Source organism: Dendropsophus ebraccatus, chromosome 11, assembly GCF_027789765.1.
Source record: "Dendropsophus ebraccatus isolate aDenEbr1 chromosome 11, aDenEbr1.pat, whole genome shotgun sequence".
NCBI classification, from domain to species: Eukaryota; Metazoa; Chordata; class Amphibia; order Anura; family Hylidae; genus Dendropsophus; species Dendropsophus ebraccatus.
This window is the reverse complement of record NC_091464.1, coordinates 53875918-54452633: the sequence shown is the minus strand read 5'-3', so window position 1 is coordinate 54452633 and position 576716 is coordinate 53875918. Positions and strand designations below refer to the sequence as shown.

The following is a 576716-nucleotide window of genomic DNA, read 5'->3' as shown; positions in this document are numbered from 1 at the left end:
TACATAGGCTTAGCTCTCCCTGCAATAAGAAGCACGAGTTATAAAATGCACAACTTAGTTTACTGTCTGACAAACTTTGGCTTACCCAGGCTTTAGGTAATTCCTTGTCCTTTTTGTTCCACAAGCAGATTCTCACAGGACAGCACATGAAGCCCAGGGGGGATACTACTTAAATGGGTGCTGTGATTTTTAACAACTTCTGTTCCTGTGATAATTTATGTGATTCCTATCATATTTGTATATCGCTTCATTAACCAAAAATATCTCCATGTCCCAGAAAAGTCTCTAGTGTCTAATGTCTTAGCCACAAGGTGTCTCCCTTTTTGCAATTTCATCTCAACTGCCTGATTTCTGTTCCTAGTAACATGAGGCCCAGGACAAAAGACAGGATGTTGGGACAGGGCTTAGCATGTGCTATTTACAGGAGACAGGGGGAGAGATAGATAAAGCCAGGGCTGTGTATGTGCAAGATAAGCCAGTCTGTTTGCTGAAGATGGTCCATAAAGGTAAACCAAGGTTTCCCCATTATCGCTGCCCACACAAGACAGCTGGGCCTTGTGTATATACCAGTGTACATGCTGCTGTATGTCCACAGTGTTACAGGGTAATTTCCCCCACCCCCTTTAGCCTTTGGGGTCATTCACATGGAGCAAAACTAGAGGAATGCCGTTAGCCTCCCTGTCATAATGGGAGTCTATGGGAGGCGCGCGCTGCCGTTCTCACAGCTTTTCTCCGCGCTAAAGAATGAACATGTTCATTCTTCAGCACAGGGAGAACAGCAGCGCGCGCCTTCCATAAACTCCCATTATGACAGGGAGGCTAACGGCATTCCGCAGTGGACAATTCCGCTGTGGAATTTCGCAAATTTTGGTACGTGTGAACGACCCCTTACAGCAAAAGCAGCAGTTTAATGCTAAGTACAACCCTTTCAGTTGCTACTCTTGTTTCTTTCTTGTCTGCTCACACAGCATCTTGCAAAGCCAGTGCATCAGTAGGTACCAGGCCTGGTGGTAGTTGAGGTGCCCTAATGCTATGGTGCAAATAAGGCGTGTCAGATGCAGGGTGGTGGATAAATAAACTCAGCTCCTCTTTCTCTGGTAAGAAAGGGAGGTGCAAATGTAATTTTTTAGAAAATATACCTATAGGTGAAAAGCAGCCCATTACAGAGGACCACGCCTGAGATACACTACAGTGGGTTGTTGGATTAATGTCCTCCTTACTTGACGTGCCCTAGGGTAAAGAGCTAACAAAATCTGTCCAGTCACTACTCTTCACTCAACGTTTTTGACACTGTTTGGCTCCTAGCAAGGTTCCTGATACGTGAATTACTTATTGTTACATCTTTGCAATACCCAAATTGTGGGGCACAGGATACTTGTGGTGTGCTTCTTTCAGCTACATGAATGTCCTTTCTCTCTTTCATTTCTTTGGAGAACCGTTAAGTTGTGGATGAAGGAATCTGGGTATTCTCCCACTACTTTGCAGGGACTATGGTTCTAAGAATACCCAGTAATCATGAGGCCTAGTCTACAGAGGGGGACCTAGACTGCTCCACACCTCCTCAAACATTTCAAGCTAGGTCTTTCCAGGATAGACCAGATTTCCTTTCTTGAGGTTGAGGAAGGCTAGAACTGTGCAAGACAACACAACTTCTGCTTAAGGGTTTTCCCTAATGTAACACTATAGACAAATGTTGATTGACATAGCTCCATGCTTACAGAATACTATCACTAGGTGACAGCAATATTCCTATTACATAGGAACATTGGTTCCTGTTGCTCACAAATCAACTAGTCATATAACCCATAAGCTGCAGTGTGGACAGCAAGTAACTTTCCAAGGTAAAACAGTATGTTTCCTAGACAGTGTGGATTGGAAGTGGCACTCTATTGGGGAAAATATACCAGTGCAGACAGCACAAACAAGACCAGATAAACACAAGGACCTAAAGCAAATTTTTGGTAGCTGTTAAAATACTGTCATTTACCTTGTCCAGCAAAAGTATTAGTGTATCGAGGGGCAGCCCCAGGTATGCATATTAATTTCTTTATGCTCAGGTACATCTGTTAATTTTGAAGTCTTACCTAGTTTTTACAATACAATTTAATGGTGCGTTCACACCTACAGGATCTGCAGCAGATTTTCTGCAGCAGATTTCATTTAAATAACTGAACACAGCATCAAATCTGCTGCAGATCTGCTGCAGATCCTGTAGGTGTGAATGCACCCTAAGGTGCTGAACTTGTCAGACATATTTACTTGAACCCCATGATGAATAATAGTTTGCCTGCCTTTTTCTAAGGAGCAGTCCAAGTATGTTCTCACTACTGAGAAGTTCTTGCTGAGTAATCCTTCTAGATCTCTACGTCCAGGATCTTAAACCATAGTAGAAGTGCTGTGCCTAGCAGGTGTCTTTTATATGTGGTTCCAGCCTTACGTATAAGAATGGTGCAAATATTGATCTAGACATAAACATGTTGTGCTACATAGTTTATTCACAGTAACTAGGGCATCAACAACTTCATGGGTGACCCACACTGTCATGAATAAAAAGTGATCACTTTTCATAGATAGTGTTTCAAGTACATTTATCTTGAGCGACACAGGCATTTAATATCTCAATGCCAGCCAGGTCAGAGCTTTTTCTATTTACCAGAGACAGGACTGCAAATCAGTGACCTACAGTATGGTTGGATATCAAATAATATTCTGCTGTTCTTAAACCTATTGCACCATAAAGCTAAAACTAAGTACAGGGATTCAACGATAAGGAGTTCTTGGAATATTGACCTTAAAGGGAATCTGTCCCCTACCTAAGGTGCTGACAGTGTGCTGTAGTCAGCAGTCCCCTTGTGAGCATGGTACCTTTTGCAACCAAAACCAGGAGTTGATTGAACACACAGAAAGGCTATGTTCACACACAGTTGAAAAGGAGTGTATGGCCATCGTTTAATGGCAAATAATGTCCATTGTTTTAAAACAATGTTGGTTATTTTAAAATAACAGCAATTATTTGCCATTAAATGGGGGTCAGCCATTCATTTTCAACAGGCCTTCTGCCTCATAAAGGTTTTTGCCTTCCTCTAGATCAGCACAGTAGAATTTCTGTCTGTTGAACTTGATGGACTCTTGCCTCCTTTCAACCTTACTAATTCTGTTACTATGTTACAGATGCTGGATAAGAAGGCCTGGCTCCATTCAAGCTCCTTCTAAATGTATTTAATGGCATTGAAGTTTGGGCTCTGTGCGGTACAGTCCTCGCCATCAAACTTCATGGACCTTGCTTTGTGTGCTGGGGCATAGTCATGCTGGAAAAGACAATGGGGGACATTTATCATTTGCACCTTTTTTTGAGAATATTTTTATCACTGTGCACTGGCTTTTATGTTTGCAGCCTAGTGAGGTATTTATGAACATTCACATGTTGGTTCATAAATCACCTGCCATAGCTTGCCTGGCGCTGCGCATTTTACTGCAGGTATTCATGAATTGACCTTGGTTAGGAAAGTTCTGCTACCCATGGACTGGGGTACAGATGCGAACAAAAATGCGAATATATTTTTAAATTCTCTCATATTCTCTCATAAATCACGGCTGATAGAATTCTTACGAATAACCAAGCCCACATAAGTCAAGAAGGCAAAAAACAGGCTTAAGCTGTCACATTCACACATACACCGAGCTAAACTGTTTAGTAAATCTGACGAAGGTCTGTGCACATCACACGTACGCCAAAAAATGCTAAGGAGCACAAAGTACACTGCTTAATACACATCCCCCAAAGGGTTTTTCCAGACTAATCCTACAGCATTAGAAGCGTACCAAAATGACTTGGTATGCTGTAGCATAAAAAATTCCTACTGGTACTAAAGTATCTAGGCCGACCCCTGAAAAACAATATTATCCCATGCAGTCAGACAAGTAACATTCTTTTGGAAAATCAGACTGCCAGTGCTGACAATACTCCAGAAAACTATTGCCATTTTTCTTGGTGATGTAAGACTTGCATGCAGCTGCTTGGCCATGGAAATCCTTGCCATGAAGCTTCCAGTGGGCACTGTTTTTGCATTGTTTTTATTGCCAGATGAGAGGTTTGAGGCTCTGCAGTTATTGAGTTAGCAACCCTTATGCAACCCTTAGGATTTTAAGGCTTTGGGGGGGGGGGGTGTTTGGGGGGGGGGGGGACACATTATTTTATTATTCAGCTTTATTTCAGCAAACCTTATGTTAACAAATCTTTGTCAGGGTTAAAATCTAGGGCAAAGACAAAACCCTTAAACAATGGACAGACCCTAGATGAATTCAATCCATAGACCTATTTATTTATTAGTGCTGTTCCTCTTCCATTCCACACTCCATTATGAACATTATAATGCTGGTCAGGGTCATGACGGAGCACAGCAGCATGTGAAAAGACAGTATATTAGGTTTCGTTGTTTATTTTTTCTTATCTTAAACATTTATTGCTCTCCTCTGTCTTCTGAACACCAGATACTGTATAATTTTTTGATGGACACATGGACCCACCTTGAACACCCAAAGTACTGCTACCCCACTTCCAGATATTCTTCAGTCAGTCTTATCCTGTCATGACCGAGTCTTTCCTCCTATTTTACACATACATAGCTTGTGCCCTCACTCTCAACAGAGGAAGATAGAGGGCGGTTATTAAAAACTGAAGAAAGAGAGATGGGGGATGGAGTGGCGAGACCAGAAAAGTCTGCTAGTTTGAATAGCTCCCACCACGCAAAAACACCTGTGCGATTCAGGAATGCTGGAGGAGAAGGGTACCTTTACACAAAGAGATTTATCTGACAGATTTTGAAAGCCAAAGCCAGGAATAAATTTGAGAAGAGGAGAAATCTCTGTCTTTCCTTTATGACCTGTTCCCTGTTTATATTCTTTTGCTGGCTTTGGCTTCAAAAATCTGTCCGATTAATCTCTCTCTGTGTAAAGGCACCATAAAACTCTAGAGGTGACCTCTGCTGCTTCTAGTCCTACACTGTGCTCATGACTACATTTTACCTATCTCAAGCGCCCTTCCTCTTCTCAGTTCAGTTCTCAGTCTCTATGAGGCCTGTGAACTTTGCCCTATAAGGATTATATGGAGTGGAGGCCACTCATAGCTGCTGCTCTATTCTTTTGGAGGTTGTTTGTCCTCTATTCTCAGGATTGGTAGCGGTCCCAGTGGACGGGCCCCAATCATTTGCTGCTTATCTCATGTTCTATGTATAAGGGATAACTTTTGACTATGGAAATACCCCTCTAACTGCTATGGGGACATTCAGCAATGTACTGTATAATTGGGTCCTGTCTACTATATTGTGAAATCATTTTAATTAACATTCTAGAGTAGACATGAAAGTAACAGTCAGACATAATAAAACAGCTCTAAGAAATAATTAGTATGCCGAATCGGTGAACGCCAAACTTCAAGACGGGAAAATATTCGATTAATAGCTGTGATTATTTTATATGCTGCTATCCATGTACTCCTTGTGATGCCTGGAGCATAAAAAATGAAGCCTTTAAGGAAGACTTACTATCTTGTTCCTGACTCTCTAGGAATCCCAAGGAGAGGTCTGGTACTGGCGGCTTACTGATCTCTTTGAATAAATACAACGTAATCTTCTCCATGGCAACACTGCCTAGGAGTTTGTAAATGAACAGACATGCTTTACAGTCACAGAGCGGAAGTCCCGGTGCTGCCAATTCAGGGCCTGTGTCACCCGGGGCCTCATTTATCTTTGTGTTAACACTGTGCTCTATCTATTATGGAAGCTATAGATCCGCACTCTATACAGCTTAGCTGGATTTACACAGACCTTAATGTGGAACAGCAAAATTAATATATACAGTGGTAATGATAATGCGTCACATCCTACAATCCAAGGGTAGGACATGCACAGCGTTTTCACTATCATTCTCATATGTCCTGATGTGAAAGAGACAACGGTTGAAAATGAGTAGGTTTTCAGTGTTGCTTTAAGTCTGGGGGAACTATATGGCGTTACCTAGGAGTAGTGCATTGGTTGCAGTTGCTGCTTAGCCCTACAGCCATTAGGAGCCCTGAGATTAGTACTATAAATAATGCTGTATATACTTTACATTTGGGCCCCCCCTGGTGTTATCATGTCCATGTTTAACTGGAGTATCAAGTACAAAATGGTAAAAGGATCCTGTGTAGTATGTGCATTGTATAGATACTAGTCATGTGCTAAAGTTTAGGGCAACTGTGTGTCTGTACATAGTTTCAGAAAACGTTGCTCACGCTTGCTCTTGCCTTCATTAATCTCAATGTAAAGCCACTCTGTAGCCACAATCTGCCCCCCACCCCCACCCCCAAAACAGCTTCTACCTTCAGATAGCTGCTTTTAATCCAAGATCTGTCCTGGGGTCCATTCGCCAGGGGATGCAGTTATTGTCATAAAAACAAGTTTCAAGCAGGCGTGACCTACAGTGCACCGCCTCTCCGTCCTTCATCATCATTAGGAATGCCCCTGGGCAGGATTTCACCTATTTATCAGTTGTCTGAACACTGGATCGGAAAAGGCACATGTGCAAGGTTCAGACAAGCGATGATTGGGAGAAATCCTGCCAGCGGCAAATCTAATGGTGAAGAGGGCGGTGCAGGCCTAGGGCACGGACACTCTAGGCCACACCAATTTGACACAGCGCTGCAATTTTAAAAGATGTTTTTTAGGACAATAACTGCATCACCTGCCGAACGGACCCCAGAACAGATCTTGGATTAAAAGCAGCTATCCGATAATGCAAGCGGTCTGGGGTGGCAGATTGTGGGTACAGAGTCACTTTAATAGTATTATGAGGGCTACAGACACAGCAGATTTAGTTATCGACCTGGAACTTGCAGAAATCACAGTGTATGCTGCAATCAGCTGCAAGTGGGAATGCTCGGATCATTTATGCAGCTGGAAAAATCATCATTATCAGCTACACATCACTTCAAGTAAACAGGGGACGTGCGGCCGACAACAAGGAAATCAAAGGGCTGCATGTGTGATCCAGTGATCACTCATCTAGCCTGGTCTGCATGATAATTAAGGCGAGTAAAAGCTGATTAAACAAGACAAGATCAATGAGCTCGGTTTACAGGACCTGTTTGGTTCATGTAAAAGGACATTTGGAAATCTGGCGATTGAACCCACCCTTATAGACCTAATATTAGTTCACTTCATCAGGTCCTATATTCTCTACATACAGTATGTTTTATCTCTGTAAATGAAATAGTGAATTTGATGGAATTTGAGCGGTCTGTCAATCAATAAGTCATAAAGCATGGTAAACACTGGCATTTAGATGCACGCTGTATTACTGCATATGGACGTCCATCTGGGTGTTCTGTGCCTTGTTAATTATCAACGCTCCTTCTCTCCATCTCTATCCATTCTGTTCTATCCTGTCAGATTTCACCATTACTATTTCCCTGTTTTCCCTTTAGTTCTTTATCTTTTGTCTCTACCTTTTTCCCCTTCTCCCTCCCTTAGTCTCTCTCATTTCCCTCCGCTGTATCTTCAAAGCTGTGACTCACGGACGTTAATAGTCGTTTCTCTGCAGGGGCTGAAATCATTTCTGTATTATTAGTCACCACTGCTTGTCTCTCTGAGGAGGAAAGCCTGCAGCCACCGTGATAGTGCAGCAGCCTGTCACACATCTTATACAAGCCTTCCATGAGTGTGTGGCGACCAGCTGAGCTGCATCTCTCTCTGCCTAGACTACCCAGTAACAGCTAGAGGAACCCCTCCTGCATCAGCAGCACCGCCGTACATGCTAATGGTCCCGGCTAGCAATGTCATTCAACCTCTTTATCTGTCAGAATCAAGAAATTATTGGAGTAGATTAGAATAAAATGCCCATGAATTTCCTTCTTGAAAACATAGGTCATGTATTCATAAGGAATCAATGACAACATTCATTATTTTTCCACTTACCTTTTCTAGCAGAGGAGATACTGTATACATATTTTTAGCATTGGTCCTAAAAAATCTTCTTTGGGCCTAGAGCGCCTGTCCTTTACGGAGACAGACAGGCAAAGGAGGTAAATGCCGGGGGTGACTGTGTTACAGATATAGTGAAACATACCCTATAAAGTCTTCATAAGACCATGAGCAACAAGGTGGATTCTCTCCTAATGCATTGTATTACCCTTTGTTATTGTCCAAGAGCCAAGAGGCTCAAATGGATAAACAGACAGAGGGATAATATATAAGCCCATGGCATAAATAAGCTGTGACTCTGCATTTCTGCCATTTGTACTTACAGAACGTAAATGGAGAGGTGTGGTCCATCGTGCTGTATTATTGCCCTACAGAAGCCTGTGTAAATGTATGCCAGGTCTCCCCAACCACTGCATGTCAGTGGTGTCCAGAGGGACATTAGTAGTTAAAAGGCCCACCTAAAAAAAACTTTGCACTGAATGTAACAGCTCCTTATGCAACCTCACAGGTGTCGGACAAATATTTAAGTTCTGCACATTTCCAGTCTCATCCTTACCTTGTCCCCACTCACAGTGCCCCAAATGGTAATAATTCTCCCCTTAGTGGGTGTCACCTGAAGTAGATAGGTGGCCCCAAAATGTAGATGGCTCCACATGTAGGTAGACTGGTGCCCTCAGCATGTTAATAGCCCCCCAGTAGGGAGACAAGTCTTCCTGTATGTAGAATTCCCCTCCACCCGCTTTGGCAGAAAGCCAGGTCCATTCTATTGAGAGAGAAAAAGTAACTAACAAATTGTAACTAACGCCTGATGTTAATAGTATATAATGCCGAGGAGCAGATTGTCAGTTATAAGTTTATGGATGTGCTACCTTGTCTTTTTTTTCTCCCCATAGAATTACAATGTAGACAGGTCCCCATAGTATGTAGATTGTAGGCTGGTTGACAAATGCTGCCTGTAGGTAGATAGATCACCTACTAGGTAGAGATATGACATTACTCTGTGCATATATAGATATCCTTGGAAGTAAATAGGTGTTTCCAGTAGGAAGATAAATAGGTGCCCCTGTAGGTAGATAGGACCCCCAGTAGGTAAACAGATGCTCCCTGTGCATGAACATAGATGCCCCCCTAGTAGGTATACAGGTTCTCTCTTACCTTCTCCAGCTCCCACAGGGCAGGAGTGATCATCTCTGTCCCCTCTGTTGTAAGTGGTGTCAGTACATGAGCTGATGCTGTGGGCAGGGCGCTAAGGTTGTGCATCACTGGCAGCCTGTAGACTACAGGCCTCAAGAGGTCCGCAGCCTCCAAAAGTAAGTGAAGGAGCCAATAGCTTCTTTATTATATCACAGCTTTCTGTTGTTCCTGCCTCCTAAGGATACACAGTGGAATGTGGGACACACTAGCCTAGGGATTTTTTTAATATATACTTTCACAAAATGTAAATTTATTGTGTAAGATACTTTTTATTAATCTAATTTTAATTTTTATTCCTTCTGGGGGAATTTTCTATTTCATCACTTGCCATTCCTATAATGCTCAGTATACCAATGCAATATTGTATTAGTGCAGTGCAGTGTCCCAGAGCGGGTGTTCCACTGCTGTGTAGCCATTGTGTAGGTTGGTACTATTGTCTGTATATGCATCTATATGCACTCCCACAACTAGGTGTCAATTTATACTTTATTCTATAAGTAGCCCAGCTGAGGGGCATTCTAACTAAGGATTAACTCTGAATGTGTCTAAAGTCCTCTATTTTCTTGTACATGCCATTGTATGTTACACTGACTGAGAACCAATCCCTGAGCTGGGTACCTCACAGATTCCCCACCTCTGTCTCTCAAGCCTATCAGAGGGGTGACTTTTACTCTCCAGTTAGATTCCTGCCCAACCAGATAGCTCCCTTATGGGTATATATACGGTGTTCCTTCTGCAGTACTTTGCATTTTTGGGGCCCTTATAAGAGACTATTCTTTACTTTAAGTATTCTCAGTCCTAGCCATGTCGGGCTAGTGTCTCTTGCAGTAGACAGCGAAAATGGGAATTCTATCCATGCTGGGGGACTATCTTCTCTTCTCATCCTGAAAACTTGACAGATTCAAGTCAGCAGTTAGTTAGGAGAAATTAAAGCCAAGAACTCTGCATCAGGTTTCCTTAGGGGTCTCCCTAATGGCTAGCTTTACCCACAAGGTGGGGCTTGTGTTCCTGGACCTGTGTTACGCAGTGTCCACAGACAACATAAGCCGGATGTTTATACCTGTGGATATAAGTACTTTCTCTCTTAAGCCCCCACAGCTGAGTACCTGAGGGTCAGGATAGGTCCAATCTCTCTCCCTCCCCTGCAGGCAGTCCACTGCCACCACCATCAGTCTAAGTCAAGTCTATCTCCAGTCTAGGTCAAGCTTAAGTCAAGCTGAGTCAGTCCAGTCTTATCTTTAAGTATCCAGAGACTGTGTTAGTGTACTTGCTAGAAAGCCAGTCATTGATTCTCCTATCTCAAGTATTTCCAGTCTCAATCTTCTATCCAGTATACCTGTGCTAATCAGGAATAATCTAAAAGTATTTCAAGCACACAGCTCACTACACGGGTACCCAGTCAGTGACTTCCACCACAGTTTTCTTGCCCTCTTACTACCAAGAACTGTTATAACGTTTACTGTGCCTTTAAGTAGTTTCTACAAGTAAAGTCGCACCTCCTTAAGTACTTGCTGGACTCGGTAGTTTCTCACACTACACCTGCACCTACACAAACTTAAAACAGGCGTGTGTTTAGGACCTGAGAAGGAAACATACCACTCAGGCCCTGTAAAAAGTCATGAAGAGGTACACCACCTGCCCTAGCTAACAAATCCCTTAAATGCAGCAGTTGCTATTGACCATGGTATCTAAGGGGTTAAAGTCCTGGAAGCTAACTCATCTCTATTAGTGACAGATGCAGCAGGGTTCTGGCTATGTATTATAGCCAGGCTCCTGCTGCTTGATCACAGGGGCACAGTAATAGTACCCGAGTGATACTACTATTATTTTAATATTAAAATAATCCTAAAATCTTGCAGTTTTCTTTGCAGCACTAGGTCTAAAACTAAAGTCCCTATTACATGGGATGATCTCCGGGGCGATTACATGGGGCGATCTCGCTTGCTTCTCCTTCAGATCATCCAGGGAGCCCGTGGGAGATAGCGGCAGTCTGCTGCCGCCGCAACAGCAGCAGAAAGTAGCTATCAAGGTCGTTTGTCTTACAACATTGTAAAAGACAATGAGAAACAAAGATCAGCCGACATCGTTCATGTCAGCTGATCGTTGCCTTTTATTACACAAAGCGATTATCAGCTGTAATCGCCCAAATATACCCAAGAATAGCTTTGTGGACCTAAAGCTGAGACTTCCTGTTGTGTCTGTAGTGATAAAAGGAGGCTGCTGTAAAGTGATCTGTACAGCATTGCAGCGACTGGTGATATCAGTAATTAGATAGCATTAGTGTAAGGGCCCTATTCCACCGGACGATTATCGTTCAGATTATCGTTAAATCGTTCAAATCTAAACGATAATCGTTCGGTTGAAATGCAGTTAACGATTAACGACCGAACGAGGAATCGTTGATCGCTTTATAAGACCTGGACCTATTTTTATCATTGCTCGTTCGCAAAACGTTCTCAAATTGTTTGCATTGAATAAGACATTGTTCGGTCGTTCGCAATAGATATGAACGCAATAGCGAATAAATAGCGAAGGAAAAACTATCGCAATTACTATAATAAGTAACGATTATCGTTACATGGAAATGAGTGAACGTTTTCAGGTCTTTCGCAATAGCGGTCGTTTGAGATCGTTAATCGTTAACGATTATGCAAACGATAATCGTCTGGTGGAATAGGGCCCTAAGACAATAGCAAGTCCCTGTAGAATTACTTCTTCAGAGGTTACAGAGTACGCTCAGTTATGTTTCACATTTATCTCAAGGGGACAGACTCTGTCTATAATCGTCTATGTTCATAAGGTTTGCTGTAAAGCAGTGCTTCTCACTGTCTGGTAAGAAGTCTGGTGAGGCACAGGGTCAGTGCCTGTGCCAGATATCGGTACACAGCAAAGACTAAATTGATTGAGTCAGGACCATTGTGTATCCTGATCTCACCGCACACAAAGTCCTGACCCAGATTAAACGCTGCAGCAGGGACAAGCATCAGGGACCAGCGTGACAGGCAAAAAAGGAGGGCAAGTATGGAGACTTCCACCCCGCTGTATGGCACGCACCGTGACATAGTTGATAGCTGTCCACAGCAGAGCCATGTTACTTTGGCACTACCTTCAGCATACTGCATGCTCTGGTGTGCAGGTCCATGCTTCAGGTCCCAAGACTGAGGCGAGCTAACAATATGTTTATTGTTTGTTTTTTTATAAGGAGGCAGCTCTTTATTTACTGAGGGGACAACACTTACTGGAAAATATAACTCTTTACTCACTCAGGGCCCTATTACACAGAACAATAATCTGACGAATCAGGCCGATTAGGAAGATCATTGCTCCATGTAATTAAGACGATGATCAGTCAGTGACAACAATCTTACAGGGAATTACCAGCCCAGGATGGCTGGGAGCAACTACATAGTATGCAGTGACTGGAGCGGCAGGGAGACAGGTGGGGGGGTGCGGGAACATAATAAAGAAAGTATACTTTCCTGTCCTTGTGCTTCTGTATCGCTGATCCCGGGTCTTGCTGAGAGCAACCGGCTGTCATTTACAGACAGTGTAACAGGCCAGAGTATACCCCCAGTCCAGTCTATATTCAGGGTTAAAATGGCCTACAAGAAGAAAGTCTCCAGCTCTCATAAAATCAACAATTCTTTATTATAGGTACATTCATTTAAAAAGGCCGACATGTTTCGGATATACTCTTCCTTAACCCCTTCGTGCTGCAGCTAGTTTAGGCCTTAATGACCAGGCCAATTTTTCTAAATCTGACCTGTCTCAATTTATGCGCTTATAGCTCAGTGATGCTTTAACATATGCTAGCGATTCTGAGATTGTTTTTTCGTCACATATGGCACTTTATGTTAGTGGCAAAATTTGGTCACTACTTTGTGCGTTTTTTGTGAAAAACATCAAAATATGAAAAATGAAAAAAAATAGCATTTTATGAACTTTGAAATTCTCTGCTTCTAAAAAAAGAAAGTCGTAGCACATAAATTAGTTACTAAGTCACATTACCAATATGTCTTATTTATTCTGGCATAATTTGGTAAACATATTTTACTTTTTTAGGGTGTTATGGGGCTTAGAAATTTATCAGCAAATTATCACATTTTCGTGAAAGTTTCCAAAACTGATTTTTTTTAGGGACTAGTTCTTTTTTTAAATTGATTTAGAAGGCTTGTATACTGGACATCCCCATAAGTGACCCCATTTTGGAAACTAGACACCTTAAAGAATTAATCTAGGGGTATAATGAGCATTTTGACCCTACTGGTGCTTGAGGAAAGTATTCACCATGAGGCCGTAAAAAAAAATGGAAAATTAAAATTTACCAATAATATACACGTTTAGAGTAAAGTTTCTCATTTTCAAAAGGAACATGAGAGAAAGAGTACCCCAAAATTTGTAACGCTGGTTCTCTTGAGTATAATGGTACCCCATATGTGGGCATTAACCACTGCATGGGCACACAGGAGGGCTCAGAAGGAAGGGAGTGGCAGTTAGCTTATTCAATGCAGATTTTGCTGAAGAAGTTTTTGAGTGCCAGGTGCGTTTGCAGCGCCCCTGTAGTGCCAGCGGAGTAAAATCTCGCCATAAGTCACCACATTTTGGAAAGTGCACCCCTCAAATAATTCATTTTGGGGTATGGTGACCATTTTTACCCCACAGGTATTAGAGGAAAGTATTCAAAATTAGACAGTAAAAATGAAAAACTCACATTTTTCCAATATTATGTTCTTTTAGTTAAAAATTTCTCAATTTCACGAGAAACAGGAGAAAAATAGTACCCCAAAATTTGTAAAGCAGGTTCTCCTGAGTAAAACGTTACCTCATATGTGGGCGTAAACCACTGTTTGGGCACACAGCTGGGCTCAGAAGGAAAGGAGTGCCAATTAGCTTTTTCAATGCAGATTTTGCTGAAGAAGTTTTCGAGCGCCACGTGCGTTTGCAGAGCCCCTGTAGTGCCAGCGGAGTATAATCTCCCAATAAGTCACCGCATTTTGGAAAGTAAACCCCTCAGAAAATTCATTTTGGGGTGTGGTGAGCATTTTGGCCCCACAGGTATTAGAGGAAAGTATTCAAAAGTAGACAGTAAGAATGAAAAACTCGATTTTTTCCAATAATATGTTCCTTTAGTTTGAAATTTCTCAATTTCACGAGGAACATGAGAGAAAACTCACCCCAAAATCTGTAACGGAGGTGCTCCTGAGTAGAATGGTGCCCCATATGTGGGCATAAACCACTGTATGGGCACACAGTGGGGCTCAGAAGGGAAGGAGCGCAAATTTGCATTTTCAGTGCAGATTTTTCTGAAGAAGTTTCTGAGCGCCGGGTGCGTTTGCAGAGCCCCTGTAGTGTCAGCAGAATAGAACCCCCCCAAAAGTCATCCCATATTGGAAAGTACACCCCACAAAGAATTCATCTTGGGATGTGGTGACCATTTTGACCCCACATGTATTAGAGGAAAGTATTCAAAATTGGCCAGTAAAAATGAAAAACTCGAATTATTCCAATAATATGTTGGTTTAGTTTGAAATTTCTACATTTCATGAGGAACAGGAGAAAAAACTCTCCCCTTTAGGGTCTCTTGCCCTTTAGGGTCTGGTCCTGTGACAATGGGTTTCCAGGGTCATTCCGTGGCCCCCTTTCTCTGCTTGCGCACGTTTTGCGGGGATTGTGGCCGCTGACCGGCACAGTGATGTTTTTTGGTTAGGGACTCATGTGTATCAGAAGACCTGAACGTGGTACATGAGGCAATATGGTTTGGCCAAATTATATACTAACTTCTGATGTTGGTTTTAAAACACACACACCGTATACGCAACGTATTTACTGCTGCGATACGCAGCAAATACGCAGCAAATACGCAGCAGATACACAGCAAATACGCAGCAGATTAGATCTAAATAACTGAACACAGCATCAAGTCTTCACCATCAAATCTGCTGCAGATCTGCTGCGTATCTGCTGCGTATTTGCTGCGTATCTGCTGCATATACGGTGTGTGTGTTTGTACCCTCAATGTAGCTGAATAAGCTTTCGTGTCAGCCATGGGTGCGATGTGCAGCCATTTCTGTTATTTTGGCTTGTGCATATTTTATGTATTCTGTCCCTTTTTTCATTGTGGCTAGCACTCGTGCTTTGTAAGACATATGTGATCCAAATTAGCAGGAAGCACCTGTGTACATAAGGGGAGGATCTCCTAGTACTCTCCCATTCTACCTGCAGAGGAATGGAGAGAGAGGTAAGAGCTTGTTTACACTTGTGTTGCTTGGCGTCCACTTTTTCCACCGGTGGCGCCTGCGGGTGTGGGGGGGCCCTTTAGGGTCTGGTCCTGTGACAATGGGGTTGCAGGGCCATTCCGTGCAACCTGGGGGGTTACATGTAATCTGGCATGATTACGGGCAACCTGGGGTGGTTACAGACAATCTGGGATTGTTACGGATAAAAAAGTCCATACCTCTGTATAAGATTGTTACGGATAAACTGAAGTGCATATAGGTTGTCTGGGGTGGGTACATGTAATTTGGGGTGGTTACAGGCAATCTGGGGTGATTACGGACAATCTGGAGGGGTCACTGGCAATTTGGGTGGTTACGTTCAACGTGCGGTGGTTACGTTCAACGTGCGGTGGTTACAGACAATGTGCAGTGGTTACGGGCAACATGCGGTGGTTATGGACAAAGTGCGGTGGTTACGGACAACGTGCGATGGTTACGGGCAACGTGCGGTGGTTATATGCAACGTGCGGTGGTTACGTGTAATCTGGCATGATTACGGGCAACCTGGGGTGGTTACGGGCAACCAGCGGTGGTTAGGGGTAATCTGGGAGTAAACTGCAATTATTACTAATTATTAATAAAAAGTGTGTGTTTTATTTTTTTGTATGTTTTTTACTTTTTGTACTTTTACACATTAATTTTCACTATATTACTATGATTACTGTGATATTTTCTATCACAGTAATCATAGTTCAGTAACAGGGACCAAATTGGTCCCTGTCACTTAAAATTTTCAGAGATGACTGGTTCGGAAGCTCATGCGCACTTCAGAACCAGCCTGGACGCCGAGGAGGAAGGAACTCCCTGGATCAGGTGAATATAAGGGGTTAGGAGCACAGTTATGCTCAGCCAATCGCGGCTGAGCAGTCGATGACGGCCAGCACTCAGGAAGCTCGGAGGGATTCGGCCTTGCCGTCCGAAGGCGGCATCGCAGACTGAAGATCAGAGACGAGTCGGCACGTGACAGGTATGTATAGCGCACCACACACTTCCAGGTACACGGGTGGGGGTAGTGGGACACGGGGAAGGGGGCCATTCACAGACATAACATACATTACAAAGTTGTATAACTTTGTAATGTGTGTTATTCTGTCAATAATTCTTTACCGCCGCACTACCCCTTTAAAGATGAGCACTAAATCTGTCCACCTATTTTTCATTTACAATAGCTGTATCATACTAGTTTGTTTCTTTACATATCACATGGGAATGGGCACTACCTCCTTAAAGGGTTTTTCTTGGCAAAATGTGCTGAACCGATCAGCTAAGGGCCACACTGCACAGTGAACATAGTTTGTCTTTGTTTGCTGTATAACAGTGGCAACCTAAAACTACAACTCAGCTTCTATTCATTTGAATGGGAACTGAGCTACAGTTACACATCACCACTGATCCATAGCTGCAGAAGCCAAGTGGCAGTTCCCTTAACATCTTGGTGACATCTGTTGTATACTGTATGTATGGCCGATGTGTGCTGGGGAAAAATCTAACAGGCTCAGGGGCTGATCCCACCCCATAGTCTTATGGCATCCCTGAGAATGCACCATAACAAGTAACAGGCTGCAGAAACACATTGGTGTAAACAGTAGGATGAATCACAGGAGATAGGAATGAATTGTTTATTGGAAGTAGAATAGGCCGGATACAATACTGGGGAGAGTTGATAAGCTCTGCTGTGTCTTCTGCATTCTGTCTTTTTCCTAACTCCTATGTAAACCTAAATGCTTTTTTAGTTAGACATCTTATTTGAAGCAACCAAGCAATAAAAGGTTTTTAATCCATTTTTCAGCCAATGAAATATGATGTGACACTGCAAGGCTAACAGCAACATTTCTATCTTTGTAGATGACACCAAGCTTTGTAGTACAGTCTATTGAAGATGTGCAGATGTTGCAAGCTGACTTAGCCACATTAGGCCCCGTCCCCTTTTCCCATCCATATTCACTAAGAGGTGTAGATTTGGATCATGATTTACGCCTAAATCATGATAAATGGAGTGCAGGAGGAGGTCACGCCTCTTACCTGCCTTGCTGTGTGCCCTCCCCGCCCGCCCATACAGCACGCGTACGCCAGGGAGAAGGGGCAATTTGTGCCTTCACCCTGGCATACGCCTCCGGTGGAACCTTCATAAATGGCCCCCATTGAATGTTTGGGCGTCTACTTGGCAAATGAGGTTCAATGGGGATAAATGTAAAGTTATGCACCCGGGTACTAATAACCTGCATGCATCATATGTCCTAGGGGGAGTTACACTGGGAGAGTCGCTGATGGAGAAGGATCTGGGTGTACTTGTAGATAATAGACTCAAACAGCACACAATGTCAGTCAGCTGCCTCTAAGGGCCACTAGGATATTGTCATGCATTAAAACAGGCCTGGACTCTCGGGACAGGGATATAATATTACCGCTTTATAAAGCTTTGGTGCGGCCTCATCTGGAGTATGCTGTTCAGGTCTGGGCACTGATTCATAGAAAGGATGTTCTAGAGCTGGAGAAATGGAGCTAAAGAAATGGGCAACTAAACTAATAAGGGGAATGGAGCATCTTAGTTAAGAGGAGAGATTAAAAGAATTACATTTGTTTAGTCTCAAGAAGAGATGTTTAAGGGGAGACATGATTAATGTATATAAATATATAAATGGCCCCTACAAGAAATAAGAAAACCCCCTCAAAGGATAAGGGGCACTGCCTCTACCAGGAGAAAAAAAGGTTCAATCTCCGGAGGCGACAAGCCTTCTTTACTATAAAAACACTGAATCTATGGAACGGTCTACCCCAGGATCTAGTCACAGCAAAAACAGTAGAGGGCTTCAAAACAGGTTTAGACACGTTCTTAGACCAAAATTACATAAATGCATATGTATAGAACCTATCATTATCTGTCCCCTTTCCTGTATCCATCCCCTCCTTGTATACCCCCCCTTCCCTACATCCATCCCCTCCTTGTATATCCCCCTTCCCTGCACCCAGTGGCGGTCTTTGGCACCAAGCACCCCAAGCGATCGCTTGGGGCCCCCAACATCCAGGGGGGCCCCCACGCCCCGCTCTTATGCTCAAGACCGCTGGACAGGACCGCTGCCTCGCTTGCTGCTGCCATCTGAACTGTAACTATGAGCACTCGTAATGAGCGCTCATAGTTACATGCAGCAGCACTGACAGGGCGGGAGACATTGGCCCCCTTCCTGTCAGTCACTCTTGTGGCCGCAGGAAGGGTTTTCCCTGCGGTCACAAGTGGCAGCTTTGTCCTTGTGGTGCCGGTGCTCCAGTGACATCACTGGAGCATTGGCGCCAGGACAAGGGGAGTGCGGCCTCTTGTGATCGCAGGGAAAACCCTTCCTGCAAGCCCCAAGAGTGAAGAGAAGAGGAGACGCCCGGACCCAGGTAAGTGTTTGTTTCATTGTGTTATATACTATATGGGAGGGGGAGCACACAGGGGTCTGTTTAACTGGGGGAGCGCACATCAGGGGTCTATAAATGGGGGGAGCACACAGGGGGGCTATATAACAGAGGGAGCACACAGGGGGGCTATAGACTACTGGGGCTTCACAGAGGGGTCTATATACTACTGGGGGCAGCACACAGGGGGTCTATATACTACTTGGGGCAGCAGAATGGGGTCTATATACAACTTGGAGAGCACACAGGAGGTCTATATCCAAGTGGGGGAGCACACAGGGGTCTATATACTACTGGTGGGGCACACAGGTGGTCTATATATAACTGGGGGAGCACACAGGGGTCTGTATACTACTGGGGCAGCACACAAGGGGTCTATATAATACTGGTGGGGCACACAGGGGGTCTATATACTACTGAGGGAACCAAACAGGGGGTTTATATACTACTGGAAGAGCACACAGGAGGTCTATATCCAAGTGGGGGAGCACACAGGGGGGATAAATACCCCTGAGGGAGCACACTGGGGGCCTATATACTAGTGGGGGAGCACACGGGGGGTATATACAACTGGGGGCAGCACACAGGGGATCTATATACAACTGGGGGAAGCAAACAAGGGGTATATACTACTGGGGGCAGGACACAAGGGGTATATACTATTGGGGGCAGCACACAAGGAGTATATATTACTGGCGGTAGCCCACAAGTGGTATATACTACTGGGGGCAACACACAACGGTCTATTGTTTTGGAACGCGTGTCGAGGGGGGGGGGGCCCAGACATAACTTCGCTTGGGGCCCCAGAAATGCCAAGACCGCCCCTGCCTGCACCCATCCTCTCCTTGTATAATCCCCCTTCCCTGCACCCATCCTCTCCTTGTATAATCCCCTTTCCCTGCACCCGTCCTCTCCTTGTATAATCCCCCTTCCCTGCACCCATCCTCTCCTTGTATAATCGCCCTTCCCTGCATCCATCCCCTCCTTATATATCCCCCTTCCCTGCATCCATCCCCTCCTTATATATCCCCCTTCCCTGCATCCATCCCCTCCTTGTATATCCCCCTTCCCTGCATCCATCCCCTCCTTGTATACCCCCCTTCCCTGGATCCATCCCCTCCTTGTATACCCCCCTTCCCTGCCTCCATCCCCTCCTTGTAAACCCCCCTTCTCTGCATCCATCCCCTCCTTGTATACCCCCCTTCCCTGCATCCATCCCCTCCTTGTATATCCCCCTTCCCTGCATCCATCCCCTCCTTGTATACCCCCCTTCCCTGCATCCATCCCCTCCTTGTATACCCCCCTTCCCTGGATCCATCCCCTCCTTGTATACCCCCCTTCCCTGCCTCCATCCCCTCCTTGTAAACCCCCCTTCTCTGCATCCATCCCCTCCTTGTATACCCCCCTTCCCTGCATCCATCCCCTCCTTATATATCCCCCTTCCCTGCATCCATCCCCTCCTTGTATATCCCCCTTCCCTGCATCCATCCCCTCCTTGTATACCCCCCTTCCCTGCATCCATCCCCTCCTTGTAAACCCCCCTTCTCTGCATCCATCCCCTCCTTGTATATCCCCCTTTCCTCCATCCATCCCCTCCTTGGTTGCACTTGATGGACGTGTGTCTTGTTTCCACCGTACTAACTATGTAACTGTAAAATGTAATTAAAGTTACAATAGCAAGGGGCAAAATGAAACAGTTATTTGGAGACCTCTTCTTCCAAAGATCAGTCCTTGTGCTGCCACCTAGTGGTATCAAAAATTAAGTGACATATGAAATATTTGTATCATCCTATAATTTATATATAATATGCTGTATTAATTGGTAAATAGTATTCTACGTTAAAAACATTTAAATGGAATATAACCATATTATTTCTGTACTATACAAAGCAACAGCTACAGGGGATGCAATTGTGGTGAGACGGGGCAGCTTGTTGGGAGTAGTAGTTACTGATACCAGGTTTAGCCCAGTTAGTGAATGGCCAGGTATTATGTCACGGTTATGGCACGAGGGGAGCTGACTAACTGACCAGCATCTGTCCAAGCGGGATCCCGTTACACCACATAATTCTTCGTTGTCCTTAGTCGAGGCACCAATGCCAGGAGACCAATGCCAGGAGACCAATGCCAGGGTTCAGAAACAACGGTAGTTGTACGTTTATTAACTCGGGGGTTACTAATAGCAACAGTCTCTCTCTCTGGACGCAGCCAGGATTGAAGTAAACCTAAATATAACTGATGGTAGTAGATGCTGCTGCAATAGGCCGTGGTGTAGTAGCGTTACTTTGAGTGAGGGACAATTAAATGATGGGTGTAGTAGTTTTGGGAGTATAATGCTGGGTAAACAGGGTGAATAAAATACTTGCTGTTAACAATGACGGAGCAGCTGCGACTGGAAACGATACCCAGATCTTAGATAAATATGATAATTGAAGAGTCAGGATGATCTGGACTAGACAGGAATACTTCAGACCAACAATAGATAGGATACCGCAGGGTTGTGGCGTCTTTTCTTGAGGAGACACAGGAAAACACGTCCTTCCCCCTTGAAGGTAGAGGGAAGTCTCTAGAAAAAGGGGCGTGACCAACTGGTCCCAGCCAGAGCTCAACGGCTGTTATGGTTACTATGGCAGCCGGGGAGGTCACGTGATACCAGGCCAGTTGCATCATCACACTACTAACCAACAAATAAACCAATATGTATGAGAAATATGAGTAATACCAAACTTGAACACTGGGGGGTGACATAACACTAAAAGTTTGTAGTGGCTATTATTCCTTTCAGAACAGATACAGTCAGAATATAAATAAATACAGATACAGACTTATAATTAGGGAAAAAATCTTCTGTTCTGGGCCACTACACAATGATTGCACTCAACTACTATGTCCTGGTGAATTGGGGTATTCCCCTTTCCAAAAGTTATCCACTATCCACACTATAGGAGATATATTTCGGAGATAGGAAAACCCTTTAAGGGGAACTAATCAGCACAATTGTGCTGATATGGTTCACTCAAGCACAGCAGCAGTAGCTTTAGTAGACAGAAAGTTTTATTCTCCTGCAAGAAACAGGGAGAGGAGCGGCAACTAGTCACCTGAGCGGGAAGCTGCCCGGGGCTAGTCACCACTCTCTCCCTGTCAGCGCGCAGCGCAAGGGTTTGATTGTCAGGCAGAAAGGCCCGTTAGTGGGCACCATGCTCCACATGGTGTTATATTTGTTACGTTACCTTAAATAGGTTATCTGGGACACAAAATTGTATACATATGACTGGGGACATAACACTAAAAAATAAGGTGGCCCCATAGCAAAAAACTGTACGGGGCCCCCCCTCCCCTACGTATAACACAAAGCACTATATATATATATATATATATATATATATATATATATATATTGTTGATGATGTGGCCCTTATGGTAAATACATAGGTACAGGAGCAGACTACCTTCTGCTTAACGCCTTATGTACTGCAGTGTGTGAGTGACCCAATGTTCACTTATATGCTGCAACACAAAAAGCAGAAGACAAGGAGATTTCTGCTTCACTGCTCGTGCACTAATAACCTCTGACCTTTGCATGGAGCTCACATATTTTCCAACTTCATTGCAGCTGCCTTAGGACAGAAGTCAGGAGTTATCAGAGCAGTGAATCAGAGATCTCCTTGTCTTGTGCTTTTTAACCCTTTTTGGTTTGCAGCATGTAAGCAAACACTGGGTCACTTACACACTGCAGTACACAAGGGGTTAAGCAGAAGCACACAGGATGGCTCTTATCTTCACTGTGCATCCCAGAGGCCCCCCTTCCCTTACAGGTCCCTTAGTAGCTGTCTGCCCTGCCTCTATGGTAGCTACACCACTGGTAATACTTACTTATCCTAATCCCCCATAGCTGCTGTTCCAAACTCACTTGTCACTGTTGCTTCCTGTGACAAGTTGTCTATGCAGGAGTTGCCCACTCAGCCAATCATTGGTTGAGACAGGACACTACTGCAGCCAGTGATTGGCTGAACAGGCAGTTCTTGCTGAGATGACTCATCAGGATGTGACAGTGACAAGTGGGGACCTGCAGGGGATCAGGGTAGGTGAGTATGACCTATTTTTCATTTTTAACCTACCCCCAGCTATATGTAAAAATTTTATGTCTCTGAATAACCCCTTTAAGACTTTATGCATAATATCTGCATAGCTCACTTACCCACATCACACCAGTAATTACTGATCCTTTGACAAATTATAGGCAAACTGAAAGGTTTATGATATCTTTTATACTCCCTGTACTGTTTTATGACTTTATCCTTTCTGTATAGATGCTCTCCTAACCTGTGGTTATTTTATTAAATAATTGCCTATTATTGAAAGTGCTGTGTGTTGCAGGTAGGGGGCACGTCATCTGATGTACCTTCCTATTCTAGGTTTCAGAAGGTGTATATAAAATAGTCTAGAAATTTCACAAACTAATTCAATTCATCAAAACGTTGAAAATGAGGGACACTGAGAAACTCTACAAAGATACATGCGGTAGTTCCAGCATGAAGTGCCATTAATTCCAGCAATAAAATAGGAAAAATCTACACAGAAAAGTTAACAAGTATACCACTTAGTGTTATAGCTTGTAATGTAATGTAAAAGTTCAGCTGGGGGTTTGTAATCTTTCTTTCCTGTGCCAAGCCTCCTGCTTTCCAGTAGTTTAATTAAAGCATCACTCAGTGCTTGAATCCAAGACAACATATCAGTCACATATATCAAAGAGTAACCAAACATAGCTATACTCCCTAAGGGTGCTCACAGACCCTGCATTTTTGTGGCAAAAAAAGGCGAGAAAAAACACAAAAGATTATTTTGGCATCTTTTTCTTAGGTGTGATTGGCTTTTTTTTTTCTTTCTTTTTTTTACCGTGAAATGGTGAGATTTTTTTAGATGAACAGAAGACATTTCAGTGAACTCTATGGGATAGAAATGACACAGAAAAAAAACAGACACAGGAAAAAACCATCACACCCTCAGCATGCTGCATTTTGGAAAAGCTCCCACAGAGCCAAAAAAACTGCATAAAGTTCCATTAACCTCCAGCTAACATCTGGCCATGGTTGTTTAACCCCTTAAGGTCAAAGCCAATTTTAGTTTTTGCGCTTTTGCTTTTTCCATTTTATGTTTAAAAGTCCATAGCGCTTACATTTTTTCACCTAGAGACTTATATGAGTGCTTATTTTTTGCAAAATCAGTTGTACTTTGCAATGACAGGCATTATTTTTCCATAAAATATGCTGCGAAACCGGAAAAAAAATCATTTGCGCTGTCAAATTGAAAAAAAAAAAACGAATTTGTTTTGATTTCGGGGAGTTTTGCATTTACGCCGTTCGCTCTATGGTAAATCTGACTTATGCATGTTCCTCAAGTTGTTACGATTACAATGATATGTAACATGTATAACTTTTATATTATGTGATGGCTTTTAAAAAATTCAAACCATTGTTAACAAATATATGTTTCTTAAAATTGCTCTATTCCCAGGCTTGAGAAAATCGGAGTAGAATAAGTGGTAGACTTAACACTGGATTGCACAGTGTGACAAAGATATTTAATAGGTGAACAGTAGTGTTCTATATGTACACGGTGAGACACAAAAAATAATAATAATAATCAATAAACAGCGACCATACACGTAGTACAGAAATGTGGAAGATATATAGGTAGGGGGGTGTATGTCCTTGGTATGACAAACTATTACACCCTGCCTTACTCTAAGGAGCCGCTTGGATTGAGCGTCCCCAGTGTAAAGCAGCAGGCTTTCCCTGTTAGAGGATGGAGGGGACAGTCCTATGGTAGGAGTCGTGTCGTCACCTCTCGGTATAGGGTAAGTCAGAAGATAGGGTGCTTGGTAATCAGAATACAGGGTTATATAGTATGCATTTAATGGTTGACTGATAGAGGGCTAATATTCAGAACGGTGAACTATTAGTTCCACAGCGGTCATAGATTGCTTTGGGGTGCTGCAGGCCACAGCAATCTATTGCCGAGCCGGGATCAGCGTCATTGCGACGCTGAGGCCCGGCACGGGCAGAAGAACGGATCCCCCCCCCCCCGCAAGTAACTACATGTAAACCTGCCAGGGATAAGCATATATCTATCCTAAATGAAGAAAGGAAATAATATAAGGGAAGATTAGATGGCAACAACCTTCAGTATTCTTGTGTTTCTATACACAGTGTTCACTGCACTCAGCAATTAATCTCTTCATGCTATGTAGAAGAGGTCTACAAGTTCTCCTTGAACTGTAATCTCTTCCCCCAGATTATGATACAAGATAATTTGTATAATCATATTCAGTAATTAATAAACAAAATATGGATAAATAAAAAAAGAAAAAAAAAACAGCTTAGGAGCTCACTGTTCCACCAGTAAGTGGACATTTGCCAACCCACATGAAAATCCAGCAAAAGTGACAGGTCTCAGCGGATTAAGACGGTCAACAGGGTCTGGTTAAAAAAAAGAGCTTGATTGACATTTCGGCAGATGCAACTGCCTTTTTCAAGCATGCTTAAAAAATAATTAAAAATATATTCTATTAAAGGAGAAGTCCAGTGAAAAATTTTATTAAAGTATTGTATTGTCCCCCAAAAGTTATACAAACCACCAATATACACTTATTATGGGAGATGCTTATAAAGTGCTTTTTTTCCCTACACTTACTACTGCATCAAGGCTTCACTTCCTGGATAAAATAGTGATGTCACGACCCGACTCCCAGAGCTGTGCGGGCTGTGGCCGCTGGTGAGGATGATGGCAGAGGGATGCTCAGTGTCCCTCCAGTGTCCTGTGTCCCTCAGTGTCCCCCTGCCATCATCCTCTCCAGCAGCCACAGCTCGGGGAGTCGGGTCGTGACATCACCATATTATCCAGGAAGTGACATATCCATGTCATCCAGGAAGTGACATCACCATGTCATCCAGGAAGTGAAGCCCTGATGCAGTAGTAAGTGCAGGGAAAAAAAACACTTTATAAGCATTTCCTGTAATAAGTGTATATTGGGGATTTGTATAACTTTTGGAGGGCAATACAATACTTTAATAAAAAATTTTGCCGGACTTCTCCTTTAAGTTTGAAAAGTACAGACAAAAAAACAGAAAGTTTGAAAAGTAGTAAAACATCACAAAAACGACATAACTTTAGTAAAATTGCAGAATAAAATTAAAGGGGTACTCAAGGGGGTATTACTTTCAAATCAACTGGTATCAGAGATTTGTAATTTACTTCTATTAAAAAATATCAACTCTTCCAGTATTTATCAGCTGCTGTATGTCATAGACATAGACATAGATATGTAGGACATATAGAAGCTGATAAGTACTGGAAAACTTGAGATTAGAAATATTTGGCGCTTTCTGACACAAGTTGATTTTGCTGGAGTTGCCCTTTAACATGTAATTTTCACCACACAGGGAACTTCGAAAAAAATAATCCCCCTACAAAATTGGGCTGTTGTGGTGGGGGTGTTTTGTTGTTTCTAATTTTACCACACAAGCCATTGGTAAATGAAGGGTGCTATTAAAAGTTTAAAAACATATTTGCAAGAAGTAAAAGATTTGAAATGAAGAAACAAAAATTGCTGCAGAAGGAAAGGGTTAACATGTGACTCCCTTTCTAAGTACAGCCACCACAAGAGGGTGCTTGCTGCATACTGGTATACACTACAGATTCTTAGACCAGGGGTGTCATGATACCAGGACAATGACAGGCACTTTATTTGGCAGAGAGTGCAGCACAATGGATTTTCTTTTTTATAAAATAACTTGTTCTGACTCAACACCCACAGCCCTCTGCCCAAGCCTGCAGAGGACCAAGGATGCTAAGAAGCCAGTTGCCATGGCAATAAACTAATGTTAGTGTTGCGAATAGAGATGAGCGAATCTTGAGCACGCTCAGTTTCTTCCACACCCAAGCGTGCAGCATTTGATTGCTAGTGGCTGAAGAAGTTGGATGCCGCCCTAGGGAGTGTTGGAAAATATGGATACAGCTTTTGGTAGATATATGCATCTATGTTCCAGGCAACGATAGGGCTGCATCCAACTTCTTCAGCCACTGGTAGCCAAATGCTGCACGCTTGGGTGTGGACGAAACCGAGCATGCTCAAGACCAGCAGCCAGAGTAGGAAGGAGATGGTCACAGAGAGAACATCTTGCAGGAAAAAGATGAGAAATGTTTCTGTAGGGAAGATTGAGGAAGGGGGGAGGGGATGAACCTAGAAAAAGGGAAAATGTGGGCTCAGTTCTAGTTTGAACATCCCATGATTTACACTAGTTACACATCAGCCAATTCTGCCAACTTGTGCCCATATTTATCTGGAACTCACCAAAGCTTCTGTGCTACGCAGCTTATATAGGCTACCACTCTATGTATGAGTTTTGCTCCCCCAAAAGGTGGAGTTAGTATGCAGCGAAGTAAAACACTTGATGGCCACACACATGCATTCTCTCAGAGACTATGTGCCCTTGCTGTTTTGTGAATATGTAGGTTGGCACTGAGGAAAGACATGGGTGGGTATTCTGTGATTAGTAAAGTCTTTATTGCAATTTCACCAATAGGTGTCAACCTATATTTTCTGCCTTGATAAAAGCATGTAGTGTCCCAGGTGTGCCACTAACTTGTTATTGCACCTATGTAAAGTAACTCGGTCCAGGTTCTCACAATGGGATATGGTAAGGTGTTCTGTGTTTTCCCTACTAGATGTCTCTACTGTGGATTTGGTATGCCTTGTTTTATGCACAGCTGAAGGAAACACTGGGTTAAACTGTTTATGTCACATGCTTGTGTTCCTCCTGCTACAGGTGCAGGTCTGTTTTTCCTCTTTTTCTGTCCTATTCTCACGCTCCTCTCTTCTACACACACAGCCCACCAATAGGAGGTTTAGTTTTCCCCTATAAAAGGGAGTTTAGTTCTTGGTGGGAGGAGTTCTCTAGTCAATTCACTATAGGGAGCCACACAAGAGACACAGTTCCTGCTGCAGTGAAGCCAGAGCCTGGCTTAGGCCAGGACCCTTGTCGGGGACCAAGAGACTCAAAAAGCACAGACACAATGGCTGCTAGTCCAGCATCAGGCTTACAGCAGGGGCAGAGGATCCTGGACGCTGCACGAATTGCTGAGAAGGGAGGATGCACACGGGCTGGGCAGAGGTCACCACACACTGCCCAGGAAGCACGACCTGTGCTACAGAGAACACGGCAGCTGCCACACACACAGCAGACTGATTTATGTCCTGATGACTTGTCCGGCACACAGTTCAGCAGGCTAGGCTGCATTGCCGGGTGGCTGCAGCGTTCTCTTCGCACACCCTGCTTCCCTGTCAGTGTGATGACATGTGAAATAGGTGTGAGGTGCAGCGCTCCGTTCTCTCCTTGTCTGTATATTGCATTATCTTAGCAACCATCCTAGACGGATGGTAGACTCCCTTCCATGGAGTCAGCTTCTAGAAATTAGGAGAGTGGTAGCTAATGAAGAGGTTGTTGATACCACACTTAACATGACATGTGATAAGTTTGTTTCCAAGGATAAGTTTGTTACCCTATGGAATTGGTGTCTTGTCAGAAGGAGAAACTGAGTCAAGTGGACAGAGATACTCTTTTCATACAGAAGTACGAAGTGATAAAAATGTATACCTTTTGTGTCCTCATTTGGCCCTGTTGAGTGGGTAAATAGCCCAGGTGTTGAGAAAACACTGATCGATATTGAAGAAATGGTGTCCAAAGGTTGGTGAGTTTAGTTATCCACCGAAAATGTCAAACAAGTTTGCATAACCTTAAGGATAAACTTATAAAAACCATCGCCTCTCAACAAATTACTGCAACAGGAGCAGTTCAGACATGGAAAATATCCAGACATACAAGGTCGTAGAGTACTCTGTAACAAACCTCTTGAAACCCCTATATCTGATATTAGATATAGGGGTTTCAAGAGGTTTGTTACAGAGTACTCTACGACCTTGTATGTCTGGATATTTTCCATGTCTGAACTGCTCCTGTTGCAGTAATTTGTTGAGAGGCGATGGTTTTTTACCATCCATATTCTGGCAAACCTATTAAGATCAAACATAGATATACATGTCAGTCTAGTTTTGTGGTGTATTTAAAGGAGAAGTCCATTGAAATTTTTTATTAAAGTATTGTATTGCCTCCCTAAATCACCAATATACACTTATTACGGGAAATGCACATAAAGTCCTTTCCTCTGCACTTACTACTGCATCAAGGCTTCACTTCCTGGATAAAATGGTGATGTCACTTCCTGGATAACATGGTGATGTCACTTCCTGGATAACATGGTGATGTCACAACCCGACTCCCAGAGCTGTGCGGGCTGTGGCTGCTGGAGAGGATGATGGCAGGGGGATGCTCAGTGTCCCTCCAGTGCCCTGTGTCCCTCAGTGTCCCCCTGCCATCACCCTCTCCAGCAGCCACAGCCTGCACAGCTCTGGGAGTCGGGTCGTGACATCACCATTTTATCCAGGAAGTGAAGCCTTGATGCACTAGTAAATGCAGGGGAAAAAGCACTTTATGTGCATTTCCCGTATATTGGTGATTTGTATAAATGAAAATTTTCACTGGACTTTTCCTTTAATATCTTGTCCCTGTGGTTTCTTGTCCTTCTCTCACTGTGGTTGAGCATGGACGTCTGTGTAACACAGATGAAATTGCTGCTTATATATTTGATTATATGTTTCTTATAAGAACAGATTGTTTAGATTATGCGGCTGTAATTATATTTATATGTTAATATCTTTTGAATGGGTGACATTGTAGGCCGTTGATTGCCAGTGACCACATTTTGTCCTAATCAGTACTGACTGAGGTCACACTGTGCGTTTAAGGTGCAGCAGCATCTAGTGTACCAAAATTATTCTCTTCTTGAAATCTGTACATATGGAAGGGAAGGTGCAGTTGAGGGGGATGGGTCATGTAGGTGGCCTAGGATTGCCAGTGACCCATATGTAGTCAGTTAGCAGTATGACAGGTGATTACATTAAAGGGGAACTCCAGGTAGAGGTAAAAAAATGAACCTCCCGCAGAAGCAAATATCATTACTTAACTATCTATCCCAGTTTTGAAACTACTAAAAATCCATTTGTTTTGGGGGGGTTTGTTCTGTATTTTGTGGTTGTACTTCCTGGTTGAGCAGTTGTACTTAGTACTACAGGTTCCAGAATGCAATGCTTTCCCTCAGCTGTTTATCACAGTCCTCCACCCTGCCCATTCCCCGCCCAAATCTGTTGCAGAACATCTAGGCTGTGTTCACACATTGCAGTTTCATTGTGTTACTGAATTATTTGCAGTACTTTCTCATTTCAAATGTCATTGTGTTCCCACCCACACAGCACGCTGTATCCTCTACCTGTAACACTGATATTAGAACAAAGAACTTTTTGAATTTAATTTAAAAAAATTATTTTCATCTCCACGCACATAATATGATCAAGCATCTTTTATCTTTAAGGTTGAGCCCCACAATAAGGACTTTATCCGGTATTATTTACATGGAGTATACTGTTTTTTGTCCAGGTGGGATTGGCAGTGCCAGCTCTGATCCTCTCTGCCATTTTTTTGTGAAGACGCTGCAGTACTGCAATAAAACTCCAACATGTGTGAACACAGCCCTAATTTCACTGCAGAGTTTTGCACAATCAGTGAGGTTGCAGCAGCTGCTTCTGGGCGGTCAGAGATGGTGAATCACTCAGAGGATTGGAGGATCCAGCGACGCCTCCTGAGACATAACGCCCTGCCCCCTGTCTGCATCATCAGCCTGTGCTCAGCAAACACACACAATGTGAGACAGAGGCATGGAATATTTGTCTCCTAAGCTGGGAGAGCAGTAGGAGCAGGAGACAATGTGGATTGGCACAGAGGCCCTTTTTCTTCTCTTCCTGGATTTCTATCAGCTACCAGTGTGGCAGAACCGCATAGATATGGTAATACATTAAATAGACACATCTATATAAATTTTAATGTACTTTTAATAGAAAACAAGTTTTCCTTATGTGGAGTTCCCCTTTAAATATGGCCTTGGGTTGCCAGTCATCCCTATGTAAGGTCCAGTTTGGACCGAGCTGAATGTAACTTACTGCTTTAATAGTGTGTACAAATATAATTATGTATGTTGATACTTTATAGCAAGCCGCATGTATATGATTACAGTGTTTTCCATCTGTGACAGAAAGGTAGTGTCCTGGTTTCCATGTTACCGGCCATGTGATAGCTGACGTAGTTTCAAGGTACGGGGTGATTGTCGGATGTCCAGGCATGCACAGTAGCGTTAGCCATACGCTGGCGCATGCGCAATGCGTCCCGCAGTGTTAGAGAGGAGAGGTGCTCATTTGGAGTACGTTTGATGCTTACTGTTTTGTACTCTGCACATTCCGGTGGGTTATTTTAAAAGTTTGTTTTTCTTATATGTATTTGGAATACTTTTATCATATTGAATAAAGTTTTGTATAGTTTTATACATCATTAGTCATCTGTAAAGGGATTAGACGATGGATATATACAGTGTTGGACTGGGGTACCGTGGGCCCACCAGGGAAAATGATTCTAGGGGCCCACCCTAGATACAAAGACATAATTCACATTGACTTTGCATACCAGCTATGTAGTAGTATGGCAGACACACAGTATAGTATGTTGGGGGTAGTAGTAGTATGGCTGCACACAGCATAGTATGTTGGGAGTAGTAGTAGTATGGCTGACACACTATAGTATGTTGGGGTAGTAGAAGTATGGCTGACACACAGTATAGTAGGTTGGGGGTAGTAGTATTATGACTGACTTACAGTATAGTATGTTGGGGGTAATAGTAGTATGGCTGTAAGCATTGTCCACCCCACCTCCACTGCCCCCAATAAACATACTGCCACCTGGTTTTAGGAGAGGAGGGAGCTGATCTTATAGGGGAGGTCGCAGCAGCACAGAGGATGTCAGGAGAGGAGGGGGCTAATCCTATAGGAGAGGTCCCAGCAGCACAGAGGATGTCAGGAGAGGAGGGTGCTCGTCTATAGGAGAGGTCCGAGCAGCACAGAGGATGTCAGGAGAGGAGGGTGCTGATCTATAGGAGAGGTACGAGCAGCACAGAGGATGTCAGGAGAGGAGGGCGCTGATCTAATAAGGGAGGGTGGTCACAGAAGCACAGAGGATGTCAGGAGAGGAGGGGGCTGATCTTATAGGGGAGGTCGCAGCGTCCCAGCAGCACAGAGGATGTCAGGAGAGGAGGGTGCTGATCTTATAGGGGAGGTCACAGCAGCACAGAGGATGTCAGGAGAGGAGGGTGCTAATCCTATAGGAGATGGTCACCCTCTTCCCCCCTTATAGATGGTACCCCTCTTCCCCCCCTTATAGATGGTATCCCTCTTCCCCCCCTTATAGATGGTACCCCTCTTCCCCCCCTTATAGATGGTACCCCTCTTCCCCCCCTTATACCCTTATTGATGGTCCCCCTCTTATAGATGGTTCCCCTCTTCCCCCCCCCTATAGATGGTCCCCCTCTTTCCCCCCCCCATTAGATGGTCCCCCTCTCCCCCCCCTCTTATAGATGGTCCCCCTCTTCCCCCCTTATACCCTTATTGATGGTCCCCCTCTTATAGATGGTCCCCCTCTTTTCCCCCCTTATAGATGGTCCCCCCTCTTCCCCCCCCTCTTATAGATGGTCCCCCTCTTTCCCCCCTTATAGATGGTCCCCCTCTTCCCCCCCCTCTTATAGATGGTCCCCCTCTTTCCCCCCCTTATAGATTGCCCCCCTCTTTCCCCCCCCCCCCTCTTATAGATGGTCCCCCTCTTTCCCCCCTTATAGATGGTCCCCCTCTTTCCCCCCTTATAGATGGTCCCCCCTCTTCCCCCCCCCCCCTCTTATAGATGGCCCCCCTCTTTTCCCCCCCTCCGTGCAGGCAGATTTAAAAAAGAAAAACTCACCTTACAACCCGTTTCCTCGTCGATCCATCCTCTCCTGTCCTGCAGGCTCCGTCTGTCCCCCGGCTGCCGGAGGTGTCGGGGAGCTCTGTGATGCGCACGCTGCCGGTGGATAGGATGGGACACCTCCAGCAGCTGCGCAACAGCCGGGGGACAGTAAGAGCAGGACAAAACAATGCTTGCGGTCACAAGAGCCTGCAGTGGCGAGGGGGGGCCGGGCCGCAGCGGCATTATAATGTGGGCGGCGTGGCATGGGCCCCCCAGAGCCTCGGGCACCGGGCAGCCCCCCAACCGCCATCATTATAATCAGCCATTGGTAGTAGTAGTAGTATGGCTGACAGACAGAATAGTATGTTGGGGGTAGCTGTAGTATGGCTGACACACAGTATAGTATGATGGGGGTAGTAGTTGTATGGCTGACACATAGCACTAACAAAGTATATTGAGGATAGTAGTTGTATGACTGACATAGCACTAACATAGAATATTGGGGATAGTAGCTGTATGGCTGATACATAGCACTAGTATAGTATATTGGGGTTAGAAAGAAGTAGTATGGCTGATACATAGCACTAGTATAGTATATTGGGGATAGATAGAAGTAGTATGGCTGATACATAGCACTAGTATAGTATATTGGGGTTAGAAAGAAGTAGTATGGCTGATACATAGCACTAGTATAGTATATTGGGGATAGTAGAAGTATGGCTGATACATAGCACTAGTATAGTATATTGGGGATAGATAGAAGTAGTATGGCTGATACATAGCACTAGTATAGTATATTGGGGATATTAGAAGTATGGCTGATACATAGCACTAGTATAGTATATTGGGGATAGTAGTAGTATGGCTGACATAGCACTAGTATAGTATATTGGGCATAGTAGTTGTATGGCTGACACATAGCACTAACAGAGGATATTGGGGATAGTAGCAGTATGGCTTACACATAGCTATACAGCTACTATCCCCAATATACTATACTAGTGTTATGTCAGTCATACAACTACGATCCCCAATATACTATACTAGTGCTGACACATAGCAATATAGTATATTGGGGATAGTAATAGCGATAGTGGAGCTACACATATACCCTTACACATATACATATCATCCTACATTATGCTCACATACAGGGCCGTTTCTAAGTAATTTTGACTACAGGGCAAATCCTGCTAAAAGCGCCTCCCCCCCCCCCCCCCCCAAAAAAAAAAATAACAAAAAAACAAAACAGTTCAGTGACTCACAGGCGATGTCTTCTTTGATCTGAGGCATCACTTTCCCTTTTCCTCTCCATCTGGCCCAGTCCACCATGATGATTTCTTGCAGCAACAATTCATCTCTTGTGAACCTGCCAGACAAACATCTTAGGTTCCGCACTTTTACAACTTCCACTTCTTTTGTGTCTTGTGCAGTAAAGTCAGTAGGTATGTGAGTTGCCCCCTGTATGTAGGATCCCCTGCTGTGCCTCCATATAGTAATAATCCCTCTTTGCCCCCCCCATAGTATTAATCCTCCCTGTGCTCCCCCCATAGTAATAATCCCCCATGGTTTGTTCACATATAGTAATAAACCCACCTGTGCAGTCCCCATAGTAATACCCTCCCGTGCCCTTCCCCCATAGTAATAATCCCCCCTGTGCTCTTCCCCATAGTAATAAGCCCCCCTGTGCTCCCCCCATAGTAATAAGCCCCCCTGTGCTCCCCCACCCATAGTAATAAGCCCCCCTGTGCTCCCCACCCATAGTAATAAGCCCCCCTGTGCTCCCCCACCCATAGTAGTAAGCCCCCCTGTGCTCCCCCACCCATAGTAATAAGCCCCCCGTGCTCCCCCACCCATAGTAATAAGCCCCCCGTGCTCCCCCACCCATAGTAATACGCCCCCCTGTGCTCCCCCACCCATAGTAATAAGCCCCCCTGTGCTCCCCCACCCATAGTAATAAGCCCCCCTGTGCTCCCCCACCCAAAGTAATAAGCCCCCCTGTGCTCCCCCATAGTAATAAGCCCCCCTGTGCTCCCCCATAGTAATAAACCCCATGTGCTCCCCCACCCATAGTAATAAGCCCCCTGTGCTCCCCCACCCATAGTAATAAGCCCCCCTGTGCTCCCCCACCCATAGTAGTAAGCCCCCCCTGTGCTCCCCCACCCATAGTAATAAGCCCCCTGTGCTCCCCCACTCATAGTAATAAGCCCCCCTGTGCTCCCCCATAGTAGTAACCCCCCCTGTCCTCCCCCATCCGTAGTAATAAGCCCCCCTGTGCTCCCCCACCCATAGTAATAAGCCCCCCTGTGCTCCCCCATAGTAATAAGCCCCATGTGCTCCCCCACCCATAGTAATAAGCCCCCTGTGCTCCCCCACCCATAGTAATAAGCCCCCCTGTGCTCCCCCACCCATAGTAGTAAGCCCCCCTGTGCTCCCCCACCCATAGTAATAAGCCCCCTGTGCTCCCCCACTCATAGTAATAAGCCCCCCTGTGCTCCCCCATAGTAGTAACCCCCCCTGTCCTCCCCCATCCGTAGTAATAAGCCCCCCTGTGCTCCCCCACCCATAGTAATAAGCCCCCCTGTGCTCCCCCATAGTAATAAGCCCCATGTGCTCCCCCACCCATAGTAATAAGCCCCCTTGTGCTCCCCCACCCATAGTAATAAGCCCCCCTGTGCTCCCCCACCCATAGTAGTAAGCCCCCCTGTGCTCCCCCACCCATAGTAATAAGCCCCCTGTGCTCCCCCACTCATAGTAATAAGCCCCCCTGTGCTCCCCCATAGTAGTAACCCCCCCTGTCCTCCCCCATCCGTAGTAATAAGCCCCCCTGTGCTCCCCCACCCATAGTAATAAGCCCCCCTGTGCTCCCCCACCCATAGTAATAAGCCCCCCTGTGCTCCCCCACCCATAGTAATAAGCCCCCCTGTCCTCCCCCACCCATAGTAGTAAGCCCCCTGTGCTCCCCCACCCATAGTAATAACCCCCCCATGCTTTGTCCACACAAAGCCGGGGGTGCGCGCAGCTCAGTGGAGCCACCAGCGCCCCCTAGCTGTCGGCGCCCCGTGCGGTCGCCCGGCCCGCCTGCCTCTAGAAACGGCCCTGCTCACATAACACACATATCTGCACACTTACACACATAACCACACTCACCCTTCATGAAGAGCAGGGGCAGGTGTGTAGGAGATGTATGTGGCAGAGATCAGAGAGCTGCACAGGATCTGCAGACATTCCCTGCCGCCCTCCCTCTCTGTCCCGACCAGGGAGATGGAAGCTGGAACTGGAGGCCTCTTTGCACTGAGGGAGCTCCACATGCAGATACATCACCCAGCAGGAGGCCTTCTGTTACAGGCCGCCTGTCATAGCTGCAGCAGCCCCTCTCCCCTCCGGCTGTGTCCCGACAGAGCAGCCTGAGAGGAGGTGGTGGAGGAGGGGCCGGGAGAGGAGAGACACCGCGCTCCATATTACACTACTGCCTGTCACTATGGTCACTGCCCGGGCCCATACAACTCACTATACAGAGAGGCATTGACCAGGTGACAGGACTCTGCAGCTTATGTTAATCAGCCATTAGGGAGAAATGTACGGTACTTGTACTTGAGCAAGTAAACGGAAGCCTCCTGTTCAGGGGCCCACCAATAGGGAGGAAGGGGGAGGGGCCCACCGGGGGTTTCCCCGGCTCCCCGGGGGCCCAGTCCGAGGTTGGATATATATACTCTGTGTCTTACCATATTGTAAAAGCTTGAAAAAGACCTTCTGGTTGAAACGTCGCTTGTATGGCTGCCATGATGGAATATATGACAATTTTGTACTTGACCGCCTTATGGATGCTGTTATCTTTGTTTTTTAAGTTATTATCAAGCGACATTGCCAGCTAACTCTTAAGCTACTGTATATTTATGCATCTTGCTCACCAAAGAACTGTTTATACTGTGTATTGCACTTGTTAAAGCTATCCTGGACTCCTGGACCTGTGGTTCTTCTGAACTGCACCACTACATCTCAAGGATTACACCTACTCATTTAATGGCCGTGTTGGGATCCAGGGAGGGCATATACCTGTCCAAGCCCTGTGACAAGTGCAGCGGTACTGCAACACCTGCCCTTGCACGTTCCATCTAGAACCCCTTACCACACCCACACACACACACATCAGACTCTCAGGAGAAACACCCATAGAGAAGAAATGTGATAAACACCTATTACCCAATAGGTAAATATCCTCTCACACAAGTAACATCGCTAAGGCCGGGGATTGCATGGGTCTTTGGGCACGTCATGGCTGCAGTCAAATAAACAAAGTCCAGAGGGAAGAACTGAAGTGGCTGTCCTGGAGCGGATTTATTAGGTGATAAATGGATATTTTATTATTTCAAGATACTTCTATTCCACCTACATTTTAGACAACTTTTTGCAGTAAAAATCCCTTGAAAAAGGAGTTTTCAGAGTGGCATGTCCTTATGGGTATCCATCCTGAGGGTCTAGAGGTGTATTTGTAACCTTCAGTTTCATTAAAGGGGTTATCAAGCGCTTGACCATATGGTCACTTTTCCCCCTCTCTTCTCTCCAAATTGGGTGGTGTTTGGAACTCAGTTCCATTAAAATAAATGGAGCTTAATTGCAAATCGCACCTGAACTGGAGACAAGAGAAGGGGGAAAGTGGCCATGTTTTTGTAATGCTGGATAACCCCTTTAACAATCTGCATCCCAGTTCACTCTCTTGGCAGAGCAAAACCCAGACATAGGGGGCCAGCAGATGTATGGTCAGCAGCCTATACGAATTGCAGAACACAAAAAAACTCTTAGTGATGAAATACCAATGGTCCTTACAGAATCTTCTGGCTCAGAGGGTAGGAAAAAAGTTTGGCTGCTCTTGTCTTTTAGGAAGACAATAGAAAGTTTGCATATGGATTTTCAATTAAAATAAAAGTGACACTGATTCATCCCCATTGACTCAAGAAGAAGCAATGTGTCATCAAAGCCTGATTCAGGTTGTTGCCATGCAACGGCCTTAGTGTTGTGGATCTGATATCTCATGATAGAAGAAACAGGTAGAAAACTGACACATGGAATTCAATCTGTCACTAGGTGTAAGCCACCTTAAATGAGGGCAGCATGAACTAGTGACAGAAATGCTGAACAGATCAGATTCTTGCTGCACAACTCCCCCCACCCTGCAGCTGCTGACTGCCTACACACAGCATGGATAGATAACTGTCAATCAGCGGCTGGTGGGTGGAGTTTTCTGCTTCTCATGAATATTCAGGACTACTGGGCTCATGCACATTATGGAGAGGACTATTTATTGACTATGTTATGCAGCAAATTGGGGAAAAAAACCGCAAAATATATTTTTTTTATTTGGAAGGTTTTTGGTTTAACACCGTTCGCCTTGGGGTAAAACTGACTTGTTATATATGTTCATCAAGTCGTTACGATTACAACGATATGTAACATGTATAACTTTTTTATCTGATGGCTTTTAAAAACTTCAAACCATTGTTAACAAATATATGTTCCTTAAAATCGCTCCATTCCCATGCTTATAGCGCTTAATCCTTTGGTCTATGGGGCTGTGTCAGGTGTCATTTTTCTATCAGTAGCTTACCTGCATGTATGCGACTTTTTGATCACTTTTTATTACAATTATTCTGGATTTGATGAGACCAAAAATGCGCAATTTTGCACTTTGCGAGATCAACAATGTGATAATTTAATAGTTTTGGTGATTATGCACGTGGCAATACTGAATATGTTTGGTATTGCCAAAGTGCAAGATTGCTGGTTTTGTATCAAATCAAAGCCAGAAAAATTGTAATAAAATGTGATTAAAAAGTCGCATATACGAAAGCAAGGTATTAATGGAAAGAACAGATCATGGTGCAAAAAATGACAACTCATGTACATTTATTTTTTTTTTAAAGGTTTTAATTTTTAAAGTCCGTCAAATAAAATAAATGTTATACAAGTTACACGTCGTTGTAATTGTACTGACTTGAGGAACATAGATAACATGTCATTTTGACCATAGGGTGAATGGAGTAAACATGAAACACCCTCAAAATATTAAACAAAAAAATGCACCTTTTTTCACTGCACAAATAATTTTTTTCTGGTTTTGAAGCATATTTTATGGAAAAATTAAGTCTGACATTTCAAAAAATAAGGCCTCATGTGGGTCTGTAGTTGAAAAAATGTAAGCGCCATGGCCTTTTGAAAAGGAGGTAAAAATGAAAATTGACCTTGGAGGTAAGGGGTTAATGAAACATATGAACCCGGAACCGTGAAGCCCTACTCATTTCTCTATTTGTGCGTCCAGGAAGCTGCTTAAAGGGATTGTGTCATCAGAAAATTACATATTATGTAAATCAAGTGTTAAACATATTGTAAGAATTTTTGGTGATGTGTTTTCAAATTTTCCATTTTACTACATATATACAATACCTGCTCACAATTCGACCCCCCCCCCCCTTTCCTCAACAGCTATATGTCCTGATCCACCTATATACAGGAATACTACATGTGCAAATTTTGAATGTGGTGATGGGAAAAAAGACAGACACCTGTGGCAGTAGCTTGTCTTCTCGAAAGTGAAAGGATCAGGCAAGTTCCAACTTGCCTACTGTCTCCCCCACCCCGAAAATCTACCATTGGGACTTTACCCGATGGGTGATTTAGGGTAGGTTCACACACAGCAAATGGGGCAGAATTTCGTAGCGGATCTCTCCACTGCGGAATCCCACGTGCTTCAGTGTCAGACCTCTATGGGAAGCTCACGTGCCTCCCCTCTCCTCCGCTCTCCACTAAAAGAATTCAAATGTCAATTCTTTTAGCGGAGAGCAGAGACCCATAAGCCCTCCCATAGAGATGCGGTCTGACATTTAAGCAGGCGGGATTCCGCCCCATTTTGCTCAGTTTGAACATACCCTTAGGCTGGAAAAAGGTGGATCCTACATGCTCAGAATGTGCAGGCTTATTGTTAGCCCAGGAGAGGCATATGTATAGTATCTAGTCCATCCCATTTAGGTCAACTGAGATGGTACACACTGTGCAGATAATAGGCTAAGAACCTCATTTTTTCCTATTGCATTATTACAATCTAAAAATATATGTATTGTGCATATCTTAGCATTTGCAGTGTGCTGTTGTATTATTTTATGTTTGCTTTTGCATTTTAGCTGTCAGCGTGAACCTGCACAATTATAATAGTTGTATTAGATTTGCTGTCCTATTCTTTAGCATTTCTATGTCACACAGACATGTCAAACGTTTTAATCAGTTGAGGTCCCAGTGGTGTGACACCCAGCAATTGCTAGATATACTGTAGAAAGAAGAAGAGCAGATCGCTGGATGTTCGGATTGTAGAAGACAGGTTTTATAGAACTACAATGGAGCCCTCCTCCTCCTCAAATAGACAGATTGAGTGGCAAGAAGGGGAGTGAGTGCACAGCCGCGCACTTCTCCCAGCTATACTAAGCATCTCAACCAATCACAACTTTTGACTTGTCTATGTGTTTTTTTAAATGACAGTAATGCTTTACACTATTGTTTCCCTTTGTGCAGAAGTGCTGTGAAATCCATTAGGCTCACATTGAATGAGATGTCCTTTAACTAAACATTACATTTAAATGCCAGTATGAGTCACCCAGCTGTCCAGCTCTGTATAATGGACACATCTCTGTGCAATACATACCTCGCTATTCTCAACCGTAGGAGTGAAGGCAGAGAAGCGGTCAAAAATACTGAGATTTTACAAAAAGAATAAACACTAATGTATTTGAACATGGACATTATTAAATGGAAAACACAGAATTATGGGAACAGATCTTTAAAATGCATGAAAAGGTAATATCCTGTAGTATGTTCAGTTCTCTTCATGTTTTATATAGATGAGATATGTATATAATAGGAATCCACAGTGCAGCTATGAAAAATAAACCGCATAAAAATGCACAGTTTTATCTAAGAAACACCTGGCTTTTAAAACATCACATGAAAAAAAACTATGGAAAAAAATAAGAGCCTCATGGCTCCACATTGAGCTGCGTTTACACTACGTATAGTTCAGTCAGTATATTTCAGTCAGTATTGCAACCAAAACCAGGAGTGGATTAAAAACACAGAAAGGATCTGTTCACACAATGATGAAATTGAGTGGATGGCCGCCATATAGCAGTAAATAACGGCCATTATTTCAATATAACAGCCGTTGTTCTAAAATAACAGCAAATTGCCATTAAATGACGGCCATCCATTCAATTTCAACATTGTGTGAACAGAGCCTTTCTGTGTTTTCAATCCACTCCTGGTTTTGGTTGCAATACGGACTGAAATATACTGACTGAAATATACATATAGTGACTGAAATATACGTAGTGTGAATGCAGCCATAGAAGTTAATAAAAAAAAATGCATGAACAGCCTTATCAAAATCAGCACCAAATCCACACAGCAGATTCCATGCTGATTTCAGGTTTTTTTTATTTCAGAGTATTTTTTACCCCTGTGGGCATATCTTTAGGCTTTGTTCACACCACCGTCATTGTTTCTGTTATAAAGGAAACCATAGTGGTAATGACTAAACAACAGAGGCCAACTGTACCCAAAAAATCCACTCTTTATAATAGGGTCTGTCTGGTTCTGTCCTGTCTGTTAAATTGACAGGATGAACATTGGTGTATGCTGCGCCGTTCTTTTAAAAACAGCACCACACCTGCCCATTAACTTCTATGGAACTGAGCTACTATGCTACCCACACAAGCTGAGGGCAAGGGAGTCGGTTTAACTACTGAACCACCAAATAGATGCGATACATAGAAATGATGTGTCAGCCAGCAACTACTGTATTTTCCCTAACTCCCCCATGCACACCCGGTTATGCATTCATGTTTACTGGCGTAAGGAGAAGGGAATTAACTGCTGCCAAATACCCCTGAAGCTGCTTATCTATTTGGGAAACAAAGGACCAAACGAGTTGAAGTTGAGCGTACCTGATGTTTGCTTTCCGTCCAATCGGAGACAGGGCTTGCCAACCATCCGTAAATTCACAGAGAGACTGTAGACATAGGAGACCTTCTGCCGGTGTCTACAATTAAAAAAAAAAATGTGTTCATGATGTGTTTGAAGCTGTAGAGATCATTGTAATCGGAATCTTCATTACATTATATTTCTTACTAAATGTAACTAATGTGTTTGTATACGTATTCTGAACTGTAGACATATAGTATACTGTTTATAATCTTTAGAATTTAGTTTTTTTTGCTTTTTCCCTTTTTACAGTAACACATTTGGCCGTAACTTTTTCTACAGAAAAAAAAAAAACCAGCTGGAGAACAAGTCAGGTGGTTCCAATGAACATCACAATATATAATTGGTAAATCCCAAATTATTAAAGAGGCAAAAGAATAAAATGTGTCCACAGGGAGTAGTGGAAGGGAAAGCTGTTATTACCTGACTAGAAATGAAGCCAAATCTAGCACAAATATGAACATACGACACATAAAAACCTGCCGATTCAGAAGACATCAGCGTGAATGTTCTGTATCCAGAAGCATGATTCATCATAAAGCAAATCCCCTTCACTGTTAAGAAATACTCCCCCAAGCCAGCAAAATAATTTCTTGATACAAAGGACTGACACTATTCCATGTAGATGCAGACATGGAAAGCACCAGAAATCCACACAACCTTGACCCAAGGTAAGTCAAAAAAAATTTTTATCTTTATAAAGCACTGAATGTCGAGCTTCTCAATGTAGATTCACCAGAAACATGATTTCAAATCTAGAACATAATATTCAGATATGTCCCCAAATCCAAATATTTGGTCCCATCCCATGTCAATCCCAAGAATGATGAACTTCTTTTTCTAACCTTAGGAATAAGGGTAACCACACATCTAGAGTAGATATGAACACAGGCTGTTTTTGAGTTTTGCTCTTCATTTTTCCTCATTTTTCCCTCTACAGGGCCAACAGAGTCTTTGTTATTTGTGGTACCAATTGTACATTTTAATGACACCTTTTATTTTACTTAAAATGTACAGCAAAATGTAAAAAAATTACTTAAAATGTACAGCAAAATTAAAAAAAAACAGTGTTGCAACATTGTTGGGGCTTTCTTCATTATGTGGGACTATATCCCTCAGTGCAGCGATCCACCACGCTGGCCTGCCCCAATTCTGCATGTAGCAATACAAAACAGGGGTTGTTGGGGTTTTTTGTAAAATGGGAAAATTCCTAATAACAAGGTGCTATTTTATGGTTTAAAATTGTTTTTTAATTTAATTTCAAGTCTCCCTGATTAGCAAATCACCCAAAAGGCATCATGGAAGTCTAGTAAAGGTCTCTGTCATTAAACCCCTTAAATGCCACAATCACTATTGATGAGAGCAATTGAGGGGTTAAATGACCAACATTATCATGATCGCTGATGTCCACCATTGAGTACAGGCTCCTAATAGTAGCTTATACTCTATGTCAATGAAGCAAGCCCAGCTCTTGTACTTGTAATGTCAAGGTCAAGGGCAAGTAAAAAGCTTCATTCACACTGACCTTAGGGAGTCCATGTATGATGGAAATATTAACACTGTATGCAGCACAGTTTTTCTTATCAAGATGATGGACAACTAGATGGAACCCAATGTAAGATTATGGGGCCTGTCAGATCCCGTTCCTATCCGTCTTGTAACGGATCTGACTGTGTGGTGTGCCCCCGGTGATGTTGTGTTGGAGGAGCAGCCGGTCACTTGCTAGGTGGTGAGGTGTGATGCCACTCCGGTGGTGGTTTGCCAAGATACAGCCGGACCTTAAGATGTTACTTTGTGATACCAGTGCTGGTTGGGCACACAGGTGTTATGGCATGCCTGCTTTTATTTTATAAGACCAATTTTACCCTTTTCCCCTGTGGTCAGTGCCCTGCCGGGCTGCTACTGGGTCCCTTGGGTTAGTGTAGTCACAGATGGCCAGTGACCCTACCGGACTATTGGAACTGCCACCCACAGAAAGGGGAAATGTCCCAAGGTTTTGGTGTATACTGTGTCGATGTGAGGAGAAGAATCACAAAGTCTCTTTACCATGAATAAACTTGGTTTTACTTGGATGGTACTTGTGTGCAGCAAGTTATACAGCTTTACTTTAACAAGCACTTGATAAGACACTTGATACAATAACCAGATCTGCGATAGGAATGTAGTGTAGAATACAGTCGTGCTGACTGAGTAGCATGTTAAGAGATACAAAGAAGCAGAGTAGCAGAGGAAGGGATATCGTGAGAGTCCCAACCCAAGTAGTACTGTGCTCCGCCGGGTTTTTGAAGGATGAGGTAGAAGAATACTTAGAAGAAGAAGAAGAGAATACTTTTGCCCATGTATTGACCTTTGGGTCTTCACACCAGCTAATGCCCACCAGTGTCGGCTGAACTGTCCTATGAGAGTGAGACAAGGCCCCAGACCTCGTTACCTAAGATGAGCGGAATGCTGAGGGTTCCCTGCTGACAACTGTGCTACGAGATAGAGGTTCATAGGCCTTAGCAACTTTGCTCTATCCGGATCAGTTCCTAGCTTACTGCTGTCCGTGGATACTGTCCTGCTCTGTAGCTCTCCTAGTCCACGGCGTGGGTTGAGGTTATCTCTGACTTGTCCGCTCCTGTGAGAGTTTAACACTGCATAGTGTCATGTTGTGTTACTGAGTAGAAAACTGTCAGCTGTGTTGCTTCCTACCCATGCCGGGTTATGACTAAGACTGACCATTCTCTTCCTGTCTCCCACGTGACTTCCTTCCTCAGTGTATCTGAAGTGTGCTGTGAGTGGGTGAAGAATGCAATAGAAGAAGTAAAGAGAGAGATGATAGGAGAGGAAAAGAACAGATTCCCATAGGCTCACAGATCCATGTGACATACAAACAAACTATAATCCTTTACATACATCAGCCGTGCAGCATCTGAATACACACATCTATAATAGTGACATTTAGTGGCGAAACTTTATCACTACCTTCATCACCACCTTTGTACAATAAGTACAGGCTTTTTCGAAGGGTATAACTAAGGGTGTAACCAATAGCAACACCCGAGAAATCACAATGCAAATGTGAACACAGATATTAAAGGGGTTATCCAGCGAAAATATTTCCATTTCAAATCAACTGGTTTCAGTAAGTTGTAAAGATCTGTAATTTACTTCTATTTAAAAATCTCCAGTCTTCCAGTACTTATCAGCTGCTGTATGCAGGAAGTGGTGTTTTCTTTTCAGTGCTCTCTGCTGACATCTCTGTGCAAAATGGGAACTGTCCAGAGCAGGAGAGGTTTTCTATAGGAAATTGCTAATACTACTCTGTACAGTTTTTTTTATGGACAGAGATGTCACCAGATAGCACTGTGTCAGACTAAAAAGAAAACACCACTTCCTGCATTGCAGGACATACAGCAGCTAATAAGTATGGAAAGAGTTGAGATTTTCAACCCTTAACCCCTTAGGGACCACACCAATTTCCAGTTTTGCATTTTCGTTTTTTCCTCCTCGCTTTCTATAACTATAATTCTTTTATTTTTCCATCTACAGGGCCATGTGAGGGCTTGTTTTTTTCAGGAACAACTGTACTTTTTTAATGGCATCTTTGAATCTACCATAAAATTAATGATGGAACCCCCAAAATATCATTTATGGGGTGAAATTGGAATAAATTCTGCAAATTTGGGGGGGGGTGTCTGTGTTGCAATTTACAGTAAAACTGACATTTTATCTTTATTCTATAAGTCAGTCTGAATACAGCCATATGCATTTTACATAGCTCTTCTAATATTTTACAGTTATTGACATTAAAACTTTTTTTTTTTTTTTTGCAAATTGGTATGATTACAATGGCCCTATTGTGATTATTATAGCGCTTTTATTTTATCACCTATGGGGCTGTATGGGGTGTCTTTGTTTGCGTCAGGATCTCTTGTTTTTATTAGTATCACATTTGTGTAGATTGGATGTATTGATCACTTTATTAATTTTTTATATATAAATGTAATAAAAAAATAACAATCCTTGCGTTTTTTTAGCGCTTTTTGTTCACGCCATTCCCCGTGCAGGAATAATATTGGTTTATTTTAATAGATTGGACAATTACGCACGTTACGGTATATAATTTGTTAATTTATTTTATTATTTATGTGTGTTTTATTTATAAAATGGGAAGGGGGGGTAATTTAGATTTTATTGGGAAGGGGCTTTTATTTATTTTTTCACATTTTTAGTCCCCCTATGGGACTATTACATACATACATTAGATTTCATTTACTAAACACTAGCAGGGATCAGTGTTATCTGCGATCTTCAGACAGCGATCAGAAGACTGAAGACCTGACTGCATGGAGAAAGGTAAGAGACCCCTGGCAGTCAGGCCATATGATCGGGACCCCCACAGACACGCTGCAGGGGTCCAGATCGGTAAGTGACAGGAGCTGCTCCTGTCACTTGCATTTAAATGCGGCGCCCACCATTGGGGTTGGGGGCCCAGCCGGTCCTCACCCGCTATGAAGCAAGCTCAGCTTCGGAATCGCGCTCTCACACCACATCCTTCCCCCCCCCCCCCCCCGCGCGCCGCGCATGTGAAACGTGATCGCGGAGGAGCGGTCCCTGCTTGCGCTGTAATGTTGATGATCCTGGCGCGGTAATCTGTTGTTCTCAGCTGCATAGATCTCAATAAAGATCAGTGTAGTAATAGTATAAGTCCCCCACTTCCCTCCCAAAAATTATTTTTTTATTAATAAAAAATCCTCTCCCCTAATAAAAGTCCTATTAAAATAAAAATCAACGCCCTTTTCCCATTTTATAAATAAATATATATATACATATATATACACTACCGTTTAAAAGTTTGGGGTCACCCCAACAATTTTGTGTTTTCCATGAAAAGTCACACTTCTTCACCACCATACGTTGAGAAATGAATAGAAAATAGAGTCAAGACATTGACAAGGTTAGAAATAATGATTTGTATTTGAAATAACATTGTTTTTACATCAAACTTTGCTTTCGTCAAAGCATCCTCCTTTTGCAGCAATTCCAGCATTGCACACCTTTGGCATTCTAGCTATTAATCTGTTGAGGTAAGCTGGAGAAATTGCACCCCGCGCTTCTAGAAGCAGCTCCCACAAGTTGGATTGGTTGGATGGGCACTTCTGGCGTACCATACGGTCAAGCTGCTCCCACAACAGCTCAATGGGGTTCAGATCTGGTGACTGCGCAGGCCACTCCATTACCGATAGAATACCAGCTTCCTGCTTCTGCTGTAAATAGTTCTTGCACAATTTGGAGGTGTGTTTAGGGTCATCGTCCTGTTGTAGGATGAAATTGGCTCCAATCAAGCGCTGTCCACTGGGTATGGCATGGCGTTGCAAAATTGAGTGATAGGCTTCCTTATTCAGAATCCCTTTTACCCTGTACAAATCTCCCACCTTACCAGCACCAAAGCAACCCCAGACCATCACATTACCTCCACCATGCTTAACAGATGGCGTCAGGCATTCTTCCAGCATCTTTTCATTTGTTCTGCATCTCACAAACGTTCTTCTTTGTGATCCAAACACCTCAAACTTGGATTCATCCGTCCACAACACTTTTTTCCAGTCTTCCTCTGTCCAATGTCTGTGTTCTTTTGCCCATCTTAATCTTTTTCTTTTATTGGCCAGTCTCAGATATGGCTTTTTCTTTGCCACTCTGCCCTGAAGCCCAAAATCCTGCAGCCGCCTCTTCACTGTAGATGTTGACACTGGTGTTTTGCGGGTACTATTTAAAGGGGTAGTGCACCAAAAAAATTTTTCTTTCAAATCAACTGCTGCCATGAAGTGCCAGAGATTTGTAATTTACTTCTATTAAAAAATCTCAAGCCTTCCAGTACTTATCAGCTGCTGTATGCCCAGCAGGAAGTGGTATTATTTCCAGTCTGGAGAGCAGGAGAGGTTTTCTATGGGGATTTGCTCCTTCTCTGGACAGTTCCTGACATGGACAGAGGAGGCAACAGAGAGCACTGTGTCAGACAGGAAAGAAAACACCACTTCCTGCTGGACACACAGCAGTTGATAAGTACTAAAAGGCTTGAGATTTTTTAATAGAAGTAAATTACAAATCTCTGGCACTTCATGGCAGCAGTTGATTTGAAAGAAAAAATTTTTTGGTGCACTACCCCTTTAATGAAGATGCCAGTTGGGGACCTGTGAGGCGTCTGTTTCTCAAACTAGAGACTCTAATGTGCTTATCTTCTTGCTTAGTTGTGCAACGCGGCCTCCCACTTCTTTTTCTACTCTGGTTAGAGCCTGTTTGTGCTGTCCTCTGAAGGGAGTAGTACACTCCGTTGTAGGAAATCTTCAATTTCTAGGCAATTTCTCGCATGGAATAGCCTTCATTTCTAAGAACAAGAATAGACTGTTGAGTTTCAGATGAAAGTTCTCTTTTTCTGGCCATTTTGAGCGTTTAATTGACCCCACAAATGTGATGCTCCAGAAACACAATCTGCTCGAAGGAATGTCAGTTTTGTAGCTTCTGTAACTAGCTAGTCTGTTTTCAGATGTGTAAACACGATTGCACGAGGGTTTTCTAATCATCAATTAGCCTTCTGAGCCAATGAGCAAACACATTGTACCATTAGAACACTGGAGTGATAGTTGCTGGAAATAGGCATCTATACACCTATGTAGATATTGCACCAAAAACCAGACATGTGTGTGTGTATCTTCACATGTGTATTCACCTGAATTATTAAATTATCTCATCTCTGATCTTGCACGGTAGATGGTGTAAGCACAAAAAAATTCCAAAGTGCAAAATTGCGCATTTGTCGTTGCATCAAATCCAGAAAAAATGTGATAAAAAGTGATCATGCGATGCCCTGGCCCCTGGGGGCCACTTCCGCAGTGCTGGTGTTATGAGCGGGCAATGACCGGGGCAGCTGCAGGGGTTATACTTGTCACGGTATAGGCCTGAGGGCAGCACAGCTGTAGGGCCGGTCTGTGGAATCTGCGGGTGATGATGGGCATGCGATTCTTCGCTGCACCTAGTCAGGGCACCAGTTAGTGGACACCAATGCCAGGGTTCAGTAACAGCGGTTTTATTATAGATGAGGTAACTAGTAGCAACAGTTCTGTCCAGATGCAACCGGGTATATAGCAGGCTTTGACAAATAAAGCAGGAGTGGTGCTGCATAGGCTGTGAGAATACGTGACGGATGATGGGAGTAGGAGTATGAGAGAAATAGCATTGCTGGGTGGATTAGTTTGAGAATAATACTTGCTGTGAATCCTTGCAGCGATGAGGAGAGATAACGGAATGACACCCAGATGAGAGAGAAGAATCCGGTCACTTGAGCAGGCAGATACAGCCGAAGACTTGAATACAGCAGCAGAATCAGTCACTCTTCTTATGGTGAAGAGGCTGCAGAGAAGAAGCCCAACTCCTCTGAGGCAGGAGAGGGACGACACACATCCTCCTTGCTTGGAAGCAGGGGGAAGACTAACTTGTTAGGAGGAAGTGGGAGGTCACATGGTTGCTCCTGGCCAGAACTAGTCGGCCATTGGAGGAACCATGGTTACAGGTCACGTGATCAACAGCCTTGCACACCACTGTACACTGTAATAATACACAGGAATACATGACAATACACATGAAAATGCACATTACCAGAGAATACTAGGGGAAAACCAGCAGCAGTTGCAGTGCAAACACTTACCAGAACAGGCATTGACACAGCAATAGAAATGGCCATAATAGGAGTAGTAGTCTGCATGTTCTGGGACACTGCATACCTCCCTAGCAAATTTGAGCCGACCTCGGCGAATCTAGAAGGCAGCAACCATGAATAGACTGGACAATCAAACAACAGGAATGAATGATGAGAGTGAGTGTGATGAGGTGTGTGTTTCCCACGCCCAAGGCACAGGTGAGAAGAGAGAGAGAATGAGAAACCCTAGTGGCAGGACTTCACCTAGGGGTGCCTAACGTACTCTGGCGACCAGGTAGCTAGTGCGTGAACCATCTGACGTGTAAGCCAGGACAACTTAACTGCTGGTGGGTGACCCTCAATATTCCAGCCAGTTAGACAGTAGGTTTTCTGTTAAATGTGTTACCCTACTGGAGGAGAACGTGAAGACCTGTGTACTATCTTGGCGTGTCTGAGTAGTGTCTTGGATACCTGGAAGAGAAAAGAACAAAATAATAAAAGCAAACATACATGGGGGCCCCTTACATACCGGTCAATCATACAACACAATTACTCAATAGGCCAAACACACGAAAGGGTATCCAAGGTGCAATATGTATGGACCAGTGTGAATATTAGGTAAGACTATGTGTGATAACTACTGTGTTGGGACAAGACAGAGGTGAACAAATACTGGAAACAAAAGGAAGGGAAACACAACAGACAACAAATACTGCGAGGTCTTGAGGAGAACTGGCTCACATGAATCTGAATGAAACCTGAGAAAAATCTGAATGAAAATCTGAGAAAAAATCTGCATACAAACTGGCTCAACTAAATCTTTCCAGCTATAGATATGATAATAATACACAATAATGAGACTGGATGAGAAAATACACTCCTACATAAACTGGACTTTCTCTGAGGTATATATATATTGACTTTTCTTACTCAGAGGAGGAGCTATCTGACTTAGACACTGGAAAATATACTGTTTTACAAAAGAGGCACTCTACTCTGAGGCAATCTAAATAACCTTGTACTTACTCAGAGGAGGAAATACAAAGACTTCGATAACACTGGAATGCAATAGTACAATAAGTGCAATAATACCCTGTGTGGAACACACAATCACAGGAAAGTGCATTAGGAAGGAATGGGTTAAGTGTCTCTGTTAGGTAGAGTCTCTTTTAGGCAATTAGACATCGTCCATGTAAAAGGCTCTGGGACAGGCACTAGAGAACCTTTTGTTACTGTAAGTGTCCATCAGCTCATGGCTGGTTAGTACAGGGAACTTGGTCAGGAGGACCAGGCACGAACCTTGAACGTTGCATAGCAGGAACTAAATGGTGAAACAGCACACAAAAAAAAACACAGTCATAGAACTCAGCCTTTGAAGAGAACACCTAATAGAGGTGTCCTGGAAGACCCCAAGTGGCACCCCTCTTCTTCTCCCAGGGGTAATACCGGGAGGAAGCCGGAGCAGGAGCCTCATCTGCTGCGGTGGTGACCACGAGGCTAGGGGTCACGGTGGTCACAGGAGAGACAGTAGGGGCCACATGGTAGGTAGTAATGGTGGTCGCAGCTTTAGCCACGGCAGTGGTAGGGGGAGTCACCGTAGTAGCCATGGTGAGGGGGGCTTTAGCCACCGGAGGTAGCAAGGTTAGGGCCTGCTTGATCTCATCCGCCAACTTCTTGATAACCGGGTCGTCCCCAAACACCCACTGAGGCAGGGATGGTGTCTCGGGCCCGGGGAGCCTCCAGGGACTGGCGTAGCAGGTGGCCTTAAAGTTATTCCCCTGGCTAGAAGCAGGAAGAGGGGCGCCCAGAACCCGGGTACTCACGGATCCATCGTTTTCTGGCGAGGTCGATCCTCCTGTGGAGAAGGCAACCTCGGGAGTGCTGGAGCAACGAGATCCCGGTGAGACACTGGCGATGGAGACAGGCTCTTCCTCCGGACCGTTGGAGACTGGTGTAGAGCCCCAACTGATATCGCTGTCGGAGGGTAGCGGCATTAGCAGGCACGCAGGATTGAGCAGAGGCAGACTCTCAGGCAGTGTAGGCATCACAAGCGCTGGGGCTGCAGGCAGGTGCTCTTCATAGGCCGCCATCTTGCGTTCCACTGGCCGGAACTTGTAGCAGGAAGGGGAGGAGCGCCAGGCTGGAGGATCAGGCCCCAAAGTCTGCCCAGCAACAATGACCTCAGTGGAAGCGGCCGGCCAATCAGGAGAGACACAGTCATTATCAATGGCGCCAAGCAATTCCCGCTTCTCGGCCGCATGGCAGTTAACCCCCTCGTCACTGGGGGATGGCGCAGGTAGAAATAACAGCAAGAAGCGGCCATTTTGTGTACAGTCCCAGCCGTGCAGCGACTCAGTTATCAGAACTCCCATGGCAATTTTAGCACAGTCTCTGGAGACGATATTAAACTGTAGATCTGGTACACCGCGTGGCGGGTAGATCCTGTTCGTGACGCCAAATGCGATGCCCTGGCCCCTGGGGGCCACTTCCGCAGTGCTGGTGTTATGAGCGGGCAATGACCGGGGCAGCTGCAGGGGTTATACTTGTCACGGTATAGGCCTGAGGGCAGCACAGCTGTAGGGCCGGTCTGTGGAATCTGCGGGTGATGATGGGCATGCGATTCTTCGCTGCACCTAGTCAGGGCACCAGTTAGTGGACACCAATGCCAGGGTTCAGTAACAGCGGTTTTATTATAGATGAGGTAACTAGTAGCAACAGTTCTGTCCGGATGCAACCGGGTATATAGCAGGCTTTGACAAATAAAGCAGGAGTGGTGCTGCATAGGCTGTGAGAATACGTGACGGATGATGGGAGTAGGAGTATGAGAGAAATAGCATTGCTGGGTGGATTAGTTTGAGAATAATACTTGCTGTGAATCCTTGCAGCGATGAGGAGAGATAACGGAATGACACCCAGATGAGAGAGAAGAATCCAGTCACTTGAGCAGGCAGATACAGCGAAGACTTGAATACAGCAGCAGAATCAGTCACTCTTCTTATGGTGAAGAGGCTGCAGAGAAGAAGCCCAACTCCTCTGAGGCAGGAGAGGGACAACACACATCCTCCTTGCTTGGAAGCAGGGGGAAGACTAACTTGTTAGGAGGAAGTGGGAGGTCACATGGTTGCTCCTGGCCAGAACTAGTCGGCCATTGGAGGAACCATGGTTACAGGTCACGTCATCAACAGCCTTGCACACCACTGTACACTGTAATAATACACAGGAATACATGACAATACACATGAAAATGCACATTACCAGAGAATACTAGGGGAAAACCAGCAGCAGTTGCAGTGCAAACACTTACCAGAACAGGCATTGACACAGCAATAGAAATGGCCATAATAGAAGTAGTAGTCTGCATGTTCTGGGACACTGCAATCATATTTGTAAACAATGTACCGGTAGAGAGTACAGATCATGGCGCAAAAGATGACACCTCACATAGCTTCATAGACCAAAGGATAAAAGCGCTATAAGCATGGTCATAGAGTAAAAGAGTGATAAAAAAAAATTGTGTTTTATTTTCAATAAATATAATTTGTTTCTGGTTTCAATGCAGATTATATGCAAAAATTAAATCTGCCATTGCAAAGTACAATTAGAGGTGCAAAAAATAAAGGTTCATGTCGGTCTCTAAGTGGAAAAATGCACGCGCTATAGCCTTACATACACGAGGAGGAAAAAACGATGAAACTTGGCCGGGTAAATAGAAGTAAACTACAAATCTATATAACTTTCTAAAACCAGTTGGTATGAAGAAAAAGATTTTCCCCAGATAAGCCAAACATTCAAGTACAGTTTAGCTGAGTGTATTATTTTAACTTGTTTAGCTGTTCACACAGTTTCCCAGGCAGTCATAGAATAACAGGTCCTTTATTATAGCTCTTCTCTGGTTATATAAGAAACAAGAACAGTGATAAAGCTCCAGGAGGGAGTGCAAGAATGATTTAAGTCAATAGCCATTTATCACTTTCACAAGCTGTATCCTAAGGTACAGGCCTGTCTTATGATCCATAGTATGTCACAAGGCAAATAATATCAGCAGCTCCCTCAATCATTTCGGTGCAGTTATATATACAGTTCATGTATTTTGATCCTGTAACCCTTCATTTTTATGATATTTTATATGCCCAGAATGGAGAAATGAGCAGTACATGAAAATGAAAGCAGGTATTTCATGACAGTGTTCTTTATAGATGTTCATTAAGTTAATGTATACCGCATGGTCAAATGTCACATTATGTAAACTCCTCAATGAATTGTTCTCCAGAACGGCTGCTACAGTGGGAATAGTTTTATTTAAATTCAGCAACTTTGCATAAATCTTTGATGCATCAATGGATGTGTCAACGGAAAATGGCTTATAGATTGAATTACGTTTTTAAAAACAATTTTAGGAGTTTTTAGGTTTTTAATGTTTTGTAATTCTATATTACTAGCTATATTATTTTTACAAAATCCTGAAATCTTGCAATTTTGAATCACCCAATAATATTTTGACACTTCCTATTAAGTAGAAACCATTTCTCAGATGTGACGGTCTCATTGAAGTATCATAGTCACAGATCACCTCCTCCCCCTTTCTGCAGTCTCCTCAGTTTATAGAACGTACTTGCAAAATTCTCCTGTTGACATCAATTTGTCATCTCCAAACTACAGGTTCCTATGTCCGTATGACTGCTGTAAAGCATATACTGTACCTGAAAGCTGTTAAAGGGTTCCAATCTTAGGGTATGTGCACACTGAGCAATTCTAGCGGAATTCTGCCCGAATTCCGCCATAAAAAGCGGGCGGAATCCGCGCGGAATTCAGCCCGTGTAAATGCAACATTGCTCTTTCCATAGAGAACAATGGGATTTCCGACTGCCCGTGCACACAGAGTAAATTTCCGTCTGGAATTCCGCGCAGATTCCGCGCAGAATCCGCATTCCGCCCGAAGAATGTACATGTCAATTCTTTGGGCGGATTCCGCTAGAGGAATCCTATAGAAGTCAATGGGGTTTGAATTCTGCTGGTAATTCCGCTTGCATTCCGCTTGATTTCCGCTCAAATTCCGCTCAAATTCCGCTCAAATTCCGCAAGAGCAGAATAGGCGAGGAATTTCAAGCAGAAATCTTTCAGCTACAATTCCTCGAGAATTGCTCAGTGTGCAAGGGCCCTGAGGCTATGTGCACACTGAGGAAAAGGCGAGGAATTCAGCTTGAAATTCAGCTTGAAATTCCTCCCGTAAAATATGTACAGAGCAAAGTCCCATTGTGGTCAATGGGTTTTCTGCTCTGTTGTTCACACTGCAGAATTTCCGAGCAGAATTTTTCTGCTGTAGATCTGCTAGAGGAATCCTATAGAAGTCAATGGGGGGCTTAAATTCTGCTTGAATTCTGCCTGAAAACTTTCTGCTTCAATTCCTCGACAATTCCTCAGTGTGCACATAGCCCAAGGGCTCATGCACACTGAGCAAAAGAGGCGAACTGAGGAGGAAAGATTTCTGCTTGAAATTCCTCTTCTTGGGTATGTGCACACTGAGCAGTTCTCGAGGAATTGAGGGTGCGTGCACACTACGGAATTGCCGCTTATAACCCGCGGCGTATTCCGTCGCTCGTCTCCGCACGCGGCGGCGCGCATTTCCGCCGGTGCCATAGACACTATTCTATGCACGGGCGAATTACGCGTTTCGTCGAAAGAATTGACATGTCAATTCTTTCGACGGAACGCGTAATCCGCCCGTGCACAGAACAGTGTCTATGGCACCGGCGGAAAAGCGCGCCGCCGCGTGCGGGGACGAGCGACGGAATACGCCGCGGGTTATACGCGGCAATTCCATAGTGTGCACGCAGCCTGAAGCAGAAAGTTTTCAGGCAGAATTCAAGCAGAATTTAAGCCCCCCATTGACTTCTATAGGATTCCTCTAGCAGATCTACAGCAGAAAATTCTGCTTGGAAATTCTGCAGTGTGAACAACAGAGCAGAAAACCCATTGAACACAATGGGACTTTGCTCTGTACATATTTTACAGGAGGAATGTCAAGCTGAATTTCAAGCTGAATTTCAAGCTGAATTCCTCGCCTTTTCCTCAGTGTGCACATAGCCCAAGGGTATGTGCACACTGAGGAAAAGGCGCGGAATTAGGGTATGTGCACACTGAGCAATTCTAGCGGAATTCTGCCCGAATTCCGCCATAAAAAGCGGGCGGAATCCGCGTGGAATTCCGCCCGTGTAAATGCAACATTGCTCTTTCCATAGAGAACAATGGGATTTCCGACTGCCCGTGCACACAGAGTAAATTTCCGTCCAGAATTCCGCGCGGATTCCGCGCAGAATCCGCATTCCGCCCGAAGCATGTACATGTCAATTCTTTGGGCGGATTCCGCTAGAGGAATCCTATAGAAGTCAATGAGGTTTGAATTCTGCTGGTAATTCCGCTTGCATTCCGCTTGATTTCCGCGCGGATTCCGCTCGAATTCCGCTCAAATTCCGCCCAAATTCCGCTTAAATTCTGCCAGAGCAGAATAGGCGAGAAATTTTAAGCAGAAGTCTTTCAGCTACAATTCCTTGAGAATTGCTCAGTGTGCAAGGGCCCTGAGGCTATGTGCACACTGAGGAAAAGGCGAGGAATTCAGCTTGAAATTCAGCTTGAAATTCCACCCGTAAAAAATGTACAGAGCAAAGTCCCATTGTGTTCAATGGGTTTTCTGCTCTGTTGTTCACACTGCAGAATTTCCAAGCAGAATTTTCTGCTGTAGATCTGCTAGAGGAATCCTATAGTAGTCAATGGGGGGCTTAAATTCTGCTTGAATTCTGCCTGAAAACTTTCAGCTACAATTCCTCGAGAATTGCTCAGTGTGCACATAGCCTATAGTGGTAAATCAGCAAAGTATTGTTGATTTGCCTCTGCACATTTATCAGTGAAAGTGTTGTCAATTTTTCAACTGCAGAATATTCTGCATTTCTATTTATGTGGACATTTCCTGACCATAACCCCTGTAAGGAACACCAGTCTTCCTTAACCCTTTAAGGACCGTGCTAACTTTCGTTTTTGCGTTTTCGTTTTTTCCTCCATGTGCTTAAAAGGCCATAGCACTTGCATTTTACACCTACAGACCCACATGAGCCCTTATTTTTTGCGTCACTAATTGTACTTCGCAATGACAGGCTGAATTTTTTCATAAAATATGCTGCAAAACCAGAAAAAAATTATATGCGCAGTGAAATTGAAAAAAAAAAACGCAATTATTTTTCTTTGGGGGGGCTTCATTTTTACGCCGTGTGTCCTATGGAAAAACTTAGTTGTTATATATGTTCCTCAAGTCATTACGATTAAAACAATATGTAACATGTATAACTTTTATTGTATCTGATGGACTGTAAAAAATTAAAACCATTGTTAACAAATATACGTTCCTTAAAATTGCTCCATTCCCAGGCTTATAGCGCTTTTATCCTTTGGTCTATGGGGCTGTGTCAGGTGTCATTTTTTGCGCCATGATGTGTTCTTTCTATCGGTACCTTGATTGCGCATATGCGACTTTTTGATCGCTTTATATTACATTTTTTCTGGATTTGATGCGACCAAAAATGCGCAATTTTGCACTTTGGGATTTTTTTGCGCTAACGCCGTTTACCGTGCGAGATCAGGAATGTGATTAATTAATAGTTCGGGCAATTACGCACGCGGTGATAAAAAAACATGTTTATTTATTTATTTATTTTTATTTGTAAAATGGGAAAAGGGGGGTGATTCAGACTTTTATTAGTGGAGGGGATTTTTTATTAATAAAAACACTTTTTTTTAACTTTCCCTTACAGTAATATGAAGCCCCCTGGGGGACTTCTATATACACAGAACTGATCTCCCATTGAGATCAATCCTGTGTATATAATAGAGCAATGATCCATCAGATCGGTGCTCTATTATAATGGTCTGCTGCAGACCATCTAAATAGATTGCCGAGCCGGGATCAGCGTCATTCCGACGCTGAGCCCCGGCCGGCTCATTAGAACGGATCTCCCCTCCGTGATCGCATCGCGGGGGGGAGATCCCCCACTGGACACCAGGGAGAGGGGGCACAGCTGCTATTCAAATGCAGCTGTCAGCTTTGACAGCGGCATTTGAATAGTTAATTAGCCGGCCGCGGCTATCGGCCGCGCCGGCTAATACACGCGGTCCCTGGCTGCACTTAGCAACCGGGGACCGCGCGCTGCAGAGAGGGCTCACGCCGGGAGCCCTCTCTGTTTACTCTTAACGGCCGCATGACGGCCGTTAAGTGCAAATCAGAACCACATGACTGTAGAGTTGTTACAGTTCCGAGCCACCAATCGCATGCTCTTGAAACGCATCTGATTTCTGTGGGGTCACTGCACTAAGGGGTTTCTGTATAAATAGGTCCTAGTGTACAAACATTCTGCACTTGGCCAGCACAGACTGCACTTTGCATTTCTCCACCAATCCCTGCTCTTCCAGTAGTTTCTCGGTACTTGTGGTCCACTAAGTTTTATTCCACCTGGGTAAAGTACCTCTGTCAGGTATCGCACAAAGGAGATGTAGGTGCTTATTAGTATTTCCCCACTAGGTGTCACTCTCTGTTGTATGACTGTGTCTTTACTTATATGAGCACAGTTTAAGGAGGTAATGGGTTAACTTCTGTTTCACTGGTTTACTGTGTTGTCCAATCATAGGTGCAGGTGCTTCCCGCACTTTTCCTACCTACCTTGTTTCCCCGAAAATAAGACAGTGTCTTATATTAATTATATATTTTGTTTCCAAAGATGTGCTATGCCTTATTTTTAGCGGATGCCTTATTTTTCCATGAAGAAGTATTCACACTTAGGGTACTATTACACGGAACGATAATCAGCCGAATCGCCCGATTCGGCCGATTAACGCTTTGTGTAATAAATATAACGATCGGCCAATGACAACGATCATCTTAAGATACAGCCGCTCTTAAGCTACAGCGTGCGGGACCCGGGGAGAACCGGACCGCAGGAGCAGCCCTGGAGCGTGGATAGGTAACGTTGTCGGGGCGTGTAATAGGCCGGCGCAGATCGGCGCTCATTTACAGGTATTATTGGTATTATATCGACACGTGTAATACCACCCTGTAGATATACAATGATTTGCAATAAATTTGAATATTAACAAAAAGTGTTTTTTTTTTTCAGTAATTCAATTCAAAAAGTGACCTTATATATTCTATAGAGTCATTACATACAGAGAGAACTTTTTCAAGCGTTTATTTCTGTTAAAGTTGATGATTATGGATTACAGCCAAGAAAACCCAAAAGTCAGTATTTCAGAAAATTAGAATAATTAACCCAAAACACCTGCAGTGGCGTCCTAAGTGTTATAAAAGGTCCCTTAGTCTGGTTCAGTATGCAACACAATCATGGGAAAGACTGCTGACTTGACAGATGTCCAGAAGGCAGTCATCCACACACTCCACAAGGAGGGTAAGCCACAAAAGTTCATTGCTAAAGAAGCTGGCTGTTCTCAGAGTGCTGTATCAAAGCATATTAATGCAAAGTTGAGTGGAAGGAAAAAGTGTTGTAGAAAAAGGTGCACAAGCAATCGGGAGAAGTTTTAACAGGATTGTAAAGAAAATGCCATTCAAAAATTTGGGAGAGACTCACAAAGAGTGGACTGCTGCTGGAGTCAGTGCTTCAAAAGCCACTACATACAGACGTCTGCAGGACATGGGCTACAAATGTTGCATTCCATGTGTCACTCCTGACTAATAAACAACACCAGAAGTGTCTTATCTGGGGCAAGGAAAAGGAGAACTGGACTGTTGATCAGTGGTCCAAGGTGCTGATTTCAGATGAAAGTAAATTTTGCATTTCATTTGGAAATCAAGGTCCCAGAGTCTTACGTTTCCACAATCAGTGAAGGTTTGGGGAGCCCTGCTGGTGTAGGTTCCCTGTGTTTTCTCCACACTAAAGTCAACGCTGCCGTCTACCAAGAAAATTTTAGAGTACTTCATGCTTCCCTGTGCTGAAAAGATTTTTGGAGATGGAATTTTCATCTTCCAGCAGGATTTGGCACCTGTCCACACTGCCAGGAGTACCAATACCTGGTTTACTAACCACAACATCACTGTGCTTGATTGGCCAGCAAACTCACCAGACCTTAAGCCCATAGAGAATTTATGGGGTATTGTCAAGAGGAAGATGAAAGACACCAGACCCAACAATGCAGACAAGCTGAAGGCCGCTATCAAAGCAACCTGGGCTTCACTAACACCTCTGCAGTGCTATCAGCTGATCGCCTCCATGCCACATTGCCGCATTGATGCCGTCATTCATGCAAAAGGTGCCCCGACAAAGTATTGAGGGCATTTACTGTACAGACTTTTTATTTGGTCGACATTTCTGTGTTAAAAACATTTTTTTCAGTTGGTTTTATATAATATTCTAATTTTCTGAAATACTGACTTTTGGGTTTTTCTTCGTTCATTAAAGGGGTATTCCGGGGAAAATCAATAAATTGGCAGTGGAAAGGGTTAACCAAGGTTAACCCTTTCCTAATATACTTACCTGTCCTGTATTGGCCCCCCAAGGAGATCTCCGGTCCAGTAACGGGAGCATCCAGCCTGCGACTTGCGGATCCTCTGTCCTTCCGGTTCGGTGACGTCACCCGGCCGGCGTCTGCTCTCCTTCATTAGCAGCAGAGCACTGAACCCTGACTGGCTGGCTAGCGTGTAGCCAATCAGGGTTTAGTGCTCTGCGTCCCCTGAGGCTCACGCTCCAGGTCCCCTGAGGCTGCTGTACCAGGGATTGTGGGGGCTCAGTCACCAGTTACATGGGCCGGCACTGCACTATGTGAGGGGTCCCTGCGGCATCCAACACCCCCCCCCCCCCGCCCCCAAATTGATGCCGACCGTGTCCCGGGAAGGGATGCGGCAGGCGGCATTACTTCATTCCTAACTACCAGACACACAGAGCGGAGCTATGAATGAACTAAGGCAGCCCGCAGCATCCCTTCCCCTCCCGGGACTCATGGTCAGCAACGCTGACACCCGGGAGGGAAGTCCTGCAGAGTGGTGCTGTTTCCCCCCTCCCCTCCCTGTGTGAACTCAAAGATCGCTCACCCCCACCCCCCGGAGTGTGCTGCCGCGCTGGTCCGGTCTCGGCACCTTTTTCAAGCAGCCGGCCGTACTCATCTGGCTCACAGGCGCTGTGCATGTGCAGGAGAGATTTCTTCCTTGCTCCGTACACAGCGCCTGTTTTATCGATAAGAAATCTCTCCTGCACATGCACAGCGCCTGTCAGCTGAGTACGGCCGGCTGCTTGAAAAAGGTGCCGAGACCGGACCAGCGCGGCAGCACACTCCGGGGGGTGGGGGTGAGCGATCTTTGAGTTCACACAGGGAGGGGAGAGGGGGCGGCACCACTCTGCAGGACTTCCCTCCCTGGTGTCAGCGTTGCTGACCATGAGTCCCGGGAGGGGAAGGGATGCGGCGAGTGGCCTTAGTTCATTCATAGCTCCGCTCCGTGTGTCTGGTAGTTAGGAATGAAGTAATGCCGCATCCCTTCCCGGGACACGGTCAGCATCGCTTTGGGGGCGGGGGGGGGGGGGGGGGTTGATGTTGGATGCCGCAGGGACCCCTCACATAGTGCAGTGCCGGCCCATGTAACTGGTGACCGGCACTGAGCCCTCACAACCCCTGGTACAGCAACCTCAGGGGACCTGGAGCGTGAGCCTCAGGGGACGCAGAGCACTAAACCCTGATTGGCTACACGCTAGCCAGCCAGTCAGGGTTCAGTGCTCTGCTGCTAATGGGAAGGAGAGCAGACGCCGGGTGACGTCACCGAACCGGACGGACAGAGGATCCACGAGTCGCAGGCTGGACACTCACGTGACTGGACCGGAGATCTCCTTGGGGGGCCAATATAGGACAGGTAAGTATATTAGGAAAGGGTTAACCTTGGTTAACCCTTTCCACTGCCAACTTATTGATTTTCCCCGGAATACCCCTTTAACTTTAACAGAGATAAACGCTTGAAAAAGAATATAGAATATATGAGGTCACTTTTTTAATTGAATTACTGGGGAAAAAAAAACCTTTTTGTATAGTATAGTATAGTAGTTGTCATCACAAACCAGCATAACCAGACACCTGCACCTACACCTTACACTTGGGCTACCCCTTTTTCAAGTGCAGTGCCCATGTGTCCGGGGGTGGGTTCTAATACAACTTCTGGCCACCATGACAAGTGCCCAAGTGTCAGCAGGCAATGGTATTTTGCATGCTGAAAGCAGTCACCCATGCCATGTGACTATGAATTTGCCTGTAGGTGAATTCATCAGAGCGCATCGTATGTGCTCAGATGATCTCTCTTATTCAGAGGCCTGTAAAGACATACGCACTAGGCTACGGGCCAGGGGGTATACACACCGAACCCTACAGAGAGCCCTGAATATAGCTAACAATAAACCGAGAAGCTATCACCTCAGGGACAGAAATAAAAGAACCACCTCCAGTATAACGCCAGTACAGAGTTCTCTATTAACCCTTTCTATGTGTTTAGTCCTCAATTTAATCTCATCAAAAATATTGTTTACAAATACATTCCAATTTTTTACCAAGATGATGTATGTGAAAAAATTCTGTCAGCTGGAGTTCGCTGTGTAGCCAGACGTGGTAGAACCTTGGGCAATCTTTTATCACCGAGCCAGCTCAAGAACCGAAATGGTGGTTCCCATTGGCTCTCCGTGACTGGATCACATGCATGTGCTATGCCTAGATGCGGCACTTGCAAATATGTACGTAAACAAACAACTTTCACATCGGAAGCTACAGGTGTCTCCTTCCCCATTAAATCCTTTATAAATTGCAATACCTCCCATGTAATTTATCTCGCAACGTGCAATGTGTGCAAATTACAATATGTAGGAAACACCAAGCGAAAATTAAAAGTGCGGATTTCGGAACATATAACTGATGTGAACACAACCTCTAGAATGTTCACTAGAAAATCCATGTCGGGGTTATCCCGACACTTTAGTGAAACACACAGTGGGGATCTACCTCCTTAGAAGTACAGGGCATAGAACATGTCAATAAACCATCCAGGGGAGGAGACTGGGTACACCTCTTACAAAAACGTGAGGCGTATTCGATTTTACGCCTAGATATCCGCATACCTACAGGTTTAAGTTTTCGCAACGATTTGGCTTATTTTTATTGATTTTTTTTTTTCTACACTCACACATTGTATCATATTGTCGGATTACATCTTTACACCTTTTTTGCATTACTCTATATAGATCAAGGATTTACCTTTAATGACTATGTTCATACTATGTGTAATCATTGTCTCTCTATGTGTGTCTTTTTGGCATTCCTGTGCATTTTTTGAGGGTGTAGTTCTAGGGACATGTTCACATGCAACGTTTGTCCATTGCCTGAATTTGTATCTATGTGCTGCATATTGAAACATGATCACCACAACCTCCACTGCTAGTGCACTAATGGTTAACTCCCTAGTGCATGTCAATGAACCTTCTAGAAGAGGAGACTGGACACACCTTCCGCATAAACTTGAGGCGCATTGGATTTTACTCCTAGATACCAGTATTCCCACTGGTTTAAATTTTTGCAATAATTTAGCTTAACCTCATTGATTTTCTCCATCCATACATTGCATACATCATACTGTTGGATTAAAATTCTATACCTTTTTGCATTATTTTACATAGTCCAATGATTTAGCTTTAATGACCATGTTCACACTATGTGTAATTATTGTCTTCCTATGTGTGGTTTTTTGGATTTTTGTTCATACTCTGGAGTTGCAGTTATAGGGACATGTTCATATGTAGCGTTTATCCATTGCCTGAACCTGTTTCCATGTGCTGCATATTGAAACATGATCGCTATCATCTCCATTGCTGGTGCACTAATGGTTAATTCCCTAGTGCATCACACACACTTTGTCCCACCTGTAGTGGGGGTGGTTTGCAGGGCTTTCCACATTTTGTATGACTATAAATGTTTCATTTATTCATATTCATACTATGCCATGATTAAGGTACTACGTCCTGAAATGCGTCGGCGCATGTTTTTATTGTTTTCTCATCCATTTTTATAAAGATGTGAAATAAAGATTCTACTTTTATTTAACTGGAGGGGTGGACAATCCATTATCCTATGATTCCTGCTTCCACCTGTTGGCACCAGGTGTTTTCATCTACCTGCTCCTTCCCAGGATCCCACCACACAAACAGAGGACTAAGCACAAGATACAAGGGTGAGCTGACTGCAACCTGTTTTCTACAAGTGCCCAAGTGTACCAAAGCCAACCTTACTGTACCACCACCTCACAGCAGCCCAGAGCATGGCAAAAGGGATTCTGGCCATTTATGCTTGAGCAATAAGGTTCCACAGTGATAATGATCTATAAAGTTGTGTTTTGAATCCACTTCTCCACTGCTTGACTAAGTTAGCTGTTTTATCTTTCCTCTGCTGCCTGCCCTGCCAGTATATGTGAACCACACCTGCCCTGACCATCTCCTGTTATGTTCTGCCTGAACATCTATGCCTCTGCTACATCCTTAGTCTCTGCTTCTTGGCATGGTTCCACACTACACCACAGCAGCACCAAGCATCTATGGCCATCAATGCTAAAGTATTTAGAGACAATGGGGGAGATTTATCAAACATGGTGTACAGTGAAACTGGCTCAGTCGCCCCTAGCAACCAATCAGATTCCACCTTTCATTTTCCAAAGAGTCTGTGAGGAATGAAAGGTGGAATCTGATTGGTTGCTAGGGGCAACTAAGCCAGCTTCACTTTACACCATGTTTGATAAATCTCCCCATATTTAAAAAGCTGTCAGTTCTGTGGTATTGTCTTGTTTAATGGTGATAGAGAATAGTGTGATTAAGGGAAACCATCCTTTAAAAAGGGATCTTATGGACATAACCAACTTGGCGACGAAGGGGATGAAAGGAGGATGTCTAGAATCATTGTGATGAACAGACAGTGCACAGTCAAGCACATGGCAATGGAGTACAATGTTTGTGCTCCAACTAACATACCCTAATGCACACTTCATCATTCCTTATTCCTTACTAGGCCCACCCTGGGTCCTCTGATACTGCTGGATGGACATTTGGACATTAGGGTTTATTTAAGCAATGCGGCCAATCAATTTTATCCCCTCATTGCAGCTATTAAGCCTAATGCACAGTGGTGCACAACCTGCGGCCCTCCAGCTGTCACAAAACTGTCATAAAAGAAAAAGAAAGTTTTTGCTGCAAATAGCTTTTTTGAGTCTTTAGGGAATATTGACACGAACGGGCTCGCAGCGAGATTCTCGCTGCAAGCCCGGCAGGTCCTGGCAGTTCCAATACACTACATACTTGCTGCGGTCTAAACGACCACAGCGAATATGTAATTCTGCCGCCCTTAACCCCTTCTGCTCCCGCCCGGCTCCCCCGCTGTAAGCATACATTACCTGTCCTTGCTGCACGGGTCCGGCGTCCTGCTCTCCCGTCCGGCCAATTAGTGTGTTGCCCAGCCGCAGCCACTGATTGGCCGGACGGGAGAGCAAGGACAGGTAAAGTATGCTTACAGCGGGGGAGCCGGGCGGGAGCAGAAGGGGTTAAGGGAGGCAGAATTACATACTCGCTGCGGTTGTTTAGACCGCAGCAAGTATGTAGTGTGTGGGAACTGCCAGGACCTGCCGGGCTCGCAGCGAGAATCTCGCTGCGAGCCCGTTCGTGTGACTATACCCTTAATATACGTTGGATGTTTGAAAAGCTGGGGTACAGCGACCCCGCAAAAAAGACAAACACACACCCGAGATTATTAAGTGGTGCGCTCTATATGTGAACAAAATTACAATTCCTATTATGCCTGAACATCCCGGCATGATAGGAGTAGTAGTTTTGCAACTACTGCAAATGGAGGGCCATGTGTTGTTCAGCGTAGTTATATAGCAGGACTGTGTAGAAGGACATTGCACTCTGCTACAAGGATCCTATAGTTATGGCAGGGGCGGATTAACTTTACCATAGGCCCGGGGCTGTTCACCAAGCCTGGGCCCCCCTACCCCACTGTAACTATATCTTTAGTATTGCTTCGACATATTGCAGACTGTAAAGGGACCTGTGGTGACATCATTGTCATATGAGGTCCTTCAGTATGTTCTTTAATGTTATCGAATTGTCTTCCGGCTACAGTTTTGCCCTGATTTGTGCAAAATAGCGGTAAAAAAGGCAGCAATTTTTTGCAAATCATGGCAGAACTGTAGCCAGGAGACAATACACCACTGAAAGTATAAGTCTTTTTGGGCGGCCACGTGCCCCCCAGGAGCTCAGGGCCCCGGGCTACCACCCGAAATGGACCTATTATAATCTGCTACTGAGTTATGGTTATGTTTCAGGAACATTCAATCCAATTTGCAGCACATGTGAAAATCTATACTGCCTACGTGGGCCAAAATTCTTGCAGAACTATTCCAACATGTTGGGAAATCTCTGCCATGATGCATTCCTGCAATTCTGAAGGCCTAAGTTCTGACATGCTACTAGATGAGTGTTTTTAATAAAGTGCCCATTTACTGTGTGTGAACCCGATTGTCATCTGTTGCCGAAAGACCACGACCAGCATGTATGTAAAAAATAAAATAAGAAAGAGAAATGGAAATTAAAAAAAAAAAATAAAAGATGAAGTTAAAACAACAGATATATTTGAGGATAACATAGATAAAACATGAAAAACGCATAAGAAATGTTAGCAAAAAAAACATCTGAAAGAGAATAGAAGAAAAAAAATGAATGAACAGAAATATACATGAAAGTAAACCCCCGGATTAATCGCTGCTCCTCTAGTGTTGTTTTGGTATTACATATGAACTTTAACATCTATTAGACCAGGACTCTACCAAAGCTAAAACCAAAAAACAGAGAGAGAAGTTACTCAGGAATGATAAGAGACATCATCAGAGTTAACACTGATACATCAAGGACAAGGTGATGATAAAAGACATTTCGGAAGACCAATGTCTGGTAGTGGAATAAAAGATGACTTGTGAGGACATAAAGGAGTACAATGTGGCATAGAAAAGGACACGGAGATGGATAGCTGCTCAGCAGTGGACACAGATGTCATGTATAAAGAATTTTTATACTGATGCACACTACATCTGATGATTTCAATCGAATGGCCGGAGGTTGCAATGATACAAGTGACCCTTTTAGAAATTGATGTGGTTAACTATTAAAGGTCCATAATATACAGGAAAAGTCTCTGAAAGGAACACATGGTGGATGCTGTAACTTATTCCAGTTAGGTAACACTTCTGGAATTGTTAGAGCAGACAGGAAGGACTCTTTCTGCCATCTGTCCTTTTAACCATCTGATTACTGATCCTTTCAAAAGACAAAATCTTCCTCTTTAAGTCAAAACTCTATCCGTAAATAATCTAATGCTATGAGAAAGTTTCCCATCTATGTAAATCTGTATCGATAATATGTAATGTAGTGTGTACATGGATGTGCACAAACACGTGGCGCTCCTCTCTGATGTATGGGTTTGTATCCACATGTGCTCCTTCTCCGTGGTGAAATGCAGGATGCGTAGCGTAGTATAAGCTTCTCATGTCTCTCCCTCCTCCCCCAGACTCTCGCCTTGTGCCTTAGTGACTCAGTGTGGAGCTGACTCACAGGTGGGCGAGTGGGACGCCGTAACCTTGCAACACATACAGTGCTGCTACCCTCGCACAAGCCTGCTCAGCTTGATAAGCAGCAGCCCACCTTCTACCCACCCGCAAAAAAAATGCACCCACATGCACTAATCTCCCTCTTTCCTTGTTTAAAAAGGTCTCACATTTAGAGTTGCTGCTTCCCACACCACCTCCTCCATATTCTGCTCTTTGCAAAAGCCCCCACAGAACATTTTCAAGGTCATCTGCTGCTGAATAGACCCTCTCCATTCCCACCTCCCAATCTTCTGGATGCTTTCAAACACTCCTGGGAGAGCAAGCACATTTATTAACCAGGCAAAACCTAGCCCTGTAAACACGGTGATATGGCAGTGACATGTGTTGGCCTTTAGCACACCCACTCTCCGCACAATAAAGAACACATAGGGCTCCATCCCCTGTGCTTACCCACTGAGCCATCAGATGGAGCAGAATAACAATAATTATTATCTTTCCAACTTCAATACTAAGGCAAGAATTGTCCCTAACCATACAAATACACCAAATTCAAAAAGTCAATTTCTCTTTACAATGAACTGTTTACATGTAGGCGGTTTAATAAGGTTCGGACGTATCTTCCTCATTTTTGTGTTGCAATAGAACATACTATTGTGCCAAAAATAATCTTCAAACTTTTTATTTTTTTTCTTTTGCTTTTCAAGTACACCGAGCAATTATGAAGTTTTCTTAAAAGCTTACATGAGCGACACATAATAACAGCTAGCAAGTGTTTTTATTTGTAATACATTGAGTATAGCTGCACAGATGAAAACACATGAACCTGTTGTTGTGTAACTGAAGCATAATAGGACGAATACAAGATGGACAGACTCGGAGATTAATACTGAGATTTTCTGTTGAATATTTGTTTTTGTCTTTTTTTATTAACTTGAATTTTTGTTGAATAGCAGGAAAATCTGTCCATGTAAATATTACATTTCGTATATATTGTGAAAAGAAGGGTTTACATATTGGTATCTAGGTGTATTATACAATGCTTTCGGACTTTTCGCTTTATTCACAGTTTATGTCGCAACATTCTACTAAAATAAAAAAAAATAAAAAAATACTTTTCTCACATCAATCTGCATTAAGTTCAGAATGTAAATCAGAATACAAAAAAGTAAAAATAATAATTTTAAAGAAAAACTAACAGTATTTAGACCATTTTCTCTGACACTCACTTGACTGGTTGACGTACAAGGTTCAGTGCTGCAGCTAAGCACAGCCTTGTTGACTCTTGAGCGCTGATATACAGCTGACAGTTTCCCTTTTGACAGTTTCCCTTGGTCTTAAAGAGGACCTGTCACCCCCCGTGTCGGGGTGACAGGCTCCCGACCCCCGTTACAGCCCTCTATACTCACCTGATCCCGCCGGGTCCCGCTTCCTGATCCGGTCGGGTCACGGAGATAGGAGCGCCCGAAGCCCGGCACGCGCTCACAGGAGAGTCCGATGCCCATAGAGAATGATGGAGCATCGGACTCCCCATTTATTCTTTATGAGCGTCGGACTCTCCTGTGAGCGCTCGCCGGGCTTTGGGCGCTCATATTTCCGTGACCCGACCGGATCAGGAAGCGGAACCCAGCGGGATCAGGTGAGTATAGGGGGCTAAATATGCAAAACAAGAGTCCGTGGAGCCTCAGTTACGAGTCTCAAAACACGGGATAGCCAGATATCTCCAGCCTGTTGCCAACGGGGTGCCTCCATGATGGGGAGAGCACCACACCACCCTGATAAATAACCCCTTAAGTCCCACTCGGTTGCGAGTACTGGAACACAGACAGGGAAACAACAGGGTGGCCCCTTTTGTCAATGTCTAACTCAAGGTGCGAGTATTGCGATCATGACAAGGGCTTGCAAAGGCAGGCTTCCACCCACAGACAGCCGTTTCGGGGTTTTTGCCCCTCGTCAGTGTGGGGTAGGATTCTGGCTAGTTGGGGCAATGAAAAACCAACCAACAAAACACAGTAATCACTGAACTCAAGGAGAACAGCGAAAAAAATTCCAATGAAGTACTCAATCAAGAGTCTCCACTGATGCCCCCAAAAATTAAAAAAAAAAAAAAATTTTCGCTGTTCTCCTTGAGTTCAGTGATTGCTGTGTTTTGTTGGTTGGTTTTTCATTGCCCCAACTAGCCAGAATCCTACCCCACACTGACGAGGGGCAAAAAACCCCGAAACGGCTGTCTGTGGCTGGAAGCCTGCCTTTGCAAGCCCTTGTCATGATCGCAATACTCGCACCTTGAGTTAGACATTGACAAAAGGGGCCACCCTGTTGTTTCCCTGTCTGTGTTCCAGTACTCGCAACCGAGTGGGACTTAAGGGGTTATTTATCAGGGTGGTGTGGTGCTCTCCCCATCATGGAGGCACCCCGTTGGCAACAGGCTGGAGATATCTGGCTATCGCGTGTTTTGAGACTCGTAACTGAGGCTCCACGGACTCTTGTTTTGCATATTTAAATTTTTGGGGGCATCAGTGGAGACTCTTGATTGAGTACTTCATTGGAATTTTTTTCGCTGTTCTCCTTGAGTTCAGTGATTGCTGTGTTTTGTTGGTGAGTATAGGGGGCTGTAACAGGGGGTCGGGAGCCTGTCACCCCAGCACGGGGATGACAGGTCTCCTTTAAGCTCTGGCCACCGGCTATAGCCATTGCGTCAAAAGTTCTTGCTAGTTGTTGTCATGTTTGCATTTTTCTGGTGTGAACATGGTTGGATTCCGTCTTGGGGTAAATTCACATGGGCGGATGTGCAGCGAATTTTTACAAATTCGCAGCAAAATCCGCCACGGATCCTGTGGCAATGACTTTCAATGAGATACATACTCGCAGCGGGATTTACATCCCGCTGTTAGTATGTATGTGACAGCGCTATAAACCCCCGCCTGTGGGAGCATACTTTGCCTCTTCCCCCCCCCCTTCTGCTTGCTTCGGGGGCTCCTGCGTCTTAACGCCCCGTTCAGCCAATCAGTGCACTGCCCCGCCGCAGCCACTGATTGGCTGAATGGGACATGAAGACGCGGGAGCCCTCGAAGTAAGCCGGAGCGGGGAGGAGGTAAAGTATGCTCCGGCCTGTGGGGGGGGGGTTAATGGCGCTGTCACATACATACTAGCAGCATGATGTTAATCCCGCTGCGAGTATGTATCCTCATTGAAAGTCATTGCCACAGGATCTGCAGCGGACTTTCCTGCAAATTTGCAGTGTAAAATCTGCTGCGGATCCGCCCGTGTAAATTTACCCTTGGCCTAATTGATTCAAAAAAGGGCCCATGGAGCCTCATTTAAGAGTCTTGAAACACAAGACTAGCCAGATATCCCTCCTGGAAGGGCCCAGCCAAGGAGTGTTCCTGTAGGGAAACCACCAAAACCACCATATTAAGTCGCCCTATAAGTCAATGTAATGACAAGGGAAAAACCAAGGCCAGGTATCCATCCAAAGACAGTTGTTTTGGGGTGTTGCCCCTCATCAGTGTGGAGCAGGATTCTGGCTAGTTGGGAGCAATGTCTAGTAGAGCCATATGGCAAACAATTCAATTATATCAGTGAGACCATCCAAAAAAAACACTGTCGGCTGCCGGTTAAAGCGCTTAAAACAGTGAAATCCTAGGTGCATTGCTCCCTGGGAAATACAAACATGCAACAAAGAGCCCGTGCAGCCTTATTTAAGAGTCTTGAAACATGAGATTATCTCTTCGGGAAGTGTCAAGCCACCTGTGGATGGATACCTGGCCTTGGTTTTTCCCTTGTCATTACATTGACTTATAGGGCCACTTAATATGGTGGTTTTGGTGGTTTCCCTACAGGAACCGCCCCTTGGCTTGGCCCTTCCCAGAGGAAAGGCTGTTTTGATACTATTAAAGTACAAGTGCCATGAAAAACTTTTCCCCAGTAATTGAAGCACATTACAAAGTTATATAACTCTGTAATGTGCTTCAATCACCTATCTGCCTCCCTTCCCTGTCTTTTCCCCCCTCCACCCAGGGGTGATTCTAGCCTCTCTGCTGCCCGAGGCGAACTATAGGATGACGCCCCCCCCCCCCCGGTCAATCCGCCCACATTATAATCCACTACTGCCCCCCCCCCCCCAACTGCTGTCCCCAATAAACATAATGTTTGGTCCCTTGCTGCACAGAGGATGTCAGGAGAGGAGGGGTCTGATCTTATAGGGGAGGTCACAGAAGCACAGAGGAGGTCAGGAGAGGAGGGGGCTAATCCTATAGGAGAGGTCCCAGCAGCACAGAGGACGTCAGGAGAGGAGGGTGCTAATCCTATAGGAGAGGTCCCAGCAGCACAGAGGATGTCAGGAGAGGAGGGTGCTAATCCTATAGGAGAGGTCCCAGCAGCACAGAGGATGTCAGGAGAGGAGGGTGCTAATCCTATAGGAGAAGTCCCAGCAGCACAGAGGATGTCAGGAGAGGAGGGTGCTGATCTTTTAGGAGATGGTCCCCCTCTTCCCCCCTTATAGATGGACCCCCTCTTCCCCCCCTTATAGATGGTCCCCTCTCCCTTATAGATGGTCCCCCCTCTCCCCCCCCCCCCCCTTATAGATAGTCCCCCTCTTCCCTCTCCCTTATATATGGTCCCCCCCCCCTGCACAGCAGATAAAACAAAAACAAAAAACAGCACACAACTCACCTGCCATCCGTTCCCCCGTCGAGCCTCTCTGGTCTAGTCCCGGCTGATGTGCGGCTGCCCGGGGTGTCCCGTCCTGTCCCCGGCAGCGCGCGCATCAGAGAGCTCCCCGTGCGCCTGTGGCTGTGACTTCCAGTGCACAGGGAGCTCTCTGATGCGCGCGCTGCCGGAGACAGGATGGGACACCCCGGGCAGCCACACATCAGCCGGGGGACTAAAGGCTGCATTCCCACGTTCCGTGGAATGGCGGTACCGGAGACCCCCGTGCCCAGACAGCATCTGTAATTAGATGCTGGGAGCGGGGGAGACTGTATTCATAAGCGCCGCGCTGTAGTAACAGCACCGCGTGGCTGATTCATTACACTGCGGCGCTTATGAATACAGTCTCCCCCGCTCCCAGCATCTAATTACAGATGCTGTCCGGGCGCGGGGGTCTCCGGTACATGGTACAATCAGTGGCGGATTATAATGTGGGCAGCCGCCCGAACCGCCCATATTATAATCTGCCACTGAATGCCGCCCCTAGGGGCGTAGCTAATGTCTCTTGGGCCCTGGTGCAAGAGGTCAACTTGGGCCCCCCCTTTCTCGATGCTATTGGTATATATATATATATATATATATATATATATATATATATATCTCAAGACTGATATTACCAATAATACCAGTATACAGGAAATATTATCACCGCCATACTGTTGCTAAACAAATCCTGTTTACTGAGACCAATATTGCCAATATTACCAGTACACAAGGGGAAATATTACCGCTACACCACAACCATCACCACCATATTGTTACTGACCAAATCCAGTATACTAAATCCAATAAAACACAGTACCAGATAACAAGTAACAAATAATACCACCTCATAGTGACTAACACCACCGCTGCTACTGAATATAATCCTCTGTACATAGACCAATATCACTTCATACAGTCATATAGAGGTGGACGCACTGTACACAGGATCTAAACACCATATACATTACAGTGCAGTTATATCAAGTGACTCACAGGGGACGTCTTCTCTGATCGGAGTTCTTCCCTTTTCATCTTCTCCATCTGTTGTGGGCGATTTTGAGAACTTCTCTGGGCCACGAATCCACAGAATCTGCCAGACAGACATATTAGGCTCCTCACACTGACACCATCATCTCTCTAATAACTGCACATCTGTACTGTCCCCTTTACACCCTCATTTAGTAGGTAGCCCTGACACTATGTGACCCCCCTTAAAGTACATGCCCCCCTCTGTGCATGCCCTATTGTATACACCCCCCATGTAGTCCACCTTATAGATGGCCCCCAATGTTTCCCCCTTATAGATGGCCCCCTGTGTTGTCCCTCTTATAGATGCCCCCCATGTTATCCCCCATATAGATGGCCCCCCATTTTATCCCCCTTACAGATGCCCCCCATGTTGTCCCCTCCTCCTGCCCCTTTATCACCATACTACTACCCCTTTCATCCTCCTGCCCTTTCATAATCATACTACAAACACCTCCATCATAATACTACCACCCCCTTCATCCTCCTGCCCTTTCATCATCATACCACTACACCCTTCATCATCCTCTTGTTCCTTAATCATCATACCACTACACCCTCATCATCATACCACTACACCCCCCATCATCCTCTTGTTCCATCATCATACCACTACACCCTCATCATCATACCACTACACCCCCCATCATCCTCTTGTTCCTTAATCATCATACCACTACACCCTCATCATCATACCACTACACCCCCCATCATCCTCTTGTTCCATCATCATACCACTACACCCCCCATCATCCTCTTGTTCCATCATCATACCACTACACCCTCATCATCATACCACTACACCCCCATCATCCTCTTGTTCCATCATCATCATCCTCATACCACTACACCCCCATCATCCTCTTGTTCCATCATCATACCACTACACCCCCCATCATCCTCTTGTTCCATCATCATACCACTATACCCCTCATCATCATACCACTACACCCCCATCCTCCTCTTGTTCCATCATTATACCACTACACCCCCATCATCCTCTTGTTCCATCATACCACTACACCCCCATCATCCTCTTGTTCCATCCTACCACTACACCCCCATCATCCTCTTGTTCCATCATCATCATCATACCACTACACCCCCCATCATCCTCATGTTCCATCATCATCATACCACTACACCCCCCATCATCCTCTTGTTCCATCATCATCATACCACTATACCCCCCATCATCCTCTTGTTCCACCACCATACCACTATACCCCCATCATCCTCTTGTTCCACCACCATACCACTACACCCCCATCATCCTCTTGTTCCACCACCATACCACTACACCCCCCATCATCCTCTTGTTCCACCACCATACCACTACACCCCCATCATCCTCTTGTTCCATCATCATACCACTACACCCCTCATCATCCTCTTGTTCCATCATCATCATACCACTACACCCCCATCATCCTCTTGTTCCAACATTATACCACTACACCCCCCATCATCCTCTTGTTCCATCATCATCATACCACTACACCCTCATCATCATACCACTACACCCCCCATCATCCTCTTGTTCCACCACCATACCACTACACCCCCCATCATCCTCTTGTTCCACCACCATACCACTACACCCCCATCATCCTCTTGTTCCACCACCATACCACTACACCCCCCATCATCCTCTTGTTCCACCACCATACCACTACACCCCCATCATCCTCTTGTTCCATCATCATACCCCTACACCCCTCATCATCCTCTTGTTCCACCACCATACCACTACACCCCCCATCATCCTCTTGTTCCATCATCATCATACCACTACACCCCCCATCATCCTCTTGTTCCATCATCATCATACCACTACACCCCCCATCATCCTCTTGTTCCATCATCATACCACTACACCCGCCATCATCCTCTTGTTCCATCATCATACCACTACACCCCTCATCATCCTCTTGTTCCATCATCATACCACTATACCCCCCATCATCCTCTTGTTCCACCACCATACCACTACACCCCCCATCATGCCCTTTAAAACAAAAAAATCTTTACTCACCTGAATGGTTCCTCTAGTCTCTTGTCACGCGCGCTGGCGGGCTTACCGCAGCTGGGGGCGGGGCTTCCAGCTGAGGGGGCGGAGCTTCGCGGGACCTGTTTTTCCCCCCTTAAGATGCTCCCAGCCCCGCAAGTCAGCCAGGGGCCGTCCCAGCCTCCTCTTGTGATCGCAGGCAAAACATTGCTTGCGGTCACAAGAAGGAGTGGGATGGGAGCAGTACAGTGGCAGTACAGTAGCGGCCCGGTAGCTACGCCACTGAATGCCGCCCCCGTGATAACAGCTGGTGGCGCCGCCTGAGGCAGACGACTCAGGTCGCCTCATCATTGCGGCGCCACTGCCTCCACCCCCCACCAGGAAGTGTCCTAACTCACAAAGACCTAATGACTGTCGTCACCATCACCAAGCTCTTCTCTCAGCTCCTTCTCCTGTTACACTAGCCTCTCCCCTCCCCTGCCTTGTCAGGTGACTCAGCTTGCTCAGCTCCCATTGGCTGAACAACTGCAAGCCATCACTTGTCACATGTCACTTGCTTATCTTCCCTCCGACTGACTCCGGCACATAGGCAGCTCCCCCCTCCCCTCATACTCTCTCCTGCTGCCATGGACTCAGTGAGTGAATGAGTCCTGTCACTAGAGCAGATAAGCAAATGACAATCGGAGCTGAGCAAGCAGAGTCATCTGACAAGGAGGGGGAGGCTGCTGTAACAGGAACTAGACCAGCCCCCTGCTGTTGACTCAACCTCACAAGAAGGAGCTGCCTGGTGACTGTGACGACAGTATTTAAATCTGTGTGAGTTAGGACACTTCCTGGTGGGGGGTGGAGGGGGAAAAAGACAGGGAAGGGAGGCAGATAGGTGATTGAAGCATATTAGGGCCCTTTTACACAGAAAGATTATCTGACAGATTATCAGCCAAAGATTTGAAGCCAAGGCCAGGACTGGATTTGAAAAGAGGAGAAATCTCAGGCTGTCCTGTATGACCTGATCTCTGTTTATAGTCTGTTCCTGGTTTTGGCTTCAAATCTTTGGTAGATGATCTGTCAGATAATCTTTCTGTGTAAAAGGGCCCTTACAGAGTTATATAACTTTGTAATGTGCTTCAATTACTGGGAAAAAGTTTTTCATGGCACTTGTCCTTTAAATGAGGCTCCACAGGCTCTTTTTTGCATGTTTGTATTTCCCAGGAAGCGATTAATCAGCAGCTAACATTTTTGTCTTTTGCTGGTCTCCCTGAGATCAGTGATGTTTCCCATTTGGTCTAATTGGTCACATTCTGGTTAGCGCCCTGCATCTTTTTAAGTAAACTAACCAGAACCTTAGCAGTCAACTCTATGCATGGCCAGTGCTTGAGAGCCCTTGCCTCCTGTCTTAGGGCCATATTATACCAGCAGATTATCTGACAGATTTTTTTAAAGCCAAAGCCAGAAATGGACTATAATCAGAGAACAGGTCATAAAGGAAAGACTGAGATTTCTCCTCTTTTCAAATCCATTGCTGGATTTGGCTTAAAAAAATCTGTCAGATAATTTGTGTTTGCCTTATGATCTGGTCTGTATTTTAGCCCCTCAGGTTTTTTCTGACTTTGGTTTCCCCCATTGATTTTGTCTATTGCCTGCGACTTTGTACCTGTTTCTGACTCTCCTCTTGACCCTAGCTTGCTGACCACACGCCATTGTGTATTTTTATCCTTGTCTCGTAATTGTCTGAAATTTGCCTTATGTCCCTTATGTTTTGCGCCACTAATTGTACTTAGCAATGACAGGCTGAATTTTTTCATAAAGTACATTGCGAAACCAGAAAAAAATTTAATGTGTGGTGAAATTGAAAAAAAAAAACGCATTTCTTTTATTTGTTTTTTTCTTGTTTTTACACCGTTCGCCCTGGGGTAAAACTGACTTGCTATGTATGTTCCTCAAGTCGTTACGATTACAACGATTTGTAACATGTATAACTTTTATATTATCTGATGGCTTGTAAAAAATTCAAACCATTGTTAACAAATATATGTTCCTTAAAATCACTCCATTCCCATGCTTTTAGCGCTTTTACCCTTTGGTCTATGGGGCTGTGTGGGGTGTCATTTTTTGTGCCATTATGTGTTCTTTCTATCGGTACCTTGATTGCGCATATGCGACTTTTTGATCGCTTTTTATTACAATTTTTCTGGATTTGATGTGACCAAAAATGCGCAATTTTGCACTTTGGGATTTTTTACGCTTACGCCATTTACAGTGCGTAATTACACATGTGGTGATACCACACATATTAATTTATGGGGGACTTCTAGTATAAGTACACTGATCTCTCATTGAGATCTATGCTGCATAGATCGATGAGATAGGCACTTTGATTGTTTCCGGCTGCTGCAGCCGGAAGCAATCGAGTGCCGAGCCGGGATCAGCGCCATTACGATGCTGAGCCCGGACGGAAGAGGATGTGTGGATCGCTCCTCCAGGATAACGTCCGGGAGGAGCGATCCACCCCACTAGACACCAGGGATGGCTGCATTCAAGTAATGGGATGCAGCTGTCAACTTTGACATCTGCATCCGATTACTTTATTAGCAGGCACGGCAAACAGAATCGAGCGGCACCCGGGACCGCGGCAGTTCAGAGCGCGGCCGTCGCACGGCCCCGCTCTGACCACATGTAGGCGGCCCTGGACGTACGGGTATGTCCAGGGTCACCTAAGGGTTAATCGCTTATTTACTGCAGTGTGTAACAGACCCAGTGTTCACCTAAATTCTGCAACACAAAAAGGGTTAAAAGCAGAAGGCAAGGAGCTCTCTGCTTCACTACTAGTGCACTGATAACCTCTGATATCGCAGGAGCTCCGGAGAACAGAGGTCAGGGGTTATCAGAGCAGTCAAGCAGAGATCTCCTTGTGTTCTACTTTTAACCCTTTTTTGTGTTGCAGAATTTAGGTGAACATGGGGTCACATACACACTGCAGTACATAAGGTGTTAAGCAGAAGGACAAAGGATGGTTCTTATCTTCCCTGTGCATCCCCAGGCCTTCTCCTGCACAGGCCCCATAGCACCTGCTGCCCTGCCTCTATTATAGAAATGCCACTACCCAATAAACATATAACACTAAAAAGGTACATATTATAAAGCTTCTAATTCCTCTATAACTAATTTTCTCCTTGTTATACAGATGCATTCATATTAAAAAGAGAACCGTTTCTCATAATTCTGCCTTAGTTTTTATTTTGTGTCAGTCTACTGTAAGCCAACAGTCCTTATCCAGTGTAAGCAACATGCTAAAATCCATAGCCAATACCAAAACGACTGAGACATTTCAGATATTCTTAATTATAGTCTGAACACACATAGTGATGGGAGTCAAAATTGCAAGATTTTAGAATTATTTAAAGGCAAACAAGAAGCATCTAACCTTCTGATATGTCCCTATAGTGCACAGGGCGCTGAGGATTAAGGTAAGTTTTCTGCATCATCTGTACTATTTTGGGGATATTAGCAGTTTAATATGCTAATTAGATGTTTTGGTCGGTAGGGCTGCCTTCCTAACCAAACATTAGCAGAGGACCGCCCCAATATTCATTTGATGAGTGGTCCAACTGGGCCGGAGGACTTCTCCCTATTTTTGAGGGGTGCATGTTTTTTTTCTTAGGGGGGTGGATAAGGGAACTTTTCTTGTTATATGTTGTACAATTATATATAGTCATGGAATAAAGTGTCATAGAATACATTTTTGTCTGGCTATGTAATCTTTTTAGGTGTGATATAATTTGATGCTAGTCTTGATCAATCTGGTTCTAACTTTCTTTCTAAGAGATCTCCTTTGCAGCATGGAACCTTGCAGAGATCCAATTTTTTACATTTCTACCATAAATTATTTATCCAGTTGGGACCTTGAGTTCTTGGTGGCCATGGCCTTAAGTTGACATGCCTTCCCTAAAGAAAATCTTTAGGTTTTGCCCTGTGGCAAGATGTATTATACAACCCCTGGTAAAAAGTATGGAATCACCAGTCTTGGATGAGCACTCATTCAGACATTTCATGCTGTAAAACAAAGTCAGATCAAAAACATGATACAATATTAAGGTCATTCCAAAGTGCAACTTGTTGGCTTTCAGGAACACTCAAAGAAATGAAGAGAAATCATTGTGGAAGTTAGTGAATGATACTTTTATTGACCAAGCACAGGGAAATAAATATGGAATCACTCAATTCTGAGGAAAAAAGTGTGGAATCACTCAAATTGGAGGTAGAACAAAGGGACACACCCAGTCTATTTCCTTTCCCTAAATGGACACCTGCCCCAGATTAGATGTGCCCGTTAGTCTGCAGTTAAAAACACCTGCAGTCATGACACCTTGGAGGGCTGCTGGACGAAGTGGAGTGGCGAGAACCATGGCTCCAACAAAAGAAATGTGCCTTGAAACAAAAGAGAGGATTGTGAAACTTCTTGAAGAAGGTAACCCTTCACGCATGGTTGCTAAAGATGTGGGCTGTTCACAGTCAGCTGTATCCAAGATATGGACCAAATACAAACAGCATGGACTGGTTGTTAAAGCCAAGCGTACTGGTAGACCAAGAAAGACATCAAAGCGTCAAGACAAACAACTTAAGGCCATTTGTCTTGAAAACCGAAAAAGTACAACTAAACAGATGAAGCACAAATGGGAGGAAGCTGGAGTCAATGTATGTGACCGAACCGTAAGAAATCGCCTAAAGGAGATGGGATTTCTATACAGGAAAGCTAAACGAAAACCAGCATTGACACCTAAACATAAAAAAACAAGACTCCAATGGGCTAAGGAAAGGCAATCATGGACTGTGGATGACTGGATGAAAGTTGTCTTCAGTGATGAGTCAAGAATCTGCATTGGACAAGGTGATGATGCTGGAACTTTTGTTTAGTGCCGTTCCAGTGAGATTTATGAAGAGGCCTGCCTGAAGAAAACAACCAAATTTGCACAGTCCTTGATGATATGGGGCTGCATGTCAGGCAAAGGCACTGGGGAGATGACTGTGGTTAATTCTTCCATCAATGCACAAGTTTACATTGACATTTTGGACAGTTTTCTCATCCCTTCAATTGAACAGATGTTTGGAGATGATGAAATAATTTTCCAAGATGACAATGCATCGTGCCATAGGGCAAAAACAGTGAAGGCATTCCTTGTAGAAAGACACATTCAGTCGATGTCATGGCCTGCAAATAGTCCAGATCTCAACCCAATTGAAAACCTGTGGTGGAGATTGAAAAAAATGGTCCACAAGAAGGCTCCAACCTGCAAAGCTGATCTGGCAACTGCTATCAAAGAGAGTTGGCACAAATTGATGCAGAATACTGTTTGTCACTCATCAAGTCCATGCCTCAAAGACTGAAAGCTGTTATAAAAGCCAAAGGTGGTGCAACTAAATACTAGTGATGTATTTTGAATGGTCTTTTCTTTATGTTTTTTCATGATTCCACACTTTTTTCCTCAGAATTGAGTGATTCCATATTTATTTCCCTGTGCTTGGCCAATAAAAGTGTCATTCACTAACTTCCACAATGTTTTCTCTTCATTTCTTTGAGTGTTCCTGAAAGCCAACAAGTTGCACTTTGGAATGACCTTAATATTGTATCATGTTTTTGTATCTGAGTTTGTTTTAAAGCATGAAATGTCTGAATGAGTGCTCATCCAAGACTGGTGATTCCATACTTTTTACCAGGGGTTGTAGACTTGAGAAATGACTTCATCATCACCAAACCATTTTTCTATCGATGGAATGAAAAGTGTTAAAAATTCCTATATACCTCATGTGCATTAACTGTTAAAGGGGTTGTCCAACTGTTGTCAGAAAATTATATAGATTTGTAATTTACTTCTATTTGAAAATCTCCAGTCTTCCAGTACGTATCAGCTACTATATATTCTGCAGGAAATGTTTATTTACATTCAGATACAGTGCTCCCTGCTGACACCTGTCACATGTCAGGAACTGTCCAGAGTAGTAGCAAATCCCCATAGAAAACCTCTTCTGTGCAAATTGGTGTAAAGTATACTGATTTGTCAGTAAAGATAATATACAAGGTGAAGAGAGAAAAATAATATATTATAACTAGAGATGAGCGAATCGGGTTCGAGTCGATCCGAACCCGAACGTTCGGCATTTGATTAGCGGGGGCTGCTGAGGTTGGATAAAGCTCTAAGGTTGTCTGGAAAACATGGATACAGCCAATGTCCATGATTTCCACATAGCCTTAGGACTTTATCCAACTTCAGCAGCCACCGCTAATCAAATGCCGAAATTTCGGGTTCGGATCGACTCAAGCAGGCTCTAGGTTTGTTCATCTCTTATTATAATATAATGTAAATGTCCTCAAAGCCCATATGTGAGCTGCTCATTGTGTGTGTGTACAGTATGGGGATTCCATCCATAAACCCCATTTGCGTAGAAAAGGTTTGCTGGGGAGGTGCTACACCTAATGTAATTCTACCAGGCTGAATGTAGGTTACCACAATTTTATATCTATATAATATACCGAATGTTGTTATTACTGTTGTTTCTATATTCTTTGTTAACCCATATGTTAGCTTGTTGTACAAACATGTTAACTTTACTGTTGGCACTAAAGTCAGTGCGTATAGATTTTCTCTTTTGTAATATATTCTTAAAAAACCTAATAAAAACATTGAACCAGAAAACCTCTCCTGTTCAGGACAGTTCCTGTCTCGGCCACAGATGCCAGTAGAGAGCACTGTGTCTGAATGTAAATAAAACAACATTTCCTGCAGGACATACAGCATTTGATAAGTATGGGAAGACTTGAGTTTTTTAAATAGAAATAAATTACAAATCTATATAACTATCTGACACCAGTTGATTTGAAAGAAAAAAAATTTCGCTGGACAACCCCTTTAAGGTAAAAATTTCCATCTTCTCTAGTTCTTTATTTATCATATACCCCTGTATCATACAGGAGTGGGGAAATATAATTGTTTTTTCAGGCGTCATCTTTGTTTCATTAGAACAGCACCAAACAAAAGTTCCAGCGTTATCTCCTCGACTATCATAGATTGATGAATCATCACTGAACATCAGTTTTTTCAAGCCTTCCTCACTTCACGATTCTTCTCTTTAATTCAAAGTAACCTTGTTTTAAAAATTATGTTGCCAAAGAAATCTATGATTAGGAGTGTGTAACACTGGAAATGCGTAAGGTTGTTTTTAGGCTAACATGATCTTTACATGTATTAAATAAAGTTTAGAGGTTAGCAAGCATGCTTGAATAGAGTATTTGCTCAAGTATAGGACTACTCAAAAGTACAACCTCAATTCTAAAAAAGTTGGGACGCTAAACAAATTGTGAATAAAACTGAATGCAATGATGTGAAGGCGCCAACATCTAATAATCACAGATCAACAGTTTAAACTGAGAGAATGTATCATTTTAAGTAAAAAATATGTTGTTTCAAAATTTCAGTATCTAAAAATCCCCAAAAAGTTGGGACAACAAGCAAGAAGTGGCTGGAAAAATTCCTTGTCCCTTGTTCCTGTCTTCAGTCCTTGTCCCTAGTCCTTGCCCGCTGCCTTCCCATTGTTCCTGAGTCCTGTCCGCCACCTGCGATCACGTCTACAGTCCTCTGCCTGCACTATCTCCTGCCTACTGCTCCTGCCACGCCTCGCCTGCCGCCATTAGCAACCAAGCCAGGGGTAGCGACCTGGGGGTCGCCTGCCGCAGCAAGTCCATCCCGCCTTGCGGCGGGCTCTGGTGAAAACCAGCGGCCCCTTAGACTCCGCTCCCTGGTGAGGTTAGTGCTATCGCTACTGACGGTCCAGTGGATCCACTACTCCAGGCGTTACATGCACCTAGATAGTATAACCCCCTCCGTGCATCCAAATAGTAGTTAGACCTTCTATCTTCAAAAAGAGCCCCTATATACTAGCTGGACATTTAAAAAGGTAGTACCCCCAACGTGCCCCCACCCGGTAGGCAGTATCACGCATGGAGCTATTTCCCCTGGTAGTCAGCACCCTCAGTAAATTGTATTCCCTGTGTAGATAATCTCCCTGTAGTAGCAACCATCCAACCCCTCCCCCCCGGCAATCTCTCTGTAACATGCCCCCTTTACTGTAGGTAGTAGCCCCCCAGCATTCTCCCAATTCTTCTGTTGACAATGACCCCCCTCCTGTAGGCAATCCCCATGGAGGTGATGCCACTGAAGGCAATCTATTCGGCTCTTCCTCCCCCAAGACATTATTTTCCATATAAGTTATATCCCCTATAGGCAACAACAAACATATATACTCACCTGGCTTCAGAGCCAGCAATCCGCCGCATCTTCTTCCTCTTCCTTTCCCTGCTCTGCCTGCTCATCACTCATGCATCGGGGAGCTGGGGGAGAGAGCAGCCTCTTGTGGCTGGAGGTGGTAAATGCTGCCTCCGGCCACAACAGTGACTGGAAGAGTGCGATGCCAATGGCTCTTCTACAATGCGGGCAATCTTACTCAGCCACCCAGAACTCATGGGCCCAGGGGGGTTGCCCAGATTGCCCTCATTATAAACCGCCTATGCAGGTGATATTCACAGCGACTGCTGCACATTGCAGATTTACCTTTGTTAGGGTTGTGTGTGTCTTCTTTTAGCTGAAAAAGGGTTTTAATTATTGGTGCCACCGAGGCAACAGTGTCACCATGGCAGGGCCTCTCGTTGAGTCTTCTGTCCCTGTCTTGGCCCGCAGCTTGCTTCATTATGATCACCCACACAACAACAAAGTCACAAGGGGGGAGGTGAATTACAGCGGCGGACCAAACTTTTTTTCAGCTAAAAGAAGGGACACACATCCCTAACAAAGATAAATCTGCAATGTGCAGCAGCCGCTGTGAACATTACCGATGCAAATGGATGTGACAGTATCACTTTAAAGGGTACCTATTATTTAAACAAACTTTTGACATGTCATTCTGACATGTCAGAGATCTGTATCGGTCGAGTCCAGGTGTTGATACCCCCACCGATTGTTGAAATAAAGGGGCAAACACAGGCAGTAATACATGCCCTGCCTCCTGATCTCAGTCACACTGCTAAAGTAGCAATGGACAGAATTATAATGGAGCCCTAAATAAACCTCCGGCAATCCATAGTGCAGACACATCTTTGCAACATGGACAAGAATGTGACAGATGAAATGTAAAGTGTCCCTGCCATTTAAGAAAACCCCAGCAATCGTTAGAGTCGGGAGAAGCACATGACCAAGCGCTTTACTCCCCAGTTTGCTGCGAAATCAATCTCAAAGCAGGAGAAATGGTCCATTGTAGGTCTGCAGGAAGCCAGGGAGTAATGATGACAGTGGTGCACTTCTCCCAGCATATTCTAATAATCTTTGTTGGTCTGAACACTCACTTCTGTTATGTGACCTAAAAAGTGTTTACAAGTGACAAGGACATTTCTTAGTGTTTAGGTTTGTAACTGAAATACTGCCACCATGTGGTTGGATGACCAGATGACTTGCTAATGTAGTGTCCCAGCCCAGGTGTGCCACTAAGTTTTGCACCTGGGCAAAGTAACTCACTCATGTTTCCACAGTGGGATATGGTTAAAGTGTATTTCTCACTAGGTGTCACTACTGTGTTTTCTGTATGTCTTATAGTGTGCTGAGCTGAAGGAAGCATTGGGTTAACTGTGTTGTCACAAGTATTTTTTCTCTCCTATTGCAGGTGCTGGCCCTGTTTTCCTCACTTTTCTACCTATCCTCTTTCTTCTCTCTTCTACACTTCTCTTCTGCTCAACCCAGCGCAGGGACTTGGGACCTCGTACTACCCTGGCAGGATGGGTATCTCGACACTGTAGGGCATAAGGTGGTGAGATCCAAGTTATCTATACGTGAGTAAAAGTATCTTCTACCTCTTGCCTGCACCTACAGTTACTGAAACTTTATTTTTTGTATTGCATTGAAGAATTTAATTAAACAGACGTTATTCTGGTCAAGCTACTGGACTCTGTCTATCATTCTGCACTTACCAGGTTACACTTGGGTGATCCAAGTCTGTGGAAGCAGTGCCTGTCTAACCGGGGGTGGGTACCAACCAACACCACTCCAGGCAACTGTCACAAATGCCCAAGTGACCCTACACCAATCTAGCAGCCACAACACCACCAAAGTTACCCTGGTCAATGGCAACCCAACTACTTCGCAGCAGTAAGGCTTTAGATATATTGTTATTATATTTTATTATCATTTTTTTTTTAACGCACCATTGATTTAAGAGCTCTGTACATATGACAAGGGGTTAACATACAGAATGTAAGATAAAATCCAGAAAACAACATGAATAATGTAACTGACAGACTGGTACATAAGATGAGAGGACCCTGTTCAAAAGGGCTTACAATCTCACTGCCACTGTGGCCGGCTACAGCATGGAGAAGACATGCTACCTCAGCTCCTGTTTAGGGAAATTTTTGCCAGCCTTATCCCTGCATATCACTCATCACTCCACCAAAAATGGTTCATGCTCAGAGGAGTGTTTGGATCCCATGCATTATGCAGTCCAACCTGTCGTGTCTTACTGCTGCCTCCCTTCTGCACTCTCCTTATGCAGTGTCCCAGAATAGAGTTACTCCTCTACTACAGCTACTACTGTCAGTGATGCTTTCTCTGCCAAAGCCGGCCTAGTGCCGGAACCACCACCATCAGTGCCCTATCCTGATTACGCCCCACTCTGGGGTCATCCCTATACTCCCTACCTGGAGTCTAATGCCGCGTCTGAGTGGCTCTTCATACACAAATTGGAAAGACCCAGGCCAGGTGCAGCCCCTCTGGAGAGGAGAAGGGGGACTGTCATCAAATTTGTCAAGCAGCGGGGTTATGCCCTGGTCATGGACTCATACACCGGGCTGCTGGTGCTGGTCAACAGACTAGCAGTAATGCGGGATTACTAGCCAGCCTACCTCAACAACCTTACTCCCAGAGAAATCATCGAGTACACCCTGATAGGGTCCCCAAAAGGTCCCTGGGCTGCAGCTGTCACTAGGCCCAAAAACCTGGTGCAATGGCCCTTCCTGCCGACTCCCTCAGAGCAATGGGATGAGGACTAGCAGGACTTCAAACCTCTGGGTACCCTCACTGCTACCCCCAGGCTCCGGGCTCAACTTCTACTGCTCCCACTGCCGTGGCTAAAGCTGCCTCTTCTACCACGTCAGTCACCTACCACGTGGCTCCCATTATCTCTCCTATTACCACAGTGACACCCAGAATCGTGGTCACCACTGCATCTAGTGAAGCTTCTGCTCCAGCACCCTCACGTTATAACTATCCATGGGAGAAGAAGAAGTCTGCTGGGGGTTCTCCTGCCTCTTCCTACTAGGCTCCATTCGGAAGCTAGGCCAAGGTGGCCATCCTGACTGTTCTTACTATTTTGTTTTCTGTTATTGTGTGACATAAAGTTTTTGCAACGTTTAAGGTTCGTACCTGGTCCTCCTGACCAAGCTTCCATGTTTATTACCCAGCCATGTGCTGAAAGGACACTAAGTTATTAACCAGTTCTTCAGCGCCTGTTCCCAGAGCCTTTTATGGACGATGGTTTTCATTGCTAAAAGATACTCATTCGAAACAGAGACACTTATTCAGTTCTTCCTAAAGCACTTTTCAAGAGTATGTGGTTATAAAAGGTTTATTATTGCACTCTAATATTGCACTTCAGTAGTTAAAGTTTATTTTCCTATCAGAGTCATATACTGTTCTCCCTCTGAGTAAGAAGCAAGGTTATGTATAGATAGTCTCAGAGTAAAGTGTATCTTTTGAAAGAGCATATCTTCTAACAAAGTATTGTATTCTTCATTATATATTATGTCATGGTATTTTCAACTGGAAAGATACCTTGAGCCAGTGTTCTTCAGGATCTCGCAGTATTTTGTTTTTTATGTTACCTTCCTTGTGTCTCCATTGTTTGTTCATCCCTGTTTTGTCCCAACACACAGTAGTGTTACACATAGTCTTACACAACCCTCACACTTGTCCATACATACTGCACCTTTGGCACCTTTTTCGTGTATCTGGCCTATTGGATAATTGCGTTGTATGATTGAGCGGTATGTAAGGGGCCCCAATGCATGCTTGCCTTTCTTGTTTTTCTCCTTTTTCTCTTCAGGTGTCCAAATCACTCCATGCACGACACTTTTGCTTCAGTTGTCAAGCCACCCAAGGCATTAAACAGGTCTTCACATGTTCTTCTTCCAGTAGGGTAACTCATTGCCATTGAAAACCTACTGTCCAAACTGTCTGGAACGTGAGGGTCACCCGCTAGCAGTTAAGTAGTCCTGACTTCCATGTCAGATGGTTCACGCACTAGCTACCTGGTTGCCAGAGTACGTTAGGCACCCCTAGGTGAAGTCCTGCCACTAGGGTTTCCCTTTCTCTTCACATTTCTCCTCTCACCTGTGCCTTGAGCGTGGGAAACACACACATACACTTGCACTCACATTCCTTCCTTGTGTCTTATTGACTTGGTCCATCATGTTTCATTCACATATATACCTCAACTTGTAATTCGCCGAGGTCGGCTCATTTTTAGTGGGGGGTATGCAGTGTCCTAGAATAGAGTTTCTTCTCCTGTTGTTTTTCTCAAAAGTGTATTCTTATATCTGAGTCAGTCAGTATTTTATTGCCTCTGTTCTGGAAACTGTGGTCCACTGCAAACTGTGTATTCTGTCACCCCCTCAGTATTCAGGTCTGCTATTTCATTTATTTCTCATGTATATTCAGTCCAATATGCCTAATGGTGTGATGATGCAATGGCTTGATGTCACGTGACTGCCCCTGCTGCCATGGTAACCCCAATAGCCATTGAGCTTTGGCAGGGGATACCATGTGACTTCCTCTCTACCTCAGTCTTCCCTCTACCTTCAAGAGGGAAGGGTGTGTTTCTCTGCTGCTCCTCAGGAGTCCTGTCTTCTACCTTCAAGGGGACAGGTTGTGTGTGTCCTCTCTCCACTGTCAGGAGAGAGACATGTGTGCTCTGCTGCTCCAGCGTTACTAGAAGTGTTCCGGTCCAGTCGGGACCTGGCTGTGTCCTCCTTCTCAAGTCCTAAAGATTCTCATCTCAATCCAAGATCTGGGTGCCGATTTTTCAGTCATTCCTCTCATCATCTCCCATCATCATCCACAGCAAGTATTCGTCTTAGCTTCATTCCACCCAGTATCTTATCCTCAGTACTACTACCCCCATCATTCAGTACGCTACCATAACAGCCTATTGCAGCATCACCCATTGCTTTGCCTTATCCAAGTCTGCCTTATTCCCGGTTGCATCCGGAGAGACTGTTGCCACTAGTTACCACCTTTTCAATAAATGCACAACTACCGTTGTTTCTGAACCTTGGCATTGGTTTAATTATTGGTGCCCTGACTAAGGACAACGAAGAATTGCTCGGCCTCCGCTTGGTCAGGTTCCCGGTCTATAGCTGCTATCCCTCGTGCCCATACCGTGACTACCATCAGGCAAGTGGCTAGCCAGGTTCCTACCCAGTACTACCACCACCAGTACTACTACCCTCAGTGGAATGGCCCAGCGCACTTAACTTTCTGAAAACGGGGACAGCTGTGCTCCATCAGTGTACAGTCTGCTTAGCCTCTTGGTGAAGCACATCTAGGCTTTTTTGGAGTTTACATTTATTTTATTAACAAAATGGGAAAAGATGATCATTTGAATTATTAATGGGGATTTCTTTTCCTTTTTTTTATTTAAAACTTGCTTGTAAAGTTTAATGCAAAACATATGTACTGTGGTAAACTGTCAAATTTGTGTACTCCCTCAGGAGGTGGCCAGAATGAGGCCCTGTGATCACATGGTGGGTGAGACCCTGAATATCTAGCTACCACCATGGCTATTAGTGGTATCTAGATGGTTAAATGACTGGCATAAGAGCTAGCTCCAATGCTGTTATGGAGACGGCTCTACTCCCGAACCCGCTTCTATACCCATTCCCCAAAAATGTACTAAAACCACAGGGCATTCTTTGGAATTCATGGAATGCACAACCATAAGAAGTAGTAATGGCAAATACATGTAAGCATTCATGTCACATGCTGCATCTAGTGACAAGTGTGATTGAGCTGTATAATCAATTCAACAATGAATAATAAATAACAGATTAATGGAAATGGTCCAGTTTTTGGACAAGGTATTGTGTTTGGCCTCCTTATAGGTCAAAGCGCTACTTACAAGTAGCTTGACTTTACTTGACTTTTTTTTATTTTATTTTTTTAAACTTGTTTTTATTAAGGATAATTATAAGTGTTAAGTACAAAAATATACTGTAGGCATAATTACATATAAACATTGTTATACAGTAATATTTATCCTAAAAGACAGCAACTGTAGACGCAATTGCATCATCACAAAACAATATATATAAAATAATTTAAAAGGGGGGGTAAACATATCAAAAAAATTGAGTCGTTATGTCATATAGCTAAGTATAATATTTCAATAACCTAGGTTTACAAATATATGTCATTTGATGTTGTTACTACCTTAAAACTTCATATTAAGGTGAATTGGTAATTTCGGAAGCCAACATTTACTTGACTTTTTTACCTAAGCAAAAAAAACAAATAATAATTTCAATATAATATTGTTATACTTAATATCTACCACTAGATGTCAGGAGACACTGTAAAAAGATATAACTCAAGCTGAACTTATTGGCCCTAGTGAACTTTTTAAGACTGTGAACAAGATAAAAGATTTATGGGAATCTGAAAGGTTTCCACAGTGGGATGTAGTCAAAGTTGCATTCTTAGGCTATGTTCACACTACGTATAAGTACGGCCGTTGTTGCCATCGGCAACAACAGCCGTACTTTATGCGCCTGTGAACATTGCCTGTTTCTTAATGGGATCCCGGCCGGAGCGTATACACATCGTATACGTTCCGGCCGGGATCCGTGCGGCGCCGCAAATAACTGACATGTCAGTTTTCTGCGGCCACAATTCAATGAATTGCAGCCGTAGGAAACCCTGTCAGTTCACACAGTGAAGCGAGCGGCTCCAGCCGCTCCATTCACTGTGTGCTATGAGAGGCTCTGATGCGGGCGCGCACTGATTTGCCCGCATCAGAGCTCTGCAGTCGGAAAGATCATCCGGCCAGTACTTAAGTACCAGCCGGGATGATCCAGCCGGGGTCACGGAACGGCCGGTCTCTTACATAATGTGAACATAGCCTTATAATGTGAACAACTGAAGGAAGCATTGGGTTAACTGTGTTGTCACTTGTTGTTTTCTCTCCGGTACAGGCCTGGTTTCCCTCACTTTTCTACCTATTCTCTTTCTTCTCTGTTCTACACCACACAGCTCCACCAATCACTAGGACGTTTTGTTTGCCCCTATAAAAAGGGAGAATAGTTCCTTGTGGGGGTCTTACTAATTAGTTCAGCAAGAGAGAAACAGTGTAAAAGAGGGTTCCTAAGCTGTCCAACACCGCTAGCGTGCAGTGCTACACCCCTCAGGAGGAAAGGATGTGCTCTGAGGATCACCATATACACTACATAGGGCAGTATACTTGAGTTAGGTACAAACCCCAGTAGGACAAAGCTGCAGTTAGCCTATGTATCCTACTGCAACACACAGCTGTTCTTAAAAGTTTTGGGAAGTCTGCTAAACCCAGTGCAGGGACCTAGGACCTCGTACTACCTTAGCAGGATGGGTATCTCGACACTGCAGGGCAGAAGGCGGTCAAATCCAAGTTATCTATATGTGAGTACAAGTATCTTCTTTTCCTCTTCTCAACTACACTATCCTGGCAGAGTAAACAGCTACATTGGACAGGGCCCTCAAGACGTTCTTCCACTCTCACTTCTACAGTTACTACTTCTTCTACTTCTTGCCTGCACCTGCAGTTACTGAAGCCTTATTGTTGTATTGCACTGAAGAATTTAAGTAAATGGACGTTATTTTGGTTAAGCTACTGTACTTAACTCTGCCTATCATTCTGCACTTACCAGGTTACACTTGGGTTATCCAAATCTGCAGAAGCAGTGCCTGCCTGGCAAGGGGTGGGTACCAACACCACTCCAGGCCACCATGGCTATTAGCAGTGGTATCTAGATGGTAAATGACTGGCATAAGAGCTAGCTCCAATGCTGGTCATTGCTCACAGATGTCAGCTGCTGGTTATGGAGATGGCTCTACGCCTGAACCACCTATACATTCTTAGGGTATGTTCACACAGTGTATTGGACCAGCCATTCCATCATCATCAGGATGATCTTTTTAGAGACCGGCTGTACTGTGACCCGGACGGTCTCTAAAAAGATAATCCTGATGATGATCTTTCATGCTGCAAAGTTCTGATGCGGGCGCATCCGCGCGCCCGCATCAGAACTCCCCACAACTCCCCAACTCCCCTTGTGGCCGGGTGCACTGACATGGTTTTCTACGGCCGCTATTCACTGAAAAGCGGCCGCAGAAAACTGACATGTCAGTTCTTTACAGCGCTGCGAGGGATCCCGGCCGGAGCGTATACTATATGTATACACTTCGGCCGGGTTCCCATAGAAGATAAGGCAACGTATATTTCCGTAAAAAGTACGTCCGTTGTTGCCGATTTCAACAACAGCCGTACTTTTACGAAAATATATGTTGTGTGAACATAGCCTTAAATTGGCGCTTCCACAAATGTACAGAGCATTCAGGGTTTAAGAAATAATTCACAAATTCCCAGAAATGTACTAAGAACCACAGGGAATTCTTCATGTGTGGAGGAAAATCGATTCAGCCATCAGTATAGGTATAGTAAAGGGTTACTTACAGTAACAGTAATGAAAATATGGAATGCACAACTAAGTGCCATTGAGCTTTATAATCAATTCAACAATAAATGATAAATAATAGATTAATAGATGGTCCCGTTTTTGGACAAGGGCATTGTGTTTTGCCTCCCCTAGGTCAAAGCGCTACTTACAAGTACAGTGGAACCTAATAGACTTGACTTTTTAACCTAAGCAAAAAAAAAAAAAAAAAGAAATTTCAATATAATGTTGTTATACTTAATATTAACCACTAGATGTCAGGCGACACTGTAAAAAAAATATAACTAAAGCTGAGCTCATTAGTCCCTCTGACTAATGCTACTGGCTCTAGTGAACCTTGTAAGACTGTGAACAAGATTAAAGATTTTTGGGAATCTGAAAAGCAGGAATGGTCACATTGGAGTTTAATCTTAGTTTAATTGAACACATTAAAATGATAATTGTACCAGGATTAACATTCACAACCGTATCACCACATATGTAAAGTTGGACATATCAGTAAATTTATTTAAAGGATATTCCCATCACTAGGATTTGCCATCACTTTATGTCCAAAGATGCTGAGAATGAAGAGACCATAGCACTGACTCTGTGTCTAAGTCCATCTTTTTTCCTGCATGGTTCTTCTACATTTTTGTACATCTCTATGTTACCTTTGTGCCTTTAATAATTTTAGAAGTGACTCCTGCTCAATGCCAGTCATCAGGGCCGGGACAAAGGGTAGGCCAGGGTAGGCTGTTTGGCATCCTCAGAAACATCCTCAGTGTCCTCCTCCACTGCTACTGCTGTGTGGGTGGGTGAGTATTTGTGTACTAATGGAGTGTGTGTGTGTACACTAATAGTGTGTGTGTGTACACTAATAGTGTGTGTGTACGCTAATAGAGAGTGTGTGTGTGTGTGTGTACACTAATAGTGTGTGTGTACACTAATAGTGTGTGTGTACACTAATAGAGAGTGTGTGTGTGTGTGTGTACACTAATAGTGTGTGTGTGTACACTAATAGAGAGTGTGTGCGTGTGTGTACACTAATAGAGAGTGAGTGTGTGTGTGTGTACACTAATAGTGTGTGTGTGTGTGTACACTAATAGACTGTGTGTGTACACTAATAGTGTGTGTGTACACTAATAGACTGTGTGTGTACACTAATAGTGTGTGTGTGTGTACACTAATAGAGAGTGTGTGTGTGTGTGTGTGTGTGTGTGTGTGTGTGTTTGTGTGTATGTGTACTAATAGTGTGTGTGTGTGTACTAATGGTGTGTGTGTGTGTGTGTGTGTGTACTAATGGAGTGTGTGTGTGTGTGTGTTAGTGTAATTTGTGACTGAGATAGGACAACAACTCCCAGCATGACCTGTATGACTAAGGTAGGACAACAACTCCCAGCATGACCTGTATGACTAAAGTAGGACAACAACTCCCAGCATGACCTGTATGACTAAGGTAGGACAACAACTCCCAGCATGACCTGTATGACTAAGGTAGGACAACAACTCCCAGCATGAACTGTATGACTAAGGTAGGACAACAACTCCCAGCATGACCTGTGTGACTGAGGTTGGACAAAAAGTCCCAGCATAACTGGGTGTGGCTGAGGTAGGACAACATGTCCCAGCATAACTGGGTGTGGCTGAGGTAGGACAACAAGTCCCAGCATAACTGGGTGTGGCTGAGGTAGGACAACTCCTAGCATAACCTGTGTGGCTGAGATAGGACAACAACTCCCAGCATGACCTGTGTGGCTGAGGTAGGACAAGAACTCCCAGCATGCATCTGTGTGACTAAGGTAGAACTACAGCACCCAGCATGCTCCTGTGTGATAGAGGTAGAACTACAGCTCCCAGCATGCTCCTGTGTGTGTGGGGGGGGGGGGGCCATTTGCCTTCTCTGCCTAGGGCACTAAAACTCATTGTCCCGGCCCTGCCAGTCATGCATTATCTAACGTCCCCAGGCCAGTTCCAGAAACTCATATGGAGACTGTGAAAATGCTTCAAATGTTTAGAGTCAATTTACATAACTATACTCCATGTTCATTGACCATTTCTATAGTGTTATATAGTAGTCCTGTACTTTTATGTAACTCTCTGGCATTCTCTGGGCTCAGCCAGGTAACAGCATATGGCAAAAGCTACAATGCCATTGTATTGTAGCAATGTGTGAGGCTTGTGACATTGTTATATCCCTGTACACCATAGTAGACCAGGCTGGTGTGTGTCAACTGCAGAAAGTCTTGACAGTACATATATGTACATGAGCTGACAAAGAACAAGGCGAGCAGCAGGAAGTTGCAGGCCACAAGACCTTATTTCAAGGTAGGGTTCTCAGGGTCACATCTTTAGTATTTATACCATACACCATCACTCTCGAAGGGAATGTTCAACGTAAGGGGTGTATGGAAGATACAAGCTACAACAGCCTCAACCATGTCCCTTCACACTTATTACTGAGCTCACCTGTAATGGTAAACTACAGTTACTGCTCAGCTGGTGAGTGCTGCAAACCTTTGATTTCTTTATTGAAGTCAATAGGGAAAATCTGCAATATATCTGAAGTGGATCGAACACAGCAATTTCCCTGCACTTTCCTTTGCATTGATGATCACCAAAGTGATATCACAGCAGTGTGCCACCTTAATATTCATGAGCTGGGGTAGGCCAGATCAGTTCACTAAGGATGATAGTCCCGTCCCCCAGTGCTACTAACCACCTCATTTATATATTGATTAAAGTAAACATTGTGTTGAGGATGAAAATAAGAAAATGACCTTCATTCTCAGTGTTCCATGCCCTATGGGAACATAACAGCAGGTTAGAGTCTTCTAACCTTCTGTTAGATTCCCTTTTAAGGGGTACTCCAGAGGGGAAATTTATCAACTAGTGCCAGGTGGTGTTATACATATTTGTAAATGACTTTGATTTAAAAAAAAAAAAAGTACTCTTCCAGTACTTATCAGCTGCTGTATGTTGTGCAGGAAGTGATGTATGCTTTCCAGTTTGACACACTGCTCTCTGCTGCCACCTCTGTCCATGACAGGAACTGTCCAGAGTATGAGAGGTTTTCTATGGGGATTTGCTAATGCTCTGGCCAGTTACTGACATTGACAGAGGTGTCAGCAGAGAGCACTGTGTCAGACTGGAAAGAAAACTCTACTTCCTGCAGGGCATACAGCAGCTGACTGGAAGACTTAAGCAGTGGAGCAGTTTTTATTTTTTAGGTACTAGAAAAACTACCTGAAATCTGCCTATGTTACAGAGTGTTACCAAAAATCTCCAGTAGGCTTTGTGTGTCATATGCTAAATCTCTGTGAAAGGAGTATAAAAAATGAAACAAGTGGTTTCACATTTTACACTTCCATCTCTATGGACTGAAAATGGTACCAGTACGGATCCATTGGATAAAACTGTATAATGAAAAATACATTATTAGCCATAAAAAAAAAATTGTCGCTATTTTTTGTTTATTTAGACCAAATAGCTAGTGTGCAAGTAAGACGCCCCTGATCAGGTTCTGTGATCCCTTTCGCTCATCAGGAAGAAAGCGGCAGCACATTATCCTTCATACGTTAACACTCCAGTAAAAACTGTATAGCTATTGCCAAAAGAAACACAAAGGATAATAATAACAAGTTTTAGGACTATAGAATAGATGCATGAATATTACGGCTAGGTTCACACTGTGTTTTTGCATCCATTTCACTGTATCCATTTAATTTTAACATACAGAATAATGTGGTTAACCACGTCTTAGTGTACATTAAAAAAAAAAAAAAAATCTATTTCAAATATAGATATATATATAGACCAACAAAACACAACAATCACTGAACTCATTTACGAGTCTCCATTGATTGTCCCATACAAAATTTGAATATGCAAAAAAGGGGTCCGTGAAGTCTCAGTTACGAGTCTCAAAACACGGGAATAGCCAGATATCTCTCTCTCCAGAGAAGGAAGCCCATTGCCAAGGGGTGCCTCCTAGTGGGGAGAGCACCAAACCACCCTGATATGTAGTCTCTCAGGTCCTCCCTCTGTTGCGAGCTTTGGGACCTAAATAGGGAAACACCAGGGTGGCCCCTGTGAGTCAAAGTCTAACTCTGTGGCGAGTATAACGACATAAGACAAGGGTAACCAAGGCTAGGCATCCATCCACAGACTGCAGTTTCGGGGTATTTGCCCCTCCTCAGTGTGGAGCAGGATTCTGGCTACTGGGGCTATGATAAATAGACCAACAAAACACACCAATCACTGAACTCAGGGAGAACAGTGAAAAATTCCAATGGAGTACTCATTTACGAGTCTCCATTGATTGTCCCATACAAAATTTGAATATGCAAAAAAGGGGTCCGTGGAGCCTCAGTTACGAGTCTCAAAACACGGGAATAGCCAGATATCCCTCTCTCCAGAGAAGGAAGCCCATAACTCGTAAATGAGTACTCCATTGGAATTTTTCACTGTTCTCCCTGAGTTCAGTGATTGTTGTGTTTTGGTTGGTTTATTTATCATTGCCCCAGTAGCCAGAATCCTGCTCCACACTGATGAGGGGCAAATACCTTGAAACTGCAGTCTGTGGATGGATGCCTAGCCTTGGTAACCCTTGTCTTATGTTGTTATACTCGCTACAGAGTTAGACTTTGACTCACAGGGGCCACCCTGGTGTTTCCCTATTTAGGTCCCAAAGCTCGCAACAGAGGGAGGACCTGAGGGACTACGTATCAGGGTGGTTTGCTGCTCTCCCCACTAGGAGGCCCCCCTTGGCAATGGGCTTCCTTCTCTGGAGAGAGGGATATCTGGCTATTCCCGTGTTTTGAGACTCCTTGGACCCCTTTTTTGCATATATATATATATATATATATAGTGGTGCCTTGGATTTACGAGCATAATTTGTTCGGGAACTGTGCTTGTAATCCAAATCCACTCTTACACCAAAGCTAATTTTCCCATAAGAAATCATAGAAATGCAGACAATTGGTTCCACACCCCAAAAATAATGATTTTTTTTATTCTGAATAACATGTAAAACTAATGAAACAAACATTTAGAAAACGCTGGATATGTTATTTTATGAGTTACTGCACAGTATAGCAATCAGCATGTGGTGTATAATGTATAGTGAGTGCATAAACCAGAGAAAACAGCAGCAGCTTGTAGATACAGGATGGAACTGCAGATCTCCATTATGGCTGAGTGTGAGTGCAGGCACAGTATAGCAGCAGTGTGTATAGCTGAGTGTGAGTGCAGGCACAGTATAGCAGCAGTGTGTATAGATGAGTGTGAGTGCAGGCACAGTATAGCAGCAGTGTGTATAGCTGAGTGTGAGTGCAGGCACATATAGCAGAAATGGAGAGGATGGGAAACACAAGGGCTGACAGAGACTGCAGGGAGCATGAAGGAATGAGCAGGACATATGTGGGCACATGCCTGCAGCACTCTGTCCGGGGAGAAAGAGGTTATAACTATGAAGAGATTACCACCACAGTCCTGTCCCCTGATGTAAGCCCCAGCCTGAAATGGATCTGCAATGATTTGGAAGGTGAGGGAGACCTTCTAGGTCAGAGTACTGTGCTGTAGACCACCCTGTTCAGGGCATGGCCCTCCCCCGCTCCACCTCCCACCCAGTACAGGGAGCTCTTAAACCAAAACGCTCTTAATCCAAGTTACTCTTAAACCAAGGTACCATTGTATATATATGATGTTAGTCAATGGGAAAATGACGCTGTGGTATGGCATTTAACAGCATCCGTTTACCATCTGTTTTTGCAGCAGTTTTTTTTTTCCTTTAAATGTACAGGTTAAAGGACTGCAAAAAGGCAGTGTGCACCTAGCCTAAGCAATATTTTTGTGTTTTGTAGGTAGGTTGTGTTGGTCATTCGCAAGACTCAGTTTTGCTATGAGCAGATTAGAGTACATGCAAAAATCGGAATAAATGCTCCTTTATCCTGGAATCAATAACAATATATATGATTGTGAGGCAACACAATTTGAGGATGGACTATAATTCCAAAAATATATATTTATTTTACCAAATATTCCAGCGAATTAATTCCAAGTTAAGTGGTTCCATGTTCAGTCATTGCTCATTGGGCCAGAGGGTGTCATCCACAGGTCGAGGCAGCTGGGAGGGACCCGGCACATCTCATGCTGAAAGCACTGTGGCTCTGTTTTGTGTCTGTTCTTGATGTGCAGCAGATGTGTACAGCTGGGGTTTGGCTCACAGCTCACATCCCATGATCTTCAACCAGCCTGGGTGGCACCAGGGCACCAATATCGTGCAACCACTCGCCCCAAGATAATTGTATGACATTCCAATGATGAGAATATAAAAACCATATTAGCAGGAAGTGAAGGGGACACATGCACATAGACAGGGAGGAGAGATTGCACTCCACGTTACGAGGAGCAGTGAAGAGAGCCAGAGAAATTATAAATGGAGAGGGTGATACATTGCGAGGACAAACGGGGCAGTGATGGAATTATTGTGAATCTAGACAGCATATTCTGTCAACTGCAGCCTGTATGTACTGGATAAGGTCATCCTTTATAATAATTCAGATTAATGACGCTAAATTGAGTACATATATGCCAGCTTTTATCTTCATTCTATCTCTTTTTAGCATGTATTATGGATACATAACTCATGTTTAAGACTTTTTCTAGTATGTTTTCAAGGTAACAAAAGAAATTCAGTGAAACTCCATCAACCTAGCAGTAAATTCCCTAATAGTCTGCAATATAATTACCCCAGTCGTATCTCTATAGCTCTCTTGCCAGCCACTATAACTTGGCTTGACCAAAGGTGCAACTGGCAACTGCGGTCAGCGGGTAACGCAGGGATGCTGGAGGAGGACACTGAGGGACTGGGGAGAGGTAAGCATAAAATGTTTATAATGTTTTATAATAGGACAGCTAGATCTAAAAAATTCTAAAGTTCAGAATACCCCTTTGAAGGTGTTATTTAAAGTGAACCTGTCAGCAGCATTTTGCTGACTAAAGTAGACAGTTTATATTAGTGCTTCTTACCTGGAATTGGGAGATATAACTCTTATTTCAGGCCATCGCTCCAGCTCTAAGATATAAATATTAGAAGATAAAGCTTGCAAGGCAATGCCCTGGCCTGCAGAAGCCCGGCAACATTCATCCCTATCTCTCATAACTAATACCCTATATGCCTGCGTGTATACATCTCTCTGTGGACATTGCTGGGTATCTGCAGCCCAAGGAAACATCCCACGGGCTTTATCTCCTAGTTTGCATAAAATTCTAAAGCTTATATCTCAGCGCTGGAGTGGCAAATTGAAATAAGAGTTATATCTCCTGTTTTAGGGTAAGCTGGGGCTTAAAGCGTCACTGTCATTCAAAAAATTTTAAGGCGATTTTAAAAAACTTTGTCATTGGTTTTATTAGCCGAAAAATGAATTTTTATGTCTTTATGGTTTTCCTATGGAGAGAGAAAGTAGAGGCACCAAAACAGGACAACAAAGAGTTAATTTACATTCACATCACGGGCTCTCTCCTCTGACAGTCACCACTGACCTCTCTGACCTCTGAATAGCCCTCTGAATAGCTCCCCCACTGTGTTATCCTTTGTTCTCGGCTCTCAGCTGCCCGCTAATCTGGCTCCTTCCTCCTCCCCCTCCCCACTCCATAGCTCAGACAGATCCGACTGATGGAAAAACCGTCGAGATTTCCTGATTCTGAGCAGTGGATGACAGAAAGGAGAGGAGGGGGGGCCTGGGAAAAGGCTTTTAAATGCAGATAATGGCATATTTGCCTAATTAACCCAATTACAAAGTTTCCTAAAATCGCCTGGACTATTGATTTCTGCAAAAAAAATGTTTAAAGATAGTGACTCTCTAAAGGGAATGTAACTCTTTTTCCCCCCTAGAAATGGTACCACTACTGTCTAATGGCTGTGTCAGTTATTACAGTTCAGCCCCATTTACTAGACTATACTGAGCGTCAATATTACCGCCTAAGGACAGAAGTGGCTCTTCTATTTAAAAAAAAATAATTCCCATACAGCCCTATAAATCAACAGCTACTGACAAATATAGAATGAAGGATGACATATGACAGCAAGTGCAAGTGAAAACCTTTCCATGGCACTTTATAAACGTATGATGTTTTTCATGTCTAACTTGCAATGTCATCTAAATGATTTCATGACTTAAACGTCAGGAGCCTCAGAACACATATAATGTCTTGCAAATTGGAACATTACTTCCTAATCCTATTTGCCATTTATTATAAACTAAATGGTCATTCATTATGTGCAAAAAGTAATCGGGAAGCAGCTGACCCTTCACCTATTACACTGGATAACTAAGATTGGGGACTCTGCCCCCAGAAATTGTTCCTGAGGGAATATATCTATCAAGAAATTGTTACTATTAACCAAATTAGGGCTCATCATGGTGAAGTCTAGTATTTACACAGGTGGGCACGAGGGTAACTAAACCTGCTCATTCTCACCGGCTAAGAGGTCCGCAAAAAGACAACGTTCCCTCAGATATCACTGCAGTTGTCCGCCTGTAACTTATTAGATAGGAATTCTAGCTGAGGATATTATAAATATTTCCGGGGGATATCCCTCTTCCTCAGTACATGTCCCATTGAGTCTTTAAATCCCAAGTTGAGCTTTGTGCTTTTTGAAGTGGGATCGGACAGGGTGTGAGAGGACAGAAGAGCAAATCTGTACAACTTCATGGAGTAGAATCATAAAACAATGTGCACTCCAAGCCTTACTCAGCAGAAGCCAGAAACTGCTAATAAGATTGAAACATCTGTCTTCAAGTTGGAGCAATGGGGCTGCAATGTATGTAGGAGTCTACCCTACAGTTACCGGGCTGCTACATTTATCTCCATAGGGCAGGTACAGGTGTGGAAGCAAGAAAAACGTTCACTGCATAACTCTTCCCATAATACCCTGGAGAGGGTTGTGCAGAGTGTATAGATGTTGGTGTTGCACTGGCTGTGAACCTACAGATGCTTATTATGCTAGGGTGAAAAGGTAATTGCAAGTCCTTTCCTATCTCCTGATGAGTTTGTGGACTGCAGGCAGTTATACATGAAGCGAGCCTGGGGATTTTATATGTCATGGTTTTTGCAGATAAATATATATATATATATATATATATATATGTACATATATTGCATAGATATATATGTGCATCATAATTAAAAAAAAATATTAAACACTCTAACCACTTTCATACCCGCAGAAAGCATCAATTTTTAAATGTCAAAGTCTAATTCAGATGTTTGTTACATAAGAAACCCCAAATTTGCCTTTGACAATGACACAATGGAAGTTGTAGTTTTGCAGTAGCTGAAGACCAACAGGATGAGACCACCGATCTAGAGGCTGAAAATGTCAACAAAGAGTTGTTCCAACATAGCAAAACCCACTAAGATGAGCCGCTCTTTTACTATGTTCTGTCTCATGTATTTTCATCATTTATTTCATGTAATTTTAGAAGACATCCATCCACTTCAGCCTATTACCCTATAGCATTGATCCAGAGAGAGGCCAAAAAAAACCTATGGAGTCAAAGCCAGTTTCCCCAGTTTTGGAGATAAAAATCCTCCGCCCTGCAGAGCAGGGGGCACCTGGTTAAATGCTTGAGTCTCCCATTGATTTCAATGGTGTTCGTTACTTATGTCAAACACTCGAGCATTAAAGGGAAACTATCACCCAAAAAATCGATATTCGTATAGTCGTATCACTGTGGCATGTAACATTAAAAACTCTCAATATTTATTAGATATGAATTAAAACCAGTCCAAAACAAATTATACACCGGATATGGCATAGCAAGTGTGTGATCACTTATGCATATATAATGGCACAATGCTTATGCAAGCAGGTTCATCAGGAGACCGATACATACAAGACAAAAAAACGCCTAGTGGCAAAATAAGGGTCATAAATGTAAGATGTAACAAATGCTCTATGATCAATCAGCCAAATACACATTAGGTCAGGTTGACTTGGTCCGATAACTACATAGCATTTAATAATACTCAGGCATTGAGCCCCTTACGTGATCCCGTAACTTGGTGTGCCCATCATCTTCCATACCGTACCGCCTCCTGCAAGGTATGGCTGATACAGCACTGTGAATTACATCACTACTTGTCCCAGCCACAATGCTTAGATAACTAGAGATGATCTAACAGCGGAAAATCTAAGGTTTTATAGAATCGAACCTTGTCGAACCTTCCGCATTTGATTCCTGATGCCTTCCCGGTCCTTGGGAAAGGAGGAGACAGCCGGGTACTGCCTGGAATTCCGGGATACAGATTATTACCTAGGCTGAATGCTGGAATTCCAGGCGGTCCCCACAGACCGGGAAGGCATCAGAAATTAAATGCGGAAGGTTCGATTCTATAGAACCTAAGATTTTCCGCTGTTCGATCATCTCTACAGATGACTACTTGCCCTGCATTTACATATAGCACAGAAGTTTTTCAAAGTAAGTTATATGTTTAGGAAATGTACTGCCACGTTTACTTAGTACTATACTGATTTTTGGAGTGATTGGTTCCCTTTAAAAAGTACTCGACTTAAGTAACAAGCACTCAAGCATTTTAGTGTTCACTCAATACTAATCATGGCCACTTACTCTGGCAGACAGTTCATAGTCTCATTGTTCTTCAGTAAAGAATCCCATTCTGTATTGGTGAAGACTTTTTCTCTCTCTAGGTGTAGAGAATGCCTCTATAATGACCCAGTTCTATAGGGGTACTGTTTCCATGAACTGTCCCCTCTTTGGCCCATGCTTCTATCCATCAGCGCCACTGGTGACCCACAAACCTTGATTTCCCAGCTACATTTGGCTGTGACACTCAGAGCCCTATTACACCAACAGATTTCTGACCAATTTATATGACAGCTTTTTTAAGCCAAAGACAGGAATGGATTTGAAAAGAGGAGAAATCTCAGTCTTTCCTATGTGACCTGTTCTCTGTTTATAGTCTTTTCCTGGCTTTGACTGAAATCTGTCAGATAAATCCATCAGATATCTGTTGGTGTAATAGGGCCCTAAGTCTCCTTGATGTTGCAGTTGACTTAAAAGTAGGACATGTACTGAACTTTGCACCATTGTTTATGAGAAGATTGATCATTGTATCCTTGGATAGAATTACAGTATTTTTTACAGTGAGTTTTATCACATTTAATGTAACATAGGATTTATTCCAATGTCATCAGAGAAGGCAGCCTGCTGCAGGGACTAGTAGTCAAGTTGAAGTGGTGTGGACTGTGTCCCCTTGTGCAGATTGTCAAGTTACTTTTTGCAGAAATAGCGCCATCTAGACAATAAGTACTGCACTGCACTTTAAAAATGGTGTTTTAATACAATATATTTTTACAAGATAAATAAATAAAAAATGTATTCTAAGTATATGAATAGGAGTCTACGATAATATGTGATGCGCAAGTTAGACAGTTTGTACAACTACCCTGGAGGGGAGAGGGGATTAAGGAAAAGGACAGAGGATCTTTAACATATATTTTACCCCTTTGTAATGTATGTAAATGTCCACTGCATGAGAGCCTAAAGTGTATGACAATATAATAAATATTGTTAAAATTTGTTTTATTTTACCTTTCCCTTATACCTAGTCTGGTATTTCATAGAATTTCAAGATTTAATGTACCTTTCATATGATTTTATTGATATATTGTATGGGAATATATTGTATCAGAATGCTCTGGGCAATGTTCTGCTTGGAAACCTTGGGCCCACCTACCTGAACACAGTTGAAGACCATGTATACCCATTCAGGACGACAGTATTCCCTAATGACAGCATAATGTGCCCTGCCAAATTGCAAAATTCTTTAGAAATGGTTTGGGGAACACAGCAAAGTGCTACTCACCTTATCTGGTTCCATGGACGCTCTTGACTTCCTCTTTTCTCTTTACTCCAAGTCTGGCTTTTCTTCTGTATGTTTCCCAGCGTTGAGCTGCCAGGTTTGGATTTTGCCACATTACTGTCATATATTTTGATTATTCACCTGTTACCTGTTGTATTTTTTTACACTCTGATACTTAGTCCCCCCAAGACTCGAACCCGAACCCGGTTCGCTCATCTCTAATGCTGACCCATACAGCCAGGAGCGAGGAGGGGTCTGTGCTAATTCACCTACAGTAAGCAGCCATCTGAATAGATCCCGGTATAGTTTATTTATTTTATTTTTTTTGGGGGGTGGGGGATTGCCGCCCGGGGCCTCCACCATCCTTAATCTGGCCCTGGGTGTAATAGAAGACACCAAGCTTTCAACAAGCTGAAACACAAACTATCAGCCTGGCAACGATCTGCTGCCATTGCCCCATGTAATAGGAGCTGCAGCAGCACAACGCCACTACTTTCTATGGACTGGCTGGACAATTTAACGTTTGCCCGGGCAGCCCTCCTGCAGCTCCACGTGGCCCCATGTAATATCGCCGGTAGCGACCGAGGAACGCTGACAGGTAGGCGCTCGCTTGCTCCTCTGAATCGCCCCGTATAATAGGGGCTTAAAGGGGTTATTCAGCGCTACAAAAACATGGCCACTTTCCCCCTACTGTTGTCTCCAGTTTGGGTGGGGTTTTGAAACTCAGTTCCATTGAAGTAAATGGAGCTTAATTGCAAACCACACCTGAACTGGAGACAACAGTAGGGGGAAAAGTGGCCATGTTTTTGTAGTACTGGATAAACCCAAACCCCCAAAGTGTTGACTCAGCATAACAATCTCCTATATATCAGTCAAATCAAGCATCCATAGGTGGATTATAATAAGGGCAATCTGGGCTACCGCCTGGGGCCCTGGGCTCCGGGAGGGGGGGCATAGCTATTCTGTATAGGGGGGATGCTACAGAGAGGGGGGTACTCCTCTGTATAGGGGATGCTACAAAGTGGGGGCTATTCTATATAGGGGGATGGTACACAGAGGGGGCTATTCTATATAGGAGATGCTAATGAGAGGGGGCTATTCTATATAAGGGGATGCTACAGAGAGGGGGCTATACTGTATAGGGAAAGGCTACAGAGAGGGTCTATTCTCGATGGAGGGGATGCTAGAGAGAGGGGGCTATTCTCCATGGAGGGTATGCTACATGTGGTGACCCCCGGATGATGTTGTAGCGGTGGGACGGCCGGTCACTTGCTAGGTGGAAGTGTGACGCCACTTCTTGTGGATGGGCGAGATACAGCCGGACCTTAGGGGTTTTGTCACATGACGCCAATGCCGGGTGGGCACACAGGTGTGCTGGCGAGCCTGCTTTTAAGGTGTGGTCAGTGTCCTGTCGGGTTGCTGCAGGGTCCCTTGGGTTAGTGTTGTCACAGGTAATATAGTCACAGATGGCCAGAGCAGTGTAATGACCCTCCCGAATAGTAGTAGGACCCGTCATCCACAGAAAGGGGAGATATCCCAAGGTTGCAGTGTAAGTGCTGTGTAGGTGGTAGTGAATAATCACAGACTCAGGTGATAACGTTGACTTGGTTTATTACTTGTAAATGTGTAGCAGGTAATACAACAAATTTTGAGATATACTTGATACAGTTCCAATAAATACACGAACATAGAACCACCAGATCTGCGGGATAAGTGCTGAGTTGGATGTAGTAGAGTTGATAAGGTTGTACTGAGGTAGTAAAGAGGAGAGTGCCATGAGAGTCTGCCGGGAGGTTGGAGTGCATAGAACCTTACTAATGGGTAACACAGGCCCCAGACCTTGTTACCTGGGCTGAGGGGAATGGTCAGAATTTTCTGGTTACACCCACGCTGCGAGATGGAGTTCGTAGACTTTCCGTAACTTTGCTCCACCCGGATCAGTTCCTGGCTCTTTGGCGGATACTGTCCTGCACTGTAGTTACTTCTAGTCATTGGCATGGGTTGAGATGATCTATTGGCTAGTTCTCTCTTGAAGGGTTAAGCACTGCATCCCACAACGTGTTGGTGCTTCAAGAAAGGAGTTTGTAAGCGGGGTCTGTCCTGCGTTCTACCCATGCGGGGTACTGACTAAGACTACTTCTCTTCCATAGAGGGGACCTGGCAGAGGGCCAGGGCCCAGGTAGAACCACTGTGCAGAGCTATCTGAGCTGGGTCCTTTCTCCATCGAAGCTCAACTAAACTCCTTCCTCACCCAAGGGACTAACTTCCTAACCAGTGTGTAAAGTGCGCTGTGGTTGGGTGAAAAGAGTGCAACAGAAGAGTGGATAGGAGAGAGGTTATAGGACAGAAGAAAGAAAAGATCCAACTGGTCCACAGAATCTGGTACATACACATACAATAACCCTTTGGGACACTTAAGCTGTGCAGCTTCCATACTCTAGTTATTCAATACAACAACATCTAGTGGTCATCTTTAGTAATATTATAGCTGCGTTAAGACTGCAAAAAGTACAGACTTTTACAAAGGGTGTGAATAGCAACACCACCCCTAGTGGGATACCACACTACAGAAAGGGGCCTATTCTATATAGGGGATGCTGCAAAAGAAGGGACTATTCTATATAGGGAAAAGTTATACAGAGGGGGGTAATTTATATAGGAGATGCTACAAAGAGGGGGCTGTTCTGTATAGGGGATGCTACAAAGTGGGGGCTATCCTAAATAGGGGAATGCTACAGAGAGGGGACTATTCTACCCTACACAACAAGGGCTATTCTATATAGGGGGATGCTACACAGAGAGGGCTATTATACATAGGGGATGCTACAGAGAGGGGGCTATTCTACCCTACACAAAGGGGGCTATTCTATATGGGGGGATGCCACATAAAGGGGGGTACTACACATAGGGGGCTATTCTACGTAGGGGGATGTTATACAAAGGGCGCTAGTCTATATGCCACACAGGAATGCTACACAGAGGGCCTAATATATGCCCTATTCACCATTTATAGGTGACATAGCCTGGAGGATTTATATATCATGTCCTCAGGCTTTGTGATCTATAGATGCTTTACAGAGTTTTTCTGTAGTAATTTATATGGTTAATAGCCACAGAAAATCCTTGTGCAGCATTTATAGTTCACATAGCCTGATTACATGTTATATAGCCCCCCAGCCAGCATATTTGGTTAGCGGGCAGGGTTAGTTTGGGCGTGGGGGCAGGGCTAGAGGGGGCGTGGTTCTCGGGGGCCCACAATTTCTAAACAGCCTGGGGCCCATGGTACCCAAAATCTACCCCTGCAAGCATCCGTGTCAGAATCAAGGAGCATGCACCTCACAACTTACAGGAAGTAAAGAATCTGTGCTAACATTTGGTGCCAGATACTATAAGACATCTTTAGAGATCTTGGTTCCTAAAAGGAGTCGTGGTGGTTTTGAAGGCGTCCTTACTGCTTTGCTGTTGCATGGAGTTGGGTTTAGAGTTATCATAATCCTAAAGGGTCCACACTTACTTGAGTAGCTGCTGGAAATATTTACAGTAAATCAGACAGGATTTTATTGGCGGCTGTATGACGGACGCAAAAAATGATCATAGACAGACGCCTTTCCCTGATAAATGAAGGCAAGTTCTCGTAGTGGGAACATAGCCCAAATTATGTGGATTTTGTTACGAATTTGGAAATTGCAAACATCTGGTAAAATAAAAAAAAATAAAAAATGCAGGAAACTCACCTTTCCAATGCTCTGCTGCTTCAGTGCTGACACTTTTGTGGTCCTCCTCCACCTGTTCATGTAGCCTTAGCAATAATGTGTCAATAGATGTCGGCACACCAGGTCATCACTGGAGCCTAGTAAACAGAGACCAGCAGGGGATCAGGTGAACATGTGCATGGGAGCCTAAAGGAGCTTATACTGTTTTTTTATATATCTATCTGATATGATAATGTGCTGATTTCTAGAGGGGTTGATCATGGATTTTAGAAGTCTGCAACATACCCATGTCCAGGCTTTAGATTGAGAGGCTGCAGACTTAAAAATCCACACCGCAGGTCAATTTCTGTGCAGAACAATTGTGAAGCCTGTAGATCAGATCTGTACAACCTCATCTGTGCGCCTGGTACTGTAACTACTGCAGGTAAAATTCACAGCAATTCTACCGTAGTATGTGTAGACTTCTACATTTACAGACAAGATGGCTACTGTATAAGAATATTTCCTGTGTATGATAATATACAAGTAAAATAAAATCTACTGAAAAAAAACACTATTGCAATACAAATGTTACCAATAATACTAATACTAAACATACTGACTCAGTATTGCAGCATATTATAACCACATAGTGGCTGAATAATATAGCACTATATGTTATCGAATGAAAACAGCTATACTAAGCCCAAAATTAGCACCATATACTGACAATTCTGCATAGGTATCTTACCATGCAGCCAAGACCGCCACACCATAAAAATGTCTTCCAGCCACATCTCACATCTGCAGAATTTGCCGCACAGATATCTGGCTCCTTGTTTTCCAGTTTTCCCCACCTTTTCATGATCTTTACAAACTCACCACCTATAGTCTATAATGCCCCAGATAATAATACCTCCTTGGTGCTCCACACAATAATAGTACCTCCTTGTATAGCAATGTCCCTCTTTGTGCCGGGAAAAAAAAAACTTAAAAAAAAAAATTATGCAAATTAAAAATTGCATTGCCTTACATTAAAATAGTTATTATTTTAAATAACATTTATAGATATTGAGCGGTAAGTAATCATCTAAGTTGGAAAGCCCCTTTAAAAATGACATTCAAAGGCTATGTTCACACAACGTCAAAAAAATTACGCCCCATCCAATGGCCGATTAGTAACCAAACTAGAATAATGTGCAAATACCAGTCACTGCACTAAGGGGAGGTCAGGCTGCTAAATGACGTCCGTTATTTTAGACTCAAAATGACGGACGTCATTTTAAACGGAGCTGAAAAAACATTGTGTGAACATAGCCATAGGGTACACATTTATCTCCAGAGGAGGGTTCAGCAGTTTCCATAAATCTCATAGAACTTAATGGACAGAGCTCCTTAGTCTCTTCATTCATTGTCCACCTGAATATAGAAGCTCTCCCCTGTCCCACCACTTCAGAATGAAATAACAAATCATAATCATGGTATCATTTATCAATCAAAATTTCAAGGTTTTCGAACAATTGAAAGAATTTCCATTGATTTGCATCTGATCATCTTTTTTAGACCTGTAGGTGCCTTAGTGAACATGATGTCTCTGGCCAGTAGTGGAAGGAATGACATTAGCTGATCAGACACATATGAAGCACATATGGGCTACATGGCAGAGAGTTCTAAAGTGCATAGGGAGTGATCGCATCTGTTGTACCCTATAACTTCTTCCCCTGAGTGTGTCGTGGCAGGCCTTTTATGAACATAGACCCCCTTGTGGAATTTCCCCTGCCTTCTGATTCAGGGATCTGGCATCATCCTCCATTTCCTGACTGGCTCTGCTATTCCGCCCATCCATGAGAAGATGTTTCTTTTAAAAACTTGCATTTAATTATGGGGTCCCTGGAGTGGGGATGGTATACAGCTCAGCCGGGCCGCTATATCCACCTCCGAGGGCTCCTAATTGAATACAAATTTTGAATTAATTAAAAGTCAGGCAGCTAAATTGCAGCAAGCTGGATCCCCTGATCCTCTCCCTGTAATTCAGAGCTGGGATAATCTGACAAATGAAGTTGGCACATCATTTTGTGGTTTGGAGAATGGAAAGATGAACAGCTGGAATTCAACTCCAGAATCTATCCAAAGGCCGCCTCTATCTCTAGGCCCCTCTCCCCCTCTTCTAGTCAGTCTGAAGTCATCCTGTTCACAAACCCATTTCCCTGCTGTTTAGATAGAAAGTATTTCTAACAACAACATCATTAAAGAACATCTTGCTGATGACTTCAGCTGGTCCCTCTCTCCAAGACCAGTCCCATCCTGGGGTCTTCAGGGGCAGAACCCAGGGAAAGCTAATGGCTGAAGATTACCTTATATTCCACAGACGATAGATAGATAGATAGATAGATAGATAGATAGATAGATAGATAGATAGATAGATAGATAGATAGATAGATAGATAGATAGATAGATAGGAGATAGATAGATAGATAGATAGATAGATAGATAGATAGATAGATGATAATAGATAGATAATAAATAGATAATAGACAGATAGATAGATAGATAGATAGATAGATAGATAGATAGATAGATAGATAGATAGATAGATGATAGATAATCCAATCTATATAGATATTCTTAGATAGATTCTTTATTCCATCACTTAGTAAATGGCTGTTATGCAGGAGGGGAGATTATTGCTCTTCTGTGTGCACATGTGGTGGAGTCCTACGCTCATCATTTCTCTCATCTGAGGAGGAGGAGGAGGAGGAGGATTCCCCATAGAGAACACCTGATGCACTGGTCACACTGGCCCGTGCTCCGCTCCTGACCTCCCGGTGACATATTGGGAAGTCCTGGGGACAGACACAGCTGTAGACACGTCCCGTGTGACCGGCCCCGTCCATCCCCCGTCTGCGGTCCCACATAGCGGTCAGTGTGAGTGTGGAGGAGGGGCTGCCGGTACCTCACACACACGGTCCTCCCCGCACACACCCGGTCCTCCCCGCACACACACGGTCCTCCCCGGCCCCGCACACACCCGGTCCTCCCCGCACACACACGGTCCTCCCCGCGCACACACGGTCCTCCCCGGCCCCGCACACACCCGGTCCTCCCCGCACACACCCGGCAGAGCCCGGCCGCTGAGCACAAGGTGGCAGTGTGAGAGCAGAGGAGGCGGCAGCTCCGGCACAGCCGCCACAGGACGACACCTTCCTGGGAACATCTCCAGCGGGGAATGGGTTTCAGAGAGGACCCCCAAGGTAAGCTACACACTGTGCCAGGGTATCCTACCTCATACCATCCAATGCCAGGAGGTGCCCTCCCCTGCCCCTGGTGCCCACAGAGCACAGACCCTTGTGGCACAGGAATAGGTGCCCTCCCCTGCCCCAGGTGCCCACAGAGCACAGACCCTTGTGGCACAGGAATAGGTGCCCTCCCCTGCCCCAGGTGCCCACAGAGCACAGACCCTTGTGGCACAGGAATAGGTGCCCTCCCCTGCCCCTGGTGCCCACAGAGCACAGACCCTTGTGGCACAGGAATAGGTGCCCTCCCCTGCCCCAGGTGCCCACAGAGCACAGACCCTTGTGGCACAGGAATAGGTGCCCTCCCCTGCCCCTGGTGCCCACAGAGCACAGACCCTTGTGGCACAGGAATAGGTGCCCTCCCCTGCCCCTGGTGCCCACAGAGCACAGACCCTTGTGGCACAGGAATAGGTGCCCTCCCCTGCCCCTGGTGCCCACAGAGCACGGACCCTTGTGGCACAGGAATAGGTGCCCTCCCCTGCCCCTGGTGCCCACAGAGCACAGACCCTTGTGGCACAGGAATAGGTGCCCTCCCCTGCCCCAGGTGCCCACAGAGCACAGACCCTTGTGGCACAGGAATAGGTGCCCTCCCCTGCCCCTGGTGCCCACAGAGCACAGACCCTTGTGGCACAGGAATAGGTGCCCTCCCCTGCCCCAGGTGCCCACAGAGCACAGACCCTTGTGGCACAGGAATAGGTGCCCTCCCCTGCCCCTGGTGCCCACAGAGCACAGACCCTTGTGGCACAGGAATAGGTGCCCTCCCCTGCCCCAGGTGCCCACAGAGCACAGACCCTTGTGGCACAGGAATAGGTGCCCTCCCCTGCCCCTGGTGCCCACAGAGCACAGACCCTTGTGGCACAGGAATAGGTGCCCTCCCCTGCCCCTGGTGCCCACAGAGCACAGATCCTTGTGGCACAGGAATCTTCCCATCTCTCAGCTATGATATCTGTCACTTTGCTGAGATCTCTCTCCGGCCCCAGCTGTGGTGCACGCAGGGCACTGCCAGGACCTGGCATGAGAGACAAGTGCTGCCACCCATCAGACCAGACCCCTCTGCTGTTACTTACAGATTAGTAAGAGTCTCCAGTTTTTAAACGAAATACGTATGCACCAGCTGTCCTCCAGCAAGCCAGGGGTTAAAGGCATTAGTCCTGATCACTACAGCTGTAGTCATAGACTTTCCTAGAAATCTATCAACGACAATGTTGGGATTTATGGATTTGTATCTTATAATGGTGACACTATGATTGTATGTGTGTATGAGATTGGATATATGACAGTGTATGTATGAGATTGGATATATGACAGTGTATGTATGAGATTGGATGTATGAGATTGGATATATGACAGTGTATGTATGAGATTGGATGTATGAGATTGGATGTATGACAGTGTATGTATGAGATTGGATGTATGAGAATGGATATATGACAGTGTATGTATGAGATTGGATGTATAACATTGTATATATGACAGTGTATGTATGAGATTGGATGTATGACAGTGTATGTATGAGATTGGATATATGACAGTGTATGTATGAGATTGGATGTATGACAGTGTATGTATGAGATTGGATGTATGACAGTGTATGTATGAGATTGGATATATGACAGTGTATGTATGAGATTGGATATATGACATTGTATATATTACAGTGTATGTATGAGATTGGATATATGACAGTGTATGTATGAGATTGGATGTATAACATTGTATATATGACAGTGTATATATGAGATTGTATGTATAACATTGTATGTATGAGATTGGATGAAATAATCATTGGATCTATTAGACTGGATGGATGGATGGATGGATGAAATAGATTATATGACAATCTGATTGGATGTCTGCTCTTGGCTATAAGAGATTGTCTGCCATTGTGTTCCTGCCCGATGCAGATCGCCCCCATTGTCTGTGTGACATCGGATGCATGGAGTTGTATCCGGGCACTGCTGCTATGTGTGGGATCGTGCTGGAGACTTCTCCTTGTGATGAATGGATGTTATGGCTCCAATAGGAACCATGTGTGCTGCTCTTTATAGTCAGACTAGAGATGAGCGATCAGAGATCTGCCGGATCGGTGTGATGTGCGGTGATCGGTGTGATGTGCGGTGATCGGTGTGATGTGCGGTGATCGGTGTGATGTGCGGTGATCGGTGTGATGTGCGGTGATCGGTGTGATGTGCGGTGATCGGTGTGCTGCGCGGTGATCGGTGTGCTGCAGGCGGTAGGGGCGACGGTCCCGTGTCCCGGTGTAATGTCCCGGGCCGCTCCTCGGGGACTCCCCGCCTCCGTCCTGTGACACCGGGAGGAAGCAGAGGCACTGTCCCTTTAAGAAGCAGTTTCGCTGTGTGTGAAGTTCACGTTGGGGTCACTTGAAGTTCCTGCCCTGGATTTTACCTTGTAGTTTAATATAGCTCCACATCACATGGGGCGCTAGGAGCCCGGGCTCACAGAGACTCCATTATCTCCCGACACACACCGACACGGGCAGCAGAGGAGGCAGCGGGGCAGAGGAGGCTGGCAGCTGCTCACCGCCTGCCTGCCACTGCCCGGGGATGGTCACTCACTCAGACATCAGCTGTGTGGACACCACTGGCCTGCCAGGTAAGGGATGATGGCAGATGGGCATGGTGCTGGGGACGGGTGGCATACAGCTGGGATGGGCATGGTGCTGGGGACGGGTGGCATACAGCTGGGATGGGCATGGTGCTGGGGACGGGTGGCATACAGCTGGGATGGGCATGGTGCTGGGGACGGGTGGCATACAGCTGGGATGGGCATGATGCTGGGGACTGGTGGCATACAGCTGGGATGGGCATGGTGCTGGGGACGGGTGGCATACAGCTGGGATGGGCATGGTGCTGGGGACGGGTGGCATAAAGCTGGGATGGGCATGGTGCTGGGGACGGGTGGCATACAGCTGGGATGGGCATGGTGCTGGGGACGGGTGGCATACAGCTGGGATGGGCATGGTGCTGGGGACGGGTGGCATACAGCTGGGATGGGCATGGTGCTGGGGACGGGTGGCATACAGCTGGGATGGGCATGGTGCTGGGGACGGGTGGCATACAGCTGGGATGGGCATGGTGCTGGGGACGGGTGGCATACAGCTGGGATGGGCATGGTGCTGGGGACGGGTGGCATACAGCTGGGATGGGCATGGTGCTGGGGACGGGTGGCATACAGCTGGGATGGGCATGGTGCTGGGGACGGGTGGCCTACAGCTTGAGATGATATACTGATAATGAACGGCTAGTGGCACCAGAGACACATCAGGCTGCCGTGGTACAGGGTGGCATGGTGCTGGGGCAGGCACACAATGGCATCAGATCATGGTAAAAAGTTACAATAACTGAAAGAACTTTCTATATCACAACTATGTGAATCTAGGGGGTGAATACAAGTAAATCAATGCCAGTAATAATTGGTGCCAACACCTAGGGGCTGCCTGGCATCCGTCTCAGCTCTGCCCTGGAGGTGACAGAACCGCATAGTCTCCCAGTAATAGCAGAAGACAGGGACAGGACAGCTGGGACCATGAGCTGCCACACTGGCCAAGTCATGTAATTGTCACAGACACACAGACCATGATCATCACTGGCAGCAGACAGGGCACAGGGGGTATACAGACTGATGGGGACACCAACCATCCGCCCTTTTGTGCCCCTTCTGTATTATATATAATAGGGAAGCACCGGGCGCTGCCACCGCAGGGCACAATCCGGGCAGTCACCGCCCCAGCAGCTGCTTCTAATAGCTGCACAGGAGGGAAGGGGTTAATGGCGGCGGCCTGAAGCTCCATATACACAGAGGGGAGAAGAAGAAATGACCGGGATTAATAATATGACTGGTACTAATAAAGGTCACCTGCAGGTCCCCTCCAGCCCGCCGGACTGTTAGATACACCGCACTTTACATTTTACTCCAAATAGGCGCTTTACAACAACAACATAATAATAATAATAATAATAATAATAATAATAATAATAATAATAATAAAATTAAATTTAAAAAGACTTTAAAATAATCAAAATTGTAAGTGAAAAACACAAAAATCATAATCATAATTTTTCCGTATAGTTATCAGAACTGCAGAGATCTGTATAGAAAGGAGGAATTATTATTATTATTATTATTATTATTATTATTATTATTATTATTCTTTAGAATATTAAATAATTGTTGTTGTTGTTAATATTATTATTGTACCTGGACGCAATGATTTGTGACTCCAGGACTAATACCGGTAAACACAGCAACTTAATACAAAGTAAAAGTAATAACAAATAAAGAGTAAAGTATTAAAGTAAAATAAAATATAAAAGAAAGAGCTAGAAAATAAATCTTTCTTCACGACGTTTCCAGAACATTAAAAAGACACAAAACATTTACAAACAATTTTTAACAATTTATGTAACAGTAGTAATAATAATAATAATAATAATAATAATAATAATAAAAACTAAGTAAAAGAAAACAGTCATTGCAGAACTCGGTTCAAGAAAATGATGAAAATGTAACTAGAGATAGAGGGGGGGGGGACAAAACAAAAACAAAAAAGGTAAATGGTGAGCTGCTGAGGGGATCGATTGGGGGGGATCAGAGAGGTGATCAGTGTAATCCCATAGGGGACTATAATAGCAGTCATAGCTCCTCATCATTACTCACTGCTTTTATTCATCCGTAAAATATTATTTTAATAAACAATCATTACAAACTTTTTCAGACAATTCTTATTTAAGAAAGTAAAACTATTGTAATGTGATCCCGGGCTGTGATGGTATTGTCCCTGCTCTTACAAGACGTCTTCTCCCCTAAGTCTCCATGTTCCGTATCATGTGTAGGAAACGTATAATTAATCCTGGTGTAATACAGGAGACTAGAGGGAAGCCTCGCGTCCCGGTGGGGTCTGGGACTCCTCTATGTGTTTCCTCTCTATTCCTGCACTGCTCCTCCTTATCAGATCAATAAGTCAGAGCAGATTCCTGATTGCGGCCATAAATCCCCCCGTATAGGGCGGCAGAAGCGGGGGATCCCACTGCACAGCTCCCCCCATGTGGAACATGGATTACACCCCTGCTAAAGCTTCTTAGCACCTCATCACATGTGACAACATGGGGATGGCCTTCTTATATTCCTCTAAGTAATTGTCAGATATTGCAGCCAAAGCCCAGGGGCTAGCTATATATATATATATAATATAATTTTATTATATATATATATATATATATATATATATATATATATATATATTTAGGCAGAGAGAGATCATATATGTATATATATATATATATACACACACACACACACACACAAATATGAATCCATAAGGTGGGGAAGTGAGTGGGCTGGGTATACAGTATATAAATAGGAGACCCTTCTGTGCGGGGACACCTGTCAGACTCCAGGAAGGTGGAGTGATGGGAAGCTGCTGGTTCCTGATCTGGGTTGATGATGTCATTGTATTAATGCCTACGAGGGATTGTAGCCACCCCCAGCCCCACATGTGCAGGGGATAAAAGCTCTATGTATAGGAGATCAGGTGGCACACAGCATTGGACACGATGATGAGGAGGAAAGGTTGGGAAGCTCCGCACTTACTATCTCCTAGTGACAGCAGGGTCTCTGTCATACTGCATGCTGCCTCCTCTCAGCAAGGTACTTCTCTGCTTCTTCTTACTGCTCCTGCACATATAGCCTACCCACTTACCTATATCCATCGGCTTCTCACCAGCATTGCCCCACACATGGAAGACTATTACATACATCGATTTCTATTATATTTTTTTTGCTTATTACTTACTTGTCAGCTTCTTCCCTTACTCCTCAGCTTCACATGCTTACATTATTACACTAATATACACACATATAGATATGCAGGTTAAATCAAAGGGGTCAATATATCAATATCATTATCAATCTCAATATGAAATGGTTATGAATAAAGAGACAGAGGAACAATGCAGGGGAAGCATAAGATGGCACGATGGGCACGATGGGCAGGCTTCCTCCAGTACCAATGCTAAAACATCATGACTATCAATCTATCGTGCGGATTTACTTAGACTTGTAGTTCCACATATTTAGTACAATGTATTAGCGCTAATATTTTATATGCTTCATTGATAAATGGTATATAACATTGTATCAGTCACATCGGAGTTCCAGATTTTACTCTGTAGCATTAATGTTTGCAAATGTCCCAAGTATCATATAATATATATATATATATATATATATATATATATATATATATATATATATATATATATATTCTGTGTAGATGATGATGATGATGATGATGATGATGGTATGTCTGTCTTTCTGAAGGTGGACAACTGAACACAATGCTGGATGCCATGGAGGTACCAAGTCATTCCAGACAACTTCTTCTGCAGCTGAACAGCCAGAGGACTAAGGGCTTCCTGTGTGATGTGATCATTGTGGTACAGAACGCCTTATTCAGGGCACACAAGAACATTCTAGCTGCTAGCAGTGTCTACTTGAAATCACTGGTTGTCCACGATAACTTGATCAACCTGGACCATGAGATGGTCAGCCCCAGCATCTTCAGAATCATCCTAGACTTCATCTACACGGGGAGGCTGGGAGATGCTGAGCCAAGCAGTGAGCAGCTCTTTGGGGCAGTGCTGGCAGCTGCCAGCTACCTGCAGATCGCTGACCTGGTGTCTCTATGCAAGAAGAAGCTGAAGAGAAATGGGAAATACTGCCATGTAAGGACCTCAGGTTACCCTGGTTATGGGAGTCTGGGAAGGGGCCTGAGAGCCACCACCCCTGTCATCCAGTCCTGTTTCACCTCTACTCCAAGACCTGTAGACATCCCAGCTGTAGATGCAGTGAACCCCCTTAATACACACTGTGGGGAACTCTATGCCTCAGTATCTCAGGGGGTTCAGTTGCACCAGCATGGACTGTGCCCACCAGAAAGGCATTGCTCTCCTTTGTGTGGATTAGACCTTTCCAAGAAAAGTCCAAGCAGACCCTCTAACCAGCTCCACTCAGATGCAACAGAAAGCAGGGAGCCCCCCAGAACCGACAGCCCCCCATTAAGTGCCAGCGTTCTGACTAACAGCAGCTCATACAAAGACCAAAAGCATGGCTACCCCAAGCTGGACAGCAGTGGCACCTCCCCTGCCCCACACCCTGAACCCTACAGAAATAGTCTGAGGACTGACAGTCGTGACCTCATGTTTGACTGGATGAAGCCTGAGCCAATTGGAAATTATGTAGATGAGAGTGACCGAGAGAAAGACCTGGACAGAGAGGAGAAAGGGGAGAGTTCCCCTTTATCTCAGCAGCCCAGATACCCCAGCATTGAGAGCAATGAGCCAGATGATGATAAGAGCACCAGTGAGGAGACTGGCAGCAGTGGGGACCCCTCTCCTTCCTCCAACCTTGAGAGGTACCATTGTAACCACCTGTATGATCCAGAGAGCTATGGAGACAACCTCTATGTCTGTATTCCTTGTGGGAAAGGGTTCCCCAGCAGTGAACAGCTTAATGCCCATGTGGAGGCTCACAATGAGGAAGAGCTCTACCACAAGGACAGCATGGAGCCCCCAGTGCCATTCCTAGATAAGAGCAGCCAAAGTCTGGGGGACATCATCAGACCCTACAGGTGCTCCTCCTGTGAGAAGTCCTACAAGGACCCAGCCACCCTGCGCCAGCATGAGAAGACCCACTGGCTCACTCGCCCTTACCCATGCAGTATTTGTGGCAAGAAGTTCACCCAGAGGGGAACCATGACCCGTCACATGAGGAGCCACCTGGGGCTGAAGCCATTCGCCTGTGATGCTTGTGGGATGCGTTTTACCAGACAGTACCGCCTGACAGAACACATGAGGATCCATTCTGGGGAAAAACCCTATGAGTGTCAAGTCTGTGGGGGGAAGTTTGCTCAGCAGAGAAACCTCATCAGCCACATGAAGATGCACACCACTGGACCAGATGGGAAGCCCAAGCTGGACTTTCCTGACAGTGTCTATGCCATGGCCAAGTTTACTGCAGACCACCTAGGCCTGAAACAAGAGAAAGCAGCTGAAATCCTCTCCCAGACCTCACACTTCCTCAATGACCCCAAAACTATAGAGAGTCTCTACCCTTTGGCCAAATTCACAGCAGAACAGTTTGGACTAACCCAAGAAAAAGCTGCTGAGGTCTTAACCCAAAGTCAGCACCTGGGCAGTGACAGCAGGATCATTGAAAGGTTCTCTTCTCCTTAACCTCCTCTTCTGGGTCACAGAATCAGGACCATGTGCACCAACAAGGACAATAAGGACAATATGCCTACAGCTTACCCTGCCCATGCCCACAGCCAAAGACCAAAGACTATGAACTGGGACCAGGCAGACATTGCAAAGGCTTTGGTGCACGATCCCTCCACCAGCAAGTAGACAACCTTCCCCCTGCCCAAGGTAGTGGTGAGAGTTGCTGCTTATTGTCCTGTGAATGGGGGACCTTTATATAGAAGTCATATTGTATTTTTGTATTGTAAGGACAATCAGATGCAGAAATCAGTATTTCCCCAATGTCTCCAGTTGCTATGCAATAGTAATGCCCTGTAAAGATGTGAAGAGGCTTCCTAGGTTCCCTCAGCAGACAACTAGCAATGCTAATGGTAATACCAGGGCAATGTGCGTATACACAGCCCTTGACTTACTCCAGTGACAGTATATTAGGGATGCCTGGAACACGATGTGCTTCTTGTGCAATGCTGCTAGAAGACCCTGACAATGACTTCCTATGAGTCCAGAGACTTCTCCTTATGTGTCCATTTCTGAAGAACAAGTATGACTCAGTAGTATAGCTGTGCAATCTCAATGCATTCCAGATCCTGAGCCAAGCATCCCTAGTTTACTGTCATGACAAGTCGGGAGACAAGAAGCTAGTGTCTGCCAAGGAGACAGGGGGGCACTTTGATGCTGGGACAAGGGATGTGGCACTTCATGATGTAACATAGACATCATATTGGCCACATGAAGAACACAGCAGAAAGGGGTGTTGCCTGTAAGGTTGGGGCACTGTGAATTGCCTCAGGGTCCATTCACACCCGCTCTAGATGTCAAATGTGGGTGTTCAATTCCTAGAAATGACCCCTCCCTTCCCAGTCATTTATTTCCCAACTCTTCCTCCCCAAAGCAACAAGGTGCCTGTGTGTGTGATGCGGGAATACTGATTTGTGCCGTCTGCACTGTGTATTATATGAGTATTTTTGTATTATAATGAGGTCTCCTGGAGACTTCTGTGCCTTTAACCATTATACCACTTGATGCCCAGTATGTCTTAATTGAGCAGCCTTTCTCCAGTCGAGCAGGGGTTAACTGCTGCTGCTTTACAGCAATAAGCTCAGGTTTCCAGAATCAGGAGCTGAGCATCTATGCTTTATTACATGTGCAATCCCCCATTGCCTCCACAACCCTAACCCCACACCAAAGACATTATTGCATTGGAGCAGTGTCAAAACCAAAGCAACCCCAACCCTCTTGGTAGAGTGCCTTATTATGCTGAGACCAAAGTCTGCTCTGCTGTAAGAGCCAACGCCATAACCACTGATGGGAGGGGGGGCAAGGACTGTGTATGTGAATGTGCTGACTGTAGATAGGCAATCATCCAATATATTCTATTATGTGCCAACTGTGAAGATGTGGGTACCTGCATAGGTCTATAATAACCAGAGGTCCACAAGCCATGGCATTACACCCAGTATTCCCACAGCTGCTGCTGAGCTGACATTGGTTGCCTGCCTCTGGGGTCTTGTTCTCACAGATCACAGTGTGAATCCTACTCAGACTGAGGACTATGCTTTGTATTATACAGTCACTGTGTCACCCATATTGATGAATGTTATACTGGTGATGATGAGCAGAGACCAGATCAAGAGATCACAACCTGAAATAAACATATGAATACCATACTGTGTGAGATATACTTATGTCTAATACCAGATCTAATTCTCACCTCTCTTAGATACCTCAGTCATTCACATCTTTTACTTCATAAGGTCGATATTAGAGTTGACAAAGTTGCAGGAATGTTAGCATGACTTATTGTTAGTATCATCATGTTCTGCTCCTGCTTAACCTGTGCAGTGCTGGGACACCTACAGCAAATGACTGAAGCAAGAGCAGATCCTGCTTGATCATACACAGCCCTTGCATTTTCTTAGGGCACACATGGACTTTATGTACTCATCTAAGTTATTTTATCAAGTTGCCTTATTGAAGGGAAAAAAAAATTAAACAGACTGTGCTTTATAATAGTATTGTCATCATTTCATATGGGGATTCCTTGGTAGCCATCATCTCAGTATCTGCTATATGATGTATTATGGTGGGATCATACAGCATAGGAAGGGGGGCTGCACACAGCAAGCCTCTTATCCCCTTCATATGGAGCAAATTTATAAAAACTCCCTTTAAAAAAGTCTCTTTGTTGTCCATAGCAACTGTTCATATTTAAAAAAAATAATAATGAAATGACTGGTTGCCAATGGCACTTGTGACCATTTGTCCTGTTTTATTTTCGCAAATAATTGTCTAAAATATTTCAATAATAAAATTGGCTCCTGTATCCTGTAACTTGGCAAACATTTTCAGCTTTTTTTTTACAATTTTTTTTTTCTAATTTGGACAAAACAAGAGAGTGTGGAAAACACCAAACCATTATTTATTATATATGTCACTGACTGAAATGATGATGTTGACAATAAGCCCATGAGAACATTGTGTAACTTTCCAAATTCATTGTTCCCAGATGTCTCCTCCATACAAATGTGATATGTAGACAAAATCCAATGGTTTCTTATATTTCCAGCATTTAGCTGAAGCTACTTGGTACCTGTGTCTTTCCAGCTAGTGCAGAACTACAACTCTCATCATGTCTGATGTACAAAGGCTTAGGATAGCTGCTATACAGGGGTGCCTAAAAGTGAGCTGGCATCTGCAAGTCTGTAACATTGCTATAATCTGCAGAAGAAGCCTCTGTAATTATTTATTCCATCACTAGTTTCTATGCAGAAATATAGTCATTGCACAGGATATAGCATTATATACCTGGTATTATAGCAACCAATATAAACTTCTATTCTAAAAAAGCCAGGCTAAAATGTCATTACCTCCACTATTTGCTGCAATTTACTTGCATACCCCCACATGATATTCCATTACAAAGGTGGCATTTGCCAACACTAGTTCAGCTCACTTTCTAAATGGTGTCATCAGGTTGTAAATGCTTTAGCGGCAGTTTTTCTTTCTGTTATATTCATGTGATTTTCTTACTGGTGGTTCAGTGGCCTGAAAATTCCCAGCCTACACATGTAACCTTCACAAAACACAGTACATCAAATACTGTATAGAGTCAGGTCTAATGCACTTCAGTCTTAGGTCCTAATTACACCCATTTATCAATAATTTAATGCTATACCTGACACTGGGTACAACAGTCTTTCTGCATCCTTTTAGGTGTCACTAAGAATCCACACTTATCACATCCCCTTCCTATAGACAAAAGTCAGCTAATGAGACAAGGGACCTGTAGGCAGGCAATCCCAGTCTCTATTATTTTAACCTTGTGATCAACAATACCAGGTGTACAAAAGCTGGATTTAATGATTTGGCTTTTTGTAGGTCACTTGTCCTGGTGACCATTGTAATAAGATGAATCTCTGATTAATGTCAAAACACATCTTCATAAAGGTTTCTATTAGATTACTCATATAATGCAGCTTTTGGAAGATGTATCAGTCTCCATCATTTCAGCTAAAGACCCAGGTTTTGCTAATACAAATATACAAAGAAGAAAAAAGTCAGCTTGAACACTTATGGCACTCAAAAACCCTGCTGTATATACACGTGATAAAAGTCTGACTACCTGCTGCCACCTCTAAGGGGGGGGGGGGGGCTAAGAGCTTAACTAAAATGGATTTATTAACAAGCTCAGTAGAAGTTGCATATCTATATGAAGCTATGTCTGGATAGATAGATAGATAGATAGATAGATAGATAGATAGATAGATAGATAGATAGATAGATAGATAGATAGATAGATAGATAGATAGGAGATAGATAGATAGATAATAGATAGATAATATATAGGTTGATAGATAAATAGATAGATAAGAGATGGCTAAATAATACATAGGAGACCGACAGATAGATAGATAGATAGATAGATAGATAGATAGGAGATAGATAGATAGATAGATAGATAATACATAGGAGATAGATAGATAGATAGATAGATAGATAGATAGATAGATAGATAGATAGATAGATAAGAGATTGCTAAATAATACATAGGAGACAGATAGATAATATATAGATAGATAGATAGATAGATAGATAGGAGATAGATAGATAGATAGATGATAGATAGATAGATAGATAGATAGATAGATAATAGATAGAAAGATAGATAATAGATAGAAAGATAGATAATAGATAATAGATAGATAGATAGATAGATAGATAGATAGATAGATAGATAGATAGATGATAGATAGATAATAGATAGAAAGATAGATAGATAGATAGATAGATAGATAGATAGATGATAGATAGATAGATAATAGATAGAAAGATAGATAGATAGGAGATAGATAGATAGATAGATAGATAGATAGATAGATAGATAGATAGATAGAAGATAGATAGATAGATAGGAGATAGATAGATAGGAGATAGATAGATAGGAGATAGATGGCAGATAGATAGATAGATAGATAGATAGATAGATAGATAGATAGATAGATAGATAGATCTGCTCTAAAAGGATGCTGAAGACCAGCCAGAATTGTATCATGTAACTATATAACTTTATGGGCATGTAAAGGGAAGAAGAGGAATTGGAGTTTAGTACAAGATAAAACGGATCTTTCTAAAGACATACAGTATTATGAAACTATTAGTCACATAAGTTTGGACCTATATACAGTAGGTAAAAAAAAACAGGGTTAATATTCAATTCTAGAAAAATAAGAATCTCACAGTATTAGGTATTTTATGGTTATATATATATAGTTATACATTAGATAACCATTGTAATATGTGCATGAAATATATAACTACAGATATTGCACAAAATGATTTCTTTCTTTTCACCAGGTTCACACTTACAGAATTTGCTGCAGATTTGATTCTGATTTTCCCATTAAACATTAATAGCGAAATAAAAATCTGCAACAAATCAGTAGTGTGTGAATATACCCATATTCAGCATTTTGTTAAATTAACAATATTGTTTATTTTAGACCAGATAAAACACAAATTAAAGAAAACTAAATTTTTAACTATGAACTGACTATTAGGGAGGTCCCAGCCAGGTCCCAGAAGGGTTGACATCATGGACATTATCTGTCACTAGTACCCTATGATGGATAAAGCCTTAAAAGGACAAAAAGTAGCTATAAATATTTTACACATAACTAATCTTATTCTAAACTGTACGATTCTCTAGAACCTTTGGTGAACCACAAGTACTACAACATCCTGCCACCACGTATAATAAGCCTGAAGGATTCTAGCCTACCCTATATAGGCCTTGCATGGGGAGAGGTAGGGGTGGGCTGCACTGGTGTGATATCATTGTGACTTGAAGAATATTTTATTAGAAATGGTTTCATTTTAGTACTATGTTTCTTCAACAGTCATCATAGTGATAATGGTGATTTTCACGAAAAAATATTGTAAGATCAAATAAATATTTTTGGGCAGATGAGACGGATTGAGTGTCCTTTCACACACAACCAATCGCAGTCTATGGCGCAGTGTAACGCAGCGTCTTTAGTAGTAGTGAGAACGTAGGTCTGGGAGCGGTGGCTGCTCAGTGTCACCTCTCCCCATCATGTGTCAGGCAGGACGGAGGGAGGAAGAGCAGCGGGCCAGAACTTGGCATCAGCAGGACGTCCTGCATTGTGTGTGACAAACAATGGAAACAGAATCTTTGAAAAAGAGCAGATTCTACCAAAGTGAGGATGTTCAGCTGGAGTCATAGAGAGGGATGGGGACGTGCAGGCAGCACTGGTACTTCCCATCCCAGGGAGGAGTAGGAGGGAGAACAGGGTTTTACAGGAAGACACAGAAAGTGAGATTTAACCAATACTATGCCAAATCTGTGTTACATATAGTGCCCATAATATATAAAACAGAACAAACCATTGGCTCTGATATATCACGTATCAGGACTTAGGCATTGATCATATTGGTCATGGATCTCCAGGATGAGTTATGTGTACATGGTAGTCTGCATTGTTCCAGTAAACACAGATTTTGGCTATAAAGTTTATTGAATATTTCTCTGTATTCAAAAGTCTTGAAATTGGCTTTTGACCATACAGTATCGACCATACAGACCTAGATCGGTGGTCAAATCGGGAATGGGTCTGCCAATACAAAATTACCTTTGGATAGATCATCAATGTCTGAATAGAGGAAACATAAAAGAAATATAGAAGATTGACAGCAGAAAAAGATCACTTGGTCCATCTAGTCCACCCTTAGGCTAAGTTCACACAATGTAAATTTTCAATTAATAATGGCCGTTTATTTTTAGAAATATTGGTAGCTGCAAATCAGGACTCCTTTTTTAGGTGCTAGATGGTTTCTAGCATTGCCCCTTTTACCATTCTCAAATTTTCATATAACTGATATATGTATTTTGACACATGTTTGCCATTATGTGAGGAATTGTGTTTTCTTTTCTTTCACTAAAAAAAAAAAATCCTTCAAGAAATCAAAGAGTGATTATCACAAGGCTGGTATAAGGCGTTGCTATATTCATCCATACTACACATCACCAGAATCTGTAAACCCATTTTTGTTTGTTAGCTAAGGCTATGTTCACACTGAGTAAAAGTGGCGGGATTCCGCGGCGGAGAGCTTCGCTGCTTTTACTCAGCATGAACATAACCTTAGTCGTATCATTGTGGAATGTTGTCAAGTGTCTTGTATAGTTGATAAGTCCAGTTACGACTAATGATAATCGTTTTGTGTAATAGGGCCTTAAAGCCGCTATTACATGGGGTGATGCAGAGGAGCAGGTCAGCGCTCGCTTGCTCCTCATTCCCCGTTCGCTGCCAGAGCTATTACACATGTCGGCAGCAAGTGGGTAACAGCAGGGGGGCCGCAGGTAGCTGCGGGGGGGCTGCCCGGGTGATCGCTAGATCAGCTCATAGAAGATAGCGACGGTCTGCTGCCGCTGCTCCTATTACCGGAGCAGCGGAAGCAGATCGCTGCTATCCTCATTGTTGAGTTAAACATTGTGCATGTCGGCTCATCGCTGTCATTTATTACACTAAGCGATTATTGGCGGTAACGGTCAATAATGGATGAATACGGACGATAATCGATCCGTGTAAAAGGGCCTTAAGGCTGTGTTCACACAGGGTGTTTTGTGTGGCATTTGGTGTTGTATTGCACATTACATGTATTGTACATGTATTCTATTGTACTTTTCCATGCACATATCGGTATTATTGAGCCCCCTCTACATTTCCCCTTTTTTTACAGGCTCTGTTACATGATATGTGAGCACTGGGCATTCCTCCTGGAGGCGCCAATAAGGGTTAAACCACTAATGACCCCCACAGACGTTTGCATAGAAATACTTTGGGGGGGATCTCGGATCAAACAGAGATAACTAGGTCTCATATCATTGCACACAGTAGATAAAAAAGCTGAGGGAGTTCAGGTAGGAAACAAAGCAAATCCTTCTCAATTTTTTTAACAAAATAAGACGACATTTTTAACCCTTCTTATAACAAAACTCCTAGGTATGTGGGATACAGAAGGTTTTGGCCACAGGAAGCCGCACCCCAAAAATAGTAAGTGGGGAATCATTTAAATGATAAAATATCCCCCCCATTAAGTGTTGGTAAGAATCTGTACCTGGAACGCATCCAAGTCTTCCCAGGAAATGGACTACAGAATAGAGCCCATGAGTTGGCCCTTAACACCCACCCCTCCCACCCATTGCCGGAGCCGGTTCAAGAATTTCTAGTGTTGACTTGAAATCCATGTAAATAAAGCCATATATGTCACCAAACACAAATACCAGCTGCTTCCACTCCCAGTCAGGGTTACTGTGCAGCTTCTCCTTAGAACCAGCCTGCTCTCTTCTCCAGCACTGATGGGGTTAAACCACCCTGATCGTGGAGAAAGTGAGACCTAATTAACACATGGGGTGTAAGCCACAAGGTCATGTGATTAGTGCCTGTGTACCAGGATTAGGCCAGTGTAACCCCTCACAGTAGAGGTTCTCACCTCTGCACTGCTCACCAGTGCCTCTAGTGGTGGTAAGCGGTATCCCAGGGGGAGCAGCACAGGGAGGTGATGTGCAGGTGTAGACCATTTCTGGGGCTCGGAGGATGCCCGCATTGCTCCTATGTGAGAGCTCTTGAAGCAATCACAGGGCTCACATTTCACAGCTAATTGCAGTCACAGATTGCCAGGTGCAGACCAGTTTTATGGCTTCAGGGAACTGTGCACTGGTTTGTGGGGGGAGGCATCCAGCAGGAACACTAAAAAAAAGGCGTTCAGTCTCACCTCCTGTGTCCAGACCTGTAGAGGAGAAACTGAGCAGACACATAATACACTTTCTCCTAATTCATGTTGGGCGAGATATAAGCAATATGCTGAGTGAAGACTTCTGCGGAACACTGCACGTTAACCCTGCGCTGCCACTGCAGACCAGTAAAGCCTCAGACTCTGTATACCATACAACCAGATATAGCATGACACCAAAAGCGTCAGTTCTGTCGCCAAATGCTGTACATTCAATGCCGAGCCTCGGTTATTACCATGCTGACTAAAAGAATGATAGGAGCGGCACCTAAGTTACCTTCATATATTTTAAGAAGGTGAATACAAAGGTGATACAAACAGAACCCAAAAAGATACAACCAACCAGATACTAGTTTTTAAAGAGGCTATCCAGTGCTACAAAAACATGGCCACTTTCTTTCAGAGACAACACGACGCTTGTCTCCAGTTCAGGTGTGGTTTGCAATTAAAGGGGTTATCCAGCCCTACAAAAACATGGCCACTTTTCCCCCTATTGTTGTCTCCAGTTCAGGTGCGGTTTGCAATTAAGTTCCATTTACTTCAATGGAACTGAGTTTCAAAACCCCACCCAAACTGGAGACAACAGTAGGGGGAAAGTGGCCATGTTTTTTTAGCGCTTGATAACCCCTTTAAGCTCCATTCACTTAAATGGAACTTAGCAGCAAAACTCTGCCCAAGCTGGAGACAAGAGTGGGTCTGTCTTTGGAAGAAAGTGGCCATGTTTTTGTAGCGCTGGATAACCCCTTTAATCCGTGCTAAATAAATGAAAGGTGAAATTTAATTGGGTGCAGAGAGAAACAGTGTTCTCTCCAATAGTATAGGGCCTGTTCACATCATGTTTGGCTATCCTGTTAAATAATGTTTAATTTACTTATTTTTCAAATGAATCTGTAACTGATCTGTCGGTTTTCAACAGGGCGTCTGGCATGGTTAAGGCTGTGTTCGCACAGCCGACATTTAATGGCAAATATCAGCCAACATTTAAAAAAATGGCCGTTATTTATTTAACTGCTATTAAATAACAGCTATCTAATAAAAACGGCCATCATTTGGGCTATGTTTTCACTATGTTTTACTTATGGAACGTGCTGCTTTTTAAGGGGGAAAGGTGGTTGTCTATTGATGATGACGGCCGCAAATCATCATTACTTGTCAGTAGCAGATTATATTAGGTCCGTTTTGGGCAGTAGCCCTGGTCCCTGAGCTCCTGGGGGGCACGTGGCCGCCCAAAAAGACTTATACTTTCAGTGCTGTGTTGTCTCCTGGCTACAGTTCTGCCATGATTTACAAAAAAATTGCTGCTTTTTTACCACAGTTTTGCACAAATCAGGGCATCATGACACTATCTATCCTGTACTCTTAGCACCAGGCTAGTGTTGCCATAGTAACAGTGGAGTGGGGGGCCCAGGCTTGGTGAACAGCCCGGGGCCTATGGTAAACTTAATCCGCCCCTGTTACTTGTAGCCGTCATTATCAGTAGGCGGCCACCTTTCCCTGCTAAATGACGGCACATTCCTGCAGTGGGAACATAGTCTAAAGGTGTCACGTGTCCCTTTAAAAAGTTCCAGTCTTGAGCATTTTATTGTCTGTAGAATGGAAAACTATGGCAAGAGGATGCTGTGTGATGGGCAACCTGTTTGGCATATGTTTTTGCTTGTCCAGCGAAAAGCTTTTTCTTTCATATTCTTATATTAAAATAATATAAAGACTTTTACTTGCTGCTGTATGTCATGCAGGAAATGTTTTATTTTGAGTCTGACCCAGTGCTCTCTGCTGACATCTCTGGCCAAGAGAGGAACTGTCCAGAGCAGGAGAGGGTTTCTGTGGGGATTCCATAGAAAAATGGAAACAAAGAAAAAAAATGTTTTTTTTTTGTTTTTTTTTTTAAAGAGGAAAAAAGGATACAAAACATGATGTGAACCCACCTGAGGTGTTCACATTGGACATTTTTTAAGTTTTTAACATGATTGTTTTTGTTGTGTATTGATTGGTTATTTTGTTAAGATGCATGCATGTTAACCAAAAAAATCTGGAGGATTTTTCACACTGTGCATTTTTTAACAAGCTTTTTTGTTTTGATTGATCATCAACCACCAAACAAAACAGAAATCGGATGTTAAAAATGCAAAATGATAAAAAGCACAGTGTGAAAATAAGGGTAGATGCTCACATACGTAATCTGCTGTCTATGTTATGCTGTGGATTTGATGATGCTGATTTCAGCTATTGATATTGGTTAAATCCTCAGCAGATTTAGTATGTGCTAAAGGCGCACTCACACTTTCTGTAACTACGGACCATGTGCCACGGAACGGAATTTAGAGTTTGTGCCCAGAGTGTATGCATGCCCCTAGGGCTTAGCATTTTGCTGGTGTCTGCAGAACATATAATGTCACTGGTTTCACTGCTGTGGGTTATATGGGCAAAACCCCCTAAGAAAAGTGTGCCCTGCCCGTGGCAGAAAGTGTTACGTCTAACGTCTATACAGAAGAAGAAGTGGTCACTATAACCTGTGGTATGAGAAATGGCAAAGAAAACAAAGCTCAGTTTTTGTTTGTTTTGTATAAAACCTTTTGGATTTGTAAGTATTTATTGCCTAGTTGTGTTTTTTACTTGCACAGATTTGTATATAATGCTTTTATTATTGTTTTTTCATGGTATTTTAATAAACGTCCAATGAGTTTTTTGTATTATCATTGAAAATAAAAAAAAGTAATAAAGGAGATTGAGTTCCTGATCATTGTCACAATTTTATACCTGGTACTTGAGGATTATGGGAAATGCAGATAAAGGATGACTGAAACCTGAAAAAAAACAATGAAGTAAGACGGCAAACAGGAAACCAATCTGTTGTCAGTGTGTGGTCACATAAGGGTTTTGCTGCATTGTTTCAAGCACACACTCCCTATTATTGGTTGGATTATGTGACCTAAAAGTGCTACGGAACGCATCGAAGATGATCATTGATCGACGCATGAAAAAAATGTTTTATCTGTACTACTGGGCTGGATTCATATGGGGCAGCATGTTTGTGAATACATGGGACAGTTGAAGAAATTTCTCTTATATACTCTTAAAGGGGTACTCCAATATCAGCTAAAAAAATGAACATGCTGCAAAAGCAGATAGCATTGCTTACCTGTCTGTCCCAATTCTAAAACTTAGTTTGTATTTCATGGTTGTACTTGCATACTTTATATATCCTGTTTGAGCAGTTGCTCAGTACTACAATTAACAGAATGCATTGCTTTCCCTTTGCTATTTATCACAGTCCTCCCACCCTATCTATTCCCCTCCCCCAGCACTCCTGCTAGATCACCACCCAAAGCTGTTGCAGAACATCTCATTTCACTGCATCTGCAGACTTGTGCAATCAGTGAGGTTGTAGTCCATATACACTCACCGGCCACTTTATTGGGTACACCCTGCTAGTAACGGGTTGGACCCCCTTTTGCCTTCAGAACTGCCTCAATTCTTCGTGGCATAGATTCAACAAGGTGCTGGAAGCATTCCTCAGAGATTTTGGTCCATATTGACATGATGACATCACACAGTTGCCGCAGATTTGTCGGCTGCACATCCATGATGCGAATCTCCCGTTCCACCACATCCCAAAGATGCTCTATTGGATTGAGATCTGGTGACTGTGGAGGCCATTGGAGTACAGTGAACTTATTGTCATGTTCAAGAAACCAGTCTGAGATGATTCTAGCTTTATGACATGGCGCATTATCCTGCTGAAAGTAGCCATCAGATGTTGGGTACATTGTGGTCATAAAGGGATGGACATGGTCAGCAACAATACTCAGGTAGGCTGTGGCGTTGCAACAATGCTCAATTGGTACCAAGGGGCCCAAAGAGTGCCAAGAAAATATTCCCCACACCATGACACCACCACCACCAGCCTGAACCGTTGATACAAGGCAGGATGGATCCATGCTTTCATGTTGTTGACGCCAAATTCTGACCCTACCATCCGAATGTCGCAGCAGAAATCGAGACTCATCAGACCAGGCAACGTTTTTCCAATCTTCTACTGTCCAATTTCGATGAGCTTGTGCAAATTGTAGCCTCAGTTTCCTGTTCTTAGCTGAAAGGAGTGGCACCCGGTGTGGTCTTCTGCTGCTGTAGCCCATCTGCCTCAAAGTTGGCCGTACTGTGCGTTCAGAGATGCTCTTCTGCCTACCTTGGTTGTAATGGTTGGCTATTTGAGTCACTGTTGCCTTTCTATCAGCTAGAACCAGTCTGCCCATTCTCCTCTGACCTCTGGCATCAACAAGGCATTTCCGCCCACAGAACTGCCGCTCACTGGATGTTTTTTCTTTTTCGGACCATTCTCTGTAAACCCTAGAGATGGTTGTGCGTGAAAATCCCAGTAGATCAGCAGTTTCTGAAATACTCAGACCAGCCCTTCTGGCACCAACAACCATGCCACGTTCAAAGGCACTCAAATCACCTTTCTTCCCCATACTGATGCTCGGTTTGAACTGCAGGAGATTGTCTTGACCATGTCTACATGCCTAAATGCACTGAGTTGCCACCATGTGATTGGCTGATTAGAAATTAAGTGGTAACTTGCAGTTGGACAGGTGTACCTAATAAAGTGGCCGGTGAGTGTATATCATGGGTCTCCAAACTGCGGCCCTCCAGCTGTTGCAAAACTACATTTCCCGTCATGCCTGGACAGCCAAATCCAAAGCTTTAGCTGTCCAGGCATGATGGGAGTAGTGGTTTCGCAACAGCTGGAGGGCCGCAGTTTGGACACCTATGATATATATATTCAGTTCTTTGTGTTGTGAGTAGGGGAGGGGGTGTACTTTTTTTTTTGCTATGGGACCCCATGAATCCTAGCTACGCCCCTGACTGTATATGAGAAGGATATGATAATGTAGGCTGTAGGCTCTAGTCAGAAATAGTAATGTCACTAAGGGGAATGGGGCTAGAGCTCTAGCAAGCCTCCTGTGTCTATGGAGATAGTGAGCTGCTGGGGAGCTGGAGACAATACACATTTTGTAGTCCTTCTATTTTTATCTTCCTGTCAATGGTAAATGACATCAAAGTATGCTGAAGCCAGCACTATCAGGATAACACTTCATTTATTGATGTAAATCTCTGCTCATTCTGAGCTAAGTAGTCAAGTGGCCAGTCCTACTCCTAGTGATTGACAGCTCTCTGTGTATAAATGTGTACAGAGAGCGGTCAATCACTAAGTAGGACCGCCCACTTGACTACTCAGCCCAGAATTAGCAGAGATTTACATCAACAAATGAAAAGTTATCCTGGGTCTTTTCCCACTAAACTGTATCTTATTCTGTCCCACTCCTCCTATTCTGTAACATTATGCCTGCAGATTGGACTGCTTTGTCAATTTAACAGGTTCCCTTTAAACAGGGGTTAATACTATATCATCATAATAAAAAATGTGTATCTCATAAACCTATAATTTTTTTTTATGAGCTGCTGTATGTCCTGCAGGAAGTGGTGTATTCTTTCCAGTCTGCAGAGCAGGAGACGTTTTCTATGGGAATATGCTACTGTTCTGGACAATACCTGACACTGACAGAGGTGGCAGCAGAGAGCACTGTGTCAGACTGGAGAGAATACACCACTTCCTGCATGACATACAGCAGCTAAGTACTGGAGTACTTGAGATTTTTTTTAATAGAAGTAAATTACAATTCTCTGGCACTTTCTGGCACCAATTGATTTGAATTTTTTTTTTTTGTTTCCGTGTGAACAACCCCTTTAAGCAATCAGTCATTAAATACCTGCATGGGCTGCTTGCCACTGGTATACACAGGGCTTACTTTTCTAGCCAACCACAGTACATATTTCTATCTGCTATACCATAACATAGGGCTGGTGAAAATTGCCCTAAACAAGCTGCATTATGCAGGGGAATGATATACACAGTACAGCACTATAGGTTGGAAACTTGAAGGGGGGGGGGGTAGAGTTACTGATGCACTGCTGCATTGTGCTATGTAAGCACAAATGAAAGAAACAGCTGTACAGCTAGCAGAGGGTTACACCAAGCACTGGACTGCTGCTGGTGAGAAAAGGGAGACTACTGTGGACATACAGCAGCTGCAGGATCACTGGTGTTTACACAAGGAACAACTGCCCAGAGCTTTATGGCTGTTGTAAGGGAAGCCTTGATTTACCTTTCAGATAACATGGATCCTCAGTAGACAGATTGCCCCAGCTTGCAGGTACACAGCCCAGGCTTTGTCACATTTTCTCCTGCACATAGTAAATTCCAACCCACACCCAGTCACAATGTGGTGGCAATGGTAGTGAGCAAGGTGAGGAAGTTTTACATGTCCCCTGTATAGTGATGTTATTGGTGGTACTGGTCAGTGTACAGTGGATTTGTTTTCAGTCACATTATGGTGGTATTATGTGGTGGTATTGGTATAGTATAATAAAATATTTGGTGATATTGGGTTGTGCATAGTAATTTGTATTTCATACCAGTATGATGGTCTTATTTAGTGACAGAAGTAGTAATATGTTGTCCTGGTATAGCGATAAACTATATGCATTGCCATTCTTTTACATTCACTGGATGGGTTGGAGGGGTGCAATACATCACCTTGCCCCAGGTGCTGCCAACATATACTACGCTACTGTGTAAGAGGTAAATGTCAGTAAATGCTCCAAATATATACCTCTGATCTCCTGATGCACACAGCAAAACTCATTGGGAAAACAGTTTACAATAAATCCTGCATAGAAATAGAAACAGACGTTTTTATTTTACTATAGAGATCAGGTTTTATGCAGAGTTGCATAAAGTTACATGGTGATTTTTACAAGTTTAATCACATATTCTCCAACAATCTAGACAAAATAGGTGCAAACCCCCAATGTGCCCGCAGGATATGAGCCAGGTGTCCCTTGTCATATGTTTAAGGGCTCATGCATATAGGATAACCACTTCCCGGACCACAAAGGAACTGCATGTGCCACCATATACAGCTGTATGTAAAAATAGTTTGTATACAAAAGCTTTAAAGTGACTCTGTACCCACAATCTGACCCTCCCAAACCTCTTGTACCTTCAGATAGCTGCTTTTAATCCAAGATCTGTCCTGGGGTCTGTTCGGCAGAAGATGCAGTTATTGTCATAAAAACAACTTTTAATCCTGCAGCGCTGTGTCTAACGGCCGGGGCTTACATTTGTATATGCATTAGGCTGGCACGACCTTTCTGTCCTTCCTCCCCACCCTCCTCATTATTAGGAATACTCCAAGCTGATTGCTTCCTAGTCCCCACCTGTGTGCATAATGAACATGTGCTGGATCGTTAATACACTTGTGCAAAGCTCAAACAGCAGTAAATGTTCCTGGATCATTCCTAATGATGAGGAGGGTGGGGAGGAAGGATGGAGAGGTGGTGCCAGCCTAATGCATATACAAATGTAAGCCCCGGCCGTTAGACACAGCGCTGCCGGATTAAAAGTTGTTTTTATGACAATAACTGCATCCCCTGCCGAATGGACCCCAGGACAGATATTGGATTAAAAGCAGCTATCCGAAGGTACAAGTGGTTTGGGAGGGACAGATTGTGGGTACAGAGCCGCTTTAAGCCTGAGCGGCCACATTGGTAACATAAGTGGCAACCAGTCTGCATGAAACAGCTCGAGCAAAGCAGAAACCAGCTAGCAGGAACCAGAAAGAGGACAGTATCCAGCACCTGTACTATGTGAGCAATGTATTAAAAATCACTAATTTCTAACAAAAATCAGTGTGACTGTTCTCTACCTCTGCGAGACACCTTCACTTTTACAATGAGCAGGAAGTTAAAAAGATCAAAGTAATGTAGGCAGAGAGATAGCGAGAGAACAAACCTGTGCACTCATGTATAGTTTCCCCAATAAGGCAGAGCTGCTTTGTGCATACAAACATTTTGTAGACATTCTGGTTTTAATGTGACTTTTATATGAAACACTTCATTCAAATATATTAAAGATTCGTTTAACGCTATTCAGAAGGCAGAGACGATATTGAAGCTTCTGTCAAAAAAAGCTTAAAGTATATGGACACCTTTCAGTTTTTATTATAGTGCAAAAAATATTTAAATAAATAAACACATAAATTACATTTTCCCTAGGTCTATATTAAAAATTTTTGTTCAGTTTCTCTTTCACAGCCTGCAGGTTTTTACATTTAGTGCAAGAGTTAAATCCATCAGAACGTTGTCGACGGCTCAGTCTTCAGCTTCTCTCCTGTCCTGAACCTGAATTACCACCAGATGAAAGCTCTTCTTTCATGTAGTCATAAATTAGCAGCTCCCATTGCGGATTTCAGACCTAAAAGCCTGCACTATATGTGAAAACATGGAGACTGCTGAAGAGAAACTGAGCAAATATTTTAATAAAGAAGATTTCCCCATCATAATAATAACAACAACATTGTAATAAAAAAAAAATTCTAATATATATAACATTGAAGGCAAATTCCCTAAATTCTGATCACCATAAGCAGTAATCACTATTTGAGCATTAAACAATGCAGTTTAATATGCATGCATCATGTTATATAGATGGAGGAGTTTAATACATAGCTTTGTGGGAAAAGTTCCAGGGTTACTTTTCATTTATTTAAGGAAATCTTATTCTGGGCTAAGTAATCTCTGAAGTCTCAATCAGTGATTGAAAGCTGTATATACAAACCTGTATACAGATGTGACAGGCTCCCTTTAAGCTCTGAGGCTGTAACAAACTCTCGGCTTTCCATTACCCCTGTAATCACACTAAAGAGCCTTTTACAGGGGCCCATTATCGGCCAGGAGCGCTGCTGAAAACACTTGACCAGCCGATGATCATCCCATGTAAAAGTGACAGCGATCAGCCGAGTTGCAAGCAAATGCTTGATTCTTCGATGATCAGGTCTTTTGAGCAGGCTTCAAAATCTATCGTTGTCCCCACATCTCCCTGTAAAAACAGGGTTATGTGTGGCCGATAGCGATAAAGGGACACTGACAGAACAGATATGTGGTGTCCCACTACCAGTGTTGCAAGTCTGTAAACCCCTCAAAAAAGCCTGTACTTAAAGTGTCACTGTCGTGAATTTTTTTTTTTTTGCAGAAATCAATAGTCCAGGCGATTTTAAGAAACTTTGTAATTGGGTTTATTATCAGAAAAATGCATTTTTATCATGAAAAAGCTGTTTGAAGCTCTCCCCCCTGTCTTCATTGTTCTCCTATGGAGAGAGCTAAAGAAAAGACCAAAACAGGACAACAAAGAGTTAATCTACAAATCCCTCACGGGATATCTCCTGTGACAGTCACCAGTGACCTGTCTGAGCTCAGATTACAGCTGTCACCCAGCTCCGTGCCTGTAATCCTCTGTTATCTGCTTTCTGCTGCCGGCTAACTCCCTCCTCCCCCTCCCCTCTCCCCTCTCTATAGGAACAGACAGAGTGTGACTCCTGCAACAAGTCACAATTTTCAGATTTTTTGGAGTGGATGAAAAAGAGGAAGGAGGGGGGGACCTGGGAAAAGGTTTTTACATGCAGATAATGGCAGATTTGGCTAATAAACCCAATTACAAAGTTTCTTAAAATCGCCTGGACTATTGATTTCTGCAACAAAAAAAAATACGACAGTGACTCTTTAAAGTCAAGTGGTAATGAAGTTGTGCCTAAGTTTTGCCACTGGATGTCGCTAGTTTGTATATGTATACTTGTATATTGCACGGCTGTAGTGAGCAAGGGGTTATTGTTTGTTTGTGATCTGTGCATCAATGAGAGCTATTCTTCTTCACTTATCTCTGTTCTCCTTTCTCTTTGCACTCTCTTCTCCAACACTTACAGGAGTTGTTATAAACCCTATAGGAAGTTTTCACATGGGGAGAGAAAGTATACAGCCACACTTAGTAAGTTCTTTCCTGGTTCTCGTAGAGGCAAGACACACAGACCAGCATCTCCTGCAGAGATTAGCTGGGAGTCTGGCTCTGCCAGGTTCCACCTTCGGGACAGACCAGCTGTAGTGTACCTACATGGGAAACACAAAGACTCTTTTCTTCCAAGCTGCACTTATTCCAACTAGTCCAACAAGTCAGGGATCACCCCAACCAACGCAGTTGAACATCTCTAAAGGTGCAGGACAGTATCCTAAAGCTAGAGGAACTGATCCGGATAGAGCAAAGTTGCTACAAGCCTACGTACTCTATTTTGCAGCGCAGGTAAACCAGGTAATTTTGTCCACCTTGCTCAACTCAGGTAACAAAGACGGGATTGTGTCACCCTGATAGGACTGGTCACCCGACACTGCAGGGCAATGGGTGGTATCAAGACAGTGGTCGAAACACGGGCACAAGTATAGTTCTACTCTCAAGTACTCTGAAGTATTCTACTTCTTCTGAAGTTCCGTCAGAGCACAGTACTAAATTGGGTTGGGACTCTCAAGGCAAACTCCTCTCCACTACTCTGGACTCTCAAGGCAAACTCTTCTCCACTACTCTGAACTCTCACAACCTACTCCTCTTCTCTACTCTGAGCTTACTGTACTTCTCAGCAGGCAACCGAGTGCCTATTCTACCTCTTAAGTTCTCAGCACAGATTTTGTCCAGTCAAGTAAAAAGTCTATTGTCAGCTGATGTACTAAAGTGTTCCTTCAGTAAAGAAGAGTATTTATTATAACAGGACTCAGTGGTTATTGCTCAAGCACCTACACAATAATTACACTGTCCTTGGGTCATCTCCACTTTCTGTGGGTGGCGGAACCGACAGTCCAGGCAGGTCATAGCTCCACTCTGGATCACTGTGATAAGCGCCCAAGGGACCCATCACAGGGGAAAGGGTATAGCCAGCCTCAAAAACTAAAAGCAGGTGTGCCTCCATACCTGTGTGCTGAGTCAGCACTGGCGTCACGACAACATACCACCTGGCTGGGCTATATTCCACCGACCAACCACCACAGAAGTGAAACTCCATAGGTGACCAGTCGAGCAATCACCACAGATATATACATATCCCATACACCAGTACTTATCATCCGCACTGCTTGTGATACAGCATGTCTCTCCAGTTCTCTGGCTGGAGGAGGCGGGGCCTAAAGTTAGAGCCAGAGGACTGGAGAGAAATGCCGGATCACAAGCAGTGCGGATGATAAGTATACATAGCTTGTGATCTGAAAACTGACAGCACAGATATATACATATCCCAGACCCCAATATATACATATCTGCTCTGTCAGTTTCCCTTTATCGCTATCGGCCACACATAACCCTGTTTTTACAGGGAGATGTATGGCTGATGACAGATTTTGAAGCCTGCTCAAAAGACCTAATCAGCCGAGAATCAAGCATTTGCCTGCAACTTGGCTGATTGCTGTCACTTTTAAATGGGATGATTATCGGCTGCTCGAGTGTTTTCAGAAACACTCCTGGCCGATAATCACAAGCAGTGCAGTTGATAAGTATACACTGCTTGTGATCTAGAAACTTACAGCACAGATATGTATATATTTTGGTCTGGAATATGTATATATCTCAGACCTTAATATATACATATCTGTGCTGTCAGTTTCCAGGGCTGCACAAATGATACAAAGATTGTTTGTGCAGTCTGGCTGCTTGATTTGTCACACCATGTAATAGCGTCTCGCTGATTGGTGCTCATTTTCGGCCCCTGTGGCCGTCAAATCTTTTAGTCTGAACAGCATGCGTGCATACACAGGTTGTCTGGTGATCTCTTCTGAAAATGTTTGTGCTTAACGTTGTAGATATTAAGGTGGAAGACTGCAGTCTCAGTACTGGAGCTATAACTTGAAAAAAAAAGAACAGTAATGTTTAACTACATGTTTAACTATTGCTGTGCTTTCCATGCAGAAGTTTAAGGGAAAACATGAAGACTTACCAGGTTTGACAGCCACGACCACCTGTTTGGAGGTGGTTCATGGTGGAGATATTGCCTTTCCCAGAACAATTAAATGCTAAATTGTAATATAGGCCAGGAAGCCAACCCGAAAATGACCCTCAGCTCATCTCTGATACATAGTATGGTTGAAAACAATAAGATGTCAGATGTTTGTCAAGTTTAAAAAAGGAATAGGGATATTAAAAGGGAAAAATAGTTAACTTTTTTGATCTAGAGAAGGGGAAAAACTTCTATAAGGGACTTCCTGATCCGTAATGATTAAAATGATCTATTTTAAGCTATGAACTATTTCATGTATTTCTTTAACTCTTTATATAAACCTTTTATATTGTGTTTTTGAGTAATCTGCTGTTTCTTCTAACAATTCATACTGAGGTCAACCTCCAACAGCTTCATACCTCTTAGGGGTCATTCACATGTACAGTCATGGCCAAAAGTTTTGAGAATGATACAAATATTTTTAACAAAGTCTACTGCTTCAGTTTTTAAAATAGCAATTTGCATTTACTCCAAAATGTTATAAGGAGTGATCAGTTTAACAGCAATTACTTGCAAAGTCAATATTTTCCTAGAAAATAATCTTTATCCCCCAAAACACATTTCAACATTATTGCAGCCCTGCCTTACAAGGCCCAGCTAACATTGATTCAGTGTGGGTGTTGATGAGGACAGGGCTGGAGTTCAATCTGTCATGATTAAGTAAGAATGACACCACTGGACACTTTAAAAGGAGGCTGGTGCTTGGCATCATTGTTTCTCTTCTGTTAACCATGGTTATCTCTATAGAAACATCTGCAGTCAACATTGCACTGCACAAAAATGGCCTAACAGGGAAGAGTATCGCAGCTAGAAAGATTGCACCTCAGTCAACAATCTATTGCATCATCAAGAACTTCAAGGAGAGAGGTTCCATTGTTGCCAAAAAAGGCTCCAGGGCGCCCAAGAAAGACCAGCAAGCGCCAGGACTGTCTCTTAAAAGTGTTTCAGCTGTGGGATGGGCTACCAGCAGTGCAGAGCTTGCTCAGTAATGGCAGCAGGCAGGTGTGAGTGCATCTGCACGCACTGTGAGGCGGAGACTCTTGGAGCAAGGCCTCGTCTGAAGGAGGGCAGCAAAGAAGCCACTTCTCTCCAGAAAAAACATCAGGGACAGACTGATATTCTGCAAAAGGTACAGGGAGTGGACTGCTGAGGACTGGGGTAAAGTCATTTTCTCTGATGAATCCCCTTTCCGATTGGGACATCTGGAAAACAGCTTATTCGGAGAAGATGAGGTGAGCGCTACCACCAGTCTTGTCTCATGCCAACTGTAAAGCATCCTGAAACCATTCATGTGTGGGGTTGCTTCTCAGCCAAGGGAATCGGCTCTCTCACAGCCTTGCCTAAAAACACAGCCATGAATAAAGAATGGTACCAGAATGTCCTCCAAGAGCAACTTCTCCCAACCGTCCAAGAGCAGTTTGGCGATCAACAATGCCTTTTCCAGCATGATGGAGCACCTTGCCATAAAGCAAAGGTGATAACTAAATGGCTCAGGGAACAAAACTTAGAGATTTTGGGTCCAATGTCTGGAAACTCCCCAGATCTTAATCCCATTGAGAACTTGTGGTCAATCATCAAGAGACGGGTGGACAAACAAAAACCAACAAATTCTGACAAAATGCAAGCATTGATCGTGCAAGAATGGACTGCTATCAGTCAGGATTTGGTCCAGAGGTTGATTGAGAGCATGCCAGGGAGAATTGCAGAGGTCCTGAAGAAGAAGGGTAAACACTGCAAATATTGACTTGCTGCATTAACTCATTCTGTCAATATAAGCTTTTGTTACTCATAATATGATTGCAATTATATTTCTGTGTGTGATAAAAACATCTGACAAACACACATAAAAACCAGAGGGCAGCAGATCATGTGAAAATATAATAATTGTGCCATTCTCAAAACTTTTGGCCATGACTGTATGTAGAATTCCATCTGTACATGTACGGTGTTCTGCGAACTGGACCTAGGAGCTAACAGCATCATGATTAAATATGATTTTAGGAGCTCCTAAACAGTTTAAAAGTGTGCGCTAGTGTACTGAAACAACTGCGGGCTGTGTCAGTACACTAGTGCAAACTTTTAAACTGTATAGGAGCTCCCAACATCATAAGATTGTAAGAAGATTTTTCACAGCAAAAGACTGAACCTATTTTCCTATAGCCAGAGAATGTGATTTGATGTATTTTGGACTCAATGACTTTTTATAGCCCCACCCCCTAATGGCCTACCAGGCAGAGGATTTCACAACAAACATCACAGGAACGGTGCTCTGTTAGTATCAAGCTAACAGACATACAGATTTGTCTAATCTGCTGATAATTCCCATTTAAATTGTGATATAAAGCAAGTTTGTCATTTACATTATTTTTTTTTAATGATCATGCCATAAAACAAAGCTAAACTTACCAGAAATCCAGGTCCAGTGTCATGAAGGCGCAGATTTTTACTCTTATGCTGATTGAAAAAAAAAAAAAGACCAAATGCAGGAAGTCCCGGTCACAGAAAAAGGCATCAATCAGTTGACTGACAGACACATTGAGCTGTTACTCGGATTTTCTGCATTTGGTCCATTTTTTTCAACCAGCACAAGACTAAAAATCTGTCTTCAGGAGACTGGACCTGGATACAAGTATAGTATTTGTTTTACAGTATGATAAAAAAAAAAAAAATTGTAAATTCCTGTTTTTTCACATCCTGTTGATTTAGATTTTGAAAGTTATAACGACAGATAAACTTTAAGACTTAAGAATATTCTTTCCAACAGAGCTTTGTTGAGCACTTCTGTTTTGTAGTTGCTGAATATTTATATATAAAAATCTGCAAACAGAACTGCAGATAAGTCTCTCTACATAAAAAGTGAGAATGCTTCATTGTTGATACCTTTTCATGGTGAACTAAATGGATTATGACAAACAGCAAACTTCAGACTACCAAGATCTCTATATCAGACATAGTTTTCATACTAGATGAAGAGACCAGGGGAAAATAATCTGAGGTTAGTTGGGGGAATAGGAAAATAGGAAGAAATATTAGAAAATATTACTTTACTGAAATAGTAGTAGATGCTTGGAACAAACTTCCAGCAGATGAGGTCGTTAAATCTACAATAAATAAATGTAAACATTTCTGGAATAAACATATATCTATCCTAAGATATGAAGGAAGGAAATAATATAAGGACAGACTACCTTATTTACTCTGAAAATGTCAATATTATTTTTCTCTCTGACTAAAAGAACTAGGGCTTATGTAGGTCTTCTTTTCTGAGAAACACAGTATGCCCGTACATTGCAGCCCCACTCTACATGGTAGTCAGCTGCCATACTGTATATCCCACTCTATATTCCTTTTTACATGGCCCAGTCATTAAAGTAAACAAGCACCGATTTGCTCGTTTACTGAGCCTATTACATGGCTCGACTATCATGCAGCAAGGGCTGCATGGACATTGTTAGTGATGTCTGTGCAGCACTTAACTTTTAGTGTAAAATAATAAAATATATGTATACCTGTCGACTCTCCCCAGTGTCTTGCTGGCTTCTGCCTGCAGCTGCTGGTCTATGAAGTGACAGGTCGCTCGGCCAATAACTGGCAGCAGTACTGTCATGTCTTGGCTAGTGAATAACTGATCGGCTCTGAAGTACAGCAGGTGGCAGGAGCCAGGAAGATACTGGGAGTGAGCAGAAGCAGCGGGAAAGCGTGATACTTTATTTTTTTTTTTACAGATTTATTAGCCGTGCAGTGCAATTACACGTAGTGATGAGGCTATAATAACACATAGGAGGAAATTTATCAAACATGGTGTAAAGTGGAACTGACTCAGTTGCCCCTAGCAACCAATCAGATTCCACCTTTCATTCCTCACAGACTCTTTGGAAAATGAAAGATGGAATCTGATTGGTTGCTAGGGGCAACTGAGCCAGTTCCACTTTACACCATGTTTGATAAATCTCCCCCCATGGTGTAAAGTGAAACTGGCTCAGTTGCCCCTAGCAACCAATCAGATTCCATCTTTCATTTTCCAGAGTCTGTGAGGAATGAAAGGTGGAATCTGATTGGTTGCTAGGGGCAACTGAGCCAGTTTCACTTTACGCCATGTTTGATAACTCTCCCCCATAGTATATCTGTCAGGTTTTTGGTCAGTATTTTTTCAAGGAGAAAACATGTTGGTTCATAAGTTTAGTTGCTGGGTCTCATCTGTGTCTCGTCGCAGTTGGTCCACTCTATGCTAAGATGAGCCCTAGGGATTTGTCCATTTGAGTTGTAGATGTACTCGAATTGTTTTGCTTTTGCATCTGATGTAGAGTCAGGAGTAGAGTTGAGTGAATTTACAGCAAAAATGAAGCGAATCACTTTGTTAGCTCAGCTTACCAGCCGGCTGCCTTTAAGGTGTGTGCCACTCCGCTCCAGGTGCCCGGAAAAGCTGGATCTAGTCCTGGGAAACTGGGAGAAGTTTCCCAGGGCTGGATACAGCTTTTCCAGGCACCCGGGGAGGAGCGGCATGGAGCAGCACAGACTTCAAAGTGATTTGCTTCATTTTCAATGTAAAGTCACTCATCTCTACAGCCCAGCCACAGCACAGGCACAATATACATTCATTTTTGAAATTTGTCCTCACTTCTAAAGTCTTTGCACATTGATTAAAACTTTGAACATACAGAGTCTTATTTATCAACTGTCTTTGTTGACCATAGCAACTAATCAGACAAATTATCACAATTCAGATGTTTATACTATAAATTGTGAGTGGTGCCGTTTTAGTGGCTCATCCTTTTCCCCTTTTTTTGAAAAATCATCGAAGGTATTTTTAATATTTTCCTTTAAGGTGTGCTCAGTGTCACTATCTGTGCCCTTTGTACTCTAATTGTAAAATACCTTCCCAGCCTCCCTTCTATTCTATTTATGCCATCTTTCCTCCTCTATTCTGGAGTGCACCATGTCTCCATGCAAATACAGCACTGTGGTGGGTGCAAGGGTGACAATCAGTGTCGTTCTTATAGGTGGAGGACTGAGAGGAGCTTGGAGTTATTGGGGGGTATGGGGAGGCTGGGACCACTATGTCTGGAACTAGACTTGGTGGGGAGGATGTGGACTGGGTAGAGGGCATGCTAGAACAGCAATAATAAATGTCTGTCCTTCTCCTGGACCCTCCATTTCATTATACCTGGCTGGTGGGTGTCACATGACCATGACATTGGTGATACAAGCATATGGGTCTATGAAAAACAAAAAATTGTAGCAATTAAATAGTACGGAGGAAAAATCTTAAAAGATGTTACCAAAATTGGTGCTTTGGTTAGGGGTAAATAAGTAAATTTATATAGCCTGGAGAAAGGGGGACACATTAGTGAAATAAGGTTTAGGCTATGTTCCGACAGTATTTTGCCCAGTATTTTTTTAACCAAAAGCAGGAGTGGATTGGAAAAACAGAAAGGCTATGTTCACACACTGTTATTTTAAAGTGACTCTGTACCCACAATCTGACCCCCCCAAACCACTTTTACCTTCAGATAGCTGCTTTTAATCAAAGATCTGTCCTGGGGTCCGTTCGGCAGGTGATGCAGTTATTGTCATAAAAACAACTTTTAATCCGGCAGCGCTGTGTCTAACGGCCGGGGCTTACATTTGTATATGCATTAGGCTGGCACCACCTCTCTGTCCCTCCTCCCCACCCTCCTCATCATTAGGAATGCTCCAGGCAGATTGCTTCCTATTCCCCACCTGTGTGTATAATGAACGTGGGCTGGATTGTTAATACACTTGTGCAAAGCTCAAACAGCAGTAAATATTCCTGGAGCATTCCTAATGATGAGGAGGGTGGGGAGGAAGGACGGAGAGGTGGTGCCAGCCTAATGCATATACAAATGTAAGCCCCGGTCGTTAGAGCAGGATTAAAAGTTGTTTTTAGAACAATAACTGCATCCCCTGCCGAACGGACCCCAGGACAGATCTTGGATTAAAAGCAGCTATCCGAAGGTACAAGTGGTTTGGGGGGGTCAGATTGTGGGTACAGAGTCGCTTTAAAACAAGAGCAATTATTTGTTACCTTCGGTTACCTCCATAACACACTATTTTCCCTAGTCTTGATGAAAATATATGTTATCCTTCTGTGTGTCCATAAGTAGAGATTCCAAACAACCCCTCTGTCTAGTCAGATCCTATAGCCCTGTGTGCCTCTCTCCTCCTGGCACAACTTAACTCCCGGTTCAAAAAACATACTGTATTTGTTTTTTGCATCGATGTAGCTGTAGGATGTTTTTTTTTTCTTTGTAGGTCAACCTGTAGAATTTTCTGCCACTTTTGTATATACACATTGGTATTATTTATATTAGAAATAATTTTGCTGTAATCATGTTTAATGATGTTCACCAGCTTAGTATTCCCAGCTCTATTGGCCTTATAAGGGATACTCCCATTTCAACTAATATATAGTGTATAAAATAATATATAATATTTATTTATATATTTATCTGTATACATTACATTATTGCTATATATATTATATATATATATTTATTTATTTATACACATGCATATAAGGTACTGGGGAGAGTTTAAACACAGTGAGGGTATGACTGGTTCCCTTTAAGATCTGATCTACCAGGTAGTAAATAAATAGAAAAAAAAGCAGGTATTAAAAAAATTAAAAATGTCAATTCTTTGGGCAGAGAGCAGAGGCACATGAGAAATCCCATTGAATCAATGTGACAGGCAGAATTTTAAGTGGCGTCCACTCTGCTAGAAATTCCACAACTTTTTCTCAGTGTGAACGGGCCCTTACAGCAAAGATAAAGGGGCAGAGTGTGCACTGCTGAGCATGTCTGCTTTTTGTTTTTAGCAATTGGTTGGGGTCTTAGCACCTGGGCCCCGACCAATGCAAAGTTTTGGCATGTCACTATGACATATCTGAAGTTTTTTTTAAATGATAATCATACTTTAATAATTTGGTGTGTATGAGCATTGCATAGTAATAAGAGTAACATATGAATGTACTGGATCATTTATAAGATAGCCATTTGGGCAAATCATTATTATTTTTTGTCAAAGAGCATTTAAGTGAAATCCAGAAATTACTAGTAACCGGTCCCCAAGGAGACAAGCTGTGTAAACATTGTTTTGTCTTCTCCTTAAATCCTTAATAGCGTCTAAGCTCAGTTACAATTGAATCATAGGTAATTATCAATGGTTTGCTCAGAAGACATGGGTGCATCATATCAGTTCTCTGAAGGATTTCAATTAAACTAAACACTACACTACACACAAGTACTATAAAAATTATTTGCATCACAAAATTAAAAGGATTACTTTACTTCCCACTATAAAGGAAAAGAAAAAAATTAAATTCAAAGTAACATTAAACTGGGAAATCCTCTATAATCAGCAGCCTACAATTGAATTCCCAGGGAAAGATTCAGTATCTGTGATATGACCCCTACTCACCACATGCAATTCATAATAAAGGTGTATAATGAAACAGAAGACATGTGGACCCCTCAGGACCACTGGCATAGTGACTGGGGTCACAGAGGTCAACGCTGCGACCTTGCCCATAGGGCCCCCTCACCACCTACTATCCCTGATACAACTGAATAGCCGATTTCTGTCAGGAGACAGAGAGCCCTGTGCTCCCTCTCCTGCCCCTCAGAACTTCTGCTCTGTGTAATGAGAAGCAAAGCGATTAGCTCCACCCCACACACAGCAGCCAGACCTGACAAGAAGAGGCCAGAGCCCCAGAGAAGAGCAGGAACATGGAGAGGTGAGATTATCTCTAGAACCAACAACCCCCATTATGTCCTGCTAACACTTCATGATGGGAGTTGTAGTTTTGCAGCCTCTGGTTCTCAATGTTGCAGAACTACTGACAGTTCATGATGGGAGTTGTAGTTTTGCAGCATGTGGCAATCCAGGTTGCAGAACTACAACTTCATCATGTCCTGCTGACATGTCATGATGGGTGTTGTAGTTTTGCAGCCTATGACATCACCTATGAGTCACTGTATATATACTAGTTATTCTGCTGCTGGCTGTTTCTGATTGGGGAGGGGGGGGGAACCCAAGCTAAAGCTATCACCAAGGCCCATGAGCTCTTACTGCTATATAGTTCATATGTCACAGAAAAGGAGCATTACTGCAAATGCTTTTTTAAAGGGGAGTATTTAAATGTTCTAGGTTCTGGACATTTTTTAATTAGAAGTAAACTGTAAATGCAATATGTGACTTTAATTATACAATGTGTGTGTATACATAATGACGATTCTGCTAATTTTCCCACCTACAAAGAATGGAGGTCTGCCATTTATATTGTAGGTACACTTCACCTGTTAGAGACAGAATCTATAAAATGTATTACAGATTTATTCCCCAATTTTTAAGTAATTATTTTGCATTTTATTGCATGAAATAAGTATTTGATACAACTGAAAAACAGAACTTAATATTTGCTACAGAGACCTTTGGTTGCAATTACAGAGGTCGGACGAAAGGTTTCCTGTAGTTTTTGACCAAGTTTGCACACACTGCAGCAGGTTAAGTGTAAAAATGACATACCTCTCCATTCTTTGTAGGTGGGAAGACTTGCAAAATCCATTGCGTATCAAATACTTATTTTTCCCCATTAGATACAAACACAATTTTACAACAGCATAATTTAGAAATACTAATAAATGAATAGTTCATCATATACAGTGTATATGTATATATGCATACACACAAGTTCACAATATCACAAGCTAGGAATTCTAACGATTGACTATGTTCACATCTTGTGTATATGTATATACAGTATGCATACACACAAGTTCACAATATACAAATATATATATATATATACACACACACAGTGAATATGTATATACAGTATGCATACACACAAGTTCACAATATACAGTATATATACAGTGTATATGTATATACAGTATGCATACACACAAGTTCACAATATACAGTGTGTGTCTATACAGTATGCATACACACAAGTTCACAACAATTAAATATATGCATATATAGAAGAATGAAACAAGACTTCAGTGCCACTTGTTTGTATTTATTTGTGTCCATTTTCCAGTATTAACTTCTTTTTGTGACCAGTCTGTATAGAAGCCTATTTCTGATCCTTGCTGCACATCTGAATGACATTCAATGGAATTAAACTCTCCATTTAGCAAATGTCGTATTGCTGACAAGTAAAGTACACAATGCTGCATGTGGCTTTTTCCTGTCTCACACACTGGAAGTAACACTTCTTGTCCAGACCTGGAAATATACAGCAATAGTCAAAGCTCCGCAGCATGAACAGCTAATAATGGGGTGCTTAACAAAACACACATCTGGAGTCCAGCACAGTCCAAGGAGCCGAGGAAAGATAAATGGTATATTTGCATTGCCTAGTGCTGCGGTCCTTGTGGACACCTTTATCATATATGATGCTAGCCAGGACCATGATGAAGCTCCTGGCAATGACAAACTGCACAGACTATTTTCCCCTCAAATGACTAGAGATCTTTAATGTTAAACATGCAATGTACATAAGTTTTAACCACTATGTCTCCGTAAATACTTTTGTCCTAACTCCGTGTGCCATTCCTTTGTAATTCCTCATGAAAAAGTAGTAACAGATTGGCACATGGGTTTCTCATTGTGCCTTGTATGACATTTTCAGATCAGTACTGACAGACTATGTAGGAGAGATGCTCTGTTTAATAGTAATGCCCATTTGTCAATTTATTTATATGGTAAGTGTAATAGGGGAAACAGCACAATGGAGAGTTCATATTTAAAATAACGTCCGTTTTTGCCGAGATTTAACTGACTGCAATGCATTGAAGTCAATGGGAAGACAGACTTCCAATGCACACAGCGTATTGAATAACGGATGTTTTTGGGGCGTCAAAATAATGAACATGATCAGTATTTTCGGACGTCTTTTGTAAACAGCGGACATTTTTTATTTGTAGTTCACACACAGTTTTCCTTTTGTCACCGTTCTGTCTCAGTTTTTACTATAATGGACTTTTCAATTAAGCCACATCCAAAGTCCAATAGTAATTCCAAACTAGAATAATGTACAAACATCCGTCATTGCACTAAGGGGAGGTCAGGCTGCTAAATAACGTCCGTTAATGTAGACTCAAAATAACGGACATCATTTTAAATGGAGATGAAAAGACGTTGTGTGAACATAGCCAAAAGGTAAACCATTATTTCATAGGTTAAAAATTAATTATTTACTAAACAGACATGTCAGGAGAGATGATGTGATGACAGTATCACTAGAGACCAGGTCCTCTTTACAGGTAAGGGCTTTAGGTTTCTATGTGAAGGAAACAAACCAATACATTATTGCACTAAAGTATTAGGCTGGGTTCACCCTCTTTTAACGTACACAAACGTAGTCTCTCATTTTTGCGTCCGTTAAAAAAAAAAAAAAAAACGGATCCGTTTTGATATATATATTTATATATATATGGAATATATATGAAAGTCATTGGAAAAACGGATCAAAACAGATGCCCACAAATGCATCAGTTGTTTTATCCTTTTTTTTTTTTCAAAAAACTGATTGCAAAAACGTAGTGTGAACCCAGCCTAAGTACGACATTTAGTTACTTCTCTTGACACTTTAAGGTTATGTTCACATTTTAATTGTATTCTTCCTTTTTTAAGTTTATTTTTTTAAAGGTTTCTGTATGACAAATATTCACAAACCAAATTAAAATACCGGAATAGAAACAGAAAAGGAAGAGAAGACAGAGAGGGCTGAGGAATCTGAAGAAGAAGGGATGACCAGGGTCATGAGGGATGAGGACTCAAAGTGGAAGCATATGTCTTTTTTTGGGAGGGGACCCATGTCCATGGTGTCATAGCCCTCTCTGTATATGAAAAAACAAGAAGCCTCATTCTCTTTTACTATGTCTAGAAGATATTTATGTGCTCTGATGATATCAAAGTGTAACCTCTCTCTGCACAATGGAGATGTTCTTCCCATAAATGTTATTTTATTAAAAATGGACTAAAACAATATACCTAAAGGGGACGTGTCACAAAAAAATTACCTATTGTTTAAATTAAGTTTTTATGTTAAACATAGTTTTTTAGAATTTTTTAGTGATTTTCTATTTTTGTATCTATATTTAGAAAAATAAAATCCTGAATTCTTGTAATTTTCATTCTGGTTCCCAAGCAGACTACTCCTGTTCTAAACAGCATCCTCCTTATCACAGGCAGGAGAACAGTAAAAAGTAGAGATGAGTGAACCGGGCTCGGGTTCGAGTTGATCCGAACCCGAACGTTCGGCATTTGATTAGCGGTGGCTGCTGAACTTGGATAAAGCTCTAAGGTTGTCTGGAAAACATGGATACAGCCAATGACTATATCCATGATTTCCTCATAGCCTTAGGGCTTTATCCAACTTCAGCAGCCACTGCTAATCAAATGGCGAAAGTTCGGGTTCGGATGGACTCGAGCATGCTTGAGGTTCGCTTATCTCTAGTAAAAAGTTATGAAAGTATATCAATATGAAATCATTCACAATAGCTACTGCTCTGAGCTTAGTCTCTCCCTCCCTGTTGAATTACATCTGCACAGGTCACAGCGCATGCCTAGAACCCCCCCCCCCCCCGCCCCCACTCAAGTGAAAAGGATTCAATTTCAAATTAATATACTGGATGTGTCATTCCTTATCAAATGAAGGTCACATCAAGGGAATGAAGAGGTGGTGATTAGTGGTTATGTCTGTCATTGTCTGTGTCGGGGATGAGTGGTATGTCTGTCATCGTCTGTGTCACGGTGGCTCAGTGGTTAACACTGTAGCCTTGCAGCGCTGGGGTCCTGGTTCAAATCCCACCAAGGGCAACATCTGCAAAGAGTTTGTATGTTCTCTCTGTGTTTGCGTGGGTTTCCTCTGGGTACTCCAGTTTCCTCTCACACCCAAAACATACAGCCCCAACGAGGATCAAAAATGGCAAAAAAAAGCATTATTATTACCTTCTCCATTCAAATCTATTACAGCTATATAAACTGTTCGCAGCCTATCACTACTACCTATCCTATCCACAGCAGGGAATGTCTGCACAGGGTTGTAAGCTCAGTAATGAATTATGCATTCAGCTAAGGAGCAGAACTGAATACAACATTTATGGTCACGCATGGCAAATTTTTCTGCGAACGAAAATCTACTCATACGTCTGAATAGAGATGTTTCTGCAGTGTTTGGATGGATGTCTGCTAGCCCCATTCAGATTACAAGGAAAGCTGCAGAATCATCTATAACAAATCTGCTGCTAGTAAACAATTTAGGATTATATGCCAAACAGTACAAAAAGAACACCAGCTGTGTAACAGGATGAAACTAGCTGCGAATGATGAGTGAAGCAGCGTTTATGTAGATATAACTCAATATTATGTACATTACATCTAGATATAAACTGCAAGATTAGGTCCAAAAGTGAAAGACAATATGAAGCAGAGTTCAGAAGAAATAGCTATAGGATGTTCTGTTCAGCGTAAGGGAGATTAGGAATTACACATTATAACCAACAGAAGACCATAAACTACATGGTTGTATTGCATCCTAAAAACACTAATGTGACTGGAGGAGGGAAGGTACCTGGATGCCTTTTTTGCCAAATCTGTAGGGCATCGGCAATGACAATATCTGTGTGTCACCCACAATCCCAGACTGTGCATGTGTGAAGACAGTCTAACGTGAATGAGCCAATACCGGAACCTGACTGATATAGGTCTGATACTAACTGTATTTGCAGATAGAATACAGACCATATTCTATGGTCGTGAGTGAGCATGGGACCTAAGAATGTGCACCCATTACATGTCTAATGTGGTGCCCTCATTTGGTGAATGCACAGACTACATGAGATCCTTCAAAAGTAACTGGTTACATTGAGGCCAAGACCACCTTATCTTTGCACAAAATTGCCAACAGTGCAATAGGAATTTTACGTAGCATTCGAAAATACAGTAAAGACATCTTACATCTTCCAGTAACCAAGAAAAGCCTCAGCAGCTTCTCACATAGTGAAACGAGGTAAAGGAGAATAACCGCAGAATTTGAGTTCCATTTTGATGCTGCAAAATATTCCAGTCTGAAGATACTATCCTAAGAAATAAAATATATGAAAAAGAGAAAAGTAGATTTACTGTGTATATAAATCAGGACCTATGGTGGCATAGAAACATAGAAGATTGTCAGCAGAAAAAGACCACTGGGTCCGTCTAGTCTGCCCTGTTAGTATTTCCTTTTTTATTATCTTAGGATAGATAGAATGTAAACCTGCCTGGGATAAACATATGTTATTGTAGAGTTACCTACCATATCTGCTGGAAGTTTGTTCCAAGTATCTGCTACTTTTTCAGAAAAGTCAAATTCTAATGTTTCTGACCTTTCCCCCCCAACTAACCTCAGATTATGGTAGAATGAGTGGCAACCACCACCATAGCTACTATATTTCATTAGCATTGGTGTTTATCACCCAATTTGTGTGATTTGGTCATGTTCACACGCTGCTGATATTTAATATCAGTTGCAAAAAATCTGTGTGAACATGCCTTTAAAAGAATTGAAAAAAATTCAGAGCTAGTCTAATTATCAAAAGAATGATCAATGGTGAAGTAAGGGTTAAAAATCACAAAGCCGAATAAAAAAAAAGGCAACCAGATTCCAGTAAAACAACATTTATTAAGATATTTGTGTCAGCCAACAGTGGATCTAAAAATAGTACATAACAAAAATTTCCTTCCAAGCAAAGAAAAAAAAAATTAAAAAAATGGAAAAATAAGAATATACACAAAGGCAGCCATTCATACGACAGAGATGGGAAGCATTAGAGAATACACAGAGGGTGATACACATGATGGTAAGTGCTACACTAGATTATCAGCATGGGGCCTGGGATATAATAGAGGTGGCGTTCCTGTCCCATGTGCTCCTCAGCAAGTGCAAAGAGAGGGACAATGAGGCTGGTTACAAGCACCAATCCATTCAGGATCCCCATGAGGGTATGCCAATTCAGAAAACACCACACTAAAGGGTTAAACACCACTCGAAAAGCCATGCCTGGCTACATTCCTTTACTAAATATATATAGGAACAGAAGCAGAATTAAAACGAATATTATATCATATGGAAGGTTCACTTCACTACACACAGAAAAGCTGCCAACACAACCCTACGTAACGCCATCACTTCTCCCCGCTCACTAAAACTATTTACACGCGAAAATCAGCGTAAAAGCTCACTATGTAAAAATTATACAGATCACCGCTATTATCTAGGGTCTCCGCTGTCAAGACCTATTATCTGTATAGCATATGTACTAATGTATTGTACTAACCTCTGTCCACTACAGCATTATCAGGGCCAGCCTTATCTATATCTCTCTGGCCTCCAAAATCACTGAGCCTGGAACGCCCTATCACACCGCGGCACAGCAGTGAGGCTGCCACTATCAGCAACATAAAGGAGTTAAAAAGAGCCACTGTCCAGGCCAGCTCGCATGTAGCCAGGACCATGTGGTTGATTTCTGCCTTTATCCCTACAGACTGATCTTATAAAGTATTAGGGAAAAGGATGACATCAGGACCTACAGAAGACTTTTAGGATTTTCAGATGTCAGGTCTTGGCCGGGAATGACAGAAACTGCTATGAGCGTTCCCTGCCAGGGAAACCTGCCGAGAACATCTGTGTAACCTGGTGTGTGTAGCAATGAGGATCGGTCAAGTAACGGAAAAGCATTGTTGTACACTTACAGAGCAACATCATCCTTCATCTCTGTATTTAATGGCCACACCTACGCATCTCCCTATACAACAAAGGGGTGAGGCTGGCTTTTACAGGGAAGAAAATAGGATAAAAAAAAAAAAAAAAGAAAACAAAAGGAACAATGAACAAGATACAAAAGATGAGAAGAAAAAAAGGGGAGGGAGTCATGTACTAACTAAACTTTTTTCGGCGTTTCAAACTAAAACCTGGGAAACCTGGACGGAGAAAAAAAAATACTTTAAACCGAAATAAACGAAAATTAAAACTACGAAAAATAAAAACAATAAGCTAAAAGAGCAACAAGGTTATTAAAGAAATAAGATCATAAAGATACTCCAGGTAAGAAGACCTCTGCTTCCTATCAATGAGGCCGGCTGCTGCAGGCATCACTAGTGCACAAAGAAAACAACGGAAAACTAAAGGAGATGCGCCCCTGGCAGAAAACATGCCAGTGAAATCCTGCTCTGGATCATCATCTTACTAAATTCTGCACCCTCACTGACCAGTCAGACCCAACATACAGCGACAAGCCTTTTCTTTACACACTCCCATCCACCTGAACTAACATACAAGTTACAGCAGGCTCATGATAGGGGTGCATGATGGGAACATTTTTAACTTTTGTTCTAGATTGTTTCAGATGATGGACCGAGTCTGGGGTGTGTTTGTGGGTGGTTTAACATGGGGCATTGAACTGATGTATCAGGACTGACTGTAACGACTTCTCGCCCCGGCGGGTCGCACACTGGATATTCTTCTCTTTCTTTTTTCTCTTGCACACAAGGATTCTCCCTTACAGATTTTTGGCTGCTTCACCCCACTTTGGCCCACTTGAGAAAAGCAGGGATGTCTCGCACAGGGACGTGTCGGGTCAGGGCCTTGACTCTGAGGTTACGGTCATCAGTCAGCAGAACGACTTCTCTTCTCAGGCGTATTGGATCATCTGGAAACAGGGCACAGAGTAATAGGGGATGAGGTACAGAAACTACCCATGGTGGGGAGAGAAGGGAAAAAAGATAGTCAAAAGGAAATGTGCGACAGCTTAGGAGTAGGTTCTCACAGGAGGAAAAACGTGGGAGCAGTGCAAAGCTGTAGGGAGGAGGGGGGAAGCTTGTCACTGTGACACTGGTAACCATCCTCTGTGTTACAAACCAGAGGCCAGCGGTTGTCAGTACTAGGCCAGGATCTGTCTTTATAAACAACATAGACAGCTGTGGCAGGTTAATCCAATGACAGATGGGCCTGGGCAGCTCATGATGTCACTTTAATCTGCCACAACAGGATAAGGATGGAGGAACGAGAGGAAGTGGCATGACTTAAGGTGTTTATATTACTGTATTGCAGGAGTCCAAAAATGAAGAAAGTATTCGCAAGGCTAGTGAGCCAAGGCCAAAGATGAAGCTGTACCTTTACTTGACGGCATGAAGTCCTTAGCATTGTCCTTGCAGTAATGCAGACAGCATGACAGGATCAGGTCATCATTGTTTCCCTACAGAACAGAAAACCACCATAATCACAAGAAGCTCCTGGTTCAACTGGATAGCAACATACCATGTAGTTCATATGCAGCATAAGAGACATCACCTGGACATGGTATATTAGAGTGACTTTACACAGAGAGATTTCTATTACAGATTTTTGAAGCTGAAGCCAGGAATGGATTTGAGAAGAGGAGAAATCTCAGTCTTTCCTTTATGACCTGTTCCCTGTTTATAGTCTTTTCCTGGTTTTGGCTTTAAAAATCTGTCAGATAAATCTCTCTGTGTAGAGTCATTCACCATACTAAAAGAAACAGTAAGGTACCGTACCTTCTGTCCAGAAATATCCTCACTTCGGAAGGCAATAGATTCCAGCTCGTTGCCGCGGCTTGTAAGCGCTCTTAGAAAGGGGTCTCGAGCTTCAAATCCATGCTCTAGAAACTGGATGGCTTTCCTGGCCTTCTCCTGAAGAGATCGAGCCTGCACAGCACTGCGCTGATCAACATCTTGTCCTTTTGCAAGGCCGTCCAGCTCATGGATAACTGCAGAATAGGAAAACAGACTTTTTTTTATAGAAATAAGGGCACAGAATCAAAGATTTTTTTCCTTGCGCATCATGGTTTCCTAATCCTAATACATTTTCATTGTTACAATATTCTGTAAGTCAAGCATACATGCGCATGGTGGATTGTCATGGAAAGGAGGGGATAAAAAAGAAAAAGAAAAGGAAAACTACTAAAGAACACTGGCTGACATCAATTCTTATTAGCTAAATTATTCACTAAAAATTCGCAGATCGCTTTGTGTACACACTCTTTCAAAGATTCACCCTATGTGAAAGATGGGCTGAAGCGATCTTAAAAACGATCGCAATAACGATTTTTCTTACAAATTTTTTAACGATTTATTCGTCCAAACACTGATTGTTATAAAAACCAAATCGTTGCTTCAAAATCGTTAAACGATTGATTGGGCAAATTATCGCTTAGTGTAAATGCAGCATTATCCATTCAAATATGCAATGAAACCTCTTTGGAGCAACCTCCCCAAAGCTTCCAAACAAAATGCAGAAAGGACAAATATAGGAAGAATATAAAGAATTTGTATCCTGGTCTAGATCAGGAATGGTCTTTTTAAGGTGATCTATCAAAGATGTTTCACTGGCTATGTTTTTTTTTTCATTCTGCAAAATAGGGTTAAAACCCCCCCAAAAACAATAAAACATGCCCCCAACTGTATATAAGAACAATTTTTCATGACTGTGTACACATTATTGCTATTTTCCTTCTGCTGGGTTTTGTAACTTCTTAAAGGGGTCAACTCATGAAATGAAAAAAAAAAAAAAAACAGAATAGGGCTCTGGCGTAAGTCACACCACTATTCTAACACTAATCAATGTAAAAAAAAAGTTGTTCTATGCCGTTTTTACCTTTTTTAGCCAATCACCCTTCTTATTTCTTAAAGGGGTGTAATATATATATATATATATATTTTTTTTTTTTTTTTTCAAAACAACCGCCATTAGAAAACTTTACAGGTTTGTAAATCACTTATATTAAAAAAACAACTTAAGCCTTCCAATCCTTATCAGCTGCTCTATGTCCTGCAGGAAGTGTTTTTTTTCTGTCCACTCTCTGCTGCCACTTCTGTCCACGGCAGGAACTATTGAGAGCAATAGCAAACATCTCCTGCTCTGTACAGTTCCTGACAGACAAGGTGGGAGCAGGGAGCACCCAGAAATCGGCAGAACAAGGAACAGAGGGTGCTACCACTGATATCACTGTAAGATATGAATATTTTCATACATACTTTTTAAAAAAAACTTGATAACCTGGCCCCAGTTAGTATCAGTTTTAAAACAGAAACTCACAGCTGTTATAATAATAAGAGAAGCCATGATGTTAATGGGAAAAGAACTTTAGGGCATGTTTGTCGTATTTATAAAATATTAAGGTACAGTTACATAGGGAGCCTGTAACCATTATAAATCCCTTTAACCTAGCACATCTAACACATGCTCTAAGAAATATAAGCAAGCACCTGCTGAGTGGCTGCCTACTTTTTCCTTGGGGATGCAGAAAGAAATTGCTTCCTCCAAGCAAACAGAGAACATTACTCTGCTGACTAGGACCATTCGGTCTCGTATCTCCTGCCATTCCTTGTTATCAGTGCCACCCTTGTTTGCGTTTCATGGCACTGTGATAGCCACTAGTGCCATGATCAATGGCAGACCATCACACACCATAGGCTACAAATAGTAGCAGGTGAAACCCGAATTTATTAGTAGGGGAAGTTCTGTAAACACAATCACACAGTTGACTAAAATTCCTGGAAGTTGTTTCTTAAGAATATTTTGCATACATGACAATAGTAATGGACAGATGCCAATAACCAGCCCTGCACCTACTAAATATAGTGATCTACCACAGACACGCTATAATAAAATTATTTATGACAACAATTAAAAAACTGATCAAACTGGATTCCCGGCAGCAAATTACACAAGTCTGGCACTGTTCACACCAGTTTATAATGGATGCCATAATGTTTGGCTGACTAAAAAGGATTTTTAATCCTGCAAAAACATGTCATCTGCTTACGAGTGACTTTTTTGCTCATTTGTTGACTTATGATCACTTGGCCTGTTACACAAGGGAAATTGGCCTGTTCAGCAGATAATTGCCCTGTGTAATAAGCCACTTAGAAGGAGCCATTGGCAGTCATGCCACTGGGAGTCGTGCCATTGGGATGGCCTCTTCAATGTTTACACTGGCTCGTCCTTGCAATCATGATACTAGTAGTGGCGATGCAGTGTTTTCCTGGGAATAGACCATTAACTTTTTCAAAGAGGCTTCAGCACTGGCACAAATTCTGTGGTGCCTTGAAACGGTTAACTGGCAGAGCCCAGGGGGTAGGTCTGATATGACTGAAAAGGTAATTTTTCTTTTCGTGAACGTTTTTTTTTGCAGATTTAAACCTACTTGTCCCCTATCCTTTTGATAACCCCTTTAATGAATGGCTGGGGACAATTTTTTTTTATTTTTTTATTGAAATTCACTAAGCATAATTTTATATGACTAAATAGGCCGATATGGCAGATCTGGGCAACTTTATCAGTTCCAAGGTAACCTGTCTGTGCCCTGTTCGGTGTTGCCGGGCAAAGGTTAGCTAAATGAGGGAGCTCACTCCTTACATCTAACACCTTAGGTACCGCTGTTGCTTTTGACCAGAGTATCTAAGGGGTTAAAACTGGCATCAATAGAGATGAGTGAATAGGCAGAAAGTTTGGATTCTTTAATCTTTACTGTTCGGCTTCGTTTCGTTTCATTTCATCTTTAAACAAAATAAAAAGGTAGTGCTGCAATTGCCGTCCAGTCTGACAATCGGAGGTCTTCTGGGACTGTATGCCTTGGTCACATTGAGCACTGTGTCAAATTGGTGACCATTTTGCCGTTTGTGACAACAAAGAAAAAACTCGAATCTCTAAAAACCAGACAGTAGGCATGAGAGCTAAGAGGCCATGGAGCAGTTTAGAAACTATCAACATTGTGTCCCACCTCAGGCCATAACAGAGGAAGGTCTATTAGTAAAATGTTACTACTCAGATGTTTAACACTCTTTAATTCACCATAAAGTGGTCAAGTAGTACTGAAAGATACAGAGATCCTCCTTGAGTCTTCAGCTACGGCAGAACTACAAATCACGGCTTAAACATTGAAAAGATTATCTAATCTTAAATTAGGTACAATAATCTTTGAGAAATACAGATGTGCATTTCACTGCGCTCTTATGCAACTCGGCAATGGCAGACTAGACTGACAGATGAAGATATTTGTAGGCGGCTTATAAACAGATGGACACAGTAGTATGTGTGTGACAGGAAGGAGATTATAATGCATGCTCATTCCCCCACAGCGAAGAAAGTGTGCTCGACTTCTTATTAAACCCACCCAAATATACCAGATACGCCATAGGGCTCCTTCTCTCGGTCAGGGAGAGAACTCCCAAATCCAGGGAGCTGGCCAGACCACCCAGTAAAACCAGTACTTGTGCCAGGGGCGAGTGTTTAGCAATAACTGGAACCAGTCAGAGATTGCACCGCTGGCTTTATATGGAGAAAAAGCCGTGACGGGGACGTGTGTTCCAGCAGCTGCTCACTCAGCTGTGTGACTCTGTACCCAAGCCCAGCCAGAGAGCTGCACAGTACAGCAGCCATAGCCAGAGTGCAGTCAAGCTCAAGGCAGCTGAGGAATAATGACAGGATTCAGAAGCACCCTAGTACTCAGTGCTGCCGAGACCTGGAGACAGAGGGTAGGAAGCATATAAATAGTCACACATGGTACAACCACCTACTGTAACATGGTAAATACTGCCTCACACTTTCTGATCAGCACATGATAACCTCAAATGCCCCATAAATGTAAAGATCATGAAAGACAATACTGAACGTGTGTGTGTGTATATGGATAACTATAACCAGTATGTTCTACGGGTAAATTAGAGCTGATCTCAAAGATCAATGCTGATTTTGTTCAGTGTATATGTAGAAATAAACACTCACCATTTAGCTTCTTGTACTTAATGATCATTCAGATCTTAAAGCAATGGTACTAGGATGAGCTTGTGCCTACAAACAGCAGTCAGTTAGAACAAGCAGATCTGTGGTGTAAACCAATGGGTAATAAGGGTGGGCAGAGATTGAGCAGCAGCCTTCTTTTCCCCATACACTTTATTTTGCACCAGTATAAGGTGTATGGGGCTTTCCCAATTATCTACCGACAGATTATGAAGGTGGAGATAGGGGGTCAGGCGGGATGGAAAAAAAAAATCACTGATCAACCCCTTTGTTCTAGGAGAGATACACCGCAGCCAGAACTCTGACTGCTTCTTAAACCTCCCCTCCCAATACAGAATACGGGAACACTCAGACGTGCTGAACATTTATGCATTGGAAAGATGGGAGAGATATCTTACGGCAGGTGGGTTGTTCAAGCATTACTATGTGTCAGAATAAAAACAGGCAGTGCTGACAGTGGTAACTAGCGCTGCAGGAATGGCACCATCAAGTATAGGGCACAGGTAGACTGTTTTTTTTTCCCCTGGCTATTCATGCATTGTTAAAAAGGTTTATAAAAATATTTCTCCAGAAAATCCCTTTAAGTAGTCTCACAGGTTCTTCTGAATGTCTTCTTAATAGCATCAATGCTACAGATCTTAACAGTCAAGGCAGTTATCACAAATCCTTAACTTACTACTTGAGTCATATGTCATATACATTGGATCATCAGACATTTTAGATTTAATGTCCCTCCAACCATACAGGGAGAGATCTTACCTATAAGAGGAATAACTAGTATATAGACCTGGCATGACAAAAGCTGCTGCAGCCCAGGAAGGTGATTGATAAAACCATTTGTGTCAGGAACTAGAAATAGCGGACAAATTTCCAGCTCCAGAGGTCTTGTCTTTCCATCCAGGACAGCCTACAAAGACAAAAAACAGGGGATTTTTCCATTGCTATACATCTTTGTGACAGAAAACTATAAAGTCATGTGATGAGCAAATGACTGTCTTGACAGAACAAGCTTACAGCAAAATAAATGCATAAATTATGGCTTCTTTATACCATACTATAATAAAAAGTTTCTCAAAAGTTACCTATTGTGACAGGGTGTAGCCTCTTAAAGTGGTTATCCAGGATTTGAAAACACAGCTACTTTCTTACAAAAACAGCACTACGCCTGTCCTCAGTGGTATTACAATTCAGCTCCATTCACTTCAAATGGAACTGATCTGCAAAACCCACACCCAAAATCAGGACAGGAGAGGTGCTGTTTCTTGAAGAAAGTGGACATTTTTTTTTAAACCTGGATAACCCGTTTAAGGGTAGCTTCACACGTACCGTATCGCTGCGTTTTTATAGCTGCGTGTTTGGTGCGATTTTTACATGTGAGCTTTGATTTTCACATGAAAAATCATGTGAAAATCAAAACTCGCATGTAAAAAGCGCACCAAACACACAGCAATAAAAACGCAGCAGTGAATACGCAGCGATAAATACGCAGCGATACGGTACGTGTGAAGCTACCCTTAAGGTGTTTTTTTTTTTTTTTTTTTTAAAGTGCAACTAAAGTTTTTGTGCCAAAACCAAAAGAGGATCCAACAGGAAAGAGACAAACAAGTACCCCTTTCCATTCCATTTGAATCAACTTCTGGTTATGACACAAAAACTGCAGTGGCAGTTTTTCCAAAAAACTGTGTTTCCAGCCTCAATGCCCCAGCCCAAATCTGCTTCAAACGCTGATCTAGAGAGCCCGAGGAAGCAGCAAAGGAGACATACAGTTAATCTCCAGGAGTTGATCACCTGTGTTATGGATCACTGAAAAACTGTAAAGACGTAAATATATATGGGGAATTAGGGGGAACATAAAAGGTCAATGTTCCATGTCGGCATCTGCAGTCAGTTATTAGCACATTTTCTGGTGTAAGTGAAATACACATATTTGGCTTTGGTGGTTGCTAAATAAATTTGTAGAAAACTAATATCTAAAGAAAAAAAAAAGTGAAGGGTGGAGGTGACCATACATCTCAACCCTTTCCACTATTGCACATTACAGCTCTGGGACGTCTTTGAACAGGCTGTGACTGTCTGCACGTCCCCTCTGCAGGATGCACTGGCCGACGACGAGGTCACATCATACCGAGCCAAGAACAGGGAGCAGTAAGAACTGAGCTTGGACGGCGGGTGGTAAAGGGAAGCAAAGCAGTCACAGGGTAGCGGGGCAGTCGGGAAGTCTGTGGCATTTCTTCTCCTGCAGGGTATTGTGTTATAAATAGTCCAGGACTTCCTACTCCACAGGTTCATAAGGATACAGTATCCTGTACTACCGTCTGCTTCTGCTGCCCTGTAAATGACAGCACTGCATCTGTGCCTATTCCGAGTACACATGCTCTTATGAGAGGAAGAAGCTACTTCATGTTCATAAACATCCAAATGTCAAGTTATTTCAAAATAGTCAGTCTAACACTAGACAGGCTTCAGATCAGATACAGTCTGTGGCGTCAGGGCAGAAAAACTATTTGATAGATGCATATTTCTTAGCTATACCTTGTCCAGCCATGCCCAAGGGCATACAGCGTGGCTCATCAAAACATGCCCAACTGCTAATTATTCTCTTGCCAGAGGCTGGCGTATGAGGGTAGATTGACAGAATCTTAAAGATCTCACTATATTTCAATTAGGTATGAAAGGTGAGTAACCAGGCTGGTTCTGGGCAGCTGGCCAATTGCTGAAGGGTACACATGTGTGTTGTGTCCCAGAAGGGCTTTCACCGGAGCTGTATTACAAGTCGCTCGGCACAGATTGCAGGGTCCAGGCATATGGTGAGACAGATGTGCCTGGCAAGGATTCAAGGCTACAAAATGAAGAATTATGGAAGCAAAGGGCCCTGGGCACTAGCAGAGGTGGGGGCAGGAAGATGAAGAACAAATATCTTTTCCCCTTTGGTATCAGTTTTAAGCTCATCTGGAAGGTACATATTCTGTAAAACTCTACATTCTAAGCACCACCAAACAATGAACATTGAAAGCGGCCTGGAATTATCTTCAGGCTAAATCATTTCTTTTATTCTGTCACAAGGATTTGCTGTCAATGTATCAACATGTCCAATGATGGGAAATATTTGATAGGTACCTTACTCCTTATGTGCTTCTCTCATGATGGTAAAGTATATGTGTGATTGATGAAGCGGACTTCTTAATTTTAAAATCATTTGTAAAAATATATATTTTCTTTTTTAATCTACAACAACTTTTCTTATTTATGGTGGTGGCAGCATTAAAACCAGTATTACACAGTATATTACTGCCCTGTACATCAGTGGCTAAAAATTATGAATATAACATGATCTTCTTTCCTGAGTGGGTGGGTTCTGTATGTTCTGAGCCAATCAGATGTCAGCTCCCCTGTAGCTTGATCTTCCCCCTCTACTCAAACTCTGAGCAAGAAACTGCAGCTGCATCCCCCTCCTTTTCTTGTATTTTGGTTTCTCTCTACATTTTGGGGGGATTGAAGAGGTTTCTGAAAATTTACATAGGAAGGAAAAAGAAACTAGTGGTTGCTGAGGGTGGGAAAGGTGTTACTTTTCCCTAATAAGATAATGTACACAACATCTAGTTACATAAATTACTGATTTATGCTAGAAAAAATTATGATAGCACTTATGATATATGATAACAAATGTGTAGCGGCCATGTATATAATGAGGGTGAGAACACGACTAGGCAAAATAATTCTTTTGAATTCTTTTTGTATCTTTTGAATTCTTTTTGTATCATGTGGACTCTCAAAGTGTCAAAAAATCAAACTGGACAATCTGAGTATTAAACCTAAGAGAATGTAAAGTAATGGAAACCATAAACAGGTGGTTGCATAAAGGACCCCATCTAAGAAATTTCTAAGGAATAAAACAGTTAAGACAGATGCATTACAACAGCTCCCACAGAATTAGTCACTTTCTTAAAGTGCAAAGCAAAGTAAAACAGGCAGATGAGCGCACACACCAAAAGCCAGTGCTATACTTACAGAACGTTCTACTTTCTAAGTAAAAAATTATAATAATGGTATTTATTAGACCCAAAAACTTATTTGGCTTGGTATGTTCACATTTATGTCAGGGGAGAAAAAAAAACGCAAGAAATCTGGATAAATATACTATGGCTGGACATAGAATATAATAAGCGATTCTAAACAAAGAAAAAAAACACAACTATAAAACAGAATTATTAATGGTTTGCTAAAATATATATTTTTGCTTATTTAAGCCCTTTACGAGCAGGAGTGATTCATGTAAAAGACGGCCTTGCTTTCTCCCGGAACTGCCGGGAAGGCAGCTGCAGAAAATCTCCTTTCCTGCTCCAATATATGCAATTTATTTCTGCTGGTAAAAGGAATCAACTGGTTAATAAGTGAATGTAGGATATAGCCGATATGACGTTTTTTTAATATAAGATTTAATGTTTACGTTCATTCACTTGACACCTAAACCCCAAAAAGGCAATTTCCAAGTGATCTTAAACTAAAGGAGAAAGGACATCACTTCTATTTGCAAGGTAATGAGAGGAAAAAACTAAATACAAAAGGGCAAAAAAGTTTCAGCAGATAAGTTCTGGAGAAAAAACAGAACATCTGTTAAAGTAATTATTCAATGATATCTGGTGAGTGTATGCGGTCACTGGCATATAACGTATAACATAATGTATTCCTGAAAGCCCACGGGACAGCGATGTTCATAACAACCCAGAAACTAAGAAATGCCAAATAGACAAAAGGGACAATGGGCTCGCAATGCTGTTTACCTTCCTGACCCACACACAAGCCGCTGATGCTGTCACTGCTGGAACTCCCCAGGAAAGAAATATACGTCATGCAAACAAACAAGTAATTGTGACACAAGAGTAAATAATTTATTCAAGAGAAGCGTACACCGATAATCGATACATATACGCATCACAGGGGTCAAGGAGACAATGCAGTCTGGGCATTTAGCTTTGTTCAAATACTATAAATGATAGCTCTTTTATTCTGCATTGTGCCCAGGCCATAATGCTTTATTCTTTTTAGATTTTAGTACACTAATTTGTAGCATACAGTAGACTAAATACACTGCACCAAATCTGCATTGTGTGAACGGAACTTTGAACGGTACCTTCTGCTTTAAACAAAATAAGCCAAGCGATGTAAAAATATGGCAGCTGAGCAACAAAACATCAAAATATCAAATTTGCAGAATGTGCACACAGGCTTTTAAAACCTAACATGCTGTGCTACTGCTTAAGTAAAAAGCAATAAAGCAGCTATGCTTACCTGTCCGCGCTCCCCCTGATAACCTTCAGGTCCCCAATTCAGCCAGTCACTTGCTGTGGTGGGATAGCGCAGTGATTGGCTGAGAGGGCAGTTACTAGGCAGGACCAGGAGTAGGCGTCATGTGAGTATGGTATTGCGAAGACACCCTAAGGGTCCATTTACACGGAAAGACTATCTGACAGATTATCTGCCAAAGATTTGAAGCCAAAGTCAGAAACAGACTATAAACAGAGATCAGGTCATAAAGGAAAGACTGAGATTTCTCCTCTTTTCAAATCAATTCCTGGCTTTGGCTTCAAATCTTTGGCAGATAATCTTTCTGTGTAAATGGACCCTAAGACTAGCGACAATAAGCCAATCTTGACCTGGTGGACCCAGTCTGACCATGTGTTACATTGAGGCCTTTAATGTGAATTGCCATACGTAACAATACAATTCCTCTGCATTGGTCATAACATGAAAAATTAGCAGCTGACCATAATTTCCATCGGCAAAACCATATATTTTAGGAGATTCAGTTTGTTTCTTTTGTCAAATGGTTGTGCGTTTCAGAAAGACTAAAAATATAGCACAAGAAGAATAAAAGATGATATTTTGACAGGTAAATAGAATCTATAGACACACCCTTTAACATCAGTGCCTATAGAAAATAACTCTTTCAGCTCCAGACTTGCACTTGCTGTAAGTGTTACCTGAATCTTCTGCTGCCGACGTTTCTGCTCCTCCACTTTCCTCGCCAGGGCTTGCTTCTTGGCACGTAACTCTCGGAAATCATGCTCTGCCCCGCTGTTTTCTGGCTCAGAATCTTCTGCGAACGCTTCAATCACTACATCATCCTGGTTTAAAAACAGGTTTATGAGCAGTTAGTGTAAGATTTACAGCGCATCACCTGCATAAAATGTCTCTCTGCAATACCTGAAAGATTACCTTCCTACATTTGCAGGCAATATTTCTGCTGGTCTTAGAACAAAACACTGGCATACTGTAATTCACACTACAGATGGACATACGGAGCTATGAAACATTTTATTTCTGAACGGCGTATGGGGAAAGGGGAATTCAAAATATAAAAAATATATGTCAAAGTACAGCTGTTCTATTAGCTATATGGCCATTTGTTCGAGCTTAGAATTATTAGGCATTAGATCATCATGTCATTTATGAGTTAAGTTGCCATAGACATTGAGGTACTGCTGAGGATCTGACTGTATTGAGCACTTTGAAAGGCCATCTGGTTTAGGAAAGTCAACATTTTTAAACAGGATATGAATGTGTACACCCCCACCTTTCAGTTAATAGGACGGTGGATACCATGCCAACCGCTGGGACCCAACCTATCACAACAACCTATCCCTTAAAGAGATTCTGTCAGTAGGTTTATGCTGTCCTATCTAAGGGTAGCATAATCTAGTGACAGAGAAGCTGAACAGAATGATGTATCACAGCAGATCCTCTGGAATAACCTGGACAATAAGTAGTCCTCTACATTATGTGCGTGAGCCAGGTAGTCTTCAATATTCATGAGAAGCAGAAAACTCCGCCCACCAGCTGCTGATTGGCAGTTATCTATCCATGCTGTGTATAGGCAGTCCACTGTAAGTCAGCAGCTGGAGGGTGGGGGAGGGGTGTGGCAACAATCCCATTCTCCTGCATATTAGGAGAACGACTAAACAGAATGATGGAAGTAATACACAGATCTGTTTAGCATTTCTGTCACTAGTTTATGCTGCCCTCATTTAGGCAGCATAACCCCAGTAACAGATTCCCTTTAACATTTAACAATTGCTAAGCTTGGCGAACCAGGGACTCATTTTGGAGACCTCATCTTAGAAGACAAATTTGGTATTTGGTGTATCCTGATTTGGTCACCATACAGCAGTGGGATGGTACACCCAATTTTAACCTCAATTTTACATATACAGTAAATATAACTGCAATTTGAAATGATCCATTTATTCAATATAAACATATATCCTAACAGCTGCAGTGTGGGCTTTTTGTATGCTTATATTTGCATTGCAGCCATGGCAGGGTATAACTGTACATTTATATGGATTTGTTTTGGAGGTGCTGACTAATTTTATTTTATTGCAAAAAAGAGCCCTTTGATGCACGATGTCCGGGCAAATTAAAGCAATGTTCCCCCCCCCCCCACCTTCTAAAAGCCATAGTGCTTTTATTTTACCACCTACAGGACTGGTTGGGGTGTCATTTTTTGCGCCATGATCTCTAGTTTTTATTAATATCATATTGGTGTAACAGAAATTTTTTATCGCTTTTAATTTTTTTCTGATTTATATTTTATCAGAATCCGCAATCCTGGTGTTTTTTTTCCCATTTACGCCATTCACTGTGTGGGAACAATAATGTTATATTTTAATAGATCAGACAATTCCCCTAAGATATAAAATATGTTTATCTATTTATTTGTTTATATTTTTATTTTTATAATGGGCAGGGTTTTTTTTTTTTTTACTTTTATTAGGAGGGGGTTTATAAGGGGTTTTTAATACTTTTAAAAACTTTATTATTACACTTTTTTTTACTGTAAAACATGCAATCAATAGATTGCATGTACTGATCTATGCTACGCCATAGCATAGCATAGATCAGTGTTATCGGCGATCTATGCATAGAGCCTACCTGAGAGCAGACTCTATTCATAGATCGCTGATCCAACAGAACAGAGGTAAGAGGCTTACCCCCGCCTGTCGGTACATGCGATTGGGACCCCCGCAGTGTCCTGATCACTCAGTGACAGAAGCTTCTCCTGTCACTGAGTACCTTAAACGCCGCGATTCTTATATAGATTGCATCGTTTAAGGGGTTAATGAGACGCAGCTGCCTCTCATTACCTCCGGCCCTGCACACACTGATGTGTGCAGGACCGCTCTCACTGCAGCGGTCCCGCACACATCAGTAAGCCCCTCAGTCTGGAACGTATATGTACATTCCTACTGCATGGGGTATGTGCAGTAGGAACATATATATACATATTACTGATGGGAAGGGGTTAAGGATGGAAAAACATCTCAAAGTAACATCCATATGAATGCCAGGGGCCAAGGTTTTCCCAGCAGAACACTGCTCAGGTTATCACATTACTTCCATCGTCTTGTCTTATTCCAATAGTGTATCTTGGTGCACTCTTCCCAGATACGTGATGTACAGTACACACTCAGCCATTCGCATAATGAAACTAGGCCATCATCCATTGCACCATGGTTTGAATGCTCATATGTCCATTGTAGGAAATTTTGATGGAGATCAGCATGGAGACACTGACAGGTCTGCAGCCGTGCCGCTCTAGATACAACAACTTACAATGCACTGTGTTCTGACACATGTCTAAGAGCAAGTTCTGTTACAGTATCTTTTCTGTGGTATTTCTAGTCTTCTTTTTCTCTGTGCATTAATGAGTGGTAAGCATCCATGAGCCTGTTGCTTCCCTGGACCACTTTTTGTAGGGAAGGGACTAACACTATAAAACCAGGAACGCTCCCCACATAACCTGCCATTCTGGAGATGTCCCAGTCTTTTAGCCGTCACATTTTGCCTTGTCAAAGTCGCTCAAATCCTTACTGGTTGTCCACTTGGTGCCAAATATATTCCACCCCTTGACAGGTGTCTTTGTCACAAGATAACGAATCTTATTTACTTTACATGTTGGTTGATTTTGAGGTAGGATTTATAGGTGTAGATAATCTATAAGTATCTCTGGGTAATACTAGATGTTGATGCACTAGTTGTATTTGGAACATCACTTAAAAACATATAAAAAGGAAACAGAAAGGAATATGAAGAAGACAAAGACCTTTTCTCTATTAAATGGTTGTCCATGGCTATCCCTTCCCCATGTTCATCCTGGGAAGGAGGAAGGCAGGCTGCTCACACACAGCTCGCTCTCACTTCCTCATCTCCGGGTAGCGTATCTCCAGCAGAGGTTTAGAAAGAGGTACGTTTTATCTATAGCATGTGGTAAAAGTCTGTTGAGATCAGGAGTTAAATGTGGCTCCTGGTTAACTTATGAGAGGTCAAGTGCTAGTCAAAAGGGTATGTAGATTGTATGTTCGGCTTTCGTAAGATGTTGGGTGCCAGGGTCCCGCCTACTCACCAAAGGGGAACTTCTCACTTACCAAATGACTAAGGGCATTAACGAATATACACGAGTGAAAGGAGGAGGGGACACCCCGATGTCAGCAAGGGGTCACAAGTTCAGTGTGTCTGGTAGCCAGCTCTACAAAAATGTGAGAAAATGGTCTGATTCCAGTGACACTGTATGCACCACACAGACACTGCTTCATGAGAATTACGTGCGTGTGAATGAACAAGTAAAACCTGTACCAGACATTGATCTAAAAACAATAAACAAAAAAACATTTGTAACAAAAGGTGTTCATGACTAAAGAACCCACATCTTCCACCGTGTTTAGATGCTCTTATACCAATGCACCATAATGTTAGTCGATAGCATTCAGTATCTTGTGACAATAGCACCCGTCAAGAGTTGTATATATTAGGCAGCATGTGAGCAGTCAGTTCTTGAAGTGTTAGAAGCAGGAAAAGTGGACAACATAAGGGATCTGAGCAATTTTAACAAGGACCGAAATGTCAAAGAACAGTCAGAGCCTCTAAAATACAGTCAGTCTTTTTGGATGTTTCCAGTATTCAGTGATTTTCTCCTACCAAAAGGTAACCCAAGGAAAGACAATTGGCTATGGGTTCATGGGTGCTTATGACCAACTGATGTGTATAGAGACAGAGTGATAGTCCACTGCAGCAGAAGAGGATTAAAAAAAAAGTTACTGCTGGCTATAATAGAAATGTTTCAGAACATACAGAGTATTGCACTTTGCTAAGGGCTGAATAGTGGCAGACAATGATGAGAGTGCCCACGCTGACTATTGCTGAAAACACCTACAATGGACATAAGAGCATCAGGGCCATGAAGCAATGGAAGAAGGTGACCTGGTTTGATTATGTTTTTTTAAATAGATTTATAGATGGCTAAGTGTGCCTCTTGTGTAGTGTACCTAGGGAAAAGATGGCACCAGGAAGCATTATGGAAAGGAGACAAGCTGGCAGAGGCAATGTTCAGCTGGGAACTAGACATGAGTAAACCTCGAGCATACTCTGGATCATCAAAATCCAAATGCTCTGCGTTTATTACTGGTCAATTCTTTGAGCGGAGAGGCATAGAGAGCAGAGGCGCACAAGCCTCTCATTCAAAAGGACTGAAGGCAGGATTCAGCGTCGATTCCACAGTGTGAATTGGGCCATAGGCCGCATCCATGTTTTCCCAGGGCTCCCTAGGGCTGCATCCAACTTCTTAAGCCACCGGTAATCAACAGCTAAGAGTTTGGGTTTGTACTTACTCAAACATGCTCAATGTTTGCTCATCTTTACTGGGAACCTTCAGATCCTGACATTCATGAAGTTTTCACTTTGACATGTACCACCTACCCAAACATAACTGCAGACCAAGTACACTCCCTACTGCACCGCAGAAATTGTTCAGGAATAGTTTGAGGAATATGATGATGTTCAAGGTGCTGACCTGCCCTCTCAATCCTATCGACCATCGGTGGGGTGAGCTAGAAAAACAAGTCTGGTCCAGAAAGGCCACACCACACAACTTACAGAAATGAAAAGGATTGTCTGCTAATGCCTAGGTGCCAGGGGTATTGTGAAGAGGAGTCTGAGCTGTTCTGGCAGCATGGGGGGAAACTACAGGTAGTTTTAACATTATCACCCACACATACATATTTTAATATCACCTCTGATTTGCAGATCACTAAATCTGGGAATGGCATAACAGAATAAGATGTCAGCCCATGCATTTTAGATGTCTACTAGTTAGTGCCCACTGACACAGTACAATACCTTTAATGTGAACCTGTCAGACAGATAGACAGACAGACAGACAGACAGACAGATAGACAGACAGACAGACAGACAGATAGACAGACAGATAGACAGACAGACAGACAGACAGACAGATAGACAGATAGACAGATAGATAGATAGACAGACAGATAGATAGACAGACAGATAGATAGACAGATAGACAGACAGATAGACAGACAGATAGACAGACAGATAGACAGACAGATAGACAGATAGATAGACAGATAGATAGACAGATAGATAGACAGATAGATAGACAGATAGATAGACAGATAGATAGACAGATAGATAGACAGATAGATAGACAGATAGATAGACAGATAGATAGACAGATAGATAGACAGATAGATAGACAGATAGATAGACAGATAGATAGACAGATAGATAGACAGATAGATAGACAGATAGATAGACAGATAGATAGACAGATAGATAGATATGATTTGGAGCAGGGTTTCTGAGTAAAAAGCAGAGAAATTCTATCAGGACTCCAAGGAGGGATGGTGAGAGTCCTGCTTACCTTGCCCACAACAAGTGTGACAGTTGTATCAGCGTTTTTGTAATAAAGTCTGTCACCATGTGTGAGCGGGGTAAGCAGGATTCTCACTGTCCGGGTCAGGATTTTCTCTGCCACTTACTCAGGAACCCTGCTTCAAATCATATAAACCCATATTACAACTTTCTCCTATTGTACACTGGTCTCGTATAAGGCAGCATAAAGCACCTGACACAGGTTCTCATTTAGACAGAAGTCCCAAAGATGTGACCCTCCGACTGTTGCAGAATGATGGGAGTTGTTTTGCAACAGCTGGAAAGCCACAGACTTCTGCATTAAGGGTAAGTCTAAAGCCTTTTTTGAGACTGGATGTTGCGAACGCCTGTGTTACTGTACAGCGTTCCAATACAGCCATAAAGTGAGATTTTCCATCATTGTTGTCGTCTGACTGTAACTCGCTGGCCAGACATTTTTATGCACATAGTATAGTATAATCCACAGTAGTGGGACCTGAATATGTATTAGTCCAAATAGCTGTGATTACATGTGGCTGCCCCCAAAGAACACACAGTGCATTGCTAGATGTGAACAAGTACATGGGAGGGTGAGCAGAGCTCTTGCCTCAAACTTCTTAATCAGATCAGGATGTGAGGGACAGACAGGGTTCAGTGGAGGGGGTAGTGGGATGGGTGCTGTCAGCTCTTCCTGTACGTGTCAAATAGACTTCAATTCACCCTGAGCACAGCACCAAGATATACGCCCACAAACTTTATCCCCAATCTGAACTCAACACCCCCCCCCCTCCCTCTCCCCTCATTCCCCCGTCTCGGCTGTAACACATTATTATTAAAAAAAAAAAAAAAAAAAAAAAAAAAAGCCATGAAATAATAGCAGCAGATGATGGATGTGGTAGAGAGACAGGGACTGTAAAACACACATTAGGATGATACAAGAAAGAATGTGGATATGCAATATGGGGGTTGTAGGTCTATGTATGGGAGATTGGCACTTAACAAAACGAGGCTACAGCACATACTTGGCACGTCACTCAAATATCAATTGTTTTAAGAAATAACAAAAGCCTCAGATATTATTTCTTCTTGGTTGCTTGTACTTCTTACCACCAGCTCAGTGGGTAAACCCTCGAATCCCCCACTTTTTAACCAATACCTGATCTTCCAGTTGGTTTCCCTCCGGGCTTCCTGTTTCCTTTCCTATGGCGTCTGGGACGGGTGCCACTGACACATACTTTCCACCCTTGAATGCCAGCAGAGGCTCTTCTTGTCCGCACAGTGCTTCCAGGAAATATTTCAGTACTGTGACCCGCTTACAATCCGCAGCAATAATCTAGAGGGGGAGAAGGAGGGAGAATAGATAATGAGAAAGGAAAACACTGAGCAGAGGCAGAAGAAAAGGGCCAAGTGTTCCATTAACCCTCTGAGTCTGATCTGCAATGGAGACGCTGAGGTTGGAATAGCACGAGTCCCCTGGACCCTGCTGCTACCACACAACAAAGTTCACGCACTTGTAATCCATACTGACGAAACCTGAAGACCACCTCACAAGACCAAAACACTAAAATCATAGTATAGATTCAATAAATGCAGAACAAAGTGCCATATGCCTTAGAACTACAAGTCTCAGCAAGCACTGCCAGTCTATGAATTACATCTTTAATTCTAAAACCGCAGCATGGCCACAGGTTTTCATTTCTGTGTATATGAATAATTGTATCCTCTATTTTACCAAACTACGGAAATGCATTTGACGCTTTACAGTGAAAAATACAGAACAAAGACAACTGGTGGACAGGTCATTTGGTACATTGTCGGCTTGAGAAGTCTGGGTATCTACAATGTGGTCAAGAGCCATACAAGAGTGTAAAGTCGTAAACACACAAGATATATTTTTAGAAAAATCTGATTAATAATGAAGCACAATATAGGAAATGACCAGAGGGACTGCTGCCAACCTGCTTTCCCACTTCTCTGTTGTCGGCACAGTGGCAAGTAATGGCTGTTTACCTTAAAGGGTATTTCCATCTTATAGTGCCATGACATGTTGCGAATATTTGCAATGACTATGATTTTTGGGGGAATGGTAATGCACATTACTGTTTTTCCCCTGCAAAGCTGTATTAATTCACCTGGCAATCCATGGAAGTGCATATGGCACTAGCCAGATGGTAAGAGACAGGGAGTAGACCGAGTGAGGAGGGAGTTTTATTGCCAAGTAGGGTTCACCATCTATAAAATACATAAGCCCCTTAACAGAATTACCCTCTATAATGTCCACATAAGACTATCCAAATGAAGTGATCATCTAATGTGGACTAGCCCTTCAAGCTCCATTCTGAATAAATCCTCCCTATAGTCCTATTGTGTGCATCACTTCTCTTGCATCTTTCAGAGTGATGGACAGTGTGTATTTGCATATATCAATCCACAGTGGGAGCCTTGTATTCTTTAGTGGGTTCTATTGAGCAATAAAAGGAAATGTTCACCACTGTGGTGGTCCCGTTGGTCTTTTATTACTTGGTCACTAGTCTTAGTGGTCTTGTGCTGGACACAACTGAGGCCAGTGACCAAGCTGCAGTGCTCACCTGGGTACAGGGTTACATCACTGCTGTGGGAAACACAGACCGGACTGGTGCTGCTGGAGCATGGCATCTCTGGTAACTTATTTTTCTTTTGCTATTTATACCAATTCTTTGTTTTAAGTTTTTGTACATCACAGAATATCCTTTAATTAGGGTAAAGAATGGGTAACATACCTGATTTACCTTAAGTACAAAACTAGTCTACTACCTATAAGTTACACTTAAAATTCACTTTCCAAGCAGTGTAATTTTAGAATGAAAGTAATCCGAGAAAATAAAGATCTCTATATAAAAACGTTACCATGACAGGCTAAAATGTGTGAGTTACAGGTAGCAGAGCTGAGTTTGCTATTTGGAACAGCTCACTGTGACGTTATGTGTAGTCAGTGGTTTTATGTAGGACCGCAGGTAATGTGCAGCTGTGTGACCCCCTTCTATGAGCTGCTGCACACAGCATGGCATAAATAGGATGAATTGAACTTTGCATGGCCTGGCTTCTAAATGAACGTCGGTTCCAATACTCTTGCAGCGAGTATAGCACCATACCGTAAAACTCATTGTCCAAAGTGTACCTAGGTATTGGTAACAAAGTTATTTGGGGGAATATCTATAGTTTTTAATTTAAATGCTAGAAATCAAATTAGAGGAGTGATAGGAGTATAACATCTTTGATGTGTATTCAGCGCATACTGTCTTCTAATAAATAAATATACATGGTCCAAAAAAAAATTGAGAAACGTGCAGTATGTAAATATACCTTTTGGGGATGTAGCGGTTAAACACTTCACATGCATTTTTGTTTATAGCTTACTTATTTGGACATATGGTACAACGCGCTTCATGCATATCTTGATGTGTTTTAGGGGATTTTTTTTTTTTTTTTGCACATAAACTCCAAAAATGCTTGAAAACGAATAAATGCCTGATCTGTACAAACCACAAATAAAATGTGCAAAGAAAATTGAGGCCATTTTGTATATTTTTGAGACAAAATATACTTTGGGGGTGGGTTGGCAATAAGAAATTAACAACAAATCTGTCCAAGCTCATTGAAATATGATAGATGAGCTGTGATTGGTTGTGCTTGGAAAGCCAGACGGTTTTGCGGTTAGCTTGCGGTTTTGCGGTTAGTTTCTATACTTGGCCGCTCCTTTGTGAACTTTGCCTTAAGCCTTTGGTGCTTATTTGGTGTACTAAAAAGAGTAATAAACCAATAAAAAGCTATTTAAAAAGTAGTTTTTTTTCTATTTTAGGAAGGTTTTTTTTTTACATTTGCATCCTAGGTTAAAAAGCTATAGCAAAAACTGACTATTGAGAAGAATTGTCCAGTGACAGCAACCAGACATCTATCAATCAGGAGCCTGAAGCAATTATGTTTTTGAGAATGTGCTCATTGAAGTTGTTACAGGGAATGTGTCACCTAAATGTTCTTTTACTGATTACTCAAATACAAAAAAAAAATTCTTTTATTTTAATCTGTTCCTACGATGGTTAATTTTTATTTTATTTTACTTCTCAACAGCATTTAGTAACATGCTTTACCATCAAGCCTCATGGACATAGACAACAATCTGCCCCCTTGAGATGAATGTAAAACATCTCTGAGCATGCTGTGACCTTTGAGGTCATTTCACAGGGAGCGACTATTGTCTCCTCTACTGAGGTCACATTTTGCTGCTATACTATACAGACCACTTCACAGCAGCCTCCTCTTACCACCACAGACAAAACATAATGTCTCAGCTTAGTTTTAGCTCCAGTGGTAAGAATAAAAACTGAAAGAATTATTTTATAATACAGATAGAAAAAATTAAAAATTCTTTAAAAAATATGTTTAACATAAAAACTTTACTTAAGTCAAGTTCTGATGACACATTCCCTTAAAATCCTTTTTGGATGCTACCTCTAAGGCTAAGTTCCCACTATGTATATTTCAGTCAGTATATGTATATTTCAGTCAGTATTGCAACCAAAACCAGGAGTGGATTAAAAACACAGAAAGGCTCTGTTCACACAATGTTGAAATTGAGAGGATGGCCGCCATTTAATGTAAAATATTTGCTGTCATTTTAGAACAACGGCTGTTATATTGAAATAATGGCCGTTATTTACTGTTATATGGCGGCCATCCACTCAATTCCAACATCGTGTGAACAGATACTTTCTGTGTTTTTAATCCACTCCTGGTTTTGGTTGCTATGAGGACCTGACATGAGGACCAAATACTGACTGAAATATACGTAGTGTGAACATAGCCTCAAATTGCCAGCAAAATAAGAGTGCTCCTTTTATTAGGCAAGAAAGTTATTAATTTTCCACTGACTGCAACTGATAAAATCAGCTGTCCATTTTATTTCACATGTGGATATTGCAGATGATTCAGTTCAACCCAATCAGAACTTTTTTTTGGTTCCCTTTTAGCCTAAATAGTTATTGTACATTACAGTGTAGGACAAGACTGTGTCCTACTGCTAAATGGTCAGCACTGTTTCCTTACATCACTGGGGTACTAGTTCTGAATTTGTCCAATGGCAACATGTGAATGGAAATTGTATAAGGTTTTTCTCCCACTTTCCAAGTACAGTGGTACCTTGGTTTAAGAGCATTTTGGTTTAAGAGCATTTTGGTTTAAGAGCTCAGTTTTTCAAAATTGTGACTTGGTTTAAGAGCTCCCTGTTCTGGGTGGGAGCGCGAATGGAGTAGGGGCATGGTCTGCATAGCGGGGTCTACAGCCCTGTACTCTGACCCAGGAAGTCTCCCTCACCTTCCAAATCATAGAAGATCCTCTTCAGGCTGGGGCTTGCATCAGGGGACAGGACTGTGGAGGTAATCTTTCCATAGATGTAACCCCTCTCTCCCCAGACCGAGTGCTACATGTAAGTGCCCACATCTGCCCTGCTCATTCCTTCATGCTCCCTGCAGTCTGTCAGCCCTTGTGTTTCCCATTCTCTCCATTACTGTACAGTAACTTATATCACATATTCTGCTGTTTCTGAATGTTTGTTCCATTTGTTTTACATGTCATTCAGAATAATAAATTATTATTTTTTGGGTGTGGAACCAATTGTCTGCATTTCTATGATTTCTATGATGAAAATTTGCTTTGGTTTAACAGTGGATTTGGATTACAAGCGCCGTCCCGGAACGAATTATGCTCCTAATCCAAGGCACCACTGTATATACTGATGCATGTACCATCTCCCTATAAAACTGACCCTCAGGACTATGCATTTGATTTTGAAAGGGACTTACATAAGTGGCTAAATGTGTCTAGGATTCAGAATATGTTGGTGCTAAATAAGCAATGGAAAATAAAAATAATGTTACACAATAAAAAAGGTTAAAAAAAGAAAAAAGCTCCAAGCCCCAAAAACAGAAAAGACAAAAAGCACCACAGGTTTGGATGTAAGGTCACTATATTAAAACCCTTTGTAATTACTCACCCTAATTTTTTTTGGTCATTAGCCCTTGATCCCTGAGGATGCTTGTGAAACATGTTGGGAAGGCTGCATACTTGAATTTGGCTATATACCTCTCCACTGGTTTACTTAGGCAAAGAAATATGTTGCTTCCCCTGGTGACTACAGTGGTTACCTGATACAGAGTACATATTTATACAGCTATCACTTATCATTTACAAATTACTGAACTAGCGGGATGGGTGTGGTTTTTAATTCTCTCACATGAATAATATTGAGCAAAATATTATTTTAAAGAGATAAATGAATGTTCATTTTAAGTTAGATGAATATAAAGGGTGTTAAAGGTCCCTTAGTGATTCTTTTCATTTGATTATATTTGCATATCCATGTGCGTCAGTTACAGATTACAAATTAAGGCCATGTTCACACAACGTATCTACTGCATAAATCAAGTTAGTTGTTGCAATTTGCAACGACGGCCATGATTTATGCAGAAGATATGTTGTATATGAATGAATGGAATCCTGGCCGGTGCGTGAATACATAGTATATGCGCTCCGGCCGGGATTCCAACTGGCCGCACGAAAAACTGACACGTCATTGCATTGTGTGCAATGGTAAATTGGAATGTAGGCTCGGACAGATACGCCTGCATCCCAATTCAGCACAAATAAAGGCACAGTGGCGGACATATCACTTGTGCAGCCTGTTCAGCTGCACAGGGGCCCAGGCCAGCAGAGGGGCCCTCCAGGTTCGGAATCTGAGTCTCAGCCTAGCGGGTCCCGACCCATAGGTGAAATGTATAGTCCCATCCACCCATGTACCAGGCGCCTAATCATATGCCCTGCCCCCACGGCCCACCAGTGCCGAGATGCCAGCAAGCAAAGCCTGCCCCACATACCACACTCGTCTATTGGATATGTGAGCTACAGCTGGCCACAGCGGCACGATGCCCCTGCCCTACCTTGGGACGTGCGCACCAGTGACATCACCTGGTGGCCGTACACTGGCAATCACGGCATTGGGCATCCTGATGCACCTGCACTGTACTGTAGAGAGGAGATACTAGACACACGCAGTACAGGACATGTAATATCACACTGTACTGTAGAGAGGAGATACTAGACACAGCAGTACAGGACATGTAATATCACACTGTACTGTAGAGAAGAGATAATAGACACGCAGTACAGGACATGTAATATCAGACTATACTGTAGAGAGGAGATACTAGACACGCAGTACAGGACATGTAATAGACTATACTGTAGAGAGGAGATACTAGACACACAGCAGTACAGGACATGTAGTATCAGACTATACTGTAGAGAGGAGATACTAGACACACACAGCAGTACAGGACATGTAGTATGACACTGTACTGTAGGGAGGAGATACTAGACACACAGCAGTACAGGACATGTAGTATCACACTGTACTGTAGAGAGGAGATACTAGACACACAGCAGTACAGGACATGTAGTATCAAACTGTACTGTAGAGAGGAGATACTAGACACACAGCAGTACAGGACATGTAGTATCACACTATACTGTTAAGAGGACATACTAGACAGCCAACTAGTGAATGCACTCCAGTAATAGTGGGATTATACCGGTAAAACAGCCACTTTCATTTGTCAATCATCTAGTTATTTACATGTGCTACAGATCCTGACTGTCTGTAGCATTGTACGTGAGTCTGGTCTCAAGTTAACATTGCTCAGAAAGGAACACTGTTGAAAATATTGTATCTTGAGGCCATTGTAAGTTGAGGGACCACTGTGTATTGTATATTTCTCCAAAGAGGACTTTGCAGCTGTTAAATCTCTGTTGGACGAGAAAAAGTGTATAATTAAGCCAGCTGATAAAGGTGGATCAATTGTTGTTATGGATGTAGACATGTACATAAGAGAAATATATCGACAGTTGTCAGATACAAACATCTATTTACGGGTTTCACGTAACCCACTCACTACCATCCAGAATAAAATACAAGGGGTCATACATAAATACTCTGAGAAAGGCATCATAGACACAGCTATGGCAGACTACCTCACTAATAAAACACCTATAACACCGGTTATGTACATACTACCCAAAGTACACAAACGATTGGACAATCCTCCAGGACGCCCCATTGTGGCTTCGACTGATTCAGTCTTGAGTCCTCTATCTATTGTACTTGAAAAAATTCTGACTCCGCTGACGAGACAAACTAGATCCTTTTTGCTGGATACAGGGGATTTTTTGACTAAACTCAGTGCCCTGGGTCCCATCACAGCCGATGCTTGGCTCGTGACAATCGACGTAGAGAGTTTGTATACGTCGATTGTGCACGAGAAAGGCATTCAGGCAGTATACGATCTACTCGCTAATTCTGAATACACTCCGATACAACGGGAATTTTTCATTGAACTGCTCAATCTAGTACTACGTGAAAATTACTTTCTGTTTGGGGATTCTTATTATGTACAGCAAAGGGGCTCGGCGATGGGGTCAAAGGTGGCCCCTCCCAATGCAAACACATATATGGCGTCATTTGAAGAGAGATACATATATATCCGTGTTGATTTTTTGAGTCATGCTAAATGCTGGTTTCGCTTTATAGATGACGTGTTCTGCATATGGGAGGGGCCACTTGACACTCTTCTCCTGTTTCACACTGCCATTAACCAGGTTTGGGAGGAATTAAAATTCACGATAACACACAGTCAGACTGAAGTAAATTTTCTGGATACCACCATACTGAAGGACAATACAGGCAGGATACACACAGATCTGTATCGTAAAGACACAGATAGGAACAGTCTACTTCATTTTTCTAGTGGTCATGCTCACGCTACAAAAAAATCCATACCACAATCTCAATTTCAGCGTGTTAAACGCATAGTGACCGATCCTGTCAAATGTGAACTATGGTTAGAAGAGATGAAGGGACGTTTTACACAAAGAGGGTATCCCAGAAAGTTACTTACTAATACCTCTGGCAATAGTTCCAACAGGACACGCGACCCCTTACCGCGGATCCCGTTTGTAAGGAAATTTCATCCTTTGAATTATATTGTCGATAGGGTTGTGCAAAGAAATTGGCACATTTTGAGTGAGGCACACCCGACAGTAGAGGAGTTCAAATCACCACCTATCCTATGCAACAAACGGGCACCCAATTTACGAGATAAATTGGTTAAAGCTGATCTAGGTCAGACATCTGACACTTTCAGACAGATGACACTTAGACCCTTGAGAAATGGTACATTCCCTTGTCTTAATTGCCAACAATGTTTTAACATTATTAAAGGTGACACTTTTTTTCATCCACACACTGGTAAGACATTCCAGATCTGGGGTCATTTCACCTGTAACAGCAGAAATGTCATATACTGTCTGAAATGTCCCTGTGGTTTGTTATATATCGGTGAAACAATACAGCGAGTCAGGGAGCGGATTGTCCAACATAAATCCTCAATTCGGCGTCAGAATTTATTACCTGTTCCCGCACATTTTCATGAACACAAACATCAGATCTCACAACTAAGGTATCAGATTATAGAACAGGTTGAACAGCCGAGAAGAGGAGGCGATGTGAAACAGTTATTGAGGAGAAGAGAAGCGTACTGGATCCATCGCCTCCGTACACTAGAACCGCACGGCTTAAACAGAGATTACGAGATCAGCCACTTGGGTTAAGATACATTTATATGACACATTTATTGATTATGTTTCCTTTTCAGATCCAAGACGGAAGAGTAGGATAAACGCTAGTTCCGCTCAGTCCACGGAGCACTATCTCATTACGTTCATTCTATGCGCTCTGTTTATATCTCCTATAGCCATGTGATTGGATTGTTATTTGTTTTTGTTTGGCGCTGTCACTATGGAGGCCAGGAATAGTGACGTCACATTTGGCGTGATTTTTTCTGTTTAAATTGTACCGTTAATCAGTGATCTGTATGCTGTTGATAAAGACCTGTGTGGTCGGAACGCGTGCAGCTTTCACGCAATAAAGATTTACACATGAAATTACAGTTGCGAGTGCCGGGATTTCTTCATTGATGCAACAATTTTACTACGTGCACCGCACCACAGATGAGACCGGAGTGCCGGTGGTTCTGGTATTTGCTGTATGTATATTTATTCATCTTGTACATACTGTACATTGCAGCTACTGACACTGTATTTGCGGGATAAGTAGCAGGAGGATGGCTGGTACATGCCTGCCACGTTGGACACACAAGATGCTGCTAGACACAACCAATCCTGTTCAAAAATAGGATTCAAATGTACCTAGTATGTAAGACAGCAGTAATTGGGAACATAATATAGAGATAGGGATGGTGTACGTGGAAGGACCACCACCATACATGTATAGCAAAAACAAATCCAGGTTCTGATGAACTTGGAAGTTTGTTGCAGGATCACATATTACAATGCTCACAGTTAGAGATGAGCGAAAGTCCATCCGAACCAGAAGGTTCGGCATTTGATTAGCGGTGGCTGCTGAAGTTGGATTAACCCTTTAAGGACAGAGCAAATTTCGATTTTTGCGTTTTCGGTTTTTCCTCCTTGTGCATAAAAGGCCATAGCACTTGCATTTTTCCACCTAGAGACCCACATGAGCCCTTATTTTTTGCGTTACTAATTGTACTTTGCAATGACAGGCTGAATTTTTCCATAAAGTACACTGCGAAACCAGAAAAAAATTTAAAGTGTGGTGAAATTGAAAAAAAAAACGCATTTTGTTTATTTGGGGGAAATGTGTTTTTACGCCATTCGCCCTGGGGTAAAACTGACTTGTTATATATGTTCCTCAAGTCGTTACGATTAAAACGATATGTAACATGTATAACTTATATTGTATCTGATGGCCTGTAAAAAATTTAAACCATTGTCAACAAATATACAACACTTAAAATTGCTCCATTCCCAGGCTTATAGCGCTTTTATCCTTTGGTCTATAGGGCTGTGCGAGGTGTCATTTTTTGCGCCATGATGTGTTCTTTCTATCGGTACCTTGATTGCGCATATACGACTTTTTGATCGCTTTTTATTACAATTTTTCTGGATTTGATGCGACCAAAAATGCGCAATTTTGCACTTTGGGATTTTTTTGCGCTGACGCCGTTTACCGTGCGAGATCAGGAATGTGATTAATTAATAGTTCGGGCGATTACGCACGCGGCGATAGCAAACATGTTTGTTTATGTATTTATTTATTTACTTTTATTTATAACCTGGGAAAAGGGGGGTGATTCAGACTTTTATTAGGGGAGGGGGCTTTTTACTATTAACAACACTTTTTTTTTTACTTTTACACTTATACTAGAAGCCCCCCTGGGGGACTTCTAGTATAAGTGCTTTGATCTCTCATTGAGATCTCTGCAGCATAGATATGCTGCAGAGATCCATGAGATAGGCACTCGTTTACTTCCGGCTGCTGCAGCCGGAAGTAAACGAGTGCCGAGCCGGGGACGGCGCCATCTTGGAGCGGTCCCCGGCCGGCTTCATTTTCGGAGATCGCTCCTCCGGGACAACATCCCGGAGGAGCGATCTCCCCACTAGACACCAGGGATGACGCTGCGTCCGGTAATCGGATGCAGCTGTCAACTTTGACAGCTGCATCCGATTACTGTATTAGCGGGCACGGCGATCGGACCGTGCCCGCTAATACCTACGGTCCCGGGCTACACGCGGCACCCGGGACCGGCGCGGTTCAGAGCGGGGCCGCCGCGCGGCCCCGCTCTGAACTCCCTTACCGGCATCAGGGCGTAAATTTACGCCCGATGTCGTTAAGGGGTTAAACCCTAAGGCTATGTGGAAAACAACATGGATATAGTCACTGGCTGTATGCATGTTTCCCATAGACTTTAATGGGATTGAATATTCGATCTAATATTTGGGAGATATTCATACGAATATCGAATATTCAAATATTTTACTATTCGCTCATCACTAGCCCAAACGCTTCCTGTTATCTGGTGAACATTGTGATATGTGATCCTGCAACAAACTTCCAAGTTCATCAGAAGTGGTGAGTCCCGGGACTTGTATTTGCTAACAACATAAAAGGCATGAGGTTTTAAAAAGGGGTTAATAAAATCATATATACCCCAAAATACAATAATACCCCACCAATAAAATCTACAGACTCCCCACCCCCAGAATATGGTAAGACAAAAAAAAAAAGGTTATCATCATCATGCAAATCTTGTAGAACATGAAATATAATATAATTTTGGTATTGCAGTCATCCTACTGACCAGCAGAATAGAGGTAATGTGATATCTAAGCTGCAAAGAGAAAAGTGCATACCTGCAAGAAAAAACTACCTGGAATAAGAGGGTTTTAAACTGGTGTGTTACTAATGGTTAAAAGGACCATAATGCACGTGCCTGTTCTACAAGATAGTAATTGGTAGGGATTCCCACACACCTCCACCGATAAATACTTTTCTTGTGTCTATTTGACATTTCCATATAGTTCCTTTACTCTAACATGTCTTCTTTCCTACACTGTACATGAGCAGTCATTGTTGTAACTATTCGTAAAGTTAGAATGCTGCGGACTTGTGCTGCCAGCAGTGACATCGCAGCACTCCTAACACACTGCAGGATTCCCGGGATTAGGTTACTCACTCTGCATAACTCCCAGACACAGCTGTACATAAAGCGTTCAGTAATCACTTCCTGGTATAAAAACGCTCTACAACATGGGAGCCACTCTCCATCCACTCATAACTAAGTCGCTCACATATTAATGCCACTTCCTACCAATCCCTGCTGCTGGTGTCTTATTACTTGGGGCACAACTAAAAGATCCTGATAAACCAGCTAAACTCTTCATAAATTATTCAATATGTGTGAGGAATCAACATCTACAAAATAGTCAACGCCTCTTGGAGCTAACATCACTATAACCCTTACATGTGCTGTCCAGGACAAATAGTCTGCTGGGTCAAGTAGCCCAGCCTAACTAACTTAAAGGAGTGTAGAAAGTTTATCCAGGATTAAAGGGGTTTTCCAGCGAAAATCTTGTTCTTTCAAATGAACTGGTTTCAGAAAGTTATATAGATTTGTAATTTACTTCTATTTAAAAATCTTAAATCTTTTAGTACTTATCAGGTGATGTATGTCCTGCAGGAAGTGGTGTTTTCTTTCCAGGCTGACACAGTGCTCTCTGCTGACATCTCTGTCCATGTCAGGAATTGTCCAGAGCAGGAAAGGTTTTCTATGAGGATTTGCTGCTACTCTGGACAGTTCCTGTCTCGGACAGAGGTGGTAGCAGAGAGCACTGAATCAGACTGAAAAGAAAACATTTCCTGCAGGACATACAGCAGCTGATAAGTATGGGGAGACTTAAGATTTTTAAGTAAAAGTAAATTACATATGTATATAACTTTCTGAAACTAGTTGGATTTGAAAGAAAGATTTTCACTGGCTAACCCTTTTAAAAAAGCTTAGCTTCTCTCTCCCAGAAACAGCAGTGTTTTTAAGTACTGTATTAGGTATGATGTTGTATGTATGTGTGTGTGTATTATATATATATATATATTATATATATATATATATATATATATATATATATATATATATATATATATATATATATATATATATTCCTTCAAAATCTTCGGCACCTTTTAAATAAGTCAGACCCCCCCCCCCCCTTTATGAACTCCAGCACTCTGGTATGACTCCACAACCTGGCAGAATTGCTGTGCAGTAGACGGTGTTCACTGGTTATCCAGAAGTTATCCAGCTTTTTCCAGAGGCAAATATAATTCCGGCATATTATTCTGCCCTTTATTGCCCTTAAAGAAAATCCTAGTTATAGCTTTATTCTGTATAGTGCATTAACCCATTATGAACAGTTAGTGCACGTCTGACGTTGCTATGTATAAAACATCCCATGGTGCTGTGGTGGGGAACGTGCACTTGAAATACCGCAAAATACACGGCAGAAATTTTAAGGGTAATTGTGGATTATTGCCACATACTTTCACTCATGGCTGCGTCCGTCATTGCCGTTTTGGACATGGATCGGCCCCATTCAGTGAAGTTAATCTACATCCTGGATTAAATGACTTGTCACCTATTCTCATGTATTTGAAATATGTGCCAAAACCTACGCGTGAAAGTTACAGTGCGAACTATGGTGTAGATTACCACTGAAAACAATGGGATGCACATGGTTTTATCTGGTGCCTATTTTGCTGGGGATGAAAAATACACAGTGGGAACACGCCGGTATGTTTGCAGAGCGCTCTCATATTTTCTTTTCTTCCACTGAAGGAAAGAACAGATCAATAATCACTCGCTGCAGTCGGACGGGGAACTCAGCGCGCGCTGCTCAGCACATTATCAATTACATGAGAACATAGTGCAGGTTGGTGGGCTGGCACTGAACTCTGGATGCCAAGGCAATGCAGCTCACACAAGAGTCTTGTCAAAAAGGAAGTTTGCCTGCGGCAAAGCTACACGTTTCCTCTTACAGTCTAAATTTACATGCAGTTGTTGCTAAGTGTGTCAGCTATATGACCTACATGTGACCTCTGCCTGCAACCTACTTCAACTCTAAGCACCAGGACTTTCCTTTTTCATTGCTTGGACTCTCTGCAGCGTAATGCAAAACACGTGTGAAGAAAACCCACACAGTCAACCTGTTTGCTGCCATGGACACCCCCTCCCCAAAGATCTCTGGCAGGAAATAGGTGCCCTGCCAAATGACTGCCTGAGGTTAAAAGAGGCGGAGGGGGGCAGTCAGCTGCAAAAATGTTCTCCTCACGCACGGGACCCCTTTGCTGAAGGATAGGATAGAAAGACAAGCACAGACCTAACACAGGCAGGGACCAGGCAGTGTGCGTTCTGACATGTCACTCTATAGTGGGGCATATATAGCTATATCATAAGGCAGAGTTCACATCTCTCAAGTCCACCTGTACCTGAACAATAAAGATGACAGTGTGCAAGATTTGTCACACAATGGGTCACCAATAGACCCCCAATGACTTTTCACACTTTATACTACATAAAAAAATTCTGTAGATGACTGTGGGTACTTGTATTACAGATCTGTATAACACAGAGGTAGGAAAGTGCTGAAGATCATCAAATAGTTTCCATTGTTTGCAGCACTTTCCTATTGAGGTATCCTGGTTCACTAATAGAATAAATCAATTAAACAACACCTCGGTGGAACATGATGTGCCCTAGTGTAAGTCAATAGGATTTGTTAGGCGCTGGTGGTCTCCATAGTGCCCTCTGTCAAGGTTTCCAGGAAGAACTGAAACCACAATGTGGATGGTAACAAAGCCATTTATAGAGGACCAGTGGGCTCTGTTTTAATAAATATTTTTATTCCTCATCAAATCATTTTAGAACATCTGTTCTATGCTATGCCATTCCCCTTTTAGGCTGGGTTCACACTACGTTTTTGCCATCATTTTTTTTCCATCCATTTGAAAAAAAAAAAAAAAAAAAAAAAATTGATGGAAAAATCGACGCAACTGTGTGCAACCATTTTGATCAGTTTTTCCATTGACTTCTATTGTAAAAAAAAAAAAAAACAGATCAAAACGCATCAGTTTTTTTAACGTACACAAAAACTTACTTGACCTTATTTTTATGTACGTTAAAAAAATTGATTCATTTTGATCCATTTTTATAATGGAAGTCAATGGAAAAACAGATGCACCATGAAAAAAAAAAATAAAAAAATGAAAAAAAAAAAAAAAAAAACGGATGAAAAAAAAAAGTTGTGTGAACCCAGCCTTAACTTCTCCTGGAAATGTATGAATAAATTGACGATAGGGTGCTACTATGTTACAGTTTGACTACTGGGTGTGGCCTTAGAGTGTGAAATTATCCAATCAGTGCTGTCTGTGACACGCCCAATTATAAGGATTATTCATACTTTCTGGGGGTGAAGTGTGTGTGTGTGTGTGTGTGTGTGTGTGTGTGTGTGTGGTGGAGTTAGAATGAGGAATCACAGAGTGTAACAAAAAGACACGGTTATTTAAGGGGGATAGATCTACTAAAATAAGAGGACAGAATGATACCTACATAGACAGGGTAGTAGTACAGAGAGAAAGGTGGGAAATAAAGATCTAACACCTCATGCCTCCTAAACTCTGTGTGAATAAAAGTAAAAGTGCATGAGGAATAAATTCCATTACAATAAAGACAAACATATGCTAGTAAAAGTTTTACAAAACTGCAAGCTCCAAATAAAGTTCTGTAGGGACCGGTCTCCTATACTTATACAGCACACTATTTTCTTACAGTAAAAATGCCAGAGGGCTCAGGTGAGTCATGAACAAGACACATGGGGGGGAATATGCGCATTTATCTGAAGACATAGATGTTCCTTTATATTAGATAATTCTGTATAACCTCAGGGCATAGCACCTGCCCTGGCCACATGTGTCTGAAAAGGACGCAGTAACTGAAGAAAACAGCAAGACTTTCGACAATATAGATGATATTTCTTATAACTGTAGATTTACCATTTCCAGGTAATTCATGGAACCCAAGAGATCAGCAAATCGCCTCCTCCATGAATGTATGGATGGCATTCAGAGTATTGTCTGCTGATCACACAAGCCATTTGGATTCTGTTAAAACATCTGTTATGCATTATAAAGCATCTATATTATCTATATGTAGGATTACTTATATCTGGAATTTCTGGTACTACTGTTGTATGCAGGAGTGGGTCAAGGAGTAGGCAGAGTAGGTGGTCGAACTAGATCGCCACCGAGTACAACTGCATACATTTCCTGGCATATAGAATGCAAATGTAGGACGTTTCGCCGTCAAGCCTTCCTCAATTGCCAACTGACAGTTGAGGAAGGCTTGACGCCGAAAAGTCCGATTGCTGTACATCTTTGATGAATTTTTTTCTACAATAAAATTTATGAAGCATAAAATGGTGAGTGCCAAGAATTAACTTTTATAATATTATTGAAATTTTCTCACTACTAGCACCACCCTTGACACAGACGTGCCGCCTAAAAGACTATTTTTTAAGATCTTGGATTAAAAGCAGCTATCCGAAGGTACAAGTGGTTGGGGGGGGGGGCAGATTGTGGGTACAAAGTCGCTTTAAAGCGGTTGTTGAGGCTAACAAAAACATGGTTGCTTTCTTCCAGAAACATTGCCTCTAATGTCCTCAGTTTGGGTGTGGCTTTTGCAGCAAGGTTTCATTGAAGTGAATGGAGCTGTAATACCACACCCAGGGGTGGCGCTGTTTTTGAATTAAAGTGGCAGTAATTATTCTTATTCTAGATAACCCCTTTAAAATTGTTGCAAATTCTTGACGTTTACAGACATCCCAGCTATTTATAAGGTGTGAATACCCACTTCAGATACACTAACAATACACCCCCATTGTCAACAGTCAGTCATAACCGGTGGTTGAGATGTCATCATGGTTGACATGTCACTACAACGGGTTGTAAATGGCCTGCCTAGTCATATGGAATGTCAGCAGACGAGAGTGTAAACACAAGAGGAAGGCGACGCAATCATCAGTGACAGCAGAACACTGAGGAATTCTGAAAGTAATTCGATTAAAAAATATTTTATTTTTTTTGCCTGATGAATCTCCAGTGGGGGCATAATTGAGATATTTCTAGTTTTCAATAGGTAAAGGGGGTAAACTTTAGGCAGGCTATTTGACACTGTTCTTCAGTAAAAAAAAAAAAAAAAAAAAAACTGCAGGTATAAGGGTCATAACCTCTTAAAATAAATTCAAAATTATAAACACTGTTTTCCACAATTAGAAATTAACTATTTTCTGGTGAACCCCACATAAAAACTGTGGGGTAAAGATTGTGCAATAAATTGTGACTTTTTAATTACCAAAATGCATGTGTATGGGGATGATAAGTTCCCCTCTAAGGGTGAGTACACATATAAACTTACCCTTAAAATCTATTTAAAAAAAAAAAAGTTTTCATGCTTATAATTTTTTGTAGTTGATGTTATAAGCAAGCCATGGTAAACCCCCTGCTATACAGCATGACGTATGAATGAGGCCGTAGTGCATGTCTAATGAAAATCTCATGTGTTTAGTCTTAACGGGACAAGCACGGTTCGCAGACTGAATGCCCACCTCTGAGTCATCAATTTGTCATGGGTATACACCATATCCTATGCGGGGGGCTATGGTCCACATGAAGCATGCATGAATCACAGAGTGACACTCCAGCTTATTTCACATCTTTGGTGTATATCTCTTTAAACTGGAACCATTACTCCAGCTGCGAGTACAGGGTTTTATTTCTATATAGAGTGAGCAATAAACATATTTCACCTTCTGACCAGATGTTTAACAAGTCACCGCATTAACAAGTACCACTGCCTGAAGGCTACAACTCATAGATCTAGGTAAAGCCGCGCTGTAAGGTACAGGAAGGCAATGTGTGGTAGGAGCAAACTGTAAACGTGCCCTGAGAGCACATATGCCAACCACAAGCGAACAATAACGAAACCCAATGACCTTGTGACCTGTCCTTGTGGCTTCTTAGTTTTGTGGTGGTTATTTATGCATGATAGCAGTTTCTCTAATGGAAACTATGTCTGTACTTGGTTTACAGCCCTGTACAGCTAATGCAGGTGAATAAAGAGCAACACGCAGGCAACATTCTGCCGAACAGATGGCTAGCTCCTGGCATAGGACAATGGAGGGATATAAAATGCTATATGTTTATTGTAATGTACAGTATACGCTAAATGGTTGACATGCTGCAGGTACGCAATTACAACTGGCAATACTAAAAAAAAAAAAAGTTCAAAAGTCCATCAGGTTCTACAGATTTTATAGTAATAAAACAAAAAGATTTTTTTTTAAAAGCACCCTGGAATCTTTTTTTGTCATATAGTACAACATATGCCATAATTCGAGAAGAATGTACAGGTTCTAGGGTACACCGAATATAGTCCATGTGGCACACATAGGGTTAAACCCTAGATGGAGTGCAGTAAGTGATAAATAGGTCTGTCTTGTCACTCACATTATCATATGTAATACAGCTGCAGTCTGTCTCCTGTAAGGGGTTTCTGCTCTTACATACAGGGGACAGCAGAGTCAGGCTGCATCACGCAGCACACCCAGAATATAACTGCAGCTAAGAGCCAGTGTCTATAAGGGCAGATATTGCATCTACAGCAACAGTATATGGGAGGGTCACAGAAATGGTGGAGCTGCAAGGGAAAATAAGTGGTCCAAGTTGCCAGAAGAGAGATAATAGGCGATGAATTATTCCGTTCATAGGAAATCAGCTGACAAAGGAAAGACCGAGATCCTATATACACACACACTCCAGCATGATATTTCTTGGTGGTAAGACTGATAGTCACATGACCCAGCTGAGCTGGGATGAAATGGATGACACTGCAAGAATATTGCAGGTGAGTATGCATCATATGGACCCCCAAAAAATATAGCTGAGGTTATAAAAAAAAAATATATTTATACACATACACACACTGTTACTACTACAACTCCTCATGATTATACATATATTCTTTTTTTTTTTTTTTTTTTTTTTCAATGTTTAGGAAATCACTTATTCCCCAGGCCAATAAGGCTCTGTTCACATCAGTGCTTTCAATGAGAAAACAATTAGATTAACTATATTTAGAACATTTTTTTCCCTTCTTATTAGGGTTCAAATTTATCATGTGTTTAGGGGGTATATAGTGGCCCTACCTCAGATACAATGTGGACTTACAGACACTGGCTGGTGACTATATTTCATGACCATCGCACACTTTTTTTTTAAAAATCTTTGTATGACCCCTATTTCCTTATAGGCTGTAAGCTCATGTTTTCCCATTTTTCCATTGTTTGAACTGCTCATTTGTTACTATTTTTTGAGACAGAAATATTGATATAGACATTGATATAGACGTTAGAAAAATCGTTTTAAGATCGCTTAAGCCCATCTCACACATTAGGATGAATATGTGAAAGACTGTTTAGCGAACGACTAACGACGATTTGAGGACATTTTGAAAGACGAAGACGAACGATTTCTCGCTCGTCGCTTGATTGTTCGCTGTGTTTACTGATTCACTGATTATTGCTCAAATCGCGAAAATTTGAACGATAATCACTCCATGTAAACGCACCATTAGTCAAACTTAATTGTTAATGAAGAATCTGTGGGTGGTAAATACTAGCCCCCCAAAAAAACACACCAATCACTGAACTCAGGGAGAACAGTGAAAAAAAACAATGAAGTACTCATTTAAGAGTCTCCACTGATTGTCCCCTACAAAATTTGAATATGCAAAAAAGGGGTCCATGGAGCCTCAATTGCGAGTCTCAAAACACGGGAATAGCCAGATATCCCTCTCTCCAGAGAAGGAAGCCCATTGCCAAGGGGTGCCTCCTAGTGGGGAGAGCACCAAACCACCCTGATACGTAGTCCCTCAGGTCCTCACTCTGTTGAGAGCATTGGGACCTAAATAGGGAAACACCAGGGTGGCCCCTGTAAGTCAAAGTCTAAAGGCCCTATTCCACCAACAGATCTGACGACAGATTATCTGCCAAAGATTTGAAGCCAAACCCAGGAGCAGACTATGAACAGAGATCAGGTCATAAAGGAAAGACTGGATTTCTCCTCTTTTCGAATCCATTCCTGGGTTTGGCTTCAAATCTTTGGCAGATAATCTGTCGTCAAATCTGTTGGTGGAATAGGGCCTTAACTCTGTTGCGAGTGTAACGACATAAGACAAGGGTTACCACGGCTAGGCATCCATCCACAGACAGCCGTTTCGGGGTATTTGCCCTTTGTCAGTGTGGAGCAGGATTCTGGCTATCAGGGGCAATGAAAAATTGACCAAAAAAACACACCAATCACTGAACTGAACTCTAACACTCGCAACTAAGTTAGACTTATAGGGGCCACCCTGGTGTTTCCCTATTTATGTCCCAATGCTCGCAACAGAGTGAGGACTACGTATCAGGGTGGTTTGGTGTTCTCCCCACAAGGAGGCACCCCTTGGCAACAGACTTCCTTCTCTAGAGAGAGGGATATTTGGCTATTCACGTTTTTTGAGACTCGCAATTGAGGGTCCACGGACCCCTTTTTTGCATATGGTAAATACTAGACCATAGTAACAATCTATAGCTGGCATCTTTAGTTTTGCAACAGGTGGTAGGCAAGTCTGATAATGGGTCAATGGGTTTCCCCAGAAATTACTTGTTTCTTCTTTCTTGCCTTGCAATAGTGTGTGGGCTGATAAGGGCCGTCAGACCACAACTGTACTTATACCGTACACTCATCATACTTCACAGGGTTCTGGCCTCTCTCTGTAATTTAGTGTAGATTAGTGTATTGCCAAGTAACTCACTTTCAGTTTTATCTAATGTCCAACTGAAACACCTCGACACTTGGGCTGATTTAAATGCCAATTTGTGAAAGCAATGGCAGGGACTCCTATGCCAGCCTCTGGAGTTCAAGTGTTGTAATGGTTAATGAAAATTTTATAGCTTTGTAAAACGTGCTCCCAACCATGCAATCATCTCAACTTACTGGAAGTAGTCTGCGTTCATGGCATCTGCATGGCAACCTTTGCCCTCTCTCACACTCATGATACACAATTACTTCTAGAAAGTGTAGGTTGTGGGTGAGGTGGCTAAATCTGCTGTGTATCATCCATATGGGCCAACAAAGTTCATATTAGAATCACCATTTAGTCATCAACGCTCAGAACCTGGTTTTCAGTAACAGAAATTCCAGATGTACTGTGCAGTTTAGTTTAAGAAGTAACAAAGTGTAAAAAAATACTATGACTTGTAGGAAGGTATTTCAGTTACTGAGACATGTAATGATCACTTGCCAGCCATGGAGAGAACTACTTTGTCCAATATGAATCAAGAAATCGGTAAAATTAAAAGTTGTTCAGGATTTTTTTTTTTGTTTTCTTAGGAACTGTACCACATCTGCCCATAGATTGTGCCTGCTGAATGGGGCATTGTTGCAGTATTGGACCATGGACAAGTGTGGTGCCATTTCTGGAGGACAGCAGCTATGTTTCTGTAAACTGTTAAGAGCCCTTATACAGGTAGCATTTAGGGTATAAACCCACACACCGTATATGCAGCAGATATGCAACAAATACGCAGCAGATTTGTTGGTACAGATTTGATGCTGTGTTCAGTTATTTAAATCTAATCTGCTGCGATTTTGCTGCGTATCGCAGCAGTAAATACGCTGCATATACGGTGTGTGGGTTTATACCCTTAAAAGGTTAAAGGAGTTGTCCAAATAGTCATAAACAATTACTGATGTACTTCTAAAAGGTATAAAATTCATATAGGCATAAGAAATATACAGAAACAAACAAGAAACAAAACCAGCGCCCTAGTTGGAAGAAAAAAATCAATTTCCAAAGCTGGATCAGAATTCTTTATAATCTGGCATTGTTTTAATCACAGATTAGAATTGGCCGCTCATGCCACTATTGTAGAAATAAAGTAAATAAACGATTTTATAGTTTTTGTGGAAAGCGTATACACTGTTTATAGTTCGTCAATCTCTCAAAACACAAATTTGTTAAAATTAAAACTTCTGCTCTGCAGGACTGACCTGAACACCCAGCACAGAAATCATACTGCAGTCACTATTTACAGGACCACTCCCAAAAATATCATACTAAGGGCTTATTACATGCCCAACACTATGTAAAGAGCGCTGATCTCATGATGAGCCTATTACAAGGCTTGACTGTCGTGCCAGAAGGGGCGCAGCCACATATCCCTTATTATATGGGGAGATGGCAAGACAATTAAAACTTTGGGATCAGTTGATTGATAAGCGTGTGTCACTCAGTTGATCTCTGGCCCTACTACAATGACTTTCTAGCCCTGGCGTAAAACAGGGAGTTACTGGGAACACTGCTCTGTATAATAAATCTGATAATCCAGCTAATTTGGAACAAAGCAGATAAAGAACTACAGGAGAATATACAGATATACCAAGAGGCATTGGACACTCGCCTTTCATTGTACCTCCACTTTACACTTGTGGTCCTGAGCCAACCTGCCAACTATCTCTAGCTCATGTCTCCCTTACACTCACTTCCTTTTTCCTCTTTACTTCTGCAGAACCAGGGATGAGACTAAAAGCACCAATATGATGTATGTAATCCATCAAGGAAGACAAATAAATGAAGTGTTTCTTGGAATGGCAATGTGTTTTTTGGACAGAGTAAGTAGCACTGCTGTTTCAATGAAAATACATTAACATTGAGCCTTTTTTATGTTTGAGCTGTCAGTGAGGATCATGGAAGAGCATGAAGAGCATGAAGATATACGACTATAGACTTTCCTGCTCATAGCAGATAAGGTCATCTTCACGGGATCCCATACTGTACATATACTGATCTAGAACGGCAGAGGTTTGCACAGAGTTCACTTTATGCTATAGCTAGTTGAACAGGAGGTACTGGGTTTACAACATAACAATGCCAAATTTCTCAAATTGGTAACAGTACTAATTCCTCATCATTCTAGTGCTACCCACATGGCTATATGGGTACAGTGTGACATATTATCTGTGATCACCTGTCTATACAGTCAATAAGGCAGCTCAATACATGATGTTACATTAAGATGCACCAATATAAACTGAGGAGTGCCAAGAGAAGAGGACGGCAGCAACAGAATACACAGAAGGAACCCGTAAGAGCGGCTATATTCTCATCAAGTTTATGGTATAGGTTCTCCATGTACCCTATGAAGGGTTTTCAAACAGCCACAGCCCAGTAAACCTTTATTCCCATGGTGTTAAAGAGAGCAGATGACAAAGCTTGTTACTAGAGATGAGCGAACCTTGAGCATGCTCGAGTCGATCCGAACACGAACTTTCGGCATTTGATTAGCGGTGGCTGCTGAACTTGGATAAAGCTCTAAGGTTGTCTGGAAAACATAGATACAGCCAATGACTATATCCATGTTTTCCAGACAACCTTAGAGCTTTATCCAAGTTCAGCAGCCCCAGCTAATCAAATGCTGATCGTTCGGGTTCGGATCGACTCGAAGCCGGTTTGCTCATCTCTACTTGTTACCATACAAGATCCAAGCACAATATATAGATATACTGTGCGTTATATATTTATATTCTATTGACAATGCACAACATATGAATATTTTTATACATCAGGCTATACTTTTGGTATATACATATATTTATGACCTTGTTCACATTTATACCAGAGACTCTGTTAAAAGCCCCAGTCACAGATTCTGTACAGAACAGTGCAGCAATCTTATTACCCTGTATAACAAAGCTGGATACCATGATGGAAACCAGGTGGACCCAGGTAATAGGGACCACTGGGCACCACTGTTATTTGGTACTGTAATGGATCTGGCATCACTATTATTTTTTATTCTCCTTCTATTACACAGCAAAACAATGTAATGTAATCTATGAGGATAGTGTGAACACAGACTAATAAAAATGGGTTGGGAGGGTGGCACGGTGGAGAGCACCTTAAAGGTAATCTCCCACCAACACTTTAATTGTATTACTTATTAACCCCTTTATGACCAAAGGTCATTGATGCACGGATGTCCAGGTCACAATGAAGCAGCAATATAACATTGTTATATTTTAATAGATCGGACAATTCCGATCCAGACATTAAAAGCCCCTTCAGTTCAGGAATGTATATTTACATTCCTACTGCATGGCACATGTGCAATAGGAATATATCTATCTATTGTGGACATGAAGGGGTTAAAAACAGATTGTCAGCAGAAAAAAAGACCACCTGGCCCGGATAGTCTGCCCTTATACTATTTATTTTATTGTCATCTTTGGATAGATATACATCAATCCCACAAAGCAGCGGTCAGACATGTGCCCTACTTCATACAACTCAATGGGCCTGACAAACATAGTCAAGCACTGAATGCTGTGGGTGAGAAAATTGCTTTAGGCTAGATTCACACATATATGTGTCTAAGAAGGGATGATGTGGGGACTACTTTATAACTAAGAACTGTCCCAGGGAACACTGAGATATCTGACCTCACTATATCTCTTACTGAACCACATGCCATATCATAGTGACTTCACTTATCTAGCATTGGGTGAAACTCCCCCTGTGGGGATGCCCACACATAGGGTAACTTAGTGGTCAAGCAAGGTATAACAAGTCAAAACCTATTAGTCAAGATTGGCACACACTGTAAATAATGCACCAAGTTTATATTCTTTACCACCTTAATGGCAAAACTCTGTTAGGTTGCATAGGACTACTGCACTACTGTTTTTTGTCCCAATTGTGCACTAATACTTCACTGTAGGCCCAATTCTTATCATATAAACCATTACTAGACACATGCACCTAAATTCACATTTACTGTATCGCAGCAGATTTCACACTGCCAGTTTTGTAGTGAAATCAATACGGATTTCTGTTGAAGTCTATGGCACTTCACCCTCTAGCCGTCAGTGTGCGATATTCAGAGAAGCATAAGAGTGCTCCGCGGGAATGCAGACAGGTAAGCATGATGTCAAGAACTAAGTAGTTAACTTTTACAAGTCTATGGCACGTTATTCTCACAGCGGAATTTAAATCTGCTGCAGGAATAGAGTGCCGTAGACTTTAATAGAAATCAGTATCGCAGCAGAATTCACTTCAACAAACTTGCAGTGTGAAATCCACTGCAAATGCGGTACGTGGGAATCCACAGTTAAAAGGAATCTGTCAGTCATAGTGAAAGGGAGATAAATAATATCTTTGCTGAGGCCATTTGCAAAGTTATAAAATTGCATATTTCCTTGGAAGCTGAGGCGCCTCAGCTACTTACCTGTACCTGCAGCTGTGTACCTGGTAGGGAACAGACAGATTCCCTTTAAGTATTTGAAGAAGTTATTTTTTTCTATTCTTATGCGTTTACAAGTGTGGATTTGCTGCAGATCTGTTGCAGGAAAAATACAGTGTTTCTGCACCAGAACAAATAAACGTATTTAAAAGCCTTCGCAAAAGGGTAACAAGTCTGGCCGTGTGAACTGACATAAAGGGTTCTGTATTTGCTGCACCTGAACTGGAGCAGATTGTTTTGGTGCAGAAACACTGTATAGCAGATCTGCGGCAGCTTCCCAGCATTAAATCCACATCATATAAAGTACAAGTGAATGTACCCTTAAAAGGGTCTTACTGGTCAAATATAAACCTTTGTGTACTGTGATCCCCATGCACTAAAAATGGACTGAAAGCTGACATCCCTAGTTTCCCGGAAGAGCCCTGGTCTACTGCTAACAATTTAACAACCCTAGAGGTATATTATGTTTTTCATGTTCTCAGGCAACTTTTCTGCTTTGTGTCACAGGCATCTGACCTACATTTACAGCAGAAAATAAAAAAATTTAACACTTTTTCTCTCTTTTGCACTGGTGTTTGCATGTTACCTGGGCAGTCTTGCTTTACCTGGAACAGAATTTGAGCAAATATTATGCAACAAACATAAATGAGTATTGCTGAGAAAAAGGAATTGTTTTAAGGTCTCAGTTTTTGATGTTTTGATGGAAGTCAATCGAAAAACGGATCAAATGGATGCACACAAATGCATCTGTTTTTCATCCTTTTTTTTGCATAAAATTAATGAAAAAAACTGAACACAGGAATGTTCTGCCATCTTGAATGGTCCTGTGTATGGGGAGGATGGGAGAGAACTGTTGGCCAACAGTTATTGAAGATGTATGGGCACCATGGGTATGAGGATAGCGCTGGATTAGTAACAAGATAAAAAGCAGCTTGAGGCCTTTGTTGAATTTCTCGTTTTGTCCCCCCCCCCCACACTGATTTATTAATACATTTTTCCTCTGAAAAAGAAACATGTGCAGACAGATCTACTAGCGATAATAGGCTACTATGACAACAGTGTATTAAAGTTTCAGAGAGAGCACCTTATTATAAAATGTATAATATACATAGGTTAAAAAGACTTGCTAACAAGAAATTCACAGATGAGTGCCAAGCATATAATGGTCTATTGTACGGATTTTAGTCCCAAAGACAAAGAAATGCCATACCGCTGCCAGTTTGGAATCCATGTTTGTCTGAGCTGCATATGCATGTATATCGGGGAGGTTCACGAGAGATAACCATTGGCTGAAAGAGTGCTTGGCCAATAGCAATCTTTAACTATGCTTGTGTCTTCCAAGCAGGGACCATTCAGTGGGACTGGTCCACTGTGGACAATCAATGTTCTGGGTGTTTGACAATTACATAAGAACTATTACAATTACATAAAAACAAAGCGATTATGATTCGTATTAGGCCCATATCAGCCATTACAGCTGATAATAGTCTTGTGTAATAGAAGACAACAATCACCCGACATGCATGATGATCACAATAGCAGCGATCTGCTGCAGTTACCCCGTGTAACAGGGGCTTTAGTTGACTTCTCATAGACTATTTAGAATGAAGACCTAATAGGTTTCACACGATGCAGACTTCCTTCCACTGCAAAATCCCCAGCACAATCTACATGTCTACATGCAAAGAGCAATGTGTGAATAGCTGAATACAAAATTCCATTATGCCCTAATGCTTCTACATAAACAGATATTTTACTACAATCTACTACCCTATAGTATGTTTGACGTGCTTCTTTTATAGGACAACATTGTTCCAGGAGCATTTATTAAGTAGCGTTTCACTACCGTAATCTTGTAAATACAATGCATGGGTCCTTATTCACTGCATTTTCTCAGAGTCTCTTCTGTACGTACCATGTGGACAGACACTTTCAGAGTTCTTCAATACTTTTCTACACGTTTCATTAATTTCTGCCTCCACCGCGCACTGGAGAATTCCCCGGGTACCCAACCATTGTGATAGTTTGTCAAGTGTGGGAACTGTGTGGGTAAGTGGGACGAAAAATCCAACCCAAGCAGTGAACATATGGACATGGTTTACAGTTTTCAGAGAACATGTCATCCCAACAGATTTCTGTGAGAAATATATACGTGTATAAATGACGTGGTGGAAACTGCCAGCTTTACACATGTGATTTACTCGAAAGACAAACCCACCAACATAGAGAATGCAGAAGAACATGATATCCTCCCTGGCTGTAAGCTGGGGTTTCATATGATTTCAATATATTCATATTGCTCACTGTAAATTATTTATTAGATAGTATATCCGTTTCTTTACTCTGTAGTATAGTATTATAAAGGTGCTGCATTTCCTCTAAAAGTTTGCACAATCCAAGTAATGATGCATCAATTTGATGCTTGTTGTTTAGGATGGATTATACTGAATGTGGGGCCGCACAGGGTTAGAAATCATGGCTGCTTCCTTCTAGAAATGACCAGTCAATGGGCTCAGCTTCTAATGAAGTTAACATGATCACTGTTTCTCTAGTCCTTAAATAGCAACTCCAACAGCCATGAAAGACTGACACTGAGAATAAAGTAAAGGCCCTATTACACATAGTGCTTATTGTTTAAAACTGCGCTACACCGACTGAAAAGTGATTATCTGTCCGTGTAATAACACCCAACGATCAGGCAACAAATGAACAACCGTTAATCGTTGTCCTTCAACATTTCCAAAAAATTATCGTTGGTAGTTTACATATCTGCTCTTATAATAAGATATTCGCAGATAAAACATGTTGTGTGGGTTTTTCCAAGGAACTATTAGCCACCATTTAATGACACAAAAATGATCGTTAATAACCGCAATCCGTGAATGTAATAAGCTCAGAATAGTTCACTACTAAAATCTGTAGGTTTCACTAGCGACCGATCATTATAGTGAATCTTTACATAATAGCTACGTGTAATAGGGCCTTAACAGTCAATCCAACCATCAAAGGCAACAAATTAGCTTAAAAGGGGTTGCCTGGGAATAAAAAATAAAATAAAAATGATATATATTTATTACAAACAAGGAAAAAATGTGTTTCCAGGGAAGATAAAAAATACTTTTATTGTTATATATATATATATATATATATATATATATATATATATATATATATATCTCTCTCTCTATCTGTGTGTGTATGTGTCTGGGCTGAAACTTAAAAACAACCTCTCGGTTCACTAATACTACCTGCCGACGCTCCCAGTCCTCACTACTACTTCCTTCTTCCTCATGATGTGTTGTCTAAGAGGAAACTTTTCTGCTTAGTTGATCGGAAACCACAGAGGTGTCCAGTCTTAGCCAGTGACTAGCTGAGCGGACACTCCTTCATGATACAATATATGATCAGAAAATAGCGGTGGAAACTGATGACTGGGAGTGTCAGTAGAGTGGGAGTATAGGTTGTTTTTTTATTTTTTAAATTCCCAGACTACCCAGCATGTAAAGCGACTCTGTACCCACAATCTGACCCCCCCAAAACCACTTGTACCTTCGGATAGCTGCTTTTATTCCAAGACCTGTCCTGGGGTCCATTCGACAGGTGATGCAGTTATTGTCCTAAAAACAATTTTTAATCTGGCAGCGCTGTGTCTAATGGCCAGGGCTTACATTTGTATATGCATTAGGCTGGCACTACCTCTCAGTCCTTCCTCCCCACCCTTATCATCATTAGGAATGATCCAGGAACATTTACTGCTGTTTGAGCTTTGCACAGGTGTCTTAACGATCCAGCCCATGTTCATTATACACACAGGTGGGGAATAGGAAGCAATCTGCCTGGAGCATTCCTAATGATGAGGAGGGTGGGGAGGAGGGACAGAGAGGTGGTGCCAGCCTAATGCATATACAAATGTAAGCCCCGGCCGTTAGACACAGCGCTGCAGGATTAAAAGCTGTTTTTATGACAATAACTGCATCCCCTGCCGAAAGGACCACAGGACAGATCTTGGATTAAAAGCAGCTACCTGAAGGTACAAGTGGTTTAGGAGGGACAGATTGTGGGTACAGAGTCGCTTTAAGTGACAAGGACAACATTACAGCGCCTTGCTTTGCTACTATAAGTACACATCTATAGGGCAAGTAAAAACTGGCTTACAGATGAGGCTAACAATGAGAAGGCTACAGCACTGACAAAAGCGCCACAGCCTCCTCAAACAGCTGACTGGTAGAGGAGCTGGGCTGATTTCCCTTCAGACTAATATTGATGGCCTATCCTTTAGACAGTTTTGAAGGGCTTGGAAAGATCCTCATTTACATTAACCCCTAGCCACCCCATGCAGTTATTATGTGTCATGGTAGGAGGTTAGTTTCAGCATGATGACATACTATAACTGCGCTGCTTCAGATGCTCGCTGTTTACACAAACTGTGACCTTGAGCCGCAACTAAACTGTCAGCTGATAGCTGACAGTCTAGAGTAACTGCCACTGGACCCCCAAAGGGGGTCCAGCATCGGCAATTGCCGGCATTGGTGGATCGGTAACGGTAATTGGTGTGGTAAAAAATACATAGGATTACATTGTAATCTCTGCAAAGAAAAGGCAAATTTTAAACTTTTCCCTCTTACTTTGCAGTTATTCCTGTGAAATGCCCAAAGGGTTAAAAAACTGTATGACTGTAAATTTGAATACTTGAAAGGGTGAAGATTTCAAAATGGGGTAAATTATGGGGTTTTCTAGTAAAAAGGCCTCTAAAATATACTCCAAAACTGAACTGGTGCCTAAAGAATTTCTCAGTTTGAAATTTTCATGAAAAATTTGAAAATTCTTATTAAACATTCACGGCCTCTATCATCCTAAAAAAGTAAAAGCATGTTCACCAAATGCAGTTAATACAAAGAAGACATGTTCTAGATATGAATTAATAAATAATTTATGTAGTATTACTATTTTCCTTATTGGCAGAGACTTTCAAAAGTAGAGAAATGCAATTGTTTTTAATTTTTCACAACATTTTGGAGTTTTTTCACAAAAAATTCTAAAGCTATAAACCCAAATTTATCACTAACAAAGTAGAATATGTCACCAAAAAAAAAAAAAAAAACAATCTTGGAATTACAAGGGTCGGTTAAAGCATTCCAAAGTTATTGACACATGTCATATTTGAAAAATTTGGCCGGGTCATAAACGCCAAAACTGGCTGTTTCCCTAATAGACCATGCATGCATGTGAGGTGTGAACGTGACACACAGGGTATTTAAAAATGCACTCTAAGCCAAAGCAACCAACTTTTAATAAAAACAAATGGCAAAGTAGGTATTAGAGCAGTAGCACTTATTTACATACAGAGATGCTGGTATTGTTCCATTCAGAATTTTTATTTGTTGTGCAACCATGTTGATAGAACGTACTGATAAAAGTTTCTAAGTCGTCAGTGAAAACCAACATGGCTGCACCGCCTGTTGTCACCTATATATAAAAAAGTCCATCTATAAACCTACATGCAGACTATTTCCCGCTGAATTCACGCGTAAAAGAGCAGCCGTTCATAAAAGAGCTCCGGTACCAAAATAAATAGATTTGGTCAGGAAATCTCTTACAGGAATGTGTCCGGGTGTTTACAGCGATCGGAACATTAATTACAAATCTCCTCTGGTTGTAAAATGTCATTAAACTTTTTTCTGTACAATTGGCAGGGTCGCCGAAGAATAAACAGATTCAGAACTCCAGATCTCTCACTTTCCTGTCCCTTTGCTTTCCCTTTTACTCGCTCACTGAAAGACAAAATGCTCAAAATAATTCCCCGTATTCACCTCCTGTTATTTTTAGCTCAGACTATAAAATTATTTTTTCATGACAGCAAAGCATTTAATCAGCCTGTACAGCTTGTTAGTGTTATGGACGACCCTGGAAGGAAATCTTGTAGCGGTGGAATGAAAACATTGTTTCCTATGTCACCAGAAAGCGGCAGCGGCTGCAGCGACAATGGTGAGAGCTCTGTGACAGACCGTATTAAGGGCTGGACTACATGCCCAGCATCCCTACTGAGTGCCAGGGCCATCTATTATCAAACTATTTCTTCACTGTTCATTGAGATTATCATTCATTAACTAGACTAAATAAATAACTAAATATTGATATTACTCATACTGCCATATCCAGCAAGTGGGTTAGGACGAGGACACCAAATTAAAATGTGAGCGAGGTTCTTACTATTACTTATATCAGTAGGAACGAGATCAGTTCTTTCACTTATATTAATGAAAACATAAAACTGCTACTGATTACTAAATGTTATGCTGCGTTTACACGGAACGATTATCGTTCGAATTTTCGCAATAACAATCATATTTGAGCAATAATCGTTCCGTGTAAACACAGCAAATGATCAAGCGCCGAGCGAAAAGTCGTTCATTTTGATCTTTTTAACATGTTCTCAAATCGTTGTTTATCGGTCGCTAAAAATTCCCAGATCGCTTTGTGTAAACAGTCTTTCAAAGATTCACCCTATGTGAAAGATGGGCTTAAGCGATCCTTAAAACGATCGCAATAACGATTTTTTTTATGATTTTCTCATCTAAACGCTGATCACTATAAAAACCAAACCGTTGCTTCAAAATCATTAAACGATCAATTGGGCAAATTATCACTTTGTGTAAAGGCAGCATAACTGTGTCATACGTGCCACCTGATACCTGGGGCAGAACAACCAACTATATTGTTAACATGTAATCCCTTGGTTAAAAGACATTATGAAAGCTCAGACACACAAACCCATCAGAAAGTATGGTCCCATGCAAGGCAGGAAAATTAGATTTCCGGATCATAGGGTTCTATTAGGCATGGACAACAATCAGGAGTTTTCCTGAAGGGTGCCCATGCCACAAAATTGGCTCTGAAATGATAGATTCTGTCTTATTGTCATTCCAGCACGGATGCACCATTGAACCCTATGGGAGCATCGGGAATTATGAATGTGCTGTCAGCTAGCCTAAGCCTAAGCAACTGGGCCTTTAACTGTATGTGTTCCTAGTCAGGAACGCATACAGACAAATGGGCGCTGTGTTTGACAGGGTGAAGAGCTAGTGGCTCCTGGCCCCATCAATCACTCTGCTGGCCAAAGAACCATTAGGCCTCTGGCCACAAGCGGCTGCTCTCTCCCCCCCAGCAATGTTGCAGACAAGTGACATCACTTGAGCGCTCGCAGTGCAAGAAGCGAGGGATAGTAAACCCGGAGGAAAGCACCGCTGCAGCTGTGCAGTAGGTGAGTAAGGGTTTTTTTTCGCTTTTCAGTTTTTACGGTCAGGAAATACTGACTGTTTCATGAAGCCTCCTGAAAAACCTCCTGACCAGTATTTCCTGATTGTAACAATGGTCAAGGATGTGTGCATGGGGCCTAACCCATTCAAGAGAACTTGTAGCTAACCCCCAGAAGATGAGATGTTATTATGATTAAACAGCTTAGGTGCCCTGATTACATAAGTTATTACAGTTTCCAAGTGGTTTAAAGGTCTGAAAATTCTAGGAATAGTCAAATGGGTGGGAACTTTTTTTTATTAAAAAAGCTTTAATAATTGGAGAGAATATCAGGTATATCAGGTCACTGGTGTGATGATACAAGCAGGGGATGTGAATGCTTAACTTTGATGGGCATGTATGTCAGACCCCAACCAATCTCTAGACTGGGGGGGGGGGAAAAAGTGCAAAAAAAGTTGTTGTTTTTTTTTAACTGACAGGGACACCAAATCAAACTTTAAGCTATAAATTTATTATGCTATTCTTATAAAACATTATGCTACCCTACCCACACACTCCCCGTGCAGGATTACTGCTGTGGCTAGTGATTGACTGAATGACAATTTTTATGTTCCGAGGGAGAGCAGGATGCCCTGAGCAGTGTCAAATGGAGAACTGGCAGATGACCACATGTTATACTGCCATCCTTGCCCTTAAAGGGGTTTTATCGCATTGAGTAACTTTTAAAATATTGATGCTGGTATACAGAGAACAATTAAGAACCTATGCTTAGCTGTCTAGTCTCCCCCAGTGTCTTCCTGTGGTGTCGCCACTGTCCCCCATTGACTGCAGAGCCACCACTTTTGACTTGTCCACACTAGTCTTTGGAGTGAAAGCTCGCTCACCCACTGGCTGCGGCGTGGTCTCAGTCATTGGCTGAGTGTGCTGTCGCTCCTGAGACTAGTTAGTTTTGGAAGTGGAGGTTCTGTAGTCAGTGGTAGACACTGTTGACACCAAGGGAGTGCGCACAGGTAAGTATAGGTTCTTTATTGTTCTCTGTATACCAACTGCAATATATTTTTAAAAGTTCCCTAACGCTGGACAATCTCTCTGAAAGAACACTAAACTTAGAAATAAAAAGTAAAACACAACAATCTGTCCCCAGTATATAAATCTCCCAAAAAACAGACACAGGGTGTGGGGCTTAGTCGTTCTAGTCTTCTATTGGAGACAGAGCAGTCGGGGAGGCCAATTGCATTACAATTAGGTTGAAAGGGGTGAAAAGGCAGAGGGGGGGGGGGTGGAGGCTGACCTCCTTGAAGACATAGAAAAGTCCCTTATATATTTCATAATTTTTATTATGTAATACATAACTATGTATGTAATTGCTGGGGGTTTCTATATTTGATTTTATAAAAAGTAACTTAGTTGCATACACAGACTGCAAAGCAGTCATAGACATACATAGGAAATCATCCAGCTGAGCAGTGAAAACATTACTTACTGTAGTAGATGGTTCAGCTGCATTACACAAAGCATTATATAATAACTTATCTGAAACGCATTATAAAAAACATGAGATGGATACTTTGTAAATATACCAGACACTGCCTGAAGTACCTACTGTAACTAGAATGGATGGATTTCTAGGCTCATTCAGAAACTGCCAGAACAGTAGTGACAATGATGTGTTTGTCAATAGGAAGCCCATTGTGGTACAAAATCATTGTAAGGTATATAGTTTAGGCGCTATATAAATAATACATGGTTCACTACATACACATATAGATCAGAACATAATATAAAACTGGAGGAAAAAAAAAACATATCTGAAATAAAATAAGCCTTCATATAAATTATTTTTCAGGACATGGCTATAGCCATACAGTCTGACACAATGCTGTGCGCTCTTATCTATAGCTATTCAGTTGTGGCACTTTGGCGCACAGGAACGCAGGAGCTGACAAGCGATCTAGCAGAAGAATAGGAGAGGCTGTGGACACCAGGGTCCCAAGATATATTCTTGGCACAAACTCAGGTTTGCTGACAAATAGGGGATGTAAAGAGATATGCAACCGTTGCTATGCCAGCAAAATAGATAGTGAACAATGAAGGTCTCTCATCTGTAACTGGGGCTAAGGCAGAGGAAGCTGGAAGGTCAGTTCCCTCTTATCACTCATGGAAAGAAAACAAGCTGTGATGATCTATTAGAAGGACTATTACATGGAGATTTTTTTCATCATTTATCAAGTGCATTAATATAGTCTGCAGTGATTTATACACAATGTCACTTTCTTGTTGCAGCTATCCATGTCATATCGCCATGTCGGACGCAGAAAAGGGGCCAGAGAAGTCCCAGAGGGGACTTTGCAACAATTTATCTGCTCATCTAAACAGCAATTGTTGGAAAAATAAAATTGTTGCTTCTCAGTCATTAAACAGTCACCTGAGCAACTTATCACTCCGTCTAATGGTGCGTTTACAAGGAACGATTATCGTTCGAATTTTTCAATAACGATTGCATTTGACCGATAATTGGCTCGTGTAAGCACAGCGAACGATCAAGCAACCGGCGAGAAATCGTTCATTGTGATCTTTCAACAAGTTCTCAAGTAGTCGTCGGCTAAAAATTTGTACATCGCTTTAAGTAAACAGTCTTTTACCAATTCTCCCTATGTGTAAGATAGGCTTAAGCGATCTTAAAACGATCGCAATAACTTTTTTCAAACAATCTCGTTCTGTCTAAACGCTGATTGTTATAAAAATACACATTGTTACTTCGAAATTGTCAATAGTTCCAATTATCGCTCCGTGTAAATGCAGCATAAAAGGACCATATAAATTTACAGATTTGCCGTGGCTTGTCCAGTGAAGATTATATCTTCATCTTGGACCGCCTACGAAGAATGGGAATGAATGCTGTGATTTGTTGCTGATTCTTCCTCTCTACTCCAATAGGGAAATAAAATCTGCAATAAATCCACAATAAAACGTGATGATGCAAATTTTCCTCCGGATCATCCATCTGCAAATATTCTTTTCAGAATCTGCAGAATTTTTTTTTTCAAAAAAGAAAATTTGGAAAAGATGAATGTAAACAAGTATAGAGATATCCTGGATGAAAACCTCTTCCAGTGTGCTCTGGATCTCAGACCAGGCCGAAGGTTTATCTTCCAACAAGACAATGACCCTAAGCACAGAGCTAAAATAAAGCAGCAGCTTCAGAACAACTCTGTGACCATTTTTGACTGGCCCAGCCAGAGTCCTGACCTTAACCCCACTGAGCATCTCTGGAGAGACTTGAAAATGCCATCTACCAACAATCACCACCCAACTGGAGGGAACTGGAGAGGATCTGCAAGGAAGAATGGCAGAGCATCCCCAAATCCAGGTGTGAAAAGCTTGTGACATCATTCCAGGGGGCTTCTACTTAATACATAGTCATCACCATAATACAGCAGCTGTATCCATGTTTTCCTGGACTCTCTAGGGCTGCACCTAACCTCTTCAGCCACAAGTATTCAAATGCTGAACAATAGGAATAGAGTATGTGCAAGTTGCGCTCAACTCTGTACACAGATGTACACAGATGGTTGAGCATTCATACTGTGTTTGGCAGCCTATTGGTCTATAGTACTGCTTATATAAACAGACTAGCAGATAAAATACATGCCCTTGGCTTCAGAAAGAAACGCAAATACATGCATTGACACACAGCGAGTTTGGCCATGTGAACCCGTGTGTAATGTAGTGGGGTACTGATCGCTGCAGACTTGAGCAAAGTTAAAAAGGTGTCAGACAACAAAGTATGATTAACTCTTTTTCGGGATACTGCTGGGATGGAGGAAGGACAAGAAAGCATGCAAAAGGGGAGAACTAGAGGTAACCCACCTCCTCCCACAAGGAGTTATACAAGATTAGAAAAGTTTTCATTTAAAAACAGCATCACATCTGTCTTCAGCATTCACTTCAATGTTACTGAGCTGCAACAGAAGCTCAGAAGATGTGGTCGCTATTAGTTGCATCTAGGGTGTTAAATGGCCTGGATCAGTATTAGAGGGATTCAGCTGCAAAACAGAACTGACACATGTGGCATATGGAGCTGGCTCAGATTAGAGCACACATCAGCTATGTAATGTATGGTGGATGACGTTGAAGGGAAACTGTCAGCTGCAATTCTTGTTCTAAACTATTAGATAGCAGCTACATTAAGGAAACACATGGTACCTTTCATATATGCAGCTGTGCTTCCATACAGTTAAAAAAAAATATATATTTTATTCTCTGGTACAAAAAAAAAGTCAAGAGGCTTTCCCAAGTCCCGAAATGCCTCCTTGCTTCCCTCTGTCAGCAGTCTGCTGAGGTACCAGGAGCCTGCTGCACCAAAGAATTAAAACATGTTATGGAAGCACAGACCGTTACATGAAAGGTCCGAAAAGTATAAAATGAAAAGCTACCTAACAGTGTCAGCAGTTTAGCATGTGAAATGCATCTGACAGATTCCCTTTAAGAGGTGAAAGAGGACCTGTTACTTCTAAGTATAATTTTCTAAATATGTTTAGTGTAGAAAGGGAAGACCGAGAGAAGAGAGTTTGAAAGTGAATGTGAATAAGGGTAGCTTCACACACACACCGTATCGCAGTGAATGTTCTGCTGCAGATACGCAGCAGATTTAATGTAAATAACTGAACACAGCATTAAATGTGCACCATCAAATCTGCTGCTGATCTGTTGCGCATCGGTCGTGTGTGTTAGCACCCTGAGGGTGGAAAATAGAATGAATAAGCTAAACCAGTGTTCTACAACTCTAGTCATCAAGGACCACCAACAGGTCATGATATGAAGAAATCCTATACAAGCACCAAATGTAATTATATTAGCTGTGAAATACTAAAGGAAAAGATCTGACATTACCTGTTGGTCCTTGAGGACTGGTGTAATGGTGTGTCTACACAGAGATCTGACAGATTTTTGAAGCCAAAGCAAATAACAGACTATAAACAAAGAAATGAGAAAAGGGGGCATAAAACTAAATGAGAAAAGGGGGCAGAAAAAAAAAGAGCAAAAGAGGAGTGATTGAAAAGAAGTGTGACAGAGGATGACAGAGTGTTGGGTAGAATGGGAGAGGGGAAAGGATGGGGAAGAGAGCGGGAGAGAAGAGGAGCAAGAGAGAAGGACAGCAAGTGAGAAAAGCAGAACAAGGGAGAGAAGAACGAGAGAGAACAAGAAACACTTGATACAATGGGAACGTAAAAACAAAGTTAGGGTGGGTTCATACTGAGGAACGGCCACGCGCCTTTCTGCCGGCTCCATAGACACCATCGATGGGCCGGCGTATACCGCTATCTGCCGAAAGTAGAGACATGTCACTTCTTTTGGTATGTGCACACTGAGGAAAAGGCGAGGAATTAGGTGAGGAATTGAAGAGAAATTTAAGCTTGAAATTCCTCCCCTAAAATATGTACAGAGCAAAGTCCCTTTGTGTTCAATGGATTTTCCGCTCTGTTCACACTGCAGAATTTCAGAGCAGATTTTTCTGCTGTAGATCTGCTAGAGGAATCCTATAGAAGTCAATGGGAGGCTTAAATTCTGCTTGAATTCTGCCTGAAAACTTTCTGCTTCAATTCCTCGAGAATTGCTCAGTGTGCATATACCCTTCGAGAGAAAAGCTGGAGAGAGGATGAGATTTGTAGAATGAGCGAGCGTGTGGGCAAAATAGTCGAAATAAAATTAGTGCAGGTAAATGGGTAAATTAGGACAGGGACTGATGTGACTGATGACTACCTCCATACAGCAATGTATAATATGTTGGCGATAAACAACCAACAGTACAAAGTAGTCTTCTGGCAACCCAGATTGCAGATACTTAACAGGCTGAAAGGGTTAAGATTCTCTGTTCCTTGTACTGTACATGTCAGTGTGAAGGCAATGGGACACACTCCTCTGGGGTCAGTGTGGGAGAGCTCTGCCCTCCCAACAAGCCGTCCAGACACACAGCACCCAGCTGGGGAGTGCAGCCTGCAACTAAACAACTTCTCCGGAGAAGACAGATATATCTTGTTTAGTAATGAGGAAAAAATGCTGTAAGGAGGGGATTTTGGGGGATGATTTGAAGATGGTCTGGAAAACACAAACAGCTTGGGCTATGAAGGGCAGAGGGAAATTATGAGGGCGTCCAACACAGGAAGTTTACTTCGGGAGCTGTGTAAGCGAAGCGACAGCACGTCCGCAGGTAGGAAGCGGAGGAATCCTCCTGGGATGCAGCAGTGGTGCCTGAGCAAGACTGGTATGAAAACAAAGCTCTTATGGTCCACGGTGTGCAATGAAATATGTCACTTCAAGTTCAGGCTAAAAATATAGCCCACTGACTGAATGTATTCACTGCCTGGGGAATATATGAAAAACACATGTGCATGATGGCAATACCAAACACCTGAAGGATGCCACAGATCCTACTTTTTGATGTAGGGCAGACTGGCATCAATATGCTACAAATATCATATTGATGCAAAACCCAAGGCACTGGGATGGTATTAAATGTAATCATGTAAACCAATATCCACAAGATATAGGATGGGTGATAACAAGCTGCTCATTATGGACATTATGTCCAGAATGTGGACATAATGTATGGAGCACACTCAGGATGTACGGTCATCGTACATTGTTTGGCAATGTTTGATGACCCCGTAGAGAATCTCCTCATTCCTGGGATCAGTAGGGGCCCAGTCATCTGACCCCCACCAATCAGCTTGTTAAAGGAGAACTTCTGCAAAAATCATAACTTGCCATCAAGCAGGGGCAGGGGGGAACATAATAAACAACCACTACTTACCTCTTCTCATGTTCCACGATGCCACTTCACAGGCTCTAACACCCCAGCCAGAACTATGCCCCCCTCCCCCGAGTGAAAATACCTGACTCGGCTGATGGATTGCCTGCTTGGCCAATCAGTGACTAGAGTAGTGCCTCGCCCAAGTCACTGGTCCGCTGAGCATCCCATAATCCAGGAGCCCGACTGGAGTCCCGGATTGGTAAACCAGTGCTGCTGATGCACGGGGAAAGGTAGGTAGTACTTGTTTATTATGTTCACCCTTGCCCCTGCCTGCTAGAATTACTAAAGGCTTATTATATTCTCTGGATTTCTTCTTAACATTTACTTCACGTCTTCTTTATGAAATGGCATGGTAGCAAAGCAATGGCTATATTTGTTACCATGCTGTCATTTTATAAAGACGTGGTACAATAAAAGTTCCATTTGACTCCATCTTGGTGCCTTGGATATTGGTTTTATTGGATTCCAATACAATCACAGGTGTTAGTGGTGCAGTGGGTGATCTGTTGTCTCTGCTACTATTATCAGTGACATAGCTAATATCTATAACAAATGCTGCTGTAGTGAATGCCCATAAACTAACCCAATGGAAGACCACTAGTTTAAATGATACATCAAGTGAATCAACAGACTGGCAAACAAGCTGTCAAAAGCAAATCCCACCGCTGGCTGATCTCAAGTGATTGCTAAACTCATCAATCCGTCAATTCATTCAACAAGCCCCCAAACTAGACAAGAATGTTACTACTCAAAAGTGGCAGCAGGAAGAGCGAGACTAACACAATTACACACAGAATTCCCATAGGGTCTCCTAAAGATCATGTATCTGTGTTTGCTGTACAGAAAGCTCAACCATACATTCACACATTTTTTACATTTGATATAATTATCTTCCAGAATTAGAAGGAGAAGGAGGGGGCTGGGGGGGGGGGGGAGATTTTGCAGCGCAGGCAATTACAGAAAGATAAATTTCCTTCTTCAGGGAACTGTCAGGGCTGAAGCAGCTTCGCTCCACACTGAAGTGGAAGCTTCGGGTCATGCTTGGTTAACTTGAAACAATGCCATCACCTAAAGCTGCTGATCTTATCAGAGTGTCTCACAGATTGCCGCAGATGTGCAGCGTGGCACTGGCCTGGAGTTCTCAAACCTGGACAAGTGCCAGCAACACAAACAAGACGCTTGGATGGAAAAAAAAAAAAAAAAAAAAAGATGAGGTTAAATTTATGGCAAATGAACACACTATTTATTTGCCAGTAAAAAAAGTGAAAAAAAGACAAAGATGTGGAGAGAAACTGGACGAGGCATCAGAAAAATGGTGCTGGAGTGTTTGGGATGGAAACTGGCAGCTGCCAACCCCGATGTTCACACACATTCCAGCCACATCTAATCACACCCTACCCTAGGACTGAGGCCGACGGCTATAAACCTAATTTAGCTTATAGTAAAATCAAGAAATGATCAGCACCACACTGAACGAATGATAAAAGTCACACTAAGCAACACAACACTCTCACAAGCAGTGTGTAAAACAGTCGGTGATACACCTTCATGCAGGGATGCCACTCATTGCCCTCCAGCTGTTGCAAAACTACAGTTTCCAGCCTTGACTGAGCAGTAATGATGGGAATCGTATTTTCCTCTGGAAAGCTGAGCTGTGATAGACTGCTATGGGCAAAACCTTGTTTCAGACAGGTTGATAAATCTGGGCCTGTGTTGTGTCATTCATCTGTACTCCTTACTAAGAATGTATGGCTAAGCAGTCAGCTGGGTGTTACCCATTGTGGGCATGTCTGAAGCAGAGATGAGCGGAACTTTCGGACATTTGGTCCGAAAGCCGCTCACTCCAGTGCGATGCCTTCGATCCCGGGTGAATAGTTGCGCTCCAGGGAATCTGCGGCCGGGAAATCCAGGGAATGTATCTTGAATTCCCTGGAAGATCCTGCCCGCAGATTCCCAGGATCGCAACTATGCACCTGGGATCGCAGGCATAGTAATTGAGCTAAGATGCCGTCGGACCAAAATTCCGATGGTTCGCTCATCCTTAAGGCCCTATTCCACCAACAGATCTGACGACAGATTATCTGCCAAAGATTAGTCTGAAGCTATCCAATGAAAGCCAACAGTCCAAAGACACCGTAAGGAATGCCACAGGTCCTTCTTGAATAGTTGTCGAAATATGGTGTGACAACCTGAACAAGATGTGTAAACCAATCACGTTTCAAGATTTGGTAAAAAGGTGCCCCGAGGGCTGGAAACTAATTGGTTGCAATGGGTAATTTCTTAAAGTTGGTAGCAACTGATTGACTCAAGAATTGGGTAAGAATGTGGAATGAACAGAGGTTACTGCCTTTGGTGTTGTCACTTATGTTGGCTCAGGGATGTGCATGGAAAGGACACATTGCAGTATAACACATGAAAAAAGCACCTCCTCCTTAAACTCCTGAAGAACACTCCTTATTTATATCTTTTCTTTAAAGGAAAACTCCGGTTTTATAAATCAACTGTTATATATATTTGTAGATTACTTCCATATAAAAAATCTCAAGTCTTCCAGTACTCATCAGCTGCTGTATGTCCTGCAGGAAGTTCTGTATTCTTTTCAGTGTGACACTGTGCTATCTCTGTCAGTGACAGGACCTGTGCAGAGGAGGAGGGTCTTTCTATGGGGATTTGCTACTGCTCTGGACAGTTTCTGTCACGGACAGAGGTGGCAGCAGAGAGAACTGTGTCACACTGGAAAGAAAACACCACTTCATGCAGGACATACAGCAGCTGATAAGTATGGGAAGGCTTGAGACTTTTATATGGAATTAATTTACAAGTCCGTATAAACAGTTGATTTATAAAAAGTAATTTACAGATTCTGATACCAGTTAATTATTTTTTTTTCTCCAGAGTACCCCTATAACTGTCAGCAGTAATACAGAAATATGCAGTAATATCACACTTCTATTAACATACCTCATAGTGCAACCATATAGATGGTATAACCTATCCTGGACTGATGCACATCCGATCTTCTAACCCACATATCACATCCCTCATCTTCACTCGTCACCACTTACAGCTTCCTTATTTGCTTCAATATACCTTCCATATCATCAGACCAGCTCATTTCCTCTCAGAGTAAATGTGACAATAGACATGACATCTTATTATATTAGCCTTCATATGACCTCTTGGCACACCCCAAATAGAACATTTTTCTGTGCCATCATTGTATTTCCTCACTGCATCCGTTCCTATGCCCTGGGACACCCTGCTTTTCCTGTTTTGCACCATTAGAAACTAATATGTACCATGTAGTACTGATCCAGCCCTGGCATCAAGGACACTGTGGACGTGTAAGTGTATATTTATACACATGGATATACAGTTCCTGATGGAAACTTCTTTTTTTTATCCTAATGAATTTTTATCCACAAGAAGTACATGAGCTAGATACATGCTTGGGGCTGGGTTCACACTACGTATATTTCAGTCAGTATTGTGGTCCTCATATTGCAACCAAAACCAGGAGTGGATTACAAACACAGAAAGGATCTGTTCACACAATGTTGAAATTGAGTGGATGGCCGCCATATAACAGTAAATAACGGCCATTATTTCAATATAACAGCCGTTGTTTTAAAATAACAGCAAATATTTGCCATTAAATGGTGGCCATCCACTCAATTTCAACATTGTGTGAACAGATCCTTTCTGTGTTTTAATCCACTCCTGGTTTTGGTTGCAATATGAGGACCACAATACTGACTGAAATATACGTAGTGTGAACCCAGCCTTAAAGTGTATGTTGACCTCTGAACACCATTCTACCAAAGTAACTCCCAAATGAACCTGTCATGCTTACCAGTGAAAATGGTCTCCCCTTCACACAACTATTACCTGTGTTTCTCCAAAAATAAGACTGGGTCTTATTTTCTTCTTTAAAAAAAGGCTTATTTTAAGGGTGGTTATTTTTTTTCAATTAACAACAATCCCACATAATGCACGGTTTATTTCTTGTTCTCCAAAGACTAACTTTCTTTTTAGCATAGCACTTATATTTAAATATCAATAAACGGACTTCATTACAGAGAAGCACAGTGAAGACGTGTTTGCTCTGTCCATTATAACCTATGGAGAGGGAAGGAATCAGGGGGATGAGTAAGCAGAGAGCGCAGACAAGCAGCCCATGCAGTTTGGACAGTGCTGGTCTGGGAACTTTATTTTCTTTTCTCCGTGCTCACTCACCCCCCTCGGCCCCTACCCCCTTCATAGACCATAATGGACACAGAAATTCTGCTTGTACTACTGATTTTAAAGCTGTGAATTGTGTAAAGGCGGTGGGGCATATTGTTCCCTGGGCTCTATAGCACTGCTACAACCTCACTGTGCTGTTTGTCCGCCCCTGTGCATAATCAGCAGTGTGCATTCTGCATGCAAAATAGTGAAGTGTAGCAGTGTTAGGGCTCAGGGAAATTAAGCCCACCTTCTGGACACTCCTTCCACCTACAGCTATGTCACTTGTTCACCCATATCCAGGCACATTTGGCTAAGTAAAGCAATCACGTGTGGGAACAGGGGAGAAAACTGCTGTCAAATTCCTAGTGGTGGTGGCTTTTTTTTCTGGGCACAAAAGGATCAGACAGCTGAAATTTAATTTGCCTAATCCTTTTCTTCTCCAATACCCTCTGTTGGGGTATAGTTGGTTGGCCACCATACACATTATATGGTTTGCAGGTCTCACTGAACCATATGTAGCTCACACAGGCTCCAAGGGCTGGCCCACAAACAGGCTATATAAGCACAAAAAAATAAAAACTGCTTTCAATAGGTGAATACACACATGATCAAACACTTTTATAAAGCTACAAATACAAGTTTCAATGAACACTGATGTGGTTGACGGAATTGCAGGGTGTAGATGTTTTGCTGTTTGTAGCAGAGCAAGAAAAAGTTGGTATGGTAATGCACACTGACAATTGTCAAAACAGCACAAAAAAAAACATGACTTTTCTTACATGCTGCATAATGGTGATTTTTTTTCATAAGCAAAATTTCCTAGAACTGCTCCTTCTTAAAAAAAACAAAAAAAAAACAAAACCTTGGGAATTTGTCTCTGATACAGCATCAAATGGGAGCACATTGTGGTTAAAGTGTACCCGTCATTAATAAAAATTTGGACATGTCAAAAGTTTTGACCAGTCACTGCTGAGGCCACAGATCGGGAGAATGAGCGGGAAGACTCGATTGGTAGCATAATTAAACTTCCGGCTGTGCAGCGGCCCATAGACTCATAATGGAGCCACCTGGATGGAGATTGCTTCTGGTTCTCCTGAACAGGTGGGGGCTTGGCAATGATTATATGGTTTAAATCAAAATCACAATTAATTTAAAGGTTATCTCCAGTGATTCTTGTGACTATTCTGCAGTGCTGTATTGTGACAGCTGTGCACATTTGTTTTTAATATACATCAGTTTTAAGTTTGGGGAAGAGATGCTTTTCCGAGGGTCCATCCTCCCTGCTCCCCACCACATGTGACTATGCTCCAGCACCGCAGAATGACATGGTGCTGGGTTTCGTTCTGGCTATGGGAACTATGAAAATGGACTGGATAGCTTAGTTAAATGTAAAAGGGGAGCGGGAAGGAGGGGACAGTGCTGCACAATAGAAATTTAAAAAAATTTACACAACAATTGGAGGTACAGCTTTACATTTCTACTAGATTATGATTAATGAACTATCACTTTAATACCACACCCTGTTTACATTCTGCACAATTTGTTGCGGTTATTTCCTATTAATTACCCAGCTACGATGACAGGTATTGTGTCTAATTTTTGATGCAATTTATTTTATTTTTTGTTATTTTAGTAAGCCCTAGCTAGGTGTATATTCATTAAAACACACTAAAAAATAGTAATACAACGGAGCTCTCCCCTAGAATGGAAAAAAAAAAAAAAAAAAAAAGCTTGCCCTTAACTGCCACCTATTGGATAGCACTTCCTGCAGGAAGTGGTGTAGTCTGTCCAGTATGACACAGTGCTCTCTGCTGCCACCTCTGTCAGTTACAGGAACTGTCCAGAGCTGTATCAACTCCCCATAGAAAGACTCTTCTGCTCTTGACAGTTCATGTAACAGACAAAGGTGGCAGCAGAGAGCACTGTGTCAGACTGAAAAGAAACCACTTCCTGCAACTGATAAGTATTAAAAGACTTGAGATTTTTAAACAGAAGTAAATTGGACAAAGAGTTAAAGAAATGCTACCTCAAATAGGTGGCAGTGAGGAGCCAGCTCTTTTCCTTCAGGAGGAGAGCTACTCTGCTTACCTTAATTCCACCGAGCACCACATAAGACTCCATACACCAGTTTTTGTGCCCTCTACAAGGATACATCACCACCCTCTCAGCCCCACAGGGCATTGTTCATATTATGTATGCAGAGGCCATGAAGACACTGCAACCCCTTATTAGAAAGTCGCAGAGGCAACATTAATCTTCTATGAATAGCCTTATATTGAAGACAGTCTTCCCTAGACACTATAATATGGTGTCCAACCGTACAAGACAACGCTGTATGCCTTATTATAGAATAAGTACAGTAAGGTACCATACACTATTACATGGTTTTGGTGTTATGGGTCATGCCAATTTAGTGGTTGTATAGGGCTCTAATGCTGCCTAGCAGGGCCGGCTGACCATGTAATGTATATTGGGGGGGACAGGACTTTCCGTGTGTGGGGTTGCGGCTTTCTCCCACCTCCAAATTTAAAACATGAGTGCTCAGCCGAACTGAGTTTGCAGGTATATGAGGAGGTGTCAATAGAAATAGCTGCTGGCCAAAGAGGATTTTTTTTAACAGCTAAAGCATATTGCTTTTTTGTTTTGCTATTTTTTTTTGTCTGCTATATATTGAATTAATGCATGACTTTACTGTTTAGCTATAACAGGTCATAAAAGGTATTCATTAGAAAGGAACGAACTTCGAGCATGCTTGAGTCCATCCGAACCAGATAGTTAATTAGCGGTGGCTGCTGAAGTTGGATAAAGCTCTAAGGCTATGTGGAAAACATGGATATAGTCATTGGCTGTATCCATGTTTTCCAGACAACCTTAGAGCTTTATCCAACTTCAGCAGCCCCAGCTAATCAAATGCCGAACGCTCGGGTTCGGATGGACTCGCGCATGCTCGAAGTTGGCTCATCTCTAGTATTCATCTATATGGCAGTGTTACTTTGTTGACTTGCACTGAGTGGATGTCTTTTGTGAATGACTTATCAGTCATCTCATTAAAACAGAGAATTACACGTTAGTACTTCAGTCCAATGCTGGTGTGACATAGTGAAATCATAGCCATGCTGTCACTGTAATTTCATGTTTTACTACAAAGGAAAAAAGTTGGAGTGAGGTATGGTTTTACATAGAGAAATACTGGTCCAGTCAAACCGAGCAATGTCCAGAGAGCAGGGACAATATATAATATGGTACTTCATGTAATAGTACTCACATTCATATACCTTTTCTAAGCTTCTCTGATAGACCTGAGGAGTTGTACATATACATCCATTAAGCAGTTCATTATTTAAAGCTTCTAATGCAGAAACAACATGATCAAATGGTATTTTCTTTTTTTTTAGCGGATCTGGTACTTGCATCATTCCGAGGCACAGACCAAACAAATACTCAAAAAGCAAAAAGGGATTAGCTGGCTGGCAAAGGCTGGTCACAGCATGGAGCAAAAGTGGTTTGCATTGGCTACAAAGTGACACAAGACCATAGGAGAGCAGGAATATGATTACTGGAGCTGACTAAACGTCTTCATTCTAAAATGTTTAATCAGCAAACTTCAAAGTCAGGCCTCTAAAGTTTCCCTGCCTAATAAAGGAGTGATGCCTTTGAGTCTGGGCCGGTAATGAGGGTGCTGAGAAGAGGGCCTGGTGTTGGCAAGCTGCTTGTTTGTGGTCGGTAACAGATTGAGAAAGGCTTCTGCCAGTGTAAGAAGAGCTGACCTAAGAGCCAATGCTGAATCTCAACACCGACTTAACATCACAGGAAGGTTTAGACCAGAACTAAATTTTTCTTCCCCTTCCATTGACAATGTAAACATATAGCAGGGTAATATTTGTGACAAACAAACAAACCTTATTACTTAAATACAAGATTGCAGAAAGCTACAGAGAGCTTCAATATACTGACTCTTTCCTTCAGCGCATATAGTAGACAGCTCCACCTTACGAATAGCATCCTTGGTAATGGCTGAGGGCAACACTGTAGGCTTCTTGCAAGAAGAGGCAAAGACGCTTTGCACCTGGCTGAAAAAGCGACTGTACATTGGACGGCTGCCAGCACAAACTGGCAGCGTACCAGCTACAGCGGACATTAATAAGGGAAGCTGTCATTCACACGGCTCCTGTCATCCCCCAAGGCAGGGAATTACCTGTAAACTTCTCTCCTCTAGATTTCTCATCTATGTAGATTAAGAAAAACTTGTTCCTCGAAGATCTTAGAAAGACTGCTGCCAACATGTACAGCTCAGGAATTAATCCTGTGCCCAGTCACCATCTTGGCACCAACACTAGCACAGGTGAAATGTCGAGGAATTCTACTTCAAATATAAAAAAAAAATTAAGGACTGAAAAAGTACAATGCATAAATCATTTTTCTTGTTTCCTGTCCTGCAGATTGAAATAGGTTACACTGAATATCTAAGAAATCAACGGCAAGTCCACCGAGATCGGGTCTGTAACCGTTTACTGTGATTGCAGAACATCTGCACATTGACCTCTTGCAATATTGTTTTGGATAAATATTAAAAGCATCATACAGCTCCGATTATTTCTTCTTCCCATACAGAATATATTTGACAGCGGAGTGATGAGCAGCCACTCTGAAATATGCTGTGTTTATCCGAGGCCCCCTTAGGACTGCGTTTGCTTGCAAGGTGAGACTACCACAGGTGCTGATTCCAGCAGGTTGAAAGGAGGAAAGCAGGGAGGTGGGTGCAGAGTGGTCTCTGTTGGAACTTGTCAGAATAAGAACGCTGAAGAAGAATCTACAGAGCTGGATCTGATGGATGCATGGGACGGGCCCCAGCCGGCGGTTGTGACAGAGGCTGTAAGTGCGGCGCTCTCAGGCCTGCTCCACATTCCATGTAACACCCCTCCACTGTCATCTGCTGCCTTCTCCTCCAGCATTTTGCAGGGCTCATGTGGCTTCAAGCAGCCTCACACCTGCACAGACAGGTTCTCATTTCCTAAGGGAAGAGTGGGTATGATAAAGGAATCAGACATCAAAATGTACCGATTCACTTCATATCTCATCTGGAAACCACATACCATATTGGCTGCTGCTCAAATAACCTGTCGGGCAGACCAGCACTTCACATGCAGGGTCTCTAAACGAATTGTAAAAAATTTTGGGGGCAGCCATTTTCTTACCCAAATGCGATCTACTGTACAATCAGTGTTAGTGTTACATAGGAAGATGTCCAACTGGAAATGAAATGGCCAATATACCCCCAATTTCCATCAACATGCTTCAAATAGGTTATTGCTTAATAACTATTAAAGGGGAGGTCTGATAAAGCAGCCAAGTGCAAAGTACTTCTTGGTGGCCAGCACCTTTTTTTCCCTACTGTAACAAGGCCAAAAGGAGATGTGGACTCACTGGGTTTCTGGAGGACTTTACTACAGTATAAACCAAGAAGCAGAGTCCTAAGGGCCTGTACGTCCAACGTCTTACTCATTTGCAAGGTGTTTGGATATTCCTCACATGGAGTCCCCAGGTTGCTTTCCCTGGGAAGTGCAGATTCCGCTTGAAATTCCTCGCCTATTCCGTAGTGTGAACATATAGTATGCTGGTTACTTGTATAGGTGATCTGGCATGCTGGTACACTCACTAATACATAGGTTGAAGCCAATAAGTTGGCTTCACCATTTTGTTTGAGGGTGTTAGAAAGCTTGCAGTGAGTGACATTTCAAATCTACTGCATGTGGATTGTGTTGCAGCAATGCCACAGAGTTTCACTGCAGGATTAACCCCCATTTGAAGGGGTATTTCCATCTTACCTAACATACCTTTACCCCTAAGGGACGTTATGTTAAATATTTTTCCAAATACCAATCATTGGCTTATAGCATACATATTTATAGATAGTATATAGTAGGGTTTCTCAACCTGCGCAGGTTGAGGAGGTACGTGGGGAAAAAAACAAAACCTTGCAGCTCTGATCTTCCTCTCCCCGGCAGCAGCTTGCCAGCATTCTCTGTATGGTACGGGGCTTGGTGATGCTGCTGCGGGAAGGAGAAAGTCAGGGACACTCCTATCAGCGGGCAAACACACAGGGCACTGGCAGGGATAACACCACACCGAGCTTGAGATAGTACCCTGACTCCCCTTCCCCCCAGATTCCCCTTCCCCCCCCCCCCGGATAGCAGCAGTCCCCCCTACCCCCAGATCAGCGGAACTTGCCAATGAGGGCATTGCACCCTTGAAACGCGTTGCATTGAATAAGAGCCTAAACTTGATTCTACACCAGTGTTACAAGTTCTTTGCATTCAGATAAGGCACAGGGGAACTTGGCCGTTGTTCCAGAAGGCGTGTTTGCGCCAAACGAATTCCACCAACTTCTTTCTTGTATTGCTACTGTAACTGACACAGAGAATCCACCCTAGAGAAATCGAATGGTGGTAGGCAGCATCCCCGGTTGATCCAGAGCGCATATTAGAGTCGTGCCTAATTGCTTACGACCCACTCAGGTGAGCATGCATTTGCACACACATGCATGCTCCACCAAAGTGTGTTTTGACCTGGACATGCAGCGCTGCGTGTGTTTTTTTCTCTTTGCATATACATAGGCGAATAATGTACACTTTGCCCTCAGGCACTCCTCCCCCCCCCCCCTTTTTTTCGCTTTTAGGAAGTAGTGTCTCACCCCATAAGCTGAGGTATTAATCACACAATGTCTGGTTTTAATCCACACGCTCCCAGTCCTGAACGGATGGTTATCTGGGGAAAGAGTATTCCCCTTAATCTCACTCCACAGCCAAGAAAAAGTTGAAAATGAAAAAAACAGATTGGAGCAGCAGTCGAGCAGTTTGCTCGGTCAGACGCTGCCTCGGGGAGATCCTTCTGCAGCTTTGCTCTTTTTCATTTTTTTTTTTCAAACAAAATATTGACTTTAACAAGCGAGTATTATGGACGGCTCAATATAAGGGAGCGCTTCTCATGAGGAAAAACTCCAGCATAGTTCAATCCTAGTGATGCTTCCACATTAACCCCGTAACAAAAAAAAAAAATGGAGATGCGAAACCAGAGCTATTGAGGTCTCCAGATGTAGTCCTGAAGAGGACACAGAACTTTCCTAGAAAGACTAGAGATCAGCATTTTACACACAAGGACTGTCCCAGTAATTTTATTACCATCATCTCAGCCATTCATTCACATACATATAGTGATATTTTACATGCATGGGAAACTTCACAAGAAATCAACACACAGTAGATTATGGAATTTTAACTTTCCTAATATAACCGAGATTTTACTATACCAACCAGACAGTGAATAAAGGGGGAAGCAGAGACTTGCCTGCAACCTTTCAGCTTTATAATTACACCGTCACCTCCCAAACTAATATCACGTAATATTTCCCTGTGCCTCTGCCAAGTTTCATAGCAATAAATAAATATTACTATGAATTACTAAACTTCTTCCCCGTCTGGTATGACTTTAATGGGAATTAGGAACCTAAACTTTCCCATCTCTCTTTGCTGTGTAGCAGAAAAACTATTGCTCACAGTTATCAGCCATTGTAGGCTGTCCTTCAATTGAATTACTAAAAATGTTTTTTAAAAAAATCTCTATTACCGTTTCTACATTTGAATGTATTATTAGAAGATTTGTAAGCCTAAAAGAGGTTTAGCCCCAATGATGACTTATTACCTATCCCCACCATAAGCGATCATATATGATTGGTGGGGTTCCATGATCTGAAGATAGCTGATCCCTGTATGTAGCTTTTCCACATAGCACGAGTGTCAAACTGCAGCCCACCAGATGTTGCAAAACTAGAAATCCCATCATGCCTGGACAACTATCATTCAAATTGGGAATCACAATTCACTACGGACTCTAAATTTCAGAAGCATCCGTCGGTCTCCCAATATACAATGCGCGATGGTGTAAAGTAGTTTCTAGGAATTTGCTGACGAGGAAAAAATTACACCCGAAGGCGATAAAACTTAACTTTTTATCAAAAAAATTATTTGAAAAAAAGCCACCACCACATAAAACAAAAATAGTGCTCAACCACTGCTACCAACCACTGCCTTAACAGAGAAGACTTATACATATGTATGTCGATGATAGTGGACTCCAAAGGTTGTTAAATATGGGCCAGGGTAGAACAGCTCTCACAGCTATGTCAATACTCTCCCTGCCTCTTGAGGAACCCACTTCCTTAATAGGGTGGCCCCAACCACAGTGCCAGTCCCTTCCTATCCACTAAGTGCAGGGATAAAAAAAAAAAAAAAAAAAAAAAAATGTAACAAAACGTGAATAAAAAAAACTCCTATATACAGTTCTGACGTGTTTCTCCTGTCTAGTATCACAGGTTCATCAGGGAAACAAGTGTCAAACAAGATTTATTATGCAATATAGGTTCTTAGCTGGACTATTCAAAGTCTCAGCAACAGATACATACAATAAAAAGATAATATGCCACATGTACCCGGATTTAGAATAATCGTATACCAACAAATAGCACAAACGCTGCAACAGTACTATAGATTATAGCTTATATCTTATATTATATCTAACAAACTAATTGCAATACACACCACCATATGTATAGATAAACATTTAGACAGTGCCTAGACCTCAAAGTACAACACAGTAATACCAACAATATATAGTAGGCAAGCAAGAAAAAGGCAAACATTTTAAGTGGAATGCAGCATCCGCTATCTAGTCCACCACTAAAATGGTACTGTGTGTATACTTAGCTCCATCGTGACTGCCTGGATATGCGTCCGATGTCCCCCAGATGGTATGTGAGGTAAGTGATGAGCTGTCATAAGATACTGCAAGGCTAGGTTATCAGCCTCCTTATGTAATCCTGTAAGACACCAGACCGGAGGTCCATTTCTGGTAGGTGGAGCGCATATTGCGTTCCATCTAGTTATTTTTACAGATATCCGCAGTTTGGTGAAGACTAATGGTCCTTTTAGACGGAGTGATAATTAGCCTGATTGCCCGATTAACGATTTTGAATGAACAATGTGCTTTTTTTATCACGATCAGCGTTTAGACGGAACGATACATCGTACGGAAAAATCGTTTTGCAATCGCTTAAGCCTATCTCATACATAGGTGAAATCGTTGAAAGACTGTTTACACGGAACGATCTGCGAAATTTTTGCGAACGATCAATGACGATTTGAGAACATGTTGAAAGATCAAAATGAACGATTTCTCACTCGTCGCTTGATCGTTCCTTGTGTTTACATGGAACGATTATCGCTCAAATGTGATCGTTATCGTGCAACTTCGAACGATAATTGTTCCGTCTAAAAGGACCATTAGTGTCACAAAAAGATCTTAGAAGATGCAAGTATAGCAACCCTATCCCCTATTGGTGCCTGAGATGTATTATAAACTTATTAGCGCGGCAATAAGGTGCGGCAATGCAGTCCATGGCGACCTACTTATGGTTTATTGGAACGCACACTGCGTTCCACAAGGTAGTATATCTGGTTTACAAACGCAATACTAACGCTACTCACCTGATGTTTCCGATTATCTGGAACGCAAACAGCGCTCCACAGTATAGTACCACCAGTTCAGTGTAGCGCAACTTGCGCTCCAAAGGACAGTCAAACCATTTTGCAACAGCTGGTGCGCTGCAAATTTCACCCCTCATAGAGAATTTGAACAGAGCAGTGGTGTGCACAGACAAATGAGGTGTCATTCAAATTGGGGATCTCACCCTGCCCCCACTCTCGTGATTGGTTGTGGTCTTAATGGTCAGCCCCCGAAGAACAGACACTTGTCACCTATACCCCGGATAGGTAATTAAGTTGTCATTATGGCAAAACCTCTTTAAGAGCTCATGCACATGGCAGATCATAAAGCCTAAAGCTGACTATGTATATTAAACAAATGTTGGCTAAACCTGCAGATTAAGATGGGATTGGCTGACCATCTATGCTCTTCTGAAATGATCATGCATGTGCATGGAAGGGACCAGAAGACCTAGCCATCAGCTAAATGTGTACAGCTGACAGCTATCTTATGAGTTTGGCTAGCTCTAAATTATTCATTCAAAGAGAAGCAATACTTCTAGGGCAGGAGTAGAGAAACTTTGCTCTCCAGCTGTTGCAAAACTACAATTCCCATCGTGCCTGGACAGCTAAAGCTTTGGCAGCCCAGACATGATGGGAGTTGTAGTTTTGAAACAGCTGGAGAGCCAAGGTCCCCTACCCCTGTTCTAGGGGGATCTCTCTCTGTACTTATGGCACCTGGTTTTTTTTTTCAGTTGGACACATACAGAAGACCCATCCACCTCTATGGAAACCCTTATATGGCTTTGCATAGAACAGAGCCGAAATACAGCCATATGCATAAACCAATAGGCTTATTAATTCTTTAAATACCACAAAATTGTATTATTTGTACAGCAAATGAAGTGAGAACCCATATATTAGCTTCCTGGCCATGAGAGCCAGTCAGTCCATCTTGAAAGGTTCCTTAAAGTAGAGAGCAACTTTACATGTGTAAATGCAATAAAAGAAATGTTTTTCTCCTATAAAGACATGATGGGTTTTCTCCCTTCACAATGCGTTTATCTTAGCAGACAACAATGCATGCCAGCCGAGCTGCGCCAGTAATTACTAATCACGCCAGCAAGGCAACCGTTTTAGTCAGTGCCGACACATAAGGGAATAACTTGATTTTTAAAGAAAAAAAAAAAAACTGAGTTCACACACAGTTTCTACTTCTCTCTAGTCAGCTATTTATCACTTTCCTCTAAGAAAAAAAAAGGACAAAAAAAAGCCCTGGCAGATATCCTGGATGAAAGTTCTGTGGTGGATGAAGAGGGTGAGCGGAGGGGAGGGGGTTACGCATGATGCAAACCATTTGGAGCTAAGTGAGAACGCTGCCAATACAAGCTGCTTTATTCAAACAAGTGAGGAAGTGATGGGACGTTCAGCGTGCCAGAGCGCGGACACAGCTTTAGACAATATAGCAGCACTTAAGCCACAAATGCATACAACACAACATACATGTCAGACAGATATGCGCTATAAACGGCATACACGTGCAAGCAAACTCATATACAGTGCCCAAAGGAAACCAGTGACCTTTTTACTCATGACATAGAGCTGGAAGTCAGCAGGAAAAAAGGTCAATATTTTCCCTTAGCGCTTTCAATCAATGACTTAACGGTATTCATCTGAATAAACTTCCCAAGATTTAATGGGACCAGGCGAGAGAAGTTAAGAGGAACTTAAAGGACAGTATAAGAAAAGAAGACAAACGCCAAGTTTTCAGCACTGACCTTGTCTGAGGTTTTCTCCACATAACACGGTTCTTGAGGAGCAGCAAGAAGAGGAACAAAACCGGAGAGAAGTCTATCTTCCTCTAAGATTAGGAGAGAGAGGTCATCATCGGGGTCCTTATAAAGAGGCACTTCTGACTGGTTCACACAGGTCAATGTGTTACAGAACTCTGCCAACACGCTCCAAACATCCAGAGCAGGCCTGGGGAAAGACAATAAAAGGCAGTGCTGTGACATTCCTTCAATGCAGAATATGATAATCCAGAACTGATTCCTTGCACAGAAGGGGGGGGGGGGGGGAAGTGATAAAAAAAAAACAACAAAAAAACCCAATATAACCAGGAAAGTCCTTTGATAACACGAACTAGTTATAATTTTAACAGTTTTTTTGGGGGGGGGGTTTATGCTCCATTTTGGGTTCCTAAAGGTTCTCGATTCCTTACTAGTGAGATTTAAAGGGAAATTATCAGAAGGTTTGTGCAAACAAATCTGCTGACAGCTTCCTGCAGCAGTGTACCTCACCTTTCTGGCACCAGTCTTCTTTCCTTAGTCAGCCCTGCCATTTTCAGTGACTTTATTCAAACTGACATACAGTATGTAATGGTGCGTTTACACAGATTTATCTGACAGATTTTTGAAGCCAAAGCCAGGAATGGATTGGAAAAGAGGAGAAATCTCAGTCTTTTTTATGACCTGTTCCCGGAATATAGTCTGCTCCTGGCTTTGGTTTAAAAAAACTGTCAGATACATGTCTCTAGGTAAACACAGCCTAAATTAGAGCGTTTGGAGCAGTGAATGCATTCTTCAGCCCCCCCCAGAGTACCATTCAGACCATCCGCCTAGCTATGCATATTCAATTATGGATAAGCAAGTTGGTCTTTAGGTAGGCCAACCAACCGATGAAAGGAGTTAACCCGGGAATTAAAGGGGTTGTGGCATTAAGGAAACTAGATGTATACTGATGCACTATGGGAAATAACATAATAAAACATATTCCATATTTACAAGCATTTAAAAAAAATGTATGGTTTTAGAACTCCCTCACGTGCCTGCTTTGTTTTCACAGCCTGTTCATGGTTACAACCCACCAAGGTGGGCCTGGCATGCTCAGTTCAACTTCAATCTGAAGTTATGGAAAAGCATGTGCACTGTTGATGGCAACAGCAGGAGAGAAAATGACGGGTAACTTCACTAAGTCAAAGTTTTTTTCTCCATCAAACAGCTGCTGTCAAAACTCTTGTTGTCTGCCCACTGTTTTCAGTACGCACATAAAATGCAGTCTGTTTCCACGGGCAACCTACAGAATCTTGACAGCACTTCCATGACAGCTTCATTCTAATTTAAGAAGCTGTCACCTCACCTCCCACAATGACATTCTGTCAACAGGAAGATGGCAGATTTGTGTTTTTCAAACACATTATGCAACCTAAAATCAGTACTGTGAAACTACTAGCGTTCACCGCTCAAGGTTCATTTCACATTGCATTTTGCAGTGTCCAATGCAGGTGTAGGTTGAGATAACTCCCTATACTATACTGCCGATGTACAGCTATAATGAATGGCAATTAGTGACATTAGTCATACATAGAATCCCATGTAAAAACAAATGTAATATGGAAATGTAGTGAGGTCTTCACTTCCATCCAGAAAATAAAAAGAAACCCCAGATGGAGGGAAAGTTACCCTCTTTTGGCTTCAACCAGGTTTTTGGGTATAATATATGGAGACTCATGACGCAGACGGTCAATAGAGAGTCCAAATGTGTCCTGGTTCCACATTGCCCCACCTAAACAGCGCAGTGTAAATGTGAAGGGCCACACAAATGATCTGGCAAACCTTTGTGTGGCCCTACATGCATGAGGACCGAGCCATGTAAAGGATCCTTAAAGCAATATAGTCACTTACATAACCTTTTTACATGTCACACAGGCTGAGACTTTCACCAATCGTTCGATATACAGTAGCAAGGGAAAGCACGAAGCTGTGCATTTCACTCCCATTGTAAGTCTATGGAGCCAATCAACGGCAATGGATCATAAAAAAAACATATGCGAGCTGTGAAGGTAAAGCGCACAGCTGTATGTTTCTCCCAGCTATACCTAGTGATCTGTGGTGGTTTCTGCCAAGAGACCCTAACCAATCAAAACTTGTGTCTGAAATTTCAAGATTTTTTTTATAAGTGACAGTAAGGGTACTATTACACGAATCAATTTTTCGATGATCAACCATTAACAATAAACGTTCTCAAACAAGACCTGAAATAGTTTACCCAATTACACGGAACGATGATCGTTACTTGTCGTCGCTATTTCGTTCATCACTACTGCGAACGACCGAAACAACGTCTTATTCCATGCGAACGATTTCTCGTTGGTCGTTTAATCATTGTCTGCTATATTACACTGAACGATTATCGTTTAACTCTGAATGATCTAACGATTTTTCGAATGATAATCGTCCCGTGTAATAAGGCCCTTTGGCTAGGCTCACACTATGTTCTTGCGGTCCTTAAATGAGTTTAAAGGAAAAAAAACCGGATGGTATGCCATACTGCAGCATCAGTTTTATATATAAAGGACGTGGTTAACCAAGTTTTTCTGTATGTTAAAATTAAACGTACTGAAATGATCTACAAGAGTGGCACTCATTTTGGGTATACGTCAACCTGTTTAGATGATTCCTAAGCTACTGCCGGATTCCTATGGCATTGGTTCATCTTCCTAAGAACACCACAATTTAGCAGCTAAAATTCAATATGACCAACCTGTCTCTCGAATGATTAAATATGTCAGAATAGAGTTCAAAGTGCACTATACACATTGGATGGTTGGCCAACATTTCTTTAAAGTGTTTTCAGGCCCTTATACTGTGAAATGTTGCAACAATGAGGTCCAGTTGCAGCAAGCTGTTATTTTTTCCCCCCACATTTTTGAGTAACTAAAGTGAATTGGTCAATAAACTTACACATTTTCATTCAACTACAAACTTTTTAGGACTTTTTCCTTGACACCTACAAAACCTCTTCCTTTTGGCCCAATAACAAAATTTGTCTCTGAATGATCCAAATAACTAAAACTTTTTTTGTCTCTTTTACTGTATTTGTTTTTAAATGTTTAATATCAATGTACAGAAAAACATGGTCAACCCTGTCTGTGAACGTTTAATTCCATCTGTCTTGTAAATAATGCTAGTCAATAATAATAAAAAAAAAGCAAAAAAACGCAGTGTGGCCCTCGCTTTGAGCAGCATGATTTTGTGTCTTATCCCACAAACTACCAATAAATTCCATTATGTTAAAGGATCAAACCAAAATGTGCTTTTATTGCTAACCTCGGCCTTAAAATAAGGGGCAAAACTTTCCAAAGGGAAATCTTAAAGGTCAAGAAAACTTTTTAAAATCAAAGCAACATAAACAAAAAGGAAAACATATTTAGAGAAACATATTTAGTATATACAAGTTAATGACAAACACATAAAATTAGATTAAACTTGTTATACTTTTTGTTCAAGGAAAATGTAAGATTGAGAGAGGCTAAAAACAGATTCGGCCAGACTTGGGAAACAGTCAGGGTAACTGTACAAAAGATGGAAACTTTCATTGTAACGAAAGATCTGAGCAATAAATGAGGAGGTTCCAGGTGCCAAATCTCTAAAGCTGCCTCATTTGGCCGAGGTTCTACACCAGGAAACGCCCGCTGACAAAAAACATCTTGCCACTGAGCACGTGATGGCAGCTGAGAGAACACTGTGTACCACTGACATATAATTCCTCTCCCCACAGTAGAATGAAAAGTCCCCCCTTCACATCTTTTCCTGTCAGAAGGGTTCATCTTCGAGCCCTTCTAAAATCTGTCAAAAACGTGCTGATGAAAAAAAAAACATGGGATGAAATAAACAGTGGGAAGGCTGGTCAGTGAGGTAATGGGAACAGCGTGGACTCTGCAAAGCCAAATAGTATTTTAATAGTTAAAAGGACTGAACTTGACATAACCCCTAGGAAAGATCCTGTTCTGCCCCTCAGGTCTGACAGATATCAGAGCAGAGCAGGCACCGGATGCATGAGAAGTGGGGGGCACAGGCCTCCTGGGAGATAAAGTTGCACGTCCGTGCCTTTAACCCTCGGAATGCCCCTGCTGCCCGCTTTGGGCCGAGCACTTCCGGTTCACACACATCCTGTGCCAGAAAGCAGCGCCAAGTCACACAGAAAAGGCTCGCAAAGTAAACAAACTGAACACAACAACTGTGACAAGAAGAGAGGCAGAGAAACAGACAATCAAGAACAGGAGAGGCCAAGAGAGAGGGAAAGAATGGGAAGAGAGAAGGCAAGAGGAAAGTAATGAGGAGAGACACACTGAATAGAAGCAGAAGGGGAGCAGGGTCCAAACATGATCAGGTTTCACTCAGCTCACGGCTAACAGCCCAGAGCACCTATCCAAAGAGAATGTATATTCACCTAGGTAACAGAACTACACGCTCCCCGAAGCTCAGCTCAATACTCTACAATGAGGAAAAGTTACCAGGTGATAGCCTGACCTCTCCAAGCCCTTAGCTCAGACTTGCATATTATAAGAGAGGCATATGGGGTTATAAAAAGACTAATGTTCACAATTACCTACAACAGAAACGCAAACAATAGACTATTAGATTTAATATACAACTTCTATGTAAGAGGGAAACAGTTCTGCATACACCAATATCTATTCATTACAGAATCCTGGAACGTTCAAGATTATCAGTTGCAATGGGGTCACATATGAAGTTTTCCAAGTTTGAAAAGATTTGCCAAATCAATTTATTTTTTACAGGAATCTGATTAATAAGGCAATGAGAGAAGTGCAGTATGAGTACTGCCAAACCTCTTGCCTTTCCTGTGGGCAGAGTGCTTATTTGTAATGTAAGACAATCTGATTGCTTACGCTGCGTGAGCAAATTTAAGTTTTTTTTGTTTATATAATTAGGGTCTTTTGGGCTCGGCAATTTTGTCTACATTGACTGTCTGGACATTGTTATGTGATCAGCATTACCAGGCTTCATCACAGGGGTTTTTATGGTCAAAAAAAATCTGATTAAGCTTGGTAATGATAATCATAAGGCAAAGCAGATTTAGACAAGACTATAGAGCCCCTATAACCAATTAGAACCTAATTACATAAACTAAAAAAAACTGCAAATATGTGAACACAGCCTCAGAACATGCAATCTGAAAAATCCATGAAATAGTCACAGTCTAGCCAATGTTTTGCATCGCACAAGGATTAGCACTTTACCAGCAGCAGACAACAGCCTGGTGACAGTTGTGCCGTTCTCTTTGTCAGAATGCATCATTGACAGGTTCTTATTGGAAAAATGACATTTACGTGAAGTGCAAAAAAAAAAAAAAAAGTGATGACGTACTGTAAGGCCAGTTTCACACGTAACAGATCCGCAGTGGATTTCACATGCTTGTTTGCGTAGGTAAAAGTCAACAGTGGCTTACAATAGCAGGCAAATCGATGTGATGTTCTAAATTTCATCCACATGCTGCAGATTTCTGGTGCAAATATATATAAATAAAAAATGGATTTTTAGGGTATAAACCCACACACCGTATGAGCAGCGTATTTACTGCTGCGATACGCAGCAAATACGCAGCAAACACGCAGCAGATTACATCTAAATAACTGAACACAGCATCAAATCTGCACCAACAAATCTTCTGCGTATTTGCTGCGCATTTGTTGCGTATCTGCTGTGTATACGGTGTGTGGGTTTGTACCATTAACATAGATTTCACCACTGTCATTGCAGCAGTGGTAAAATTCATGGCGACACTGCTGCGAAATCCATATTTAAAGTATACCCGTCAAGATGCCAGATCAGCGGGGAGTTCCTCTCTTTGTTCGGAAGTTTGGGTCTCTGGAGATGTGAACATGCAATGCGTGTGACCCCCTAAGGCACTTGCCACTGATCAGGCAGTGGGCCATCATGACAGGTATACTTTAACAGAGACGGATTTGCAGTTGGATCAGCATAGAGAAATTTCCACCTCGTGTGGACTAGACACATACACATACTGGACTTGGTAATAAAAAGATGAATTGAGGCTATGGATTTAAAGGGAACCTGTCACATTGAAAATGCTGTCCAATCTGTAGGTATCTTGTTAAAGAACATGAGGAGCTGAGCAGATTAATATATAGTTTTGTAGGGAAAGTTTCAGGATAACTGGTTATTTACCCATGTAAATCTCTGCTCATTCTGGGTTAAGTAGTCATGTGGGCGGTCCTATTCAAAGACTGACAACTATTTGTATGTAAGTGTATAGGTAGTCACTTACTAGGTGTACTTACTTGTCTCTTCTACATATTGTGGGTTAAGTCGTCAATTGGGTGGCCGCACACAGTGATTGACAGCTCTTTCTACCCATACAATCTCTGTATCGGACCGCCCATGTGACTACTTAGCCCAGAATGAGCAGAGACTTACATGGGTACATGACAAGTTATCCTGGAACTTTTTAGAGAAAGAAAAATTTCAATCTGCTCAGCTCCCCCTGCTTTATAACATGCTGCCTGCCAGTTGGACTGCATTTTAAAGGTTCCCTTTAAGTCATCAAATACCACCAAAACAGGTTACTTAATGTGAAAAGTCTTAAAGAGTCATTGCAATAAACATTGCTACCTAGTGACTAAGATATTAGGAAAAATTTAATGGAAGAAAGGATTTATTATTGGTTGTGTGCCATTTTTCGATATACAAAAAATGACAAATTTTTGTACAAAATTCATTTGTTCAAAAGATTGTGTCTTTCTGTAGGTTTGCAACATGCTTTGCAATTTTAAAAGGAAACATAGCAAAAAAAGGTGGTCATAGCCTTTATGTCAAGAAACTTGCACAGATTACAGTTGAAATACCAGTACCAGTTTGTAGTTGGAGTAGATTTCCGTGTGGGATGCATGGAAGGTCCGTACCTTCTAATAAAACTGGCACACTTTGCTACAGTGCACTAAGCCTTAAGAACTGCATGGAAAGTGCCAGCCTTTAATAAGTTCCCCCCAGGTTCCAGTTTGTCTATTTCAACAAATACTCAAAAACATAACTATAAATTACACACAGAGTAAGCATACCCTTGTCCTAATCAGAGTGTCCATTCTGATAAAAAGTAAAAATTCAAGGCCCTAAGACTGTGCCAACAGGGATTTATTAGGAGCATAAAGTAGTCAGACATTGTGCCAATTTCTACTATTTGTCATGGATTCTCTGGCACTTACAAAACCCAGACACCAGAACATATCTAATCATGCTCATAGTAATTTATCATTCTTGGATTTTTTGGGGATGAGAAGAAAAAATGCAATTTAATACTGTAAACTCACAAGTATATTATATGCAAAAGGAAAGAAAAAAACTGGAACACTTTTGTGGGGCTATAATGGAAAGCCAAGAAGGGTGATATAGTAATGCCAACAGTACAAGAGGATTGTTCACCTTTTTCAAATTATTTTATTTACAGTAGGTGCAATGTGGCAAATATATAGCTGCATCATTTGGAACTACATATGTTTTGTTATTTAGTGAGCAAATGGGATTACTGAATTGGGGTCTATTGTACATATATAGGTACAGGTTGCAACTGCATAAAAAGTTGGTTACTTGGTTTGCTTAAATGGAAGAAAGAAAAAAAAAAAGTATCTAACCTGCTGACATCTCCTAATAGCACACAGGGCGGCCAGCCTACTCAGCCAATATTCACTAAGAGGAGCAGATCGGTGCACTGGGAATGGTAGTCCCACCCCCGATGTACCAAAACAACTTATTAGCGTAGGGAAGAATCAGCTAATATCACAGAAATGGCACAGAGGTGAGGACCTTACTTTCACCCCAGCACTGTAGGGACATATCAACAGGTTTGATACTTCTAATAAATCTGTGTGTGTAAAAGGACCCTTAGTCTCAATGTGCTTACTATCTAAGGACTCGCCACATAGCAATATTTCTTTTTGTTCAGACCTCAGAAACAAGGATCAACTAAGACCCAACTAAGAGAAACAATCTATAGGGCAACAGTACATCCATTTTGAAAAAATTGCCACTGGGAGGAGACTGCCTATGAGCTGTCAGTGTGCCTGTAACTATGGACAGCACACCAATAAAGCATCCGAATGTCACCCTTTTTAAAACAAATCCGCTGACTTCTATGGGAGCCTCCGTGATGCAAAAACAAACTGTATATGTGCAGGTCTTTTTCCCCATCACTGATCAGCTGCCACACAGACCAGTTTTACAAATGGATGTGTGGATGATCCCATACAAATGCATTGGTCATTTTACGGTCTGAAAAGTAGGATCCTGAGGGACAGAAAACACTAATGTGTGAACGAGGCCTAAGGTTCTTATTTTACGGTCATATAAAAGGTGCAGTGTTAACCTCATTGATGCAGTAAATTTTTGTATTTTTCTCTAAGAGCCATTACACTTTTCTGTTGAAAAAGGCTTATGGGGACTTATTTCTTGTAGGAACAGTACTTTTAAACTGCAGCTTTAATTTTCCACATAATGTATTGTGAATCCAATGTACTGTTGTATGCTTGGGGCAAGCAGCTGCAGGCTGATAGGGTAAGGAGAGTGCATCTGGAGTTAATGCTAGTTCAGCAGTGGGGCCGAGGGAGGGAGAACATGAGCCCACCACCACACAGGATGAAGTGGCAAGATAACGCGACATCTTGTAGTCTTTCCACATATAGGACACCTTAATAATACGTTTACACGGAGCGATAATTCACCCGAACGATTAACGTTTTCAAAGTAACGATTTTTTTTTTTATAACGATCAGCGTTTAGATGGAACGATATATCGTACAGAAAATTCGTTTTGCGATCGCTTAAGCCTATCTCACACATAGGAAAAATCAGTGAAAGACTGTTTACATGGAACGATCTCCGAATTTTTTGCGGATGATCAAGTTCAAGGATCAAAATGAACGATTTTTAGCTAATCGCTTGACCGTTCGCAGCGTTTACACGGAACAATCATCGCTCAATGCGATAGTTATCGCAAAAATTTGCCCGACAATTGTTCCGTGTAAACGTAGCATAATGGTGCGTTTACACGGAACGATTATCGTACGAATTTTCGTGATAATGATCACATTGAAGCGATAATTGGCTTGTGTAAACACAGTGAACGATCGAGCGAGAAATCGTTCATTTTGATCTTTCAACATGTTCTCAAATAGTCGTTGGCCGTTCACTAAAAATTCACAGATCGTTTCATTTAAACAGTCTTTCACAGATTCATTCTATGTGTGAGATGGGCTTAAGCGATCTTAAAACGTTCGCAATAACGAGTAAACGCACCATTAGTGACTCTCTGTTAAAATTAGACACAAAAGGATGCTCAATATCGTTCAGGGGCCCACTGGAAAATTTACCTGTTTTCCGGTAGGCCTGTCAGTCTGGTTGCAACTTCTCTCCAAAAGAAGGCCTCCTGAGACCAAATCCCCAACAGGTCTAGAAACAGCTTCTTTACTTCCTCAAATAAGTAAGCTTTTTCCAATAAAGATGGAGCTAGTAGCTTTAAGGAACGATCAAAATAACAAAAATCTCAAGCAACATGTTCTGCCCAACTACCATAATTCACCCTCTCTCTAGGAATGTTGTTCGGCATTACTACTAATACACCTTATTGCTGAACAGTGAAAGGAAAATGCTATCTTTTGCTGACCACGATAAATGCCACAATGGGCCATATAGTGCAATATACTACGATACTGGATTTTCTTCAAGGATGAACATTTTTCAATGTAACTGATAGGACATCTGCTTTCAAGGTGTTTAACTGCCTAAAGCTACTTAACATATTTTAGTGACTCCATCTTCAGGCATGTGTGAGGGTAAAATTAACTCTTGACAGTCGTTTCTGTCTATAGCCAAACAAGGATCAGGCTCCCAGCAGTAAGCATGTAATGAGTTATGTAATAACTCCACATTCAGTCAGTGGCTGGAGATATCTAGGCGGCGTATAGAACGAGGGGATTGGACAGGTCATAGCATATATACACATCTGTCAAAGGAAGTTAGTATATAAGCCCCTGCTCTGTGGGTCTCACATACAACAATTGGCTCCCTCCTCCCATTGACATATGGACCGAGTCCTAAGCTCTGTTTATTTCAGCAGGATGGCAAAAATAACAGTTCATTTACTTTTTATTGCCTAAAATTCCAGGGTTTAATATAACTGTCAGTTTGAGTGGAGGCCAGCTGCTGTTTGATAGGTTGCAGAGTGTTTCAGTGGTCCCCTCTCAGCGTTTGCTGGTATTAATTAAAGCGTGTTATGGGGAGCAGACCCCCTTTTTTATTATAAAACTTACCTCAGAGATCGACATCCAGGGTAGAAACATGGATGGATTACACTGACATAATCTAGTTGCATTATCTGCGCAGCCAGAACTCTATGTACTCGGAGCAGTGCAGGATGACATCAGATAGAATGTAAAGCCATCTATAGAAATACTCCAGCATGACAAGGAGAGCTAAATATACCTGGCTGCGATGAGCAAACAATAAGTGTTAATGTAGGTTATGAACCGTCGAGAGTATAAATTGTGCTTAACTGTGGATCATAAAAATAACTGCATTTACATACACATCCCTGACGCCAAAATATTAGATGTGATATAAGCCTAGGGCCCTATTACATAGGGTGATTATCTGCTAAACAGGGCAATACTGCTATGTAATAACCCCAGCAATAAGCTGACAAACAAGCAAAAGACTATTGTACAGTTCAGGTAAAAGTAAAACATAAAAACACCTGTTCAATGGCCACAAATCATCCTTCGCAATAGGGGATGGGCAGCTAATGCATGATGGACACAGATTAGCTTCTACTTAGAGCATATGTCGGCCCACAGATAACTAGAAATCGAACACTGCAGCCAAAACAATGGAGTTTAAAGCGACTCTGTACCCACAATCTGACCCCCCCAAACCACTTGTACCATCAGATAGCTTCTTTTAATCCAAGATCTGTCCTGGGGTCCGTTCAGCAGGGGATGCAATTATTGTCATAAAAATAACTTTTAATCCAGCAGCGCTGTGTCTAACGGCCGGGGCTTACATTTGTATATGCATTAGGCTGGCACACCCTCTCCGTCCTTCCTCCCTACCCTCCTCAGCATTAGGAATGCTCCAGGCAGATTGCTTCCTATTCCCCACCTGTTTGTATAATGAACATGGGCTGGATCGTTAATACACCTGTGCAAAGCTCAAACAGCAGTCAATGTTGAGGAGGGTGGGGAGGAAAGACATAGAGGTGGTGCCAGCCTAATGCATATACAAATGTAAGCCCCGGCCGTTAAGACACAGCGCTGCTGGATTAAAAGTTATTTTTATGACAATAACTGCATCCCCTGCCGAACGGACCACAGGACAGATCATGGATTAAAAGCAGCTATCTGAAGGTACAAGTGGTTTGGGGGGGGGGGGGGACAGATCTGTGTATGAAAGTTTCGACCGATCGACAAAAGTAATTTATTCCAGAAAGAACGTTCATTCACAATCTATTAGAAAAGAACGTTCTTAGAATATTTGAACATCTTTCCAAGAAAGACTGTTTGTCCTTCGTCCAGTATCAGTGACCATGTATGACCAATTTGAACAACTGTAACATGATCTGGAGTGAAATGCATATGGCCGACTCTTTGAAAAGATAATTCACCAGTTGATCATTAATATAGCAGGCTTTCAGGCGGCTTCCATCTAATGCTCCCTTTAGGCAGGCAGACAAACGATTTGGGCGCCATTTAGCTGGCTGTTGACATCTCCTGATCGCATTAACATGGTTAAATTTTCCTGGCTCTATTTAGTGCCTGATAAATATGGGGAAATCTGTGGCGTGATCTCGTTTGAGTTATGACACAGATCCGTGATCACGGACAACTTCACAGAACGTGTGAACGCAGCCTAAAAGGGCCTTAAAGGGAGCCAATCAGCCCAATTGGGCTGATATGGTTCCCTGGAGCAATGCACAAAGCTCCTGCAGCAGCCGCTGCATGTGCCATGGCTGCAGCAAGAGCTTTATACTGGGGGAAAATGACTTTTATTCCCCCGGCTTCTGAAAGACACGGGCAAGGAGGTAGTCATCTGGGCTGCTCCCCACCAGTCTCTAGTCACCGCTCTCTGCCTGTCAGCGCGCTCAATGGGATGATTAACAGGCAGAGTGGCCAGTCACGGATAAGATATGTTATTGTCCAACAAAAGTTATGAAAATTACTAATAGACACTTATTATGGGAAACGCAGCTGCAGCAGTGGGAAGTTTATATGATGTGATGTTACCAACTTTACAGAGCCCTGAACACGCTTTGCTGTAGTAAGTGCAGGGAAAATGCACTATACTGTAGGTGCGTTTACCATGATAAGTGTCTATAAGTAATTTTCATAACTTTTGTTGGGCAATAACATATCTTAAAATTATTTTGCCCGGACTTCCCTTTCAACTGGGCTTTCATCTTGTTAGGGAACAGGCTTTTCTGCCTCAACATTTTAACAAAAAGGCTTATAGATTAGCATTGGAAAGGACTATTAGATATGCCTGGAATCATGATGGGGAGCCCTATCTAGCCACCTCTGTTTTTCTGCTGACATGTACTCTTTAGTTTCCCTTTATATGTGAAAAAAGGCCTTCTGCATCACCCTAAATGCTGAATTGATGGGTTTTTGATGAAAAAAAAAAAACTTTGTACGTTACTGGACAAATATTACATATTGCTTAAAATCTGGCAACTTTGGATTGGCTACACCCATCCTCATTTGTCTAACTTTTTATATCGCCTAATATATTACCACTGCAAGCCTTGTCTAAGCCTTGTCAGTTGTCCCGCAATACCCTTCCCAACCCCATGTTATCTGTTCCTTATTTCTCTTCAATCATTTTTAACCTACTTTCCCCTTGCCCTTTATTCGATATATGTATGACTATTTTTTGTACATAATTATACTGCGTCATCAAAAGAAAAAAATATTCTACATGGAAATATATTACTGCTGATTTTGCAATACTATTGCAGAAGTACAACAGATTTTCACTGTGGATTTTGCCCCTTTTATTTTTAGATGTGAATTTGCGGCAAAATCTGCAGTGGAATCACCAGGGATAGACAATGAGATTGAAGATCTGAAACTGTTTCTGAACTTGATCCCACTTTAGTCTGTCTCATGATCTTTAATTTACAGTACATAGCAAAAACATACTGCAGCATTCTAGACAGATTATCCTGTAACTGCCTTAATGGAGCTTACTATCTTATTTCCATATTACAGTCCAGAGCCAATTTAGTTAGAAGCCAATAAAATTACCAGTACGTTTCTGGATCATAGGAAGAAACTGGAGAACCTGGAGAAAACCCACATAAACAAGGGGGTGGCCTGTAAGCTTTAAAGTAACCTACAGCAGTCACAGAAATAAAACGTACGCACCACAATAATATAGTCTAGTGGTCTGCACTGTGCAGGTCTCCAGCTGTTGTAAAACTACAACTCCCAGCACAATTACAGAAGGATGTAGGACACTCTGAAAGGGTTTATACAGCTTTCCTAGGACCAGGAACAAGAGCCCACTCATCTGAGAAAGACAGGGGCAACTTTTATGAAAACTATGATGGTAGAAATGTTGGTGACAACCAATGTTTGTAAGTAAGCTATAATGTTTAATAAGTAGAGATGAGGGAACCTGGAGCATGCTCGAGTCCATCCGAACCCGAACTTTCGGCATTTGATTAGCGGTGGCTGCTGAAGTTGGATAAAGCCCTAAGGCTATGTGGAAAACATGGATATAGTCATTGGCTGTATCCATGTTTTCCAGACAACCTTAGAGCTTTATCCAAGTTCAGCAGCCACCGCTAATCAAATACCGAACGTTCGGGTTCGGATCGACTCAAACCCGAACCCGGTTCGCTCATCTCTATTAATAATACAAGAGATGGAAAACAAAAATACTAATATAATGGGGAAATACACTGTGGTACAGACGTCCTGATTCTTTTTGAGAACCCAGATCTATTTCCATGCTGGTGAATTGATGTAGGAGAATATATAATGCAATTTCACGTGCAAAATACTGCCATCTACTATAGACTACCAGCAGACCTAGAAATTACTTCTGATAGTCTCTACAGGAAAAAGATCTAAAGGACAGCAGCCTGATGATTCTGCATTCACATGTTACTATAGCCAACCTGACAATGCTCTGCAAGCATTAGGTTTTCACACATTAGACAATCATTAATGGTGTGTAATAAAGACACTCCATATTATGGAGTTTCATATAATGAAACATTTTTTTTTTTTTTTTTAACCAACAGCTTACAACGTAACGAACCATTACTAAACCATTTTCTAGTGTTAATGTCAACCAGCTGTCCAGAGCATGAAAAGCCTGCTACTGTCCTAGCAAAGGCAAGAGGAGGATAAGACTTGAAATGTAAGATGAAGTGTTTGACACTGTGTATGACAGTGTCAAACACAATTGTATGACAGGATACTTGTCCTTGCGTCATAAAGGCTACTTTCTCAATATTAAGGTCATAGCATAATTTATAGGACTAGCAGTATAGCAGTATAAGTAACAATTTTTTTCCCAAGCCCACTGTTATCCATAAAATCAATCTCCAAATCTTACGGCTCTTTAAAACTGGTTACCGGTAGCAATAGTGCTCTACTGAGCATCAGCGCGATCAAGCTTAGTGCTTGACTGGGCACCTCACGGTGCTGTTTAAAGCACCTGATTGGTGATGCTGTGCCCATTGGAATGGTGATATCCATTCTTCCCATCGCTCCCGATTCTCGAGATTTGTATACACTGAGGCGAGCCCAGCTCCTTCAGTGCTCCAACATCTCCTCTCCTGGTGACGCGCAGCCTTTAGAATGAAATCTGTCCCCAGTCTGGTGTGTCACCGAGGGGAGGCAACATCAATGCACAGGTGGCGCTGGGTCCGCCTCTAGTACACCAAACTAGACATTTTTTAAGTATACAAACCAGAGGATCTCTCGGGACCCGGGTGGTAATAGGAAGAATGGACGGTACTGTTAGAATGTGCGCAGAAGCACTGATCAGACTATATGGAAATTAGACTTTTTAGTCAAACATTCACTTTAAATATTCAAGCTAATGTACTGACAGTGTGTCAGAGCAGTAGCGCAAATATTTAAACAGTTTCGAAGCTCCCAGCACCATCATTCATGATTATGTAGAGAGCTCCAAATTGTATAAATACTAGAGATGAGCGAACCGGGTTCGGGTTCGAGTCCATCCAAACCCGAACGTTCGGTATTTGATGAGCTGGGGCTGCTGAACTTGGATAAAGCTCTAACGTTGTCTGGAAAACATGGATACAGCCAATGACTATATCCATGTTTTCCACATGAACTTGGATAAAGCCCTAAGGCTATGTGGAAAATATGGATATAGTCATTGGCTGTATCCATGTTTTCCAGACAACCTTAGAGCTTTATCTAACTTCAGCAGCCACCGCTAATCAAATGCCAAAAGTTCGGGTTCGGATGGACTCGAGCATGCTCGAGGTTCGCTTATCTCTAATGAATACTAATTCTAATTTTTGTATATTTTATTGACACATTCCTTCAAGGAACGAAATGTGCATTATGACAATGTAATACCACATACCCACAAACCTCTGAGCAATGTGTATAATAGAAAGGCACTGCAACTGCCGTACATTTTATTCTCAGATTTTTTTTTTTATTACAAGTCTTATGTTCTGTATCCAGTGCAGAGGTCAGTCTGGTTCTGTCTTATCCGTTTACTGCCATCTCTTTTCACTGTAACCTTGTCTGTGATAAGGAGGACACTGCTGTAAAATAATCTCTGTTAAAAAGAAAGTGTCAGCTTAAAATAATGCTAAGGGCCTGTTCAACAGGCAGAAATTCCGAGTGGAACCCCCGCCACGGACTCCACTTGGAATCCCACCTGCCTCAGTGTCTCACTGTGATCTCACGAGAGTCGTGGAGAGTGGAGGTGCGCGTGAGATCACATTGGGACAGTGAGGCAGGCAGGATTCCGAGTGGAGTCCACAGGGCAAATTCCCGTCTGTTTTACTTAGTGTGAACAAGCCCTTAGTGGCAAGAATAAAAATTGCTAAATTTCTGGACTTTAACGTTTTGAAAGAAAAACAAAAACATAACTATAAATTCTTAAAAATATATTTAATATAAAAATTTTGTTTTTATGTCCAAGTGGATGTACTTTGCCATACTGTATCCTGTGAGACTTCGTGCAATGATATTCTGCAAGGCTAATTTGACCCTGTTCCCGGAACTGCTATTTTTATTATTAACAGTAATAAACCCAGCAGGAAGTCACTAGTAAGATTATTAAAGGGAACCATTCACCCCGTGGCCCCCGTTAGAAACAGACAAACAGTTACATAAAGGTCAATATACTTACCATATCGCTCCCGGTCCCGTCCCGGATCTCGTTGTTGACACGGAGAAATCGCCGATTCTTCTTCTCCCGCCCATTATGGTAATGAGCTGAGATGAGTCCAACGTCCATAGGAAACGACGGACGAGTCCAACTTATTCATGAGGTCCTCTTCTCGTCGCCGCCCATCCACGCCTCCTGGAACTTGATTGACGTCTTCAGTCTTCAGTCTCCTCACGAATTCCCGCGCAGGCGCCGTTGCGAAGGTCTCGTCATCTCTTCTGCGCCTGCGCGGTAAACAGGATACGTGCTCGTGACGTTCCTGTGTACCGCGCATGCGCGAAGTCCAACACATCACTTCAGCTCTGACAATCGGCGCACGCGCAGTAAACATTGAAGCTGTGGAGCGGCTTCAATTGTGAACTGCGCATGCGCCGAAAACGACCGTCACGGCGCCTGCGCGGGATCCGGCGAGAAGAAAGAAGACGAGGAGGAAGAAGACCCGGCGTCAATCAAGTGTCGGAGGCGGGAGAAGGCTGGACTTCGGGCCGGCGGCGCTCATTACCATAATGGGCGCGAGAAGAAGAATCGGCGATTTCTCCGTGTCAACAACGAGATCCGGGACGGGACCGGGAGCGATATGGTAAGTATATTGACCTTTATGTAACTGTTTGTCTGTTTCTAACGGGGGCCACGGGGTGAATGGTTCCCTTTAACGCTTACTAGCACACAGACTTGGCTATGGCAGTGTAATATGTACTTAATACAAGCATTTTTAACATTTTAACAGCCACTAAAACTAAACATTTTATTAAGTGGTACTTTTGCTGATGTCCTTTCCTTCCACAATCACAACCAACTTCAATGCTGGTAAACTTTAAAAGGTTACTCAGCGATAGAAAGAACATGGCTACTGTCTTCCAGAGACAACATGACTCGCCTCCAATTCAGGTTTGGTTTACAATTAAGCTCCATTTACTTCAATGGAACTGGGTTGCAAAACCTGAACCCACTCTGGAGACAAGAGAGGTGCTGTCTCTGGAAGAAAGTAGCCCTTTTTTTCTAATGCTGGAAACACAAATGGAGGAAACTTAAAAAACTTACAACCAGAGTGCAGCTTTCATTTCTTTTCATGTTCACAAAGTCCATGTAATATTTTTTTTTTCATCTTTTAGATAGATTTATAAATCTGGCCTATTTTGTTAGTATTATCACTCTTGGATAAAACAAGTTTAGGTTCAGTGTTCCCTCTGGCTTGATTGACAACTAGAGATAAGCGCTTCTCAAGCATGCTTGAGTCCGAATGCTTGGCATTTTAATACTGGTGGCCGAAGTTGGATGAAGCCCTAGGGAGTCCAGTAAAGCAAGTATATAGCCATAAGGCGAACCATCTGACCTGAACATGTTTGAGTTGTTCTCATCTATATTGATAACCTGACTGGGCGAGAGGAGAACATGGTGGTATGACTGGATACCAGTCCTAGCACGTGCTATTTTATTTTTTTTTACAATTTATCAGCAGGGGGTGGCTGGTATTGGCCTAAGGCTGATGATGTATTGATGATGGCCTATCCTTATGACATCAATAGGTTTTAATTGAAAAAAAACCTTTAAGGAAATCCCCAAACTGAACATACCTAACTGCAATAGACGGGGAAATTCCTGTATTTGGACTTATGAGGGAAAACACTCATGTAAGAGGTCCCCACTTCATCCTGCGCTCTAAGGCGGAAAGTAATCCCTGTGCACAATAGAAGCTTAAAGGACTATAATCTATCACTCATTTATCATTTCAACTGTCAAAAAAAGGTGTGCTGCCTGAAACTAAAAAATACTAAAAACAAATGATGGGAAATTAGAATATTACTCTTGGATTTTAGACCATATCTTTGCCAGATCCAATATTCTATCATATTCCAATTGTCTGTATTCTGGTAGAGGTTTAAAGGGAACCAATCAGATTGTGCCTATATGGATCCCTCAAGCACCATACTGAGCTACTTCTGCACGTACAAGCCACAGCAGTAGCTGTAGTAGGCAGGGTTTTATTCTGCTACGCGAGACAGGGAGAGGGACGGCAACTAGTCATGTGAGCAGGGAGCCATCTGGGGCTAGCCATAGCTCTCTGCCTGTCAGCACTCAGTGTGGGGATGACTGACTGGAAGAGAGGCCTGTTCGTGGCCTCTCTGCCTGTCAATCATCTCCGCTCTGAGGGCTGACAGGGAGAGGACCGTGACTAGCCCCAGATGGCTCCATGCCCTAAATGACTAGTTACCACCCCTCTTCTTTTTTTGTCATTGGACTTCTAATTTCAGGCCTTGTTTACACAGTGTATTTTTTAATTAAACGACCATTGTTTAATGACACTGCCCCATTACATTAGATTGCATGGAATCACTGCTGTAGTGTACACACACTGTATACACTATGGCCGTGGCTCTCCACAGCCACACAAAATAACTAACAAGGTCTATTCTGTGAGGCTGCTATTCGGTGAATAGCGTCCGCAAAACATAGCCTGTACACACAGTGTAAAGTACGGCTCCGAGCCGTACTTTACATTGTGCTCTATGGCTAACTGGAGTGCAGGCACACCTGAATGTGCCCAATTCAAATAAAGTGATGTTGATTCAGCCGTTGCTATAGTATCGGCCGAATGAACATCACACACATAAACGTTGTTTAATCCGGCCGGGTCAAAGAACGGACAAAGTGTGAACATGGTCTACTAGTGGATTCTCAATTCTTAGCCCAAACCAAAAATAGTACATTGTAAGCTCCAGGGGGTAATGTTCTATGTACCAGGCTATTATTTACTTTATTCATATGTTTGTACTTGTTTTTACACCAAGATTTGTATGCTAACCAATTATTATGTTAACTCTTTAGCACTGCAAGAAAATTGAAAACTCAGGCCCCATTCACACGTCTGTGTCAGTTTTTACTGTCAGGAAATCCTGATCAGGAGGCCTCAAAAGCCAACAGGAAAGTATCAGGATTTCCTGACAGTAATCCGTTTTTACCTTCAGGAAACCATCAGGAAAAGCCTTCAGGATTTCCTGATGAGGAAAGAAAAAAGGTATTTTAATATGGTCTAGTATGCCAACATACATCCCAAGCCCCACATAGTCCCTTGTGTACCCTGCCACCGTCACCCCTCTTGTACTGCGCCACTGTCACCCCTCATGTACCCTGCCACCGTCCCCCCTCGTGTACTGCGCCACTGTCACCCCTCATGTACCCTGCCAGTCACTCCTCGTGTACTGCGCCACTGTCACCTCATGTACCGTGCCACCATCACCCCTCGTGTACCACGCCACCGTCACCCCTCATGTACCCTACCACTGTCACCTCTCGTGTACAGTACCCCTTCTCCCTCTTGCCATGTGTCATCCTCTAATCTGTTGCAGAACTACAACTCCCATTATGTGATGTAGTCCTGCATATTACCACACACATCCTGATGGGAGATGTAGTTCTACTGTGCCACTGCCTCCCCCCTCCTATACTGTGTCATCCTGTAATCTGTTGCAGAACTACAACTCCCATTATTACCTGCCAATAGGGCATGATGGGGGTTGTAGTACTGCAATAGGGAGCGCAACAGGTTGCAAAACTACAACTCCCATCATAAAAAAAAGTCTGGACATGATGGTAGTTGTAGTTCTGCAACCTGAATGGCCACATGTAGTAAAACTACAACTCTTACCATGGACTGTCAGCAGGGCATGATGGGAGTAGTAGTTCTGCGGCCTGGTTGGCTGCAGATGGCAAAACTACAACCCCCACCATGGGGGGGGGGGGATGGGCAGAACGGGGTCTGGGGTGAAGCTGAGGTTCGGGGAGGGGGTGCCAATGCTTGCGGGGGTGCAGCGGGCGGCGCTGCAAGAGACCGGCGGCAGCAGCAGGGTGCCCAGTGGTAAGGTTTGGGGGTAGGGGGGGAGCTGCCAGTGGTTGCGGGGATGCCAGCAGGCACACAACCAATCCGGAATCCCGTGCACTTTCCTGATGTACATCAGGAAAGTGCCCGTGATTCCGGCGCTCCCATAAACCTCTATGGGAGCGTCCGGGCCAGAATTCCGGACAAAAATAGTCCTATTTTTTCCGGATCTATTTTCCGGAACGGACACCCTTCCGGAAAAATCCGGAAGGGTGTCCGTGACCAATTAAAGTCTATAGGTCCGGCAATCCGTCCGGATTTCCTGATAGGAAATCCGGATGGTTTTTCCGAACGTGTGAAGGGGGCCTCGGATTCCAACAGAAGGACACCTATCAGTTTATAGCCAGGGGACCATTCTACTAAATAGGGATTATCCCACGCGAACTACACTTTTAATCATCATGGACTGTCTTTTACAGATGGGTCATAAACTTTCATTGGAGCGTCTCTGGCCAGTCTTAGGCCTTAAAAATTGAGGCAGTATAAAAATGCATAAACTCTGTGTAGGCTATAAACTCTGAAACACACATCAAAAGGGAGAATTCTCAAAACAAGATTTCCTTTTGTAATCTATAAAAATTCTAAGCAACTAGATATGTAAACTTACCGGGGGAATATCTGATCCAATGAAGAGACAGCCATGTATTTTTGCATTTACAAACACATTGCTACGTATAACGTTATTTGCTTTTATTACTAGTCAGGTTATATGACAGTCACTTGGAAAACCTTGAGGTTTTGAAGAAAAAAACTTTTTCCAGCAGTGTAACTAGTTCCTTCCAATTAGCGTTCAACAGTTTTTCCTTCACTAAAGAAGGGGGGAGCTCTGCACTTTTTCAGTGTGATCATCTCTCGCTGGGGAATTCCTCTGTGAAAGCTGAAATTATTTCGTTTTGAAGGCAAATGATGTAAGAATAGTTTTTATGGCTTTTCTTAAAACTGCCATTTTTCTGAAATCATAGGGAACAAAAAGAGGTCCAACACACCAACACAAGTACAGTTACCTCAACTTCCTCAGTGAATGTTTTGTCGCAAGCATGCGTTATTTTTAGCTTCTCGCCGAGGAACGTTTTCAGTATGCAGAGCTGGATGGGATACCGTTGGGGTTGCCCACAAATTCTCAAAGTAAAAATACTTGCAGGAAATATTATATTGTAATATATATACACACATATACATATATATATATATATATATATATATATATATATATATATATATTATAAAAAAGTTGCAATTGAAGACAGCGTCCTAAAGTATCAAGAAATATCCTTTTTTTTTCCATGTGCGTATAAAAATACAACGTTTCGGCCCTTTAAAACATACTGAGCCTTTCTCAAGTATATGAACATATACTTAAAAACACAGAAAGGATCTGTTCACACAATGTTGAAATTGAGTGGATGGCCGCCATATAACAGTAAATAACTGCCATTATTTCAATACAACAGCTGTTGTTTTAAAATAACAGCAAATATTTGCCATTAACCCCTAGGCAACCTAGGACGTACCGGTACGTCCTGGAAGTCTGTCCCCAGACGACCCTGGACGTACCGGTACGTCCTGAGCTATGAAGCGCACTCCGTAGCAGCCGGCACCTCACCGTTAATGACGCGCTGCAGCGTGTCATTAACTCCTTAAACGCCGTGGCGTTTAAGTGTAAGTGACGGGGACTCCCCTTTCACTTACCGATCGGGACGCCCGCAGTGTGACTGCGGGGGTCCCGATCAGTAAAATGGACCGCTGGAGGTCTCTCACCTGTCTCCGTGCGGTCCGATCAGTGCTCTGGTCACTGAGCCTGCACAGGCAGGCTCAATGAGCAGATCGCCGATAACACTGATCAATGCTATGCCTATGGCATAGCAATGATCAGTGTATAAAATAAAAGTATTGTATGTACAAGTCCCCCAAAGGGACTTAAAATGTATATAAAAAAAAATAAGTTAAAAACACCAACACACAACCCCAAAACCCCTCCCCCAATAAAAGTTTAAATCACCGCATTTCCCATTATATAAATAAAACATAAAAATAAATAAATAAACATATAATATACCGTAGCATGCGTAATTGTCCGATCTATTAAAATATAACAAGCGTCATTGCGAAGGTGAACGGCGTACACGAAAAGAGGGGAAAAAAAGTGCGCGGATTACCGATTTTATGTTACATTATATATATATTAAAAAACAAAAAAATAATAAAAAGTCATCAAAACATCCGATCTTCACAAATAAGGTATTAATAAAAACTAGAGATCATGGCGGAGAAAATGACACCCCATACAGCCCCGTAGGTGAAAAAATAAAACCGTTATAAGCGTCACAATAGGCCCATTTTATAAATTTTTAATTGCCAAAAAAAGGATTTCATAAAAAAATATATATATAACATTAGAGAATCTGTGTAACCTGCATATGGTTGTGTCCGGACTGACCTATAGAATAATAGTATAATGTCGCTGTTACCATATAGTGCATTACGTAGACACAGGAACCCCCCAAACGTTACCATATTGCATTCTTTTTTACAATTTCACCTATTTATATCTTTATAAATAATATATTTGGAATTCCATCATACATGTTATGGTAAAATGAATGACGCCATTACAAAGTACAACTATTCCAGTAACAAATAAGCCATTACATGGCTTGTAGATAGAAAACTGAAAGTGCTAGAGCTCTTAGAAGGGGAGGAGGGAAAAACGAAAGTGCAAAGATCAAAATTTGCGCGGTCCACTGGGTCATTTTGGGCCTGGTCCTCAAAGGGTTAAATGGCGGCCATCCACTCAATTTCAACATTGTGTGAACAGATCCTTACTGTGTTTTTAATCCACTCCTGGTTTTGGTTGCAATATGAGGACCACAATACTGACTGAAATATACGTAGTGTGAACCCAGCCTTAAAGGAGAAGTCCAACTGAAGTACAAAATCATCAGGCAGGCTGGTGGGGGCAGGAAAATAATAAACAACTGAATTCGCCTATCCTCATGCCTCTGATCTGCCGCTCCCATGTGGCGTTCAAATCAGGCGGCTGCCATTTTCAGCTAGAAACCGGGTGCGTCACATATCCGGCTTCTCCAGCTGAAATGTCATGGCCCGGCTGAGCGATTACCCACTCAGCCAGTCAGTGACTGGCACAGTATCTCACTCGGCTGACGTGAACAGGACCAAAGAGCGGCAGAGGATAGGAGAATTCAGTTTCTTATTATTTTCCTGCCCTCACCAGCCTGCCTGCAGTTTTTGTACTTCAGTGGGACTTCTCCTTTAAAACGAATGTACCACTTTACAAGTGTTACATACAATTGGATGCGTGCCACCAGGCTGAATCAGCTGCCGTGTTTCGCCCAGCTAGCATGGAACGCTTGTCCATTCTCATTATTTTCGCCTGAATAGCTATATGCAAATCTGGTCAGTTGTGCACAGGAGGTAAACCCGGGAAGAGCGGTTCAAAGCAATCTCCTCCCCCAGCCCGAAGACCTGTGGCTCCTCTTCTCCTCAGTCCTGCCTCCAGTCTCCTCCTCCCCACCCAGCCTGTCAGACTCTTATGGCCCTATTCCACGGGTCGTTTTAGAGGAGCAAACGAGCGCTATTAGCGCTCGTTTGCTCCTCGTTCCCCGCTCGCTGCCGCCGCTATTCAACGCGGCTGCAGCGAGCGGGTGAGTGCGGGAGGGCCATTAGCAAACTACTTGATCAAACAGAGGAGTGTACCATCTCACCACATTAAAGGGGTTATCCATCGCTACAAAAACATGGCCACTTTTCCCCCTTTTGTTGTCTCCAGTTAAAGTGTGGTTTGCAATTAAGCTCCATTTACTTCAATGGAACGGAGTTTCAAAACCCCAACCAATCTGGAGACAACAGTAGGGGGAAAGTGGCCATGTTTTTGTAGCGCTGGCTAACCCCTTTAAAGGTGACCTCAAAGAGATGTTCCTGCATCTCACATTAGGCCTACAAACTGAGTATGAAGGATCCAACTAATCTCTGTTTACATCTGTCTCCTAAGCATGTATCCTTCATGCTCAGTTTGTAGGCTTAAGAGAGGCCATTGCTATTGTAGGACCGACCATCTCTCTGAGGTCACCTTAACAGTGAGATGGTACACTTTTTTTGATCAAATAGTTTGCTAAGAACCTAATTTTTGTTTAATCTTTAGAACAGGTTTTTATCATGTGTACACTGGAGGAAGTAAGTGCAGCACGTCCTGGCACTTGCAGGCTGCTGTTGCACTTTCCTGTTTTTGTTTTGTCTGTATTTTAGCCAAAGCTGCATGCAAACTGCACAGTGTGAACAGAGGTATTGGAGTGTTGGCCATTTTTTGCTTTTTGCATCACATAAAAGTGTCACAAAAGTTTACGAACTAAACCATCTCTTGATTCAATGTTGCATTGTGTGTCAGTGACGTAACCTGGGACTATTGAGTGGAAGAGGAGGGGTCCAGTTGTTGACATAATTGTCTGATTTATATGTTGTTAAAATTACTTGATTACAATATGTAATTTCATAATTTTACACAAAGCCAAACACTGCACATCCATCCAGAGAACTGTATGAGTGAAAACACATTTTAAGAAGGACAAACAACGTGAAGTTCACATGGGTTAAACTTGGGACAACCTATTATAAAATATGGACGGACGCCTTTGGCACTGCGTAATGGGAAATCTGACAAGCCAAAAAGAACTGTGATGCTGAAAGATGCCCATCCCCATGAAAGGACTTGCTAGTGTCAAACTAACTAAAAGAGCTCATACACAAAGTGCCAAGTCAGACACTCCTGCCAACTTCAGCAGGACCAGTCAATGATCTATAGGGGTGTGCTAACTCTGACAGGTGATGCTGGAGGAAAGAAGGATTATGCACAGTGAACATACATGTCAGATACTTTTGTTCTCACGGAAGATAAGCTGCTGCGAGAGGTGTCTGACACTGGATTATTCCACTCTCCCAATTCCGAATACATGCATACTCACAATTTGCATATGTATACTGTAAATGGCTATGTCAAATTTATCCACCCATCTTAATGAAGCCTGTCAATGGTTTCATGCTGCCCGAACCAAAAGCTCTGAAAGCAATCTTTGGTGTTTAAGAGAAATCTTTAAACTCACCAGGGTTTGAGGTAACTGGTCATGGTTGCTTTCCCCCGCAGATGCTCTCCACCTGGCAGGGTAAACTGACAGATGTCTCCCTATACACACATATAGACAGACCTGTCAATCACAACAAACCAGGGAGCTGAAGCCAGGGACTAAGGTTGACTAGTTACCCTGTTTAAAACCTATAAAACACTGTATTGTTGCCAAGTAAATCACAACTTGCTTTCTTAATGAACCCTGTCCCCTTTTCAGATGCCACTGGCAGGTTCCCACATACATACATATATACACACACACATACACACACTTAAAACTGGTTTCCAAAACCAGGAATGTTACCCATAAAACTTCCAAACAACTTATGCCAAACATATACTTTAGCTGATAATATATGCATCAGACAAATGATATGAGCAGAGCCTGGATGCCAACTCTGAAAGTTACCAATCACAGACGCAAAACCAACAAGAGATATTAGACATTACAGCACACAAACTACACACCAGTCCATGTGAAAATAGTCATTTGGTGATCATCCTAAGAAATGACAAAGATAAATTAATAAAATTAGTTCTCGGGTGAATGCTGTAATGCGTCTATTAAAACTTTCTCCTTCCAAAAAGTTGATCTGGCTCATTTTCGAGCAGCTGCTGATGTAATTATAGAAGTCCCTTCACAAAACACTGCAACACCGCACACTCCAAAGGAGAAATCACTACCACGGATTAAAGGAGGTCACTGCGTGAACACCAACAGAGCACTTACAGTCGTAGCAAACTGGACCAGGACTATGGCTTGTAGAGTATATTGTCTCAGATATGGACCCAAAGGGCCTTTTAAAACTTGAACCTCCAATATTTCAGCTGGACACAGCACCAAGGCCATCTAATAAAACATTTCATTTTGCATTTAATAATTGCCAAAATGTCAAATGATTCCCTATAACTCATGTCACACACGTTCCACTATTCCTGCCCACAAATCATATATATGACCAAAAAATGAGTGCAAGACTAAACTATGACAAACACGCTGCATAGAAGAAAAAAGAATTGCAGTGTGCTGTGACAATTAACTACATGAGGATAGAATATTATACAATGAATGAGGGATAATGATAAACAAAAAAAAATCCCTAATTCATATCAATTTCCAATGGAATTAGAAACCGTCACATATAAATACTTCTTAAAGGGGGTTTTTGGGACTTTTACACTGATGGCCTATCCGTAGGATACGCCATAAACTTATAGGTCTCAGAAAGCCCCTGTAGCTAACCTAAAAACGTCTACTACTACTTATCTATCTAAATGTGTATTAAAAAAAAAAAAAAAAAAAGTATAACGGTTTAAACATTATGGACACCTTTAATGTATTTTTTTTATTGGATTATAATTGTGGTGTAAACATTGTTCCCATAGCTTTGTATTAAAAATCTTGCTCAGTTCTTGTTCTGTAGTGTTTTCAGGTATAATTACTGGAAGCTTTCAAAACTAAATCCCCAAGAAAAGTTGCCCGACACCTTAGGGAGCATTCGCACATTTCATGCACAGTCGGTAAACATGGATGATGTGCTACGGAACGGAGATCAGAGCTCCCGGCATCATCTATATAATAAAAATGAAAGTCTGTGTCTGTCTGTCTGTCCCAAATAGACTTCCAAACACCTGAGCCGTTTGACCCCAAATTTGGCACACAGATACATTGGGTGCCCGGGAAGGTTTTAGCGAAGGTCCCGTCCCCGCCAGATGTACAGAAGGGGAGTGGGAGGGGAAAGAGCGCCCCATAGAGATGAATGGGAAAATCTCCTCACTGCAAACACAGGTGATATAATTAGCTGACGCAGACACGGCAGTTGAGAGCCTTAGCAACCAATAGGATTACTGCTTTCATTTTCACAGGGAGTTGTGGTTGCTAGGGAAGCTGCCTCACAACATCCACAGTAATAACTGGTAGACCCCCTACTCCAACTATACAGTACATGTATACAGGACCCCCTACTCCAACTATACAGTACATGTATATACAGGACCCCCTACTCCATCTATACAGTACATGTATATACAGGACCCCCTACTCCCATCTATACAGTACATGTATATACAGGACCCCCTACTCCCATCTATACAGTACATGTATATACAGGACCCCCTACTCCCATCTATACAGTACATGTATATACAGGACCCCCTACTCCATCTATACAGTACATGTATATACAGGACCCCCTACTCCATCTATACAGTACATGTATATACAGGACCCCCTACTCCATCTATACAGTACATGTATATACAGGACCCCCTACTCCATCTATACAGTACATGTATATACAGGACCCCCTACTCCATCTATACAGTACATGTATATACAGGACCCCCTACTCCATCTATACAGTACATGTATATACAGGACCCCCTACTCCATCTATACAGTACATGTATATACAGGACCCCCTACTCCATCTATACAGTACATGTATATACAGGACCCCCTACTCCATCTATACAGTACATGTATATACAGGACCCCCTACTCCATCTATACAGTACATGTATATACAGGACCCCCTACTCCATCTATACAGTACATGTATATACAGGACCCCCTACTCCATCTATACAGTACATGTATATACAGGACCCCCTACTCCATCTATACAGTACATGTATATACAGGACCCCCTACTCCATCTATACAGTACATGTATATACAGGACCCCCTACTCCATCTATACAGTACATGTATATACAGGACCCCCTACTCCATCTATACAGTACATGTATATACAGGACCCCCTACTCCATCTATACAGTACATGTATATACAGGACCCCCTACTCCATCTATACAGTACATGTATATACAGGACCCCCTACTCCATCTATACAGTACATGTATATACAGGACCCCCTACTCCATCTATACAGTACATGTATATACAGGGCCCCCTACTCCATCTATACAGTACATGTATATACAGGGCCCCCTACTCCATCTATACAGTACATGTATATACAGGGCCCCCTACTCCATCTATACAGTACATGTATATACAGGGCCCCCTACTCCATCTATACAGTACATGTATATACAGGGCCCCCTACTCCATCTATACAGTACATGTATATACAGGGCCCCCTACTCCATCTATACAGTACATGTATATACAGGGCCCCCTACTCCATCTATACAGTACATGTATATACAGGACCCCCTACTCCATCTATACTGTACATGTATATACAGGACCCCCTACTCCATCTATACTGTACATGTATATACAGGACCCCCTACTCCATCTATACTGTACATGTATATACAGGACCCCCTACTCCATCTATACAGTACATGTATATACAGGACCCCCTACTCCATCTATACAGTACATGTATATACAGGACCCCCTACTCCATCTATACAGTACATGTATATACAGGACCCCCTACTCCATCTATACAGTACATGTATATACAGGACCCCCTACTCCATCTATACAGTACATGTATATACAGGACCCCCTACTCCATCTATACAGTACATGTATATACAGGACCCCCTACTCCATCTATACAGTACATGTATATACAGGACCCCCTACTCCATCTATACAGTACATGTATATACAGGACCCCCTACTCCATCTATACAGTACATGTATATACAGGACCCCCTACTCCATCTATACAGTACATGTATATACAGGACCCCCTACTCCATCTATACAGTACATGTATATACAGGACCCCCTACTCCATCTATACAGTACATGTATATACAGGACCCCCTACTCCATCTATACAGTACATGTATATACAGGACCCCCTACTCCATCTATACAGTACATGTATATACAGGACCCCCTACTCCATCTATACAGTACATGTATATACAGGACCCCCTACTCCATCCATACAGTACATGTATATACAGGACCCCCTACTCCATCCATACAGTACATGTATACAGGGCCCCCTACTCCATCTATACAGTACATGTATACAGGACCCCCTACTCCATCTATACAGTACATGTATATACAGGACCCCCTACTCCATCTATACAGTACATGTATACACAGGACCCCCTACTCCATCTATACAGTACATGTATACAGGACCCCCTCCTGCATCTATACAGTACATGTATATACAGGGCACAACAGGTATACCAAACTGTGACTGGGTAACACCGCCACACCAGACCTGACCAATACCGCCACACTGTGACTGGATAACACTGCCATACCAGACCTGACCAATACCGCCATACTGTGCTGGATAACACTGTCATACCAGACCTGACCAATACCACCATACTGTGACTGGATAACACTGCCATACCAGTCCTGACCAATACCGCCATACTGTGCTGGATATCACTGCCATACCACACCTGACCAATACCACCATACCATGACTGGATAACACCGCCACACCAGACCTGACCAATACTACCACACTGTGACTGGGTAACACTGCCATACCAGACCTGACCAATACCGCCACATTGTGACTGGAGAACACCGCCACACCAGACCTGACCAATACCGCCATACTGTGACTGGATAACACCGCCATACCAGACATGACCAATACCGACACACTGTGACTAAATAGCACTGCCATACCAGACCTGACCAATACCGCCATACTGTGACTGGATAACACCGCCATACCCCCCTCGAAAAGACACCAGATTTTCTGGCAAGTCTGAACAGGAGGGTACTGCCCCTCTGCAAGTTGCTACCCTACGCACCAGACCATGGGTGCCTAATGGTAAATACGACCCTGCAGGTATACAGGACCCCAAAACTATACACTACAGGTGCACGGGACCTCCAACTATATACTAAAGGTATACAGGACCCCAAACTTTACACTACAGGTATACAGGACCCCAAAACTATACACTACAGGTATACAGGACCTCCACCAACTATATACTACAGGTATATAGGACCCCAAACTATACACTTCAGGTATACAGGACCTCCACCAACTCTATACTACAGTTATACAGGACCTTCAAACTATGCACTACAGGTATACAGGACCTCCGAACTATATACTACAGGTATACAAGACCTCCACCAATTATACACTACAGGTATCCAGGACCCTCAAACTATAAACTACAGGTATACAACACTTCCACCAACTATACATTACAGGTATACAGCACCAACTATATACTACAGGTATACAGGACCCCCGAACTATACAGTACAGGTATACAGGACCTTCACCAACTGTACACTGCAGGTATACAGGACCTCCCTCAACTATACACTACAGGTATACAGCCCCCCCAACTACACATTACAGGTATACAAGACCCCCCCCCAACTATACACTATAGGTATACAGGCCCCCCAACTATGCACTACAGATATGCGAGACCCCTAAAAACTATACATTGTGGGTATACAGAACCCCTCCAACTATGCACTACAGGTATACACTAATTTCACTGATTAACTCAGATGAAACAATACCTTTAGCTTGGCCTCCTGGGCACCTTAGAACAAATCTAATTAACACACTGACACTTTATACCCGGGCAGCGCCGGGTACATTTTCTAGTCATTTATATTCTTTAAGAATTTAAATGTTCATGCTACTGTACTGACATGCGGTGTCAGTGCAGTAGCATGAACATTTAAACTCTAGTTGGATTGTGTAGGATTTTGTTAAAGCAATAATAAAATAAAAAGGTATTTACAACTGTTCATAACTTCCAACACTGACATTTTTCAGTGAATACAATATGGAGCATTTTCTACATATTTTTAAATCTTGTATAGGCAGAGCATGCGGAAAGACAAGATCACTTAAGGCCCTACTACAAAGAGATTAACTGCCAAACCAGGCAGATATCTCCCCATGTAAGGGCATGTTCACACTGAGTTAGTATGGCAGAATTCCGCTGCACTCAGTGTCCTGCTTTCTTTGACTGAAAGGGCTCGCGCTCTTCTCTGCAGCTACCACTCTCCGCTCAAAGTAGTGACATGTCACTTCTTTGAGCGGAGGCTGCGGAGGAGCGTGCGCCCTCTCATTCACTGACAGTGGGACACTAAGCGCATTGGAGAGCTTCGCCGCGGAATTCCGCCGTTCTTAATCAGTGTGAACATAGCCTAACAGTAAGCAATCAGCAGACCAGCCAAGGCATGAGCCAGGCAAGAGCTCGCTCATCGGCTGATCACAGTCTTTAAACCTGTCAAAAATTATTTTCCCTTTGTCTGTTTAATAGAAAAGCGGCTGGTGAAGGCAAGGGCGCAGCCATAGCCATAGAGCCATGTAAAGGCTCAGTGCTTACTTACCCTGCAGGTCCACCCGCCTAATACAGTCTTTACTTTCCCAGTAGTGCAAAGAGGATGAAGGATTCAGAAATAGGGAGATAGTGGGGGGATACATAAATGAAAGCTCTAGTCTGCTTGCGTATTCTGTGTTTCCAGCAGCTTAATTTTTGATTTTTAAAGCAACGCTGTTGTTATAACTTTCCAAGTCAAAATCAACGGTAGATGTGATATAAAGCAAGTTTGCAATTTACATTCATTTTTTTTTTTTTTTTTAGCCATCATGGAAAACATGGCATTTTCTGTTTTCTGGCTATTTTTTCCCCTCAAAAAAAGTAGAAACAGTTAGAAAACAGGAAGTCCTGTGTATCCCAGGCCATCTGAGCGCTCACAGAGAGAAGGCAGTCATGTGACTGATGGACACATTAAGTTTTGACTCTGTAAAATCTGCCTTCAGGAGACTGGACCTGGATACAGGTAAGTTGAGCTTTGTTTTACAACATAAAAAATAATGAATGTATATTATGTATATTGCAAACTTGCTTTATTTCACATCTACTTTTGATTTTAAATTTTGAAAGTTATAACGAAAGTGACACTAAGTGCCGCACACTGTTATTTCATTGACCCATTGTAAACACTTTCCCCTGCACCAAAGTCTGTTTCCAGCAGTTTCAAGAATGAGAGGAAATTTACATAAAAAAAGACTAATTATGACATATATATATATATATATATATATATATATATATATATGTGTGTGTGTGTGTGTGTGTGTGTGTGTGTGTGTGTGTGTGTGTACCAGCTTTAACATTATTAGTTTCTCTCTCTCCGACTATTGGTGGGTATGGCTTAAGCAGAAGTTTATTATCTCCTACCCAGTTTCCTAATATGGCATAATACTATTATACGACAATGAGCATTTCATTTTAGTGACATCATTGACACTGACCACCCATATCTTCAGCAGATGTATTATCATCCTCTAGGACACTGCCCTTTTCTTGTTCCCATCTGAAGACTTCCATCCCATACACCCTCTTTCTGAACTAGCATTGCTCTAAAAAGTTTTTTTCCTGCAGATCTCATTACATTGAAATACCGTAGTTGCTCCAGCTTTCAAGGCAAAGATGAAAGATTACTTCCCAAGAATAAAATAACAGCCAATGCTGTGTGGTAAAATGGAGGGGGGAAAAAGAAAAAAAAAAAAAGACAAATGTTCAAAAAACACACGAACAAAGCCCTGCCTGCCACAGCTTACTAGCTAGGATGAGAAGTACGGACGTGATACACAGGCCCCGGAAGAGTGAATCATAGGGTGGACAGATCAACGATCATTTTAAAAATCGTCCAAAGTTGCCAATTTTGGTGGAATGAGTTGTCGACCAATGGGGTCAGGGATGGTGGATATTTCTTAACCTTATTTTTTTAGCTTCAAAGATAGTATAGCGATAAGGAAAACATACATACACAAAAATACAGGTACACATGCACATAAGTAGACAAGAGCTGCGTATTTCCTGTGCATACAATACTTATGAAACCAACAAGATCACACCCTCAAAATGCAGATATGATGTAACACTTTAGCCCCTGGATACCCCATCTGTCGGTGTCATCAGCAACAGTTCAGGGCAGTCGTGTGTGCCTTGCGGTCTCAATGCACAGCCATGTATTTGGTCCTGCTAAGGTAGGGATGGGGAACCTTCGGCCCTCCAGCTGTTGCAAAATTACAATTCCAATCAAGCCTGGACAGCCAAAGCTGTCCAGGCATGATGGGAATTGTAGTCTTGCAAAAGCTGGAGGGCCGAAGGTTCCCCATCCCTGTGCCAAGGTAAGGGAATCTTTACTTATTACGTATTATCTATACCACCATAGAGCTTTATTTAAAAAGGTAGATTTTATTTATGGCATCAAAATTACGCTGGGACGTTGTGTGGTATTAAAGAAGAGTCCGGAGAATATAACACAACAATTCCTATATATTAAAGCAACAGATGTGAAAACAATTCAGGAGTTGTATAAGGCTGGATTTTTGAATGCCAATCTAATAATAAAAAATACACGTAGTACTGTGGCAACATACCGGAACTCCCAGTCCAGCAACACAGCACCAATGACCTTACTATTAATAGCACATTCCCCTATGGGCACTGCAAAGATAATGAAGCTTTGGAAAGAATTCCTTCTAAACCCCCGGTACCCTGGAAATGTTTTGTTCTAAAGCAGCAGCTTTTCCTTCCACAACCAAACCCTTCCTTCATAATCCCTTCTCTGTGACATCACCAGCTGCCGTTACCATGGAGAGGGCCGTGTCACAAATAGTGCACACAACAGGGTCAACGTGCAAATGTCTAGGGGTAGGGGAGACGTCTGCAGGGCAGCACTTCTTTGGAATGGCTTCCGCTAATCACCCCACACTAAGGTGCTGTAGGATGCACGTACAGTGCCGCCGCTCCAGAACAATGTCCGTCATGTCGTGGAATGTTTCAATGAGCTTCGACAGATGTATGAGATCATTGGCTCGGAAAGGGTTACCCTAAGCTACCTCAATTATTAACCCCTAATTCCCAGCAGACTTTTCAAAGTCCGGAAAAAAAAAAGGGAAAAGTGCAGCTGCAGGACTGCGGAATATCAAAAACATGATCATTTAGCAGGCGAGTTCACATGTGCAGTCTATCCATCTCTGGGAATAGTTTTTTTTTTTTTGTGTGCAGCAGTGGAAAGATGTAACAGAAGTTGACCCTGCCTAAATACAATTTCTATCCTCTCCCAATAATCTGAACAAATGGTTTTCATTACATCCACAAGGCTCAAAGTCTCATGTCTCCTTATTAAACGCTGTCGCTGGACCACCACAGAGAAATGAGGAAAGCAAGGAAGGCAGCATAGACCTGTGTGGGTACCCACACATTTACCCAGGTGTCCTGGAATTACCCCACATCTCCCCCGCTACCTTTTGCCCCAACGACCCTTTCCAAAGTACCTGCCCCCCCTGATCCTTACACAGGACATTAGGATGAGGCACAGGAAAGGAAAATCTAGAAATAAAAACAAACAGAAGCGGGAGACCTCCATACAGCGATCGACACACAGAGGCTCAGCCTGCAAGATGTATGGCATGGCAGGATGGAGCCCCAGGCTGACTGGTGAAGCGCTGGCCCCGCAGCCCTGCCTGTGTTTCCCATTATGTAACCCTGGTCATGGGCAGGCAGCCAGACTCCAAATGAAAAAGAAACTCTGGCTTGGCATGGCTTCTATTTTCCTATCCTCACTCAGGGTCAGCACGGTGTCACACAGCTGTAGAGAAAGCTCCAGGGATCGGAGCTGGGAATTGCTCCAAAGCCAGAGACCGGGGTTCAAGTGCCAGCTGAGAGCAATAAACCAAGCGCCGCAGCTGCAGAGAGCTTGATGGTTCTCAAAAGTCCCCCGACTATTCCGGTTTCTGAGAGCAACGGATGAAGGAATCAGAGAACACAGCGTCACGGCATAAGGCGGGCGGGATGCTGGCAGCCCTCCTGCTCACTTCGCTGTATGTCAGAATTCATATCTTCCCCTTGTGCTGCTCCTTCCAGCTATACTGTTGCAGATTCCTCAAGAACAATAGAATTTTTTCCTTAAAAGAAGACTGTGCGTACCCAGCCACTAGAACATAGCACAAGTTAAAAAAGATGATATGTTATATATGTATATAAATGAAGGGGGTATTCCCAATATTCTGAACACATTTCAACACAAATTTTTTAAATGCTAGTAAATTCCGTTAATTTTTTTATTTTGCGCATCACCAAAGATGTTGTTCCTCAAGTCCTTTTGTTTATAAAGGTTTCATTTTAGCTGGTTAAGGCCACTGTGCAGATCTGCCTCTATCGTCTTCAACGTGTTGGACTGTATTATGAGCATATTACTGGTGTATATGCAGTATCTTCTGCAACAGAAGTGAACAGGACGGCTACTAAGCATGCACATAAGTCATTCTATTCCGCTCCTAGACTAGCAATCCCCCTCTGCAACAGAAGTTAATAGGAAGTATACTGTACCCTAAAAGCCATCTTATTAAATTCCCATCATAGCCATTCCCCACTACAATGGAAGTGAAAAGGATGGATCTTGGAAATCAACAGTATCCCCATTGCCACTCATTTCAGCTCCCAACCATCCCAGTCTGCAACAGAAGTGAAAAGAACAGCTCCAAGTATGTACAGCAACTCAAAAGCCATCATATTCAGTTCCCAGCCTAGCCATTTCTGTGTAGCAGAAATAAGTAGGATGGATCCCGGGAATACAAATTGCCTGAGGGTGCGTTCACATGTAATGGATCCGCAGCGGATTTCTTGCTGCAAATTCGCAGCGAGATCTACTATGGATCCCTGCCCTGAACACTTATGGGCAGACAAACTCGAAGCGGGATGCACATCCCGCTAAGTATGTCCGCAGCCCGCCCAGTTAACCCCCCGGCCGACGGAGCGTATACTTCACCTGGTTCCCACTCAGGCTTGCTTCGGGGCTGCGAGTGCATCCCGCTGCGAGACTTGTACATAAGTGTACAAGGCAGGAATCCACAGTGGATCTTGCTGCAAATTTGCAGCTGCGGATCCGTTACGTGTGAACACACTCTTAGGGCCCTATTCCACAGTAACGATAATCGGCCGGATCGGCCCCATTTGGCACGATTCGGCCGATTATCGTTCGGTGAAATAGAACGATCAGACGATGATCGTGTCTTCAGCTGATCGTTCATTTAGGGCCAGACCTAAAATAATCGTTCCCCCACCGCGCATCGCTACGGTTGAATAGCGGTGCGCGGCGGGCGACCGACTATTTGACAAGCAGCAGCATCATACATTACCTGTCCAGGCTTCTCCGCGCTGTCTTCATCCCCGGGTCCCGCGCGCTCTATCTTCAGAATGGCCTGACGGAGCGCTCAACCAATCACAGGCCGGGACCGCCGCGGCCTGTGATTGGCTGAGTGTGGCCTGTCAGCTGACCGGCCATTCTGAAGATAGAGCGCGCGGGACCCGGGGATCAAGACAGCGCGGAGAAGAAGCCTGGACAGGTAATGTATGATTCTGCAAGGGCTGCAAGGACATCGGTAACTTTGTCCTTGCAGCCCTCGCTCAACGATCATCGGGCCGTGGAATAGGCCCAGTAAACAAGCGGCTATCTAGCAGATCGCCGCTCGTTTACATCGTTAATCGGGCCCTCCTTGGCCCGTGGAATAGGACCCTTAAGTGGTTATCCAGCATTAGAAAAACATGAAATAGTGGAGGTCTGCTTCACCTAACCCCTACGGATGGAATCCACCCTCTTCGAGTGCACCACTATCCCAGCGCTCACAGGATATAAATGAATGAATGAATATGTACCAATGTAGAGGGCTCTCTAGAAGCGGTTTGCAACATATCACCCGCTTCTAGAGAGCCCTCTACATTGGTACATATTAGAAAAACATGACCGCTTTCTTTCAGATACAGCACCACTCTTAGTCTCCAGTTCAGGTGTGGTTTGCAATTAAGATCCATTCACTATAAAAAAAGGACTGAGTTGCAAAACCCCAGCCAAACTGGAGAAGAGAGTCGTGTTGTCTCTGGGAGAAAGTGGCCATGTTTTTCTAACACTATATGACCCCTTTAAGGGCCCTAAAAAGCCTGTTTGTCCGACTTATTATTGCACTTGCATCATTATGGCCGATAGGTGCAAGTAGACTAAACAGAAAGTATCAGACATTGAGCTCTCTGCATTTCTGTGAATGTAGCCAGGAGATATCCAGCTAAGGAGGGATGTCCAGAGAGCTGCACCAAATTGCTGCAGTAGAGCGCTATACAGCCATCTGAGCTCTGTTTTTAGCTACTGTAGACAGTAAATCAGCTGTGGTTGTCAACAAACCCTGGCCCCCCCACTCCCCAATGCTGCTGGAAAACACCCCAATATCATGATTCTGCAAACACCATGCTACATTGTAGGAACGGTATTGGGCAGGTAATAGGCAGTACCTGGTTTCTTCCAGACATGATGCGTATAGTTACACACACAGATCTGACAGATTTTTGAGGCCAAAGTCAAGAACGGATTTGAAAAAAGGAGAAATCTCAGTCTTTCTTTTGTGACCTGTTCTCTGTTTAGAGTCTATTTCTGACTTTAGCTTCAATAATCTATTAGATAAATCTGTCTGTGTAAATGCACCATTAGAATGGAGGCCACACTTTGTTTAACCAGACCAGTGAATTTTTTCCTCGCAGCCTGAGAGTTCTTCTAGTATTTTCTTTGCAGACTAGGCTGACTTTCATGTGCCTTTTACTGAAGAGAGACTCCTCGCTGGTGACCCGGTCATAATGCCCATAATGGTGCAGCACTGATGTGATGACTGACCTTCTGGAAGTATCTCCCATCTTCACACAGGATCACCACCAGAGTGACCATTAGGTACTTACCCATTTCTATTTCTAATAATACTTATTTTTATTTACATAGTGAAAACATATGGTGCGTTTACACGTAACGATTATTGTGCGAAATTGCGCGATAACGATCAAATTCGAACGATAATCGTACGTGTAAACGCAGCAAACGATCAAACGATGAACGAGAAATCATTCATTTTGATCTTACAACATGTTCTCAAATAGTCGTTCGTAAAAAATTTGCAGATCCTTCCGTGTAAACAGTCGTTCGCCGATTTAACCAATGTGCGAGATAAGAGGCTTAAGTGATCGCAAAACTAATTTTCCGTACGATGTATCGCTCAGTCTAAACACTGATCGTTATGGAAAAAAAAGTTACTCCGACATCGTTAATCGTACGATTGGGCCAATTATCGTCTTGTGTAAACGCAGCAATATTGTGCAGCATTTAACAATTCCAAGCTCTGGTAGATTTATAGTACAGCAAGTAAAAAAAAAAAAAAAATCCTGTCTCTGAGCACTACATGCAGTTCTTTCCTCCTCATGGCTTGGTGTTTTCAGCTGTGGGATCTTATATAGATGTGGTAGAATTCACCAAAATTGACTGAATACTGAATACGGAATACTGAGTGAAGACTGATGCGGTAAAACTTGAGGTGTCTTTATTTTAGCACAAGGCCAAAATATAACAAAATGAGAATGAGGTTAATTTTTAATAGATTTGAGATAAAAAAAAAATTAAAAAAGGGTATGGCTGCTCCTTTAATACAGCACCAAAATTAAAGTGTATTTGTTGTTATAACTTTCAAAATCTAAATCAACAGGGAGTGTAAAATAAAGCAAGTTTGCAATTTACATTAATTATTTCTTTGTTATAATGCTGTAAAACAAAGTTATACTTACCTGAAATCCAGGTCCAGTCTCCTGATGGCAGATTTTCAGTCTTGGGCTGGTTGAAAAAAAAATAAGACTAAACACATGAAGTCCCGGCCAGTACAGAGAGTCACAGAGAGCTCAATGCATCCATCTATCAAATGACTGCCTTCTTGGTGAGCGCTCAGATGGCCTGGGAAACACCAGACTTCCTGTGTGACAGGAAGTGCAGTTTTCCATAATAAAAAAAAAAAATATGGCTGTAAATTGCGAACATGCTTTATATCACATCTCCTGCTGATTAAGATTTTGAAAGTTATAAATGACAGCGACACTTTAAGATCACTTTCTTTTAAGATGAGCTGTTGACATTTATACATAGCACAGAGAAGAAGATATACAGAAAAGGAGGAATGGAAAATATACAGAAAAGGAGGGATGGAAAACATTTTTCTTAACTGCCTATTAATATTTTCAAATCAGATCTGTTGTAGCCCAAAAACACATTATATTGCACAGGAAATAAACATAATATGCACTTTACTTTCAAAGTCCCTTTAAGGTCAAATATATATATGTATTTGTAAGGAAAACCCCAATCCTTACTTGCCCTTACCAAGCTATACAATGCCCCCACTATTATAAAGAAATTCTAATGAAGCCAAGTTTTGATATATAATGAACCATCTCCAGGCAGTGAATAAAAGCAAAATGAAGGGAATTGGTTAATTAAACAAAACACAAACAGCTTTAACAGACAGGAACTATTTTTTTGGAACTAGTTTTAAAGAAAAAATATATATATAGATACATACATATAAAACATGGGTCCCTGGGCACATTTTTCTTTATTACAACGAACCATGCGGTCAGCTTTAACAATGTGCCGAGCCAGCATCTCTAGTCATGGTTGTAAAGAAAACTTGATGGGCTCTTTAATAAGGAGGGGGCAACGCAGAGGAATTAAGGAGAACAAATCGGAAAAAAAATTAGGTTTAAGTAAAAGCAGCAGTGACTTTTCTGTAGGATCACGGACAAACAACAATGTATTCTAATAAGTTGTTGCACTTGGTAAAATAGCCCCAATATGACTCTCGATCTGCTATATATTTGCTCTCATCTGCACAGCAGGCCCACCACTTCCCCATCCACACACGAGAGCAGCCAGAGTGGGAGCAATGATCACCTAATCCACAGCACAGTTGGCTTATTCCAAATGAAACACATTTACACAACAGCCTGGAAAAGTACAAGGAAAGGATGAAAAAAAAAAATGTAATGTACGGCTGCATAACCAATATTCAGGACATTAATAAGTCTAGGTGAGACTGTCTGAAGTGCTGTAATGGCAGCCATATTGCTTGACTCTTTCCAAGTAACAGATTTAAAGGGGTACTCTGGCAAAAATCTTATTATTTTAAATCAACTGGTTTCAAAAAATTAATATAGATTTGGAATTTACTTTTATTTAAAAATCTCCAGTCTTTAAGTCATACAGCTGTTGTATGTCCTGCAGGAAGTGGTGTTTTCTACTCAGTCTGACAGTGCTCTCTGCTGCCACCTCTGTCCAGAGCAGTAGCAAATCCCCATAGAAAACCTCTCCTACTTTGGACAGCGGTGGCAGCAGGGAACACTGTGTCAGACTGAAAAGAAAACAACACTTCCTGCAGACATACAGCAGCTGATAAGTATGGAAAGACTGGAGATTTTTAAATAGAAGTAAATTCCAAATCTATATATAACTTTCTGAAACCAGTTGATTTAAAAGAAAAAACATTTTGCCAGACTGGGAAAGAGTCAAGCAATATGGCTGCCATTACAGCACTTAAGGCAGTCTCACCTAGATTTACTAATAAATATTGGTTATGCAGCCGTACATTACATTTTTTTTTCATCATTTCCTTGTAGTTAGCGGACACTGTCTGATCGCTGTGCCTGCTAATAAGGCATTTAGATGCAGCGGTGAAACAGAGAAATTTGGGGATACCTCACAACAGAAGAAACATTAGAGCATAATAAAAGTGCATTTCTATGTCTATATTAGGTCTGTCCAGACCACAGAATCAGAAATGTCCTCATATAACACTCATGTGGAAGTGGCCTAATGGTGCGTTTACACAGATTTATCTGATAGATCTTTGAAGCCAAAGCCAGGAATGGACCATAAAGTGCTGCCCCATTATGGGCATTATGACCGGGTCACCAGCGAGGAGCCTCTCTTCAGTAAAAGGCACATGGAAGTCAGCTTGGACTTCTTTTAGAACTCTCAGACTGCGAGAAAAAAAAATTCACTGGTCTGATTAAACAGAGTGTGGCCTCGATTCTAATGGTGCATTTACACAGACAGATTTATCTAACAGATTACTGAAGCTAAAGTCAGGAACGACTCTAAACAGAGAACAGGTCATAAAGAACAGACTGAGATTTCTGCTCTTTTCAAATCCATTTCTGGCTTTGGCTTAAAAATCTGTCAGATAAATCTCTCTGTGTAAACGCACCATTACTTAGTTAAATGTCATGAGGTAACTACTTTCCCCATTACAGTATTAACAACCCTCGACCTCCAAAGTTAGTGACACTGACCCCTCCATTGCCTTACATCACAAGGAGACCAATTAGTATTACATATTTTTTCCCCATTTTCAGCTGTGTAACCCAGGGCTCGTCCTATAGTTAGGTATGTCTTATGCTGCGTTTACACAGACAGATTTATCTGACAGATTTTGGAAGCCAAAGCCAGGAATGGATTTGAAAAGAGGATAGATCCCAATCTTTCCTTTATGACCTGATCCCTGTTTATAGTCTGTTCCTGGTTTGGGCTTCAAAGATCTGTCAGATAAATCTATCTGTGTAAACGCACCATTATAGTCTGAAAAAAACTGTCTATTTATTGTCAATTTTATTTGATAGATGGAAGCCTTAAAAGAGGTACTCCAGAGGGAAGATATGTAAATAACTTCTAATTGAAAAATCTCAAGCTTTCCAGTACTTATCAGCTGCTGTATGTAGTACAGTATAAGGCTGCGTTCACACTACGCATATTTCAGTCAGTATATGTATATTTCAGTCAGTATATTTCAGTCAGTATTGCAACCAAAACCAGGAGTGGATTAAAAACACAGAAAGGATCTGTTCACACAATGTTGAAATTGAGTGGATGGCCGCCATTTAATGGCAAATATTTGCTGTTATTTTAGAACAACGGCTGTTATATTGAAATAATGGCCGTTATTTACTGTTATATGGCGGCCATCCACTCAATTTCAACATTGTGTGACCAGAGCCTTTCTGTGTTTTTAATCCACTCCTGGTTTTGGTTGCAATACTGACTGAAATATACTGACTGAAATATACATATACTGACTGAAATATACGTAGTGTGAACGCAGCCTAAAAGTATGTGCTATAAATAAACAAAAAGGTACTCTGGGGGACGTACCCTTGAGAAATCTGACCTGAAAAAGGTATGATAGGGTGGTATGCGTGGTCAGGATATCACCCTAGTAAGTCCCTGCCTGTAGTTAGATATGGCCGCCTGGTGCGAGCATCCCCTATCGCCAGGCGGGACTAGCCCTACCTCTGCGGTGCAAGAGTAGTGATCTCTATCTAGATATGTCGGTGTAGGGTATTATATAGGTATGAGGCGGACCGTAATAGATCATAGAATCAGCGGTCTGATGTAGACCCTAATCCCAATCATAAGGCTATATAGTTTTATCCTTTTAATAGTCAACCACGGTTGACATGTTAGTAGTTTTTTGTCTGTAAAGGACACTGTCGTGACATTTGGAACATCTATATGGTATCCTCATCCTGACTATCCACACAACCGTATGATTTATGTACTACAGCAAGTTGAATTTTCTTTTCTGTCTGACACAGTGCTCTCTGCTGCCCCCTCTGTGGGTTTCTATGATAATTTGCTACTTCTCTGGACAGTTCCTGCCACTGTGTCAGATTGGAAATAATATACCACTTCCTGCAGGACATGCAGCAGCTGATAAGTACTGGAAGGCTTAAGGTTTGTTTGTTTTTTATTTAAAACAGAAGTAATTTACAAATCAGTATAGCTTTCTAAAATCAGTTGATTTAATATCTTTTTTTCTCCGGAGTACCACTTTAAGCCAACGGTGCTTCTTTATGTACAGCTTGCAGAAAGATAATATCATTAGCACATTGCACAAATATTTTTGGTGGTTCTCAGAACTTGAGATATTCAAGATAAGATTAAAAATTATGGACAGAGACAAATTTTGCACTTTCTGAAATCACAGATGACAGACTGTAAAGGTTTGCTTTGCCAGTTCACCAATTTCCTATAAACCATGCTTTCCTCACATGAAAGGATATGGCATATGCCATAACATGTGGCTCCTACCTCTAGAACACTTACTAACACTGAAAAAGTGACTCAAGTCCTTTAAGTATTTCTGTTCAAGAAAATGCAACAGTCAATTAAAGGTAATCTGTCAGTCCTGTATCATGATCAGAACTGCAGATGTGGGCAAATAGCTGGGAGGGAGGTAAAAAAATCCTACACCTTTTTATTAGCTGACGACTGTTTGCAAGGCTTTAAAATCACATTTTTCTTCTAAGTGCAACACTTGTAGAGGCTGGGCTGAGCTGCAGCATACATATCTCCTCTACCCCTCCCTCTACACTCAGCTTGGCCTCTAGCACTGAACCCTGTACATAAATAATGCAGGGCAGCTCAGCTCAACCTCTATAAAGGCAGCTTAAAGGGGTTGTCCAGCGAAAATCTTTTTCTTTCAAATCAACTAGTGTCAGAAAGTTTTGCAATTTACTTCTATTAAAAAAATCTCAAGTCTTCCCATACTTATCAGCTACTATATGTCCTGCAGGAAATGTTTTATTCACAGTCTGACACAGTGCTCTATGCTGCCATCTCTGGCAGAGACAGAAACTCTCCAGAGCAGGAGAGGTTTTCTATGGGGATTCATGTAAAACCGAGACAAAGTTCCTGTCTCGGCCACAGATGTCAGCAGAGAGCACTGTGTCAGACTGAAAATAAAACATTTCCTGCATCATATATAGTAGCTAAGTAGTGTGGGAAGACTTGAGATTTTTTAATTAGATTTTAGTAAATTACAAATCTATATAACTTTCTGACACCAGTTGATTTGAAAGAAAAAGCTTTTTGCTGGACAACCCCTTTAATGATCGCAATGGGTCTCCCTCCTGAAACCCTCAGCAATCCTGAGATACATCCAAGGGGAGCTGCCAGATAGCATTCCTCCCAGCTGTATCCTGGGATTGCAGTATGTCTCGGGAATGAGACCCATTGCAATCAGAAAGTTCTGATGTCTCTGATGACATAGCAATTCCAACAGCATATTAGCATATTTACTGTTATCTGATGAATGGGGGTATATCACCTGAAACACGTAATATCTGTGCTTTACAATAAATATCCAGTTTGATAAATAGCCTGGCCTTTGTGGATATTCACCTGGACAGTGCTGGTAATTAGTATGTTTTTTTTTTTTTTTTTTTTTTACATGGTCTTGCACAGGGCCCCTTAAAGGTGTTATCCAGCGGTACAAAAACATGGCAACTTTTTCCCCTCTCTTGTCTCCAGATTGGGTATGGTTTGGAACTCATTTCCATTGAAGTAAATGGAGCTTAATTGCAAACCACACCTGAACTGGAGACAAGAGAGGGGGAAAAGTAGCCATGTCTTTGTAGCGCTGGATAACCACTTTAAGGGAGCGTCCCGTTTATATATACACACGACCAGCTTCAGCAGTCCTTGGATGTCCACAGCCTTATCCACCTCCAGCTTCCTGCATGGAATACAGACACTGGTACCCCCAACCTGTTGAGGGGTGATACACACAAAGCCCAAGGGGCACTAAGGTGAGCAGATCCACTGCAACATCCATTATCTCGATTCTTTAGGGTTTTACACGAGGTGCCGGGCCCTTTTCTCCCTCTGTGTAGGATGGAAAGCTGATGCACAGTATTTGATATGGAAGTCCCTAACCTAAAATTAACACATGCTATTTTAGAGCTAGTTTTATGAACCACAAGTCAGATAAAGCTCGTACAAGGTTGCCATCTTGTAGACTATATTGTAACCCCCAGAGGACACAGCATTATTTCTTTCATTCCAAGACCCATAGCTTTTCTGTCATGGAGGTTTGTTTATTGCACACTTGCAATCTGCGGCATGTTAACTTTAGTCCCCACACAGCTGCAGTTTTCTCACAGAAACATCTGCAACTGCGGATTTTCTGTGCAATACATCACTACAATATCTGCAGCAAGAAACTTACCTCATCACTGTAGGTCTGGAGAAAATTTTTATTAAAAGTATGGTATTGCCCCCCCAAAAGTTATACAAATTACCAATATACACTTATTAAGGGAAATGCACATAAAGTGCTTTTTTCCCTGCACTTACTACAGGCTTCACTTCCTGGATAAAATGGTGATGTCACGACTTGACTCAAAGAACTGTGCGGGCTGTGGCTGCTGGAGAGAATGATGGCAGGGTGATGCTCAGTGTCCCTCCAGTGCCCTGTGTCCCTCTGTCCCCCTGCCACCATCCTCTCCAGCAGCCACAGCCCGCACAGCTCTGGGAGTCGGGTCGTGACATCACCATGTTATCCAGGAAGTGAAGCCTTGATGCAGTAGTAAGTGCAGGGGAAAAAGCACTTTATAAGCATCTCCCGTAATAATTGTATATTCGCTGGACTTTACCTTTAGTTGCAAACCACACCTGAACTGGAGACAAGAGCGGTGCTGCCTCTGGAAGGAAGTGGCCATATTTTTGTAGTGCTGGATAACCCCTTTAAGCTCAAAGCTTCGACTACCCCTCCTTGTGAATTGACTTCTTGAAAGGTCAGAGTTATGCCCAGTAACATTTCCCATTTATGTCAATAGGACACCTCCTGTCTATTGTTGCCTCTCTTCTGTTCTTTGTACTGCCTATTGTTACACTTACATCAGTACGTTTTAGGACTTCTTTTATAGAGAGTGGGAACTTTCCATGAAAAATTGATTTTTAAACAAACTTCTTGCATAAAATGCAGAGTATTAGTGCCTGTTAGGCTCCTGGCTGAAATTACAAATATTCGGCAGCCTAAGATCGCACCACAGTGATGGCAATAGACGTAGAAAAAAACTGAGAATAGGAACTAGTTCTTATCCTGGCCATTGCAGCTGGAAAAGAAAAAGCTAAAATGCAACAAGCTCCAAGATGCAATTGCCCAGTGCTCACAATGTATAGGACTTACTCTTTGGTGCCTGTGAGAGGATTGGGTGGTGGATTCCACGTCTCCGGGTGACCCAGCATCCAGTCTGACCACACCTTGACACTAGGCAGAAGCTCTTTTAGGTCAGATGGGAAAGAAGAAACTTTGACTTCCATGTCATCCTCTGTTACATCAGCTGATTGAAAAAATACACCCATTAAAAACTGCACCAAATTTAACAGAGAAGATTACAATCTTGAAAGAATCTTCTCACCTTTTCCACTATATTGTTTGGACTGTAGATTTTTCAATAACTCTATGCATCTATTTACAAGAAGAGAAAACATGGCAAGGCCCAGAGAAGTTGCCTGCTCCTGTATTGCAGAACGGTAACCTTCTAAATGTCCATCTGTAGGAGAAAAGAAGGGATAAAGATAACCAGAGTGGGGAGGGGGCCTAAAGGAAAACATTCTATTCATCTCTAGCAAAGACAAATCCTACTTTACCTCACTTCTAACTTTCTTTAAAAGGGGTAGTGGGGCATTTAACAATTATTCACTAAACAACACACATTACAAAGTTATACAACTTTGTAATGTGTGTTATTCAAGTGAATGGCCCCCTTCCCCGCGTTCACCCTACCCCGGAAGTGTGGTGCATTATACTCACCGACCCGGCCGCCATCTTGGGTCGACGACGTCATCTTCGGTAGGCTGGCCGGACCGCTCCAGCCTTCCTTCATAATGGCCCCCCTCTGCCATGCTACGCCGCGATTGGCTGAGCATAACTGTGACTGAGCAGCTGATGACGTGGCACAGGGGGGGGCGGCATGAAGGACAGCTGGAGCGGTTCGGCCAGCCTCCCGAAGATGACGTCATCGACCCAAGATTGCGTCCGGGGTCGACAGCAATGGAGTAAGTATAGCGCACCACACTTTCAGGGTGGGGTGAATACGGGGAAGGGGGCCATTCACTTAAATAACACACATTACAAAGTTGAATAAATGTTAGATGCTGCACTACCCCTTTAAGAATTAAAAGAAAACATGGCTTTCAAAACCCAGGATGCCATATCTGCCGCCTACACCTAAGAAATGACAACCTGTGCAGAAGATTACCTCTGCATGTCTGGATTGATAACCTCTGTCCCGATCCCAATTTTACTGGTGGAACATGTGATTTGGGAATGTTCAAACAATACTGCAAACTCATAACATTGTTTTGCATTTCAAGATTCTGGAGCAGACACTTCCTTTCATTCTGAAAACATAAGCCACAAAACCCCAAAGCAATGCAACTATCAAGTCCCTCATTCCGCTGTAGCATCAATGAACCATTGTCCTGACCATTTTATGAGCTGGTTTGCAAATAGGATTTGTAATGTTCACATCCAAAAACACTCTGTGTGACACCAGCCTTACACATAAGCAAGCAGGAGGGTATTGGGCATATATGAGAGAGCAGAGACCCTGGCAAATAGTCTACGGCAGGGTTTCAATTTAGCAATTTATAAACCTGGTGCTAATCTAACAACTCCCTGTCATACATTTACTGTCACAACTGGGCGCGACGCATACAGCTTCCTGGGCGCGACGCATACAGCTTCCTGGGCGCGACGCATACAGCTTCCTGGGCGCGACGCATACAGCTTCCTGGGCGCGACGCATACAGCTTCCTGGGCGCGACGCATACAGCTTCCTGGGCGCGACGCATACAGCTTCCTGGGCGCGACGCATACAGCTTCCTGGGCGCGACGCATACAGCTTCCTGGGCGCGACGCATACAGCTTCCTGGGCGTGGAAGCTGCTATGTTACAAGGTTATGCTCAGCTAGAAGCATTGCATCCAGGGAAAATAGCGCTGTTATACCACAAATTTGTTCTCTGCTGAATTCACACATTACCTAAAACTCTGTATGCCTCCTTATGAAATGTGAAGCCTGTGGAGGTAGAAATTACAACCCTATTTTCCACAACCACAACACATGGTGAGGACTATGGCTGCCTGTTTTAAGACTATAGATTCCATAAAACAGTTTGGGGGAGATTTATCAAACTGGTGTGTAAAGTAGAATTGTCTCAGTTGCCCCTAGCAACCAATCAGATTCCACCTTTCATTCCTCACAGACTCTTTACAAAATGAAAGATGGAATCTGATTGGTTGCTAGGGGCGACTGAGCCAGTTCTATTGTACACCAGTTTGATAAATCTCCCCCTTTGTGTATACAAAACGTGCAGGAAGAGCTGGAAGTATAATGGTCACTTGACTTCTCTGCTCTTTTACCACATTGTTTCATTTTAAAATGAGAGCTGCCTATAATAAAGCATCTTAGTCATTGAATTCAGAGGGTTGATTTAAATGATTGACCACTTTTAGTGAAATTGCTGCCTGTTGTGCTGCCCTACTCTTTGGCGATTCTGTCCATAAGATGGCTGACCATTGAGAAAGATGTGACCATGCCTGTTCTCCACTGAACTTGTATATGTCTATGGAGGACAGAGCAGGAGGGGCACTGTCACATCTCCTGGAGGAGGAGAGTCTGATTTTATACTGTACACTGAACTATTTTACTATAAAGTGGCCAATCCCTTTAAATCTCATTGCCACAGGTGTAGGAAATGCTGAACTTAACAATTCAGGCTGCCTTTACAAACATTTGTGAAAAATTCTAAAAAACGCCATTGTGGTACAGTAATAGAAGCCACCACTGCAACAAGTCAGGTCATTCAATGTCTTTCCTCCTAGGTCCTTCAAAATCACCTGTAGGGTGCCTTCACACCTACCGGATCCACAGCGGATCTCACTTCTGCGGATTCGCATCGAGATCAGCTGCAGATCCAGTATCAATTCACCCCTATGAGAGCACATACTCGCAGCGGGATTGACATCCCGCTGTGAATATGTGCTTTAACCCCTCGCTGTCCGCAGCCCCGCCGCATTAGCCCATCCTCGGCCGCATCCCCCAATCCCCGGCCGCATCAGCACATCCCCCGCATCCCCTATCCCTGGCCGCATCCTGCAGCCCGCCGCCGAGAGCATACAGTACCTGCTCGGCGGCACGGCTGCCGTGAGGCTGCCGGCTCCGGTCCCGCTAATGAGCGCGCCGCCGAGCAGGTACTTTATGCTCTCGGCGGCGGGCTGCAGGATGCGGCGGGGAATAGGCTGATGCGGCCGGGGATGGGGGGATGCGGGCTGCTGGATGCGGCGGCAGGGCTGCGGACAGCGAGGGGTTAAAGCACATATTCACAACGGGATGTTAATCCCGCTGCGAATATGTGCTATCATAGGGGAGAATGGTACCGGATCCGCAGTGGTTCCCGCTTCGAATCCGCAGAAGTGAGATCCGCTGTGGATCCGGTAGGTGTGAAGGCACCCGTAAGCTGTAATTCTTAAAAAGTGGAGGCATTTGGCCACCACAGCAACTCAGCCACAAAGTGGAGACCATGTAAAGTTACAGCACAAGGTCACCAAGTGCTGAGACACTAAGAGCTAAAAGTCCAACACTCTGCTGACTCAATAACAGCTCAGCTCCAAGACTCATTTGGCTATAAGATCAGCACAAAAACTGTGAATCACCGTGAGCTCTAGGGCATGGGTTTCCCAAGCATGCCAGCCTTACGTGCCAAGAAAAATGGCAACCATCGGATGAATTGTCGTAAAATACACTGCCTGGAGCATTCCTAATGATGAGGAGGGCGGGGAGGAGGGACAGAGAGGGTGTGCCAGCCTAATCCACAGACACTCTAGGCCACAGCTGTTTTACCCAGGGCTGCAAGTTTAAAAGTTGTTTTTTAGGACAATAACTGCATCACCTGCCGAACGGACCCCAGGATAGATCTTGGATTAAAAGCAGCTATCTGACGGTACAAGCAGTTTTGGGTGGGCAGATTGTGGGTACAGAGTCACTGTAAGGAGTCAGCATACCAAGACATTTTGGACAACTATATGCTTTTGTTCTAAGGCAAAACGCAAAGTCCATAAAGATAAAGAGGGGGAGTGTGGTGTGTAAGAACTTGACTGATGTGCACAGAGGCCTGAACTCAACCCCTTCCAACACATTTGGGATGAAGTACAATGGAGACTCTGAGCCAGGACTCCTCATCCATCTTTAGTATCTGACATCAAAAATGCTATTCTGGATGAATGGGCAAAAATTCCCCAGACGAACCTAATAATCTTAAAGCGACTCTGTACCCACAATCTGACCCCCCCCCTGGCAGGTGATACAGTTATTGTCCTAAAAAAAAAAAAAATTTAAACTTGCAGCCCTGTGTCAAATTGGTGTGGCCTAGGCTTGCAACACCCTACCGTCCCTCCTCACCATTAGGAATGCCCCTAGAACAATTTTTCCTATAAATCATCTGTCTGAACACTGCACATGTGCTGGATTGTTAAGGCACCCGTGCAGCGTTCAAACAGGTGATGAAAAGGAAAAATCCTGTCTGGGACATTCCTAATGATGAGGAGAGCGGGAATGAGAGGCGGGGAGGCGGTGCAAGCCTAGGACACGGGTACTCTAGGCCATGCCAATTTGACACAGGGCTGCAACTTTAAAAGTTTTTTTTTTAGAACAATAACTGCATTACCTGCCAAACGGACCCCAGGAGAGATCTTGTATTAAAAGCAGCTATCCAAAAGGTACAAACGGTTTGGGGTGGGCAGATTGTGGGTACAATGTCACATTCTATAAAGTTTTCCCAGAAGAGGGGAAGTTGTTATATCTGCAACTCCATATAGATTAAGAATAGTATGGCCTATAGTGTGTATCTATCCTTTTACCATACGAGCAGCTCCTTAGTATGTAAGGAGAGTTTTAGCCCAAGGAAGAGATAACTACCAACAGGTGATTTTTTATTTTATGTTACATCAGGAATAAAACCATAATGTGCATCCAAGATGTACATACACAGATGTATCTGAAAGGTAACAAATAGTTTTACTGTGTCTGTGCATGTAAGTGTCACAGGGAGGTACAATAAGAGTCCTGGTGGAAGACATGGGCAACTTAGAACCCTGCTGATCTCAGCATATGGCCCAGCTTGGTTCACTTGGGACTTTTCTTTAGGTAATAAATCTACCTGGGCAGAGAAGTCTCATATATAACCAGGTCTTCCCGCTGATCTCAGACACATTCTCTTCTTTCTCAGAGAACATTATACTCATGGAAAACATAAACCAACTGTCGTCAAAGTTGTCTGAAAGCAGGAAGCGGGCGGTGAGGAGAAAGCTGCCATGTGGCCGGATGCTATGTATTTCTAATTAGTGCTATACATCTTTCAGCAGAGAGGGCCCTTTCTCTGGGAAACACAACGCACAGCCCTTGTTATTGTAACTGTCAGAGAGCGCTTGCACAGATAATCTCCAGGAAAAGGGATAAACACGTCCCCTTGCCAGCGAGTCTGCTAAAGGTACAAGGCAGCCCTGCTCTCAGTCACTATTCAGCTAAGGAAATGACACAAGAGACAATGGAAGGAAGAGCGGCATCGACACCAACTAGGCTCATAGGTCCTGCAGTACACTGTGCATCCAATAGGGGAGCTGAGGAGCATCAGATGTGAGGCAGAAAACACCAACCTAAAAGTCACCAGTGGGAAAACAGCAATAAATACATAAAGTTGGCAACTAAAAAACTGAAAAGCCTTCGAAAAAGGGACAATAGGGCTTTCTGCCTCTTTACATACTACGCTTGGGGTATACATGCAGCGTACACACATTAGAAATGTCAGACATATAGGCTAGCCATATGTACCATATTGTCTATACAGCTAAAGGAGTCTATCAATGTACAAAAACAAAAAGTAGGGTAAAGTTTTGTACATATACCAGCCAAACATATGGCAAAGGTACTTTTTTTTTTTTATATATAAATAATGGTAGTCATTATATGTATATGGACATCTCACCATACACAGTGGGAACATTTACCAAAGTATATGATAAAGGGAATATATTGCCTAAAGCTTTTTATACTATGAATTTATTCCAATCTGTTTCCATTTACTGATTGTAATTTTTCTTATTTCAGTTTTGTACATTTGTATAGGTGTTTGGTAGGAACATGATGCACAGATAAGGCCCATTTGAAATATGTGGCTAGGGGTGAGAAACTCACTAGCATTTTTAGCCTTAGAAGTATGAAATGGACACTGGCCCTCCCCTGTAGCAAGACCAATATGACCTGTAAGGTGCAGATTTAGCTGGGAAGCAGATCAGTGATATATTCTGTGCTGAGAGGGATGCAGAAAGAAGGGGCCGAGAGTGCATGCAAAATTTCCTTGACAAATCTCTTAGTATCTTAGTATTCTTTTAGGGTGCGTTCACACGTACAGGATCCTCAGCAGATCTGCAGCAGATTTGATGGTGCAGATTTGATGTTGTGTTCAGATATTTAGATGAAACCTGCTGCGGATCCGGTACGTGTTAATGTACCCTAAGGGTGCGTTCACACCTACAGGATCCGCAGCAGATTTAATGGTGCAGATTTGATGCTGTGTTCAGTTATTTAAATGAAATATGCTGCGGATCTGCAGCAGAAAATAAGCTGCGGATCAGGTAAGTGTTAACGTACCCTTAGGGGGAGATTTATCAAACATGGTGTAAAGTGAAACTGGCTCAGTTGCCCCTAGCAACCAATCAGATTCCACCTTTCATTCCTCACAGACTCTTTGTAAAATGAAAGGTGGAATCTGATTGGTTGCTAGGGGCAACTGAGCCAGTCTCACTATACACCAGTTTGATAAATCTCCCCCTAAGTGCCTGTGATGTTTAGCCTTGCTGCTTTTGGTTACAACAATCTTAGGCCATCCATTGAAAGGGTATGTCCACACTATGGAAATCTGTGCATAACTTGCCGCAGATTCTGTTGCTTGTCCCCCTGCGCTCCTGCTTCACTATCCTCCCCTCCCATAGACTGCATTCTAAGGTAAGGCAGATTCTGCCTGTCCATTCTTTCGGTGACAGTCTGACCATAGAATGGAGTCTATGGGACGGGTGAAGAGTGCAGCGGGAGCACAGGAGGACAAGCCACAGAATCTGCAACAAGTTATCCGAGTGATTTCCGTAGTGTGCACATACCCAAATGGTCTAGCATGATCAGATCAACTGTATAATATTTCTCATTAGTCTCTACTGATGTGATACAGCTATCTTTGCTTTGTAGAAAATCCCCTTCAAATTCAGCTACCATAGAAACTTTTAAAGTTTTGATCAGCCAGCGTTTCAGTGCCGAGACGTGCACCGATCTCTAGAAGAAATGAACAGTAAAAGTGTTCCCCCAGCTCTGTCCACATGACTGAAGGGCCTGTCTTACAGGCGTTGTTACTGCGCATGCATGCGAATGAAACCCACCTGCTTATACATAGCAAGTAGGCGTGCACATTGGAGCTGGCAGTCCAGGAATGTCCCTTAGTGCACCAATAGAACTAATTAGCCTATTACAATTGGAATGGTAAAAAAATGGTGTCCATAACGTATTACATTTAATAAGACTGTTTAAATAAATAAATAAACAAACCTATTAAAAAAATTATTTATTTGATTCCAATATTTATTAATTGTCTAAGCTATCTACATGTTATAAAACTGGATGCCAACATAGTAGCATAAAACATGTTTTTATCAGGCAGACAAAAATGGAAATAGTCCTGGTGCGCATGTTATCCACTCAATGTGGAGCAGACATTGTGTCACTGACTGGCACTCGATTCCTGACCTCCCTGCATAGTATTTGCAAGGTATTTCTGTGAACACTGCACTGCTTACAAATCCATCCTTAACACAAAAAATATTACAAAGTGAAATGTTAAAAAAACAAAGGAGGTGTAGCATGCTATCCCGTGCTGACAGCTAGCTTCAGACTATCCTCCAACAAAGATGAACTTACAGAGCAATACAACTTGTCAATGCCATATGTTTTCTATAAAACAGTAAGTGATTGTAATATATCATCCATATATTTCCATCGTCTAGACTCCCTTATGAAGCTATACAATATCAATAAATGATTATAGGAATGTGAGTAAAATAAACTTGATAGAACAAATGTTAAGACAACAACTTTACATACATCTAAGGTAGTTCTTATAATTTATCCCAATACTATAGGAATATTGCTTAAAATCTCCACAGGATATAACTGATAGCAAATTCGTTGGCATCAGCTTCTCCATTCCATAGGCTTTTGTGACATTATTAATTTTATGCTAGCAGTCAATGGCCTCCATTAGGCTTTCCATTTTAATTTAATAGAAATGGAAAAACTTTACTAGCACAAAAAGAGACTTAAATAGGATTTCCACCCCAAAAATTTTAAATTTTAATTTATTAGGAAATATAAAGCTAGAGCTTCAGGCAAAGTTTGGCATTCTTTTATTCTATAGCAGTGACCAGTTTTCCAAATAATAGGAAGGAGGTGGAGTCCTGGTGGCTGCCCCCTCTCAGTAACTACTTACAATTGCTCACTACTCCTTTTCCTTTTCCAATATACTACAAAGTTTTACATTTGGGAATAAAAAAACCAATTTAGAAGAGTGTCAGGACCACTCTCAGTGAAGCAATGCCTGATCTGTTAGCTGTTTTGGTGGCAGATGGGATAGTCACACAATGTGGGGTAGGTGGCTTTAATGTTATGGCTGATTGATGTATACCTCATTCAGTAGGGTAGAAGAAAACATGTAGATGCTAGAGTTGCTATATGGTTGGGAACATAGAAAGCCAACAGTCAGGTTGTTTCCATTAAAATGTCAGTCAGGGTGTATTGGAGACATTAAAGGGATTATCTAGCACTACAAAAACATGGCCACTTTTCCCCTCTCTTGTCTCCAGATTGGGTGGGGTTTCAAACTCTGTTCCATTGAAGTAAATGGAGCTTAAATGGCAAACCACACCTGAATTAGAGACAAGAGAGGGGCAAAAGTGGCCATGTTTTTGTAGCGCTGGATAACCCCTTTAATATCACAGTGCCTGTGGTATTATAGCACTCCATATGAGGCTGTGCAAACAGGACGGAATCAATATGGGTTTTGGCACAGGTTAAGCGCAAAACTCCAATTCAAATTCAATGACAATCTGTATCCCATGCAGGTGAATTATGCTTATGCAATCCTGATCACATGCTCTGCAAAGGTTTTTGGCTGTTCTACAGTAAAAAATAAGTTGTATGTGGATTTTGCATTGAAAAATGGAGAACTATCGCTACGTATAACAATTGGGCTAATCCTAATGCAGATAAGGTGCTTTATAGTGTACATTCATATATTAGTAAATAATGGAAGATTATATGCGACGTGTAGTCAACACCCCCAAAAGCCATAGACCCATGTTAGGAGATCACATAATCTATTTATTGTATTGTAGTTTATAGATACATAAACCCTTACCCACCGAATAATTTATATTAGGTTAGGTTTAGCTTTGTTCCCTTTACACTGGATAGTTCTGTAACTGGTAATGATCCAATCTATTTACAACCACATACAGCATCATTATAAATTGGCAGATCTCTGTTACGGACTAGAACACCCAAAGTGATCTAAAGGGATTTCTCCATATAGGCGACCTGCTACGAGTTGCCGACATCACTGCTAAGTATCTAAATAAAAAGCCTTGCAAGTACTCGTCTGTATGAGCGTAGCACTAGGATTCTTGCGCAATCGAGAAGCTGGAAGTGTACGGCTTCTGCAGACAGTTGTTTCATGTCAGCTGACGTGCGTGTCCTGTAAAAGTCAAAGCTTCACTGTTTATCATATGTACAGTCATAGTCAAAAACAATGACCCTGCCAAGTACCCAGTGGGAAAGGACAGACAATGCTCACCTAACACCACCTGCAAGTTATTAGCTGGGTTTTATCTCTCAGACACACTGAGGGTTTCATGTATGAATCAGTCCATATCCAGACAAAGCCCTGGCAGAGAATCTGACCAGAAATCAGAGGAAGTGGGTAGCCCAGCACCCGTCTGTCTGACACACAGGAGCAGACAGCTACTTTATACCAACAGCTGGACGATAAAGGTGGAGCCAACAAATAACTCATGTGCCCAAACCACATCATGCACACGGAGAGACCCTGGAGGAATACTGTGCAGACTTCATTCCTTGGCACAATGGTTGCACTAACAAAATAATCTAACTCCTAGTGAGGGTTGGCACAGGCGAGCCTGCCACACTGCAATAATACAGCCGTGCACAAGTATATTAAGAAATGAGTCACGACTGAAGACAAACCCAAAAACCCCAATGATAAACAGGCACCTAAGGTCTTTTTAACAGCTATTCCACATCCCTTTATTAAAGGTTATCCCCATCACAGAAAGTAACAGCATACCCCATCTTATCCTCAAAGAGGAGATCCATATTGCATCAGTATGACAGCTATATCAGGATCAGACTATGATTCGGCGTATGTAGTAAGGAGAAATTACTTCTGGGTGACTGTGGATAAGGTTTGAAGTTTTCTGGTTCTATAAATGAATGACCTACACTTATGGTCCGTTTACACGGAGCGATAATTTGCCCAATCGATCGTTTAACGCATCAATTGAAGCAACAATTTGGTTTTTATGACGATCAGCGTTTAGACACACAGGGTGAATCTTTGAAAGACTATTTACATGAAGGGATCTGCAAAATTTTTAGCCAATGACCAACGAGGATTTGAGAACATGTTGAAAGATCACAATGAACGATTTCTCCCTTGTCGCTTGATCTTTCGCTGTGTTTAGACAAGCCGGTTATTGCTCAAATGCAATTCTAATGATAATCGTTCTTTGTAAACACAGCATCAGGACAGGTAATCAGTAGAGATGAGCGAACCTCGAGCATGCTCAAGTCGATCCGAACCCGAACTTTCGGCATTTGATTAGCAGTGGCTGCTGAAGTTGGATAAAGCCCTAAGGCTATGTGGAAATCATGGATATAGTCATTGGCTGTATCCATGTTTTCCAGACAACCTTAGAGCTTTATCCAAGTTCAGCAGACACTGCTAATCAAATGCCGAACGTTCGGGTTCAGATCGACTCGAACCCGAACCCGGTTCGCTCATCTCTAGTAATCAGTCTTAGATCTGTGGGGGAACCCCTGCCAATCAGCTATTTCCAGAACCATGCTGTGCCCCCTTAATTTTTACTCATTACACCCTATGTCTACTAGTGACTGTGCCTTGTCTTACATGTTCGGTCCATTCATTTTAACAGGATGAGATAAGTGGATGACTATTTGTAATTTTTAAAGTATAATCAGATAGGCAAGAACTTTATTGAAAAAAAAAAAGTGAATGCTATACTTGGAGAGCCTGATTCACACCTCTTGAGCCTCATAAACCTTGATAAATATCTATTTGAGAGTTGCTCATCTCTACTAAAGACCCCTACTTGTACCTTAACATGAAAAATGTTTAAAGATTCCTTCACTCTCCATTGAATGCTGTTGGACTTAAGGCTGTAATTGGTTTTATCCTTTTTGCATAATAAAGCTGTCTCGACTACTGATAGAGAGACTTTGCAGGGTGTGAACTATGGCTATTGCGTGTGAACGAATGCTAGCTTTTTTAATCCTCACGCTCTTTCAGTTCCTTTAGCCTCAGGAACTGAAACAAGTGAAGAACCCCAAACTAAACCCAGAGACTCACAGGACAAAGAACAACTATACCAGATTAGAATTAATTCTGTGATGCAATAATGCTTTCCTGGAGACCATAAACAAAACAGGCTTCTTAAAAATTCATATGTAATGAAATATGCAAAAAAGTCAGCATAAAGTCCCTGCCGTCACAAACTACAATTTGGGAAACGCAAAACATTTTCCCTATGCCAACGGGATGTTCAAACCATGGCAGCAAAGTATTGAACAACCATAAAATCAATGTTATAACCGATAACTAGGGATGAGCAACCTAACCGAAAGTTCGGGTTGGCACAGACCCAATTCGTTGAGCATTTGAATACCACTGCCTAGAGAAGGTGGATGCAGCCTGAGGTCTGCCTGGAAAACAGGGATATAGCGGCGTTATCCAACTCTCCCTATATTCCTCCTCTGCTGCTCCCTTTACTCTTCCTCTGCTTCTCCCCTTTGCCAGTCCCCTAACAGATGACCCACTAGTCGGAATATTTAATTCATATATTAATGAAGGCTTGCAAGAATACCCACAGCCGGTCCCCTCAATAAATTAATAATCTCCCTATACTTCCCTTTAAACCCTTTAGGCAGCAGCCAATTTTGGCCATTTATGCTGTAAGTAAGGGTCCATTTACACAAAAAGATTATCTGACAGATTTAAAGCCAAAGCCAGGAATGGATTTGAAAAGAGGAAAAAACTCAGGCTTTCCTTTATGACGTGATCTCTGTTTATAGTCTGTTTCTGGCTTTGGCTTCAAATCTTTGGCAGATAATCTGAGACTTTGCTGAAGATTTGGAAAATTTTGGGAAATTTTACAAATTTCATGGCACATAAATAGGTTAGTAATTTAAATTTACAACGTGTCCATTTATGTTGGAATCATCTGGCAAGTGTCCTTTTAATAGTTTATGACATTACAGAACTAAGAAGTTTAGCAGCAAAAGTTTCATAAAAATTTCCAACAATGATTTTTTAAAGAACCAGTTCATTTTGAAGTGGATTTGAGAGGCCTGTATGCCAGTAGCTGACATAGGTCATCCCATTTTGAAAACTGCTCCTCTCAAAGAATTTATGGCAGGGTATCGAAACTTAGTTATCACTTCAGGTGGTTCACAGAAATTAAGTGAAAGTTGGTGTAATTTAAAATATATTTTTGCTAAAAAATTTTAATCTGTTTTTCTGTAGACAGCAGGTATTCCATAAGCATTCAACTCAATTATTCCAAATCTGCAGATTTTTAAATATCCTAAGTGTGTCCCGATATTCTCCTTGGCTCGCAGTCAGATTTCATAAATAAAAGCACCACCTTGTGGATTTTTGGGGGTGTTCTGTTTATTAGGGTGTCTCTTGAAGTACTGGCACTGACAAAACAGTCAGCGTCGGTTCGTCTCTGCAGTTGTCAGTCAGCATCACTCCACTGCGTCAGTAATCAGTCAGCGTTACCCATAGCATCAGTTGTCAGTTTGTTGTGTCAGTTGTTAAACTGATGCAGACAGTCCAGCGCTCCGTCATTCTCTATGAATGTTGGACTCATCTGAGGCGCGCGTGCGCCGGGCTTCGGGCGCAGATATATCCGTGACCCGACCATCTCCAGAAGCAGGACCCGGCGGGATCACGTGAGTATAGGGGGCTCTAACGGGGGGTCGAGAGCCTGTCACCCCGACACGGGGGGGTGACAGGTTCCCTTTAACCAGGAAGCACAACCAGAAAAATACAGAATTAAGATGTCCCAATCAAATGGATTATGGTGGGTTCAGAACTGGGCAGACAGGTACGCAATGCCATATGCAGGTTTATTTTTTTCTACCTGATGTCTGTGCTTGTCTGTTTCTCACAGAATCGTCCGCAAGATTTACGCTGCATCTCCCATATTCTAGAACCCAAAAGTAACCTGAAAACCCAAGTCTTACAGAAAAGCCTAGAACCTTCAATAATCCTGCTGTCACTAGAATGCAATATGAGCAGCTTCTTCGCTCATTTACGGTCTATGTAGGGAAGGGTTCTTTCTACATCAGTGCCACTCTGTCACTCATTTAGTTCTTCTATTATTACTGCAGAAATTATTGCAGAAATCAATAGTACAGGCGATTTTAAGAAACTTTGTAATTGGGTTTATTAGCCGAAAAATGCATTTTTATAATGAAAAAGCAGTTTGAAGCTCTCCCCGTCTTTATTGTTCTCTATGGAGAGGGGAGAGATGAGGCACCAAAACAGGACAACAAAGAGTTAATTTACAGCTACATCACCAGGCTGTGTCCTCTGACATCAGCACTGACCTCTCTGACCTCTGAATAGGCTTTCATCGGCTCCCTGTGGTGTAATCCTTTGTTCCCTGCTGCAGACTAATCTCCCTCCTCCCCCCTCCCCTCTCCATAGCACAGACAGGATCCGACTGATGTAAAACAGTCGAAATTTCCTGATTCTGAGCAGTGGATGACAGAAAGGGGAGGGGGGGGTAGACCTGGGAAAAGTCTTTTTGAATGCAGATAATGGCATATTTGCCTAATAAACCCAATTAAAGTTTCTTAAAATTGCCTGGACTATTGATTTCTGCAAGAAAGAAATTTGACAGTGACTCTTTAAAGAGTATCTGTAATTATAAAAAAAAAAGTCACAGAGACATGTCAAAAGTTTAAATGGGTCAGGGTCTGAGAGTTCAAATCGAAAAAGAGATGGCTCTTCAGTCACCACATAATCACATCTGTACAATCTACTGCTGATATCATGGATCATAAATAACATATGTAGATTTAGCCTTTATCCTGATTTGACACATTCCTAGATAAAAATAAAGATGACAGCAAAATAAAAATTAGCAAAAAAGAAAAAGAATCATATGATGATGCCAACAAGTGGATATTGGCTCGGCCTTAAAAGCAGCAATTAACTTCAATCCTGGGAAGAAGATATCGTAATAAATTAATTCTGCAAGAAAAATCCTGATTGTGTATGGTGTTTGGGTTACATCTGGCACGAGGGGAAACAAAACACTTGTTCCCAGGACAGGCTAAGCAGAAAAACTCTTGTGCCAGTGTCTTTGAGACCTAGGGCTGCCATGCACATGTCCAGGGCAAGGCAGAAACATTCTGAGGAATGATGGTCCCCTGCCAATTAAAATTATGAGGCTTTTTATTCCTAGCACTTATTTAGTAAATCTTCTTTTCTATTGCCAAGTCATAACAGACCCAGGGCACAGATCGACAGGAACAGCACACACAAGATGTAGTGATAATTCTCCCAGTTAAATTCCCAGCACATAGCAGCGAGTCCTGCGAAGCACACGACACGGATCAACTCCATGGGTAAGAAACTCTAGATTAAATGGGGGTTGTCTCACGAACACAATCCCCATCCATACATCCCATCAGGGGATATAGACGCCATAAATAAAGTATTCCTATCAGGACCTTCTTGTATGAACCAAAATGAAGAATTATGCTTCAGAGCAAGATGCCTACATATATGCAAAGCTACATTTTGCCTGGACCAAAAAAAAAAAAACAATGCAGTTTTTAGCATTACTGTGACAAACTTTGGACAAGTCATGCAGACATGTCAAAACTTCTGATTGGCCTGGGTTTCAATGTCGAGATTCTTACTGATCAATGGATATAGCTGGAAGAAGCTTGGGCCTGCATGTGTCATTCCATCGGCTCGCTGCTCGATCTGACCTGTTGCAGGATTCCAGATTCATTATATGTCTATAGAGCTGTTTTCCTGCAACAAGTCAGAAAGGGTGGCTTCTCCTAGCTGTATCTAGGAACCGGTGGGGGGCGCAGTATACACTCATCAAAATGATTGACATGTCCACATTACTTTTTCCTATACAGAAAGTCTGCCACACCTATGGATCTCTACATAGGTTGGCATCTGCTTTTGACGAAACTGGGTGAGAATTTTTATAGAGGTTGTTCTAGTGGTTATTTTAGCTCTCACTCATTGTAAGGACAAATCAACTAATTTGTTATTTCAAGAAGGGCTAAGGAACAAGGCCAGACAGTAGGCAACTGCCTAAAGCAGCGTAACCATGTGGGGTTTGTTTGGTGGATAAGTTGTTTAGTGATATGTGGTTTTGCTACAGGAAAAATTAAAAAAAACTCACTATTCTTCATGCCATGAAGCCAGTAGGGGATTTTAATAAGACGTCGTCCTATTATATTCCCCCATTCCTTTTGAATACACTCCCTGCCTTGACTGGGTGTTATTCCAGCCCCACTGGTTGCCATTGAGCTTTCCAAGAAACAAAAGAAATTTTCCCTTTTAATAAACAACAACTCATATACTATAACCATATTTTTTACTTTGGGAAGTTTTCATAAAATGGACAAAGTACTATGCAAATTTTCCCATACCTGATGCAACCTAATTGTAGTTGTTATTTTGTAAAAATCTAAGCATAAAGACCATCTCAATCTATACAGCGGAGTAGGGATACTGAATATTAAATCCACAGATCCACAAGGTGCTTCTAGAGACTGCATCTAGCACTCATGTGAGCCTGTATATCAGGATAATAAATAATCATATACATCGACAGTCTGACCGAATGACCCACATCTATACATAATAGCCAATTTTTTTTAAGCCAATTTTTTTTTTTTTAAGCCAATTTTGTTTTCCTGCTAACATAGGAGGTTATAAACAGCCTGGGTGAGAGGGGAAACCAGAACAGCTCAGAGAATTGAATACTACCTCAAATCTCAGGGAGAGGTTTATTTTATTAGTTCTTAATAAATATCTTGCAGATTTCCTCAGGAAATACAGCAGATCACATGTAAAATAGTTTGGTACTGAAGTCAACAGTGTCAACATCTGAAATCTATTAGGGCAAAGCCACAGCAGGGAGATCAGCAGGCTGAAAAACTTCACTGCGCTGAGGCGGGGATGAGAAGGGAGGGGGGGACGGAGGAGGGCAGGAGGGAGAGGGGGGAATCTCACGGCCTTCCAAATTCTTCGAGAGGTAAAAAAGTCAGCCAAGGCGCAGAGAGAGAAAGAGAGATCCCACATCCTGCCGTGTGCTGCCAGCGATCTGAAGTACCCAGAGCAGAAAGAGGAGATTAATTCCATGTCTGGCCCCAGAGGGAAGGAGGGGGGCTGGGAGGAGAGGGCAGGGTAAGTGGTGCTGGCTTCATGCCACCCCCTCCTTCCCCTCTCCTACCCCCCTTCTTTAAGACATGTTTCAATGCAGACAGAAGTAAACCCCAGCAGACAGCAGCTCACAGCCTGCCAGGGCTAAGCAGCAGCTGCACCACGTCTGACTCTACTATACAGATGTTTCTTACAGCATCACTTCCACCTTCTCTCCCTTTTTTTTTTTAAAGGCACAGCACATCTGGGAAGGAGGGGGATGAGACGGAAGGTGGGAAGAGGGGTGAGTGTTGGATGGAACCACACATTTGTTCGGGGGCCCAGAATGGGGATGCACAGGCTGCCAACAAACTGCATCTGAAGTGGATGATGAATACTGTCTGTCACCACAGCTTCCAGAACAAGCTGAAAGCCAAAGCGTCTGACATGAAGTCTGCGGATGGGGGACTGGAGTTATGCCGTGTGTCACTTGGAGGTGGTCACATGCCAGTCCTAGGTGAAATGCCTAAACATAGCCACTGGCACAGGCTGGCCAATCTCAGCGCTGTCACTCACACTTAGTCGGGCACAGCTGGGATACTCAACCTGCGGGTTCTAGGAATTATTATTCTTCTCAATAAGCTCCACCAGTCCTACTAGGAAGTGTAGTAAAAACAGCTAGGGATCCCAAAGCCTGTGCAACACATCCCATACCAAAAGATGGGCAGTGGCAATTTAAGGCAGAGTATTCAGATGTCTAATACACATTCTTAAAGATCTTTGCCAGCTGTCAGTGAGCAGAAACATTTATTTTTGGCCTTTTTTTGGTTGTGCGATCACTCAGCACCAAAACGGCTGTGTAACCCCCAGACTAATATGTACACATTGTGAACCATCCCAGATCACGTCCTGCTCAGTCTTCTGCACAGCTCTTTACAAGAGGTGGCTCTAATACACTTCTCTGCAAATCATCACGACTGGTCTCTAGACTTCAATTTTCAATCTACTGACTGTAAGCAAGAATCTAAAAATGAAGAATTAATAGACAATCAAACCTCCTTAAAACACACAACAATGCAAAACCAAAAAATGCTGACATGTACGCTATGACTTATGGATCTATTCACACTAAAAGAACCGCAAAAATTTTATTCTCACATTGGAAACTCATTAGTTTTACGCCAGAACTAAATTTGTTCCAGTTTTAGAATGGGGTGGTTTCTTGAGCCATAAATATTTTAATATATACTTATAGTGTGGTTAAAAAGAAACATGAGCGGCCTTTCCCATCTATCTGGTTATTGGTTGGCTGTTTGTGAGGTCAATAGAAAGATGACTCTGACAGCCTGTGCAGGTGGATCATCCACGGCCTGAAAGTTTCAGGCAACGCTCTTACACGTCACATCTCCGCTATGGTCACATCACCAGAGCCATATTACAGTAATAGGTGCAAAGTAAAGTGTGTAGAGAAACCTTTCCCATATATCAGGTGGCCTTGTCCAGACATGCAGACTATAACCACAACACCCAAAGTAGCCTTAAAGGAAACTAACAGGAGGTTAGAAGACTAAGCTGCTTTTATCTTCCCATGCAGAGTATGAATACGAATGATAATTTTCTTATGTAAATTAGGTGGTTTGGTGCACTAGGGATGGGACTACTGCCCTCAGAGCACTATCCACCACTCCTCACAAATATTTATCCAGTGCTCTGTAGTAATAAGAGCTGGGGTGACAACAGAGCGCTGTTCCAATATTCTGGGTGTGAACAGGCCAGATGTGCATCGAAGGCTGTAGTCCTATGCCCAGTTCCCCAAACCGCCTTAAATACTAACAAGAAAATTCAGCGAAAATGGCACAGAGGATGGAAGAAAATTATTTTCATTCTTCGCATTATGTGTGATATGGTAACAAAAAAAAAGCAGGTTACAGTCTTCTAACCTTCTTTAGGAACCTTAGTTTCCCATTTAATAAAGCACAAAACAAATATAGTGGTACCTTCGTTCTCAATCTGCTCTGAACTCAAACTCTTAAAACCACTCTGCAACACACCACAGATTGCACTAAGACACTGACGCAGTGAAAATGTTGTTGGCATCAGTGTGTGGCTGCGCTGCTTTGTGTTCCCTGTTTGTCTTCCCCCCTACTGTATTGTCTGTACTGGCTTACTACCCCTGCTGATACCATGCACCTGTGCTATAAAGACTGAGGTGTGAGGGTCCCTGTGTGCACTATTTCGTTTCACTATACTTTAGTGATTACATTGTACATTTTTCAATAAAACATACAGGCACCGTAGTTAGCTATTGGTGGATGCTGGAACCAATTTAACACATTTACATTACTACTTAAGGGTAATAATAATGCTCGGTTCTCAACCAGCCTGTCAGAACAGATTGTGGTTGAGAACAGAAGTAACACTGAAATAATTTGTCTGGGGCTGCTTCTTCTGGCTCCCCAATGGGTTATCCAGATAGGCTATAAATATCAGATTTGCCAGAGGTCGAACATTTGTCACCCCTGCAGATGAACTGTTTAAAGGGAATCTGTCAGCACCCGGGCCCTACCTGAGGATCTGACAGTGTGCTGTACTTGGCAGTCCCCTTGTCAGCATGGTACTCCTGGGTACTTTATGAAGTGGATTATGCACAATTTCGAGTCTCCTACTGTAATGAAAGTCAAAGAGGAGTTGTGTCTCAACATTGGTGCCACACCTCACCACTGCTTTCTCCTCCCTATTCCTCATGAATAATCTTTGCTGCCCGGCCTCTGGCTTGCTCAGCCGTCAGCCTGATCTGCAATCAATAATTGAATCCCCTAACCTAACTTTGTTGGTGCTGTGGTCTAGGGGTAAATCACCTGTTTAGAGACCCAAAAAGTGTTTTGTTTTTTTATCCTGGGTTTGTTTACCCTGTTAAAAAAATGAATAAACTATATTGCATTTTCATTTTTTCCTCATCGTTTTATAAACAAAAGAAACTTAATTAATGTATTATTAAATATGTTTATATTAATATGTTTATTATTATTATATTATAAGAAAAACCATACCATAACCATACTTTCTGTAGCACTGGTGCAAGGAGCTGCAGCGCTGTACGATTCAAGTGAACAGTTCTTTTCATCGGCATTACTAGAAGTACAACAAGTGCAGGACAAGCAGCAGTAAACACTAAAGAGGCTGTGGCAATTTTTTCTTTTTTTGAATAGTTGTCCATGTAAAGCATAGAAGCTTCAACCCTCTGCTGTTTATCACACAGAGGGGAGTCCTCCACTATGACAGCCATATGTTCTTGATGCATATCAATAAGGGTTGATGTCCCTTAAATGGCATGATTACCGTGCGACCAAGACTGCACGGACATCACTAGTGATATTCACACAGCTCTTCTTCTCGGTTAATTTCCATCTACATCAGTGCTATCTGCCTAATTTGGTAGATAAATGCTCTGTGTAATTGTAGCACAAGTCTCTCTGAACAGACGCCCTGCAGTTTTCTATATTTCCAGAGCAGACTACAGAGTGTTTCACCAGGGTCACAAGGAGTAGATAGACAGTTTCCTCCAATTCCTCCATGCCCAAACATAGGTGCCGTCACCACAACCCCTGACCTCTGCTGCAGCAATGACAAAAACTTCACTGAATACTGAAAAACCATACTGCCCACCATCAAGAGTCAGTAGACAGTTGTTAAGGTGTTAATATAATCTTTATAACCGTAAGAGATGACTTTTTAAGCCACACAACTGAATCCTTTGCAAAGGCAGAAAGTTCAGTTTTCCTGCAGCCACCACATCTCTTACTGGTGACATCTGTATCCTTTTATTGCCTTCTTTATAGCAGTGTTTAAGATAAATTTTACAGGTAACAGATACAATTTGGGAATTTTTGGAGTTGAGCATCACTGCCACTCACACAAGTGAATGGGTTTACACTGTGACCCACATGTGGCCACCGCTGCAACACCCCAGTCTGAAGAAATCCACTCGGAAAGGATTTTTTTGCAATTGCAAAGTAAAAGTTGCAGAAATTTTTGGTTTACAACACTACTCAACTGGGTTCTGGTCAGGCGACCAAGAATAATAGTGTGTGCCCAGCAATTAAGCAAAAGAGTTTCCTTCCGTACTTAAAATAGCTGTTTAAAGCCTCCCCCCTCACTTCAGAAAAAGCAGGATTTCTGTGTCAATTATGGTATATGGAGGGAGATGAAACGAGAGGGATGTGTGTGTAAGCAGAGAAGAAAAGGCAGCTCTGCACAGCACAACATCCTGCAATCTCACCAAGTCCCCAGACCAGCAATGAGATTTCTGACCTGTGAATCCAGCGTTTTATGTGCCCAGTCTCCAAACTGCAGGGCTGTTTTTCTCCTCTTCCTGCACATCCCCTCAGCTCCTCCCCCCTCCATAAATTATAATGGACTCTGCAAACCCTTCTTCACTTTACTCCTCTGTAATGTAGATGACTTCACCTGGTAATGAAAAGGTAAGTGTGTGTAGGGGGGGTTTGCAAAACTGCCTTGTGAGTACACAAAGAGGCTTTTTTGTATAATAAAACCTATTGCAGATTTGAAATATTTTAAATGACAGCTACACTTTAAAAGGGAGCTTACTGCAAACTGTCTTATTACTGAGTTTAATCTAAAAGAGTATACAGAAAGCTACCACTAGTGGTGAGTACAAGGTGGTTAGTATGTATCGTACTATTCCTCAATCTCTGTCCAATTCTTTAGGTGGCCTTAAACATTAGGTGAATGGTGTCTGAAACCTCAGATTTCACCTAATCCAGCCATTTAATGTGTGTAAAAGGATTCTGACACTCAACCAATCGATCTGCATATCTGTAGATTTTAAGGGTGGCCAATCAAAACTAGTGTTAATGATGCAAAATTGAATGCAGATATTTGTTGCACCATTGTCAGAGTTTGGCACAAACAATATAAATCAATGAACCCTTCCTGCCGGGTGTCAACAGTTTAGGTTAGTGGGGATAGCATAGTAGAGTGGGAAAGATTTTCTGCCATACCCTTGGTCCTCTGATACCTGTGGATGGATATCTGGACAGTAGGGGTTTATTTAAACATTATGGTCAACCAAGTTTATCGCTTCATGGACACTGTCAGGCTGGATAGTCTTGGTTCCATCCAGGGCATGTTGGTACCTTGTCTTAGCAGCAGCTACTGTTATAAGTTATCCCTTTGTTCATGGGCCAATATACTTTTTTAGGACAATTTCAACATCTAGAATCTATGGCATAACAAGTTGCTGTAGTTTTGAAGGCCAAGGGAAGTCCAATACCCTCCTAGACTAGAACGTCTAATGCATGCATGCACATGTTTAAGTATATTTACATACTATCAATTGTTTAAGTGCCCGAATCTCCCTACCTCACTTTGGGTGATTTATATTATTTTTCCCTCACTACTAATTTCTCATCTCATTGCAATGCCTTTCCATTAAATGCTGAGATAATCTAATTCTTGCACAACTATTGCCTCATCCTTGTTTGCCTCATCCTTCAGATTTTCTAGATTACCTTTCCTGGAATCACCAGCTATGAATGAGGACTTCAAAGCAGAAAGTCTGTGTGACTCCTGCCAACACATGTTGCCACCAGCATTAGATAAAGTCATTCATTAACCGGAGGGATCAAAACATAATTAAGAATTATTAGAACAAAGCTTCTGACAGTACTTACTGGCACAGACTCATCACAGCTACCTGAATGAGGTAAAACACTGACAATAAAAACACTACAATATATACAGTATGTACAGTATATCAGAGCAACAACTGTATAATCCGATGCCAGCCATTAAAAAGTGTACAAACTGGAAAAAGGAAACAAGAATAACTTGTATCAGCAACGCAAAGACTTGGCGTGCAATACAGGTTTTCAGTGTATCACTAACACTGCATTAAGTTTCCAGCATTCAGGCTGCCAATCAAGCGCGAGTGGCTTGGAAGAGGGCACAGGCAGTGTGACTACATGTCACTATAGCCCTGCCCGCTTGAATCTGCTGGGCACATAGTCAAAGGGCTGTGCCTGGCAGCTGTAAGGTAGTGGGGCTAAATCACACTCCCTCAGGGAAGTGACTGGTCCTATTAATAACTCCTTTAAATTCCACATAAAATAGGTGATCAGTCAAAAAGTAAACATGTACACTGGGCAGTGACTGAAAATTAAGTCGAACATTTATTCACCTTGCCATCGGAACGAAGAGGGGGTGGCACTGCCGATGATATAACCTATCTGTAGTGAACCACCAATTCTACTCACAAGTAGTTTAAAGGGAACCAATCAAGCCAAAATTGGCAATAAAGCTAGGGAAACGTGCTGGTACATCACCCAGCACGCTTCCCAAGCATATCCCTGTACCCTTTGTTCCCTGATTAATAATCCAGAATCTTACATTTATTAAGTCCCACGCTGTATGCCAATTCGGTGCAAGTAGTCATCTGGGCTGTGTCTCCTCCATGTAGTCACGGTCCTGGGCGGGTTGTTGCGATAAAATCAGGCCCCGCGTGATGGAAAGCGCTGTACACTGACGTCACCACGGGGCCGGCATTGCATGTCGGCAGAGCGCTGACTTCTCTATACACCGTGTATGCGCATTAAAACAGTGTCTTCACCTGCTGTACTGCGCATGCGCAACATAGTAAAGGCGTCTGCGCGCTGCCGACATGCAATGACGGCCCCCAGGTGATGTCACAGTGTACAGCGCTTTTCATCACGCCCAGAGGGGCCTGATTACAGCGCTGCAACCCGCCCAGGACCGTGACTACATGGAGGAGCCACAGCTCAGATGACTACTTGCACCGGATTAATTAAGCAGGGAACAAAGGGTACATGGGTATGCTCGGAAAGCGTGCTATGTGACGCACGTCTCCTTAGCTTTATTGCCATTTTCGGCTTGATTGGATCCCTTTAAAGTAAATGGGTGCAAATGTTGAGTGAAAGCGATACATGGCACACAATCGTGTCCAGGTAATTGGACAGTCCCTTTACCTATATGGCATACGGCTGCGTGAAAGAAAGAAAGCTAATTAATTGGAGCCCTTTACTTTACTGAACTAGTTTTGAGTCTATGTTTCTCCACCCACTTACATAGTTCTGAAGTTTTCATTGGCCTTCCTTGGAAGCAGACAGCAGAGTTTACTGTGACTTAACTATAACTCAGTTGGAACTATATACACAATCTGAGCTCCCACACTTCACAGCTTTAAGGTTACAGGAAATCAAGAGAATTCTAAATTTAGCTTCAGATGTAAATGCCAAAAAAAATTACATAACTCAAAAAAGGAGTATAAAACTTTTAGAATGTAAAATTGTTATGTAGATTTTTGGTATCAACTAGACTAGGTATTTCATAGAGATTACAATGAGTATTTGCTAAACTATAAAGGCTAGGAGAGGTGATGTACATGAAACCAACCTATACTTATTTTAAAGGCAGCCTCATAGACAACCCTCTAACGAAGGGTAAGGCTCATCTTGTCCTGATGATCAGCAGTCACTGCCAGGGGACACCGTGGCCAGGCATATATTACCTGTCAGCAGCTGCTGTAGGGGCAAATCAGCAATACATGCCAAACATTAGTATTATCGGCCGGCCATGACGCACTCCTGACCAGAGCAGAAGCTCCTCTTACTATTCATCACACACCTAGAAAGGGCTTAAAGCAGGGAAGCCCCTCCAATGATGTTCAGGTGACCCAAGATGGCATATGGACAGGGCTTGTGAGGGAAAAAAAAAAAAAAAAAGTTGTGTATCCGCTGTCAATTGCCAAATATTTTCATTCTGGCAATAAGAAGGGAAAAGCTGAGACATTTCAGGAGCATTTCTTAAACCTAGATAGATTCTGTGAGGAGACAACATCTAAGATCTCTGAGAGCAGCTGCTTTCTCTCGCTTTAAGCTAAATGCCAGCACTGGTATTCATGTGACCAGAGCAGCTCTGTATCACGGTTCAGATCAAGACAGCCCTAAGGACACCAACTAGTCATTGCTAACAAAGAGGTAAAACAGAGACTCCACACATGACAGTCCGAGGATTAAAACCTGGAAAAATAAGAACCAGAGAGGAGTTGCCCACTGAGGCCTCTGCCTAATCATGACATGAGAATGACAAACCCGCTCCCTTGAGTTTCTCATCCCCTTGAAGCAGAAGAGGAAAAGTTCACAGTCATTTATCTTTTGAGAGAGCTGCAGGGTTGACATTAAATTACCCTGACATGTCCATAATCACAGCCTCAGCAACAAGGACGATGACCAAGTCACAAATCGCTAGTACTGAAGAGACGGACTGGTCTGAGCTGGTCTATCCTAAGACAGCCATACACAAGCAGAAGCTGTTTGGCCTACAACTACAACCCCTGGTAAAAAGTATGGAATCACCAGTCTTGGATGAGCACTCATTCAGACATTTCATGCTGTAAAACAAACTCAGATACAAAAACATGATACAATATTAAGGTCATTCCAAAGTGCAACTTGTTGGCTTTCAGGAACACTCAAAGAAATGAAGAGAAAACATTGTGGAAGTTAGTGAATGACACTTTTATTGACCAAGCACAGGGAAATAAATATGGAATCACTCAATTCTGAGGAAAAAAGTGTGGGACCTACTCTTGACTTATTGTCCCTCTGGGGGGCCCCCCCGATTGTGTTACACCATCTAGACACTTGCCACTTGTAATACCACGACCACCTCTATCACCCTGTCCCGGACGGAGTCATCTGTGACGAGATCGAGGCTGCATTATCGCGAGCGAAGGTATCCTCAGAATCACGAGGACGCGCCGCAGGATCGCTACACTAGCCGCTAACATCATCCGGCCGCTGCGATCTGATAGAGAGGGAAGAAGCGATACCACCAGCCGCCTCGGGACGGGTGAGAGGCGTTACAAACGCCACAAGTTTGTGTCTGATACCACTGTCTGTGTAAAATATCATTAATGATCTAACAAAGCGGATCACACTTTGAGGACTCAGGAGGACTATTAGTCTAAAAGGGTGTCTGGGTACCACGTATCTAGAAAGACCACCAGTCCGAGTCTTGATATGTACCTGGAAGGACTACAAGTCCAAGGTCAGCCTCTAAACTGAATTGCAACTAGAGTGGAACTAGTGGCTTACAATCAAAGGCATAAGTAATACTATCTTGCAACCGGCCGGCACCCAGCGGTATCGCTCATTTTAAAAGAGACTTTTTTTTATTTTTCTACTTTTCTACTTTTTATTTTATTTTTTATTTATTTATTTATTCATTCCTGACATACATTTGTGTATTGAAGTTTAATTCATATGTGCATCCATTTAATGTCCCATGTGTTAATCTCCATTTTGATAATTCTATGAATGCGTTTTTATATTTTTTCTTTGATGAATATCTATATCATGCGTTCTTTATGATTATATTAAATTAATTTATTATTGTTCAAATCTTGGCCAGATCAGTATATGACTACGACCTGCACATGTAATCATTCCAACTGGTAAGATAGGACTGTTGTGGTTTTGAGGACTAAAGAACTTTATGTACTTCTCTTTGATAGCAGTTGCCAGATCAGCTTTGCAGGTTGGAGCCTTCTTTTTCAATCTCCACCACAGGTTTTCAATTGGGTTGAGATCTGGACTATTTGCAGGCCATGACATCGACTGAATGTGTCTTTCTACAAGGAATGCCTTCACTGTTTTTGCCCTATGGCACGATGCATTGTCATCTTGGAAAATTATTTCATCATCTCCAAACATCTGTTCAATTGAAGGGATGAGAAAACTGTCCAAAATGTCAATGTAAACTTGTGCATTGATGGAAGAATTAACCACAGTCATCTCCCCAGTGCCTTTGCCTGACATGCAGCCCCATATCATCAAGGACTGTGGAGATTTGGTTGTTTTCTTCAGGCAGCCTCTTCATAAATCTCACTGGAACGGCACTAAACAAAAGTTCCAGCATCATCACCTTGTCCAATGCAGATTCTTGACTCATCACTGAAGACAACTTTCATCCAGTCATCCACAGTCCATGATTGCCTCTCCTTAGCCCATTGGAGTCTTGTTTTTTTATGTTTAGGTGTCAATGCTGGTTTTCGTTTAGCTTTCCTGTATAGAAATCCCATCTCTTTTAGGTGATTTCTTACGGTTCGGTCACATACATTGACTCCAGCTTCCTCCCATTTGTGCTTCATCTGTTTAGTTGTACTTTTTCGGTTTTCAAGACGAATGGCCTTAAGTTGTTTGTCTTGACGCTTTGATGTCTTTCTTGGTCTACCAGTACGCTTGGCTTTAACAACCAGTCCATGCTGTTTGTATTTGGTCCATATCTTGGATACAGCTGACTGTGAACAGCCCACATCTTTAGCAACCATGCGTGAAGGGTTACCTTCTTCAAGAAGTTTCACAATCCTCTCTTTTGTTTCAAGGCACATTTCTTTTGTTGGAGCCATGGTTCTCGCCACTCCACTTCGTCCAGCAGCCCTCCAAGGTGTCATGACTGCAGGTGTTTTTAACTGCAGACTAACGGGCACATCTAATCTGGGGCAGGTGTCCATTTAGGGAAAGGAAATAGACTGGGTGTGTCCCTTTGTTCTACCTCCAATTTGAGTGATTCCACACTTTTTTCCTCAGAATTGAGTGATTCCATATTTATTTCCCTGTGCTTGGTCAATAAAAGTATCATTCACTAACTTCCACAATGTTTTCTCTTCATTTCTTTGAGTGTTCCTGAAAGCCAACAAGTTGCACTTTGGAATGACCTTAATATTGTATCATGTTTTTGATCGGAGTTTGTTTTACAGCATGAAATGTCTGAATAAGTGCTCATCCAAGACTGGTGATTCCATACTTTTTACCAGGGGTTGTATTCTCTTGACTCCACCATAAAGATGCACACTCAGGAGAGGAGTTTTAAATAAGTCTGACTACCTCTTACCTTGCATGGAGAAAATGATGAAATCCAGCATCATCCTGCTTTTCCTAGTGATTTGCCCTTTGGGGTTGGGAGTTCCCCATATACATTAGATTGTTGGCAGATTTGGATGACACTCCTTCCTCCTTGCTACCTCCAGAGTAGTGGTGGCCTCTATCCTCTATCACTGGCTGTAAAAACCTCTTTGATGGACAGCACTTCTGTCACCCAAAGGTTATATAAGAGGATGGATGGAATCTATTATTTACTCCTTCATTTTTTGCTGTATACTTATAAGGCCAAATGGACACACTTTCAGACTACATCCGAAAATGAACCCCTATAGACAATTGGAGAGTAGGGCAGGAACTTTTCTGATGTGGAAACAAAACTTTAGGGTAAAACTTGATGCAAGCAAAATACCTGGCTAGCTTTATTTTATAATCGATAGACAGACTGATAGGAGCCAACTTGTGGCTCTGAGGCTGTGTTACTGGTTATCATTGCTAACCTGAGTCCATAGGCCTTATTCTGATGTTCTGTTATCCACAGAGTTTACAATGCGTGAAACTTTACAGTGAACTTGGAGCCCTAATATATCAATATGATGCAGACATTGCTGAAAGTGTTTAAAACTTAGCAGGAATTCACTTATACTGCAGTGCAGCTGTATCAGTAAAGTCTGGTGAACACTTTCAGCTCTGCCGGCATCATATTGATACATGAGGGCAGAGAGTTCAACATGAAGCTTCACGCTCCATAAACTCCATGAATTACGGAGCATGAGCATAAGGCCCAGGTCTTAACCTGAACAAGGGCATCATAAGGAGTTGCATTTCAGGCAGCTCCTCGGGTTTATGCCCATACATCAAAATCATATTGAAATGTTTTTGTGGTAGACAGTCTGTGTGTAGACAAGAAAAATAGAGAATAGAGATGCGATAGAGTATTGTTGCGGGACAGATGTCTGCACACCAGCAATAGGAAATAGTTACATCAGAGAATTGCTTACAATGCAAATAAAAGGTCCACCTCATTATAAAAATACTATATTGCCAACAGGAGCACAAATCCTGGATAGGTGCTTAAAGGGAATTTGTCAGTACCTGGGCCCTACCTAAAGGCCCTATTCCACCAACAGATCTGACGACAGATTATCTGCCTAAGATTTGAAGCCAAACCCAGGAGTGGATTTGAAAAGAGGAGAAATCCAGTCTTTCCTTTATGACCTGTTCTCTGTTTATAGTCTGTTCCTGGGTTTGGCTTCAAATCTTTGGCAGATAATTTGTCGTCAGATCTGTTGTTGGAATAGGGCCTTGAGGTGCCGACAGTGTGCTGTAGCTAGCAGTCTCCTAGACAGCATGGTGCCTTTTGATAATATGTCAGGGGAGTGGATTATGCACAACCTCAGGTCTTCTACTGTAATGAAGAGTCAAACAGGAGTTGTGGCTTAGTGTTTTGCTGCACTCTAGCACACATGATTAATCAATGCTGCCCGGCCTCCTGCTCGCTCAGCTGTCAGTCAGTGTCTCTGATTGCAGATCAGTCCTCTGTAGGCAGTTTATGTCTGAAAGAAACACTTAGATATAGTTGAATCTCTGAGCCTAAATGTGTTGTAGCTATGGTCTAGGGGTAACTCCCCTGTCTAGGGGCCACCAGCAGCAGGTCTTTTTTTGGTTCAAATGCCTGATGGAAATGAAATATATGAATATTTTTTTCTCATTATTGTATCATTCTTAAAGGTGTACTCCAGCAGGGGGGGGGCACTTTTGCGCTTGGACCTGGGTCGAGGTGGCCGAGAGAAAAAAAGACATCCACTCACCTCCCCGGCTCCAGCTCCGATGCCCGGCCGCTTCCGGGTGTCTGACGCAGGTCCGCTCAGCCACTTAGTGAAGGAGGCGTGATCCTCCGCTGGAACCGGGGAGGTGAGTGGACGTCTTTTCCCTCAGCCACCTTGTCCCCGGTCCCATCGCAAAAGTGCCCCCACGCTGGAGTACCCCTTTAACAGTGCAAAAAAATCTCAATCGGGTACAAATTAGTTTTAAAGTTTGTTGTTGTTTTTTTTGTTTTTTTTAATACAATGATGCAAAAAATAAAAAATAACCTAAAACTATTTTGGACCTGATTAGGAATTCTTTGCACAATGATACAATAATGAACAAAATTAAATAATTTTATTTAATTTCAATCAAGGGATTCGATCCAAAGAGACCTGCTGGTGGTTTCTAGATGGTCTCTAAGTGACTTATCCCTAGACCACAGCTCCAACACAGGCTAGGAGTCTCAGCTATATTAGATTGCAGATCAGTCCTCTGTTGGCAGATACTGGCTGACAGCCGAGTGAGCAGGAGGCCGGGCAGAATTGATTATTCATGAAAAAGAGGGAGGAGGAAGGATTGATGAGGCATGCTAGAGTGTGGTACAAACACCATTCCACAACTCTTGAGTCTTCATTACAGTAGGAGACCTGAGATTGTGCATAATTCACGGACTATATACCAAAAGCTACCATGCTCACTAGGGGACTGCCAGCACCAGTAGTAGAGCCTGGGTGCTGACTGATTCCCTTAGTGTATTAAAGTTTTAGTTCTATTAGAGCCTAGCATTATATAGCAGTAAAGACTGATATGTTGATTAACTATACAAGTAAAATATGACAGAGCATTGCACAGACAGAAACCAAAAGGAGCCTACCATAATTAAAGGTTCCCATTAGTCAATACGTCAATGGAAATAGAAAATTAGGTTAAGGTGACAATTACCAGATATTCATCTTTTTCTCACTAGTGGTTCAGTAATCTGTACTTTATAATCATGCTGCCCTTGCTGGAAATCAGCACTTCAAGCACAGACTTCCTGCCGAGCCTGAGATGACTCTTGAGTTATGCATAGTAGCCAATCTATGGAAAAGAAAAGAGCGGCAGGCTGAACCAATGATGAAACGGGAGGTAAATCTCAATACGTCCAGCCCTTCTCTGCCCTAAAATTTCCCATAATGGGAAAATCTGGCCGGCAGTATAAAGTATATGGAGCGTAGTATGTTGGACAAGGCACTCTGGCACATGTGGGTCCCAACTAACTGTGCAGCTCTATGAAAGGTATGCAGACTGCACATAATAGCCCATTCTGCTGTTTCAGCTTCCTGACCATCTCTAGGAGCCCTTGATCTCAACAGGTGCAACCTCCAAAAGGTAATGGTGAGTTTACACAGATTTGACAGATCTTTGAAGCCAAAACCAGGAGCAGACTATAAACAGGGATTAGGTCATAAAGGAAAGACTGGGATCTATCCTCTTTTTAAATCCATTCCTGGCTTTGGCTTCCAAAATCTATCAGATAAATCTGTCTGCGTAAACGCACCCCAAGACTGGCATCTACTAAATATAGAATGCCCTGTAGTTATACCAGACCTGCCTGGACAGCCATATAATTCTGGATAAAATTATATGGGTATTTATTGACACTTCTACCTTCTCTGATTTCAACCTGAAGACCATGAACACATAAGTTCTTTTTCTGTCTGTCTTCTTGTTGATTATTTTGTACAGTATATTATCTTTAAACGTTTATATATAATTTACTATGTTCTGATGACTTGGCACTATAGTCCTTTGATTCTGTCTTGTTAGAGAATAATAAGTGTTGGAAAAATTCAATAAAAACTATTGAACTAGGAAATCGTTTAGAAGTAAAATAAAAAGCCAAGGTAATCCGAAAGTTGAATGCATCGGCAGATCTACTGATATAACAAGCAGCGTATACGTCAAGCATGTGGGAAGTCCCCATCAGATCTTTTATATGATGATGAGGGGGAAGCAACAGTGAAACTTTTAGGCTTCCATTCCTAAAACCTTCAATAAAACACAAATGAGCCATAACTTACATACAACAGAAAGCCTAAATTGTTTTACCGGTATATAAAAAGGAATCAATGACACATTCCGCTTTCTTAATCACATTCATTACTACTCACAAGTCTTTGCTTCCGGTCTATACCCCTACTGATATACATAGCAACTCAGAGAAAAAAAATTATTTCTAGCTGCCTGTTTCATATGGGTTATCCTATCTCAATGCAAGAGGGTCTTCACCTTGTGTACAAATATGAACTGCAAAATTACAACTGCAGCAACAATGGCTGCCACACAGGACCATACCATGTGACCAGATCTCCACCACCGGGGGGTGGTGGGGAGCCAGAGGAACAGTCTGGCAGCACTCCCTCTGTGGGCACTGGTGTTGTTTAGTGGTGTCACTGCACAGGGGTTACGTTTTCTAGATTACGGACCCACTTGAGTGAGGTGACGCAGAAGTGGCAAGTGGGCTTACACATGACAAAATGTATATTAGCAACTTCATTTTGAATTTTTCAATTAATGTATAACTTGTGGATATGCGGGCACGTCTTTTGTTTAGTTTTTTTCCTTTTCACAGAATTACAAAAACATTACAATACAATAAGCTATCGTAGTAATATAAACCAGACCATAATTATGAAGAGAAAAGTGGAAGGAGGAAGCTACAATAGTATCTCTTTATACAAATGAGATGGTAATCGCCTAAACAAAATTTTCTATGACCTACACAGTAGAAAAGAACAATAACAGCTTAAGGAAGCAATACACTTTCAATAACCTTCGGACTAATATTTTCTCCATGAGGAAGGAAGGGGTAAAAGCTTTCCAAGAACAATCCAACACAAGGGACCTCTTCCATCTAGAGAAGGAGTGTCATACAGGCTGCTCTCCAGCTGTCGCAAAACTACAAACCCCCATTATGCCTTGGACAACTGTCGTCGGCGGCCCCTATAAACGCTAGACTGACAACCAAATCCATTGTGGTTCAGCTGACAATAGTCTAAAGTGTATGGGGACTTTTATGTTAAAAGTATTCCCCCCCAAGCGCTAAGCCGATCACAGGGTTCCCCACTGCATCAACCCATCAACTGCAACATTAACGCCACAACACAGAAAGATCAGGCAGGTTTACAGGCACAATCTCCCATGGATTCAACACAAATTTTACCCCTGCTACAATTACCGCGGTGAAACCCACATCATGACAACAGAATGGGCATGTTGCAGATGTGCATGCTCACGTTTCAGTGTATTAAATGTCCATAGCAAGGGAATAAGCAAATGGATGTGCATTGTATTGGATGCACACCTGCTTTTCTCTAGTACATGAGTGTCCTAAAAGGGTGGCCCTTCATTGCGGATTAACTGAGAGTAGCCTAGTCTTTATAAACTCATTTTCCAAACCAATGACCCCCCTAAATACTCACACCATTTCTGTTATGTGACATATTCCCCATGATTCAGTGTATAAGTGAAAGCTAAACACAATACGCACTATGGTAGCTGACTGAGCTACTGGGAGCTGCTGCTCTGGTAACATTATCATTCACACACGTGTTGGTGCATGCGTAGAGGATTACACGCCTATTATGCCGAACTCCTAAATCTCTCAGCATTAGGGTCTCATTTCAGTGTTGCTAACAGCAGGAACTCCAGTGTAAGCAAGGAAAGCAAAAATTAGCCTGCAGTGGTGGAATTCCTCTTCTGTGCCACACAGCAACTCTAGTTTCCACAGTCCTGTGCCAGCACCCATGTCTAATACTGCTAATAAGACATTCATCCCTAAACCCACTGCATTAGTCACTGACTAAACCGCTGATACATAGGAATGTTAGCTCTTGTTAAAGCCATTCTTCTCTGGGTCCACTCATCACTGAACATTAAAAAGAAAACAGGCAATATTAATTTACAAGGTCTTTGTTCATATAAACCAGAAATGCACAGCGAGAAAAAAGGATTCTGAAACTACTAGTCAGAAGTAGTAACCCTGTTACCTCCTCCTCCAATGACATGACCAGATGTTTTCATAATAGAAGCATCCAGATTATTATTATTATATTTTAACTGTTCCCCACCTACATGCTGCTCCAATGAGGTCCCATGCACCTAGCTTATGGGCTAAGGAGTTTAGAATCTTTGACTGAAGAATAAAAGCATTTTTCTATGTTACGGAAGGACAGAGACATATAGGAGGGTACCATGTGTCTTCTTAAACTAACAGCTTTGTTAAAGTGTCAGCAGTTTGTAACTAGGATTGCAGCATGTAAAAGTTATCGATCACATCAACTCTCATTCCTAAGATCCACTGGTGTCCTGAGATAACGCCAGTGGCGAGTGTGCAGACTCAATCAAGTTCGACTCTTTTGCTTCAAAACAGTCTATGGCATGGGATGTTCTGTCAGTCAGGGAGTGGAGTGCACTGCCACACACGTCCCCTGGCTGTATATCAGAATTGCAGCAGGTCTCCGGAACAAGACCTGGTGCAATCAGTAATTTTTGACATGTCTGATGACATAAAAACGTACGCCAAATGACAGTAACACTGGAACAAAGAAAACCCGTTCCTATATTATACTGTCAGTAATGGCATGAATTTTTTTTTACACAAAAAGGTGAAGGCTACAGGAATATAAGCAAGGCTTTACCCTGTCAGAATACTTTATAAAAAGTAATAAAATAATTTAACAATAATGGTACTACAATCATCTGAGAGAGGTGCATGCCATCCATGACAGTTAACACCTAAAACAAGAGCTTCTTCTTAGGAGAAAGTTCACTGCAGCTAGCTAAAGTAGTAGTTAGCCGCACTGGAGAGAGATTTCCCGTTACACAATATGGAGAGAAACTGCATGTATGAGTGCCATCCACAAAAGAAGCCTCTCCTAAGTCCATGCACAAAAAAAGCCCACCTACAATTTGCCAGGACGTTTGCTGAAAAGGATGAATACTGGGACTCTACACTCTGGAGCGATGAGACCAAGATGATATTTTTTTGCAGCACAGAACAGTGGAATACAAAGAAAGATACATGGTGCCTACAGTGAAACATGGTGGTAACAGTGTCCTTATGGGGGGCTGAATGAGTGCTGCGGGAGACAGGGAGCTGCATGCTATCCAGGGAGTGTCAAGTCTGAACAGACTTATTTTAGAAACAAAGGGAAAATTACATACAATGGTACCTCGGTTTAAGAGCAACTTGGATTGAAAGCGATTTGCAAGAAGAGCTCAGCGTTTTTCAAAATAATAACTTGGTTTAAGAGCATTGCTTTGGTTTAAGAGCTCCCTGTACTGGGTGGGAGGGGGAGTGGCATATGCCCTGCTTATTCCTTTATGCTCCTTGCAGTCTGTCAGCCCTTGTGTTTCCCATCCTCTTCACTCCTGCTAAAATGTGCCTGCACTCACACTCAGCCATACACACTGCTGTATAGAAAAGTTTCTGTCACTGTCTTCCTGCACAGCACAGTGTTGTTTTTCAGGTTTATGTACCTACTATACATTATACACCACATGCTGATTGCTATACTGTACAGTAACTTATAATATGACATTCATCTTTTTAAAGGGAACCTGTCACCCCCCGTGCCGGGGTGACAGGCTCCCGACCCCCCGCTACAGCCCCCTATACTCACCTGATCCTGCCGGGTCCCGCTTCTGGATCCGGTCGGGTCACGGAGATCTCAGCTGCTGCAGCCCGGCGCGTGCGCTGAGAGATGAGTCCAACACTCAAGAGAATGACGTTGGACTCATCTCTCAGCGCGCGCCTTGATAGGGCCTTAAAGTACAGTATGTCTAATCTGAACTCAAACACCTATGGGGAATTCTGAAGAGACAAGTTGAGCATCCAGGCTCTAAAAGAGGTTCTTTATGAAGAATGGAAAGCGATGAATGTTGCAACGTGTTGCCAACATGTTCATTACATGCCTTGAAGACTCTGTGCTGTTAGTACAAAATACTAGATGCTGCAGTTTCTTTTTTTGGAGGGAATTTATTTTTGCTTCAACTAATTTTAATTTGAGGAAAACTGAACCATTTATCATATGGGTTAAACAAAAAGTCTTTGGAAAAATATTAGATTTTTTTCATGTTTAGTGAGATATTGATTAAAATGTTAACTTTTTAAGGTTGAACTTGGTAATGTTGAGATAGATAGATAGATAGGATAGATAGGTGTGTATACAAACTGTACATGTTTAGTTCTACATAAAACTTTAACGCACATTTTACTTTGAATGGAAAACAGCTGGTATTGAAGGTCACTAAGCACTGACACCTGTCAGTCATTTGCGGTACTGCAGCGGCCCTTAGAATGAGTTATGTACCCCCTCTAGAAGTTCATATACAATCATTTAAATAAAATTCCATAAGCCTGTTAACATGCAAAGATTTATAAAACCGCTTTAAAACATTTAAGATTTTTTTTTTACTATATAAAAAACAAAAAAAAACAAAAACAAAAAGAGAAACCATCTACTACAGAAGATCATCACTTAAAGGGGTAGTGTGGCGCTCAGAAATTATTCACAGAATAACACACATTACAAAGTTATACAACTTTGTAATGTATGTTATGTCTGTGAATAGCCCCCTTCCCTGTGTCCCCCCCACCCCCACCCGCGTACCCGGAAGTGTGGTGCATTATACATTACCTGATCCGTGTCGAGGGCCGTCCGCCATCTTGTGCCAAACGTCATCTTCGGATGGACGGCCGAGTCGCTGCCGCCCGTCATCCCTCTGCCGCGTCACAACTGTGCTCAGCCGTGATTGACTGAGCACAGTTATGCTCAGCCAATCGCGGCTGAGCATCGGATGACGCTGCAGAGGGCGGTCGGCATTCGGAACAGTCGGAGCTGTTCACCGTCCGCCCGAAGAAGACGTCACTCGCTGGAGATCGGAGACGGGTGTCGGCACGTGACAGGTGAGTATAGCGCACCACACTTCCGGGTACTTGGGTGGGGGTGGTGGGACACGGGTAAGGGGGCCATTCGCAGACATAACATACATTACAAAGTTGTAGAACTTTGTAATGTGTGTTAGTCTGTGAATAATTCTTTACCGCTGCACTACTCCTTTAACAAAGAAAAAAAATGTAAAGTAAACCCTTTCTAGTGGTGAGAAGACAATTTTTTTTTTACCAAGGAAGAACTTGCCTCAAAAGGGGAAATCCCAAGATTTACATTTATTACCCATACTATCTGATTATTTAAAGGAGGTCTGATATCTGGAACCCACAGAATCAAGAGAACAAAGTTCCCTTATAGCCCAAGCAAATGGTGAAGCAGCAGGCATGTACTGGGACCTATAAAGAAATCTGGGCATGGCACTCTGCCATCATTAGAAAGGTGATACGTTCTAATGTTGGGATAACCCCGTTCATAGGGCAAACACTAGATTCATAATTGAAGATTACTGTGCAGGTTTTTAGGTAACCACAGGAGTAATATAACTTTCACTTACTGGGTGATTAGTTTATTGCCAGAGGTAGAGATGAGTGAATTTACAGTAATACCGAAGTGAATCAGTTCATTATCTCTGCAATCTACTCATCAGCCTGGTTCAATTTACCTTTTTCATTTAAATTTTTCATTCCTAGTTTTGGCTAAAAATAACAAACAAAATGTGTGTCAACCCTGCCCATGGCCTTCCTTGTATCACATTAGAGCCACACATCAGAGTATTCCCCAATATCTACCTCCAACAGAAAGCGTTGACTTCAGTTCCTGTGTATGTAACACAGAACTTGTTACAATGCAGTAATCCACTGTATGGGAAAGCATGGTCTGTTGCGCCTCTTTTTATACAGTTACAGGATTGCAGCCGCACAACACTTCAACAGAGGCTACAAGGACACACATCTGTCTGCTGTTGAGTGAATGGGGGCCTATGAGGTTCAATCATGTTCAGGGCAAAAATAGTGGTCTATGCTGCACTACTCGTGCCATCACAATAAACAGTGAATGATGATTCCTGGGTGCAGTTTTATAGGGGAAGCTGGGGCTCAATAGCTAATGAGCCCTGTTAAATTACTGTATTTTTCGGAGTATAAGACAACTTTTTAACCCCAAAAAATCTTCTTAGAAGTCGGGGGTCGACCACTTAAAAAAAAAAAAAAAAAAACTCACCTGGGGCCCGTTCCCAGCCTCCGCGAGCCTCCTGTCCTGTTCCCGATGCAGGCAGTGTGACGTACACTGACTGCGCTGTGGATCCCCGAAGCTCTCCAAAGCAGCCGAGCGTTTCATCGGAGAAGCTAGGGTTTCGGGAGAGCTTCGGAAGAATGATAGAGGCTCCGGAAGTACCCAAAGCCTCTGTCATTCTTCCGAGGCTCTCCCGGCAGCTGAGCTTCTCCGATGAGACGCTCGGGAGAGCTTCGGGGATCCCCGGCGCAGTTAGCATACGTCACACTGCTTGCACCAGGAATGGGACAGGAGGCACGTGGAGGCCGGGAACAGGCCCCAGGTGAGTTACCTGTTATTTTTTTTTTTTTATTTAGCTGCAGGTAATCCCTACCTGCCTGCAGCAGGGCAGCGGTAAGACAGAGGTTAACATTTTCTGGTGTATAAGGCGAATCCCTGGCAATCTTCTTGAAAGTCAGGGGTCGTCTTATACGTCGGAAAATATGGTAACTAAAGAACACTATCTTTTTTGTAATTATCTGTTTTGTACCGTACTATAGATTGTACACACTTTTTTTCATACTTTTTTTCATACCTTTGATCTGACAATTATTCCCTGCAAACATATTGATAGCCATAAGCTGCAACATCCTCGTACTGCCGATAGGAGACGGGCTGTGTTGGAGGAGGGCTTTAAATTCCTTAAGAAGCTTTTCTGCAACCACATGGAAAGTTTCCATTCTGCAAAAAAATAAAAAGTCAAAAGGAAAAGGTAAGTTGCGGATAGTGGTTCTTGACAATATTAAAGCCAAATGTCTGTACATATCCACATAAATTCAAATACCAAAAATGCTCTAAGGCAGGCATGTCCAAACTTTTTTCGAAGAGTGCCAAATTTGATGAAGTGAACATGTGCGAGGGCCGACCATTTTACATGCTACATGCTATATGCTTTATAACACAGGCAGATAATAGCAAGCTGGATACCTGGGGGGCCGTAAAAGTTCGGAACGCGGGCCGCAAATGGCCCTCCGGCCGGACTTTGGACATGCCTGCTCTAAGGGGTCAACATAGCACCAGAATTACTTAAGCAATTGTCTTGCCGATAAAAAAATTTCCACATTTCTTTTATTTTTAGATGAGGGAGTGGTTTACTTTTTTTGTATACCAATCACCACCCATGGAATTAAATTGTATATGTCTGTTTGTATGCAATCACACGCACACACACCTTGTATTAAAGATAGACTGCATGTAACACATTACCACCAGATTCAGGTAGAAGTCTGGTGTCAAAACTGATCCAGCATGAAAGGGTTAAATAGTGTGAATAAATAATATTCAACACAGCAGTCTGCAGCCAGGAGCCCACAAAGTTACCTTCAATATCTATTAATACGCTGTGTGTTGGCTTATGATGGTTACTGTAACTTGTGGTGATCTGCACTTGCGGAGCCATAAGCCACAGCTGTCATACTGTCAGGTTCCTTTTCTACATGGTGTAATGCGCTGTGGTGGGAGATTAGTGAGAAAGGCCTGCAAACCCCACTGGGAAGTCCAGCTAAGGTTTGTCTCTGCAATATACTTATACTTGTGAAAGTCTGGAGAGCACACTTTTTTTTTAGTGAAACCAAGACGTGCTATCAGGGAAAAAATTATGTTTCTTAGGGTACAAACCCACACACCGTATACGCAGCAAATACGCAACAAATACGCAACAAATACGCAGCAAATACGCAGCAAATACGCAGCAGTTTGATGGTGAAGATTTAATGCTGAGTTCAGTTATTTAGATCTAATCTGCTGCGTTTTTGTTGCGTATTTGTTGCGTTTTTGCTGCGTATTCGCTGCGTATCGCAGCAGTAAATACGCTTTGTATACGGTGTGTGGGTTTATACCCTTACTGTAGCTCGTAAAGGAGATGTTCAAGAAAAAGCATGCTGAGGACAAATGTATATATTGTATAGACCCTGCTAGAGTTCAAGATAGATATAGAAAAAGTCATGCAAAAAGTCACGCCCAAAGAATGAACCCGCTTGATCTTCAGGCGGACGGCGGAATCTGTCAAACCATAAAACAAAAAGTCTATGGGAGCAGCGGAGATGCGAGCGGCCACCAGAGTCCGCGAGCAGTGGAATCCGTCACGGGTGTTCCGTCAGGAGTCCGTACTGTGCACAAACCCTTACATGCAATTATAGTTAACCTTTTAACCATGAAATTATTTAGGACTATGGAGACTCGCCTCATGTTCAGGTAGGATAATTAGAAGGATAACAAATTATGTCTGCCTGAAAAAAAGCCTTATTTGATTTGGGACAGACAGAGGATTCCTATGCCTTATTTACTCATGTGTAAGAGGTGCAGATAGATTTACTTTTCTTTAGGGTTACAATTGGAACACAGAAGTAGAGGTTTGGATACATTATCTGCAACCAAGACTCTGGAGACGTGAAATCTGCAGAGATCTGTGGTATGAATGATGTTTGTCTAGGGACAGAAATACTCATGAAATGGCTAAGAGAAGGGGTGATATTTGGGTCTGAGGCACAACATCCCCGCATCCAGCTGAGAACATCGCTCTGCAGTGATGTCAAGGGAGTAGTGAGGGCGCTTCACCCACTGAGCCCTCAGCTATAAACACAGCTTGGCTGCAAAGAGGCTCACATTCCAAAGAGATGCATAACGTCGGAAAATGAGACACAGATCCAGCACACTTACCCAATCCTGGTGAAGAGCTTCCCCTGGGCATGCAGGAAGCTGAGCAGGAAGCGTTTGTTCAGCTGCATGGGAAAGAAAAAAAAATTGAAAAAAAAAAAGACAAAACAATAAAACCTTCGACATTCTGGGAAAGGAGTGGAGTCCCGGGTGCTGAAATAACCTGGCCTGGGGATGTGGGGGCGAATGGCTGTAGATGGGAAATGAATGACATGCTCTAAATCTCACACACATGCTGGGATGGGCACATGCCATTCTAAGGAGCAGAATGTACAGGCCGTCTTACAACAACATCCTCTACTGCTGGTAAAACACTGCTTAACAACAAAGAAAATAGAATAAAACGGCATAAAAACTTATGAAAATAAAATAACCAACAAATAAGAGCAATCAGTCAAATATATACAATGACTATTGCAAAAATGTAAAATTCTTAACTAGGGTACCCACATCTGTGGCATGTATGGTAATCTACAGAGGGACTGAGGTGGGACTGACAAGGGCCCTCGATCCCTTCCAGCCTGCTCGCAGCCATCAGAGGTAGTCCGAAAGCTGAAAACAGCCAAAACAGGCAGTTTAGAGTAGTTTACACAACTCCCATAGAGGTTAATGGGAGCTGTGTAAATAGTGTAGCATCGCAAGCTACACTGTCTGGGTAACTCAGGGGTCTCAGAAATAGCTTAGCCTGCAGTTGTACACTGTTTAGGAAACTCATATTAACATTAAATGAGAAAGACTTTGTAAAGCAGTTTTTTTTTTTCGTTCCTAACCACTCCTAAGCAGCCACAGCCAGACTGGAGGGGTCAGGCAGCCTACTATTTTAAAGCGTAACTGTCATTTCAGGGTCATTTTTCTGAAAACATTAAATATCAACAGTACAAGCGATTTTAAGAAACTCTGTAATAGGTTTTATGTACTAAAACAGTTTCCTTCTGGACTGAAAAAGCAATCTCCCAGCCTCCCCCCTCACATCAGAAGAAGCAGGATTTCTGTGTCCATTATGTGGCTATGGAGAGGGGAGGGGCTGTTAGGAGTGACTGAGCACGGAGGAGTCCTGGACAGCACAACACCCTGCAATCTTCTCTCAGTAAGTTCATAGATAAGCACTGACCTTTCTGAGCCCAGAATCCTGCATTTTAGGTGCCCAGAGAGTCTAGAAATAGCTGACCTTCATGTCACCTCTTCCTGCTCACTCATCTCCATCGGCCCCTCCCCCCTCCATAAGGATAGAATGGAGAGAGCAGAGCCAGTCTTCACTGGCTTCTCTGTAATGACGACGTGTTTGCCTGATAATGCACAGATAAGAAGTCAGGGGGGGAGGCTGGGAGATTGCTTCTTGAGGACAGGAGGCGGCTTTTTTGGCTGATGAAACCTGATACAGAGTTTCTTAAAATCGCTTATACTACTGATTTCTGCAATGAAAAAAAAAAACATGACAGTTACGCTTTAAGAAAGGTACGAGTCCCCCAAACATTTATGGCGTATCCTGAGATATACCAAAAATGTCCAGCTGGGAGTACCCCTTTAAAAAGTTGTCTAAATTGAGTAAAAAGAGTCTGCTTTGCTCCCAAAATTTTTTATATAATATATAATAAATATATATATATATATATATATATATAGTGCCTTGGATTACGAGCATAATTCTTCTGGGACCATGCTTGTAATCCAAATCCACTCTTATACCAAAGCAAATTTTCCCATAAGAAATCATTGAAATGTAGACAATTGGTTCCACACCCCAAAAATCATTTTATAATCATTATAGCAGCAGTGTGTATAGCTGAGTGTGAGTGCAAGCACATTATAGCAGCAGTGTGTATAGCTGAGTGTGAGTGCAAGCACATTATAGCAGGAATGGAGAGGATGGGAAACAAGGACTGATAGAGACTGCAGGGAGCATGAAGGAATGAGCAGGGCAGATATGGACACAGTATAGCAGCACTCTCTGTCCGAGGAGAGAGGGGTTAAAGCTATAAAGAGATTACCCCCACAGTGCTGTCCCCTGATGCAAGCCCCAGCCTGAAGTGGATCTGCTATAAATTGGAAGGTGAGAGAGACTTCCTGGGTCAGAGTACTGTGCTGCAGACCCCGCTATGCAGGCCATGCCCCTCCCCCACTCACGCTCCCACCCAATACCAGGAGCTCTTAAACCAAAGCAATGCTCTTAAACCAAGTCGCAATTTTGAAAAACTGTGAGCTCTTCTGGCAAAATGCTCTTAAACCAAGTTACTCTTAAACCAAGGTACCACTATGTATATATATATATATTTTTTTTTTTTCTAAACCTGGACAATTTCCTTTAAAGACCTCAAAGTCTCTTAGTAACTACCTGCAGGACTCCCCATAGGTAATGGCAAACCTATCTTCAGATGACTATGTCGTGGAAGTGACCAACACAACATTGCAGCCATCAGTGGTGTGCAACAAAGACTTCCAGCCCCACATTTCTCAGTGTGTGATAGACAAAATATTAGAGAAGTATTTATTTCTATTAGGGCTAAAGCCTCATACAAGAAGGGGGAAGAGGTTCCAGCTCCGCATGCTCCGAGTGGATGAAGTGCCGGGCAGCCAAGCTTTCAGCACTAATGAAGTTTTCAACTTCCAATAAAACTAGGATTTTATGACCTCTGTAGCTGAAGCGGCCCAATTGTGAGGCACAGCAATGTAATAACATGACTTCCCTAATTCGTCTACATATAAAAAGGTCATAGAAGTCTAAATGAAGTCCCAGACAATGACAGATGAACAACAGTGATCCATTCACATATGCGCAGTGCAACAGGGACCCATGGTGGCAGATTTACCACGTGTATAGAGAAAGTCAATATGATAGATAGGATTACTAATCGATGACCTGTGAACTGATCAGCAAGTAAGTTAACACTGAGCTTTAGCTCCTAAACAGAACTGATCGATGCCCTTTCATTCTCGGGGTGTTGCAGACGCTGACAACCCCCCCCCCCCCCCTCAGGCCACGCCTGACACCTGCACAATCCTACATGCAGGCACAAGGCACCAAATAAGGGAAGGATTGTGCACAGCGGCCCCGGGACGAAATTGTGTCTTAAGATGAAATTTCAATACTTGAGTTTTGGACGTAAATTTCTGTATCTGCTCTTTCTCAAGCCAGAGCCTGCTTTAAGCCTCCAACACGAAGAGCGAGAGGAAGAGACGCAGCTGAGATGTAAGGATCCCTGGGAATCCAGGATACATCCAGCAGAGAGAGACACAGAATGGACATCCAGGGGGAAGGGAGAGCTAAACAACAAAACATAAGACACCCGGAAAAAAGCTACTCAAAGGTTTCCGTTAGGTAGAAAGTCAGTAAACAGTAAACTGCATGAAATTCACGTCTGTCCAGATATTAAAAAGAAAATGCACTAAAAACATCACGAAATAGGAAGAGTCAACAAACACAGAATTAGTTGGTAATAAAGTAGATATAACTAAAAAGAAAGCAAGCAAATTAACAAAAAAAAAAATTTAAAGAATTGTCCAGGCAATGAAATAGTTAGTAATATGCCTGGGCAGTGGTCACTCCACCTCTTTAACTACTGAACAGGCACCAGTATCATACCACTCTGTCCCTGCTGTTTTTGGATTCAAGGGTCAGGACACTGCAGACCTGTCCGGCCAATAAGCAGCTGTGTCCTGTCACTGTCGCCAATTGGCTGAGGCCTTATTCACACGTCCCATAATATACAGATCCGTATTTCTGTATTCGAGTTAATTCACATGGTTGTCTTTTGGGCTATTCACATAATCATTAGATCGTCCTGGTGCGGACCTAGATTTGTTTAGATCCTCTCATAGAAATCAATGGGATATGCTATCTTTTACGGATTGTAACCTGTTTGGCATCCGTATTTCTGTAAAAAAAATACAAATGAGTTATAATTGACATGTTGGGGAAAAAAAAAAAAAAAAAAGATTTACAGAAATTTGGATGCACTACAGATGCTCAATCCATAATTTTTAGTGGATTGTACGGGTGAATAGCGGGAGGAATCTACGGACTTGAAAAAAATACTGAACAAGTGCATAAGGCCTAAATCTGGAGGTGGCCACACAGTATGATACAATACTGGTGGCAGCACAGGAGCATGAGAGGTGAGCGCAGGTGACAGAGGTGACATTTTTTTAAAACCTGGGTAAACGTGGGTATGTAACTAAACACTCCCCTGACCAGACAAACCCTATAACAATAACCCTACCCATAACAATTTTTTTAGTTTGTGCAGAACTAACAGTGTATTAAAAATGTTCCTCTCATTATAAAAAGAGGACTTGACATGATGATGCAGAGTTTTGTTCAGTCAGACTCTCCTCATTGATTTCTAGATGTAACCAAGACAAGCTCAAGGCTATGCGCTTCTCTCCCCAGCTCCCAGCGTATGAAGTCTATGGAGCTCATCTGGTGCAGTAAGACAGATTGCAGGCAATTGGGGAGAGAAGTACTTAGCGATGCACCTTTTCCAGCTGTATCTAGAGATTAGTTAGAGGTATGTAGTTACATTGTAGAATTTCCTAAGCCAAACTGTAGCCTGAGTGTCCGGTGTACAGCACTCCTAGGTACTGGATCTGCACAGCCAGCAAACAGAGCAGCTGAAATTCACACCCAGTAGATACACCTATGCCAATCTCTGCGGTTTGCAGAAATTCATGAACAAAATACATCATTCAGATGTATGGAATGGAGTTTCTTTTGTAATGAGTAACTATACCCTAAAGGCTGCATACATGTCAGACCCCAGTTTGCATGTTTTACAGTTCTAATATGGGGCCAATGACTGGGACTTTTATACCAAGTAGTTTTGATTATTTCAAAACTCATTTTCAGTCTAGAAGATCTTTGCTTTCATCAATGCAACAGCTGTACTATGGTCAGGTCTGAGGCAAACGTAACAAGTCACATTAAGGTCAATGTGTAGGGGGACAGACATGGCATGAGGAGGAAGTGGGTATGCTCTTGTGAGTCACACCAAGCACTGCGCATGGTGGAAGTCACGTCGCACTCCCCGAGATGCTGGGAAAGTGGTTTTCGTGTTTAACCAGCCACAATGAAACAGGGCACCTTACTTCCTCCACTCTGCAGTTCCTCTAAAAGCTAACCAGTACACACGCAAATAAAGTCTGATTGCCTGGCAACCAGCCACACGCTTGCTTGTAAATAAGGATGGGTACCACTGCTATATGCAAATCCCACACAAGAAGGGAACAAAATAGGCGAGTAGTGGTGCGGAGCACATCGGAAATATCTGCTGACACTAGAGATGTGTAATTGTAATACATAGAGCTGACTCCTTACCATAAAAGTATCGGCAAAGCATTATAAAATGGCTTCAAAAGTGTTCCACATATTAGCTAAGAATGGATAAATTATAGTAGATGATTGAAAATGTTAAGCAGGAAATGTGTATGGATAAGTAATAAATAATATTTTTTATAATAACGGGACTTTATAGTAGCTGTCACACAAAAATAACGCACTGTCTTTTTTAAAGAGGGAAAATAGCACCACCTGGAGGCCAAAGTTACGTACTGCTCTTGAACTTTTACAGACGTTCAGAGTTGTGAAATACTGAAAAGAGTATTGTGAAAGCAGGATAGAAAATAGATTAAAAAAAGAACCTATTCTTGTTCAGTATGGCTGATAAGTGTATGAGTGCTTGAGGGGAAAAAAAAGTATTTAGAACAATACTTTAACAGTAACAACAACCACTAAACTTCTAGGGGGTGAAAGGAAAGCACATTAAGACGTTCCCCCATAGTACTTCTATCAGTCTTTTGGTCAGTCTTTTTTCAACCAAAACCAGGAAACTGTGCAAATCTTTCCATTATCATTTTGCTCTGTCAGTTCCACTCCTGATTTCAGTTGGAAAAATACTGACCAAAAGACTGACGGAAATATAATGTGGGAGCATAGTCCCGGAACGTGATCTAAGGTGCTTTTCATAATTTCTGACTGGCTGAGAGGGATCACATGCCACCTTGTGTGTACAGAGAGCAATCACTTAAGGGCTGTTTAGTGGATGTAATTATTGTTTAGTGGAGACACTTTTCTCCCTCTGACATGTCAAAGTTTTGAACAGTCAGGGTCAGAGTGTTCAGATCACGACCAATCGGGAGAACGAGCTGGGAGAAGTCTGCACTCAGCACGGTCTTCTACCAGCTCTGTGTCATGTGAGGAAACAGCCACATAACTACAAAGGCAATAATCAAAACTCACATCACTTGGACTAAGACTTTCCAGGTCATCACTCCCAGGACTGCAGTTGCTGGAGGAACCTCCCCGTGTTGGGTGGATCCATATCTCCACTCGGGTGGTATCTTCAGTCGGATTACGATAGGTGCTTGCATCTATATCCTTTTGTGGCTTCTGTGCCATCTGCTCAGCCTAAAGTTTAGCCACAATAAAAATCATCAATACAAATGAAGGGATTAAGCAATCTCCACAAAACCAGTGCTGTAAGATTATAGTGCACACATTTACATAAAGCACATAGTATTGTACAGAGCTTCACATCCTAGGAAAACACAGCAACTAACCTTACGCTTGGTCTCTTCAAACAAACTCATGAGACTTTCCTTGGCAGTGAGTATTGGGTTGCTGGCAGCTAGGCTGCGCATGTAGTAGTAAACAGCATCCAGCTTTCTCCTCTGTTGAAAGGTACGATATATGAAATAAACATATACAGTAGTGGTGTACAGACTGACAAGATTACTACAATAAGTTAAATACAACACTTGTGATTCTGGTTTGTTATAAATAGTTTTAGAAAAAAAAGGAAAGACAGAAGGAATGAAGGAAAAAGGAAAAGTGCCCAATTACCTTATAAACCTGGACAATCTACAGACAAAAACCTTGGCACAGTCATTCTTACCGTGTATATAGCCAAGAGGGCTAGCTGATTGTAAGGGCGACCATTCTTGGGTGCAATATGCTGAGCCTTTAGATACCAGCTGTAGAGATAACGGACATGTTCATAAGCCACTTTCTTACTTATTAATCTTAAAGTGTACCTCTTTCCATGTCCGAGAGACATGTCAAAAGTTTTGATCAGTTGGGGTCGGAGTGTTCAGATCCTGAGCGATCATGAGAACAAGTCGGGAGAAGACCGAGATCAGCGCATTCCTCTCCCAGCTGTGTCACATGACAAGATGCCTCATAATTTAAGTCTGAGGGGCACATCTTTTTTTACTGACACGAGATTGGGAAATGGACTGTGCGGTTCCTATTGATTGGTCAAGGTCTGAGCACTCTGATCGTTAAAGACTTGATACGTCTCTCTCCGACTTGTGGTGGAAGTTACACTTTAAACACATAACCTGTGATATTACTACCTGCGAGCTTTGCCGTAGTTACATGTATCTGCTGCTTGTTCTCTGTAGCGGGCAATGTCGCCCTGGCATATCATACAGCGTTGAGCGCTGATCAAAGCAAACTTCACCTATATAAAAGAAACAAAAATCTGTAAACAAACATATCTAAGGTACCATAACCCACGATCAGTCACGAGGTGAATAAATGGTGCACCGTTTTACGTAGTGGCTTGCTGCGAATAGCCATTCCGTCCATGTAGTCCTCAAGCTTGAACTGATACGTTGCCTGCAGCTTCTGAAGCAAACTATCAAAAAATACTGTCCCCTAAAGGCAAAGAAGTTGTGCTTTAAATAAGTATATTGTAAAAAAAGGATAATACAAACAGTATATAAGGTAAGGCGAAAAAAAACTGGCTGTATTAGGAGTGGCACAACCAGCATGTATAAAGTAAGTAAATGTGACTCCTACAAGATGTTCACCTCATCTAACACCTTGAGCAGCTGGCGGCGGATGGCTTCGCTTTCACCCAATGACTCTTTTAGGAAATGGCGAAACTTCTCAATGACTTGGTAAAATCCGTTCTTCCACAGCAGCTGGTCCACATTGTGCTGGTCACAGAATTCAATATCAGACAGAAGGCAGTGCTCATAGAGCTGGAGTAATTCTGACCTGCAGGGAGAGGAGAGGTTATCTACACAAATACTACATAGCAGGTCACTCTAGACGCGCCACTTTTATCATGTGTTACAAACACCTTTTCTTCAAGCTGTTTTGAGCATTCCTCAACGGGATCTGGAAACCACACACATTTTAGGGCATTTTGTGGTTATGACTGATGGAACCCAAAATTAAACACTATGGGGGAGATTTATCAAACATGGAATAAAGTGAAACTGGCTCAGTTGCCCCTAGCAACCAATCAGATTCCACCTTTCATTCCTCACAGACTTTGGAAAATGAAAGGTGGAATCTAATTGGTTTCTAGGGGCAACTGAGCCAGTTTCACTTTCCACCATGTTTAATAAATCTCCCCCTATGGGTTATCCCATTTAGTCATAGGTCATATTCTAGTGTGCCAACATCTGCCATATGTGCCAAAAACTTTAGTTATGCCAGCCCGAACCATGAGGCAAGGAAGCATCCAATAAGGAAGGTAGAGAGGACAATTCTAGACAGTTTAGGTCCTTATTTATAGTAAGAGTGAAGGAGCACATCTAATAATTTCTTGCCCTAACAAACTACTAAAATAGACTCTGTCAGTAGGTTTAAGCAGCAATATGTAAGAATAGCATAAGCTAGTTACAGAGAAGCTGGACAAAAGGATGTATCACTTACATTGTTCTGTTGTGCAGCCGTTTCTGAGATATCCTCCTGAATAACATGGACTCTGAGCACAGAACACTAGTCCTCTTTATTATGTGCGTGTGCTCAGTAGTCTTAGATATTCATGAGCACCAGCTCCCTCAGCCAAAGCCCACTGATTTGCAGTTGTCTATCTATAGTATGTGTGTATGTGTGTGTGTGTATGTGTGTGTGTGTGTGTATGTGTGTGTGTGTGTGTATGTGTGTGTATGTGTGTGTGTGTGTATGTGTGTGTGTGTGTGTATGTGTGTGTATGTGTGTGTGTGTGTGTGTGTATGTGTGTGTGTGTGTGTGTGTATGTGTGTGTGTGTGTATGTGTGTGTGTGTGTGTGTGTATGTGTGTGTGTATGTGTGTGTGTGTGTATGTGTGTGTGTGTGTATGTGTGTGTGTATGTGTGTGTGTATGTGTGTGTGTATGTGTGTGTGTATGTGTGTGTGTATGTGTGTGTGTATGTGTGTGTGTATGTGTGTGTGTATGTGTGCGTATGTGTGCGTATGCGTGTGTGCGTGTATGCGTGTGCGCGTATGCGTGTGCGCGTATGCGTGTGCGCGTATGCGTGTGTGCGTATGCGTGTGTGCGTATGCGTGTGCGTGTATGCGTGTGCGCGTATGCGTGTGCGCGTATGCGTGTGCGCGTATGCGTGCGCGCGTATGCGTGCGCGCGTATGCGTGCGCGCGTATGCGTGCGCGCGTATGCGTGCGCGCGTATGCGTGCGCGTATGTGTGTGCGTATGCGCACACATACATACACACGCACACACACACTGTGTAGAGGCAGACAGGTGTCAATGAGCAGCCTAAGGTGGTGCTATACATATAACCATATAGAGTAAAGGCATAATTCTCATATTTTAGGAGGAACACTAAAAGATATAAAATGCACAAAAATTAAATTGTTCCCTTAGGCCACGTACCAACATGCCAAAGAACACATGAGGCCGAAACCACACCTAGTGGCTGATAATCCCAGCATTAGGATGTGCTTTTGCCATATACATTATAAGCAATAGGGAACGCAGCCTTATTCTTCACCGTTCCTTTTATCCTATTGCAATCAAAACATAGAAACATTATATAAACCTTCTCTTGCCAAGATTTATCAAAGGGTGTAAAATATAGACTGGTGTAAACTGCCCACAGTGACCAATCACAGCTCCTCTTATTTTACCAGAGCTGAAAGCTGAGCTGTGATTGGTTGCTGTGGGCAGTTTACACCAGTCTATATTTTACACCTTTCGATAAATCACCCCCTCTGCATCCAAGGAGATTAGCTATGTATGTCCCCTCCTCGCTGTCTTTTGTATGGCTGTAAAACAGCCACAGCAGGAGCCTCCCCCAAAAGATCAGCAGACGATCAATCACTTTCTCTGCATGTTACCGAACAGACTGAAAAACTGTGGGCACGTTCATTTTCTGTGTGCACCATTCTTTTATATGTTTAGCATTCCTTTAAAAAAAAAAAAAAAAAAAAAAAAAAAAAACTGACATGTAAAGATGTGTCAAGTTTGAATGTTAAGACCATGACCGATCTCTACAAAGAGCCAAGAGAAGAGTACGCTAAGTGCATTCTCTCACAGCTTTTTACCGCATGACACAGATAAAATCCCAAAGTAATGGGACCATCTCTGTGGCAGGCACACAGAGAGAAGCCCTCAACCACATACTTCTTTCCCCACTGACGCTAGTGATCGGTTGGGGCTGAACGCTCAGACCCCAACTGATCAAAAGAGACATGTGAAGCGTTTCCTTTTGATCACCGGGCCATAATTAGAGATCAGTCTGGTCTGAATACTTAGACCCTGAGCAATAAAAACATGACAAGTCAAAAATTTTTGTAATTGACAGGGAAACTTGTAACAGAATGTCTAATATTGCCTTACCTAAGCAAAGTCATTTTAGCCAGGCCTTCTGTGCTGATCATATCCCTAGAGAGAAGATTACTGAGCTGCAGCTCTTGGTTATCGGCCATTCTCAGAAGACGGTTCAGCTCTTGCTGTTGCATTGTCCTCACTTGTTGCTCTATTTCCTCTGGCATTACTGGACTTCCAGAATATGACGCGCTACCATACTGTGCAGACTGAGCTGGATATCCAGGATAGTATCCAGCAGGATACACGCCATTGCTGGGACTTAAAGAATAAGGCATTGAGTAACCAGTGTATGGATAGGGCTGACGAGCAAAGTAATATGGGTTATCAGAATTCTGGAATTTGTAGTAAGGCGCCTGCGGGACAGACTGGTAACAGTCACTCTGTAAAGGAGGTGTAGACTCATCGTCAGTATCTAGAAAGTGAAGCTGAGGGCTCTGGTTTTTTAGAGCAGGCTTTTGGTCAGGGTTATTGGGATCCCAGAGGCGACGATTACCTCCACCACGGCCTCTGCCACGCACAGATTTGCTGCACAGAGTGGACACTGGCTTTGTGCTGTTTGGTTCTAATGCCCCAGAAGCACTGGATATATCAGTGTTAGCTGGAAGAATTAGGATACCTCTGCCTCTGCCCCTTGGCTCACTTGATCTCTCCCTCCCTCCTTGCTTCTCTAAGCCATTGCTGCGCTTCTTACTGGGTTTATCACTTTGTTTCCGTGTCCTCTCCTCATCTATGACTGGCTTACAGGAAGATTCCCGGTTGTAGTACCCTTCGCGGGTATCCTTGCTGCCTGATCTCTTGGCACCATCTGTATTCTCTGGACAGCTTTTGTCACTGGAGCTCTGTCTCTTCTTCCACTGATTCCTGCCCTGGAGTGACTCATCCACCCAATCCTCTTCAAAAGAATCGGTTGAAGAGAGTGAGACCTGATTTTTTGCTCGCACCTTTTCTTTACGTTCTCCAGACATCTTTCCTTGACGTCTCCGGCTGCCCTCGGCTAGCTGGGCTTCTTCACTACTGTTGTTGCTTCCAGCAGAACTAGTACTGCAGTTCCTGGTGCGGGTCCTGCGCTTGTCGGAGTGTGAATAGCGCTTGGTGGAACCAGCCTTTTCTTCCTTACCAGGCCTCAATGGGGTCAACTCTTCTCCAACCTTGGCGGTTCTCTCCCTCTCTGATCTCTTTGACTTTTCAACCTTGACACCCTTGTTTCCATTTTCCAGAGTAATCTTATGATTTGTGACAGACTTTTCAAGACTGTCTTCACGTTCTAGTTTTAGATTTTCAGTTTTCCTCACAATATCATATTCTACAATTTCACTCAAAGATTCTTTCACAGGAACGTGCAGTCTCCTTCCTGGTTGGTAAATCTGTCGGTCGGGTTTCTTGGTTCTTTTTGTCATTTTTTGCTCCTGCATTTCAGAATTCACAGCCAATGGACCACCATGCTCAAGATCATCATCATGGATCTGATCCTCAGACAAGACAATTGGGCTGACCCCATTAACTAAAGTTTCACAGTCTTTGGCTTTCTCATTTCGATAATCATCATTGTGATTTCCGCCATTGCCAGACGCATCCAATTTGGGCTTATTTCTTAATCTGGACAACCCAGGCTTATAGATCTCAATGTCTGGTCGTCTATTATCTTTCCTCTGTCTTGGTTCCTTCATTTCCTTCATGGTTTCTGGAAAAACAGAAAAAATAAAAGTAAAGTAATGTGAATAACAAAATGACTGAAATTTGAGAGAAAGAGATTCTCATTTACAACTAATGCTTCTAGAAGAGAATACCTTGATAAATACGGTCTCTAATGAAACATGAATCGAATAAGACGAAAAAAAGTGTGTACAGAGACTACCACGTTTGCCAAGTCCCCACTGATCTCAGTCTAATCTCAGTATGTTTATGGGGTGTGGGAGAAAACACATGCAAACACACTGCCAAAAGACACGCCATGAAAGAATACCATCATCACAGGACATGTTATGACTTCACTATCACCATAGACTAAGGAAAGCAGAGCATGCTTGAGTCCAATTGTTCAGCATTTGAATACCGGTGACTGAAGTTGGATGTTCCAGCATGGAAAGGCCTCCCTAGGGCTGCATACAACTTCTTCAGCAACTGGTATACAATTGCCGACTGAAGAATGCTCGAGTTGCGCTCATCTCTGTGAATTACTTTTATGGAATAGTGTTGGGGCATGCTCTGTGACCTGTGCAAGGAAGTGGAGGAGGCAAAGTGTCACTTGTTAATATCAGGCTCTGTTACCTATACATATAGGTGTTATGTTTAATCACAGTGCTAACCGTGTTGAAAAGTAAAGAGTGTTTAGCTGTAATACTGTACTCTTTAGGAGTTCCTTTAAAAAAATTTTTTTAAAGAGATAGAGACATGAAATACTACAAGTACATGTCATATAAACAATAGGTAATGTCCCTCTCAGTCATCTGTTATTCCCATTGCACTACTAGAGTACAGTGCAGTTCTTTGTGATGCTCCATACAAACTCAGACATTGTCTGTGCCAGTGTCATTGTCCTTTCTTTACTGGAAATTCAAGTACTTCCTGAATTACTTAATGGCTTGACATTTAAAAAGGCAAAGTAACTGCTGTTTGTTGTTTTTTTATTTAGTTTTTTTTTTTAAAGAGAAACTGTTGTTTCATGGAAATCTATAGAATGAGTTGCCTTTAGTATACATGAGGAGTAGCACTCATCTGCCGACGATCTCTCGCTGGTTTTTACCCATCTACAGAATCCATCTCTATTATCTGCCCCTGAGCAAAAAGGTCCACACACAGATGAGGATCCTACTCCCCCATATCTCCACACACATACTCAGAAGAAGCATCTGAACAGGGGACATTATAGAGCAGTACTGAGCAGTCATGAGAGTTCAGCACTAAGATGATTCCTGATATTCACTACAAGCTTTAATAGTCCTTTTCTGCTTCTGACTCTCTCCAGCCACGTCTCTATAGACTTCTATGAGCAGCGTGATCGCACAATGAGGTAATAGTCTGCTGTCTCCTATCTCAAGACCTTCTTCACACTTACATCATGTGGACACATTTTCGCATCAGTCTCCAGTCTTGGCCAGTCCATGGATCTGAAGACCTTTACGGACAGCTGTCAGTTCAGATCATCAGACCCATGGTTGGACCAGGACTTGCAGCCATAATACAAATGCAAAGTATAGCCATAGTTCAGAGATAAAACTGATCAGTGACACTAAGGCCAATACTAATCTTAAGGGGCAATTATTAGATGTGTGAACAGCATTTATGGGCTCCATAATGGTCTAATCCAGGGGTCTTGAACTTGCGGCCCATGGGACAATAGTTTGCGGCCCCCACATCAATATCAAAGTTTAATGCTAGTGCGGCCCGAGTTTGATACGAATGGCACTTTTCAGTGTTGTGTGCAGAGCTGAATGAATCTACTAATCACGGTAGGGTTAGTCCCAATGGTGAACTTCATCCCCACCTGTCCCGCCCGTCAGCGTGCCCCCTCTCACCCGGCCCATCAGTGCGCTGTGATTGGTGAAAGGCACAGGCAGGTATCGCTGCACCTTGGCCGGGTAGACAGCTCTGCAGGGTCTCCCCCTGTGCTGGGGCTTGACAGGGGTCACAGACTCCGCAACGAAGGTGAAGATCTCCGGGTGGCTGTTCCTGGGGGGCAGGGCAGCAGCTGGGGCTGCTCACTGTGAGAGCCGCTGTCCTGTAGGCAGAGTTTCACTCTCTTCTAGAGCTGGACTCCAGGTACATGACTGTGTTACTGCTGACAGTACCTGGAGAATGAGGATAACTGGCCTGTCCCTATCCCAAGGTGATCCCCTGTATAGTCATACACTCCTATCCCTATGTACCAGGGTCTGTGTCCCCTGTATGGTCATACACCTCTATCCCTAGGTCTCTCTATATAGTCATACAACCATTGTGTCAATACATAAATTGTGGAAAACCTGATGTGGCCCAGCCTCAGCCAGACCTCCAGCGGCCCCGGGTAAATTGAGTTTGAGACACCTGGCCTACCCTACGTAGGGGCCCCCTAATGGCCTACCCTACGTAGGGGCCCCCTAATGGCCTACCCTACGTAGGGGCCCCCTAATGGCCTACCCTACGTAGGGGCCCCCTAATGGCCTACCCTACGTAGGGGCCCCCTAATGGCCTACCCTACGTAGGGGCCCCCTAATGGCCTACCCTACGTAGGGGCCCCCTAATGGCCTACCCTACGTAGGGGCCCCCTAATGGCCTACCCTACGTATGGGCCCCCTAATGGCCTACCCTACGTATGGGCCCCCTAATGGCCTACCCTACGTATGGGCCCCCTAATGGCCTACCCTACGTATGGGCCCCCTTATGGCCTACCCTACGTATGGGCCCCCTTATGGCCTACCCTACGTATGGGCCCCCTTATGGCCTACCCTACGTATGGGCCCCCTTATGGCCTACCCTACGTATGGGCCCCCTTATGGCCTACCCTACGTATGGGCCCCCTTATGGCCTACCCTACGTATGGGCCCCCTTATGGCCTACCCTACGTATGGGCCCCCTTATGGCCTACCCTACGTATGGGCCCCCTTATGGCCTACCCTACGTATGGGCCCCCTTATGGCCTACCCTACATATGGGCCCCCTAATGGCCTACCCTACGTATGGGCCCCCTAATGGCCTACCCTACGTATGGGCCCCATAATGGCCTACCCTACATATGGGATCCCTAATGGCCTACCCTACGTATGGACCCCCTAATGGTCTACCCTATGTATGGACCCCCTAATGGCCTACCCTCTGTATGGAACCCCTAATGGTCTACACCTTGGGCTGCTTTTATGCAATACAAACATCAGTCCAACCTCAGGTCTAAAGAACTCCGCTGTAAACATAGTGCTATATACAATGCATTCAGTTTGTGCATCTAGATGGGCAGTCAGACCAGTGTGAATACATTCTAATAGTGTGAGCAGAACTAAGGATCCCCACACAGACAGTGGTTACTCCAGCTCACCAGTTCTAGTCATGCCTTGATGTATGGTCATAATATGGATGAACACGTGTGTCTAAACTTTTTGTGCATGTTTATAAAGTTGGTTTAAAAAAAAAAAAAATCTCACCTACATGAACGTTATAGTGTGCACACCTCTGATATGTCTCCAGGCCAGTGCTGGGAGTCTGGGCAATGCTGGGAGTTGTAGTGTCCCAGCAGCTGGACAGTCACAGTAGGAGGCCACAGTACAGTGACACTACTATGGAGCGCTGAGCTCACCTGGCCGGAACCTTATAAGAGCTCGGGCGCCCTCTAGTGTCAAGATTATAGAAGCAGAAAAGTGATGATAAGTTTTTATTTGCTCTAATGGCAGCCAGCTCCCCTTATGCCCCTCATAGTAGACGCACACACTGGGACAAGGTAGACATCACCATGTGACAGAGAACAGGACCCTGACACAGCACACACATACACTGGATTATAGGGACTGGGAGAAGTGAGCGGATACAGTCCATACCAGTAATAACCGCTGTCAGTTCTGTCCTACCTCGGGCTACAGGGCTGTCGCTTGCTGCAAGAAGCTCCCGTAATTCGGAGGCAGAAATCCTGACCCGCTCTAACGTCGCCGCCATCTTCCCAGCGACCGCCAGGAATCAAAACAAGAAGTGAAGTATACGACGACGGCGAGCGCGCTGGGCCAAACCAAGGAAAGCACGCTTCCGCCGTACGGAAATAGCCGCTGACGTAACCCGTGACTCTGTACGGACTGCCATATAAGTGTCAACAGGCGGCAGCCATGCTGCTGTACGGAAGGAGGCAAAGGTTGCTGTGACATGCGCAGTGAGTGCTGGTAGCTGCCGGCGTCCTCCAGTTCCGAGGTGAGGTTATATAATGGTCGTGACTAAACTACCGTTATATAATAGTTAACAAGTTATGTTACTAAAGGGGATTTCCTTATAATCGTTCTTGTTCAATAAGTTATGATAAGTTATCTTATATAATGTATTGCTACAAAGCCTAATATATTGGTTGCAGTTCTTGTGAAGTTGTGAGTGTGTTTATAGGTGGTATGTTCACACAGGGCTGAACCGCTGCGGATTTGTTGCAGGATGTGTCTGGCCATCTTTGCATTTGATAACTGCAGAGGAAATGCATTGAAAAAACGCATGCGTTTTATAGATTGTGTTTGATGATCAGCAGCAATTATGTGACTGCCTGGTAATAGTGATCACACTGCAGAGCGCAGACACAGTTTAGGCTGAGTTCACACATGCAGTAATGCAACGAAAACGCAATGAACACCTTATTTAACTGCAGTAATTTATCATTTAATTACCATCCAGCCATCATTGCGTTAAGACAATGGGACTCCATCCTGTGTGAACATACCGCAAACTTGCTTTTTTCACATCTACTATTGATTTAAATTTTGAAAGTTATAATGACAGAGACAGACACTTTAACCCCTTAAGGACCGGGCTAATTTTCGTTTTTGCGTTTTTGTTTTTTCCTCCTTGTGTATATAAGACCTTAGCAGTTGCATTTTTACACCTACAGACCCACATGAGCCCTTATTTTTTGCGTCACTAATTGTACTTTGCAATGACATGCTGAATTTTTGCATAAAATATGCTGCGAAACTCGAAAAAAATTATATGCGCAGTGAAATTGAGAAGAAAAATGAAATTCTTTTTCTTTGGGGGGGGGCTTCGTTTTTACGCCTTGTGTCCTATGGAAAAACTGACGTTATACATATTCCTCAAGTCGGTACGATTAAAACGATATGAAACATATAACTTTTATACTAATTGATGGATCATAAAAAAATAAAACCTTTTACAGAAAATAAATGTTCCTTAAAATCGCTCTATTCCCAGACTTAAAGCGCTTTTATCCTTTGGTCTATGGGGCTGTGTGAGGTGTCATTTGTTGCGCCATGATCTGTACTTTCCATCGGTACCTTGATTGCGCATATGCGACTTTTTGATCGCTTTTTATGACAATTTTCTGGATTTGATGTGAACAAAAATGCACAATTTTGCACTTTGGAATTGTTTTGCGCTTACGCCGTTCACCGTGAGGGATTGTGAATTAAGAAAAAAACTATATTTCGGGCGATTACGCATGCAGCGATATCAAAAATGTTTATTTCTTTTTATTTATAAAATGGGAAAAGGGGGGTGAATTGGACTTTTATTAGGGAAGGGGGTTATTTATTAATAAAAACACTTAATTTTATTCTGACTGACAGCAATTAGAAGCCCCCTGGGGGACTTCTATATACACAGCACTGATCTCCCATTAAGATCAATGCTGTGTGTATAATAGAGCACCGATCCATTAGATCATTGCTCTATTATAATGGTCTGACCATCTGAATGGATTGCCGAGCCGGGATCAGCGTCATTCTGACACTGAGCCCCGGACGACTCATTACAACGGATCTCCCCTCTGCGATCGCATTGCGGGGGAAGATCCCCTACTAGACACCAGGGAGAGGGGGCACAGTCACTATTCAAATGCAGCTGTCAGCTTTGACAGCTGCATTTGAATAGTTAATTAGCCGTCCACGGCGATCGGCCTGCGGTCCCTGGTTGCACATAGCAACCGGGGACCACAAGCTACGGAGAGGGCTCACACCGGGAGCCCTTTCTAATCCCCCTTAACGGCCACATGACGGGTATACCCGTCATGCGTCGTTAAGTGGTAAATGTTTTTATGGGAAACATTTTTGGTGACATTTTTCCTAATTTTCCATCTATATTATAAAATAATCCTGAAATCTTGCAGTATTCATTCTCACCACTAGAGCTAAAACTAAGCTGAGACTTCCTGTTGTGCCTGGGGTGATAAGAGGAGGTGCTGTAAAGTGATCTGTACAGCATTGCAGCATCATGTGACACCAGTAGATAGAGGAGACAATAGCAGCTTCCTGTGGAGTGACCTCTTCAAAGGGAATGACCTCTTCACAAGGGACAGACTCTGTCTATTGCTGTCTATGTCCATGAGGCTTACTGTAAAGCATCTGACAATAAATAACCAACACCGCACTCCTCGAGTAATATAACAGTCCATGCACATCAAGCGGATTCCACCAGATCCGTTATCTTTTTATAAGTATCGTTACTGTAAAGCATGTCACTAAAAGCTGTTAAAAACAACCCAGGCAAGATGGCAGCCCTGATAATGTACAAAAAGTGAAATAAAAAAGATTACAGTCAAAAAATATTAACAGATTAAAATAAATAAATAAAATAATAAGTTTTGTATCTGACTAATCAGTAAAAGAAAATGTAGATGACACATTTAGGTTTACACGTAGAGGATCCACAGCAGATTTCATATCAGTCTAACTAAATAACTAAACACAGCATCTAATCTACTGCAGATCTGCTGTGGATCCTGTACGTGTGAATGCACCTTACAACAAAATTGTAGTGTGACCATATCCTTAACAACGGCAATATGAAGCAAAACCTACACGGATCACTGCATAAATAGACATCTGCTGTTCAGGGCTTTAAAAAAAACTGCTAGCCACATTGGTAGCCGTATTGGTATCACACATCTTTCCCTGATGCAGATCTAACTATTAACATCAATAAAGCTTTATTTAGCCTTGATGGAGGGAAGCTGCTTATGATCAGTCCCGGGACTTGTTTAGTGGATAGGATAGTCTTTTCCTTTATGTCCGGTATTAAATCAGTACAGAACCCAGTCCTAGGTCTCTTACACCAAACTTAAAGGGAACCTGTCACCCCTCCATGCCGGGGTGACAGGCTCCCGACCCCCCGCTACAGCCCCCTATACTCACCTGATCCCGCTTCTGGATCCGGTCGGGTCACGGAGATCTCAGCCGCTGGACTCTCCGTCATTCTCTATGAGCGTTGGACTCATCTCTTAGCGCGCTCCGGGCTGCAGCAGCTGAGATCTCAGTGACCTGACCGGATCCAGAAGCGGGATCAGGTGAGTATAGGGGGCTGTAGCGGGGGGTCGGGAGCCTGTCACCCCGGCATGGAGGGGTGACAGGTTCCCTTTAAGTTTGGTGTAAGAGACCTAGGACTGGGTTCTGTACTGATTTAATACCGGACATAAAGGAAAAGACTATCCTATCCACTAAACAAGTCCCGGGACTGATCATAAGCAGCTTCCCTCCATCAGTCCCGGGACTTGTTTAGTGGATAGGATAGTCTTTTCCTTTATGTCCGGTATTAAATCAGTACAGAACCCAGTCCTAGGTCTCTTACACCAAACTTAAAGGGAACCTGTCACCCCTCCATGCCGGGGTGACAGGCTCCCGACCCCCCGCTACAGCCCCCTATACTCACCTGATCCCGCTTCTGGATCCGGTCGGGTCACGGAGATCTCAGCCGCTGGACTCTCCGTCATTCTCTATGAGCGTTGGACTCATCTCTTAGCGCGCTCCGGGCTGCAGCAGCTGAGATCTCAGTGACCTGACCGGATCCAGAAGCGGGATCAGGTGAGTATAGGGGGCTGTAGCGGGGGGTCGGGAGCCTGTCACCCCGGCATGGAGGGGTGACAGGTTCCCTTTAAGTTTGGTGTAAGAGACCTAGGACTGGGTTCTGTACTGATTTAATACCGGACATAAAGGAAAAGACTATCCTATCCACTAAACAAGTCCCGGGACTGATCATAGGCAGCTTCCCTCCATCAGTCCCGGGACTTGTTTAGTGGATAGGATAGTCTTTTCCTTTATGTCCGGTATTAAATCAGTACAGAACCCAGTCCTAGGTCTCTTACACCAAACTTAAAGGGAACCTGTCACCCCTCCATGCCGGGGTGACAGGCTCCCGACCCCCCGCTACAGCCCCCTATACTCACCTGATCCCGCTTCTGGATCCGGTCGGGTCACTGAGATCTCAGCTGCTGCAGCCCGGAGCGCGCTAAGAGATGAGTCCAACGCTCATAGAGAATGACGGAGAGTCCAGCGGCTGAGATCTCCGTGACCCGACCTGATCCAGAAGCGGGATCAGGTGAGTATAGGGGGCTGTAGCGGGGGGCCGGGAGGTTCACTTTAAGCCCCTATTCCACAGGCTGACTGACAGGAGCAAACAAGCGCTATTAGAGCTTGTTTGCTCCTCGTTCCCGGCTCGCTGCCGCCGCTATTCGACAGGGGCTGGCTGGGTGATCGCTAGATCGTCCGGGCAGCCCATAGCATACAGCAGCGGTCTGCTGCCGTCACTCCTATTCCACAGAGCGATGGCAGCAAATCATTGCTGTATGAGTCGTTTGTCTTTCAACATGTTTGAAAGACAAACGACGCAACGATCAGCCGACCTGAACGATGTTGGCTGATCGTTGCCTTCTATTCCACGGGACGATTATCGTCTGCAACGGCCGACAATCGTTCCGTGGAATAGGTCCTTTAGATCAGTGTTTCTCAACCTTTTCAGGCCAAGTACCCCCATGCGACAAGATGCTCCAGCCGAGTACCCCCAACGATGCCATCCATTAATAACATTGCCCAGGGTAGATTTACATGTACGTTTCACAGCAAAATCCACTGCGATACTCTGTACTGTTATGGCCTATGGCTCTGCATTCTCACAGAGGATTTTCAATCTGCTGCGAGAATGTAGCCGCTGCCTATTTACCTAATTAGCTGCCGGCCCTTAACAGATCATACTTACCTCCCTGTACTCCCACCTGCTTCTCTGGCTCCCAGCTCACTGACAGCCCACTCATCCAATCAGTGGCTACGGTGGGACTGTGCACTGATTGGCTGAGCAGGCCGTCAGTAAACCGGGTGCCAGAGAAGCAGGTGGGATATATCCCACAGAGATGGATATGTCCCCCTGGAGCCAGATACCTCCCCCCATGTAGTCAAGAGGCCTTCTTCTATGTAGCCAGATATCTCCCCCATGTAGTCAGATACCTCCCCCATGTAGTCAAGAGGCCTTCTTCTATGTAGCCAGATATTTTCCCTATGTAGTCAGATACCCCTTATATGTAGCAAGATATCTCCCCATGTAGCCGGATACCTCCTCATGTAGTCAGATACCTCCCCCCATGTAGCCAGATATCCCCCCATGTAGCCAGATACCTCCTCCCTATGTAGTCAGATACCCCTTATATGTAGCAAGATATCCCCCCATGTAGCCAGATACCTCCTCCCCATGTAGTCAGATACCTCCCCCATGTAGCCAAATACTTCCTCCCATGTAGTCAGATACCTCCCTATGTAGCCAGATACCTCTGCAATGTAGTCAGATACCTCCCCTATGTAGCCAGATACCTCCCCCATGTAGCCAGATACCTCTCCCCCATGTAGCCAGATACCTCTCCCCCATGTAGCCAGATACCTCTCCCCCATGTAGCCAGATATCTCTCCCCCATGTAGCCAGATATCTCCCCCCATGTAGTCAGATACCTCCCCCCATGTAGCCAGATACCTCTCCCCCATGTAGCCAGATACCTCTCCCCCATGTAGCCAGATATCTCTCCCCCATGTAGCCAGATATTTTCCCATGTAGTCAGATATCTCCCCATGTAGTCAGACACCTCCCCCATGTAGCCAGATACCTCCCCCATGTAGTCAGATATTTTCCCATGTAGTCAGATACCTCCCCCTATGTAGTCAGATACCTCCCCATGTAGTCAGATATCTCCCCATGTAGTCAGATATCTCCCCATGTAGTCAGACACCTCCCCCATGTAGCCACATACCTCCCCCATGTAGTCAGATATCTCCCCATGTAGTCAGATACCTCCCCCTATGTAGTCAGATACCTACCCCCTTGCAGCCAGACATCTCCCCATGTAGTTAAGATACCTCCTTCTATAGCCAGATACCTCCCCATGTAGCCATATATCACTTTTCCTTTTCCTCTCCATCTGGCCCAGACCACCATGATGATTTCTTGCAGCTACAATTTACCTCTTGCCAGAGAACCTGCCAAACATCTTAGGCATCACAGTTTTCCTTTAACTTCCCTCCCTTTTTCCTACCTATAGGCTCCCATACAGTAATAATTCCGCTGTTTGGTGTAATGCGCTGTAAAGTGAGTAGGTGTGTGGGTTATCCCTGTATTTAGGATCCCTCATTAAAAATAATATCCCCTTCCATGACCCTCCATATAGTAATAATGCCTCCTGCCCTGCCCCCATAGTAATGCCCACCATTCTACACCCTCCCCCTCCTGCCCCAACAAACAAAAAAAATTCATACTCACGTTATCCGCCCATGGGGGGGAGGGGTCTTCCTCTCTTCTCCAGCCTCTGAGCCACAAGGAGATTAAGGGGAGAGTAAGGTCTGAGGGGGAAAAGAAGGAAAGAGGAGGATAGAGGAGGTGAAGGGGGAGTGGAAGAGAGAGAAGGTGAAATGGGAGAGGAAGAGAGAGGAGGCGAAGAAGGGAGAGGAAGAGAGAGGAGGTGAAGAAGGGAGAGGAAGAGAGAGGAGGTGAAGAAGGGAGAGGAAGAGAGAGGAGGTGAAGGGGAGAGAGGAAGAGAGACGAGGTGAATGGGGGAGAGGAAGACAGGGGAGAGAGGAGGTGATGGGGAAGAGGAAGACAGGGGAGAGAGGAGGTGATGGGGAGAGGAAGACAGGGGAGAGAGGAGGTGATGGGGGAGAGGAAGACGGGGGAGAGAGGAGGTGATGGGGGAGAGGAAGACAGGGGAGAGAGGAGGTGAAGAAGGGAGAGGAAGAGAGAGGAGGTGAAGGGGCGAGAGGAAGACAGGGGAGAGAGGAGGACAGAGGAGGAGAGCGGTGATGGGGGTGAGAGAAGGTGATGGGTGATGAGGGGTGAGAGGAGGTGGTGGGGGTAGGGAGGAGGTGGAGGGGGTACAGAGGAGATGATGGGGGTACAGAGGAGATGATGGGGGTACAGAGGAGATGATGGGGGTAGGGAGGTGATGATGGGGGTAGAGAGGTGATGATGGGGGTACAGAGGTAATAATGGGGGTAGAGAGGAAGTGGAGGGGGGACAGAGGTGATGATGGGGGTAGAGAGGTGATGATGGGGGTAGAGAGGAGGTGGAGGGGGGGTAAGAGGTGATGATGGGGGTACAGAGGAGGTGGAGGGGGGAGAGAGGTGATGATGGGGGTACAGAGGTTAAGATGGGGTAGAGAGGTGATGATGGGGGTAGAGAGGAGGTGGAGGGGGTACAGAGGTGATGATGAGGGTAGAGAGGAGGTGGAGGGGGGAGAGAGGTGATTATGGGGGTACAGAGGTGATGATGGGGGTAGAGAGGTGATGATGGGGGTAGAGAGGTGATGATGGGGGTAGAGAGGTGATGATGGGGGTAGAGAGGTGATGATGGGGGTAGAGAGGTGATGATGGGGGTAGAGAGGAGGTGGAGGGGGAGAGAGGTGATTATGGGGGTACAGAGGTGATGATGGGGGTTCATAGGTGATGATGGGGGTAGAGAGGTGATGATGGGGGTAGAGAGAAGGTGGAGGGGGGAGAGAGGTGATGATGAGGGTAGAAAGGAGGTGGAGGGGGAGAGAGGTGATTATGGAGGGAAAAGAGGTGGAGGGGGTAGAGAGGTGATGATGGGGGAAGAGAGGTGATGATGGGGGTAGAGAGGAAGTGGAGGGGGGAGAGAGGTGATGATGGGGGTGGAGAGGTGATGATGGGGGTAGAAAGGAGGTGGAGGGGGGAGAGAGGTGATGATGTAGTGGTGCGCTGGGGGCTTCTGCTGCAGTGGATTGTGGACCGGGAGATGGGGCACCCCACTTCCACAGGCAGCAGCGTCAACCGTAGGACGAGGGGGGCCCCATCTTCCGGTCTACAAACCACTGATTGACCGGAGAGAAGCGGTGGCAGGTGGACATGGGGGGCGCCCCATATCCTGGTCCACAATCTACTGCAGGAGCCGCGGGCGGGGTAGCACCACTACCCCCTCGCAACTCACTGTCTCTGTGGCCCTGCTGGTCCGGCCGCCTGCGGGGACATCAGCCTGCCGCCGCCGCCGCATCTCCTCTCCGCCGGGTCACCTCAGGCAGCCTGTTCGGGATTCGTCCCCAGGCTGCCGCATATCCTCCTGGAGCCCCCGGCTGGACGCTGCAACCCGATCCGGGAGCCGCGGGGGAAGAGCGTGAGGCTCCCGAATCGGGTTGCAGCGTCCAGCCGGGGGCTCCAGGAGGATATGCGGCAGCCTGGGGACGAATCCCGAACAGGCTGCCTGAGGTGACCCGGCGGAGAGGAGATGCGGCGGCGGCAGGCTGATGTCCCCGCAGGCGGCCGGACCAGCAGGGCCTCAGAGACAGTGAGTTGAGAGGCTGCTGGTTTGTATCCTCGGACTTCATCCTTCCCCCAGCAGCCTCACCATGTCCTGTACAGAAAGCTGGTGAGGCTGCTGGGGGAAGGATGTGAGAGCAGCGGCGGGGATAGGTGCCGGGACACTGCTGGGTGATAGCAGTGTCCCGGCACCCAAAATATTTTTTCCCCCCACCTCCCGGCGTACCCCCTCAGCCTGCGGCGCGTACCCCCTGGGGTACGCGTACCGCAGGTTGAGAAACACTGCTTTAGATCACTATAAGGCTAGGTTCACACTGTGTAGAAATGACAGATGTCTTTTATAACCGCCATCATTGTGCAAATAACGTTCTTTATTTGACCCTGGAGGTATCAGTACTGAACCGCCGCGGTCCCGGGTGCTGCATGTAGCCTGGGACCGCAGCTATTAGCGGGCACAGCCTGATCGCTGTGCCCGCTAATTAGATAATCGGATGCTGCTGTCAAAGATGACAGCTGCATCCAATTACCTGATGCAGCCATTCCCTGGTGTCTAGTGGTGGAGATCGCCCAGGGGGGCTTCTAGTATAAGTGTAAAAGTACAAAAAGTGTCATTAATAATAAAAAAAAGCCCCCTCCCCTAATAAAAGTGTGAATCACCCTCCTTTTCCCATGTTATAAATAAAAACAAACATGTTTGCTATCGCCGCGTGCGTAATCGGCCGAACTATTAATTAATCACATTCCTGATCTCACACGGTAAATGGCGTAAGCACAAAAAAAATCCCAAAGTGCAAAATTGCGCATTTTTGGTCGCATCAAATCCAGAAAAATTGTAAGCGATCAAAAAGTCGTATATGCGCAATCAGGGTACCGATAGAAAGAACACATCATGGCGCAAAAAATGACACCTTACACGTCCCCATAGACCAAAGGATAAAAGCGCTATAAGCCTGGGAACAAAGCGATTTTAAGGAACATATATTTGTTAACAATGGTTTGAATTTTTTACAGGCCATCAGATACAATATAAGTTATACATGTTATATATCGTTGTAATCGTAACGACTTGATGAACATATAAAACATGTCAGTTTTACCCCAGGGCAAATGGCGTAAAAAAAAAAAAACCCTCCAAATAAAAGGAATGCGTTTGTTTTTTTTATTTCACCACATTTTGAATTTTTTTCTGGTTTCGCAGTGTACTTTATGCAAAAATTCAGCCTGTCATTGCAAAGTACAATTAGTGACGCAAAAAATAAGGGCTCATGTGGGTTTCTAGGTGAAAAACTGCAAGTGCTATGGCCTTTTAAGCACAAGGAGGAAAAAAAAACGGACAACAATAACAGACATTATTTGCGCAATGACAGACGTCATTATGAAAGACTGCCATCATTTCTACATAGTGTGAATCTAGCCTAAGGGTTTGTAGTAATTTAAAGGGAACATTAAAATGCCAATGCAGTCTGCAGGCAGCATGTTATACAGCAGATTATAGTATGGTGACTATGGTGCTCACTCCGCAAAGTTTTGTTGCAGGGATTTACTGGGTCACTTTATTGTCTGTTTTATTTGAGGACCATGAATCCCCCATACTGTGTAACATTAGGAGATGTGCAGGAAGCTCACAGACAGATCCAAGGCTTTCTCCATCCAACTCCAGTGATGACGTCTTCCAGTCTGGATGCATTGGCGGCACGCAAGCTCTTCTTTAAATGTGAATTACTGCAGAAGACGGGCTCATTCAAGGTGGTTATATTTATCGAGCATGACATTAATGGGAAATTCTACAAGTTTGTCTGCCCATAGACATCACAGGGCAGGGATCTGCAGTGAATCCACCATGTGTGTTTGTTTGTACCCTTAATGTGACTTCTGGTGCTGCGTGGTTTTGCTGATGGCTTTGTAGTCGACCCCCCCCACACACACACACACATACACTACCCCACCAGCCCCCCCCCCCACCAACACACACATACATATACTACCCCACCAGACCCCCCCCCACACACACACAAACACACACACACACTACCCCACCTGACTCTCCTCCCCCCCCCTCCACACACACATACATACACTACCCCACCAGCCCCCCCCCCCACACAGACACACACACACACACACACACACACACACACACTACCCGACCTGACTCTCCTCCCCCCCCACACACACAGGCACACTACCCTATCTGGCACCCCACACTCATACACACTGCACACGACCCCCCCCCCCCCCCCCCCCACACACACACACACAGGCACACTACCCTATCTGACACACACACACAGGCACACTGCCCCCATCTGGCAAACACCTAAGGATGCTCCGCAATGATAACCTGCTACAGTCCAGTTGTTTAGGTTTGTGCTGTGTAAATAGTAGACCGCATTGTAGTATAAATAGACTGCTTTGTAGTATAAATAGTAGACTTCAGCTGTATACAGCAAATAGTACTGAACTATACAGACTGTATACTTTTTTTATATTGTGCTCCATAATGCATGTGCATAGCCCACCTCCAATATGCCTTCACATTCTACATGTACGGTTACTGTTTTTTGTATCTGTTTGTTCCAGATTCGAGGTGCACTAAATGCAGTTAAGAGCTTACCATTAGATACATGTACTGCAGTCGTGACTCACAGCAGTGGAAACCATGGACAGGCACTGGCACTGGCAGCACAGATTATGGGTAAATATTCAAGCAGTTTACATTAGCCTAATGGTTAATGCTTCTGAGGCCATAGATGCAATTTCAGCATCTGATCCAGGGCCAACCAAAACCAGCAGTGCATTGAAAACACAGAAAGGATCTGTTCCCACACTGTTGAAATTGAGTGGATGGCCGCCATTTAATGGCAAATTAGTTGCAGTTATTTAAAAATAATGGCCATCCACCTACTTTCAACATCTTTGGCAGATAATCTGTCAGAGAATCTTTCTGTGTAAATGGACCCTAATGCTGGGTTTACACAGAACGATTATCGTGGGAATTTGCACGATAACGTTAGAATTTGAACGATAATCGTACGTGTAAACGCAGCGAACAATCGAACGACGAGCGAGAAATCGTTCATTTTGATCTTTTAACTTGTTCTTAAATCGTGGTTTGCAAAAAATTCGACGATCGTTCCATGTAAAGTCGTTGTGAAAGTACAGCCCCCCGCTCATCCGCAGCCCCCTGCGCCGCCCGGATTGCCACCCCCGCCACGGCCACGAACATACCTTACCTGCTCGGCGTAGCGGGTGTTTAAAATTCCCGGCTCCCCTCTTCAGTGCATTGATTGGCTGAAGAGGGGCCATTTGAAATTCCTGGCTCTCCTCTTCAGCCAATCAATGCACGACAGCACTGATTGGCTGAAGAGGAGCCATTTGAAATTCCTGGCTCTCCTCTTCAGCCAATCAATGCACTGAAGAGGGGAGCCGGGAATTTCGAACACCCGCTACGCCGAGCAGGTAAGGTATGCTCGCGGCAGGGGCGATAAGAGCAGTGGCGATCGGGGCGGCAGGGGGGGGGGGGGCGATCGAGCCGGCGCAGGGGGCTGCGGATAGGCGGGGGGCCGGGCTGCGGGCGATCTTAAAACAATCGCAAAACGATTATTCCATACAATATATCGTACTGTCTAAACGCTGATTGTTAGATTAAAAAAATCGTTACTCCGACATCGTTAATCGTGCGATCGGGCCAATTATCGTCCCGTGTAAACCCAGCATTAGACTGCATGGAAACCCAGAGTGTCTCCAGCTTTTTCTCTTTATCTTCTAGGCATTCCTGCACATGTGGTAGTTCCAACCATAGCTGCACAATGTAAGAAATCTGCTATTCTTGGGTATGGTGCTCTGATTGTAAACTGTGAACCATCGGATAAGGTAATTTGGGCAGACATTTATTGTCATCTTAATATGGATAACCTTGGATGTAACTAAAATTTCCACAGCTCTAAGAATTGTGATCTATATGGTTCAACCAAACATTACTTCCTATAGCGTTCTCTCAGAATGAAAGATGCTCCTGTATTCACAGTTTAAAGGGATATTCCAAATAAAAAGAATTGACCCCCTCTACACGCTCCGCCGCGGAATTCCACCCTATTTTCTCAATGTGAACATACCATTAATGCTGAATAGATCTGTCAAAATGTTTGGGGTCAGCAATGTTATCTGAACCCAAACACTTGACATTTGATTCCCTGCGCTTACAGAAGTTGAATGCCAGTGATTTTGACTTCATGTCCTCTTACTTATGACATGTTTTGCCCAAGTCTCGTGCAGAAGTGGCTGCTAAAACAGTACAGAAAACCGGAGGTGTTTTGATTCATCCAAATCAGGACCCAGCAGTCATTGCAGGTCAAGGAACTATTGGACTTGAAGTCTTACAACAGGTATTACTTGACAACTATCACATTATATGTTTTATTAATAGTCATATTTTGGATTTTTTTTTATGTGAATTGTTTTAACTGATAGGTGCCAGGACTGGAGGCCTTGGTCATACCTGTGGGTGGTGGTGGTATGTTGGCTGGAATAGCTGTTGCTGTTAAGGTAAGAGTATAGCAATAATACGATCTGATTCATGGTCAACATGCAAAAAAAAAAAATCCACCTTAACTGACCAGCCAAAGTTCTGCTGAACCAAACTTGGATCGTCATAGGGTTCTATAGTGATCTAAGTTCACTACTAGAGGTAAGCGCGACTCAAGCATTCTCAAGTCTCATTGTTCACTCAAGTCTAATTGTTCGGCATTCCAGTACTGGTGGCTGAAGAAGTTGGATGCCTCCCTAAGGAGTCCAGGAAAACATGGATATACCTGTAGGCTATAACCATGTTTTTCTAGACTTCCTAGGACTGCATTTAACTTCTTCAGCCACTGGCATTCAAATGCCAAACAACCGGCTTTGAGCATGCTCTAGTAATAATATGTAACTGCACCTTAAAAAAAAAAAAAAAAAAAAACTTCCCGCCAATGACAAAACTATCTAAAAGAACGTTCTGTAGCTGTAAGTGTATTAAATCATTACCACTTTGGTAGCAAGGTGCATGCTAGGCCAGAAGCTCATATACATGGTACTATTTTTGCGCTCACATGGTGTTTGTACAACAGGCAATTAAACCGGATATAAAGGTTTATGCGGCCGAACCTCTTAACGCGGACGACTGCTACCGCTCCAAGATGAATGGTATATTGAATCCTAATCTCCATTCTCCGATCACCATAGCAGATGGTGTGAGGACAAGCATTGGCCCCAACACCTGGCCTATTATAAGAGACCTGGTGGACGATGTGTTTGTTGTCACTGAAGATGAAATTAAGGTAACAGCTGCAGTCACATAGATACCAGAAAATCTATTTGATGGTTGTAATGTGGATTTACAGAGAAAGTTACATCACTAGGTCATAATTTGTGAGAAACACACCTATTTCTGTATATGTGCATCTGCTATACAGTAGGCTTTTACTGTCCTAGCCCAAAGGTTCCCACAACAGGTCAGGTTTTCAGGATCAGTTTCTTAAAAATATAGAAATCCTGAATGTCCCCTATCCATAATTATTTCAAATCAACACAATTTTTTCTGGAATATTCTGAAACTGTGACCTACAGAAGTATCAGTTGTCAAAGGGGTAAAATTCCGTGTTGCCCCTCTTACCTGTAGAAATCTTTTCCTGTTGCCCAGTGGGACAGCCGATTTCTCAAAAGTATAAAGGTCTAATCCAAATTGTACCGTTGTCAGTATTCCACAATAAGTGTTCTGACATTAGTCAGCCCTGCAGTTCCCAACACAAATATTGGTTGGCAGCAGGAGGCCGTGTTGCCACAGCTCGCCCCTGCTCGTGGCCACGCACATCTCCGACAGTCCCATAGACTTCATTCTACGGTCTGGCAGATTCTGCCATCCGCCTGAATCTGCCTGACCATGGAAGGGAGTCTATGGCACAGGCGGAGATGCAAGCGGGGGCAAGCTGCGAAATCTGTGGCTGCTACCAGACAACAGAAGTATATATTTAAATAAAAAAAAAAAAACTTAATTCTAATAGTTATATTACAAAGTAATAACTTTATATTAAATAGGTTGTGGCTGAAAAAAGAAAGACTAGGCACAGGGATTTTTGTGAGTAGCACATGGGGGGTGGATGCCTTACTTTCAGGTAGGGGGGTGCCTTATTTTGTGCTACTTGGTAGATTAGTCGAGGCGTCATATTGAAAGAGGATGCCATATTTTCGGGGAAACCCTAACATCTAAAAGCACATGTATGGCTGGAGCACCAAAACTCTGTAAGGAGTCCCATGTCCTAGCCAAGGGATTCTGGACAGGAGATAAATGGAGGGTTAAATGCTAGGAATCCTGAGGATCCAATGCAGAGTTGTCCTCAGCGCTGCAGGGCTAATTTAAAGCGTAACTATAATTTAAATGAAATTACTCTGTTAAAAGGCCCACGTGTTACCCTTTAAAAAGAGCCATAAACTGCGTTGATAGCTTGTGCGCTCGCTGAGATATCACTAGTTGTTTGGCTTAGAAGAAAAAAAATAAAAATTTTTCCTGGCTGACAAAGTGGGTGTGGTTTCCCCTCCCCCTCCTGCCTTATCTCCTCCCCTGCCCCGCCCTCAGCACTAGTTTATTTCTGAAGTGTGTTAGAAACCCCATAAGGGTAGCTTCACACACACCGTATCGCAGTGGATTTTCTGCTGCAGATCTGCAGCAGATTAGATCTAAATAGCTGAACACAGCATCAAATCTGCTGCAGATCCGGTGTGAGTGAGTGAATGCACCCTAAAGCACATAATTTTTAAACTTTACCCCTCAAAGAATTCAAAACAAGCTATAGGACCTTAATTAACCCTTTTAGGTGGCTAACTGAAATAAAAGCAAGTAGAGAATTGTATAAACTTTTCAACTTTCAACTTTTTTGTGTGCAAATTTTTTGAGAATGAGGAGGGGAGGGGAGATGGAGAGAGGAGGCAAGGTGGAGAAGAAAGGTCAGGGGGTGTGAGAGTGGATGACAGTGAGGGGAGGGGGGATGACAAGGAGGGGGGAGCAAAGCTCACTGGGGCGCGGCAACAGTGGCGGCAGGGCAGAGAGTGGAATTGCTCAGACCCAGGTATATAACAGCCAGCGCCAGAGGGGTACCCGCAGCCCCTCCGGCTCGGGCACACCCCTGCCCGACTGTGGCAGGGCTCCAGGACCTGTCACTGAGCATCGGAGCGGCACTGGTATAGTTGCCAGCAGTCCTGAGTATGACCCGGTAAGCCCAGCCCTGCTGTTAGCCCCACAGTGGGTGCTGGGGGCGGGGCTTACTAGGTCATACCTTGGACTGTTGGCAACTATGCACTGGGTATCATAAGAGGGAAGGGGGGGAGCAGTAGCAACGGCGGCATTGCAGAGGGCCCAGTAACATGGTGGCCGGCTCCGGATGGGTGCCTGCGGCCCTGCTGGCTCAGGGACACCCCTGCTGGACACTGGTCATCATGAATCAACATTGATGAGACTGAAGGGGGGGGACCGGCCATACCGGCGGGGAAGCCATGAAGACAGCAGCCACAGTGCCAAGGCTGGAGGGAGGGGGCGGGGACCTATTTGAGAATCCGTACAAAGCAGAGTACGGATTTTTAGGAGTGCTGGGCAAAACTGAACAAGTAACTTAGAGCCAAACACAGCTCTGAGGGGACATTCATCTGCATGTATTTCAAAAGCGGTTCACTTTTCGTTATTACTATAAACTGCAAAAATTATTATGACCTAGGCTAACTAAAAATAATAAATAAATTTTTTTTATAGTTGCGCTTTAAAGCATCACTCAAGGCAGGAGGATGTGCTGATAAAAGGCTTCTTTATTCTGGATCAACAACATGTTTTTGGGTGCTGGGTTCACTTTCTCAAGTGTATATATTATCAAAAAATATAAAATTACAAGTTATGGGCACTATATTTCTGGTGATACGCTGATCCAGGGATTATTCTGATCGCCATTGGAGTCGGGAAGGAATTTTCTCCCTGTGATTGGGCAATTGTCATCTGCCTCATAGGGGTTTTCGCCTAGTAGGGTTTCCTTAGGTTGAACCTGATGGACTAGTCTTCTTTCAACCTTATTAACTGTTACTTGAGAAAAGGCAGCAGGCAGATAAGCAGATTGCAGAGATGGCTTCATTATTACTGTAAATTCTCTCATTTCATTCCTAACGCAGAGTGCTACACGGTTGATCTGGGAGAGGATGAAGCTTATGATTGAGCCTACAGCTGGCCTGGGTCTGGCTACCATTCTGTCCAGTCGATTCCAGGAGGAAACAAAAGATATACAAATCATTGGTGTGGTGCTGTGCGGCGGTAACGTGGACCTCAGCAGCATTGACTGGCTAAAGGAACAGCTGTCACAGAGTAGCAGCTGAAGTATTGCATGTACTATGGGATATTTATCTTTGCCATGTAGAGGATAACACTACATTCTGGTTCCTTAGTTTTATGTAATTCACACATCTACAATGTCTGGATACAAAATAAATAGGTCCCTTTAAGGCACTAACAAGAGAAGGAGCAGAGATTCTCTGCCAAATGATTTATTCCATCTCCACTTCTGATGGATCAATCTGAACCTCACTCTTCACCCAAGTAACTGCTGGAGGCACATATGGGTCATAGGTCCATCTAGGATAAACACGTTTGTATAGGTTCATTAATACAGTGTCCTGGGATTTGAGCTGTCCATCAAAATGGCATTTCATGTGTCCATGAGTTCCTGGAAAAAGAAAGACAACGGAGGATGTTATATAATGTATGACCCATAACTCACACTCCGAAGTCGTACGTATGTATTCCTATGAGATGCAGCTTTAGCCTGTTCCCTTGTAATAAGGATCTCCCTGTAAGCTCTTACAAGCAGAAGGCAGGGAATCAGTGTCAAGCTGCAACTCATAGGAACATACTAGAGCCTTTGCAGATGACAGAGATATACAGCATGAGTCAGGGGAGCTTTATAACTGCAAGGAATCATTGTAGGAATTCACCTACTATATCAACTGCACTGCTGCTCCCCTAGATAAGGGTATGTGCACACTGAGTAATTCTGGCGGAAACTCTGTTGTGGAATTCTCAGCTCACGCCCGCTTGCAGACTCTGCCGGGCGTGCACGTCTCTGCCCGTGTCATAGACTCCATTCTATGCACAGGCGGATTCTTTCATCCATCCAAACAATGATAAAGTTCATTCTTTGGATGGATGAAAGAATCCGCCGGGCATAGAATACAGTCTATGACATGGGCGGAGACACGCGTGCGTCTGCCACAGTTTGTAGCGAAATTCTCAGCTCGTGCCCACTCACTGAGTTTCCCTCAATTACTCAGTGTGCACATACTTTTAGGCAGAAATGATCTCTCTAGCAGTAATCTAGGGAGACATACAGCGGAATAAGGAGAGTGGAGCTTGATGCGGAGGGGAGTGGGCTCTTAGCTGGCCGAAAGATCATGAGATAATCCTGTAGTTCACAGGAAGTTAGACAAACTAGAGAGGCAGTCATCCTAATATTCCTGAAACCATGTAATTTACTAGGAGTCTCAGTGATTACTTGTATAGATGCAAGTGAGTTGGGATAACATAAATGACACTGCTAAGATATTGCTAGGGTGTTACATTTTATGTAATTTGTATTTTCTGGAGTGCTCCTTCAAAAGGTTCTAAGCATTTTGGTGGCTCCCCAACTCTGCTTAGAGCTTCTATCAATATACAACAGTATTGGTTGTGTATAGATGGAGCCTTGTATAGGAGAAATACAGCAAGATCTCTAAACTGTTAGTAAGACTCCTGATGACATAGGAAGATTCACTGTTTACTGATTATTCTGTACACATATCCATAAGGCATATTCTATGCATTCTGTCACAAGTTTGATTAGACCTAAACATCCAATAAATCCTCTGTTGTAGATGATTTATGAACATTTATTCAGACACTGCAGATATTTTTGTACAGAAAAAAGGGACCTACACCAAAAAAAATTTTCAAGTTGTGTGAACAGTAATCACCATGTCGCGTTTGGATGGATTTTGCGGGTCACAATGCGACCCAATTCAGTTGTATGAGCAATGGAGTTGTGCAATCAGGCAATGTAACACACTGGTTCCTAGTCTGCAAGCAGAAATGCAGGGACTTTACAACTTGCCTTGGGGATAAGATTTTGTATATGAAATACTCACCTAGGGGTTCCTTGATATGTCCTCTACGACCCCATTTAGTACGCAGCTCCACAGGCTTAAACCACAACACATCATCTGTAAGGACAATAAAGCAAAGTTAGATATCTGTGGTTGCCTTCAATATATCCCATTGCAACAACCCAGATAGAAACCTTAACCCGCGCTACCTATTTAAACAAAAAGAAAAAAAGTTAAAAGCGTATTCCCATCTTATATATGAGGCATGCCACTAGGATGCAGCATCACTTTACAATCCCACCTTGAGGTTAAAGGGCCTACAGTATAGTTACTGTAGCATCCTAGGGATCTGTGACGATAAGTAACACTCCGCAGCACCCACTTTTAGAGTATTTTTTTGACAGGTTAGAGAATACAGCCAACTACCATTTTGCTAACGAGTGGTGAACGGGGCACAACACTGCATTAGGCCACATTTAGCACTCTCTGCAAACAACCTCCTTCCTACGGTCTGGGAAACTTTCTAGATTGAGGTCCCTGACATGTCCCATCACAACACGAGTCATACTTTCTCCCTAAGATCTATCTCTGCAACGGTCTGAAGACTTCCTGACCATGTGCCCAGCTTTCCCTGGCAGACACAATGACTTCTCAGCTAATGAAGACCACTGCTATCCCTAAAGGTAGGTTCATACTACGGAATCCGTGTGGAGAAGTTCCAGCGGATTCAGTCACTTGAACCGCTCGCGGCAGCGCGCATATCTACCTGTGCCATAGACACCATTCTATGGCTGGGCCAATTCTGCGTTCCGCCGAAAGAATTGACACGTCAGGAGAGCAGGTACGAGTGACAGAATCTGCTGAAACGTATTCATGAAGATTTCATAGTGTGAACCTACCCTAAGGCGAACCCTACAGAGTCTTGTCTGGATTCTCCAGCGTACACAGAAAGAGCTCTTCAGTGCCCAGCAGCAATGGTCTGAGCACAAAAAGAAAATGTTTTTGTCCTAGAGTCACCTCCTAATGTCCCCCAATGAACTGAGCAATAAACAGGATCTTACAGTTCAGTACGAGAAGGATATGTGCCATCCACATAATGTTACATACCTCTGTTGAAGAACATATAGCGCACCACTGCAGTTTTTTTCATTATCTTAAATGGATGACCGCTCAGCACCAACCTCTTGATAACTATCCTGTCTGGGTCCACACTTAAGAGCGATCCAGTGGCTATTAAATCATGCATACCTACAAGGAGGCAAACGTGCAGCCATATTACATAAAACCCCAGACTGTACTGCGCATATACAGTATACATATGTGAACAGGAAGTGTACTGGTGGATTTTTTTGAGCTTTTCCACTTATATGTCCTACCATATTAAATATTATAAATATGTCATTTCATTTCCAATATTTTCTATTGGGAACACAAGTGTTTTTTTTTTTTTTCCTTTTTGCAGACATCTTTATAGTCATACAGTATTATAGTGGTCTAAACCACAAGATAGACAGCAAAAGGCCTCAAATCTAAGAGTTAAGAATCGATGCGATGAATAATAAATTTACCATTGCTGCGCTGCTTGAACATTATTACTGAGGCCGGAGGGAAAGTAATGGGGGCAAAAACTGTGACTACCACAGCCGCATCAGACCGCAGGAACCGCTCAGATTTGTGTTTATCCGCTAAAAGAATAAAAGGAAAGACAGGTCACTAACATATCATGAGGTTATACATCATGGGAAATGCCATGCATCTATCAGACCCATATACTGAACAATCCAACAGTGTTATACAAAATAGTTAATGCTGTAAATACCCCAAAAGGAAAACAGGTAAAGGTGCAGACACTGAATGGTGGAGGGGGTTTCCTTACCAGATGTGTGCTGGGAGTAGAGTGGTGCTGCTCGGAATCGCCGAAAACCACAGTGAAATATAATTTCCTCCTTAGCCTGAACTGGTTCAGTGTTACCAGCGTGTCTCCTCACCAACATGTTCACCACAGACATCTACCAAAGTAGAAGAAATACAACTAAATAACCTGCTTGTAAAATGCTAAATTATTTTCATATTGGGATGGCAACCCCATTGCTCACCTTCTGTTCATGAGGAAGAAGTGAAAAGAGGACAAGTGGCGCCCCCTGCTTAAAGTGTTCCAACACAGAGACTGGTGCCCCAGTGATGTGTACTGTGACGTACCAGCCAACCTGCAAGGCCGAGAAAAAAAAAAAAAAAAAAGTACAGTATTAGTGTCCACAAAATACTGTATTGATTATATGTTCTATATCATCCCACAGAAAATATGCAAAGCAAATTAGCTAGCAAAAAAATAGTACAACAAATATAACAGGAGCTCTCTGGGCTGCAGTGAACACTACCTGTAGTATCTTGATCAGTCGCTTTTTGTTGTTTCGGAAAATAAAACTTCAATATGCAAATGAGCTATTAGGTGCGTTGGGTCTGGCATTTCATTACAGCACATTTAATAAAAGTCCTTTTGCCAGACAACAAAACAGCTGATAAAGAGACTAAAAGGACACATTAACCCCCCCCCCCCCAGTCAGCAATCCAGGTGGTTTATAATTGTCAAACCTGGTGGAAGACTGCCTTTAATATATACTGTATGTTCAATGATAACATGACTGCACCTTGACAAAAAGCTGATCACAAAAGTGTCCCATAGATGGATACGCCTGCAGTCTGTGGGGAAAGTGGTAGTAAGTGTTCAGATTCAGTGCAGCTTCACCACAAGAAATGAAGCATCACCCAGTCTATTCACCTCAATTAAGTGTGTGGAATGCAAGACAGATCAGGTCCTCCTGGCAAGACCTAATCTTCACTCTGGTTGTGAGACGAGGACCACCCCTCCCCCCGTGTTAACTCACAGAAGGTATGTGAAACTTTATTATGTAACCTGGTAAAAAGACAGAACAGTTACACTCTATTACCATGGCGCCTTCACTCTCCTCTTCCTCTAATTCTCTGAAAATACGTTTTCTGGTCCTGAAAAAGTCATGAAACTGGAAGATGCGAGCATAATCTCTGGGAAGATTCTCCTTGGGATCCCATGGGGAAGTGCGAAAGCTTTTCAAACCGCGATACTTCTGAAACCTAAGAACACAGATAACCATTAAAGGGAATGCAGAATTCTGGTGGACTGTTTAGTGGTGGGTTTATAAGACCCTCTTACCGGATTCTAGCTAGCTGATCTCGTGGGGTGTCCACCTCATCTGGGAACATCTCATCCTGTCGTTGCAGTTTATATTTCTCCAACATCTGCTCTTCCTCAGCTTCATCCAGGTTTTCATCATATTTGTCATCCCGAGTGCTGTCTGGGATGGTCACTGTCTCGCTCTCTTCCTCTGGCTCTTCAACACTACCTTCCTCTTCCTGACAATATAACAATGTAATGCATCGAGATATGATAAATGGATTAAACACATCAACTGATCATATGCTGCATAAGAGTACGTTCACATGCAGTGTACATGCTGCAGATTTCCTTTGATTTAAGCATGCAGGACTCCACCTGCAGATTTTCTCGCATTAAAACCAGTATAAACACTACGTGTCAACATGCCCCCTAATACCGTATATACCAACTCCTGACAGGCACGATTTTAGGGAGTTTAACAGTCATTCACTTCACACGTACCGAATTCGCAGGGGTTTCACGCTGCGAGTTTGCAGCGAAATCCACTGCGAATCCAGGTAGTGTGAACGTCTATGGGCTTACATATCCTCAGCGGAATTTTCATTCCACTGCGGATATGTAAGCCAGCCCCTTTAACCCCCCTGCAGCATGCATTACCTGCTCGGCACCGCGGCTGTGTGTGAGGCTCACGTCGGTCCCCATCAGCCAATCAGTGCTGCCGTGCACTGATTGGCTGATGGGGAGTGAGAGGAGCTGGGAGCCTCACACACAGCCGCGGCGCCGAGCAGGTAATGTATGCTTCGGGCCGGGGGCTGCGCGCGGCAGGGGGTTAAAGGGGCCGGCTTACATATCCAAAGCAGAAAATTCTGCTGCGGTTATATAACCATATAGACCTTCACTGCAGCGTGAAATCCGCTGCGAATCTGGTACATGTTAAGGTACCCTAAAGGTGTAAATGATAAATCACCTCGGAAACTACTTCATCCATAGCATCTTCCCCATCGTCATCTAGGTCGTCATCGTCGTCTTCACTATCTCCTTCTCCATCACTTTCCTCCTCATCCAAAATCCATGCTGCTTGGTAAGTAGATGTACCTTTGGGAACCTTTTTTTGTACTTTGACTCTTAAGGAACCTATAAGGAAAGTTAGAAACTATGTGATAAATGATTTTCTAAAGCCAGAAGTAGTTTACTATATACTGCAGGTAAAAGTCCCAGCAGATTCTACCTGGTGGCTGTCACAATTCTTAAAGCACAGGTGTCTAACCTGCAGCCCTCCATCTGTTACAAAACTACAATTTCAATCATACCTGGAGAGCTGCTTTGTCCAGGCATGATGGGGATTCTAGTTTTGCAACAGCTGAGGGGCCTCAGGTTTGAGACCTTTGTCTTAAAGGCACTGTATATATTCATGACTGATCCACAAGTACTCAGATTAAACTCAGTCTTAATGCAGTTCCATAATAACGTAGCTAGAAAGGTTCCAAAGATTGTGAGTTGATATAGCCCTATGGACATCATCAAAGATGCTAGCTTGGAATTTACCTTCCGCTTCCTTCAGTTCTTCCTCGGTCGGCCACGTCTGCTCGCCTTCCATAGGATCAAGAACTACCTCAGTCTGTAAAGACTCTTGTACTGATGAATCCGCCTTCATAAGAACCTTCACGTCCTCTTCCATTTTAGCAGAGTTTGCATTTTCATCCTATTAAAGCATGAATAATGGATAGTATTACGTTAAAAATTAAAAGGGCGAGGCGATCACTATGGCCACAGATTTGTTTTTTATCTTCCCATTTCTAGCCCTGCTCTAGCCAAGACAAATACCTAGTATATTCAATACCATTTTACTTTTATATCCAGTAGAAACGCATTATCCTTCCATATCATGCATATGAGATAAACGGTAGATAGGTGGAGGACCAACAGCTACAATCCTCACCGATGGCTAGTATGGGGGTCCCCTGGGCATACACACTTTCACTCAGTTCAAACTCTATTAGTTAGATTTATCACTGAAAATTGAATTTGTAATAAAAAAAAAAAAAAAAAAACTTAAGTCGCTCTAAGGGCAAATTACTCAAACATTGTAGACGTCTGCAAGTTAACACAATTAAGGAAAGAGAAAAAAACAAAAAAACAGGTTTTATGAGTTAGTCACTAAAACATACCGCCATTTCCACATCCTGTTCTTTTTTGGCCTTGGTCTTGTGGACTTGTGGATTCAGTGGATAAGGGTCAGGAGGGGAATCAATCTGCATCATCTGAAAGTCCCCATGGCCAACAATATGAATCAATCTGTTAACATTGAGTTCCTGGCCCCGGACATAGCCAGACACTTTTAATGTGCCCACCAGGCCACTCTCATCGGATGGCTGAAAATCCACTCTGTGTGCCAGCATATAAGAACGCCTGTCCCTGAACGCCAAGTGTCTCTGCTTCTGCGTGGATATTTGTCTCAGGAGCAAAGCGGCTTCTTGTGCTGTATCCAGGTGAAAGAGCTTTGCATCAGGGAATCTCTTCTCAATCACCTTACTTAGCTGTTTCTTAGTGTCATTCCTTTTCTTTACTGGGATTTCACTGATCCCCTGCACAGCGACCACTAGTACAGGAAAAGAAAAACAATGGCCATCATTGGAAGACTAGGCTAAATACATCCTATGATAAAGAGGAACAGTCTTCTAGTATAGATGCAATACTACACGCTGTGGAAGCCCTTACGGTCATGGTTACACTTCATCTTACAGGAGATAGGAGCATGATTCTATCTAGACTCATATACACTACAGACTGTCTTACCAAAACTAGGCAGGCCCTGGGCAAACAGGCATGAAAGGCAGTAGTCTCCATAACTGTCCCATCCCTCCTGGGCATCCAGGACAAACAGAAGTGTATCTGCCACCTTGGCCAAGTCCAGTAGGGAATGCAGGTCATCTGTAATGGTGGAGGGAACAGGGCACGCTTTAGTATTAGGCATTTCTACTGTAGCAGAATAGTATATTTTTAGCAATGATCTACTTTGGGGTATTTTCTTACCTTTGTTTGCTTTAACAAAACACCATCGCTGCTTCAGCTTAGGAGACACAAGAGCAAACGTGCCCCTCTTGGAGTCTTCTTCATGAAGAATATCACCCTCACTGCCTTTTACCAAATTCAACAGGCTGCTCACAGCCACATTCACATGCAGGGGAACTACAGCAACAAGGTGCGGGGGGCCATCTTTGCTACCCAAGTTGCGCTTTTCAGTCAGCACCTATAAAGATTAAGTTATACAGCTAATAGAAAGTCATAAAGATCAACACTTAGCAATACAACAGCACATGCACTATAAAGTATATATAACAACCAATGGAGGAAATGAAGCAGTGCTATGGATGTCCGATTACACACCCATACCAAATGAAGCCACAATATGACATGACTATGACTGATATACTCACAGCATCCTTCCTCTGTCTGCGGATCTGGTTGGCTTTATGTCTCCTGTCCAGTTTGCTTAAATTTTTTTTATTTTTCTTGCTAAGAACTTTAGCAGGTACCCGTCCTAATAGAAGAGAACAGCCATTTTAGTTCATATCAAGGAAAATCCTAAAGAAAGATGTAAAGTAGCACAACACAACTAGTACAGTGTGACAGGGCAGGGTGCATTGTGAACACCGATAGAAATGGCATGTGTGAAACCATGTTTTTGGGTACCGTGTGAACCATGTTTGACCATCTAATGCGAGCATGGTTCTGTGCACATGCAATGGTTGCAAGTGAAAGTATACTTCTAAACAGGCGCAGAGCGTAAGCTCCCTTGACAACCCCTTTAAACACTCTGAACTGTGTTTACAGAATGTAACTATAGTAAACATTCCAGACCATGGATGCTCTGTACCATTTTGCACTAAGCCCCACAAAGTAGAGAGGACAGTATAAACCATTAAAAAGATGTACTTTTTTTTGTTTGTTCTGTTTTTATAGCATTGAGTTGTTTAGATTTAAGACTTCTATTTTTCCTTAAAGTAAATGTACCATCAGGGCCAGGGACCTTGCTGGAGGCGTGCACACAGCTAATCAGGCAAGCCCCGTCCTGGCCGGATTTCATTGGCTGCTCCACTAAGGGCTTCCTAGCAGCCAAAATCAGACCCTGCTGGACCTCCGACCCTAATCAGAATGTTTAGTTTTAGGGTTGGTTTAGGGTTACAACCAACATATTACTTAACTATCCCCTGCCCACACAACAACCCTAACCCTCGGAAGGTTAGGGTTAAGGTTGGGGCTGTGGGGAGGGTTAGAAAATGACAAATCAGTGGGATGTAACCCTAATCCGACCCCCAATCCTAACCCTAAAACTCATGGTTCGGGTTAGGGTTGGGGGTGCGGCAGGGTCTGATTTTGGCTGCTAGGAAGGCCGGAGTGGAGTAGGGTTTCCTCCCACTGGGGGTAGGTCGGCCCGCCTCCAGTGCTTCAGCCTGGGCCTGGTGATACATTCACTTTAAAGCAAATGTACCACTTCCCTAAATAATAAAAGGGGTGCTCAATGTACTAGAGAAAGGCCCAGCGCATTGATATCCCCTCCGCTGGGTGACACAGCCAGACCTGGTTCTGAAGGAACTACGCCACCAAGGGGCAGGGTTTCAGTGTACTAGGGGCCCTGGCCCCGCCTGCAGTGCACTGAGCGGCCCTATTTGCATATCTAGAAACCTGTGGGGTACTGGGCAGTGGTCTTAAAAAAGGACAGCATCACCGGGATCTATGCACTGCTGTCAACCAGGTCATAATAAAAAAAAAAATATTAAAAAACTTAGGGAAGTGGTAAATTTGCTTTAAACTCCCTGCACAGTACTGGGTGCTGAGGCACATACTACTATGGAATTCTGCCCATGTACCATTCATCAGACAATGTACACACTCTGTAGTAAGTACTGGGTGCTGAGGCACATACTACTATGGAATCCTGCCCATGTACTATTCATCAGACAATGTACACACTCTGTAGTAAGTACTGGGTGCTGAGGCACATACTACTATGGAATCCTGCCCATGTACCATTCATCAGACAATGTACACACTCTGTAGTAAGCAGTGAGTACTGGGTGCTGAGGCACATACTACTATGGAATCCTGCCCATGTACTATTCATCAGACAATGCACACACTCTGTAGTAAGTACTGGGTGCTGAGGCACATACTACTATGGAATCCTGCCCATGTACTATTCATAAGACAATGTACACACTCTGTAGTAAGTACTGGGTGCTGAGGCACATACTACTATGGAATCCTGCCCATGTACCATTCATCAGACAATGTACACACTCTGTAGTAAGTACTGGGTGCTGGGTGCTGAGGCACATACTACTATGGAATCCTGCCCATGTACTATTCATCAGACAATGTACACACTCTGTAGTAAGTACTGGGTGCTGGGTGCTGAGGCACATACTACTATGGAATCCTGCCCATGTACCATTCATCAGACAATGCACACACTCTGTAGTAAGTACTGGGTGCTGAGGCACATACTACTATGGGATCCTGCCCATGTACTATTCATAAGACAATGTACACACTCTGTAGTAAGTACTGGGTGCTGAGGCACATACTACTATGGAATCCTGCCCATGTACCATTCATCAGACAATGTACACACTCTGTAGTAAGTACTGGGTGCTGAGGCACATACTGCTATGGGATCCTGCCCATGTACCATTCATCAGACAATGTACACACTCTGTAGTAAGCAGTGGGTACTGGGTGCTGAGGCACATACTACTATGGAATCCTGCCCATGTACTATTCATCAGACAATGCACACACTCTGTAGTAAGCAGTGATGCACAGTATTGTATGCACCGCCGCTCACAGTATGAGAGTATCCCGGCCCTGAGAAAGAACTATAGGACGATGATTGTGTAGCTAAAGGGAACCTGTCAGCTGATGGACACAGTCTGACCCCACAGACCGAGTAACGTGTCCCCATGTTCCCGGGTGACAGGAGCGCTGCACAGTATATGCACAGGGGAGGCAGGGGCTACAGGCAGCACACGTGGGAGACACATGGAGGCGCCGGGCCCGGCAGTCACGTGGTGCCCTCTCCTCTCACCCTTGTTCTCTCGATCCTGCGCTCCGCGGCCCCGGTGCCGTCCGGTCTTATGGGCCTTATTCTGCTGCTTGAAGGCTCCGGCCCGGTGTGCAGCCTGCTTCTCGCCCGCCGCCATGATACCTGCCCGTACTAGCTATGTCTTCCCGTGCCGAAAGGCCTCCGATGACGTCATGACCACGTGACCGGCGTGTGTGGGAGGAGCCAGACTGAAGTTTACATGGAGTGGGGTAAACAGAAGAAACATAATGGAGGTGTGAGCAGAGGGGGCAGCCTGAGGAAGGGGGTATGGGGGAGCAGAGGGGGCAGCCTGAGGAAGGGGGTATGGGGGAGCAGAGGGGCAGCCTGAGGAAGGGGGTATGGGGAAGCAGAGGTGCAGCCTGAGGAAGGGGGTATGGGGAAGCAGAGGGGCAGCCTGAGGAAGGGGGTATGGGGGAGCAGAGGGGCAGCCTGAGGAAGGGGGTATGGGGGAGCAGAGGGGCAGCCTGAAGAAGGGGGTATGGGGGAGCAGAGGGGCAGCCTGAGGAAGGGGGTATGGGGGAGCAGAGGGGCAGCCTGAGGAAGGGGGTATGGGGAAGCAGAGGTGCAGCCTGAGGAAGGGGGTATGGGGGAGCAGAGGGGCAGCCTGAAGAAGGGGGTATGGGGGAGCAGAGGGGCAGCCTGAGGAAGGGGGTATGGGGAAGCAGAGGTGCAGCCTGAGGAAGGGGGTATGGGGGAGCAGAGGGGGCAACCTGAGGAAGGGGGTATGGGGGAGCAGAGGGGAAGCCTGAGGAAGGGGGTATGGGGGAGCAGAGGGGGCAGCCTGAGGAAGGGGGTATGGGGGAGCAGAGGGGGCAACCTGAGGAAGGGGGTATGGGGGAGCAGAGGGGGCAACCTGAGGAAGGGGGTATGGGGGAGCAGAGGGGGCAACCTGAGGAAGGGGGTATGGGGGAGCAGAGGGGCAGCCTGAGGAAGGGGGTATGGGGGAGCAGAGGGGCAGCCTGAGGAAGGGGGTATGGGGGAGCAGAGGGGCAGCCTGAGGAAGGGGGTATGGGGGAGCAGAGGGGCAGCCTGAGGAAGGGGGTATGGGGGAGCAGAGGGGCAGCCTGAGGAAGGGGGTATGGGGGAGCAGAGGGGGCAACCTGAGGAAGGGGGTATGGGGGAGCAGAGGGGCAGCCTGAGGAAGGGGGTATGGGGAAGCAGAGGTGCAGCCTGAGGAAGGGCGTATGGGGGAGCAGAGGGGCAGCCTGAGGAAGGGGGTATGGGGGAGCAGAGGGGCAGCCTGAGGAAGGGGGTATGGGGGAGCAGAGGGGCAGCCTGTGTGTGGTGCAGGGTATGGGGGTAGTGTGTGTGGTGCAGGGTATGGGGGAGCACAAGGGCAGCCTGTGTGTGTGGTGCAGGGTATAGGGGCAGTGTGTTTGGTGCAGGGTATAGGGGCAGTGTGTGGTGTTTGGTGCAGGGTACACATGTGGGTAGGATGTGTGCTTGTGAGAAAGTGTGGGCAGTACGTGAAAAGGCGAGCTTGGAATGCAGGGGGGAGGGTCTTTGTACTGTGGCATAATAGGTTCTCCAACGATTACTTTATGTAGGCTTATGTGGACAAAAGAAATGGGACTTCATGATGAGAAGACCCCACTATACTGCAGCTACTTGGTATGATGGAGACCCCACTATACTGCAGCTACATGGTATGATGAGGAGACCCCACTATACTGCAGCTAGATGGTATGATGAGGAGACCCCACTATACTGCAGCTACATGGTATGATGAGGAGACCCCACTATACTGCAGCTACATGGTATGATGAGGAGACCCCACTATACTGCAGCTACATGGTATGATAAGACCGCACTATACTGCAGCTACATGGTATGATGAGAAGACCGCACTATACTGCAGCTACATGGTATGATGAGGAGACCCCACTATACTGCAGCTACATGGTATGATGAGGAGACCCCAATATACTGCAGCTACATGGTATGATAAGACCGCACTATACTGCAGCTACATGGTATGATGAGGAGACCCCACTATACTGCAGCTACATGGTATGATGAGAAGACCCCACTATACTGCAGCAACAAATTTCTATAGCAGTCTACCTTGTGATGATGTGTCCTTGGGCTGGGTATACTATAAGGTCATGTTTACACAACGTAAAAACAATGGCAAAATACGGCCGCATTTGGATACATACAACCTGAAGTAATGATCATGTTCTTTATTTCAGGCCGTATTTATCCAAATATGGCCGTATTTTGCCCACTTATAAGTTATGTGAACATGGTCTGAAGAAATATTTCAGTAATATGTTATCACCTGTCTACTACTGTATATTGGTGATAACTACTAGATGGGGGGGGTTATGATTGCCAGGACAGCCACTAATTTAGAAAGGATTGGTGTTTCATCTCCTACATTATCATGTTCAATATCAAGCATCTCCGCTAGTCCCTTAGGGCCATGTTATACACACCGGTCTGCTAGATTGGGGCTCATTTACTGAGCTTATTACAGGGCTCGATTATCATGCAGCAAGAGCTAAAGAGGTATTCCGGGCTCTGTGTATTTAGTGGGACTCCGCTACGACCACTAAATGGCTGAGTTGCCTTGAGACATCACATCTCAAGCCACAGCTCAGACCAGGAAGTGGCAGCCAGATGGCAGAACGGGGCGGCACGATCCGGGACCTGGCGGCTTCTATATCCACCCCCTAATCTGTCAGATAATATTTCTGTGTAAATGGACCCTAACATTAAGCAATAATCTGCTGAATCGGCTGTGTAATAGGGCCCTTTGAATGGCAGTACACTTGTACATCCATTACTGTCCTTAATGCATGGACCCATTTATTAGAAGATGGGTGGATGGTGTGCATGCAGCCTAAAGAGGGAAGTTTTTATTATGTTAGTATACAGTGGGGAACACCCTTCTGTGCTTGTGACCAGTGTTGACACCACCAGTCCATATCGTGTAGGTTTCTCTTTTGCCGTCAAAACATGAACTTTATTTTGAACTTGGAGACATGTTGCCACTAGGTTTACAAGACAATAGTGGCACATAAATCTGTCCCACAATATACCACTTAGTCCATGTGCCACAATAATAACCATGCTACCAGTGAGCTGAGGGCACTGACTCAAGCAAAGTCTACTTACTATAAACAGAAGGACAACAGTATCAATTTTAGGCTCTATTTTTCAGTTATTTCCAGTCATAAAACAGCTCAAAATTCTGTGTGTGAACAAAGCCTTTGATTGTATAGACCACAGGTCCCCCAAACACTACTATGGAACAATCAGTTCCAGTATGGCCATGGAAATACGTGAAACTGGGTATAAAATAGTGATTAGATATCAGAAATATGGGGAGGACGGAGATGCAGCTGCAGATTCTTTGAGCCTTTTTGTATGACTGACCGCAGGTGGATTGCCAGTTCTGATCTTGATTAAAGCGCATTTACACTGATTAACAAATTATGCGGGCAGGACACCGTGCACTCTGCTATGTGGCACTGAACCAGACAATGGGCCGGTGGGAGAAGTGCTGGACGCTAGCTCAGTGCAGCATAGCCAAACATACTGTGATCACCCCCCAAAAAGGTTCGTGTCAACCGGTCTACACCATGTATTAGTTGGTTTACTTACCTTTTTACCACCATTTTCTTGCGAGTGGCGTCACATATAACCCACACAACCTTACGGTGATACATACCCATTTTCTGGTCAAACCTCTTCCCCAAAAAATGTGCTACATGTGATGCAAGCCACTTTTCAGTGTAAATTGCTGCAGGATTCTGGCACATAGGTGATAGTAAATGTGCCGTACTGTGTTTTGTCTAGTGAAGAGCCTGATGTGTGCTGCATGACACCAGCGTTGTCTAATGTTCTGAGGCCCCTCTCAGACTCTGCATGAGAAATATACTGCATCTGTTTCTGCCAATGCCAAAGGATTTTACCTTGTGCGTTTGGTGTATTCTCAATGGGTCTAGAAGTCGCCTCACACCACACGGTCTAGAATAATTAGCCAAATTCACTAAATGCTCATTTCAGTAAATATTGCTTTATTGAAAAAAAAAATTAAGGAAAAAAAATAAAATAACCATAACTTTAATTCCCAATGGGCTTTTGGGTTATCTGAAAGGATGTGGAACTGGGACAAGGCTCAGCAGTGTGGGAATTCACTATGAATGCAGCAGCTTGTGTATCAAGAAGATGGATCCCAACACAAATCCTCCTCTCAGAAACTAGGTAAGGAGACTGGTTGAGCATATATAAGTGCGCTCCCTTCTGAAAGTTCTACAAAGTGCGTTTCAATCAAGGCTGTATGGATATCACTACCAGTGAAGACCAGAGGGGGGCGTTTTCTCATCTTTATTACTTTCCAGGGAGAAAGGAGGAATTCTGACATCAAAATGTGAACCATCAGGCCGCTCAAAACGGAAAGTTCCCCTAAAATACAGAAATAAAGTGATTTGTGTTGTACATAAACATGAGCCTTCTAGGAGATTTTAATTTCAAGGTTAGGGTGGGAGTTATTAAATAAAAATCTTATACGAACGTTTGCCAAACCTACCACTTCAGGTTCAGCTGACAGCATAATATGTATGGGGGATTCCTGAGTCTCCACTGACAGATGGTATAGGTGGAAAGAAGGGTCAGGCATAATGGATCTCTGTCACCCTTCTGTTCTTCAATTGATAATACCCCTCCCCATAAAGAACACAGGAACATTCATGTGTAGGGGGAAGTCAGGATAGATAACTGTTGTCCAAGTGATCATTACGGTATAGCCACCTTTAGACAAAGTTAATCTATCCAATTTAGTTCAGATCTCCATGTGCTACTCTACAGTGAAACAAGACCTAACACACACACAAAAAAGTTAAAAATGCCCCTTACCACATATGGCCACTAGAAGCCTGCAGAGATACATGACTACTGTACTGGAAGGCTGGCTGCTCCTTAGAAAGTACTGGCTCCTAAATGTGATACAATACACAGTCAGTGCAAAATTTATATCCTTCATGAGCAGAAAACGTGCAAGAAAAATCACTAGGTGACCTTACCCTGCCCACGACACCACGACCTCTCACAGTTTCCAGGGTACCCGAGAGGCTGAAAATCCGCCAATGACGCTCTCTCAACTGAACTACTTCAACACCGAGGTTCTCCAGACGGATGCAGTATCGCCACTGTACAGGTTATGCAAACATAAAAATTATAGACAGACAATAGCAGCTATTATTCTACGTCACCCAAAGTTCATTCATTAATTCACTGATGCGCAAATATCAGAAGCCCTTTGGTAATCAACTATACTGCGAAGATAAAAAAGCACGTACTGCAAGATACCACTTTTCATTTATAACTAGAGCCACCGAGTGCTGACAGTGGCATTTAAAAAAAGTGGCACTTAACCCTTTAATGGCCAGCGAGAAACAATTGTTCTGTGCCAGCTATTAGCAGTGGCTGTCTGAAGCTGAATGCAGCCGTGAGCCAGCCGTGTGCTTAACACAAAGGAGTAAAGGGGTTAAAAGGATATAATAGATATACACCTGCAGCAGCATGAAAACTGAGCAAACCAAATCCTGTCATGTTTTGCCATTTGCTATTCCTAATAATACTGAGGCTGCAGTACTTACCCAGTAGACATGGGAATTCTGAGCTTCCTGTAAAAGGAAAATAAACAGCTTATCAATCAAAGTGTAGAATCCTAGTGTCATTCATTACGTATTCAGTTTTGTTACACTAGAACATCCAGATCATGGAATGTCAGTGATACAACTAGTCAGAGTTTGATGACAGCATTACAGTATTGAAAAGGGTTATTCCAACTTACAGTGCTTATTAACTGCCCAACTGCAGGGGATCCGAGTGATGGGATAATGGCATAATAACAATCTGCAATACTACCGAGGAGGTGGGAGACATAACAGTGCTATGCACTATGCGGAGTGGCCATTTTCTATGGAAGCAGATCTTGTGAAAACAATGGTAGCAGTAGCTGTGGTGGAGCGGGACAGGTAATTATACAGCACTGTCATGTCCTCTGCAGCTTTGTAGATTATAAGTTTATGCCGGACAACCCTTTAAGTTTTTAGTTCTTTAAATTAGTTACAATTGAATTAAAAATGTTTTACAATGCTCCGTGTGTGTATATGGGGGGGGGGGGGGGGGGGAGTATAAAAGGTATAAGACATACCCTCATTCCCATGTAGAAAGGGATCACTGTAACACGGATATTCTCTGTGGTCTCCCTATGCACGTCAGACAGCTCCAGCCAAGGATGATTCTTCTCTTGCCATGCACGAAGTGTTTCACGTGCTACAAATGGAGGTACTTCAAGGAAAAAAAAGACGATACTAAGAACTTAATCCAATACAGACAAAGCACAGCAAATGTAATTACAGTGGTACCTCGGTTCTCAAACTTAATTGGTTCCGGAAGGCAGTTTGAAAACCGAGCAGTGTCTTCCCATAGGAAATAATGTAAATGTGATTAATTGGTTCCAGCAGCCACCAATAATTACCTACAATACTCATTTATTACACTGATAAGTGATCAGTATAATCAGTACAGTACTATACTGTACAGGACATTAAACAGAAGAAATTTTCATCAGAACCAGCAATATAGTACAGAAGTCACCAACTCCTCACCCATCCTTTACTGTATAGCGTCCCCCCCATCTAAGCACTGTAATGTATGGGAGATGGTGGTGCACTGCCTGTACTACTACTGCACCGTATATGCACTCCAGCAGTCTTATACAGCACTGTACTGTATGTGAAGCCTCACCACTGCTTAACTCCCCAGGTACAACCCACCATCCACGCTCGCAAAAACGTTCAAAAACTGAGCAAAGTTCGAATTCCAGACACTACTTTCTGGGTAAATTTTTGTTTGAATACCAAGCAGTTCGAGTTCCAAAGCGTTCGAAAACCGAGGTATTACTGTATTAGGCTAAGTTCACACTATGTAAAAAAATTAAACAACATCCGTACTTGCAGTTTTGCAACCACGGACGGTATTTAATGAAGTGGCTGAATACATTAATATGAAATCCCAGCCAGTGCATACACACAGATTCCAAGCAGGTGCACAAGACTGACAGAGCAGACAATGTAAAGTGCGGCTCCCAATTTAAAAGAAATGGAAGTTTATTCGGCTGGTACTGCAGTACCGGCCAAGAAGAACTTCACAGAACCGCCGGTGTCATACGTAGTGTAAACCCGGCCCTAAATAGTAAAACTTACCTTTGGTTTGATCATAGCTGAGAAACCTTTCAAATAGTTCATGTTGTATAGGGACTTGATCAGTAGAATTGTATGGAAGTATATCCTCATGACTTACATAATCTAAACCTTTAAAGGAAAACATTTCTTTAGAGGCAATTACCGGTGGTTCAAATAAACTGAAAGGGATCGTAAGAAAAGTCCCCAATTTTTTCCACAGAACATCTTAACATTAAAAAAAAAAAAAAAAAAAAAAAAAAAAAAACTTACCAGGTATTGCATACAACGCTCGACTATCATCGTGATTTGCAAGGAACGTCACTGCTTCTGTCTGTGACCTCTGTGACTGAAGAAACACATCATCAAGACATTTACACATTCTTCAACTTTCCTGCTACATATATATCTAAGTCTCTAGACAAATATATTCAATGAATGCAAGATTGAAAACAGCATTTATACTATTTTACTTGTCAAATTTACAATATCACTGACTTTTCTCATGTAGAATGAATTTACATGTTTTTTGCAGAAATTTGTGACTGCCATACATACCTGGACTTGTACACATAATATATACACACACACGTTGCAGAAACAGCCTCATTCAGATGCACACAAATTTCTGCAACAAACCTGCTGTGAGTTACCATACCCAGTTCCTAAGTATAACACTTACTATGTGGGGGCAGTCGCGTGCATCTATTAGTACTTGGTAATAGGTGTGTGTTTTGCCCTTGACCTCTTTGGATCCATGAACTGCTGAAGTCTCTGACCTGAAAATAAAAGCCAGCTAAATAAAGAGTACTTACATTTCAGTGTTATGGAACTGTATATTCTTCAACTTCCCAATAAGCTATTTTTAAAGCGAGACCCAAACTTACTTTTCTGAGACAGGTGAAGAAACATCGCGATCATATAATCTCGCCTGCCAAGGAAATAGAACAATGCCTCTGTATCCAAAGACACTGTGGAGGAAGAGCTGTGCAACAAAAACATGGAGACACAAATTACTACAGAACAATGTGCCAAGAGGTCTGATTTATATCACCTAGCATGAGGTTTATTATTAGAGATGAGCGAACCTGGAGCATGCTCGAGTCCATCCGAACCCGAACTTTCGGCATTTGATTAGCGGTGGCTGCTGAAGTTGGATAAAGCCCTAAGGCTATGTGGAAAACATGGATATAGTCATTGGCTGTATACATGTTTTCCAGACAACCTTAGAGCTTTATCCAAGTTCAGCAGCCCCCACTAATCAAATGCCGAACGTTCGGGTTCGGATCGACTCGAACCCGAACCCGGTTCGCTCATCTCTATTTATTATCCAAGACTTGTGACCTCTTATCCATGGAGATGCCTGGCTGCAGACTCCAGCATTATTTATTCACCTCTATTCACTAACTACATCAGCCACAATAGTTTCAGTGCCAAATATCCCACCATCACAGACTGTTCTTATTAAGATGCCTTGTCTACCAATATGTACTGGACGTGTCAATACCATTTCTTTCACAAACATCCACAATCCCCAATACAGAAGATAGGACGGACCTGCCTCAACATATCTGAGATAAGTAACCTGCCTACCTGGCTGACTAGAGAAGTAAAAGGTTGCATCATTGTCCTGTAGGAGAATATTTTAGCAGGTAGAATAAGCCCCCCTGTCCCCCGGTAGAAGACACCATAGTCCTTAAAGTGACTATTACCAGGCCCAAGCACTGGAGGTGGGCCGACCCACCCCCAGTGGGAAGAAACCCCAGCCCCTCCATGACGTGCTTCCATTAGAATCAATGAAACCCTATCATAGAGGGGCTAGGGTTTCCTCCCACTAAGGGTGGGTCAGCCCGCCTCCTGTGCTTCAGCCTGGGCCTGGTGGTACAGTCACTTTAAGATCCTTTTACCCTGCCTGATAAGTGTCCATGCAACGACACAAACAAGGCCGATCAGCAAGTGCAGTGCCTTCACAAAGCATGATTCATGACATGGCACGGCCTGACAATGATCACCACACCAGTCCTAAGCAGGTGTAGATTTCTGCCATGGTTTACGCTTGTTTGGCCACTTTATTTCCATTCTTTTAGCCAGCTATCAGATATCCTTACCTGACCCGTTTCATATTTTCCCTGTTGCTTTGGCACCTCAAAAACACCCACAGTCTCTAAGACTTTACCTTCCGGACGGTTCCTAGGATGATAGAAAGACATTAAGGCGTTACACACAGGAATGATAAATATCATATGACCATCACCTATTCTATAGCACTGCTGAAAGGAGAACTCCCAAACTCCTAAACTATTTTGCATGGTGTCTTCTGCATCATGGAGGTGGACAGTGGGTGAGAATACTGATTCTATATGTTTATACCCCATACATTCATTTTAGTTACCAGGGAGGGAAATATAACAATACATTTGTAAGAGAAATGACAGGTATATACGCCCCAGTGAATAACACAGCACTTCTGCCACAGTAATACATATCGTCTAGAGATGAGCGAACCTGGAGCATGCTCGCGTCGATCCGAACCCGAACTTTTGGCATTTGATTAGCGGTGGCTGCTGAAGTTGGATAAAGCCCTAAGGCTAAGTGGAAAACATGGATATAGTCATTGGCTGTATCCATGTTTTCCAGACAACCTTAGAGCTTTATCCAAGTTCAGCAGCCCCCACCAAGCAAATGCCGAACGATTGGGTTCGGATGGGCTCGAACCCGAACCCGGTTCGCTCATCGCTAATATATCCATAGATCCCCACCCCCCAGGTGCTGAGGACTGTATTACTAAGGCAGGACTATTAAAGCGACTCTGACACACTTTGTGACCCCCCCCCCCCCCCCACAACTACTTATACCTTCTTGTAGCTGGTGAGAAGTCCTTTCTGCTGATATGTATATCAACGCTGGTTGTTCTTTCCCGAAAAATCATACTTTAGTTGAGCTGTAGCCGTGTCTAAGAGGCGTGGCCTAGAGCGATCGTGCCCTAGGCCAGCACCGCCTGTGTGGTATTGGTCACCGTCTCCCCCTGCCCATCCGCAGAGTGTTAGCTGTAAGTGCGCATGCTCCGCTGCAATGACGTAGCCGGGACTGCGCTGCCTCTGTGGTGTGTCCTTTCAGTGTTGTCCCCGCCCAGTGGTAGTGACACACACGCCCCTTCCCCGCCTCTCCTGCCTGTCACAACCCCCACCACCACCACATACCGTGGTGCCACCTGCTGCCGGAATCAGCTTGTCCTCTTATTTGGACGTGCGCCGATCCCACACAGGTGCAATGACGCACCAGGCTAGTCAGAGAAGGCCGGTCACGTCACTGCGCAGGATCGGCGCATGTCCAAATAAGAGGACAAGCTGATTCCGGCAGCGGGTGGTACCATGGTATGTGGTGGTGGGGGGGTTGAGACAGGCAGGAGTGGCGGGGAAGGGCTGTGCGTCACTACCACGGGGCGGGGACAACACTGAAAGGACACATCACAGAGGCAGCGCAGTCCCGGCTACATCATTGCAGCGGCGCATGCGCACTTACAGCTAGCTCTCTGCGGACGGACAGAGGGCGGTAACAGGAGGCAGGGGGAGACGGAGACCACCACACAGGCGGTGCTGGCCTAGGGCACAATCGCTCTAGGCAATGCATCTTAGACACTGCTACAGCTCAACTAAAGTATGATTTTCGGCGTCAGGAAAGCACAACCAGCGTTGGTAAAGATACCAGCAGAAAGGACTTATCAGCTACAAGAAGGTATAAGAAGTTTGGGGGGGGGGGGGTACAGAGTCGCTTTAAGTTATATTATAGCAGGTGATAGAAAAAAAATGAAATTTATCTATACACCCACTATAGGAGAGACTAAGATACCCATAGAGATCGGTCCCATAGAGTGGGGGATAACTCATTTATATGGGGTTGTCCCTGTCATTATTGAAAGCTTCTGAGACGCTGCAGTGACACGTCATGAGTCGGGTGTGAGTGGTCAGACCCAGGGCGATCTCTAGATAAATGGGAGAGGTGCGCAGTCCTGTGCTGGACACTTTAGCATCCTGCCAGCTGTCTCTTTGCCCATAATGCACCAGTTATAAATGGCGCCCATCTCATGCAGCAAAATAGTAACAGCAGGGAGCTGCGGAGAGAAGTGCTTAGCCCTGCACTTCTCCCACCTATATGTACAGACTGGTGGAGGTCTGAAGAGCCAATGTGTCTCTGCAAAAAGTCTAAGGATGGAGGTGAAATATGAGTGTCCCCTTGAAGACCTGCACAGGCCGGCCCAAGATCAGGTGGGACAACCCGTATGTGGCTCTGGTGGCAGTTATCAGGGCATGCTGGGAGTTGTGGTGTCTGCAGGTACACACTGCAGAGTATGCCGGCACTATATAACCAGCAGCAGCAGCCCCTGTGAGCACACATCAGGCCTCCCTCCAGCCAGCACCGGCTATTTCCAGCACAAGGTGATCCCTCCGCCGCCGTGTCACAGATTAGCGCTGTTTACACTCACAACAGTGTTTACAGATACACACAGCGCCCCCCTGTGGCGGCTCACTGTAATGTGTTACGTAAAGTGAGTGCGGTACCGCGCAGCTCTGCAGCACCAGGCGGGATCCCCCTATAGAGAACAGTGCACACTGCGTAACGGGAGACGCACTGTAATGCCGCATTACCTAGAGGATAACGTCCGGTCCTGCTGAAAGCGACAGCCGCAGAGAGGCCGCAGCAGAGCCGACCGGGCCTGCCGGAGCTCCACGCCCACACTGTTGGACAGGCCTCCCCGCAGCAACCGGTTGAGCACCGACAGGCTGCGCCGTGCTGCACACGCCGCCATGGTGCTCCGGAGAGACTTGCGTATGACGTCACACGCAGCGGTCAGGACGGACGGAAGACGTTCTCTAATAGACGCCGACCTTCCTCCCAGCAGTCAGTGCGCGGTGATCACTGGAGGTGATGGCTAGACAGTGCCGGGTGACAGAGCCGCTGCTGCGGGCGCTAAGGGAGCTCCGCTCCGGCTTCTCTCCCCACTCCAAGGCCGAGGTGCAGAGCGTTCTGGAGGGAGGAGCCGGCTCCATTGTATCGTTCCGGGTCCTGCGGGAGCTGCATACTCTGCTGCGGGAGAGAGGTCAGAGGAAGGATCACCATGTCACGTGATGCCTTGTCAGCTGCTCCTTACTATGGCACACTGTCTGCACTGTTGTGTGGGGCATGCTGGGAGTTGTAGTCTTGCAGCAGCTGTAGAGTCACTGCAGTGTGTTGTGTCATTGATCTGTACAGGACACAGGAAGCCTTGTGTGTCTATAATACAGGGTAAAGCTGTGTTCCCTCTATGGGTATGTTCACACAGGGCTGAAGTCCTGTATCAGGATGGGAAAGAGAAGCTGATTGATAGGGACTGACCAGCAGGACGCCCTCCGAGCTCGAGAATGGGGAGAAAATTGTGTCTGCAATGAATGGTGCACAACACCTGCACATGCACCCAGCTCCTTCATTCTCTATGGGGCTTCCTTACATTGCTGAGTGTTCTGCAGTCTACAGCGCTCCCATATTGTAGGAATGGAGCGCTGGCTGCACAGTCATGGTGCATTCTGCTTATTTCAGGGGATATTTTACCTCCATCATTGTGATCAGTGGAGATCCCAGTGGTCAGACCCCCAGGATCACTTATCGGGGATAACTTATTGAGATAGGTATTCCTATCACTATGTGCTGTACCTGATGATGTAACAGCAGCTTCTAGAGATGGGACTGTATGGTTACATGCAAGCCGAACCCTGCCCCCATCCATATTACACACATGTATTATTTTATATGGACTTACTGTTTATTTCTTTAATAACTTTACTTTTATTTTCCTTTCTGTAGGTTCCGATATCTACCTGCATGAACTGCTAGATGGCAGTGAGATCTATATACCTGTGGTCGAGCTGCCTAAACGGGTAATTTCTGCCAATGAACACATTTTTTTTTTTTTTAGTCAATTCAATTTTAAGTGACAATCCACAGTTCAAGGCTATGACCCCAACTCAGATTGTTTTAAGCAGTTTTTGAGCCTCCAAAAAAATAGACTTAGGCTATCTTCACACTATGTAAAAGTACGGCCGTTGTTGCCATCGGCAACAACGGACGTACTTTCTGCGTAGTGGAACACTGCCTCTGCTTCAATGGGATCCCGGCCGGCCCCGCAAATAACTGACATGTCAGTTTTCTGCGGCCGTAATTCAATGAATTGTGGCTGCAGAAAGCCATGTCAGTTCACACAGTGCTCTGGCTGCTCGCTTTACTGTGTGCTATGAGAGGTTCTGATACGGGCACGTGCTGATGCGCCCGCATCAGAGCCCTGTGGCCAAAAGATGATCCGGCCAGTACTGCTCTAACGGCCAGGATCATCCGTGCAGAGACCGGCCGTTCCGTGACCCGGCCAGGGTCACGGAACGGCCGGTCTCTCACGTTGTGTGAACATAGCCTTAGCGTACAAACACACACACCGTATACGCAGCAGATTTGATTGTGCAGATTTGATGCTGTGTTAAGTTATTTAGATCTAATCTGCTGCGTATTGCAGCAGAAAATACACAGCGATACGGTATGTGTGTTTGTACCCTAAAAGTCATTGTTTTTCCAGCCTGTTTTTCCAGCCTGTGTGCAGTGCTTCCTTTGTAGTGTTTGTAGGTATTTTTATCATCCAGTCAGATCCATAAAGTCCTCATGCAATATCTAGTTCTGGTATAGGTAAGTAGCAGCACCATTAGTCTTAGTGTTTATGTCTCCCGCCGATGGCACAGAGGGATTTACTTTTAGGAGTCTAGGATAGAGGTCGGTTACATTACAAACTCCAAAAGTCCAAGGATAGACTTCTAGCTATTCCCCAGCATGTTTCAGTAATCCTACAGTTATCCCTGAGGAATGTAATCACAGGATTAACGAAACAAGAGAAATTGGGAAGAAACTGGACACTTGCACTTGAATTACAATATATAGATTTGAGCTCGGCATCCCTGACTCTGTGGTGTGGTGCCCTCACATAGGTGACCTAAAAGACTTCTGTAAGATGTTTGAAAAATTGAAAAAAGCTGATATGTATTGGATTCAGCAGCGTAGTTGGTATTGGGATAATGGCACATAATAATAGAGCATGGTCAGTGAGGATCTTTGCCTGAAGCTTTTTGATGTAAAATTTTGTGTTTTCAGAACCCGGAGCTTGTGGCTCGTCTAGAGAAGATCAAGGCTAAGCTAGCAAATGAGGAATACAAAAGGATCACCAAGAACGTCACTTCCAAGGTACAATTATCTACCCTATTACATTGAAATGTAAAGGGAAAATAAGGTCATATCAATGATCCCAGGTGTCCGATAACTTTGAGACATCTATGGACTTGGACCATTACTGATATATGGTCTACAGAGAACGCAAACCACTTTGAAGCTGCTCAGAGATTTCTATTGCTGGAAATTTGACAATTTTAAGACAAGGCCTCTTTAATTGGACGCTTAATAGTATCACTGTTAATGGGGTTGTTTGGACAGGATTAGTTTTATCTATACACCTGGAAAAGGGGTGAATGAAAATAAAAACACACTTACATATCATGTTTTGGTTTTTTTATTCACCCCCTCCATTTGTATACAGAAAAAAATTGAATGAATGAAGTGCTGGGAATACGTGTAGAATTGCACTGCAGCCAGCCTTTCAGCTGTCCTCTAAATACATTCTGTAGGTCAGCAAGAAACAGAGGACACATAAAGGTTTGATAGGATTGTGCCACATAGATTTTGTTACCAGTTGCTATTCAGGTGTATTGGTTTGCACAGGAATTGTAGAAATAAAATTGTCTGACCTTTTTAATCAAGACATTATAAAGATAGCGTTGATGGTGGATCTAGTCTTCGGTACAATATTTGCAAACAAGTGAACACCATAGACCTGTATGTCATAGTTTGGCAGAGTTGTGGCTCACACTGCCTCAGAGACTTCATTACTGGACAGAAAAGAAACCTCTGCATACAAGGTTTTTTTCTTATTATATTCCTGTAAAATGAAGGACATGAGCAGAAAAGGGTACTCTGTCAAAAAAAAATTCTTTCAAATCAACTGGTGTCAGAAAGTAATATTGATTTGTAATTTAAAAATTTCCATTCTTACCATACTTATCAGCTGCTGTATGTCCTGCAATAAGTGGTGTATTCTTTCCAGTCTGACACAGTGCTCAGTGCTGCCACCTCTGTCCGGCACATGAACTGTCCAGAGTGGTAGCAAATCCCCATAGAAAACCTCTCCTGTCATGGATAGAGGTGGCAGCAGAGATCACCTTTTGGGACTGTAAAGAATACACCACTTCTTGTAGGACATACAGCATCTGATAAGTACTGGAAGATGGATTTACAAATCTACATAACTTTCAGACACAAGTTGATTGTAAAGTACCAGTGAGTACAGAGCTCAGCAGGAACCCATATTGCTTCCTGGCCTGGTGGTCATGTGACCGCTGTGTTCTGGGCATCTGCAGAAGCTTCTGGGTCTTAGCAAACCCAGATCGGCTCTCAAGTATTGTCAAGGGGCCGTATTTTCCCTGTAACTTGGACTGATATGTCAGTACCAGCTACGGGGGGGGGATCAGCAACAATCGAAATGTAGTGTGGAAAGCCCTCTCAACAGTATGTGTGTGTAATATATATATTATTATATGTGTGTGTGTGATTACACTATACAAGAGAGTTTAATATCCTAATTTGCACAGGTCTGACCTTGGGGACCCACATCTATAGTTTGAGGGCTCCCCATCCTCCTCAAACCTGCTCACAGCTGCTGAAGGTGGTTGGGAACTCTAATGTTACTTGTGTAATGTTGTGTAAGTCCCATTTACTTTAATAGCAATTGTGCAAACAATGTGATTCTGTTTACACCATTCCCCAGCTGGAGGGGACAAGGAAGCCCTTGTTCCCAGATAGTACTCATTTATATTGCTTAAATATATTATCTTAGAATCTTTATTGCCTTTTATAACATGTTGTTTATTTTTTTTCTTTCATACAGTCCGGTCGGCTTGGAACACTGTCTGACTTTGGAAGAGAAGGTAAAATAACTCTTCTGGGGGTAAGATTTGGCAGCCAGTACATTTAGGTTTTTGTGATCATTGCAAATTTTTCCGGTCATTATAGATGTCTGTAAATTACTCAAGATGGCCCATGGTAATGCAAATACAATTGGCTCCATTGAACTGAAAATATAAGGGTATATAAATCAGAGTAATGCTAAGTTTACACGGAGCGATAATTCGCCCAATCGTACGATTAACGATTTCGAAGTAACTATTTTTTTTTTTACTAACGATCAGCGTTTAGACGGAACGATATATCGTACAGAAAATTTGTTTTGCGATCGTTTAAGCCTATCTCACACATAGGTAAAATCAGTGAACGACTGTTTACACGGAACGATTGGTGAATTTTTAGCGAACGATGATTTAAGAACATGTTCAAAGATCAAAATGAACGATTTCTCGCTCGTCATTCGATCGTTCGCTGCGTTTACACGTACGATTATCGTTCGCATTCGATCATTATCGTGCAAATTCGCACAATAATCGTTCCGTGTAAACGTAGCATAAAGGTGCATTTACACAGAAAGATTATCTGCCAAAGATTTGAAGCCAAAGCCAGAAATGGATTTGAAAAGAGGAGAAATCGCAGGCTTTCCTTTATGACCTGATCTCTGTTTTATAGTCTGTTCCTGGCTTTGGCTTCAAATCTTTGGCAGATAATCTTTCTGTGTAAATGGACCCTAACTTAAAGGGGTTATCCAGCGCTACAAAAAACATGGCCACTTTCCCCCCTCTCGTTTCCAGTTCAGGTGTGGTTTGCAATTAAGCTCTATTTACTTCAATGGAACAGAGTTTGAAACCCCACCCAATCTGGAGACGAGAGGGGGAAAAGTGGCCATGTTTTTGTAGTGCTGGATAATCCCTTTAAGTCTACAGTAGCAATGCTCACAATGACCTGCATGATAACTGTTTTACATTTTGCAGTGCGGCCCCTAAAGAAGGTCATCATTACAATCTTCAACTTCTTAGTCACTATTGCAGCTGCATTTGCATGCACTTATATTGGAACTCAGTACATCTTCACAGAGTCTGCTGCGGTGAGTAGGATTTGAACTGTGTGATATTTTCTGATTTCCATTACCACAGAATTTCCGAAGACGACATGATGTATGAAGATCATGCTGGCAGCGGGGAAACTCTTTGAATCACCACGGCACTGTAATGGCAGAGCCGCAGCGATTTAAAGAGTTTTTACCCATGCCATCCGGGGAAACCATCCAGGACTTGCATTCAACGTCCGTGTTTCATGACAGAACACAGGACGTGTGAGTGCAGCCTAAGACTGCCCACATGACTGATAAATACCATCATATTTATTGTGTACATGTAAGTAAGGAATTGGGAAGAATTTAACAGGAGACTTCTAAATCTAAAACATTAGGCTGAAATGTAGACTTTTTGCTTTTACATTACAAAAGTAATATATAGAGATCTAATTTTTCTATGATTTTCTTTTCTTGGATCTGTATGTTTAATGAAGATGTTACTCATTTGTCCTGTCTTCCAGCGGGTCCTGTCCTCTGTGATTGTGGCCTCATTGGTGGGGTTAGCAGAGCTGTATGTTCTTGTCCGAACCATGGAGGGGCAACTTGGAGAACTGTAATACATTTTGCCATTGTCCGGAATAACTTCAGTTACTGAACTGGACTCCTTTGAAGCTTGTGTAACTGCAGCAGATGTGCTCAGCTGGAACCATACTGGATTTAATGACTACTGCTAAATTCCATTCGCTGCACTAGAATTTATCTTTAAAGATAGATATTTTACTGTTCATTGTTTTATTTATTTCCTGTATTGCACAATTTCTCTAAGTTCCCTTCACATGCAGTATGTATAAATACAATACAATTTTCCATCCAGATTGTGTGGAGGTATCCAGAAACCTGTATATTGTAGATAGACCATGATCTATCGGCTTAACTTTTCAAACTTTTGTTTGTAATATATTATATATTTTCTTGTTTCTAATATAATACTGTCTTCTGTTAACTATATCTGCTTTAAAATTTTCTTAATAAAATATTGACATTTCTATAAAAGTCCTTTTGGAATATAAGGATAGCACCTATTGAAATGCACTCTGATGAAATGCACTTATCTTGGACAATATAGTTGTCTTGCCCAGTAGATTTTCTATATGAATATAAGCCGAAACAAAGCAGGTCAATGCAGGTCATGCATTCACAATATGGTTGGAATGAGTATATAAGGCGGTCATAGATATGGAGCAAGGCTGTAACATTTTAAAGGGGTACTCCCAGGGAATAGCTTTTTTCCAGTAATTGAAACACATTACATAGTTATATACCTTTTGTAATATGCTTCAATCACCTATCAGCCCCCCTTCCCTATCTTTTTCCCCCTCAATCCCCCACCAGGAAGTGAAGTAAACTTATTCTTACTTAATGACTGTTGACCCCAGGAAGCCATTTTGTGACAATGACATCATCAAGAGGGAGGCGGGTCTAAGCCCTGTTAAGCCAGTGTCCCTTTGTCAAATGACACAGGTTGCTCAGCTCTGATTGGCTGAATAAGCTGTAAGCCATCTAACCGTTTTACAGAGTCAGTTAGACATCGCAGGAGACAAAGTGCATCATGGGAAACCCCAAACCAGGAAGTAAAGAAAAATTGAAGACACAAACTGGAGGTTCAGGGACCTGCGAAAAGCAGGAATTTCAAACGAAGACAGACTCAGGAGGGATGGTAAATGTAAAAATTATGTTTGATTGCTTTCTTTTTTATCAGCGTCGGAGTACCCCATTAAGGCTTTGTTTACATCAGCATTGCAGATTCCGTCATGTTTGACTGGAAAAATAGGTATTCTTCCTGTCAACACGATAGACAACACAGCGGAACCTGTCAGATCCCTTTACAAGTCAGTGGGATTTGGCACACCACTATTTCTGCTTCTGTGATCAAACAGAAAAATGGAATTCATGCAGTTGTGATCAATGTCTTGACAACCATTTTTTTTATACATTTATATGTATTTCTCATATACACTGTATTATGCAATCCTTGTGCACCTTCTGTCTGTACAGAACTTACTCTAAAGATTTGTGCTCTGATAGCTATAACCTTTATTAGTTCAGCCCATAGTTTTTACATGTTTACTTCTGGCAAGGCTGTAGTAACTAAATCTGCTATAAAATGAAGATATGTGAGCGTATATTGAACACTGTCATATTGCTGAATTTGAATAACCATTTTTGCTTCTCTTTTGGAATTTGTTACTTTATACAGGACTTTTCCTTTTGTGTTGTATTTCTTTTCAAAATTTTCTAATATTTTTTTTTTTACACTAAAATTAGTATGATCAAAGCAAACATTACAAATGTCCGCATTTATATTGATTTTCTGACTGTAATATTCTATATTGCACAATAAATAAAAAATTTGTTGATAACCTTTACTTTGTTGTTTCACTGGTTTTACCATGTTAGGAAGGGAATTCTATCCACAATTGCTCAGATTATAGTTTACATTGCAGGGTCTTGGCAGTTTGTATGTTACTTATAACATTGTACAATTGGTAATCATTTAGGGGGATATTTTGTCATATAATAAGGTTTGTTTGTTTTGGCCCAGGGCAACCAGACCTTGGCTTTCATTTTACCAGAGCTCATTAATAAACAAAAGCTAAGCTATAGCTCTACTATAGACAACAAAGAGAATCTTACTATCCGACAGCTTTATAAACCCCCTCCCCCCACCTTAGAAATATATGTATATTACTGAAATAACAATCATACCATAATAGTGTGAGTTACAGCTTTTTCTATTGTGTACATCTCAATGAAGACACATTGTAGGGGCAGGATTTTACCTACAGCATCTCCACCAGGACAATGGGAATCAGCAGACTGCTTATAAAGCTTATGGTGGGACTACTGGGACAAGAGGGAGCAGTTCTGTAACCTATTTAACTACAAGTTGCTATATACCACTTGTCTGTGATAGAGTTTTGCCTGGTTTAAGTTTTCAAACATATTGATTTACATTATCAAGGGGGCTACGATCTTGCCTAAGTTGCTTTTAACAGCATTTAGTGACATGCCTTACCGCAAGCCTCCTGGACATAGACACATCGAACATCTCCAGACTCTTGTCTTTGCATGGGACACATTTTGTGAGCATGCTCTGTGGCCTCTTTATACTGGTTTACCTGTCACTGTATTCTTGTCGGTGTTGATAGGCAGGACACTGCTGGGAAATAATCTGGGCAGAACAGATCAGTTTAACCTAATGAAAGCTGCAAGATCTCAGAATTACTTTTTATACATCGTCCACATGACAGCACCACATGGAGGATGTCACCCTTTACCTAACAGGAACAGGAAATACAGAGAGAGGTTAAAAGGGCACTTCCCCAATCCCACCTCAGTGTTTTTCCTGTTCCTATCAGGATCAGATGGAATACAGAGTTACCTGTGATCCTTCCAGGTCATGGGTCAGGACGATTAGCCTCAGGATGCGGTCCGGAGTGGTCCTCTGTTCCCCCTGTAAGGTCCGGTCTTGGCTCGGTGTCGGGTCCCTCGTTGGATCCCTCATTGATGCAGGGAGATGTTCATGCTGCCGCTCCCCCTCACGCGCTTCGGTGCTCCTGGGCCTAGGCGCGCGGCGGATGTGTGGCAAGGATGACATCAGACGCCGGCACACGACCCCCCCCCCCCCCCCCCCCCCCCGTACGGACTTCCTCCTCTCTAGAGCGCAGTGGCCGGTTTGGATACAGCAGACATACAGGAGGTAGACCGGAAGTTCGGCAGTGGCGTTAGGTGACTCGATGGGCGCCAAATTCAAATCAGACTCAGCACTACTTAAGGGTAAGATGTACCTGTCTTTCTCTCTCTTTGCCATCATGGAATCTCCTGGTGCTATAGGAGAGGCTGCTGGGTCTACTGCTGCTGCCGGATCTGTGAGAGAGCTAAATGGAAAATTAAAAAAAAAAAGTTTTTAAACATATGCCTAAAGTGTAACTATCATTCCCTGCTGGCAGCAGGATACACTGTTAAAATCCTGCTATCTTAAATTTGGCAGGAGCAACTGTGACAATAACAAAAAGTCTAGAACTTTAGCATACCTATTTACCTTTCTATATACTTTCCTCCTGTGAAGACATCCAGCAACATCATTGACTGTTTTTTGAGTGTATACAGTCAGATAAATTCTGTCCTCGGTGCATGTCTGAACAGACAAGAGATTTTAACAACATATCTGCTGCCAGTAAGGCATGATAGTTACACTTTAACATAGTGTTCTGATGAACGTTCCCTTTAAAGTGAACCTGTCATCTGGAAATAGAGTTATAAAGGGGTACTCCGGGCAAGGGACTTTTGTTTACATATGCCCGGGGATGGGTTTTTAAAAAAATAATAAAGCACACTTACCTCCCTGGCTCCAGCTCCGACATGAAGTTGCAGGCCAGACTAGCCAGTCAGCGACTGGCAGGACATGAAAAAAAAAAGTCCCTTTTGAGACATGAAAGCTGAGCTCTGATATTCCTCCTAAAATGACCACAACCAAAACATCTGTAAGACAGTCATGGATCCACTGTACCACTGCTAGTAATGCCTAAGCCACACCAGGGTGGGTTGGACTTGCTACGGCAGGCCGACCCATAGGTCACTACCCCAGGATTGGCTTGCTAGCAGCAGCGGGCAAGGTGCAGCTGGAGACTCATATGCTGGCAGGTGGGATTGCCGTGGGGATCATGGCTGGAACCAGGGCATCAGTCATGGACGGCAGGAATCACGGGAAAGTTGAGACCACATACTTAGGATAGCAATGCAGAGGCTCCAACAGGGGATCAGAGTGGAGGCAGGAATTCATAGGGGAGCGCTTATGTGCAATAACCAATTAAGGGTGTACTGCCCATTTAGATCTGTGAAAGCCAGCGTGCCCTAGAAGGCAGGGACATGTGTGCTGGCCGGGAGAACACATCTCAGGAGCATGGAGCAGCGAAGCACCCCAGGGGGCTGAGGAGGGCCCGAGCATGTGATTCTGGCGTTCCGCAGAGAGAGAGGAGCTGGGAGAGTGGATGCGGCGGTTGCCTGGAGCACGGGATGCCGCCACAGCCCTAATGGTGTCCTACTAACAATACAACAATCCTACAAAAAGCAGACTCAACTACCAAATGAATGTACGCAGCTTTATTGAAGCATAAAAATAAAACATTTCCAGGACTACAGTACTATCATAAAGTGCATATAATATCCACTTTCCTCCTATGGTGCATAACCCTCTTATAGTCATCCCATCAATGCACAATTATAGCTTCATGGCAGTGTCCAATTCCCAGTCAGAATAAGTTATACTTGGTGGTAGGGTGGGATTCTTTGTGTAAGCTTAATCACAGGTATACCACAAACGTCTCTTGACCCTCTTTTATACCCCCCACATAGTCAGCATCAGGTATCAAGATGCTTCTGGGAATCTGCTGCAGTCACTGGCAGAGCTGGTAGTTCCTGCCGGGACATGACAATGTAGAAAGCTGGTAGAAACAGGACATCAGCAGCTGTCAGTGAGTTGTTGACACTGCCCTGTGGGGGTACACAGATGGGTATCACTTCTTTATTATGTTTCCCCCAACCCCTGCCTGTCTGAGAATTTCATTTTTCCCCAGAGTTCTCCTTAAATATTTATAGCAATATTAGAACTATGGGGTCATTATATGAAATACCCATTTTTATATTATTTTTATTACATGGGTTTGGTCAAAAGCTGTACGGAGTGTCTGGCTTGTTCTCACCTTCTTATATAATTTATGCAGGTCACTGTGCTCTTGGTAACTTTCCGTGCAGATCTGTGCCTCCACTCAGTCCTGTCTCTGAGCTCTACAGGCAGTTGTTTCCTCCTCATGATTCGGTGTTAGTTCTGATATACATTGTCAGCTGTGACACCTTTTATAAACAGGGATGTGTCTCTCCGCTGGATTTACCACAGGTGACTCCAATCAAGGAGCAGAATCATCTCAGAGTTAACTGAGAAGAATAAAAGGAGCCAGAGCTAAATTTAAATTGTCACAGGAAAAGGTCTAAATCAGGGATGGGGAACCTTGGGCCCTCCAGCTGCTGGAAAACTACAATTCCCATCATGCCTGGACAGCCAAAGCTAAAGCTTTGGCTGTCCAGATATTATGGGAATTGTAGTTTTGCAACAGCTGGAGAGCCCAAGGTTCCCCATCCCTGGTCTAAATACTTATGTCCATTTATTTTATTTTATTTTTTTTTTAACAAATTTGCAAACAATTCTAAAATTCAGTTTTCAAATGTAATATAATGTGTTTGTTATATCCTCTTTTGCTCAGATAGATGGGAAGTCTTCCCTACTTACTGCCTGTCATGAGCTCGTGAAATTGCAACTAAACCCCACACATGAGACAGACTGCGGGAGTTTACCATTGTCGATTAATGTTTTGCTATCTGCTAAGCCCCTTCTAAAAGACACTTAATATTTTATTTGTGTTATGTACAGCTATAACCTGGCTCTGTAAAGTTATGGTGGGATTAGGTAATGTAAGTAAATCCACAGCTCCATCTCTCTCACAATCATCTGGAAATTAGGGGCTGGATTAAAGTAATGTTCATGAAGATTAGTTGGTATTACAGATGATTGTGATATTCACTGGCATTGCAGGATTGTGGCTCGTAGCATGTTTATTGCAAAATTCTTCAAGAATCAACTGAAATATAATACTATCGAAAATTAAAAAAAGAGATAAGCACAAAGGAAGATTGTCTATAACCAATGTAATACACAATATAAAGGTCTGATCTTTCATTGTGAGACGATAAGGCTACAAACATTGATTTACAATGTTAAGATTAGTGGATTTCAGAACTATTATTGTGTATTAGTTCTTCGGGAGACATATTGGTAAAGCAATTGCCAGGCTGAATCTACTATAAAATGTTGGGCATTATTTAGTGCTCCAATACTGACCTGTGAATATAATCACTTGAGTTGTCTGACAAGTTTTTACAGGGGGTGTCCAGGGAATACTTATGAAATGTGCTTAGGCTCTGCGCAGCACTAGGGTCCCAACACAAGGAAATGCCTGCTCAACCAATCGATGGCTGAGACAGTCACCACTGCGGCCACAGATTGGCTGAGCGGACACTCCCTTGTTTAGACAGGAAGTACTGCGCAGTGGGAGCAGGATCCATGGGTGCAGTGATGGCAGGGGATCAGGACAAGTGAGTGCACATTTTACGTTACATTTCAGTGTATAAGTATCCCTGGACAATCCCTGTAAGAATGATAGAACTGTAACAGTAATTACTCTCTATTGGATCTGTTTGAGGTGTCTGACACTGTAGATCACTTTCTGTGTATGAAATGCTGGCTCTGCTCCTTCACTTCCCACCTCACTGTTGGGTTCCTCAGATTCCCGAAAACTGATATCTATCAGGAGATATCACTGATTGGCTATGGGGACAGACCACGCAGGTATGACGCATGATCAGGAAACAGCCATGACGAGCAGGTACTGAGAACTTTGGATGAGATGTTGGATGAGAGACCATACTTACCACAGTGGTCATGGGGGAGGGGGGGGGGGCATTTAACCCTCTTGGAATTCTTGAATTGGGGATTCCTAAGGGGAGAGGTATGGTTTACAGATCTCACACAAAGTGTTCTACCCCATAGAACCAAAGGCAGGCGAGGTCTTGTTTAATATGCATAATTGCCCACATAGTCTCCAGATCACTGAAGAGAACAGACCTCCATTCCAGTCTCCATTGCCATCTTGCACCATGATAGCCTAAATTTGCATAACATTACAGTGTGTCCTTCTTAATGGTGCAATTTTAGTGTTGAGGGAACGTATACAAATTGAGTGTCTCCGGAGATCTTTCAAGACCTCTTGAAATAGAAATGTATATATATATGGAACTAAAACTATATATACAAAGAAAAGACAATAAACACCATAGCTGCCTATTACCAAAGACCATACTGATTAGGAATAGAAGTCACCAAAACAAAATAAAGAAGTTATTTCAATGCCTAATTTTATTGTCATTTTGAAAATGTAAAGAACTATACACTGAAAAAGAAACATTTTGTATAGTTTACTCCTAATTAAACTGGAAAAGAAAATATGTCTTTAATATGGTATTAAAATGTCAACCCAACAAATAAAAAAAGTTAGGGTTTTTAAAATACCATATGGGCTAAATCACAGTGTTTGCTTATTGAGGAACCAAACTTTCTGGTTATTAAAGGGTTAAGGAAAGCTCAAATTTTAGGCAACTTGTTTAAAAAGAGACGTTAAAAAAAAATCTCATTTTTTTCCATTTTCATACAGTCTTCACCACCACATTTCTGGGATTTCGAGCTGCTGTTTAAGAGGTTTCCTGAGATTTGCATCAAGGTTCCTCATCAACCATATGAACTTACAAATGTATCATCTTATAATATCTATTGTCCAGGAAGAACGTGTATTCAAGGCTATGGAATTTCCTCTCTACTGAAATTGTTTCTATGTATCATGGCGATATAAAGTCCTACTTAGACATCTCCCAGGTTGGTAAGTATAGCTGCATTGTATATGACATCAGATATATATCCTAGTGATGTCTGAGATGTAGTTTCATTCATTGTATGAGGAAACATCTCCCAGTATGATCCTTGTGATGGGATGGTGAATGGCTCCAGATCGACCAGCTGGGTGTCATACAATGTAGCTTCACAGCCATAATCTGGGCCGGAGGTGACGTTCTGCCAATACAGATCCTGCTGCCTGTAGCTGTGTGCATAACACTCATCAGGGAACTGCTCAGAAACTGGGGGGGACACCTGTGGAAATGACGGGTATCCAGCTTGTTGCATGTAGGACGGAGGCGGTCCATGAGATATTGGATGGTTTGGAGGTAAGGGCATGGCAATCAGAGGATCTCTTTGAATAAAGCCTTGAGAGGGAGACGCTGATCTCAAGCAAAGATGATGAGCTCGAAGGGAAGATCCTCTCCGATTAAATAACTTGTCAAACTTGCCGCTTTTGTTTTTCCTGGCTCTGCGGTTCTGGAACCACACCTGTGGATTAGAAAATACATTTATATTTTATATATTGTACAATTTACATGTATAGAGCCGAAGCCACAACATTCTGCTAAATCCATCACACGATAAATACCAAAAGTGCCAAATAGACCCCAATGACTTATAATGCGGAGTGTCTGGTTCTACCCTGGTGACTGACATTTTTCAGAATTTGTGGTTTTTATTGACAATCAAATGTTCAACCAAGCAATGTAAGTGCATTATTCTGGGCACTATGGAATACCTTTTGCAAAGTAATAGAAGCAAAGTATAAAATGGACCATGGAGAAGCTGGAAAGACAGAATCCCAAGTTGTCATGTTTATTTTTACAAAATTCTTAGTTCCATAAAATATAGAAGCCCAATGCATTTCCCTATGGTTATATGTAGTGTTGAACTAGGGTATCTGGGGCCCACCAGAGGAAAAGATCCTGGGAGTCCACCAATGAAGTACCAGTAAGAAACGGCATGTCAGTCAATGTTAGTGCATGTTCTAAAGCTGGGGGCCCACCGGAGAATCCTCCTGATGGGCCAGTCCGACACTGGTTACATGACACTGACTACAATCTCCTAACATACCTGCACTTTAGACTCAGGTAGTCTGATAATCTTGGCTAGATGCTCCCTTGTGCTGATGTCTGGATAAGGGATAACTTCAAAGACGCTCTCTAGCTCCACCTGCTGCCATTTACTGTACAATGTCCTTTTACGTTTTCGCTGGTTGGGGGTCCCATTCACAGGGGACACTGTTTCCTTTGCTTTAGCTTCTGTTCCTGAAAATTAAAACAATTCATTAGATTTTGTTTTCTACTGAACTCAACAGTAGCTGCCATACAGCCACCTACCATGTGAGCCTTTATAAGCAATGAGGACCAAGGAATTATATTCAGGGCTTCAGTTTAAAGGGGTTGTCCCAACAGCAACACTTATAGTCTATCCACAGGATGGGGAATAGATATATGTTTGCTGGCAGTCTAACCAAGTATCTTGTCTGAATGGAGTTTTTGCCATGTATATACATTGTCACTCCATTTAGTGTCTATGAGACTGCAGAACGCTCTAAAGGAGTCCCATAGGCACCGAATAGAGCGACTTTGCACACAAGACCACCACTCTATTCAGACAGTAGACTTAGGTCCCCCTTTTCTATATGTGGATAGGCAATGAGTGTTATTGGAAGGATAACCCCTTTGCATTATGAAAAGTTCTGCAACCTATTCATTTACTGTCATTTATTAATTTCCTCACACTTTCAGTATCTTTGCTGCTGTCAAGAAGGGGATTGAGGAGAAACCAAATACATAAAGGTATATTTTCATCTCCATTGGAGACTCCATTCATGACAACTTTTTAACCAATAAAATGATAAACACCATAGTAAAACCTAATGGACTCCATTATAGTCATTGGAGTCTGTTGGGCACAGTTGGTGTCCATCATTTTAACTGGCACCATTGTCACTTTCATCATTCTGATCCTATGATGGAGCAGAATAGAAATGAATAGCAAGGGTATGAATACAGCCTTAGCACCACAACTCTCTCCTATCCTAATAGTTTGTAACAAGTAAATCCAACTGGAGTTCATATGCTTGTTGGCTGATAATGGGCTGTCTAGACTAGATGCACATTTAGCACAATCTCAGGCTTGTCCAAAACCAAAACAATGGCTGAAAACCCAAGCTTCTTGCTGATTTTTTTTTTTTTTTTTTTTTTTTGCCATAGTAAATTCTATTTTGCAATCTGCAAACCACCTTGAACTGCCCAAAATATGCACAAAAAGTGATTTTACAGAATGTAAATTATTGTTTTCTGCTGAATTCAATAGAACTCAGTTTTCCGCTGAGTTCAATATAACTCAATAATACAAAACAGCAACCAGCTAGAAAAAATACTATATAGGGCTCATTCACATCTCATTTTTCATTACTGGTATATGTCAGTATACTGCAAAAACATATGTGGACAATCACCACAGCATAGCCACAGGGGAAAGTCTAGTTAAGTCAATGATAAAGTCAATGAGCTTAAAGAAGAATGATTCTATTCATTGATAGCAAGCAGAGATATTGACAATGGGGAAGGAGTGAGGTATATTAAAAAGTTGCTGTACATTTCATTACACAGTGATATTTGGAAAACCTGATCGAAACTTAAAGCATCATAACTTTTAGCAAAATGTTAGTTCCTGTCTGAGCAAAGTAGCTAACATCACACTCATTGCTTCTAGAAAAGAACAAGTGAATGATAGGTAGTGACTAAATCCCATACCGCAAAGGGACCTCACTGGGGGCGCGATATCCCATGTAAGGAATTCATATTGATAGTTCAATACAATGGAAATGACATTCCATGAATAGATCACTGAACAGACTTACAGAACATTATTAATAATGTATAAAGCAAAGAGTGGCAAGGTAGTCAGGTGTCCAGTGTCACCCCCTGTAGGTGCTCACCAATAGCTATAAGATGCATACATGCAATGCAAATAGTATTTCTATGCAATCCATATAATACCTGTTAGGAACCTCTGGCACCTCTGCTGTTCTAAAACTAGTTTAGTATAAGCTGGAGAACCACAGGTAAGGCATACTGCCAGGCAGAAACCATAAGTAATCCAGCAGAACACATGTATAAGTGATCCAGCAGAACACATGTATAAGTGATCCAGCAGAACACATGTATAAGTGATCCAGCAAAACACATGTATAAGTGATCCAGCAGAACACATGTATCAGTGATCCAGCAGAACACATGTATCAGTGATCCAGCAGAACACATGTATCAGTGATCCAGCAGAACACATGTATCAGTGATCCAGCAGAACACATGTATCAGTGATCCAGCAGAACACATGTATCAGTGATCCAGCAGAACACATGTATAAGTGATCCAGCAGAACACATGTATCAGTGATCCAGCAGAACACATGTATCAGTGATCCAGCAGAACACATGTATCAGTGATCCAGCAGAACACATGTATCAGTGATCCAGCAGAACACATGTATAAGTGATCCAGCAGAACACATGTATAAGTGATCCAGCAGAACACATGTATAAGTGATCCAGCAGAACACATGTATAAGTGATCCAGCAGAACACATGTATCAGTGATCCAGCAGAACACATGTATCAGTGATCCAGCAGAACACATGTATCAGTGATCCAGCAGAACACATGTATCAGTGATCCAGCAGAACACATGTATCAGTGATCCAGCAGAACACATGTATCAGTGATCCAGCAGAACACATGTATCAGTGATCCAGCAGAACACATGTATCAGTGATCCAGCAGAACACATGTATAAGTGATCCAGCAGAACACATGTATCAGTGATCCAGCAGAACACATGTATCAGTGATCCAGCAGAACACATGTATCAGTGATCCAGCAGAACACATGTATCAGTGATCCAGCAGAACACATGTATCAGTGATCCAGCAGAACACATGTATAAGTGAGAGCAATGTACATAGTAATATGATAGAGGGGGTGCAGGTGAGCCTCATACATACCCGGAGCTGGCACAGTGTCCTGGCAGGGGCCCCACAGGGGCAGCTCAGTGCTGGAGAAGAAGGCTGCCCTCAGGATCTTCTCCATCATGCCAGGGATGGTCTGTGCCCCCTACCTGCAGCGCACAGTCTTATAGCTGATGCCCCCTCCCTCCTATAGAAGACCCCGGGGGTCCCTGACCTCACCCACCACAGCCCGGGATGTGTATGCTGCCTCACTTCCCTTTGATCCCAGCAGACTGACAATACAAAGTGTCTGACACCTGCCTGTCCCTGCACTGCCCACCAGCACAATCCACGTCCTCCACTGCCAGACTGCACGGGGCTTCCTGCTCCCACAGGAAGGGGGGCTGCCCGCACATACAGCCCACCCGGGACACCCACTAGATACTGCCCCAGCATGTGATCTATCTGATTCATGTCTATGTGTAAATCTATCTTTTTTGATATCTAGGATATCAGTCCTAAATATCTATCTATCTTCTATCTATCTATCTATCTATCTCTTATCTATCTATCTATCTATCTATCGATCGATCGATCGATCGATCGATCTATCTATCTATCTATCTATCTATCTATCTATCTATCTCCTATCTATCTATCTATCTATCTATCTATCTATCTATCTATCTCCTATCTATCTATTATCTATCTATCTATCTATCTATCTATCTCCTATCTATCTATCTATCTATCTATCTATCTGTCTATCTATATATTATCTATCTATCTCATATCTATCTATCTATCTCCTATCTATCTATCTCCTATCTATCTATCTATCTATCTATCTATCTATCTCCTATCTATCTATCTATCTATTTATCTATCATCTATCTATCTATCTCCTATCTATCTATCTATCTATCTATCTATCTATCTATCTCCTATCTATCTATCTATCTATCTATCTATCTATCTATCTATCTATCTATCTCCTATCTATCTATCTATCTATTATCTATCTATCTGTCTATCTATATATTGTCTATCTATCTATCTATCTATCTATCTATCTATCTATCTATCTATCTATCTCCTATCTATCTATCTATCTATCTCCTATCTATCTATCTATCTCCTATCTATCTATCTATCTATCTATCTATCTATCTATCTATCTATCTATCTATCTATCTGTCTATCTATATATTATCTATCTATCTCATATCTATCTATCTATCTATCTATCTATCTCCTATCTATCTATCTCCTATCTATCTATCTATCTATCTATCTATCTATCTATCTCCTATCTATCTATCTATCTATCTATCTATCTATCTATCTATCTGTCTATCTCCTATCTATCATCTATCTATCTATCTATCTATCTATCTATCTATCTATCTATCTATATATTATCTATCTATCTCCTATCTATCTATCTATCTATCTATCTATCTATCTATCTATCATCTATCTATCTATCTGTCTATCTATCTCCTATCTATCTATCATCTATCTATCTATCTATCTATCTATCTATCTATCTCCTATCTATCTATCTATCTATCTATCTATCTATCTATCTATCTATCTCCTATCTATCTATCTATCTATCTATCTATCTATCTATCTATCTATTATCTATCTCCTATCTATCTATCTATCTATCTATCTATCTATCTCTTATCTATCTATCTATCTATCTATCTATCTATCTATCTATCAAATCAAATTTTGGTGTCTCTTTCCCTTTCTTCCATCTAGCTATGTTTCTATCATCTGTGTGAATAATAATATCTATATTTCTCTCTATATAATTATATTCATGTATATTTCAGGCAGATTTACGGAAAAAAACCCTGTATTTTATCCACCTTGGTTCTTTGGTAATTTGCTTTGTTTAGTAGGAGGCACACCCCCTATAATAAATTTGTAGCATCTCTGGTCCCATGAGTGTGATTGACATTTTGTTACTTTGAGATGTCAACATTCATACAACCGACTACTCACACCCCTTAGCTGTAATTTAGGCAAAATAGTGCAGCATGCATGGGGCCCATCAGGCTCTGGTGGTGTCTGGTGTTCAGCACATCCAGCACAGCCTCTTTTTTTCATTCTATTCCTATAACAGAGCGGAACAGAAGAAAAAATAACACATGGCTAAATACGATAATTCTGACTAAGTATGCAAAAATCCAGGGAGAGTGCACATGGAACAATAGATTGAGACCTGTGGGAATGCTATAGCTCTATGATGGCAAACCTATGACACGTGTAACCATGTCAAATGGTCATTCTCCCTTATTACAGCAGAGTGGGAAACACAACCACTTGTCTAACCAGGACTGCAATTGCCAATGGCAAGGTGTAAATCTTGCTATAATGGGGCAGCTAGCCCGCTTCTCCGGGCAGAGATCCAGTAAAGTAGAACAACAGCGCGGGAAACTGTCAGTGGGGAGGCTCCCAAAATGACGGAGATTCCACATCTTTCTTTAGGCATGTAGTCTATGAGCCATTGGGACAAGATTGTTTTTTTTTGTTTTTATTTTATGTTTATTTTGTTGTTGACAGTGAGTAATTATTACTATGTGGAAGGGCGAAGGGGACATCGGTTTAGCTGTAATGGTCACATGTTGGTATTGCACTTCATCAGAGACAGGAGGGGCACAATGGGACAAGTAGTGCATAAACTTTCAGAGCAAGAGATGGGTATGAGCTTATTTATGTCTGAGCCCAAAAAGTCTGGACTTTTCTTTGAGCAGGTAGTACTTTTTATTGGCTGCACAAAATTTTATGTGCAAAAATTCTTATTAGGCGCAAGCGATAATTCTTTTTTGCACATATTTTGCTTAAAACGGTTTGGCTTATAAAACTATGCTTGGGTAGGAGTGGAGTACTGCTGCACAATGGTTTTTGTAAGAAAAAGCCTGAAAATTTACACAAGATAAATTTAATGGAAAAAAGTAGCTAATAGAAAACCACGGATGTTGGCGTTTTTCTCCTATAAACTTCTATAAGGGGGTAAAAATGCCAGAAAAAAAGAAGTCATGTCTATATACATGTTGGCATTTTTTTCAACATATTCTTCAATTGAAATCCTAGAATGGTATGTTGAAATAATCACATGACTTGTAATAATAATAAAAAAAAACAACAGAATAAAATGCCAGAAATAAAATTACTTCTACTAATTTTCATTAAAATGAGAAAACTGCAAAAAAAAAAAAAAAAAAAAGCCCCCCAAAAATGCAAAAATTGTGTCTGAGGGGGAGGCCTCATATTCAACTTTTAGCGTAGGAATGGCGTGACTTTACCACTGCGGAGTAGCTGAATGTCAGTACAGCTATTAGCTAGTCGGCCATGTCTGACAGTTTATGCCTCTATGCAGTCTTCTGTTTTTAGGTTGCCAAGCGTTATATTCAAAGTAACAAATTAGAATACTATACCCTGCTATATCTAATGTCACATGTCAAACAATACACTGAGCAGAGCAAAAAAGAAGGAAAAAAATTATCAGTTCAGTACTTTGCTGCAGTCACCTTCAGAGTTGTCACTTGAGGCTCATGTGTATTTGGAGCAGACAGACAAACAAACCTTGGCCATTCAGCCTTTGTGTAGAGCCCATCAATGTTCCATTTGCCCTTTAACTTTGACACCTAATGTTTTGTGAATATGCAAGCAGCAAGCACAGTTTTGAATGCTGAGTGTTATGTAGTCAAAATAGGCCTCTATACACATTTCACACATAATACAGCCTTGGATCCTACCCTGAGTCACTTTACATACATCACATAAACTGATGTTAGAATACTCATCTGCTATCCTGCATTGTCTCATGTGATGTCCTATGGCTGCACTGATACATGTAGATCTCTTATTCCCTCTAATGGTAACACATCTTACTTCTTGTTCTATAGATGTTCTATATAAAATGATAAAGGATTATCAGACTTGCTTATTTTTTTTTTTCAATGCTCTACCTCCTAAACCAGCTTGGGGCTCATGTCTTGTCTGCATTAATGCAGAATATTAAAACCCAGAGAAGAGCCTTAGATGTTCTGCATCCAGAAAATGATCCAAGCTTAAACTCTGCTCCAAGCCAATAGTTACCTTGTAAGGCTGGGTTCACACTACGTTTTTGCAATCTCATTTTCTCATCCGTTTAAACAATAAAAAAAAGGATGGAAAAAACAATTTTTTTTTTACATCAAAAACATGGTCGACTGTATTTTTGTGTACGTTAAAAAAAAACAGATGCGTTTTGATTCGTTTATTTTTTAGAATTGAAGTCAATGGAAAAAGGGATCAAAACAGATGCACACAAATGCATCAGTTTTTCCATCAGTTTTTTAAGCAAAAACAGATAAGAAAATTGAATTGCAAAAACGTAGTGTGAACCCAGTCTAAGGAAGAATTGGAGAGAAAACACCAATATAGACATGACGTGCTTTCAGGAATTTTTTATACCCCAATAGAAGCCTATGGGAGAGAAAATGCCAAGTGTGAAGTCCGCTGTAATTTTTGGCAAGCAAAAAAGTCCTGTGGTTATGGTATTTCATATTTACCTACTGACTCTCAGCTAACATCTGGCCGCAGAGTTTTTGAACAAAAAAAAAAAGATGAATGAACATGTTTACTACGTTTGTGTAATTTTGATTAAATAAAATTATTTTACTGCCTTTTTAATTATAATTATTTCACTGCCACTATAGTTTTTAAACTTTAACAATTATTTTTTATAGTTCAATTAGGTAGCTTATGTATTTATTTTCACTGCCTGTAATGGTATTCTTCTGTATTATCTTACTTCTTGTCTATGTATAATGTAGAAACAACCTTATATAGCATACCTAACCTTGTCGTATCGCAGGTAGCATTACTGGGCATACATGGGCACTCTTTGTATGATTGCTATCCTTGGCAAATGTAATGCTGTGGTTGCGACCTGTCCATATGATAGAACCTGCTGGTTGCTGTGCTGACAGGATGAAATGGCCAAGATAGGAGTTATCTCTGATCACAGCCTCATACATCCTGAAAATGCAGAAATGGGTTAAGAGTGGTATTGGGGACCAGCAGATAACAGATAAAGCGCTCAGAGTATAGATAATGCTTAGTGTTCATTTTTCTTCCAACAGGAGGAATCAATTGAAGGGGTACCTCACTTAAGAAAATGTAACCCTGTTGAATTCCTACCCATAATCCAAGTTTGTTTGTAATAGGTTTCTGTTATGTAATTGGTTTGTCTGCAGCATATCCTGACACCCTGAAGCTGCAGAAAATCCTGACTTCCTGGTCCATTCTGTCTCCACTCCTCTGTCTTCCCCCTCCCTTCTGAGACCAAAGTCACATGATCTGTTTCTTCTGTTGCCAGGCAAGCTGTAACACCTCATCTGTAGCCCCACCCACTGCTGACATCACACCGATCAGTAAGCACCTGGCTAAGGAGAGGGGAAACAACAAAACAATTACAGCCTCCTGAGCAATATAAGGAAAAGGAAACAGTTGTTTCGTCTACCTCTTTCTTTCTCATCTATCTATGTACATTGTGGCATGGTGGGGCTGTAAGAGGCAGTTCTATGCCTCTGGAGTGGGAATTGGAGTTCAGGTGGAGCTCCTGGTCCGTATACTCCACTCCAGCCTTAGAGCTAATGAGGCTCTGAAACCCACCTGGTGGAGCTCTATTAGAAACTTCAGAGCTTCCCAGGTGAAGACTCCCAGGGTGGGAGAACACAGGCAGCGCTAGGCCTGTGGGAGCTCCAGACAAGAAGTCTGGGTGAGACCAGTTGAACTGGAAGTATTGAGCAGTAGACTCAGAAAGTCAGCTAGGAAAGCTGTAATGTGTTATGGTACTTTTACACGGAGCGATAATTCGCCTGATTGCACGATTAACGATTTTGAATGAACAATGTTTTTTTTATAACGATCAGCGTTTAGACGAAACGATACATCGTACGGAAAAATCGTTATGCGATCATTTTGCGATCCTTTAAGCCTATCTCACACATAGGTGAAGAATGTTTACACTGAACGATCTGCAAATTTTTTGCGAACGATCAACGATAATTTGAAAACATGTTGAAAGATCAAAATGAACGATTTCTCGCTCGCTATTTGATCGTTCGCTGCGTTTACACGTACGATTATCGTTCGAATTCGATCGTTATCGTGCAAATTCGAACGATAAATCGTTCCGTGTAAAAGGACCATTAGTCAGTGGCTAGACGGCCTAGGTTTTATTTTATTTGCAAAACGTTGCTGTTGTCTTATGTTTTGAACGGATAAATAAAGCTGACTGTGGTTAGTATAAAGCATAGAGCACTGACTGGACTGCAATTTGTGATGTGCCAACCGTCTCAGGCCCAGGAGATAGCGATCCCAGCAAGTGAGTAACCCCCAGATTGTCACAACATGTATAGATGGATGGATGGATGGATAGATAGACAGACAGACGGGAGGCAGCTCAAAATACTCATGGGGACTTGGTAAGACTAGCTAGGTTTAAGATATTTTAAAATATTTTATTAAATTTTTAAAACATAACATTATACCAGAATAATGTTGAGGCCACAGCTCAAACAAAAGCTCGAAACCGAGCTAACAAACAATAACAGAAATAAGCTCCAAACGGAGCGAACAAACAACAAAGCATGTCCAACAGAGCAGTTCTACATCTATAAAGTCCCAACTATCTTGTCACCGGCTTGCAGTAGTTGTTGGTACATAAGTGTTGACTCAGGAGGGAAGGGGGTGCAGTGGGAGGATAGAGGGAGGAGGGAAGAGGAAAAGGAGGGGGAGGGGGGGAAGAAGCACCAGAGTACATGAAAATACAGAAACATACATCTTTTATCCATCCTTAGCACATTTCCTTAGGATACTGACAATTTATTATAGGTCAGCCACTTAGCCCATTTGTTTACAAACACCTTATTCGCTGAGTCTGTGTGGCCTCCTAACATATGTTCCAACATACAGTTCCGCTGAACAATGCTGGAAATCTCAGCTACAGTAGGTAATGTGGTCGACTTCCAACATTGAGCCACTTTAGATCGTGCCGCCACCAGAATATGAAATAGCACAGTCTTATCTGCCATTGGGAGATCCCCCAGTCCCAGGGACAGCAATACCATCCCTGGATCCCACGGAGGGTGATAGCCCAATACTCGCCGCACCAATCTCTTAATTTGATGCCAGAACCCCACTATCTTGCTACACGACCACCAAACATGCAGTAATGATCCTGTTTCCGCCTGACATCTCCAGCACACCGGGGAAGTACCAGGATACATCCTAGACAGGCGGTATGGGGTGAGATACCACCTGTAGGTGAGTTTCCTAGAAGCCTCTAGGTGATTCACGCATCTGGAGAGTTTACCAGGGAGAGCAAAGGATTGAGCCCACACCTCTCTTGGGTATTGGCGTCCTAAATCCAGTTCCCATTTCAGTATGAATGATGTAGGCTGATCACTCAAGTCAATCAAGTGTCTATATGCCATTGAGATGCCCTTGGCGGTCTTTTTAGAGTTATAGAAATATGCTTCATACAGGGTGCATGGCTGTGGTTCGTTCAGTGTTAGAGATCCTGCAAAATGGCGGATCTGAAGGTATCTAAAGAACTCTTTATGAGGCACTTGAAAGACCCGAGCAAAGTGGGAGAAGGGGAACATCTGCCCGTCTACATCATACATCTGCCCCAATTTGGTAACCCCTGCTTGCATCCACAATCTAAAATCAGCATCAGGGATCCTATGTTGTATCACCGCTAATGGAAGGTTATATAGTCTACATGGAAGAATGTCCTTCGCGGTGAGGGCCAACCTCCACATAAGTAAGGTCGCCTTAATTGTTGGTGAATGGACACCTAAGTCCCGTACTATAGTGGAGTTGGGAAGTTCTACTTCCCACAAGACCTCTCTTAAGGAGTTGCGGCCTAGAATATGTTTCTCAATCTGCACCCATTGCTTAGATTCATCTCCAATAGCCCATAATCTTGCCTGATCTAGGATTGCAGCCTGGTAGTAATGCTTCACCGACGGGCATCCCAACCCTCCCTGCGCTACGGGCAGACACAGAATGGTATAATTGACCCTAGCGCGCTGACCTTTCCAAACAAAAGCATTGATAAGCCTCTGCAATCGGGAGAGGGTTCTGTGTGGGAAAATAATCGGAAGATTGCGAAAATAATATAGTATTTTGGGCAGAACCATCATTTTAGCAGTCGCTATACGCCCCACCCATGAAATAGGGAGCTTAGCATAAGTGTCCAGATCAGGCCCGCTTCTGCCATGAGGCGGAATGAGTATTCCGCCTCAGGCGGCAGATTCTGCGCTCCTGCAGGGGGCGGCAGACAGCAGCCTTGCAGCCGCTTGCCTTTCCTGTCCCCAGCGCTCACCACTGTACCCCGCCGGGCTCCCGCGCCGTCAACCAGCATCTCCTTTTGCCCTCCAGCCTGTGGTGAGTGTCGGCGGGGGCTGCGGTCAGATCGGAGCGCGCGGGAGCGCCGGGGGGGTATTCCTATTAGGGCTGCATTCCCATGTTGAGGAATGCCTGTAACTGGAGTCTCCCCGGCCCGGACAGCATCTGATAAGATGCTGAGAGCGGGGCAGAATTGTACTGATATGTGCCGCGCTGTAATGAATCAGCAGCGCGTGGTGCTGTCATTACAGCGCAGCCCATATCAATAGAGTTCTCCCCCGCTCTCAGCATCTTATCAGATGCTGTCCGGGCCGGGGAGACTCCGTTACATGTGGGAATGCAGCTCTGGCTTGGGGGGGGGGGGGGGGTTGCTAGTGTGGGGCGGCCGTCTGAGGTTTGCCTCAGGCGGCAGATGCCACAGAAACGGTCCTGGTCCAGATCTTTTGATACTGTGGAGAGAAGTACTCCACAGTTGGCCGTTAGGATATTAGTGAGAGGGTAGGTTAACAGAATGCCCAAGTATGGGAGTTGGCCATTAGTCCACTGAAATGGGTATAGGGTACTCAGACTAGTTCGCATTTGGGCAGATATACCCATGCTTAAGACTAGGGATTTTGAAGCGTTAACCTTATAAAAGCTAACGCGCCCGAACTCCTCCAGGATATCAGCTACGGCCCTCAACGATTGTACCGGAGATGCCAAGCTTAGAATCACGTCATCGGCAAACAGACCGATTCGATGGTCCACTGTAGCAATTGGGATACCCTCAATATGTTTATCCAAGCGAACAAGTTGAGCCAGGGGCTCCATTACCATAGTAAAAATCAGGGGCGATAGTGGACACCCCTGGCGAGTGCCATTAGTGATCTTAAATTCCCTAGACAACACGCCAGAAGTGTAAACCCTCGCTGTGGGCAATGTGTATAGAGCCATGATAGCCCTCAAGATCTCCCCCGTAAACCCAAAAGTTACCAACACTCTTTCCAGGTATCCCCAATGTACCCTGTCGAACGCCTTCTCCGCATCCAAGGTGAGGAGCAGAGAAGGCGTTCGACGGGCCTCGGCTACTGCTATAATATCCAAAAACCTCCTGGTGCCATCCAGGGATTGTCTACCTTTAGTGAAGCCCACCTGATAGCAATGTATGATAGCAGGCAATATGTCCACAAGGCGCGTGGCCAAGATTTTAGAGTATAGCTTTATATCTGTGTTAAGCAAAGATATAGGGCGAAAATTAGCCGGTTTGTCTGGGGACTTACAAAGGCTTGGGAATCGTTATGATCAATGCTTGGAGCATTTCTTTGGGGATGCATCCTGTGGCCACAAATTCATTAAAGGTTCTAGACAGATAAGGGGCCACAAGCTTTCCATACCGTTTAAAAATTTCACTTGGAAGGCCATCTGGGCCAGGCGCCTTGTTAGACTTCGTGTGTTTAAGAACCATCAACACCTCTTGATCTGTGATGGGGCGGACCAAGGTTTCTAGCTGTAAGGGCGAGATGCTGGGCAGCTTACATTTGTTCAAAAACTCTGTTATGTGGGCTTTAGTGGGCTGTACCGTAGTGCTATCATTTTGCAAATTGTATAAGTCCTCATAATAGTGTGCTAGTTCATTCGCTATACCCTCAGGGTCTGCTATACGAGTATCATCGGATTTTGTGATAAAGGGTATTCGTGCTTTCGCGCTTCTGTGCTTCAACAATCTGGCCAAGAATGAGCCCGCCTTGTTGCTTTGAGAGTAATATGACATTTTCAACCTCTTAAGGGCCAGCTCATACTTATACAGATTTAACTCATGTAGTCTAGTAGTCAGCGTGGAGATCTTATGAGTGGTTTCCAAGGAGTGGACCCTCTTATTCCTTCTATGCAGTTCTGCTAATGTAGATTGTATCTGAAGCATCTCGCTGGTCCTTGTCTTTTTCTCATGCGACGTCTGCTTTATGAGATGCCCCCTTGCTACCGCTTTAAAGGCACACCATAAAGTTGTGTCGCTAACTAGGGTGTTGTCATTGTGGGCAAAGTATTCCTGAAATTCTATCAGAGTAGCCGGAGCATACTTAGGATGGTGTAGTATGTAGTTCTGTAATCTCCAGGGGGTATTGCGTGAGATAGGAAAATGTTCCTGCACTACTATGGATATAGGCGAGTGGTCGGACCAACTAATGGTCCCAATTTTGGAAGACAAGATCCGAGGAATAAGGAACCTGTCCACCAAAAAGTAGTCCAATCTCGTGTAAATTTTATGTGCATGTGAGTAATATGAATAATCAGATTCGCCCGGATGTTGAATCCGCCAAATATCATAAAGTGCATTGTTATGTATCGTAAGCGTGAATGGAGACATAGTTGTCCGCTGGGATGGGGCAGTGGAGTCAACATCTGGCCACAGCACTTTGTTGTAGTCCCCTACAACTATGAGAGACCCCTTCTTGATTGAGTTCAAAACCCTCAAGAAGTGTCTCAGAAACTTATGCTGCTTAGTGTTGGGACCGTATATTGATGCCAACGTATACTGGGAGTCATTTATGGTGCACACTAAGATCACAAAACGGCCCTTGCTATCAGTGTTCTCCTGATGCAAAGTAAAGGCTATGGTGTCCCTAATTAGTATAGACACCCCTCCTTTTTTCTGTATCGCAGGCGCCGAGAAAATGTGTGGGAACTTTTTGTGTTTCAATCTAAATAGGTCATCACCATTCAGGTGCGTCTCCTGAACACAAAATATGTCTGATTTAGAGGTAAGCGCCTCCTTCCAAACCATTGATCTTTTGTATGGGGAATTGAGCCCCTTAACGTTCATAGATGTTATTGTGAATACCATAGTAACGGTTTGAAAGAAGTGCTTAGTCTAACAGTCATCACCTCATACTTGAGCACACTTACAACTAAGAGGCGCTCAGTAAAACATAAAAGTGCCGGTTCAAGGACATGACAAAATATGTATAGGGACATGCATACAAACTTAAAAAAACAAAACAAAAAACAAAACCAACAGAAGGATACAAGTTTGTGTCCAGCAGGTATAACACCTGCTCGTAGGGGATCGGGTGCAATCACCAGAGTTGCGTGTGCCATCATCGGCCCCTCTGGAAGCTGCACACTAGCCAAGAGCACAGATAGGATAAGGGTAGATCCAAAAAGAAAAACCTAAGAAACGATCCATCAGTACAAGGAGGTGACAACGGTCACTGAAGCACTGAGTTAGTTGGTACGCCGTTTGTTGCGTGATACTGTGGCCCATTCCGCCGGAACAATCGGTGAGCCGGTCCTCTTGGCCAAGGAAGGTCGAGGGGAAGGAGGTTGTAGTTGCCACTCCTCACATAACTTCAGGGCCGCTTCAGGCGTGTTAGCCACCACCGTTTGCCCATTCTTGACAATGAGGAGCTTCACCGGAAAACCCCACCGGTATTGGATTGCATTGGCGCGGAGAGTGGCTGTGCTAGCACTAAAGGCACGCCTGCGGGCCAGCGTGACTGCGGACAAATCCGCATAAACGGAAATGTTGCGGAACCTTTCTGGGAGAGAAGGTGCATTCCTCATCACATACATCAGTTCCTCCTTAACGTGGAAGAAGTGGATCCGCATAATAATATCCCTCGGTATTTCAGGGGCAAGTCCCCTCGGTTTCGGGAGACGGTGGACCCTATCCACTATTAGGTCTGTTTGAGAGGCCCTCGGTAGTAGACAGGAGAGGAAATCCACCACGAACTCCTGTAGCATATCAGGTCTGACCGCTTCTGGGACCCCCCTAAGGCGGACATTGTTACGGCGCGACCTGTCCTCAATGTCCGCCATTTTGAGCTTAATTGCTTCTATGTCCGCTTCCATCTCAGTGGATATGTCCACATGGTCATTGTGGGCTTCAGTGAGCTCCGCCATTTTAGTCTCTATATGGGATGTGCGGTCGCTAAGGTCCCCCATGTCTGACTGTATGTTATCTATGAGCTTTTGAATGGTGGACTGAAAGGAAATCTTCAGATCAGATAACAGCAGACGCATGGTAGCCTCTGATATGGGTGTATTGCCCTGCAAAGTGTTCGGTCGTCCATCTATAACATCAGCCGTGGCATGCGTGGGCTGTGTTTTCCAGGACAGAGGAGTAGGCGGCAGAGAGGGAGCGTCCATATCTAAAAGATTAGCAGTGGTAACGTTAGGCAGTTCTGCCAGCGACATCTGGAGTTGTAATGGCGAACCTCCCATGTCTCCGTCATGCTGGGAAGACTGTGAGGCGCTGCTGACAGGCGATGCCGCAAGTGCCAGAAGCGGTACGGGGCTACCAAGGCTGTCGCCTACCTCTCTGAGTTTGCCTTGATCCACCGCGGCCTTGCCCGAGTTTGTAGGGGATGATGAACGGGCCCGGAAGGAAGCGCCATGGCTTTGCTTCCTCTGGCGGTCAGCGCCATCTTGGGACCTCTCTGCCGCGCTGAAAAAACGAGCCAGCTTCAGCGCTGCGGGCTTCTTCTTTCCTCTAGCCATAACTGAGCAGTAGGGTAGTCGGTCAGGAACAAATCTGTGCACTTTGGCCAGGTGTGCCCGTCGCTAAGTGCTGCTTTTGCCGATAGCAGGCAGGAGCTCAAGTCTCACACGTTTTCTCCCATGCAGCTCAGGCCACGCCCCCCCTAGCTAGGTTTAAGATAATTGATTTCATTATTGGGAATCCCAACCATTAGTGGCTAGTTGTTAGCAGTAGAGCTCAAGATCCTCTTAAACTTCAGATGCCAGATGCAATGATGAACCTGTGAGGCAGCTACAGGCTTTTATCACCACCTGTAAGAGCATATATTATATATATATTACTGGCATATATTAAAATAAACCTGGCAGGCCCGCTAGTTCACTTTTCAGGAAATTTCCATGAGTGGCAAAGAACTGGAAAAAAAACTGTAAAATTTTTACTCAGAATGGGCCTAGTGCAGAAATCTGCAACTTTTGTACACTAGAAAACTGACATACAGTGCTTCATAAATCCCTCATAATACTGATAGAAAAGCAACATGCAGACCTCATAGTAAGTAGGACTTACTTAGTAGTAGTAGTAGTAGTAGTTTACTTAGTAGTAAACAATTTAGGTGAGATAGAAGACTCATGCTTTTATTGGTTTTGCAATAAAATTACAAAGATCACAAACTTGTCTTCATCACCACCGGCGACTTATTTGACAAATACATTCTAGTCTATATAGATATAGAAATGTAAAATTGCAGAAATAATTGCATGTTTTCCTTGTATTGAAACAAAAATATTACTCTGAAAAATATTATCCTCTTGTCTTTTTTTCCTTAGAAGATTTCTTGCATCCCAGCCAGTATTCCGCAATGGATCTTGGGTAGCGAGGAAAGACACGGTCCACACGCTTTGTCTGGAGGTTTACACGATAATATTTATCTAGACAAACAAAGAGAAACATATCATGACATTGGTTCAGACTATTAAATCAGTATACATGTGGATAGAAAACTGATGATTGGGAGCAATGAACATTAGCGGAGAAACAAAATGTTGTGAAACTGTGAACATTACCTATATGCAGGAGAGAAATACAACGTGACTGCCGTTGTTTTTACTTTAGATTCACACTTGGATTTCTCAAAGTTTCATTGAGATGAACAGATCCAGTTTCCGAAATAAAATCTACCATGTGTTATTCCACCTAAACTGACAACTCAATACAAAACAATAAGGGCTTATGCCATAGAGGCTATGTCAGGCTGGTGCCCAAGTATATTCTACCCTAGAGGTAATACTTCTAGGGCAGGGGTAGGCAATACATTTTCCCTTGGGGTCACACGAGAAAATGGAATGGTTTTCGAGGGCTGGCGATCATTCACCTCAGTACAACACTGTCCCCCCACCCATCCTAGTACCCAGCCTTTCCACTGGCACTCCTCCACCAGTACCCAGCTTTTCCACTGGTACACCTCTACCAGTGCTTAGTCTCTGCGCTGGCATACCTCTACCAGTATCTAGTCTTTATGCTGGCACACCTCTACCGATATTCATGCACATCTCTACCAGTACCCTACTGGCACAACCTTAACAGCACCCAGTCTCTGCACTGTCACACCTCTACTGGCACCATCTCCATTCCATGGCCACTCAGTTTATATACATACAGTTAGTTTGCCAGTTAGGTTTCCTGTACTGTTCATGACAAAACAAGACACTGCTCATAGGCACCAGTCTCACCAGTGCTGGCAATACTTCGGCAACCAGTCCCGGGTTCCTGTGCACTTGAATGCACTTGGCTACATGGCTATTTCTGCCAGCCCCCATAGAAAATGAATAGAGTGGTAGAGGCATGGCTACGCTTCATTCTGGCGGAAGACTTGGATCCTTATTCTCAAGATTGATCAAACATCTACAAGAAGGGGTTAAAGGGGTATTCCACTCAAACATAATTTTTCATATGTTGCTGCCCATGGTGAAACTAACAATTCATTCCATACTTGTTATTATCTGTTCAGTCTTATTCCCCCAGTTCTGAGCTGCTGCCTTCTGCTGAAGAGATAGAAAACTGTGTGTGAGCTGTTCTCTCCATATCTGCCTCCTCTCTCGACTTCCTTCTTTGTAGCTTCTCTGTTATGCTGGGTCGGTTAATCTGAGGTCAAGTTACTGATCAACTAACAGTGATTATCCCTCCCGGTATTAAAAAGTTGCAGGTAGTGACTTGTTTACATCAGCCATCTCGAAGAGAGGGAAGGGGAGACATAGAGAAAAACTCACACACAGTTTTTTGTGTCTTCAGTAGAAAGTAGCATCTCAGAGCTGGGGGAAGGAGAGTGAATAGATAAAAATAGGTATGGAATGAATTGTTAGCCTCACCATGGGCAGCAACATACTGTATGAAAAGTTATGCCTGAGTGGAATACCCCTTTAATTTTCTGGTAATACAGTGAGATGTATTGCCCCAACATGTTCCATACATGGGGAAGATTATAGGCTATGAGTGTTTTATACAGAGAATGTCCCTACATGTACACTAAAGTATAATAACAAAAAAAAACGCTGGGTCTTTGTGGGTTTTAGTCAACTGTTCACTGCTTCTTGGTAAGTACTCCATGTCAATTTATGTTACTTACACAATGGATTTGTTGCAGGTTCCCATTGGTTTAAATGAGGAAGTCAAAGTCTGCAGTGAAGATTAATTGTGGATTTTTTCTTACAGTGTACATATTCCACTCTATTTATCCGCACCTGTAAATATGCAGCGTTGGGGATTTTCCATAGTGGACAATCTACAGTATTTCCATCCTATGTGGGCTTACCCATACTATTTTAGCTCTCTTCCTTTACGATCATACTCACCATTTTTAAAGAAGTAAACACTTTGCACTGGTTGGCATTTTGGTGGACTTTCAGGAGGAAGCCAATCTGGATCATAGTCCTCATCATAGTCATAATTGTAGCCATAGAGGTCATCTAGTATGTCGAAACTATCAGTCCAGCTTCGTCTTGATCTTCTCTTGCTGCTCTTTCTTCGTTTGCTCTTTCGCCTCTTACTGCGAGGTACTTCAGGCTTTTTCTTTTCAGGAACATATAATCTGCTCGGCAGTACAGCATCCACTCCATTTGGAATTCCTTTCCAGTCTCTGCTTATAGAGCGAGGAGCTTCATTGTCGTCTGGAATGAATATAATGTAAATATGAATCATTATGATTAAAATGAAAAGAAAGAACAATAACATATATAACAACTGAACTTTGTAACTCCAGGATTCCCTTACGTCCCACAGCGTCACAATAATGTGGTATTCTTGCCCCTGTGTGCTAGGCAGGACTATGTAATTTTTACTAGTACAAATAAAGTTTTAATAATTCAAAGTAATTAGCAGTGAGTTATTTTTTGTCCTTGTAATGGCAGGGCCATGGCGGCTTCATGGGCTGAAAGGGCTCTCATACCCTTAGAGCAAATTTGTTTGGCAGCAGCTTGGACTACGCCAACAACCTTTTTCAAACATTATAGAATGGGAAGTGAAACTTCAGATTTTTCTACTACGGTAGTAAATGCAGCCTTTCAACAAGCCCACCCTTAGGGGTTTAGGGGTACGTGCTAAATCCCCATTATTGTGACGCTGTGGGACGTAAGGGAAGCTTACATTTGAATGATAATGTGTTTTCCCTTAGTCCCCACAGCGTCACAACTTCCCGCCCTTCATATCTTCTGTTTTTCTGTACTTTATAAATAACTCACTGCTGTGGGGGGTCCACCTCCTCTTATCCTAGAGGGAGGAGGGGCTAATTACTTTGAATTATTAAAACTTTATTTGTACTAGTAAAAATTCCATAGTCCTGCCTAGCACACAGGGGCAAGAATACCCCATTATTGTGACGCTGTGGGGACTAAGGGAAAACACATTATCATTCAAATGTAAGCTTCTAGCACATGAATTGTGTAAAAGCAGCAAAATGGTATATACAAAACAATAATGTAACGTTTCTTAAGTGGACAAATCCTTTAAATTTATGATTTTACCATTCTCTAGAATTTACTGGCTGAAACGCGGCTCTGTCACTACAGTGCCGCGTCAGTTCAAAGAGTTGCCCCGCTGCCGGCATGATATTGACACATCATGCTGGGCGAGGAACAAATCATTACATTCCTTCCCCATCCGAAACGTCTGCAAATTTGCAGACGTGTGAATGTTGCCTAAGGCTGTTCGTATTTTTTGCATTTTTGTTGCATCTTTAGGCCATGTTCACATAGCGTATGAGATCAGCCATTCTGTGACCCGGCCGGGACACAGAACGGCCGGTATCAGAGAAGATCATCTCAGCCGGTACTGCAGTACTGGCTTGGATGATCTTTATTTCTGTTGAATTGGGATGGGATGTGAAGTGACATGTCTGTGCTGCCGCTATTCAATGAACAGTGGCCACAAAAAACTGACATGTTTTCATTCAGCTGGATGGAATCCTGGCCAATGCGTTTACTATGAGTGTACGCTCCGGCCAGGATTCCATTCATTCAAATACAACATATTTTTTTTTTTATAAATAACGGCCATTGATGGCCGTGATTTATGCAAAACATACATTGTGTGAACATGGCCTTAGTCTATGTTCCCTTTCTTTTTTTTGCTTAGTGTTTTGGTCAGTATTTTGCAACCGAATCCAGAAATGGATTGGAAACACAGGAAGGCTATGTTCACACACTGTTGAAATTGAGTGGATGGCTGTCATTTAATGGCAAATAATTGTTATTTTAAAACAGTGGCCGTTGTGTTTAAATAACGGATGTTATTTGCCACTAAATGACAGATGTCCACTCAATTTCAACATTGTGTGAACATAGCCTTTCTGTGTTTCCAATCCACTCCTGGATTTGGTTGCAAAATACTGAAAAAAAATACTTTGTGGAAACATAGCCTAAAGATGCAACGAAAATGCAAAGTACAAGCAGCCTTAGGCTGTGTTGCCACAACGTTTTTTTTTTCTTGGCCGTTTATAATTTTTAAAATGACGGACGCAGATAACGTCCATCATTTTATACACTGTGTGCATTGGACGTCCATCATTCCATTGGCTTCAGTGCATTGAAGTAAATTGTGGCAATAACTGACATCTTTTTAAATGGAGAAAGCGGATGCCTTTTTTCTTTTTTGACATTGTGTGAATATAGCCTTAACATGAATCCTTGTGTTTTTGGCCTCTAGACGTCGGGAGTCAAATGCCGAGCATTGGGGTTTGGCAAGTCTGCTTAACACTACTCCTAAGGATTTTTATTAAATGACTACACAGCCTAATGTAGTCACTGCCTATTTAACTAATTATCTGCTGAACCAGGGGTTAGTATAGAAAGTTTGTATGAAATTTTATACCTTTTCATTGTACAAAAAAAGTACATTTATTTATTGAAAGTAAACCACAATCCAAAACTACCAACCATACTACTAGAGGGTTTATGGAGACTTACCTCTAAACCACCCTCCAAAAATAAGGTCAAAGTCCCGTTCCCAGCTATCGTATTGGATCATTACATATCGTGTGAATATGTCTGATGGGGATGAGGCCATGCACTCCTCTATGGTGGGCTGGTTTTTAAATTCATACTGCCAATACCGACTACCTATAGTAAAGAAACATGAATTTACAAATTATTCAAAGGGATATCACTATCCCGCATAACAATATGCCAATACTTTCTGATAGTAATAAACAAATGGGTAAAGCTTTATCAAAAGGTTATCTCATCCCTAAAGTGAGCATGACACTTCCTGACTTTCTGCTGTCCTTACTGACATATCCACTAGAGGGCCATATCACTTTGCAGCTTCGTCCTCATGTACAGGACTCTCATAGCGCCGGAGCTACGTAAACCGTGTAGCTTGCAGGGTACATCATTTGTACAATAATAGAAGTTACTCATTGGCTTCAGTGTTTTTTTTTAGCTTCCTCTGGTGACAGGGAACAAACCAAAAGGGGCCTGGATGTTCACAGCACGTTGTGGATTTTACATTCTGCAGTACACTTAAAGGGAATCTGTCATCAGAAAATTACTAATTGTTTAAATAATGTTTTTATGTTAAACATATATTTTAAAGTGACTGTACCACCAGGCCCAGGCTGAAGCCCTGGAGGCGGGCCGACCCACCCCCAGTGGGAATAAACCCCAGCTCCTCCATGATGTGACTCCATTAGAATCAATGGAACCCTATCATAGATTGGCGGAGGTTTCCTCCCACTAAGGCCCTCCTCCAGTGCTTCAGCCTGGGCCTGGTGGTACAGTCACTTTAGGAACTTTTGGTGGCATTTTTCCTAATTTTCCATTTTTCTATCTGTATTATAAAATAATCCTGAGATCTTGCAGTTTGTATTCTCACTACTGGGGCCAAAACTAAGCTGCGACTTCTTGTTGTGTCTGTGGTGATAAGAAGAGGCTGCTGTAATATGATCTGTACAGCATTGACACGTGTCACCAGTAGATAAAGGAGACAATAGCAACTCCCTCTGGAATGACCTTTTTAAAGTGGCGTAAATCCTATTAAAAATGTACATTAGTTCAAAGCTGCTGCAGATTTTTGTGACTGCCATATGGTAGCATTAGGTTTACTGGATTTACTGAGGTGTGTGAACATGATGTAAATCCAGCCCTAATAACACAAATCCCAGTGTAATTACACAAATCCACTGCAAGTTTTTCACCAAAATCCTCTGTAATACTTGGTACTGTTATGGCCTATGTCTTTGTTTTAGAGAATATAGTCACTGCCTATTTAACTAATTAGCTGCTGCATCTCACACTGCCGGGCTGTCCTGTTGCAGCCCCTGATTGGCTGAGCGGGCTGTTAGTGACAGAAGAAGTCGGAGGTGCGGGCAGGTTAGTTAAATAGGCAGTGACTACATTCATAGTGCAGAACCATAGGCCATAACAGTAGAGAATATAGCAGTATTTGACAGTACCTCCTTCTTCTCCTCCTGCTTTCTAAAACGCAACATGGACAAAACAGAACTAATCATCTTTCCCCCACCCCGCCGTCTAACCTGTCAATCACTATCAATGGCTGCACTCTATCCCCTGTCTCCCAGGTCCGCTGCCTTGGGGTCACCTTTGACTCTGCCCTGTCCTTTAAACCACATATTCAGGCCCTGACCACCTCCTGCCGCCTTCACCTCAAAAACATTTCCAGAATCCGCTCTTTTCTCACCCCGGACTCCACAAAACTGCTGGTCCATGCTCTCATTATCTCTTGCTTGGACTACTGTAACATCCTCCTCTTTGGCCTTCCATCTAACTCCCTTGCTCTCCTCCAGTCTATCCTTAACACTGCTGCCCGACTAATCCACATTTCCTCTTGCTTCGCCTCTGCCTCCCCCCTCTGCCAATCCCTCCACTGGCTCCCCATTGCCCAACGTATTCACTTTAAATTGTTGACCATGACATCCACAACCTGTCCCCTCCGTACTTCTCTGACCTGATATCCCGCTACCGTCCCTCACGCAACCTCCGATCCTCCAGTGACCTCCGTCTGCGCTCCCCCCTTGTTCGTACCTCACACAACCGCCCCAAGACTTTGTCCGAGCCTCCCCCATACTCTGGAACTCACTGCCCTGACACATCCGGCTCTCATCCACCATCAAGTCCTTCAAATGTAACCTGAAAACCCATCTCTTTAAACTAGGCCATAACCTACAATAACTCTGCATCACACTTGACTGGCTGCACCTTACCTCCTGTGTCTCTCCCTGTACCTTATAGATTGTAAGCCCTCGCGGGCAGGGTCCTCTTCCCCATGTCCCAGTCTGCCATTTGCCTTCATGTAATGTGTTTTTGATCTTGTATTGTTCCTGTTTATTTATCCCTATTTCTTGTATAGCGCTCTGAAATTAAGGGCGCTCTATAAATAAATAATAATAATAAATAATAATAATACCTAAGTCTGTGCTTCCACAATTGCGCTTAAAAAACCATGCCCCCATTTTTCCACACCATGTTGCTGGCTATCAGAGAGGGAATAGGGATATCGTTTGGACTGTATTCTGAGCACGAATGTGAAAGCAGCCTCATAGTAACTTGTTATTAGTGGAAGTTACCTTTGAAGAAGTATGCCTTTTCATTGCCTTCATAATCACTAGCTGGTATGGAAAAGGCAGCATCAATATCATCTGGGATGTTTGTAAAGCCATCACTGATGGCGCGAGGGTATTCCGAATCCATAGTTCCATCAGAAAACCGCCAATATTGTGTACCCTGTAAATTCAGGTAGGTATGAGACTGGTTTTTTTTTCAGTATAAGAACAAATGTTCATGTTATAATAGGAAATAAGACATGTTTGGGAGTATTACTTCTTAAAATACTACCTGATGCCTGCTAGGGCTGTAAAATATATTACAACCTTTATGGTGCTGCTTACTCTGATGATGTTCCTGATGGCTGCAGCGTGTTGGATCATCACCAGGGGAGCTGGGGCTGCACATCATCAGGGTAACTGATTATTTTCACCACCTGTTTTACAGTCTACAGTGTAGATGTACTATTTGTTGTAGTATTTATAAATGATTACCATTCTCATTATTATTATTACTACTACTATTATTTCACTCATTTATATTTTATATCTTGAGCCCTCAAGAGCCACATCTCCCTGCATTAGTGGTGAAGGGCTCTGTCATACTCTAAGAAGACTCACATCAACTATTCTCAATGGGACTGGAAATTACATAAACAACCTCACTGGAAGATCTCTTAGCTACATTCCAGGAAATTCTGTTAGCAAAGTGTAGATAGATAATAATATGGCAACATCATCTGCAAAAATATGACACATTTAAAGGGGTACTCCGGGGGGGGGCTATTTTGGGATCTGTCCGGGGTGGAGGTGGCTGAGGTAAACAACGTCCACTCACCTCCCCGGTTAGAGCGGCGGGTCCCGTATTGCGGCGCTCCGGTCCCCGGCCGCTTCCTGGTGTCTGACGCGGGCTCGAGACGTGACATCTCAAGTCTGCTCAGCCAGTCAGTGACGGAGGCGGGATCCGTTTCAGGCCCGCTCAGATCCCTCCTCTGTCACTGACTGGCTGAACGGACGTCACAAGACGATATGGGACTCTCCACTGGAACCGGGGAGGTGAGTGGACATCGTTTCCCTCAGCCATCTCCTCCCCGGCCAGATACCAAAATAGCCCCACCCCCACCGGAGTACCCCTTTAAAGGAGTTGTGTTATGAAGAAAACTATGTCTATACTTTTACATTATATAAATTTAACCCCTTAAGGACACAGTGGTTTTAGGCCTTAAAGAGGATGTACCATCAGGTACATCCTCTTTAATCTGACCCACGGATCGAACGGCGCAGTCACGGGGAAGCTGGTGCTGTGGTCCATTTTTGGAACCACAGCCTGGTTCCCGTGTACGGCGCCGTTCTATCCACGGGTTCCAGGCCGGTGCTGAAGCACAGGAGGTGGGCCGGTCCGCCCCCAGTGGGATTGGGAATTCCCTCCCCTCTAAGGACCACGCCAATCTTTTTGTTTTTTCCTTCTTTCATTCTAAGAGCCATAGTGCTTTTGTTTTCCAACCTACAGGGCTGTTTAGGGACTTATTTTTTGAGCCCCAATCTCTAGTTTTCATTGGTACCATATTTGTGTAGACCGAACAATTTGATTGCTCTTAATTATTGATTTCTGATTTTTTTTTTTACTTTTAATTTTATACTTTTTAAGTCCCCCTAGGGGAATATCACATTCATTTATTACATTCCCAACACAGATCAATGCTATGTCATAGCATAGCATTGATCAGTGTTATCTGCAATGCTCACATATAGCCTGTGGCAGACTCTATTAGAGGATCACAGATCTGACTGCACATAGGAAGGTAAGAGACCTCCAGAAGTCAGGGAAAACGATTGGGACCCCCGCAGTCACACTTCAGGGATCCCAATCAGACAGCTGCTCTCATGTAATTGACAGTTAAATGCTGCAATTGCGGCACTGAAGGGATTAATGACAGGCGGAAGCTCGCTTCATAGAGCCTCCGGACCTACTGGCGTACCGTACATCATGAGTCCTTAACTGAAAGGCTCCAAGGCTCCCATGATGTACTGGTATGGCAAAGGTCCTTAAGGGGTTAAATATGGGAGGGGGGGCATTTATAAGGGGATTACATGGGAGCGTGGGAGCCATCTATAAGGGGGCAAAATGGGAGGGGGGGCCATCTATAAAGGGAAGCTACATAGGGGCATTTATAAGGGGACAACATGGGAGCAGGGGAGCCATCTATAAGGGGACAACTTGGGAAGGGGGGCATCTATAAGGGGACAACATGGGAGGGGGGCATCTATAAGGGGGAGCTACATAGGGGCACCTCTAAAGGGACAACAATGGGGGCATCTATTAGGGAAACATCATGAGAGGGGGGAGCCATCTATAAGGGGACAACATGGGGGGGCATCTATAGGGGAACAAAATGGAAGGGGGGGAGCCATCTATAAGGGGACAACATAGGGGCATCTATAAGGGAAACATCATGGGAGGGGGGATCCATCTATAAGGGGACAACATGGGAGGGGGGGAGCCATCTATAAGGGGACAACATAGGGGGCATCTATAAGGGGAACATCATGGGAGGGGGGGGTCCATCTATAAGGGGACAACATTGGGAGCATCTATCAGGGGACAACATGGGAGGGGGAGCCATCTATAAGGGGGACAACATGGGGGGGCATCTATAAAGGGACAACATGGGAGGGGGGGGCATTTATAAGAGGACAACATGGGAGCAGGGGAGCCATCTATAAGGGGTCAAAATAGGAGGGGGGCCATCTATAAGGGGAAGCTACATAGGGGCATCTATAAGGGGACAACATGGGAGGGGGGGCATTTATAAGGGGACAACATGGGAATGGGGGAGCCATCTATAAGGGGACAACTTGGGAAGGGGGCATCTATAAGGGGACAAGATGGGAGGGGGCATCTATAAGGGGGCGCTACATAGGGGCACCTCTAAAGGGACAACAATGGGGGGCATCTATAAGGGGAACATCATGGGAGGGAGGAGCCATCTATAAGGGGAAAACATGTGGGCATCTATAGAGGAACAACATGGGAGGGGGGAGCCATCTATAAGGGGACAACATAGGGGGCATCTATAAGGGAAACATCATGGGAGGGGGGATCCATCTATAAGGGGACAACATGGGAGGGGGGGGAGCCATCTATAAGGGGACAACATAGGGGGCATCTATAAGGGGAACATCATGGGAGGGGGGATCCATCTATAAGGGGACAACATGGGAGGGGGGGGAGCCATCTATAAGGGGACAACATAGGGGGCATCTATAGGGGAACAAAATGGAAGGGGGGGAGCCATCTATAAGGGGACAACATAGGGGCATCTATAAGGGAAACATCATGGGAGGGGGGATCCATCTATAAGGGGACAACATGGGAGGGGGGGGGAGCCATCTATAAGGGGACAACATAGGGGGCATCTATAAGGGGAACATCATGGGCGGGGGGGGTCCATCTATAAGGGGACAACATTGGGAGCATCTATCAGGGGACAACATGGGAGGGGGAGCCATCTATAAGGGGGACAACATGGGGGGGCATCTATAAAGGGACAACATGGGAGGGGGGGCATTTATAAGAGGACAACATGGGAGCAGGGGAGCCATCTATAAGGGGTCAAAATAGGAGGGGGGCCATCTATAAGGGGAAGCTACATAGGGGCATCTATAAGGGGACAACATGGGAGGGGGGGCATTTATAAGGGGACAACATGGGAATGGGGGAGCCATCTATAAGGGGACAACTTGGGAAGGGGGCATCTATAAGGGGACAAGATGGGAGGGGGCATCTATAAGGGGGCGCTACATAGGGGCACCTCTAAAGGGACAACAATGGGGGGCATCTATAAGGGGAACATCATGGGAGGGAGGAGCCATCTATAAGGGGAAAACATGTGGGCATCTATAGAGGAACAACATGGGAGGGGGGAGCCATCTATAAGGGGACAACATAGGGGGCATCTATAAGGGGACAACATGAGAGGGGGGGAGCCATCTATAAGGGGACAACATGGGAGGGGGGGATTTATAAGGGGACAACATGGGAACCCCGCTGTGGGAGGGGGGAGCCATCTATAAGGGGACAAGATGGGGGGGCATCTATAGGGGGACAACATGGGAGGGGGGCCCCCTATAAGGGCTCAAGATGGGAGGGGGCATCTATAAGGGGGAGCTACATAGGGTGCATCTATGAGGGGACAACATGGGATAGGGCGCATTTATAAGGGGACAACATTGGAACGGCGGAGCCATCTATAAGGCGACAACATGGGAGGGGGGCCATCTATAAGGGGAAGCTACATAGGGGGCATCTATGAGGGGACAACATGGGGGGGCATCTCTAAGGGGACAACATGGGAGTAGGGGCCATCTATAAGGGGACAACTTGGGAAGGGGGCACCTCTAAAGGGACAACAATGGGGGGGCATCTATAAGGAAGACAACATCGAAGGGGGCATCTATAAGGGGACAACATGGGGGGGGCATCTATAAAGGGACAACATGGGAGGGGGCATCTATAAGTGGGAGCTACATAGGGGGCCATCTATAAGGGGACAACATGGGTGGCATCTGTAAGGAGGAAAACATGGGGGGGCATTTATAAGGGGGCAACATAGGGGGCCATCTATATATAGGGGGACAACATGAGGCCCATCTAAAAGGGGGACAACATAGGGGGGCCTTCTATAAGGGGGACAACATAGAGAGGCCATCTATAAGGGGGAAAACACAGGGGCAGCCATCTATAAGGGGGGCAACATAGGGGGACAACATAGGGGGGCCATCTATAAGGGGGACAACATGGGAGGGCATCTATAAGGGGGACAACACAGGGGGAGCCATCTATAAGGGGGACAACATGGGGGGCATCTATAAGGGGGACAACATAGGGGGGTCATCTAAGGAGGACAACACAAGCAGAGCCATCCATAAGGGGGACTACACGGGAGGGGGGCTTATATAATAGGGGTTGCACAGTGGGGGGCATCTACTATAGGGGGACCACACATGGGAAGGGGGCACTCAAAAAGGTGCACACAGGGCCATTTATATGCAAGACTGAACAAGGGGCCATCTATAAGGTGGCTACACAAAGGGGGGCATATACTATAATGGGGATCACATAGAGTCAGCCTACCTACTACATGAGGGCATAAAGGGGCCAGTACAGATGTGTGGTTAGTAGAGAAATGAGGATGGTGCCAGAGTGAGGAGTCTAATATGTTTGTCTGGCAGATTTGTGACTCTGGGTTCTCATTTTGGCCCAGGGCGGATGAAGAAGAACATGAAAACAATTCTTATCAGAAAAGACTTCCACTGTGAGACACGTGAGATAACGGCACTGTAATTTATATGGTGTATAGACCCTGTGGCTATATACTGTATGAGGTGATAGCGATCGTTGTACAGTGGATTTTATTCAGTAGCAGTGGTGGTGTTAGTCAGTATGTGGTGGTGTTATTCAGTATCAGCGGTGATGTTAGTCATTATGTGGTGGTGTTATTCAGTAGCAGTGGTGGTGTTAGTCAGTATGTGGTGGTGTTATTCAGTAGCAGCGGTGATGTTAGTCATTATGTGGTGGTGTTATTCAGTAGCAGTGGTGGTGTTAGTCAGTATGTGGTGGTGTTATTCAGTAGCAGCGGTGGTGTTAGTCAGTATTTGTTACTTGTTATCTGGTACTGTGTTTTATTGGTCTTAGTAAACTGGATTTGCTCAGTAACAATATGGTGGTAATGGTAGTGGTTGTGGTGTGGCAGTAATATTTCCTTCCTATATACTGGTAATATTGGTCTCAGTATACAGGATTTAATCAGTAACAGACCTCAACAGCTGAAACAGTGCATAACTACTGCCCCCAGCATACCTCAACAGCTGAAACGGTGCATAACTACTACCCCTAGCATACCCTGATATCTAAAGTGTTATTGTCTGAACTATAAAATGATCACATTCCTGATCTTGCATGGTAAATAGTGTAATTGCAAAAACGGCCAAGTCCAAATTTGCAGATTTTTACAGATTTTTTTTTTCCTTTTTCCCCCAGAATGTAGGGTCCTGGTCTTGTCCATACCCACCATCGCCATGTCCCACAGTCTACCATCAACCAACAATTCCAGTTCTTTATTAGATTTTCATGTTTTCAGTTTATGCTTCTTAGGAATATGACTTTGCGCTCCTTGGTCCGCGCTGGTGGTCGAGGAAGCGCTGAGTTTGTCTGTGTTTTTTTTTTTACACTGTCTGAATTGTGTTGTATTTGCCAGCCACAACCACTTTTCCTGGCAGACTCCTGGCAGTGCAGGGGTTACTGCTCTGCTTGATCTTCTCAGCTGAACTTGCTGCTGGGATCAGGGCTGGTCCAATCATCTAGATAAATAGCAGCAAGTTTCTTTCTTCCCTGCTGACTATTAGAGTTCACTCGCCTGCTCAGCTCCCTGTTTAGTTACTCTGATCTCTGTATTCCGGACCTTCTGCATCTGACTTCGACTATTCTCCTGTTTGCTGTTTTTGTACTTCGCCGCTCGACTGTTGCTGACCTGGTTTGTCTGACACCTCATATTGTGTTTTGTTCGTCTGTCCGTGCTTTGTGTGTTGCACCTATTCAGTGTAGGGACCGACTCTGTGGTTGTCCGGCCTTTTAGGGCCGTCTGTGGCAAGTGGGCAGGGACAGTGGGTGGGGTCAGCTCAGGTCTCACTGTCCGTGTCTTGTCAGACTGCCTTTGCCATACTGACCATAACAATGCTCTAGCTTTTTCATCTACTAAATGTATACTATACAAAGTCATCTGGCTTCTGCTGCACTGTGCAATGATTATTTAAAAAGTAAAGAAAAAGAAAAAAATGTTCTCACCTTAAATATATAAGTCTTTCCCTGGCAGTTCAATCGAGTGAATGCAGCATCGATTGGACCTTCTATACCCCACACATCCTTAATAAGTTTGGGGTATCCATCCAGTGCACGTTTATCATCAAGTTCATAAAAGTATTTTCCTTTATAGGATGGACAAAAAAAAGCATTAGTGTCCAATGGATTTGTTGGGAAAAAAATCACTTATACATCACAAAACCCAGACTGTGTGTCCTTACCTCGGAAAGCATAGACTGAACCATTTTTAAAGTTAGTGAAAGCATCAAAGGGTTTTCCACTACACAATTCATCATGTGTATCTTCTGCTGCTGGAGGCTCCTCTGTTGCAGGGGGTTCTTCTGTCTCAGGGGGCTCCTCTTTCTTAGTGGGTTCCTCCTTTGCAGTGGGCTCTGTCACAGTAGATTCCACACGCTCACCTTTTGGTGTTCTAGGCTGCAGTGACCCATCATGTTCAGAAGTATCATTAAATGCATCGTAGTTGTACTCGTCTTCAGGAATGGTAAAAACATCACCTCGTGTTTCTGAAACAGAAGACCATATGTCCATCTTATTTTATAATTTACTGTGTCAGGTTGGATAAAACATAGAGTTCACTCTAAAGTTTACAGCCATGTGTTGTCACTAGCCATTTGGACTCTAGCACCATCTTGCACCTAGCACCATTTGCATCTAGCACCATGCCAGGGGACATGGGTTATTGGATAAGCTACCTAGGCTGTCTTACTCCAGTGGCTCCCTAAATTTGACTCCAGTGGCTCCTCATTCGACTGATGCTGTACCACACACCCAGCTCTTCACCATCACCATTGCTGAAACTAAGCTTGTCTGACAACCTTTCCAACTTCCGTTGTAATACTACATGATGTTTCCCAATACATGGACTCCTGAATACATTGGTTCCTAATTAGCTAAGATTATTTAGAGAACAAACCATCAAATTTATTATCAGTCACCTAACTCATGGTGCCAGCAGCATATCTTGACAATAACCAAAGTTGTAGCAAAGGGGTATGCTACAGGTGAAGCAGGTGAAGCTATTTTAGATGGTTCTGGAATCAGATAGATGTAATACACCAAAAGTATGTGGAGGTATTTTGATATCTTCTATACCTAATGTATGAACAATTTCAACTAGAGTGACATGCTAGATATATGTTAGAGATCATTAATAGTGTTAGCCATACTTTTTTGGTAGGGACCACTGGCGGAACTACCGCCGTAGCAGCGGTAGCGGCTGCTACGGGGCCCCGCCGCATCAGGGGCCCGTGACGCGGGCCCCTGGAGCTGACATATCCTGCAGCACCCGGCGGCTGAGCATGCCTCCCGGGTGCTGTAGCCGGGGGCCGGTCCCGTGCTCCTCCCGACCCGGAGACTCCTTTCCCCAACCATAGGGAAAAGGAGTCACTGGGCCAGGAGGAGCACGGGACCGGTCAACAGCGCTCCTGTCACCCCCTGTCTGATACGCGGCTGCCGTCTGATGACGCGTCCTAGCCCCGGCAGCGCGCGTATCATAGAGTTCTGTGTGGGCTTGTGCTGCGGCCCCGACTTCCGGCACAGAGACGTGTGCCGGAAGTCGCGGCTACAGGCCCACACAGAACTCTATGATACGCGCGCTGCCGGGGCTAGGACGCGGCATCAGACGACAGCCGCGCATCAGACAGGGGGTGACAGGTAAAAGGCTCGACGGGGGAGCGTGTTGTTAGGTGAGTTTTTTTCTTTTTTTTAAACTTGCTTTTCTCGGGGGGGGGGGGGGGGGGAAGGGGCATCTATAAGGGGGGGGGAGAAGGGGGCATCTATAAGGGGGGGGGGGAGAAGGGGGCATCTATAAGGGGGGGGGGAGAAGGGGGCATCTATAAGGGGGGGGAGAAGGGGGCATCTATAAGGAAGGGGGGAGAAGAGGAGGGGGCATCTATAAGGAAGGGGGGAGGGGAGAAGAGAAGGGGGCATCTATAAGGAAGGGGTGGGGAGAAGAGGAGGGGGCATCTATAAGGAAGGGGGGAGGGGAGAAGAGAAGGGGGCATCTATAAGGGGGGGGAGAAGGGGCATCTATAAGGTGGGGGAGAAGGGCATCTATAAGGAAGGGGGCATCTATAAGGAAGGGGGGAGGAGAGAAGGGGGCATCTATAAGGAAGGGGGGAGGGGAGAAGAGAAGGGGGCATGGGCATCTATAAGGAAGGGGGGGAGAAGAGGAGGGGGCATCTATAAGGAAGGGGGGAGAAGAGGAGGGGGCATCTATATGGAAGGGGGGAGAAGGGGGCATCTATAAGGAAGGGGGGAGGAGAGAAGGGGGCATCTATAAGGAAGGGGGGAGGAGAGAAGGGGGCATCTATAAGGAAGGGGGGGGAGAAGAGGAGGGGGCATCTATAAGGAAGGGGGGGAGAAGAGGAGGGGGCATCTATAAGGAAGGGGGGAGAAGAGAAGGGGGCATCTATAAGGGGGGGGGGAGAAGGGGGCATCTATAAGGAAGGGGGGAGGGGAGAAGAGAAGGGGGCATGGGCATCTATAAGGAAGGGGGGAGGAGAGAAGGGGGCATCTATAAGGAAGGGGGGGGGAGAAGAGGAGGGGGCATCTATAAGGAAGGGGGGAGGGGAGAAGAGAAGGGGGCATGGGCATCTATAAGGAAGGGGGGAGGAGAGAAGGGGGCATCTATAAGGAAGGGGGGGGGAGAAGAGGAGGGGGCATCTATAAGGAAGGGGGGGAGAAGAGGAGGGGGCATCTATAAGGAAGGGGGGAGAAGAGGAGGGGGCATCTATAAGGAAGGGGGGAGAAGAGGAGGGGGCATCTATAAGGAAGGGGGGAGAAGAGAAGGGGGCATCTATAAGGAAGGGGGGAGAGGAGAAGGGGGCATCTATAAGGAAGGGGGGAGAGGGGGGCATCTATAAGGAAGGGGGGGAGAGGGGGGCATCTATAAGGAAGGGGGGGGAGAGGGGGGCATCTATAAGGGGGGGGGAGAGAGAGACCATCTATAAGGAAGGGGGGGAGGGGGACATCTGTAAGGAAGGGGGGGGGGGGAGGGGGGCATCTATAAGGAAGGGGGGGGGAAAGGGCCATCTATAAGGGGGGGACACCATAGGGGGAGAGCAGGCCATCTATAAGGGGAGAACATAGGGGGAGAGGGGGACAACATAGGGGGAGAGGGGGATATAAATGTACAACATTGGGGGAGAGGGGAACATCTATAAGAGGACAATAAAGGGGGAAAGGGGGCCATCTATAAGGGGACAATATAAGGGAAGAGGGGGCCATCTATAGGGGGGGCAACATAGGGGACCATCTATAAGGAGACAACATGGGGGGGCATCTATAAGGGGGACAGCGGAGGGGGGCAACATAAGGAAGCTATCTATAAGGAGGGGCGACAGAGAGGAGGGCCATATACTAAAATGGGATCACATAGAGTCAGCCTGCCCACTAAATGTGGGTGTAAAGGGGCCAATACAGATGTGCAGTTGTTAGAGATGAGGATGGTGACAGAGTGTGGAGCCTAATATGTCTGTCTGGCAGATTCTGTGGATTCGTGGCCCGGAGAAGTTCTCATAACGGCCCAGGACAGATGGAAAAGAAAATGAAAAGGGAAGAACTCCGATCAGAGAAGACGTCTCCTGTAAGTCACCTGATGTAACTGTACTGTAATTTATATGGTGTACAGGACCTGTGTAGAGCTGAGTGTGTTGATGGCATAGTGGTAGATCGAGAGGGGGGGGGCGGGGGGGCCCCAATCAAAAGTTTGCTATGGGGCCCAGCCATTTCTAGTTACGCCCCTGGTAGGGACTCTGAAATAACTCAATTTTCTTTGTAACAAACTAGCAAGAGAATTACCTGGGGCTTAAAAAAATACCACTACTGTATGACTCCCGCTAATAAAAGTGAACAGACTATGAAATCTACGTATTCAGTCCCATATTTTACATGTACATTGAAGCCATGCACATCAAGAACTTGCTATGCGGTCTAGGTCCTCAAAGTCAGACAGAGATAGGAATGATGTATAGGTCTGAATGTAAATATTTTTATATTGCTATATTTTTATATTAAGATTGCTAAGAAATATTCAGAAAATTTTTTATTTACATTCAGACCTTTACATCATTCCTTGTTCTGTCTGACTTTGAGGATCTCGACCCACATTTGCTATCCTGTTTTTTCAAATCACTCTCCTGGGTACAGGGGAGATCGAGGTTAATCTCGGTAGACAGTAGCCAGAGTGTAGATCTCGCATTCCATACACTACTTGTTTTGGGGTTCGTCCATTATAAACACTCTATTACATTGACTGTAATAACCTTATGGTGCGTTTACACAGACAGATTTATCTGACAGATTTTTTAAGCCAAGGCCAAGAACAGACTATAAACTGGGAACAGGTCATAAAGGAATGACTGAGATTCCTCCTCTTTTCCAATCCATTCCTGGCTTTGACTTCAGAGATCTGTCAGATAAATCTGTGTGTGTAAACGCACCATTGTTTGAATCTATCTCAAGCCAATTTAAAATTTTATTCAATAGTATTATGATGCGTTTACACAGACAGATTTATCTGACAGATCGTTGAAGCCAAAACCAGGAACAGACTATAAACAGGGATCAGGTCATAAAGGTAAGACTGGGATCTATCCTCTTTTCAAATCCATTCCTGGCTTTGGCTTCCAAAATCTGTCAGATAAATCTTTCTGTGTAAATGCACCATTAGTCAATTTGAGTCCATAGAATTTATACTCTGCTGTATCGATAGCTTTGACATTTTAAGGATGACATGGGTGAGGAAGGATGCCAATGGGACACTGTTATTCACTCTTGCCATTTTAATGGAGGAGTTGCTTAAAAAGAAACCAAAATGTTAATATAGAGGGTGTCAGAAAAAAAAGTTCTAAATAATTTTCCCAGTCCCCCATATCTGCAGTTCTGATGGTGCCTGGGTTACCACTGCTCACTACTTCCTACTACTTATGTTAACACACTATAAATGCTGCATGACCAGTCACTGGGCACAGTGCTGACCTGCCTCAGCCAGTGATTGGATAAGCGGGCATTTACTGTGTGTCAGCACAACACCAGGAAGCTGTGAGCAGCACAAACACACTCTAAGGGCCCTATTCCACAGGACGATTATCGTTTGCATAATCGTTAACGATAACCCCCTCTAACGACCGCTATTGCGAAAGACCTGAAAACGTTCACTCATTTCCACGGAACGATAATCGTTACTTATGATCGTATTTGCGGTAGTTTTTCTTCGCTATTTCTTCGCTATTGCGTTCGTATCTACTGCGAACGGCCGAACAACGTCTTATTTAATGCGAACGATTTGCGAACGAGCAACGATAAAAATAGGCCCAGGTCTTATAAAGCGATCAACGATTTCTCGTTCGGTCGTTAATCGTTAACTGCATTTCAAGTGAACAATTATCGTTTAGATTCGAACAATTTAACTATAATCTGAACGATAATCGTCCGGTGGAATAGGGCCCTAAGGCCAGGCTCAGGTATGTCCCTGGCATCAGGTTCATTTTAATCGAAAGCTGACCATGCTGATGTCACAAATGATGCAAAACGGCACTGGTTGTCTTTTGGTCTGAGTTCAAAGATGTTCAGAGCGAGATGGAAAACTGCAGAAAGATGCACCAGTCCACCATTATAACAGACACCCCAAATGCCAGGAACGACCCCACTAACAACAATGGAATTGGTTTTGGCATCAATTTTCTGCTAGTGTTTTTACTAGCACTTCAAAGTTAAATTATGCCAGAACAACCAATTAGAAAAATAAACTTCGGGCATCAATCTGTAGTGAATTGAGCCTTTAGCAGAGATACACTATGACTCAGAATGTTGGTATAGAATGTTGACAGTATGTTGACATAGAATGTTGGTATATACAATGTAGGGTACTAACATGATGTGAAGAGAGTCTAGAGAGAGTTGTTGCATTGTTACTTTCTTACCTTTTGGGTTGCAGACTGAAATGTAGTCATGGCAGCAGCTCTTGTAATATATACATAAGTTATCACACTGACATTTCTTGTTCACATTAAATCCATCCAAACATCGCCCAACGCAGGACTCTGCAATAAGAATACACAAAGACTTTAATTCAGACACATAACAATCTGTAAAATAAACCAAAGACTCTGTAATAGGTTTTATTTACCAAAAGTGTTTCATTCTGTTCTGAAAAAGCTGTTTTCCTAGCTCCCCCTCACTTCAGAAGCAGCAGGATTTCTGTCTCCATTATGCTCTATGGAGAGGGGAAGGGCCGAGAGGAGTGAGTGAGTATATAGCAGTCCTCTACAGCACAACACCCTGCAATCTTCTCTCAGCAAGTTCCTAGATAAGCACTGACCTTTCTGACCTCTAAATCCAGTGTTTTAGCTGCCCAGACAGTCTACAAACAGCTGACCTTCATGTCTCCTTCTCCTGCTGTCTCATCTCCCTCGGCCCCTTTCCTCTCCATAGGAGATAATGGAGAGAGCAGAACCCGTCTTCACTGGCTTCTCTGTAATGAAGATGGGTTTGCCTGATAATGCACAGATAATAAGAGAGGGGGGAAGGCTTATAAATTGCTTTTTGAGTACAGAAAGAGACTTTTTGCCTTATAAAACCTATTACAGAGTTTCTTAAAATTGTTTATACTACTGATTTCTGCAACTCATTAGAGATAAGTGAACTTACCCCAACTTACTGTAAGTTTGCTAATCTCAATTTTTTATGTATTTTATTTTAGTTTTATTACAGTATGTTTATTCTTGGGGGAAATAATGGGAGAATTTATTAAAGCATGAACTTGTAATGTACAAAAGCTTTATATTTTTTGCACAGGCCTCCTTTTGTGCGTAACTTTGCAACGTTTAGAATTGTTGAATAACTCTTATTACTTAATAAAAAAGAGAGAGTTTGGATTAGAAGGTGGGATTTAACCTGCTGATCCCTGCTGTTCCCTACTGTGCCTGTGGTGCTGAGGATGAAGGTAAGTATCTTATCCTCTGCGCCATTTGCATGCAGTTTGTAGTTTAATCTGGTGTCTATTAAGGCCGTTTCCAGCATTGGGGGTAGGGCTATGTGGCCCTCAAAGCACTGATCCGCCCTCAGCCATCCCACCCCTTTTATTAATTATGAATAGAGTAGGCTGGATTGGTGCTCTGGGGGTGGTAACCCTCCCCCCCCCCACCCATGCTCATCAAACCTCATCACTAAATGTAGGTTTAAACTACAAACTGCACAAAAGGATGAAGATAAAAGACATACCTTCATCCTCAGTGCCTTATGCACAATAGTGAGCCCAAGAGGGTTAGATTCCTCTAACCTGCTTATAGTTTCTCTTTAACCCTTTCACTTTACCAATTCTCATTCTTAAATCTTGGTTACTTTTTTTTCTCCTTTTCTTCCAACAGCTGAAAAAGCTGTTAATTTTTTTAAGTGGTTGTCCAGTGAAAATCTTTTTCTTTCAAATTAACTGGTGTGAGAAAGTTATATAGATTTGTAATTTACTTCTATTAAAAATCTCAAGTCTTTCCATGCTTATCAGCTGCTGTATGTCCTGCAGTCTGACACATTGCTCTCTGCTGACATCTCTTTCCCATAGAAAGCCTCTCCTACTCTGGAAAGTTCCTGTCTCGGCCAAAGATATCAGCAGAGAGCACTGTCTCAGACTAAAAATAAAACAACATTTCCTGTAGGACATACAACAGCTGATAATCCCCATCCCCACAGAAAACCTCTCCTGGTCTGGACAGTTCCTGTCTCAGCCAGGGATGTCAGCAGAGCGCACTGTGTCAGACTGCAGGACATACAGCAGCTGATAAGTATGGGGAGACTTGAGATTCTTAAACAGAAGTAAATTATAAACCTATATAACCTTCTGACACCAGTTGATTTAAAAGAAAAAATTTTTCGCTGGACAACCCCTTTAAATCTAATTTACTTTCTTAGATACCTTTAATTTAGCATAAAATGTACAGGAAAACTGAGGAGCGATAAAAAATTATGAAAATTATGGTTTCGTTTTTATGCCATGCAAGTTATGGTAAAACCAACATATTATCTGAATTTTGCAGGTCAGTATGATTACAATTACACCCAACTTATATAGCTTTTGTTTTATTTTATTACTTTTTAAAATTAAATCTTTTTTTTTTTTTTAAATTGGTATGCCTAGTAATGCTGTTCTGAACCCTGTAACTTTTTTATTTTATTTTCTGTATTTGAAGCTGCATGAGGGCTTACTTTTGATCCATGATCTGTTGTTTTTAAGGGTACTATTTTGATTTGACTTTTTGGTTGCTTTTTATTAATTTTTATATATTTATATATAGCCTTTAATGATGACATCAGCAGGATCACTGATCTAATAAACACTTGATAAGAGAACAACCAGATCTGTAGGATAAGTGCAGTGTAGGATATATAGTCGTGTTGGTTGAGTTGTGCTGAGTAAAGGCCCTATTCCACGGAACAATTGTCGTCCGTATTCGGTCAATATCGGCAGTTACGGCCAATAATCGTCCCGAGGAATAGGAGGCAACGATCAGCCGTCGTCGTTCATGTCGGCTGATCGTTGAAGTCGTTTGTCTTTCAACATGTTGAAAGACAAACGACTTATATAGCAGCGATCTTCTGCCGCCGCTCTGCGGATTAGGGGCGGCGGCAGCAGACCGCCGCTATGTCCTATGGGCTGCCCGGACGATCAGCGATCCCCCAGGCAGCCCCCCCCCAGCTCCGCCCCCCCCCCCCCGGCCCTCCCCGGACTCACCCGCTCACTCCTGCCGCGCGGAATAGCTCACAGCGCTGGTTTGCTCCTCACTGTCGGCCCATGTAATAGGGCCTTAAAAGTAGGAGAGGAGGATGCCGTGAGAGTCTCAACCCATGTAGTATTGTGCTCTGCCGGGATGTTGGAGGATAAGGTAGAATACTTAAAAGAATAAGAAAGAGGATAAGAAGAACACCTTTGACTTCCGTCTTTACACCTCCTTATGCCCACTAGACTCAGCTGAACCTTCCTAATGGGTGACACATGCCCCAGACCTTGTAACCTGGGATGAGCGGAATGCTGAGGGTTCCCTGCTGACACCTGCGCTGCGAGACAGAGTTCATAGGCTCCTGCAACTTTACTCTGTCCAGATCAGTTGCTGGCTCTAAGGCTCTAGTATGGATACTGCCCTGCACTGTGACTTCTCCTTGTCCACGGCGTGGGTTGAGGTTGTCTCTGACTAGTCCTCTCTTAAGTGCTTTAGAGTGTAACAAGTGAAGAAGTTGGTAGCAGTGTACTGTCTTGTGTCCTTCTCATGCGGGGTACTGACTAAGACTGAACTCAGGTACAGGGACCTGGCAAACAGGACTCTGTGGAGAGCTATCCAGCGTGTATCCTTCCTCCACAATGTCCAGAACGACAGGCTTATGCTCCTCCTCCTCCACCCATGTGACTAACTTCCTCCCTTACATGTAAGGTGCGCTGAGAGTGGGTGAAAGAGTGCAACAGAAGTGGAAAGGAAGGAGATGATAGGAAAGAAGAAAGAAGAAATCCTACTGGTCTACAGATTCTGGTGACACATAAACACAATAACCCTGTGAGATCCTTTAACTGTGCAGCTTCCATATATACATACATAATACAGCCGCTACAGTGGCTAACTTTTACTACTTTTAGCACGATAAGAATAAAAAAAGTACAGACTTTTGCGAAGGGTGCATGTAACTGTAACACCCCTAGTGGGACACCACACATGCCTTAAGCGTTATTGGTGTCTGCTGACAGCGTTTTTTGAGCTATGAGTACACTGTGATTGGAGAGGCAGGTGTGGCAATAAACTTCTCAGCTTTCTCTCCCGAGAGTTCCACTGTCTACTCCCCAGGGGCATTCAAGAACATTCTTACAGCATTTGTGGTGGACAAACTGTATGGACAATGTTTAATGCACTAGGTATAATATTTCCTGTTTCTTATTGGTAATATTTGGAGAAAAATTCCTATGTCCATGATTACCCTTCATTGTCACATCAACAGCACTTTGATCTTTGTACCCCTGTTTGGTTTTATCACATTTATTTGCAGTTTCTGGGCATCTATTGACTCTGGAAAGGTTAATGTCCCATGTTATTTCCTTAGAAAAGAAAAGGGAATTCAAAATTTTCCAAGCCATGTTATCTTTATAAATGAGATACTATGATAGAAAAATGAGGAAAAAAAAGTTTAGTTTTTTCTTTTATACTATGGTATTCTTTACTTATATACGTGGTCAGGTTTTCTGGGAATTTTAATAGCTTTATAATGACTTTCATATTTTGTTTATTTTTGTTAATTTTCAAGGCCGTCATTTCCCACCAAAATGGCAGTTATTTAAAAACCACAGCCATTATTTGTGTCTCAAAAAATAGTTGTCAAATGGCCAAACAAAGACATTGTGTTGTTGTGGCCTTAAGCCTATAACATGTAATGAGCTATATAACCCCTGTGAGTAGCAGTCTAGACAGATACCACATGAACTGGGAGCGTGTTCCAGTCCTTTTGGCCCATGAGGACATTTAGAAGCACTGGCATAGACTGCAATTAGGGATAGGCTATTTTACAGTACGAGTGAAGTCAAGTCCTTTGCTAGCCTCAGTGGTTGGTTTCTCAGCCCTCTGCCTTTGAACTCTGTGCTGCTCTGCTCCAGGTGCCTGGAAAAGCTGGATTCAGTCCTAGAAAACTTTTTCCAGTTTCTCGGGACTGGATGCAGCTTTTCCAGGCACCTGGAGCAGAGTGGCATGGAGTTCACAGACAGCAAGCTTTCTGATAATCTGTACGCATGTGCGCAACTCTAGACGGAAATGTATGCAATCTGTATGCAACTGCGCATGCAACTGAGTACGCTTTGCCCCTGATAATCTGTATGCATGTGCATAGACCAAAACATACCCTTTGAGGCTGGGTTCACACTACGTATATTTCAGTCAGTATTGTGGTCCTCATATTGCAACCAAAACCAGGAGTGGATTAAAAACACAGAAAGGCTCTGTCCACACAATGGTGAAATTGAGTAGATGGCCGCCATATAACAGTAAATAACGGCCATTATTTCAATACAATAGCCGTTGTTTTAAAATAACAGCAAATATTTGCCATCAAATGGCGGCCATCCACTCAATTTCAACACTGTGTGAACAGATCCTTTCTGTGTTTTTAATCCACTGCAATATGAGGACCACAATACTGACTGAAATATACGTAGTGTGAACCCAGCCTTACTGTACATTCGTTATTTGTTCATGAATGTTAGGCAAACACGGATATATATAGGAAATCCGGAGGGAGATACGATCCCCATGACCCCCCCCCCTTCACCCTCTGGAATCGCGCAAGCGATTGCATGGCTCCAGGGGAGGAACCATAGCAACCTAGACGCTACCCACTGTGTCTGGGCTGCTATGGTATAACGATCAGGCCCCTGCACCGATGCAGGGGTCTGATCGTTTGAATGAGCTGTCAGCTGTAATGCTGTCAGCTCATTTACTAGATAAAGCATTACAGCACTGACCATGTGCTCTAATGCATTATATACATGAGAAAGTTAAAGTAAAAAAAACACCACACACACATAAAATAAATAAATAAGTAAAATATATATATTTTTTTATTAATTAAATAATGAAATAAATATTAATAAATAAATATACACATTCCCCCTTTATAAATGATCCCCTGTAAATAAAATACACATATTTGGTATCGCCACATCCGTAATGACCCCGTGTATTTACCCATTACATTAATTATCCCACCCGATTAACGCGGCAAAAAATAAATTTTATATTTAAAAACATTTTATATGTGACGTATAGAAAACAGCGTACAAAAGATGGGGGATTTCTAGAAACACTGGAATAAGGGGAATAAATAGTGAGTGGTATTTCTCAGTTAGTATTTGCTGTGTTAGAGGGAAAAAATTATTAAAATAGAATATCTGCCAAAAAAATAAAAATTTTAAATTTCCTCTCCAACTTGCTTAAATTTCTGCGAAACACCTAAAGGGTTAATAAACTTATGAAATGTTACTTTGAATACTTTGAGGGGTGCAGTTTTTACAGTGGAGAGATTTATGGTGATAAATACAGGCTCCACAAATCCAATTCAGAACTGAACTGGTCCCTAATAAAATAAAAATTAGAAATTTTAATGAAAATTTGAAAAATCACTGCAAGATTTCGAAGCCCTCTAACATCCTAACAAGTAAAAGGACGCTCACTAAATGACGTCACCATAAAGTAGACATGCTGTAGATGTTGCATTAATAATTAGTTCATGTGACATGACTATCTTTCTTAGGAAAAGAGAATTTTGAATATAAAGAAACGTAAATTTTTCAAATTTTTGTGCAAATGTGCTTTATTACAAAAAACTACTGAGTGTTTCAACCAAAGTAAACCACAAACATAAAGAGGAATATGTCATGAAAAAACTATCTCAGAATTACTGTGCTATTTAAAAGCATAGTTATCACTACATAAATAGAGACAGGTCAGATTTGAAAAATAGGCCCTGGGCATTAAGGCCAAAACAGGCTGAAGAGGCAAGGGGTTAACAACAACTTTTGTATATAGGACGTGAAGTTCCAGATCCTAATTTTACAGACCTCATGTTGTGGGAGAGGGAGACAATAGGGCCAAGTGAGCTATCTTCAGCTAGGTAGGACATAGACAGTAAACAAGGAAAAGGCGTTTGTAGGGAAAATACAAATAATCTTTATTTAAAGATGCCTGATTATGCGTTTTTTTTTTAATTTTTTTATTATCACATTGAGGATTCTTTTTTTGCTAATTAGGTAGGACATAGATTAAGGGCAATTTAAGGCCCTTCCCAATAATCGAGCGTCTTTTTTGATTTTTGATTGCTCTATATTAATGGACCTACAGGATACAAGGTAGGAGGTATCACAGACTCTGAAAGAACCATTGGTGACAGACCGTGAGTAAGATACCTCTTTACTTTGCAATTCCTACAATATACTCTTCTTATTGGTAATGTGTACATACACTACCGTTCAAAAGTTTCGGGTCACATTGAAATGTCCTTATTTTTGAAGGAAAAGCACTGTGCTTTTCAATGAAGATAACTTTAAACTAGTCCTAACTTTAAACAAATACAATCTATACATCGCTAGTGTGGTAAATGACTATTCTAGCTGCAAATGTCTGGTTTTTGGTGCAATATCTACATAGGTGTATAGAGGCCCATTTCCAGCAACTATCACTCCAGTGTTCTAATGGTACAATGTGTTTGCTCATTGGCTCAGAAGGCTAATTGATGATTAGAAAACCCTTGTGCAATCATGTTCACACATCTGAAAACAGTCTAGCTCGTTACAGAAGCTACAAAACTGACCTTCCTTTGAGCAGATTGTTTCTGGAGCATCACATTTGTGGGGTCAATTAAACGCTCAAAATGGCCAGAAAAAGAGAACTTTCATCTGAAACTTGACAGTCTATTCTTGTTCTTAGAAATTAAGGCTATTCCATGCGAGAAATTGCTAAGAAATTGAAGATTTCCTACAACGGTGTGTACTACTCCCTTCAGAGGACAGCACAAACAGGCTCTAACCAGAGTAGAAAAAGAAGTGGGAGGCCGTGTTGCACAACTAAGCAAGAAGAAGCACATTAGAGTCTCTAGTTTGAGAAACAGACGCCTCACAGGTCCCCAACTGGCATCTTCATTAAATAGTACCCGCAAAACACCAGTGTCAACATCTACAGTGAAGAGGCGGCTGCAGGATTTTGGGCTTCAGGGCAGAGTGGCAAAGAAAAAGCCATATCTGAGACTGGCCAATAAAAGAAAAAGATTAAGATGGGCAAAAGAACACAGACATTGGACAGAGGAAGACTAGAAAAAAGTGTTGTGGACAGATGAATCCAAGATTGAGGTGTTTGGATCACAAAGAAGAACGTTTGTGAGACGCAGAACAAATGAAAAGATGCTGGAAGAATGCCTGACGCCATCTGTTAAGCATGGTGGAGGTAATGTGATGGTATGGGGTTGCTTTGGTGCTGGTAAGGTGGGAGATTTGTACAGGGTAAAAGGGATCCTGAATAAGGAAGGCTATCACTCAATTTTGCAGCGCCATGCCTTACCCAGCGGACAGTGCTTGGTTGGAGCCAATTTCATCCTACAACAGGACAATGACCCTAAACACACCTCCAAATTGTGCAAGAACTATTTACACCAGAAGCAGGCAGCTGGTATTCTATCGGTAATGGAGTGGCCAGCGCAGTCACCAGATCTGAACCCCATTGAGCTGTTGTGGGAGCAGCTTGACCGTATGGTACGCCAGAAGTTCTCATCCAACCAATCCAACTTGTGGGAGCTGCTTCTAGAAGCGTGGGGTGCAATCTCTCCAGCTTACCTCAACAGATTAATAGCTAGAATGCCAAAGGTGTGCAATGCTGGAATTGCTGCAAAAGGAGGATTCTTTGACAAAAGCAAAGTTTGATGTAAAAACATTGTTATTTCAAATACAAATCATTATTTCTAACCTTGTCAATGTCTTGACTCTATTTTCTATTCATTTCACAACGTATGGTGGTGAATAAGTGTGACTTTTCATGGAAAACACTAAATTGTTTGGGTGACCCCAAACTTTTGAACGGTAGTGTATGTATATATATTTTGTGTTGTGCCGTGACTTTTATGTAATTGGGTATGGGTATTTCTGGCAGTGACATGTGAACATTTGACCCATGTGGTAATGATTTACTATGTCAGACGCAGTACTGTAAATTAGCTCATCCCTATATAATTGTGTATATCTCTGATGACTATGTAGACAGTGTTAAAAATGTATACGTAGAAGATTTGTTACAGACATTTCTGCTACTGCCCCATATATCTGAGGACTTGGGGCTTGCAGAAATCTAGGAGCTTGCTGCCTAAACCCCATTAAGATAAATAGAACAGACCCCTTGATTACTTGGAAGAGAACCCATTAGGCAAAAACAACAAAACAAAGCATAAGTAGAACTACAGCTCTACCAGTATATACAGCCACATTTCTATGTCCACCTACCTTCAGCTGCCTGGGCAAACCAGGCTGCCCCCAAAAGCAGCAGAGCCGGGAGCAGCAGAGCTCTCATTGCTGGACTCTACACTCCAGGACAGTCCAGTGTACTATGGTGTGGTCCCTGACCCCTGCTTTTATCACCCTGTTTGTTTGACCACATTTGTTTGCATAGAACAACAGACTAAAATATTTTTTGTACTTTTACACCTCTGTGTTTCTGGTATCCAGGAATCCATTCCTAATAAAAACACACAATAAGAAATATATACCTTTAGGATTTGTGCAAAATGAGTAACCTAACAGTTCTACCTATAATCCCTATTATGCTTTATGCTGAAATGAAGCAGAAATTAAATGGAATTAAAGCAGTCTTTCCAGCAGAATTACGAGCTCCCACTGACGTCTATGGATGTATGCTAGTGAAGTTTGCCTCAAAGAGTAAAGAAAAAACCCATAGAGGTCTGTGAGGCTTATTCCAGACATGGACACGTGCAGCGAAACCAACTGTGTTTCATTTCATTTGTTTATTAGTTTTATTTATTATATTTCTAAAAACTACGCCCTCGTCTCAGTTGGGTTACCCTAATCCACCCATGACCCCCTACTCTGACCCCAGATTGGTTACCCTGACACCTCTCTCTCCAGGCCCTAATCCACCGGCCGACTGAGAGGCGCTCACTGCCGCTGCTATTCCATGCGGCAGCAGCGAGCGGGTGATTCCGGGGGGGGGGGGGCAGTGGGGAGCTGCGGGTGGGCTGCCCGGATGATCACTTGATCATCCGGGCAGCTCATAGCATACAGCAGCGGTCTGCTGCCGCCGCTCCTATTTAACCGAGCGGCGGCAGCAGATCGTTACTGCATGAGTCGTTTGTCTTTCAACAATGAGGAAACGATCAGCCGACATAATCGATGTCAACTAATCGTTGCCTCCTATTCCACGGGACGATTATTGGCTGTAACCGATATCGGCCAAATACGGACGATAATTGTTCCGTAGAATAGGGCCTTCCCAGACTGCTCACTCTGACCCTTCAACTGTCACCCTGCCCCCCTCACCCCACACTGTTCCTTACCCCAGACTTTTCACCTAATCTTTCCCTATCCCAGAGAAGCGCAGGGTCCACAGTAGGGGAGGCCATAAAGTACAGAAAGTATATGTCCAATGTGGGTGGCCATTGTCCTCCTAGTAGGCCAGGGCCTGTGTCGGCCTCCCAGTATGGACATGTTATAATCCGCCACAGGTCTCATAGGTCAATGACAGATACATCAAGCCATCATTTTTGCTTCTATGACAGAACAAGAAAACAACTGATAATGTGGATGTGAGCAGAGGCTAACAAGCTGTTAGGTATGGAGAATGGGTTAAAGTAGCGTAAATCCACTGATATGGAAAAGATTCCAACTGGAACCCTGGAGGAGTTATATCAGGAACATTAATATCCGTACAAAATCGATGATGATTTTAAAAGGCAGAAAGGGGAGGAAGAGCTCTGAAAGTGTCACTCATAATAGATATTTACTACAATAATAATGGGCACTTACAATGCATTTTTTATTGAAACAGGATTTGAGAAGCCTTCAGTAGTTTCTTACATTTCACGTGTATTCGTTTATCATGGCTATATTTAGGCTTAAATCACTGCACGTCCTCATACATTTTCAGTTTTATTCTAATTTTAAAGCTTGACGTTCTGTTCTAGTGATATGAAAACGTACTTTCTGGTTGTGTGCACCTTTGGCTTGTTTGATGCTTTCCAATTTTATTTGCCCACAACAACAGGCCTCTTACTAGCCAGCCAGCACCCTTCTGTATACTGACAAGGGGCATTAAAGGGGAACTATCAGCAGGTCAGATGAATTAAAAAAAAAAAAAAAAAAGTGACACTTTGGGGGAGATTTATCAAAAGGTGTAAAATATAGACTGGTGCAAACTGCCCACAGCAACCAATCACAGCTCCTCTTTCCTTTGACCAGAGCTGGAAGCTGAGCTGTGATTGGTTGCTGTGGGCAGTTTGCACCAGTCTAAGGGTCCTATTACACGGAGCGATTTTTAACGATTAACGACTAACGATAAACGATTGCGAACGAGATTGTTTATTGTTAACCTGAAATCGTTCACCATATTACACAGAACGATAATCCTTAGTTACGATCGTTACTACGATTGTTATTGCGATCGTTGCTATGATCGTTTATTCCTTCTGATCCCAGAAAAACAATGAAAAATGTGCAATTTCACTGAACGATTAGTGAAAAAATGCGGAACTTGAGAAAACGAACGTAGAATTACAGCGAACGATTAGCGAACGATTAACGATAATTTTAGGTTCAGATCAAAATAAACAATCGACATACGAATGATTTTTCGATCGTTGCCTGCAATTACACAGAACGATTATGGTTTAAATTAGAACGATTTAACGATTTTTCGCACGATAATCGTCTTGTGTAATAGGGCCCTAAGTTTTACACCCTTTGATAAATCTCCCCGTTTAAGTTTAGGGAGTGTTTTGGAGGTGACAGAGACCTTTTAACCCCTTCGTGCTGCAGCTAGTTTGGGCCTTAATGACCAGGCTAATTTTTCTAAATCTGACCTGTCTCACTTTATGCTCTTATAGCTCAGTGATGCTTTAACGTATGCTAGCGATTCTGAGATTGTTTTTTCGGCACATATGGCACTTTATGTTAGTGGCAAAATTTGGTCACTACTTTGTGTGTTTTTTGTGAAAAACACCAAAATATCATGAAAAATTAAAATTTTATGAACTTTGAAATTCTCTGCTTCTAAAAAAAGAAAGTCATATCACATAAATTAGTTAGTAAGTCACATTACCAATATGTCTTCTTTATTCTGGCATAATTTGGTAAACATATTTTACTTTTTTAGGGTGTTATGGGGCTTAGAAATTTATCAGCAAATTATCACATCACTGATTTTTTTACGGGCCAGTTCTTTTTTTAAATGGATTTAGAAGTCTGGTATCCTGAAAACCCCCATAAGTGACCCCATTTTGGAAACTACACACCTTAAAGAATTAATCTAGGGGTATAATGAGCATTTTAACCCTACAGGGGCTGGAGGAAAGTATTCACAATTAGGCAGTAAAAAAATGGAAAATTAAAATTTTCCAATAATATGTACGTTTAGATTAAAGTTTCTCATTTTCAAAAAGATTATGAGAGAAAAAGCACCCCAAAATTTGTAATGCAGGTTCTCTTGAGTACAACGGTACCCCATATTTTGGCGTAAACCACTGTATGGGCACACAGCCGGGCTCAGAAGGAAGGGAGCGCCAATTAGCTTTTCCAATGCAGATTTTGCTGAAGAAGTTTCTGAGCGCCAGGTGCGTTTGCAGTGCCCCTGTAGTGTCCGCAGAAGAGAAAACCCCCATAAGTCACCCCATTTTGGAAGGTGCACCCCTCAAAGAATTCATCTTGGTGTGTGGTGACCATTTTGACCCCACAGGTATTACAGGAAAGTATTCAAAAGAAGACAGTAAAAATGAAAAACTCGAATTCTTCCAATAATATGTTCGTTTAGTTTGAAATTTCTCAATTTCACGAGGAACAAGAGAAAAAAAGTACCCCAAAATTTGTAACGCAGGTTCTCCTGAGTGAAAAGGTACCTCATATGTGGGCATAAACCACTGTATGGGGCACACAGGAGGGCTCAGAAGGAAAGGAGCGCCAATAAGCTCTTTCAATGCAGATTTTGCTGAAGAAGTTTCTGAGCGCCAGGTGCGTTTGCAGTGCCCCTGTAGTGTCCGCAGAGTAAAATCTCCCAATAAGTCACCCCATTTTGGAAAGTACACCCCTCAAAGAATTCATTTTGGGGTGCAGTGAGCATTTTGACCCCACAGGTATTAGAGGAAAGTATTCAAAAGTAGACAGTAAAAATGAAAAACTCGAATTTTTCCAATAATATGTTCCTTTAGTTTGAAATTTCTCAATTTCACAAGGAACAGGAGAGAAATGTCACCCCAATATATGTAACGGAGGTTCTCCTGAGTAGAATGGTACCCCATATGTGGGCATAAACCACTGTATGGGCACACAGCTGGGCTCAGAAGGGAAGGAGCGCCAATTAGCATTTTCAGTGCAGATTTTTCTGAAGAAGTTTCTGAGCGCCAGGTGCATTTGCAGAGCCCCTGTAGTGCCAGCAGAATAGATTCCCCCCAAAAGTCACCCCATTTTGGAAAGTGCACCCCTTAAAGAATTCATCTTGGGGTGTGGTGACCATTTTTACCCCACAGGTATTAGAGGAAAGTATTCAAAATTGGCCAGTAAAAATGAAAAACTCGAATTTTTCCAATAATATGTTGGTTTAGTTTGAAATTTCTTAATTTTACGAGAAAAAGTACCCCTAAATCTGTAACGCAGGTTCTTCTGAGTAAAACGGTACCTCATATGTGGGCATAAACCACTGTATGGGCACACAGCAGGGCTCAGAAGGGAACGAGGGCCAATTTACTGGAGCAAAACCGCAGCTAGTAATGGTTATTAGAATAGCGCAGTTACTAAAATAAAATAAAAAAAATTAGATTACAGGTAATGTGGGGTGGGTACGGACAGTCTGGGGTGGTTATGGGCAACCTGAAGTGGTTACAGGTAATCTGGGGTGGTTACGGACAACATGGGGTGGTCACGGGCAACCTGCTGTGGTTACGGCAACCTGGGGTGGTTACAGGCAACGTGTGGTGGTTATGGGCAATGTGTCGTGGTTACGGGCAACCTGCAGTGCTTACAGACAATCTGGGGTGGTTACAGGCAACGTGGGGTGGTTACGGGCAATGTGGGGTGGTTACGGATAAACTGAAGTGCTTATAGGTAATCTCGGGTGGGTACCTGTAATCTGGCATGGTTACCGCAATCTGGAGGGGGTCATTGGCAATTTGGGGTGGTCAGAGGCAACCTGCGGTGGTCAGAGGCAACCTGCGGTGGTCAGAGGCAACCTGCGGTGGTCAGAGGTGACGTGGCGTGGTCAGAGGCGACGTGGCGTGGTCAGAGGCGACGTGCGGTGGTCAGAGGCGACGTGCGGTGGTCACGGGCAACCTGCTGTGGTTACGGCAACCTGGGGTGGTTACAGGCAACGTAAGGTGGTTACGGGCAACATGGGCTGGTTACGGGCAACCTGCTGTGCTTACACACAATCTGGGGTGGTTACGGGCAACCTGCAGTGCTTACAGACAATCTGGGGTGGTTACAGGCAACGTGGGGTGGTTACGGGCAATGTGGGGTGGTTACGGATAAACTAAAGTTCTTATAGGCAATCTGGGGTGGGTACCTGTAATCTGGCATGGGCACCGCAATCTGGAGGGGGTCATTGGCAATTTGGGGTGGTCAGAGGCAATGTGGCGTGATCAGAGGCGATGTGTGGTGGTCAGAGGCGACGTGTGGTTGTCAGAGGCGGCGTGTGGTGGTCGGAGGCAACGTGCGGTGGTCGGAGGCAACGTGCGGTGGTCGGAGGCAAGGTGCGCTGGTCAGAGGCAGCATGGCGTGGTCAGAGGCGACGTGCGCTGGTTACGTGCAATCTGGGGGGTTACATGTAATCTGGCGTGATTACGGGCAACCTGGGGGGGGGTTATGTGCAACCTGGAAGGGTTACAGACAATCTGGGATTGTTACGAATAAACTAAAGTGCTTATAGGTAATCTGGGGTGGGTACATGTAATTTGGGGTGGTTACGGGCAATCTGGAGGGGGTCACTGGCAATTTGGGGTGGTTACAGGCAATGTGCGGTGGTTACGGGCAACGTGCGGTGGTTATGGGCAACGTGCGGTGGTTACGGGCAACGTGTGGTGGTTACGGGTAACGTGCGGTGGTTACGAGCAACATGCAGTGGTTACGGGTAATCTGGGGGGGTTAGGGGTAATTTGGGAGTAAACTGCAATTATTACTATAATAAAAAGTGTGTGTTTTATTTTTTTGTATGTTTGTCACTTTTTGTACTTTATACATTCATTTTCACTGTATTACTATGATTACTGTGATATTTTCTATCACAGTAATCATAGTTCAGTGACAGAGACCAAATTGGTCTCTGTCACTTCAAATTTTCAGAGTTGGCTGGTTGTGGAGCGCATGCGCACTTCATAACCAGCCAGGACGCCGAGGAGGAAGGAGCTCCAGGATCACGTAACGTATATGGGGAAGGGGGGGTGACTGGGGGACGGGGGGTGACGGGGGGGGGGGTGGGGGGCGACTTGGGGGACAGGACACATCACTTTTTATCCCCTATCACCAATCATTCATGGTGACAGGGGATAAAAAGTGCCGGGAGCACATGGCACAAGCGATCAGCGGTATATAGTATATACCGCTTATCGCTTGTACCGGGACCCCACAGGGGGTCCCCGATCACTGCCCCATGCTCTCCGCTACCTCCGGTGGCGGAGAGCATGGGGCTTTTATTCATTTTAACTTTTCCATCGCTGTGAACAGACATTAGTCTGTTCACAGCGATGGCGGCGGCCATCTTGGAAATGATGGCCGCCGGGGGAGGGGGGTTAGTGATCGCCCTACTAGGGGGGGCTGATCTGAGGTCTGGAGGACACTTATTTCATCTCCCCCCGCCGTAGATTCACGGTGGGGGGAGATGAAAGGCGGCGGCCGGCAATCCCCTTTACCGACGGCCGCCGCTATAACGTTAATAGCGGCGATCGTCGGTAAGGGGGGGGGGGGGCGGGAGGGACCCCACACACTGCCCCAACCCCTGGGGGGATGGTGTGGGGGCCGTCCCGCAGCCTTATTCTCTGCCATCGCCGTAAAAAGCTGATGGCAGCAGAATAAGGACCCTTAGTGACCGCCGTAAAAAGCCGTATCGGCGGTCACTAAGGGGTTAAGCATGTGTATGTTTACTAAATACAGAGAACACTACAGCCATTCACATCTGTCAGGGGCTTATTCCCTATTTCAGACATCTTGAACACACTTTGTATAACTTTACGCTATATCTGGCCTGTTTAGTGAGCAACAGACTCCTTTGCACATTATCAGCAGATCACATTGTTACAAGTTGCACATTTAGTTCAGAATCTGGGCTTCCGAACTTGCAATATACGCACATCTTCTACAGAAGTATGTACCCCCAACAACTAGATGTCATTACTAATGATGGAGTACATTATTATTAATGGGGATAGCATGAATAACTTAAAGGGGTTGTCCGGCGATAAAAAATTATTCACAGAATAACACACATTACAAAGTTATACAACTTTGTAATGTATGTTATGTCTGTGAATGGCCCCCTTCCCCGTGTTTCCCCCCACCCACGCTAGACCCGGAAGTGTGGTGCATTATACTCACCGCATCTCGTGTCGTCCACGGTCTCCGATCGTCAGCAGTGACGTCTTCTTCGGGAGGCCGGCGGATCTTCCCGAGTGCCGGCAACCCTCTGCAGCGTCATCCGAAGCTCAGCCGCGATTGGCTGAGCATAACTGTGCTCAGCCAATCGCGGCTGAGCGGCTGATGACGCGGCCACGTTGGCTGAGCTTCGGATGACGCTGCAGAGGGCGGCCGGCACTTGGGAAGATCCGTGGCCTCCCGAAGAAGACGTCACTGCTGAGGATCGGAGACCGTGGTCGGCACGTGACAGGTAATGTATAGCGCACCACACTTCCGGGTACACGGGTGGGGGTGGTGGGACACGGGGAAGGGGGCCATTCACAGACATAACATACATTACAAAGTTGTATAACTTTGTAATGTGTGTTATTCTGTGAATAATTTTTTATCGCCGGACAACCCCTTTAATAACTTATAGAAACCAACAAATATTGTGGAACATTTCACTATGTATGTTATACTGTTATAGGGAGTGAATGTTATACTGGTGACGGTCTGACAGCTAGGCCCCTAGTATTGAAAAGTCAGACACATGGAGAAGAAGAATGGAGTGGAAGCTGGATATGTACAAGGAATATTCAGTTGTAGTCTAGGGGAGTCAGAGTCCTCTGTCTTTTTATTCATACTTTAGCCTGATGTCTTTCAGATATTTCGTAGCCTATTTAATAATTAATGGACTAATTGCTATTATTATTACATGCCAAATCTCTGTTCAAACGAGCATTAGTCACAGTTGGAAGGTGATTGGATAATGGTACCCGGAGGAATCTGACAATTAAAGGAAATTCTCCAAAGTAACATATTTAAAAAAAAAATCTTAAAGGAGAAGTCCGGCGAAAATTATTTTTTTATATGTTATTACTTATGGAAAGTTATACAATTTTCTAATGTATATTAATTATGGGAAATGCTCATATACTGCTATTTCCCTTAATTTAGTGTATCAGGAAGTGTTAGAATTATCTCTGAAGCAGTGACGTCACGACCAACGGTGTAATTCCTATGGAGTGTCCAGCAGGGGGCGCTCTATATATAGAAGTCAATGAGTACCATTGACTTCTATATCTAGTGCGCCCCTGCTGGACACTCCATAGGAATTACAGTGTATGTAATGTAATGTAATGTAATGCACTGTATTGTTGTGATTTTATGAATTCATTTATGGAATACTTTGGGGAGCAAGTGTCCTTGCTCCCCAAAGTATCCCATAAATGTATTCAATGAATACATTTGCAGGGCAGGGAGGGAGAGAGGTGCCATCTACCTCCCCCCTCCCTCCCTGCTCGGTGCTGGGAACATATACAAAGCACTACTCCCCCATTATCTGCAGATAATGGGGGAGTAGTACCTTTTGCTATCCCTATCACCGCCCGCGCCGCCGCCGCTCACACAGGGGCTGCTATTCATGCCCCCCGCCGCTCCCCCTCCTCCTCCTCCTCCCGGCATCAAACTTACGATCGCGCCGCTGATTCCCCGACGCCCGCGCCGCTCCTAACTACCCGCCCGCCCCGTTCCTGGCCGCCGCTCTCTGCTCATGCCGGCCGCGTCAGCCCGCCCCCACCCCGGCCGGGGACACCACGAAGCGCCGTGCTCCCGGCCGGGGTGGGGGTGGGCTGACGCGGCCGGCATGAGCAGAGAGCGGCGGCCAGGAACGGGGCGGGTAGTTAGGAGCGGCGCGGGCGGCGGGGAATCAGCGGCGCGATGAATAGCAGCCCCTGTGTGAGCGGCGGCGGCGCGGGCGGTGATAGGGATAGCACAGGTACTACTCCCCCATTATCTGCAGATAATGGGGGAGTAGTACTTTGTATATGTTCCCAGCACCGAGCAGGGAGGGGGGAGGTAGATAGCACCTCTCTCCCTCCCTGCTCGGTGCCCTGCAAATGTATTCATTGAATACATTTATGGGATACTTTGGGGAGCAAGGACACTTGCTCCCCAAAGTATTCCATAAATGTATTCATAAAGTCACAACAGTACAGTGCATTACATTACATTACATACACTGTAATTCCTATGGAGTGTCCAGCAGGGGCGCACTATATATAGAAGTCAATGGTACTCATTGACTTCTATATATAGAGCGCCCCCTGCTGGACACTCCATAGGAATTACACCGTTGGTCGTGACGTCACTGCTTCAGAGATAATTCTAACACTTCCTGATACACTAAATTAAGGGAAATAGCAGTATATGAGCATTTCCCATAATTAATGTACATTAGAAAATTGTATAACTTTCCATAAGTAATAACATATAAAAAAATAATTTTCGCCGGACTTCTCCTTTAACATTGTAGCAGCATATTCAATTCCGGGAGACTTGGTGAGTGGTGAACTGTAGAATTTATATTCTAGGTAAACAAGTGCAGGCCGAGCACCCATAAAGAGAGCCATAGTGCTCCACGAAAGAAGCCGTTAGAGTGCCCCCATAAACTGTGTCAGCAGAGTTTCCTACATAAAGTGCCAACAGTGTGCCCTGTTTGCCCAGCAATTCTTGCATCCACTCTGCACAACATTCTATTAATACTAAAAGTTTATAACTGCTCCTCCTGTATTTGGACCATACAGTGCATGTAGGGTGCTATCCCTGCTACAGCCAATAGCTGCAGAGAGCTGAGATGGCAGTAACATATAGCAGCTTTGTAACTTTCAGGAATGCAAAACGCTAGAGTGTACAGAGCATCAGAAACTTACATTTATGACACCATAGTAAACTAAGTACTGGCCCTGTTATGTTACCCTTAGTAGGTTCACTTTAAGGCTATGTTCACACAACGTAAATTTTCAGTCAATCACAGCTGTTGTTGCAAATTGCAACACTGGCCGGCCGTGATTAATTGAAAATTTACATTGCACTGAAGTCAATGGAATCCTGGCTGGAATGTATACACATAGGGGGAGATTTATCAACATGGTGTAAAGTGAAAACTGACTCAGTTGCCCCTAGCAACCAATTAGATTCCAGCTTTCATTCCTCACAGACTCATTTGAAAATGAAAGGTGGAATCTGATTGGTTGCTAGGGGCAACTAAGCCAGTTTCACTTTACACCATGTCTGATAAATATTCCCCATAGTATACACTCTGTCCAGAATTCCAAGCGGCTGCAGCGAAAACTGACGTTAACAGCTCCATTGTGTGCTATGGGTAATGGGGATGCAGGCACACACAAATGTGCTCACATCCCAATTCTAAAGAAATTAAGTTCATCTGGCCAGTACTGCAGTACCATCCGGGATAAACTTCACTGACACCAGCCGTTCTGTGACACGGCAGTGTCACGGAACGCCCGGTGTCATTCTGTGTTTGAACACGGCCTAATAATAAAGAAGGTGCACAGAGTTTCACTTTGAACAGGAAAATTGTTTAGATTCACATATTTTAATCAGATATATTTAACCCCATATGGGATCTTTTTCCATTCAAAAAATGTTCAAGCTTTAACCCCCTGTGGGCAGGGTCCTAGTACCAGTCTGTCATTTCTATATTTATTTTGTTTTCTTGATTTTATTTTACATACAGTATGTTACATTCTGTATATTAACCCCTTATCATATGTACAAAGCTATGGAATCAAGGGTTCTTAATAATAATAATAATAATAATAATAATAATAATAATAATAATAATTAATGCTACCACCTTCACCTTTACTATCTACTATTTTGAGGTCTTCTGCGGACATGCCACTTGGGAGCTGATCGCCCACCTGTGGGACTATAAGTCTCAGCACTGTGCTATTCTTTCCTTTACATTTTGGTGCTAAATGCACATTCTATGCTGCTGACATGTTTTTTTTTTTTTGCAATAGTGTATATGATATCATCATCACTTTTTCCTGGTTTAAATAAATGAATTGCTGTTTACTCTAAATGAATCAATTGAGCTTTCTTCAAAAATGATGCGGTAAATATCACACCAGGCAAATGTGTCCCTGATGATTTGGGTACAGTATCTGGCTGGCTCAGGGAAACTATTTCATTGTGAGCTGTTCCTTTCAGTACAAAATAAGTAAATACTGTGCCAGTAATAGTATATACACCCTCCCAAGTGCACCCTATTACTGCATATCTGCGATCATGCGTTTATATGTTATCCTGATTATTCTATATTTTATATTCCTCATGTGAGATTGTGAAGCATTATGCAACTTGGTATATGAGAGAGCCCATTTAGTTACACTGTCCCATACCATTGCAAACACTGTAGCTTGTAAGAGAAGCCTTTTCCAGAGAAAGAAAGTTTAGCTAAGTTAAGGGCAGATTCCCATTGGAAAGGTTGTCTTAAAGTGTCGTTTATTTATTTATTCTTTTGCAGAAATCAATAGTCCAGACGATTTTAAGAAACTTTATAATTGGGTTTATTAGGCAAATATGCCATTATCTGCATTCCAAAAGCCTTTCCCCAGGTCCCTCCCCCTCCTCCCCACTTATCCACTGCTCGTTTTCAGGAAATCTTGACTGTTTTACATCAGTTGGACCCTGTCTGTGCTATGGAGAGGGGAGGGGGGAGGAGGGAGATTAGTAGAGAGCAGAGAACAAAGGATTACACAGCAGGGAGCCAGTGAAAGCCCCTATTCAGAGGTGAGAGAGGTCAGTGCTAATGTCAGAGGAGAGAGCCCAGTGATGTAGCTGTAAATTAACTCTTTGTTGTCCTGTTTTGGTGCCTCATCTCCCTCCACCCCCTCCCCTTTCCATAGAGAACCATGAAGACAGGGGGGAGAGCTTCAAACTGCTTTTTCATGATAAAAATGCATTTTTATGGCTAATAAACCCAATTACAAAGTTTCTTAAAATCGCTTATACAGTTGATTTCTGCAAAAATTTTTTTACGAGAGTGACACTTTAAGTGGGAAGAGAAGAGGCTACTTTTGTGGCCTCCATGCTAGAGAGTACCAGTGTCAGTAATCTACTTGTTTTGGCCTCCACACTAGAGACAAGTGTCAATTAGCTTTACATCCCAGGATTGCTGGGGCACATCAGCTCTTGCACAGTAAGGATATACAGTGAATACCTTTCTAATCTATTCTGAGGAATCAAGAGAAAAGAGAAGACACATTGGCCATAGCTACATTGTGAAAAACACCAAAATATCATGAAAAATTTTAATTTTATGAACTTTAAAATTCTCTGCTTCTAAAAAAAGAAAGTCATATCACATAAATTAGTTAGTAAGTCACATTACCAATATGTCTTCTTTATTCTGGCATAATTTGTTAAACATATTTTACTTTTTTAGGGTGTTATGGGGCTTAGAAATTTATCAGCAAATTATCACATTTTCGTGAAAGTTTCCAAAACTGATTTTTTTTCGGGCCAGTTCTTTTTTTAAATGGATTTAGAAGTCTGGTATCCTGAAAACCCCCATAAGTGACCCCATTTTAGAAACTACACACCTTAAAGAATTAATCTAGGGGTATAATGAGCATTTTAACCCTACAGGGGCTAGAGGAAAGTATTCACAATTAGGCAGTAAAAAAATGGAAAATTTAAATTTTCCAATAATATGTACGTTTAGATTAAAGTTTCTCATTTTCAAAAAGATTATGAGAGAAAAAGCACCCCAAAATTTGTAACGCAGGTTCTCTTGAGTACAACGGTACCCCATATGTGGGCGTAAACCACTGTATGGGCACACAGGAGGGCTCAGAAGGGAAGGAGCGCCAAATAGCTTTTTCAATGCAGATTTTGCTGCAGAAGTTTCCGAGCGTCAGGTGCGTTTGCAGTGCCCCTGTAGTGCCAGCAGAGTAAAATCTCGCCATAAGTCACTCCATTTTGGAAAGTACACCCCTCAAAGAATTCATTTTGGGGTGCGGTGAGCATTTTGACCCACCAGGTATTAGAGGAAAGTATTCAAAATTATACAGTAAAAATAAAAAACTCAAATTTTTCCAATATTATGTTGTTTTAGTTTGAAATTTCTCAATTTTATGAGGAACAAGAGAAAAAAAGTACCCCAAAATTTGTAACGCAGGTTCTCCTGAGTGAAAAGGTACCTCATATGTGGGCATAAACCACTGTATGGGGCACACAGGAGGGCTCAGAAGGAAAGGAGCGCCAATTAGCTTTTTCAATGCAGATTTTGCTGAAGAAGTTTCTGAGCGCCAGGTGCGTTTGCAGTGCCCCTGTAGTGTCAGCAGAATAGATTCCCCCCAAAAGTCACCCCATTTTGGAAAGTGCACCCCTTAAAGAATTCATCTTGGGGTGTGGTGACCATTTTTACCCCACAGGTATTAGAGGAAAGTATTCAAAATTGGCCAGTAAAAATGAAAAACTCGAATTTTTCCAATAATATGTTGGTTTAGTTTGAAATTTCTTAATTTGACGAGAAAAAGTACCCCTAAATCTGTAACACAGGTTCTTCTGAGTAAAACGGTACCTCATATGTGGGCATAAACCACTGTATGGGCACACAGCAGGGCTCAGAAGGGAAGGAGGGCCAATTTACTGGAGCAAAACCGCAGCTAGTAATGGTTATTAGAATAGCGCAGTTACTAAAATAAAATAAAAAAAATTAGATTACAGGTAATGTGGGGTGGGTACGGACAGTCTGGGGTGGTAATAGGCAACCTGAAGTGGTTACAGGTAATCTGGGGTGGTTACGGACAACATGGGGTGGTCACGGGCAACCTGCTGTGGTTACGGCAACCTGGGGTGGTTACAGGCAACGTGGGGTGGTTACGGGCAACGTGTGGTGGTTATGGGCAATGTGTCGTGGTTACGGACAACCTGCAGTGCTTACAGACAATCTGGGGTGGTTACAGGCAACGTGGGGTGGTTACGGGCAATGTGGGGTGGTTACGGATAAACTGAAGTGCTTATAGGTAATCTCGGGTGGGTACCTGTAATCTGGCATGGTTACCGCAATCTGGAGGGGGTCATTGGCAATTTGGGGTGGTCAGAGGCAACCTGCGGTGGTCATAGGCAACCTGCGGTGGTCATAGGCAACCTGCGGTGGTCAGAGGCAACCTGCGGTGGTCAGAGGTGACGTGGCGTGGTCAGAGGCGACGTGGCATGGTCAGAGGCGACGTGCGGTGGTCAGAGGCGACGTGCGGTGGTCACGGGCAACCTGCTGTGGTTACGGCAACCTGGGGTGGTTACAGGCAACGTGGGTTGGTTACGGGCAACATGGGCTGGTTACGGGCAACCTGCTGTGCTTACAGACAATCTGGGGTGGTTATGGGCAACGTGGGGTGGTTACGGGCAACCTGCAGTGCTTACAGACAATCTGGGGTGGTTACGGGCAATGTGGGGTGGTTACGGATAAACTAAAGTTCTTATAGGCAATCTGGGGTGGGTACCTGTAATCTGGCATGGGCACCGCAATCTGGAGGGGGTCATTGGCAATTTGGGGTGGTCAGAGGCAATGTGGCGTGATCAGAGGCGACGTGTGGTGGTCAGAGGCGACGTGTGGTTGTCAGAGGCGACGTGTGGTGGTCGGAGGCAACGTGCGGTGGTCGGAGGCAACGTGCGGTGGTCGGAGGCAAGGTGCGCTGGTCAGAGGCAGCGTGGCGTGGTCAGAGGCGACGTGCGCTGGTTACGTGCAATCTGGGGGGTTACATGTAATCTGGCGTGATTACGGGCAACCTGGGGGGGTTATGTGCAACCTGGAAGGGTTACAGACAATCTGGGATTGTTACGAATAAACTAAAGTGCTTATAGGTAATCTGGGGTGGGTACATGTAATTTGGGGTGGTTACGGGCAATCTGGAGGGGGTCACTGGCAATTTGGGGTGGTTACGGGCAATGTGCAGTGGTTATGGGCAACGTGCGGTGGTTATGGGCAACGTGCGGTGGTTACGGGCAATGTGTGGTGGTTACGGGTAACGTGCGGTGGTTCTGGGCAACATGCAGTGGTTACGGGTAATCTGGGGGGGTTAGGGGTAATTTGGGAGTAAACTGCAATTATTACTATAATAAAAAGTGTGTGTTTTATTTCTTTGTATGTTTGTCACTTTTTGTACTTTATACATTCATTTTCACTGTATTACTATGATTACTGTGATATTTTCTATCCCAGTAATCATAGTTCAGTGACAGAGACCAAATTGGTCTCTGTCACTTCAAATTTTCAGAGTTGGCTGGTTGTGGAGCGCATGCGCACTTCATAACCAGCCAGGACGTCAAGGAGGAAGGAGCTCCAGGATCAGGTAACGTATATGGGGAAGGGGGGGTGACTGGGGGACGGGGGGTGACTGGGGGGTGGGGGGCGACATGGGGGACAGGACACATCACATTTTATCCCCTGTCACCAATCATTCATGGTGACAGGGGATAAAAAGTGCCGGGATGCAGGTGGGACAAGCGATCAGCGGTATATAGTATATACCGCTTATCGCTTGTACCGGGACCCCACAGGGGGGTCCCCGATCACTGCCCCATGCTCTCCACTACCTCCGCTTTCATTCATTTTAACTTTTCCATCGCTGTGAACAGACATTAGTCTGTTCACAGCGATGGCGACGGCCATCTTGGAAATGATGGCCGCCGGGGGAGGGGGGTTAGTGATCGCCCTACTAGGGGGGGCTGATCTGAGGTCTGGAGGACACTTATTTCATCTCCCCCCGCCGTAGATTCACGGTGGGGGGAGATGAAAGGCGGTGGCGGCATCGGTAATCCCCTTTACCGACGGCCGCCGCTATAACGTTAATAGCGGCGATCGTCGGTAAGGAGGGAGGGGGGAGGGACCCCACACACTGCCCCAACCCCTGGGGGGATGGTGTGGGGGCCGTCCCGGCCCCGCAGCCTTATTCTCTGCCATCGCTGTAAAAAGCTGATGGCAGCAGAATAAGGACCCTTAGTGACCGCCGTAAAAAGCCGTATCGGCGGTCACTAAGGGGTTAAGCATGTGTATGTTTACTAAATACAGAGAACACTACAACCATTCACATCTGACAGGGGCTTATTCCCTATTTCAGACATCTTGAACACACTTTGTATAACTTTACGCTATATCTGGCCTGTTTAGTGAGCAACAGACTCCTTTGCACATTATCAGCAGATCACATTGTTACAAGTTGCACATTTAGTTCAGAATCTGGGCTTCCGAACTTGCAATATACGCACATCTTCTACAGAAGTATGTACCCCCAACAACTAGATGTCATTACTAATGATGGAGTACATTATTATTAATGGGGATAGCATGAATAACTTAATAACTTATAGAAACCAACAAATATTGTGGAACATTTCACTATGTATGTTATACTGTTATAGGGAGTGAATGTTATACTGGTGACGGTCTGACAGCTAGGCCCCTAGTATTGAAAAGTCAGACACATGGAGAAGAAGAATGGAGTGGAAGCTGGATATGTACAAGGCATATTCAGTTGTAGTCTAGGGGAGTCAGAGTCCTCTGTCTTTTTATTCATACTTTAGCCTGATGTCTTTCAGATATTTCGTAGCCTATTTAATAATTAATGGACTAATTGCTATTATTATTACATGCCAAATCTCTGTTCAAACGAGCATTAGTCACAGTTGGAAGGTGATTGGATAATGGTACCCGAAGGAATCTGACAATGAAAGGAAATTCTCCAAAGTAAAATATTTTTTTTTTAAATCTTAACATTGTAGCAGCATATTCAATTCCGGGAGACTTGGTGAGTGGTGAACTGTAGAATTTATATTCTAGGTAAACAAGTGCAGGCCGAGCACCCATAAAGAGATCCATAGTGCTCCACGAAAGAAGCCGTTAGAGTGCCCCCATAAACTGTGTCAGCAGAGTTTCCTACATAAAGTGCCAACAGTGTGCCCTGTTTGCCCAGCAATTCTTGCATCCACTCTGCACAACATTCTATAAATACTAAAAGTTTATAACTGCTCCTCCTGTATTTGGACCATACAGTGCATGTAGGGTGCTATCCCTGCTACAGCCAATAGCTGCAGAGAGCTGAGATGGCAGTAACATATAGCAGCTTTGTAACTTTCAGGAATGCAAAACGCTAGAGTGTACAGAGCATCAGAAACTTACATTTATGACACCATAGTAAACTAAGTACTGGCCCTGTTATGTTACCCTTAGTAGGTTCACTTTAAGGCTATGTTCACACAACGTAAATTTTCAGTCAATCACAGCTGTTGTTGCAAATTGCAACACTGGCCGGCCGTGATTAATTGAAAATTTACATTGCACTGAAGTCAATGGAATCCTGGCTGGAATGTATACACATAGGGGGAGATTTATCAACATGGTGTAAAGTGAAACTGACTCAGTTGCCCCTAGCAACCAATTAGATTCCAGCTTTCATTCCTCACAGACTCATTTGAAAATGAAAGGTGGAATCTGATTGGTTGCTAGGGGCAACTAAGCCAGTTTCACTTTACACCATGTCTGATAAATATTCCCCATAGTATACACTCTGTCCAGAATTCCAAGCGGCTGCAGCGAAAACTGACGTTAACAGCTCCATTGTGTGCTATGGGTAATGGGGATGCAGGCACACACAAATGTGCTCACATCCCAATTCTAAAGAAATTAAGTTCATCTGGCCAGTACTGCAGTACCATCCGGGATAAACTTCACTGACACCAGCCGTTCTGTGACACGGCAGTGTCACGGAACGCCCGGTGTCATTCTGTGTTTGAACACGGCCTAATAATAAAGAAGGTGCACAGAGTTTCACTTTGAACAGGAAAATTGTTTAGATTCATATATTTTAATCAGATATATTTAACCCCATATGGGATCTTTTTCCATTCAAAAAATGTTCAAGCTTTAACCCCCTGTGGGCAGGGTCCTAGTACCAGTCTGTCATTTCTATATTTATTTTGTTTTCTTGATTTTATTTTACATACAGTATGTTACATTCTGTATATTAACCCCTTATCATATGTACAAAGCTATGGAATCAAGGGTTCTTAATAATAATAATAATAATAATAATAATAATAATAATAATAATTAATGCTACCACCTTCACCTTTACTATCTACTATTTTGAGGTCTTCTGCGGACATGCCACTTGGGAGCTGATCGCCCGCCTGTGGGACTATAAGTCTCAGCACTGTGCTATTCTTTCCTTTACATTTTGGTGCTAAATGCACATTCTATGCTGCTGACATGTTTTTTTTTAATTTTTGCAATAGTGTATATGATATCATCATCACTTTTTCCTGGTTTAAATAAATGAATTGCTGTTTACTCTAAATGAATCAATTGAGCTTTCTTCAAAAATGATGCGGTAAATATCACACCAGGCAAATGTGTCCCTGATGATTTGGGTACAGTATCTGGCTGGCTCAGGGAAACTATTTCATTGTGAGCTGTTCCTTTCAGTACAAAATAAGTAAATACTGTGCCAGTAATAGTATATACACCCTCCCAAGTGCACCCTATTACTGCATATCTGCGGTCATGCGTTTATATGCTATCCTGATTATTCTATATTTTATATTCCTCATGTGAGATTATGAAGCATTATGCAACTTGGTATATGAGAGAGCCCATTTAGTTACACTGTCCCATACCATTGCAAACACTGTAGCTAGTGAGAGAAGCCTTTTCCAGAGAAAGAAAGTTTAGCTAAGTTAAGGGCAGATTCCCATTGGAAAGGTTGTCTTAAAGTGTCGTTTATTTATTTATTCTTTTGCAGAAATCAATAGTCCAGACGATTTTAAGAAACTTTATAATTGGGTTTATTAGGCAAATATGCCATTATCTGCATTCCAAAAGCCTTTCCCCAGGTCCCTCCCCCTCCTCCCCTCTTATCCACTGCTCGTTATCAGGAAATCTCGACTGTTTTACATCAGTTGGATCCTGTCTGTGCTATGGAGAGGGGAGGGGGGAGGAGGGAGATTAGTAGAGAGCAGAGAACAAAGGATTACACAGCAGGGAGCCAGTGAAAGCCCCTATTCAGAGGTGAGAGAGGTCAGTGCTAATGTCAGAGGAGAGAGCCCAGTGATGTAGCTGTAAATTAACTCTTTGTTGTCCTGTTTTGGTGCCTCATCTCCCTCCACCCCCTCCCCTTTCCATAGAGAACCATGAAGACAGGGGGGAGAGCTTCAAACTGCTTTTTCATGATAAAAATGCATTTTTTTGGCTAATAAACCCAATTACAAAGTTTCTTAAAATCGCTTATACAGTTGATTTCTGCAAAATTTTTTTTACGAGAGTGACACTTTAAGTGGGAAGAGAAGAGGCTACTTTTGTGGCCTCCATGCTAGAGAGTACCAGTGTCAGTAATCTACTTGTTTTGGCCTCCACACTAGAGACAAGTGTCAATTAGCTTTACATCCCAGGATTGCTGGGGCACATCAGCTCTTGCACAGTAAGGATATACAGTGAATACCTTTCTAATCTATTCTGAGGAATCAAGAGAAAAGAGAAGACACATTGGCCATAGCTACATTGGGACCTTTCAGGGCTTTGGGCCAGACCCACTACTTTGTGGCTGCCAAGCTGCATTGCAGCTTAAAACAGTGAGTACTACTGCTATTTCTGGATTATTCTGTAAGGTGTCAACTAGTGGGCATCCTGAAGAGGAGAATCATTTGACTAGGTCCCACACACTGCCTTACTTTCCTTAAGGGCGATCCACTGTTCCAATCATTTTGTTGGATGCCTCCTTTGTAGTGGATTATTTACATACCAGATAACAGACTGAATTATATTTTATCAACATCCTTGTTTTGGCTTATTTCTGCACTTTACCATCACAGCCCCCCCCCCACACACCTATCACCAAGCCATGCATCAGGGTGTGTCCATACCATTTATACCTACTGGGTAGCCCCTCTTTAATGAGCCAGCACACATAGCATAGGGATTTCTTTGTGGAAGCTCTGATACCAGTGATCGTGACCATGACCATCTTTGACCGTGAACTACTGCATCCAGCCATCCCATACATGTGTAATAATTATTGATTTCAAACAATTTATTTAAAGCATTTCTTTATCACTTCTTCCCTAGTAAACAAACTCCATCCCTGGGATAACAAAAAATGGCAAGGAGATTGCTTCTGTTCCTGTAGGAAAGCCCTCCTGCTACATTCACATCTGAACTACAGACAGTACCCACTTTGATGCAGGAGCTCTTGGGACCTTTATGGTTATCGCAGATGCGTATACACAGCACCAAAGATCATACAAAGATGGTACTTTTTTTTCTTTTACACAGGCTTACAACAGAAGGGAGAAAACAATGCCTATGGTGGCTGCCATTCCCCCAGAGACAATCAGCCAGGTTAAAGAATATAGCTATGTCATAGAGGTAAAAACTAATGACCGCCACAACGAAAACTGATAATATTCATAAAAGCCGCAACATCATATTTTCTTAAGATTTAGATCCTCTCCACCACAAGTGAAACCAAATGCTCTTAGAATTAAAATGTTCAACACAGCATCTACTGACCTTTTCCAGCAAAACAAAAACCCAGAACCATTAAAATGCCTCAATATTCAACTATTTATAAGAAACACTGCAGAAAAATCATTTTGTAAACATCTCACAAAACCGCTTGTACCATCAGATAGCTGCTTTTAATCCAAGATATGTCCTGGGCTCCATTCGGCAGGTGATGGAGTTATTGTCCTAAAAAACTACTTTTAAACTTGCAGCCCTGTGTCAAATTGAAGTGGCCTAGAGTGTGTGTGCACAAGCCTTGCACCGCCTCTCCACCCCTGCACCCCGCCCTCTTCATCATTAGGAACGTCCCTGGGCAGCATTTTTCCTATTCATCACCTGTCTAAACACTGCACATGTGTTGGATTGTTAAGGCAACTGTGCACTGTTCAGTCTTACACAGAGCAAATGTCCCTGCTGTAGTCAAGCCAGGGCCTGGCTTTGCCAGGAACCCTGTCCGGCACAGTCCAGTTGTGTTAGTGAGGTAGTGAGACACACGTGTATGAAGCAACTAGAGACACTCAGTTCTTGCAGTCTACTTATATCTACTATGCAATGCTAGACTTTACACCAGGAGGACAAGTCGGGAATTAAACCCAGCCCACGCCGACAACCACTCTACAAAGTGCTGGGCAGTATCCTAAGCTACAAGAGGAACTAGCCTGGATAGAACAAAGATACGTATTCTGTCTTGCAGTACAGGTGACACCGGGACACCCTTGGACACTTAGCTTCACACACGTAACCATGGCTGGGGCTTGTATCACCCTATTAGGACGGGAAACTTGACACTGTAGGGCAGAAGGTGGTCAGACAACAGTCTAAACACTTACAAGTAAACTTCTCCCTCTCAAGTCTCAAGTATTTTTCTTAAGTTCTGGCAGAGTACAGTACTACATTGGGTTGGGACTCCCTTGACAAACTTCTCTCCTCTACGCTGCTTCACTCTACTCTAAACTCCATACACCTTGTGTCATTTATCCCCTTTTCTGTGGGTGACAGTAGCGATAGTCCGGGTGAGTCAATTGCCACTCAGGACTACCAAGACAGGAGCCCAAGGGACCCATCACAGCCTGTAAGGTCACCGACCATTTCAGGTGAGTACAGCCAACCACAATATAAAACCAGGTACCAACATCACACCTGTGTGCTGGACTAGCACTGGCGTCACGACAATACCAACCCTGGCTGAGCTGTACAACACTAGCGACCAACCACCACAAAAGTGGCGTCACCAGTAACAACTTAGTACGTCACTGGTCGAGGACTAGTGTACCACAGTTCCCCTTTAAGGTATTCATGTTTAAGTGTATAGGTTCCTAACTGTGTATGTATGCAAAGATGTGCTGGTGCTGAAAGACCTATCTATGGCTGACGCAATCTATGATAAGTGGAGTTGTCTGTGTTACAGTTGCATGTGCCCAAATGGGAGCAATGGACACAAGCTACCCAAGTGGATTACAGGTTAGACAGCCCTGTACTCTAGTTCCAGTCTATTAATGTTGGAACAGTTATGGTTGCTAGTCCATAAGCAGGGTAGCTGGATCTGAGACTATGCTTATTTTGTTCTGGGGTAAGTTCTTCTGCCCCTGTCTTGCCCAGGGGGTATTTAGATACATCCAGAGCCTACAGTAAACCCAGAGCCTGCCCTATAAGAGAACATGATGTGCTAAGAAGCATTGACAAATGATGTCCTCTGTGCTGGGGAGGTGGGGCTATCACTCTGCCGGAATAAATAATTCAATATTACACTGTGTTAGAGTATGTTACAGGCTCCATTGCTGTAGGTAGAGATTTATCATAACTACATCACATCTCTAAGATTCCCTGTGTTCTGTTAAGAAACATAAGTCTGATAACTTGGTTGTGTTGATGAATGCCGTTTACTGACCAGAAAGTGATAGCATCATTGTATTGATTGGAGACCATAGAGGTTTACAGACTCCATGAAATTCAACTCCCCAGACAGCAAGAGGTCAAGACAAGACACTAACAAGGCAATAGCAGAAAGATAAGGTCATTGGAAACTCAACACATTTAACACATGATTATCACCACTTGCGATGCAGTGTCCTAGTACTCATTTCCCAGCCCCTTCATGTGTAACATTGTTGTATGGTGTGTATGGCGTGTATGTGTGTAGTATATTCTACGTATGTATTGCTACTTGTTACTGTTAGCATAAAGATTAACTAGACTGAATTTACATGGACAGGCCATCAGGAGACTGGACCTGGATTTCTGGTAAGTACAGCTTTGTTTTACAGCATGATAACAAAAAAAAAAAAAAAAAATGAATGTGAATTGCAAACTTGCTTTATATCACAATTACTGTTGAATTAGATTTTGTAAGTTATAACGACAGGGACACTTTAATCTGAAATAGTGGCATTACATAAAATGGCATTTACAATGATAAGGAAAATGTGCAGAGGTCAGGGGTAATCAGTGAACCAGCATATATATATATGCAGTGCTTTGTGTTGTGCGTAGGGCAGGGGGGCCCCTTAAAAATGTTTGCTATGGGGCCCTGTGAATCCTAGCTACGCCCCTGGACCACATACAATAACAGAGGAAGACTTTCCCCTAAAAGGAATGCTCACACTCAAGTGTAAGCAATGTCCAGAAGCCCCATAGAGAATGACTGGAGTCCTGGACATGTTCTCTTCATTTAGTCATGATGCCGGGCCCAAAGATCAGTGTGCAATGGGGATGGGTATAATGTTTGGATATAGGTACACACCTTTATTACTATCTAGACTCTATTTACCTACTTTATTATTCCTATTTGTAAAATTGCTTCTGTATATAATAGACATCTGCCAAGAAATACATCACTATGTGCAAACTGCAACACTGCAGATACCCCTAATAAAGAGTCTGCCAGACCACCCCCATGGCTGCTGATGCCAGCCTGACAGCCAACACTGTGCATATGGCTCTTCATATAGCACAATGACTCTGCAATCTTTAAATAGCTGCAGAGAAATCCAATAAGCAGAGAGAGCTGTCCTCAGGGCATCCTCAGAACAGAGTCATAATCCGAACAGTCATCCTCAGAACAGAGTCATAATCCGAACAGTCATCTCCAGGAAGAAGTCACATCTCTGCACCATACAGACCTGGTTTTATTACTATCACAAGAGCAGAGACAGCTTTTTAGTCTAGTAGTAGTGGTAGTGGTGTCATAGAAAGTTGTATGACTGTCATCACACTTTGCAGTGGCTTGGCTACCATAAAGGCAGGGTAGGCAGTTGCTATGGGGCCTGTGCAGGTGGGGGGCCTGGGAGAGAAGGTGAGAGCGTGTGTCCTTCTGCTTAACCCCGAATGTACTGCAGTGTGTAAGTGACCCAATGTTTCCTTACATGCTGCAACACAAAAAAGGGTTAACAAGCAGAAGACAGAGATCTCTGCTTCACTGCTCTAATAACCTCTGACCTCTGTTCTGCAGCTGGCAATCAAGTAGGAAAGGGAAATGTGCAGGGCTCTGTGCAGAGGTCAGGGGTTATCAGTGCACCAACAGTGCGCAGTGCTTTGTGATGTGCGTAGGGGAGGGGGCCCTTACAAATTTTTGCTATCCTAGCTATGAATCCTAGCTACGCCCCTGACACTTTGTGTATCAGTTTCCATGGCTTCCAAGATCTCTGCTTGCTGCTCAGTCAGAATCTCTGTTGCTTGCTCCCAGTAGATGTAAACCTGTCCTGGTCACGTGACAGACACAGAGGGCTCAGTGCAGCCACACTACAGTCCTAGCGCTGCACCTGTGAGTCTGTCACGTGACCAGGGTCCGTTCTCTGATGATAAGACTCCACCCGGCTCAGTTACACTGAAGTGAATTGTGCCCAGCTGTAATACCACACACTAACTGAACACAGGGGTGGCGCTGTTTCTGGAATGAAGCAGCTATGTTTTTCCTGTACTATCTGCGCTACCCGAGCCTCTCCACTGACGTGTCTCCTTCCCCACATCATAAATATCCCATAGTCCATAGACTCTGGTGCACTTCTATAGTCTATATAGCTCAGCAATTACAGCCCCCAGAGGACAGCACTGTGCGAGCTCTTTGTTCCTTATTCTTCCTAGAGAGAAGCACAAGACGGGACCGCTGTCAGTTATCTTCCACCAGCTGCTGATTGGAGGACACCAGCTACAGGCCCCGCCCCTCTAGACGATGATTGGAGGGAGAAGCTATAGGCCCCGCCCCTGTAGACGATGATTGGATGGAGAAGCTATATAGGCCCCGCCTTCCATAGCAGCTGAGAAGGCTGTAGCCGAAAAAAGCAGTGGAGGATGTTGTCGTCAGGGAGACGGGATCTAACTGTTGCCAAGGGGTGGGGCAAGGCTGTGGTGACGTCAGCCTGCGGCTTCACGTCTCGGTGAGATGCTGGGAATCCAGACAACAGGAGGAGAGCAAAACAGGTAGCGGGGACAGGACGCGGGCACAATGGGGCGCTGCATCCGGGCACTCACCTGCCCGCTCATGGCTGCTGCTGCTGCTGGGGGGCACTGGGTATTAGGAGGTCACTGTGTGCTGGGACCAGGACAGTGTACAGTATAGAAGTGCCCTGTGCTGCTGCTGGGGGGCACTGAGTATTAGGAGGTCACTGTGTGCTGGGACCAGGACAGTGTACAGTATAGAAGTGCCCTGTGCTGCTGCTGGGGGGCACTGGGTATTAGGAGGTCACTGTGTGCTGGGACCAGGACAGTACAGTATAGAAGTGCCCTGTGCTGCTGCTCTGTATAGTCTCAATATTGCTGCCTAGGTCTCACATGTATATTGTATGAGAGCTGCCAGAGAGGGAGCAGTCAGGTGACTGTCCTGAGGAGGAGGACTGTATTCTGCATGTGCTGAGCTCACACTGTCCTCACTGTCCTCTCCTGTATCCTGCATGTGCTGAGCTCACACTGTCCTCTCCTGTATCCTGCATGTGCTGAGCTCACACTGTCCTCTCATGTATCCTGCATGTGCTGAGCTCACACTGTCCTCTCCTGTATTCTGCATGTGCTGAGCTCACACTGTCCTCTCCTGTATTCTGCATGTGCTGAGCTCACACTGTCCTCTCCTGTATCCTGCATGTGCTGAGCTCACACTGTCCTCTCCTGTATCCTGCATGTGCTGAGCTCACACTGTCCTCTCCTGTATCCTGCATGTGCTGAGCTCACACTGTCCTCTCCTGTATCCTGCATGTGCTGAGCTCACACTGTCCTCTCCTGTATCCTGCATGTGCTGAGCTCACACTGTCCTCTCCTGTATCCTGCATGTGCTGAGCTCACACTGTCCTCTCCTGTATCCTGCATGTGCTGAGCTCACACTCTCCTCTCCTGTATCCTGCATGTGCTGAGCTCACACTGTCCTCTCCTGTATCCTGCATGTGCTGAGCTCACACTGTCCTCTCCTGTATTCTGCATGTGCTGAGCTCACACTCTCCTCTCATGTATTCTGCATGTGCTGAGCTCACACTGTCCTCTCCTGTATCCTGCATGTGCTGAGCTCACACTGTCCTCTCCTGTATCCTGCATGTGCTGAGCTCACACTGTCCTCTCCTGTATTCTGCATGTGCTGAGCTCACACTGTCCTCTCCTGTATCCTGCATGTGCTGAGCTCACACTGTCCTCTCCTGTATCCTGCATGTGCTGAGCTCACACTGTCCTCTCCTGTATCCTGCATGTGCTGAGCTCACACTGTCCTCTCATGTATTCTGCATGTGCTGAGCTCACACTGTCCTCTCCTGTATCCTGCATGTGCTGAGCTCACACTGTCCTCTCCTGTATCCTGCATGTGCTGAGCTCACACTGTCCTCTCCTGTGTCCCCAGGTTACACGGAGCAGCGCCTGACCTACCTGAAGGTGAGGGGGAAATGATAGATGTGCATGGCTGCTGTATATACTGTATGTGTATGGCTTTTATATATAGCTGTATGTGCATGGCTTCTGTATATAGCTGTATGTGCATGGCTTCTGTATATAGCTGTATGTGCACTGGCTTCTGTATATAGCTGTATGTGCACTGGCTTCTGTATATAGCTGTATGTGCACTGGCTTCTGTATATAGCTGTATGTGTATGACTTCTGTATATAGATATATGTGCTCTGGCTTTTATATATAGCTGTATATGCACTGGCTTCTATATGTACTGTATGTGTATGGCTGCTGTATATAGCTGTATGTACATGGCTTCTATATGTACTGTATGTGTATGGCTGCTGTATATAGCTGTATGTATATGACTTCTGGATATAGCTGTAAGTGTATGGCTGCTGTATATAGCTGTATGTGCACTGGCTTTTGTATATAGCTATATGTGCACTGGCTTCTGTATATAGCTGTATGTGTATGACTTCTGTATATGGCTGTATGTGCATGGCTGCTGTATATACTGTATGTGCTCTGACTTCTATATATAGCTGTATGTGCATGGCTGCTGTATATAGCTGTATGTGCATGGCTTCTATATATAGCTGTATGTGCATGGCTTCTATATATAGCTGTATGTGCATGGCTTCTGTATATAGCTGTATGTGCACTGACTTCTGTATATAGCTGTATGTGCATGGCTTCTGTATATAGCTGTATGTGCACTGACTTCTTTATATAGCTGTATGTGCATGGCTTCTGTATATAGCTGTATGTGCACTGACTTCTGTATATAGCTGTATGTGCACTGACTTCTGTATATAGCTGTATGTGCACTGACTTCTTTATATAGCTGTATATGCATGGCTTCTGTATATAGCTGTATATGCATGGCTTCTGTGTATAGATATATGTGTTCTGACTTCTATATATAGCTGTATGTGCATGGCTTCTGTATATAGCTGTATATGCATTGCTTCTGTATATAGATATATGTGCATGGCTTCTGTATATAGATATATGTGCTATGACTTCTGTATATAGCTGTATGTGCACTGGCTTCTATATGTACTGTATGTGCATGGCTTCTGTATATAGCTGTATGTGCACTGGCTTCTATATGTACTGTATGCATGGCTTCTGTATATAGCTGTATGTGCATTGGCTTCTGTATATAGCTATATGTGCACTGGCTTCTGTATATAGCTGTATGTGCATTGGCTTCTGTATATAGCTATATGTGCACTGGCTTCTGTATATAGCTATATGTGCACTGGCTTCTGTATATAGCTGTATATGCATGGCTTCTGTGTATAGATATATGTGCACTGGCTGCTGTATATAGCTGTATGTGCATGGCTGCTGTATATAGCTGTATGTGCATTGGCTTCTGTATATAGCTATATGTGCACTGGCTTCTGTATATAGCTGTATGTGCATTGGCTTCTGTATATAGCTATATGTGCACTGGCTTCTGTATATAGCTGTATGTGCACTGACTTCTGTATATAGCTGTATATGCATGGCTTTTGTGTATAGATATATGTGCACTGGCTGCTGTATATAGCTGTATGTGCATGGCTGCTGTATATAGCTGTATGTGCATTGGCTTCTGTATATAGCTGTATGTGCATTGGCTTCTGTATATAGCTATATGTGCACTGGCTTCTGTATATAGCTGTATGTGCACTGACTTCTGTATATAGCTGTATATGCATGGCTTCTGTGTATAGATATATGTGCACTGGCTGCTGTATATAGCTGTATGTGCATGGCTTCTATGCATAGCTGTATGTGCATGGCTGCTGTATATAGCTGTATGTGCATTGGCTTCTGTGCATAGCTGACTTGACTCATTTTCTCTATGTAGGTTGCGTAGAGTTATATTAAAGCTTTCTGTGAGCTCAGCAATGCTGTAGGAGGATCCATGGTCCTCACCCTCCTCATCTCGGCCTATAAACTCTGCAGATATATGAACATGTTTAGCAACGAGCGCCTTGTTGTACCGGGATATGTAAACAATATATGCTGGTGGCAGACATCCGGGGGCTCAGCCAAGGCTCAGCCGGTGTCTCCAGGAGTTAGTGCTGATGTCCAGATGGCTTTGGATAGAGTCCTGCCCGATCTCCATGTTGCCATCTCGAGGCTAAAGCAAGCCATGTGTGAGGAAAGTATATGTGACACCATCTCGGAGATCTTTCAAATGGTGGAAGAGGCCTGGGTGATGCCAGCGGTGGGAAGAGAGGTTGCCCAGGGTTTGTGTGAAACCATCAGACTTGAAGGTGCATTGGACCTGCTCCTCGGCTTTCTTCAGTCAATGGAGAAAGAGGTGAAATACAAGTCCTGTCATCTTCTGGAACAGATCCTGGTGTCAGAGAACAGGTAATTGTTGGCAATAGCTACATAGATTGATCTCCATGCCCATAGATCATGCATGGACCGTGATGAATATAGTTTGTGCATCTCATAGGTTTAGTCTATTGGCCCCTATCATCAGGAATGGCTTTCCCTTTAAACATACATAAAGCTCTTAGGTAATGTGATAAGTGATCCTCCTTGTAAATGTCCATTTGTCTAAGAATTCAGTGTAAGCGATAATGCACGCTCACTGCAAGATGCTGCATACAATTCTTTGTTTTCTAAGTAACTTACAGCCATTCGGTGAGCCTGGTTTACCACTTCCTCCGCTACATCATGTCTACATGAAGGTGATAAATTTATATTAGCAGTTTTGTTCTTAAGGCTATCCAGCAAACACCAATACACAAGACAGTGTTAAGATAACATCAGCGTTCTTTATGGCCATAATATCCATTCACAGAGGGGCGGATAAGATGTGATTATAGCATAAGAGCTTTCTTGGATCTTCAATAAATGACTTAAGGAACCGACTTGATAATAACCAAACATTTACTATTGTCAGTCAATTATTCTGAGGAAAGGACTAGTTATAGGCATCATTAAAGAGACAGTATCGGTATATTGCCAGTTGATGGGATATTTAAGTGACTATGTTATCTGCAGACAGCCACTTCAGGGTGGAAAGAGGGTCACTGTGGCACTTCTTAAAGGGTATAAGAAAGAAGGTCTGATTAACATCCAAAGCCATCATTCCTGCGTATCTCACATATCACCTTTTCCCATAGCATCTACATACATATCTAAGTAGATCTTTTCATAAGTTCTAAGCTACATTTGTTTATAAACTAGGTTTTCTGATCTGTCCTGATCCCACTTATATGATATTGAAGCATTGTCCCATGCTACAGTACTTTTTTTGTGTGGGCGAGGGCTGGCATAAAAAAAAAAAAAATAGATGTACTCACCAGTCTGAGCACCTGCCATCCTGCTGGAGCCCCCAGACTGCTGATCAGTGCTTCCTGCTTTCATCTTGGCATGCTTTAAATGCCTACTAAGCCAGTTATTGGCCTAGGCAGTTCACTGCTACAACCAGTGATTGTCTAAGCAGGTATTTCTGATGAAGAACAAAAAGTGAGCACTGCTGGGACGGCAGTAGTAGGTTTGAGGCAGGTGAGTAAAACTTTTATTCCAGTCAGAGATAACAAACAAACTTGAGGCGCTGTACTTTTTTGTACTATTTTATGCAACCACTGGTAGGCGTTGTTTTGGTGGTAAGCACATGGATTTTAGGAATCTGTATTCAGATGAATGAGAATAAGTGATAGAATACTACATCAAATCTGCACATCTGAGTGTCCCCATGATTGGGCCCTATTGACAATACCAAATTTTTACTCTGTCAACAAGAACGTACTACAATGAGTGGTGCTGACTTTGCTATCGCTGTGGTATAACTAGCCCTAGTATAGGTATTCTTACCCTGCCCTGGGCATCTACACTTAGTAATAATTACACGTTATTAAATCTGACCACAATCAGGTTAAAGGAGCAGCAATTACAAGTCCTGCATACAGTATACAGCGTTCCAAACACATTCCTGCAGACAAGCCAATGTTATGCTAAACTATGTGCAGTAGATGGCTTTAAAGGGTATGTAAATATAGAGGAGGGCATGTAAACATCATGTGTGATGGTGCAACCTTCAGTATTGATTTGTTCCAAGGTAGTGTACAGTGTGTACTGAGCTCTCAGGCAGACAGTCACTTCCTTTCCAGCCAGCAGTCTACACTGTAGAATACTCTAATTCGCTCATTTACTATGCTAATTTTAGATGTAAGTCTTCTAAGGCTGGCAGCTCATGGCAATATTTTAGTTAGTCTTTTACATCAGTATTTGTCACCAAAACCAGGAGTGGATCTAAAACGCTGAAGTACATATAGTTCTATTATATTCCAAAATGTATTAAACGTTTATTCATTCAAAAGATGTTTTAGGGAATTAGTGGCCTCTTTGGGTCCATTCACTAATGTGCAAATGTGAAATCTGAAATGCTAGGCACACATAATAACTTACACTGTGCCCTAAAAATTATTGTTATAAAGATTTTAAAGGGGTATTCCAATCAAACAAAACTTTTCATATGTTGCTGCCCATGGTGAGACTAACAATTAATCTCATACTTGTTATTACCTACGTAGTCTCCTTCCCCCGGTTCTGAGTCATCCTGTCATTAGAAAGTTGCAGATAGGGACTTGTTTACATCAGCCATCTCTGAAGGGAGGGGGAGATGGAGAGAAAAGCTCATAGACTGTTTTTGCAGCAGCTCAGAACTAAGGGGAAGGGACTGCATAGATAATAATAAGTATGGAATGAATTGTTAGTCTCACCATGGGCAGCAACATGTGAAAAGTTGTGTTTGAGTGGAATACCCCTTGGAAAATGTTGAAAATCACCAAGAAGGCATACTGTAGACATCAAAAAATGACAGTGCACAATACATATGAATACCATCTATTATAGTTTGTATTATTTTGCAACTTTATCTGCAGAGATCGCATTGCACGTGTGGGATTGGGCGTTATCTTAAACATCTCCAAAGAAAGAGATGACCCCAGACTTGCCCGACACCTGTCTGGAATCCTTGAGCATATGTTCAAACACTCCGAAGAAACCTGCAAGCAGCTGATATGTGATGGAGGCCTGGACTCAATCCTCTTCTGGTGTCGCTGGACAGATCCAGTAGTGCTGAGGCACTGTGCCATGGCACTGGCCAACTGTGCCATGTATGGTGGACCTTCTAACCAGAGGCTGATGACTGAGAGAAAGACAGCAGAGTGGTTATTCCCGTTAGTTTTCTCAAAAGAAGACGACCAGATCCGTTTTCATGCCTGTCTTGCAATCACTGTACTAGCAACCAACAAAGAGATTGAGAAGGAGGTGGAAAGGTCTGGCACACTGGCATTAGTGGAACCCTTTATATCCTCCTTGGATCCTGAGGAATATGCACGGTGTCTTCTGAGCAATAGTGATAACACTCAAGGAAGGACGGCTGGAGACCTTCAGCGTCTTGTGCCCCTGCTGGACAGCTCCCGCTTAGAAGCCCAGTGCATTGCTGCCTTCTACTTGTGTGTAGAAGCTGCTATCAAATCCCAGCACAAGAACACTAAGGTGAATCACAAAATCAATAATGCTATGAGTTACTGAAAAGTAGTATAATATTCCTACCATCTGACAGCCCTAAATATCCAAATCTCTGTGTACCTTCTATTGTTACCAGACATATCCTCCAGTAGTTCTTTATTCAGGGATTGAGTCTGTCGTCTTCATGTTTCTGTTATCCACTTAAAAGGGGGTACTCTAGACATTTTCTTTTTATTTCAAATCAACTTTTGTCAGAAAGTGCCAGAGATTGTTCTGCGGGAACTGGTGTATTCTTTCCAGTATGAGACTGTGCTCTCTGCTGCCACCTCTGTCTGTGTCAGGAACTGTCCAGAGCATTAGCAAATCCCCATAGAAAACCTCTCCTGCTCTCCAGTATGCCAGAAAGAATACACTACTCCCTGCAGGGCATACAGCAGCTTATCAGTACATTTTTTCATAGAAGTAAATGACAAATCTCGGGCACTTTGTGGCACCAGTTGATTTAAAAGATATAGGGGGACATTTATGAAGTCCAGCGTTTTTCACGCCAGGTTTACAAATGTCCCCGCAGCTCCGGAGCTCGGGATTTATGTAGAGGCGCATTTCCCTTTACATAAATCCCGTGCGCACAAAGCCCGTCCGTGCGAATAATTTGAAACCTACGCCAGCTGAGAGCTGGTGTAGGTTTCAGTATAATTTTTCCCCCAGAAAAATGATAAATGCGGCGCACGCAGAGGCCACGCCCCCTTTGCGTGCTGCTGCACCCCCTGTAACGCCCCCCTCCCCGCCCCACTGGCAAAGGTGGTGCAGATAGGCCCGATGCGGAAAAAAATATTTGCAAATAGACCATTTGTGAATATTTTTCCACCGATCGGGCCCATCTGAGCCTAAAAAAGGCATTTTCACCTTTTAATAAATGGCCCCCATTGTTTTTTTTTACTAAAGTACCCCTTTAATGGCTCACCCTGTGCAGAGAAACCACAGATTTATCATGGTTGTTTGTCAGCCCATATAAGAAGTATTTTCCTTATGCTTATCCTCTTAGATCTATTTCTGGTTTTGTCTTTGCAACCTTGGTGTTTAAGGATGACCCATCATAGAAGAGGCCCCTGGCCCTTAGAACTGTACAGCTATCATAGTACTCAATCCTAGCTATGCATGTATGAATTCATATGTAAATAGCCAGCGGCAGATGCTAGTAGAGAGTATCAAATCATTACGTCACTGCTGGTTCAAAGTGGCTAGAAGATCAGGGCACAAAAACAGCAGGGGTGGGGAGTCCCCAGTTTTTTAAGATAGGTGCAGTTTCCAGAGGCGGGGACCTTCATCTATCACACATGTATGACATATACTATGGAATATGGGAATACTCTTTAAGGGTGCGTTCACACCTACAGGATCTGCAGCAGATCTGCAGCAGATTTGATGCTGTGTTCAGTTATTTAAATGAAATCTGCTGCAGAAAATCTGCTGCAGATCCTGTAGGTGTGAACGCACCATAAAGAAATAAGTAGACAAAGCTACTCATTTGGAGGTCGTGACTGTGTGACACACTATTTAAAGGGGTTATCCAGTGTTAGAAAAACATGGCCACTTTCTTCCAGAGACAGCACTGCTCTTGTCTCCAGTTTGGGTGCAGGTTTTGCAACTTAGTTCTATTGAGGTGAATGGAGCTTGACTGCAAACCACACCGGAACTGGACACAAGAGTCACATGGTCTCTGGAAGAAAGTGGCCATGTTTGCCTACCATGGAATAACCCCTAGGTATTTTCACACAGAATTTTTTCTGCATCAAGAAAGTTGGACCCATGGTATCTATGTGAAATGCCTCCCGCTGCTTTTCTGCCATGGATTTCATTCACAGTATGTCACAAGGCAAATCTGCACCACAAATCTAATGGTCTGCCTTATATTGTTACCCAGCATTTTTACCTAGGTCCCTGCTGGTCATGATTTAAAGCAACTTTATATGTGACTATATTTCACGTTTCTCACCATCTCATTTGGTTCAAACTTACATTTTCCCCAGGACGTTTTAAATCAGCCTTTTAGGAAAAATTATACAAAAGCAAAGCAACAAGGACAAACAACAAAAGCATCAGACGTATGCTGTGATTGACAATGATTGATATTTATTTTCTTCTGTAGTCTCATGTTACTTTCCAGGTATTTAAAGAAATTGTCTCATGTTACTTTCCAGGTATTTAATGAAATTGTCTCATTTTACTTTCCAGGTATTTAATGAAATTGGAGCCACACAAAGTCTGAGGCGAATCGTCTGCTACTCCGTGGATTGTACTGTTTCCTCCCTGGCCAAAAAAGCCCTTCAGATGATTGGTGAAGAGGTCCCATCTCGCATAGCACGTTCTGTACCTAACTGGAAACCACTGGAAGTACAGCATTGGCTGCAGCAGATTGGCTTCAACAAATATTCTCAGGCATTTTTAGTAAGTTGTTGGAGCAATAACGCATATGCAGATACTTTTTGTCACATTGTTTTAACCAACGTTGTACATCGTCACCACAGGACCAGCAGATCGATGGTGATCTACTGCTGAGGTTAAGTGAGACAGATCTAAGAGAAGACTTAGGTATGACCTCCAGTATCACTCGGAAGAGGTGAGTGTCTGACCTGCAGCATCACTTTTCTCATATGTTGTCTTTTAGGGTAGGGCTACACTGAGATTACTGGTTGCGTAACCAGAAACCACTGTGTTGCCTGAAAGGTATGAAAATGTATACCATGATGGGTTCATTAACTTTAATAGTCTGCTAGTGAGTATGTTTGGTCCATTTTCTGAACTTGAACTTTTTTTGGAAAAGTGCAGCATGCTGCCCGTCTCTTCATCAGTCGGTTAATTTCTTAACTAGAGTGAAGATTGTTTTCCACCCTGGAGGACCCGTCCTGTCCTGCATTACACAGGCAAACACTGGTTTCAGTTAGGCGGCACTGTTAGGTAACTGGAAACTTTGTGCCTTATTTGCCTATAAATGACAAGAGATCACTCAGGATGCCAGCAGAGGAGAGCTTTGTGATCTACGTCTTGTCAAGAGACCCTTTTAATAGTATGGATTGTCCAAAGCAGACTACCCTTTTAAATACTATACTCCACAAATATATTCAAACAGTACAACTTTTACATGTTACAGATTTGAATTTGTATAGTCGAAAAGGAAGGAAGGGAAAGGGGGAATATGATCAAAACCTTTAAATATGTGAAAGGACTAAATAAGGTTCAGGAGGGAAGTGTCTATAATAAAAAAAAAATGAACTCAAGAACAAGAGGACACAGTAAAAGGTTAGTTGGAGGAAAGATCAGAAGCAACATGAAAAAATATTATTTTATTGAAAGAGTAGTAGATGCTTGGAACAAACTTCCAGCAGATGTGGTTGGTAAATCTACAATAACAAAATCTAAACCTGCCTGGTATAAACATATATTATTATTATTATTTATTTATTTATAAAGCGCACTTAATTCCAGAGCGCTATATCTGCCCTAAGATAATAAGAAAGGAAATACTAAAAGGGCAGACTAGATGGACCCAGTGATCTTTTTCTGGCGACAATCTTCTATGTTTCAGTAATATAGCTGAAATGATATTGAGATTAGACTTGCACTTTTGAGTCCATATTTTATATTTTTAATACTGAGTTGTTTTTCTTAACTTCTCTATAGATTTCTGAGGGAACTGGTTGAGCTAAAAACTTATGCAAACTACTCAACGTGTGATCGCAGCAATCTGGCTGACTGGCTCGGCAGTGTAGAGCCACGGTTCAGGCAATATACTTACAATCTGGTTATTTGCGGCATTGATCGGAATTTCCTGCATCATGTGACTGAGCAGCAGCTAGAAGAGGACTGTAATATCACAACAGGTTTCCACCGTGTCCGTATTCTATCAGCAGCCAGAGGTGAGTTTGTGACCAGCCTCCATTTTTCTATATTTCACAACTAAGCAAGACTTATTATTTAAATAATATTAATATTATTCATAATTATTGCACATAAACCATTGTATTATTTCTATAGCATAAAGACTTATAATCTTCACATCCTGGTTCACATATTTTCATATGCCAAGGGGGTTGGCATATGTTTGTGCAGTGTGCACCATTCATTCTGGTACAAATTTGTCCCCACTCTCGGGATTCGTTGGGGTCTCTACAGTCCGACTCCCACAGATCTTGTTTTTACACACTATCTTATGGATAGGGGACTAGTAGATATGGGAACGCCCCTTGTAGTAGAGAACCCACAACCCCATGCTAATCCCTTTCCTTGGGTCAACCTACCAAGCTTCTTACCACCCAACATCTGCAACATAGAAACATAGATGATTGTCGGCAGAAAAAGCCTTTTGAATAGTCTTAAGATGGCCATACTCAGGGGACTAAGCTTGGCTGATCATTCTATACACATCATGCCGTTATACTGAGAAATAGTTTTTTGCTCATTTATCTGCACAATGAACAGTTTAATCCTCATTCAGTCTGTGTATATGCATGCATGAAAATTGGTAAGAATAAACCTTGTCAGCATGTAAACTGTGCATGTAGTGAATCACAAACCCATTCAAGCTCTGCTGCTTATGGTACAAGATGTAAGCTTTCTGGTCTGCTAGGCAGCATCACATTGAATTAAATGCAGACAGCGTTCTCATGAGTAATTCTTGCCTTGTATTGTTAGGTAATTATTCATGACACTGTCCAGACACTTATTGCATTTCATACCTCTTTACACACATCATCAGTATTGTTATGCAGATTTATATATATAAAAGACTAATCTGTGCTGTAGTTAAACAGGTTGTCTCCACCATTAGGGTCTCTATTAGGGAGTATGTTCTATTGTAAATAAAATATGGGCCATTGAGATTTGCAAATCAATGCATTGTGTTCTTATTTACCTGAATTTATAAAATGTATTTAAATACTACAGTGTGTTGCAACTTCTTCAGAATCAGGGTTGTAGTTTGGCCCCATCTATGTAGTAGGGCCTCCATCTCTGTAGTTAGCCTCCCTTTGTGTAGTTAGGCCCCTGTCTCTGTAGGTAGAACTCCATCTCTGTAGTTAGCCTCCCTTTGTGTAGTTAGGCCCCTGCCTCTGTAGGTAGAACTCCATCTCTGTAGTTAGCCTCCCTTTGTGTAGTTAGGCCCCTGTCTCTGTAGGTAGAACTCCATCTCTGTAGTTAGCCTCCCTTTGTGTAGTTAGGCCCCTGTCTCTGTAGGTAGAACTCCATCTCTGTAGTTAGCCTCCCTTTGTGTAGTTAGGCCCCTGTCTCTGTAGGTAGAACTCCATCTCTGTAGTTAGCCTCCCTTTGTGTAGTTAGGCCCCTGTCTCTGTAGGTAGAACTCCATCTCTGTAGTTAGCCTCCCTTTGTGTAGTTAGGCCCCTGCCTCTGTAGATAGAACTCCATCTCTGTAGTTAGCCTCCCTTTGTGTAGTTAGGCCCCTGTCTCTGTAGGTAGAACTCCATCTCTGTAGTTAGCCTCCCTTTGTGTAGTTAGGCCCCTGCCTCTGTAGATAGAACTCCATCTCTGTAGTTAGCCTCCCTTTGTCTAGTTAGGCCCCTGCCTCTGTAGATAGAACTCCATCTCTGTAGTTAGCCTCCCTTTGTCTAGTTAGGCCCCTGCCTCTGTAGATAGAACTCCATCTCTGTAGTTAGCCTCCCTTTGTGTAGTTAGGCCCCTGCCTCTGTAGATAGAACTCCATCTCTGTAGTTAGCCTCCCTTTGTGTAGTTAGGCCCCTGCCTCTGTAGATAGAACTCCATCTCTGTAGTTAGCCTCCCTTTGTGTAGTTAGGCCCCTGTCTATGTAGGTAGAACTCCATCTCTGTAGTTAGCTTCCCTTTGTGTAGTTAGCCCACTGTCTCTGTAGGTAGAACTCCATCTCTGTAGTTAGCTTCCCTTTGTGTAGTTAGCCCACTGTCTCTGTAGGTAGAACTCCATCTCTGTAGTTAGCCCCGTCTCTGTGTAGGTTGGCTCTCAAATCCATATGTAGAACTCCATCTCAGGAGGTAGGCCCCCTCTAGTTTTTTTAGGCCCCAAGCCTGGTAGGTAGGCCCACATCTCTGTAGTTAGTTAAACCCCCTTCTGTGCAGTTAGACCTTACACATAAAAAATAAATAAATAAACAACAGCCTCATACTTATCTCTCTACATCCCCTCCTCAGCAGCCGGGTGAGACCTTTTGGGGGAAACAGTATTGATATGCTTCCTGTGCAGATCAGAACTCAAAGTCCTCAGCCCTCTTGTAGGCTGTAGGCTACAGGCCTATAGGGCTTTACAGTGGGATCTAACCACAGATTACAGCTGCCCTATTGAGGGTTCCAGCAGGGGAATACCTTGTTATCAGCTCATTACCAAAGAACCCTTCTAACAAGTAGGGGTTGTCCACCTGCATATTGTATATGGATCCCATTTCTATTTGTTTTGTGTTAAAAGTGCCATCTCTTTCAGCTATGTGTAAAGTAATCCCTTTAAAGTGTAACTATCATTTTTTTTTTTTTGAAGAAATCAGTAGTATATAAGCGATTTTAAGAAACTTTATTATAGTTTTTGTTAGGCAAAAAAGCCTCTTTCTGTACTCAAAAAGCAATTTCCCAGCCTCCCTCCCTCACTTCTTATCTGTTCATTATCAGGCAAATCCGTCTTCATTACAGAGAAGCCAGTGAAGACGGGTTCTGCTGGGTCCATTATATTCTATGGAGGGGGAGGGGCCAAGGGAGATGAGCGAGCAGGAAGAGGAGACATGAAGGTCATTTGTTTGTAGACTGTCTGGGCACCTAAAACGCGTCAGAGGTCAGAAAGGTTAGTGCTTATCTAGGAACTTGCTGACAGAAGATTGCAGGGTGTTGTGCTGTGCAGCACTGCTCTGTGCTCACTCACTCCTCTCTTCCCCTCTCCATAGAGCATAATGGAGACAGAAATCCTGCTGCTTCTGAAGTCAGGGGGAGCTAGGAAATCAGCTTTTTCAGTACAGAAGGAAACTCTTTTGGTAAATAAAACCTATTACAGAGTTTCTTAAAATTGCTTGTACTAGAGATATTTCTTGTTTTCAGAAAAATGACCCTAAAATGACAGTTACACTTTAAATCTGAGTACATCTGTGTTGCCTCATAAAATTACCCACCTTTCTGTCTTTCTCAGAGATGCTTCACTCGCCTCTGCCATGCAGTATAGGCAAATCTAGTTATGATGGTCCTGATGTCTTCATCAGTTACCGCAGGAGCACAGGATCTCAGCTGGCCAGGTACGCCATATATTATCATTACTCTTTCTGTGAAGTCTTAAATCTTTCCATTGCCTTTTCCCTGTTTCTTTTATTACTAGAAATGTGTGACTAAATAGCCAATTGGGTGTTACCAGTTGGGGGCGTGTCCCTGAACTGTCTGGCCCTGTCAGCTTTGATTGGATAGTGTCAGACAGGGTAGGGACCTCCCTTTCCCCTGGTGGTAACACCCAATTGGCATCGGTTGTACATTTCTGGTAAGAATAACAGGAACAGCACATGACAGAGGTATAAAAATAGGTTATCCAGAATTGTTATTCTATGGGCATTGCATATGTTTTCTAAAACGGACAGGTCAGGAGTGATGATGGGTTCTCTTTACTGACTGTCTTTCATATGCCTTTGCTTCCTGGCAGCCTCCTAAAGGTACACCTGTACCTCCATGGCTTCAGTGCCTTTATTGATGTGGAGAAGCTGGAGGCAGGAAAGTTTGAGGACAAACTGATTCAAAGTGTTATCAGCGCTAGAAACTTTGTCCTGGTCCTCTCTGCCGGAGCTCTGGATAAATGCATGGGAGACATCGAATGCAAGGACTGGGTACACAAAGTAAGTAGAATTTTCTCTAATACTTAAAAAAAATCTGATTATACTTCATCTTTTCACAATTTAAGAAAATCTGCCAGGCTGTGACAGCACATCATATAGCAACAGGAAGGATTGATGCACACTCATACCCCAACCTTAAAGGGGTATTCCAGGTTATTTTGATATTAATTCTACTGATTTCTCTTGTAATATAATTAATATATCTCATTGGTTTCTATAATAAATTTTGTCTCTTTCTCTCTATTTTTATGTAAGTCACGTGTTTCTGTGACGTCACCGAACCGGAAGTGTGGGGACTTCCCCGACTCGGCCGGCCTCTTGGTGTTTATGTAGTTAGAAAGCTAGCAGAGCTTTACAAACGGCCTCCCTGCACACGGGAGGTCACATGACACCCTGTTCCCGGGCGGCCTGTCAGTGTGAAGGAGGTCGCATCCACCTCCTGTATAATCACTAAAACCCTCCACCCCCTGCCAGTATAATCCTCCCGATGTCTCCCCCGGCCCCCTCCATCCTGTGTATACAGTCCTTTTCAAAGATCTCTCACCCCATCCCCCGGTCTCGGCACCTCTTGCACTCAGCTGACAGGCTCTCTCTCTCTCTCTCTCTCGCTGTGTGTGAAGCAGGAGAGATTTCTTTCCTGCTCCGTACACAGTGCCTGTCAATTGCCCCGATAAAACTCAGCTGCCAGGAACTGTGTACGGAGCAGGAAAGAAATCTCTCCTGCTTCACACACAGCGAGAGAGAGAGAGAGAGCCTGTCAGCTGAGTGCAAGAGGTGCCGAGACCGGGGGATGGGGTGAGAGATCTTTGAAAAGGACTGTATACACAGGATGGAGGGGGCCGGGGGAGACATCGGGAGGATTATACTGGCAGGGGGTGGAGGGTTTTAGTGATTATACAGGAGGTGGATGCGACCTCCTTCACACTGACAGGCCGCCCGGGAACAGGGTGTCATGTGACCTCCCGTGCGCAGGGAGGCCGTTTGTAAAGCTCTGCTAGCTTTCTAACTACATAAACACCAAGAGGCCGGCCGAGTCGGGGAAGTCCCCACACTTCCGGTTCGGTGACGTCACAGAAACACGTGACTTACATAAAAATAGAGAGAAAGAGACAAAATTTATTATAGAAACCAATGAGATATATTAATTATATTACAAGAGAAATCAGTAGAATTAATATCAAAATAACCTGGAATACCCCTTTAAGGCTGGGTTCACACTACGTATATTTCAGTCAGTATTTGGTCCTCATGTCAGGTCCTCATTGCAACCAAAACCAGGAGTGGATTGAAAACACAGAAAGGCTCTGTTCACATAATGTTGTAATTGAGTGGATGGCCGCCATTTAATGGAAAATTTTTGCTGTTATCTTAAAACAACGGCTGTTGTATTGAAATAATGGCAGCTATTTACCGTTATATGGCGGCCATCCACTCAATTTCACCATTGTGTGAACAGATCCTTTCTGTGTTTTCAATCCACTCCTGGTTTTGGTTGCTATGAGGACCACAATACTGACTAAAATATACTGTGTGTGAACCCAGCCTAAAGGGTATTTGTATATAACCCCTTGGATTCACTCAAAAACCACTAAATATACAAGTCTACACATTCAGATTTTTAATATTGAATGAAAAAACTTAATTTTTACTGTTTAAAAGCTTCATTTACTTAAAGTAGTTATCCAGGTTTGTTATTAGGACAGGCCATCAGTGTTAGTTTGATTGTGGTCTAACTCCCAGGACCCTCCACTGATCATCTGAATGAAGGGGCACCAGTACGAGCACCACAGTCTCTTTAATGTTTAATGCTGCTCACTCCTGTATGACCACTTTTAGTACTGCAGTGGTGATGCATGGTATTGCTGTGCTGTTTCATTTCAAGCCTCCAGAGGAGAGTTCAAACTTTGCTGTTCTCTGCACGCTGAATAAATTTACCAAGATATTGACAATTTCTGGAGTACCACCTTTATCACTGGTTTAATACAGCACGGCATTGGAGACCAGGGCTCTGCCACCTAAATCCCTGCATTCCATTTTGTGCCTCCTACTTGTGTTGTGGCTTCAGAAAGGTAATGTACTTAAGGATCTTAGAACATTGTGAAACCTTTATATTTCCCTGGAGGTACATAGAAAAATGTGGACCATGATTTCTGCTCTCCTATGTCTTTCTGTGTCCTACCATGTAAATTGTAACTTTCATGACTCTTTTAGGAGATTGTCACAGCACTTGACTGTGGGAAGAACATTGTGCCGGTCACAGATCACTTTGAATGGCCAAACCCATTGAGCCTTCCTGAAGATATGAGAGCGGTGTTAAAGTTCAATGGCATCAAGTAAGTACTATTCACCTCTCTAATATCTCCCCAAGAAATTAGATGTTATTTAGTCGTGTATAGTATAAGGCATAACAACCTGGACACAGGAAAAAAAATACTTGCCTTAGTGCTTCACTCTTTTTCCATTTGGTGAAGGAGACTGGCACTGTTGTAAGACTCTGCAGTAAGACGGAGATCGCAGGGAGTTGAGGAGTGAAGCACTCAGACAAGCGCTTCTCCCAGCTATTGACATGTCTGTGTGAAAAAAAAAGTATAAATGCTCCCACTATATGCTTTTATGGTTAGAATCTGTTCCTTGTTTTGGGTTAAAAAACTTATGAAAAATACTGTTAAAATACAAATTCTGTTTTCTGTTTATGTCCAGGTGGTCACATGAGTACCAAGACGCAACCGTAGAAAAGATTATTCGCTTCCTGCAAGGGCGCTCCTCTCGGGATTCCTCAGTCGGATCTGAGAACAGCCTAGATGGTACCCCTCCATTAGGGGAGAAATAGTACAGTCCATGTGGAAATCTAGGGATGACTTGTTGACAGTAGTAACTGCAGGGTATTTCTGTACATCCTTATGTCCTTTGGCCTATTGGATGTGAACCCCTTGACCATTTTCCTCAGATTTTTCCTTTTTCCTCCTTTGCATTCCATCAGCTATATGCAGCTTTCTCAGAATACATAAACCCTGTTACCCAGGGATGAAAATCCATTCACAGTAAAGACCTAAGTTGAAGTACACAGTCTCAAGCCTTTACTATATGAACATACGACAAGGTGAAAAGCAAGAGAATTGTAATGTGAAATGGCATCAATCCCTCAAACATTGTTTTCAGACTTTGGGAGGATACTGTAAAAGTCAAGTTTGTAGTATCCAAAGTTTTACATCCCAGTGTTATCTTGCAGCACTGGCTCTTACTGGTTTCCATCTTGCTCAGACCAGAGTATTCATTGGACAACTGCAAAGCATTGATGAGATCATTACATTTCCAGGTATAGAAGTTATTTTAAATATCTTACACTTTAAAGAAATACACCAAATACATCAACCAAGATAGGTGCTCAATGTCTTGTTGCTCACTGTGTTCTCAGACAGTGCCCGCATCTTCACCTTTTTATAGGGAGCTTACTAAACTCGGAATTAAAAGGGTTCTCTGATTAACTTAAATGGGATGTCCGGGAAAAATTGATACTTAAGTATGTTGCCAGGACTGCGGGAGCCATGCCAGTAATGTATACTTACCTTTCCTGTTCCCCCGCAGCTACCAGATTCCGAGCCGCCCACTCTCCACGGTGTTTTCCTAACATACTATGATATCCCTCTTCCATAGGAAATAGCCGGATTCTGCCTTCAGCATCAGTTCTAGTTAAATTGTCTGGCCACAACCACACGTCTTCTTTTGGCCATTTGACAGTCCTTTTTTTGGACAGCTGTCATTAAGCCCAAAAATAATGACCAATATATCACAAACAGCCAAAACAGATGCTGTGGTCGTAACCATAAAGTGTATAAAAGAACTTGGCAGGGAGATTGTTCAAAACTTCTTGTAGGCTTGTCTAGTCCTTCTGTCCCATCATGTAATCCCTGATACACTGGATGATAAGGAGATCAGGGTTCTGTGGGCCCATATTGTCACAAGATAGGTCATAGTGACATTGGCTGGATGTGTGGGATCATTGTCCTGCTGCAGAGTATATATTTGGCACCTTAATGGGAGGTATATTACGGAGGCATTTTTTTCAGGCACTTGCCTTAAACGTTTGCACAGTACTGTGCTAGAATACCCCTTTAAAACTGCTCAAATAGGCCCTCCCATAGAACACGTCAGAAATTTGCTAATTTCCCATTAGCCATGAAGTCTGCATGGAAGGTGTAGATGTGTTGGAGGATCGGGACATACAGTATATTAAGATGCACAGTTTTAGTATAGATTTTTTTGATGTTCATTAATAGAGATGAGTGGATTTACAGTAAGTTCAGGATTTGTGAAACCCCAAATGATCTGCGTCTGACTCCCAGTGGCTGGAAAACTCCACTAGGAGTCAAGATGCTAAGTGTTCAGGGTTTTGCAAACCCCCGAGCTTACTGTAAATTCGCTCATCTCTATTCATAAATATCATTTATTCAGATCTCTCACCACCAGCCGTTCTGCTGGTTCAGTTTCTAGGTAACAACAGGTATTTTTTCTCTATATTGTAAAGGGTGATAACAGATCTCAAATTTAGGTTAAATCAGCAAAAATGTTATATTATCAATGTTACAAAGATAATGGCATGTATATTTACTGACTATGTAACCAATCATAACTTAAAATGAAGTGTCACTTTAATATTTATCAACATACTGCAGTCTACTTAAAGTGTGCCTGTCAAAAAGTGGTATGTGTAAGGCCTTATTCTCATGCTGCATGATCCATGGACCCTATGGAACGTGAAGCTGGGCAATAGCCATGCGGCTGTATCAGTAAAGTCCTGTGAAGATTTAAACACTTCCAGCTCTCCTGGCATCATATTGATACATGATGTTGGGAAGGCTGTGAGTCCACTGCGCAGCTTCCCTTTCCATAGTGTTCGTGTATTACAGAGTGTGAGACTGAGGCCTTAATATTGAACCCTGATAATCCCTAAAACTTCCTTAACGTCAACAGATGAATGCGATAGATACAATGCCGTGTATTACTATACAGTAGGGTTGGTGAAGGAATATTTCTGGCGTCAATAATAATATTTATTTGTATAGCGTCAACAGATTCCGAAGGGCTTTAATTACTGTTAATATTAGTATTTATATTTTGTAATATAATAATTTCAACGGTTTTTAATTAGTTACTTGAATTAGATCTTCAGATCACCATTTTACATATGACTATGGAAGGGATATGCAGGGTACAAAGGGTTAATGCCCTTTTCCTGGTGGTTTGGGGTAGTAAATGAGTTAATCAAATTTCCTGGTGTTGTGGGGTAGTGGAGGTAGGGGTGTTAAAGAGGTTATCCAGGATAAGAAACCACAGCTTCTTTCTTTAAAAAAACAAAAAAACAGCACCACTCCTGTCCCCTGTGTGGTACTTCACTTCGGCTCCATTCACTTCAATGGAACTGAAATGCAAAACCCGCACCTAAACTAAGTACAAGAGTGGTGTTGTGTTTTCAAGAAAGTAGTTGTGGTTTCTAAATCTGGATAAGCCCTTTAACACCCCTATCTCCACTACTCCAGACTAGAGATAATCGAACAGCGCTAATGTTCAGGTTCGTACGAACTCGTACCATCAGTATTTGACTCCCACAGTCTTCCCGTTCTGTGGGGAAGGTGGAGACAGCCCGAGTCCTGCCTGGGAAACAGGAATACAGCCTGGGCCATAGGTTGTATTCCTGTTTTCCTGCCAGGACTCAGGCTCTGGCCACCTTCCCCACGGAACGGGAAGACTGCGGGAGTCAAATACTGATGGTTCGAGTTCGTATGAACCTGAACATTAGCGCTGTTCTATCATCTCTACTCCAGACCACCAGGAAATTTGATTCTGGAAGAAAGAGCAGTGTTTTTCTAAGCCTGGACAACCATCTTTAATGTCTACTGCCCTAGTGATCAATAGTAGTAAAGAAGTTAATGCCCATTCAGTTTTCCTTGCTGGTCCAAGCACATGGAAAGGTTAAAGACTCCAGATTTGGACCAGGCACCAGCCAGGTGAAGGGTCAGAACCCTGCTGAGTGCCAACCCATGCCCTCCCCTAAAACAGCCATGGCAATGACACACTGACTTACTGCAGCATAGCACCCTAGTATTAGTGAATGTACCCCATGTCTACAGCACCATACGGTTTTGTACAGCCAGTGAAAGGCCTGTGGTGATATACTTTTTATTCAATAGAACTGCATGGGATCCAGCTGGTGCATAATATTGGTTCTAAAATGCAACCACATTACAGTCAGAAGCAATGAATGCTGATGTGGCCATCGTGTCCAGTTGCATAGAATAGAAGCAATTGTCCTGCATGTAATATCCAACTATATCAGTGCTATTGCCATGGTCTGTCATTGACCCTTCCTTTGTAAATGTAATCTAGCTTGCTGATGGGGAGATGGTTGTGTAATGCAATATAACTATGTAGAGTTGTAAATAAGTGTAAATTTTATTCCTATAAATCCGCATGTACCACCTGTGAGGAATAACCTACCTTGTCATGTGCTTTCCTGAATAACAAAATCCTTCAGGTAACCAGACTCTGCCTTTAATGCCTGAGCTCGGAAACCGGAAATCAGGTAGAAACCCATTCCTTGTGGCCTTTTTCCAGATTGTAATTTTTATTGTAAGTTTTTGTTTTTATATCAATATATATTGTAAACAATTAATGTCCATTACTACTGTGTCCCTTTATGTGCAATCCTGTTAGTACAAATAAAGGCTGCCCGCCATTACAGAATTAAAGTTAGGATTGGTCTTCTACATAGTGCGCAAATGTTTTCAGGTCTGTACATCCAGTGTGAGGGCAGCTTCAGACACGACAGATCGCAGCGGAAATGTCGCTGTGAGTTTTGCAGCGAGATCCGTTACCATCCAAGGTCCTGTCAGTTCCTATGTAAATACATACTTGTAGTGGATCTTTCAGACTGCTGTGAGTATGTAAATCACCCCCCTCCCCACGCTGTCGGCGTATACATAACCCCGTCCTTGCTCTTTCTTGCTGTATGGGCTCCCGGCTTCTGGCTCGCCCACTTAGCCAGTGACGGCGGCTGGGCAACGTACTGATTGGCTGGGCAGGAGAGCAGGAACCTGGGCCCCCGTGCAGCACCATTTATCAGGCTGTTTGATAAATCTGTTGCATTTAAAGACTGTCTAGTTTTTTGGTGCAAAGTTTACCCCATCTATTACTTAACTTGAAGTCTGCCAGAATTTTCAGCCAGATTCAGCTGTATTTTTTTGCGCAAAGCAAGCCCCGCCCCTTTTTCATACCAGGTGGAAGAGTGTCTAAAATGCATAATAGGGCTACTTTCACACACTGTATTTTAGCAATAAACAATGGCCATTGTTGCAGGTTGCAACAACAGCTATTATTTATTGACAGCGTGCAATTACATTAAAGTGCATGGAACAACGGCCCCTCCCGGAGGTCCCTCAGGACGTAAGTATAATGTATATACTTACGTCCTGAGGAACCTCTGGGAGAATCGGCAGCGGCCCGGGGGTTAGCGCATGTGCGAGAAGTAGCCTGTCTCCGGTGGGACTGCTTTCCTGCGCAGCCGTCCTGTATACAGCCCACTATGCAGTTATTAATATGCATACTGGGCAGGACGGGGCACGGCAATGCTCTCTGGCCCAGAGCAACACCCTAAATGCTCTTTTGCTAGTAATTTGCATAAGAGCATTTAGCGATTTAACAAACAATCTGGGGGAGGACAGGGGTTAAAGTAGTGGCTATGTACTACTGAGGTACACAGCTACAGCAGCATATCAGCAGGTTCTCTCGGAAGAACTACTCAAAGTGCCGCTGTAAAGATTTCAAACAACACAATGCATTGCCTGGAAAGACATGATGGGAATTGGTTTTGCAGCAGCTGGAGAACTAAAGGTTCCCCATCCTTGGCCTAAGGGTGTGTTTACACAGACAGATTTATCTGACAGATTTTTTGAAACAAAAGCCAGAAATGGATTTGAAAAGAGGAGCAATCCCAGTCTTTCCTTTATGACCTTATCTCTGTTTCATGCTCATAGCTACAAACATGGGCAGATATTTGTTTTTCCCCCCACCTGAAACAATTTAAGGTTTTATAGTTCTGCCAATGGCAAACTCAACTGCAGCACACATGCATAATTTGCCTTGCATAATTGACGTAAAAGTGCTGGAAACCAAACCCTTTACATCAATTATACAAGGGTGGGAAAGGGAGGAGGCATGCATACTGCAGCTCAGAACAAACTCTAAAGCTCTAGAGCAAAGAAAACATGATTTTATGAGTCTCAAAACAACCACCAGTTAAAGGCTGTGTTAAGCAGTCCAAGCTGCCCTTCTCATGATCAGGTGTCTAAAACTGCACAAAGAAAATAAATCACGAGCCTGTGCAGCCCTTTGCTTTTATCACCTGTACAACCCCTATTGCATGGGAAGATAGGCAAACAATAGCTGATCTACTGGTGAGTAAGCATCTGATCGCTGGTCCTGTAAGGGCATGTGCACACTACGGAATCCCGGCAGCTCGCCCACATTCGTGTACTATGATAAATGACATGGTATATTCCTATACCACGATTAAACTTCAACCCATGTAATAGCAACCCCCCCCCCCCCCAATATTGCCCCATGTAGTAGCCAACCCAACCAAAATTGCCCCACATATTAGCCAGCCCTCCCAATAATTGTCCTATATAGTAACCAGCCCTTCCCAATAGTCTCATATAGTAGCCAGCCCTCCCCCATAGCCTCATATAGTATCCAGTCCTCCCCATAGTCTGTTATATAATAGCCAGCCCTCCCCAATAGTCACATATAGTAGTCAGCTCTCCCCCATTGTCTTATATCATAGCCAGCCCTCCCCAGTAGTCACATGTAGTAGTCAGCCCTCCCCAATTGTCTCATATCATAGCCAGCCCTCCCCAGTAGTCTCTTATTTTGTAGCCATGGCAGGCCAGATGTAAACTCTGAATTGCCTGGTGAGCCAAACGTAATGGCACCGCGGGCCAGAGTTTGACATAACTGCTCTACAGGACATAAAATAAATAAATAAATAAATAAATGAAAGACGTTTTAGACTTTATGTTCACTCTGTAAGTTCACCGAACTGTGGCCATAGAAAATAGACATTATTTTGTGAACAATAGCCATGGTGTATACAGTGTATTTACACTGCAGCCATAGTCCTATTTACTGCCATTCAACTGAACACTTATTAAACGGCTGTTTTTCATGGAAAAATACAATGTGTGGACATGGTCTTAGGGTACAAACACACACGGCTTATACGCTGCGTATTTACTGCTGCGATACGCAGCAGATTAGATCTAAATAACTGAACACATTATCAAATCTGCTGCGTATCTGCTGTGTGTGTTTGTACCCTTAGGGTGCGTTCACACCTACAGGATCTGCAGCAGATCTGCAGCAGATTTGATGCTGTGTTCAGTTATTTAAATGAAATCTGCTGCAGAAAATCAGCTGCAGATCCTGTAGGTGTGAACGCACCATCAAGGCGTATTCTACTAAACAAAGCCAATCCAGGCGCAGATCTGTAGCATTCCAACCCGCACACCTGTGACAAATCTGGTGGTCTGCGGTAGGTACTCTTGAAAATCTATTTTGATCTTTACATGTGAACATAGTACCCCCTAAACATGCAAGCTCCGGCTTTATGCAGGAGTTGGATTGCTGTTAATAACATATGTGAAAACACCTTTCAAAGTGGCCTTGGTGCATTTATGTAAAATCCTTTGGCTTATCTGCCGGAAAGTGTGTCAGAGGCTTTTTAGCATCGGTCCCCCATGGTATTTCTGAGCCTGATGACATGTAAATGAGGCACATATAGCTAAAACAATGTGCTGCTTCGCTGTCCATAAGATGGGGTCTAGGAGGAGCATGTGGCATACAAGTCAGTCCATAGTATAAAGCATACAGCCTCCTCCATAGTATAACATCGATGCATTGGCTGGAGTGGGAAGGGAAGCTACATGTGTACTGAGAACTAGGCAGCAGTCAGCATAGTGTATACATGTACATACAGTACCTCATTTACTTGCGCATTACAGTTTAGGAAAACACTGACTAAGGGTGGCTATCCACTTTAATGTGGAAATGCAAGATAGAAGATACAGATATACATAGCTATTTGTTGATCATGTAACTAATAATGCAGAATTTAGTAAATCTGATGGACCACATTTACTCGGGGTGAAAATGCACAAAGATAACAGCGCACAGGCACTGGATGTTATACTATATAGCAGACGTCAAGTCAGATATGTCCAGAAGGTAAAAATTGATCCAAGTAAGCAAAAAAATAAAATAAAACAAAGAAATGTGTTTATCCCATTCACAATAAGTTTACATAGGATATTAAAAAAAGAATCACTTCATATTAACCAATACACTTTAATCCCCGGGCACACCGAGACATCAACTTTGTAGAGCCTTATTGAGAACACCGCTGCCACTATTGGCGTCTCAGCTTCAGTATAAAACAATTGTCTGAAAGGCAGGAGCGGCACATTTTCAAGTTGCTGCCATGCTACTGGAAGCCATTGTCCCAAGAAACGCAAGTCTATTATCATGAGTCTGTGTCAGAGCCGGAACTGCTCTCTCGGCTGATTTCAATCTGTAAGGAAGGCAAGTTGTCCAGGCGGCTTTTCTTTTGCCGAATCTGTTCCTTCTCTTTAATTAAAGCTCCCCAGGCTTGCTGCAGCACAGAGTCGTCTTCTTCTGGAGCTACAATGACCTTCTGTCCCTTCTCAACTGGTTTGGGTTTGTCTTTTGGTGCTGTTCCTAATCGATTCCACAAGCCGCCTACATGACAAAAACAGCAAGCTGGATGTGACTTATACTGTTATACTCTGAAAACATACAAATCTTTGTGTGTAGACAGCACTGTGCGGCAATAGCTCAGGTGGGTGCACAGCCTCAAAGAAGTCAGAGCCCGACTCCACTTGATCCACAAAGCAATAGCGATAAGGTGGCACTTCAAAAATAGTGAAGTAGTGAATTTATTTACCCATCATGTACAATACAGTATTGAACATGATGGGTGAATAAATTCACTGCTTTATTCGGAGGGCCGCTGTATCTCTATTGTTCTAAAAAACATACAGATATACTATGTTCTGAATCCAACAAATCCAGAAGAGGCAGCACTCCAGGATGCAGTGAAAAGGAAGATGATTTATTCACCCATCAATGTGCAACGTTTCAATCTCCCTATCAGATCTTTTTCAAGGAACAAAAGTTTTTTGTTGCTTGAAAAAGATCTCATAGGGAGATCGAAACGTCGCACATTGATGGGTGAGTAAATCATCTTCCATTTCACTGCATCCTGGAGTGCTGCCTCGTCTGGAGTCTGACCACTGGAGGTTGTAGCACCCGTCTGAGCCACAGAGCCGCACAGCCCTACATTTCACTATGTTTTGAATCCTATGCACTGCAAAAGGTGAAAACCCACATGAAAAAGCTGAAGACGGACAACACGTACCATAAACATGCCACTATATCAGCATGCACATAGGTTTACATATTCCACAAGAACTAAACAGACCACAATCTCTCACTGGCAAGAAGGATTCTTACAGGAAAATCTCTATAACCTCCTGTGGAGGTTGCTGGATGGATGTATAGGGGAAATGACGGCTGCTCTTGACTAGATTTTGTTTTTACTTATTAAAGTGAGATAATGATACATGTTCTTTTTTTCTAATCGGTTTCTATTTCTGCACTTTATTTTTTTATACATTACTATGGGCAGCCATCTTGCCTTAGCTGATTTTTAACAGCATTTAGATATATTCTTTACAGCATAGGCAACAATGGACAGAAAATGTCCTAATGGCATGAACGGGAAAGGTGTCTGTGCATACTCTGTGTCCTTTGCAGAGATCATTTCACAGGGAAGGAAGGCTGAGCTGTGAACTGCATGATATCAGGACTGTTTTAAAATATAGAAAAAAAGGGGGGAAAAAACACCATAAATTATGTTTAAATAGGTACTCCAGAGGGGTTAAGTAAATTTCTCCTGTTAAAAAAAGAAACTTGAGCCCTTCCAGTACTTATCAGCGGTTGTATGCCCTAAAGAACCTACCCTGCTCTCTGCTACCACAACTGTCCCTGACAAGAACTGTCCAGAGCAGGAGCAAATCCCGATAGAATACCTCCCGTGCTCGGCTCTTGATGGCTGACAGAAGACTATATTCTGACAAAATGCATTCTGAACTATCAAAATCTTGTTTTACACAACAATTATGTAAAATCAAGGCAAACAGTGAACACATTTACCAGTTTTCTTCTCTTTGCTGTCAGAGTAGAGTCCCTTCCCCTCCATTTGTTTTGGTACACCAAGCCGGCTGTGCACATCAGAAACTGGTTCTCTGCGAGATTCTGGAGCTTTATTTGAAACCTTTCTTTGTTCAGGGGAATGTGGCCTCTTCCCAAGCCTCTGTCGCACATCTGCAAAGGGGAATCCAAAACAGGTTCTATAATTCAGTTCTGCTCAGCAAACTGTTAACCCCTTCACAACCACAGGAAGATTTCTTGGCGACATTTTAGTTTTTCATACCAACGACTTCTGTTGTACATGTGTACAGTAGATGTTAGGGAGAGGTTAAATGGTACACGTGGACAGTATCCATAATGTTCTGCTTATAACTAAACATGGTTTTGTCACGTGACCTGGTGCATGTCCTAGGTAAGAGTGGGTTCACACGTAGTGGATCTGAAGCGGATTTCACGCAGTCACTTTCAATGAGCTTACATACTCGCAGCGGGATTGTCATTACCAGTTCTGCGCTCCGGCTTGCTTCGGGGGCTGGCATCTCCCAGCGCTCAGCCAATCAGTGCACTGCCCCACCGCAGCGCACTGATTGGCTGAAAGGGATGTCCAGATGCCGGGAGCCCCTGAAGCAAGCCGGAGGGCGGATGCGGTAATGTATGCACTGGGCTGTGGGGGTTAAGGGGGCTAACAATCCCGCTGCGAGTATGTAAGCTCTTTGAAAGTGACAGGATCTGCAGCGGATTTTGCTGAAAATTCGCAGTGCGAAATCCACAGCGTATTCATTACGTGTGAACCCACTCTAAAAATGCTTGAATGACATAGGACTTGTCACTGACACAGGACAAAGATGTGTTTCATAGTACTTCTCCATGGAATATAACATTATAGTGTGTAGAGGGGAAAATACTATACTGGCATAAAAACAGTATAGGTTAGATATATAAAAACAAGGCCATCCAAAGTTACTCGAAACACACAGTGGGAGTTTATCAATGTTTTTTTGTGTAGATTTTGGCCAAAAATTGTTGCACATGTCTGAGCAATGGTTTACTTACAACTGTGACTTTACAAGTGTTTTGCGCAGAAGTGATTTTTTAACACCAGTTTTCTGGTGAAAACATTGATAATGTTGCAAAAGTGTTAAACTCCCATATAAGAATACTGAATGTTTCTTGGTAGTAAACTTACTATTAGTAGCATTAATATATAGCACTACTATAAGTCACATTTAGAAGGTCATACCAGATTTTGCTCCTGTTGCCTGTCTGCTCGTACCGCTCTGTCTCTTCTCTTCCAGTAAGAGCCGGATGTCAGCTGGCTTCTCAGAATGGGTTTTACTTCCAATACGGTTTTTCACACTGCTAGTAGAATCTGATCTCATAGAGTTCCTGTACAGGGAAATAATGGAAAATGTTAACTGTTCAATATCCAGTGTTCAGTGTGCAGTGGAGAGTTCTGATGCGGGCTCGCACGGATGCGCCTGCATCAGAACTCTGCACCCCTAAAGATCATCCAGCCGGTACTGCAGTATCGGCCAGGATGATCTTTAATAAGACCTCATACTGTGTATGAACATAGCCTTATGGTACGAATATAATTCGCTCTTGAGCTCTGCTTAATAAACACATACATGTGGCCTATGGTCACTAACTCACAACTTTCAGCCCATTAAAGTGGCCCACTGCAGTGCACCACAGTATATGTCAACATCACTATTTTGATGGGATGCCCATATTCACCTAGGATGGCCTGTATTATGAAATAATGTAGCCCTTTGAGGCAATGCTGTAGAAGATACACCAAAGTCAATGGTGCCCAAATGCAGCTTCTTCCCATACAGAACACATAAAAAGGTGCTTGTGTAAGGAGGATCAAAAGGAACAGCTGTTGACCAAGGAAGGTTCGGCTGACAGATACCTAAAAGTACATGGACAATTTTACAGTTCAAATCTCTCTTAGTTGGCGAGGAGAAAGCTGGATTGTACAGTGACATACTTAGCCATCCAGGATCACATCAATCAACTTATTCTTTGGACAACCATTTTTTTTTAACATAACTTATTTGTAACCCCACTTCAAAAAATTGACACGTCAGGAAGACTCTTACCTGATAGTTTTTATCTGTGACTCTAGTTCATCGGCATACATGGTCATCTTCATGCTCTTTTTAGGAGAGGGAGTGGAGATCATCTTTAACTCCAGGTCATAGTCCATTTCATCAGAGTCTGAGCCGCTCGCTGCAGAACGCCTTGCCCCCTCCCGCTCTCTTTTAAAAGCCTGAAGCTCATCTCTGTACTCCACAACACGGTCATCCTCGTCCATATCCTCTTCCTCCTCTTCTTCTTCTATAGGCTCCTCTGGAACATTCACCAGGCCTACATATCAGGCAAATATTCAACCCATAAGTCAAGCTTCAAAGCCTGAGGGCCATGAATGCTTGTCTCCTATAAATAAAACCAACTACACTACAGCACATACTAAAATGCTTCTGGTGGACTGAAAATCATTACAATGCCAAACAGATCATTCCATAAAGCGCCAGCATTTGGCTCTGCTTACACACTATAGTATAGTCTGCATATATACACGTAAAATGACTGAATCAGTCCTTACAACTGCTTAAAGAGTATGTACCACCAGGTACATCCTCTTTAACCTGACACAGGGATAGAACGGCGCAGTCAGGTGGAAGCCGGTGGCGCGGTCCGTTTTTCGAACCGCGGCCTGGTTTCCCTGTATGGCGCTGTTCTTTCCACGGTTACCGGCCGGTGCTCAAGCACTGGAGGTAGGCCTGTAACCGTGGAAAGAACGGCGCTGTACAGGGGAACCGGGCCGGGGTTCGAAAAATGGACTGCGCCACCGGCTTCCTCGTGACGGTGCCGTTCTATCCCTGCATCAGGTTGAAGAGGACGTACCTGGTGGTACATCCTCTTTAAAGGACTAGGGTAATTTTAAGATTTCCCGTTTATTTTATCCTCCTCTCCTTCTAAAACCTATACAATCTTATTTTCTCATCGTCAGAGCCATATTTTTTTGGTGAACCCTTTAGGCTGTGTGTTTTTGCAATTTTGCTAAATTTTTTACTTTGTGTGGTGTAACTGAAAAAAATTTTATTTTGCAACTTTAGGGGTTAAGGTGGGGCGGAGTCAGGTTTTACATCATTCATTGGGAGGTGAAACTAAACACGTAAACTTTTTTCTTCCGGTCAGTATGGTTACAACAATGACCAATTTATATTTCTTTTTATTGTTTACATTTTTTGTCATCTTGGAAAATATTCAAATACTGGCACTGGGTAATTTTCTTTAATTACAGGGTTTAATGTTGAATTATAATAGTTTAGACTATCCACACATGGTAATATGATTTTTGTGTTAACTGTTTTGTATTAAAAATTGTTTTGCTAAAAAAAGACCGTCTAGTCAGAGGTCAGGAGTCTCAGTAATAGACCTTTAGTCCTATCCCTCAGGCCTGAGGCCCGGGGGTCAAATGGTTCCATTATTGCAACCTGACTGTAAAACTTAACTTTTAATGTGTTCAAACATAAAGAGTAAAATTGTAGATAAACGTTTAAAAAAACCAACCCACTCGTAATGTATATTTGTCTAATAGCAACCCTCATGCGCCATTCAGATCCCTATACCAACCAGTGAAAAGTACTGGTCATCCTATTAGGTGATTATACTTATGTTTGAGCACATCAAATGTTAAGTGAACAGTCAAGTTCCAATTAGGGGGCCATGGAAAACTAAAGGCCAATTACTTCAGTTCCCCAAGGGACTCTGCAGCCGATGCAGAAGCTGTCCGGCAGCTACTGGACAGTGAGTGGTGATTGCTGTCACCACTCACTGTGCTAGAAGCATAGAGATTGCTGGTAGCAGTCACCGCTCCCTTACTTTGTGTCTTTGGTGTACCCCTTTAAACTAACTACAAAAGTAGTGTTAACAGAGCCTTACAAAAACTGATGTAGGTTAAGACATTTCATGTGTACCTGTCGTTACAAAAAACTTTCGACATGTCACAAGTTTATCGGTCTGGGTCTTTTTTTTTTTTTTTTAACCACAAAGCAAGTCAATAGGCAATGTGCACAAACTTTGGTATAAGATTGGGTTATGCTTTAGACATATATGCAGAGAACATTTCCTGTACATAACAAATGGAGAAAGAAAATGAAGTACGAATGAAGTCAAAGCTTACATTGCTAATAATTTTTATCTATCATTTTAAAGAAGTTATTGCAAAATGAATAGGTATTGCTCATCTACTGAGAAAGGTGATAAATATATATTCCCACTTTAACTTAAAACGTCTTAATTTACCTGAATGAAGGTGCTGGTAGGCAGGTGCATCATCTCCAATAAACGTCCTCTTCTTAGTTACATCTCTTTGGACACGGCGTGAATGGTATCGCCTTTTCCTACATACAAAAGATTGATTTATTTTATGCCTATGGATCTCCCAACATAAAAAACTTTTAAAATAAAGCATAATATACAAGATATGGTAACATGTGACTTTTTGGTTGTCCTTGCAGGACGAGGCTCAGTAGGTCTTGCCATGCCTAAGTACTTCAAGCTTTACACAAACTTTTTTCTTTCCATCACAATGGTGGTTAGAATGGACATTAAGCAAACAGGTAAGGTTTGTCTGTTTGCTGATGACACTGTGTGTGATTGGGTTGATATTCCTGGAGGTTTCAGTAATATGGAAAATTATTTAGCTTTTAGATAAGTGGTCTAAACAATGCAAACTGCAGTTTAATGTCTTCAAATGTAAAATAATGCACTAGGGAAGAAGGAATCATCTATCAAGAGTATCACATTGGCAGTTCTGTATTAGCGAAGACTGCAGAGGAGAAGGAATTAGAGGTAGTGATTTCTCACAGCCTTAAAATAAGTCACCAGTGCAACCAGGCAGTGGGAAAAGCAAATTGTATGCTGGGCTGTATAGCTGGAGGTATAACCAGTAGGAAGAGGGAGATTGTGATTCTGCTGTATAGACCTCTAGTGAGATCAAATATACATATATATTTACATATTTAAAAACATATACAGACCCCGTGATTACAAACAATGGTAGTACAAAAGATATCTTTTGTACTACCATTGTTTGTAATCACTAAGTGTATGTTTTTAAATATGTAAATATTCAGTGATGTTACATGATGTATTTAAGGGTGGGAGTATGTGATGATGTCAGGGCTGCGAGAAAGCACATGACGTGCGAAACAGCTGCCACCTAATTGTCTTGTCCACTCCATGTTGTCCGTTCGGTGAAGGAATAAAAGCTATCACGCATTTTTTTTCCTACAGATGGTGAGTGCCACATTTATTTCGGCTAAGGACTTATAACAGAATTTAAACCTGCCTGGGATAAACATGTATCTATCCTAGGATAAGAAGGAAAATACTAAAACAGCTTACTAGAAGGACCAAGTGGTCTTTTTCTCCAGACAATCTTCTATGTTTCTAATCTATGGGTTGTGGCACAGCAACGATACAGTGTATGACTGGTAATCATAAAATTGACAACATTTATCTGATATCTATGCCAAGAACAGAAGCTTTTAGATCTCTGTACAACTCCATGACAAATATACCATGAGTTGCTGAGGATCCCTTTCATGCCACCATAGTTTGGATTTCCATACTTCATGTAATATTGGCTTCTTCGTGCTGCCCCCAGCTCTTTCTTGTCCTCTAAAACCAAAAATCAGAACAAGATGTTAAAATGTTTTACTTGCACTTCCCTCTAAAAGAAATCATTTTCAAAAGCGGACACAAATACAGACACCATTGTTTTCTTTATAAAAAAAAAATTAAATAAATAAATAAATTGGTGTCCTCTCTTTATCTACAATGTGAGGTAGCCTTAGATCATCTGGTACTAGAAAGTTATATAGATTTGTAAACGTCTTCTTAAAAAAATCTGTATTCTTTTTAGTCTGACACAGTGCTCTCTGCTGCCACCTCTGTCCGTGACAGGAACTGTACAGAGCAGTAGTGAATCCCCATAGAAAACCTCTCCTGCTCTGGACAGAAAAAAAAAACTAAAAAATTATTCTACACTAAGATGACAGTGTGGCCTTCTATATACTGTTTTAAACCTGTAGCAAAAATACAGACCAGATGTTTTTCCAGCTAAAAACAATTATTTGCATACAACACCCGAGCAGCACTGGAAATAAACAACGTATGGAGGCTGGATGCCTGAACTCCGTATGACAACTGTGGTGGTGACACTGTTACCGCGGAGTAACCCCTGTTAACTTCATTGGTAGCTGTCTGCAGTAACCCAGCGCCACCACTACAAACAATGTACAGAGCCAAAGCTTGTGGTTCCCATGTAGTATTTATACCCCACACCACAGTTGTAACCAAACAGTTTGTCAGCGGGGGTGTCAGATGTCGGCACCCCACTGATTAGAAGTTTTTGGATGGAACTCTTCTTTGAAAACAACTACATAAAGTCACTGGAAGTCTACGGTTTAGATATCATTCCTAACTTCCATAAATAACTAGTCTGACTAAGAAGAAGCTCATGGGTTTGTATACCTTTGGTAGCAAATCTCATAAATAGCTGGTTCCCCTTGAATGTTTTCAGGGAGAGCCTAACATCATTTTTCATTAGGGAGTCCTGTTCTGCTTGAGACAATGTGTCCATCTGTATAAAAGAAAAAGCAAATGTAACCACCTATATAAATCCCAAAGATAAAATATTCAAGAAAAGGTTACTTAAGAATCTGTTTCTGATAATGGAGTTATGGTGTAAGTATAATACCACACCACCTGCAAAAACATTCATAGAATCTTTTCTTTCTACAAATACACTGTTACATTCTTTCTGAAACCGTTGTACCTTGCGAGCCTAAGACAGACAGTTGCCCAATACGGGGCCGACCAACTATATATGGGTTATGGCAGTATTACACAATCTGGGGAAAGCAAGCACCGACCTGTCAGCGCTGCCCGCTTCATTCCCTCCTCACTGCCTGTGCTATAACATGCACAGAAAGCGAGCCGCAAGCAACAGGAGGGGCCAGGCAAACGGAGTGATGGGCAGCAGTCCATCGCTGGACAAATCATGATCTTTAAACGTGCGCTATAACACTAAACGATTATCAACCTGAGGGGTCGGTAACTTGCCAAGTAAGGCGTGGAGATTCAACTATATCTAAGTGTTTCTTTAAGACAAACTGCTTACAGAGGACTGCAATCAGAGACATAAGCTGACAGTGTGAGCAAGCAGGAGGCTGGGCAGCAGAGATTATTCAAGAAGAGGGGGGAGGAAAGAGTGGTGAGGCGTGCCAAAGTGCAGCACAAATGCTGAGCCACAAATCCTCTTTGATTCATTAAAAATAGGACATTGAACATATTCCACTCTACAGACAAATTACCAAAAGTTACAATACTCACAAAAGGACTGTCAACATACAGCACACGGTCAGCCCCTCAGGTAGGGCCCGGGTGGTGACAGATTTCCATTAATAAATTGGTGCTTATTGGCTGCTGTTGGGAATGATTGCTGGTTGTTTAGTTACATGATTGTTGGCTGTACATCCTGTTTACATAGGGAGATTTGCTCCTGACAACACATTATTTTTAGTGCCACATAAAAGGTGTACTGTATGGAGCCAGATCGGGTCCATACAGTACAAAAATATTTCTTTACTAGCTATTCACTGGAGCTCTTTGGCTATGTTTTCACATTGCATATTTCTTCCTGATTATTTATGATGATCCGACTATTTTCATAACTTTAAAAAGCATCAAATGGGCCACACTTTGCATATTACATGTATAATAAGCACAATGGACAATATACATCTGTGAAAGTGACTGCACAAGAAAGAAATGCATGACTTCACACCGTGCTCAAAACCTTCTTTTCAGGCTCCTCCTCCTCTGCATCACTTGGATTATCTTCATCCACTTCACCTTCTTCTGCCTCATCCTCAGAGCTGTCATTGTATCGATCTGGAAGAGAAAAGCTTGCCAAATCATTTGGTAGCACATGCAACCAACCAAGGAACCTAGTCAATACAAAGGTGTTTTCCAAAGAGGACGGTATCCATAAATAAAGTTCTTTATACTTAAGAATCTATGTTTACATAAAAGAGCATTAAAATCCATAGAAAAATAAAACTGAATAATAAATAAGTACATTAAATGGGCACTGTTCAAAAGAGTGTCAAAAGTTTTGATCAGTCAGGGCCTGGATGTTCAGACCCTCAGTGATCATTAGAATAACCCGGGAGAAGTGAGCTCTAAGTGCATTCTCTCCATGCTCTTAGCCACATGACCAAGCAACCTCCCAATTTAAGTGTATGGGACCATTTTAATAGCGAACACAGAGCAGGAAGAAAAGCACTCATCCGCACACTTTTCTCTCGGCTCGCTCTAGAAATCAGTTGTCTCGACAACATGTCAAAAGTTTTTAAGCCAAGCAAGTTTTTTCTTTTTTAAATTAATGAAAAAGTCATACCCTGTCCCCCTTAAGCACTGAACTAGACTGGAGCATTCCTTTAAAATGGGTTGTCTGGGGGGGGGGGGATTTTTTTTTTTTTTTTTTTAATCAAAAATGTGCTCAAGCAGGGTTTGACAAAAATTAAAGGGGTTATCCAGCATAAGGAAATTATTTATGTAAATGCTTCCCTGCTGGAGAGCATAACATGCTATGCTTACCTATCCGTGCTCCCCGTGTCCTGTTGCGGCATCTCTGGTGTCCCCTGCTGACTGTAGCTGCCACAACTTCCAAGACACTAGTGACAGCCTGCTCGGCTAATCACTGGCCATGGCGCTATCCTGTCAGCAAATGGCAGTCAGTCTTCAGTCAGCGAAGGTCACCAGAGACACCACAAGCAGAATTTCCTAATACTAGACAGCCCCTTTAACCTATTCATATATTACTTCATGCCCGAGAACCAGGGCTGTGGAGCCGGAGTCAGAGCTAGTTTTGGCTGGAGTTGGAGTCGGAAAAAAATGTACTCCAGCTTTAAAAAAAATCTTAAAAAAATGTAGAATTGAATTTTGATATGAATTTTACAAGTTTTGCTCATGAATATATATTATGAGCAACATTCTAATAGGACATTGGCCCTATTACATAAGGGTGGTCGGGGAAAAGTTGTCGGTCACTATTTGGCAGTTTTTTTCTGAGCTGGAAGAGTCCATTGTGTGGGGGAGATCTGTGCTGTTCTCTTGCTGGATGACTGTATATGAGCAGCAGTGTAATATGAAGATATCATGTGTAATGAGGAGGAGGAGGAGGAGAAGACATAAGTAGTGTAGCAGTAACCTCTGTCCTCAGTCTGGTGTTTTCTCTCTGGGAGAAGATTGTGTGTTTTTCTTCAGTGTTCTATGGCTACAGCTGTGTGTGTGTGTGTGTGCACGTGCTATGGCTGCAGCAGGCTGTGTGTGTGTGCGCTATGGCTGCAACAAGCTGCGTGTGTGCACTATGGCTGCGTGTATGTGTGTTATGGCCGCAGCAAGTCGAGTGTGTGTGGTGTGTGCTATGGCTGCAGCAAGCTGTGTGTGCGCTATGGCTGCAGCAGGCTGTGTGGGTGTGTGTATGCTATGGCTGCCGCAGTCTGTGTGTGTCTGTGCGTGCCCCCACAGTGACCTTCTATATCACTGTGTGACCTCCATATCACTATGTGTGACCCCTCTCTATATCACTATGTGTGACCCCCTGTATATCACTATGGCTGACCTCTATATTACAGGTATCTGGCATTGTTAGCAGTGTTTCTTTAAGTATGGTGAATATTTAGTTAGAAACATAGAAGACTGTCAGCAGGAAAAGACCACCTGCTCCATCTAGTCTAGTTGTGAGTAGTTTAGGACATTGAGGCTGGAGACTGGAGTTGGAGTCGGTCCTGATAAAATTCAGGAGTCGGAGTCGGAGCTGCGGCTTACAGACTCCACAGCCCTGCCGAGAACTTTTAAAAAACATTTTTCCCTGGACTAATTTTAACAATGATTAAATGCAAGAAAATAAAGAAACAGCTACAAAAACAAATAAGGTACTAACCTGTTTTGGACTTTGCAGATATACTCTCTTCGCTTTTTTTGTTATTACCATCTGTAGGCATAGTGCTTAAATTTAACAAGGCCCGAGCTGCGGTCACCTCATCAAGCCAGACTACATTGCCTGGAAGCAAAGAAATTTCACACTTGTATTACCATTAAAACAGTTATTTGGAACAGACCTGCTCACTCAAACTCATTCACCAAAAACAATTACCCATAGAGCTAATAAACCCCTTCCTCTCTGGATTAACTACTGCTCCATGAACGCTGTAAAAACAATCTGCCTAGCAGTGACAGAGTATAAATAGCAGGTGTAAAGCACATACTGGAGGAAAAGCTGGAGGTAGCCCATGCAGCCTCAAATGTTTCCAACACCGCTGTAAGAAAAGGCTTTGCTACCATCTAACATTAAGGGCCCTATTACACAGAGATTGTCATGCAAAAAAATTGCTATATCATTCGAATTAAGCGATAATCATTCCGTGTGTATGCAGGCAACAATCAAATGACTAATGAAAATTAATTCGTATGTTGTTGATCGCACCTTTTGAGCGGTCCATAAAATAATCATTAACTGTTTGCAAATCTGTCAGTGTATGAACCCATTGTTTGTAATTACTATCATTCATGTACTAGAGTATATAAATGATCGTTATTGCAATTGTAACTAACAACTATCGCTCCATTTATTATGGTGAATGATTTCAGGTCGTCCCCAAAAGTATTTGTTCGCAATCATTTAGAGAAAATGACTTTTATTCCCTGGCTCGTGACTAGATACGAGCGGGGAAGTAGTCATGGTGGGGGGCTCCCCGCTCGTATCTAGTCACTGCGATCTGCCTGTTAGCGCGCTCAGAGTGGATGATTGACAGGCAGAGAGGTCAGTTACTGGCCTTTCTGCCTGTCAATCACCCCGCCGAGCTCGCTGACAGGCAGAGCGCAGTGACTAGATACGAGCGGGGAGCCGCCTACCATGACTACTTCCCCGCTCGTATCTAGTCATGAGCCGGGGAATAAAAGTCATTTTCTCCGTTATAAAGCACCTGCTGCGGCCGATACGTGCCGGGGCCGCTCCAAGTGCTTTATACAATGCTCAAGGGAACCATATCAGCCCAAACAGGCTGATTGGTTCCCTTTAAATGAAAAGGGCATTTTTATCTCACAAGATGGTTAATAGGTCTGGACGATAGTGTGTACAAAATACCTAGAGACAATTCTTAAAACAGAAAATTGCAGGAAGATATATCAGAAACAGTACATGTATAAGAGCACTTCTCGACTAACCACCCTGCTCCTACTTTCCATCAGTCTCTCCCACAAAGTACTAGTGCCCCAGCGCAGACAAGTGGGAAAGATGTCAAACAATCGGTGAGGAAAACGGTGAGTGCACCTATATGACTTTTTATGGGATAGCTGGCGTTTCCCTTTAATGCTGTACCTTGTGATTTGTAGCAGAGTGCTCATCATAATTCTCCAGACACTAGAGAGGCAAACTGAGAAACACTGTGCTGTGGGAGCAGAGTGATGGAAGAAAGTCCACTTAACCCAGTTACCTGAACCTACTCGCTTCAATGGAGGCTAGTGTGACACCTCATCAGTCTGATGCAATCAGGAGAATGGTGGCCACTCACGTCCCCATTAGCAGTTTTAGAGTACTCTAGAGAGTCTGCTGAACTCGCTGCTTCTTCCTTTAGTGCCCAATCAAACTTTAGACAAGAAGCCACTGCCAAGGGGGCGGGACCAAAAATTACATAAACACACACTCTTCTGTAGAAGTCAATGAATCCTTCCAATTGTTTACTATGTTCATGTTGCCGTTGTAAAGTATCTCTCTAAATTCTGTTAAAAAGTAATGTACAGCCCCTCTTTCCCACATCTTATATGTGCATTGTCAGGCAAAGCCGTCTTTATCAAAGAGAAGCAAAGTGAAAACAGGTTTGCCCTATTATAACCTATGGAGGGGGAGGGGCCAAGAGTGATGAGTGAGCAGGAAGAGGAGAGAACCAGCTCTGCTGTTTGGAGACTGTCAGGGCACATAAAACCCTGGATGAACAGGTCAGAAAGGTCAGTGCTTATCTGGAAACTTAATGAGTTTGCAGGATGATGTGTCTTGCATAGCTGCCTTTTCTCCTCTCCGTGCTCATTCATTCCCCTCGGCCCCTCCCTAGACCATAATGGTCTAAATCATGGGTCTCCAAACTGCGGCCCTCCAGCTGTTGCAAAACTACATTTCCCATCATGCCTGGACAGGCAAATCCAAAGCTTTAGCTGTCCAGGCATGATGGGAGTTGTGGTTTTGCAACAGCTGGAGGGCTGCAGTTTGGAGACCCATGGTCTAAATTTAAGAAACTCTTTTGCTTAATAAAAACTATTACAGTTTCTTGTACTGCTATTTATGGATTTCTGAAAAGTGTCGGGAAATCTTGCATTTTTTTTCTCTCTGCTAAGATTAAAACTAGGCTAAGGCTGCATTCCCACATGGAATGCATGTACCGGAGTCCAGCCGTGCCGGGACAGCATCTGTAATAAGATGCTTGGAGCGGGGGAGACTAAATTCATAAGCGCCGCGCTGTAATGAAGCAGCTGCGCAGTGCTGTTACTACAGCGTGGCGCTTATGGATACAGTCTCCCCCGCTCCCAGCATCTAATTACAGATGCTGTCCGGGCGCGGGGGGGCTCCGGTACATGCATTCCACGTCCGTGATCCGTCAGGATCACGGAACGTGGGAATGGAGCCTTAGGGTGCGTTCATACGTACAGGATCTGCAGCAGATTTGATGGCGCAGATTTGAAGTTGCAGATTCAAAGCAAATCAATTCTAGGACATTAAATCTGCTGCAGATCAGCTGGGGATCTGTTGCAGATTTAAATATGCGCCATCAAATCTGATGCAGATCCTGTATGTGTGATCGCACCCTAAAGCTATTTTATTTTTGGAAAAGCCTGCTGGAAAGTGATCTGTACAACATAACAGTGATAGTTGACACTAGTAGATAAAAGAAGGTAATAGTCTCCTCCTTCCTGTGGAATGACCTCTACAATGGTCACAGAGCATATCCGTAACCTTTCACCTTCAAATCAACAAGACAGCTCTTGTCTATTGTTGCCTATATCCATGGGCTTCCTGTAAAGCAGTTATGATATAAATTTTGATAATTCAAGCTCAGACAAGATGGCTGCTTCTATAATAATGTACAAAAAATTTAATTTAAAAAATTACAAAAAAGAAAAAAAAAAAAGGTTTCAAAAGTCAGGTGAGATCCTTTTTTATATGTGTAATTCAATTAGCTTCAAATATTGACGTTTTTATATTTAACTTACTTTGTTTTTTGCTATTGCCAATATATCGAACAACACCCCATTCTCAATAGCACACCCACTGCGGACATCAACTTACAAGATGTATCATCCAGCCATTCAATGTAGCCGGGTGGATACTGTTTGAAGAAGGAAAAGATATCATCCGTGCTCATCTCATCCACACCACTAACGTGAAGGGTTTCCAGACGGACTTTAGGGATTGCTGAAAAATATTACACATTAACACTTTCCTCTTCTCTGCAATATGTGACTTAAACCTGTTAAAAAGATCACATAACAAGACAGCACAAGCGCACAATGTCAGATGAGACCATAGGGAATACAAAGCTTGCTGAATGCTGGCCTAGCAACAAGTGCTGAAGCATAACAGCATGCCCTAATCATTTCCTTAGGGACCAGTTACGCTGGGCTGAGTTACCAATACACTTGCCTACAGGTGAATGAACATCACTTACATAGGAACATAATGGCAGGTCACCACCTAGGAAACCTAATAACATAGTGAAATACTTAGCAGGCATCCTGACACCAGGCTCTCTAGTGCCATCAGATTTACAGGAAGCTGTAGGCAACCAGCAGGAAAAATAGTGAAAGGTAGATATGTGCCAAGCAGGTTATTGTGCTCTGTATGAAAGTTTCAGGGAGTTCGGGGTTGCCAGTCCGCTAGTACTTCCCAGACTTTCCACATACCTGAATTGCAGAAGAGCTACAATGTATGTGCTACAGAGGTCCTGGGACTCTGTGGGGGAAAGACAGCAGTTGGTGGTCAGTAACTATAGGTTACTGACATTTGCTATTTAGTATAGCTGCTGTGCGGCTAAAATGGGCTGTCTTTCTTGGAACGGCTGTAGCGTGGGTGGGAGGCCGTTCCCATATTCCGGTCCAGGCTTTACTGGGTTTTTAAAAGCCTCTGACTTGGTGCATCAGGTGTGGAGAGACAACCTGCTGAGAGTGTTTGGGAGTCAGTTGATCCACAGTGAATCTGGCAGACAGGAGCTAGAGAGAGAAGCCCTGCAACAGAGCTGCTACAGACTTGCTGGTCTGAATGAGGACATAACTACACGGTGGTGTGTATATGCTTTCTGTTAATGTTCCTGAAAGTCAACTGCTTTGTGTTTGAAGCTGGAACGGCTGCTGTAAAAGCCTCATGCTGGAATATTTTTTTTTCTGGTTTGTTACCAATAAACATTTTTAGTTGCATCCAAAGCCTGCTTGTGCCTACCTTTGGTGACGCTAATTCCCACAATATATATATATATATATATATATACACAAACACAGATTAAAAGATATCTACAGACTGAATATACACCTTTTCTCATCATCTCGAGATCCAACACAACATCTCTCTGATTATCATTGACATCTGCGCGGAAATGGAAACGTTTTGCTCTCTGCTCCTTTTTCTCAATGGCTTCCTGAGAGAGAAGAGAAAGAAATTACAAAGAAATTGTACGTTACCTTGGTAAAACAGCAATGGCCACAGACATTCAACTAAGCTACATCAAGTTATTTTACAGGCTTTTATAGACATATGAACCAGGTTTAAAGAGGCACTGTGGCAAAAAGAGTTTGGATACGTTATGGAGAACACTCAAAACCCTGACCCATAAAAAGTTTGTTTGACTTTTTGCTCTGACATGTCAAAAGCTTTTTCTTATGACACTTTTTTCTCGCAATGATGCTGCAGCGAGAAGTCCATAGAAGCAAACAATTTTAAAAAATGTTTTTTTTCAAAAAGGTATCTATAGCCTGTAAGCTGCTCTTTGCAATAGATTTAACCTCATCAGATCTCACAAGCAGCAGCATCAAGCAGTATCTCACTGGAATATAAAAAAAATCTGTAGAGTTCTAGGAGCTTTATAAATAAAGGGCACAGATTACATGCCATAGAGATCACTGACTGTGAATGGTGTGATGACAGACTGTGCTGTTGTCCCTTGAAAGCAAGGATGGGTTTTACGCATGTTTGTGTTACTTATGCAGTGAATATACTGCATATTTATTACAGATTTTCTCATTGGGGAAACTTGTCAACTACATAGAATTACATCTCTAAAAAGTCCTTTATACACATGTTAAAAAGTTTAATTTTTTTTTTTTACCATAGCTGCACAACTTTTATTACAAGCTTTGGACACAGATTGGACAGCTTACAGGGCAGCGCTGAAACACTTTTAATCTATAAAGCCAGGTTAAGGCTGGGGTCACACTACATTTTTGCAATCGTTTTTATAAAACTGATGGAAAAAAAAGGATGTGATGTGTTTTTCCATTGAATTCCATTATTTAAAAAAAGGGATCAAAACGGATCAGTTTTCTTTGACAGACACAAAAATTAGCAAGTTTTTGTGTCTGTCAAAGAAAAAAAATGGATCCCTTTTTTTTTTTATAATGGAAGTCAATGGAAAAACGGATCAAAACAGATGCACAAGATTGCATCCGTTATTTTCATCAGTTTTTTTATCCGTTTTTATTGTTCAAACAGTTTATTGAGTTTTCGTAAAATATAAAATCACAGAATGGGATAAAGAGCAGTGGTACAGATACAAAAACGGATTGCAAAAACATAGTGTGAACCCAGCCTTAAAGGGGTAGTGCGGCGGTAAAGAATTATTGACAGAATAACACACATTACAAAGTTATACAACTTTGTAATGTATGTTATGTCTGTGAATGGCCCCCTTCCCCGTGTCCCACCACCCCCACCCGTGTACCCGGAAGTGTGGTGCGCTATACATACCTGTCACGTGCCGACTCGTCTCCGATCTTCAGTCTGCGATGTCTTCTTCGGACGGCCGGGCCGAATCCCTCCGAGCGTCCTGAGTGCTGGCCGCCCTCTTCAGCGTCATCGGCTTCTCAGCCGCGATTGGCTGAGACAAACTGTGCTCAGCCAATCGCGGCTGAGCATCTGATGACGCTGAAGAGGGCGGCCCGGCACTCAGGGCGCACGGAGGGATTCGGCCCGGCCGTCCGAAGACGACATCGCAGACTGAAGATCGGAGACGAGTCGGCACGTGACAGGTATGTATAGCGCACCACACTTCCGGGTACACGGGTGGGGGTGGTGGGACACGGGGAAGGGGGCCATTCACAGACATAACATACATTACAAAGTTGTATAACTTTGTAATGTGTGTTATTCTGTCAATAATTCTTTACAGCCGCACTACCCCTTTAAGGAATACAATAAACTGCTATGGTATGGTACAGCTTAGCATACTATATTAATGATTCCAGTTCACCATGGCAACTAGAAAACTATCCCTGGCAACCAAGTCTTCATGCCAGACCTGAATAAATAGCGCACTATGGCCAATTCACACTCCAGTATTTTGGTCAGTATTTTACATCAGTATTTGTAAGCCAAAACAGGGGGTGTAACATACAAAGGGAAAAAGAGAAGATCCGGAACGCTTGTGTGCTTTGGCTGACAAATTGCGACCACAGCTATGTGATGGTGGACTTTACTGCTGGTGTGCTTACATCCAAAGCAAGTCAGTGACTAAAAGCGCACACACATCCTCTCTACTAAGCAGAGAGCATTGTGGTTACCAGATGATGTGGAAAGGAAGCCAGGATATAGCTGTAATCTTAACCAGCACAGTCAAACATCATAGTTACAGGCCTTGTGCTGGGAACCAGTACAGACAACGCTGGGTGACGCAGGATTGCACACATTTTCTGTCTGTCTGCATGGGTAATCTGTTGCCCTGATACAACATATAATAAAGGTCCCAAAAACCTCATTATTGCCCTAGGTTAGCTATGTATCTGGTACAAACCAGCAGCACATAATATCTTGTAAGAAGCACAACGTGATGATTTACCTTAGAGGTGACATCTATCCCAGTGATAAAAGCTCCGGCTTTATTCTCATAGCGCCTGGTACTGCCCTATAAGAAAAACAGCAAACAATGAGATACGGGAGCATCTGATGACTCACTATACAGTCACACATGAAGAACACAACATGATAGGGCCGCAACCACATCCTCAAAATGTGCTTCATGGAGACAATCCACGAACATAGCTGTGAAAGGCAGTGATCAAGTAACTTTACATATATGCTAGGAAGGGTAGATGGACATCACAATTACGGTGGGTTCACACTGAGGAATTCTCACGGATAAATTCCGCACTCACAGACGCGTGCCTTTCTGCCGGCTCCATAGACACCATTCTATGGGCCAGCTGATTCCGCATTCCGCCGAAAGAATTGACGTCAGTTCTTTCGGCAGAATGCGGAATCAGCCGGCCCATAGAATGGTGTCTATGCAGACGGCCGGAAAGGCGTGCGTCCGTGAGCGCGTACAGCTGGCGGAATCCCTCGGAGTTTATCTGCGAGAATTCCTCAGTGTGAACCCACCCTTAGAAGGAATGTTATACAGAGGGACACGCCACTACTTATATGTATTCTCCAGTATTTGATTTTCAGTGTGCTCAGATGTACATCTCAAACTAAAGGCACACTCACACATGCTAGATACACTGCAGATCTTTAGGGTCTTTAGGCTGCATTTCAAGGTTTGTGATCATGAATGTGGTTGAAACCATGCCACCATCAAAAGGTGTGCTAAATTACCTATAATCCTAGAAACACTGCACGTCTATTAGTGAAGAAATGGGGGATTTTGCCAGCATTTGCGATCACTATGCAGCCTTAAGGACAGGGCCACACTGCAACTTTTTGTAGCGCTACAAGGCTGACTAACTACTGAGCTACAGCCCAAAGCAATATATTAAGTTGTATGCAATATGGTAGACTACAGCTGTCACTTAATAGTTAAAATCAATTTAGTAGTGCTGTAAAAAGTTGCAAAGCAACTGTAGGGTATGTGCACAAAAATATTTTGCCTTGCCATGGAAACAATTCTTATAAAAGTACCAGAAGGAAGTGTAACCATACCGCTTGTAACAAGAACATATTATGGCCACAAAACAGCCCACCATATACATGTCCAATGGCCCAAAGTGACAGAACAGAGTTCAGAAGTTCAGGCCATAACACCTGCGGTTGGGCAAAAGCTGAGGCCTACATACAGATGCAAAAATGCACCCATATTAAAGTAACAAAACCCAGGTGGACCACAATAGCATGAGATAACTACAATGCCGTAAGTTAGGATCACCACACCTGCCGCTTAAATACGGATGCAAAAATCTATCCTATATTATACTTGTATAAATCGCTCTTTAGAGAAACTGAGGCCCAAATAACTTTATATTATCAGAGATTTCCGTGTAACTAATTCCAGACGCAGTTGAAAGCAACACAACTAGACATCTAGTCGCATTTGCAAAAATGTCCCCATAACAGCAAAAATGACATAATGTCGGCTGCAGCTCTTCCTTCAGTTTTGCTAATAAGTACGTTTTTATGTTTTGGGTAGAAAAAGTCATGAAATTCAGATTTTATAAGCAACATGCAATCTGTGCCTGCCCGATACCAGCCGAAGCCTGGGTCTAATGACTGGAACTACCAGCGTCATAGGGAGAAAATCAGACACTATGTCTGAAGATATTTTTCTGAATTGCTGCTTTTAATACTACATGTGACAACATCAGCTGAGCCACTGGTTTGGTCAATGCATAACAAGGGGTAAAACCTGGGCCAGCACATTCTGTGAATATGAACATTTGCAGCATGACCTCCAATCTGTCCAACTCTTTATTCTGCACTGTAAGGGTAAATGCACACTACATCGATTTGCTCCAGACATTTTCTGCTATAAATTCACAGCAGCTTCAGCATAGAATCATATAGCAAAAATGGTACCAGACTTCATGTGTGTTACTGCAGATTTTACCTTCTTCAATGAGGAACATCAGCAGCAAATAAAGAATCCACAGCACGCTGCACATAGAGAGTCCACACTGCATAAGGGGGCATTCACACGATTATGATCTGTGCAGGGAAGATGTGCTGCATAACGAAATACAGAGCGCCCGGCATCATGGTTCAATATAATGCCAGGAGCTCTAAAGCAGTTTAAATCTTTGCGCTACTGTCCTGACAAAGACACAAGTGACTGCTCTCTAACTGTGAGGAAAGTTTTTGCAGTCTACATCCACTTACTGCTACTGTAGATCAGGGATTCTCAAACTTTTCTTTTTAACTATTGCCTCACCAGAGAGGCCAAGGCTTACCATCAGTGGTGGACGTACATGCAAAAAATTACATATACCTTCCTTTTATTTGTTTCCTAAACTCTGTATTAAAAAATGTACAAAACTTAAAATGTTGCTAAACCAAAGGTTGATGCAGCCAGGGTGGAAAAATGGATCAAAACGGATGCACACAAATGCAATCAGTTTTTCATCCATTTTTTAAAAAAAAAAAAACGGATGAAAAAAAGGATTGCAAAAACGCAGTGTGAACCCAGCCTAATAGTCAGTTTTGTGAAAACTTGCTCACCAACAACTTGGACCTGTTGAACCCCCTTTCCCTGCCTCATAGTAGGGAGAACGTTAATAACAGCACTGGACAGAGGCAGGGAGAGGGGGCTGAAAAGACGCTCCGCCTAGGCGCCACTGTCCAACAATGATAAAAGCACACAGGAAAATTCACCAAATTACTTTAACGCAAATGTACAACTAGGTACATTGCTTTGTTTTTTTTTTTACATGAACAGATAGGCGCGAGGATGCCAGTGGTGCGGTCCTTTTTTTGAGTTTCTGTCCGATTCCGGTGCACAGCGCTGGTCTATTCCGGCGCTCCGGCCCACCCTGAAGCACTAGGGATAGGCCCACTGGCACCAGTGTGACAAAAAACCCTCCCCTCTGTGATGCAGCTCCATTATAATCAACAGAGCTGCACCACAGTGGAAGGAAGATCGACACACTGGGGGCCGGCAGACTTGCTCCCAGTGCTCAGGGGCTAGCCTGTGCTCACGAATAGACTGGTACTGAGCACGGGAACCAGGCAGCGTTTTAAAGGGGAGCTTCAGGTAGAGGTAAAAAAAAAAAAAAATATGAACCTCCCGCAGAAGCAAATAGCATTACTAACCTATCTATCCCAGTTTTGAAACTACCAAAAATCCATTTGTTTTGGGGGTTTTTGTTCTGTATTGTGTGGTTGTACTTTCTGGTTGTGCCGTTGTACATAGTACTACAGGTTCCAGAATCCAAATCTGTTGCAGAACATCTAGGCTGTGTTCAAACATTGCAGTTTTATTTTGTTACTGAATTATTTGCAGTACTTTATCATTTCATTGTGGGTTCCCCCCCCACACACACACACAGTACACTGTTACTACCTGTAACACTGATATTGGAATAAAGTAAAGAACTTTTTTAATTTAAATTTTTTCTTCTTTTCATCTCCACGCACATATTATGATGAAGCATCTTTTATCTTTGAGGTTGAGCCCCATAATAAGGACTATCTTACATGGGATATACTGTTTATGCCTCGTTTTTTGTCCAGGTGGGATTGGCAGTGTCGGCTCTGATCCTCTGTGCCGTTTACCATCATGTAATTGTGTTACTGCATCACTTTTGTGAATATGCTGCAGTACTGCAAAGACACTCCAGCGTGTGTGAACATAGCCCGAATTTTAGCACAATCAGAGAAGTTGCTGCACCTGCTTCTGGACGGTCAGAAATGGTAAAACACTCAGGGAACTGGGGGATCCAGCCCGTCCTCCTGTGACATCACACCCTGCCCCCTGTCTGCATCATCAGCCTGTGCTCAGCAAACACACACAATGTGAGACAGAGGCATGGAATCTTTGTTTCCTAAGCGGGGATAGCAGAAGGAGCAGGAGACAATGTGAATTGGCACAGAGGCCAGTTTTCTTCACTTCCTGGATTTCTATCAGCTACCAGTTTGGCAGAACCGTACAGATATGGAAATACATTGTATAGACACATCTAATATAGATATAATATATATATAATATCTAATATAACTTAATAGAAAACAAGTTTTCCTTATGTGCAGTTCCCCTTTAAACAAAGAACTAATGGTGTGTTTACACACACAAATATCTGACAGATTTTTTTAAGCCAAAGCCAGAAACAGCCAAACAGAGAAAAGGTCAATAAAGGGTCACTGCAGTTATAACTTTCAAAATCGAAACCAAAAGTAGATGTGATATAAAGCAAGTTTGCAATTTACATTCATTTTTTTTTTTTTTTTTTTAGTTATCATGAAAGACACGGCACTTCCTGTTTTCTGACTTTTTTTTTTCTCAAGGAGTCAGAATACAGGAATTCCTGTGCATCCCAGGCCATCTGATCGCTCACAGAGAAGGCAGTCATGTGACTGATGGACACATTGAGCTGTGACTCTGTCCTGGCCGGAATTCCTGTGTAAGGCTGCATTCCCATGTTCCGTGATCCTGATAGATCACGGACGTAGAATGCATGTACCAGAGTCCCCCCGCGCCCGGACAGCATCTGTAATTAGATGCTGGGAGCAGGGGAGACTGTATTCATAAGCGCACCGCATGGCTGATTCATTACAGCGCGGCGCTTATGAATACAGTCTCCCCCGCTCCCAGCATCTAATTACAGATGCTGTCTGGGCACGGGGGGACTCCGGTACTGGCATTCCACGTCCGTAATCCGTCAGGATCACGGAACGTGGGAATGCAGCCTTAGCGTTCACACCTCCAGGATCCGCAGCAGATCTGCAGCAGATTTGATGCTGTGTTCAGTTATTTAAATGAAATCTGCTGCGGATCCGCAGCAGAAAATACGCTGCGGATCCGGTAAGTGTGAACGTACCCTTAAGGGTACAAACTAACTGGGCGGATACACAGCGAGACCCGCTGCGGATGCCTGCCCTGTACACATATGGGCAGAAAAACTCTGCCAAACTCTGATTGTGAACCGATTGGCTGAGCCGGACGTGCCGGGAACCCCCGAAGCAAGCCGAAGCAGGGACCAGGTGATGTATACGCTCCAGCTGGCGGGGGTTAACGGGGCGGGCTACGGACAAACTCGCAGCGTAATGTGCATCCTGCTGCCAGTTTGTCTGCCCATATGTGTACAGGGCAGGGTCAGAAAATCTGCCTTCAGGAGACTGGACCTGGATTTCTGCTTTGTTTTACAGCATGATGACAACAAAAAAATAATGACTGTATATTGCAAACTTGCTTTATATCACATCTACTGTTGATTTAGATTTTGAAAGTTATAACGACAGTGACACTTTAACCCCTTAGCGACCCATGATGTATCTGATACGTCATGGTGCTGCTCGGGGTGTTCAGAGCGAGGTCCCGCCGGGACCGCGCTCTGAACGGCGCTGATCCCGGCTGACACGTGCAGCCGGGCAGTGCCTCTATTAGCCGGCGTGGGTCCCGTTGCCGCGCCGGCTAATTAAGCCTCTAAGTGCAGCTGTCAAACCTGACAGCTGCACTTAGAGGCTTCAGACCTTACGTCCCTGGTGTCTAGTGGGACGGATCTCCCCTCCGCGATGCGATCGCGGGGGGGAGATCCGTTCTTCTGCCCGTGCCGGGCCTCAGCGTCGGAATGACGCTGATCCCGGCTCGGCAATAGATTGCTATGGCCTGCAGCAGGCCATAGTAATCTATGACCGATCTAATCGATCTTTGCTGTGTATATACACAGCATTGATCTCTATGAGAGATCAGTGCTGTCTATATACAAGTCCCCCAGGGGGACTTCTAGTTACAGTAAAAAAAAAAAAAGTAAAAAAGTGTTTATTAATAAAAAAAATCCCCTCCCCTAATAAAAGTCCAAATCACCCCCCTTTTCCCATTTTATAAATATAAATTAATAAATAAATAAACATATTTAGTATCGCCGCGCGTGTAATCGCCCGAACTATTAATTAATCACATTCCTGATCTCGCACGGTAAACGGCGTCAGCGCAAAAAAATTCCAAAGTGCAAAATTGCGCATTTTTGGTCGCATCAAATCCAGAAAAAATTTGATAAAAAACAATCAAAAAGTCGTATATGCGCAATCAAGGTACCGATAGAAAGAACACATCATGGCGCAAAAACTAACACCTCACACAGCCCCATAGACCAAAGGATAAAAGCGCTATAAGCCTGGGAATGGAGCGATTTTAAGGAACGTATATTTGTTAACAATGGTTTGAATTTTTTACAGGCCATCCGATACAATATAAGTTATACATGTTATATATCATAGTAATCGTAACGACTTGAGGAACATGCATAACAAGTCAGTTTTACCATAGGACGGACGGCGTAAATGCAAAACTCCCCGAAATCAAAACAAATTCGTTTTTTTTTCAATTTGACAGCGCAAATGATTTTTTTCCAGTTTCGCAGCATATGTTATGGAAAAATAATGCCTGTCATTGCAAAGTACAATTGGTTTCGCAAAAAATAAGCGCTCATATACGTCTCTAGGTGAAAAAATGCAAGCACTATGGACTTTTAAACTTAAAATGGAATAAGCAAAAGCGCAAAAACGAAAATAGGCTTTGACCTTAAGGGGTTAAGGAAAGACAGATTTCTCCTCTTTTCAAATTCATTCCAAAATGGCCAGAAAGTGGCCATGTTTTTGTAGCACTGAATAAACCCTTTAGGGTAGCTTCACACACACCGTATCGCAGCATATTTTCTGCTGCAGATCCGCAGCAATTTAGATAAATAATCTAAATAACTGAATACAGCATCAAATCTGCTGCGGATCCGGTGTATGTGAAGGCACCCTTGATGGCCCAGAATTGATTTGCTTTGAATCTGCACCATCAAATCTGCTGCAGATCCTGTACATGTGAACGCACCCTTAACCCCTGGACGACCTAGGACGTACCGGTAAGTCCTGGAAGTCTGTGCCCAGACGACCCTGAACGTACCGGTACGTCCTGAGCTATGAAGCAGCGGAGCACGCTTCATAGCAGGTAGGGGCCGGCTGCAATCAGCAGCCGGCACCTCACCGTTAATGACACGCTGCAGCGTGACATTAACTCCTTAAACGCCACGGGAGTCCCCTTTCACTTACCGATCGGGACCCCCGCAGTGTGACTGTGGGGGTCCCGGTCGTTAAAACGGCCACCGGAGGTCTCTCACCGGCCTCCGTGCGGTCCGATCAGCGATCTGTTCACTGAGCCTGCACAGGCAGGCTCAATGAGCAGAGAGCCGATAACACTGATCAATGCTATGCCTATGGCATAGCAATAATCAGTGTAGAAAATGAAAGTAATCAATGTACAAGTCCCCCAAAGGGACTTAAAATGTATATAAAAAAAAAAGTTAAAATCACTAACACACTACCCCAAAACCCCTCCCCCAATAAAAGTTTAAGTCACCCCCCTTTCCCATTATATAAATAAAACATATAAAAATAAATAAATAAACGTATAATATACCGTAGCGTGCGTAATTGTCTGATTAAAATATAACAAGCGTCATTGCGAACGGTGAATGGCCTAGACGAAAAGAGGGAAAAAAGTGCGCGGATTACCGATTTTATGTTACATTATATATAAAAAAAATTTTTTATAAAAATTGATCAAAACGTCCGATCTTCACAAATATGATTAATAAAAACTAGAGATCATGGCGGAAAAAATGACATCTCATACAGCCCCATAGGTGAAAAAATAAAACTGTTATAAGTGTCACAATAGGGCTATTTTATTTATAGTTGCCAAAAAAAAAAGGATTTCATAAAAAAAAAAAATATATATATATATAACATTAGAGAATCTGTGTAACCTGCATATGGTTGTGTTCGGGCTGACCTATAGAATAATTGTATAATGCCGCTTTTACCATATAGTGCATTACGTAGACACAGGAACCCTCCAAACCTTACCATATTGCATTCTTTTTTACGATTTCACCTATTTATATCTTCATAAATAATATATTTGGGATTCCATCATACATGTTATGGTAAAATGAAAGACGCCATTACACAGTACAACTATTTCTGTAACAAATAAGCCATTACATGGCCTTGTAGATAGAAAACAGAGTGCTGGAGCTCTTAGAAGGGGCGGAGGGAAAAATTAAAGCGCAAAGATCAAAATTTGCGCGGTCCACTGGGTCATTTTGGGCCTGGTCCTCAAAGGGTTAAAGGGGTTCTCCAGCGCTACAAAAACATGGCCACTTTTCCCCCTCTCGTCTCCAGTTCAGGTGCAGTTTGCAATTAAGCTCCATTTACTTTAATGGAATGGAGTTTCAAACCCCACCCAATCTGGAGGCAAAAGAGGGGAAAAAGTGGCCATGTTTTTGTAGCGCTGGATAACCCCTTTAAGGGTACAAACCCACTTGCCGGATCTGCAGCGAGTCTCCTTGCTGCATTTTTGTCTTCATGACAGGGTTTCACAACAATTGGGGCCCAACTTCCATGATGCCCACCTAGCTACAGGTTTATATCTTTTTTCCTTTAGCTTAATATTTGCACAAAAATCCAACACAGTCTACAGTGGGGCTTCACAGTCTCTACGATCTTAGCCTTATGATCACATGCTAAAATTATCCCTAAGGGTACAAACCCACTTGCCGGATCTGCAGCGAGTCTCCTTGCTGCGTTTTTGCAGCGAGACTCACTGAAGATCCCAGCCCTATACTTTCATTAGCAGAGAAACTCGCAGCAGGGATGTACATCCCTGCTGCGATTTTGTCTGCAGCCCTCCCCATTAACCCCCTAGCGCCGGACATTATACATTACCGGGTCCCCGTTCCTGCTTGCTTCAGGGCTCCCGGTGTCTTCACGGCCCGCCCGGCCAATCAGTGCGCTGCGGCGGGGCAGCGCACTGGTTGGCCGGGCGGAACGTGACGGGAGCCGCCGAAGCAAGCAGGAGCGGGGACCTGGTAATGTATATCCTGCCCGCCCCCCCTGCAGCCCCGATTGCCCCCCCCCCCGGCCGTACGATAGCCCCCCCGCAGCATGATGTACATCCCTGCTGCGAGTTTCTCTGCTAATGAAAGTATAGGGCTGGGATCTTCAGCGAGTCTCACTGCAAAAACGCAGCAAGAAGACTCGCTGCAGATCCGGCAAGTGGGTTTGTACCCTTAGGGATAATTTTAGCATGTGATCATAAGGCTAAGATCGTAGAGACTGTGAAGCCCCACTGTAGACTGTGTTGGATTTTTGTGCAAATATTAAGCTAAAGGAAAAAAGATATAAACCTGTAGCTAGGTGGGCATCATGGAAGTTGGGCCCCAATTGTTGTGAAACCCTGTCATGGAGACACTGTCCACCAATGAAATGAAGCCATTTTAAATCAAAATAAAAAAAAAAAAAAAAAAGTTTTAAACAGATATTATATATATATATATATTGAATGTAATGTGCCCCATCTAAGCTTGTGGATGGAGGGTAGAACTGCATATAGAGTAAAGGGGGGGAACAATATCACTTCAAAGGGGTTATACAGGATGAGAAAAACATAGCTGCTTTCTTCCAGTAACAGCCACACACCTGTCTTCAGTTTGTGTGATTTTGGTTCATCTGCTGACTGGATATTTTGTGTGGCCAATAAAAATCATCTTATGCTGTGTTTACACGGAACGATTATCGCTTAAATTTTCGCAACAACGATTGCATTTGAGCGATAATCGTTCCGTGTAAACACAGCAAACAATCAAGCGATGAGCGAAAATGGTCCATTTTGATCTTTCAACATGTTCTCAAATCAGCTGTCGCTAAAAATTCGCAGATCGTTTTGTGTAAGCAGTCTTTCAAAGATTCGCCCTATGTAAAAGATGGGCTTAAGCGATCCATAAAACGATCGCAATAACGTTTTTTCTTACGAATATTTTAACGATTTTTCTAACGATTTATTTGTTTAAACGCCGATCGTTATAAAAACCAGATCGTTTCTTCAAAATCGTTAAACGATCGATTGGGCGAATTATGGCTTCGTGTAAACGCAGCATTAATCAGACACGTCGCCCAGATTAAACAGGTGATATACAGCCAACATTCATGGGAACGTTCATTCCCCCAACAAGAAACCCATTTAAAAGGGGCATGGCTGGGATCACATCTAGAGATAAGAGGATCTACAGTAAGAACAAAGTGAAGCGCTTAGGTGCTATGGGGATTCTGCTCATCAGGCTGCGGGATTGGAAGTCTGCTCCGCTCCGTGCCGCTCCTTCCCGTGTGCTGGAAAAAGATGGATCCAGTCCTTGGAAACTTCTCCTAGTTTCCCAGAACCAGATCCATCTTTTCCCAGCACCCAGCCGGGCACCTCTCACCTGCAGCACATCCCATTACACACAGCCGGGCACCTCTCACCTGCAGCACATCACACACAGCCGGGCACCTCTCACCTGCAGCACATCCCATTACACACAGCCGGGCACCTCTCACCTGCAGCACAGCACATCACACACAGCCGGGCACCTCTCACCTGCAGCACATCCCATTACACACAGCCGGGCACCTCTCACCTGCAGCACATCACACACAGCCGGGCACCTCTCACCTGCAGCACATCCCATCACACAGCTGGGCACCTCTCACCTGCAGCACATCCCATCACACACAGCCGGGCACCTCACCTGCAGCACATCCCATCACACACAGCCGGGCACCTCACCTGCAGCACATCACACACAGCCGGGCACCTCTCACCTGCAGCACATCCCATCACACACAGCCGGGCACGTCACCTGCAGCACATCACATCACACACAGCCGGGCACCTCTCGCCTGCAGCACATCACATCACACACAGCCGGGCACCTCTCACCTGCAGCACATCACACACAGCCGGGCACCTCTCGCCTGCAGCACATCACATCACATACAGCTGGGCACCTCTCACCTGCAGCACATCACACACAGCCGGGCACCTCTCACCTGCAGCACATCACATCACACACAGCCGGGCACCTCTCGCCCGCTGCACACCCGGGTATTTTCTGTAGTTCTTTGATGAGATAGGACCTGGCCTAAGCAAGAGGGAGCAATGCTGGTGACACTGCTGACTAGTCACAGCTCAGTACCGGCCTGCAGAGTATGGTGGCGCTATATGTTATCGCTGGTGAGTGTATGGGCCTCAGGCCTCCTCAGCCCCGCTCCCCCCACACCTCCTCGGTCCCCCCAAACCTCCTCGGTCACCTCCCCGGTCCCCTCACGCCTCCCCGGTCCCCTCACGCCTCCCCGGTCCCCTCACACCACCCCGGTCCCCTCGTCGGTACAGTCCGGGCCTGTAGCAATGAATGGCTGCTCCCATAAGAGTCGGCTCCTCTCCATGGCGATAACTTCTCACGTCACATACAATAGGTCATAACCCAGACGACATAATCCAGGCCCGGTACCGGCTTCCATAACCGCGTTCACCAACTCACGTACCGAAACCACCTCCCGGGGAGAACTCTTGTCTGGTGCGGCCTCCACCTCTCCCTCCTCCACTTCCATGGGTTCCGGTTCGTTAACGCCTCCAACCCCGGATTTTACCGACACCCGCAGTCCCCGAACCGCTGCCATCTCCTCGGCTAGACACTTGGATAAGACCGACAAACGCAGACAGCCTCAGTCTTCCGCACGGTGGTCATAGAGTTCTAGTTGCCGTGGCTAGACGGGACTAAGCACATGACCCACAGGTGAAGGGGCGGCGGCCATATTGGTTGTGGTCTCCAGCCGGAAGGTTGCGTGCGCATCACGTGACTTTCTGTCACCGTTTGCTCTGTGCTGGTGAGCTGAGTGTGGAGCGCGGTACATTCACTGCTCTTTAGCAATGTCAAAACTACAACTCCCATCATGCCCTGAGAGCGCGAGAGCTGGCGCGCCACCAAATTGAGGACAATGCCTTAATTTTTTTTTTTTTGTGAATCTGAGTTTTCACATTTTAATTCAAAGGTTAAGTTATATAGTCTGTCAATATACTTTCTAGATCAATTTGTTTCCAATATCACTCCTTGCTGTCATTCTTTGGAAACCTTCATTTTTTATATCTAGTCCTGTCAATGTAAATGGTCATTGAGTACAATATATATATATATATATATATATATATATATATATATATATATATATATATATATATATATATATATATATATAATATATGTATATTACAGGGAGTCTTTCAGCTGTATATCAGGGCAGATAGCCGATAGGAAGGTGGCTATTTGTTATAAATTCACATTTTCCTTCCAAGCTGAAGCGCTATAGAGGCTGGCTGAGCCGTGGCATGCATGCTTTCTCCCTCCCCTCCTCTGTAGCATTGATACGCATAATGAACAAACAAAAAGCACAGTGGTACCTTGGTTGAAGAGTAACTTGGATTAAGAGCGTTATGCAAGAAGAGCTCACAGTTTTTTTAAATTGTAACTTGGTTTAAGAGCATTGTTTTGGTTTAAGAGCTCCCTGTACTGGGTGGGAGGGGGAGTGGGGGGACACAGTCTGCATAGCGGGGACTACAGCACTGTACTCTGACCCAGGAAGTCTCCCTCACCTTCCAAATCATAGCAGATCCACTTCAGGCTGGGGCTTACATCAGGGGACAGGACTGTGGAGGTAATCTTTTCACAGCTGTAACCCCTCTTTCCCTGGACAGAGAGCGCTGCATTTATGTGTCCACATCTGCCATCTGCCCTGCTCATTCCCTCTACTCCCTGTAGTCTCTGTCAGCCCTTGTGTTTCCTATCCCTTCCATTCCTGCCATAATGTGCCTGCACTTACACTCAGCTATACACACTGCTGCCATAATGTGCCTGCACTTACACTCAGCTATACACACTGCTGCTATATAGTGCCTGCACTCACACTCAGCTATACACACTTCTGCTATAATGTGCCTGCACTTACACTCAGCTATACACACTGCTCCTATAATGTGTCTGCACTTACACTTTGCTATACACACTGCTGCTATAATGTGCCTGCACTTACACTCAGCCATTCATACTGCTGTATATAAAGTTTCTGTCACTGTCCTCCTGCACAGCTCTGTGATTCTCACTTCCGGATGGGTCCATGCTGAACACACACCCCTTCCTCATTTCTGTCATGTGACCACAAAGACCTCTGACAGCAGCCCTGCTTCTCTATTCTAGCCTGTTGTACTACATTACTGCATTAAAGGGATCTGCAGTTCCATCCTGTATCTACAAACTGCAGCTCTTCTTTCTGGTTTATGCAGTTACTATACATTATACACCACATGCTGATTGCTATACTGAACAGTAACTTATAATATGATATAGTCAGTTGTTTCTCATTGTTTCATCTGTTCCACATGTTATTCAGAATAAAAAAAAACATTATTTAAGGGTGTAGACAGGTTTTTATTTAGAGTTTATGCTGCCCTAGGCACTTTGCATGCTGAGGTATATATGGCAGGTACATGCATGGTATATACCCTGGCACTTGGGTGGCGCTCTGCTTGATGCCCGCTATTCTCATCAAACAGACATGATGGAGGAAGGAGGCCGGGGACGTCTTAGTTTGGGGACCGCTTCTGTCCAGTGTCGGACTTGGGTGCCTGGGGCCCACCAATATATACCAGTGAGACATGACATGCTGACCCCGTCCTCTCCTGGATTCTCCTGTATCTGTGACAATCCCTACATTTATACAGCTCTCAGGGTATGCTGGGAGTTGTAGTCTCTAAGAGGAGAACCCTTTAATAAATCACTGTGTGCAGAGTCTCCTGGTGGCTGCAATCTGTGGGTGACAACCATCAGCCCTGAAGGTCCAGCAATACATCTGTCTACACTGTACTACAACTCCCAGCATATCCTGAGGGCTGCAGACTGTCAGTACATGCTGGGAGTTGTAGTGCCTGCAGCTGTTGTAGTTTGGTCCTATACACTGGATGCTTTGTGGCATATGAGAATACATAGATCTTTGGGGGCTCAGTGTAGGGAAGAACATCCCTATTAGGGGATAGGGGGAGATGTTTTTGTTCTATCCCCTATTAGTGATGTTCTGGGGTCACTTCCACACACTGAGCCCCCACAGATCTATGTATTCTTATATGCCACAAAGCAGCGAATGTATGATGCACCTAGGACCCAACTACAACAGCTGCAGGCACTACAACTCCCAGCATTTACTGACAGTCTGCAGCCCTCATCATATGCTGGGAGTTGTAGTGCCTGCAGCTGTTGTAGTTGGCTCCTAGTTTAAAAGTTTAGGCCAGTGTACTGTAGTGACCGTAGGGCTGTGTCAGTACACTACCGCAAACCATACACTGACCCATTTAGACCCCAATGGTACACAGGCTCTGCACACTATAGAAGTGATTACAGTGCAGTTAGTAATGACTCAAAGGTGATGTCTTCTCCGATTGCCGTCGCTGACTTTTTCCTTTCTTTTACATATGGCACAGCCATCATGAAGACTTCTCCGACCACAACTCGTCTGCAGGCGGGCAGCTTGGGGTGACTGGGGCAGGGGAGCAGCTGGGGGCGGCAGTGGGAGAATCTGGGGAGGCAGGGGGAGCAGCTGGGGTGGCAGGGGGAGTAGATGGGGGCAGGGGGAGCAGATGGGGGCAGGGGAGCAACTGTGGGGCAGAAGGATCAGCTGGGGGGACAGGGGCAGCAGCTGGGGTGGCAGTGGAAGTAGATGAGGGGCAGAAGGCGCAGCTGGGGGCAATTGGTGTGACAGGCAGGGGGAGCAGATGGGGGGCGGGGGGGTGGCAGGGAGAAGATGGGGCAGCTGGGGTGGCAGGGGAGAAGCTGGGGTGGCAGGGGAGAAGTTGGGGGTGACAGGGAGCAGCTGTGGTGGCAGGGGAGAAGCTGGGGGCAGAGCAGAAGCTGGGGAGCAGGGGAGAAGCTGGGGGCAGAGCAGAAGCTGGGGGGCAGGGGAGAAGCTGGGGGCAGAGCAGAAGCTGGGGGGCAGGGGAGAAGCTGGGGGGCAGAGAGAGCAGATGGGGGCAGGGGGAGAACCTGGGGGCACGGAGAGTAGCTGGGGGGTGCAGGGGGAGAGGCTGGGGTAGCAGCCGGGGAGCATCCTGGGACCAGAGGCAGGCTTGGCGGGTCCCCTCCCATGCAGCTTCGGGGCCGGCCGGGTTGAGCTTCCGGCACACACTGCCTCTATCACAAGCCGGAAGCTCATAGCTGCAGCCCCGCGGTCCCGAACTCCTCTCCTGCTCAGCGGCACACGTGACGTCATCGCGCCGAGCAGGAGAGAAGTCCGGGACCGCGGGGCTGCAGCTATGAGCTTCCGGCTTGTGATAGAGGCAGTGTGTGCCGGAAGCTCAACCCAGCCGGCCCCGAAGCTGCACAACGCCCCCATTTCCCCCCCCCCCCCCCCCCGGGTGCGGACTAGGCACCCATGGTCCCGTGCCTATGGAGGCAGGGGATTAAAAATATTTTTTTGTTATAGAAAAAAATATATTTTGTTCCCTGTGGGTGCTGCCCCCTGCTGGGCGCCGCCCTAGGCACCGGACCACGGGTGCCTAGTGGCAAATACGGCCCTGGGTGTAGAACCAACCGTCTGCATTCCAGTGATTTCTTATGGGAAAATTTGCTTTGGTTTAAGAGTAGATTTGGATTACAAGCACGGTCCCGGAATGAATTATGCTCGTAATTCAAGGTACCACTTGATGGAAGCACAATGGAGGAAATATTACCCATTGTTACCAATTGACAATAAATATAATAAAAAAAAATGTATGTACGTTTTATTATATTGTCAAGGGGTTACTCCTTTTTAAAATGGATGCTATTTATATATACCTACAATGATCTTATGATGTTATGCTGTATGATTTGTATGTTTGCTTACATACATTTGATTACTTTTACTTCTTATAAAACTGTCAGATGTTTGTGTATGTCATGCACTGGATCTGAGGAAGGGAGTAGTGCGGCATTTTCATTTTTCCACTTAACACACATTACAAAGTTATTTAACTCTGTAATGTGTGTTATTAAGCGGTCTGGCCCCATTACCCCCCCCCCCCATTTGATATCCCACTTATGTAGTGTACTGAAGCTTCAAGCCACAACCTACACACAGCACCATATGGATCTGGGGGTGATATGCATCAAGCCCAAGTACCTAAAAGGTGAGCACTTTGGCATCGGTTCTACTTGAAACCATCTCCTTAGGTATTACACGAGGCACCTTACTGGGTTTTTTTCTTGTATTCTGTCAAATTACACAGGTTCATCAGGGAAACAGGTGTACAAATAAGTTGTATGGATTGCCAATAATTATTGACAATTAATACAACTGATGAACCTATGTAATTGGACAGGAGAAACGCGTTGGATCTGTTTATAAATTACTGTATATAGGGTGTTGGTGGGGCTTGTGTAAGTCTGTTTTTAAACACGTGTTTTTGTCACTTGTTTGTTATTTTTTTTCCTGCACCTAGTGGTTAGAGAGAGACTGATACCGTGGTTGGGGCCACCCTATTAAGGAGGTGGGCACCCCAAAAGGCAGGGTGAGTGTTTATAATTGGTGTAGCTGTGAGAGAGCACATCCCTCCCCTGGCCTTATATCTTGAGTCCCCCCCCCCCTATATCTAGAAAGATCAGTGGTATAGGGTTGAGAAGCACGTTTTTCACAATTGTTTTGCTTTGTTGTCGATTTAGTTCTTAGAGCCATTGTAATAAAAGTTATGTTTTATTGCCTAAGAGTGTGGACCTATGTCCGTCAGTGATAGTACGTAAATAATGCATCACTCCAACGGGCGCTATTTCTTATAGGGGTTTGATTCATTGTGTTCTCGCAGTGGCAGTTGGTTATTTATATAGCAGCAACAGGATTTTAGTTTAAGGCTACACTCACACACTCGTAGTGAAGGCCGCAGCCTGCACTACCAATGTGCGTCGGTAGTGCTCCGTGCTTCATGGAGCACTACATTCCCACTTCATTACCAGCGCGATCCGGGCTGCAAAACACGCATACGGACTTGTGAACGGGACCATTGAATACCATTGGTCCAATGTTCTGTCCGCAATTGCGGACAGAACAACGGATGTGTGAATGTAGCCTTAGTTTGTTAGCAGAATGTAGAGACCATGTGGGATGAGTAGAACTAGGGAGGTGCAGCACGGTGGAGAGCTCATGGGTGAGTTTGAAAATTTTGTACTGTATTGTCTATTGGAGAGTTCTGTAATCCTGTGTCTACACCTGCAGGTACAGTGTCCTTGGGACCTGCCTGTTCTGTGTCTACGCTCCTGGCTGTATTTGTTGTTATGTGTCTTTACCTGTAAGTATTTGCACTGTATTTGCTATTTCTATGTCTGTATTCTGGGCCTCATCTGTTTCATGTCTGTTTCTGTATTGTGTCCAGGGCTGGACTGGAACTAAAAACAGTCCTGGTGAAAAAACTCAACCAGTCCATTGACAGTACCCACACAACAATGTTGTGCTAGCTGCTTCTGTTGTGGACTTGGATGCAGTTTACACTAGAGATACTGTCCTCTGTTGAACATGTGTTGGTTGAATCCCAGCAGAAAACAACGGTGTCTTACCTATGCCAGGCAGCAACTAGGACCACACCTTTCCCAGATATGCATGTCCAAAATGATGAACAGGTGTTTAAACCAATGCTAAAGAAATGCAGAATCTGCCAAAGCATAGAATGGAGTCTATGGCACGGGTGGAGAGTCAATCAGCGACAAATGGCGGAATCCGCAGGATGTTATCCTCCAGAATTCCGTAGCGTGAACGCACCCTAAAATAGTGGAGGAAATGCTAGAGGGTGCTGAGAAAGAGGCAGTTTTATTTCCAGGCAGCCCCTCCGGGGGTGCTTGAGGTTTTTGAAAGTCACCCAGACCCTTGCCTGCTGACCAGAAGCATAGAACAATTCCCCCTGACCAGTGTATGGGACTGAATATTCTTTGCCTTAGTATTGTCAGGATTGGCGTTATCTACGGAGGCCAAAATATCGTCAGCCACAGCAGCAGGGACAGCAGCATCCTCAGGATCAACCCTAACAGCTAAACCAACAGGGAACTCTTTGATTTATGAAAGTTGTTTTTTTTTTACCTTCCTATTTTGTGCATAAACAGTTTTAGGGTGGGTTTACACATGGCGACACGCAGCGGAAATCTTGATGCGAGTTTTGCAGCCTGAACCGCTACGAGGTAAGGTTCTGGCAGGCCCCTGTGACTACATACTCGCAGCAGTCTTTCAGACCGCTGCGAGTATGTAATTCAGCCGCCCCCTTAACCCCTTAATCAGCTCCCGCTGTGTGTATACATAACCTGTCTCCTTGCTGCAAGGGGTCCAGGCTTCCTGCTCTGCTGCCCAGCCAATCAATGTGTTGCCCAGCCGCAGCCACTGATTGGACTGAATGAACCCACCCTAAAACTGTTTATGCACAAAATATGAACCAATACCATATAGAGGAAAGGTAAAGGTAAAAAAAAAAAACTTTCACAAATCAAAGAGTTCCCTGTTGGTTTAGCTGTTAGGGTTGGACCTGAGGATGCTGCTGTGGCTGATGATATTTTGGCCTCCGTAGATAATGCCAATGCCAGATTTCCACCATGTGCCATGTGTGAACGTACTCTTAGGGTGAGTTCACACGTCAGGATCTGCAGCAGATTTTATGTCACAGATTTGAAGTTGCAGAGTCAAAGCAAATCTGCTGCTTTAGGGTATAAACACACACAGCGTATATGCAGCATATTTACTGCTGCGATACGCAGAAAATTTGCAACATATACGCAACAAATACGCAGCAGATTAGATCTAAATAACTGAACACAGCATCAAATCTGCACCATCAAATCTGCTGCAGATCTGCTGCGTATTTGCTGCGTATACGGTGTGTGTGTTTGTACCCTTAAATCTGCGCCATCAAATCTGCTACAGATCCAGTATGTGTGAACGCACCCGGGTTAGGGTACAAACCCACACACCGTATACGCAGCAGATACGCTGCAAATACGCAACAGATTTGAAGCAGATTTGGTGGTGCAGATTTGATGCTGTGTTCAGTTATTTAGATCTAATCTGCTGCGTATTTGCTGCGTATCGCAGCAGTAAATAAGCTGCGTATACGGTGTGTGGGTTTGTACCCTTAAAGGGAATCTGGTAGCAGGTTAGACACTTATATTTTGTTGGTGTGTTTTGGCTTTATTGGGTAATTTTAGTTTTTGTTAATATGTAACTAAGGGTGGATCAGTACACAGAGTGCTAAAGAAGCACCCCCAGTGCATTGAATGTACTTATTTACATATTTAAGTTATACTGTAAACCCCTTCCCCCCTACACACACTCTTTGCGCGGTTCTGTACAGTAGACAGTGACACCTAGGTGCGGCTTCATGGCAGTTGGGCTCCCTCTCCCCATTGGTCAGGGAGGTTTGAAAGAAGCACATTTTAAGATCATGTCGTGTTGGTACAGGTATCCAAACTCGATCCATTGTATGTACCCTGACGCTTCGGGAAGGTGCTAGAGGTGTGTCAGGAGGAGGCAAAGTTGCTGCTGGTGTACACCTGCCCTTTAGTCCATAGCCCGCTGTGTAAATCGCCTTTAGTACATGGCCTCCACTCAGTATATGGCCTTCAGTGTAGTCACCCCATGTACTCCCCCAATCAATATATTGCCCTTGTATAGTCCCCCTTTAGTAGATTGCCCCCAGTTTAGCCCCCCTTTAGTAGATGGCCCCTAGTAAGTATAGTCCCCAGTATAGTACATTTAGTATATGGCCCCTGTACAGTGCCCCTTTAGTAGTTGACCCCCAGTATAGTCCCCCTTTAGTGGATGGCCCCCACCCAGTATAGTCCCTCTTTAGTAGATGGCCCCAGTATAGCCCCCTTTTGTAGATGGCCCGCGGTATAGTCCCGCTTTAGTAGATGGCCCCTAGTATAGTCCCACTTTAGTACATGGCCCCAAGTACAGTCCCGCTTTAGTACATGGCCCCTAGTATAGTCCCACTTTAGTACATGGCCCCCAGTATAACCCCTTTAGTAGATGGTCCCCTTCTGTACATAAATAGAAAAAAAAAAAAGCAAACCTCACCTGCCACACGCTCCCCCATCGATGCAAGGCAGCCAGCACTTCTCTTCCATGTTCTGCTGTCCGGAACAGGCATATTCTGCTTGCACCAAACGAGAGAACAGGAGATGGAAGCTCTAGGAGACTTGCAGCGATGGAAAAGCGCGCGGGAGGTGAGTTTTGTTTTTAGTGCATTACAGCTCTGGTCAGCTGTCCGAACTACCCACATTATAATCTGCCATTGGTGGGCCCCGGCACTTGGCTGAGTAAATCGGGTGTTGGCGCCGCCCTTTTGTGTGTTGATGGTATGCATCATACTTTATATAGAAAACAGTCAGCAAGCAGTTTTATAGTGAATATCAAATGACAGCAAATGATTTTGTCAGGAAAGGTGGTCATTGGGGGGGGGGTGTAATCTTTTTTTTGTCTCTTTAGCTAAAGTTGCGACCACTGTCAAATAGAAACATAGAAGATTGTCGGCAGAAAAAGACCACTGGGTCCATCTAGTCTTCCCGTTTAGTATTTTCATTCTTATTATCTTAGGATAGATATATGTTTATCCCAGGCGTGTTTAAATTCTGTTATCGTAGATTTACCAACCACCTCTGCTGGAGGTTTGTTCCAAGCATCTACTACTATTTCAGTAAAAAAAAAAAAAACTTTCAGTAAAAAAAAAAGAAACTGTGCCATAAGAACTGATTGTGATACCATGCTGACATTGCCTTCTATGGGGCACCTGGGTAGATCTTACAAATGCTACACCTTACTTTTGTTGTGGGCAGCAAGAACAGTCAGTTACAGGGGAGCAGAGAGCTCTATATAAGGCTGACAGAAGCCATTATTACCTCCTGAAGTATCAGTCTCTCTCTTCATCCTTTACACATTATGGTCCAGATTTATTAATCTGCCTGATACAAAAGTCAGACATATTTTTGTCTCAGAAAGTTAATCTGGGCAAATATCCTCCAGTACTGTCATTGACCTGTCATATTCCACAGTGGCCACTAGATGGAGGCACAGTCCAAACTTACAGTCTCTTTACCTGATCAACGAGCTTCTCTCTGAATCCGGCAGTAGCTCCTTCGGTGCATCAGCTTCTGGGTACCTTTCACCCTGCAAATTGACACCTGATAGCAGCTCCATTTAGTGGCTGATTAAATGTACTCTGAGCTTTCCATCCATCCTGGCCCCCCCATGCACAGGCACAGTGATGCGGGATCCTAGAATGATGCATCAGTGCACCTGCGTGGCCCCCTCTGTGCAGTCCCCTTAAAGAAGATGGCCCCCCTGTGTTGGATTGGCTACCCTATAGTAAATGGCCCCCTGTGCAGCTCCCCCTTTAGTAGATGACCCCCTCTGTAGTCCCCCCTTTAGTACATCCTTTTCTGTGTAGCCCCCCCCCCCCCCCCCACCTTAGCAGATGGCCCTGTGTGTAGCTCCCCTAAAGTATATGGCTCAGCTGGAAGCCCCCCTAGAGTAGATGGCCACCTCTGCATGCCCCCTAAACTAGATGGCCTCCCTGTGCAGCCCATCCCAAAGTAGATGGATTCCTGTGCAGGTCCCCTAAAGTAGATGACCCCCATGATGGCACTGGACTTTTGGTGCAGGCAGTTTCTGTAACATGCTGCATGTGCCAGAAGGCAGAAGAGGCTGTCATCCTTGTTACTTCTCCTCCTCCTCCTCCTCAGTGAATAGCTCCTGCAGAAAACCACGTCAGTGCACACTATGGAGCGAGCGGATCTAGCCGCTCGCTCCATAGCGTGCAGTGGAGTGTTCTGATGCCGGCGTGCATGGATGCGGATTGTAGTTTTGCAAAAGTTGGAGGGCCAAAGGTTCCCCATCCCTGCACTAAGCACTTCTCCTGGCTCATTCCTGTGATCTGCAAGAATCTGAACACTCAAACCCCGACCAATATTAAAAATTTGTTGTGTTTTCTTCATGATGATCCCCATTTAAGTTTATAGCTGTCATTGCCATACTGCTCTTACAGTGTATTGTGCCTCTGGCATGGTGTACTCAGATGACAAATCCAGAGGCCTTCACGGCTGCCATGACAACTCCTTGTTAGCCACCATTTGTACTGTGGGAGTTTGATTGGGTGATGGAGGAAGCCTCTTCACTTTAACCACACGGATGTTGCTATTGCCTCTAAGAGGTGAAATGGTAAGCACTGGAGCTAGCTCTGATCTCGGCCGCCGAAGGCAGTTGTAGGTGAAAAACACAGCATCCACCAACCTAAAAAGCCTTATTGTCCATGCACACATTCAATGTAAGTGTACAGCAGATGTCCCTCTGACTGCATTGAGTTATAAAGCACCAGAAAAGTGATTGGAGCTGGTTGGAAATGACTGTAATTATGATAGTTGTTGTTAAGCCTTTCTACGTCAGCTGTCTGATGAAAAGAAGATTTCTAGGTCGGTACATTTTCCAAGAAGAGTTGTCAATCAAGGTAAGGTATCATTCCTTATGCTGCGTTTACACAGACAGATTTATCTGATAGATTTTTTAAGCCAAAGCCAGGAATGGATTAGAAAAGAGGAGAAATCTCAATGTTTCCTTTATAACCCATTCTCGGTTTATAGTCTGTTTCTGGTTTTGGCTTCCAAGATCTGTCAGATAAATCTGTCTGTGTAAACGCACCATTAGATTAGTGCAATGCCATTCCAGCTATCTGCCAATAATAAAGTAAAAATGTGGTAACCGGAGATGGATGTGAGGACACTGAGCTGTAGAAGTGGGATTGACCCTTATTTCTACCACTATCAGTATGACTAAGAGGATGTATCTTCCACCTGATAGGGAGCAATAATAGCTGGTTTATGCCCTTGGTTGCCACAACAAAAAAAGTGATGGGCAATTAAAGTGGGAAATAGGAACCCTACATACAGAAACAGCATTACTTTACACAAATGCTTACCCTGTGGCCTTTGAGAAAGTCCACCCCATCTGGAGAAGTAATATTCATTTATTTGGCTTGCTTAACGTGTAACTATCATTTTTAAAAACTTGTAAAATGTCATAGTGGCATGTCAGAAATGAAGATCGGTCGGGTCCGGCTGCTAAGAACCCCGCCAATCGCTAGAACAAAGGGGCTGCCACACGCGAAAGCGCACGCTCTGTTACTTTCATCTCTGCTGCAGGAGGTGAATTCTGTAGACTGCTTGTATTAGAAGTTTTTCTGTTAAATGATAGTTACCCTTTAAGGGAAACCAATCACGATAAAATCGTGCCTGTTGCTACAAATGAGATGTTCTATAGCCCCCAGCACTGTTTCCAGCCATATAAGTAATCCATATCAGTGTTACTCATATAACCCAAGAGTATACCTTGTATATGTCCCACGCCACATTTGAATCATACCTATCAGTGTGGTCCTCAGCTAAGTAGTAACGGCTGGTGCAAAACATCCTCGCTGCTCAGGCCTCCCTGGGAGCGTCAGCACATACAGATGGCCGCACGGATGCTCCCGGGGAGGAGTGATTACCGAAGCCATCAGCACAGATGCGGATTCTTTACTGTAAGAGCAGTGAGACTATGGAACTCTCTGCCATATTTTGTTGTCATGGCTGATTAATTATGTTCAAGGGAGGCCTGGATGCTTTTCTTGAAAAATATAATATTACAAGTTATGGACCTTAGATTTCTGGTGATAGGATGCTGATCCAGGGATTATTCTGATTGCCGTTGGAGTTGCCGTTGGTGGGCCCCCGGCAGGAGGTGGGCCTCGGGCTCTGACTTTATCTACCAGAGAATAAAAACATTTTCTATGCTATAGAATCAAAGACAAATATATATATAAGGTACCATGTGTCTTCTTGACCTAACAGCCTCTAATAGGGTCAGCAGTTTGGAACACGAATCACAGCTGACAAAAGTCTCGTAACAAATGATAGGCAGGCAGTGAAGTGTGGGAAGATAGTAAAGAAACTATACTCACCAGTCCTCGTGCCCCTGGATCGCTCTATCTCCCACAGCCGCTGGAAGTCAATTTCAGTCATTTTCGACCAGGTTCTGTGTATGTCACGGCCCCAGCTCAATGTCACATACTCGGCTGATGGATTTCCTGCTCAGCCAGTCAATGACTGCAGCAGTGTCCATCCTCAGTCAGTGATTGGCTGAGCGGGCGATCCATCAGCCAAGTATGTGATGTTGCAGCTGGAGGAGGCCGCTGGCTATTGGATATCTTTAAGGAAGAGTTTGGGAGGACAGGGATGGGTAAGTATATTTTCTTTATTATGTTCCTGCACCCCCCTGTCTACCTGAGATTTGTTAGTTTCATGGGACTTCTCCTTTCAACAAACTTAAGTAGCATGTTATGCTGTTTGCATAGAGTGACTGAAGAGTTACTAGTAGTGAGCCAGCATCGCTGGTCACATACACAGCGCTGTGCAAAGTTGCTATAGTAATGTAAAAGGTGTTAGGTTAGGGACAGGGAGACACAAGGACAGGTGAGCCCTGAAGCTGGCACCCGCCCCACTGTCCATACCTACATGCCTCAGATGCCCTAGGTGGCAAATGGACAACTGGACGGCAGTCCCTGATCTACTAAAGTGCAACACTAAACAAAACAAGACAGACAAAACACAATGAGAGCAAGGTCAGGAATCCGGGTCAGTAACAGTCGAGCAGTGCAGTACAAAAATGTGTCCAAGGGGGGAAACCACTTGATCCAGATACACTAGCAAACTAGGCACTTTCACAGGCAGGGGGTGGAAGACAGAGGAGGATACTTATGCAACCTGTACTCCCAGCCCCAGGCGTGATAGGGGCTGAGGCTCCAGGTCCTGCCCAGGTACTGACAGCTGACTGGTGTGTCAGCTGTCAATCAACAATTAGTGAAACCTACTACAGCTAATGCTGATCTGCAAGGGGAGTGCACCCTGGCCACTGCTACAACAAGGAGTAGCAGAGCAGAGTTAGTGAAAAACATAAAAAGCAGTCCGGCTGCTATGGATGCCATCGTCGCGCCCCCAGCAACCGGCCTGAGCAGTTGTTATGTATGCTTTGACCGTACGCATCAGCACCGCCAGGAGCCAAACGCACGGTCCTAGTCCTAACAAAAGGTTTGGTGCTCTGGTGTAAGTAGGGTGGGCCCCAAGAATCAAATTCCCAGGTGGGCCCAAGGTACCCCAGTCTGACACTGGCCAGCTGGTGCTCCCCCTCCATAGGATAGGGGATATCAAGCTAAAAAATTCTTTTAAATCAACTGGTGTCAGAAAGTAATATAGATTTTTAATTTACTTCTACTGAAAACCCTCAAGCCCTCCAATACTTATCAGCTGCTGTATGTCCTGCAGGAAGTGGTGTATTCTTTGCAGTCTGACACATTGCTCTCTGCTGCCACCTCTGTCCATGTCAGAAACTTTCTTTGGACAGTTCCTGACATGGACAGCGCTGCAGAATCTGTTGGTGCTATACAAAAATATAATAAAATATTATTATTATTATTATTATTATTATTATTATTATTATTATTATTATTATTATGGACAGAGGTGGCAGAATATATCACTGTGTCAGACTGGAAATAATACAGCAGCAGTAAATTACAAGTTTCTGGCACCAGCTTATTTTTTTCTGTGGACTATTTTACTATAAACAGCTTAACAACCCATTTTGTTCAGTCACTGCAGTTTCTCCATTGAATAACTAATCAGATGATTACAGATTTCCTATGAAAGCCTGGGATATGTACATGCCACCCATACTGTCTTTACTCGGGAGGATTTCCAGGTAGGGATCTCCTCCTTCTCTATTCATTTCAACAGCTTTATTTATAATACTCTTTAGCAGCCCTTTCAATACACAATGTCTGTGAACCACAAGTGTCCCTCCAAAATGTTGGGATGTATTGAGGAAGGGCTGACTGCAAAGCATTATGGGGAAGCTTGATGTCATTTGTTTTTTTAGTCATCATCATCAACTTTACAGCAACGGGGCAGCTTATGAACCAGTCAGAAACAAAACATGGTCTGATTTGACTATAGCAACCAATCACAGCTCACCTTTCATATCTTTACAATATCTTATAAAATTAAAGCTGAGCTCTGATTGGTTGCTATGGGCAAGTTAGACTGTCTAAATTGCACATGGCAACCAATTACAGTTCAGCTTTTATTTTACCAAAGCAATTTTAGAAACAAAAGCTGAGCTGTGATTGGTTGCTATGGGCCACATCAAACCATATTATTTTATGTTCTTAGTGTGGCCTAACCATAATCTGTTTGATGGGTAACAAGTGTGTTTAGTGACCTCTGCAGTAAAGTGCATCGCCAGTCATTAATGGGTTAACGCTTTAGATGTGTTTACCTGCAGTAACCATGGCAACCGTGCACTGTGATGACAAGCGCTTATGTCATAAAGAAGGTTCCATAAAGCAATGCACCGCGCCCTGATCAGTGCCATCTTGGATGCGCCAGAGGACCTTGAGCTTGACTACTACTGCCCCCTACCCTTGATGTAATTTGGAGGTTCTAGCAGGGGAAAAGGGGTGGTCTGCTTAAGACTACCCCTTCATCGAGTCTTCACCTTCTAGAGAAGTGGACTTGGATCTGTGAGGGAGAAGAGATACAGCCGCCTAACCATCAGTAAGGTGACAGACATTGCAGCCAGATCTCTCTTCTATGCAGTTTAATATATTTATAGTATGGTATTACCCTCTAAGCCCAGGGGAGGGGCAACTCTCCAGCCATGGCTCCCTCGAGGTTTCCCCCACAGGGGGTTTTTCCTCGCCTGAGTGCTGGAGGGTGACTCTTCGTGAGTCTGGGGTTTGCCATTTTCAGTGTCATGTAATTTTAAATAAAATTGGGACCTTTTGACATCTGATTACAAGTGTTGAGCCTTTATTTTGCGTTCTTTGGTTTAACTTATTATGCTCGGGAGTTGGGGGTCCATCACATATAGCAGAGTTATAAAGCTGGATATCTGCCTGCTACACGGATATATCACCTGCACAATGAGTGGAAGTAGGATGGAGCAATGGATAGTACACCTCCTGCATGTATGTGCGTATACCTGTAATAAAGAAAAAGCATACATCACAAGGTTTATACCTACATCTGCAAGGTTTGTCAAAAGTTTTTTTCAAGTGACAGGGTCACAGCAATAACAGCGTATCATAGCAACATAGACACCTCCATAAATATACATCATATATACACAGCCCAGTGTCTCTTGTGTCTGTGGGCAGCATGAGGGGCAAGGCAAAGTATTGTGCCCACACTCTCATACATGCCGGTGTGGGCTAAGTAGCTGCCCCCTCCCCCTGCAAAATGCACAGGATAGGGGATACCAAGCTCATTGGTGGGGGTCCCAGCGGTCACGAGAATGTGGGGAACGTGTCCCCCTCAAATATACAATAGGGACAGTGCTCCATTAATTCTCTATAGGTCTTGTTATCCCTTATCCTGTGAATAACTTAGGGAGAGGGGTATGTTCTCATGTAGCATATGGCTGGACCCAGTCTAGGGGGATTCAGAAATATAGCATATGGCATTTTTGAGGGTTCAAAAACGCAGAGACCAGATGTTAGCTGATAGTCAATGGGGAAAAGCTAAATGCAATACAGTACCCATAGGACATTTTTCTGCTATTTTTTTTTTTCAGTGAAATCATAGCAGGCTATATGTTTGGTGTTTGGCCACAGACTTTTATAGGGGGGGAATATTGTCATGTTTATATGGAAATTTGTGTTTTTTCCACCAGTTCTTCAACAGCAAACCTGGAATCACATGATAAAGAATCACATGATTTGTACGAGAACTTGATTTAAATGAGAACTTGGCAGAAAAAGTGCCCGAAAAAAACACAAAAAAACAGGAAAATGTGTAACAGTCTTATTCTTTAGATTGGTAGTGAATTCAGTAGAATTAAATGGGTACTGGGGCAAATTATTTTCTTTCAAATCAGGTGGTGTCCGAAAGTTATAAAGATTTGTATTTCACTTTTATTTAAAAATACAGTACTTATAAACTGCTGTTTGTCTTGCAGAAAGTGTTGTATTCTCTCCAGTCTGACACAGTGCTCTCTGCTGCCACCTCTGTACATGACATGAACTGTCCAGAGCAGGAGAGGTTTTCTAAGGGGATTTGCTCCTGCTCTGGACAGTTCCTGTCATGGACAGAGGTGGCAGCAGAGACTGTGCACTGTGTCAGCCTGGAAAGAATACAGCACTTCATGCATGACATACAGCAACTGATAAGTACTGGAAGACTTTTAAATATAAGTAATTTACAAATCTATATAACGTTCAGACACCAGTTGGTTTGAGAAGAAAAAAAGTTTTTTGCCAGAGTACCTCTTTAAATTAAATAAAAAAGTCAATTAGCTTGACTGTGGAAACTTAGACTATACTGTAAAAATGCACCAAATTAAGGTCTTGTTCACACCACATTTTTACTCTTTTCGAAAGTGCAAAATTGTCCATTTTTGGTCACATCAAATAAAAATGTAGGTGACAAACTGCCTGCTCTATGGCCTTTCAAATATGAGGAAAAAACGTGAAATGCTATGTGGCCCCCGAGTATTATATTCCCTGGTGGAACCAAGGTACCCCAGTCCGACACTGGTTACTATGTTTTGCATCAGAAGCTGAGGACTGCCCTGAAGCCCACATAGATATGATTTACATACAACGCAGGACATTTACAATGTACGTTTTCAAGGCATATGAGTAACGCTGATATCAATACTAAGGGTGCCTTCACACCTACCGGATCCGCAGCAGATCTCATGCTGCGGATTAGCAGCGAGATCCGCTGCGGATCCAGTCCCATTAATTTATATTAATATTATCTATATATTAATATTATATTATATTATTAATTTATATATTAATTTATCTATAGAGCACATACTTGCAGTGGGATTGACATCCCGCTTTGAGTAGGTGCTTTAACCCCCAGTTGCCCGCAGCCCTGCCGTTCGCAGCCCCGCCACCTGTAGCCCCGCAGCCCGGCCGTGGAGATCATACATTACCTGCTCTGGCGACGCGGCTGCATGTCAGGCTCCCAGCTCCCATCGGTCCCGGTCTGCCAATCAGCACCACTGATTGGCTGAGGGGGATCGGAGTCGGGAGTCAGACATGCATCCGCGGCACCAGAGCAGGTAATGTATGATCACCGCGGCGGGGCTGCGGGCAACAGGGGGTTAAAGCACATACTCAAAGCAGGATGTCAATCCCGCTGCGAGTATGTGCTCTATAGAAATGAATGGGACTGGATCTGCAGTGGATCCGTTGCGAATATGCAGCGTGTAATCCGCTGCGGATCTGGTAGGTGTGAAGGCACCCTTATATGGCTAAAAACAGTGCTGGGGGCCATATTACACCATATTTATAGCTGCAGGCACAATTTTGTTGTAATTAGTTTCCTTTAAAGGGACAGGTCATCCAATAAAGACCTATTGTTTAAGTTTTCATGTTAAATAGATTTTTCTGAATTTTTGTTAATTTTTTGTATGGTGCTGTCTATATTGTAAACCATGATCCATGATCATTCTGGCCACTAACCCTAGTTTTCAGCTATAAACTGATGTAAATTTCTCAGCAGTCTTCGCTTTATCACAGACAGGGTACAGTGAAGGTGACACATGTGTATAAGTAACACAGGATGAAGCCATTTACTATAGGTAATGGCCAAGTTCCCTTTGCACAGTGACCTTTGCACTGGTCACAAAGCCTGCATAGAAAACTCTCCCACAGAACTCAGAAGACACCCCTTTAGTCTATTGGTGTTATGTCCACGGCTATGATATAAGTCTGTAAATGCTGTTAAAAGCAGCTCAGACAAGATGGCTGCCCCCATAATAATGTACAAAAGATAATCAGAAAAGCAAACGGGTAATTTCTAATGCATTTCTTTTGTATGTGGTTGTGTGGGACCTTGATCTTTTTTGAGCTTCTTGCAGCCCATGGAGGTGGTTGGGAAGTCACTATCAGCCAATTGGGCTGTTTTACACAGTTTACTTGACCGCCATTGAGGGAACTGGGAAGTTATGGAAACAAATGTTAAAGGGGTTTTCCCCCTCTTTTGTCTCCACACCTGAACTGCAGACAAGGGAAAAGTGGCCATGTTTTTGATGCGCTGAATAGCCCCTATAAGACCCCCCACAATCTTCATATATAGCTGTGAGAAGTGCGCAGCAGTGCGGTTTGGTCATCTTAGATCGTGAGGGCTTATCAGGACAGGGACCAAAATTGGCAAACTGTGTGCTGTAGAGTCAGCTTGCGCTATGCAAATAAAAGCAATAAAAAAGCATTCTATCTCTCTTATTGCAGGAGGCAATTTCCATTATAATGGAGCCCCCTGCCACTTAAATGTTGAGCTGGGGAGTGAAGTGTACTGCCGTGCACTGCCGTGCTGTTTTTTTTTTTTTTTAATCATACAAATATGCTGTTTTAAACTATGCCCACTAGATGTCACTGCTTTGTTGCTGGAAATATACAATTCTAACATAGCATTTAAATTGAACCAATCACGCCGAAAATCGCCCTAATGATAAGGAAATGTGCTGGCACATCACCCAGCACTCTTCCCAAACATCCCCCTGTACCCTCTGTGCCCCCCTCTATTAGACCGTATTCTTACTTTTATGATGTCCCGTGCTGTATGTAAATGCCAGGCAAGTAGTCACGGCGGGCGTGATTGAAAGACCTGCGTTTCGCCGACGTCACCCGGGGCCTGCTTTCCACGTTGGCGGCGTGGCATCGTCTTTAGCACGCTGCGCATGTGCTGTATGGTGGGAGAAGATGCTGACGTACTGCGCACGCCGGCACGCCGCTGATGTGGAACGCAGGCCCCGGGTGACGTCGACGAAACGCGTAATTACAGCGATTCCAACCGCCCAGGACCATGACTAGATACGCCCACCGTGACTACTTGCCCGGCATTTACATACAGCGCAGGACATCATAAAAGTAAGAATACGGTCTAATAGGGGGGGGACATGCAGGGTACAGGGGGATGTTTGCAAAACTACTTAGCTACTGTATCTATCGACCAATTCTTGTTAGTCAACAGCTATCACTTTTAATTTTCTAATAAAAAATAAACAAATAAAAACAATTAAAACGCATTTAAAATCCTCTCACTCTCTTCCCACCAACTAACCCCGCTCCTACTAAAGATTAAAAATTGTTATCCAACTCTGTAACTTTGAAGGGGTTATCTGGCGAAACAAAATATTTCAAATCAGCTGGTTTCAGGATGTTTCATAGATTTGTACTTCTATTTTAAAATCCTAAGTCTTCCCATACTTATTAGCTGCTGTATATCCTGCAGGGAGTGGTGTTTCCTGTCTGACACTGGGCTCTTTGCTGCCTCCTCTGTCTTTGTCAGGAACTGTACAGAGCATGAAAGGTTTTCTATGGGGATTTGCAACTGCTCTAGGCAGTTCCTGTCTCGGACAGAGATGTCAACAGAGAACACTGTGACAGACAAGAAACACCACTTCCTGCAGGACTTACAGCAGCTGATAAGTATGGGAAGACTTGAGATTTTTAAATAGAAGTAAATTACAAATCTATATAACTTTCTGAAACCAGTTGATTTGAAAGAAAAAGGTTTTTGCCGGAGTACCCCTTTAATTAAATTAATGAACAGACTTTCACACTCCTCTTCACGGAATCCTCAAACATACTTCACTCCCTATTTTATTTAGGTTTTAATATATTATATGTAAAGTATCGGGTTATGGGGTGGCCATGGCAATGGTCTGTGTTGATGTGTGCACTTTTTTTATTTGGCATTAGGAATGGCAATTTGTAAAATTACAATACAGCGGAATTTCCTTTTCCTTCACTTTACAGCGGTATCGTGTCTACTACTCATGCTCTCTGCAGTAATGAAACATGCTATAATATGTTTTACCTTTTCCTGAAAACATTGTACAGTTTAATGAGAGGCTCAAGAGAGATCTATTCCCATTTTAATAGCTGTACGTAAGTGTTTTACATGTCCTAAGAAAAAGCCGAGACCCTTGTAAAGATTAAGCTCCGGGTAAGAACACGCTAGGCTGCCTTTCATGTGCAGGTCCTATAGAGCAGCAGGGGGTTGTTCTGTTATGTCATATTACTGATCAGATTTCCTATTATTCCCAGTATAATTATATATACACGTGTAACGTGTTAATGGCATGTTCCTGGAACTGAGAGCAGTATATAATTAATGAGATTGCAATGCCAAACTATGAAAGGGCAACCATTCAGCCAATATGTTACTTTACATTGGAATGGATATTTTTCTTATAGATTAGGGAAAAGAATTACGGTACTTGCCAAGCAGGGTTATAAAAATGTAGGGGAAGAAGGTCCAAGTCCAAAATCACATTACTATTGAAATAGTTTCTAAATCTGAGTGGTTTCTTTATTGTTAAATTAGTGGCGCAGAATATAGAACTGACATGAAAAATCCATTGGTTATGCTCCTATTCAGGTAGTTTGTGAAGTCCAGCTCTGAGACTGTCATTCTGTAAATCAACCATAGCGGTATGTCAAGATAATTTTAAAGCAAAAGATTTTTACATGAATAAATCAGCAACAGCGCAGGGTACTTTTTTTGAACCGCTATATCCTGGTTGCTGACCTGAAGCACTGTGACCCTCTGTGACCTGGCTCCATTAGAATCAATGGAGCTGTGACACAAAGGGGAGGGGTTTCGTTACACTGGGGGCTGGCGGGCCCCCTCCAGTGTTTCAGGTAGGGCCAGTGACCAGGACTAGACCAGCAGCATGGTTCAAAAAAAGGACCGCGGCAGCGGCATCCCCGAACCATCGTCGAACTATTCATGTAAAAATCTTAAAGTGATGTCCCTGCTGCTGGTACATTCGCTTTAATAAGTGTGGATATATACTTGGGAGAAAATACTTGGACAGTGACACAGTTTTCACTTTTTAGGCTCTGTATACCACCAAAATGGAGTTCATTTATACAATACAAACAGATCGCTGATCTCAGGGAGACCAGTCAAACGACAGCTATTGAAAGCGCGGGCTGCTAGTGAAAGCGCTCAATGCAGTGAAATCCTAGGTGCATTGCCCCCTGGGAAACATGAATTTGCAAAAGAAGAGCCCGTGGAGCCTTAGCAAAGAGTCTCGAAACACAGGACTAGCCTATCCCTTCGGAAAGGACCCAAGCAAGGGGTGGCTCCTGTAAGCAAACCATCAAAACCACCATATTAAGTGGCCCTATGAGTCAATGTAATGACAAGGGAAAAACCAAGGCCAGGTATCCATCCACATACAGCTGTTTCGGGGTGTTGCCCCTGGCCGGAATCCTGCTCCACACTGATGAGGGGCAACACCCCCAAACAGCTGTATGTGGATGGATACCTGGTCTTGGTTTTTCCCTTGTCATTACATTGACTTATAGGGCCACTTAATATGGTGGTTTTGGTGGTTTCCCTACAGGAGCCACCTTTGGCTGGGTCCTTCCCGGAGGGATATCTGGCTAGTCCTGTGTTTGGAGACTCTTTGATGAGGCTCCACAGGCTCTTCTTCTGCATATTTATACAATGGGGCATTCACACATTCTGCGATTACGGTCCGTGCACCTGACACTGAGTGATCGGGACCCCCGAAGCCGTGCTGCGGGGGTCCCTATCGCATGTGCCGACAGGCGGGGGTAAGCTACTTACCTCCGTCTTGTCGGATCGTCGATCTATGTGTAGAGTCTGCTCTCAGGCAGGCTCTATATATAGATTGCCAATAAGACTGCTCTTTGCTATGCTATGGCATAGCATAGATCAGTATATGCAATCTAATGATTGCATATATTACAGTGTTAAAAGTGTTTAAAAAAAAAGTGTAATAAATTTTTTTTTAAAAGTATTAAAAAAAACCTTATAAACCCCCCTCCCAATAAAAGTTTAAAAGACCCCCTTGCTCATTATAAAAATATAAATAAATAAATAAACATATTACATATCGTAGCATGCGGAATTGTCCGATCTAATAAAATAAAACATTATTGTTCCCGCACGGTGAATGGCGTAAATGGAAACAAAAAAATACGCACCAGGATTGCTGATTTTATTGAATTATATATCACAAAAAAATTCATAAAGCGCAATCAACATTTTTCTGCTACACCAATATGATATTAATAAAAACTATAGATCATGGTGCAAAAAATGACACCCCAACCAGCCCTGTAGGTAGAAAAATAAAAGTGCTATGGCTCTTAGAAGGCGGGGAGGAACATTGCATTAATTTGACCCGGACTTTTATGCATCAAAGGGTTCTGTCTTGAAGGGGTTAAAGGTATTGGCTGGCTTTAATTAATTTATTGGTAACCTTTATTAATAGAGAAAATAAAGCACTTACACATATACCATTCTCTGTAATAATGTGGCTTTGTCCACCACCAATGCCCCATGCCATGTGCTGGCTAAACAGCTTTCCTGTCTATAAACCAGCATCCTGTTGAGGAGTGTATGCTATACAAGCCACTCTGCCTCCTCCCCTGCGCCATGCCTGAGCGCAGTGTAACACTATGGAGGAGGCAGAGTGAAGTAAAAGGGAGGAAGTAAAAGTTATTTTTACATCATTCACAACTAATATTGAACAAAATATTACCTTTATAATTAAAATGATTAGTTTTATTACTTTGATGCAAATATAATGGACATGATGTATGTCTGAAGTCTGCTATACATGGACATGAGATGCTTTCATTTCCACTTGTTTGGGGTCTTTCTGCTGTCAGTTTTGTCCTCTGCTAATGAAAAGTATGCTCAATAAGGTTTGGTGTACGTCACAGCTTCAGCTCCTTCTGCTGCAATGTCACAGCCCCGCTGATTGATTGTCCAGTCAGTAACTGCAGCGGTGTCCCATCCCAGTCACTGATTGGCTGAGCGGGCAATCCGTCAGCAACAGGAGCTGCTGGAGGCCGGTGGCATGAAGATATTGGGAAGGCAGCGTTGCGAGGGCACGGGAATGGGTAAGTATATTTCCCTGCCGCCGATGTTTTTTAATTTCATGGGACTACTCCTTTAATAGACTGTTTATTTGCTTTTGTGATATCTTTGGGGTCACTATCTATACGTCCTACTATTTCTGAATCACTTGACTGAATCTGGGCAGAATGTATAGCTCTATACTCTTCAGAATTTGTCCTGCTACGTCTATCTGCAGTCACATCATCAGTGAACACTAGTTCCATTGGCAGCCATACATACCAATGCCTTAACATTGCTGTCACTTTGTTAGACAAATGATGTGGTATGCTTCAGATCCCTTTATTTCCTTCTTCATACTGTTTTCTTCTCATCATTATAAGTTCATCTTGGTTTTATCTGTCCAAAGAATGTTGTTTCAGAACTGACCATTTTGTTCTTGAGTGTTACTAGTAGTTTGTAACTTGACGTAAACCATCTGTACTTCCATTCATGGTGGGCTGTCCCTCGTAGATTTGGCTAGATGCTGGAAAGGGGCCTTTTATTCTACCAAGGAAAGAATTCTACAGTCATCTGCTTTAGTTGTCTTCCATGCTACAGGTCTTTTGACGTTAGTAAGAATGTACAAGATTGTTGATTTGTCCGCTGAGGTTTTGGGGTATCTCTCTGATAGATTTGCTTTCTTTTAACAAACAAATACTTTTATTCTCTTGCAAAGTGTCAAAAAAGATGTGACTGTAGACCTTCGGCTGTCCAGGCATGATGGGAATTATAGTTTTGCAATAGCTGGAGGGTCGAAGGTTCCCCATCCCTGCTGTAGACTATGCCTATTCCACGTCTTGAAGATGCAGACTGGTTGCCTGAAAGGGGGTTGATGGGGTCAAGGTGTTTTTCTGAGTTTAATTTACGCCAAGAATGCAAGCTAGACATAAGAATGGTCATTAATTAATGGGGGCAAAGCCGTGTAAGGTGTGTTAAGGATGGTCAAATTAGTGGTAAAAGTTAGTTAATAATATTTTTTTATTTATATAGTACCGACATATTCTGCAGCATTTAACAATTTGGGGGTACATACATTGACAAAATTAAAGATTAGAGAGATAGACATGTAGCTATCAAGTAAAACATGAGTAGTGAGGACCCTGCTCGCAAGAGTTTGGAATCTATAAAGGTTTGATCCATGTTCACATTGGTGAACAAGCATGTGCAATTAAACCAGTCGCTGACAATTCTAGAATGCATCTCCGGAAAGTAGACGCCTCTTGGCAAGTTTAGGCCATTTCTTGCCCAAATGAACAGTAAATAGTTAAAGGAAAGCTAACAGTATGTTAGACGCATCTAACTTGCTGTTGTGTCCTGAATATTAATTCGGCGTTCATTACTGCAGAGCACCATGAACATTCATTGGGAGGGGTGAGTGGGCCGGGTGGATCAGAGCACTAAGGGTGGTAGCACCAAACCGCCTTATTAACATATGGATTAAATCCAACAATTCCTATATTGCTTATCTATATTTATATCGGTAATACTGTAATACTGTGCCCCAGAACTGTCCTGCAACATAGTTATTATCTAAGAGCCAACTGTTAGTTGCCATTTGGTTGCCAATCACCCTATAGAGTATTACATTTTCAGAGTATGTATCTATAACAGTAACTTTCCACAATCTTTAAACCAAAATATTCTTTGAGTACTCCTATGTAAAAATATGACAATTTCCAATCTCCAATAGCAAATGAGCTCTCTGGAAAACACTGAGTTGACTAAATATAACTGTGTTGTTGGTACACTAGTCCAGTATTTGGGACTCCACTAATTTTGCCTAAGGCAACACATCTCCCTGCATTGAGTAAGTGCCCTCTTGTGCTACAGTCAGTGAGATATACTGCGGCTGTTACTAAATAGATGATTTATAGCTGTCACTGTCAGTATTGTTGTGTGTATACTGTAAACTCTATCACATATCTATCTCTATGTTGTGATATGACAAAATCTGTTGTGAAAGCAGACTCCCCTTGACAAAATGAGATACGTTCGCATGGCTAAATAGAAGGTGAGATGTTACCAGTAGCTACCTAGCAGTAGTTGTACCTGGCAATATTATGTTGCATTAGTAAATATGAGGTTTCAGGGCATTTTCCATCTTATGGGGGGAATCGTTTTGTTCGCTAGCCGTGGCGGCGCAAAATGGATCTTGTGTTTGCTAAATAACATTCTCTATTCTCTGTTTATTATTAGGACTAAGATGAAGAAAGATGACATCATGCTGTAGGAGTTATTCATGCAGAGAGCCAGGTCTTTTCAAGGGGTTTACACATTTTTTCCAATATATTATCATTCATCACAACATGTGCTAAACTTCACCAATGTCTCCTTGTTCATACTAGCTTTAGTCTAGCAATATTCCTTTTAAGGGTAGATTCACACTACCTTCCAGCAGATTCCGTGGCTCATACCCGTTAACGGCGGCGCGCATATCCACCCGTGCCATAGACACCATTCTATGGGCAGGCTGTTCCACGTTCTGCCAAAAAGAACTAGCGTGTCAACTCTTTCGCCGGATAGCGGACTTGGCCCACCCACAGAATGGTGTATATGGAGCTGGCGGAAAGATGCGCGGCCGCAAGAGGGTACTAGCTATGGAATTGGCCGGAATTTATCTCTGCGGATTCCATAGTGTGAATCTACCCTTAGACCTGAGTTTCCTTAATACCACTCCACACTCTACCACATTCTTTCACCGGTATATTAGTTTATTGTGTATATTGTCATCATTGGGCTATGTTCACACAACGTATGGACAAGGGCCTTTGTCTGGCACTCAAAAACAAGAGACATATTGAGTGTTAAACAATTGAAAATTGCATGAATGCACAACGGCCAGAAATAATTGATGTGTCAATTATTTCAACGGTCGTACCAAACAATTCAAATCATTGCATTTTGAAAAGACCGTCTGTTGTTTTAATTTGAGTCCAGCAAAAAAACAGTATGGTAGAGATTTATCAAACATTGTGTTAAGTGAAACTGGCTCAGTTGCCCCTAGCAAACAATCAGATTCCACCTTTCATTCCTCACAGACTCTTTGAAAAATGAAAGGTGGAATCTGATTGGTTACTAGGGGCAACTGAGCCAGTTTCACTTTACACCATGTTTGATATATCTCCCCCATAGTATGTGTTTGAAAATGGGTGGTAGTTAATTACTACACAACTCAATGAACCAGACATGTGTATGCTGTGATATACTTTATGCCAACATTTCAACATATACCTACAACATGGAGCATATAAACCCTCCTTGCAAAGTAGCTTTCTCACAGAAGGAAAATAATTTGCTTTCTGGTGCCACCTACTAGAGAAAGCATACCTGAGAGGCAATGTTTGGGTCAGCCGTATTTTCTGCTATTAGCTGCAGATATTAGGATATGAAAGCAAACTTTTTTTGGAGCTGTTGCCAAACTTATGAAACCACCCTTTTATTTCTTAACTTCTGAGGTGCCACATTCTGACCCTCTTCCCAGTGAGCAGTGATTGCTATCACCCCTTGTTCTGCTAGAGCCACTAGCTGAGGCCGCTGCGCTCTGCTATAGTGACAGGCTATTAGATTACTCTATGGATTCAAAAATTAGAGAACTTAGAAAAATTAGAGATAAATGGATTATGGAAGGGTAAAAAAATTACTTGAAAGTTATATAATGATGAGTTTTGCAGGCAAGCATAATCTACCATCCATCTTCATAGTAATATAGGAAAGAATGTTACAATCATTTTTTCCTTACATAAATCACGTTTTAAAGAGTATTTCCAACCTATTTTATATTTATATTGTGATGTGCTTACACTGAAGTCTATAGGAAGCAATTTTAGGAAATGTACAGAAATGTGTGTGTGTGTATATATATATATATATATATATATATATATATATATATATATATATTTATTTAAATGTAATGATTGACACAATAATAATGCACCTAGATAGAAATAGTGAAAAGCTGCACAGCTTGACATGATCATAGGTGCGGTCTACATAGGTCTGACTACACAGAGTCTTGCCTCAAGAGGACGTTAAATGTGTTTCTCCTGTAGCCCTTTAAAAGGGCTCTCAGAGGCTACTCATGGGCAGTGTACTTCTTGGTGAGGGATTATTGACTGGTAGACATGCCTCTATGACGTACTTGAAGACATTTTACCCAGTTAACAGACTTTGAGAAAGGGCACAAAACTGGACTGAGAGAAGCATAATGGTCATACTGGTAAATTTCCGCCATTTAGGATATTTCAACCAAGCTGCTAGGAGATGTTAGGAGAAGTGGTTATGTGAGAGCACACACACATACAAGGCACTGGATGGCCCAGGGAGACCACCAGTAGATAGAATTATTTGATCTGCTCACAAGCACAGTCAGCTCCTGCAGTTTCCTTGTCCACCATTGAGACACAGATGGCATCTTCATTAGCAATTAATCCAGGTTCTGTTTGGGTTCTGGTAATGGTTGGGTTCAAGTATGCAGGCCTTTGGCAAGTTCTTGCTTTTGCTATGAAGCCACACACTGCCCCAACTGCTGGTGTAGAAATGTGGGGGCCATCATATACAACAGTCAGCACCCCCAGTAGTGATATGACGGACATTAAATACTCGGCGGTATGTGCAGGACATCCTCCGGTCACATGTGTTGCAGCTAAGATTTTTCATCAGGATAATGGTTGCCCACAGCCTGGATTTTCTTGGAATGTCTCCCCCAGATTGCAAAACTCTCTTGGCCTGCACAGTCTCCAACCTGCCTTTTGAGCTTTTATTATAAGCCAGTGTCCAGGATCTACAGGCCCTGCTGCAACTTCTATGGGCAAATGTGCTGCAGAATGCCAGAACCTGTATCTTCCATGGCCAACCATATCTCACCTTGTATCCAGGCTAGAGGTGGCCCAACAGGGTACTAGACCAATAAACGTCTCTTATATTGTAATCACTTACAGAAAGCATTGCATTAACACAGAAAATTTCATTCAGTCCAAACACACACACACACATATTAGGCTCAATGACTAATACACATAACTGGTAATTTTCCATTGGCAAAGATACAGAAATTTTCCAGGATTTATCTCCTAATAGAAGCAGTATTATTATTCTTTTTTTTATCCACCAAACATCGTGAGTGATTTTCCATTTCTCAGGTTTATTATAAAATAAGAGTGTATGGGAAACTCAGCTGAAAATCGCTTGAAGTGGAGCTGAGATGCTCCACTGACCCAGGTTACATGATAGTGCATTTCACAACATTCCCTGACAGCTCCTCATTCCTTCCAGACTGTAGGGGAGAGATCAGGATGAACATGACACTTTGTTTTCATGCCAACAGACACCATCCTTTTCAAGGAGTATGGATGTTTTCTGTATGTCACCACCTGTTACCCACAAGATATATGAGGGTGGGAGTGAACCGTCCAATAGTCTTGGCACAAACGAACACAAGTCACATCCGTTCCCCAGATTTCACCAGTTTAGATGTCACTGGTAAGCCTATATCATGATCAAGCAGACTTAGAACTTCATCAGAAGTAATTCAAGTAAGTTTATCACCATGTGCTTTAGATAGACATTGAGATATATATAACACCTAAATAATTGTGATAGGTAACCCTGTTGCCACCAACAGCATTGTGAGTTAGCTTCGAAATGACCTGTGAAGGTGTGCTATGTTATCTGGCACCATGACATCGCTAGATCCTTAAAGTCCTGGAATCTGCAAGGTGGAGGGTCTCCATGAATCTGACTTTTTTCCAGTGCATCCCACAGATGTTCAATTAGATTAAGGTTTGGGGAATTTGGAGGATAAGTCACCACCTTGAACTGTTTGCCATGTTTCCCAAGCACCCCTGAACAATTCATGCAATGTAACAGGGTACATTATCCTGCTGAAAGAGGACACTGCCATGAGGGAATGTCACCTCGGTATAAATATATATATAAATATGCTTCTATAAATACTTCTGAGTACCTTTGTATCCTTATTCACCTATACTTTACTGTGATCAAGGTCTAACGCAGGCCGAAACACATCTAAGCGTACAGGGGAGACTGCATTTTTTACCTGTAACATAATTTATGGATTTAATTTAATAAACTTCTGGATTTTTTATTGGATACTTGCTAGACTATTTTCCTTTGTACATATTGTATCACCTGACTGTCTGCAGGTGAGAGTCCTTGCATCTCCAATGATTCCAACAAGCCCCAGGACATTGTGAGTTTAATAACACTATTGACGTTGCAGCAGTTAAAATCTATTTCAGAACTTTGTGTATAGTATGAAGCCCAAAGACAGGGCTGGAGAAAGAGCTCAGCATCAGCACACCCAGTTATTCTTCATCTATAGATGCAGTCGAGTAATAAACAAGACATCACACATCATCAGTGCCATATTCCTTTTGTACTTCAAAGGGGTATTCCAGGAAGAATTAACTTTTCCCCTATCAACAAGATAGGGGAAATGTAGGTGATTGCGGGGGTCTAACCTCTGTACTCCACGTCGATCTCCGTATTGGGACCCGACCTCTGTATAATGAATAGAGATGCGGGTACGTCATGTGATCCGTGCCTCTATTCATTCCTATGGAGCCAATGGAAAGAGCCAAGTACATCTCTTCCGGCTTACTCGGATCTTCCTGCAATGGGATTTCACAATTTTTTTTTACTGCAAACTGTAAATGCAAGTAATGTATTACCTTGGTCATTCCACATACATGACTGGCATCTCTACCCTACATGCCCATCACTGGACTTTGCATTGCAGACCCTGTCTGTCTGCAGATCCCCAAAAGCCCAGCAGTTACATAACATTGTGATGCTTGGCCATCAGCCATTGTTTTTGCTTGTCAAAACTCACATAACAAATGTTAAATGCTGAAAAGGCCATTTTAATGTTTTAGGAAACAGCTGTATAAATAAAAAAAATAGTAAAAAAAAAAACTTTTTTCTCTTTAGCTCTACCATGTAGACATTTTGTCTGAAAATATTTCCCATGCAAATAGCAGCACTGACAGGACACCGGAGGGAAGAGATAGTCTTTGAACAATTTGGTATAATAGCAATAACTGCAGCGATTAGCTAATGTCTCCAACTGTTTATTATTACGTCTTCCTATTCACAGCTGTCAGTGTTTTATGAGTTTTGTGGAAAAAAAGCGATTAAAAACACATTATTAGTTTTACAGATAATACAGAGGGTTTGTGAGTGATTTGTTAACATGGTTCATATAAGAAACATTACAGCCCCCCCCAAAAAAACTTTTCATCTTAATAGTTTTCTGCAAGCAGCAGCAAGATTGACTAGTATATTTATGGATAGAATAATAGGAGGTAACACAGCGAATAAGCAGAAATAAAAGGTTTGTAATGACTGTGAATTTTAGATGCGTCCAATAAAGTATCAGGTAGTTTTATCCAACTGGTGAATGCCAGCTTCACATTGCTTTTGATGTTTGTCTGAGAGACTGAGTTGGTGCACCAGTGAGCTGTTTGCTTGTAGCATTTCAAGAAGTTATTATGCATTTTTTTGTTTTGGGTAGAGCATAGCAACAGCTGCAGCAGCTTATACTGGAGGGGCAATGTTAAAGGGAACCTGTCACCCCCTGTGCCGTAGCAGAGCCCGGTCAACCCCCCGCTAAAGACCCTTATACTTACGGCGTGCACGAAGTCCCGCTCCTGGAGCCACTCCCACCACCGAGATATCACCATCGGAAGCCCGATGCGCGCGCATCAGAGATGAGTCCGACGCTCATAGAGAATTAATAGAGCCGTCATTCTCTATGGACATCGGACTCATCTCTGATAAACACGCGCCGCATCGGGCTTCCGATGGTGATATCTCGGCGGTGGGAGCGTCTCCAGGAGCGGGACTTTGTGCTCGGCGTAAGTATAAGGGCCCTATTACGCGGGACAATTATCGTGCAAAAAATCGTTAAATTGTTCGAATTTAAAGGATAATCGTTCTGTGTAATTGCAGGCAGCAATCGAAAAATCGTTGATCGTTTATTTAGATCTGAACCTAAAATTATCGTTAATCGTTCGCTAATCGTTCGCTGTAATTCCACATTCGTTTGCTCAAATTCCGTGTTTTTTCACTAATCGTTCAGTGTAATAGCACATTGTTCATTGTTTTTCTGGGATCAGAAGGAATAAACGATCATAGTAACGATCGCAATAACTATCATAGTAACGATCATAACTAACGACCATCGTTCTGTGTAATATGGTGAAGGATTTCAGGTTAATGATAAACAATCTCGTTGAATCGTTGAAAATCGCTCAGTGTAATAGGATCCTAAGGGTCTCTAGCGGGGGGCTCTGCACCGGCACAGGGGGTAACAGGTTCCCTTTAAGGACAGTTGATGGCGCTGTGTTAAAGGGGAACTCCGGAGAAAAAAACTAAAGTTTATAAATCAACTGGTGTCAAAAAGCTATATAATTATGCGAATTACTTCAATTAAAAATCTCAGTCCTTCCTGTACTTATCAGCTGCTGTTCGTCCTATAGGATGTGGTGTATTCTTTCCAGTTTGACACAGTGCTCTCTTCTGCCACCTCTGTCCGTGACAGGAACTGTCCAGAGCAGTAGCAAATTACCATTGAAAACCTCTCTTGCTCTGGACAGTTCCTGACATGAACAGAGGTGGCAGCAGAGAGCACATTGTCAGACTGAAAAGAATACACTACTTCCTGCAGGATATTCAGCAGCTGATAAGAAATGGAAGACTTTAGACTTTTAAATAGAAGTAATTTACAAATCTGTATAACCTTCTGTAATTTTATTTGAAAAACATGTTTTTAACAGATTTTAAACACATTACAAAGCACTTCTACTACTCTACTACTCTTTAGATACTTCATTCTGCTCTTACTGATCAGTGCGGTTCACTATGACATCAGAACTTTAATTAAATGATAGGTATACCTTAACACCTATCTGCACCATAAGATAAAGTTACAGCAGGGTGAGGTGAGGAGGAAAAGATGTTTCTCGCCTCTTTGAAGCGCACTGAAGATTATCGATTAAGTTTTTTTTTTTACTATGCCATGGTATGTTGTAGGTACGAACTAAAGCATGCGCACAACTGAAAATACATACAGCTCCTAGTAAGAATGTACCGAAATAAAATGCTTGTTATTATCTAGAAACATCCCTGACATTAGACCTTTGCAGGAGATTCCTACAGCTATTAATAGTGAAGGTATAAACTGTCCATCCCGCTTCTAACCTGGATGACTGAATCAGAGACATTAACAGAGTGTGACCACACCAGACCAAGACTATCGCAAGGCAGAAATAGTCCTGTCACTCAGGTTACTGGAGTGATTGTAGAGAGTACTAATGGTATAAATGAGGAAACGTCTTTATAAAAAGAAGAAAGTAAAACATCTAGAATTTCCCAGAGCGAAGGATGGAAAATAAGGATGGAGAAACGGAAATGATCTAGGAGCGTATAGGAACTTGGTATTGCTTCTCAGAAAATATGAGTCACTGACGTCCCTTGGGAAGGAGGTTTGGGGGAAAAACTAGAATTTTCTATCACAAGGTCATTAATTCAGATGGACATGGATGTAGTGTGCATCTGGTTTGCTAGCCAAGATGTGCAGAATTAAAGTAACACTCCAGAGAAAATGAATATTCCGTGTTAGGCCCGGGTTACACTGTGACTTTTTGTAGCACTATAAGATTAATTTTTACTATAAAGAGCTCATAGAAAAGTTAGAGAAAATTGGATTTAGTCCCTTGATAGTTCAGTGTATTTGTGGTTGGCTGAGGCATAGATATCAGAGGGTTGTTATTAATGATGTGTGTTCTGAGCAGAGACTGGTTACAAGTGGTGTGCCACAAGGGTCTGTTCTGGGTCCTATTCTTTTTAATATGTGTGTAAGTGACATAGGAGAAGGTTTGGTAGGTAAGGTTTGTCTGTTGCTGATGACACAGAGTGCAATAGGGTTGATATTCCTGGAGGTGTCAGTAATATGGAAAATATTTTGGTTTTGCTAGATAAGTGGTCCAAACTATGGAAACTGCAGTTTAATGTTTTCAAATGTAAAATAATGCACTTGGGGAGGGGGAATTCTCTATCCGAGTATCATAGCGGCAGTTCTGTGTTGGCAAAGACTTCAGAAGAGAAGGATTTAAGGGTAGTGATTTCTGTGGGGAAAGCAAATCGTATGCTGGGCTGTATAGCTGGAGGTATAACCAGTAGGAAGAGGGAGATTGTGATCCCGCTGTATAGAGCTCTGGTGAGGCCACATCTGGAATACTGTGTCCAGTTCTGGAGACCTCACCTAAAAAAAGGACATTGATAAAATAGAACGTATCCAAAGACGGGCTACAAAAATGGTGGAGGGTGTGAGGCATAAACCATGTCAGGAAAGACTTAAGGATTTGAATCTGTATAGTCTGGAGGAAAGAAGGGAAAAGGGGGACATGATTGAAACCTTTAAGTATGTTAAAGGACTAAACAAGGTTCAGGAGGGAAGTGTTTTTAGTAAAAAACTGAGCTCAAGAACAAGAGGACACAGTGAGAGGTTAGTTGGGGAAATGATCAGAGGAAATATTACTTTACTGAAAGAGTAGTAGATGCTTGTGACAAACTTCCAGCAGATGTGGTTGGTAAATCTACAATAACAGAATGTAAACCTGCCTGGGATAAAAATATAACTATCCTAAGATAGTAATAAGGGAAATACTAAAAGGGCAGACTAGATGGACCCAGTGGTCTTTTTCTGCCGACAATCTTCTATGTTTCTATAGAGTGAAATCTGAAGTCCACAAGATTGCATACTGCTAAATATATTGCTGTGGACTGCAGCTGTAGCTCAATGGAGACCACAAGAGGGTATGGTTTTAAAAGCATTTTATATGGGAATAACAAATATACCACCCCTCAGTCACTGCAATAGGGATGTCCAATTTGTTTTTGTTTTCCTTGAACCCCTGGGTCTTGTATCCAAATTAAATCATAGCTTTTATTTTATACCCTAAAAATTAGCCAAAACAGATTGGTCAAAAGATATACAACACATGCAAAAACCGGAATAATAGTATATTACTGCATAACTGAGTGAATTATTTAATTCACTTCACAATGCAATGCATTGAAGTCAGTGGGATGACAGATGTTCTTATGCACGTAGTCTATAAACTAATGGACGTTTTCTGCATGGATGTCAAAATAATGATCATGTCAATTCTTTTCGGATGTTTTTTTTTTTTTTGTTACCATCCTTTCACTGTTTTTACAATTAGATTCAATGGACTTTTCAATTAAAGACACACCCAAAGGCCAATCAGTCCACCTAAACTAGAATACTGTACCAACAATCATTGCACTGACGGGCAGTCAAACTGCTAAATGACGTCCTTCATTTTAAACGGAGCTGAAAAAACGTTGTGTGAACATAGCCCATGGATAACTGGTGTGGTTACAAACTGCAATGCAATCTGCTAGAATAGTGGCGGTTTTGATTCTACGGTTTAATTTTTTCCCTAATTCGGGGGATAACCCCTTTACGCTACTCAATCATGAATTATTCCTCATTCCAGTATTATTTTAAAATTAAGCAGAATTGCCAGTGAGGATTCTAGGATCTCTGTATGAACTCATGGTTGTCACTTATCCTTTCTACAAACAGAGGCTGATAACTCATTTTATACTAGTATTTGTATGTGTAATTCCCTTTTATTACTTCATATCTGATTTTACACAAATGCACAATAGTATTGTGAATATCCTACATCAAGGAGCTTTTTTTCTGCTGCCAGCAAATGGAATTGTATTCCTTGTTTAGTTTCTTTGATCTATGCTGCCACACAGTAGATGTAAGATGCCATAGCTGCCCATGGGCTTCCTTGGATCACTTGAGAAGAATATACGGTATTATTTGAACCGCATTCACATGGCTCACTGACAAACATGTAGGAATGCACTTTTAGTACTACTTGACTAGTAAATAATAATGCCAGCTTGTAAACATACAAATGATTTATGATGACTGGGCAGAAATACCCAATATAAAAATATTTGTGGACTTGCTAAATGGTTCACACAGTGAGAAATGACCTACAAGAAGGACCATTAGTCTTATTTGGTCTATGGAAGGTATCCTATTAGACCTATCACTATGTATTAAGCACATATCGCATTTATGTTGATATAAACCTGCTTGTGTTAAAGTATATTCCAGCCACTTGTCACTCATCAGAGCAGCAGCCATTGTTGCCATATGGGGCACACTAGCTCTCTGGTTGGCAATGTGCATTGGCAGCACAAGGTAGGAGTACTCACATATGTCTACGTACATTAACATCTGCAAGGAATTTTAATGTTTTCCCCCAAAACGTTACTTTTCCCAAAGCTCTGGAATTCAGGACCATGATGCCTTCCAGGAAGGAACGAAGTTGTAAGAGCTCTGTTCTTCTTCATGTAAGTGAGGAGGAAGGGAGGGTATAACCTCTCTGCAAGATTGTTTTCAGAGTAATCATGTCCTTTTAGCACCCTATGGTCATTACCTTAAGTGAACCACACAGAAGTTTCTTGAATATTGCAAGTTGAAAAATTCACACGGACTGAAGTGAACTGGCCGGTCAGCCACAGCTGCCATAGAGCAGGCACAATTGCTGTCCCATGATATAAACATAGAGGTCATTTTGAAGAAATGACCTCCAACTGATTAAAGGGAATCTGTCACCTCCTGTCCGCCCACTAAAATTGTCAGGGAGGCGGGGCTTATCTTTTCCTAAGCCCACCAGTGCCACCAGCTAGTTAAGTGGTCAGGGGGGGGGACAGATTCACAGATTCACAAGCACATGCAACTATCTTGTATTGTTAAAGGGAACCTGTCACCCCCGTCCCGGGGTGACAGGCTCCCGACCCCCGCTAGAGCCCCCTATACTTACCTGAACGCGCTCCTGAGATGAGTCAGATGCTCATAGAGAATGAATGGAGTGTTGGACTCACCATTCATTCTCTATGGGCATCAAACTCATCTCAGGAGCGCGCCCGCCGGGCTTCGGGCGCTGAAATCTCTGTCACCAGACTGGATCAAGAAGCGGGACCCGGCGCGTTCAGGTAAGTATAGGGGGCTCTAGCGGGGGGTCGGGAGCCTGTCACCCCAGCACGGGGGTGACAGGTCCTCTTTAAGATGCATCAAACTACAAAAAGAAGTAACTTAACTAATAGTCATTGTTACAAATCTTATGGTATATGAGTATACAGCTCTTGGTACACACAACTGATGTGGTTGGTAAGTCCACGGTGCGTGGATATAAACATGCCTGGAATAAACATATACCTATCCAAGGATAAAAGGAAAGGGCAGATGAGATGGACCGGGTTCTCTGCCGAAAGTCTTCTGTTTCTGTGTATCTCTTATACAGACCAATGTATCTCCATGGTAACAGACTACAAACAAACTCTTTCTAGTCTAATCCTTAAGTCATGTAGGATTACTCTGTTCCATCTTCTTGCGACCTACTGAAAATGTATTGCTGATTGTACAGTACTGAAGGCATGACTATCCGCAGTACCTGCCAAGACTATAAACCTATAAAAAGCATGTGATATGCTGTAATGCACCCCATAATATCTAATTATAGAAGTATGTAGAGAGGCAGATCTGTAGATATAAACCAGTTTGCAAAATGCTTTTCATCATCTGTCAATAAATATATCTGTCTGTACATATAAACCACTAAACATCTTTTACTTCTGTTAATGTACACGTCAGCAGAAAGAGTATCAGAACAGGTGTTGGCTATAGCTGACTAATGTAAGAAACATTAAAATGATATATACATGGGGATCATCAGTGCTACACTGCTTTGAATGTGATCAGCAAAAGCTAAAGAGAAAATAAACTAAACAAAGTTCTTAAATGTCATTCTAAAAGTTCTCATACCCTATAGAAGCATAGGAAAATGATGAGCAGTATTTATAGGGCATCCTTTTTGGCACCTTTAACCCCTTCAGGACTGGTCCAGATAGTGCCTTGAGGACCAGAGCCCATTTTTAAAATCTGACCAGTCTAACTTTATGTGGTTATACCTCCGTGATATTATAACTTATCCTAGCAATTCTGAGATTGTTTTCTCGTGACATATTGCACTTTAGATTAGTGGTAAAATTTGACCTATATCTGTACAATTTGGGTGTGAAAAATGTCCACATTTCATGAAAAAATGACAAAATTAGTGATTTTTTTTTTTCTGCGGTCACCGCGTGGGTTTAGTTACGTGATAGTTTTATTGCCAGCGTCATTATGCACATGGCAATTCTGAATATGTGTACTATTTAATGGAGTTTTTTTTACATTTATTATTGCATTGGGGCTCTGGGGATTTTATGTGTGTTGCACTTTATTTATTTATTTGTGTGTATGTTTTGTATACAGTTTTACTTTATTTTACTGTCCCACCAGGGAAGCCTCCTGGTGTCATAGCAACCATCGGGGCCGTGCGATCGATTCCGCCCAGCCACGATGGGAATAGAGGGAAGATTCTCCCTCTATTCCACACTTTAGGTGCTGCAATCGTCCTGATTGCAGCACCTATAGCGTTAACTGCCGCGATCCGCACTAGGCGCTGGTCGCAGCAGATGCGGCGGGCCGTGGGATGACACGGGGGCAGCTCCTGCGCTTTGGTGCAGATCAGCAACGTTTTCCTATTTATTATAACCCCTTTAAAAGAGAAGCCCGAGGATTTATAAAAACCTGCAACTAGCAGGGGCAGGAGAAAACTGATTGCAAGTACAGACTTAACTCTCCCGGAGCCCATTGTGAACATCGGGACCGCCCTTGGGAACCCCTGCCGGGCTCCAGGATCTCCGGCGCTGACACATCCCAACCCGGCTGATCGACTGGCTACTCAGCCACTCGTACAGTTCAATAGAGTGTGGTATGGAATATTATAAATACACAGGTACCTTAGGGTCATATTTCACGGGCCAATGGGGGCCCGATCAACGATGTAAACGAGCGCCGATCTGCTAGATCTGTTTACTGGACCTATTCCACGGCCCGATGATCGTTGAGCGAGGGCTGCAGCCCTTGCACCATACATTACCTGGCAGGACTTCTCCTCCGCTCCGTCTTCCTCCCCGGGTCCCGCGGCACAGCATCAGCAGCTCTGGTGCGGCCTGTCTGAGCTGTAAGACCGCTCAGCCAATCACTGGCCGTGGCTGTCCTGGCTGTGATTGGCTGAGCGTTCTGACTGCTCAGTCAGGCCGCTCCGGAGCTGCTGATGCTGTGCCGCGGGACCCGGGGAGGAAGACGGAGTGGAGGAGAAGTCCTGCCAGGTAATGTATGCTGCTGCTTCTCAAATACTCGGTCGCCCGCCGCGCACCGCTATTCCACCGTAGTGATGCGCGGTGGGGGACCGATGATTTTAGGTCTGGCCCTAAATAAATGATCAGCCGATAACACGATCAGTGGCTGATCGTTTTCTCTATTCCACTGAGCGATAATCGGCCGAATGGGGCCGATTCGGCCGATTATCACTTCTGTGGAATAGGCCCCTTAGTCTTGCAGCTTTGCTCAAGTCCAGACGCTGTCTCTGGTAAGCGAACATGTGCATTTTTTTTGTTTTGTACAAATAATTGCTTAGCAATACTCCAGTCAGACCCTGGTGTAGTTTTTTTAGCCAAGCTGTGTTAGCCAAAAAAAGCGTGCAAAAATTGTGCAAGATTTATCAAGGCTTGTGCACAGGGCCGTATTTACCCCCAGGCAGCTGTGGCTCGGTGCCTAGGGCAGCACCTTGCAGGGCGGCAGCAGGGAGCAGGGGGAAGGAAATAACATATTTTTTTTCAGTCTCCCACCTCCAGTTCAGACCTGCCAGTAAATCTGGTGTCTTTTTTTTTTTTTTTGGGGGGGGGGGGGGGGGCGGTTAGGATGGGAGGTATGGTCAGTCCGATGTGACGGTGGTAGATGTGATGTCTGGAGCTATTACCTACCAATCCACCAATCCTGTGGTGAGAATTCCTTCAGACAATATGCAGATGGCTCTAATCATTGATTCAATTTGGATATGTGTTTGTGTTTTAAGCAGTTTAAAACCATGACAAACGTGGTTCAGACAATGTAGACAAATGCATAGGGCCAAAATAACTTTCCCCTAAGCTCCCCTTGATGGGGCGTCTTCAGGTTTAGTGCCTAGGGCAGCAACAGCTGTTAATACAGCCTTGCTTGTGCACCTAACAATAAATTTTGGGCACTAGCACAAAAAAAATAAAAATAATAATGCACAGATGTTACATGTCCCCTATAGTGTTTGACAGTTTTGAACCTTTCAGAATATTTCTGCATTTGACCTGAAACTTCTGCATATTTCAGCACTCCATTCCCAGAGCCATAACTGTTTTTGTTTCCTGGTAATGTATATGTATGAGGCTTATCAAGCAGGAAAACTTTATTTAATGGGTTGCTACAATTACGGGTTCACTGAATACATGTAGTTTTTCATGTTTTACTTCAGTCACACAAGATTATGCTTTACGGGAAAGAATGTATTGTGGACATGTCACTGGTAAAGTGCTCGAGGGGATGTACATCTCACCCAGGTTGATACATAGTGTGAGATGGTGAGTCCAGGAGGCATCTGTGCTCAGCAGTGTTATGCTGCTGAGCTATTATTTATTATTGCCGGGCCTGGACTTACATGGAATGGCAGGTAGGTTTTGGTAGTGGGACTTGCCATTCCCTCCCCCTCGATCCAGTGTGGGTTTTGGGATCAGGTGAGCTCTGATCCCAATCAGCCTGAGAAGGCAAAAGGTGGGCTCAGTATACAGGTCTCTCTCTCTCAGCCAGGAGTGAACAGCCTGCATGCTGTTTGGTGAGAGCTGGGAAGACAGCAGCTGTTGGGGCCTGTTCACACCCCGCAAAACTGACCACTGAAGTGCCAGAGAGGTAACCTGCGTTGTTAGTTAGCGCCCAGACGGGCAAGACCTTTTTGTTTTGTTCTTAAAGCACAGTGTTGCTATATTTCTGTTATGGACTGTTTATGCTGAAAATAAACGCCAAGCTGTTGTTTTACAAGTCCAAGTCTGCTGTGAACTGTGTCCAAACACACCATCCCCCGGGAAGATCCCTACAATTGGTGCTGCGGAGCGGGCAAAAGGGTTGCTAGGGGCAACGGTGTGCATCAACTTGGCTACAGCGGCATATGTCCTGGGTGAAGGCTGCTGCTTCACTCCAAAAACAGACAAGCAACATGGAGGAGATGATGAAGCAGTTAATGCAAGTGAGTCTGCAACAGCAACAGGCATTGGCCGCACAACAACAGGCTCAGGCAGCCGCTAAACAGGATCAGGAGGCCGCTAACCTGCGCCATGAACAGGCTAATAGGCAGCAACAACAGGCTCTGACAGACGCTAACCTGCGCCATGAACAGACAATGGCTGCACATCAGCAAGCAATGGCTCAACAACAGAGACTTATTGAGCACCTGATAGCAAAGCAAGAGGCGTCTGCAGGTGCTAATCCCCAGCTGGTGGCAGCAGCCGCGCCAGAGACTTTGTCTGTAAGAAGAGCTGTGCAGCGTGCGCTGCAAAAGATGACTGCTGATGACGATGTTGAGGCCTACTTAACTGTCTTTGAGCGTGTGGCTGAGCGAGAAAAGCTACCCTCCACTGAATGGGCAGAAGTGATTGCGCCCTATTTAACAGGCGAACCTCAAAAGGCCTACTATGACCTCAGTGAGCAAGAGGTCAAGGACTATGCTCGGCTAAGAGCAGAGATACTCGCCCGACTAGGAGTTACTGCTGCTGTCCGTGCCCGGAGGGTCCGCAACTGGAGCTACAGTCTGGACAAGTCAGCGAGGTCCCAGATGTACGACCTGATTCATCTGGCAAGAAAATGGTTGGAGCCAGACACTTCTACTCCTGCCCAGATCCTAGAGAGGGTCGTGATGGATCGCTACCTCCGTGCACTTCCTGCTGATCTGCAACGCTTGGTGGGACAAGGCGACCCTAAGAGTGCCGACGAACTTGTCAACCTTGTGGAGAGGTTCCAGGCGACTGAGGACTACCTCCGTGATGTTCCTGCAGCACCGTCACCTCCCCGGAGTGCCAGATCTGTGCCATCAGCTGGTAAGAGACTTCCATCTATTGGGGGAGTGTGGAGGGGTGCTGATAGAGGGAAGAGCGCTCAGGAGGTGTCTCAGGGGCAAAAGACTGGTGATGGTCCCCGGTGGCTAAGTGGCCCTAAAAAGGACTCCCTGCCAAGGAGACCAGGCCCTATCCAGTGCTGGAGATGCCATGAGACGGGACATATGTCTGCCCATTGCCCTCTTACCACTGAGCCCATGGAGTGTGACGCTAGCCGGCGTCAGTCGCTATTTGCGGAACCGTCTTTTGTTGCGGTCACTGGACTAGAGACTGAACCGCAAATCTGCAACATTACTGTAAATAACTTTCCTGTTAAGGCGTTGCTGGACTCAGGAAGCCTTGTCACCCTGGTGCATGCCAGTCTGGTGACTGGGGACTTTGTGCCAGCAAGACATATGAGTGTGGTATGCATACATGGTGATACAAAGGTTTACCCTATAGTACGGGCTAATGTCGGGACTGAACTAGGCGCTGTACAATATGAAGTGGGTGTGGTTAAAAATCTTATGCATAATGTGATATTGGGGCGTGATTTTCCATTGTTCTGGGCTCTATGGGGAAAACAACAATCCCCTGAAAGGAGTGAGGAGAACCCTAAGTCTATTGCATTACCCACGGTAAATGATAAAAATGTACAGGATGAAAATGATGCTTTTCCTTTGCAGGTCCTGGCTGGTGAGGAAGAGGCTCCTCCCACTGCGCAGAATGTTCCAGACTTAGAGGTGTCTAGGGATAATTTTGGTACTGCACAATTACAGGACCCCACTCTCAAAAATGCGAGAGAGCAGGTCACTGTTATGAATGGGGTACCTCAGGAACCAGAAGCTGAGAGAAAGTTTCCACATTTTTCTATGGCTAATGATCTCTACTATAGAGTCACTAAAATTAATGATGAGGTTGTGGAACAGCTCCTGGTGCCTAAGTCGTACCGGCGTCAGGTACTCGACATGGCCCATAATCACGTCCTTGGGGGCCACTTGGGGACAGATAAAACGCAGGAGAGAGTCCTCCAGAGGTTTTATTGGCCTGCGATTTATGCTGACATAAAAAAATACTGTGAGTCGTGCCCCACATGTCAGCTTAGCGCTCCAGTGTCGCATTTCCGCAGTCCTTTGGTCCCACTCCCCATCATAGAGGTACCTTTTGACCGGATCGCAATGGACTTGGTGGGTCCCATTGTAAAGTCAGCTAGGGGTCACCAGTACATTCTAGTTGTGTTAGACTACGCGACCCGCTATCCTGAGGCTGTACCCCTAAGAAACACTGCCTCTAAAACAATTGCACGGGAATTGTTTTATATGTTTTCCAGGGTGGGGATCCCCAAGGAAATCTTGACTGACCAAGGTACCCCATTTGTGTCAAAGGTGATGAAAGAGCTATGCAAACTGTTTAAAATCTCACACCTACGTACCTCTGTATATCACCCACAGACAGACGGGTTAGTGGAGAGGTTTAATAAAACCCTGAAACATATGTTAAAAAAAGTGGTGGAAAAGGATGGTCGTGATTGGGATCACTTACTACCTTACCTGATGTTTTCTATTAGGGAAGTACCCCAAGCGTCCACAGGGTTCTCTCCCTTCGAATTAGTCTATGGTCGTCACCCTAGGGGTTTGTTGGATATAGCGAAAGAGACATGGGAAAGTGAGTCCACCCCATACAAGAGTGTTATAGAGCATGTAGCACAAATGCAGGACCGTATAGCCACTGTAATGCCCCTAGTAAGGGAACACCTCCAGAGGGCGCAAGAGGGCCAAAGCAGAATTTACAATCGTTCTGCAAGAGTCAGGACATTTAGCCCAGGTGACCGGGTACTCATACTTGTTCCCACGGTAGAAAGCAAATTCTTAGCCAAGTGGCAGGGTCCCTATGAAATTGTAGAGAAGATCAGTGAGGTCAACTACAAGGTACACCAACCAGGTAGAAGGAAGCCTTTCCAAGTTTATCACATAAACTTGATCAAGCCCTGGAAAGACAGGGAATCCTTGGTGGCGACAAAGCCTGTTGGTCATCTGTCACCACCAATCCCTCCGGTCAGGATTGGTGACACCCTATCAGTATCCCAGAAGCAGGAAGCTAAGGAGTTCCTGCAGAGAAATAAAGACAAGTTTTCTGACCTACCAGGGCGTACGCATCTCATTAGTCATCATATTGAAACTGAGCCTAGAAGCAGAGTAAACCTGAAGCCCTATAGGATACCAGAAGCACGGAGGGAGGCGGTATCATCTGAGGTAAAACGTATGCTTGACCTAGGAGTCATTGAGGTGTCCCAGAGCGAGTGGTCCAGCCCGATTGTGTTAATCCCAAAGCCCAATGGAACTTGGAGGTTCTGTAATGACTTTAGAAAGGTAAATGAGATCTCCAAGTTCGATGCCTACCCCATGCCCAGGGTAGATGAGTTGATAGAAAGGATGGGTAATGCCAGGTACATAACTACCCTCGATCTCACTAAGGGCTACTGGCAGATCCCACTCACTCCTGAGGCTAGAGAGAAGACTGCATTCTCCACCCCTGATGGGCTCTTCCAATACGTAGTGATGCCATTCGGGTTACATGGAGCCCCTGCCACTTTTCAGAGGTTGATGGACTTGATTCTGCGACCACATCGTGATTACTCTGCTGCCTACCTCGATGATGTGGTCATTTTTAGCCCGGATTGGGAAAGTCACCTCTGTAAGGTCCAGGCGGTGTTAAATGCCATAAGTGATGCGGGGTTAACCATCAATGCAGAGAAGTGTGCACTAGCCTTAGAGGAGGCCAAATACTTGGGCTACGTTATTGGGAGGGGGTTAGTGAAACCACAACTAAATAAAATCGAGGCAATACAGAATTGGCCTCAACCCCTCACAAAGAAACAGGTCAGAGCTTTCCTGGGTATTACGGGCTATTACCGGAGGTTTGTGCCGAATTTTGCTTCAGTTGCAGCCCCACTAACTGACCTGACAAAGGGTGCAAAGTCTGCAATGGTGACATGGACTCCAGAGGCCGAGAAGGCTTTTCAAAGCCTTAAGTCTGCCCTGTGCCAACAGCCTGTGCTAGTTACCCCTGACTTTAGGCGAGAGTTTTTGGTACAGACAGATGCCTCTAACACAGGGTTAGGTGCCGTCCTCTCACAGGTCGTGAATGGCGAGGAGCACCCGGTGATGTACTTAAGCAGGAAACTATCCCCGGCCGAGAAAAACTACGCCATAGTTGAGCGAGAATGTCTGGCAGTGAAGTGGGCCCTAGAATCCCTGAAGTACTACTTACTAGGCAGGAGGTTTAAGTTAGTGACAGACCATGCCCCCCTAACATGGATGAAATTAAACAAGGAGAAAAACGCGAGGGTGACTAGGTGGTTTCTTTCCCTCCAAAACTTTAATTTCATGGTGGAACACCGGCCAGGGAAATTACAGGCAAATGCTGACGCCCTATCTAGGGTACACTGTCTGTGGGGACAAAATGCTCAGCCCTCCGGTCTGAAGAAGAGGGGGGGGATATGTGGACATGTCACTGGTAAAGTGCTCGAGGGGATGTACATCTCACCCAGGTTGATACATAGTGTGAGATGGTGAGTCCAGGAGGCATCTGTGCTCAGCAGTGTTATGCTGCTGAGCTATTATTTATTATTGCCGGGCCTGGACTTACATGGAATGGCAGGTAGGTTTTGGTAGTGGGACTTGCCATTCCCTCCCCCTCGATCCAGTGTGGGTTTTGGGATCAGGTGAGCTCTGATCCCAATCAGCCTGAGAAGGCAAAAGGTGGGCTCAGTATACAGGTCTCTCTCTCTCAGCCAGGAGTGAACAGCCTGCATGCTGTTTGGTGAGAGCTGGGAAGACAGCAGCTGTTGGGGCCTGTTCACACCCCGCAAAACTGACCACTGAAGTGCCAGAGAGGTAACCTGCGTTGTTAGTTAGCGCCCAGACGGGCAAGACCTTTTTGTTTTGTTCTTAAAGCACAGTGTTGCTATATTTCTGTTATGGACTGTTTATGCTGAAAATAAACGCCAAGCTGTTGTTTTACAAGTCCAAGTCTGCTGTGAACTGTGTCCAAACACACCATCCCCCGGGAAGATCCCTACAGTATATATAACTTTTTGTTATTGTATCCATAATAATGTTTTTGAGGTGGGGGGTGGGGAGGGGGAGGTAAGAAACAGCAAATCTGCCAATATTTTCTGCATTCTCTATGTGGCATAAATATTACCGTATTTTTTAACCCCAAAAAATCTTCTTAGAAGTCGGGGGTCGTCTTATACGCCAGGTTTCGTCGCCTCATACGGTGGGGGAGCTCAAAAATGGCCGCATCCCCACCATAGGGGGTGACCACTATAAAAAAAAAAACAGTTAACTCACCTGGGGTCCTGCAATCCCGGCGGCTGCTAGTAGCCGGGGACCGAGGCAGTTAGCAGGCATGGCGATTGGACCACACCCGCTAACTGCTGTGGTCCCCGGCTACTAATGGCAGCCGAGACTGCTGACAGCTGCATTTAAATAACTATTTCTCCTCATCATTGGTGGTCTTGTTGGTAGATTGAACCCCCCCCTTCGCAATGCGATCGCCGAGGGGTGATCCGCTCAAGTTACTTGGATGTGCCTCAGCGTCAGAATGATGCTGATCCCGGCTCGGTAATTTTTAGATCTGGTCTGCAGCAGAACAGAGTAATATAGCACTGATCTAATGGATCAGTGCTGTATTATGTATATTACACTGATCTATATGACCAGGGGGACTTCTAATTACTGTGTATAAAAAATAAAGTTTTTTCATTCCCTTCCCTAATAATCATCACAATCCTGATCTTGCATGGTAAATTGCATAAGCGCAAAAACCCGCCAAACTGAAAAATTGCTAATTTTTGTCTAAATTGTAATAAAAAGTGATTAAAAAGTCACATATATGCAAGCAAGGTACCGATAAAAAGTACAGATCATGGCGCAAAAATGACACCTCACACAGCCCCATAGACCAAAGGATAAAAGCATTATAGGAATGGAAATAGAGCAATTTAAGGAATATTTAGTTATTTTTGTTGTCATCCTACCGACTTTTCAGTTTTACCATGGGGCGAACAATGTAAACACAAAATCCTCCCAAATAAAAAAAGTGCTTTTATTTTCAATTTCACCTCGCAAATATTTTTTTTTCCAGTTTGCAGCATATTTAATGGAAAAAAATGCCGAAAATTGCGAAAATGATGGACGGCATTTTAAAAATGAATAAACTGATTGGAAAAAACTTTGTGGGAACATAGCCATACAATGGCATATAATTAGAATATTTTCTCAGGTCATTTATATATTATAACCAGTGGCCTGTATTTCACTCCATAGAGATCATCACCACATCCTCTTGCTTCTTCCTATTCTACTCTCAAAATAAGTTGTCACCATTTCCCTTAATCACTCTGCACCTCAAATCCATTCTGTATTCACGATATCCATTGCCTCCCATGCTGTGTTCTTCCTGCCTACAGAGATACTCCCTTCTGTACTTGCAATGTGCATGAGGTCACTATAACCTCTTGATCTGCACAACTTCAAGCCTTTGACTGAAGAAAGCTATCTAACAGATCTTAGAACATTTTCACTGAGGTTAAGCCACCTCATTGTGATTTGGGCCCCCCCCCCCCTGATTTTTTTAAACACATTTTAGTAGATTTTTTCCATTTTTTTCCCATAGAAAAACATTTTAACATAACAAACAAGAGATGTTGATGCATTAAGAAGTACAGAATTCTGTTTACATAAGATAACATACAGTAGTGCAGTGTACAGCATTAAGCATTTTAAATGATGAAAGCAATTTAAAAAAACCAAAAACAACATTGTTGTTCATAATTTTACCATCATAGCCTTAGGGATGATGGCAACTTCTTCAGCCACTGGTAATCAAATGCTGCACACTGGGGTTGGACGAATCCAAACATGCTCGAGGTTCATTCAGCACTAAGCACAATATGATGTCTGGGCTCAATCTATATCATAAAAATCAAAAGTCTGTCTGTCTGTCTGTCCTTCTGTCTGTCTGTCTGTCCTCTATAGACTTCCAAACGCCTAAACCGTTTGACCCCAAATTTGGCACACAGATACATTGGGTGCCCGGGAAGGTTATTGCGAAGGTCCCGTCCCCGCCAGATGTACAGGAGGGGAGGGGGAGGGGAAAGAGCGCCCCATAGAGATGAATGGGAAAATCTCCTCACTGCAAACACAGGTGATATAATTAGCTGCAGCAGACACGGCAGTTGGAGCCTTAGCAACCAATAGGATTACTGCTTTCATTTTCACAGGGAGCAATGGTTGCTAGGGAAGCTGCCTCACAACATCCACAGTAATAACTGGTAGACCCCCTACTCCAACTATACAGTACATGTATACAGGACCCCCTACTCCATCTATACAGTACATGTATATACAGGACCCCCTACTCCATCTATACAGTACATGTATACAGGACCCCCTACTCCATCTATACAGTACATGTATATACAGGACCCCCTACTCCATCTATACAGTACATGTATACAGGACCCCCCTACTCCATCTATACAGTACATGTATATACAGGACCCCCTACTCCATCTATACAGTACATGTATATACAGGACCCCCTACTCCATCTATACAGTACATGTATATACAGGACCCCCTACTCCATCTATACAGTACATGTATATACAGGACCCCCTACTCCATCTATACAGTACATGTATATACAGGGCCCCCTACTCCATCTATACAGTACATGTATATACAGGACCCCCTACTCCATCCATACAGTACATGTATATACAGGGCACAACAGGTATACCAAACTGTGACTGGGTAACACTGCTACACCAGACCTGACCAATACCGCCATACTGTGCTGGATAACACTGTCATACCAGACCTGACCAATACCGCCATACTGTGCTGGATAACACTGTCATACCAGACCTGACCAATACCGCCATACTGTGACTGGATAACACTGCCAGACCTGACCAATACCGCCATACTGTGACTGGATAACACCTCCATACCAGACCTGACCAAAACCGCCATACTGTGACTGGGTAACACCGCCACACCAGACCTGACCAATACCGCCATACTGTAACTGGATAACACCTCCATACCAGACCTGACCAATACCGCCATACTGTGACTGGATAACACCTCCATACCAGACCTGACCAATACCGCCATACTGTGACTGGGTAACACCGCCACACCAGACCTGACCAATACCGCCATACTGTGACTGGATAACACTGCCACACCAGACCTGACCAATACCGCCATACTGTGACTGGATAACACTGCCACACCAGACCTGACCAATACCGCTATACTGTGACTGGATAACACTGTCATACCAGACCTGACCAATACCGCCATACTGTTACTGGATAACACTGTCATACCAGACCTGACCAATACCGCCATACTGTGAATGGATAACACCGCCACACCAGACCTGACCAATACCGCTATACTGTGCTGGATAACACTGTCATACCAGACCTGACCAATACCGCCATACTGTGACTGGATAACACTGCCATACCAGACCTGACCAATACCGCCATACTGTGCTGGATAACACTGTCATACCAGACCTGACCAATACCGCCATACTGTGACTGGATAACCCTGCCATACCAGACCTGACCAATACCGTCAAACTGTGACTGGGTAACACCGCCACACCAGTCCTGACCAATACCACCATACTGTGACTGGATAACACCATCATATCAGACCTGACCAATACTGCCATACTGTGACTGGATAACACCGCTATACCAGACCTGACCAATACCACCATACCGTGACTGGATAACACCGCCACACCAGACCTGACCAATACCGCCATACTGTGACTGGATAATACCCCCATACCAGACATGACCAATACCGACACACTGTGACTGAATAACACTGCCATACGGGTAAATACAACCCTGCAGGTATACAGGACACTACAGGTATACAGGACCCCAAAACTATACACTACAAGTGCACGGGACCTCCACAAAACTATATACTACAGGTATACAGGACCCCAAACTTTACACTACAGGTATACAGGACCCCAAAACTATATACTACAGGTATACAGGACCTCCACGAACTATATACTTCAGGTATACAGGACCTCCACCAACTATATACTACAGGTATACAGGACCCCAAACTATACACTACAGGTATACAGGACCCCAAAACTATACACTACAGGTATACAGGACCTCCACCAACTCTATACTATAGTTATACAGGACCCTCAAACTATTTACTACAGGTATACAGGACCCTCGAACTATATACTACAGGTATACAAGACCTTCACCAATTATACACTACAGGTATCCAGGACCCTCAAACTATAAACTACAGGTATACAAGACCTCCACCAACTATACATTACAGGTATACAGCACCAACTATATACTACAGGTATACAGGACCCCCAAACTATACAGTACAGGTATACAGGACCTTCACCAACTGTACACTGCAGGTATACAGGACCTCCCTCAACTATACACTATAGGTATACAGCCCCCCCAACTATGCACTACAGATATGCGAGACCCCTAAAAACTATACATTGTGGGTATACAGAACCCCTCCAACTATGCACTACAGGTATACACTAATTCCACTGATTAACTCAGATGAAACAATACCTTTAGCTTGGCCTCCTGGGCACCTTAGAACAAATCTAATTAACACACTGACACTTTATACCCGGGCAGCGCCGGGTACATTTTCTAGTATGTTATATATAACGCATACAACTTATTTTGAGAGTAGAATAGGAATGAATCAATGAACAGCGGCCGCAGAAAACTGACATGTCAGTACTTTGCGGCGCAGCTAGGGATCCCGGCCAGAGCGTATACTATGTGTATACCCTCCGGTCGGGATCCAATAGGCAGCAAAGGCCTGTATATTTTTGTAATAATCACGGCCGTTGTAAAATGGCTGTGGTTTTACAAAAATATACGTTGTGTGAACATAGTTTAAGGCTGTCTGTAAAACATGCTATTGGCTAGATTCACACACAGTCTTTTTTTTTGCTGTTTCAAGTCCGTCAAACATTTTTATTAAAGTATTGTACTGTCCCCCAAAAGTTATACAAATCCCCAATATACACTTATTAAGGGAAATGCACATAAAGTGCATTTTTCCCTGCACTTACTATTGCATCAAGGCTTCACTTCCTGGATAAAATGGTGATGTCACGACCCGACTCCCAGAGCTGTGCGGTCTGTGGCTGCTGGAGATGGCAGAGGGATGCTCAGTGTCCCTCCAGTGCCCTGAGTCCCTCAGTGTCCCCCTGCCATCATCCTCTCCAGCAGCCACAGCCCGCACAGCTCTGGGAGTCGGGACGTGACATCACCATGTTATACAGGAAGTGACATCACCATGTTATCCAGGAAGTGAAGCCTTGATGCAGTAGTAAGTGCAGGGAAAATAGCACCTTTTGTGCATTTCCCGTAATAAGTGTATATTGGTGATTTGTATAAGTTTTAGGGGGCAATACAATACCTTAATAAAAAAAAAAAAAGAATTTGCTTGAACCTAGTCATAGGCTAGGTCCACACTATGTAAAAATGACGTCCATCTTTCATAACAACGGCTGTCATTGCGCAAATAACAAAGAACATCATCATTTTTATGTAGTGTGAACCTAGCCATAGGCTGTATATATGTTTTCCAGGACTCATCCAACTCCTTTCTCCACTGGTAATCAAACGGTGAGAGTTTGGGTCCAGAAAAAGCTGAGCATGCTCAAGGCTCACTCATCTCTAGTCTGAAGGCCACACTGTCATATTGTTTTACCTGTATCATGCATAGGGTGAGTGGTAAGGAGTCTATGACATTTATTGCCAAATTGCCTATTCACAGCCTTATTTTTGTGCATGCATTTGCTTTTCAAATCCTTAGGACAGAGAAGGGCATATTGCCAGGCAATTAAGTTACATTTACGAAATGACATTCAAGTTACTTGCGCCATCAACTTAGCTCCTATGAATGACATAATAACAATTTTTGCTGTTATTTTAAATATTGCTGTAGACACAACTAAAGTAGGCAAACGAGTTGCAAAGAAAACATGATTGTTGTAAAGAAAAATAAAGTCTGCTTGCAATTATGTGTCACGTTTCAAGGGAAAGCACAGCCTAACCTTGTCCTGCTGTAACAAATACTTCATATTAATAAAATAAACAGGATATGTTTATAGTGTTCAAGGAGAGCAAATATTGTTGATAGAAATCCAGTAATGAAACTAGACATAATAATCATTATACACAGTAATTCTTTATTTAATACAAGACTAATGTATTTGCTAGGATTTGATTTCATATTTAACGTGTACCCGTCATTTGAGACAACATTTTAGAATAAGTCATGTGTACACGAGGAGCAGCTTTATGTCTGGCCATTATATAACTTCTATATGACATTTATTACACTATTGGGTAGAGAGTGGCATCTATGATGGCTCCCATATATCGCAGACACAGAAGGATTCTGTTTCTTTATAGCACATTCTCAGAAGCAGCAGCATGGAGGACATTATAAAACAGTAATGAATAATGTAAGCTGTTATTCCAGCAATAAGGTCAGATCTACAATTTTTTTTCTTTCAAATCATTTGGTGCCAGAAAGTACCTAAGGTTTGTAATTTACTTCTATAAAAAAAATCTTAAGTCTTCTAGTACTTATTAATTGCTGTATGTTCTGCAGGAAGTGGTGTGTTCTCTATAGTCTTACAAAGTGCTCTCTGCTGCCACCTGTGTCCATGTCAGGAACTGTCCAGAGCAGTAGCAAATTCCTATAGGAAACCTGCCCTCTATTTAATTTCGCATTTGTGGCAGAAAATTTACTGGGCATTTCTGTAAAGAGTGAAATCTCCATAATTACATCATTCAGAAAAATATGCTATTTAAGCACATCACAATATTCATGAAGACTTTGTGGCACCATTAAACAGAGATAAAATACAACTGTAATTTTGAGGTAAAAATATGGTCATATTTTCAATATAATAATGAAGTCAATGAGAAATTGGCAATGTACACACTGCAGGGAATGTCAGCCATAATTTACAACGACTGTCCAAGTTATGAACATTCTCATTATTTACCACCTGCTTTTGCAAATTACAGGCGTTTTTTTCACCTGTGTTACATATTGTAAAAAAAAATTATCTAGATCTTTCTGGTTTAAACCTCCCCTCCCCATAGAGAATGAGGGCCTCATAAAGTATGGAGAGGGCGGGGGCTGTACGCCAGAGATAACTGATTGTTAGGCCACCAGTTACTGAAGGTTTATTGCCACCTTTATCTTTCCCATCCAACCCCTGTCCTCCACATACACAGAATTGTGCTGAGCGATCCTGTATTCTCTATGAGACAGCTCTGGCTGCGGTTTATCTCTCCCAGAACTAAGGGCACATGCCGTGGTTTTCAATCACGTCCGAACCTTATCTTCACCAACATTATCTGTCGGTGGTCGGTTGGGAGAGCCTCATACACCTTATACTGATGGCTGAACCCTCCACTTGTGACAAAAGTATAAGGTGTATGTGGACCTTTAGACTAATTCATTTAGTTTCTACATTAAATTTGTCATTAATTACTGTAAGTAGTAGAAAAAGATGCCAAATATAAACTGGGTTGTTTAAAACTTAGTGACCATCGATAGACTTTTCATGGAAATCACTAAGGGGCCTTATTCTCACCAATACATTTTTATGGCTGGGTCAAAATAAGGCAGTGTGTGTCTCCTATGCTGGGGTCACGGGAGCTTAGCTGTTAGCTTGACGGCCAGGTTCCCACTGTACATGGAGTGGAGAAACCGTCCAAAACTCAAAGATGAGCCTGAAATGGCTGCTTACAATGAACTTTAGATTGCAGAGTTGTAATTTAGATGGAGATAAGAACTAATAGGCATCTTTTTTCTCTACATGGATTTTATATTATTGTTATACCTTACCATTTGGTCTTAAAGGGGTTATCCAGCGCTACAAAAACATGGCCACTTTCCCCCTACTGTTGTCTCCAGTTTGGTTGGGGTTTTGAAACTCAGTTCCATTGAAGTAAATGGAGCTTAACTGCAAACCACACCTGAACTGGAGACAACAGTAGGGGGAAAAGTGGCCATGTTTTTGTTGCGCTGGATAACCCCTTTAAATATACTGTATAGCTACAATACTCATCATGGTGTCAGCAGGCGGTACATTGTGATTCATGGTGGCTAGAGATAAGCGAACCTTGAGCATGTGGAAAACATGGATATAGTCATTGGCTGTATCCATGTTTTCCAGACAACCTTAGAGCTTTATCCAACTTCAGCAGCCCCAGCTAATCAAATGCCGAAAGATCGGGTTCGGATGGACTCGAGCATGATCGAGGTTCGCTCATCTCTAATGGTGGCCTATTTGCTTTTGTTACTGCTTTTTACATCACTTGGGCCAATACTACATTGTACCCATTAAGATTACTAATACAAAATCTGATTAGCACTTAGTTGCCCATAACTCTTAGCCGCTCACACAGAGGGTCCTGTCGATTACATCATAGACTTGGCTGTGCTCTTATTTATTTTGCTACAGACTATTACAATTATGAAAATAAGATCATGTAGAAACCTAAGTATTGGACTGTTTTCCAGCATTATGTAATGAAAACAGTCACTCCTATAGGCAGGCTACATATTCAGCGTATCACTGTTACATTTGGGACCATTTTACAGAGCTTGTTTTCTTTTTTTTATTTATTTTGGAACGACTTCAGTCATTTCCTGTTTATGAACACTCCTTGTTTTTGCTTATTTTGCCTATGTTACTTTTTACTTTTGTATTGTCCTCATATTCTGCTTTCCAGCAAAAATAAATAAAGTACAGAAATCATCTTCAGGCTCATTGCCAGCTCTGGAGTGAAGCTCTAAGCTATTTGCTACAACACAGATCCAGAGATGTTGGGCAATTGGCATTTCTCGTCAGTTGGGCCTCATGACAGCTGATAACACAACAGAACATACTACAGGCAGTTTTATAACACCAGAGACCTCAAGTAAAACAACCATACTCTAAATTTTAGTTCTAATGACTTTTTCTAGTGCAGGTTAAAAAAAAAATACTACTAGAGGCCACGTTCACACACTGTATTTTTTCATTAAACAACGGCCACTATTGCAGATTGCAATAATGGCTATTGTTTAATAACAGCGGACGATTAAATTGCAGCCTATGGAACCACAGATGTAATGTATACACTCTGTATATACTATGGCCATGTTTCTCTGCGGCCGCACAAAATAGTTGACAGGCCTATTCTGTGTGCCGCTATTCAGTGAACAGCGGCCATACAAGATAGCCTGTGCACACAATGTAAAACATGCCTCCTGGCCGTACTTTACCTTGTGGTCTATGGTTAATTGGAGTACGGGCACACCTGAATGTGCCTGCATTCCAATTCAAATAAAGTAATGCTCATCCGGACAATACTATGGTGATAATCACACACATTGTCCTTTGTTTGATATGGCAAACACCAGCTGTGTCAAACAACAGCCGATGTTCATACATAGTGTAAAAAATGGCCTAAAAAGGATCAAAAAATGGATCAAAACGCATCAATATTTTAGCGTCCACAAAAACTTGGTAGACTGCGTTTTTGTAAACGCAAAAAAAAAAAAAGATACATCTTGATTTTTTTTTATATAATGGATGTCAGTGGAAAAACGGATCAAAACACACAATGAGTACATCAGTTTTTTAATCCATTTTTTTCTATTAAAAGGATTAGTTAAATGGACAGCAAAATCGCAGTGTGGACCTAGCCTTAGGATATTTGACTTGCAGAAATTTATGGAAAGCATTCAGAGTTCACACTACAGTGATATTATATCATCAAAGTAGGGCATTTAGGTGGAAGCATACAATGGTGATGTCCTCATCTCAATTTATTTAAAAAAATCCATCAATATCAAAAAGTTTCAATGTCATGAACTTGTCACGTGCCCTTGAGCATCAACTACAACTTGTCATGACGTCTCATGTTGTACACAAGTCGCATTGCTGTCTGCTGAGACATGGCATCCTAGTCTTCTTGAAGGGCAGCCCTCAGAGTTACGACTCTCTACACTGTGACTCAGATGATCCCATAGGTTTACTATGGAATTCAGGTCTAAAGAAAGTGCTGGCAAATCCACTTGAGGTTCCCCAGTCCCCAGCAGCCGTTCCCAATGCTGGGACCTCGATGAACTGGAGCATTGTCCTCCATGAAAATTACATTAGGCTGTGTTGTTCATGCAGAGACAAAATTACTGGATTACTGATGTTATTCAAGTAGCATAGGCTTGTCACTGTACCATTCACACCACCACCACCAAAGGAAACAGTGGCTTATGGCTGATACATAGTTCTCTCCTTCTACGCTGGGCTAGGGACCAGAAGGCCTCAATAAAAGTTGATTCACACTAAGCAGTAATGATGGCCACCATTGACGTTGAAGATGTCAAAAAGAGCACTGTGCATCGGCCACTTTTACCTTTGGTGGTGTTGGAGTTACAGTGTACAGGGCAGGTGTATCTAGTCAATATAGAACTGCCCTACACTGTGTGAATGGTACAGTCATATGAACAACACAGGCTAATGTCATCTTTATAGAGGACAATGCTCCAGGTCATCGAAGTCGCATCATTAGGGAACGGCTGCTGGAGACTGGGGACCTGACATGGAGTGGCCTGCTCTTTCTCCAGACCTGAATCCCATAGAAAACCTATGGGATCAGCTGAATCACTGTGTAGAGACTCAAAACTCTGTACCCCAGAACCTCAATGACCTTAAGGCTGCCCTTCAAGTACAGTGGGATGCCATACCTTAGCAAACAACAAGACGACTTGTGCCCAGCATGAAACATTGTAAGGCTGTGTTCACACATTGTAAGACGCAAGGGATCCCGGCCGGAGCGTATACTATGTGTGTACGCTCCAGCCGGGATCCCATAGCAGATTAGGCAACGTATCTTTTCATTAAAAGTATGGCCGTTGTTGGCAATTGCAACAACAGTCGTACTTTTATGAAAAGATGCGTTGTGTGAACATAGCCTCAAGTTGTAATTAATGCTCAAGAGGACATGAAAAGTTCTTGAGACATTGACAATTTTTGTTGGGGTATACCTACCACTGTTGGCTTTTGTTTGAATAAAATATTTGAGATGAAGAAATCACCATTGTATGCTTCTACCTAAATGCCCTACTTTCATGATATAATATTAGTGTAGCGTGAACTTTTCACATTTTCTGTAAAAATCATTTGCAAACCAAATATCTCTAACATTTTGTGAGAAATGTGAGAACCTGGAGAAAACAGATGCAAACATGGGGAGAACATACAAACTCCATGCAGACGTTGCCTTTGTTGGATTCAGGGCCTTAGGGCTCCAAGATAATGGTGCTTTGAGGATGTGTGTCAGGACAGGACATAAAGCTAACATATTCCAATAATGTTACATCAGTCAGAGTCTAACCATTGAGATGCCCACAAGGCTTTAGAACAAAGTCGCAGTGGTGTCAAAATGTGCTGCTTCGTCTTCTGACAATTTTGACAGCTTTTCCTGTTAACTATAATAAGCTAACCATATGAAGAGAGATGAGTGAATCTCAAGCACTAGTGTTTTTTTTTTCTTTTTCCCTAGAAAAAGTAGTTCTGCCTTCCAGGTACTTCTATTTCCTGTAAAAGTCCGGTATAACTTCTTCAGGGAACACATACATTACAGAATTACTTTTTCAAGTAAAAAGTTAATAACTTATCAGAGCTTGAGATTTGGGTTTAGCAATTTGATGAATTTGCTGTATAAGTTTGCTCATCTCTACATGTGACCTGTAAAGGACCGTGCCATTGTGCACAAACCAACCACCTTTCCTCCAAACTGTCTGTCCAATATTTATCTGTTATTATTAATATTATTATTATAAGAATTTTACTTTGGTCCAGGTTACAAAACAATCCAACACGATGCCCTCTAAAAGCTGTTATTACTAAACATTAAAATAATAAGTTCATATAAAAGAACATAGATAAGGTCGACAAGTGTTGAGCAAACCAGACTAGTTCCATCCATCCACTTGTGTCAGCTCTCCTCCACCCTCAAGAGTTCTTGTAAAATGTAGGATGTTCTGGGAAGCTGAGAAAATAACAGCTCCTTAGTTATTTTAAGGAAGAGGAGATGATTAAAAAGCTCTCAATGAGCAAGATGGAGAAGAAGAAGAGCCGGGGACTGAAATGTTCACACGACTGATTAGATAAACATTGGAAGGGGAGAAGATTCTACATCCATGGAAAGTATGAGCTCTGGGATGTCAGTTAACACTTTCATAGCTGGAAAGTGCTGAGATGGTGAGGGGGAAATGATAGGAATGATCCTATCTGCTATATTCCCACCTATAAAGCCAAACACATAAATAGTGAGATCTGTAGCCGTTAGAGATGAGCGAGTAGTGAAATATTAGACTTTCGAGAATTCGAATCCAATAGGCACCAAGATTCAACTATTTGAACGAATATTCAATCCCATTATAGTCCATGGGGAAAAAAATCTTGGCACTTGGAAATCCAAATTCAACCACTTGTAGGTCACCAAGTCCCCCATGAAACCTCCCTAACCGATGCCAACACCTCCGGAATGACACTGGGACATTAGGGGGAGCATGCCTGGGTGCACCCAACACCCCAAAATCGCAGTATAATGCCACTCTCTGCAGTTGCGAAGGAAAAATATTTGCGAACGCTTTACGAACATTTATGGCAATGTTCACACATTTCGTTTGTATTTCTTGCTCAGTGTTACATACATGATTCCAATGTGCGTCCATAGAGCGTCATGTTATTCACGCGTATCACGCATCATGCTGTAAGAACATTACTGGAACAGTATGTATGACGTGCCTTTTTCTGGGCTACTGGAACAATATGTATCATGTGCCTTTTACTGAGCTACTGAAACAGTATATATCAAGTGCCCTTAGTGGGCTACTGGAACAATATGTATAACGTGCCCTTAGTGGGCTACTGGAACAGTATATATCAAGTGCCCTTAGTGGGTTACTGGAACAGTATATATCAAGTGCCCTTAGTGGGCTACTGGAACAATATGTATCACGTGCCCTTAGTGGTGTTAAACAGGGACACTTGTACACACAGGGTACTGGAATGAATACAGCTGCTGATGCTGCTGTTATATCATCTATTTCTTAGCACTGAGAAGTGCTTTTGATTCAGAGATGACTTTTTCCCTTGATCTTAGCCCTGAAAAGGACTTTTGGGTTCAGTAGTAAGCCTGCCTTAGGCTAGGTTCACACTGCGTTTTCAGCATCCGTTTAACGCATGCGTTTTTTGCAAAAAATGCATGAAAAACGGATTGCAAAAAACGGATTCATTTGTGTGCATCCGTTTTTCCATTGACTTCCATTATAAAAACAAACGGATCTGTTTTTTTTGACGGACCAAAAAACGTTGCTGACCCTATTTTTCTGGACGTTAAAAAAAACGGATCCGTTAAACGGATGCTGAAAACACAGTGTGAACCTAGCCTAACCAAAACGCTACTAAAACCTATCTCTCCCTGCTGCAAGATCTTTCCCTGGCTAGGTTGAAAGCGCATCTGCCATTGAGAGGCGGGAGCCAAAGTATTAAATATTCGAGGTCATGTGGTTCAGCTATCCAATGAGGGTAGATGCCGTTTTCGCGCTCACGGCCTCCCTGCATGGTCATAGGCATCCGGCTGCATGCCGATTTTTCCCACGCCCGTAGTTTCAGCCGCACATGTACGGCGGCGTACGAAATGCGGCCGGACTCATACGTAGTGTGAACATAGCCTTATACTATATCAGGTTCTTTGCTCTGTAACACATGAATGTTGTTTTAACAACAATAGAGATTAAAGAGACTCTGTCAGCAGGTTTATACTGTTCTATATAAGTGTAGCATAAACTAGTGTCAGAGAAGCTGAACAGGATGATGTATAACTTACATTGTTCTGTGCGGCTGATCCAGAGATATCCTCCTGAATAACATGGACAATAAGTAGTCCCCTCCATTATGTGCATGAGCCCAGTAGTACTTATTACTCATGAGAAGCACAAAACTCCACCCACCAGAGCTGATTGGCAGTTATCTATCCATGTTATGTATAGGCAGTCACCTGTCAATCAGCAGCTGAAGGGCGAGGGAGGGGCATGGCAAGAATCCTATTCTCCTGCATATTAGGAGAACGGCTAAACAAAATGATATATGTAATACACCGATCTGTTCAGCATTTCTGTCACTAGTTTATGCTGCCCTCATTTAAGGCGGCATAAACCTAGTGACAGATGTTTCCATGTTTTCCACTGAATGTTGCTAGCTCTTCTGAATTGCAACTTTCAGTACATCTACTCTGAGCACCAAAACAGCCGGTCCCAGAAATGGTGCTGCCATCCTCTCCTTTTAATGTATGTGGAATATATTTGCTCATGCAGATGTTATCATCAAGCGACGCAGGAAGGTGAACATAATCCCCAATATAAACACATCATGCAATTTGCCAGCGATACATTTATTTTGTTTAGCACAGTTTAGGGTGTGGGCTACTGAAAATAAAGATAACACATCTTGTTTCTGCTTTGTGTGATGTAACTGAAGGTGAATTGGTTTCACATTTGTTTTTTCAGGGGCAAATGATTAATGGGAATTAAAGGGACCAACAGATGTGATGGTGTCATAAGTTTATTTCTCTTCACCCAGGGCTCCCTGTACTTTACCTAGCTTAATGGGTCTCCTTTTAATTATATTATATATGTTTTTTCCTTTTCTACCTCACAGAGAAGTTTCTTTAAATGTCCATGTGTGATGTGTGCAGAACCTCACTACAAAAATATTGGGGGTCTGTATAAAAAACTAGCGAAGAATAAATCCAAGCTGCAGTACAGAGGAATACATTTCTTTTGCAAATAAAGAAACCTAAACTGATATATTGTATAGTTGAGACAGGACCTTAAAGGGGAGCTACCCATACAACCAGTCAAATATTCACAGACACATTAAATTTTTTACATGCAAATTGACATTTAGAGTATAAATGGTTGTAATGGGCAATATCAGTAAGTGCTCAAAAGAGTATGAATAAGACCATCAATATCACCAGTTACTAATTACATGTATATTATAAATTTGTCATTCTAATGCTGCGTTTACACGTAACTATTATCATTCAAATTTTCGCATAAACGATCGCATTTGAGCGATAATCGTACCGTGTAAACACAGCAAACGATCAAACGACGAGCGAGAAATCGTTCATTTTGATCTTTCAACATGTTCTTAAATTGTTAGTCGTCGTTCGCTGAAAATTCGCAGATCGTTTCGTGTAAACAGTCGTTCACTGATTCACCCTATGTAAAAGCGACCTTAAAAAATGATCGCAATAACGATTTTTCTTACGAATTTTCAAACGATTTTTCTAACGATTTATTCGTCTAAACGCTGATCATTATAAAAACCAAATTGTTGCTTCAAAATCGTTAAACAATCGATTGGGCAAATTATCGCTCCGTGTAAACGTAACATACACCTTATGAATATGCTATCAGGGACTTCAAACAGCTGCCATGACTTGTAGTAAATATTTTCCTGATTAAACCCAGAGACTGGTCCACAGAGACAGCTGCTGGAGGAGACAATATTGTTATTGGCAAATAGGTTAAAAAGATATTCCAGAGATGGTCACAAAAATATGTTCCAAATCCTTTCACAGGTCTTGTGGCTCCTGAGTCTCTTACCCTGACAACAAAGGTTCATGCGTCACCCCATAGTGCCAGTTGTAGATGACATAGCTGAGTTCTGCTTAGTTATTAGCTAGGAGTGTGTTCACACTATGTTCAAACAAACTCCAAACATTTTTGTTCACATCATCTGGTCTACATAAACATGTATAACTGGTCCCATAGGCTGATGTTACATTATAAAATGTGCATGGTCTGTCTCACAGGCTGTAGTCACATTATTAGAAGATCACAGTCTGTTTCACAGGCTGCAGTCACATTATTAGTGGTGCAGGGTCTGTCTCATAGCTTTCTGTCACATTATTACAGGTGCAGGTTCTGTCACACAGGCTGCAGTCACATTATTACAGTTGCAGGGTCTGTCTCTCACAGTCTGCAGTCACATTATTAGCAATGCAGGGTCTGTCTCACAGGTTTATGTCACATTATTACAGGTGAAGGTTCTTTCACACAGGCTGCAGTCACATTATTAGTGGTGCAGGGTCTGTCTTACAGCTTGAAATCACATTATTACAGTTGCAGGTTCTGTCACACAGTCTGCAGTCACATTATTAGTGATGTGGGGTCTGTCTCACAGGTTTCTGACATTATTACAGGTGCAGGAGGTGTCTCACAGGCTGCAGTCACATTATTAGTGGTGCAGGGTCTGTCTCGCAGGTTTATGTCACATTACTACAGGTGCAGGTTCTGTCTCTCACAGTCAGCAGTCACATTATTAGAGGTGCAGGAGGTGTCTCACAGGTGGCAGTCACATTATTAGTGGTGCAGGGTCTGTCTCACAGGTGGCAGTCACATTATTAGTGGTGCAGGGTCTGTCTCACAGGTGGCAGTCACATTATTAGTGGTGCAGGGTCTGTCTTACAGGTGGCAGTCACATTATTAGTGGTGCAGGGTCTGTCTCACAGGTGGCAGTCACATTATTAGTGGTGCAGGGTCTGTCTTACAGGTGGCAGTCACATTATTAGTGGTGCAGGGTCTGTCTCACAGGTGGCAGTCACATTATTAGTGGTGCAGGGTCTGTCTTACAGGTGGCAGTCACATTATTAGTGGTGCAGGGTCTGTCTCACAGGTGGCAGTCACATTATTAGTGGTGCAGGGTCTGTCTTACAGGTGGCAGTCACATTATTAGTGGTGCAGGGTCTGTCTCACAGGTGTCAGTCACATTATTAGTGGTGCAGGGTCTGTCTCACAGGTGGCAGTCACATTATTAGTGGTGCAGGGTCTGTCTCACAGGTGGCAGTCACATTATTAGTGGTGCAGGGTCTGTCTCACAGGTGGCAGTCACATTATTAGTGGTGCAGGGTCTGTCTTACAGGTGGCAGTCACATTATTAGTGGTGCAGGGTCTGTCTCACAGGTGGCAGTCACATTATTAGTGGTGCAGGGTCTGTCTTACAGGTGGCAGTCACATTATTAGTGGTGCAGGGTCTGTCTCACAGGTGGCAGTCACATTATTAGTGGTGCAGGGTCTGTCTTACAGGTGGCAGTCACATTATTAGTGGTGCAGGGTCTGTCTCACAGGTGGCAGTCACATTATTAGTGGTGCAGGGTCTGTCTTACAGGTGGCAGTCACATTATTAGTGGTGCAGGGTCTGTCTCACAGGTGTCAGTCACATTATTAGTGGTGCAGGGTCTGTCTCACAGGTGGCAGTCACATTATTAGTGGTGCAGGGTCTGTCTCACAGGTGGCAGTCACATTATTAGTGGTGCAGGGTCTGTCTCACAGGTGGCAGTCACATTATTAGTGGTGCAGGGTCTGTCTTACAGGTGGCAGTCACATTATTAGTGGTGCAGGGTCTGTCTCACAGGTGGCAGTCACATTATTAGTGGTGCAGGGTCTGTCTTACAGGTGGCAGTCACATTATTAGTGGTGCAGGGTCTGTCTCACAGGTGGCAGTCACATTATTAGTGGTGCAGGGTCTGTCTTACAGGTGGCAGTCACATTATTAGTGGTGCAGGGTCTGTCTCACAGGTGGCAGTCACATTATTAGTGGTGCAGGGTCTGTCTTACAGGTGGCAGTCACATTATTAGTGGTGCAGGGTCTGTCTCACAGGTGGCAGTCACATTATTAGTGGTGCAGGGTCTGTCTTACAGGTGGCAGTCACATTATTAGTGGTGCAGGGTCTGTCTCACAGGTGTCAGTCACATTATTAGTGGTGCAGGGTCTGTCTCACAGGTGGCAGTCACATTATTAGTGGTGCAGGGTCTGTCTCACAGGTGGCAGTCACATTATTAGTGGTGCAGGGTCTGTCTTACAGGTGGCAGTCACATTATTAGTGGTGCAGGGTCTGTCTTACAGGTGGCAGTCACATTATTAGTGGTGCAGGGTCTGTCTCACAGGTGGCAGTCACATTATTACAGGTGCAGGGTCTGTCTCACAGGTGGCAGTCACATTATTAGTGGTGCAGGGTCTGTCTTACAGGTGGCAGTCACATTATTAGTGGTGCAGGGTCTGTCTCACAGGTGGCAGTCACATTAGTAGTGGTGCAGGAGGTGTCTTACAGGTGGCAATCACATTATTAGTGGTGCAGGGTCTGTCTCACAGGTGGCAGTCACATTATTAGTGGTGCAGGGTCTGTCTCACAGGTGGCAGTCACATTATTAGTGGTGCAGGGTCTGTCTTATGGTGCGTTTACACGTAACGATTATCGGGCGAATTTGCGCGATAACGATCGAAATCGAACGAGAATCGTCCGTTTTGATCTTTCAACATTTCATCAAATCGTCGTTCGCCAAAAATTCGCCGATCGTTCCGTGTAAACAGTCGTCGCGCGATAGTCCGGCCGCCTGCCCCCCGGCCCCCTGTTCGCAGCCCGGCCCCACGCTCATCCGCAGCCCCCTGCATCGGCTCGATCGCCACCCCCGCCGCTCTCATCGCCGCAGCCGCTCTGATCACCACCCGCCGCTCCGGTCGCCCCCCCCGGCCGCTCTGATCGCCGCTCCGATCGCTACCCCCGCCACTCTGATCGCCACCCGCCGCCGCTCCGGTCGCCCCCCCCCCCCCCCCCCGCTGTCGCCGTACCCGATCGCCCACGGTCATACGTTACCTGCTCCGCGCAGCAGGTCTTCAGCCATCCCCGACTCCGCTCTTCAGTGCACTGATTGGCTGAAGAGGTGAGCTGGGAATTTCAAACTGCTCCTCTTCAGCCAATCAGTGCTCCTCTTCAGCACTGATTGGCTGAAGAGGAGCTGTTTGAAATTCCCGGCTCACCTCTTCAGCCAATCAGTGCACTGAAGAGCGGAGTCGGGGATGGCTGAAGACCTGCTGCGCGGAGCAGGTAACGTATGACCGTGGGCCGGCGGGGGCCATCGGAGCGGCGGCGGGGGTGGCGATCGGAGCGGCAGTGGTGTGGTGTGGTGTGGGGGGGGGGGCGACCGGAACGGCGGCGGGTGGCGATGAGAGCGGCGGGGGCGGCGATGAGAGCGGCGGGGGTGGCGATGAGAGCGGAGGGGGTGGCGATCTAGCCGGCGCAGGGGGCTGCGGATGAGCGGGAGGCCGGGCTGCGAGCGGGCCGGGCTGCGGGCGCGCGATCGCAAAACGATTTTTCTGTACGATATATCGTACCGTCTAAACGCTGATCGTTATGAAAAAAAAATCGTTACTCCGACATCGTTAATCGTACGATCGGGCCAATTATCGCTTCGTGTAAACGCACCATTACAGGTGGCAGTCACATTATTAGTGGTGCAGGGTCTGTCTTACAGGTGGCAGTCACATTATTAGTGGTGCAGGGTCTGTCTTACAGGTGGCAGTCACATTATTAGTGGTGCAGGGTCTGTCTCACAGGTGGCAGTCACATGAGAAGAGTGTGATACCTTCTTTTCTATCACATAGATACCTGCAGGGAAATCACTATTTTGGTACTATCTTGTATCTTGGGAATATCTTTGTATTTTGCAGTAAAGAGGTTATTTATAGAATATGTTGGCTTCATATATGTTGGCTTCAATAGCAAAGTTTTTAAAACTGTTAAAGAAATTCACACGTGCCAAGCCAGGTTTTGCTAGCGCAGAGAAAGGGAAAAAGAAAGACATACAAAGTAACCTCTGTGCAAATCCTAGCACCTGTATATGACAGTGATAATAAAAAAAACAGCAGCTTTATTGCTTAATGTAATCTATTACAAAAACAGGTGAACGCAGAGACTAACACAAAGTGGAACCAATAAAGTCTGCATTGTTGGCTTTAACAAATGAAGTCTGTACTTTCAGCTGAATCCATTGCAACTGCTACATTTCCGAGAAGTATGCTGAAGGCTGGATGAGACCACCTGCTGGA

General features: G+C 43.2%; 10 protein-coding genes across 18 annotated transcripts; 4 read left to right on the top strand and 6 right to left on the bottom strand.

Annotated features, from left to right (window-relative positions):
* The first annotated feature begins 110228 nt into the window (after positions 1–110228).
* On the top strand, positions 110229–120436 carry HIC1 (HIC ZBTB transcriptional repressor 1). 4 transcript variants are annotated; one of them, XM_069945051.1, is made up of 2 exons: positions 110229–110453; positions 116835–120436. In XM_069945051.1, the coding sequence occupies exons 1-2, from the start codon at positions 110429–110431 to the stop codon at positions 118745–118747; spliced, it is 1938 nt and encodes a 645-aa protein (XP_069801152.1). In that variant the 5' UTR covers positions 110229–110428; the 3' UTR covers positions 118748–120436. The 4 variants fall into 4 exon arrangements, with proteins under 4 accessions (XP_069801152.1, XP_069801151.1, XP_069801150.1 ...); XM_069945050.1 differs by lacking the exon at positions 110229–110453 and adding an exon at positions 112687–113108; XM_069945049.1 differs by lacking the exon at positions 110229–110453 and adding an exon at positions 115985–116162.
* A 32242-nt stretch (positions 120437–152678) lies between these two features.
* Positions 152679–329807, bottom strand: SMG6 (SMG6 nonsense mediated mRNA decay factor). 4 transcript variants are annotated; one of them, XM_069945683.1, is made up of 19 exons: positions 329585–329807; positions 324090–325761; positions 321327–321516; positions 321061–321171; positions 320868–320974; positions 320408–320486; positions 320073–320183; positions 319753–319920; positions 313524–313585; positions 311401–311546; positions 273528–273662; positions 273296–273449; positions 227005–227206; positions 172698–172874; positions 165817–165960; positions 160595–160742; positions 155590–155801; positions 155189–155270; positions 152679–154724 (listed from the first exon to the last, which is right to left on the bottom strand). In XM_069945683.1, exons 1-19 carry the CDS (start codon positions 329697–329699, stop codon positions 154594–154596), a joined length of 4146 nt encoding a protein of 1381 aa, XP_069801784.1. In that variant the 5' UTR covers positions 329700–329807; the 3' UTR covers positions 152679–154593. The 4 variants fall into 4 exon arrangements, with proteins under 4 accessions (XP_069801784.1, XP_069801785.1, XP_069801787.1 ...); XM_069945684.1 differs by having other exon boundaries at positions 329615–329806; XM_069945686.1 differs by lacking the exons at positions 311401–311546; positions 313524–313585; positions 319753–319920; ... (5 more) ...; positions 324090–325761; positions 329585–329807 and adding an exon at positions 283064–283084.
* SRR (serine racemase) lies at positions 329288–346793 on the top strand. The gene is made up of 8 exons (XM_069945687.1): positions 329288–329945; positions 339841–340012; positions 340847–340961; positions 342036–342139; positions 342532–342651; positions 342737–342811; positions 343372–343581; positions 346451–346793. The coding sequence occupies exons 2-8, from the start codon at positions 339845–339847 to the stop codon at positions 346649–346651; spliced, it is 993 nt and encodes a 330-aa protein (XP_069801788.1). The 5' UTR covers positions 329288–329945; positions 339841–339844; the 3' UTR covers positions 346652–346793.
* Positions 346077–357837, bottom strand: TSR1 (TSR1 ribosome maturation factor). Its single transcript, XM_069945688.1, has 15 exons — positions 357652–357837; positions 355001–355104; positions 354597–354813; positions 354360–354494; positions 353732–354162; positions 353109–353265; positions 352531–352697; positions 351600–351799; positions 351358–351520; positions 350506–350616; positions 350286–350418; positions 349978–350094; positions 349517–349657; positions 348452–348526; positions 346077–346998 (listed from the first exon to the last, which is right to left on the bottom strand). Exons 1-15 carry the CDS (start codon positions 357764–357766, stop codon positions 346820–346822), a joined length of 2445 nt encoding a protein of 814 aa, XP_069801789.1. The 5' UTR covers positions 357767–357837; the 3' UTR covers positions 346077–346819.
* Positions 357838–361674: 3837 nt separating this feature from the next.
* Positions 361675–369714, bottom strand: POLDIP2 (DNA polymerase delta interacting protein 2). Its single transcript, XM_069944804.1, has 11 exons — positions 369512–369714; positions 366974–367055; positions 365753–365850; positions 365548–365644; positions 365139–365214; positions 364890–364997; positions 363836–363972; positions 363276–363302; positions 362700–362825; positions 362533–362612; positions 361675–362082 (listed from the first exon to the last, which is right to left on the bottom strand). The coding sequence occupies exons 1-11, from the start codon at positions 369670–369672 to the stop codon at positions 361968–361970; spliced, it is 1107 nt and encodes a 368-aa protein (XP_069800905.1). The 5' UTR covers positions 369673–369714; the 3' UTR covers positions 361675–361967.
* Positions 369715–369742: 28 nt separating this feature from the next.
* On the top strand, positions 369743–377292 carry TMEM199 (transmembrane protein 199). Its single transcript, XM_069944805.1, has 6 exons — positions 369743–369963; positions 370704–370777; positions 372030–372119; positions 373873–373912; positions 374864–374976; positions 375447–377292. The coding sequence occupies exons 1-6, from the start codon at positions 369792–369794 to the stop codon at positions 375540–375542; spliced, it is 585 nt and encodes a 194-aa protein (XP_069800906.1). The 5' UTR covers positions 369743–369791; the 3' UTR covers positions 375543–377292.
* A 5828-nt stretch (positions 377293–383120) lies between these two features.
* SEBOX (SEBOX homeobox) lies at positions 383121–387587 on the bottom strand. The gene is made up of 3 exons (XM_069944899.1): positions 387503–387587; positions 384563–384756; positions 383121–383977 (listed from the first exon to the last, which is right to left on the bottom strand). Exons 1-3 carry the CDS (start codon positions 387585–387587, stop codon positions 383453–383455), a joined length of 804 nt encoding a protein of 267 aa, XP_069801000.1. The 3' UTR covers positions 383121–383452.
* A 13349-nt stretch (positions 387588–400936) lies between these two features.
* On the bottom strand, positions 400937–430369 carry VTN (vitronectin). The gene is made up of 8 exons (XM_069945576.1): positions 430260–430369; positions 421177–421296; positions 415453–415755; positions 415217–415356; positions 408397–408553; positions 405779–405931; positions 403172–403486; positions 400937–401251 (listed from the first exon to the last, which is right to left on the bottom strand). The coding sequence occupies exons 1-8, from the start codon at positions 430324–430326 to the stop codon at positions 401124–401126; spliced, it is 1383 nt and encodes a 460-aa protein (XP_069801677.1). The 5' UTR covers positions 430327–430369; the 3' UTR covers positions 400937–401123.
* Positions 430370–455223: 24854 nt separating this feature from the next.
* On the top strand, positions 455224–473204 carry SARM1 (sterile alpha and TIR motif containing 1). Of its 2 annotated transcripts, XM_069944575.1 has the most exons (11): positions 455224–455367; positions 456764–456795; positions 458673–459184; positions 461713–462331; positions 464540–464752; positions 464833–464924; positions 465986–466221; positions 469457–469559; positions 469955–470144; positions 472356–472477; positions 472845–473204. In XM_069944575.1, exons 3-11 carry the CDS (start codon positions 458730–458732, stop codon positions 472972–472974), a joined length of 2160 nt encoding a protein of 719 aa, XP_069800676.1. In that variant the 5' UTR covers positions 455224–455367; positions 456764–456795; positions 458673–458729; the 3' UTR covers positions 472975–473204. The 2 variants fall into 2 exon arrangements, with proteins under 2 accessions (XP_069800676.1, XP_069800677.1); XM_069944576.1 differs by lacking the exon at positions 469955–470144 and having other exon boundaries at positions 472845–472929.
* A 7322-nt stretch (positions 473205–480526) lies between these two features.
* On the bottom strand, positions 480527–511344 carry NCBP3 (nuclear cap binding subunit 3). 2 transcript variants are annotated; one of them, XM_069945204.1, is made up of 13 exons: positions 511042–511344; positions 499607–499672; positions 497089–497194; positions 495853–495978; positions 492457–492576; positions 490294–490400; positions 488979–489087; positions 488024–488123; positions 486744–486841; positions 484532–484799; positions 483667–483812; positions 482430–482600; positions 480527–480953 (listed from the first exon to the last, which is right to left on the bottom strand). In XM_069945204.1, the coding sequence occupies exons 1-13, from the start codon at positions 511174–511176 to the stop codon at positions 480718–480720; spliced, it is 1788 nt and encodes a 595-aa protein (XP_069801305.1). In that variant the 5' UTR covers positions 511177–511344; the 3' UTR covers positions 480527–480717. The 2 variants fall into 2 exon arrangements, with proteins under 2 accessions (XP_069801305.1, XP_069801306.1); XM_069945205.1 differs by having other exon boundaries at positions 484532–484781.
* Positions 511345–576716: the final 65372 nt, after the last annotated feature.

Bases quoted from the DNA above. Each gene is read 5' to 3' on its own strand.
- HIC1 (XM_069945049.1), top strand. From the start codon at position 116,069: ATGATGAGGAGGAAAGGTTGGGAAGCTCCGCACTTACTATCTCCTAGT. The intron at 116,163-116,834 runs GTACTTCTCTGC...GTCTTTCTGAAG, and splicing joins TGCTGCCTCCTCTCAGCAAG to GTGGACAACTGAACACAATG.
- SMG6 (XM_069945683.1), bottom strand. From the start codon at position 329,699: ATGGCGGCGACGTTAGAGCGGGTCAGGATTTCTGCCTCCGAATTACGG. The intron at 311,547-313,523 runs GTAAGTGTGCTG...ATTTTTTTGCAG, and splicing joins AAGCTCTTCACCAGGATTGG to AATGGAAACTTTCCATGTGG. The intron at 227,207-273,295 runs GTAAGTCCTATA...GTCTTTCCCCAG, and splicing joins CCTCTCACAGGCACCAAAGA to GCCTGCTCTGGATGTTTGGA.
- SRR (XM_069945687.1), top strand. From the start codon at position 339,845: ATGAATCCCCCATACTGTGTAACATTAGGAGATGTGCAGGAAGCTCAC. The intron at 340,962-342,035 runs GTAAATATTCAA...TTTATCTTCTAG, and splicing joins ACTGGCAGCACAGATTATGG to GCATTCCTGCACATGTGGTA. The intron at 342,652-342,736 runs GTATTACTTGAC...TTTAACTGATAG, and splicing joins GACTTGAAGTCTTACAACAG to GTGCCAGGACTGGAGGCCTT.
- TSR1 (XM_069945688.1), bottom strand. From the start codon at position 357,766: ATGGCGGCGGGCGAGAAGCAGGCTGCACACCGGGCCGGAGCCTTCAAG. The intron at 353,266-353,731 runs GTATGTTTTAGT...ATGCTTTAATAG, and splicing joins AACAGGATGTGGAAATGGCG to GATGAAAATGCAAACTCTGC. The intron at 346,999-348,451 runs GTGAGTATTTCA...TTCTTTTTCCAG, and splicing joins ACATATCAAGGAACCCCTAG to GAACTCATGGACACATGAAA.
- POLDIP2 (XM_069944804.1), bottom strand. From the start codon at position 369,672: ATGGCGGCGTGTGCAGCACGGCGCAGCCTGTCGGTGCTCAACCGGTTG. The intron at 365,645-365,752 runs GTAAGTTTGGGT...TTTTATTTTCAG, and splicing joins TCTTCACCTGTCTCAGAAAA to GTCAGAGACTTCAGCAGTTC. The intron at 363,303-363,835 runs GTATGTCTTATA...TTCCTTTTACAG, and splicing joins CTTTCTACATGGGAATGAGG to GAAGCTCAGAATTCCCATGT.
- TMEM199 (XM_069944805.1), top strand. From the start codon at position 369,792: ATGGCTAGACAGTGCCGGGTGACAGAGCCGCTGCTGCGGGCGCTAAGG. The intron at 370,778-372,029 runs GTAATTTCTGCC...TTGTGTTTTCAG, and splicing joins TGGTCGAGCTGCCTAAACGG to AACCCGGAGCTTGTGGCTCG. The intron at 373,913-374,863 runs GTAAAATAACTC...TACATTTTGCAG, and splicing joins GTCTGACTTTGGAAGAGAAG to TGCGGCCCCTAAAGAAGGTC.
- SEBOX (XM_069944899.1), bottom strand. From the start codon at position 387,587: ATGGAGAAGATCCTGAGGGCAGCCTTCTTCTCCAGCACTGAGCTGCCC. The intron at 384,757-387,502 runs GTATGTATGAGG...TTTAATTTTCAG, and splicing joins GGACACTGTGCCAGCTCCGG to GAACAGAAGCTAAAGCAAAG. The intron at 383,978-384,562 runs GTATGTTAGGAG...TCTAATCCACAG, and splicing joins TACCTGAGTCTAAAGTGCAG to GTGTGGTTCCAGAACCGCAG.
- VTN (XM_069945576.1), bottom strand. From the start codon at position 430,326: ATGAGAGCTCTGCTGCTCCCGGCTCTGCTGCTTTTGGGGGCAGCCTGG. The intron at 408,554-415,216 runs GTGAGAACATTT...CTGAATTTACAG, and splicing joins GAAAGACTTATATATTTAAG to GGTACACAATATTGGCGGTT. The intron at 403,487-405,778 runs GTAAGTCTCCAT...TATTCATTCCAG, and splicing joins TTTTGGAGGGTGGTTTAGAG to ACGACAATGAAGCTCCTCGC.
- SARM1 (XM_069944575.1), top strand. From the start codon at position 458,730: ATGGTCCTCACCCTCCTCATCTCGGCCTATAAACTCTGCAGATATATG. The intron at 466,222-469,456 runs GTGAGTTTGTGA...TGTCTTTCTCAG, and splicing joins TATTCTATCAGCAGCCAGAG to AGATGCTTCACTCGCCTCTG. The intron at 472,478-472,844 runs GTAAGTACTATT...GTTTATGTCCAG, and splicing joins TTAAAGTTCAATGGCATCAA to GTGGTCACATGAGTACCAAG.
- NCBP3 (XM_069945204.1), bottom strand. From the start codon at position 511,176: ATGGCAGCGGTTCGGGGACTGCGGGTGTCGGTAAAATCCGGGGTTGGA. The intron at 497,195-499,606 runs GTAAATCATCAC...CTTCTCTCTCAG, and splicing joins GGATAGATGTCACCTCTAAG to GAAGCCATTGAGAAAAAGGA. The intron at 490,401-492,456 runs GTTAGTACCTTA...TTTCTCTTCCAG, and splicing joins ATCTGCAAAGTCCAAAACAG to ATCGATACAATGACAGCTCT.